General features: G+C 38.9%; 15 protein-coding genes, 1 long non-coding RNA gene and 1 pseudogene across 26 annotated transcripts in view; 6 read left to right on the forward strand and 11 right to left on the reverse strand.

The window, feature by feature from the left end:
- The first annotated feature begins 43938 nt into the window (after positions 1-43938).
- On the forward strand, positions 43939-53986 carry aqp3a (aquaporin 3a). The gene is made up of 6 exons (XM_036598688.1): positions 43939-44157; positions 50788-50914; positions 51027-51164; positions 51264-51367; positions 51785-52002; positions 52580-53986. The coding sequence occupies exons 1-6, from the start codon at positions 44050-44052 to the stop codon at positions 52755-52757; spliced, it is 873 nt and encodes a 290-aa protein (XP_036454581.1). The 5' UTR covers positions 43939-44049; the 3' UTR covers positions 52758-53986.
- Positions 53987-74113: 20127 nt separating this feature from the next.
- Positions 74114-86555, reverse strand: LOC118827767. Its single transcript, XM_036599233.1, has 5 exons — positions 85994-86555; positions 83552-84022; positions 80069-80188; positions 77284-77374; positions 74114-76786 (listed from the first exon to the last, which is right to left on the reverse strand). Exons 1-5 carry the CDS (start codon positions 86055-86057, stop codon positions 76579-76581), a joined length of 954 nt encoding a protein of 317 aa, XP_036455126.1. The 5' UTR covers positions 86058-86555; the 3' UTR covers positions 74114-76578.
- Positions 86556-89023: 2468 nt separating this feature from the next.
- Positions 89024-93684, reverse strand: LOC118827704 (uncharacterized protein C2orf81 homolog). Of its 2 annotated transcripts, XM_036599143.1 has the most exons (5): positions 93557-93684; positions 92925-93009; positions 92259-92497; positions 91927-92121; positions 89024-90307 (listed from the first exon to the last, which is right to left on the reverse strand). In XM_036599143.1, exons 3-5 carry the CDS (start codon positions 92490-92492, stop codon positions 90053-90055), a joined length of 684 nt encoding a protein of 227 aa, XP_036455036.1. In that variant the 5' UTR covers positions 92493-92497; positions 92925-93009; positions 93557-93684; the 3' UTR covers positions 89024-90052. The 2 variants fall into 2 exon arrangements, with proteins under 2 accessions (XP_036455036.1, XP_036455037.1); XM_036599144.1 differs by lacking the exons at positions 92925-93009; positions 93557-93684 and having other exon boundaries at positions 92259-92596.
- A 424-nt stretch (positions 93685-94108) lies between these two features.
- wdr54 (WD repeat domain 54) lies at positions 94109-103324 on the forward strand. Its single transcript, XM_036599142.1, has 10 exons — positions 94109-94138; positions 95366-95638; positions 96963-97025; positions 97100-97166; positions 97450-97506; positions 97638-97765; positions 98506-98606; positions 99410-99572; positions 99665-99739; positions 101347-103324. Exons 2-10 carry the CDS (start codon positions 95405-95407, stop codon positions 101476-101478), a joined length of 1020 nt encoding a protein of 339 aa, XP_036455035.1. The 5' UTR covers positions 94109-94138; positions 95366-95404; the 3' UTR covers positions 101479-103324.
- A 29843-nt stretch (positions 103325-133167) lies between these two features.
- Positions 133168-198989, forward strand: rhobtb4 (Rho related BTB domain containing 4). Of its 4 annotated transcripts, none has more exons than XM_036598024.1 (12): positions 133168-133379; positions 133498-133934; positions 164759-164960; positions 167789-167892; positions 173291-173476; positions 174482-175283; positions 177493-177712; positions 180721-180839; positions 189943-190093; positions 190890-190978; positions 191253-191358; positions 192253-198989. In XM_036598024.1, the coding sequence occupies exons 3-12, from the start codon at positions 164769-164771 to the stop codon at positions 192432-192434; spliced, it is 2151 nt and encodes a 716-aa protein (XP_036453917.1). In that variant the 5' UTR covers positions 133168-133379; positions 133498-133934; positions 164759-164768; the 3' UTR covers positions 192435-198989. The 4 variants fall into 4 exon arrangements, with proteins under 4 accessions (XP_036453917.1, XP_036453916.1, XP_036453915.1 ...); XM_036598023.1 differs by having other exon boundaries at positions 133503-133934; XM_036598022.1 differs by lacking the exons at positions 133168-133379; positions 133498-133934 and adding an exon at positions 154235-154769.
- A 21879-nt stretch (positions 198990-220868) lies between these two features.
- si:dkey-40c11.2 (drebrin-like protein) lies at positions 220869-298039 on the forward strand. Its single transcript, XM_036597894.1, has 16 exons — positions 220869-221338; positions 264325-264380; positions 266035-266147; positions 270125-270199; positions 285935-286072; positions 286190-286267; positions 287053-287204; positions 287312-287366; positions 287461-287535; positions 287949-288054; positions 289285-289764; positions 289911-290312; positions 291729-291812; positions 294600-294715; positions 294849-294903; positions 295441-298039. Exons 1-16 carry the CDS (start codon positions 221253-221255, stop codon positions 295575-295577), a joined length of 2208 nt encoding a protein of 735 aa, XP_036453787.1. The 5' UTR covers positions 220869-221252; the 3' UTR covers positions 295578-298039.
- Positions 298040-298170: 131 nt separating this feature from the next.
- Positions 298171-384918, reverse strand: rtkn (rhotekin). Of its 5 annotated transcripts, XM_036597899.1 has the most exons (13): positions 384808-384918; positions 318121-318320; positions 316995-317056; positions 313813-313866; positions 311297-311414; positions 310027-310251; positions 308159-308253; positions 306141-306247; positions 305919-306047; positions 304536-304701; positions 303919-304023; positions 303294-303396; positions 300956-301085 (listed from the first exon to the last, which is right to left on the reverse strand). In XM_036597899.1, the coding sequence occupies exons 1-13, from the start codon at positions 384916-384918 to the stop codon at positions 301079-301081; spliced, it is 1482 nt and encodes a 493-aa protein (XP_036453792.1). In that variant the 3' UTR covers positions 300956-301078. The 5 variants fall into 5 exon arrangements, with proteins under 5 accessions (XP_036453788.1, XP_036453791.1, XP_036453789.1 ...); XM_036597895.1 differs by lacking the exon at positions 303294-303396 and having other exon boundaries at positions 298171-301085; XM_036597898.1 differs by lacking the exons at positions 303294-303396; positions 384808-384918 and adding an exon at positions 339029-339129 and having other exon boundaries at positions 298171-301085.
- A 7807-nt stretch (positions 384919-392725) lies between these two features.
- On the reverse strand, positions 392726-396723 carry smn1 (survival of motor neuron 1, telomeric). Its single transcript, XM_036597902.1, has 9 exons — positions 396571-396723; positions 395569-395640; positions 395331-395450; positions 394937-395134; positions 394689-394850; positions 393777-393848; positions 393256-393366; positions 393050-393123; positions 392726-392831 (listed from the first exon to the last, which is right to left on the reverse strand). Exons 1-8 carry the CDS (start codon positions 396616-396618, stop codon positions 393070-393072), a joined length of 837 nt encoding a protein of 278 aa, XP_036453795.1. The 5' UTR covers positions 396619-396723; the 3' UTR covers positions 392726-392831; positions 393050-393069.
- LOC118826872 (heat shock protein family B (small) member 11) lies at positions 396687-400419 on the forward strand. The gene is made up of 5 exons (XM_036597904.1): positions 396687-396911; positions 398180-398286; positions 398385-398453; positions 398534-398577; positions 398668-400419. Exons 1-5 carry the CDS (start codon positions 396820-396822, stop codon positions 398758-398760), a joined length of 405 nt encoding a protein of 134 aa, XP_036453797.1. The 5' UTR covers positions 396687-396819; the 3' UTR covers positions 398761-400419.
- A 1159-nt stretch (positions 400420-401578) lies between these two features.
- mccc2 (methylcrotonoyl-CoA carboxylase 2 (beta)) lies at positions 401579-412202 on the reverse strand. Its single transcript, XM_036597901.1, has 17 exons — positions 411960-412202; positions 411410-411476; positions 411187-411271; positions 410979-411080; positions 410153-410280; positions 409581-409693; positions 409309-409422; positions 408652-408716; positions 406118-406217; positions 405711-405806; positions 405523-405595; positions 405295-405371; positions 404776-404842; positions 404145-404301; positions 403847-403961; positions 403659-403744; positions 401579-401846 (listed from the first exon to the last, which is right to left on the reverse strand). Exons 1-17 carry the CDS (start codon positions 412086-412088, stop codon positions 401729-401731), a joined length of 1692 nt encoding a protein of 563 aa, XP_036453794.1. The 5' UTR covers positions 412089-412202; the 3' UTR covers positions 401579-401728.
- A 3310-nt stretch (positions 412203-415512) lies between these two features.
- LOC118826873 lies at positions 415513-424166 on the reverse strand (annotated as a pseudogene).
- Positions 424167-424963: 797 nt separating this feature from the next.
- Positions 424964-438725, reverse strand: LOC118827685 (uncharacterized protein PB18E9.04c-like). Its single transcript, XM_036599126.1, has 24 exons — positions 438433-438725; positions 438122-438331; positions 437895-438021; positions 436711-436831; positions 436585-436624; positions 436284-436428; positions 436053-436189; positions 434886-435114; positions 434645-434789; positions 433820-433925; positions 433415-433709; positions 433242-433317; positions 432301-432403; positions 431892-432189; positions 431575-431773; positions 430347-430395; positions 430049-430229; positions 429823-429940; positions 428521-428648; positions 428127-428409; positions 427902-428025; positions 427702-427798; positions 426977-427362; positions 424964-425615 (listed from the first exon to the last, which is right to left on the reverse strand). The coding sequence occupies exons 1-20, from the start codon at positions 438473-438475 to the stop codon at positions 428406-428408; spliced, it is 2754 nt and encodes a 917-aa protein (XP_036455019.1). The 5' UTR covers positions 438476-438725; the 3' UTR covers positions 424964-425615; positions 426977-427362; positions 427702-427798; positions 427902-428025; positions 428127-428405.
- Positions 438726-442497: 3772 nt separating this feature from the next.
- LOC118827541 (transcription factor TFIIIB component B'' homolog) lies at positions 442498-453569 on the reverse strand. 2 transcript variants are annotated; one of them, XM_036598940.1, is made up of 15 exons: positions 453281-453569; positions 451171-451277; positions 450942-450998; positions 449964-450086; positions 448585-448718; positions 448290-448384; positions 448134-448188; positions 447659-447787; positions 447261-447521; positions 445231-445443; positions 444865-445035; positions 443903-443984; positions 443624-443807; positions 443444-443517; positions 442498-442774 (listed from the first exon to the last, which is right to left on the reverse strand). In XM_036598940.1, the coding sequence occupies exons 1-15, from the start codon at positions 453536-453538 to the stop codon at positions 442615-442617; spliced, it is 2103 nt and encodes a 700-aa protein (XP_036454833.1). In that variant the 5' UTR covers positions 453539-453569; the 3' UTR covers positions 442498-442614. The 2 variants fall into 2 exon arrangements, with proteins under 2 accessions (XP_036454833.1, XP_036454831.1); XM_036598938.1 differs by having other exon boundaries at positions 443597-443807.
- Positions 453570-453764: 195 nt separating this feature from the next.
- Positions 453765-457059, reverse strand: LOC118827542. Its single transcript, XR_005008877.1, has 3 exons — positions 456953-457059; positions 455723-455968; positions 453765-453855 (listed from the first exon to the last, which is right to left on the reverse strand). It is a non-coding gene; the product is annotated as an uncharacterized LOC118827542 (long non-coding RNA).
- A 1903-nt stretch (positions 457060-458962) lies between these two features.
- On the reverse strand, positions 458963-500920 carry si:ch211-204c21.1 (disabled homolog 2). The gene is made up of 15 exons (XM_036597900.1): positions 500687-500920; positions 486382-486584; positions 476362-476510; positions 475241-475339; positions 474993-475124; positions 474076-474159; positions 472020-472043; positions 471437-471472; positions 469225-469287; positions 465851-466468; positions 464560-464713; positions 462818-463318; positions 462601-462674; positions 462352-462454; positions 458963-461849 (listed from the first exon to the last, which is right to left on the reverse strand). Exons 2-14 carry the CDS (start codon positions 486461-486463, stop codon positions 462386-462388), a joined length of 2085 nt encoding a protein of 694 aa, XP_036453793.1. The 5' UTR covers positions 486464-486584; positions 500687-500920; the 3' UTR covers positions 458963-461849; positions 462352-462385.
- Positions 500921-548698: 47778 nt separating this feature from the next.
- LOC118827364 lies at positions 548699-559571 on the forward strand. 2 transcript variants are annotated; one of them, XM_036598696.1, is made up of 5 exons: positions 548699-548903; positions 550899-550989; positions 551130-551498; positions 557529-557909; positions 558868-559571. In XM_036598696.1, exons 2-5 carry the CDS (start codon positions 550920-550922, stop codon positions 558882-558884), a joined length of 837 nt encoding a protein of 278 aa, XP_036454589.1. In that variant the 5' UTR covers positions 548699-548903; positions 550899-550919; the 3' UTR covers positions 558885-559571. The 2 variants fall into 2 exon arrangements, with proteins under 2 accessions (XP_036454589.1, XP_036454590.1); XM_036598697.1 differs by lacking the exon at positions 550899-550989.
- An 8837-nt stretch (positions 559572-568408) lies between these two features.
- LOC118827511 (sialic acid-binding Ig-like lectin 15) overlaps positions 568409-576716 on the reverse strand; it is a 13327-nt gene continuing 5019 nt past the window's right edge. Inside the window, exons 3-5 of the mRNA XM_036598901.1 lie at positions 572100-572480; positions 568615-568681; positions 568409-568505 (exon numbers count right to left, since the gene is read on the reverse strand). Coding sequence (XP_036454794.1) covers positions 568457-568505; positions 568615-568681; positions 572100-572480 — 497 coding nt within the window. The 3' untranslated portion in view covers positions 568409-568456. The remainder of the gene's footprint in view (positions 568506-568614; positions 568682-572099; positions 572481-576716) is intronic.

Below are 576716 nucleotides of genomic sequence, written 5' to 3' on the forward strand. Positions count from 1 at the left end.
TTCACAAGTTGAAATTTGGAGGTTAGGGTTTGAGACAGTCAGCACCCACACAAAGTACCCTATAAGGAGGTAGTATTACTCTCTCAATTAATCACTTGGGTTTAAATAGGTCATAACATTATCCTTGTAAAGATGTCTATGGTCTGATACATGTCTGTGTTTTTTATTGTGGGACCACAGTTTGAACTAATTCAGTAGAATCATCCATATATGCGTAACAATTTTTTTTAGGGAAGAAAGTAAAAAATAATGTTTGGAATATAAATTGGTTAGCATTCATATTAATAGAGGTCTATATCAGCAGTTTAAGTTTAACTTGATTTGTAAGTTTGAAAAAAACCTTGCAGTGTCTCGACTGACCAGGACACAGTGGATTGTAACACTCCTTTTCTGTTCAATAGGATGGGCAAACAGGGCTCATGGAGACTAGAGAACATTTGCATTTCTGCCTTTCACAAAAACAATGAACTCAAAATGTGCAGCTTAGTTTCTATGTATGGACTGGAGAGTGAATGAGTGTGTTCTGAAACTTTGTTTACTACGTACAACATAAAAAAACACAAGCCAGGAAAATTTGACATTCTATGAAATGAGTCCTTTACAATGTAGCTCAATAAATACTTTCATAAATATTACTTTGCAGATGTTTTATTTTACTTTTACAACATACCCAACCTACTGTTACCTACTGTAACAACAGAACTCTGTATTTGACATTAACTTTTTGTGAGTAAGCAGTAGATTTCTACACCATTGTTATGTATTAGCCTTTTATTGTTCTATCATAGCATCATTAATTTTCATGAAAAGTATTTCTTCCAAAGTGTACTTTTTTAAATCTATGTTGAACCTTCTCAATGGTCTTCTTTCAGTATAAGGAAACTTTTTTTTTTTTTTTTGGAGAAGTTATTTGCAATCATTAAGACAATTGTTTTGTGCAAAAGATGTACATCTTGTGTTTTGAACTCTTGCATGTATTTGATGTCTTGTGCTCAGTGTGAGTTTGGAAACTGCTTTCCTCCAAATGTTGTGTTATATCAGTGAATACGGCTAAAACATGTTATCATGCCTACTTAAGACATCAAGATATACAAATAATGGACAGGGACCACAAAATACATTATAGATTATATATGATAAAGATGATTATTTCACAAATGATTTTTCAAATCATGTTATAGGATTCTACCTTTCCAGTCCATCAAATTTCTGCCCTGCTAGAGCTGCCCCAGTCAACTGTAATGCTGTATTTACATGTTAGCATTAAAAAAAGATGTTGTCCTGGGGCTCCTGAGTGGCGCAACCGTCTAAGCGTTGGCCCTATCATCAGGAGATCGCGAGTTCGATCCCTGGTGATGCTACAGTCCAAGACAGCACAATTGGCCTTGCTCTCTGGGTGGGTAGAATGCCCCCCCTCCTCCCCCCATCACTCAACGTGATGCTAGTCAGCGCAGGCGTCTGTTAGCTGACGTAACAGATCTGGCGGTTGGCGCTTTCCTCCGAGCGCGTTCAGCTGTCCAATGACATTGTGTGAGTGGCAGTTTGAAAAGACATGGTAGCTGGCTTCACAGGACGTGGGGGAAGCCTGTGTTAGCCTTTGCCCTCCTAGCGTTGATAGTATCTTGTGTTGGGGGGAGTCCTAACTAGCAGGTGGAATTGGAGATGACTAAATTGGGCAGAAAAAAAAAAAGATATTGTCCCTGTTACCAGAGGAGTGCTCTGGCAGTGTCAGTGTTTATTTAAAATGAAAAAAGTCAGAAGGATGCTCTGTAATATTTTGTTCTATAATACTGGGTTGCTGGGATAGGCTCCAGCTCCCCAGAAGGATAAGCAGCTTAGAAGATGTATGTGTGTGTGTGTGTGTGTGTGTGTAATACTGGGTGCTCCTGGACGTGTCAGTGAGACATTCAGTGTCCATGACTCCCAAAAGATCAACAATTGGTTTATTTCGGCAGCCATTCATGGCAGAAGTAGTATTTGAATTTAAAACGAAAGTCTCTGCTTAAAATATTTTTCAAATATTCATCCAAAATTAACATTTTATTTTTTTAAATATGTTGTCAGAAAACATGTTTTTCCTGTGATGTGTGAAATATTAGAACATTAACTGAAGTGATATTTCTTCATATTGTGATAAGTGGTTTTTGATGATTCTTTAATGTGGCTCTTGTGCAAGTGCTTTTTTTATTTCTTAACTCAGAACTTTGAATCAGTGTGGATTACTCTAATGGTTTATTGGTCATATCTTATAGTAAATACCTTAAATATTAATGTATTGTATTGTAGTCTCTACTGTTCATTCTCTAATTGTAATATGCTTCTAATTTACCATTAAATTTTACTGCTTTATAACTCATACGATCTTATCTATGTTCTTTGCTCTCTTGAGGGAAACTTTCAGTAAATACTGTGTTAGCTTTTACTCTTAACTCTTGCACTGACACATCTTAAAGCATAGACTAAATACTGAAAAGGCTGCCCTTCTGTTTCCCATGTGATATGCAGTTATCAGATGCTTTGTGCTCAGTGTGGTAGCTGTTTCACTTTCAGTGGTCTGCTGCTTTATCAAATAAGATAAAAATGTATGAAGAGATATGATAATTTCTCATGTGTTCTTTATGATGTATGATTTTGTATGATGGCATCAGACTGTTTTGCTTTCTAACTGACTTTTTAAATGCCTCCTGGATGGACGGGGGCTTTGAACACCAAACAAGCCAAGTGTAAAACATCTGCAGAAGCAGAAATACATTTGGTAAAATATTACTTAATATTACTACCCTGGTCCTAACTCTAACCATGGTACTAAACCTAATCCTAACCCCATCACTATGGTGAATCAACTGACTTGTGTCAGTTTGTGAATAAACTGATCTATAGATAATCCATTGGGTGCTGTCCAAGTAAAGTGAAAACAAAAATGCAGGTTTAATCTACATCTGACCTTATCTTTGGTGTTTGATGTCTACAGTGATACATTTAGTAATTGCAACAGTCTGGGATTGTATGAAGTGCTGTTTGTGTTTCTATGTAGTATTGCGAAAAAGTCAAAGACCACTCTTTGATAGATTTAATTTAAGGTCAAAACAGCCATTAAGTACAAGTTATTTATTTTTCAGCATTGGGAAAAAATGCTGAAAACACATATTTAACAGAAAATGACACATAAAATAATTTTTTTTATCCTTTATTACAGCTTCCATTCTTTTTAGTTTCTTGGGTCTATGAGTTGTTTTTTCCAAAGAAATTTGCAGGGAAAATTTCCACTCTTCCAAAGTTCAGTCTTAGAAGTTGGTTGCATTTTCTGCTTTTCATGATCCATAACACGTCAGTCCATAAAACCTTACTCCACATCTCAGATGTCCAGTTTCTATGTTCTAGTGCAGATTTTCTTTTCTCAGTAATGGCTTCTTGGCAGCTACACATCCTTTCAGACCCGTAGTGTGGAGTTGAATTCTCACAGTGGAAGGATGGACAGAAACACCTGTGGGTTTTTTAGATCTGAAGCAAGAGCGGAGCTTGATTTTCTGTCAGAGATAAAGGTTTAAGCGCTGTTTATCTGATGGTGACAGTTTTGGTGGTCTACCAGGTCTTGCACTTTGACTTTGCCCTTCTTCATGCAAGCTGATTATCTTATATCTAATCTCCTCAGAAATATCTCCTTTAACCATTTTAGAAGCACGTGAGAAAGAAATTTGTGGGGCAGTTAAGGTATGTTGGGTAGTTGTGTGAATTTTAGTGTCTGTTTGAAGGGAAACATAATGTCAGTGACTCGTTTGAGAACAGCTTTTGTTGAAAGGACACTGTAACTGGTTAGTTTTAACATTGAAGCACAGAAGAGTTAAAGTGGCATTAAGTGGCAAAAGTAAAGAGTGGACAAATTAGATACTGAGATTTGATATTATACTGATTTGATATGGAGGCTTTTGTGTGCATTTTAAATGTGTTAAATAGGTTTCCTTGTTTAATTTGTGACACTGCAAAATGAATGTCTTGCTCCCACGTTTTACAAAGTAAAATGGTGCAGCCTCCGAAATGCAGCGTACATTTGTTTGGTGGTTTGTGCTAAGTGTGGTAAATGTTTTCCTGTCAGAGGTCTTGTTTGCTTATGTAAGTAGCTTTAAATAAACTTTTGAGGTCTCAGTACTGCTCACGATACAAAACCACAGCTCAGATCATAAAGATGATATTATATATCATGCACATTTAGATCATATTATTTTAACATCATAGCAACCATTTTTCTCTAATGTGTGTCCCTGAATCTGTAGAAACTGTACATGCTGTGTATTAGCAGATTATTGGCAACAAGCTGCTGACTGGGGTGGGAAACTGATGGGTCGGTTTGCAGCACAGTTCCTTGCTCAAACACATCACTTCAACCTTAAAACTAACTTATGAATTGCATCAGGTGCACTTGAGCATGAAAATCAACAAACTGCGTAGGAACCCAGTCCTGCAGCTTCTCAGGAAAAGCAGTCCAGCTGCAAAACTAAATTGTCCAGAGGGAGTTTATTTAACCATGTTTTCTCTTGACTTCTGAAGCTTTTTTTCACCATAAATCCACATGACTGCTTCGGAAATGAATTCAAAAGAAACACAGCCCAATGCTATGTATTCTTGGTTTAGAGTTCATGTATGAAGCTCACATCTTGCCTTTGAATTACAGGGCTGTTTCTGGACATCTGGTGGCCCTAAGCAACTATGCAGGAGCAAAGCTGGAGGGGCCACACATACATATTGTGGCATGGGCACAGAATAAGACACAGGAAGGCCATGATTTCGCCTAAAGAAGTGATCTTTATTAAACACCAGGGCAGAAAGACACACACAAAGCAGTGAACCCACAAGGGAGGTCACCACTGGCCAGATGCTTCACCCTTATAATAGACCTCACTCACACACAAACAACCTGCACCCCAAACACAAAACAACACAATTAATCACATCCAGATCCCATAACTAACAAACAACAACATAAACAATGTTAAACAACACATTTCTCTGTTGTCGGAAGAAAACCTTGTATCTCCAAAATGGTAAGTTTACAGGAGAAGGAAAAACATACTTTATTTTTAATGCAAGTCAATGGAACCAGACTTTTTTCCAAGTCATTGTAGGCCATCTCTTTTTGTCCATCTATAATGAAATTTACACACAATGTCAAGTGCAACGGGTACTTTTAAATTATGTAAGAATCAACAACAATGGAGATATGAGGTTTTGTTCTGACAGCAGCAATTCACAGTCCTTTTTAGAAGGCCGCGCGCCTACCGTGAGCCTCTAACTGTGGCTACTTTCATGGCCACATCTCCTGGGCCAGTAGCAGGTTGCTACACTACCATATTGTTTACTATGCAAGAAAGACACAGAATACTAGTAGTGGGGGGGATACTGTTTCTTTCAGAATACCAATTAAGTATACCAATTTTCTCTTAACTGCTGTACTGGTATTCCACAGATAAGCACAGATAATATGCTATATAAACAGTGCAAAGCATGCAAACATGAACCCATCTAGACATGGGCTGATTCATGGGTGTTTCAGTCACATTTCAAATGAAAATGAAAATGTAGCAGTCCCTTGATCATCTCCCACTGTCCAGTCTGTTGCATCTGAAATAGTCCACTTTGTTTTCATCCTCGGCTGCATCCTTAGCTTTGAGACACGAGTAAAATCAATTTGGAACAGCAGCTGAAATGCTGAAATAGGCACATACAAACTCTGGCTGAAAAGTGAACCCAGTTTGTGGAAGTTTGGGCTCAAATCAGTTACCATATCAAGAGGCTACGCTCTTAAAAAGAGGGTTCTTCAAGGGTTCTTTAGTAAAGGGAATGGTTCCGTTTAGCATGCATGGTGAAATGTTCTTCAGATTGATGGTGAAAGCATTGTACATGGTTCTATATATCACCAAAAAGGGTTCTTCTAGTGTTACAAGCTTAACATCATAACAATACAAGAACACTTTGTGGTGCTTTAGATAACCATTTTTAAAAAGATTATATATAGAACCATATACAACACATTTTCCATCACAGTGTATGTCTGCACAACTCCAGCTGTTTGCTATAAATTAAAGCTGATGTCATTTTTAATGTTACACACTCAGACAGCATCTTTACATTACTTATTGCATTTATTATATTATATATAAATAACACATTTTCAAAGCACTAAAAGGGACAGATCTGGACCTTAGCTGCTGTCGGTATTTGCATCCATCAGGTATCATCACTGCAGGGGTGTAAACAGTACAGTGAAACTGTACTTAAGTGAAAGTGTGAGTACTCTGTCACTCAATCTTTCTCAATTAAAAGTGGAAGCATGGAGCCAAAAATACTTGAGTGAAAGTCAGAAACATTTAAATATACACATTTACTTTTATTAAAAGTGAAAAACAAATGTTCTAGCACATGTGTTGTTTAGTCGGAGGTGCTGGTCCTCAAACACAAATTTTAAGAACCTGCACCTCTGTTGTGGGTAGTTTCATTTTACACTGATATTAAGTGAATTGGATTGATGAATCCAAACCCCAACGAACCAGGGAACTAGGTCTGTTGTCTGGACAAATGAAGTTTATTCGTTGTGCGCACAGGTTCCAGACAGCCAGCCAGCCCGTAAGACAATGGACTGTCACAGATTTATAGCTGGACTGATGCCAAGATTAGACTCAGCCTATACATGACAAGTGACAGGTGTGACAGACATGACCGTATAAGGAGAAACACAAAATAGGCAGCCTAAAATACAACTTCTGCACAAACACCCACAACACAGCACATTTCACAATAAATTCCTTCATTCCCCCTTAGAACATACTACAAAATGTATGTTCTCGCAAGTTTAATCTATCTATCCTTTCCTCTTCCAGAGAAATATGGCCAGTATTTCCCTCTTTCTTCATGTCCTAAAGACAAGTCTCTTTCCCTTCAGTCTGCATACAGGCAAATTTGGGGAAATGAAGTGTTTCCTTGGTTATAAGGAATGCCTACACCAGAGTATTTTGAGGCAAAAGTAAATAACAATAGCAACTATTACTGGTGCTACAAAGGGAAGTACATAACGGAGCAGTTGCTGTAAGATCCGAGAAAATATACCTCCAAAAATGTTGCCAACCCAGTTAAAGAACTTATCAAGCGATCCCTCCGGAGCAGGATTGGAATGAGTCTATGAAGGTCTGCTACGTATTTATCAATATTTTCATAGTTATCTGGGACGTAGATACAACAGGAAGTATTGAGAATGTGACATAATCCTCCTTTTTCTAAGGTCAGCAAGTCTAAAACCTTCCTATTCTCCAGCACTACTTATCGTAACGCGCAGAGTTCATCATTAACTAAGCGGAGAGCTTCACTAGTCTCATTCGCTAGTTTCTGTGTGGAATAAGCCAAACAATTTATCTTCTGTAAGGCATCTACAACACCTCCAAATGGAAATATTCCCCACCCTACTGTCTGCGCTATACTAGACCAGGGGTCCTTTATATGTGACCATTCCATGTTTGTATACCTGGTAGAGTAACGCCAAGTTCTTTTTTCATATAATGTAAAGGTCCATGAGATTGTAATGTGATCCATGGATCGGTATGGACTGTAATAGGAGGCATGACTACAGCCATGTAACAGGAACCGCACCATGAATCAGATGGGAGTGATGGATAAGCCTTGTTTCCACAAACCCTAAGGAAACCCAAAGGGAGTGGTTCCCTCATCCAAATATCGCATGGGTTGGTATTTGTGGTGGTAGAATGTTTACACCAAAACGTGCCATTCATAGAGAAGGCAGAGATTGAAACGGAACATGTACTGTTACCAAGATAAGTGTCCTCTGGATAACAAGGTTTGTCAATACATACCCAACCTGAGGAAGCTAATCCATAATTCCAGCTAGATTTATCCCGATAATCAGGCGCTATAGTTAAATTTTGATAAACCATAAAGTTGTAATTAGTACTACCATCTCGAACAGTATACTGCCAGCCAACAATCCGGGAGCTATCAGCATTTGGATTGTAACAGGCAGCTCTATTTGACCTGAGACATCTAACAATAGGCAATGACCTGTTATCTTCACTTATACCATCTACCATCATTTGTGCTATTATTCTCATGGGTTCAGATGCAGAATGATGTGTACATAAAGCTTGCGCAGAAATGTTAGACATTGGGATCACATAATAGCAGTGATGCAAGGCATGGCAAACAACCATCACCTCCTAAGGTATGATTTTGTGTCCACAGGATGGCCTGAGCACAGACCATGTTGTGGTCACAAACATCCTCCATCATGCCTGCAAAAGCTGTTGTCAGGATGTTTATGAAAACTACAGATTTCATTCTTTTTTATTCCCTTTTTGTTATAAAAGTCTTTTTATTATGCAGCTTGTTGCAGTGGTAGCCGTCTTCTCTTCCAGAATATAGGGGGAAAGTGTTGATGTGTCCAAACAGCTCACAGGGCAGCGTCAGGGGACCTAGATAGGCTTTGATGTCAGTTCGTCGACCACCGTTCAGGAACACGTCTGATGTCCTGTTCCTTCGTCACAGTGTCAGGTCTGCTCTGGGCATATCCTAAAACAAAACACATAGACATAGCAGCAGTATCATATTCTTAGTACACATCCCATGTCGTATGCCCTTGTATAAAGGTTTGGTTTAGCCCTTGTAATGGATACCTTCTTTCCCTACCTAACCTGGGTCCTGGCCTCTGCTGGGAGTAGGGGAGTGCTAGTCGCAAAGGGGAATTAGGAAGATCTTCACTCTTGAGGTTGACCCCCATGACCTAAACATCATAGTTCCTCCTCAGAGCATCTCCCAACCAGAGTCACCCATTTTATCCCTAAACTAGCCATCACCATCAGGTGGTGGCTCCACCTTGGTATGGCTCACATGTATCCATTTTGCGTTTCCTTGGCATTTTAGAGCAGAGGGTGTAGTAAGGAGGACCTGTTATGGACCTTCCCACTTTGGCCCTAATGGCTGAGTGTTATGCACTTTAACCATTACCCACATACCTGCAATGGTAGGATGACCCCTTTTTGTGGGTTCTTTCCATGCATCCAACACTTGGTTCTGAGTGGCGGCAACAGCCTCAGATAATGTCTGGTCGTATTGCAGCAGACTATCAGACATAATATGTATGTCTGCCGCTCTTAAATCAATAGTTCCTGGAAGTGACATAGGATGACCAGTAATAATCTCATATGGTGACAGCTGGGTACTTCTGTTAGTTGAAGCTCTGATGCTGCAAAGTACAGCCAGTAAAGCTTCCACCCATGAACCCCTTCATGATGTAACTTAGTCAGTCTGGACTTTAAAGTTCTGTTCATCCTTTCAACCTGACCTGATGCTTGAGGTTGATAGGGACAGTGGAGATGCCACTTTATCTCCAACAACATTGCTACTTCTTGACAAACCTTCCCAGTAAAGTGAGTTCCTTGATCACTCTCAAGGACCCTTGGGAGACCCCACCTTGGGATAAAATCTTTCACCAGACATTTAGCGGTATGCAGGGCGGTGCCTTTAGTAGTGGCATATCCCTCAGTCCACCTTGAGAACTTATCAAATTATCAAACAGTCCTGTTTTCCCTGGCATCTTGGCAAAGTGATGCAATCTACCTGCAGTTCTTGAAACAGGCCACTCGGTGGTGTTACAGTTTGGTAGGGGAGGGAGACTGCAAGTCCTGGATTTGCCTTAAGACAGGTGGTGCAAGCTAGACAATGGCTCTCCGCATACTTGCGGACTTTAGGATTCCACCATACTTGGTTGAAGCAGTGTACCATCTGGGTTACTCCAGGGTGACCTAGACTATGTACGGTAGCCACCAAATAGGGAAGCAGGGCATCAGGAGCCACATATTTACCCCTTAACCCAGATACCATCGCGAAGAGCTGCACCTCGCTCAACCCAAGTCCAAACTTCCAAACCCGGGGCCTGCTGGTATAAAGCAAGTAGATCAGCCAAAATTTCAACAAAAGGTTGTTCACAGGGTGACAGGATATATTCAATAGGCAAAAAACAAGCCCTTTTTGCTGCATTATCAGCTAAACAGTTACCTTGGTGTTCAGAAAATGTGGCAGAAGAAGAAGGCTTTTATTTTAATAATAGCAACCTGTTTTGGAAGTGTGAGTGCTTCCATTAGGTCTGCCACCTGCTGAGCATTTTTCACTGGGGTTCCATTTGCTGTCAAAAAATGTCTCTGCTTCCATAACAAGCCAAAATCATGGCATATGCCATGGACATACATTGAATCAACAAATACATTTGCTTTTAAATCTTTAGCAAGCACACAGGCACGAGTTAGTGCTACCAGTTCTGCCTGTTGTGCGGAATAATGATCCGGCAATCTACCGGTAGCTATTTCTTCATACCGTGTTGTGACAGCCCACCCTGTACGTTGTCCCTCATCAAGGACGCGGGAAGAGCTTTTGGCAAAGGAGTTTCAGCATACATACTTTGCACCGCACTAGACACCAGAGTGTCACACTCACGATCATCTGAGTCACACTCCAGTTCCACCAAATGATCTGAAATAGCATTCACAGGTGCCCTTTTGATCACTATATTAGGGGCAGTTAAAACTGTTCAACCTTTAGTAAGCCACAATCTGCAAGAGATTTGGACCACTTCAGGCATAAAAAATAAAACGAATACCTTGCCCCATGAGCTGATTGATGACACCTAATGCCACCATGACAACACAGGACAACCATAAAAACTTGCACAGACCCCAGTACAGGGCAGCGCTACTTTGGCTTTTAAACACAGCTTCGGTTGTATCTGAAACTCAACCCTGAGCTTTCCCAGGAAGTTAGTCCCAGTCACTATATCAAACTTAATTTAAACATCAAACTTTGCTTTACATTTATACTTCCACAGGCCTATTTTGCCTTGGAGGTCGCATGCATTAAGACATGTTCTGCGAGTTTGCCAGAATGACATACTTAGCTTCTCATCTAGGGACCATATTTTATCTGAATGAACAGGCACTTTCTTTTGACAGTATTTGTCCAAACTAGATGAGTCTATATGTTTACATAACTGTTCATCCGCTCTGACAATGAAAACATTATCAGACCAATCAGGTGCCACCCTACCACCCCTCTGTGTGGTAGCCTTCTCTCCTGCCATGGGCTTATAGGAACACTACCGGGGTCTTCCCCTCTGTTCCATCAACAAGAGGAGGATATCCTACTGGTTTCAGGGTTTGCCTTGAAATGGGCACTCACCTAGAGATGAGATGTCCAATCCGGGTCACGGCACCACTTGATGAATCCAAACCCCAACGAACCAGGGAACTAGGTCTGTTGTCTGGACAAATGAAGTTTATTTGTTGTGCGCACAGGTTCCAGACAGCCACCCAGCCCGTAAGACAATGGACTGTCACAGATTTATAGCTGGACTGATGCCAAGATTAGACTCAGCCTATACATGGCAAGTGACAGGTGTGACAGACATGACCATATAAGGAGAAACACAAAATAGGCAGCCTAAAATACAACTTCTGCACATACACCCACAACACAGCACATTTCACAATAAATTCCTTCAGATGCTTTAATAAAAACAATCAAATCAAAAGCACAAAAACTTTTCTCTAGAGAAAAAGAGAGGAGTGTCCTGCCCTTTGAGATTTGAGATAATATGTTCTTTTAAGGTCAAAATGAAAAGGTAGAGTAAAAATATTTTTTTTGCTTTGAAATGTAACTACATGTGTTCATTAATACTCAAGTGTAGTAGAAATGTTCCAGAATAATTCTTAAATAATACTGAAGTTTAGTGCAAATTACAATTGCTCAAGCATTCCCATTCCTACTAATAGGCACTATTTTGAAACGCTTAGAGTAATGAGCCTTTTTTCTGATGCCATGGAAAGCAGTTTTCCATCACTACTTGCAAATATTTATTTGAGAGTTTTATGATTGCAGATTGCATGCAATGCTGTCCTTCTCCAGGCTTGTTTACTTCCTAGAGCAGTTTAAATGGGTATAAATGATCTCTTTTAATGAAATTTGCATCCTTTTAATATAGAATATCTTAAGAACATATTTTTTCTCGTGAGAATACATTTCTTTAGTTTTTAGTTCTCTATGTGGCGTGTGGCATGTTTGTTTGGTGTTTGTTGTCTTCATGGACATCATGGTGTTTAGAGAGTGTGTGTTTCTTGAGAAAGTTGTTGTGACATGAGATAAGAACTTGTTTATGCCCATTTCTAAACTATCCCTCCAGGCATGAGGACACGGCATGTGATTCTAGCACTGGAGCTGAGTATTTCCATCATTGTAGGACTGGGTGATGGGTGACTTTGAGGGGGATTGTTTGGGACCCTTCAAGGCCTGGGGCCTTACTCAGAGTGACTGTTGCAGGAGTCATTGGGATGTGTGTGAAGGCCCCGTTATCTTTGTTGACTGAACTCAAGACACTGTGTTTAGTTATATTTCTAAACTAATCTGAATGTCCATTATAATACTTTGATATGTAATGATAAACCAGCAGTGGTAGAAATCATTTGTTTGACTTACATATAATGTGCAGTCTACATGGAGGAGATACCTGTGGGTTTTTCTACCCCCTGCCTCACTAACTCAAACTCTCTCTAATTTGTCTTTTGAGTCTTTTTAAACCTTTGCATGTGTGGAACTTTCTCTAATTGTATCCGTCACTGTACCTTTCAGGGTAGCTGCTCGTCCATGGAAAAGTTCCTGATGCACAGTTCTTTTGCTGATGTTGCTTCCAGAGGCAGTTTGGAACTCGTTAGTCAGTGATTCAACAGAGGATAGGCACTGTGCACTTCGGCACTCACCGTCCCCACTCTGTGAGTTTGCATGGTCTACCGCTTCGTGGCTGAGCTGTTTTGGCTCCCAGGTGCTTCTATTTCACAATGATAGCACTTACAGTTGACAGGGGCAGATCTAGCAGGATGGAAATTTCACAACCTGACTTATGGCAGAGGTGGCATCCTATGACAGTGCCATGTTTAAAGTCACAGAGATCATCAGTATGACCCACTCTACTGCCAGTGTTTGTCTGTCAAGACTGCAGGGCTATGTGCTTAATTTTATCCACCTCTTAGCAATGGGTGTGGCTGAAACACCTAAACTCAATAATTAGGAGGTGTGTCCCAATACTTTTATCTATATAGTGTATCTACTGAACTTGCATGCTAACCAGCTAGCCTTAGCCCACCCTGTCTCATAATACCACTTTGTACCTCATGAGGTGATACTGAGTCACCCGGCAAGAAACCATAACGAAAAAAAGTGAAATAGAGGCACAGAAGTTTCTATAAATAGAAGCAAAACAAGAGTTAACATTGCTGATGTTTTCCACTGCTGGAGACAGTTCTTGGCGAAGTAAAGGGATGAAGTTTGGTGCAGAGCTTGCAATGTTTCTTGTAGATGGCAAGCAGGGGGAGGAGTGAAGAGGGAGGAGGAGGGACTGTATGAAGCATGAATTCGACAAGTTGCATCATCTTACATATTAAGCACCATGTTGTACCTTTGAGGGTACATTTACATTGCATGGACTTTTTTGCTTCTTGAGGTTTATCTCATATGTTTTTCATATATTTCTACATTTTTATCTTAAGTCAGGCTGTAGTAAATTACCCAACAAGTTCTTCTCAACTCATTAATGTTTCTTCAAGCCACTGTAAATAAATATTGTTTTACCTTACCTTTGGGCTGCCTTAAAATTTTGAGATAGTTGGATTTTGAATAGTGAGTTAAAGGAACAAGAATCTGTGTATTATGCTCAGATTTAACTCAGAAAACAGGCTATTTTTTGTTACTGTTAACTGGGGCTAAACTGATGTAGGCTGAATAAGCGGGTATAATTAAATTGTTCACTTTTTCATGACGTCACAAAAACAGTGAATTCAAAACAGACTGTATGGGCTGTATTGACTGGGCAGAGAACTGTTTACATACTTTTATTCCATATTTTGTTTTTCCATGATATGAGCCTTTTAAATAATCTGTTAACTAATTCAGATAATGGTCATATTACATGTGTGTGTATGTAACACAGTCACTGTGGACAAATTTATGTTTTTTTTTGTTAATTAAACAATATAGCTTTTTATGCTTTGATACATTTAAGAATCTCAAATAATACCTTTAATTATTTATTTGAACCCTGCTACACAACACTAACTATAACATGCTGTAAATATGTCATGGCAGATGTCTTACACTGTCAGGTATGGAAGCATATCAGCTGCAAAATTAAACTGAAAATATATACAATATACACTGACTGGACACTTCATTAAAACCACCTCCTTGTTTCTGCACTCATTGTCCATTTGATCAGCTTCACTTACCATACGGGCACACTTTGTAGTTGTACAATTACAGACTGTCGTGCATCTGTTACTCTGCATACTTTGTTATATCTCTTTTACCCTGTTCTTCCATAGTCAGGACCCCCACAGGACCACCACAGAGCAGGAGTTATTTGGGTGGTGGATCATTCTCAGCACTGCAGTGACACTGACGTGGTGGTAGCGTGCTAGTGTGTGTTGCGCTGGTGTAAGTGGATCAGACATAGCAGTGCTACTGGAGTTTTTAAACACCTCAGTGTCACTACTGGACTAAGTATAGTCTACCAGGAGGGCCCTATTCTGTTGAGTGACTCCAGACTGCATCACTGCTACATGTGCTTATGCTTGTTTGTTAGTTTTGTTGTTTTTGTCTTTGTGTGTATTGAAGTAATCAGGCATTAAGGATGGAATACTTGCTGCAGCACATGGTGATCTTGACTTTCTGCCTGCAATCTGTGATTAGACTCTGTAGATTGGCAGGTCTAACAACTAACAACACCGGAAGAATTGTTCACATGCAGGATACCTTGCTCTGTTTGCGGCTGGATTCTGTGGAATTACCAGCAAAAGCAGCAGTTCTAGACTATGTACCTTTGGGGACAAAATCACTACAACACCAAATGGATTGCAAGGAAAAGGGGACCTAGAGATGGAATTAGGCACAGACTGTGAAGACGAACAATCTATACACACTTGCCCGATGCAATTCGGATCAAACAAACCTCTTTTGTTTTTGGACACATAGCTGAGTGAAGAAGTACATTTGGAGCTGGAGGAATTTAAGGTCATACGCTGTGATAGAGATACAACATCAACACAAAAGTCTGTCAGTGGTGGACTTTGTATGGCTGTTAACAACAAGTGGGCTACAAATTTTACAGTAAGAGACTTTTGTAAGCTTTGTTAATTTATGTCTGTCTCATTCAGGCCTCACTATTTACTGTGAGAGTTCATCCAGATTACAGTGATTTTTGTTCATGTCCTGGGTCCAGACTATAAGTTAGCAACCGAGGGCATTGCTGACTGCTATCAGAGACAGTCACTCAAAATGGCAATCAGCTTATGCTGTTGCTTGGGGATTTTAACAAATATGATGTTGCTTCCAAATTTATACCAGTATGTTACAGTACCAACTACATGGGATAAAATGTTAGATTTGTGTTTTGGAAATATTCCCGATACCTATGTTTCCAAGGCCCATCCACCACTTGGTCGCTCAGATCATGACGCTGTCCCGTTACTGCCACATTGCAGACAGAAACTAAAAATTAGCAACATTGAAGTTAAAAGTGTTAATGTTTGGAACAAATACTTAACTGAAATGCTCAGAGAGCACAAATAGGGAAAAGTTCTATAAACCAGAGAGGGTGCTATGAACCTTCGAACGCTTCAATTTCCTGTCAATTGTTATATTGTGAGGACTTTATTTTCCCAATCGGACAGGTCAAGGTGTACCGTAATAATAAACCTTGGATCACCAAGGATTTGAAAACATGTTTGAATTGGAAAAAAGTTGGTATTTGTACAGGGAGATGTACATAAAGTCAGGGAGCTGGAGAAAGAGTTCAGGAGTAGCCTTAAATTGACTTAGACAAACCCATTTAACCCTTTACCCCTATTAAAAAATGACAATAACCATTGTGTTGTCTTAGTTTAATGTCATTTCAGTGTATTATGGTCCTTTTCTTTATAACAAGCATTAAAAATCACTAGCAGTACGCTAATGTCTTGGTAGCTAGCTAGCTTAATTTTCCTTCCACCTTAAATGGATCAGCAGTTACATTTTGGCGCTTCAGGCATCAGAACTGCTGGACTTCAGCTTCATATCACCAGAGAATTAGGGGTGGGCAATAATAAATAATCATCGCATCCCCCGCTTTTTGAAAGCATATGATGCCCTAAATTGAACTAAAGACCAGCAGCGAGGTTGCTGAACTTTACGGCTCTTCTGCTGTCACTGCAGACTGGCAGGGTCGCCTATAGAGCACTGCTACTAGCCTGCTATATTGGCTTTTCAATTACATACATGGCCACCTTAAAGGTTTACAGGTCAATTCAGCACTGATCTAATGGATTAAGAACTTTCTCTATAATAGACGGCTACATGTCTTTGTTAATGATTTTAAATCCAGTAATATATTTCTATACACAGAGCTTGCACAGGGATGTGTTTTTATCTCCTTCTCTTTTTTCTATTTACACAAATGCATTTAGTTGTAGTGATGATAAGCTGACTCTACTAAAATATACACATGACGTGGCCATAGTGGCTCATTTAGATGATGATCATTCCCAGACTGCATCCAGAACTGTGTGGACTCCCTGTCTGACTCCATTGAAGAGAGGACCAAGGTGAGGTGCTGCGTAAGGAAGCAAGCACCTGACTCTCTTCTTCCTCCATTTGAGCCTTTAGAGGTAAAGGGGAAGGTAATAGCACAGGACGAAGCCTGTAAGTATCTGGACATTGAGATAGACTAGTTTCTGTCCTTCTCCCAACATGCCGATTCTGTTTATAGGAAATCCCAGCAACGATCAACTCTTCTTAGAAAGCTCAGACGTGTTGATGTGGAAAAGGGTGGATTGATATCTGTTTATACTGATATCTGTTTTGTAATATTACATCCTGGTATAACTCTAATCCTGGTATTACTCCTCTCGCTGCCAAGAGCAAGTGCAGGTTGGGACAAGTTTTAATCAGGCAAGCAAAATAACTGGCACAAGGCAAACTCCGCTGTCAAAACTGCTGTCAAATTACAACAAATTAATCAGCAGAACAAAATCAAATCAGTTAAAACAAATGTTTTCAGAAAGTTGTTTATCCCAATGGCTACAAATTGTCTTACTCAGTAAATATTGTAGAACCACTATTGGTCAATACGGATGGACTAATGCATGCATTGTGCATGCAAATTATACCATGATTTGAGCGATATCATCGATTTTAATTTTAAACTTTCAAAGAAAGTTAAATCATCTTATTGTGCTTTGGTTGTACTTAAAGGGGATGAATGTTGTCTATGTAAGAAAGATGCTATATGTGAGGCAGCCCATCACAGACAAATTTCTATCATGTAATGATAGAGAATAAAATTGTGAATGTGAATCTGAACCAGAAATATCCAGCTAACGGTGTCCTGTGACCACCAGTGAAAGACTAGAGGATGACCAACACAAACTGTACAGCAACAGATGAGCTGTCATGTCTAACTTTACATTTACAAGGTGGACCAACAAGGTAGGAGTGTCTAATACACACTTAAAGATGGTTCTTCAAGTGTTCTCTAGTAAAGACAGTGGTTGTATTTAGAACCATGAGTTCTGTATACAACAGTTTCATGTTTAAATGGTCCTTTCATGATGAAATGGTTCTTCAGATTGATGGTGAATGTGTTGTAAATTTTTCTATATAGAACCTGAAAGAAATTTCCAGAACCACCCACATATAAAAAAGACTATTCTAACCTGCATTAAACTGAGTGTGTCTCTGAACATTGATGATTCTGTGTCGTTTGTTCTGATACACTCCCCGGAGCTCTGAGGGTGGGATCAGAAAGGGACAGGAAGAAAATTCCTAACAGAACCTTTTTGACACTCGTTCTGTGTAGCACCAAAACGGTTTTCTTTTATTACAAGCATGACATCATAACAGTAGAAGAACCCTTTTGGTGCTATATAGAGCCATTTTCAAAAATGATCTATATAGAACCATATACAGCACATTCTCCATCAGTCTGAAGAACCATTTCACCATGCAAAGAACCATTTAAGCATGAAATGGTTCTATACAGAACTTATGGTTCTAAAAAGAGCCGTTCCCTTTACTAAAGAACCCTTGAAGAACCATCTTTTTAAATGTAGACTGTACAGTGAGTGGACACAGTGTTTAAAAACTCCAGCAGCACTGCTGTGTCTGATCCACTCATACCAGACGCAACACACACTAACACTCCACCACCACATCAGTGTCACTGCAGTGCTGAGAAAGACCACCCAAATAATACCTGCTCTGTGGTGGTCCTGTGGGGGTCCTGACCATTGAAGAACAGGGTGAAAGGGGGCTAACAAAGTATGCAGAGAAACAGATGGACTACAGTCTGTAACTGTAAAAAACTTTAGAAAATTGGAATTTTCTACAAATGTAGAAACAAGGAGGTGGTTTTAGTGAAGTGGCCAGTTGGTGTATGCAATAATATGCAAATATATGTTTGCATTTAAATTTCCCACTCGTATATGCAATCTTAGGCTCAGAATGAAGATTTATTTCTAATTTAACCATTTGTTGGCCCCACCCTGATGGGATGACTTACAGGGGAACATCTGTAAACGAGGATGCAATTAAGTGCAATCAATTTTCAAAATCATTTTGCTGTAAAATGAGCTCTGTTTCCCCTTTTTTACATTGCAATATCGTCAGCTTTCTAGCTTGGTGTTCTCTTTGATTATGCAATTTCAAATGCATGATTAGAAAATGCAAATGCATGTAGTCAGTACTAGTATACCAACTGGCAAAATAAAATGGTAAAACTGAATTTGAATTTTCATTTTGAGCCGAAAATTGCATATAAGAGTGGAAAATGTAAATATGACACAGGAATGGCCATATTCAGTTTTTATTTTAGTTTTTCCAATTTTATTTATACTTTCTCAGTTGATATACATACATAATAGTGAGTTGTTTTGATAGAATTTGATTAGTCATGTAACAGTTTCATGTTACCATTGATGGCAATTGTCATGACAGATGCCACAATGTTTGATGTCATGACAGCTTATGGCACATGATCATTTTTTACTCTCGTCTTGAGGACCTAGATGTGATCTTTTATTTAGAACACGGATCTGGGCACAACCATGAGTATTTATGGGCTGAATTGAAGAATGTCTGTGAGCTAAAACAACACACACTTGAGCAATTTGAGGGTGGGTTTTAGAAGGGGCGTACCCTTGGTTGAGCAATCCAGCACCACTAGTTTAACAGCTGTCTCCAGACATGAATTTTCATTTTGAGCCCAAAAGTGGGAGAATGGGAAATCAAACATAAGGATACATGGCCATTTCACATATTTTACATATTCCACTTTCATTCTCTTCTTTCATTGTAATAGTAACATAACGTTATCTTACTGAACATGATCTGTCATGCCAACTTATGATGGCATATGACATCTGCCATGCCATGTTTATGGTATGGTATGTTATGTAGCAGGGCTCACCTTTTCCTGTTTACCTAGAAACTATGGTCTGGTTTGCATGTTTGGAACAAACCTTTAGGTGGAGCCATTGTCCTCATGTGGGATGCCATACGAAGTGTTTTATTTTTATGGCATATCTTTCTATCTCTTGTGTTTTTCACAAAGCATGTAAGTGTATGGATCAAGCTGGTCTGTTGCGCTGGCACTGCTCTGCTCTGACTTCATCGCCCTTTAAATCTCTTTGATTCACAATGGCCAGGCCTTTTCTTTTCTCCATTCTCTTTGATATCTTGCCCATATGTTGGATCAGTAGGTCTTCTGATAAACTCTGACAGCAGAATTTGAAAAAGCTTCATAAAGAGAGCGAGTTGTGTGCGTGCAAAGGTTAAATTTAACAATTTAAAGCAGCAGGTAACCTGCATGAGAATTGAGGTAGTTCTTAAATGTCAAACTAAATAGCTGCTTTCAAAAGAATAATCAAGTGGAAAATAATTGCCAAACAGTGACTCAGTTCATAATTTCATCTGAAAAGAAGGGGGAGAAACTGCTTAGGGAGAGAAACTTGTTAAGTTTTGGATGGATTCCTAGAAAATGCAGTTCTAATTTTACTGTTTTTAAACAGGGTTTTACAGATTTTTTACAGTGTAGCTGAATTCACTATTTAGCATGGCTTTGTGGATACTTTTATACATCTGCAATATTTTTGCCTAACAAAAAATGTAATTTCCCTTCATAAATAAACAATTTAAAACAGCAGATAACCTGCATGAGAATTGAGGTAGTTCTTAAAGGTTAAACTAAATAGCTGCTTTCTTAAGAATAATCAAGTGGAAAATAATTGCCAAACAGTGACTCAGCTCATAATTTCATCTGAAAAGAAGGGAGAGAAACTACTTATTGGTGTGAACCTGATCTCCACCCTTAGCGCTGCATGTGCACGCACCTTCTTTGCCGATGCATGTACTGTGTGTGAATGTGACTGCTGGCTTTCTGATGATGTTATGTTGTTCTAAACTCTTGCCCTTATGTAACCCAGCCGAGCAAGACCACAAAACATAAGCAATTATTAGCGGAGCTAATTCAGGCCGACTATACAAGCACACCTTGATTTCTAGACACTAGTTCTGAGCTTAAAAGAGCTTAATCTCTGGTCTTTTCACTTTTTTTCTTTCAAAAATGCAAAGATGTGTTTTCTGTAACAATTTGTAAGAAGACATTGACAATTTATGGCTCACCCCAGATGAATCTGCCCACAGCCAAACCAACTAAACAGTGACAAATCAGTAAAATGAGGTTTGGCAATGCCTGTACAGTCTTATGCAAAAGTCAGAGACCTCCCTTCATTTTTTAAATCAAAGCAGACATTAAGTTATTCTTTTTCCAGAAGATATTTCTGAGAAGAACAGATCAAATGTTGTAGCATCCTGCTACTAGCTTGCAAGGCAGTGAGAGGCTCGGAAGGGTGAGGGTGTGGGTGATTTTTGTTGGGGGTTGGTCACTACGGGGTGGAAGCCTATGGCTGGTGATGACCTCCCCCGTGAGTTCAGTGCTTTGTATGTGCTTTTTCTGCTGGTGTTTAATAAAATAGCACTTCTAAATAATAAGAAAGTAAGTGAAAAAAACAAAGTTTTCAAATTTAGAGTCTCAAAAAATGGGACTCCTAATAACCATGCAAGACCTGATGGACCACCAAAACTGTCCCCAGCTTACTTGCAGTACTTAAAGCTTTCAGCTTTGAGAGAGAGGAGAAGATCAATCTCCACTTTTGCTTCATATCTGAAAGAAATCCACAGGTGTTTCTGTCCATCCTTCCACTGTGAGAAGGCAACTCAACATTGTGGGTCTGAAGGGATGTGTACTTGTCAAGAAGTCAATACTACAAACTTTGCAGAATAACTAAACTGGACATCTGAGATGTGGAGAAAGGTTGTCTGGACTGTCGAACCTAAATTCGTACTTGGGATTACAGGAATCATGAGAAGTAGGAAATTTAACCAATTTCTAAGACTGATCTTTGCAGGTGTGGAACAGAAGGCAGAAGGGAAGGCAAAGGATAGGCAAGCTTACTAAAAAACATACATATTTAGCATATTTATTTGTCTTCTGTGTAATTTTCTATGAAATTCATGTTTTCTGCTTTTTGCCAGGGAAATGAATAACCTGTTCTTATTGTTCCTTGTGTTGTTTCTTCTGTTTTGACAGGTATGTTTTGTTAGGTAACCCTGATCATAATATTCTCCACTGAGTTCAGTCTCAGTTATAACCCCTATCAACATTTTATTTGTTGTCATCTGCACCTCTATGTTGCATAACAGTATGTTCCCGTAAAAAAAAAGAAAACTGAAAGAAAAGCTAAAAGGAAGCAGTAAACAAAGTACAAAAAATAGTGTATGTACTTTACATTTTGTCATGGGTCTGTTAGATTTCTTAGGCTACAAGGATTTGACCTACATTCTATGATGTGAGCATCTCAAAAGTGCCATGTTTGGGGAAGTTTGTAGCTCACAGAATATGCAACGTCCACTTTATATTCTTTTTGTGGCTATGGTACATGTAATGAGCTGGTCCACAAGTTTGTAGACACCTGCTCACCCAAAGTTTCTTCTGAAATCATGGGTGTAAAGGAAGTTTGCCCCTCCTTCTCTACTCTTGTGGTTAGGCTTCACACTAGATGTTGGAACATTGTTGTGAGGATCTGATTGCATTCAGCCATTACGTACATTTGTGAGGTCAGGTACTGATGTTGGATTTTTACAGTGTAGCTGATTTCACTACTTAGCATGGCTGTGTGGATGCTTTTATACATCTGCAATATTTTTGCATAACAAAAAAAATGTCATTTCCCTTCATAAATAATAAATGCCAAATTCTTCCCAAAAATGCACAGTTGCACTAATTGCCATTTACTGAGCTTTCAGCTCAAATGGCACATTTTAAACATCCGCTCAGTGTGCCTTTATGTCTGAAACAGTGACATATGAGCCAATGGGGCTTATTCCCAGTATACTCGGATAGATGTTTTAGTTTCACTCTGCGATGAATGTGTTTGTAGCTGAACAAGTACATGTAAGCTTTTCCCTAAAAGCTTCCCTTTTAGCTGTAAATGTGCTTTTTTGGACTTCTCATAAACCTCACAGGACTCTAATGTTATAGTCAACCACAGAAGAGTAGCCTTCATGCCAACTGTGACCACATAACCATCAAAAGCAGTGGACATCCTCTATTGTAACTCCATAAGCCTTTAATTTGAGGGGCCCAGTTTTCAGTTCAGGTTTTTTCGAGTTTATATACTGCCTCAAAGGACTGGTTCAAGCAACTCTTTCTCTCTTCCTGATTTGACTTCTGCATACAGTAGCACAGGCAATCTGTGTCTGTCTCACTTCATACATTTGGAAATGCCTGTAACAAAGTTGCTTCTTATCAATACTTCAGTGTGACCGACAGGTTAGAAAAAGTGTTACATTGTTTTGATGCCACTTCATTTGTCATATTTTCTTACTTTAGCTTTCAATGTAAAGAACTGATGTACAACCCTGTTTCCAAAAAAGGTTGGGATGCTCTGCAAAAATAAATAAAAATAGAATGCAATGATTTGCAAATCATTTAAACCGTATATTTAATTGAATTCAGTATGGGCTGTTTTGGCAGTGTAGTCTTCATATATGGACGGGATGGACGGAGTGAACCGTACATCTTTTCCATTAAAATGGCTCTAAACATCATTGTTTGTCTACTGTTTTATAATACAAGTTCTGGAGAACCCCTGCACTGCAACTGAAGTGTTTTCCCTCATTCTAACGTCTTGAAAGGATTTTTAATGAGCTGACGCGTTAGGTAACGTGTACTGAGACACTAATATGTGCAGTTCAGGCCTGTTTAGTTAGCATTAGCATAGGCCAGTGTTGTACATGACACGATTTATGACCAACCTATTCTGTGTTTATGAAGACCTATCTGTCTAGCCCTGCAACAACGAGGGTTTTGACTGTGGCAAACAATTGGACACATGATAAAATACAGTTAAAATCCCCCTTTTCTTCATTTGCATGATATCTCACGGGTCATATGATCGCTCTGGCTACAGTATTAGACAGCGTCTCTGCTGGCGCCCTCTGTGTCATTTGACACACGTATCTTTGTTCCAAAGAAGAAAAAAATCCAGCTGGTTTGCATCATTTCCATGACTGCCGTGTAATACCGAGGTCTTCATGGACATCTTCAATCTGATCAGGTTTTACTGAGCTATACAGTTGTTTGTTTAGTAAACGTGTATGTTAGAATTAGTTTTTTAGAACATGAGAACTGGAACAGGAGGTGTCCCATTGGCTACTGCTGAACAGTGGCCACTTTCCAACTCATCTTTTGGTTTCTCTGTAAAACCAGCCTTTACTTCTCATTAAATTCCACCCCTACTCCACATCATTACACTTTCACACGTGTTCTGAAGAACAAGACTGTGGGTTGACAGTCAGGGTTTCACTGTAATGCTCTGGCAGTCTTCAGCAGTGATGAATTCTTTTAACAGTGTGGACTATTGGCAAAAGGGGAAAGCTTTTTTGATAGATTAAAGAAATGGTTTTAGTGAAAAATCTAAATTGTACACAATGTATATGTAGATTTCCCTCTACACTTTAAATTTAATTGTATTATCTTTATTTTATTTTCCTCTTTTTGGTTTTCTCCCTAATTTAGTCTTGATGCTACCAAGCTGGGAGAGTGAAAGTTAGCACGAGCTTTCTCCAAGACATGGGAAGCACCAGCACATCTTGTCATAAATATTTGGACAGCTCAAGGCACTTGGAGGAGAATGCTAACTGCCAATTATGTTATGTCAGCTAACGGATGCCTGCAATTTTCCTTTTTGCCCAAACACAGTCCATCAGCCAGGACGTGTTTGGGGTCTGAAGTTTGTTTGCAGTGCCAGCTCTACCTAATAAACAACATACAACATATGCAGCTGCCCCCCTAACAACTTGACTGATTACTGTACTGTTATCTAAAGCCCTATTCAAGCTGGATTAGTTTTCACATGGAGAGATGTTTTCACTTCATTTGGGAGTGAAGTGTCTTCTATAATTCTTCATTTTCAGAGCTTCTTCAGTAATATTAACCTTATTCGACTTGACCTCACAGTAATGTAATAACAGATAACAGAAAACAACACCATTATCTTTTTTTATACCGACATTTTGTGTAAATTGGTCATAAACATAGACGTTCTGTGGTAAAATTGCATTGTCCCACCTCCCCATGGAAAACTGATCCCATCCAAATAGAACCATGGACTTCTATTACATTAGCTTAGCTCCAGGGAAAATCTAAAGAGGTTTTACTGTCTTTACTGTCTATTTTGGCAAGGACTGGATTTGATTTGCTTTTGTGTGCCTCTCTATATCTCATTTCAGTTCAGTTCTCATGATTTAACATCAGGCATCCTTATGTATGTCTTCTGCTTTGTTCTCTTTGATTCATTACACTTGTTTTTCTTGCACTACGCATAGTTATGCGTGTGATTTTGTGTCGTGTGTTGATTTCAAAAGTTTTTGAGGATCTTGTTGAGCAGGTTTTCCAGACTGAGTCCCAGACTACAGTGTCAGTGGGGATTCTTCTCTAAAATCCTTTAATAGTCTAGCATTTAATCTGTGCTTAGAAAACCAGTCCTAAGAGGAACAGGCTTGGTGTGCTTGCATCTCTTTTTGAGAACCTGTTAACATGGCACTGTCCTAATATGCAAATTTCACGATTTTGACGTTTCACCAAAATTTTGTCAGCCTTTGTTATTATTGAGCACAATGCAGCTAAGCTCAATTTACTACATGACACGGGCCTAACTCGCTATTTTAATGATGTGGAAATACAACAAACCTTCTTTTAACCTCATTCACCACAGATGGCTCCTCCACAACATCCACTGGTCTTCCAGTGCTTGCATGGACCTGTCTCTTTGTCTCAGCCTATGATAACTCCAAGGTTTTAAACATGTCAAACTAGTTAATCCACACACAGACTCACTCATACTTCCCATCATTTGTTAGTAAACGGACTATGAATAATAGTACGATAACAATGACAACCCTAAATGCACAGTTTCGGAAAATATTGCTTAACCACTGTTTATCTTACTCTTCAGATTAAGTTGCTGAAACTACTGTATTTACAAATCAGAGTCATGCTACAAGTGAGCAATAGTATCAGTGGGGTGGAGGCCTGTTGAGCTGATAGCAGCTGATCTGGCCCTAATGGACAATTCTATCTGCAGTGAACTCATGGGCTCAAAACCTAAAAGGCAGCCCTAACTGCTAGTATGTTAGGAGTCACTGTTCATATTTACCAGTGCTATGTTAGGGGTAGGGAGTGCGGTCTCTTTTCATAGCTTGACCCTTAGAAGTTGTGCTTATAACAGAGGCATGGTGTAATTCAATATTAATTATTTCTCACTCATAGCTATTGGATAAAACTTGTAGATTCTCAACTTTCAAACAGCTTAACATCTGTATTCATAAGTAGAAGATGAGACATTTCATTATTATTTTGATTTGATGAAGTTGTATTTGTATGTACAGTCTTGTTTTGCAGGGAATAAAACACGCTTAACAGTTTTACCATGTTTCTTTCATTGCTTGGCATCAAAACAAATGGGAAAAGTTCAAAGTGTCACTACAGAATGTAAGTTACATGTAATCACTATGTAATTACTGACTACCATGTATTATTATGTAATTACTATGTAAGGACCTAGTTGTATAATTACTTTTAAATAATACAGCAAAATGACAGTAGCAACTCTCAACATCTAAAGGTTAAAGGTCATTGAAATTGTTTTATAACATTATGTAGTTACAGTAATATATAAAAGTTGCTTTCATGCCTTTCAGAACTGTTTTTCTCAGTATGTAGGAAAATGTATTTGGAGACTTCTCAAATGTATTTGGAGACTCATTTAAATAATGGCAACCTGGGAGTCACACTGAAACCAGGATATATAGCGATTATTGTTTGGCTTCATTTTCATTTAAGCCAGTGCTTGGGACTTTATCGCCTTGGCTACAGTGCAATAAAGTAGATACTGTAAGCCCACACTTGACTGGTATTTGGCTAATACAACATTATTAGCATTCGAGGTGGTCACAGTTAGGTTGGTAGGTTATTAAAGGGTGACAATGTTCTCTACATAGTGTAAAGTGTGTCCTATACAGCTCTTACGTTCTGCCTAGAATTAAAAACATCACTTGTATAAAAAAAAAAAGTGTGAATTTCCTTGGAACTCACTGCTCAGTTTTAAACAATCTTACAGTTTCCTGTTGAACCTGTCATTTGAGGGTTGACACACATTAAGATCCGACTGATACAGCTTTCACAGAACTGCAGGACCTGTTTATCAAATGTTTGAATGTTTGTCATCAGGGTAAAATGCCACAGAAAACCAGATTTTGCCGGGAACGTCTGACGTGTTTTTCTTTTGCAAATGCTGTTTCTGCTGATTCACTCTTGACATGTTAGAATTAAATTTGCTTTAATGTTTAGTCATTTGAAACATCTTAGACCTGACAAAGCATAGCGTTCCCAGATGGAGTGCATAAGTATCTGTACTTTACTTGGGTATTTCTGTCACTTAATACTTTTTACTCTCACTTCGGCAGAAAGGCTCCCCTCGTTGTGTCATATCTCATGAGGTGACCAATCGAATGAGAGGGTGGGTAAAACAGAACCAGAGAGTAAACCTGGGGCTGAACAGCATAACAGCATAGTTTTGTTTGCATTTGTGATTTAAAAAATATTCAGCTGGAAGGTAAATATTAATTTACTGGTATGTGTACCATCCTCTGCATTGCTATCACCAATTTGCTAAAAGACTATGAGAAATAAATAAGTACCCCTCAGCACAGTAGTATTTGACCTGGTTGGTCTAAAAAAAGCAATTCTTGGCATATAATGTCCAGTAATGTAACAATGTTGTGTTACCATTGGTGGTAATCCTCATGACAGGTGTCACAATGTTGGATGTTTTAATGTGTAACTAGAGTACACTTAGGAAAATGATCATGTGACATAAACTGTCATGACATCCAACAATATGGCATCTGTTATGACATTTACTGGCAATGGTAACATGATACTTATATTTCTGAATAAAAGATCTGCCATGACATGTAATTCAGGTTATGTCACTCATATATATATATACCTGAATATATCAATATATATTGTATATTGATATCATAGATGATGTAAGTAAGTTTACCTCAAACCATTATTTAGATTTATGCTCAATGTCATGGTTGCTATGTAACCATGTCCATAACCGTAATTTTATAAGAAACTGAAAAAAAGTTCATGTAACAAGATTGTTCATAGAACAAAATGTTCATACACTACAAAGAACAACTGGCATGTTTTCTCAATGGTGTAAAACAAGTGTTTTCTTTGGCTCTCAAGTTTATTTCTGAAGGTCATCTCTAAGGCTATCTCTTAGTTCTCAGCCAGCTGGATCCTTAAAATGCTATCAGCAGTAAGCCAAGAAGGTCTTCATCTTGACATCACTCCCAGAGTTTCATAACAACGTGTCTTGAGAATTAACCAGACTAAGACTAGTGGTGTAATCTTGATGATGTTTCCCAAAAAATGTTGCTGCAAAAAAATGATCTGGAATCTTGGTAAATCTTGGTCTCGGTCTTGTTAAATCATCTTAAATCTAGTTTATATGTTCACTATGTCTCAATTTGAGGTTGTTATAAAAACAATAAAAGATAATTTCTATATGATTATTCATATATTATTTACATATCGTGGCTGTGGAAACAAAAACTTGCATCTCCAAAATGGTAACTTGACAGGAGACAAGTAATTTCAGGAGCCAAGTAATTTTGGACCATTTCTGATGGTCTGTTCATTAAAAGGCAACTGGAGATTCCAATAATGCACAAAAGTAAAAAGCAACAAAAATGGAGGTAAAAGGTTTTTTTGTGTGACAGCCACAATACGTATTGATAAATTTTTATTTGGTGAAATTTTTTGTAATATTAACAAATAATTTTGCTTGTTTCAAACATTATTCACTAAACCTCATTTAGATAAATGTACTTAAAACAAGCATAAACGATTTAGAAATAAGTTAAAAGGCCAATATCATGGAGTTTAATGTAGTACATAAACATTGTTTAAGTTTCAAAATAAACTATTCACTTTCCAGTCCCTACAGTCCATATACAGAAACCAAGCTGCAAAAACAGGCTGTTTCAAACATTTTGTTTTTGTGATGTCACAAAATCCAACATATTTACATACATCTGCCTATTTGGCATAAAGTCTAACCATGCTGAAGTTACAACAAGTTGGCTGTTTTTTGAATGAGATACAATACTGGGCAGCCAATCAGAAGCTCATTTACATATATCAGTCTTAAAGGCACAGTAATAAAAACAGTGTTTCATTCTAAGAGACAGAGAAAGGTCATGTTAAATGAATTATGACTGTTTTTGTTACCTAGATGTGCACAAATGTCAAAGGAAATGACATAAAAACTAGGGTATGGGGACTCTTAACAATCAAATTAATACAATTATAATTCTGACATTCTTACAACAGTCTCAAAATGATAAAATATTAGATATACCAATTAAATGTAGATGTTTTCACTTGTCCAGATAGCATTTTTGAAGTGCAATAGAAGTGCAGATCTAACATCTTCCTGGAACTGCTGGTCAAAAGTGAGCCAAAAAGTTGGCGAAGTGTGACGTATTTGCATACTGACCACAAGTTCCACTTCTTCTGTAGTATGTATTTTCAGAGCAGTATTCTAATCTCCTGGCTGAAACCTGAAAAGTTTGCTGGAATCACTTGCCCACCACTTGCCAAGCTAATTCTTCACTCAGAGGTGAGGGCAGAGGGCTACTCTTTGATTGTAATCGCTCCCAGGTGGTCAGATAAACTTTGGTTTGCAAAGATCCTGTGTGATGACCTATGGCGCCTAACACTGTGCAGACAGATAATTCATTCCAGACTTGGCCATTGGAATTTGTGGATCTTTTCCCCAGTGGCGGTCATGCTAGAGACCTCCTCCCAGTTAGGTCACCAGCTATACTGAGATGGCCTGTTTTTGATGTTTCTCAGAGAGGACTGACTTCTCCTCACCTAGTTTACTCTAAATTGTGTAGGAGCTGCTTGAGAAGGGTAGGGCTCACACAATATGCAACCATTTAAACTAGCTATGTTTCTTTCAGCTAGTTTCATCAGGCTGCCAGGCTTTGGTTCTTCAGTAGAATTGACCGTTAGTACCAGACGTGCTTCGTGAAAGCCTTTTGAACTTAGACTAGAGGAGACTGACTTCATTTTTGTCTCATGTGAAGAGACTTCTTTGCCTGGAGGCATCCTAGTTTGTCATATGTCTTCTTTGATCCCAAGTTTTTAGGAGAGACTTTGCCTTTGACCTTAAAGGTATGTTTTTCAGCTTCCCTTCCTGTTTTGGCAAGAGACATAAGGCTTCATTACTTGTTCCAACTGTGTCATGTGAGCTTTTCTCTTGACAGGACTACGACAGAGCAACAGCACAAACAACTTGTTTGTTTTGTCAGACCAGCTCCAGGCCAAAAAACACCCTTATCACTACATTATAAAGACTGGCACACTGTAAGACTAAGTTGTCTTTGCATACACTCTACTGAATCATCTGATAAACTCTGCTTGGGCGGGTGGGGGGTAGGCTGAGGGATGATGGGCAGCACTTCCATGCTGGAGAAAAAAACAACCAAGGAACATATGAGGCAAGAAATCTAGGGCAGATATGTTAGGCAGTGATCCTCACTGGGTTTCTGTATTGTTCTTTAGTGTTTTCCATAATTTGACAGAATAAGAAGTTCAGGCAATAAGCTACATGGGTAATGGAGTTTCCATTGTGTTTTACATCATGTTTTACAATGCATGTTTCCCTGTTGCAGTGTTGTAACTGTTTATCAGCTTCAGGAAAGCTAGTTGGATAATGTTGTCCGGCATAGCTATCTAACTATCAGTTGGATACGTCTTGATAATTTGGTTCAGTGAAATCAAAAAGTTCAGCTTTCTCAGTGAACACTAGTCTTGCCTTCACTGAAACCCCCCCTCAAATTCATCTGGCCAGCACTGAAAAAAAAAACTCCAAAAACTACTTGACCACTTTGAGTTGGCTCAGTCACTGTACTAATGGCACTTTTCTACCAAGCATATAGTACAGAACTGTACAGCAGGAGCTTGCCTGTGTTCTTAGGGCCCTATGTTCCCAAGGTTCCATGTTCCCAGAGTTCTACATTTCCAAGGTACAATGTTCCCAGGGCTCTATATTCCCAAAGCAATGAAGAGAAAGCACATTTTCAAATTTATAAAATAATGACCATCTTTGTTTTTCTTTCTTTCTTTCTTTCTTTCTTTCTTTCTTTCTTTCTTTCCCTTAGTATGCACCCACCTATCCAGGCTCCAGTCCCATTGGTGTACTGATTGGATTTTTACAAACAACTCTGAATTATACCACAGTGTTATAATCAAATGGGGTCATGGTGAAATTAAGTAAATTTCCTAAAGAATCATCAGAGATTTACTCCCTAAAAGTAAACAAATAATGTTCAAGGACTTCTTCAAAGCTTCACTGCTAGTTGACCTTCTCCCCAACCTGCTGTCCAGGCCTTTGTTCCAGTAATCTTTAAGACTTGACTCACAGTTTCAATGTGTTTGTGTTGGGAAAACCCATTTTTTACTTCCATGTATGGCTAAATTGACAGAGTCAGTGGTATGATGGGGTCTTCTTTGCTGTTGCTCATATTTGGCCTGAGGATAACAGGCCACTCCCATGCTCTTTGCACATAGGTTAGGCTTTTACAAGAAGTATCAGAAATCACTTGGAAGGTGAAGATGGGTAATTTTTTCCAATACTTCTGACACGGAGCTTTCATTTAAAATCAAAACACTCACTCTCATTGGTCAGACACTTGCTCTGAGTGATAGATTTTGCAAGAACTCAATCTGATTGAAAGACAACTCAGAAAATGTGGCAGTGCCTATGACGCCTTGTGTCATGCATATCATGTCATATGCATATTAGTGGAGGGTCCCCTCCGCTTCCACTGAAATTCGAATGATTGTGAAACTATGGAGACAATAACACAGAACCTGCTCCACCACTATTCCACAGTGAAAATGAACATTCAGAGTACATTGTGTTGTGGGAGCCAGACGGCCACATCTGTGCGGACTCCATTGGACGATATGAAGTCTAGGGCAAGGGGTAACGTTCAAAAGTGTGGAATCTTTGTTTTCAATAATATGAAACAAACTGAGTTGCAGCTAAATGTGTAAAATAGTTTTAATATGCAAGGCCTGTGCAATGTCACAGTTTTCAAACAATTAGTAGAAAGCAGAGAAAAAAAACATATAATATACTGCAGTTATAATATTAGAAGGGCATCAAGAATGTTATGATAAAACTTAAAGGCAGAAAACATCATATTTAATTTGATTTGTAGTCAAATCTTGATTTCCTACATTGATGTCATGGTTTCACTTTACGATGACACTATTTATAATATACTTAATCTTCATGCTCCTCTAAAGACAAAACAGATCTCTGCTTATATTACCTCCCCATAGTTCACCCCTGAGCTCCAAGCTATGAAATCAATGAAAGGCATCTTGAGAGCCTTTACAAGAAGACTGGCCTCACTGTTCATCATTTACTTTGATTCCATGATTCTGGAGAAAGACAGTGGACATTGGAACTCAACAGCAAAACAAACACACCCCTCCCTTCAGTACTCCTTCTGAAGCTCCACTAACCCTCAAACTCATGGCCTCACTTCGCCAAGGTGAACGACATTGGCCTGGCAAACTTCTTTTTTTAGATCTTCAAGGCCATAAAGCCCTTCGCAAATGTTGTACAGACAAATACATGGCATAACATTAGAGCAAACGACAACACATCTAATAATGTATCTAATGTTCATTTTAAAGCTTGCTAAAAGGAAAACAACTTCAGGAGGAGGCATCTCCACTGCTGAATCACCCTTACCTGACCTAAGAACTTTTTTTTGTTCTTTGTTCTTAGATCTTCTCCTCTTTGGCTGTTTCTCAGTCATCTCTCCTTCTTGACAATGCATGGAGTTCAGCATGTATCCCCTCCCTTTTGAGACTCGACTTGAGACTTGACTGTATTGGCTCGAGGCTCAAATAAGAAATCAACTCTCTTGAGTTGGGATTGGACTCTGGAATATTAAGTCTCCATTTCCTAAGGTGATGGAAAGGGTTGTGGCCTCATAGCCGCAGGATTTTCTCAGTAGAAATCTGCACTCTGCGCAGTACTGAGGTCACTCTCCTAGGAGTTTTAGTGATGTCCTACTTTCTACTGTTGCTGATTTTCTTAACATCCTCATTGTATTGGACTTCACTACAGCTTTCGACACCATAAAATTATGACACTTATTTCCTGACTTTCATCCATAGTTTGACAATTCTGGATACTTCCACCATTGTCACAGACTCTCAGGACTCCATTTCCCATAATTCCACTGATCAACATGTCATGGACACATGCCCGCCATCACCCAATCACAAACAGTTTTCAAGAAGCAACTTACCTGATTACTGATTTCGTTCATCTGTGTAGCTCTGCCTAGACCTGTATAAATACCCATTTGTCTGTCAGTCTTGTTGCAAAGTATTGCCGTCTTTCTAGTGTATACACTGTAAAACGTGACTCGTCAGATCTACCTAAAAAAATTACTTCATGCGGTAACAAGCAACAAGAGTTTTATTCAACTTAAACAAACTACATTGATTGAAAGAATCATTCATTCAAAGTATTTATTTAGGTTGAATAAAACTAGTTAACTTACTTGTTACCACATGAAGTAATTTTTTTAAGTAGATCTGACAAGCCACTTTTTACAATGTACTGATCTGTTTTGTCTTTATTGTGTTTCGAGCTCTTTTTGTGATTTCTCATTTTGCCCTTTGCCTAGTTTGCCTGTTTTTCTGTTTTTCAATTTTGGCCTGTGCTAGTGTCTTGACATTGATTTCGCCTTGTTCATGTATTAGCTTTGGATTCTCATGGTTTTAACTTGGTCTGACTTTGGTTATGTTATCCTGAACCATCTTTCAAACATTGAAGCCCTTACTTTTTACATCTTTGAGCATCTGGTTTGTCATAGCCACGTTACACAGGTATTACTGCTTTAGCGCTTGATTGGTTTTGATCCTATCTGACAAACAGGCAACAGTTTATCTCTATAGATATACACAAGTCATCCATTGCCCCAGTTGCTCAGGGAGTGCCCCATGGTTCTGTCCTTGGACCCGTCCTTTTTATATTACCTTTTATATAACCTCCTCAGAGGTTCATGCTAAACACTGAAAGTATACATCAAGATTTAGAATAGTGGTTGCATAATAATTTCATGAGAAGCATAAAATACAACCAACTTTTAAGACTGAACTTTGGAGGTGTGGAAAAATATCCCTGCAGATTTCTTCGAAAGACTGAAAGGAAGTCTCTCAAAAAGAATGGAAACTGTATTAAAGGTTAATTGTGGATACACTAAATACTGCAAATGATATTATGTTTGGTTGTTGAGGTTTCTATGTCAAAACTGGAAATAAAATAAATGAAGGGTGGTCTCTGTTTTTTGCACAGTATTGTACATCAGTGTAAAATTTATTTAAAGGAATATTCCAGTGTTTCAATCTAATGTATCTGTACCTTGTCTGCTGTATCTGGCAAATGCTCAGTTATCATAGTAAAAGAACAAGAAACATTGACTGGAAACTAGGCTCATCATACATAAGTGTGGTTACAAAGAAATTATTTTCTGTGATGTTCAACCATATGCTACAGATGTGGCAGGTAAAAATTAGATAGAAAAGTATTCTTTTAAGAAATGTTTTACTCACAGCATCTTTTTACATTTCAACTTATAAAATCATTTTTCAATTTCAAAATCATGTCTTTCCAATATCCCTTTGCTGTTTGATGATCCAACACTCAATCAAGGTAACAAATGGCTATGTGAGCCACTAGCTAGACAGAGGAGTGAAGGAAACACCTGAGCCATGAGATTTGCACTGCATGTGGCAGGGCCAATGTCTGTATCCATCTTCACCTCGCCCCACCTGTGTCCTGAGGGATACTCTGCAGCCTTTTTTTCAACACAGTTACAGCCACACCTGTTCTAAACAGTCCAAACAGCTTCTTTACTTCTTGACGCAGCTTCTACATGGCCTTGTTTTTTGTGCGTCTATCAACTGGATACTTCTGGATACTTCCAACTCCTCCAATCACAGCCACAGTTTCTTTTTTACAGCTATTTTTACGGTAACAGAGTTATTCTCACGTTTGTTGGAAATAGACTGTGGAGTTCAGAGTAACACCTTTTACTGTTGACTTTGGCAATGGTGTGTCATCTTTGAAAGGTTCTAGAGTCCCTGCGGTCATGAGTTCTTATCTTGCGCTTCCGGTTTTGTTGTTACGTCTGATGACAACAAAGCGCTAACTGCTGTTTTTGCCAGTTATTTTTATGACGGTATGGTTTTGGCAGGTGAGCCTTTTGCTTGGCCTTAATTAGATTCATCTCTGGGCTTTTTTTTTATTCCATTCAAGTTACCACAAGTCCGTGCAGAATGATCCCCTTACATGGAATGTGAAACTGTCATCCTGAGCTAATCTGATGCTGAGATTTTTGGCTCAGATGTATTGCTAAGGTTATGGTTGCCTAAGGGGAGTTCCTGAATCTGCTTATGATCCCTGAATGGTTCTCTGCCCTATGAACCTCAAACTTACATTCTTAAAAACAGTCGTGCTTTAAGGGTTCTTGAGGCACTAGTTCTAGGTAGAACCATGATTCCTATAAAGAACTAAGTTCTATATAGCACCAAAAAGCACTCTTCTACTGTTCTTACGTCAAGCTTATAACAACAGCAGTTATTGTTGCTATGTAGTACCATTTTCAAAAAGGTTCAGCGCTGTGAAAAAGTATTTGCCCCTCACCTGATTTCTTCTATTTCTGCTAATTTATCATGTTCAAATGTTTCAGATCATCCAACGAATTTTATTTTAGTTTGGCTACATCAGAGGGTTTTTAAGCAAGAACTGCTCGGTTAAGGTCTTGCCACAGCATCAATGGTATTCAAGTCAGGACTCGGTCACTCTCAAACCTTAATTTTGTTTTGTTTTTTTTAAGCCATTGTGAGGTGGACTTGCTTGCGTGCTTCGGATCATTGTCCTGCTGCATAACCCCACTGTGCTTGAGCTTTAGGTCACAAACTGACAGGTGGACATTCTCCTTCAGGATTTTCTGAAAGAGCAGAATTCATGGTTCCATCAGTTATGACAAGCCATCCAGGTCCTGCAGAACAAAGGAGCCCCAGACCATCGCACTACCACCACCACGTTTCACTGTTGGTATGATGTTCTTATGGAGGAATGTGGTGTAAGCTTTATGCCAGAGGACCAATATCTTCGAAAAAGTTTCACCTTTGACTCAACAGTCCACAGAATATTATCCCAAAAGTCTTGTGGATTATCTAGATGATTTTTTTTGGCAAATGTGACACGACTTCACCAGTGTTCCAAGTTTTCTCTGTTTGTAAAGAATGGCTCTTGTTGTGGTTTGCTGGAGTCCCAGAGCCTTAACAGTGGCTTTGTAACCCTTTCCAGACTGGTAGATTTCAATGACTTTGTTTTGCTGCTGTATTTGAAGAATGTGGCATCATGTGCTGCTTTTTGAGACCTTCTAGCCTGCTTCACATTGCCAGACAGGTTCTTTTGAAGTGATGTTTATATTTAACAGACCTGGAAGTAATCATGTCTGGGTGTAGCTAGTGAAATTGAACCAAATAGTCAATTGAATTGAGCTAAAGGGGCAATTACTTTTTTACATAAGGCCAGGTAGGGCTGAATAGCATTCCTCCTTCAATAAAAGAAATCATCATTTAAAAACAGCATTTTGTGTTTATTTGGTTTATCTTTGTCTAATATTAAAAGTAGTTTCACAAAACTGTGACATAAAGGTTCTATACCAATTAATCCTTTCTCGTACATTCAAGCCAAGAATGATTTAAGATCCCTTTACTTTTAAGAGTGAATATGAATGTCTCTTAATGATCCAAAACACTTTATTTTAAGGGACACATATTATATTACAGCCTTGTTCAGAATTAAGTACTTTTAAGTAGTTCATTGACTGTGCAGTCATATTTTTTCAATAGTTGAAGGACTTTTTATATGAAAATCACAGTTGCATTATTAGGTGCAATTTGTCAATACCTGGTTATGCCAGGTATACTTTTGAGCATCTGGATTCAAATCATATTAGTGTAGAATTGGCAGCATTTTATTTCTATAGGTGGTAGCTGGTGATTGCTTTATTTCAGTTTATTACTTAAAAGCTATTAAAGTCACTAAGGTAAAACTGCACTTCTAGTCATCATTGAGCACTAAACAAATTTTCTCTAAGTAAATTTGCATCTTTTATTCTAAAAGGATTCTATGGAGAATACCTTGCTTATATCCCATTCCATTCAAACAATCCGTGAATAACTCTCATGAGCAAATTCCTGTAGATAACATCACATACTTGCACCGAATGCCAAAACGTAGTGTATGAGAGCTGTGCCTCAGTTCAAATTCTACCATACTATAGTGCCAGTTTTTTCTACACGCAAACTACGCAAGGCATCAGGAGGTTATTGTGTCAATACTCCACTAACCAATCATCACTAAACCCACTAAGCAGAGGAGGATTTGCATGCTTCACTTTGCATTTTAGGGATGTGTTGTATGTTATAAGAAGATAAATCAGCACACAGCTTTGCTAAATGCACGGGCCTTTGGTGATTTGCTGTAAATGTGGCTCTCCTGTTGATTTTCTCCTGAATGTGTGGCTCCTTTGGACAGTCCCACGATGCTTTTATTGCCACTATTGTTGGTTAAAGATTTTCACATTAGAGTCCTCCAATTAGGTACTAATACAGTTCATGATAAATAATGCATGATGAATAAACCCTTTAAAAGTGTATACTGAACAAAAAACTAGACCTTAATTAGCCCCCATTATTTGTCCTTTATTAAGTTACAATTTTTTTTCCCCATTTTTTTTGTACATCCATGTAGTGGCTTTGCATCTTGTGTTATTTGTGTCTATTACTTGTCTACTTTAAGGAATCTAAGCCCAACATATATTATCAACTCCAGAATTATTCACACTATTCATGAAAATAAGTTACAATCAATATATCAAAAAAAGCCAATATTTCATTTTTTAAAAATGGGTAAAGTGAATATTTTATGTATATTTTTAAAAATAGGTTCCAAAATTTTGGCACCCCATTATTAATATTTAAGGAAGTCACCCCTGGCAAGAATAACCACACTGAACTGCTTTCTGTAAAGCTTCTCAAGGTTGGGGAACACTTGTTGAGGGATCTTGGACCACTCCCCCATGCGGAATATTTCCAGTTCCTGGATAATCTTGGGTCTTCACTCGTTGACCGCCCTTTTCAATACACACCACAGGTTTTTAATTGGGTTCAAATCTGGAAGATGTGCAAAACTTTAATGTTGTGTTACATTTCTGTGTGGATTTTGATGTGTGTTTGGGATTATTATCTTGCTGAAAGATCCATTCATGGGCAAGTTTCAGCCGTCAAGCCCCTGGAGCACTTTATGTAAATCATCCGACCACATCACAGGATTGCATTTGTAATTTTACTGATAGTTTCTTGAGGGGTGTCAATAATTCTGGAGTTGACTGTATGTCAATATAGCGTAAGCCCACACTTCCCTGCCATCTGTCTGTATACAGTAATGTTAACCTGACACCCTTGTATTTTCCCTTGTAAATTAAAAAAAATTTTAAAACTTTGTGTAAAAATAATAATAATAATAATAAAATATTACCCAAAAAATAAAAAAATAAGAACATTTCTATATTTACAACAAATATCAGGTTTATATTAGGCTAGTATAAAAGACATTTACAAGCCAAGATGACTATTAGGATTCTGGTAAACTATTAGAAAACATTCATCTTTTTTCTGTGGTGATTCAAACTGTGACTTTTTGTCTTCTTTCCATCAATATTGACACTGTTCTTTCAGGTAATTAGTCATCAGTCATCATGAACAGTAGTGACAGTATGTGAGAGCTCTTGCACAACACTGCTTTCACAATAAAACTGAATTTTGACATAACTCTTGCATCGGCAGTAGTTGTGTCGTGACAAAAAAAAGCAGCTAATCTCACCCACCTTTGAGCACATTCTGTGCCGCCCTGAACCAGCTCAGAGCAGCGGCGTACTCATATGTTGAAACCACCTGATTACTGGTTCTTCATACATGCTGAAGATTTCACACCAGATCTTCACACGAGGTTTCTGCCACTGCCTTTCTGTTATGAATCCAGACAAATAATAGCAGGCGATTAGGTTTCAGACAGCTGACAAAAGACCAGGACACAAAGGAATGGAAAGGGAAGAAAAACAAAAACATGTTGTATGCAGGAGGGGAACGGCACTGGCAGGAGGAGGGTGTGAAAAAAACACACTGTTAAAGTCAGAGGAGTAAAAGGGTCTCTCTAGTGAGGGATCATTTTAACAGAAAAAAAGGAAATGTGTTCTCAAAACAGCTCTTAAGTCTTTTTTTCCCCATAGTTCAGCAAACAGATTTGAAACCAACTTGACTGCAGTATTAGGGAACATGTTACAGCGCATCCGAGCATCAATCAGGTGTTCAACTTACTTTATGTAACTGTTTTTTTACCCAGGGACTGTGCTTTTTCAGAAGCTGCTATGCTGTGATGTACACAACTTACAGTGACCCCAAAGTATTTGGACATTTGTGCCATGCTTAAAATGTACTAAAGAGGAATTAGGAAGGAATCTGAGGAGTTTAATGCATACATTCCTTCTTCCGTCTTCCATGCACCCAACCTTTACAATACTTCTTAAACTTTAAAAAGGTTCTTCACACTCACTTGTTCCACTTGTAAAATGGTTCTTTAAAGAATCATCCACTGAAAGGTTCTTTGGGGAACAAAAAGTAGTTGTTCTATTTGCTGTTCATCGCACCAAATAACCTTGTTTAATACATATTTTTCAGAATGTCTGGGTTTATATGCTGTGATGTATCTGCCACTATAATCAAGAACACCCATAACTCATCACTGTCTGGCATTATATAAGCTGCTGAGCAGAGCAAAGCCTGCCAAAAGGAGGCTTCCTTCCATACTTGTGTCAAACCTTAATTCTGAAAAGTTGGTACAGAATGTGAAATGCTAATAAAAACAGAAAGCAGTGATTAAAAAACTCACTCACTAGTTGAAAACAATACTTTTGATGTTTTACCTGATGAACTTGCCAGAAGCATGTTTACTAATGTGTTACATCACTTTTCCTTATAACAACACCTTATAACTACTTGGGGGGCAAAAGACACCAACTGATCTACTTTTAAAAGTTTTTAGCTGTGTAACTATTCGGGTCATTTGTTGTTGTATTTTGTACTTTATAATGCATGCATGTTTCAATGGGAGGCAGGTCTGGACTGTAGGCAGGCCAGTCTAGCATCTTCACTCTCTGATTACGCAGCCATGCTGTTGCAACATGTGCAGAATGTGGCTTGCCATTGTAACATTGAAATAAGCATGGATGCTCCTGAAGAAGACGGCGTCTAAAAGGCACCATATGTTGCTCCAGAATGTGTTTGAAATGGGTGGTAGACTTTGAAAACAAAGTTAGCTTTGGGAGTGTAGCAACAAACTTTTTGCTTTCCTCCCTATTTCTGCATTTCTCTGCTGCACTTATATATTCGTGTCATCATATAAGGAATGGAATAGTCCATTAGCAAATGACTGGGGGGTGTGGGCTGAACTGAAATTACAGAAAATAACCATTACAATTGCAAATAATGTCTAATTTAGAAATGCATTTATATTTCTGAACAGAATTTTTAACATGAACTTGTACAATATATCTAATTTTAATTTCCACGTGGTCTTTGGTCTGGGGGGCCCTCAGTGGCTGTTTATCTCAGCTTAGTGCAATGACCACCCCTGGGTAAGTCAAACAAAACCGTTTTTGAGTGCAAGTAGAATGCTTCTGAACCCACCAGACTGTGCTATCAGAACTGCCTGTTTTATGTAATCTTATACCACATCTTTTCCACCCTAGAAATAATTATATTTTCTGCTATGATCTCTATCTTCTAACTATCAGATTGGGGCTTCCCTTCTACACTCCTCTCACAGACAACCATAGAAAAGTTCCTGCTCATCAACTCGTCCAAAGCTGTTCAAATTGCCTCCATTTCATGTTCACACATGAAAACGGAGATCATCCCACCATCCATCTTTTCTCTTTTTCTCCCTGACACTATTCATTCAAAAGAAAATAGAGGGCCTGAGGTGCTATTTGAAAAACAGGTCTAAAAAGCCTTTAATTTACCACGTATTTAAAAATACTCCTGTATGCTGCAGCCGTGACATTTATGCAGGGGCATCCGGCAGCATGTTCAAATATGAAGAGCTGCAGGGAGGTTACAGTGAATAAACACACTTTAATGGACCACGGTCATCATTATCACCTTATGTAACAGCACTTTCAAGGTGCTGTGCAGTGCAAGGTGAGCTCAAGATGAGTCGCAAGGCATGTAGAGTTGTATGCTAAAGTTTGGCCAAATTACACATTTCGTTGATTTAAGTGAAAAGACATAAACACAATCTGTAGTAAACTATTTCAAAAGAAATCTTTAAAATATTCTTGTTTTAGGACTTTTTAGCCACTCTTCCTTGGAGAATCCCTCTAGTTTTGTGATATTCTTGGGCTGTTTTGCATGCACAGCATCGTCAAACAGCCCATATTATAGAAAAACAAGTTTCTCTTTTTTGCTATGAATTTGATATACAATGTAAACAGTGTTAAAGTTTTAATACATGCCATTCACTCCCCAGTGTTCTTGTGATGTCACAAAAAAATTCATTTACATACATCTGCCTATTCAAACTACAGCGGTTTAGCCCCGTCCACTTGCGTTGAGATTAGAAAGAGTGTTTTTGCTCAGAGTGGTCAGCCAATCAAAGAAAATTGTCATTTACATATATCAGTTGAAACTGTTTCACAGGTCTGGTAAAAATAGATGATTATCAGAGGCTGGAAGATGATGGATGGTTATCAGCACTGTTTAATTTGTTTACTGTTTTATTTGTGTTGCTGATTGTTGCATCAGCATTTAAAACTGAACCTTCTAACCCAGTGATCATATCCCACTACTGGGACTGTACTATCCAGGGACGAGCCACAGCAAATACCACTGATGGGGCTATACTTGTGAGAAAGTTAAAAGCACAGTGACAACAACCCATTAAATTGCAAGGGATTAAGAAAGATTGGAACATGGTCATGTAAAAATGAACTAGGACTGTTTCTGGTACATAAAACCTCACAAACTTTATAAAAGGACCTCAGGGGGAAAGATAAAATGTAAGAAATGGGCTTTTTAAGATCGACCCACAAATTTTTAATGATATTCAGTCAGCTGACTGTGACAGCTGACCCTAAGGGACTGTGAAGGCCATTCCAAAAGCTTTGGCTTGCGTTTCTTGAAGTAGTTCATAGTGCATTTCGTGGTACATCTTGGATTATTGTCTGGTTGTAGAAGCCGGCCTCTTTCCAGCTTCAGTTTCTTGCTGACTGTCACATTTGCTGACATTCAGTGGAATCCATTCCTCCATCCACACGTGCAGTGTTTCCTACATCACTGGCTGCCACACAACCCTAAAGCATAAAACATAAAACACCCATCCTTAACAGTTTCTTTAATCTAATTCTGCTCCTTTTTTCTGTGATTGTGGCCAAAAGGTTCCAGTTTTACTTTGCAACAATTCACATAACTTGTTCCAGAATGACTCTGGCTTATCTAGATGTTGTTTCACATACTTGTGATAAGGTTACACACAAGTGTTCATTCTGATGAGTCTTGCACGCAAATCATATATATATATTCACAATCAAATACCAAATAAATTCTAAATTTAGCATAACAATTTCAATGAAAAGTAGATTTTTTTAAAATTTTAACATAAATTTCAGAATTTCTCAGTATTTGATGTGTCCTCCTTTTGCTTTTACGACAGCGTGTACTCAGTGCACTTGGCATGGACTCTACATGTTTGTGCAAAAGACTCTGATCAGTAGATAAAATCCACCTGAGAGTAGTCTGAATATGAGCTTCAGCAGAAAAGATAAACCTAAAATAATCTGATCCTTTTTGTACAAAGCCACAACATGCTCAGTGTTACAAATTTGCATTTAAATTTGAATGGTTGCTCAAAAACAGTGCAGAATCTTGAATATTTTTCATCTTTCTTTTACATTTTCATAACTGTTCTTTTTTTTATATTTTTCGAAATTCTATAACTTTCTGTTGTTTATTTCCAGATTTAAAGAAAACAGACTTTCAGTGTAGATTCAGACTTTTGGACCCCATATATAGTATATAGTATGGTACACATAGATGATGTACAGTGTTCTTAACTAGGTCTCTGACTTATAACTTCCATTAATTGAGAATAAACTTAATGACCGTATTATAAATACAACAAATGTCCATCATTTTAGTTTAAGGCCACTTATTTCAATACAATAAACATCATTCACTTTGTAATTTTCTCATACCATCTTGAATTACTGGCATAAAATGTTTATAAACATTCAAGCATTCATTTGTAAATATGTTTTTCACACTTAAATATGTTAAAAACAGTTCTTGGCAGATTCTAGTGTAGAATTTCAATTTTTTTCTGAGTTTAACCCATATCGTATTAAATGAGGCATAACTTTTGCACAGATCATATATTAGTCCTCCTCAAAATGTTAAATTCTGCAAATAAACAATAATTGTGCATTAAAATGTATAGATGTCTCCACTTATTTTCACTTAGAAAATCAAAAAAACATGTAATTTGACCAGTGGAGCTAGAACTTTTGCAGACAACTGTATGTATGCTATGAAGTCCCTACACAGAACCAAATCTTCACAGTGCAATATTCATTTTTTGCATCCTCAACTGTCTTTACTTGACGGAAGAACTTATCAAATCTTTTCGAGGGCATCAGCTTTCTATGACTGCTGTCTGGTTTGTGGTGCTGTCTTCATGTCTTAACACACTCCCTCATCAAAGCATGTGGAAGTTTCTTTATGCAGCTTATCTAGAAGGAATAGTGTCTTCTTGAAAAAGTGCCCCCCCTTTAGGGTTACAGCATGAGTAAACAAATGATGGTTGATGGTAAGTCAGGGTGGGAGCATGCCTGCAAGTCTGCACTTGAAACAGAAAGCATAATATCTTTGGATGAGTTGATGGGCAGGGCCACTGTGGTGCAGGGGTGTGTGTTGAGGCCGGCTGTGAGAGCCAGCTGAGGGGTTGGCCTCAGTCTCGCAGTGTGTATATAGAGCATGGAAGGGCATCACTGTGCACATTCCTCTGTAGCTCTCACTAACGGTCAGGAGAAGAGCTTCAGCTCAGCTGAAAGATGGGCAAGCAGAAGATTTTCCTGGATAAGCTATCCCATAGCTTGCAGATTCGTAGCAAGCTGCTACGTCAAGGACTTGCTGAGTGCTTGGGCACCCTCATCCTGGTGGTAAGTGGCCACCTGTTCTTTTGGTTCTATGGTTTTTTTATCACTTGGGCTAAGAAATTTTTTGTTATGCTAAAGCCACTTTTAAACTGTATCCATGCATTAAATATAGTGATTTAGAGCTCAGCAACGTAGAAAGTGTGAAGAAAGTGGAAGCCAAATGGATTCCCTGAGATCCTACATGGATCTACCCTTTCAAAAAAGGTTCCAGAGAAGAACCACGTTTGGTTCCCTAAAGAGCCATGTTTGAAAATGAGATTTTTAAGAGTGAAGAACCTTTTAAAGGTTTAAAAAAAACTTTTAACTTACCAAATTGAGAGTTCTTCTTAGAATCTTTCCATTAGGTGGAAGTCTAAAAAAGGTTCTTCAAAGTTCTAAATTTCATTTAAAAAATGGTTCTCTAAAAAACATTCGATTTTTAGGGGACAAAAAGTGGTTCTTCCATGGCAAAGAAGCTGTTTGGGACCCTTATTTTAAAGAGTCACAGATCCGTACACTCTTAACATGGTTTCCAAGCGGTTATTGGCTTTGATTTACGGTTCTAGGAAAAACCTAATTGGTATTGGGCCATAACATTAAGTGCAAGTTCTTTAAGCTTCAAGAAAGCCTCCTCAAATTTATACATTTGGACACATCCTTAAAGAACCATCCAAGTCTCTTCAGAGAACCAAAAGTGGTTCTTTTATGGCAGCCGAAGAAATTTTTGTGTCACTTTTATTTTTAATTGCTTGATATTGTCAGATAAATACAGTGTATGTGAGCAAGTGAGGGTTGTTTTCACAAGTAAACATTAAACACAAATGTTGAATGCAGAAGATAGATTTGCCTAAAAATGAAGAGCGAATGAGTGATTCTAGGTTTTGGATGTGTTACTTGAGAATGAAATCAGCCTGCAATTTGCCTTTTAGCCCTTAAAACGTTAGCTGATGAAGAGAGCATCCACTTCAGCCTGTCCACTGTACAGCTGCTTCAGAGCTCATATACCTGATCCACTGTTAATCTATTCAAATGCAGAACGGTTGTCAATATTGACAGCATCATGGTTAAAAATTAAATTACAGAGGATACTGCTCCTCATGAATTAATTTTACACCTCATTTTATACCTCATGAATTAATTTTTTTTTTTTTTTTTTCGAGATTGAAGCTGTATCTGCAGCTATGCACACGCAATAAATCTGTATACAGTGTGACAGCATGAGCAGTGATGGAGCTCTAACTTGAATGGAGCAGCGATAGAATCTCATGGTGCTCTTTCAGATGTATAAATACAGACTCTTGGCGTGCCTCCTTAAAAACAAACAGAAACCACCCCTCAGCTTTCGATCCTTTCGCACACTGTTACGACTGGAAGGCTCTAGATAAGAAACAAGCTCACTAATGACATGGAGTGCGAGTGTTATTGCCTGCACATGCCCTCCTGTTTCCCATCTACTGGGACTGTGAATACAATAATGCAGTTCTAAATTGTACAACAAGGTTCCCCTTTAGCAAACTTCCCTTTCTTGATGCACAGTGGTAGTGGATAGGAACTGTACAGTAGTGCAAGCAGTATGTGGTCTTTGAAAATCTTGCCTTTTTATGTTCTCTTAAAAATAAAGGTTCCGATGGTGCAGATTATGGTCAACATATGGTTCTAGGAAAAGAAAATTCAGAATATCTGCTAAATCTGTACAGTTAAATGGTTGAGATGTAAACAAAGTCATTCAGAGTGGTTGGTGTGAGAGAGGGTTCATTGTAGAGTAAATTACTGATTCAGATTTGTGTTCATACCCAGGGGTCATGATGTCTACAGTGCAGATATAGCCACTTTATTTGCTATCCAAAACCACAAGTGAACCTATATGTTTCTTCTGAGATTTTATATGCAATGTTGATAATGTTGATAAAATAGGGGCAGATCTAAAAAGTTTGCTTTGGGGACTATTTTGCCTCACAGCGCTCTACATGTACCCCATCTGCCATCATTGGATTTTCACATTTTAGCCCAAAAACTCATCTAAAAACTATCATAAAACAATGTCTCAATAATCATTTTGTGTAAAAATGTTCTGTGATGTAGCTTTTAAAGGCTTCAGACATCTGGTTCCTATCACCATCACTGTAAACAGTTCTGACAAAAAGTTTCTCTGGAACAGAGCATTTCACATCAAACCACTCTAAATTGCAGAATTTTTACCAAAATCTGTGGAATTCTCCTATAATTGGCATAGACCCTTTAAATTATGTGGAGGTTCTTTAAAGATCCATCCTTTCAAAATGTTTTTAGGGAATGACATTGGACTAAAGAATCTCATTTGGATCCTTTATTTTTAAGTGTCTAATACACCAAATCATTTACTGTATGTTTAAGCCATATCAGCTTTGTGCTTTGACACAGCAGCAAATGGGTTCTAATCAATCACTATACAATAAGACACACGGCTGCACACTCACTGAGCCAGCGACATGCGTATGTGCACAAATGGGAGTGTCACCTACACAGTCACAGGTGGTTTTCTGGACACAGGTTAAGCCTAGTCTTGGAACAAATTGCAACATTAATCTTGACTCTGCAGTGACTAGAGGTTAATCTGCATCCGGGACACTGTAGGCGTCTCTGACAGAACATTCCTGAAAGGCATTTACGCTCATTTCTCCTTGGTATATTGGTGTCAACTTTATTGAGTGTCATGTATGGTGGAGAGCAGAGCTAAAGGAATGTGTGGTACTGGGCGGTGCCAAAATAGGTGGAGTGAGGAATGACATGAAATATGAGTCTGGGGCCAAAACCTAGGCTGTAGGAGGCTTTTCAGGACAGTTTTCAAACACTATCCAACCTGGATATTTTGGAGATAAGTAATTATATTAAAAAAAACACAATGACAAAGAATGAGCTTCAAACCATTTGTATAGATGGCACAGTATGCAGCAACGAAAGCTTATTGATAAATATATACAAATTATTGATAAAAGTGTGCAAATGTTTTTTTGTTAAAATTGAAATAAGTAGCATTACTGAGGCAGAAAAAACAACTAAAAATAGAAAAAAACTAAAATACAGTGAATGCACTTGAGTCACCCTGGAAAGCATGAAATACTAATACTGATGAAGATATGATGACCATAGTAGATTATTCACTTATATCCTCGTAAGATGCGTCCTTCAAGTTTTGACTGAGTTCTCTCTGAATAATTTTTCCACGTGTTCTTAATCATCAGATTCCAAAAGTCCAAAGCACCGGCAATGTTCCAAAATATTTTCATGCATACTTTTCGCATGCAAAAAAATGTGTAATTGCATGCATCCACCAGAGAGGTCTCCAAATCCCCAAATCTTACATAGTGCAGCTTTAAGAAAGCGAACTGCTGTCTTACTTCAAATAGCATTGTCCTGGTGTGGCAGCTGTTGTAGCAGGTTTTTCCAAACAGAGTGGTACACAGACAGTCCCAGTTTACATGATTGCATTTGTGTAACTCCTGAATTTGTATCAACGTATGTGGTCCCATTGCTTTCTCAATGACTTCTGGAGGACCAAAAGAAAAACTGAGGAATGATTAATTGAGCAGTCATGATTCTGTCATTCTACTAAATAACTGCAAAAAGCAATGATGCAACACATCAGGGTGCCATAAATTATGGCACCACACCCTATGCCTTGGTTACAGGTGTTTTGCAGTCCTATATCAGTGGAACATTATGCAACCTATATCATTGGGACATTGCATTGCACTGTGGGAGCATAATTTATTGACTTCTTGAGTACAGCATGTTTTCTCCCACCACACAAGATCAGTACTGGAAGGGCTAAGAAATTCAAGCTTGTGCGAATTTAGGACAAATTAAAAAATGTTAGGATACTACAACAATGTACAGCTTTTATGATTAGAGACATTTGCCAAAAAATAAACAACATAACAGACCCAGCAGCATTGATTCCAACTAAACATTTGAAGTCAAATGAAGTTTTTGATCAACAGCTGAACTAAAAGTTCAAGGCATTAAAAATATTACTCACTGAAAGACATACATAAGTAGGCCCAAAATTAAAGTCAAAAGGGCTTTTGTGGTAGTTGTTTGTCAACAGCCCCCGAGATTAGCAGCATTTACTGCCATTACAAGTTGAGGTGGTTCAGAAAGGTGAAAGAGTGCTCACACTGCCATCAAACTCCTCTGCAGTTCCAATGAACAGTCTCTCTTTGTTTGTGCGCTGGTGTCCACAATCGTCTACTCAAATGTGGCAATTAAGGCGTCATCCATGGCCTAACCAAGGTGGCTTATCTGAGGAAGGTAATTTCTGCTAGTGAAAGTGGGCATTGTGCAGATTATATATACAAAATTAATAGATTTATTTCCACATATCTCCATAATCCTGCGCTTACTGGCATGCAGTAAAGGCACATGAAATATGTAGCAAAGTGTTTGGCCCTGGCAACATTCCTCAAGAGGTGTTTCTTCACATTTGAGCAATTAAAGGATTTGTCTGGAGCTGAAACATGAACCAGTTAATTCCATTTGACACCAAAGGTATCTGAAGTGACATTCAATACACACAATCGAAACAATTTAGTTTTTTAACAGGGCTTAAGTGTTTATTGTCATAGTTTCCATTGGGGGCAGGGTGGGGTGGGGTGGGGGCAGGGTGGGGAGCATGTTTCCACTACTTTTTAAAATTCAGCTTTTGTGTCTGTTTTTGGGCAGAAATAGGGCAGTACACGCACAATAATATCGGAACCATATCGTCAGATGAGTTTTTGTTGGTAATCTAGGTTCTACAAGTTTAAAGTTTGATTAATTATACCATGTGGATAATTTTTGTTAACAAAAATACAAGCCTAAAATGAGCCCAATGTAAATGTCTATGTTAGCTAGCTAGCTCACTTAGCTTTTTTGTTTTGTTAGGGGGGGGGGGGGGGGGGCATTAATCTGTGGCATTAAAACTGAACAATTAGAGCATGTGTTCAAAGTAATGCTCAATCTACCACATTATAAAGCAGTTTCAGAAATGTCACACTTTTGCAGTTCCTCTATGCCTTGCAATTGTTTACCACCACCTGAGCATGAAAATGAGAAAATGCTCTCAGCTTCCAGTTAAAACCTCTTCCTGCTTCACTGCTACAGTCATTGGATGCTACATTGTCTAAACCAAGCTGGACAAACCTTCCTCTATCTTCCTCCCATAATGGACACAGTGTCAGAATAGCACTTCCTGTTGTGAAATGTGGCCGATAAGTACCTTGTCTATTGATAAACACATGAAGCACAAATGAGGTCCAGCATGTGTTACAACATGTAAAGTTTGGGGTGAAGTAAATCTGATCCCGAGAACCTAAAGAATGGAACGCTTTGTTCAGCCCATAAGATCTACAGCTCTATACCTGCTGTTTAAGAGGGAACATTCTGTTCTTTGGTTCAAACTTGGCTCAAACAAACTCCATGGACCACCTTGTTTCCCCTAGGTCTGATACAAGCCAGAAGAAGAATCTGGCATACTACTTCAAGCTCTTGGAAGCTGGAGAACCTAAAGTGGTTTGCCAGAGTTGTCAAAAGCTTCTCAGCTAAAGATGAGACAAGTGACTCACTTCAGGTTAAACTCACAAAAGTAGAGAAAGTGGCTTGATGAGTAAGCCCTGAAGGTCGACTGTTACTCCCGACAAACAAGTATTTATCTTTTTTCTCACTTGTTGGAAATAAAGAGTTGTAGTATGTAAACATTGCTTAATCCATTAAAATCCATACTACATACTAAGGCTTATTATTCAGTAACTACAGGGACTCTTAAGTTATAGAAGTGTGTAATAAGACTTTGGGCCCACCGGCGGCCCCATGGCCATGTAAGGGGTTAAGATTAAAGGCAGACCATTCACTCCCCGGCCCAAACAGTCCATATATGGACACTAAGTTGCATTTTAAATTAACTGTTGTTGTGATGTTGTCTACCTACTCAGCCTACCAGCTTAGCCCCGCCCATTCATGCTGAAGTTATAAGGACTGTTTCAGCTTGGACTGTTTTTGAATGAGGCACAATACAGGGCAGCCAAACAGAACAGAGGTCATGTATATGTGTCCATCATCAATGTTGCATAACAAAAGCTGCCTGTGTAATTCTATATAAATATAGAGACATTGGAAAATGTACATTTTTACATCACCATTTTTCACACCCCTGTATGACTGTTTTTGGTACATAAACCCACACAAATATCATAAGTGAATCTCTTAGGAGGCAAGAAGGAAACAAAAGAAAAATGTAGGATATGGGCGCATTGAAATAAACATAGATGTAATAGTATGATTTCTAATTATATAACTAGAATTATAATTTATTATGCAAATGGTTTTGCCATGCATAATAACTGCATATCTCCATTCAAGAATAGCAACTAATTCAGCTATAGGAGTAGCAGGAAGGGTCACTTCCAGAGGTTTTATCAGCCATATCAGCCATGTGGACCTTCTCTCTGTTGACATTCTTCCTCTACAGGTTTTGTTCGTTGCATTCCTGTGCATATATAACATAGCATTATCCAACTATGAAACACATTATTGTGGGTCTGGATGATATATATAGCCAAATATAGCCTTTCTAAATGCAGCGTATGTGCAGTGGAGCTCATGCTGTTTTGTCTGGTTTTGTCTTTCTTCTGTCTGCAGATGTTTGGCTGTGGTTCAGTGGCTCAGTTCAAGCTTAGCGATGAAAACCATGGCATCTTCCTCGGTGTGAACTTAGCGTTCGGATTTGCGGCCACTCTTGGAATCCTGGTGTGCGGCCAGGTCTCAGGTACCCAAACCCTGCTAAAATTGAACACTAAGCTGTATAAGGCATGGTCTTTTTCTTATTGCTTCTGGAATGTTTTTATCATTCGCTTTGATAACTTTTGCCAACCCCGCAGGAGGTCATCTAAACCCAGCTGTCACCTTTGCCCTCTGCCTCCTCGGGAGGGAAAAATGGAGGAAGTTCCCTGTATACTTTCTCTTCCAGACCCTTGGTGCCTTTTTGGGTGCTGGTATCATCTTTGGCATGTACCATGGCAAGTATCAGGAAAAGAATCTTGCAAAATAGGAGTTTGTTCTTAGACAGTTTTGTTTATGAAGTGTTGTTTTTAATTTATTTTATCCTATTTTTAAAGATGCTCTGGTGAAATACGAACAGGTTCATAATAAATTACCTGTTGGAATTTTCGCTACCTACCCCGGCGAGCACCTGAGTATCGTCAATGGATTTTTTGATCAGGTTAGTGATTGCAACAATGTAGCCCCTTGTATCATCAGTTATTACAGAGCTACAAATGAAATGATGTCAGAGTAAGGGGAGCACAGTGTCCTCCCTTTTCAGTTAGAAGTTTTGGATCTGTAGTAGAAATGAATGGAATGTTTACAGCTGTCTCGTTCTTTGTGTGGAAAGTGCTGAACATATAACTGGCTGCAGAGTTCAGACCTGGCAATTAGTCTAGCTCTGCTCTGGCTGCCTGGTACATAGCTCAACTCAGTTCCACCTTGTTTTTTTTTTCACTTGTATCTTTTTTTTTATTTCCCTGAGAATGGCAGGGCAATCAAAAAAAAAAAGATACAAGTGAAAATAGGTAGACACATACAACTTTGCAACTGTGCAACTTTGGCTCACGGACTGTTTATTATTTTTCTTTTGCAGCTGATCGGCACAGCTGCACTGATCGTTTGTGTTCTGGCCATTGTGGACCCCTTCAACAACCCCATCCCACAAGGACTTGAGGCTTTCACTGTGGGGTTCACTGTACTTGTCATTGGTCTATCCATGGGCTTCAACTCTGGTTATGCTGTAAACCCAGCCAGAGACCTGGGACCTCGCCTTTTCACTGCCATTGCAGGCTGGGGCCACGAAGTCTTCGTGTAAGTCAATTTATACAAAGCTTAGTTTTTTCATTGTGATGAATCATTTTCATTGTCATGTTTTTTTTTCAAAAGTTCATGTTTTACGATGAAAGACGGTCTGTGTGTGGTAAGCTGCAGCATGGCTTTATCTGTTTAGCAAGAGCGACCATAGCATAAAAACGGAAGTCGCCTAGCGCTGCTGTATAATGGACTGATATAGGACATGGACTACACACAGATTATGAGACACACATGTTTTCCTTTTGTGCATCTTAAAGCCATAGACAGTGCGTTTTCTGGCATTACAAATTGTCCAGCTTGATAGCCATTGCAATAGAGGCAATCGATGAGCGATTCCTGATGCTATCAAGAATTGGATCGAGCCTACCACCCAGAATTCCTTTTCAGTTGAATCTTTTGGATAATTAAGCTGAGCTTGCCTTAAACCATATGTTGAAGGAATGGTCCGAACTCCATGAAGAACCATCCATTGAAAAGTTCTTTAGGAAAACAAAAAAAACTCCAAAGAACCCTTTATGGCATCTATACTTTAAACAATATAGTGCTAACAAGTGAAACTGTTTTTTTTCCACAGTAAAGGGAACTGCTGGTTCCTGGTGCCCATCTTTGCCCCGTTCCTGGGTACCATCGTTGGAGTCATTGTGTACCAGCTGATGGTGGGCTGGCATGTGGAGGGCGAGGTGCGGGACAAAAAGAAGGCAACCGAGGACAATGTGAAACTGAATGATATGAATGATGTCTCGGCTCCCTAAGCTGTGCCAACCAATTCTACCAGTGCTTTCCTCAGTAAGCTCTACAGAATGATACCTGCCTTTGACCATCTCATAAAGAATTCAGATATCAAATGCAGCTCCTGAAACAGCTGCAAATAAATGAGTAAACAAAGCATGATGCTTTCGCAGCAGTGCTGTCAATGCTGACATATTTGTTTGTTCATATATCGATTGTATTCTCTACTCATCTTCAACATTCTGACATAAAGGGAAACTGTCTTTCTTCATCAGCACGAATTATATTAATTCTGTAACAGATAGAGGTGATTGGAGCAGAAAGTCAAATTACATCTTCCCACAAATACTGTATGTGTATTTACAGTATTCTATATTTTGTACCATTTAGTTTTGTCTTTTTGTACTTAAGCTTATGGAGGTTTAAACAGATGGACACATACAGGCTACACAGTTGCTATAATTTTCATTGTTGTAAGTATTTTTTATATAAATATATATACATGTGTGTGTGTGTAGACAGCATCCTTTAAACCAAGAAACCTAAATATCAAGGATTCCTTTTAAAAACTGTTTTTGTTTTCTTTCAATAAAATGAATCCCAGTTCAGTTGTTGGGAAGACGTTTCAGCTATTCCAATATGGGTGACAATAATGTCTTAGCAATGTTCAAAAGGCAAAATGTAGCTAATAAATCCTAGATTTCATATGTTGTATATGTAAAATGGATGGAACTCACTATAAGCTCTTTCTGACTGTAAAACCTCAGAACTGCAGCTCTTGTAAAATATTGTTTACTTTCTGTATTAAATGTGAGCCAAATTTGCTTGGGCATTGCTTCAATCTTTGTGAAGGCTGTATACACCTGAATGCCTGTTTTGCTCACTTCACTTTTAGAAAAGAGGAAACAATCCACCAAAAAACAAGCATTCTTGTTTGTATGGCTTTCTACGCTTCAATGTATCACTAGTGTCTTTTATATTTTTAGCTTTATTGTGTGATTAAAGTTTTTTAAGCCATATGCAGATTTCTCTTGATGCTGTAAGGTTAGGTAGCTTAATGCCATTTTCATCATTTAACTGGTATAAAAAAATCTTTGTAACATAGTTGTTGTTGTTTTGTTATACCTGCTAATAGTTCATACACTTTTAACTCAAACACATCATGTGTTTTTTGTTTTTGTTTGTTTGTTTGTTTGTTTTTTAGCAGTACCTGTACCCTGTATTTCTACACAATAAAGTTTCTTAAATGGTCCTTGGCTTGGATGTACGGTTCTACAGAAATCCTTGAAATTGGTATAGAACTTCTGCATTATGAGGAGGTTCTTCACACTGGCATGTCATATGCCAAAAGCGGTCCCTAATAGAACCATTCATGGAAAGGTTCTCCATGGAACCAAAAGTGGTTCCTCTATGGCATCAGAGCCCTTTTTGATACCTGTATTTTTAAGAGCGTACCCTAGGAGCGGCCTACAGAACCATCTGAAATACAAATACAACACAAGAGAATGAAGCTGGTGTTAAGCTGCATAACGTCACAGCTTGATTGTGACTTCCTAGTCATGACTTCCTACATACCTGACAGTGTGTAGCTGGAAGCTTTGGAAAGGGTATTTAGTGTTTCTATGAGGTAGAAATGGGCTGCTTTCACTCCTTCCTTTGAGAGGCTTAGGTGTAACACTGGGTTAACCCCTCAAAATCCCAGGCTTGTTACATACTGAGGCTTATTATTCTGTATGTACAGGGACCCTCAATGCAAGCTGGTTGAGCTATTGTTAGGTTATAGAAGTGTGTGATAAAACTTTGGGCCTGCTGGGGGGTCCTGGCCTTTTAAGGGGTTAAAACTAAACCCACCATATGGAGACTGTACTTTAGCCTGGCTCCCTCTCACGGTGGGTTATCTTCAAAATGGTTCTAAATTACCGCCAGCAAGACGGTGATTAAAATAACATGAGTGTGAATTCATTTATTTATACACAACTCAGAAACTGAACAAACCTATGATGAAAAAGTTACTTTCATGGTACCAAAATTGAATAGTGAATCTCAAGAATTTGTCTTACATTTGATATATAAATTTACAGAAGATCTTGCTGTGGTTGTGCAAGAATATCCATACAAGCATGTCATCACTGTCCAATGGATGTATGTCCATTTTTTCAATTTTTACTTTCTATGTGATTTGAGCAGCTGTCCTTTACATTGTGTCAAAATTTCCTAATAATTGGATTAATAGAAATCCTCCAAAATTGTTGGAATAAAACCTGTTTACATTGACTTCCATTGAAAGTAAAAAAATATATATTTCTTCCTGTAAATTTACCATTTTGGAGACACTGATTTACTTTGGACAGTATTGATATTCTACTTGAATCTCTTTAAATGTATTAAAAATCTAAAAACCCCACATTAGGTCGAGCCACACCCACAACCAGCCCCCCCTCCTTAACATGTGTTGCTAATACTTGCTTGAGACCACCATCCACTAGGGTCCTAAGGCAACATTCCTTTTCAGTTCTAGGTTGTTGGCAAACTCAGCTGTTCAACTCTTGTGCTTCTGACTTTTCTTTTCAGTGTAGATTTTCCTGAGTCTCAGTGATGCTTATTAGAGAAAGGGTTGTCACAGTAGAAGAGGATTTTGGGACTTGTTGCTTCTACTGTTAAAACGGGTAGTATAGTACTGTGCAAAAGTCAGAGACTACACTTTAATTCATTTCTAGTCAAAACAGTTGTTAAGCAAAAAATATTCATTTTTCAGCACTAGAAAAAAAGCCGTAAACATTTATCAGAAAACAGGCTTACACTGAAGCCTCAACAGCTAAATATAATATTTAATTTTTCTTTTTGGAAGACTTGCTTTCAGTTTTTCACAGAAATCTGAAGCGATGTCTTTCCACACTTTCATAGTTCAGTCTTAGAAGTTGGTTGCTTTCTCTGCTTTTCAAGTGATACCTAATCCATCCATAAAATCTTACTCAACAACTCAGATATTCGGTTTCTGTGTTCTTGCTTGTCGTTTTCCTTTTCTCAGTAAGGGCTTTTTGACAGCTACACACCCTCAGACTCACAGTGTTGAGTTGTCTTCTCACAGTGAAAAGATGGACAGAAACACCTGTGGATTTTTTCAGATCTGAAGCAAGAGTGGAGGCTGATTTTCTCTTCTCTCTCAAAGAAGAAAGTTTTAAGTATTGTTTATCTAATGGGGACAATTTTGGTGGTCTGCCAGGTCTTGCATGGTTATTAGGAGTCCCATTTTCTCTAGATCTCTTAATTTTTGAACTCCAGTTTTGGAAACCCCATTTTTTTTATTTACTTTCCTTTTGCTTTCTATGCAAGTGGATTATCTTATATCCAATCTCTTCAGAAATATCTCCTTTAGCACTTTAGATGCACATGAGAAAGAAATTTGTGAGGCAGTTAAGGAGTGTTTGGCTGGTTGCTCGTGTAAATGTTAGTGTTTCTTTGAAGGGTAACACAATGTCAATGAGGGCTTTGGGAACAGCTTTTGTTGGGAGGACGCAGCTATAAATGATTGGTTTTAAGATCAGAAGGATGAAAGATGTGAAGAGTGGACAAATTAGATACTGATAGATTCAATATTACACTTGGTGTGAGGCTTTTGTGTGATTTTTTTGTTTAAATATTTGCTGCTTTTTTCTGATGTTGAAAAATTAACTTGTACTTAATGGCTGTTTTGAATGGAAATGAAATAAACCAAATGGTGGTCTCAGACTTTTTTCCCATTTTGCAATACTGTACATGTACCTCTCATAACTCTAGTGCCTTTAGGCCTCTGAATTTCACTCTGTGGTCAACTATAATACTCTTTAAGGCATGCTCCAGGAGCAGTCTGGGATTACTGTCAATCTAACTCTATCTTGAGTTGATAGAGAATTTGACTCCTGCTGCTACCTCTTTTTCCTTTTCCACAGTTCATATTGCAGCGTATGTGCACTCCAGAACATGTTCCAGCTCTGCTTCCAGCACAGTTCAGTTCCAGTTAAATGTGAGGGAGAACAATCTCATACTGTTTCTATAATAAAAGCTTTGTCTGTTATCTAACAGACTCAGAGGGCTTTGGTCTATCCAGCCCTCAAACTATCTTCATGCCCTGCCACCTGCATGGATGCCTGCGGACACATGTTTTCTATTAACTTTATCTTAAGGAAAGACTTAGTTAATGCAAGACATATCAGCTACGATGAGGTGTAAAAATCCAGGTTATTTTTGGAGCATCTTTGTTTTGTGCTGTTGTATAACTCATCTTGAGCCATTATAAAAGGTGCGGTTATAAAAGGTAGGTTGCGTGCTTGCTCTCTGCTTTAAAAGAAAGGTATTGTGAGCATGTAAAAGAAGATAAAGCATGCTAGGTTTTGGTATTTAAGCAGAAGCTTTTAGTCAACAACAGTGCTGTATGTTGACACTGTATGCATTTTGTTATTTTTCTAAGTAATCAAAACTAATACTGTGGCAACTGCGGGGGCCAAGCACCATACGGTGATGCCTTGGAATTTTGAGATTACTGAAGATGGTTAAGAATTGAGTTGACAGCATTAGTGAGAAAGTAGCATTGGACAGGAAATACTAATGGTACAGTATGTGTCATGGATGTCCTTGATTACAATTCGCAACTCCACCAACAAATCCACTCGCATTTTAATCATGCTGGCAGTTTGGTGGGGCGTTCTTTCCCTGTCACGCGGGGTTGTCAGAGTTTTCCTGCCGAATTAGGCTGGGAAAGAGTGTGATAAGTTTGGTGGGTTGGTGGTGTTGCTGATAGCCAGCTTCAACCTACATCCTGAAGGAGGGCATGCATGCATGTAATAGAGATCTCTGGAAGTCAAAACTGGTAACTATCAATTAAAAAATTGTTTTAACAAGGACAAAAAGAGTAATACTAATAGAAGATTTAGTTGTTTTTTTTTATACCTTTCTTCAAACATTTACATTTGAATACACATTTTGGGCCAGTTTCAGCTTCTGGTGGATTTTAAGCAAACTTTGTGCTCCCTGGTATTCGGAAACACCAATTCGGCATGAGGTTTAGCTGACTTCATTTCAGGATTTTTTTCTTGTGTGTTTTAAATTAAAATTTTATTTTCACTTGGTAATATTTGAAATGATCATTCACTTCATTTTCCTGGTGTGTAATTTGTTTGTAACATTGTGGCATCAGCGTGGAGTAAGACACAGGGCAGGCCATGACATCCACCACAACAAGTGCTTTTTATTAAGCATCAGGGCAGAAAAGAACATACAAAGCACTGAACTCACAGGGGAGGTCACAACTAGCCACAGGCTTCAACCTCATGTTAGACCAACCCCTAACACAAAACACACAAACTAAACCCACACCCTGGCACAAAATAACAAACCTCCCGAGCTTCTCAGAGGCAGCTCCAGCCAGTAGCAGGTCGCTGCAATATTTTGAGACAAGAGTAGTGTGAAGTGATCACATTATCCACTTTGTCTCTCAATTTGTTCGGCAGTTTATAAGCATTCTAAGCAAAGTTGACTGGCATATGCTTTGAATTGCTTGAGGGGGCGTGGAGAGGCGCCATCACTGTATGACTTTTAATAAATACAATATAACTGAAACTGTACAATAATGAAAACTGAATTCATTATTAATCATTTTAATATGTTCACACAATATGTTCAACACTTTTTTTTGGCCCCCCAAATGGCACCCGTGTCCGTGTGTGTCAACCGTTCATACTCATTTAGAACAATTCTAACATTAAAATCAAATGTTTTTATCTTTATCGTCATGTTTTTATCTGGTAATCATACGCACATCATACTGATTCAGAAATGTAGTTTTACTTTTAAGAGTTAACAGCTAAACAGTCTCCCATCCACAGTTAAATATACATACAAACACAGTCAAAAGCATTGAATGAGAGAGAGAGAGAGAGAGAGAGAAAGAGAGAGAGAGAGAGAAAGAGAGGAGAGTCCTGAGATGGATTCTGTGCTCTCTTCTCTCTCTCTCTCTCTCACTGACTGCCTTTGATTGTAATTGTATGTGTATTTAACTGACAGAATAAAAGCCTGATGATGTAGTGTCATGTGTAAGGTGAGATTGAGGGGTATCTTTGTCATTTTTAAGTAAGTTACACTCCTGCAAACACAGTTACAGTTAAATTATGACAACATTGTGACAACCTATCATTTTGGTGCCAATAACGTTGTCACAGTGTTGAAATCTAATTCCTCAGAATGTTGTGACAACGTTATCCGACAACATTGTGACAACGCAGTGGCAATGTCGTCAGTACGTTGTCACAACTTTCTAGAATCCTCATGTTGTGCATGGAACTCCATGGAATTTTGCTGAGTTGCCAACAGGTAGTCATGATACTGTACAGCTATATAATACTGTTATGAGAACCTTGTTCAGACAATGTAAACAGCACCGTTGTAAGAAAGTAGACAACGTTGTGATAGTGTTCTTTGTTTGCTGGGACTTCAGAAGTGCCAATGCTTTTTCTACAATCAGACTGAATGATGACCTGATTATTACAGTACAACTGTTGAAATACTGGCAAGTGATAACGTGGTGTTTTGACTCGTTTACCATGTGAGGTGATCTGTTTTGTCTGTGTATGACCTGCATGGGAATTTCACATGAGTATGTGTACTTACCCTCCTATACCACCCCCAGTCTGATCAGATTACTTTTTAGGCCAGAACCAGACAGTGAAAAACAAATCTAAGCACAAAGAAATGTATTAATTAGAGTTTCAATATAGCAAGTGTTTACAGCAGAAGCAGACTGCAAAAACGCTCTTCCATAGCTTAAAGCCCACGTCTGCCATGCAGATAAAAGTGAAGATCTGTGGTGTTTCAGTCGAGACGGAGGGGGTCAGGAACCCCCAAATGCAGTTTTGGATGACCAATATGCAAGTTTTGGTGTTGGTGAAATTACTTTTGCCAGTATTATGTGTGCATGTGCTTATTAACCCAGGTTTCTTAGCAACTGTCATTGTTACATATGATTTTACATGAAAGCACAGCACTAATGCTGCATCCGCACGTTTGCGGTAGAGGGAAGATGGAATTCCATTGTTTCTAATGGTGTTGCGACAGAAAATTATGCCACCGCAAGCGCCAACATTCTGCAGCAGTGAGCGGAGTGATCCATCAAGAGTTCAATTTTCCCAACTTTTGCCATCGACTGCAGCAGTGGAATAAACTGGATGTTGCTTTTTTTGGGAGCCATGAATGCCGACCGTCTCTTCATTGAACTCCAGACAAACCCAGTATTAAAGAACACAAGATAAAAGAGTACAGATCGTCCTCCTGCCTTGTTCTACCTTAAACAATCTACACTGCTAAAGCTCTCCTCTGATAGTCATTCATTTTCACCAGCAATGTCGTCACCATGCCAATGACTGCATGGCTTCATGCCGCTGTTGGCTGCACACCCCTATGAAGTGCAGAAGGACTTTTTTTTTTCAATGCAAACATGTAAATGCAGCATAAGATCGTTCTTAGTTGCGCCTAGGCGTAACTTTCTTTGGTGCAACTGGTGTAATGTCCACTCTGAAAACTGGTCTTAGCTACAACTGACTTGGCAATTAAGACCGTGTTAATTGGGACCTGTTGGTGTAACGATCACCTGGTTTAGAGCAGCCATTCTCAGCTCATACGCTGCAGCTCAGATCAGTAAGAACAAAGATCAGTAAGTATAAACATCGCTGCACTTTTCTCATGTGAAAGTCACCTACATCCAGTCAACCGCTCAACCTTTCAGTTGCTCAACTAGTAGCAATGTCAACCAATATTATTTATCTGTGTTCATACTGTGGCATTGTGCCAGCGTTCCTTTGTTAATTCTGTCTCTGCTAAAGGACTTGATATGCTAAACTGATCATGTAGGGGAAACAGTATTCACCTGTTGCACGCAAGTCAGAAGTTGTCAGAAATGACTCAACTGGGCAGGCACAGGTACTTTGTTTACCAAGATGATAAAAAAAGGTTCCCACAGCAATCTTTAGTTCCAGTCGGCACAATAGTTCAGTTCTAACTAGCTGCAAACAGCCATCCATTTGTGTTTACTTTAATTCCATACAATCCAATCTTATCCGCAAAGGGCCAGTGTGGCTGCAGGTTTTTGTTGCAGCAAAGCAGGAGCTCACCTGATCAGCTGTTTAAAGACTGAGACTGACCGATTAACCGCATGCAATCAGGTGTGCTCTTCGTTTGGAACGAAGACCTGCACTCACACCGGTCCTTTGTGAATAAGACTGGACATCCCTGACATGCAATACTGCGCAAAAGCTTTAGGCACATGAGAAAATTATACTTACAAAGCTATTGTGGTGACTGCCGCTTGCTCAGTGTTGCAGAAGGGGCTTTGGTATGTGTGTTATGCAAAGCCCCAAAGGAAAAGAGACATTTGTAGCTGTTGCTGTTGCTGTCATAGTTATTTGTCAGTTTGAGATGTGTTTACATATTGTTTGTGTGTTATTGTGTTGGGATGTGGCTCTAGTTAGTGTGAGTGAAGTGTCTATCATAAAGAGGAGTCCTATGGCTAGAGGTGACCTTGCCTGCTATGTGTTTTTTTAGTGGCCATTTCTGCATTGTTCAATGAAAAAGCATTTCTGAAGCAGAAATATTGGCCTCCTCTGGTTCTTCTCCACCAAGACGCTACACTATTTACCTGGGCAGAAAAACATATTTATCTAGGTGAACACTAACCCAACTAATTTGTGAACCTCAGAAGTGTGAGCCAGCAGAAAACAAGAGGGCAAACTGTGGTATCTTCTTTCTGAAAAAAAAAAAATTAAATTAACGTTGCTTGTGACTACATCAGCACCACCCATACTCGCTTGACCATTGTCCATTAAATACTACAACTAAGTGAATCTCAAGGATATCCCCCCAGTGAGAAATAGCGAGGCTAAGTCAAAGAGGTCATACTAAAGCCTAGCTAGCAGTTGCTGTGAGCTTTGCCTGTAGGAAACAAGATGGTGATTAACGTAATATAAGGTTGGATTTTGTGATTTACACAAACAGCTCAATAACTGAAAAAACCTGTGTCGAAATAAATTACTTACATACCCTGAAAACAGTCTTTGGCATAGATCTCTTTAAAACACTGACGAATGCATTTTCACGGGAGACCGTGGCGAGGAAATGTGGTAATGTGGCCAGAGATACACGCTGCTTGACCTTCTGTAACAACGTAAAAAGTCCATGTAACATTGTGCCGTGTTAGGTTGTTCCCTGCACTCTCCTACATAGGTATCAGTAAATTTATACAGATTTGAGGCAGTGAAAATAAGGTTTTCATTCAAAACAAGCAGTAACACATCTGATTCCACTTGTTTAATCAGTCTTCAAATATCTGATTGGTAATATGAGGTGTTCTGCTGCCTGGTTGGAACAAAATCTTCCAGTCATGCCAGCCCTTTGTAACTAAGATTGTTGACCCTTGCTCTACAGGTTGACACCTATGTGTATTTTAAACAGTTTAATTGCTGTTATATGCAGCTTTATCTGCCATTTTGAGAGGGTTTGAAAAGCAAATGATAGGTAAATGATGGAACAAAGTCAACTATAGACTGCTTACTAGTCCAGTATATAGTGAATCAGTATATAGGGAATACAAATGTGGACACCGGTTCGGTCCCTGGTAGCAGGAACATTGGGAGATAGTATGCACCAACATAGTACAACATCAACTACGAAGCTCGCCTACTGTGTTTAGCCACAATGTCGTTTTTAGGTTGGGACACTCCAGTTATTTTATGAACATTTCCATTTTGTTTACGCTGAGACCCAGATAAAGTCATGTGACGGTCACACTGTGACGGCCCACTTAAAATATGATGAAGCATGTGCCTGGGGCTGTCATGCCTGTGATTTACAGCATGTTAGCTTGGCACTATTAAACACAGACCTTCATTGTCTATAATGCCAAGTCATCTAACACTTTTGAATTACCCTTTTTACTTGTTTATTATGTCAATGTTGTTATAGTAGTTGCATTGATATTTTATTAATATGAACTGCATGTCCTTTAAGCCATGGTTTCAATGCTAAAAGTGAAAAGCAAATAGGTTAAATCTTTAATGGTAGAAGTGCGCACTAGTAGGGGAGAGTCTGATGTTAGGTAGTTTTACCTTGTAGTACTTTGACACTTCACTAATATTTCAAACATGTTAACATTTATGCTGTTTTCCTTTCTATTCTCCCCTATTATCTGTGTCTGCAGAGTGGGCCAGTGGGTGGTGGGTTAAAGGGAAGTGCAGGCATTTTTGAACATGTTATATCTTTGCTATGACTTCTGGGTAATTTACCACTTACCATTTGGTGCCTTTCTGGGAGCTGAATCCAAGTGATATAGAGAACCATAACTAGGTGTTTTATGCACTTTAAAGTTCATTTAAATGTACTGGATTTAAGGCCATCAGTGAGCATATTTTTACATCCCATGTAAGTGCTCCATACATCCCTGTAAGCTCCTTTAGGTGAAAAGCTACTGAAAGCTACAAAGGTTTTTGTTTTTGGTAAGACTGCTCTCTGGGGGACCTCTATGAATGTATTGTGTATTGTTGGTCAGAAATAATGTGTAGATAGGTTTTTACTTTCATTGAGTGATTAGAACTTCAGTCATTTTTGACTCTCTGAAGCTGCCTCTTTGCCTCTGCATGGTCACACCCTCACGTAGCACACACACATTATTCGATTAACACCCCTTGCATAATGTTAATTTCTGTTAGCATTGCTAGCGCCAGGCTAACCATGGCTCACCTAAGCAATTCAAGGCAGCTGTAGCTAAAACACAGCCAACTGATGACTTAATAGTAGGGATGTAACATCAATATTTATTTTCATATTTCTTTATTTTTTGCCAATTTCTCAAAAAGTTTTTGAGAATTTCCACTGTTGTCTCTACAACAGTGCATGTTTAAGCCACAAGTCATTCAAATAAAAAGTCTTTCAAATAAAAAAGATTTAAACAAAAGTGCAACATCTGTATAAAGGTAAAAAAAAATGTCTCAATATTAAACTGAGCATTATAATCACACATATCATACAAACCTCCACTTACGTGAGGTTGAGGTAAAGTTGGCCTGGAGTTTGTCAGTAAAGCTTTGGTTAATGCAGGAGTTAAATGTAGCTCTAACAGTGAAAATGAGTTCCAGCGTCTTTTACCCCAGGATGCAGAGAACAGCTAACCAGTTAGCTCAATATCTTTCACCAACCACCAGTAAAGACTTTAATTATTGCATAACTGCTCAGTTGTAGCATTTAAGTTAACGTTACATGCAGTATTTAAGCTAGGCAGAACTTGCCAAATAAGGTAACACTTTCCAGTAAACAAAAACAGTTTCCATGCTGTTTGTTAGTTCATCCAAATATTAATAGACTTTCACTAAATAAAATAGCAGTTAGTTAAAGTGTAACTTTATCTGGGAGAAACTGTGGAGGCCGCAAGCCGCTTGCGTTTAAATCGCATTTCTTTCATGTGGCATTCCTGCACTTTCTTTGCTCCGTTGCTATGGTGATTCTGGAGTTACTGGTACGCACCACAGGCCCTAAATCACAGTGCAGGGCTGCAGCCATCCAGCCAGCCAGTTGGGTCAGAGGCTTTCCTGCAACTAGTAGCCAAGCCCAGCTGTGGTAAGACCAGGTCAGCACTGGCCATATTGTTTCTGTCTGCATCTGACACTCTGCCAGTTGCGCCGACAATAAAGTGGGCATTGGGCGAGATGATTTTGCTTTTGCTAGCTCAGTGACATAACATACAGTATTTGTCCTCTATTTTAAAACTTTCTGGTCAGAGAGTATGGAGTTCATTTTGTGTCAAAAGTTTCAAACTAAATAATAAAAAAATCCAAAAATCTGAAAAATATTAAGCATCAAAATGTCCAACATAGTGTGTTCAACAATGTGTGCGTGTTAATTTTTGGATAATTGTTCTGCAGCATTTATTTGTTAGGACTCTTGTTCTGAAGGCAGGGCTAGCCATGGCTGTGATCTGTGTAGACTAGGAAGTACTGAGTTAGTCTAAAGCTGAGGGCAGAGGAAGCAAAACACAGTGAAGCTCAGAGTGAATTGTTCGACAAAACTCTCTCTGTGTACGGTGTGGCTGTGGCCAACTACAGCCCTTTAATAAAGCACAACAACTTGTGCATTAGCTGTGCCTTCTTTAATAGTAGTAAACACTACAATATGTTTCAAGCACAAATAATGGGAGTTAAACTGAATTTTTCAAACAGATTATTACTCATTTTGATAGAGATTTACTACTCATTTTGCCAGTGTGAGCTTTATTTTTTTCATATCTTGGACATTTTGATACTTACATTTGATACTAATTTTGGCTTTTAAATTTTATTATTTTTTTCGAAAATTGAACTCCATAAGGGAGCACAGTGAGACAATGAATTGCACTGCATTACCTTGTGATATTTACCTTGAAGGCTGTACATAGTACAAAAATCCTAGATTTATGACTCTTTTATTTCTTTCCCATAACAGCCTCAGCTGAATCGAGTTATCTTGGTCCAGAGCCTCATTCTTTTGGACTCTTAAACAGATGTGTTCTGTCTGGCATCAGTAGGTGTCATGATGTGCTCCTCTGCTAGAGGTACAGAAAGCACTTCTAAAGCTCACGATTAGCCAGCTTTTGATCAACTCTATGTTGTTTCCTGTTTTGCTCCATAAAAGGTGTTTTAGTGGGTCGTCCTCCGGTAGTAAACTCTCTGTTCAGACTCTTCTAGGCTCGGACACCTAGAGAGTGTTTGGTCAGCCATATGCTGTCCATATGTGAAAGTGCAGAACCCTGGAAATCTACACTGAGGTAAAGTCTTAGGAGATGTTTTCAAAGGCATGAATGCCAGGCTGTAAAACTCTTTTCATCATTTTGTCCCCAGGTGGGTAGTCTATTTTTTCTGGCAGGATTCCTCTGGACTGTTTCCATCACCATCCAGAGGAGGTTGGTAGCCTTAAAAATTATGGTCTGTCAGAATCGCTCATCCAAAAATTTATGTTAGCTGCAAAGACGCTACTGTTGCAGTCATCCTACTTTTCCTCATGGGTGTTATTTAAAAAAAACATACTTGAAACATCTCAACTAGAAACTGAATGACAGTAGTATTTGTTTGTCTTAGTGTCATAGTGGACGTGGAACAATATAAGCTACTTTTGGGTGGAGAGAGGTCATTTCCTTATCAGATAGCTGTACTGCTTTAGCATGGAAAGGAAGAATAAAAAGTGGGGGAAAAAGCGTAGGACAGTGACAAAGGAAGGGCTAGATTTCATCTAACACAAATAAATGGTTGCAAGCACTCAGTTAAACTATGCGCTTTTCCTGGAGCAATCTTTGACCCTCTGCAACTTCCACCCCAACCCCCACCCCACAAGCACACATACACGCAGATTCCAAATTTCTGCATAATTGAATTGTTGAGATGTAAACAAAGTCATTCAAGTGGTCTGATATGAAATTGTTCATTGTAGAATAACTTACTGACTCTGATTTCGTCACAGAAGTGCTGATAGGAACCATGTCTACAATGCAAATACAAAAAACGTGAAATGTGAACAAAGGATTTGGTGAACATTTTTGACTCTATACCCTACATGCATTTAGCAAGGTACATTTTAGACAACCCTCAGGGCCTAATGATTTCTGTGAAATAAAAGTCTGTCATTTTCAGTGAATTTTTTATTTTTCGTCATGCTTGTTGTATTTAAACTCAACATGTTTCATTGTTACGTTTTCGATGGGTTACATTCTTCAAGCTCCTAATGGAAAATTGCACAATTTTTTTTTCTTGGTGGTATTTTGGTAAATACGGCCAAGCCAGTTCTCCCATTGGTTAGGACTTCAGGAGCCGAACTGAAGGCCTAAAGTCATATCAACCACTAACATAGTTAAATCAAACAGGTTTTGAATTACAACCCAGGTTCCAAAATCTTCTTTGCCGGATTTTTCGTTTCATGATTCACCAAATGTTTTCTATTGGTGAAAGGTCTGGACTGCAGGCAGGCCAGTTCAGCACCTGGACTCTTCTTCTGTGAAGCCATGCTGTTGTGATGGAGGAAGTATGTGGTTTAGCATGGTCTTGCTGAAATACGCAAGGCCTTCCCTGAAAGAGACGTTGTCTAGATGGGAGCATATGTTGTTCTAAAACCTCTATATACTGTTCAGCATTGATAGTGTCTTTCCAGATGTGTAAGCTGCCCATGACATAGGTACTAATGCAACCCCGTACCATCAGAGATGCAGGCTTTTGAACTGTGTGCTGATAACAAGCTGGATGGTCCCTCTTCTCTTGAGTCCGCAGGACACGGCATCCCTGATTTTCCAAAAAGAAATTCAAATTTTGATTCATCTGACCACAGAACAACTTTCCATTTTGCCTCAGTCCATTTTAAATGAGCTTTGGCCCAGAGAAGACGGTGGCGTTTCTGGATCATGTTGACATATGGCTTCTTCTTTGCATGATACAGCTTTAACTTGCATTTGTGGATTGTACAGTAAACTGTGTTCACAGTAGGGGTGCGGGGAAAACTCGATTCTTAGATGCATCGCAATGCGGACGTGAACGATTCTGAATCGATTCATTCAACGTCAAAAATCGATTTTCTAAATATTTAATTTATAACGTAATGTTGACGGAACGCAAAAGGCTGAACTGGAAGTGGGAAAGTGCAGCGCCCGGACAGTCTGTGGCAGCACACAACAAAAACACTACTGGAGGAGCGAGAAATTCAACCGGCTCCCTCTGCATTAAAGGCTAGGTTAGGTCAGGAGTCACAACACAAATGTTAAGAAGAGACATTTTGCCTTTCAACGAAGTCAAACCACCTTGGGAGCCGCAACATTTAATGTCCAGCATGTCTCAGTGTGTGCTAGTGTCCTAGTATGGGCTAAAAATATAAACGAGAGCGCAGATTTACTCTGCTCTGCTTTAAGCTTTAGCTATAGCCGCTTTCCTCCCATCTCCGCCAGAAAACTTTTCTTCAAAACTAGAAGAGTTTCTTGTAAAATGTCTCAGCATGCGGCTGTTTTACGAGGCTGAAGTCGCTTCTCATTCGCCAGTTTCTCGTTCTAATTTCCTGTTCCACCTTAAATTCTGCCTTAGGCGCCGAATGTAACTGCTGCACCATTTAAGGTGGAACGGGAAAATACGAAAGAGAAGCGAGTTCATTTTCGCAACTTTTTAGAGAAAGACAGTCTCTCAGCAGATTTAACCAACCGCGCTGCTTATAAATGCGAATAAGTCCTCCAAATGTTCGTCTTAATCTGTTTTTTCGTTCGCTACTGGCGAGGCCAGACCTCAGGGCTATGTGACCTGCTGTCTGCTGTCTGTTCTCAGTCGTTGAGAACCAGTTATGCTTTCGCGTTATGCTGCACACTTTGGAGCCGAGATTCAGCGTCCAGTCTCGAAAATACCCCCTCCACTCTCTACAACGAGACCAAAAGGATGGCTGTAACGCGCTGCGTGGACACCCATTGCCACTGGATCTTACTTCAGGGCAACAGCGCATTTTATCGCAGATGAGTGGCAGCAGCGCCTCTCAATGAGAGCCTTTTAGTTCACTTGCCACATCACTACCATTTGATTTATTAATAAAAGATATTTTAGATAATTAAAGCAAAGTATTTGTAATGAATCCTCAGACAGTAGGAAGATAGAAATCATGCATAGAGAAAAAAGATGCATCGAGATGCATCGATAATCGTTTTATAATCGCATCGCAGCCCTCTGAATCGTAATCGAATCGAATCGTGAGGTGCCTAAAGATTCCCACCCCTAGTTCACAGACACTGATTTCTGGAAGTGTTCCTGAGCCCATGCAGTGATTTCCAGCACAGAATCTTGGCTGTTTTTAATGCAGTGCCCCTTGAGGGCCCGAAGATCACAAGCATCCAATACTGACCGTCAGCCTTGTCCCTTGTGTACAGGTATTTCTCCAGATTCTCTGAATCTTTTGATTATATTATGTACTGTAGATGGTGGGATATCCAAAGTCTTCGCAATTTTACATGGAGGAACATATTTCAAAAACAATTTTTAGACCAGTTTTTCACAGATTAGTGAACCTCTGCCCATCATTGCTTCTTAGAGACTCTGCCTCTCTAAAATGCTCTTTTTATACCCAGTCATGTGAGTTAGTTGCAAATTGCTCCTCCAGCTGTTTTTTATTAGTACCACTTACGTTTCCAGCCTTTTGTTGCCCCTGTCCCAACTTTTCTGAGATGCGTTGCTGCCATCAGGTTCTAAATGAGTTAATGTTTTTCATGAAATAGTAAAATGTCTCACTTTCAACATCTGATGTGTTCTATTGTGAATAAAATATGGGTCTATGAGATTTGCAAATCATTGCATTCTGTTTTTATTTACATATATTTACATTTTACACAGCATCCCAACATTTGGAATTGGGGTCGTACAACAGATGGCACAAATTTTGTGCCAGGGCTCCTCACTGAAGCAATATTTTACAGAAGGTAAAATGTGTTGTTGAAGGTAACATTTCTGTCAGATAGCTTTGACAATCATTCAACACTTCAGATGTCTGGTTCCTATCACCACCTATTTAAACAATTCCATTTTCTAGAATGGAGCATTTCACATAAAACCCCTCTAAATACTGTTTTTACAACTTAACGATAAGGATCAGCATCATGTACACCTTAATTTAAAGTATCACATGTAATATTTTGTGAAGAAAGTCACAAAACAGATACCTTCCTCAGATAAAAACACTTCCTCCCAGGTCCCTGTAGATTTGGAAAAACGCGTGCTCGTCAATTACTGTCCTCTTTCCCCGGATTCTCGAAATGTATTGTTTTACAACAAACAATTTCCTAAACTCACTTGGGCTTTGGTTGTGGTCACATCTCTGTGCTGTACTTTTGTTGAAGCCCAGGCTTAATTGAAGGGAACGGTTATCAGATGTTCTGGCCCAAATAAACCAACTGAAAGTGATGTGCTTTACAGATTTGCTTTTGTTTTTTAGGTTAGCTGGGTTTATACATAATGTTACATAAAAAATGTCTTAGAGGTCACAAATTGAATTACTCTGTAAAATACAAATGCAACAGGACAAAAATGAAACTGAGCAGGTTACTACTGCAGATATACATCCAGAACAAGGACGGATGAAGGAGGGTCACTAATATGACAAGGGGCCCATCCAGGTCAAGTACTTGGGTGGGGACATCCTCGGGTGGAGACATGCTCTTATCTGGATAGACAGACATGTGGGACAGCACATCTGCACTTAGGTTGGTATGTTTTCCACACTTCATGCCTACAAAGCCTCAGAAGTAGAAAAAAGATTTGCTGGCTGTCAGCAGTGTTGCCCTGTGGGTTATTTTGGGTCATGAACCTGCAATGCTGTTTACACTTGCTGCATCAAATTAATTAAAATCCAAGCAAGAATTGCCTGAGGGTAGGAATAAGTGCCACAGAGGACTGATTTACACTACAGTTACAGTACAGATTTGCAATACCCTTACGTCATGGTGGACTAGCATCCAGCACTTAAATCTGACACCCTAGTGTTACTTTATACTTCAGTACCACACATTTGTGGACACGCAAGTAAAACAGGCCAGACTCTTAGACCCAAATTACGCTTAAGCCTAAACTAAAGCAGGATTTTAAAAGATGAATCACCACTGGTAATCCAATTTAGCCCTACACTAGGCTTAACCATGTCTAGTAAACCAGCCCTATATGTCATAACTATTTGCTCACTTCAAGGGCACATATTATGAAAAACACATTTCAAAATGTACCATCCACTTTCAGTCCATCTACTGGAACTGAACTGCAAAACCTGCACGTTTTGAATTAATCAAGATTGTGATGTCACACATTTACATATGACCTCTCGCTCAGCCTCCAACAGTTTAGCCACCATACATGCTGAAGTGATAATGGGTGTTGTTACCGCAAACTTTGGTCATACTTTATTTGGATGGTCCCCTATAGATGATCTACAGATACTTAAATTATTAACAAACTTTCTGGTGATAGTTGATTATCAACAAAATTGTGGTTAGGGTTAGGTTTAGGAGTAGGTTTATGTTTTGTCTTGAGGTTAGGATTAGGGTTAGGGTTAGATTAATAGACTTTTTTCACACACAACTTCAAGTTCAGTTGCATTTAATAGATATTTCTTTGAATGCTGGTTAAAGATAGACTGAGCATCTACAGTGGACCATCCAAATAAAGTGTTACCCAAACTTTTTGTAACAGAGTTATTAAAAGTGAAAGATGTGGAAAAAATAGATTAGATAGATATGGACAATAGATTCACAAAAAGATGCACTAATTACTGGCAGTCACATTTTGCGCCAATTTAGCAGGTTATCTACTACAAACTTCCACGCAAATGAACACAGACACAACTCTTTAGTTAAAATATAACCAGCGCAATATGATGTCCTGCTCACATGCTTACTGTATGATTTCCACAGGGTAGAAGAAAACAACTCTGATTATGTTTCAGACTGTCTAGCTAAAAATAATCACTTATTTTCTTGAGATTTTAGTTAGTAAGCCTTTTTCAAGCTGGATTTGTTTAAACTTGTGAGACATTGAATTTGAGTGATTACAGATGAGATCTGCAATTTTAATCCAAATCTACAAAGTCTGTAGTTTTTGCAAGTCTGTTAAGTAATAATTCCAGACAGAATTATGTTTTATAATTTGTCAATCAACACCTCAGTTTCTAGGTGAGCAGGAGACAAGATTACTTGTTTTACACTTGTTATGTTAATGAACCCACTTTACTAGCCTAATGCTAGTAAATTACAAGATACTTTATCTCGTATGAATCAGCTGGTGGAATCCTTATCAAACTACCTGACTCGACCTCCTCTGGTAAAACTAGTCCAGCCCGAATAGAGCTTAAGTAAAAAAAAATACTTATTAGTTGTGAAGAAAGTATGTGATTATTTCAACATAAGTATTTATTTTAAGAAAATAAAACATCATTCCAGTTTAATACACCACAAATTTGACAAAATTGATTGTTACTTTCTGTTCTGAAACACAATCACTTTTGTCTGGAGGAATGAGCTGAACTGTTCCTGGTTGTTCTGTGTTAAGAACAATTGTAATTTCACTCAGCTCAACCTGGCTTTTTTGGGAGCTGTACGAGTTGGAACTTGGGGGGAATGTAACCTCTTAGCTGTGCAGGGCTTCATAGTCTGCAAGAGCAGGTCCTGACCTCCCTGGAGCCCAAAGCAAAATTCTCTAAAGCAGCCCACCTAACTGATCTATCACTATAATCCTCTCTCCCTTAAAACAGGTTGTTCCATCTGTTGGTCTAAGAATAGGTAGACTAATTATACTATTATTAATTTCATCATTTGCATCAGGCCCATGCAGACTGGCTTCCCCAGATTTCCATTCATACATTTTCTAACATAAAATACTATTCATACTATGGCTTGTCAGCATAATTGATAATTATTACGTGAGAGATGTGAAACCATATTGCCCAGTATGTCCAGCTATTCAACATTTTGAATTTAGTATTTAATCAATAGTCAATGTTAATCCATTGCTTTCCATTTTGCATCAGACTACTGCTGCCAAGCACAAATTTCATTTTGTGCACTGCCCAGCTAGGTTAGCGAGACAGACTAGAGAAAGATGCACTGCCCAGCTAGGTTAGCGAGACAGACTAGAGAAAGATGCACTGCCCAGCTAGGTTAGCGAGACAGACTAGAGAAAGATGCACTGCCCAGCTAGGTTAGCGAGACAGACTACACAGAGATGCACTGCCTATCTAGGTTAGCGAGATAGACAGAGAGAGATGCACTGCCCAGCAAGGTTAGCGAGACAGACTAGAGAGAGATGCACTGCCTATCTAGGTTAGCAGACAGACAGACAGAGATGCACAGCCCAGTAAGGTTAGTGAGACAGACTAGACAGAGATGCACTGCCCAGCTAGCTTAGCAAGACAGACTAGAGAGAGATGCACTGCCTATCTAGGTTAGCAGACAGACTAGAGAGAGATGCACTGCCTATCTAGGATAGTGAGACAGACTAGAGAGAGATGCACTGCCTATCTAGGTTAGCAGACAGACTAGAGAGAGATGCACTGCCTATCTAGGATAGTGAGACAGTCTAGAGAGAGATGCACTGCCTATCTAGGTTAGCGAGACAGACTAGAGAGAGATGCACTGCCTATCTAAGTTAGCAGACAGACTAGAGAGAGATGCACTGCCTATCTAGGATAGTGAGACAGTCTAGAGAGAGATGCACTGCCCAGTAAGGTTAGTGAGACAGACTAGAGAGAGACCCACTGCCTATCTAGGATAGTGAGACAGACTAGAGAGAGATGCACTGCCTATCTAGGATAGTGAGACAGACTAGAGAGAGCTGCACTGCCTAGCTAGGTTAGCAAGAAAGACTGACTAGAGAGAGACCCACTGCCCAGCTAGCATTTGCTGTCATTAAACTTGGTCAGAACACAAGTTCACCTGATTGCTGTTGGTGCAATTCACTAATGGTGTTTGTTTTTTCATGCCCAGATAGCTAGTTCTGCTTCATCCGCTCATCAAAGCTGTAAACAATACGCAGCTTTGACATGAAGGGGAGGCTGGGCCCTTGTGTAATTTGCGGGGCCCTATGCAACATGCATATTTAGCGTATAGGGCCAAACAACTCTGCTGGCTGTCAGGAAAAAATGTATCATCACAACTTTCAAATAGATCCAGGCAAGTGTTCCAGTTCACAAGTGACATTGCTCTGCACATTTCACCCTGGCCTACTCTTTGAACGAGGCACAAAACGGTGGAGCCAGAGGAGGGTTTTTTTTTTTTTTATATGTATCTTAAAAGCAGCGTAACAAAAACAGTTTGCTTCGTTCTAAGGAATAAAGCGAGGCTAAACATGTAATGTAAAATCAATTACAACTGTTTCTGTTGAAGCCACACAAATATTATAAGGGCCCTTCAAATAGTCGCTTGCTGTCATGCTTTGCATACTCTGCTCAATACATGTAAGTTGTGAAATGGTCTGTAATCTTGAATGAGGTTTGTTTTGGTCTTATGTCTCCTTCATTTCTGATACAGCAAAAAACATAAGAAGCAAAACAAGTTTCTGTAGACATCTGTGCTCTCAGGCACACCTGCAAATGATTCTACATAGAAAGCCGTGGCTTTGTTAGGACATGCTTTCCCTGACACGTAACTTTCTCCAAGCACAACCTGAATATCTGCCTTTACCTGGCCCACCCTTGTTGTAGCACAGTTATGGGCCTTGATAACTAAGAATACCCCAGGGAAGCAGGGGATTCCACTCTGTAGGACAGGGATGGGTTTCAACTTGCGGCTGCCCGTTCCAGCAAATGTGTGCAGACGGTAACCAAACACAAATCTCAACGCATCAAGTATTAGTCAAAGTTTATTTATCAAAATATTCAGACACTTTTATATTACAGCCAAGGTCAATGTTATTCTTAACAAAAATTAAACAAAATTTTATAGGATAAACATACAGACTAGTTTGGAGACCATGCCTCCAGCAGAATAGCACATCTTACTTATACAAGACTAAAAACAAAACTGTTAGCTTTGTGCTATTTATGTTTCATTGTTATGATAATATAAACACTAGGGCTTTTAAATTAAACCTGTTAGTTCACATTTTATACATGTAAATGATTTTAAATACTAAAAATATTAAAAGTGCTTGACATAACATTTAACATGTTTTCTAATAAATCTAGTTCCCATCAGTGACCTGTACAGCATTGGCTAGTCTATAAAGAAGGAAAAGGAGATCCCAGTTTTCAGCATAGGTCTATTTGCACGTAGGTAATAAGGTACGAGATAATGTTCTAAACTGACCTAGTACATACATTTAAATGTACAGTTGTGGTTGAATATACGAGCCTCACACATTGCATATTTAAGGCATCTTTACTAATCCAGTCATGGCACAGACAACAGGAACAGCCTCAGGTCATGGTATCATAAACATCCCCTTTCCACATGATACCGTCATTCCCAATTAAAGAGATAAAATGACAAAATTCAATTATGTTTAAATTGGAAAATTTATAGTAGAATCAAATTTGCCTTCTTTCACTGGAAAGGCCATTTTAGTACCAAAATCATTTTTTACCTTTTAAGAGAATTTAACATGTTGGCTTGTACAGAAAAACTATAACTTTACAGTTGGGCTGCAAAGCCAAGGCTTAAAGTTAAAGGAGCCAAAAGCTTCATAGTGTTATTGTCACTGGCAGCCTAAAAGCTGAAGGAAAGCATGCATTTGAAAGGTCAATGTGTATGAATAATGGAGGGGGGAGTAATGCACACAAGATTATAAATGTGCACAAACCTTTTCATATAAGCATTATATGTTATATGTTATTAATAATAATTGAGGAAAATCAAGAAGGAAAGATTTTCTCTGGACACACACAGTCCTGTGCAAACGTAAGACACAGCTCTTCAGAATATTACTATTATCTTATAAGGTAAAAAGATTTGCATATGTGTACGGAAGAGAAAAGTGAAAGAGAAATAAATAAAAACAAAACAAAACAAAAAAAGATAAAAGATTTTGCATATCAAACACAGAAGCTGCTCAATTTTTCCCTGACACTGAAAAAAGAATATCTTGTACTTAATGGCCATTGTGACCATAAATTAAATGAATGAAGAGTGATCTCTGACTTTTGCACAGTACTGTACAATCTAGAAGAGAAAAGCTACAACAGAATACAAATAGGAGCAAACCTTAACTTTAAATGTTAATTAATAGGTTATTTACATGTATATACCAAGTTAGTCCATCTATCTTGAAAATTGTTGGAGAAATCTGGCATTTAAAACAGTGCAAATGACTTTGCAAGCCAGCGCTATATTATGCATTAGTTATATATTCTCTTTTAAATATTAACTTTACATATATTTACTTATATATTAACTCTAGAATCTAGTTACTGATTATCATTAATTTAGCTATATCTCTATCACAGGCTTCTTGAAGTCACATGAAGTCACATCAATACATGGGCTCACAGAGCAGCTACACCACCTTCGTGACATTTATAATTATAAGAACCCTACCTTGTTTGTAATTATGTAACATTACTGCAGGTTGTGACAGGCACAAATGCCTCTTTATGTTAAACTCTAACTTGCCTGTCTGGTTTACTACATTTTGAACCGCTACATGCTCAAACGTGCACATGAACATATGAACAAAACACTCGTGACGAGAAGTTTAGCTTAGGGGTGAGCACAGTCTTTCTTGAGGTTCACGCCCAACTTCTGCTGAACCCTTTACATTTTCTGGCAATGTTCAATATGTGTATAATGACATCCAGAATCCATTTGTTTCTAAGTCGTAAATAATCTTCTCCGTTAATGCTCCCCTAGGCAAATTTCTTCAGGCTTTTTGAGGTTTTACTGAAATGTAAACAGTGTACTGTAGCTCAGTCTACTCCACTGGGGAATCACAGAGTGGATATTTGCACACCCACCCACACATTGACTGACATCGATTCAACCATGCTGAAAGCACCCTATGGTTTCACCTGGCACTGCCACTATTCATGTGGCGCTACCAAAGGGTGTGGAGCAAATCCATTTCAAAGCAAGCATTATGGTTGTTTACAGTCTTGTGGCCACTGCTAGTACATTTTGTAGATATCATCTGCAGAGCCACTCTAACAGACAATCATCCGTGAAAAGTGACGTTAAAAAAAGAGCTCAGCATACCAAAGAGCAAACAGAAACCTGAAGAACTTAGTGGAAAGAGCAAATCAGGTTTCTAACAGTCGAGCAAGGTGTAACACATACCATTACACATTTTTATTCCTGTGAAGATGGAAGTTGTTGGTTTAGGAGGTCAGGTAGGTGTCGAACAGGGGAGTAACTGTGCCATCCTTCCACTCAACAAGGATCTCCCCACGCTGGATAGAGGGGGATCTGGGGGGTCTCATGGGGTGTTTGGTCAGAGGAGCTCTCTCGCTAGGAACTGGTGATCCAGGCTGACTGACTGCTTCAGTTGAAGAGTACGACTTAAGAACCACAACAGTTTTCCTCGTCCTGGCAGAGAAAGCAATGAATTTAAATCAACAGTTTGGCAAAAAAATATGAACACAATTTTGCCCTTACTGCAAAATGTAGCCAATCAGCCAAGACCTCTGATTCTAAAGTCAAGCTATGAGGCAGTGTAGCTAAGAAGTAAAGGAAGCTTATATTTGCCAATTAGTACCATGCAAACGTCATGTCTAATCAACAACATTTAGGTTAAGATAAAAATTGTGCCAACTGAACATTTTGCTGTACTATTGCTTTAAGAGATGAGCCGGATGATAATGCCCCCATGTAATTAAAAACCACTCAGTTACTTGTGCTCAGTGGCCTGCTTCTAACTGAAGCATTACGTGACAACTAGAAAACTTGCACACTGTTGTGGAAATCTGCACATAAAAAAGCACTCATAAGGTCTATAAAGAAACATGATTTTTAAATTGTACATTTTGTCTTGCCTCAAAAAAAGAGGCAATGATGGGGATAATATGTAAAAAGTGGAAGCTGACCTGTTTTGGTAGATGTTTAGGATGAGAATCACCATTCCAAGGAGGAGAGCAAGTGAGCTCAGGACCAGCATGGTCACCTTCCATTCAAACCCTGTTAGAAACCACACATACTTCACTGTTAAACTGCTCTAACGTATCATTCGTGCTTCATGTCTAAATGGCATGGCTGATCTGGAGTAAGGAAGTTACAATGTTCCTGATGAACATTTTGGTTATTGCAGATTCACAAAATGAAGTAAACAATGAATTAAATGTTTATTAACATAACTGAAACAAATAAACAATGACAAATAGTAGAATAACAAGTTGCACAAAACAAATTTTGTATGTTAACTGTATCCAAGTCTAAGCACAACCTTCAAAGCCATAAAGAATACCTGATTCACCTATCCTTCAAACTTGTCATTGCCTGTTCTATCGTTCTCTAAACAGCATGCGCAGCATACTGTTGCTGAATGACCGCCAAATTAGTTCTAAGGATTGTGATGATGATGCAAAGACAAAACAAATAGCTTATCAATAGCAGTGCTTTTTCAAAGTAGTGTAGTCACATGCATTACTGAGCTGACACCTGACTGAACCACAAAGCACTTTTGTAAACAAAACTTTTTATTAATAAAGTAGGTCTTATGACTGTATACATACATAAACAGCCAGGTCATTGCTGCATGACAGTTAAGAAAATATGCAAGAATATTTTCCATAGACATATAATTTAGCAATAAGCCACAAGAGGCCATGCGTTACTGCAATTTTATCACAGGAAGTAGTGTTCATGACAGTACGTGGAATGGAGGAATGTTTGGTCAGCCATTGCTGTATTTTGCAGCCATTTCATAAACTTTTAATAAACTGGTCATATAATAATGAGCATCATGACATAGCACTGTTTAATGCTTTTTGCTTCTCTTTATAATTCTTTTTTGGGGCTGAATCTCTCTGACAGTTCCCTGCTGCCTACATAGTGCACTACATTGGAATTTAAATACTGACTCCTGCACACCAACAGTGCATAATATATTTAACAAATAGCAATTTGTGATTCAGCCACATCTATACTCAACAAATAGTGCACTATTTGCCTGTGGAAGCTAGAATGTCATAACTTACATAACTAGCACACTACATAGGGAGTGCAGAGCCATTTGAGATTCATCCTGGATTTGATGCTACTTAAGGTAGATCTGACAAACACAGAGATTTGAAGCATGGAAGCCGTTCAAGTGACATTCTGTAGACTTATATATTGCTGTTTTAGGGTGAATCATCTCATAAGTACTTTAAGTGAAGCTTGTGATATTAACAAAGGAGTTGTTTAGCATGTTTGCTATCTTTTAGCCTGTTAGCTAGCTGACCAGACTTTAGCCTTCAGGATGCTCAGCTAGAACAGAACAGATTTCAGGACTGCAAATATCCGTTTCATAATTATCTTTTTTTTTCGAAAAATGGCAAGGCTCTGCGCCGAAATTCAAGCTTAAAATGAGGTGGGAATGTATATGGGAATATGGGAATGTTGGAAACACTTTGACTCTGTAGATGTTTTGTCACTGTAGATGTTTCGTAGACTGTCCGCTTGTCATTAACTATCATTCGACTAAATATCTATTAAATGCGAATGAACGTTAAAGCTTCACTATGTAAGTTTTAGGGATTTGGAGATGTCTCTGTGTAATTGCATGCAATGTGTGACAAAACATTTTGTAACATGGTTTGTGCTTCACACCTCTTCCTGGAAGGGATGACTGCAATGTTTGAAAGAATATTGAAAAGAACTCAGTCAAAACTTGGTAAAGGATGTGTTTTTTGATAACATGACTGAATTATCAATTTTTGTCATCATATCTTCATCAGCATAATGCTGATTTTGCATTTGAAACCTAAACGTTGAGCCGAACCTTCTTTTTGAGCCTGTGCGTGTGACTTAATAGTCTAAAAAAAACATGAAATTTGACCTGACTTCATACACAGACTATATTCTAGCTTTTTTTTCTCCTGACTCAGTAATGCAACAAACAAATGTAACATAGTGCAGCTTTAAGTTGGATTAATTCTAACCCTAAACCTAACCATGACCTTAACTTCAACCCAAAACCTAAACCTACTCCTAAAACTAATCCTAACCCTAAAGTTTCAACAGATAGTTTCATAATAATTTGAGCATCTGCAGATAATCGGTAGGAGACTCTCTTCACAAACTGTGAGTGAAACATTCATCCCCTCTTCCCTACTACTAAGTAAATCCATATGTTTAGGCGTCAACCACTTTTCTGTAACAGTCTTTAATGTGTCACAGTGTTTACTTGAGTTGTTCCCCTATTTGAGAACAAACTTGGGAAAGCAACACTGTAAAATCAAATAAACGTCAGTGTTAAAACAGAGAATACTAATTTGCAAAAATAATCATGTGGCAATTAGGTTCTGAACAATGGTGTTTATTTGACATTGCAGTCAAGCTTTCTCCTGTTCGTTCTCAATTAGGGTAACAGCTCAACTAAAACTGTGAGATGTTTGAAACCTAAACATTTGGTTTACAGACTATTAACTTGGCTTGACTTTTGTCTTAAGCTTTTTGACTGAGAAATCCTGCTTTATAAAAACAGTTCCATGCTGACTTGAATCCTCAGCTTTCCCATCCTCTGCTGCCCCCATGTGAGCAAAAATGTACTTACAACTCACTCACTAGTTGATCAGTAATAACTTTCAAAAGTTTTCTGATTCTTGTTTTCATAGTTTACTATTAACACAACATGATGTTAACAGTATGTGAATATGTTTGCACACCCACCATACTCCATGCTGAGCTGATTCAGAGAAGTATCCAAGCTACTATTTGCTTCTGGAACTGCAGATGAGATTTGAGCTGGCTGGGTGGGCTTGGAAGGCGGCAGGCCATAATCCGCTGGAGCTAAACAAAGACAAAGCAAGACAGCACTGCAGTTAAAAGAGTGCTTTGGCATTTTTCACACTAGTCTTTATCTTCTGTATTGGTAGTGTACTGTTGATTAATACAGACAACATCTTCCCTGCACTTATAAAATACTGTTGCACCAACACTGAGACTTAATTGGCAACAGAGAACACTGATACCAAGCAATTACATGGAGCTTTACTGAAGCAAGTAGCATATCAGTGGTGTGGGATAATTTCACATCTGAGACAAGAAGTAGTAAAAGTACTCCTTGCAAAATCAGTAAGGCTGGTACTTGGATGGGTGGTACAACCAGCTAGGATGTTACATTATATTTAATTAACCATTTGGAAATAAACCTTATCCAACCAGTAAATGCCATTCACTCAAGCTTAATATGTTTTATCTGTGACACAAAACATTGTTTTTACCAGAATAAAATATTTAAAGCTGCACGGTGTACGTTTTTTTCTACTATTCAAAGAAATACTGAGACAAGGAGAAAAAAAACGTGCTATGCTGTTTCGAGTCACTCTGTAAATCCTGAAATAATATTAAATGTCAGAGGTGTCAGGTCAGATTTTGCTAAAGTTTTTGGACTACTTTATACATCTTTACATAGTAACATCACATGCAGAGATTCAAAATGAAGGTCCAGCCCAATGGCCTAGGTACATGAGTAGTGAGAGTGTGGCTCTCAGTGCTTACTTAAAGTAATGTGACTTTAGTAAACAGAATGATATCTTACTGATGAAAGAGAATTGTGTCCTACCTTTTTAATATCATCCTTTCCTGGTTATGTTTACCCATTTATTATGTTATATAGCTGTTGTATTAGATGTATTCTTAATTTGCAGTCATTAGCATATACCATGTGCTCATATGTATTGTTTTACTAGGACTGCATGTGAACTTACCTAGACAGTAAATTTTAGTAAAGAATGTGTAGTGTTTAGGCAAGTCCTGAGCATCCAATAGTATGTGCCCTGACCCAATGGCATTTTATGGTTTTATTTTATGGTGTTTATGGACAGCCTGGGGGGTTCATTGATCCAGGCTACTTGCTCTCTTTGCTACTGACATAAATTACAGGTCACGCTGTCCCCCTGCACAACATTAATCAGATGTGCGGGGGACAGCACATATTATTTCTGTTGTCCAGATACATCTAGTTTACATATAAGATTAATCAAACACTTAAAGGTAATTGGGTAAAGCTCTCGGACAATGTCCGAGGGACTTGATGAAAAAAGGGGGTTAACAGAGCTAGTAGTCAATCAGGTCAGCAGACTGGTCTGTGAGGTCAATATGAAACAGAGTGCTGAAGCAAACCAAATTCATTTTTATTCTCTTTTATTTCTTCATTTTATTTTCCAACCATTTGACATTTCTTTCATTTCAACTTCATAAAATCTGTTTTTGTCCAATGTATTCTTTGAATAAATCTGACAAAGATATTGCTGACTGTGCTGCGACTTCGGTCTGGGACCCAGTCATCTTCTGCGACGTCACCTGTTGTTAAAGCTAAGATATACATGTAAAAACGAGAACTTAAGCGAATCGGCAAGCAAAAAGGGAGAATGATAAAGGCTGAGCTGAGTTACAAGGGTTAGTGGTTGAAATCTTGCCCTACGAAATGGAACAACCCTCAAATTACTCTGCTTCATTAACAGGCTACTACTGGTGCTCTGTAGGTGACCCGGCCCGTCCTCAGTGATAGCAGAGAAGGGAAAAGTTCAGCAACCTCGCTGCTGGGCTTTAGTTACATTTAGGGCATCATATGCTTTCAAAGAGGGGCTATAAGACAATTATTTATTATCGCCCACCGCTAATTCTTTGGTAATACGAAGCTGAAGTCAGCTATTCACCAGCTTCTTGTTCGAATTTCCCCATTCCACCTTAAATGGTGCGGCAGTTACATTCTGGCGCTTCAGGCGTCAATACCGCTGGACCATTTAAGGAGGAACGGGAAAGTGAGCTAGCTAGCTACCGAGGCATTAGCATGCTATTAGCGATTTTTTTATGTTTGTTACGAAGAAAACGACCATAATACATTGAAATGACATTAAACTAAGATAATACAGTGGTTATCGTAATTTTTTAACGGAGAAAATACTCACATTTGTGGGCTTCTCGCGCAGCTATCTTTCCGGTTTTTCTTTTTTCTCATAACACTGTTTGGAGTGAGCCTCTGAAAAACCTCCGTTTGGAGGGACATGTATCCCAAACACTTCGCCCTACCCCTCTATCTCAACAAAAATTGGGACACCCTAGCCTTAGACGTGAACGCGCAAAACAGCGGGCTAAGGGCTAAGTGGTAGGGGCAAGGGGTGAAATGGGATTGGGCCCAAATATTGTCATGGCTTTCCAGAATTGGAAACAGCTTAATTACCTGAAGGGCTGTAAGACTGAGCCAGAGCTGGCTTTTTGTTTCCTGAACAGCTAAGGCATTTTAGGTTTGCAAGCTAGCTACCAAAAGCAGCTACCGAGATTACTGAATGCTTTTTCAACATGCTCACGATCATCTGATTCATCCGCTCTGGAAAGGGGTCAGAAGGAAAAAAACAATGCTAAAAAAAATGTTCTTCCACAGGTTGCGTGCAATTATACATTTAGACCAGAGTGGTCTCCAAATTTACATACTTACATAGTGCAGCTTTAAAAGTGTAATAGTATAAATATCAGATTTTTAGGCAGCAATTTTCTTAGGAGTGGTACTCAGTATCTGCAATACGATATCAGTATCAGAAGAACATGTTGGTATGTTATCAGTGCATCCTTACTTAGATAAGAACAGAAAACCCACTGACTCAAAACACGCTTATAACAGAAGCCAATGGGAAGGTGTTTCAGCAACGGCTTCTGTTTTAAGTGTGTTTCGAGTCAGCAGGTTTTCAGCTCTTTTACTGAGTACAGGTAAACAGGGTGAAATGATTGTCTGTAGTCATCAACTGTATGCATACAACAGATTGAAAAAGCTGTAGAATTCCTTTAACCCAACACCAGCGGAGTAACAACAACTACAACTACTAGTGCACAGTATAATGGGACAAAAAACAAGATGGCAAGCAGCACATTTGAGTGAATTAAAAGGAGTCCAGATAACTCTGGAAAACACAGGTCATTGAAATGAAAACATAAAAAAACATCCAGTTATGAATCAGTGCACAAAACAGAAACAATGGCAAAACGGATGACAGGTTCACGAAGTTAGTAACTATTGAATTATTACATCTCAAGTTAAGAACACTGCATTTAGACAAGTTCAGTCCAGTCTCTAATGAACAAATGGATGAGATGTTGTTATATGGCTAAGTAAGGTGACAGAGTGGGATACAATTTTAGTCCAGACTTTCTTACGCTGCCACAGGCGGATTTTAGCAATGATGCGGGGTCCTGTCTTCTCAGGCACATGATCTGTTTCCTCCTTCTCCTCACACACTGTCTGCTTGCTCAGGGTCCTCCACTTGCTATTTCTTCCCCGCTCCGTGGACAAAAACACCTTGGAGGAGTCATGGTGCGCACTCAGATGTAAGCCTTTGCCATGGAGGGTCAGATGGCCCTTCTTCGAGCAGCTCCAGGCCTGGCCTTCGTTTTCTGCAGGGCTGCAGGCCCACAGCCCAACGTTCTCATGCTCTGTGATCTGGATGGCAGTCAAGCATTTGCCTGTCTGCGGGTTTCTGAGGGTTCGGCTCTCCGAGCTCCAGCGCCACTCCTGAAGGGCCAAGCCTGGTTTGCAGTCCTCCAGGCTCACACTGCTGTGGGCTTGGCCCTCCTGTACCTGCACACACTTTCCCAACTGTTCGTTTCTCATGCTCAACCCTGCCACTTCTACAGAGGGAAAAGAGGAGAACTTTGGAGCTAATTAGGGCATCTTTTTCAAATACACATGAAATACTACCACTTACCCTCGTTATCTAATAGAAAATACACCACCACTGTCAGTTTATTAGGTAAACTAACCTTGTACCTACACTTATTAGCCATTTTGTCAGGTATGCTTATACATGTTTTTTTTAAGATACTCATTCACAGTCAGTCAATGCTGTACTGAGAATGGTCCACCAAATAGTATCTGGTCTGTGGTGGTCTACGGTGGTTCCTTTTCATTCATGAATGAGGTAAGGGATAGCTGCCAATCATTCAATGGATAGGCGTAGTTATGGGTGATCTGCAAATTGTGCTACTGGCACATTCAGTAATTGTACAGTCACAAAAAGCACCTTTAGGGCAGGGATACCTGATTAAATGGCCAATGAGAGTAGTTACAAGTGTATCTAATAACCTGGTGCTGCAAAAAAGATGTAAATTTACAGCAGTAATCTACTGTATTCCTTAAATACAGTAAATTGCTGTAAAGAATGGTGTATTCTGGAAAAAACAAGTCAAGTTTTTTGTCAAGTATGTTAATATGTTTGATTTTACCGTAAATAGTTGCTGCAAAGCACATTGGGAAAGAGACCCGTACATTAGCCAGTCTTGAACGGCCTCTCTGAACATTTCGGCGATGGGATGGAGCTTACAAGCATTCCTTATTGCTAGCTTTTCTTAATTTGTTTTTTATGTTTACCTACAGTTCATTTCACATGAGTTTTTGTTTTAAGATCTTATTCCTATGTTTGAATGTATTCGACATGTTTTGTAGTGCTAACCATGGTGGTGTTTTGTGTTTCAGTGAAGTATTTGGTTACTGCTGTCTTTACAGTCTCTACAGTTTCAGTATTTGGTTACTGCTGTCTTTACAGTCTTAACGACAATGAGTGAGTAACTGCTGTAATGTGCTGCTCAGCTAAGGGTGTGATAAAGAGCCTCTGTTGTAAAAAAAACGAGTGATTGTTCTCTTAACTACGTCCTTACAGTATGCAAGAACATTCAAGCATGTGCTACTGGAAGCTAGATAGATTTGTGGTGTTTGCCTATATCTTTACAGGTCGTACTACATAATGCAGAAAAATGGAGGGTCTTCAGATGGCTGTAGTACTGTAAAAAAAAGCAAGTAAAATACTGGTAAAATTACTGCCAGTAGATGACTGTGATTTTACACTATTTTAGTATACTGACAAATTGACAGAAAAATGTGCTATTTCATATATTATTATTTCATATTAGTAAAAATGCAGTTTTCTTCGAAATGGTGGTAAATACTCAGAGGCTAGGCTAGCTTTTAGTTCATATCACAAGAACCAATTCAGTGAAACAGTTACAAGAGGAAGAGATAAAAGGGACGGTCAGCAACATGACAGATGGATGAACAAGCCGTTAAAATCCTCAAGACCCAAACAGAAGACAGATATTCTGGAGGAATAACTGTCCATACTGTCCCTAAGGTCGCCAGGAGTCGCAACCGACCTGACAGCACTTGATAATACTAACAAGACTAGCTGAGCTAATCAGTGCTGTGGGGAATCAGCGGGTCTGCATCAAAACATGTAGCTAGGATGAGCAGTTTGTGCTATTCCCAACACAAATTTATCAGACCAACAAATTTATCCTCATGAAGCCGAGTAGTTACTTCGTAAAAAAAAACGGCTTAAAAGGATTTAGCTAGCTAGCAAACTAACTTAGAGTTACCTAGTTAGCTAGTAGTATCGCCCAAACTCTGAATCTGTGCAGACAGTAAGTCTCCACTGTCTGGCTAACGGCAGGTGGCTGCCTGGCTACACTGGCCTCCTCCGAAACTACTTCGTGCAGACTTCACCTCGAAGTAACTTACAATTCATAGTCACTACATGCCGTTTCTGACTTTCACACACTTTCTGCGGATTATATAGGTTTACTACCGTGTAATGAATGTTTATTTACCTTGAATGAAGAGTGCGGTGAGCGTTACAGTGCAGACTCTCTTCCACTCTCCTCCTCCCTCCATGACAGCGGTGAGGACAGTCCGTTAGCCTGCTGCTCCAGAGCCTCTCTAGGTCGGAAACTTTGCCCAAAGTCTAATGCTGAGGTTCATACAACTGACACCCACCAGTGTCGATATCTCTCTGCTGTACTACCTCGTTTGATATCTTGCTGCACTGAAGTTAATATCAGTTTAGTTAAAAGAGTAGATGCTCCTCTTCAGCTCGCACACAAAAACAAAAACAGCTCCACTTGTTGGAAGATGGGCGATTTATGGCTGGTGGCAGGCAAAAATGCAGAACGAGTAAGTAGGGAATACTAATTAAGAAGACATAATGGGAGGTAGTAAAGCACCTTTCAGCTTTCAGTGTGTGGGAGAGAGGCGCGGTTTGGAAAACAGTCCCTTAAAGTTAAAGGATTATGCTGGTTACCACTTCTATCTGCTAAAACATCCAGAAATGATAAGTGTCAGCCCAAATGGCCAAACTGTAAACCCACTTTGACTGAATTCAGAAACAACAAATACCCGAGACTAATGTGCGAGTTACGCGCATCTGAATAGAACAGTAGTGACATCAGAGCGCCGCCTACAGGCCACAACAACAACATGCCAGCACGTCCAACAACAGAGCTGCTTTGATTACTGCAGTAACGAGTAGAAAAGGGGGACGAAGTGATAAACAGCATTATTGTTATAGTTTACGTACAATAACTTACCAGTAGCTGCTTAAATATTTGTAAACGCAAATAATTTGATCAAGTAAATAGCCGAGCCTAGCATTTCAGGTTAAACTAAAGGGGAATTCCGTTTTGCAAAATTCCTGCATGATTAAATGGTTGAGATGTAAACAGAGTCGGTTGGTGTGAAATGCTCCGTTCTGCCTGAAGGCATTGTTTTACATTAGTGTTAGTTTTGAGAAAAGCCTAAAACATGTATTTTTACATGTATTTTAAAACATAGACATATATGCACACACACACACACACACACACACACACACACATATATATATATATATACAAGGCAAAATAGTATAATCTGGAAAAATAGAGAACTTATTCTTCCAGATTTACCACTATCAACATTACATATCACTGCTTTCAGAAAAATGGTAACTTTACATGAGAAGAAAAACACCACAATTGAATTATTATGAAATGGTATGTCTTAAGACTTCTTGCAGAATGTTAATGTCTTAAGATTGTGCAGTGAAAACAGCAGTGTTCATACTGGTATATGATCTCCACAATCCTGAAGGAACCAAAGATTTAAAAAGAAGAAAATGTAGTAAAAGAAAAAGGTGAGAAAGACCTAATTGGGGAAGACCAAGTGCCCACATTAAGCATCTTTAAACAAATCAGCATTGAGAAGCACATGATGACATTATTGATAGTGTCCACAGCAAGACTGACTGCAGTCAAGTAGTTAAATGTTTTGTTCACTAAATTATTTGGGAAAAAAACAAGTTCCCATCTTAGTTTACACCACATTGAAAATATGTAAGGACAAAGTCTTGTAATCATTTAAGCAAATACTCTGATGCTAAATAGTCAGTATACATAACACACCAAAGAGCCAAAAAGAGTTTCACAGAAGTGAGAAGGTCTGAAGTTGTGTTCAGAGTCATACACACTTCAAACATTTTATGTTCCTTGTGATGTGATGCCTTTTGGAAATGAAGCCAAGGTCAGTTTCACTTGGTGTTTGAAGAGAAAGGAGAGAATGGGTGAATTACAATCTACCTTGTACAGAGTTCTAAAAAATGTAGGCCTTTTGTGGAAGAAAACGTGACAAAAATAACTAATCATGGCAAATACTTGAGGTCTATTCAACATTTCTTGGACTCTGGATCTCCATCATTATAGGTGCATCATAAATGTGCATTAAATTTACATTCATGTATTATTATTTTTCCCTGATTAGTGAGGAGAAGAAATATCTGGTGCAAGACTGAAATCAAATCAACCTATTCAGAAACTCATCAACTGAAGTTGGAAGTTATGTAGCTCATAATTACAGAGAATATGATTTGAAACAAATAGGCTGTTTGTTGATGTCCAGGAGCTGAACCACACAATTGTGCACTTCTGAATGTGGTCGTGCATGTCATTAGAGCATGCAGACTTTCCCATATTCAGTGAAAGAGGAAGAGGAGAATGGATTTGAAATATCAGAGGTGTATACAACATAGTTTGAGGTCAAGGAGGGACTCAACATCGGCAAAATTGAGCAAATTGAGGGGAAAAAGACAAGAAATTGAAGAAGACCAACATGAAGCAAACAAGCTTGAAGAGGCACCAGCATGATGACTTTTGTGACAGTGGAGTGGCTAAATCAAGGCTGACTGCACTAACAGTCTGGACTGATTAGAGTTTACTAATCATCAATCTGACTCCCTTGGAACTACTTGAGAAAACCTAGAGGCTGTTTAGACCTTGCATCATCAACATGCGTTTTCAGTGGTCAAATCACATTCAGATTTTACTTCACCGCATAAAAAGCCAGGTGTAAACACAACTAGGACATCTAAGTATTTTGATTAGATTACAATGAGATCACTCAAACCACATTCGAACATGGTCAGAGACAAATCTTGACCACATTCACATCCAAGTGTAAATGGAATGCATTTTCTATATATTCTGTGTTTTTTATAAATGTATTTCCAAATACAATTACGTAAGCAAAAATGTGTCTGCCAAGCAGCTGACAGGATAAATAAGGAAACGCAAGATGGAGGATGCCTGAGGCCTTCTTGCACTCTGGGCCAATGAAAGCTTCCAGGTCTAACTTGTCAGTTCATGGTAGGTGGCAACAGCGGAAAACGTAAATGCAAGTACAACAGAAACTATGTACAGTCATATGCAAAAGTTTGAACCCAGTTACATGTTTTTATGATTTTCTATTTGGTAGTTCCTATTTATTTGCTGAGTTTAACATATTAGAGAAAAATTAAGAATAATATAAAATGAACCATAACTTTTGCACAAACCTCATTTTATTTTTTCTTAATATGTCAGATTCTGCAAATAAACAGTAATAGTGCAGAATGTTCAGAGGTGTGTTATCTGTAGACTGTAGTTTCTTAGTAGACTAAGTAACATATCTTCACTTAGAAAATCAACAAAACATGTCATTTGACCAGGGGCGCCCAAACTTTTGCATACAAGTATATATGCTGAAGTGCTTTTAATGAAGAAAAGTAAAACCCTCATCTCATCTGGTATGATTAGTGTAAAGGCCAAAGTATATCCAGATACCACCCAGATATGAATCACATGCTAATGCAAGATTTAAGTAGCCTCATAGTGCGAACTTGAATAAACTCACTTAAGCAGGTAATGTTTGCCACAGAAGCTTTTCAGTACAATCAAGCCCTGACCGATACCAAAGGTGGAAATGACAAGGAAGAGAGTGCAGCTGATGGTAGCAAAATGTTTAATAAACCAATTCAGGTATGTCGGTGATATAGTTTTTAATGTGGCCGTTTAATTTAGAAAAAGCTGAAATGTTAAAATCTGAAAACAAGCTGCTCATTAATTTCATCTGTTTGACACATGCAGTTAACATGCAGAACCATAAATAGGCATCCTAAAGCATTTAAACCATTTAAAACTCGTTAACAATGTCTGTAAAGTTGCGAATGCTTTTACATTTACAGCAGAATACCTTGTATTCATGTGAGGCTAAATAAGCACAAGCCCGATTCTCACATTGCTTGTAGATGGTCTTTTGTTTTAATGTTGTCACAGGCTCTTAAAGTGAGATGATTTTCTGAGAACTATGTATTGTCTTACAAGCAAGCAAACTGGTTCTCAGGGCCTTCCACCTGTTATCAGCTTGGCTAGCATGCCTTTGTATAAATGAAAGAACTAGATAGCATCTCCATTCATCTGTGTAGACCACCTTAAAAAAGGTGTTTGGATCTTCATCCTCTAAAAGACAGAGTTCTCCAACATCATTCTCTGTGCTGACCGCAGGTGCTGAGGCACCTGTTACACACTTTGTGATGGAGAACCTCATTCTGATGGTGGTCCTGCAGAAATCATACTAGTTGAATGCTTCAGCTTATTTGGTGATGGTATCTCAGGTGGATGTGGCTTTCTTTGCAGTTCCAACTTTGCCTGAGCAGGGATTAGTTTCAGAGGCCTGCCGCTTCGCTTTCTCTCTCCTCTGGATTCTTTGTGTGGAGATTCTGTTTTCTTCATTGACTGGCATCTCTGTTTTTGTGGTGGATCCTTGACGTCATCCTCCTGTACATCTAACTTACAGTCCTGCCCAAATAACAACAGGTTTAACACATTGCTATAAAGCTGCAATTGGTAAGATTGTGCAACATGCAGACAAATTATATAATTGAGTTTAACCAAAAAGATGATTTATGGCAGTGAATATAATGTGCGTATATAACCACTGTCTATGTGCTGTACACAAATTCTTCTGTTCTTATGTTGTGAGGTTGGACAAGCTTTACAGAACGGACAAAAATCCCATTCAACTTAATAAAAACTTGGGTGATCGGGTGTAGTTTTAGTTCATCTCACCCTCCTTACAGCTACAGCAAGCGTCCATGACTGAATCATCTCCTAATGTTTTAGAGACTGCGTGGCTTATTGATGCTGGGATTTTGTGGTTTATTATTTTGTTGTTGGGACCTAAAGCTTTCCACCTCTATGTGTCTCTCTGCTGCTGACTCAGCCATGCTGTAGAACAGTGGTCATCTACCCTGCTCTGGATATCTGACCATCCTGCTGATTTCACCTCCAACTCAAGTCTAACACACCTCATTCCCCAGGGGTGTCCAATCTCATCCACACTGCGGCTGCAGGTTTTCATTCCAACAAAGCAGGAGCAAAGCAAGAATGGGTACCACTGCTGGAAATCAACATGATATTTTTAACCATCTCAGGTTGATGATGTCGTATGTGACATCAAAGGATGTTGTAGATAAAAGAAAACATATTTTGTGAACGCATGCTAGAGATGTACTTTCATTTTGCCCGGAAGGGTAGCATTGTTCCAGCGACAAGTTAGGAATACAGCCTTTGATTGGTCGACAAGTCAAGAACACAGCTTCTGATTGGTCGACTCACTCAACCCAAGGCGTCAGTGGACAGCTAACTGCCCTGCTAACAACAACAATAACTGTTTTCAGCACTGAGGAATGGATAAATAATCTCACAAGACATTCAGTGTTGGATTTGCCATTGTGGATGTATTTTTCAAAGACTCAAGTCTACAGTAAGTCTGTAGCATGCAGCGTTCCCAAGATGTTTATTCTTTTATGTACGACGTCCTTTGATGTTGCATTTTCCCTGTAACTCAGATTAAATAGGACACTCTTGGCGCTCTGTTTGTGAAATGTTGTGATTCTTTGTTGAGCTGCTAGCGAGCAATGAAAGGTGATAGTGGAGAGGTGAAAACTCCTGACTCTGAAAACAATTCATACCTCTCCAGAAAGATGGCCGTGCCGAGATAAAACAGATAGCATAACTGCAGTGTGCTTGATTTAAAAAACTGTGTACAGCTGCCACAAAAAATAGCATTTAAACGCCCACAAAAAAACACTTCCATAAAGGTTTACTTGCTTGCTGACCATTCAGTTTGCTCCCAGTTTTGTAAATCATACACATTCCTATTGAAATATATTCCATCAATGTTATTGAAGAAAATTCCTGAGTCAACTGAGGGAGCTCCTCTAAAACAGGCTGCTGTGAAAAGGGCTTGGCTAGGAAACTCTACAACGCTGCTACAGTTTTTTCATTAGGCTGAAAGGAATTTATACCAATGTTCTTTAAAGCCTGTCCAGTCCAGCAACAGTACCTATTAAAGAAAGCATCTGTAGGCAGAGCATAGATCTATCAGGCCAAATCATTGTGGTCCACATGATTACCTGTGAGGGATTTGGGATTCTGATAACAGGCACACAGCCTTCAGCCCAAGAGTCTGGGATGGAAGGGAGAGGTTCCGTGTCCTCCTGCAAGTCTGAGATTATGTTCGCTTCATCACCTTCATCACGCATTAGGTATTGGTAATTTATCACCTGGACCATAGCATCCTTTGCCCAAGCCACACAGAATGGCACTAGCTGTGTGAAGGACAAATGTTTTAATGGCTCATACCCTACATAAGGCATTAATGTATTACTTTCAGAGCAATGCATTCAGCTGGCATTGATACACAAGGTTATCGGAACTATAACTTTCTACAACTGAGCTGTATTACCTGTTCCTTAAGGTCCAACTCGTAACACTTCTCCATCACACTATTCAAGAGTTCCTCCACCGTGTCTGCCACAATGTCCTCTCCATCTTGCTCAGATATCATGGACAGCCATTCAGACTCTGTGAGGCGACCACAGACAATGTCCACCACGTCTGGAGTTTGAGTGGGAGGTGGGGGCTGTGCAGATGTGGTCCGTCCCTTATCAGCTCGACTCTTGGATGTGGCGCGTGACATGGTTCCTAAGGAAATTAATGTAAAGATAGCCGCGGATTGTTTTCTGACTTTGATTTTCCAGTCCTGAAGACTGCTGCAACTATTAATATGTTATAATGCAACATCTACTTCTGTAATATCTGTCCAAGAGACACTCCTTCTAGTTAGCAAATTTAGCTACTTTAAGGTGCACTCAGTGCTGAAACAGACATTCAGTTGTGCACACACAGCTTGTATAATCTACATAGTAAAGCACTGTCAGTAGAATGGGATGCTCTGGATCATTAGCACATGAGCCTAAGGTCACCATGCCCAATGCCAAGCACCAGCTGTCAGGACACTGTTACTAAGAAAAAAAGGAAAATTTACAAATCAAACAAAGAAGCTGCTGGTGTTATCAAAACAATGAGCTGGAGTCCAGACTTCAATGTCACTGGACGTGTGCAGGATTACCTGGATCGTGGCAGGCAGGGAATGCAACCAACTTGTCAGACTGAAATTTGGAAGTGTGGAAAAATATCCCTGCAGATTTGAAACACTGAAAAGAAAGAAGGCTGTAATGAAGGCAAAGGGTGGACACGTTTTGATATCATATTTTGTTGTTGAGGCTTCTGTGTAACCATCTGTTAAATATATTTTTTCAGTTTTTCCTGATGCTGAAAAATAATACCTTGAAAATAATGTTTTTTTTTTTTTTTTGATTGGACGTTAAATTCTATCAGCAGCACAGTACAAGTTAATGTGCGTCTGATTTAATTAATTCAGTATTGAATAGCCAAATCACTACTTATTGTATTGTTGATAGTATTTATTATAATAAATTAAATAGTGTTACACACGTTTATGTCCCAATTAAATCACTTTTTACATACATTTTTTGCAAAGTACTGTGTGATAATGAAAACAGATCAGTCCACTGTGATCTCTGTGATTTCATAACGTCGATTTACAGTCCTTAGGAAGACAAATGTAAAATAGCTTAACACCTCCAAACAAATTAATTAGCTAACGTTAAAACACTTGCAGCCAACTAGCGCACATACACGAACACAACACTGACTGCAAAGTCGACATTGTAAAGTCACCGTTATAGATGATGGATGAACTCCTCTCTAGAGCACAGTTTACTGAAGCGAGTCCGTTGACTTAACCCGAGTGAGCCGTTTTTCACGCTGCTTTCGCTCCTCAAACGATCAGATGCAAAGTCCAGCTCCGTTTTCTGAAAGTGAAAACTAAATGGAGTAAATTTGCAATCTCCTCTGGCCAGCTGGACATAGAATGTTAGTTGCTAGGCAACACATGCCTCTGAGGGTCTTGCCACGCCCACGAACTCCCGCCTGCCTCAGAGAAACCTGAACTACGGTCGTGTTCCAATGGACGTGTATGCTAGCACACTAGCTAGGACATTCTAGTAAGACGTACACATTATTGACTGTGAATAGGCGACACGTAAACCACGGAAATTGGAACCCATTTCAGAATGTGTTCCTTCCACTTAACTTCAGTGCAACGATTTGTCTAGAGAGAAGTAACAACAGCTAACGACATGTGTGGTGCGCACTAGCTAGGCACTCTAGTAAGGACGCAAGCACACAGATTGGAACGCACCCTCAGTGTACGCACTACGTTGCCGCTGCCGTCACCATGGCTGCAGAGGACGCGAAGTGGTAAGAGCTGTTCCGCCTGTTAGCTAACGTTAGTGAAATCTGGCGGCTGTGGCCCTCATTTACGGTTAACTCGCGTTGTCCACGTTGTCAACGTTTATTCACACGTTTACTGACACCTTACGTTGTTAAACACTGTTGAACTGACTAAACATGATATTTTCTTTCAAACACATACGCTGTAGCTAATGTTAGCTGGCTGTAGCTCACTTGCTAGCTCTACTCCGGTACAGGGTGGGGGGGAGGCTGTAGCTTGGTGGCCTCGTCTTGAGTTAGCCTGCTAGCTAACTAATGTTGCTGGAGCCAAACGGTGACTTTCCTCTCAACTATTTACTCTGCATTTTTAAAGCACTGATTTTCGTAAGCCAGCATAATCGGTTGTCAGTCCATCAATGCGGTTAATTAACCGGCGCAAGGATGCAGATTAACCTAGTCTAATTTCCTCCAAGCTTTTTAGCTACTTGTCTTGCTGATGTCTTTATTTATCCCAACGTAGCTAGCTTAGCTAACGTTACAGTCAATGAAGAAACGAACCTTTTTATGAATAAACATTTTTATTTGATAAATACAGTGAAAACTGACAGTATTTTGTTAAACACAGTGACAAATTCACTACAGTTAGTTAAAACAAGTTCAATTCAGGATGCCTTAAAGGGGAACTCCACGAATTTTGTCCAAAGTTCTACATAATTAAATGGTTAAGATATAAACAAAGTCATTCAGGGTAGTTTGGTGTGAAATGCTCCGTTCTAGAGAAACTTGCCTAGAATTGTTCACAGTATTGTTGATAGGAACCAGACGTCTGAAGAGTTTAACGCTTCTGAAAGCTCCCCTCACAGACAGCTATAACATGAAATGGCTGTAAATACTCTGCCTGATACCTGAGACATTGTTTTTTGGTAAAGCCTTGGCCTAAAACATCTTGTTAATCCATTAATTTTAATCCATTTACATATAACAAGTCAAAAAACACGTGTAGGTTCACTGGTGGTTTTGGATAGTAAATATAGTGGCTATATCTGTGTTGTAGACATTGTGACCCTTGGTTTTTATCACCACTGTAAAGAATCAGAGCGTGTAAGTTTCTTTACATCAAACCACTTTGAATGACTTGTTTACATCGCAACAGTGGAATTATGCACAAAAACTTGAAACATCGGTGGACTTCCCCTTTAAGACAAATCTTACATGAACAGTAGAAGCTGTAATGTTTCTCTCTCTGTGTTTTAGAAGTAATTGTGGGGGCTGCTTTCATTCATTTGCTCAGAAATGGCAAAAATGTATCATAAAGAGAAGAGCATCCAGATAAAGAGCAGTGCATCTGCTCTCTACAACAACCTCAGTGTGCTGCGCATTGCCCCGCGCTGCCTCACCTATTTCACTGTGGTCCACGCCAACGTGGTCAACATGGTCAGCGCCTCCTGGGATGGACTGAACTATTCACACCGACAGCTGCAGTCCAAAGAGGGCAACGTGGCCACCAGCTCCTCACTCATTATGCAGGTAATGTTTGCGTTTGACAGGTCCTGCTCCATCTGTATGAATAACAACGTATGCTCGTATTACGCATTCTGTATCTGATAGTCCTGAAAATACACTCACCATTCACTTCATTAGAAACACCTTCCATGTACTTTCACTCACTGATCACTTTATGAGGAATAGGTCTATGGTTACACATTGTAGCCATATTTGTCAGCCACCATCTATAAAGTCCATCAGTGGTCAGCTTCTGATTGCTGGACCGCTGTTGACCAGATATTATTTGGGCGGTGGATCATTTTTAGCACAGCAGTGACACTGACATGACAGTGATGATTGTTGCATGAGTGGTGCTGGTATGAGTGTATCAGGAACAGTGGTGCGGCTCAGGTTTTTACACACGTCAGTGTCAATGAACTATTACATTATGATTAATTAATTGCCTTTTTTCCATTTTTTTTTTGATAATCTACATCAAACATAATCTGTCGTACTGCATTATAAAGAGACGAGAGACGACAGTATATACATATAACTGACACATCAGACTGTTGATGCACATCCACTGTCTGCTCTCTAAGTGGCGACCAATCAGACTGTCGATTTGTGGCGTGGTAACCGATTGTGTCACACCCACGGTAATGTGGTGAGAACACACACTGAGCGGTTTATAGAGCATTATTATTACATTAAATTATTTTTTTTAAGTTTAAAAACAGTATTAGGCTGCTTTGGGGTTCAGAACTGGCCTCTATCTCTACACACACTTTGTCTCTTGGCACCACAACCTGCTTTTTGTAGTGACGTTCCTCCAAAGCATCTAACTGTTGTGGAGGAAAACGATACGGCTCACTGTAATGAAAACACCACGTAACTTTCACAGTGCATGGCTACTGTAGATTTTGAAGATATAAAATAAAATTAAGAAAATACAAACTCCTTTAGCACACATGAATCTTTGCTACAGTCAAATTGTTAAAAAGTTCAGATCTCTTGTTGTTATTATTATTGTTTTTAGCAGTTGCAGTTCTGAAATCTGGGTTTGCTGCAGCCCCCTCAGCACCTCCATGTCCCGCATCCCTGTGTGTGTGTGTGTCAGACCAATAAAAACTAATAGATATTAGATTGAAGATTCTTTATTGCCACACAACATTGTTGTTGTTATTTCTGTTTGTTGCAGCTGTGTGTGTGTATACAGCCACAATGAACAGCAACAGTAACAAAACTGTAAGATAGAAAGTCCAAAACCACGAAAACTATAAATAAATAAATAAATAAAATGATAAAGTGTAGTATCTGTAAGCAATTAAAATAGTGTAAATTGAACCTTCTGTTGTTTGTGCAGGCAGCCTGGTGTGTCCTACCATCCAGAGACCTCCTTGTCCTCACGTCTCAAAAAGGGATACAGGTGGGTCCTGAACATACAATTCACATACGGTAGCCACCATGTCTCTGTTCTAAAGTTCTGTCTTTATATAATAGATGTACGAGTCTGATGGCTCCATTATGGTGTATTGGCACGCACTGGACACTCCAGAGACTCCCACAGGTACGCTCAGATTCAGTGCTGTTGAGAACTGCTTTATATGTGTGTAGCTGTGTTTCCATCTATGTTTTTATGTGTATTTTGACATGCTGCATAAAAATGACTTGATGGAAGCAGCATCAAATAAAATATCTAAAATATCTTTGCATAAAGGTTTATACTCTCACTTGAGGTGTATACAATGTATTTTTAATAAATCTGATAAATTACCATTGAAATGGGTTGTCAAATAAATAATGCAAATGTGGATAGAATAAAGCCATGTGACTGATTACTATTGTATCAGCTCAAGCAGTGTTTGCGAGAGGGATTGCTGCAGTGAGAGAGAAATACATCTGTGTAGGTAAGTGTGATGCAAACAACAGCACTGACTTCTAACTGAAAGGATATCCTTCTTTGATGGTTCATTATGGTCTGTTCATAGCTAATGGATATCATACTTTTTCCATTTCCCTATACCTCTGTTCCTGTTAGGGGTCTCGTCTGGTTCAGTGCTGGTGTTTGATGTTCCCAGCAAAGGAAGCAACATTACACTTTCTGAAGTCCTAGAGGAACACACAGAGGCTATCACAGACATGGCTTCAGAGTGCTCAGGCAGTATGGTAAAGTGCCTACTTACTCTACACTGGGATAATAAAATTAGGCACAGATCATAAAGTTATCAGCCCTTGGTCACACATGTTTCTTGGGCCATACTACCTTTTTGGATGGTCAGAGAATTTTTTAGGATATCACAGAAGGTTATGCAGCACTGCAGTAGCAGAACACTAACTGTGGTGTTGGGCATGCCACAGCTTTAGGTTTTTTTTTCCACAAGGTAATAACAACATTACTTACACATTATTCACACAGACAAAGCAATAACAACATTACTTGCACATTAATGAAAGGGCAGGTGATATAACCCCAACAACCAATGGAACATTTCCCTATAAAGGATGCATTCGCTCTTGAAAAGTAACACATTTACCCCATTGAAGGCAAAAAACTGAATTTTGGCCAGCTAAATATACATAATTAAGGCCAAAAAAACAGCAAACTTAAAAACCCAAACCATCAAGCATCCAAAACTAAAGCATACTGCCACAGTGGGTATGGAAAATGTTTTGTTCCCATTCCATTTATATCTTACCTCTGATGACTTTATGCACAGGAGTAGACAGTTTGCGGATCTTTACTGACAAGGACTATAACCATAACTATCTTTGTCTGTATGACCGACTAAACTTTACAGTTATCTAAAGCTAGTAGTTATATTAGTTATGTCAGTAGATACGGTTTAGCAGATTGTAATAAACTGATGATGCTTTAATTCTAATGCATTTCTGTCTCCCTCTATCAGGAATGTATAGCTGATTTGGTGAGTGCTGATGACTCAGGTCTTCTCTGTGTGTGGAAATCTGGAGGGGATTTCCAGCTTCTCAACAAGATCCCTGGATTTGAGTAAGTGGAAAAAAGTCTAGAGTATGTACAGGTTTGGGATGTAATGGAATACAAGTATTGCCATCTGTGTTCAGTCCAAGTTACATTTTGAAAAGGCAGTATTCAGAATACCAAACAGTTACTTTTTACATTTTAAAGAGAAAAGAGAATAGTCTTAGAATACTTGTCCATTAAATTAAAAAAGAATATATATATATATATATATATATATATATATTATATATATATAATATATTACACCATCTTTAAAGGAAACACCATTAATGCTTGTTTATGAGCCATTTTAAAATGAGCACATGTACTGTAAAGAAGAACTAAAAAAAAAGTGCTCTTTAAAAAAACTTCCTGCTAAAGCCTGAGTGGACTGATAAATCAAAGTGATGATCAGTTATTAATTTTTTTGTTGCTGAGCTCTGCTAAAGCCTAACAGTTATTAAATTCAGCTATTTATGTCAGTGTTCCTGAGGTCTTTTAAGGGATGATCAAACTAGTAATGTTCCTTATCAATATATATTTTAAATGTATTCTAAATGTATTCTGATTACATTACCTTTTTATGCATTGTAACGGAATACATAACTAAATAGGACAGTGTATTCAGTATTCAGCCATCACTACTTTTTCGTGGTGTTTTGCCCAACTCTGAGTATGTGCTTGAGACAAATAATGTAAACAAAAAATGAGCAAACAGAATGCAAAAAATTAGTGCCATGATTTGGAACTTTCTAAAGTCTTTCAAAAGCTGTGAAACTGTGACAAAAAGTGGAAATGCTTTTCATTTTTGACATCTCTTGAACTCCTAGCACTAGCTGTTCCTCTGTGAAGCTGTGGAAAGGCACTGTGATAGCCGGTTATGGCACAGGACAGATTCGCCTGTACGAGGGAGTCACTGGGATCCTGCATGCTGAGGTCAATGCCCACGCCCGCTGGATCTACTCACTGGACATCGCTCCTTTCACTGGTCTGGTAAGAGCAGCAGATCTCGCTCATGACAGCATGCGTAACACTGATTTATGGACAGTGACTGTATGTGTTTCTTTAACTCTGTCAACTTAAAGCTGCTGTCTGCTGCTGAGGACTCTCTAGTTCGAGTATGGCATTTAACTATCACCCCAGAAACCAACAGTGTAGAGGTGAGTTATTGTTTCGTCAGTTAGCCTCTAAATTCAAAGCCATCAGATATAAGATCTGACGTTTTAGCAGAACTGTCTCTGTTGCCCTTTATATTTGTCTTATAACTGCTATAATAATAATTTTGAAGTTTTTATGACCTAAATAATAACCATTAATAAACTAAATTTAAACCATCAATAAACCATTTACAGATCATTCTACTGAATTGGGTCAGAGTTGAAAACCCTCTTTGGACTTTTAACTGACTTGGACTAAAATCCTTTTGCTTTGAGTGACATTATATTTTAATTATGTTTATTTTATTGAAGCAAATAATTGAACATTCCATTTGTCAGTACTAAAACAATCATAACACTACTGAAAGCAAATGTTTCAGTAGTGACTATTTCAGTCATGACAATTTAAGCTAATTTTGAGCAGACCTCAAAACCCTTACCAGTACATGACTAGTAAACGCAGCTCTGAACTGGGACTGTCACAATCATGGAATTTTAGCTGATGATTAATTGTCACATAAATAATTGTGGTTCACGATTTAGTTGTCTGTTCAATGTTTGCAACTATTAAAATGTAGGCCTGAAGTGGCCAGATTAGCTGATTAGCCATCTATCTTCTTAGTTGTTTAGCATGCATAGAGTCAATTAATGAAATGCATATTTTTTAAAGTGAAAATGTATGCAAAAAAGAAACTCATTCTGCTAGCATAAGAGTATCAAGTTAGAAGTTAGACTTTTTATTTTCAGGAGTGTGAATGCGCATACTTCTTGCATTTATTTACATTTGTTTGCCTCAATCCAGCACAATCCAGTGGACTAATATGAGTTTGAAATCTAATGACTGTAGAAAGCAACTCCAGCTTAAATAATTGAGATCATCTCAAATAATTCCAGTAAGACGATTATGTAATAAGGCCTACTTCAAACTTAAGTAGTTTTTAATGTTATACACTGATTTTCAGACTTTGGGACATGTTTACTTTAAAACCAGGGGATCTAACTGCTTAGAATTCCTGCTCTAAAATGCAGGGGTGTGGCTAAAAAAGGCTCTATCTATGGACTAAAATTATGTGTTTTATTTAAAAATTAAACTCATCATGAATCTAAACCTTTCAGCTTCACTTTAAAACTAATCAAAATGATCTTTCAAAAACAACATTGAAAAAAATATACAAGGTTTAAGTATTATTTTCACAAGTTAGGACTTAGGCAGGTTTTTTTTAGGGTTTGGCACAGTCGCCTCCCAATAAAGAGCAGCCTATAAATGATGATTTTGTATATATTTAGCTTATTACTATCTCAGTTAGTAGAGATCATAACATAATTCTTATAAATATGTAAGGTCTGAGTGCATAATTGTTTTTTAAAATGTTTTTTTACAATGGAACCACAGTTTGGAGTAATTTCGAATAGTGGTAAATAAAAGGGTAGTCCAATTGTGAAGTGGTACCCATATTTGTGGGCGGGGCAGGTTTAGGTCAACTGTAACATGATCTGATCTTAAATGTTTCCTTTTTTGTTGTCCTTTATCTGAACAGCCTAAAATAATTACTTTGTAAATCTATCAAAAGCAGTTCATCCATATCGTTCCTCTCTTTTTCTATGTCCAGATCGAACACCTGTATAATGAATGTGTGACGGACACTCAGATTTGTGGAGCCAAGTTCTGCGACGGCGACGGCTACGCATTCGCAGTCACGGGCTACGACTTGAGCGAGATCATCCGCTACACACAGGCTTAGAAAGTGCTCCCTGTGATTATCTGAGGAACGTTTACTGTAAGACACAGGCCTGACTGTGTATGATGGTAGAGCTTGTTTGTTTGTGATTTGGTTTACAGTATAGGTGCAGGGAGCAAGACTGTCAGCAGTACATTGTGTTCTGTGTACTGTAGTGGAAGCTGAACTCTGGGTCCAAAGAGGCGTGTGAAAGTCATCATCATGTTTCTGCAGCCATTCATTGGTCTAATTTAATCACACTGGTCAAAGTGAAGCCTCAGTATAAAGGAATAGTTTTGCAAAAAATCTAATTTACACAGGTTTTCCTTTAATTCAGTTGCAGTGAGTCAGCCAAGCGTTTGGTATCTGACGTTTGTGTCTTTTCTGGAGCTAAGAGGCTAAATAAGCTAACAAATAATGGAAGCTTATACTGACCAAATGGAATAGTGAAAATGACATGCCTAAACATTCTTAAACTGCGCTGTGTAAATTAGATTTGTCACAAAACGTATTCTTTTAAAGATGAGGCAAGCCTGAGATAAAAATGTTCTTGCAGTCAGTTCTTTTCTAAAGAGGCTGCAGCTGAAAATACAGGGTGGATATTTTGAAAGAGTATAGGAGAGAGGCAACAAAAGACTGGTAACTAGACATGACTGTGATAATAGCATATACGTTCAAATAGACATTTAAATTAAAAAATTATATTAAGTAGGAATGTCTTTGTTTCATATAGTACTGTGCAAAATTCAGAGACCACCCTTTCATTGATTTACTTTCCAGTCAAAAATGCCTAGTAAGTACAAATTATTTAATTTTAGCTTGGTTTCGGCAGCAAAATGATATGAGAGTATTACACAGAAGTCTCCAACACTAAGGATAATGTCAAATCTATCATTGTTTAGTTTGTCCACTCATTAGATTAGTGCACCCTACTGCCAAAGCAACTACCCAAACTCACCTTAGCCTTTGCATCTACAAAGGCTATAAGAGATATTTCTGAGGAGATTAGATTTAAGATAATCTACTTGCATAAGGAAGTGGAAAAGCAAAAGAAAATCAGTGAAAAAACAGGAGTTTCCAAAAACTGGAGTTAAAAAATGAATAAATTTTATAGACAAAGATAAGGTAGGATAAGATCAAGCTCTACTTTTGCTTCAGATCTGAAGAAATCCACAGATGTTTCTGTCCACTGTGAGAAGACAACTCAACACTAAGCTGTTGCTGAGAGAAGGAATAAAAATTGCAATTCAGTGGACGTCTGGACTGGACATCTGAGATGTGGAGTAAGGTTTTATGGATGAAAATGATGAGCAGAAAACACAACCATCTGAACTTTGGAGGTGTGGAAAAATCTTCCTGCAGATTTCTTTGAAAAACTGAAAGTAAGTCTCCTGAAAAGAATGAAAGCTACTATGTTTAGTTGTGGAGCCTTCAGTGTAATTTTCAGTTAAATATATATGTGTTTTCTACCTTTTTCTTGATGCTGAAAGTTGTATCTTGCACTTAATGGCTGGCTGTTTTGACTGGAAATCAAATAAATGTGGGGTGGTTTCTGACTTTTGCACAGTACTACAGGTGTGTATGTATTCTTGTATACTTCTGTACTAGGGGTTATATTGGAACCATGCTGAGTGACTTCTTTACAGTAGACGTTATGTGTATCTTCATATCAAAATGTGGCTGAAGTCGACTTTGTATCAACATAGTTTGAATGTATTTATTTAATATGAATGTTGTTGTGTTAATGAGACAGACTATTTTTCCTTAAAGAATTCTTATGTCTTACATTGTGCACTTCTGGTGCAAGAGCTGTTGTCATAAAATTATAGTATTATATTTTTCTTGATCAAAAACGCTAGTCAATAAACGTTCATGCTACATTTTATCACAGCTTTTGTTGCAATTCTATAGATCCACCAGTAGATGGAGCTAAAATTGAATATTGGAAGCTCACCACATCTTAAAAAAGGCATATGAAAGGTATGATTTTTCAAAATGCCAATGAACTGTTACAGTGAATGATAGTAATTTTGTATGAATCACTATAGGTTTGATTTCCATCGCATAAATCCTTGAGAATTACTGTCAGCAGAGTGTAATCTAAGAGGAAGACCAGGGGTTATGGTTACGCTTGGGATCTGACCCATTTAAACAACTTCTTGTTTTCTTTTTCTAACAGGAGTGTATACAACACATAATGCATGGCCATGTGATAGTGTGTTGATTAGGTAAGCTGTATGACATCACTGATCATAGAACACATCTAAACGTCTGCTGAAGCTTTTGGCACAAGGTCTCTCTATATGGCTTTAGTAATGTTAGGGTGGCTACTACCTATTATATTAGTAATCAAGTAAACAAAAACTAAACAAAAGTCAGAGAACACATTTCATTTAATGAAAAGACAAATGTAAATGAAGGAAAAAACAAAAGTTTCCAAAACTGGAGTTAAAATGATCAAAAGATTTAGAGAAAATGGGACTCCTAATAAACAAAAAAAACCACAGCTGTTTCTGTCCATCCTTCTACTGTGAGAAGACGATTCAATGCTATGATTGTGAAAGGATGTGTAATTGACAGGAAGCTGTTACTGAAAAGGAAATAGACAAAAAAGAAGAACATTTACAGATCAAACAAAGAAACTGCTGGTGTTCTCAAAACAACTGCCGCCCCAGAAGGTCATTAAATGTGTTTGGGATAACATGGATGATGAAAATTGGAAAATGCAACTAGCATCTAAGACTGAACTTTGGAGGTGTGGAAAAATATCCTTGCAGATTCTCCCAAAAAGAAGTGAAGCTGTATTAAAGGCAAATGGGGAACATGCTAAACAGGAAAAAAATGATTTAATATTTTGTTTTATGTTATTTTATACATTACGGGCCACTGGAAAAAAGTATCTAAAAATGTTATTTACCTTGGCAGTAAAAATGCTAATATCAGCATTAATGCATTAAGTAGTTATTTTATGTATGCCAATGTGTTGGCTTATCAATTTTCAAACCACTCCTCCAGGACATCCAGTAATATTTATTATTACTTTCCAATATCTGGTTTGCTGTATGATTATGGCTTTTTAACATGTTAAATCAAGTGTTCTGGTGATGGAATTTAATTAATCTGTGTGATGGCTGGAGGCTTGGAGGAAACATCTGGAGCCAAACTAGCTCAGAAGATATCAACTTCTTCTCTGAAACAAGAAATTCTTGCTTCTTTTTGATGTATTTATGTTTATTTGCATTTATTGTAATGCACACACACAAGAACACTTATTGCGAAGAGTAAATCGTTTTAATTAATGTTTAAGTGCCTAAGACTTTTGTACAGTGCATATTTTTTGCATATTTTCTGCTTTTTTTGCACTGATGTAACTGAATAACTTCTACTTCAAGGCTGTTTTTGTCGCTGATATTTTCACAATACTGTATAAACACAATCCTTTACTTTGTCCTTTGTTAAAATTGCATAACCAAGTATAATTGATTAGTGTCTTAATTCATATTTTTCTATCTTGCTATGATGATTTGTCATCATTATATCACTGACCTGCATAAGTCTCTCCTGGCTTAGTGCTTAGCTACATCTTTCTGGTCTTTTGGGTCAGATGACCCAAAGTGCTATAACCTTAAATAACCTTTTTTGATATGATGTGTATGTTGACAACATATGTTCTTTTTTGTTCCGAAATGCTGCAGGCTTTGTTTTGCCACAAATATTTGTGTCCGTAGGCCGCCACCTTTCTTGTCCAGTTCACTCAGAATCTGATTGGAAACGATGAACGTTGATGTTAAAAGCACACGCTGTAAGACTTACGTAAGAATGGCTAACTCTGCCCAGTGCAGTCTGACACTGGGGCTGCGTGTGAAAGAGACTGGACATCAGGGACACAGAGCAGCTTATCTGAATGGGGGGCTTTGGAACTGATGTTAGCTGGAGTACAGAGAGTGAGAGAGGGAAAGCAAGTGAGAAGTCTGATGGCTGCTGCTTTAATGGAGTTACGTAACATAGCAGTGGAGAGGTGAAATAGAGGGGGAGAGCGAGCGGGATGCTTTTAAAATCATGCTGCTCATTGGGTGGTAAGTTAATGAACTCCATAGCTGGACTGTGGACAGAGCTGGACTGTGGACAGAGGCTGTGTGGACAGAGGCTGTGTCCAAAACATTCACTGTATAATGCACTAATTAGGGTGTCTACCATTTTTACAGTGTCAAATACAGTGACTAATTTCTGCGGTTTAATAACACATCATGAATCTGGTGTGGAATTTTTTTTCAGGACCTTTCTCAAGAACAAATTTAAGAAAAAAACTTAGGAACATATTGGTAAATGAGGCCCAATGTTCCTTAGTGAGGGACTGCAGAGTTTTGGGTATTTAACCCTCTAAAGTGAATAATAACACCAAAAGATTCAGGTAATTCAGAGAAATCTGTGCATGAAAAAGGCTGAAAACCACAAATGAATGCCTGTGACCTTCAACCCCTCAGATGGCACTCAGCATGCTTCTGTTATGGACATCACATGGGCTCCGGCATTCTATGACAAATCGTTGTCAATGAACACTGTCTGTCGCTGCATCTACAAATGCAATGTTGAGACTGTACTATTCACTGTGGAAGGCAAAAAACAGAAACGCTGCTGACTTCTCTGGGCTCAAGTATCCGAAATGGACTGATGTACAGTGGAAACGTGTACTGTCGTCTGACGAATCAATCTTTCAGATTATTTATGGAAATTATAGACATTCTGTACTCTGGGCCAAAGAAGAAAAGGACCATACCAGCATAATGTTCAAAATCTAGTGTTTGTCATGATATTGGGTTATTTATGAGGAATCTGGATATCTGTAAAAGCACCATTAACACTGAACACATTTTAGAGGAAAATATGCTGCCTTTTAAGACACTGTCTTTTTCAGGGATGTCCATGCTCAGCTCAACTTGGCAACACCAAGCCTCATTCTGCACATGTTACAACTGCATGCAGTCCAGATCTGTCTCCCAGGGAAAATATGTCTTATTGAAATTTAAATGTGTCTTATTAACAACAACAAAGGCTCCTCAAGTTACAGAGATCACACATGCACTGCTCAAAAAATATTGTGTTTGTAGGCCTAAAGGCATAAAAAAAATGCTTTTCAGCTTTATAACAGCTTTTATAACAGCTTTATAATGCATGAAAATAATTACACAAGCACTATATAGAACACTACATAAACATTGATATAGGAAAGCAGAGTTGGTTTCCTAATCAGTGTTCCCTACATTGGAACACTATAAGAAACATTGTAAGAAACAGAATTTGTACATAAACAGTTTTGTGTGCTAACATTACACTGCTTTTTTCATGACTCTGCAAAGATAATCACATTCCTTTGCATTCAACAGAGTGCGTTATACGTATTCTATGTTGTGAATAGGCAACATTGTACACTACCTGTTACAGTTGAAATTGTAGCAGTGCACTGGATATTTTCCACTGTTTTCCAACATCTCTACAAAATGGCAGACTCCAAAAATAGTGCACTATATAACAAATAGAGCCTAGTTTCAGACATATCCAGTAAATTCAATAACATCCTCCCCTGATGTAGACTGTAGCCTCAGGGCTGCAGCTGGGGACTGTCGGAAAACACAGCCCAATACAATACCACTCAATACTGACCGCTAGTGTGTTCCACAGCTGGTCACTCTTTAGTTCCAGTACTGTACTTAGACCTCCTGAGAGACACCAAGCAGCCACTTCATTAAAACCAACTCCTTCTTCCTACATTCACTGTCCACTGTATCAGCTCCACTTTCCTATAGGTGCACTTTGTAGTTCTACAATTACAGACTGTAGTTCGTCTGTTTCTCTACATACTTTGCCCAGTTTTACTTTGTTCTTCTGGTCAGGACCCCCATGGACCCTCACAGAGCAGGTATTATTTGGGTGGTGATCATTCTCAGCATTGCAGTAACACTGGCATGGTGGTGACATGGTGACACAGCAGTGCTCCTGGAGTGACTGGTGTCCATTCACTATCCCCTCTATTAGACTCTTCTGTCTTGATTGTCCACCTTGTAGATGTAAAGTGAGAGAAGATAGCTTATATGTTGCGGCATAGTTTGTGTTGGTCATCCTCTAGTCTTTCATCAGTCGTCACAGGATGCTGTTGGCTGAAATGCTTTGGTTGGTGGATGATTCTCAGTCCGGCAGTGAACAAAACCTTGTGTCTCCAAAGTGGTAACAATTGGAATTATGCAGCTATAACAAAAAAAAAGTAAGGTTATGAAAACATGTTTTAATATTGACAGGTTCTTATGAGAAAAATGAGGTGAAGCAAGGGTCCCATGCATTACATTTTTAAGGGGGCCTAAAATTCCTAGCTGTTCCTCTGCACAGACACAGATGTATCTTGCCAACTGTAGGCCTGTATATGATGAATTAATCTCTTCAGTGGTGGGTATATGCCACATCCACTAGTGCTGTGGTATGTTTTTTGGTGAATTTCATGGCAGCATCAGTTTGCTTTTCCCAAATACGACTGAAGAGCTTTTAGACTGTTGTTAGCAGCCTGTCCATGTTGTCTGTGATATTTTAAGTTCCATTTTCAGATGTAACAAGATCGTGCGTCACTTTTTGCCTTTCGCTTCGTCCTTGTCCAAATTGGCTACCTTACCTCCTCAGAAAGCCCAAGTGGCTCATTATGGTGATTGGAAAGTGTGTTGTGTGAGAGAGAGAGAGAGAGAGAGAGAGAGAGAGTGCGAGAGAGAGAGAATGTGCACATTTGTGGGTGCAGGCGTCTGTGAGAGATACAGAGAGAATGTCTGTGTGTATATATTTGGTGTTTTTGTGGATGGGAGGGGCAGCGGTGACCCCATTCATAAAACCCAGGATGCACTCCCATCTTTTATTAATGAGACAGAAACGAAGCTGCCTTTCCCTCTCTGAAGTGTGTGAAAATAATCTGTCCTTTATTCTTCATATCTCTTTATAATCTGACCATTTGCTTGCTCACAGTTTTTAGTGTTTATGTAAGCCTTGGCTGAAGCTGTTGACCCATTAGTCTGGGCCTTGGAAAACAGAAGTGTCTGGAAATGTCCTAGCATACAGTAATAACACACTCAAGACCATGCATTACAGTGCTTTTACTACACGTGCAATGGTGTTATGCACAACATGAACTGACTACCATATTGCTTTTATAAAACAATAGCAAAATACAATATGATAAAATACACCAGCATTTAATAAATGATGTTATTTAATGTTAATAATAACTACAATAAACCATTATTCCATGATGTAATGTAGTTTGTTAACAGTATGTCTAGGCTATGGTTGCCAAGCAACATAGTCAAAGATTATTTCAAAGAGAAAAGTAATATATATAAAAAAAACATTATTTGCAAAATATTTTAATAACGCATTATGTATACTGTTTGTCTTTTAGTGTTCAAATTGTAAAATGGAATTCTGCACTGACTCACACTCTGAATTTCTTGTAAATATAACAGTGGCTATAATAGGATTTTTTTTTTTTTGGTGGGGACATAAATAAATGCCTTCAATTCAAAGAACTCCATAATTATCGCCTACTATCCCCAAATACAACTAAACAGAAAACTTTATTAAGCATCAACTTAAATACTGTTACAGCTTATTCCCTATATTATTCAGTGTGTTTTACATTCAGTAGTAGGCTTGGTAAAACATCTAATCATAAGGCTTATCATATATGTGAAAACAAAACCAACTTCACCGCTCTCTCGAAACCTTTTCATGTGTCATGTGTCTTAAATTATAAATGTCCATGTTCTGCTGCTGGGAAAGTGATTCTTCTTCAGAACTCTTCTTGTTGACAGCAGGGATCAGAATGAAAAACTCTAATAATCTACACGACTCATGAGAGTGGCATGTTCAGAATTCAAGACGGCAAATTTCGCCACAGGCGACAAATTTGCATGTCAACCACTGATGTGCTTGTGAGTGGTGAATGACAGCAGAGGGACACTTAAAGCTGGAGTAGGTGATTTTGTAGAAACCAGAAAGTCTGAGGCACCAGAATGGAACTGCTGCACCATTTAATGGGAAAATTTGAACAAGAAGAACAAGATTTCAGCTTTGTACTAACATTAGTGTTGGACTAATACATAACATAGCTACATAGGTAGCTAGTTACAGTGGTGCTTGAAAGTTTGTGAACCCTTTAGTATATTATATTTCTGTGTAAATTTAACCTAAAATTTCATCAGATTTTCACACAAGTCCTAATAGTGGATAAAGAGAACAAAATTAAACAAATGAAACAAAAATATTAGATTTGGTCATTTTTTTTATTGAGGAAAATGATCCAATATTACAGATCTGTGAGTGGTAAAAGTATGTGAACCTTTGTTTTCAGTATCTGGTGTGACCTCTTGTGCAGCAATAACTGCAACTAAACATTTCCGGTAAGTGTTGATTAGTCCTGCATATCGGCTTGGTGGAATTTTAGCCCATTCCTCCATACAAAACAGCTTCAACTCTGTTATGTTGGTTGGTTTCCTCCCATGAACTGCTTGCTTCATGTCCTTTCACAACATTTCTATAGGATTAAGGTCAAAACTTTGACTTGGCCATTGCATATTATTCTTTAACTATGCTTTGGTAGAACAACTCGTGTGCTTAGGGTCGTTGTCTTGCTGCATGACCCATGTTCTCTTGACTTTCAGCTCAGAGTCAGATGTCCTGGTCCAAAACAGGCCCAAACCATGATACTACCACCACCATATTTCATGATGGGATAAGGTTTTATGCAAGAATGCAGTGTTTTCCTTTCTGCAAACACAGCGCGTCTCATTTAAACCAAAAAGATCTATTTTGGTTTCATCCATCCACAAAACATTGTTCCAGTAGCCATCTGGTTTGTCTGTGTGATCTTTAGCAAACTGCAGATGGGCAGCAATGTTCTTTTTGAAGAGCAGTGACTTTCTCCTTGCAACCCTGCCATGCACACCATAGTTGTTCAGTGTTCTCCTGATGGTGGACTCATGAACATTAACATCAGCCATGGTGAGACAGGCCTTTAGTTGCTTAGAAGTTACCTTGGGTTCCTTTGTGACCTCATGGACAATTACACACCTTGCTCTTGGTGTGATCTTTTTTGGTCAATGACTCCTGGGGAGATTGTATTTCCTCCATTTGTAAACAGTCTGTCCAACTGTGGACTGGTGGAGTCCAAACTCTTTAGAGATGGTTTTGTGACCTTTTCCAGTCTGATAAGCATCAACAATTCGTCTTCTGAGGTCCTCAGAAATCTCCTTTGTTCGTGCCATGATACACTTCCACAAACATGTGTTGTGAAGATCAGACTGTGGTAGATCTCAGTGTTTTAAATAAAACAGGGCGGTCACTCACACCTGATTGCCATTCCATTGATTGAAAACACTTGACTCTAATTTCACCTTCAAATTATCTGCTATTCCTTAAGGTTCACATATATTTGCCACTCACAGACATGTAATATTAGATCATTGTCCTCAATAAATAAATGACCAAGTCTAATATTTGTCTCATTTGTTTAATTTGGTTATCTTTATCTACTATTAGGACTTGTGAAAATCTAATGAATGTTTCGGTCAAATGTATGCATAAATATAGAAAATTCTATAGGTTTTCAAGCACTACTGTGCACTACCTGTCCAATCTGTAACCTGTCACTTTCCAGGCCTTTCAGCTCCCTCAGGTTTCGCCACCATTGGAAAGCCATACTCTTTGACCTCTTGCTTTATCCAACTTTCTTCGAAGCCTTTTCTACTTCTGTTCTACTTCTACTCCTTTTCTTTCTTTCTTTAGCACTTTAGGCTGTACCTTGTAGGTACCTGAGTAACATTCTCTGCCATTCTTGTGAACTTAGTTCACTACCTTTCTGTGTGTGATTATTTATTTTAATTTAATTTAAATGAATTTACTGATATATGTGTGTTTACTGAAATATACCACCATACACACACACATTTAGCACAGTACTAAGCCACAAAATTCAATGTAAATTGATGTATGGTGTCATATTGATGTATATTGAGAACTTTTTAGGACATGAACATTTTAGAAGAGGAACTGTTTTATAAGAACCATTCTAGGATTTCAGGATGGTTGTTGTGTCTACAGTCTTCTGTCCTGAGAATTCCTTGGAGCTAATCCTGTTGGGAAGAGCATTCAACCTACTAGATCTGCCTAATACCCCAGCAGTCTGGCACTAAGGGGAGGGGGGTACAAAAGGAGACTGAAAAAGAAATGGAGAGAGAGAGCAATAGGGAGAGAGGGAGAGAGAGAGAAGGGCCAGCATTAGTGAGAGAGCCAAAGCAGACAGAGACAGGAAGATAATCAGGGCTGGACTGAGAAAGAGGGTGCCACCCAACACCCGGCAAATGATTCATTTGGTTTATTTGGTTTTTTTTTTTTTTTTGGGCCTCTCCAGAGCAAGCAAGTTATCGCTCTAACCCCACTATTCCTTACACATGCCACTTGTATCCCATTTCAGCAGCTCCATAGCAGGGTGGACAAGAGGAAAAAAGAGCAAAGCTCCATCTGCTCCACTGATAGGATTCCTGGATGGTCCAAAACGTCTTATTCACACCATCAGTTACTGCATTTAACTGACCCACATTCAGATTACACATACAGCAATTACACACAAGCCCCATGATCATAAATCATATGTACAATCCTGTAACAAATGCAATTCTACAGGACTTTTAACAGTAAAGGGCAGATTTATTATTTTACAGTATTGCACTGTTAAACACAATGCATTGTGGCCGCACCTAGTTTCACATTGCTCACCCATGAGACACCCAGTTGCCAATTTGTGGGTTTTGGGGTTTGTTTTTTTTCTTTTTATTCCATGGCTTAGCAGCGTGACCTAGCCTAAGGATAACAATGTGGTCCTTGCTGGTTTCAGCTTGGTGCATGCAGACACACACGTACGCTGGTAAAGTCAGCCTCTGCTCACATAAATTACTATTGAGTGAGATGGATTGTACTGTTAAACACAATGCATTGTAGGAAATAGAGTAATGGAATACATCTTCAGATATGTTGACTGTTCTTACAAGGATCTATTTCCTTGGATACTTGGGTTAACATTATATATATACTGATCAGGCATAACATTATGACTATGTTTCTATGCTCATTGTCCATTTTATTAGCTACAATTACTATATAGGTGCACTTTGTAGTTCTACAATTACAGACTGTAGTCCATCTGTGTCTCTGCATTCTTTGTTAGCCCCCTTTTACCCTGTTCTTCAGTGGCCAGACCTCCATGGACCCTCACAGAGCAGGTACTATTTGGTTGGTGGATCATTCTCAGCACTGCAGTAACTGTGTGTTAGTGTGTGTTGCGCTGGTACGAGTGGATCAGACACAGCAGTGCTGCTGGACATATATTTATATATAAGAAGTATCTAAAAATTTAATTTAATTTATGTGATAAAGTATCCAAGCCGATGCATACTTGTAAGATTATTCAAGTTTGTTCTCTGTAGAGGATGTGTTATGGTTTTCACTTAGAATTTGGGGGTGTTCAAACTTCAAATCAAACTTCAAGTGTTCTGACCAAAACATTAAGACCACATGCCTAATATGCTGTCGGTCCTCCATGTGCTGTCAGAACATCTCCGACCCACCAAGGCATGGACTCTACAAGGTATCTTAAGGTGCCCGGTTGTGTCTGGCACCAAGATGTTAGCAGCAGATCCTTTAAGTCCTGTAAGTGTGTCAGGTTCCAGCACATCCCACAGAATTTGGAGAATTTGGAGGCCAGGGCAAAAAACTCTTTGTCATAATCCTCAAAATATTCCCAAACAGTGTGTGGCAGGGCACCTTTTTCTCCTGAAAGAGGCCACTGCCATTGGGGAATACCATTGCCATGAAGGGGTGTACTTGGTTCAGAACAATGTTTAGGTGGCATGTATCAAATTGACATCCACATGAATGTTTCTACCCAGGATTTCCCAGCAGCATTGCTCACAGTATCACACTGCCTCCAACAGCTTGCCTTCTTCCCACAGTGCATCCTGGTGCCGTTACTTCCCCAGGAAAAAGGCACACGTGCAAGATGTAACAGAAAACAGGCCCGTTGCACCTGGCCCCTTACACATCAATGAGCCTTGGGTGCCCAACACCCTGTCATCAGTTTGTGGTTTGTCCCTCCTTGGACCACCATTGCTAGGTACTCACCACTGCTGACCAAGAACTCCCCACAAGCCTTGCCATTTTGGAGATGCTCTGACTCAGTTGTCATGGAGAGAAATCCCGCAAATTAATGAATAGCCTAAATAAAGTAGAAAGATCACTAAATCATGTATAAACAATATAAAATGATAACAGTAAAACAGTTAAAATGAATGAAGTCATTCTAAAGATGTGAACAACACGCAAATTCTCATAGCTTACAGAGAAGACAAAGCCTTCAGTCCAATGGCCACAGCTGCTGAGCCCAGCAAAACACCAAAAATAACCAATCTTTGGTTTAGTTACTGCTTTCCGTTTGCTGGGAATAAATGGCGTTTGGTGAAGTTACTTCACAGTGAGCCTGATGACCATGACTGCCATTTTATTTCAGCAGAGGAATGTATTTGTGAAAAGACTATGTCAGATAACTGAGTGGGCGGGCCAAAGCTTTTCAGTTGCGGGCGGGCGGGAGTGGGAACAAACTATTTCAGTTTTCTGTTGGAGCGGGATGGAATGTTACGGGAGCGGGTGGGCACGGGCCTGTTTTTTCAGACCTCTATCATCCAGTATATTCCTTACCTTGACATGTGTTGTTGTTACGAGATAATCAATGTCATTTGCTTTATCTGTGAGTGGTCATTATGTTTTAGCACATATTTATCATTTGAAAACCCCAGCTGCCCTTTTACAAATTTCACTATGCATAGACCAATTGAAAATAGAAGTTATAGGGATTTGACCGGTATATTTATGGATTATATATAACATCTGAGATCAAACAGTAAATACACTTCCAAGTAACAATCTATTCATATGTTTGAAACAATGTTGTAAGGACACCTGCCTAGTCTAATTTGAGCCTAGTCTCATTAGCATTGTTAATTGCCAATGTTTTCATAGCTAACTACAGGTACATACTATGTAATCTAGGACAGAGAGAGCAGTTAGTTAAATGAAAATACTTACACCATGTAAGCAATGTCATGAATTTTAATGTGTACATATGAATAACAGGCTTCTTGGTTGTTCTCAGACCACAAGATATTACTGTCCAATTTGGCTATTCATTTGAAAAGAAATGGAGGAATGGAGGAAGTGTTAGTTTACTGAGAACCTATTTGGTAGAAAAGGTTATTTTCAGGCTCATATTATCAAGATCCTGTTTTTCTTTCTATTATTGTATTTCCTTTTATTCAAGTGGTCACATGTCACAGGAAATGGACTGAACAAAATCTTTGTGTTGGGATGCTTTGATAAAGCAGCAGTGTTTTCTTATACAGTAAATTAAAAATCTCCTGTTCTCTTGAAGACTGGCACTTGAAAGAGACTTGAAATAGCTGAGTGATGACTCAGAGCACTATAATTCATAACTACAATAATTAATGACTCAGCAAAGCATGGGTAGCCAAAATCAGGGAGCATGCTCTGCAGGCCAGGGAAGGAGAACAGGCAAGTGGCCACACCTTGTTTCACATTGCTAAACCATGAGGCATCCAGTGGCCTCAGGGTTTGCTTTCTTTTTTTATTACAGGGCTCAGCCTGACCTAGCCCAAAGATTACATAGAAGTCCATTCTGGTTTCATTGTGGTGCATGCAGTCCCACACGTACACTCGGCCTCTTCTCACACAAATTAGGCATTAGAGCCAGACGCTGAAGCCCTGCATAAGTGTTCCGAAGTCTTAGTTAACTAATGTCAATTAGCAGGCACAAGGAGCATCTCCGCATAAGTGCTTTTTGCGTTAAATAAACATGCTTTGACTTTCTGTCATCTGCAGTGAAATAGTTGGGTTGCCAGGCGCTGCGTCCTTGTTTGAGCAGTCTGTCACTGATGGGACAGAGATAATGGGCTTTGAAATGGAAGAGAACAGCATGTTGTTGGTGGATTTGTTTGTTCTTCTTTAATTAGTCACTAACTCCGTCATATCAGCTTTGGTCTTTATTGTTGTAAATGAGGATTTGGCCCGCTGTGTCTTTATGGGCCAGGTACTGGAAAACATCAAGTCAAGTTATGAGTGACTTTACAAGGTGAAACTTCCATGCAATTTTAGCTGCCTGAAACCTACATTTAAAAAAATACACGCTTTCATGGCATGATGTAAAGCCTTCTACAACTCTACTGAAAGTGGCTTAACACCCAGGCGCAACAGTTGCAACCATCTTGGCTCTGTGAAATAAGTTTCATGGAACGGCCAGTTTTTCAAAACAATCATAACACTACCGAAAGTTAACCAAATGTGTCAGTAGTGATTGTTTCGGTAGTGACAATTTCAGCTCATTTTTAGCAGAACTGAAAAACACAAGCCAGTACATGACTAGCAAACACAGCTTTGAACAGTTAAGCACACATAAAATCATAATATTTTTCACAAAAAATACATTTATTGCAGAAAACGTGTTTCGGTAGGGACAATTCTCAATGTTAAACACTGATTTTCAGACTGTGGGACGCATTTACTTCAAAACAATGGGATCTAACTCCTCACCATATGGCCATGAGGGACAGGGATGCAGTCTCACTTCCTTTCAACTTTAAAAGTAACATTAAAAGTAACTTTAAAAAACACACCAAAAAAATTACACACTATTTTTACAAGTTGAAATTTAGGGGTTTTCATAAAAAGTGCACAATAAATGATAATTTTGTATATTTTTAGGTTTAAATAGATCTAACATAATCCTAATAAATAATACTATAAATAAATATTTAATTTAGTTTTTTTCACCTTTTTGGACTAATTTAGTAGAATGGCCCATATATGTAAAGCCAGCTTTAGGAAACTGAAAATTCAGCAACTCTGTGTCTTCATTTTGACAATGATGGAGGCATGAGATTAATTTTGAGAACCTTCATTTTGAGTCATATATATATATAGATTTCATTTTAATGTGCATGAATATAAGAATGATGGCCATAAAGTGAAATTATGCCTTATTACAATGGCACAAACCTTAAATTACACCACCAGTGCTTTCTGAAGACCAATATAAATATAGGTCTTAATTTTATTGCAACCGATGTTCCAAGTCAACCTGAAAGCTCACAGAAATCACTCCAAACTGATTTATCAGGGAAGCACTTACAGTTTAAAACAGTTTTACACCTAGCATTCTTTTTACTCATGTAAAGCTTTATATTTAGCTGTTTTATTATTATATAATTATTATAATATAATTATAATTTGAGCTCCTGGTTATTTGTATGTTACGCTTTTGTGGAAATTTCCACTAGATTAAGTTTGTGCTAGTAATTAACTGTTGAATGACCAGTAGTCTCTTTAATGTTTATGCTGCCTATTGTCTTAATCTTCCATTCACAAATTAAAATCAGATAAGCTGCCTTTTCCACTGTGCTGATGTCACAGTGGTCACAGGACACTATCCTGAAATGAGTCTGGACAACAGTCTGAGACAGAATGACAACATTCTGATGAAATCAAGTGTAAGACAGAGGTCAGAACCACAGGCTGCTTACTTCACATGCCTAATTATCTCCATTTAGCTAAGTTTTCTTACGCTTAGTCCTTGTTTTCTACCTCACCCCTGTTACAGCGTCATTGCTGTGATTATGTTGTAGTGCTGTCAGTGAGGAGCTGACATTTACACTATTATTGGACCTACCAAGCTCCACTTGGATCTGCTTGGAAATATTGGCCTACTGGCCCTCTAGTGCGAAATACCTTCATCCTGGTGTTCTGGACAATGTCATGTAGATGGTCTAGAGATGACGACATCCCTTTATGGCCTGGTGTGAAATATCAGAGTTCAAGCCTGAATTTACACAGAACAATTTTCATGCAACTAGTCGCATAATTTGAGTTGTCTGCAACGTAATTTCTGTGCACCTTGATGTTTACACAGAGCAATTAAAAAACAATGTTGCATGCAACACATTCTTGTTTACCAAATTAGATCACATTTTTTGATACACGTCATTCTCATTATGAAGACATCCATAAGATGTAACATAATATTATATTTCCAGCATTTTATTGTTTTTTAATGTTTTTTTCTAGCTGTCATGCCCATTTTTTTCTTTCTATATCTATATATCTGTCTTTCTTCTTTACTATATATTTGAGTTTTTTATCTGTTGTATGTTAAGTCAGTGAAAATTAATGTTTAAATAGCCATTACGGTTATAGCCTACTTGATGTCTTACTCATCCTCTCCTAGTGGCACAACAAGTTCATCGTGGACCATGTCTCTGTTTCTCTTCTGTAATAATATTCTTTGTTTGGATCGATTCTTAGCTCTGTGTTAAGGTTAGGGTTAGGTGTTAGAGCCAGGTTTAGAGTTAAAGAAAATTATGGTCAATTTAGTAGATTTTTAGTTGAATGTAACTTGAAAGTAAATTATGTATCTACAAAGCATCTAAAGTGGAATATTCAAATATGAAAAACTACCCACTGCCAACTACAAAATTACCTTGGGAGTGGGTCTCCTTCTTAATTGCCAAATAAACTAACTTCTGTATTATTTTTATGTCTATTAATCTGGTAAAATCAGTCTATTGATAGTATGTTGTTTGCTATAATCATATAATGCATAATCAGCATTTTGATTGGCTACTTCCTGAAACTTGTTCCATGAAGTTGAGACGCTTGTGACTGTTGCAGATAAGTTTCAAACTAGTTGCATGATGCTTTACGTTATGCTACTCAAGTGCAGTATAGTTTTACATAGGTTTCAAGCAACTAAAGCTGCATGAAAATTTTGCAGTGTGAAGTCAGCCTAAGCTGCTATTGGCCCGGCTAAACTCCAATTGGCCCTGCTTGGAAAAAATGGCCCTCTAGTGCCAAATACCTTCATCCTGGTATCCTTCGGAACAAGCTGACATAGATAGTCTAGAAATAGTAACATGCCATAATGACCAGTTTTATCCTCAAGTTTTAATAATGAGGTGAAGCTGAACTGAAGCTGGGCCTCCTCACGAGTGACAAATGCTATCGGGGTGCATTTTCACCCCACTTATCCAACTTTTGGTGCACTGGTCTTGCCAGGCATGATGGAACATGCCAGGCATGGCAGGGTCGGGCACCAGGGTGAGAGCCTTGGCAAAGAGAGAGATACGAATGAACAGCTCAAAGGCTAGTGAGGGCAGCTTGACAGCACCGAGGAAGGATTAGTGTGTTAGCCGTGGTGGTCCACTGCTGAAAGGGGAGAGAGAATGAGAAAGATAGGGAAGAAACTGCTGTGACCTGACCCAGCTATCCGTCTTTACTAAAAATGGTACTTTTAAGCATTGTGGGTGTCGGGAAGGAAGAAGGAGAAAGAAAAAAGAGAGGGAGGAAAAAAAAATGTGTGTGCATGCATGTGTGCATGTCTGGTTAGCTCATTCCAGTTACACAAGACACAAATTTCACTCTGCCTTAATCCTGTCAAATACAGCTGTCTGGTCTTCGGATTTGGAAGCCAGGACTCCACCCATATATCAACTGCCTCATAATGTTTGAAATGTAGACGCCCACTCGCCAGCTTATATGACCTGCTGAGTGTTTACAAAGCGCTAGATCTTACCAAACCGTCCTGCTGAGTTACAAGGCCCATGCTCAAACTTGGTTTTACATGTTAAAGTTTTGTGTCAATATATTTTGGTCCATATCACATGAGAGACCTTATGTCTTCATTTCAAACAAGCTGGAGATTGAGATCAAGGCTGGCAGGTTTTAACACTGATCAAGGATTAGCTTTCATGTCCCAAATCTTAACCTGAACCATCACAAGGGGCAGCCCAAAACTGTTCTCAGGCCAGCATGGAAAAGGCCACATTAAAAATTTTCCAAATCAGCTGCTGGGCATCATGTGTTAGATGCCCCTATTGAGTTTTGTAAGCACAAAAGGGTACAGTAACCTAAAGCCATATTCAAGCACAAGATTTCTTACTTGTATCAAGTAGAAGTAAAATAAATCTAGCATAAAACAACTTGACAAAAAAAGTTTCAGGTCAAAACAAGTACTTTAGGACTGATTTTTATGTAGAACTGCAGTAGAAATGCTGAGTATATCCAGCAACAGCCAGGAACTAAGGTTTGATAGGTTTTGGTCTTTTTGGGTTCTTTTGGTCTAAAATAAAATGCTAAAGCCCAAAAGTGGGCAACAGCAAAGCAGTCTAGGTGCTGTAACAACAGAACACAATGAAATTAAACACAAAACAGGATTTAGGAACTTAATATCAATAGCTAAATGGGAAAGGAGTACAAAGTTGATTTCTTTCCTAAGAAATATACATGAGTATAAGTATATCCATTAAAAATACAATTCCATCAAAATTTCACTTAAAGAGCCCATATGCTGAAAAAAAACATTTCTTTGCACTAATGCACCCCCTCTTCAGCCCAGAAGACACGGCATCCATAATTTTTAAAAAGAATTTCAAATTTTGATTTGTTGGACCACAGGACACTTTTCCACTTCGTCTCAGTCCATCTTACATGAGTTTGGGCCCAGAGAAGGCGGTGGCGTTTCTGGATCTTGTTTATACATGGTTTCTTCTTTGAATGGTGGAGTTTTAACTTGCATTTGTGGATGCAGCGATGAAATGTGTTCACAAACAATGTATTTCAGAAGTGTTCCTGAGCCCATGGAGTGATTTCGACTACAGAATTGTGTGTTTTTAATGCAGTGCTGCCTGAGGGCCTGAAGATCACGGCCAGACAATATTGTTGTTTGGCAGAGATTTTACCAGATTCTCTGAATCTTTTAAATGTATTATGTACTGTAGATGATAAAATCTTCTTTGCCATATTATGTTGAGAAAGATTTAAATTCTTGAATTGTTGCACTATTTGATCGTGCAATCTTTTACAGAGTGGTGAACTCCTCCTCATCTTTACTTCTGAAAGACTCAGCCTCTCTAGAATGCTTTTTACACCTTTTTATTCCTTTTATTTATCTATTTATTTATTCATTTATTTATTTATTTCATTTTTATACCCAATCATGTTACTGGCCTAATTAACCTAATTAGTTGTGAGATGTTCCACCGGGTGTTTTTTTTAGCATTACACAACTTTACCAGTCTTTTGTTGCCCTGTCCCACCTTTTTTGAAATATGTTGCTGGCATCAAATTCAAAATGGTTATAATTTTAAATTATAAATGATTATAGATGAGTTTAAATGATTTGCACATTCTGTCTTTATTTACATTTTGCAGTGTCCCAATTTTTTAAAACTTACCATTCACTCCCCAGTCAACATATTCCATATATGGAAATAAGCTGCAGAAATGTGACAATTTTGAATGAACATTTTTTGTTTTGTCACAAAAAAACAAGATATTTACCCGTATCCACATATTCAGCTTACAGCAGTTTAACTCTGCCAATTCACATTAAAGTTCTAAAGAGTGTTTAGGCCTGGGCTGATTTTTGAATGAGGCACAATATGGGACAGCCAGGTCATTTACATATATCAATCTTAAATGCACAGTAACACAAACAGCTTGTTTATTTCTGAGGTATAAAGAGAGGTTGGGAAATGGTCAATGAGTCTTGACAGTTTTTGGTGCATAAAACCACACAAACATTATAGGTGGACCTCAGGAGAAAACATAAAATGTAGGATATGGCCCCTTTAAGTGCATTCAGTTGAGTTACTAGCAAATCTGTCTGTGTGCAAGCCGAGCTGAGAAAAATGATGATGTGGTTATTACAGGTAAACTAACAATGAACCATTCTGGCCTATTTGCTCACAGATTCAGCCTGACTGTCTAAAAATAAGTGAAAGCAGCTAATTTGGCTCATGTGACTTTTTCAGGAATGGGTTTAATCATTGGATATCTGGACATCAGGTTTTATATACGCACCAGTTAACTTAGTGTTAGTCAAAACAGGCAGTGTGGATTATATAATGTGTGTTTAAATGAGCACAGCTGGTGTACTCTGGGTAATTCTCAGCTTTGCTTGCTGCGTGTTCTTGTGTGTCTGTGTGTACGTGTGTGAGCACATGTCCCAGTTGCCTTGTCACTCATGCTGCAGCCTGTAGCACCTGTAACACAAACTAGCCTTGCACTCCAAGTGGACCTGAATATGCTGTGCTGGACAGAAACTTGACCTTCTATCTTCCCGCGTTCTCTTTTACACACTTTCTCACTCACTCTCACTCACTCACTCGCACACAAACCTTGACCCCAGTGTTTGCAAACTCTCACAGCGTCCTTGCATCAAGCTTTTAGTTGGAAACTCTGTCTTGTACTACTTCTCTTACTTCCATTTCATTGTGTTGACCTGAAATAAGAAGCAAGAAAAGAACCAAGAAAAGTCATAATTAATTTTTAAAATGACCATATTCCAACCTCTCTTTATCTATTACAATTGAACAGCCTGTTGCCTTTAGTACTGATATGTGCAAATGATTTGGGTTAAGATTTAAGACTGCACTGTATTGTGGCTCATTCAAGAAACACTCCTTATAACATCAGTGTGAATGGGTGGAGATAAACTGCTGCAGGCTGGACAGGTGGAAATATGTAAATGTGTTGGTTTTCGTGACATCACAGTAACAATTGATTAAAAACTTTGTTGTTTTGGTATATGTGCTGTATGGACTGGGCAGTGAACAGTATATTTTGAAATGTTAGCAATGTTTAACATATTATCTCAACACATTACATATCACATTTATATCAATATATAATTTTTTAAAAGTAAGGAAGATTCAGTTTTCTAGTATATGGACTGGACCTTTTATCTTTAATATACAACCCCATTTCACATAATATACAAGAAAGTTGGGATGCTGTGCAGAATGTAAATAAAAACAGAATGCAATGCAACAAAATGCAATGATGTGCAAATCATTCAAACCCTATATTTTATTGAAAATAGTAAAAAGACAACATGTCAAATGTTGAAACTGAGAAATCTGATTGTTTTTTGAAAAATATATGCCCATTTTGAATTTGATGCCAACAACATGTTCCAAAAAAGTTGGGACGGGGACATGTTCACCACTGTGTTTCATCACCTCTTCTTTTAACAACACTCTGTAAGCTTTTGGGAACTGAGGAGTCCAGTTGTTGTAGTTTTGAAAGTGAAATGTTTTCTCACTCTTCGTTAATATAGGATTTCAGCTGCTCAACAGTTCGAGGTCTCCTTTGTCATATTTTCCGTTTCACAATAGGCCAAATGTTTTCAGTGGTGACAGGTTTGGACTGCAAGCAGGCCAGTTTAGCGCCCGTACTCTTTTAATACGGAGCAATGCTATTGTAATACATGCAGAAGGTGGTTTGACATTGTCTTGCTGAAATAATCAAGGCTTTCCCTGAAAAAGACATCGTCTGGATGGCAGTATATGTTGCCCAAACATGTATATATCAATCAGCATTAATGGTGCTTTCACAGATGTGCAGGTCACCCATGCCATGTGCACTAATGCCTCCCATACCATCATGAATACTGGCTTTTGAACTGTGCACTGATAACAAGCAGAGTGGTCTTTAGCCTGGAGGACACAGTGTCCATGATTTCCAAAGAGAATTTCAAATGTTGATTTGTCGGACCACATGACACTTTTCCACTTCCCCTCAGTCCATTTTAAATGAGCTCAGGCCCAAAGAAGGTGGCAGCATTTCTGGTTCCTGTTTATATATGGTTTTGTCTTTTCGTTTTAGAGTTTTAACTTGCATTTATGGATGCAGCGATGAATGGTGTTCACAGACAGTGGTTTTCAGAAGTGTTCCTGAGCCCATGCAGTGATTTCCTCTATAGAATCATGTCTGTTTTTAATGCAGTGCGGCCTGAGGGCACAAAGATCATGGCCAGAAAATACTGGTTTTCACACACAGAGTTTTTTCCAGAGTCTCTGAATCTTTTAATGATATTATGTATCATAGATGATGAAAATCAAATGTTCTTTGCTATTTTACATTGAAAAATGTTATACTTGAATTCTTGCACTATTTACACAGTCTTTCACAGAGTGGTGAACCCCTCCTAATCTTTACTTCTGCAAGACTCTTGCTTTTTTATACCCAGTCATGTTACCAACCTGTTGTCAATCAACCACCAGGTGTTTTACCACAACTTTACCAGCCTTTTGTTGCCCCGTCTCATCTTGTTTGGAACGTGTTGTTGGCATCGAATTCAAAATGGAATCGAATTCAAAATATTTTTCAAAAAAACAACATTTCTCAGGTTCAACATTTGAAATGTTGTCTTTGTACTATTTTCAATAAAATATAGGGTGATTTGCACCTAATTGCATTTTGTTTTAATTACATTTTGCACAGGTTCCCAACTTTTTGGAAATGGGGTTGTACATTAATATAACCAAATTTATTCTAAGCAATTTTTGGCCATTTCTATTGGTCCATTCATCGTAAAATGTTTACACCCGGGCTACCCAAAGTGGGGCCTGCGGGTCAAAGTTGGCCCACAAGGATGTTTAATTTGGCCTGCCAGAAAGTTTCCCCAACTCCTCTTCCCCTTCATCTAATGAGAAAAAAAAAACATATTTTTATATAACTTTTTACTTTAATTTTTAACACTGCATTTGGTCCCCCAAAACAGGCACCTCTGGTTTAGATAATGTACAGAACATTTGGTATTTTCAAATGGTGTACAACTGAAAAAAATAGTTTTTGATATGACAGCGATAATTTATACCAATAGCACTCTCCTCGCTCCCTGTTACACACCCCAGCTCCTCATAACGCACTCTCCAAGCCACAACATGGTCACAAGATCCCCGTAGCTGTGGCACTGGAATGCCCCGTAAATAGCCCTATACTAGACTTCCATGTGGCCCGCTGCCTATATGACAAACATTGCCCACAAACAGCGTGGTATCCAGATGGGCTGTGCTTGGCCCCCTTGATGCACAGAAGAGATCAAACACTGGGGTCTAAATGGAGCGGAAAGACAAACCCCTCAATCTGGCTGTTTGGGATTCTCAGTGGGCTTCTGCGAGCTGGCATTAACCAAAGCCTTTAAATGAAGTGTAAAGATCACAAGAGAGGTCCGTTTGTAGAATGAGCCAAATTAGGAGCCAAAGGTGAGACACCTTAACCCTTAGAAATCTCGTTATCACAATAACAAAAGCATGGTGTACTATTATCAATACTTCTCATTTGTAGCTCAGTGAGCTTCAAGGTTAGGCTTAGGAAGGTTTGAAAGGGAGGTTTTAACGGAGGACTCTGTAATGACACTTTTCTGGACAGGGTGTAGGCCTAACCTGTCCTTAATTCTGACCTGAACCTGCAACATAAAAGCTAATTTTCAGTGATTTAGAAGATGTATTCCTTTGTTGAATGTTGTTTGTAGCCTTTAGTCAGATAAGAAAAATGCTGTCTCATAAATACATGTATACAGGCCATTACATATCAATGCTCTTATAAGAAAAAACTTAGTATCTCAGGAATGGCGCTTTATAGGAGCAGGAAGACAAGAATAGCTTTTAGGTTGATATAACAAGATTTTCCTGTTGGTCCAGTCATGAAAAGTTCACAATGTAAATGACATTTTTGGAGTTTTTGATTTGACAGCAGCAACATAGTAACACAAATATGTCATACATGCTTCTGTATGAAAAGAAATGCGATTGCCATTCAGTGCACTTGAAACATGTTGACACCAAGCACATACCAAAGAGTCATATATTATCTGTGTGCATACTTATGCACCTGACCTTAAACTTTCATACAAGAATGTAATGATGCTTTAAATGACTGATGTACAGTACTGTGCAAACATCAGAGACCACCATTCATTTATTTAATTTCCAGTCATAACAGCCATTAAGTACAAATCATTAATTTTTCAGGATATGTTTCTGAGGAGATTAGTTATAGAGAAATTCCTAACAACCATGCAAGACCCAGTAGACCACCAGAATCAAGCCCCATTCTTGACTTAGATCAGAAAAAAATCCACAGGTATTTCTGTTCATCCTACTACTCTGAGAATACAGCTCTATACTATGGGTCTGAAAGGATGAGTAGCTGTCAAGAAGAAATTATTCAGAAATGGAAGTAGACAAACAAAGAAGATAATTTGCAGATCAAACAAGGAAGCTGCTGGTGAACAGCGGACATCTGGCCATTCCAGACCTCAACATCACTGAGTGTGTTTGGGATTATTTGGGATTGTGAGAAGCAGAAAATGCAGCCAACTTTTAAGATTGAACTTTGGAGGTGTGGAAAAATATCCCTGCAGATTTCTTTGAAAAACTGAAAGTTTTCAAGTCTCCTAAAAAGAATATAAGTTGTAGTAAAGGCAAAAAATGGATACAACAAATACTGAGACAATGGACATTGTTGAGACTCCAGTGTCATTTTCTGTTAAACATGTTCTCTGCTTTTTTTCCTGATGCTGAAAAAAACTACATGATGGATGTTTTGAATGGAAATTAAGTAAATGAAGGGTGGCCTCTGACTTTTGCATAATATGCTATATTAAAATGTAATAATGACAAACCCAGTGGGACTGCTAAATGAAAAGCCTGTCTCACCCACTCATTCAGTACAGCCCTTCCAAAGCCTGCATGGAGCCAATACATGGACATATATAACTTGTTTTATATAATATAAACCTCTGGGAGTCTTGTATTAAGGTCCTAGACACATCCTTCTTCAGCCCATTTCATACCCATGAACACTGAAATGTTTCCAGCTGTGCTCATCATGCACCTGGCCTGCATGCAATCCAATTAGTGCAACTACAGTGTGCATCACTGTTTACAAAGATGAAGAGTTTGTGAATGAAAAATTGCAAATACTCGTCATTTCTAAGTGTTTATATTGTTCATTCATTCATGATTCTTCTTTTATTTCTGAAAACCATACTTCAGCTCGTTGAAAAGGGTTTGATAGTAGAGTTTTGTTGTAATTATTGACCTCACTGTAATGGTTTCGCTTGCAAAGTGCTTTCACTTGCACACAGCGTAACTTTTGTGCACTGCAGACTAAAGAAGTTGTGAAGACTGGATGAGTCTGTTAATTCAATAAGTCACAGTGTCAGACTGAGGCTCACTGCTTTCTCCTCCTCTGCGTATCAAGGTCTCCTCTCGGTGGCATGGGTAAGAAAACGGGCGTGTGCGATATGAATAATCTCGAGTGCGCACGATACAAGGATGCCAGGGGCAGTGGCAGCTGTACTCATCACTGTTTCCATGGCGACCCCAAAGTGCTGCTGGGACAAGTGACGCTGCTGGGAGCGCGGCGGATGCCAAAGCCCAATGTCTCTCTCTCTCTCTTTCTCTGCTTCTATGTGTATATCTCTCTCTTTTCTTCTGTGCCTTCCTCTCTCTCTTTCTTTGTCCACCTTGTTCTCATTTTCTGTCTCAATTTCTCCCTCTCCATTCTTCTGTTTCAGGTTCACACATTCTCTCTCTCTCTTTCGCTCTCTCGTTCTACCTTTCTCTTTCTCCTTCTTGCTGAGCTTCTATTCATAGCTCTCTGTGGTAGACTGAGCTCAGGATAAACGCGGTGTTTTTTTTTTTACACACAGACCGCTCCGCTCAGCCCAGAGCGAGCCTCCCCTCCCTTGCCAAGGAAAGACAGACGAGGCTGAGATTGAGCAGGGCTGGCCAAGGGCAGGTGTGCGTCTGTTCTGACCATGACATCTGCGTTCTCTGTGGTCCTGTTCTAGTCTAAATCACACCTGATGCCCAGCCGCTCCAAAGCCATGGGTCAAGCACTGTGCCACAGCTTTGCCCCTGGTGAGCCATGTGCTATGAAGACATTCATTTTCTGAATTAGATTGCTTTAAATATAATTCCCCAGGGTCAGCATATCTCTTTTTTTTTAGATTTGTTTGGGAGATTGTTTTCTCTCCTGTACCTGCAGGTGTAAGCACCCCCTGGTCAAATTACATGTTTTGTTGATTTTCTAAGTGAAAATAAATTAACACATCCTCTACAGGAACAAGCCCTAATATGACCCTAGTTTTCTGCAAATTTCAGTGCATGATTTCTGTTTATTTGTTGAATTTAACACTTTGAAAAAAATAAAACTTCAAATATGAAATATGCTATAACTTTTGCACATGCCATGTTTTATGTTTTATTTTTTCAATAAGTTAAATTCAACAAAGAAAGTGTAATAATGTAATAAAATGTGCAGATGTTCTCTGTAGAGGTTGTGTACTTAAATTCACTTAGAAAAATTGCATGACCATTACTCGTTTGACTTTTATGCTTAAAGTACTTGGTACATGCAAAGTAAAACAAAACCTGACTGTTTTATATTTGTATATTCTAGATTTACACCTTCTGCAGAAGAAGACTATAACAGATACCTAAAAATAATTAAACTAATTTGATTGTAAGAAACATTAATCTGTCCAAAAAAATCACATTTCACCTTTTGAAGCTCAATTATAAAAACATGCATTGAAGACTACAGCCAACCAACAGTCACAACCATAGAAGCAGCCATTGTGGCAAATGGTCTTGGTTTCTGACATACTTTACCTAAACTCCCATTTGTGATACACTTAGAGTACACTTAGATATACGTCAGTGCTACATTCTGCTGACGTTTCCTCATTCTCAAGACCTTTTGCCTTTAACAAGCTAAAAGTAATGCTTTCCCTGTGTATTTATCTCCCTCTCATGCAAAACCCTTCAGACATTTTATGTTTTGATAAAGTTAGCCAAGATGCAAAAGTTCACTCAATGAGTCACTAGAAGTGCTAGACTAGTGACACTGAGGTGAGTATAGTTTTCATTTGGCTGCTAATTTATTTTAGAATCACACTGCCACCATTTATGGGATTCATTTCTGCTGCACTAATGCATGTGGGATCTACAGGATTGATATAATAGTGCAAGTTAAGTAGCTTAAGCTAGACAATGGGGCCTTAATGATGGGCAGGCTAGTTAAGGCCTAACCATCTTTGTAACGCCACAACTTTGCCATTTACAACAGCATCACGAACAAGTATGGATAAGAATGTGATATGCTATTTTAATATAATATGTAAGTCCTATAAGTATACTGTGAACTGGGTGTAGGTAAATAAGGTAATTCCATTTTTTTATTTCTGTAAAAATAAATCATTGAAATGTAAACAAACTTTTGCAAAGTGTCAGAATTGTTCACAGCTTCAATACCTCAAAAACCTTGCCTTTATCACAGAAAAGCACATAAAATAGTTGCAAATACACTGCCTGATGCCTGAACTGTTGTTTTACAGCAGTTTTTAGAAGGATTTTGGTCTTAAACATATTTTTCCATTAATTCTTGACAAAGAGGTATTTGTGTAAAGCAAAAAAATACTAAAGAAAAGTCTAATTTAACACAATGCTACCATTATCTACATTATATCTAAAAACAACACAAACATTGGTCATTTTGGTTAGCAAATAAATGGCTATATTTGTGTTATAAACATTATGACAGCTGGTTCCTGCCACCGCCACTATAAAGAATTCGATAACTGTCTCTACAACTCTACTGTTTTACATAAAAAACCTGACTGAACTGCTTTGTTTACTCAAAACATTAAAACATTATCTCAAAAACTGGTGGAATTCCACTTTAAGGACTGACGAATGAGCAAGCTGGGTCATTCCAAAAACCTGGCAGGGGCATTCCAGTCTTACTGTAGACTGCATTCTGCTGATCTCACAAAATATACATGTGGCTTCAAATGATACAGTTTGGCTCATATAGCCTCTGACGGGCCAGCTGTCCCCATGTTGTTTGGACAGGAGGTGGGGTTGGGCTGGGGCGGGGTCAGGGTCAGCAACGCTTTTGTGAGCGATTGTTCAAGCTCAATTGGCACTTCTGTAACAGGCCTTTGTAGGATGGATCAGTTCAGAGAATGGCATGGCTCAGTGCCACAGAAAGCCAGGCATTGTAGGTTTGGTCAGGCCGGAGCTTGGGACATAGAGAGTTGCTGAGTGAAATCGATCTGGCTGGGCTTAACCCCCAAGCCTTTCATGTGTCTATGTCACAGGCTAGGCCAGTTTTTTTGTTCAAATCAGCCTACGCAAGGCCTTTCCGTCTCACTGATCAGCACTTTACCCCCCTGTGAGGAGAGAGAGAGGCAGTGAACTGCATTGGAATCGTCGTTATTCTCCATTGTGCCTCAGGCACATCAATAGTGTTGGGTAGAAGCCTGGGCAAAAAAAGTGCTAGGCAAGACACTTTGGGATAAAGAGAATGGTCATGGGCGCATGGTACCAGGGAGAACCAGGAACAAAAGAGGCTGCAGCCTGCCCATGCATCAGGCGGGCACTAATGGGCAGAGCAACAAAACTGACAGACAGCTTAGTGTGATCTGACATCTGCAAAACAAAAAAATGCATTATGTTCACTTTTACAGTGTTGGAAGAGTCAAGGTTTTCCAAAAGGAGACAAGTGATTTACTTAAAAACGTACTATGTTATCAAGATTTTGCCTTTCCTTCATCTCAAAATGAAACACTAATAAATGGAATTTTTGGCTGGTGAACTGTACAGAGAAAATAGGAAGGTTTTAGTCATGTGTGGGTGGACCGGAAATGTAGCTGTTTCAAATGTTTTGGCTGAAACGACATATCATGTTTGAGAAGGGCAAGTCTGGACATATCCCACTGGCCATCTGCAGACACTACCATTTCATTAAAGAAGTAAATGTGAGGAAGTCCAAGACACTCCATATCACTAATGGGACATTCAGTAAGTCAGTAACTCAGTTCAGTAACTCTGCTATGAGGCATCATCTCAAATTCATCCATAGACTTGGATTTTAAGTTTGGAAAAGGGGAGTTCTGGTCTCTAATGTAAGTTAAATCCATTCATTTGCAGCCAATCATTCCTCAGTAATGTATTCTACTCATAATTAATTTATATCGTTGTCTTAACAAATGTCGCACTGCAAAATGACATTTCTCCATAGTGCAAAATTATGAAGATTTTACACTGATGTGCAATGCACGTATTGATCATTAAGCCATGAGCTATGACTTGTACATCAATTAGTGGAAAATTCCTTACCAAAGACTGGTGAATATATGGTTTAGCTGAGGTAAAAATGGAACCTCATCACCGTGAGTAACACAAATGAATATAACAAAAGGGCAATAAGAATGATTGTCTCAGGTCACAAAGTCTTATCATACAGATGATGGCTTTAGTGATTAAACAGCCCAGATGAAGCAGCTCTGGATAAGATGAACAGGACATCTTTCAAAGCTTCAGCTTCAGTGATCTATTCCATGAATATCATTTATCGATTAGTGATGCCCTGAACTAAAATTTAGAAAGGAGCTTCAGGGAACATTTCTTTCTGAGAGAAGTGCTTCCTGAGGGACCATGGCACAGAGATGCAACCATGCTGTCTAGTGAAGCCCTTCTGACAGGGACACACCTATTGCACCATTGCCCATGTGGAACCTAACTACAGCACCACTTGAGTGTGGGGGTATCTCCTGAGGAATGGATGTCAGAAACTGCTATGCTCTGGAAGGAGAATGATCAAGAGAATATGGACTATTTCAGGGATATTTCCTCAGTTTATGGTTTATTTTTCCTCAGACATGGTGGTAGCTCATCTGAATCAGGGGATATGATTTTAGCATAACCTGTTGAGCTCTGCAAATGGGTTGATGGTATCTTATATCTCTCAAAATGTGTAGACAGTGTTAGTTCGTACCTAAAGAATCAGGTTTTGATGCTCCAATCTTGTTGTTTGCACTGTTTTTGTTTCAATGAAATCAGAACTCCACATTTAGCCTACTGTAAATGAGCTCTTGAGGCTGAAAATCATTGCCTTCCATAAAGAATATCATTTAATCTTGAATTATACACACCATGTATGTAAATATCAAATCATGTAATTTTAAATATGTATAACGGTACCATAAATGGACCATTTAGAATTAGCACTACCTCCCTTAAAACGTGCTAATAATACACTCTTTATATCTGTCTGTATAAAATACGAACATGATAGTAATTTTTCCTTTTTCAGAAAAAGGCTGGGCATTGTTTGTAGAGGTCCTAATGTTTTGTCTTATTTATTTATTTTAATCTCAAATGTATAATATAGTGCTAACACTTTGATTTGGGCTGTTTAATCCCTGCCTGATTGTCTTAACCCCTCAAAATCCCAGGCTTATTACCTACTAAGGCTTATTATTCTGTAATTACAAGGACTTCAATACAAACTGGCTGAACTATTCTCAGGTTATAGAAATGTGTAATGAAACTTTGTGATAGTGGGACCTGGCCATTTAAAGGGTTAACAGATGGTCGTTCACCTTTTCTTTCTTTTTTAATGTGCTTATTTACCTCACTGTGTTTATTTATTTCACTGATGCTCAGTAGCAAACAACAAAAATACAGATTATGAAGTTACCTGATTTAGATCACCTGAATCTGAGACCATATGTTTTTTACAGTGTAAACAATCTACACTCTTAAAAAAGATATATATAGATATATAAACAGATTGGTTCTATTTAGAACCATACGTTCTAGGCCTATATAGAACCATGTCATGCATTTCAATGATTCTTTACATGGTGAAATGGTTCTTCAGATTGATGGAGAATGTGTTAAATATGGTTCTATATAGCACTAAAAAGTGTTCTTCTATTGTTATAAGCTTGACATCGTAAGAAGAACTTTTTTGGTGCTATATAGAAGATTATATTATATGTATATGTATCTATGCTGTATAGAACCATATACAACACATTCTGTATCAATCTAAGTATTTCACCATGCAATGAACCCACTGAGCATGCAAATGGTTCTTTGAGTCTTCATGGCTCATTTACAGAACCATTTGTCTTTACTAAAGAACCCTTGAAGAACCATCTTTTTAAAGATGGTTTTTTGGATTGATATAGAATGTGTTGTATATGGTTTCATATAGAATCTTTCTGAAAATGGTTCTATATAGCACCAAAAAGGGTTCTACTATTGTTAAGATGTCAGGCTTGTAACAACAGACAGACCCTTTTCGGTGCTATATAGAACCATTTTCAAAAAGGTTCTATATAGAACCACATACAACACATTCTCCATCAATCTGAAGAACCATTTCAGCATACAAAAAAACATTAAAACATTAACTGTTTCTATATGGAATTCATGGTTCTAAATAAAACCATTCTTCTTAAAGAACATTTGAAGAACCATGTTTTAAGAGTGTATAATAGATTAGAACAGGCTAAATCAGCACACCGCCATCGTTTATTTCATCTCAGACATCTTTTTTCTGTAGGTTACCTCAGGTTAGCACAGTTAGCATGGCGCGCGAGCTCAGCCTGTCGCGCGCGTGCCACCCTCCATTCCCGCGCTCTCCACTTTATGAATGGATGGGTGTGGCGAGCGGGAGCTCGAGCGCTGGTGGCGTCACGGCGCTCGTTGACATCCACAGGAGCCCTTTTTTCTATTCTGTTTTTTTATTATTATTATTACTATTCTTTGGGTCCAGCAGACCTGACGAGAGGAGTCCGACCACCAGACCACCAGACCACCATCCGCACATCACATCAGACCAGCATCGGAGCTCCAGACGACACGGTGAGGCAGAAAGGGGGGCGGGACGGGCGCGTGGTGTGCTTTTTTTCTTTTTTTGAGGAGAGGGAGGGAGATAACAAAGGAATCACAGACACGCTCGAGTTTCTGTAGTCAGAAAACTGAGGGAGCGATTAGGGAAGGACCCAGTTTGTCTCTGAGAAAGGATTCCTCCTCTCCTCTGTGGACTGATAGAGCGGCGGTTTAGCAGCACGAGCCTCGAACAAACTAACAAACAAACGAAGCAGCTCGTCGTCTGTCTGCATCTCGGTATAGAGCCCACTTTTCCAGACATGCTTACTGAATGAATTGCTGTGGTTGGAGCTGTACCTGCTACGAAGTTTAACTCTCTCTGTCTCTCTCTCTGTCTCTCTCTCTTTCTCTCAAGCACAGCAGCAACAAAAGGGGCCGAGGCAGCTCGCATCAGGACCAGTGAACACAAAGACACAGTAAAGCAACACCCGCCTGTTTTGTTCTGCCTCTTTTTTCGCCCCCTCAGTTATTGCATTCCTCCGGGCGTCTTCTCTTTCTTTCTGGAGCCCTTTCGTGTTGGCCGCGCTCTCGAGCCCCGCCGATCTCCGTCTCAGGATCTCAGGAGCGTCTTCTGGATCTTCTTCACAGAGCTGGTGGTGGTGAAACTACAGAAGCTTCTGCCAACTCCAGCTCCAGCTCCAGCCTCTGAGGGGAAAGTTATCTCTGCCTGTCTTCATCTTTATGGACGGCAAAAACTGGTTGGTCTTTTCCAGAGGAGAGTGAGGAGAAGAAGGAGAGGAAAGCGTGTCGAGGAGAAGCAGAAGGATTCCTCCTGAGAGAGATACACTGAAGGTAAGTGGGTTTTTTGCTTTCACTTCAGAGCAGTAGTCTGTTTTTCCGCATTTAGCTCCGTGTGTTGTGGTTTTGGTGGAGTAGCCGCGGCGGAGCTGCCTCTGTACTCGACTCCACATGTGCGCCTGGTCTCATTGCATAACAGAGAGGCGCTTTAGAAGTAGAAAACACTGAGTTTCGTACAACTTCGTACCACGTTAACGACGTTTGCTCGCTTGTTTTATGGTTTCAACGGGACGAAGAAGCTCCGTGGGTCGGTGTGTCGAAAGCTAGACTGCGTTGTCACTACAGCTCAGCCAAGTTCTCGGTCATGAGTGGGACTCACTACGAGTCACAACCCGCCGCTTAAAGTGAGCTAATACGCCAGTAAGCTGCTTTTAAGCTTTATAGCGATTTTATAAAAGACATATGTCTCATATGCCTCATATTCTTCAGCATACAATTGTCTAGACCAGCGCTCTCAACAATTGTGGGTGTGTCATCTGCTTCCCCCTGTCCAGAGTGCTCGGTGGTGTTTTGCTGAAGCACGTCCCCCCCGTAGCTCTACTATAGTAGGAACCCTCAGTTTGTTTGGGCAGCCAAGTATGTAAAAGGCTACTCTGCTTGCTATAATAGAGAAAGTTGAGGAGTATTTAATCAGAGTATGTTCCATTTGCCCCTTTTCATACATAAAAAGAGTTTAAATAAAAGATGGACTTCAAAACTTAGGCTGTAGAAGAGGTGGGCGATGTGCCAAATATATAATATCATGATACTTAAGTACTTTTTCATGATACACAAAAATTATATGATGCTTTGTTTTTCTGAAGTTTATTAAGTTGGACCAGAGGAAGGAATATATGCTCCCTTAGTAACGAAGCATGCATTTGGTCAGTGTTATTTACGTACTGAAGATGCTCAGAAAACCATACAGTGACGTAATTTTTTGCAATACCAATAAATTTCATCATATCGCCCACCCCCAGGCTATAGGACGCTATTCCCTTTTTTTGGGTGACTTAACACAGCTGTGTAAACAGTTTTGTCTGGCCAAAGTCAACTTCGCTTTGCCTCGCTGTGGTATTTTTCATAATTTCTGAACTATGCAGCCTTTTATCGTTTGTAATGACACTCAGAAGTTCTTCCGCTATATAGGTTGTTAAGTGAAACGTGGCATATCAGCTGCACTGACAAATGTTTGTGGTTATGTTGATTGTGACAGTTATCTGCGACAGAATTTGTAGCTGTAGTGATACTATGATCTGGAATGTAAATCAGTGGCAGGTGAGCAATCAGTGCTTTCACTTTTCAGCTTTCAGAAAACTTGAGTGTGAAAGCCTCCTCGCTTGAATGAGGCAGCGCTCTCCTGATGGATCTCGTTGCACGTCCCACTTCCCGCTCTGTGTCTCCTTTTTCTTGGTCAGATTTGTTGTTGGTGACTTGAGCTTTCCAGAGAGGTTGCACTCCAAACATTCCAGGCTTCTCGAGCACAGTGGAGCCGGCCCAGCTGGGAACCTTATAAGACCCTGGGGCTCTGAACGTTGAGCAATATCACTCTAGCCCAAAACTCCATACTCTGATGTCGTGGGGAAAGTGTATGTGTGTGTGTGTGTGGGGGGGGGTGGGGGGGCAGTTTGTGTTGCTGATCTCTGAATTCCACTCCCCCTAACCAGGGCAGTGTGCCATCTAAATCAACCCAGTCCCAGATGGATTACATACAAACACAAACATGCAAGTATATATAGATGCTCCAATACATAGAAATGTGCCCTAATACCCTCATACACAAATGGGGGGGAACTTGCGTACTGTACACAGAGACACCAAATGCCCAAACAAATGCTGCCTTGCTGTCCCAGCGACTGTCCTGCATACTCACCCGCACACTCAGGGGAAAACAAACATGTCCTTGCTTCCCAAACCACATGATGTTTGTCTGCACCAGAGCAATGGCAGTTTAGAGAGACGGCCATTGTAGCGTGTTCTATCTGTTCCCTTCTTTCTTGGCTGCTCCCACAGTTGTTTTTGAAAAGGGAGAGCCCGTGTGCAAAGGGAAACCGAGGCCAGGCCAGCGTGGGTGATAGAGCGGGAAAAGAGGGATGAGGAGAGATAAAAAAAAGATTGAAAGAAAGCAAAGGGAGAAAAGAGGAGTGCAGATCCTGGAGAGAAGGTGCAGAAGGGTCAGGGTGGGGGTGCTTTGGCTGAATCAAGTTGCAGCTGCATGCAAAAGAGAGAGAGTGAGTTAGAGAGAGAGAGAGAAAGCGGGAACAAGGGTGAGACATGGTTATAGGAAAACAAGAGGGTAATTATTAATGAGACACATTTCAAGAGAGTGAAAGAAGACACAGAAAGAGGCCTAGAGAAAGGCTTGGATGTCACAAATGAGAGCAAGACATAAGCATACTGCTGCTTTTTTTTCATAGCCAGGTTTAAACCAACTTCTCAGTATTACCTTGGGGGCGGAGCTATTCGCTGATTGATTTTAGATTTACTCTGCCTTTGTGTCATCTCATCCCACATTACTTCCAAAATCAAAAACAATCAGATAATAACTTTGGTTTGCTTACATGAAAATCATGCACTAGTGAATAAAATGCATGATTTCAATCCATCATTCAATAAGTGTCAAACCACAAACAACAGTTTCTAAATGTTAAATGACACTGCTAACTAGAAGAGTGGAGAATAAGCTTAGCTCACATGACAACAGCCCTGCTCACCACAGAACGGGAGTAACACCACTGACACAAGTTTAGATAATAATGACTCAAATCTGAGGGAGTGAAGTCGAGCGGCTGGGTTTGGAGGACAGAAAAGTGAATTTAACTTGTTTGAAATACGATCATCGTTTTGAAATACCTCAGTATGTCTTATTAGCATTATACACCCCAGAATGCTTCCATACTGCAGCCAGCATCTTTTTTGTTTTGCACTCGTCCTATATATTTACATTTATTCATTTGGCAGACACTTATGTGCAAATGTGACTTACAAGTCAGGCAAGTACAATCAAACCGTACAGCTATGACAAGAATCAACTTTGATGCACATGCCACACATTCCCATTACAGGAACTCCCAGTGCAAGACAAAATGCTACAAGGTACAGTAAGTTCATATAAACATGGTGCAAAGTAAATTAAGCAGGAGAGAGTAAGCCCATAATGATAACCATAATATTGTATAATATGGGATAATGTAGTGAAAAAGCACCTGAGCGTTTTTGGACCAAAAAGGTAAACACAATAGCAATGACTCTGATGACACAAGGACAGTGTATGGCAATGACAGCCCATAACTAGGCTTCACTGTGGTAGTAGTAGTAGTAGTAATAATAATACATTTTATTTACATAGCATCTTTCCGGACCCAAGGTCACTGTACAATATAAAATGAAAAATGCAAATTAATAAAACAAGATTTTAAGTATATGTATGTGAGATAAATAAAACAAGACATGTCTGTGTCTATATGTGTGTCAAATAAGTGACTGAGACTGACTGTGGCTGTTAGTAGAATAGTACTGTATAGAAAGATATGATATGTTATTTGAAAAAAAAAAACAGGGTAGTACAGTTATGAAAGTGTAGAGGGAGGGAATTCCTAAGGGCAATGGCTTTAAATGATCTAACACCCATAGTAGACCACTTTACCTAAGGACTTGCACGTCAACTCATACCAGCAGATCTAAGAGAGTGGGAAAGTACATACGGATGGAAGAATCCATAGAGGTGGGAAAGTCAAGTCCATTGCTTTACATGTAATGAAAAGGAGTACAAATTGAATGTGAACAGCTATGGGAAGCTGGTGAGAACTGGGATGGTATAGGCAAATTTCCTAGTATGTTTAAGTATTGACATTTATAATTACATAAACCTGTCTATGTAAACCTCACCTGCTTCTAGAGGTGTGTATTAGTGTGGCATTCCAACACTGAATTTTTCACAGCTGATCTTGCAAATCAAGTTTGTCACAAGCCTTTGAATATTAGAGCTAGGTGTGTCAATGGTTTCAGTTAATTAAAAAGGATAGTGTCTTTAGATCCACCTGGTTTCACTAATGGCACGCCTTAAGAAAGTATGGAACATAATTTGGCAATTAGATGTAACGAATAACTAAAACAGTACTTATACACCCTGCTGTGTGGGGTCTGTGTACACGTGCTATAGAACAGGGCTGCCAAACTCTACTTCTGGAGGTTTGTCATGTCATGTTCCATTCTCAATCTAAAATTCATGTGAATGGTACTCAGATGTTCCTGAAGAATTTTAACCAATGTGATAGACCCCTGGACTTAAAGTATGTGCTTCAGCTTTGCACACCTGATTCATTACTCTGCTGACCTCCTCCACACACAAGGTAACCTAAATCTGTTGTGAAAGTTGACAAAAGTACCTGTAGACTCTTCTGATCCTTCTTGGAGAGTCATTTTTTAGCTGATGGCACTGGGGCCCAACCCTGTTCCCAGAAAGTCCTCATCTCTGTCATTATGGGCTGTGCCAGTTCTAAACACATTGCACTACAGTATTAAGATGCTTCCAGGGAACCTGATACACTGGATGAGATGTGGTAGATTAGGCTTGGAACTTTTCAGGATGGTAGATGTGCTGAAGCAGGGTTGGGCACTGCCGCCACAGACGTCAACCCTTAAATGCATAGGTGTATCTAATCCTGTTCATACGGTATGTGCGTAAATCAGAGACCACATATAATTTGTTTAATTTTCAGTCAGAACTGCCCATAAGCACAAGTTATTCATTTTTCAGCGTCAGGGAAAAAGCAGAAAGCATATATTTAACAGAAAATTACACAGATACTGTGGAACAGTCTACCTCTAGACATTAGGTCTGCACCCTCTACTAATGCTTTTAAGTCTAGATTAAATACACAATCTAAATAATCTCAAACACATTTTATGATGTCGAGGTTTGATCTCTGGGGTGGTCAGTTCATTGTTCTGAGAACACCTGCAGCTCATTGGTTGGCCAATTTCTTCTTTTTTCTCTATGTCCTTTTCTCAGTAACAGCTTCTTGACAGCTACACATCCTTTCAGACCCAAAGTATTAAGTTTCTTCTCACAGTGAATGGATGAACAGAAACACCTGTGGATTTTTCAGATCTGAATCAAGAGTGGAGCTTGTTTTTCTTCTCTCACACATGAAGTTGTTAACGCCTGTTTCTCTGAAAATGACTGCTTTGGTGGTTTCTATATCTTTTAATATTATCTTTTAATATTTTAATATCAATAGCCGTTTTAACTAAAAATGAAATAAATGAAGAATTGATTTTTGCACTGTACTGTACCGCAAGTTGTGAATGACCCAGCACAGTACGTCTAGCACAATTTGTTCTATAACCTGCCATGGTAGTGTGATTGAGACTGTCAAAATATTTTGAAGTCAATAACCATATAGTAAAATAAAATATACTTTTCTGAAAAGAAATGGATACGGTGGTGATGGGGTCTCTTCAGTAGCAACCTGAGGCAAGCGTTTATGGCTTAATGTTCAGACAGTGAATTCTCTCACTCTTGGTGTGTCTTCACCATTGTTCAAACATATTTTCATTTCCAAATTTTCCAAAAATTAAAGAGCTTCCTTGAAGCCAGTAAATTGCCTACATATTTTGTATTATGTCAATGTTGAAGACTTTTTCTGTTTTGGAACTAAAATCAAACACAATATGGAAAATAGAGAGCAAATGCAATTTACACTATGACACAAAAGTTTCACAGGGATGTGTTTCCTGTCTCACAGTTACACACACACACACGTTAACAGTGTGGGGGGAAATGTGTCTGTGCCAGGTTGGTGAAAGACATGAGGATATGAAGGTGTGATGTTGGGATGGAGGAGAGGCCTTGACTGGTGATAAGCTCTGCTGCATCACCCGCACCAGCCTTTCCTCCTGCTGTCTGCGCCTGTATTCCCTCAGTTCTCTCCTTCAGCCAGCCAGGGAATGTGTGTGTGTGTTTGTGTGTGTTTTTTTGTCTGCCTGTCTGAATGCCTGTTCTGGGGTCCATGGTGACAGTGCACATAGGGGAGTCCATTGCACAACTCCTGTTGATTCATTCTTGAATAACCTCAGGCCTTGTGGAGCAAAGGTTTCTAATGTGCTGATATCACTTCCTTTTTCTCTATCAAGATCTGCAACATTGTTTTAAATGAATTAATGGACACTAAATGTGTTCAGTCACAGTGGACTGTAAGGGTTTTTATGGCCTTAATTTCACTAGTGCACATTATTAATCAACATTCTTTGGAGTTCTTGTCTTTTTTGCTCAACAAACTGGGGAAAGGGTGGGCAGATTGGAATTGCAGTCTGAAAATGGTTCTCCTGGACTTAACATCCCAAAGTTCTTTTTGCTAGTATGTGAAGAGTGTATTATGAGCTTGTACTTCTGTTTTTCTGTGCTTTGGTTTCTACTGTCACGGTTCAGGGTTAGTCTAGTTTTGTTAAAATGTCAGAGATGTCCTCACAAAGCTTTGCCACATCACAAGGCTTTTAATAAGAACTTTGGTGTTTCAACAAACATCTGCCTTTCTTGGAAAGTAAATACTGATATTTATCAGATTCTTATACAACAGGACTAATGTGAACTTTGCTATGGAGGCCAATGGTGAACAGAGAGTCTATATAAAGTGGAGCTATAAATAGTCCATTATTCAATAGAAGACTACTCAGATTACAGAGGAAATGTGTTGTAAAGATACTAAATATACTTTTAGTTTAATTTTTTAGACTTTCTGTATATTTATTTCACGAAAAAAAAATCATCATTTCATCATCATCATAGCTGACATCTATTACATTAACACCTTTTTTATGCAGTTACCTTACCTTATGTACAGGTTTGTGGTACTTTCAGTAAAAGAACCTGTACCTGACCCACACTTAACTTCCTGAAACACAAATTAACATGTTAAAACTCTGTAGAAAAAGCTCTTTAAAGGTTCCTGGCTGGGTTGTGAAGTTGTTCTTGCTATAGATAAATGCAGTAGTTTAAGCATGTAAAACCTTTTTTTAGATTTATATTTCTTACAGTTCTTTACCATCTAAGAAACAAGCCAAACAAGCCATAAGTCCAAGTAAATTACCACAAAAGTGCAGATTGAAATTCTTTTAAGATGCAGTGGATAAAAATGCTAAATGACAAGCGACTCTAAGGCCAGTGCATTGTATTTTATTTGGAAGACATGTCTCATGTTGTGATGAACAGATATAATAAATATATTCCAACTTTTTAAAAGTGTTTAGAAAATTTTTAACTGTTTCCTGCAAAAACTATGAATGGATTCTGCAGATAAATAGGCTTAACAGCATTATTTACAAAACAGGTTTCTGTACAGAGGAGGATGATTCCACCTGTAGCTTTGAACTGCATCTAACCTGAAGAAGTGTGAACAAGATGCAATGAAAAAACATATGTTAAGCACTCCACCGTTTTTTGGATTATCAGGGTTTTTTTCTGTTTCTGTTTTTTATTTTGCGCTTTATTTACATTTTAGTGACCCCATTATTTTTAATACAGGACATCAAACAGTGCCATACCATGCTTACATGATTTTTACAAAAAAATGTCATTGCAAGGGCTCAAATGTGTCTCATATTGTGCTTCTTTTTGGGATTTCTTTAAAAGTTTAGAAGAAGTTCAAAGATCTTCTTGGTATCTGAGTAAATTTCAGTGCTTTTTATCCTCTGAGAGCTTCTTTCTCTGTGGTGAAGTATTTGCAGGAGTTCTTTCTCCACTGATAGGGTACTGATAGTTGATACTGACCCAGAAACACAGCATGGAAGAGCAGCTTGTATGACACTTTCAGGGAATAGACAGAGCTTGAGATCAAGTATCCAGTTTTGGACTTACAGTGCTTACGTAAGGTCAGTGGGAGAGAGAGGAACCAGATCCAAAATCAACACGATGAATGAAGACAACATCTCCACTGAAACACCGCAAGATCACTGTCAGCCCAAGGGTTTTTAGGTCAGTAGCGATTTTAGCAAAGTGGATGGGGTAAAACTGACTCCAGCTTTGCTTCATTGGTTGGTACATGTGTTGTGTTGGGCCTTCTTCTGCAGACCAAGAGTTGAGAGAGTGCAGAAATTGCAGGCTGACTTTTAATAAGTTTTCATTAGGCTTTTTCAGGAAGGTGTGGGGCTCATTAAATCAGAATTAAGAAGCCACATTAACAGCTCCTCTATGCCTGTATGTGTGTGCGCGCATGAGTATGAGGAACAAAAAGGGTAGAGAAATGAATAGAAACAGAGTGGTACAAATAAGGAAAAGAATGAATCATATTCTTTTTTCTTTCCATATTTAAACTACAAAATCAGTCGCCTGTCTTGAGTTTGTGAAAGGAGTTTGCTCTCTTGTATGACAGTCTTTGACAGATCTGAAAGAACCAGTTTTGATTACTGGTCTTCAGTTGACTTAATTACTGGCAGTAATTACATTGGCACAAATCATTAAATCTAGTTTGTTTACACCCTGCATATGGTAGAAATTTATGTTTTTTACTTGCATGCTGTCTAAGTCTGTTTTTTTGCAATGAAGACCACCTGTGGAGTGACCACTGATCCTGTGCCAGAGTATACATTTCACCATAATGTAGTTAGAATGGAACTTCTTTTCTGGAAATGGAAATTATAGACCTCACCAGACTGAAAATATAAAACACTGATGCAACCGTGCTGACACACCATGTGAGTCATCAGGGGGGAACCCTGAACCGCAGCTCCTACGTGCTACCTCAGACGTTGCCTGGCTGGCTGCTTCAAGTTGGGAGTTGCTGTTGTGGCATTTCTTTAATGCTCCCAATAGCTGTAACTGGGAGGCCACTGCTACACTCCCTCTCATTAGTGTGCTATGAAGTTACCGTGGATACAATGTAGTGTTTTGATGTAGTTTTCCATACAGGTAGTTGTGTTTGTTGGTGTGATGTGGCATTAAAATGCAGTCTGTAACAGTGCTTTGAATTAATGATTAAATTACTCTTCCCCCCCAGCTGCTTTACTAAAGAGTTGTTTTATTAACACATATAAGAAGTGTAGGAAGGCTCAATGTAGGGATGCACAGTGATATCAGAATCATATCAGCATCAGTAGATTTTTGCTTTATGAAAAGAAAATTATGGCATCGGACAGATGTTTAGATTTGCCCAATATTTCAAACCAATATTTAATGATTTATTTAATGTAGTCTGTAAGAGCAGACCATTTAGGAGACACAGCTCTACTCTGCTAAAATGTTGTTTTTTTTATTCATTTTACTGCAACTGTAGCCCGATAGAAATAAATGTTTTGTTTCAGTAATGCTGATCCAGGTAGATGTAGACTCAATTTTTGCATTTTGTAAATCTTTGTATGTATCGGCACTGGCACCAGCAGACAGACTTGGGCAGAATACTTTGAAAAAGTAGTGATGGCTGAATTCTGAATATGCTTCCCTGAACATATGCCATTCAATTACAGTAAATGAAATTAACATATTTATGATACCTCAACTCAGTCTTCCCTCAAAGAAGTTTAGTGATGCTTAGATTAATAACTGGCTCATTAGTTTGGTTTATCAGTCTTCTCAGGCTTTAGCAGGAACTTCAGTGTTTGTAAAGAAGCTGTTTAATAAGTTCTTGTTTAGAATATGTCTTGTGCACTGATTTTAAAAAAGTTAATAAACAAGCATTGATGGTGTTTCTTTTAAAGATGGTATAATATTTTCAAATTTAGTAGGTAAGCATTCTAAATGTATTTTCCTTAAAGTGTAAAATGTAACTGTATTCTGAATACTGCCTTTAAAAATGTAACTTGGACTAAATACAGATACTTAATTTCTAAATACATATTCCCAATACTTGTATTCCGTTAGCCCTGTCAGCAGATATGTATATGAAAATGATCAAATATCAGCATCAACCCACAATTCCCATATTGATGCCAGAGCAATCAGCTGACTGTGGCATAACATACAATTTTCTTGATAGTTCAGAAGTACCACCAAAACTTAACACCAGTCATACAACACCCAAGCTTCTATTATCATGTATTAGTACTAGGCGCTGCACATAACGTGTGAAAATAACTTGTTCTTCACAGAACACATTTAATCCATGCTATCAGTCTTCTTGTTATTTCCATCAGTGATAAACTGTAATCACCATGATGCAAATGACGCAGTCACAGTATGAGATGGCTCATGGCAGCACATTGTGAGCTAACAGCAATATAGATTTTTCCATTGCTTTTTGGATTTGGCCCTTGAAATGTTCTAAAGGGTACTAAAGAGTGCAGTGTGTGTGTCTATATATGTGTGTGTGTGTGTACTATTAACATATGACCTGATGCTCCTCAGTTTTTGTTGTATGTCATTTTGGTTATAGCAAAGTATCTCTCTGAAATAGTAACTTTACAAGAGAAAGATAAGACATTCATAACTTTTAACATAAGTCATTGTAATATATGTTATTCCAGCAGTTTTTTCTACACAGTTTCTACATAGTCAATCAGAGTATATAGATGTTTCATTGTAGAAATGTACCAACTTAGATTTCTTTACAATGTTGAGTTATAGTGTAATTTCTACAAATATAACCATTTTATTTACCATCCAAAATCATCTATTTTTCATGTTATCTAATGTTGTTTATGGTAAAATAGTGCTAAATCTGAAAAAATGAAACTCTTTGGGGACTGTTTTACCTTATTATACCCTGCATGTACCTCTCCACCATGAATGCATTTTAAAAATGTGTTTTAGGCCAAAAGCTTATCCATTTGCAAAACTGTTCTGAATCAGTGTTTCAGGCATCAGGCAATGTATTCATAACCATTGCATATAATATACTTTTATATACCTATATAAGCTACCTTTTTTATGAGGTAGCTTTTAGACACATTAAAGGCTTCAGGTGTCTGGTTCTGTTGTGAGTAATTCTGACTTGAATTTTCTCATTCATGATGAAATGTTCACACAATTTAAAGAGCAGCTAGCATTTTCAAATGGTCTAAAAAAAAAAGAAAAACAAAAAATTGTTACGAGGTTTTGATGTGACTGCTACAGTGCATGCATGTATCGCAGTCCTCATGTTTAAAAGTCTATTTCTATCTGGCGTGTTTCTCCTCCACATTTTTAAACAGTGTATGGAGATGCATACCAAAGCAGTTACAGCATCACCCAGTCAACACTCCACAGACATCCCAACAAAGCCCCTTCCTGTTTGCACTGAAAGCCCCTTTCCCAAGAGAGATGGAGTCAGACACGCACAGAGACAGAGAGGGAGAGAAAGAAAGAGAGAGAAAAGAGAGAGAGAGAGAGTAAGAGATAGAACGAGAGAGAGAAAGGGATCAACACAGAAAAGAATGTGACTGAAAAAGCAAGACCCGAGTCAAACAGTGGCCTCCTTCTCTTTTCTCCAGGGCCCAAAAATTCTGCACTCTACCCAGCCTACAATGCCAGGCCTGTAAGAGCATCTCAGAGATACAAATGCCATAGAGTCTTTGTGACTGTGTGGTGTGTGTAAGGGTGGGCGATTTGGCAAAACTGTGTAAAATCACAATGTATAATAAGAATTTAGAATAAACAGTTGGCATTGTCCAAGATCTAAACACAAAATTGGCAATCATCAGTCAGCCAATGTATAATTTCTTGCAGTTTTGTGACATAAACAGTGTCAGCCAGGAAAGCGCACTCATGCTATATATGAGTGCTTCTGCTACACCTGTACCATAATGCTGTAGTATAATTATTCATGACTCATTGTGCTAAATAGCTAAATAGTTGCCTCTTACTTTAAAATGGCAGTTTGGCCCATTAAAGCTACACTATGTCAGATTTGGGGATTTGGAGACCTCTCTGGTGGAAATGTGTTATTGCATGCAATGCGGAAGAACATTTTGTAATGTCAGTTGTGCTTTGGGCCTCTTCCCCAAGCAGACGAATCTGATGATTGAAAGTGTGTTCAAAGAGTGTTCAAAGAGAATTCAAAACGTGGTGAAGGATGTGTTTTCCGAGGATGTAACTGTCATTAATTGTCATCATATTTTCATCAGTATTATGTTGATTTAAGAACTAAACATCGATACTTGCTACTATGCAGTCTGTGCAGTTACTGTAGACGAGTTGTTGATTACTAGGTCTCTATAATTGGTCTAAATTTGTGTTGTGTGGTTGTTCAGTCTTCAAGAAATACTTATGAAGATAATTTATTACAGTGATAATAACAATGTCAGATTGCTCACCCTTAGGTGTATGTATCCCTGTATCCTCTCTCTCCTCTCTCTCTCTCTCTCTCTCTTCTCTCTCTCCCTCCCTCTCTCTTTCCCTCTCACTCTCTTTCTGGCTCTAAGCATGTACAGAAGAAAAGCAGGGCTGTGTCTGCAACCCTCTTGCACTCCCTCACTCCCCCAGAGGTGAACGGCCTGATCCCGGCTTGGCCCGCTGCGCCTGCAGCCTGAGCTCTAGAGGTGTTTGGCTTGGCAGGGTTTTGTATTTGATCAGCCTGTTTGTCCAATCCAACCCCTCCTCCTGCACCCTCTCCACACCCTCCTTGTCTCTAGAACTTTATTTTTCTTTACATAAAATAAGAGTACAGGATGCTTTGTGGATGGAGTGTAATGTGTTCATTAGGAGGCTACATCCAGCTCAAAGCACCATGTGTTCAGTCTATTCTTTAAACAGAGGTGTCCAGTTTTTTAAAAGCAAAAACCAAATTTGCACAACTTTCCACAACAATTACATACTACTTATCTGGAAAAGTGAATAAAAGTAGATCACATATCTAAACACAGTAGTGGCAGCCATCTTTTAATACATAACAGTATGCAACAACCGAACAACCTCAAGGCCTCAAGGCCTCAACAACCGAATATAACCTCAGATTTTTCAGCATTTAGTGTGTCCACTTTTTGCCTTTATTACAGCTTCCATTCTTTTCAGGAGACTTGCTTTCAGCTTTAGACTGTAAATGAAAAAGGGATGGGTGGTCTCTGACATTTACGCAGTACTGTACAGGGACAGAAACCACATAAGCAAATCTATTTGAGATTACTAAACTTGACAGCATGCATGTGATGCAATTTACACAATGCCGGTCTTTACTTATTAGCTACCTCCAGTCCTAAAGGATCAAATTAAAAATGGATGCTTTATTAGTTTACTAGTTACAACAGATCTGTTTCTGAATTCAGCCAAGAAAGATTTTTGTTTGAGATCTTAAATACCTTTAGTTTCAGTGACTAAATTCATACTATGAAAATGTGGGTCCTTACATTCAGCTTTTAGAACACAATCAGACAAATATCTAATTTTAACTGGATTGTAAGTTATTTACCCTCATTTTCTTCTCTTATTTCCCCTAGCTTGTTAGCTCTCATGTTGCTATTCTAGTCTGAAGTGTTTACACATCAAAGTATGAGGGCTAGTGAAGATTTATCCGAAGGTCTGACAGGTTAAGAACATTCCAACATTCCAACAACTAACGTACAAGTGCAAATACCTGGTAATGGCCTGCTGAAGCATCCTGGGCTGCACCTCACAAAAGAGACTGACAAGTGCAGGAAAAATGTTGCTTTTCCAGACTGATTTAGGATCAGTTTTTATCTTCTATGGTTGACTTGACTGGTGTTAATTTTGACTGACCTGGGCTGGGCACATTTGAAGGTGTCCTCATTCTTTTGTGAAGTCTAAAACAGTCCACTGCAGGTGTTTGGGCAAGCTTTCTGTCACATGACATTCAAAATAAGATTGAAATTACGTCATGCTACACCATGGTGTGCTTTTTTTAGAATGTCATTTTTTTTCTGACTGCACTACACTGACTGTGGTGAGGTGGTTTTGGTATCTGATCTCAATGTCATGCTAGAACTACGCTCTTCTTTCTGATAGATATAATCAGCATTATATTGCCAAAGGCCTGCACTTTACAATATATTAATGAAGCCTTCATGTAACAATGCTAACAATCAGGCCCACAGAAGTTTAGTTATGATGCTGCAACACATAACAAAACATTTGTGATTGGTTGATGACTTAATTTGAGTGTTGCAGCTTTTGCAATATCACTATTGCAAAAGCCAATATTGCAGTAATGAGTAACAATGTATTGTGCACCCCAATTGCCACTATTCCAAATATGATCCCTGCCATCTGCAAAACCTTACAACTCCTTCATGTGCAAATCTGCTGTTATCTGCAGAGACGCTAGCACAGTAAATCAGATGTTCAGGTACTCAGCCATAGCATAGTCCTGTGATTAAGCCTTGGTGCTGGAGCCGCTGGGTCAAGCCTTAATGAGATTAGCCTCTTCACTTTAGCATGCTGTGCTTAAAGAGCCTCATGTTCAACCTCCAGGGGACATCCTGCTCAAAACATTACTTAATGCTTGCATGTTCCTGTGTCAACTGATCAGAGATCAGGTCTTAATGTTTTCCTCATAGAGAATAAGGCATGAACAGTACTTGTAGAAGCTGACTTTAGACATCTAAATTTCATGTCACAGATGATTTTATAGGGAAAAAATACAGTGTATCAAAAATACAAGCTGCTAATCTAGTGGGGTGTTTGAATGTATTGCATGCAACTTTGTTTTTGAATTGCCAAGTTGCACAGAAGTTATATTGCAGACAGCTCACATGAACGTTTCACCATGTAAAGCCAGATTTTTGAGAGTGAGGAAGTTAAGTGTGGATTCACAGATGGTTAGTGATGAAAAAACGATAGCTGTCAGGTATGAGGCACAGGGGAGTATGAAAGGTTGGGGGTGCAGTGGGGTCAGTGGATGCTTTGCATTCTTCAGTGGCATAAAGCTGCTCTGATGGAGATGGAGTGAGCTAAGTGGAGCTCCATGGATGGCAGGAGTTCATCAGGGCCTCCTGAATGCCTGAATATTAAAATCCTGCTACTACTGTTAGCTAAGAAACATATTTTTGTCCACTGTTATAGATAATAGTATGGCATTATGTCAGAAACCACATAAGCAAGTCTATTTGAGATTACTGAAAATTTCAGCAAGTGTGTGATGATTTAGGCATGCAGGTTATTTGATGCGTATTGGTTGGGGTTTGAGCTTTCATTACTCATTAGCTATATTAGCCTCATATCTCCAGTTCAAAACTAAAGAAGCAAACTTTAGACAACAGTAGTCAATCAGCAGATGTACAATTTGTTTCTGTACCAATACATTGTCTGAATTTCTGTATTTTTTTCTCTGAGCCTCGTTACTGTTATGTCATACAGCTAACGTAAGAAGCTGTGTACTGTTTGGATCATTATTTTCCCCTGAGCACTTGTCAGGGTTGGAGAGCCATACGCAGCTGAAATGGGTGTCAGTGCATGCCGCAGAGCAGTGGGGCAGATGTGTTGTGGAAAAGTGCCTTTGGCCTCAGTGATATGAAGCAGGTCCCCAAGAGTACTGTCAGCACACACACACACAGATAACAGTAGCATCCAAAAAATCTTGCTCCCTGCCTAATGCATAGTCTCAAATTCATGGGTCCCTGCCAGTAGACCTTCACCATCTCCAGACCCCTTCCTAAATTCTCACAGTTCTCAAGTGCACTTGGACTGATAAGACCCAACTCCTCAGAGCGGCACTGTGGAGAATGCAGTCCTGCTGTTGCTCATCCAGCTTCACCCGGCTCCCTGAGCCCTAGTGCCATTCTGACACCTGATTTTTGCCCATACTTTTTTCAAAGATGTCAACTTAACATGGTTTGAGGCAAATGTGTGATTTTTGTAATGCAAACAGTTTGCATGATGCTATTTGGTGGGCTTTGTGCTTCCATTACTTGTTAGCTACATTAGCCTTACCGCAGTGCAAAATCAAAAAAAGCAAAACCAAATATGACTTTGCTGTTTGATTACATTCATCTTAAGCATTAGACTGTGTAAGTTTGATTTTTCCATGAATTACAGTTGTAACTTTGAGGGCAGCAATGTTGATACAGACTGGATACTCAAAAATAACCTCTGAGCCACTGAGTTCCACAAGTTGAATTTTCCCTTTGTTTGTGTCATTTTAGGACTAGTACTGTCCGATAACGTATACCAGTACATAACCAAGTTGCGCTGAAGTTGTATGTCATACAGTATATACTGTATTTGTTATGTAACGTCCTTCTGTGATGTTTCATGCTGTGATTGCATTACGTGAGTCAGAACAGTAAGTAGATCACGTACACCGACAGCTTGTTTGGACGCACAGTCCTGACATACTTGCAGAGCTTGAAATTGATCATTGATAAAACCGCCCCAGTCATGCGGAGATAAAACCAGGGAAGAAACAAGTGGAGTTCTGTTTGTCTCACGCCCTCCTCTCTCTCTTACTCTCCTGCTCTTCCTCCCCATGGGCCTGCCCCATCCCTCTTTTCTTTTACACCTCCTTTGTTCCTCCGCTACTTCCCCTGTGTGGACCACTTTGGTTTTGCAGCCTTGCTCTTGCTCTGCTTTCTCTCTCTCTCTCTCATTCTCTGCTCCTCACTGTTGCTCCTTCCCTCGTTACTCCTCTGCTGTCACTTTTTCTCTGTACAGCTGCTTTTGTCCTCAAAATATTCACGCCCCCCCCACCATCTTCCCACTTCGTCCCTCACTTGGTCGTCATTTCTTCTCTGATGGCCATTTCCTGCTTACTTTCCCTTTTCCGCTTTTCCCTGTTTATCTCTGTTTTGTTTGGTCTTATCTCATTTGGATGTTCTGTGCCAACACACACACTTACAAACTGCTCAGATGGGCAGCACCATGACCCCGATATCATGGAACCTCTTCCTCTTTCCTTGTATTGCGTGCTCCTGCATGTGCTTTGGGGAACGTGTGTAGATATCTCTGTGCCAAACGTGTGCTGATATCTCGGGGCCAAAACTGTTCTCTTCTTGCGGTGACACTGGCAATTAGCATGCGCAACACCTCGACAGAAGTGTGGAGCACACTAACAGCCATACCTATTCTAGTCATATCACATGTCTGCTGACCCAGTGATGTGGTACAGAACCTGCATCCTGCCTCAGATGACCTCGCTGAATTTGAGCTCCCCAAATTGCCTCCTCCACGTGAGAGGAAAAGGGGTTGACCTACTTGTGCGAGATGGTGCGACTGAATGCAGATGGTGTAGGGTAGCGGATTGTGAGTACCCAAACTTTTTTTCTAAATCATACATAACACAAGTGCGCAATTGCTGAAGGCACTGTGGGGTTCAGTACGTTAGCTAACTTAGCTTGGTAGCTAACCTAAATAAACTTGATAACAGACAAACTACAGTTACTTAAATAACTAGTGGACCACTTTGCAGTTTGGGTAAGGTCACCTTAGAATCATAATATTTATCAGAATCAGAATTTTTATTCGCCAAGTACCAGGTGTGAAAGGAATTATTATAAGGAATTATTAAAAAATTAAGCAGCAAATATGAATGTAAATGTAAACATGAACAGACTTCGGTAGAGGAAAATGGGAAAGGCTCTTATTCATAAGGGTTATGGCATGGGATAGCCAATAGTTATGTACATTACAATGTGCATAATAAAGTGCATGAAGAGCTGTTTAAAGCAGAGGGATGTGAGATGGGACCTTGTTTAGGAGGATGATGGCCTGGGAATGAAGCTGTGGAGGTGACGGTTGCTCCGAGTCTTTAGGGCTCTCACTGTCTCTGCTGAGATTGAACCCACTGGAAGAGAGAGTGACCAGGGTGTGAGGGGTCAGCGATGATATTCCCCGCCCTCTTCCTCATTATAAATGAGTAAAGAACTTCAAGGGTGCAGAGCTGACAGCTGTCTGCACACAGCACCGTTCACTGTAGCTTACGCTTGGTGTGTGAAGATGCAGAGCTGAACCAGATGGAGATGGAGGATGTGATGATGGATTCGATTATGGCAGTGAAGAACTGGACTTCTGAACTGGACTGGCCTTCTTCCTAACTGCAGTGCTGTGTCTGTCCCATTTGAGGCCCTGCTGAATGGTGGTACTCAGGAATTTGACTCTGTTCTGCAGACTGCTGGGCTGTTTATTTCCAATGGAGATAGTGGGGTGTGTTTCTGTGTTTAACTCCAGGTTGTTGACATGACAGAAGTGCAGTCACTGGTGTAGAGGGAGTAGAGAAGGAGAGAGAGCACACAGCCCTGGAACACCAGTGCTGAGGCAGAGAGGGTCTGAAATGTGATCACCTGTCCTGACACACTGTTTCCTGTTAGACAAGAAGTTGTGGATACAGTTGAAGTCCTTTCCAGATGGAGTGACAGTCATTTGAGGAGAACTGCTGCTAATGTTAATGTTAGCTAGTATTTGCCTTAGATGCAAGACACAATAGTTTACTGAAAACAGTTGCTGAGTTAGCCAAATTACAGTAGCCTCACCCATTAGTGTGAGTGCTGAGTAACAGTAACATGCCGTTAGCCCAGCCACAGCGGAGAATTTTTTTTACTGTAGATTTTTAAAAATTTTTATTATATACGCTTTAGAACATTAGAAATGTAGGTAATAAAAAACGTTTCACAATTTGACTGAAAATGTCTGTGAGGCACTCATGACAGACTAATACAAACATTCAAAATGCAATGTTAGGTAAAACTAATGTATTATAACTCCAACAAGTCCTCAGATTGTCCACATCTTTTCTTTATCTCACCTCACAAAACGCTTGAACCTAATAAAAACACTGAATACCTAGTCCAGGGGTATTAGGAGCTGGGACAGAGCAAAACCATGAACCATCTGGAGACCCTGAGGACCAATTGTAGAACCACTGTATTATAGATTAGGACAGTTTCATTCATGATGGGAAAAAAATTGTGCCCTCTTGATGAGGATGAGGTTGAGGTTGTGCCTGTTGTAAAAATATCACACAGACCACTGGTTGTAGGAAGAGGAGTTGCTCGGACAGCTGCGGTCTGGAGCTGGCCTGAGGTCAGTGGATCAGGCCTGTCTAAGTGCCCAACAGGGGCCAAGCCTGATTTAGCCAACGACTCTGCCATTGGTCTGCCTGCCCCTTCTGTGCCTGGGGAGCCTAGAGTAGAGTATTGGCTAAAGTTTTATATGCGTATGTGTGTCTGAGGGAGAGAGGTTGGGAGGGGATTTGTGGATGTAACAGATACCAGCAGGGTCTGTTTGCATTAGAGGGAGATTTTTTTTCAAATGTTGCAGATGTATGTGTGCATGTGAGTCCACGACCTACTGTCCACATCACGGCACAATAACAAACCCAACCCAGCGCTGGAGGAGACGTCGCTTAATGGTTCCCAGGCTTACCATTTATCCATCCAGACGGAGCTCAGCTCGCAGACTAATTTGTCTCTCCGTCTGCTGCGTCTGTATGGCCCAGTTTTAAAGACGGCTTATATGAAAGCAAATACCACATCAGTGAACCGCTTTTTTTAGATGGCCCTAAATCCCCATACCCATGCTCATTTGTCCTCTTTCTTCTGACCCCAGTCCCGATCCCCCTCCTTCATCTCTCCCTTCTTTCTGGGCTCGCCAGAAGGGCCAGGGGGGCATCACTTTCTCAGGGCCCGCTGCTTCACTGGCACTGCCATGCCTGCTAGTGTCCAGCTGGGCTTCAGATGGATGGTAGAAAGGCCTGCATTGACTGTAGTGTGGGAACAGGCCTGTTACTGACACAGCGGCCCCTCTCTACACTATGACCTCATGCCTGATCACACTGCTTCACAGTGGACCTTTTGAGCATTTTCTTAATCTTTTTTTTTTACATTTAAAGTGATGCCTACTGTTTACAAATGAGTTGTTCGTTGTATCATGTTCATTGTGGAATAGAGTGAAACTGGTTATTGTGATTTGGGAATATTCTGTTCAGATAGACCAGTAGAGGTCAGTGTTCTTAGCTTGCGCTGCCTAAGTGGCACTTACAGGCAGTAGCATTGACTATTTTAAGCTCTTCCAAAGACATATATAGAGCCTATTTTACAACATCTTCCATCTCTTTTTAGAGGTGAAAAAAAACCCTGTAAATCAACTGCTTTTTCTATTACTTGCAGCAGCAGACAGTTACTTTGGTCTCAGTTCTGAGTCAATGCAAAGTCGATAGCCAGGCAAGATGTTCCACACTTCGTATGCAGCAGCATTCATGCATTTTTCCAGAAGTGAATTCCTACATGCCTCCCAGCACGTAGTGAACAGGGTCTTACAATACATGAAAACATCACATGCATGGGAGTCTGAATCAAGGAAGTACAGACGATTGTGATATAATGAGACTAGAAGTAAACACTGGTGATTCTGAGATCTCCACCGAGTGGTTTTAATATTCTCCGTGTACCAGAATAGGGTGGTTTTGTAACAGGCGCGCTTGGGCTTGGCTTCGGCACGCTGGGGGTTAAACGGAGCGCCAGACTCTCCGGCGAGAGGAGGGCGTGGCCGCGCAGGCTGGTGGGCGGATCCGCGCGACGTGATTGGCTGCGCCGCGTGTTGCGTCAGGGATTCGGGCGGAGCCACGTCGCCGTGACGCAGAGACGGAGGGGCGTGTCAGGAGGCGAAATCAGCTGTGGAAACAATAACACTTCAACGAGACCCCCTTTTTACACACATACACACACTCACACACACAAAAACGGCATGTTTTACACAGCAGTGTAATCTGAAGGTAAAGAAGCTCAAAGTTGAGGGAAGCTGGAGTGGAAGGTGCAGCGAGGGTCACTTCTGTGCAGAGAAATAACTTCTTTTTAGCGAGCTAGCGGAGATGATGCCTCCTCGTTCGTGACAGGGGCGAGATAAAGCAGAGCCAGTGTCTTCACGGCGCTGCGTGTGCATGTGTGCGCGTTTAAAGTCGTTTCAAGCTTGCTGACCTCCTCCGCCCCGGTTTAACGGGAGCAGGGAGCGGACGACGAGCGGACTGGCATGTGGGTCAACTCCGGAACCGTCGGAAGGTAGGCTGGGGGGAAATGTCAGCGGTGTTGTGGACCAGTCACATGTTTTACCTCACGATACAACGGCTGTGGGACCACTGGAACTGAAACACGAAGCTGAAGTTAGCTTCGAATTTCCCCTTCCACCTTAAACGGTGCAGCAGTTACAGGCGCCAGAATGCAACCGCTGCACCGTTTAAGGTGGAACGGGAAATTCAAATAAGACGCTGGCGAAGAGGAAGCCAACTTGAGAAACTGAGGCTCCTTGTGTGACAACATTAGCCTCGACTGACTACCAAAACCGGCTGTTCAGCCCTGCTAGACTTCCTTTGTACGCCTGTTGTAGCCGTAGCCGACAGTATGTTGCTATGCTTCCTCAGCATCAGCCTCCTCAGCGCACAGTGCCACAGTACTTGTACTCTCTCTTTCTCTCTCCCTCTCTCTTTTCCTTTTTTCCCCCGCCTCGGTCGCGCGCATGGGCTTGGCTCCGCTTTGCTGCATCTCTTTTCTTACCCGTAGCAGCAAAGCAGCGCTGGTTACTTCGCCAAAAACAGAAAATCACACATTTCTCAAAGCTTAGGTAATCTTCTTCTATGTCTAAGGCGAGAAATCCTCTTAGCGAGAGCGCTTGCTGCTCATTGTATTTCTCAATGAAACGCGTTCTCAATGAATACTGAATTGTTGCAGCTTGGAAATATGAATGGGGGTGGTCGTGGTGGTGCTGCTAGAGGAGGGGGTATCAATGGCTGCCCACAGATGTCTCACATTACACCTATTCACCTGATGTAATCACCTGAAATTCTGCAAATACTCCGAGGATGATTTTTCTCTTTACAGATTGCAAGCTTGGTTGAGTTTTATTCATTCTAAGACATGGGGGGGCAGCTTTTAGTACGGTCATCGTCATCTGAGGACACTGAAATAGAAATTTTGTTTATTTATTTATTTATTTAATTTTTATAACCAAGTCTTCACAGTGATGTGATTCTGAAAAGCAGAAGTCGTGATTTAATCATCTGTAAATGTCCAGCTCTGCCAGACTGGCTGTGCATTGATATTGTACATTGTCATCAAGCATTACTGTTTAAGCATGTCTGCAAATATCTTCACATCCACCCTTTCCATTCAGTCACTCCGACGCCAGTCTTGTTCTGTTTTATAACAGGCTTATAAAACTTTAAGATTTAGTCTCATGGACCAGGATTAAGCCGAGTCTTGGACTGCACTGCGTTTTGAATGGAAATTCTCCATTGAAAGGAAGATCCAGGCTTGCTCCCTGTCTGGGAAATAAACCCTAAATATTGCAACTTTTAATGTGCTAATTTAAGTCGTGTGCAGCAGTAACCTATGACAGTGTACCCCAGCCAGTTTCATCTATATTAGCAGTGGTTTTCTTTCTTTTCACAAATGAAGACAGTCATTTTCTCCACTTTCCTCAGTGATCATTTTGTGATTTTGTAAAACGTTTCCACGTCACAGCCACTGCCATGAGGATCAGCAGACTTAGGTAAATGAGCAGACTTACTGGCAGTGGATATTTTTGATATTTATTGCAAAAACAAACACCTGGCAAATAAGCAGCAAATAAGTAAATAAATAAATATTTAAATGCATCTCTTATAGGTAGATCAACTTGTTTGCCGTGGTTAATGATATCGGAATCATATCGGTAAAAATAGCGGCATCGAGCAGATAATTATATGTGACTTAAACTTCAAATCGATATTTAATGATGTGTTTATTGTTCTCTGAAAAAGCAGAACATTTAGGCAACGCTGGGCTGGTGAGCGTTGTATTCATTTTACAGCATTTGTAACACTCTGGTTATAAATGTTAGATTTCTCGGTAGTGCTATTCCAGGTCGAAGATAATTTCTACATTTTATAAATTGTTATATATAGATATCAACACTGGCAGAGACACTACATGGCCAAAAGTATGTGAACACCTATGCGTCGCACCCATATGGGCTTTTTTGACATCCCAGAACTATGTGTATTAATATGGAGTTGGCCTCCACTATTCTGGGAAGGCTCTCCACAACATTTTGGAGTGTGTCTGTGGGAATTTGTGCCCATTCAGTCAAAAGAGCATTTTAAGGTCAGGCACTGATGTTAGGTGAGAAGGCCTGGCTCGCAATCGACGTTCCAGTTTTTTCCAAAGGTGTTCAGTGGGGTTGAGTTCAGGCCTCTGTTCAGGCCACTACACATCAGACCATGTCTTTATGGAGCTCGCTTTGTGCACAGGGGCACAGTCATGCTGGAGCAGGAAACGGCTTTCTAGCAGGACAGGAATTTCACTAACTGACTTGTGGCAAATGTTGCATCCTATGACAGTGCTAAGTTTAAAGTCACGGAGCTCTACTGCCAGTGTTTGTCTGTTGAGATTGCAAGGGTATATGCTTAATTTTATCCATCTGTTAGCAGTGGATGTGCCTGAAACACCTGAACTCAATAATTAGGAGGGGTGTCTACATAACTTTGGCTATATAGTGAATGTACATGGAAAAATATCTGGCATCTGCCTGCGGTTCACATATTATATGCATCCCTAGCTTCCATGTATTTTGAATACAGATGCTCCCAACTAGTGTGCTCTATATGAACTCTACAGACAAAAAAGGAGCCGAATTTTTTTGATGTTCAGAAGTTGAGAAACGGTATTCTGAAGTGTTTAAAAACGTTTGGAGTCTTCATGAGTGATGTGATGTGTTGCCATTGCACATTGTCCCAATAGATATTGTGTGAAATCTATTGGTGGTTTTGAGGTCTGGCTTCCTCTGTGCAAAACCTCAGGCAGTTCACAATGACAATGTAGATTGATCTCAGATCAGCAAAGAGGCTTAACCTCTGCTAGAACAGTCTGAAAGCAACCTTTGGCAGGGGCTTTGGAACTGAAGGAAGAAGTCTCGGCCGGCAGCCAGCCTTAATGAGCCCTTCTCTCTGTCCTTGGCCGAGTTCCTCTTTGGGAGCAAAGGTGCAGTCGTGTTTGGAGAGCATCTGACAGCCGAGGTCCGCAGAGGCCCCTGTGAGACTGCGCTGGCTGGTTAAACATTGGAGAGCAGTTACTTGGCAGGTTGCTACGATGTCCACCAATGTTTTGATCCTGGCTTTTGGTACTTGCACACGTTCTTGCACGTAGCTGAGATGCCTTGTGAACACACATTGTTATGCACCGTCTGAAGCCTCTTGGCTTGTTTTGTGTCATTTACAAAGTGTGATTGTGAAGGAGTGGGGCAGAAAAAGACAGTGCTCTTTTGTGTGCTTGGCTTAATGGATATATTTCAAGGGTGTGGAGAGAAATCTCAAAACAGAATGAGTCACTTGGTTGCTCTGTGTCCTTATCAACACCCTTTTGAAAATAGAAGGGTTTTTTGGAGCAGGACCGTAGACAAACCACTTTTGGTTGTCTGAAAAGCCTTTGGGTCATTCTTTACACCATCATCTTTGAGCAGAGATAACAGATTAATATACTTACTCACATCAAAAATAGAAAAACTGTTGATGTTAAAGTGCCAACCACAACAGCTTTTGGTGGTGTAAATGAGCTGCGCGAGTGTGAAAAACCTTTTTAAAGTTTAAATGTAAAGGTTGTATATCAATTAAAGGCTTTTCTTAGAACTGTGCATCTAAGCCTGGAACTGTTTAGGAACGTTTTATTCTATCAGCACCTTGATGGTATCATGCCGACAGTTGATTTGTGGGTCAGAGTAATAGCTGTTTATATTGATCTCTGAGCTGCTATTATACATGTCACGTAAGTAAACATGCTGTTCTTCACCAAAGTGCTACGTGAAGAATCGTGATATCAATTCTGAGCAACAAAATAATAAGCGAAGATCTTGGTTGCTGTGTAGCAAGATGCTTCCCTTTCAACCTGTTTACTAGCAGGCCACTGGGTTATGTAACCAGTCTGCACTTGCCTTGCCCATGGCAGCGGCTGTCTTTACATATCCTCTCCCAAAACATTGAAGAGCACAGCTCTGCAAATCCAGTCCAGTATATGTGTGGCATGAGTGCAAGTTGGCAAGCCAGTTAATTCTTACATTATTACAGATATACTGTGAGCTCACCACATGTAGACAGTTGTATCATCGTTATATGTTTTTTTATCATGTCTGTCGATGCGTGTGCTGGATTCTTTTCCTTCTGGGCGTGAATGTGTGAGTATTGGTGTATTTGTGCAGATTTCGTAATTTGACGTATGATGGAGTGCGCGTGTCTGGAGTCTACCCCTCTGGGCCGCACGCAGACGGTTTTGCTTTGTTGTAGAGCGCTGTGGATCCTGGTTATGTGGCAGCAGGGCCGGATCATTCTCTGCCACTGGAGCTGTTACGTAACACACACACACACGCATACACACGCGCGCTCATGCTGCGCCAGGGAGGGGGTGAGTCTCCCTCCGTCTATCTGCTGCCCTGCTTTTGGAGAGAGAGAAAGAGGTGCAGCAGAGATACAGAGAACAAAAAACAACTTTGATGAAGCACTGTTGAAGGAATTCACCAAAATCAGAGCCAGACATGATGGTAGAGTTTTTTTTTTTAATGCACTGACATAGGAATTGTGGGCCAAAGCCAATATCTGTTTATTTTTCATGTACATATCTGTCAATGACACTGTAAATGTTTGTAAAATGTACAATGCATTGCCATTTCAGAAAATCTAACTTGCAGATGTAACACACTTAAACGTTCAGCTCCTCCAGAGTATAATAAATATGGCATCAAATGTCAGTTTAAGATATTGATCAAAGCTAAACTGTTGTTCAGTGGCAGTAATTTTTTTAAGCAATCTGCAGATATCATTATATACCAAAATTATCGTGCATCCCATGTATCTCAACTAAAGACTTTAAATGTACTTTAATTTTTAAATCAGTGTAGAAGCTGTTGAAACATAGAAAGAAACAGAGATTTAGTCCATCCTCATGCCATGATACTTCCCACTCTTCCTAAGTGGACACACATATAGCTTTCAGAAACAAGGCTTGGCTCAGCTGAATTGAGCAGAAGGCCTATTGTGTGGGCAGTGGAATGTTTGTGAATGGAGTAGGCGTCTTCTTCCCTCTCTTTCTCTCTCTCTCTCTCTCTTATTCTCTCCTCCCTTCACCCACACTTCTCATCTCTCAATACGTGCCTTTTTTTGCGCTCTCTCTTTCTCTACTCCCTCCCCTAAAGCACCTTGACTCTGTCTATATGTGCTCTATATGCTACTAACTTTATTACTATCAAGGCTTCAACATACTGTTGGTTCTCTATGTTAGAGCACTTTGACTCAGTCTACTGATGCAGTTAAAAGCATTACAGGATACACTGATACCTCTGGCGACATGGCTTTGTACTGTACACAGTGTGAGTGTGTGTTCTGTTGTGTGAGGCTGCACTTGTCGGTCAGCTGATGGAAGTGAAACTCAACGCTGGTCCTAAGGTGTCTGGTTTCTGGAACTTTTTGAGTTCTCAGGTAGTGTGCATGCAGCAAGGACAAGTATGTGCTAGGGCTGACCCAAATAATCAGAATACCAGAGTATTTGTTATGTTTGTATTTGTTGCCTTATTTATTATTCTGAAGTTTTGTCTTTTTCTAACCAGCAAGAATTGTAGAAAACTCTTGTGAATTCCTGACTGTGTTCAGAGGTTTATTTGTCACTGTTTTACATGAAACATTTTATCATAAAATCAGCAAATATGGTAAAAACTTAATGACAGATGTGATGTTAGGCTAAGAAAAATCATATCATCCCCAGGTAATCTTAGCTAAAGGCTGAACACAACCACACACAACCACGATTTCCCAGTGTCACCCCTTAGTGAAAGTCATTTAATGGCAAAGAGCATTTAAACGAAAAGAATAAGCCAAATGCAAATTAATTTGTTTGGCTAATGTTTTGTTTGGTTGTTAAACAACATTCATGTGAAATCACTTGTTTAAGCACCTGGAACTAAAAGATAGACAAACAGAGATAGTAAGCCGATTTATCCAGTTCCCTTAATATGAACAGTCGTAAATCTGTACGAATTTAGAATAAAACCCCAATCCATCAATCCTGAACAAGATGTGTATTCATCTGTAATTTATTTCACTCGCAATGGAATTTATCTTGGACTACTAAGTTGGCACTGGAACATGAGCTTTGGCAATCCATTTAATAAACCAGCTAAACTGACTACAATCATTGTTAAACAAAGATTTTAAAGGATTTACGTCTTGAACTTGCTTTTGTATTATTGCTGCTGTAGTCTTGTGCCAAAGTTTGAACACCCCAATTCAACTCATGATAAATTTCTAAGTGAAAATATGTTAATCTCTTTATTTGCTGCGTTTCACATATTTGGAAAAAATAAAATATAAAATGGGCCATGAATTTTACACAGGCCACGTTTTATGTTTTTTCCACAAAATGTTGGCTTTACCAACTAAGCTAAACAACTAAAATTGTGCATTAAAATATGCAAAGTGTGTTCTTTGTAGAAGGTGTATGCTTATTTTTACTTTCACAAAACATATTTTTGACCAGAGTGTGCCCAAATCTTTGCATACGACTGGTGAGGTAGCTTTGCGACAACATTACAGCAGCTTTTTATAGAAAGTTTTATAGAAATGTGGGACGTGTAACAGTGCATTGTGATATCGCAATGCAAAACTGTGGCAATGCATAATTTTGCATTGTGACAATGCATATTATTTGGACATTCATGCAGTTATTAGTTGCATGAACATCAAAGTTTGCAAACAGTCAGCACCAACAACAGCTCACTCTAGTGCCCCTCTTGCCTCCCAGCTATATTTTATATAAGTACTCGTTCAGAAACACCAAAGAATATTAAAGCCTGTTAAATGCTGTTTGGCCCAGGCCAAGATTGTTGCTGTCCAAAGAAAACATGTACCTTCAAATTAGTAATTTTAGAGGAGAAGTCAAAGATGTTCTTAACTGTTTATGTATGTTGTTGTAAAGAGGTTTTATTCAAAGTGATATTGGAGCATATCTGTTGGTCCGTTCATCATGAACGTTTTTACACAGTGTTACGTTTAACAACGTGTTTTCATTGTAGGCCGGAAAAGGCCAGTGTGTTGGTAAAGCACAGTAATGGTATCATTCTCTGGTGAATAACAGTGAAATTAGCCTGATTGCCTGAAAGCCTTAGCTGACCTCCAGCGTGCTATGTTTCCCCAGCTCAGCCCCAGACGCAGTGCCACAGCTTGCCATCTAAAGGGAAAGAGGGGAAGAGACAGGGAGACTGTAGGGTTGAAATGCCCCCCCCTTCTCTCTCTCTCTCTCTCCCTCTCTCTCTCTCTCTCTCTCTCTGTCTGTTGTACTCTTGAGAAATTGTCTGCTGTGGGGTTACATCACACATTACTCTGTTGCTCTGTCTCTAAGCCGATTAGTGGCCTGCAGAGAGAGAAAAGGAACGAGAGAGTATGTGTCCATTGCACTTTCAGTCTGAATAAACACAGTCAAAGCGAACAGAAATGGCCACCACGTGCATCTTGCATTATAAGCACTAAATCAGTAAAATCCCCAGGCATTTTGGCCAGGCAGGCCTGGATTAAGTGAGAATAACAGGAAAGTAACATTACATAGCACAATATGATACATCTTGTTTTCTGTAGCTTTATACCAGACCAAGGGTGAGGTCATTAAAGCGCTGTCTCACTATGTTTTCACTGCCAAAATGTAGAAAGCTAGGTCAGTAGAGAAACTAGGCCAAGTATTCCTTTATCTGCTATTTTTTGCTGTTATCATGAAAGTTATCTCCATAACTGCTTATCACTACTTTACAACACTTTAGAATGCATGTCATTGCCACGTAGTTGGTATGACTAGTATAAAGATGATGCAGTAACTCTCACTCTTGGCTAAACAACATATTGCCCTCATCCTGTGTGAGGAAGGTGTCTTGAAAGTAGGTCTCATCAGCGTTTATGTTTACAAACTCCTCAGAAACTTTCTGGAACAGCCAATTCTTTGAAATGGAAACATCAAGGTAGGCTGCTTCTTCTTAGCACGCATGATTACCAGGGTGAATGGTGATTAAATCTTGGAAGTGAGGTGAAGCATAAGAAAAAAAAGGCGCATATAGGGGGGAAAACAGTATGTGCCTAACTAATATGCTATAGAAGTCAAATCTCATTGATAGAAGATTAGAAGACTCATCGATGGAAGACTGGAACATCTGTCCTTCATTCATTCTGCTTTCAGCATTGTGGTGAATGACGCTGAGCCGGTGCGGTCTGCCTTCTCATCCTCGAGAGACGTGAATGGAGGAACGGGCAATTGTTAAGCGCTGAAAAGATGGCTCGTGTGTCCGTCTGAATAGGATCCATTTTTAGACACCCCCCAGCCTGGCATCGGAGGTCACACCAGTGACGTCTTTGTCAATGGAATAATAAGCAGTGGCCCTATCAATCTTTCATAGACGCTTTTTATGGAACCTCAGCAGAGCTAGATCGCCGAGCTCGTCACTACTCATGATACAGATAGCTGTGTCCTTTGCTGAATAGAATGCCCTGCTTGCCGGTGGCTTGACTTAGCATGAGGCCTTTTTTAAGTGTAAGCATTTGAGGCATTTAGTTTGCAGAAATGCCTGTTAACCCATTAATCCTCAGGCAGACATGCACTATTTCTGTCTTTTAATCTGCTCTTCTCTTTAAATAACATGATTTCTCAATGCTGTTTTTGCATTTACTTTGATAGGAAATGAACTTGATCTAATATTACTGAAATAATAGATTTTTTTTCAAGCAAAACAAGCAAACGCTTCGGTCAGCTTTCTGTGATGACACAAATAGTAATAATCAGTTATCAGATCCTAGTGATTTGAGTTCCATTCTGAATGTGTGCTATCACAGTGCATCCAGCAATAAAGGCAGCGTAGTGCTTCTTTTATGTAGTGATATATATATGTGATTTCACAGTAGGGCACAGAGAGCTCCAATTCCAAATGCTGATACATTTCGCTGTGACCAACATATTAATTTGTAATTCTAAGAAAGTTTTAAAATATGTAAAATCAACTTCAACCTCTCCTTTTGGGTCTTCTTCTTGTATTATGACCCCCTTCCATCATGCTTTTATTTTGCCTTCAAACACGGATCTACACACCTCCATCGGTCTTTTGCAAGTGTGTTTAGCCTACTCACGGTGACCTAATGACTCAGCATAGCCAGTTCCTTCTGCTAACACCTTGGTAACCTCTTCCATCCTTTTCTTTGGCATGAGAAAGAACACTGACTACCTCTCACAGCTTAATCATGTTAGAGCCTGCAAAGGGCTTTTTTTGTTGTTGTCATGGATATCAAGTTACAGCAGTATGTGCTGTCATGCATGCTTCTCAGTAGTCCATTCTAAGAACATCCCTTAAGAAGGTAGTGCTTTTTTTTTCCTCATTCCCTGCACAATGAGAAGCAGTCTTGATGAGGATGAATGCCTGGGTGTATGTGTATGTGAGTGTGTGCATGAAAGCACAGGCTTTCTTGTAATCTGCTGTAGCAGATGGGAGCCATGCGCACTTTTCCAAAATAAACTCTGCCACTGGGCTTTGCTCTCTGCTAGCAGCCTCAGCTTTCACGGATTCTCAGGTAGACCATTCTGTCGCTCTGCAAAAGCAGAGGAAAACTGAAGTGAGGGGTGCATGTGTTTGTGTTGTTTTTGAACTTCAGCCTTTGGAAGAGTGTATTAGCAAGCACTCAGTTCTCAGAACCGTTTGGTTGTTTTATTATGGAGACAGAAATAGCACCCTGATTAAGATCATAAACATTTGGTGGAAGGATAGTCAGGGAGCTTTCAGCCTGTGTTTTTTTTTATTAATTTATTTTTTTTATTTATTTATTATTAACAGTGAACAATCCATATGGATGGTCAACTCAGGACACGTTCCTTGCTGATATTTTATGCTGACATAGCTTATGATATGACCGAACAGATATTTGCAATTATATTTCCAAAATTGGCAAACTTTTTCCCGATAACCATGATCATACTTCACGTATCTCTGTCTCTCTCTCTTTGCACAGGGCCCTCTCCATGGATATAGACACAGACTATGAAAGGCCTAATGTGGAGACCATAAAGTGTGTGGTGGTGGGCGATAACGCGGTAGGTAAGACCCGCCTAATCTGTGCACGCGCCTGCAACGCCACCCTCACCCAGTACCAGCTGCTCGCCACCCACGTGCCAACCGTTTGGGCCATCGACCAGTACCGTGTGTGCCAGGAGGTGGGTAGGCCTGTGCCGTGTTGTATATATTTTGCACAACATATTGGAATGTACACAAATATAATATGGTACTATTGTTACAACCCCAAGGGAAGCATGCTACGTAAAATGGGTGTTAATTTTGGCTCCAAAAAAAACAAGTGTTCATTTCGTCAGCAAAATGGATGACTAATTCATTTAGCTTTAATGTCAGACTAAAATATGCTGAGGCTAGGTGGTGCAGGTACATAAGTTGACATTTCAGTGTGTATACCAGTCTCACAAACAATTAGGCTATTCAGTTTTTTACAGTATTAAAATTACATTGAATTCCTTGGAATTACAACAGAACCTCTCAGGACTAGGCATATTCATTAATAATGTATACTGCAATATTCAGCTCACATGATATTGGTATCATGGTGTGTTATTGGTCTGAGCACCTTCACAGTTCATGGTAAAAGTATATTTGATATATTATCTAGAATACCAAGGGTCTCAAATTTGCCCACCAAACATAAATGTAGGGGAAACCAAAGACATGATGCCATGTATGATGCCTGTCAAAAAAACAGAATTCCAAAAGTTAATGGAATGCCATTATATAAAGAGAAGGGGAAGTTTTTTCAAAGTCATAAAACTCCAAAATGTCTAATCACACACTAATTGCTATTTCATATTCTCATATCAGAACTAAGACTAATTTTAAAAAATGGAAAAATGCCCTGTTTTTTAATTGACATACTGGTATCTAAGGTCCATAGTTATAAACACATAAAACTTCTCACTAACATAAAAATAGGAGAAAATTGAGGTAGACTGGAATACTAAAAAGCTATGTAGTACTCCTACAGCTAATCTGCCATAGTGCCCATGTATTTCTTTTACATAATAAATAGAGAAAAGTGTTCACACAATAAGTCGTTGAATTATGAGATCAACTAGATCAGAATTTACAGATCATCTAACCAAGCACGCAAGTTTAGTGTAAGCAGTTTGGCCTCTGCTATGATTAAGAATTCTCTTAGCTGGAGGTTGAAGCCCGTCAGTCATGACTCGTCTTAAGGCTACACCAAAACAACATGGTTACATCTTATTAAAGTTCCAGCTACCTAACACAATACATTTACATTTCAACTGAAGACTTCCTACATAGGTAATTCATACCTTTTACTGAAGCATTGCGTAACATATTTACAGAGCAATACTTGAATATCTATAAACATTTATAACAGCTTATGCCAGTAATCACAAGACATAAGGGCCCTTAAACTGAAGTATCAGACATTTTTTCTGTTCGTAATACTGTCATTCACATCGTTCCTAGAGATCAAGTTAAGAGCTCCATGTATATTAGTTCAGTGAAATATTTTGATGCCTTTAAGCTCAAGTGATATTTTTATGTATATTTTACTTTATGTACGAACATATTCCTGGACACCTGTACTTGAGTAAAAGTAGAAGTACCCTTGGTCAAAAATTATTACACTAAAAGGAGTCCCCTGTCTGTATGTTAATAGAGTACAAAAGCACAAAATGACTTAAATGTACTTAGGTATTCAAAGCAAAAGTACTTTGAGTCATTACAGATATTATATTATTTTGAAAAACAGTTTAAGTTAAGACTGTGTGGCTGCAGAGATGGAAAACACAGTTATCTGTTCAGTGTGCAGCCTTAACAGAAACTGCATTTTGTACTTTAACTCTGATAGAAATATATCAGTTTTAGATATATGGTTTCAGATTTCAGGCCTCTGGTTTACAATACATGGGAATGATGCTGTATGACTGTGTTATAACTTAAACAAACGCTAGTGCAAGGCCCCTTAGGTCAATGCAATGCCATTCACATCTTCAAACATTTTATGTCATCTTTAGGCAATGATTAATTGTCTTATAAATAATTGCAATTAATAATTTGTCTTTTCTTGTTCACTGTATACATCTATAAAGTGCCCAGATTGGCTTATTAGCCATCTTGCTTCCTATCTCTGTTTACTTAGTTGCTAACACTGGTAGTGCTGTCGAATTGATGCACCACACTGTTGGGCACAAACACAAACTCTCACACATATGTCTCAGTGTGTAGTCAAACAGAGCTTTTTTTCTTGAAAGTGAAAATATAAGCAAAAAAAGCTCTCATTCTGTTAGAATACATGCTAAAACATTAGAATTCGCTACATAGCAAGCAAGTGAACAAATATTACTGTCATCTAAATGTGTTAAAGCACAAAGGTAGAAGTTAGAATTTTTTTTGATTACGTAATTTTAAAAATAGATTTTCATTTTTAAAGATTGCATTTACAGTTTTCTTGTATTTACATTTATTTGCACAACACATCTAGTTCACATTTTGCTTATTGCTTGTTAATATTATTGTGAAATATAATGACTGTGGAAAATAACTGCAGTCAGCCTAAATAATTGTGATCATCTCAAATAACTGCGATCATTTAGAATAATTAATTATGTAATTGTGTAATAATTGTTACAGGCCTACTTGTGAGTACTGGTGTAAGCTGTTTTTAAAAATTCAAGAAATTGCTTTTCAGATTCAAGTATTGCTTTATATTTAATGATTGTGCATGTCTTACAAAGTCCCTTTGTAGGTAGCCTTCAAGTAAAGTGTTACCCACATGCCTAAACATACACAAACTAAAAAGCTGAAGCATCAGTATTGTGCAAATCTATAGTCATAACACTATACTGTGTATGCACTTTTAGATATGCTAATAGAGAGAATACTGCCTGGCCTAGCCCGTTCACATTCACAGTTCAAACGTGCATTATTAATATCGCCACACAAGGAGATAAGTTAAAGAGCTAAATGTGTTTTCTCTCGTTTCTAGGTGTTGGAAAGATCTAGGGATGTGGTGGATGAAGTCAGCGTGTCCCTCAGACTGTGGGACACATTCGGAGATCATCACAAAGACAGACGTTTCGCTTATGGCAGGTCAGTGGAACATCATGACCTTTACTCTCTGCTCCCCACTTCACACCCCGCAATCCATCTTTAGTCTCACCTGATCGTATTCTCTCATCTTCCCTCACTCTTGCTAATGGTACTTGTAGTCCTGCCAAGGTTTGGTTACCAGCATAATCCTCCTGGCTGGCTCACTAATGTACCATAAGCAGGGCCAGTTGGGCCGCGTGGAGGCTCTTATTTGCCGGGCAGGGAAGGATCAGTAGATCAGCCTTGCTATTTCAGCTTAGTGGCTATTAGTGAGGATCCCATAGGGGAGCTGCGCCAAGGGGAGAAGGCAGGCCAGTGGGCGATATGGCAAAAACTAAAACATCACAATATTTTCAACATACCAGATATGTAACATTTTATTTGTCTGAGTGTTGAGAAGAAGTTGGAAAAGACAAAATGTACCAGCTAAATAGTTGTGCCACATTAGAAGAGAAAAAAGGCCTAAAAAAAATAATAATTGTCCAAATCTAACAGTCAGCAAATCATTTTAATGGTAATTAAAATGAGAAATACTGATTAAAAATATTTTTTTTTCCTTTGCTCTCAGCGCAGACACATTCAGACTGTTAAAGCAGCAGCAGATCAACAGTGAAAATGTTAACCATGTGGAACTATTCATTTTCTGTGAGGGACATTAGACAAGTCATGTATAATCACTGTCCATGCAAGACAAGTACAAGTGTGAGAACTTATCCATAACCAGTCCATTAACAAAATTAATGACCCCATGCTTCCTATATACTGAAACTCTAAAAGAAAGTCCTACAAACCTGATAGCTTGTTTTTATTGGACTTTTTTGTTCAGTTTTACTTCTGTACAATTCATACTGAAGGGAAAGTCACAAGTAAATGTTAAAGCTACATTATGTAAGTTTTGAGTATTTATTTACTGGGTAAATATCTTGCATAGTGCAGCTTTAACCAGAAACCATTTTCAGAAAGGAATTACTGTTTATTTACTTTCTTATAGAATTTTTCAAAATTTGTGCATGATTAAAGGGTTGATTTGTAAACAGAGTTATTGATAGTGGTTTAATGTAAATTCCCCCCTTTAGAGAAACTTCTTCACAGTGGTGGTGACAGTGGTGGTGAACCGGACATCTAAAGAGTGTAATGCATCTAAAAGCTACATCACAGAAGGCTGTTACACTAAATGCAAACAAATACATTACTCTTTTGTCTGAGACATTGTTTTAAATGTGTGTGTTACAAATTCTGGTATCGAGTATCGACCTGATATCGTGCTCTTTTACTCGTACTCAGCCAATACCACCTTACACTGTGTGACATAAGCCTAGTGTATGCTGCCCTGCTAATGTACACATGACTTAGGCTGGCAGAGAATGAGGGTTTGCTTGCACAGCGAAGTGTTGCTGACACCGTGGCAGTCAGTTACTGGTCACTTTAAACTCTTTTCTACTACAAAGCTACTTGATCCAATGTAACTAATGTAATTTAGCTAGCTAATGCACTTCATTTAGCATCAGCTAGATTTTAATGATTTATCTGTTAAAGTACATTACAGTGATTCATATTAACTACACCTACATTTTGATTAGGTTGTTCATGGTATCAGTATTCGGCAAGTACTAATAAACTTGTACTCGTACTCTTGGTCTGAAAAAAATTATATCTGTGCATCCCCAGTTTTGAGAAGATTTCAGACTGATATAGATTCAGACTAAATATATTTTTTAATACATTCATGGTGGAGAGGTACCATTTTACCATCAACAATACTTCTTATAAAAACTCACATGTAGGTTCACTTGTCATTTTGGATAGTAAATAAAATGTCTATATTTGCGTTGTAGACTTTGTGACCCCTGGTTCCTGTCACCACCACTGTAAAGAAATCTGAGTCATTGAGTTTCTCTACAATACACAGTTTCACATTAAATGGTTTTACAGCAAAGTCACTCTGATGATTTTGTTTACATCTAAAAGACTGCATTATGTAGAAATTTTGAAAATTGGTGGAATTCCCCTTTAACTAAGTTTAATCAGTACTGCTTGAACAAAAAAATCAACTGTTATGTGACACCGACACCGGTGTAGATGATATTTCACCCAGCACTAAGCCCTGGCTTGTGCGTGTGTGTGTGTGTGTGTGTGTGTGTGTGTGTGTGTGTGAGACGCATCCAGAGTGTGAGTGCGCTGGTCAGGCTACTGCAGTCAGCTGATAAGTGACACTGCCAGCTCAGCTGTTCCGCCCTCACCCGGATGGGCTGGGCAGGACTTAGTGGGACTAATGTCTCTGTCCTGTTGTGGAAACAGAGCAGCAGATATCCTTCCTCCCTCATCAGCTTCTAACACACACACAAACACTGTAAGCGCCTCAGCCAATGTTTCTCTTCACTCACTGACTTAGATTGTAATCAACGGATGATAAATTCCTAGAAGTACTTTTGGATATGCTTAACTCTGCCGTTGAGCGTTATAGGAGTAAACAATTTTGTTTAATCATCAAACATATGAAGAGGCTGATAAAGCCTCAGTGCTCCTTACTTGGCACAGAGCCAAGGTAAATCCTCACAAAGAGTGACTTCATGCAGAACTTGGCTGTTACGATTGCTCGATTAAACTCCGTTAAGCTCAATTACTCAGTTTAAAAAAATCTTTTAAAATTTTCCTTGATAAATTGACAGTGATCACTTAGCAGTTTGCACAATAATAGCACATATTTTATGTTTACAGTATGAAACAGAGCCTCTTGGACACACTCATTCATGTGCAGATTTGCCACATACTGTCATAGTGTATTTTTACATTTAGATTTTCTTTATAGGCTTTCTAATCTTTGAAAGATTGTACACAACCTGATTAAAGGGCCTGTATCATGGAAACCTGGAACACTTTTTTTAAATGAAAAGTTATGAAATAGTTTAATGTACTGTGTTAACAATGCTAAAGTTTCAAAACAGTTCGCTCCCCAGTCCTTATGGCCCCATATATGGAAACTAAGCTGCAAAAATAGCCTGTTTTTCTAAGTGAAAATAAGTATACATCCTGTACAGGGAACTAATTGTTGAACATACAGAAAAAAATATTACATAAAATATAAAATGTGCCACGTTTAATTTTTTTTCATTATATTAAAGTCAGTAAACAAGCAGTGCATTAAACTGTGTTAACTTTTTAAACTAGCAAAACATGTAATTTGACCAGGAGTATTCAAACTTTTGCATACAACTGTACATGGATCTGTAAAAGTTACGTGTAAAACGTAATACATGTGTACGTGTAACGTGTAAAAAATATTTATGACTTGGCACTAAACATCATTAGTGAGCAAATAAAGTACAAGAAAGATGTCAGGTATAGGCCTTTTAATCATAAAAACAACTGGTAGATCACTTAATTACTAATGTAATCAATGGTGATAGGCCTATTTATTGGGTTAAGTGCAGTGTCAGCGATCTGAGATAGTCCCAGTTAACTCAGATGTTTATCTCAGAGCCAAGACCAAGAGTGTGTACAGTGCAGTCAGGCTGACAGAGTGGCAGGAGTTTGAACTTTGCCGCACTCCACGTCTCTCTCTCTCTTCGAGAAGCCAGACAATGGTTGCATAACACATTGCTCCTGACCTTTGTGATGTGCACTAAAAAAAACAGCAGTTCGTTATTCATTATGGCACATGGTAAATCATTGCTATGGACAGATATATATGTGTGTGTGTGTGTGTGTGTGTGTGTGTGTGTGTGGTTAGTGTTTTGTCTTAACTCTGACACACTTCCACATTTTCCCTGGTTCAAAACACATACATACGCATGCGGATGTGAACATTGACCTCTGTAGTCAGTTAGTCCACAGGACCATTTACATCTGCACTTACATATGAAATAATTAGATGAGACTCTGACTGAGTGCTGATGTGAGTTCCTCTCTGTGTGTGTGTGTGTGTGTGTAAAGGCCTTAAATGAACTGATGATGTGAGGTAATCACATAATGCTGAATACATTTAAAACAAAGATGATGCAGTGTTCCATAGCTTTTTCCTTCATGCGTATAATCACTGCCATATCACAATAAAGAATTCATGAGAAACGTACGAATAGAAATGGCTAAAAATGACATGGAACCAGTTGTTGGAAAAAAACAGTTTGAAGCGAATGGATGCGAATTGACTTCAATTGCGAATTGACAACAAGCTGAAATAAATATATTTTATAGTATAGTTTTGACACTTTAATGATTATAGTTCAAGAGAAAACGTAATATTTATCCAAAACTCGGAAAAATGATTGATGGGACCAAGTTCCTCATTTTTGCTAGCAGTGTCTTGCCTTAAAAAGGCTTAATAAAAAATATTTAAATACTGTATAAAGAAAGTTTAATAAGAGTTTTAAATGCACACAAAGACAGTCCTAATTTGGAATAAAATCTTAAAATACATTAAATTACATAAAGCTACGATTTTGTAGATTTGAGGTTTTTGTTATGATATCAACACTATGGGGGTCTATGTAAGCCCAGGTGCAGCTTCACAATTCAGCACAGCCTGAATAGAACACTATTCAGAGAATGGCAGTAGAGTAAAGAATGGCTTCCTGGGGGGCTTTAGGAACTAACATAACCGAGGGGATTCATATCCTACCTTTATAGGTAGCACAGGACCACCAACACACACATGCTATACTCATACAGATGGATTCATCACACATACAGTAGTTATTTATCTTGTTAATGCCTGCAGCGTGCACGCAACTTTGTGTGCTCACCTCATTAATTTATGTCTCGGGGAGGAATAGGCAAGCCGCCGTTAATAGGCGGTCTGTGCGTGCAGTGACCTGTTAAACTACAGAATGAAAAATCTCTTTGGGGATTGCCATTGTTACTGTCTTAACATCTGGAATCATTAAAACAAAAGCACAGTCTTGCATGTCTTTATTAGCACCCCTAATGCTATTTATAATTATTTACCATTTTCTGTTTGCTGTTTTCAGATGTTTCAAGACAAATAAACCATTATGCTCCAATATTGGCAGTCACTGCTAAAAGAGATGCCAATTCACAATATTAAGTATGTGTCAGGATATCATTGCTGTCGCATCGAAACCTTTTTTTGATTAGATTTTTTTTTTTGCATCATTTAAAAATTCCAAATTACATTGGCTACATCTTATGACTAATAGACCAACAGAAATGGTCTAAAATTATGATATTGTTACATTTACATTTACTTGCTTTTTTCTTCCCTCATGAAGTTTCATTTTGAAGATAAAAAGTTTTGTTATGACCACAACAGCATTTGACTATTTCACATCTGCAGTCAGTTATAAGCAGAAAAAAATGTATATTCAGGATTTTCACTCTTTGTTTAAGTTTATTGCTTCCTTTTACACAAAATCTCAGTAGTGCCATCTGCGCCTTTCAGGTCTGATGTGGTGGTGCTGTGTTTCTCCCTGGCCAACCCGAACTCCCTGCGCCACGTCCGCACCATGTGGTACCCCGAGATTAAGCACTTCTGCCCCCGCACCCCCATCATCTTGGTGGGCTGCCAGCTGGATCTGCGCTACGCTGACTTGGACGCTGTGAACCGGGCCCGTCGGCCCCTGGCCAAGTACGGCCCACTGCCCACACCCTCTCTCTCTCTCTTTGTCTCGCTCTCCCTCTCTCTCTCTCTCTTTTGTTCTCAAAATACCATCTTACTTTTGCTTTGCCAGAGTATTGAAATATGCACATTTAGAAATCAACTAATTAGAAGTTTGATGGCTTTTGATTTTGCTGATCACAGTATACTAATAAGCTGAACAATACATTTCATTTTCATGATGTGCCACTTATCACTATTAGTAAATCAGTGAATTTTAGCTCCAGTCCTGGGAACTTCACTGAGTGCAAGTTTGCCTTTTTTCTTCTCTCATATACTTTACGTTTTGAAGATCAAAAAGTTTTGTTATGACAGCAGCAATATGTCCAACAGATTGTTTCACATCTTGAGTCAATTATAAGCCAAAGCAATGTATATTTAAGGTTTTCACTGTATGTTTAAGTTAATTGCTTCCCTTTACACAAAATTTCAGTAGCATAATCTGCCCTTTTCAGGTATTTTCTGTCTTCTCTGTTCTAACACCTGACTTAGATTATATCATTATGATTGCTAGATGACATAACATATTTTATGAAGTAAATGACACTTTATTGATCCAAGCGGTCCTAAAATAAAGTTACAGATGTTGGTTCCATTTATACAGTTATAAAGCTTTAATCCTAAGTGATGGAACCTGAAAGTCAAAGGGCTAGTAAAAAGCTTGAGATATCAGTTCTGTGGAGGAATTTGATGCCCTTGATCTTCAGTGACAGTTTTCTTACGCATTTCCTCATATAAATGCACATATTCCTGTACTAAAGTACTTGGGGAAAAAGTAGAAATACCCATGGTAAAATATTACTTAGTTCTTTACTGCTTAGTAGAAATCACACTTTTGTACTTTAACTTGTACTTCATTGCATGTCTTCACACATTGTGATGAAGTTTCTGTGTAGGTTGCCTTCAAATAGTGTCACCATTTATTTTGATGCACTTGATTTTGCCGATTATAAAATAGTTTGCTCTCTCCTTCAGACCCATAAAACCCACAGACATCCTTCCACCAGAGCGAGGCCATGAGGTGGCTAAAGAACTGGGCGTGCCCTACTACGAGACTAGCATCGTTGCTCAGTTTGGCGTCAAGGACGTCTTCGACAACGCCATCCGCGCTGCCCTCATTTCCCGCCGCCACCTCCAGTTCTGGAAGTCTCATTTAAAGAAAGTCCAGCGCCCTCTCCTCCAGGCCCCCTTCCTGCCCCCCAGGCCGCCGCGGCCCGTAGTGGGCATCCCTGATCCCCCTCCCATGGACGGAGAAGGCCCCGACTCTCTCTTCTGCCAGCCCCTGTGTGCAGATGTGCTTTTCCTCCTCCAGGGTGGTGCCACTCGTGTTTTCGCCCATAAGGTCTATCTTGCTACTTCCTGCTCCAAGTTCTATGACCTGTTCACTATGGACCTCGGAGCTGCTGAGGAGGATAAGGATGGAGAGGACACCCTGGAGGGGAGTGAGGAAGAGGAGCAAAGTCGAAGAGGAGCCAAAGAGCAGGCAGGACGCACCAAGAGCCTGGACATCGATAAAGATGGTGAGGGAGGCGCCAGGGGTCCCAAGAGGCCACTCCTGCTGGAACAGGGCTCACTGAGGACTTCCCAAAGCGATAATGCCCTGCCGGCCAGGAGCCAGTGCATCATGGGTCCCCTGGGAGCCGGTCGTGCCCTTCTGGGATGGGGCCGGGGGTTCCTCGGTGTGTATCTGGAAAGAGTGGATGATCCAGTAACCAGTCGGCCAAGACTCATGACGGTCGTTTCCATGGACGAACTCATTCAGGAGGCACCTTTCCGGGTGAGTATACGGTCTTTAGATTATACGTGTTAGATTTTCAGTCCTGAAGGGCCACAGTGCTGTAGCAGTTAGTGTGCTTGTTTTTTTTTATTATTATTTGCTTAAACAAATCTTAAGTTGACTCATGATAGTTGGATAATTGACCTGTCCATGCTCTGCCCTCAAATGAATCTTTCTTATTACTTTAGGCTATATGCAGACTGAAGGTAAAAGTGTCTCAATTTCGATTCATTGCCCAAAGCCAATTTTTTTTGTTTACATTAGCTTTTAATGTGGCCAATATATCTCATATTATTCAGAACAGACCACATTCCTGAACTGACGCACATGTACAAAAGAACAACGATGTACTTCACATGCTCATCCAACAAACACAGCTGTCCTCCACCTGTCCTTAAGATTAATAGACTCCTTTCATGCGAAATCAAAATGAGCTGTGTGAACTGCTACTTTAAATTTGAAGGACATACAGCAGACACTAAATGAGACCACATTTAACAAAGTTTAGAGAAAAGAGTAAAAAATGTTGCATTTCTGTGCTTGTTTTATTTGTGGAACCTGATCAAGTGGAGAAAAGAGGCTCAGTTTCTTTCATTTACCTGCCATGAAAAAGAATGTTAGCAAAGGAGTGTAAATTCAATGCCAAAACGACAAAACGCAGGACAATGTAAAAATTTTAGACACCTGAATATTTAAAAAGACATATATTTGGGCATTAAGAGTTAATTTGCTTAGAAAAACACTAATATTAGAATAAATACAAATAACATTAATGCAATAATTAGGTATTATTTGTAGTCATCATCCAGTACCTGGTTTGGCAAATAAGTACTTTATGAGCTTCATGAAGTTTAAGCAGATTTGCTGGTTGAAATTTAACAAATCTCTGTGATGGCTGGGGGTATTGAGGAGAAATCTGGACCCAATCACAAGACATCAACAACTTTTTTTTAAAAGAAGAAATTTTGGTTACTTTTACTGTATTTTTGTGTATTTGCATTTATTCTCATGATATATGGTGTTTCAACAATCACCAACACACTTATTCTTGATAAATGGTTTTAGATAATGTGCTTATATGCTTTATAAGTCTTTTGCCAGTACTGTATTCCAGATAAAGACACTTGAATTGTGTGAATGTATATATTTGTACTACATAATTAAAGACTAGAATGAGTAAAGGGGTAGAGTGTGGTCAGTTCTGGGAAAGATAACTGGAAGGCAAACCCAGTATTATGTAAAACCCATAATTTGCAAAAAATCAAATGACAAACTTTCTGGTAAAGAGGGACATTTTAAAAAGTGATCAGAGGGTAGATCATAATGAACAGGCTTTTTCTTAAAGCAGGGGAGAGGGGTCTTAGCTTGCTGTGCTGTGGGAAGGCTGAATTCATGTGGTCTGTTTGAACACACAAGAAAGGAGATGGTTTTGAGCTGCTTTGAATTATGCTTTTAATTTGCTGACCGAATTCCTACCACATTTTAATTTTACATAATAATGGAGATACTTTTAGTATCAAGCTGAATGCATAAAGGACAGACAAGAATAGTTGTCATTAAATTATAAATAATTTTAGTTGGGATGTGCAATGATATCGGAATCAGATCAGTATTTTCTATACTATTTTTTGGGGGGGGGGCAGCTGAGAAGACCAGCTGAGAAATTTTTTGTGGCTTGAGGCTTGAATGCTAAATATGCACCAGACTGACACTTAGTTGTGGTTGTGTTTTTATGTTGACAGCATGTTTGGTTGCTTTTGTTTGGTCTCACTCATCTACAGCTCCAAGTTATTGGGTTAAGCTTTCCCACTTAAAACTTAAGGCAACATTGATAATGTAGGCTACAATAAAAATTGTGATTTCGATACAAAAACAGCCCTATTTTATTTATCATCTCTATCAGCATCGGCCCACAATTTCCGTATTGGTGCGTCCTTTTTTTTAGCCTATATCTGTCTTATTTGAAGACGATGGATTTAATATGGCAGTTAATTTAAAGGCCCCCTGAGTGTTATCCAGAAAAGTGAAACAACCATAACCAAACAGACTATTAGGGCAAATGCAATTGTAGTTTGATTAAAGTTTGACTGGTCTATCGGTTTGGATTAGAACAGCTACGCCTGGCTGTGCTTGTCTGGTTTGGTGCGTTTTGAAGTAAATAGTTTTACATGTGATATCTCATTTGATAGCAGTACTCTTTTTCACTCAGGCCGTGCTGCAGTACCTGTACACAGGTCATCTGGACGAGGGCCGGAGTGACCTGATGCAGGTCGCCACCATCGCCGAACTGTTGGAAGTGTTTGATCTGCGCATGATGGTGGCCAACGTGCTGAATCGTGAGAGCTTCATGAACCAGGAAATCACCAAAGCCTTCCATGTGCGCCGCGCCAACCGCATCAAAGAGTGCCTGTGCAAGGGCACTTTCGCTGGTAGGCAACCGACATTTCTCCAATCTCATTATTGTACCTACTTAACTCAGTGCCTGCCTGCTGTTATTATGGATGTTACTGCCAGTCATGGTAGGAGGAATTAAGCTACATAAACAGCAGTTATATACTGTAACTGAGTTTATGTCATACTATCTTCCAGTAGTCTACAATCATGAAGCACTGCTGTGTAGTTTGTAGGTTCTGTGTCATTTTCATCCTAGTTAATAAATGCATTATATGCAAAATAAGTTCACATGGGGAACTTGCAGTTCTATTTCCAGTTCCTATATTAAATGGAATTTGAATAGAATTGCTTATAATGCAGTGTTGCTGTTAATGTCTTTTTAGTCTTTTTACTCTGTTCTATTCCTCTGTTTTCCATGAAATGAAGCTTTTATGTTTTTGTTGTAGTACATGTGAGAGGTTATTTTATTTGTCATGTGAATGTGTGTGATCCATGTGTGATCCGTGTACGTGTGCTTTTGTGTTGTGGCAAATTGCTTAATGTTTGTGGTGGTCTCGTGTTTTGTGTGCATGCTATTTGTGGAAGTGACTAATCATCCAGCTTTTTCTGTCTTTATTACAAGTGCTATTACTAACCTTTCATAGCCTTCCTTTTAGAGATGCTTCCTCCTTTTTCACTTTCGCTTTAGAAACTGAACACTGTCAATAGTGGCTAATGGAAACTTTGATTGGAAGGGCACCAAAAAGAGAGAACACAATAATGGCTCAAAAGTAGGTTAGTGGTAAACTAAATAAGCGCCCCCAAAGTGGTCTGGGAGTGCTTGTTTAGTTTGGTGCATTTCATAGTGAATTAGGTATCATTTAGCATTTAGAATTTTTGACTACACTGTAGTCAACAAATTCCAATTTTTATGTTTTTCAGAGAGATACTGGTCAGAGCGTTTGTTTTTCAAGGAATAATTAAAGACTTTTTGCTTTATTTGGAAAATATTACTTAATTAACTTCAGTTTTTAATTGCAATTTTTCAGATAAATTGCCATAATTTTAATGCAAAAGATGACACTGCATTTTAACAGTTAATGTTTGGAGTCAGGATGGAGTGATACTTGCCTGTACCTACTAGGATCCAACTGATATGAAATATTTTGTGACTGATACCGATGCTGCTTATAAGAGGCGAAAACATATAATTTTATTTTTATATTTTAGATTTAATTTTTTTTACTCCAATATTTTTAATTTTACTGAAAGAGATGAATGTCAGTTCTCAATTATAAACTCAAATAAACCACAGAAGCCCCTCAGTTTTGAATAATAGTTAGGCTATAATAATATAATAGATATTGTACCACTGGGGGCAGAGATATCCAGAATTATTTTAGATTTTGTTTTCTGTTAATTGCCTGTTATTTGTCATATTTTTAACTTCAAACGTTTTTTCTGTTTTATATAACATACATAATGTGTATATAAGATTACATTGCGAAGGATAGGTGTGGCTGAAGGTTTTTGCAGAAGCATACTTGGTTACAATTGTTTAATAGCTGGTCTTGAACAAGTGATTGGTTATATGAGGTGTGCTTCTGCTTGGTTGCAATAAAATTTGCTGATACACCAGCCCTTTGCAGATACGATTGGTGACTTCTGGTCTGTTTCCTCTGCCACCAGATCACTAGTTCTGTTCCCAGTAATGTTGCAACCAAAAAAGCCATTTTATCAGCTGTATTTTTGCAAATACCGGAAAAAACAGATAATCATTTTATCAGTTGGGCTCTGGTTAGTGGTGGGCGATGTGGCAAAAACATTCTAACATGATATTTCAAGACATTTGCACAATACACAATATGCATCATAGTATTTTTTTCTGTGATTTGGAAATTGGAACTGACAAAACCTGTAGTGCCACATATACTATAACAACAGCAATAATAATAATGATAATAATAATAATAGTAAAACTACAATGACAGTAATTTATATTCAGTTTGTAATGAAACGTGGTTTAGTCGGTGTTCATCAAGAACTGACAATATTGATGATACGCTCATAAAAGCGTATTGTGTCATAATTTATCATGATAATCATAAAATATTGTCATATCGAGGCTTTTATTGTCATTCCATCTATGTACAAGTACACAGTGGAGCGAAATTACGTTCCTCCAGGAACAAGGTGCAACAAGGTGTGAACATGCAGACAGTGTGCAAACAAAAACTATCGGTTTGGATTAGAACAGCTACACCTGGCTGTGCTTGTCTGGTTTGGTGCGTTTTGAAGTAAATAGTTTTACATGTGATATCTCATTTGATAGCAGTACTCTTTTTCACTCAGGCCGTGCTGCAGTACCTGTACTAGAAACAACACAATAAGCTAGAAACAACACAATAAATATGCTAGAAACAACACAATAAATATGATAAATTAAACAGACATTAGACACAGTAAACAGACCAGACAGTGTAGCACCGCCACAGCACAGATTTCTGGACATGAGGTAGTGGAATAAGGTGCAGACATATTTAACATGTTGTGATCTGTAAGTTACGTCAGATAACATACCTATACATAGCAGTTACAGAGGTAGTAAAACAGTTACTGAGGTAGTGAAAACAATGTAAACACAGTGTAAACACAGTATTGGCAACAATGTTCCAGATAGATAGTGCAAGTAGAGCATCAAAAGAGGTATGTATGAGTGTGTAGGGTATTGCTCACTCTGAGCTCTGATACCTACTTACAAGTCATATAAGTTTATTTGGGACCTTCGATGACCAGCACAGGTTTTTGATTAGATTGAGGCTTCTGCTGAGATTTGGCCACTCTTGCACACTTATTTTCTTCTTATTTACCCCCCATTACCAGGCCCTTCCTCACTGTTTTCTGTCTTCTTATAAGCCCTGTCTATCTGTCTATTTATTATTTGTTTGTCTGTCTATTTGTCTCTCCGTCTGTCTCTCTGTGTTTGTCTGTTTGTCTTCCCCCTTCTGTAGCCCCGACTCTGTGACACACGCCAAGCTGTGTGCTCTTTTCCGACTGGTTTTAGATGTGGTGTTCCGACTGGACGATGGGTACCTGCCTGCCCACAAGCCTCTGCTCATCTCTAGCTGTGATTGGATGGCGGCCATGTTCCGTGGGTCTTTCATGGAGAGCTACATTGAGGAAGTAAGTAAAGATGTAAACTGGATTTATCATTGAGATTCATATCAATGATAAATCCGGTTTCTATACAGCATGACTAGATTATTGTCAGCTGTACACAAGATAAGCAAACATCAGTGGACTTGAATGGCCGGGACTTGTCAGCTTCTGTTTCACATTCCTATAACGTAAAAATAACCAGTTTGCTTTGTTTTGCTTCTAGTTTCTGAATGATAAGCTTTAGGATGTAAAAAAGCTGGGATTTTAAGATGTAAACTGCCATTAAGGACCAATGTCCTTACCCAGATTAAGCCTAGACTAAATACGATTTTTAATGCCAAAACGCCATTTGCGTTGCAACTTAGTCCAAAACTATGCTTAATTCATGTCCGCGAAACAACTCTAAATGTTCCTGTATTTAACATCCATAGAAATTTGAGCAGATTGATTTCAACCCTCACTTCCGCCAAAATTTTAGTAGCTCGGATTTGATTGAACATTTCCATAAAGCCACTGATTTGCCAAGGCCATCCTGATCCTGGATCAGCGTTGCCAGAGGCTCTATGAGAACTGGCACAGGTAGTCGAATCTAGGCCGCCACCACAGCAACCTGACCCACATTGCAGTTCCAGCAGCAGGAGATCATCACATCCATATGGATGAGTGATCCAGCCTGCTGGACTTAGCAGCTCTCTGAGGAGAACACTTGGGCTCATAGGCCCAGCAAAACAGTTTGGAATGAGCAAGAAGAGATCACGGGCCAGTGGGAACATGAACACAAGTGCGCACACATGCAGTCAGCTTCACGCTGAGAGATATCTGCTTTATGTCTGTGCTCCTGAAAGTCTGAGTCTTTGAGAGGAGGAATGAGAAGTGTCTGGATCGTGTCTGAACTTGTCTAGTTTGGAGGTCTAGAAGCACTGCTGAGAGCGTTAAGGAGCAGTGTTATGATTGAAGTTGTAGCAGGCCTGCAGGGAGTATAGAATTCCCTGGAGGACTGCGTTGCCAGTGGATTGTGGTCCCTGTTCAGAAGCATTCAAAAGGCACTGTTGCATGAGAATGTGGAATTCACTGTTATTAACACACATACCAGAAAACCTGTCTTGTCCTCTTTCTGTGGTATCTTTAGAGAACCCATTTCCTTTTGTAGGCTGTGTCACTACCATTTCTCAGTTTGTGGCCTCTCTGTATAATGATGCAAAGATCCTAAAAAGGAGGAGAGTGAAAATAGCTGGAAACTCACATATGAAAAAAAATACTAGTGATACATTGGTACAATTATATTCCGTTTTAGCTGTGCCTTGTGCCTTCTGGCCAGGTGGTTCTGGGTAACATAATTTGCCATGGAGGGGCACTCAGCAGGGGTTACTCAGTTTTCTCCATGAGCTGATGGATTACTTAAGTCAGGTCCAGCTATAGTGGTGATGATGAGTATTGTGCATGGTCTCCCAACTGAGCTGAGGTTCTTAGAGATGCTGTAGCATGAGAGGAAGTGGCTTCAGTCTTTGCCTCACCATGTGGGATCATGTGACACTTTACTGTTTGACAGGGTTCATTAGGTTACATGACACCTACATAAGCCCCTCATGACTGGCATAAACATTTATATACATTTATAAACACTTATTCCAATAGGCATCATTTATCAAAGTTTGTATTTGCCAACGTTGATCTTGACCTAACATCTAAGTCAGGTGACATTTATTTTGACCAGGGATGTGCATGGGTACTCGAGTGCTCAGTTAAGTGTTTGAGGTGCCAGTGCTTGAATTCTGAAATCACTGTTTCAGCAGAGGCAGATGAAGACAATATTAAGACTAAAAAAGACTGCTTGTATTTGTGAAGTATGTATGTTACCACTTTGCCACTCCCAAAACCTGAGGGCATTACCAACGGTGCGTTTTTAAAAACGCTCTTGAGAAGGCAGATGTAGCGTAGCTTTGTTGCAAACTGGGCTAATTACTTTGTCTGATGTTAGCTAGGTCCAGAAACAGTGGAAATATGTTTCTCCAACAAATTAACATGTTGGCACATCATCCATTGAGAAGAACATACCTTGTGTATGACAACAAGTCCTGAACAGCATCCAGTGTTGTATCAGTTAGCTGTAGTTTTAGGTCACATCTGAAGATGTAGCCTCCATTACTTAATCAACAGAAAAACCACAGATTTCCCTCAGTTTTGTTTTATAATAAAACATGTTTTAACCATATCCCTCTGCTTTCTGCTAATTTTTTGTTCCACTTGTTTTGTAAAGTCTTAACGCCAGTGCTGCCACCTGAAAGAGTAAACCTCCTGCTCCAGCCATATGTGTATTGTGGCTGTTTTTCAAGGATTTTCCTTCCCCCATGGTTAATTGCATGTCCGTTCGTTAACTCTTGTGGATACTTGATTACCAAAATTAGTTGGAAAGCATATCCCTAGTCTTGTGAGCTTATGTAATAGTAGCCTGAATGCTTTCCTGCAATAATGTGTTACCAAAATAATAGAAATTAAATAGGATTCATATGGATAGATTCACAATCCAGTTTGATTTACAATTCTGAGTTTTCAGAATTGTTGTTGAACAACCTATTAATGAGATTAGAGCTGGGAGATGGTACGCCTGGAGCTGAAGGTGAAGTGTATGAAACTAAAAATGAAGTTGATAGAATGCAGCTGATATTGCCCATGTCCACAATCCACATTGGCACATTTTTTCTTAGTGACGTGATGTAGTATCCTGGTGGCATGGTAACTTCAAAAAGACTTCAAGCTGTCTTTTAGTTTTCAGTTTCCAAAACAATAATCTAATATATCCATTCTGTGTGACTACACATCTTGATTAGTTATGAATACTGTATTTACAGACAGCAAGGCACCACAATAACAGGACCTCAAACTCTATGAGGTGGCCTCAGTATGACCTTAATGTGTTTTTGTTTTATGCATCGTTGAGACTACATTGACAGGAAGTCTGCATGCGCTGTTGTTTCCTGAGCTATAAAAACACAACTCACTTCCTCCCTGAACCTTTTTTTGAAATGAGGCATGCTCTACGTAAGGCATGCAGCTAGGCCTAGGCCACAAAGTATAAAAATGGCTAAAGTTAGCTCTATAGTAGCCTTTTCAGTCATGATCTTTCCTATATCGGAAGCAGTGACCTCTGATAACTTGCACGGCTTGCATATCACATTCTGCTTGGCCTCGACAGGCTCGATACAGATCAGCATTGCCCACATATGAAAATGATCTCTCATGAATTTAGCATCATGATTTTTTAATTTAAGACTATTAGTCAGGTAAGGTTTCACTGTATTCTGTTCTGAAGCGTGTCACATGCGCATTACTCTATCCAGGTCAGTATTCCCAGCACATGCTCTCCAGTTTCCTTGGACAACCAGCTGTCAGCTCGAGTTCTAGAAAGATGAACTGCTCAAGGGCAGGGCCCCAGGACCAGATCGGCCTGAATGAGATGGGGGAGGATCTTGAGGCATCCTGACCCATTGAACAGCAAGAGAATAGGATCGCCATGTATAGCATTACAGGCATTACAGAGAGCTTACCTTACAGTGAGACCAGGAACTGGTGCAAGAAATAAGATGCTGGCTCCTTTTTTATTCTTACAGCATTGGCTGGGATTACGCCTAAAGAGCAATGCAAGGTGGTAGAGAACAGAAGGACCTTGTGCCATTTGACAAATTTGACAAATGTTTAATCCTTGAATGAAATTGAAATATGTTAAATATTAAATATATTTAAATTAGTGAAGTGCAAGTTATGCACAATTTGTAATAAATACTACCAGGCAGTTAGTCTTCGGGAAAGCTTTATGAAGTATTAGATGCAAATTTTGGCAAAATGTTGTAACCAATAATGGACTGTCATTAGGATCCGACAGTTATAAAGTGGTTACTTATGGATCTGCAATCTGATTGGCTGAGCCATTCAAAGGCATTGTAAAGTAATTGATACACATACCTTTATGAGTGCACACATCAACTGAATTGCTAAGATCTTAAAATATGTTTCTTTGTGTGGTCTGTGGAATGTAGTTCTGAAAGGGGGTGCCAGACACAAGCATGTATATAAAGTAAACATACCCAACCCGTATTAAACATACAAGAATCAAGGGGCTGAAAACTGTACCATGTTCGTGATGATAGGACCAAAAACCTGCAGGGGTACCCAATCCTGGTCCTGGAGATCTACCACCCTGCACAGCTTAGTTCCACCTCTAATCAAACACACCTGTTCCAAATAATGAAGGCTTTCAGGAGCATCTGAATATGAGAGCCAGGTGTGTTGGATCTGAACTCTCCAGGGTGGTATATCTCCAGGACCAGGATTGAGAGCACTCATGGGCTACTGAATGTTCTGTATTCTACAGTTCTAAAGTTATTTTTCCACTTGTTTGTTTTCACACTGAAATTAAAACAAATATCAGTACTACGTCTTATCGCTTGCCTTTTGTGCCCTAAAGTGTATAATTTAAAAACATTTCCCAACTTGAATGATAAATCTGCTAGTTCAAATAGGACTCGTTGTTTTTTGTAAATGAAAATAAGTTTTTTCGTTTTTTTTTTTAAACCTTTGTTGGCTCTTCAGGCAGGCACCCTTTTGGCCCTGCGTTTAGCCAGGCACTCTGACAAATAACTGCTTTTATTCACATCTCTGGGATGGACTGCACACTAGTCAACAGCAGTGACGTGAAACCAGACGTAGACACTCAGCAGGACTTACTTTGAGCCTCTCACTGTCTGTCTGGCACAAGCCAGTGTGGCAACTGGCTGCAGCGAATGAAGCACTATTTTTAGAATGGGTTTGAATAGATCTAGGCCTTGTCGCTGTCTGTGTTGCAAGCATAGCACAGTTGTATAACCGGACATAATGCCGCTCAGAGGCCTCAAGAGCTGCAACTATTTAGAAGCACCACTTAGTTCAACCGTAGTCACCAATAAATGGAGCGCACACAAAAGGTGTGCTCAAGTGGTTTCAAAATGGAATAGAAAAACAGTTTATAATCGGCACAGTGTGGCTTCTTTGCCATATCAAAAATCCCAGGCTGTGCTGCTATTCTAGTTCTATGCAGAAATGTGCTAGGATTTTTGAAGTTCAGCTGTGTTGGGCAACACATGCTTTTTACACTGGACTGAGCTATATTTAATGACCTCACAACACCCTGGCACATCTGTGCCACTTCTCCTTTCTTAGCTATTAATAAGTCCTCTCTTATTTCATTTTTGGCAACACTGGAAACAGAACTGCAGGCTGGAGCAAGTCGTGGTGATTGTTTCTCGAGGTAGTGACTGGGATGGAGAACTAAATATGATTGAAATATAGTTGATCATATTTGAGAATTAAGTTATGATAGCTTTGCAAGACACGTTTGCACCAGCAAACGTGAGGATATCTCACTAGCTTCTAAAGGCTTCAAAAAACAGTTGAATACCATTTAAATGGGTTTATGTACCGTCATAATTGAGTTTTAAATGAATAACGCAGGTAGCGCTGCATCGGTACAATAGGATTTTATACTAATGCTGAGAGTTATTTAACCGAAATATTGGAAAAGCAGAAAACTTTTACACTGATTTTCCCAGGGTTGATAACTTCATGACTTTGTGTTGTTGATTCTTGTCATAAAATTATAAACATGCACTTTATTGCTGAGTTCAATAAAGAAGCATTCCCTTTATGAATGTCTCTTCCCACTGCACATTCAAAAACAAGACCTGGCCCAAATGTGGACTAACTGAACTATTGGTTTTGGTTCCAGCTCATTTCCCACCTGCTTGAGAATCAGTATTTAAAATTAACAGTTAAAATACAGTTAAAATGTCATAATTTAATGGTCTTTTTTGTCATTTTATGTCACTCTAAATCATCTGATTTTACCGTATTGGCTGTTATGAAATTATGCACTGTACTGTTCTGTGCACGCACTCATACACGTGTATTGCATTTATGCAGAATCATATGTATAATCAAACAAAGCTTTAGATTTTCTTTGTCGAGTGTGAAAATATTGGTAAAAAACACTTGTTCTTTGGCCACTAGCGTAAATGCTAATTACAGCTTCAAACACAAGATTTTGCCATTATTCCCAGTGTTTACCTGTTCTGTTTGTGTGTACTAACAAATGAGCTGCTTCCATGCTGATATTATCCTCCCAGAAGTACAGCCAACCTTCATGTATACAAACATTCTGAGATGGCCTGTATTCAAAAAGCAGTCCGGGCTGGAACACTCCTTTTAACTTCAGCGTGAATGGACAGGACCAAATTACTGTAGACTGAACAGACGGGTATTTGTAAATGCTTCAGTCTTCATGACATCACAAAAGCAATGAATTCAAAACAGTCTCTACCTCTGTGGGCGGAGCATCTGAGGCCAGGACTGCTGTTATGATAAATGATATCTGAGGCTACTTTAGCTTTACTTTAGCACTCTAAAGTGCCAGGCGGTATCTGATTAAATGTAGAGCTTGTGTATCTTTTTCTGTTGGTTACACTTTGTGTGACTGCTTGCGCTGTGAACATACGGCCGATGCTCAGGCGTTGAAATGCTTCTCAGAAACAGCATGCGTGTGACAGCATAGTTGATTAGCATGAGAGGAAGCTCAGCTGTGAGAACCTGTCAGATGAAGTGAAGAAAAAATTGGTGATCAAGAAGAATGAGATTTCTATGTATGATGTAGACTCTGGTTAGACTGTATGCAATGTAGGCAATCTACTTTTTGGTTGCCGGTCACCTGTTCCTCTTTATTTAATTTTTTAGTTATCCCTTTTGACCTCATTTCTTCATTCTGCAGTTCGATTTTTGATTCTTGTTCTTTTTTCTTTTTTTTGCATTTCGCTCAGGCCTGAAACAAAATGTTTAATGCCCACAAAGTCCATGCAAATCAGTGGGTTTGCAGGTCAAACCTTCAATAATAAATATGGCATTGGGTGCTATGTTAAATGTTCTGTTAATGGCTATCGCAGCTTATAGGTCAAAGCTCAAGAGCTGGCATACATCATTATCCTTTTAAAGTACTTCCATATCATGGTGTTGCATCTTTGACAGGAAGCTACCAGCTGTGTTCCTGGTTTACATCTTAACTCTGCCCTTTAGTCTTAATTAGAGGTCGCAGTCAGACTGACATTCTGCTAATTGGTCCAGAGTCAGGCAGGTGTGGTGCACCCCTGAGGCTTCAGAAGGACCCCTGAGTTGTTATGCCAACTTGCCCTCTCAGACCATTGGAATCTAACTTAGTCTTCTGTTCCCACAGACCTGTTAAAGTGATGTGAGTTTGTGCAAACCACGTTCAGATATTTGGATTTTTAAGTATTATACATGAGCCAGATGGCTTAAAGAGCTGTTCCTTAAAGGGGCATTTCAACTGAACATGAGCATTTAATGTTATTTGTCATGCTATGTGGTGTTCTGTTGTGCAGCATTGCCTCCCTCAGCCTCATCGGTTCATGATTTCATGATTGTGTGTCCTTTTTGTGTCCTCTCACTACAATACCCAGCATGCATCATGTATATATATCGTACAACCACTGGGAATCCCCTCCACAGGGACAAAAATATCCTGAATGCTAGCATAGCTGCTAATAAATAGAAATGCCATATTAGATTCTAGAAAAACATTTCAAAAAGCCCTCCCCACAGCTTTTTTAGTTGTTCAAGAGTTCCTCCTACCTTGAAGATACAACATCAGAAGGGTGTTTTCATGGTCTGTAAACCAAAAAATCTTGCTCTAAAGAATCCTATGGCGGGAGAGGAGTAGCTATGTTTACAACATATGTGGTAATGGTTACAATTTTAATTTTGACCCGGACGCCCCTTTAACCTTCCCACATGTCAGAGGTATCGATATGAGCTCTGGAACATTTCTTTCATGTTAATTTTCCACAAATAAGATAATAGAATCTGAGTTATTTAGGGTTATTGGAACATGTCCAGTCATTTATAAAGTCTTTGATGCAGGACAGTTCCAGAGGCCTAATGATGCTGATGCCTTGTTTGGCAAGCCAGTGGTTGTCATTGTGGTGCCAGCAGAAGTAAAGGATGCTTAAGTGTTTCTGGTCCCCGGACTGCTGGGAAGCTCTTGGTCCTCAGGCAGAGGCACTGCCAGAGGCAATTAAACCCTCTGCGTCCTGCCCTTATTCACAGAGAAGCCACTGTTGGGCTTGAGGAAAAGCGACAGCATGAAGAGAAGATTGCCACGGTTGGATCTGCAGGCCCGGCACTCTTTTTGTCCCCGCTAAAAGCTCCCTCTTAATTCCTTGGCCGTTACTTGGAGCTGGCGGAATAAGCGTGCCTTTGTTTGCACTCTCCTTTGAGCCAAAAGCAAGAGCACCGAAAAAAAGCCCTCCTCCCTTTGACCTTTGGGCTGTGTGGTTTTGGGAATGAATGCGGTAAAGATATGGGCAGATGATGTCATGTAGTTTCCAGGGGGGGCCCGCAGATCTCACCAGTTTAATCCAGATTCACTTGCTGTCCCCTTCCGAAAGAGTAGCTGCAATGTGGGCAAGCTCTGTATTGCACATTGTGTCCTACGCTACTATCTGACAGCGCTATCGGTCCTGTGGGCTGTCATGTTGGCGCTCATGTACGCAGAGGCCAGGTCTCCCATAGCGACAAGCCCACATGGTTATTTGTCCAGAGCTTTGAGTTGAGAGCGCCAATGGTTTCACGCAGTGCTTTTATCTCTTGAAGGATGAAAGACCACTTGCGGAGGCCACTGGCCCTCGCCCTCCCTGCCCTCTCCCCAGGTTTTTTCCTGTGCGAGCCCTTTCCATCGCTTATACTTCCCCCCACAGCCCCCTTGACCATTTGCCCACCCATTTCAAGTACAACAGAGTGCACATGAAGGCCCTCTCTCATGGGCTGCTGCCAGGACCACGCAGGCCTCGATAGGGGAGAGGTGGAAAGCAGATTGCTTCATCACTGGATCAATCTGCCTCTCAAGTTTCCATATCCTGGAGCTGAGCTATGAATAAACATCCAACAGCACTGCTTATGAAGTCTCTTCCCAAGGATTTCTTTGATGCATTCACAGTGGCTGCTTTTCTCCTATTGTTCTGACGACCCTTCAGATGTCTACAGATTTGAGCATTTGAGTAACAGTAGATATTTCTTTCTGTCTGATCTTCAGGTGTCCATACCCAACACCAGTACTGCTTGCATGAGAGCCGTGCTGGAATACCTGTACTGTGGCTTACTGACACCCTGCCCTGAGCTGGAGCCTATGGACCTCATAATATTAGCCAACCGTCTCTGTCTGCCCCGTCTTGTGGCTCTCACAGGTAGGCTGGTTATAAGTCAAATATCTAAAGATCTAGCCAGTTTGCATGGCAGCTATAAAGGCTATAACAAACTACTACTACACACTTTATCAAACGAAGACAGGAGCTACATAGACAAGAAATAAACTCTCCTGATATTTAATTGTAATTACTGTAATCCATTTGGTGTAATTACTGTTGTCCATTTATGTTGTCTGACCAACAAAATAGGCAAGATTTAATATACTTGTTAAATGTGAAAATCATACAGTCTTCATCACAGGACTGTACAAAGAAGTACAGAGAAACTATATACAAGTAAAAGCAATTAAACACGAATTAAAATTGGAAGCATAGAGACTAGAAAAAAACAAAGTAAAAAATGATCTACATCAGAACGTTTTCTGAGTTTTTATATTAAATTTTGATAAAGGTAAAAGTTTTCTTTGGGTACTGTTTTGCTCTGCATGTGCTTCTCTGCCATGAATGGAATAAAAAATGTTTTCTCAAAACTATAGTAAAACAATGTTTCAGGCATCATGCAATGTATTTGTAAAATGTCATGCAATAGCTTTCCTTGAGGTAGCTTTTAAGAGGCAGTAAATGTTTCAGGTGTGTGGTTCTTATCAACACTGTTGTGAATAATTCTGACTCAGTATGTTTCTCTAGAATGGCATTACAGCATGAGATGTTTATAATGCTAATTTACATTAGATGTACCTCTGGCTTCATTTAGATCTGTTAATGTTAACGGCCATTCTATATTGTATTAAGCTTTAAGGCTTACATATTAACACTGAATCATTGTGGTCCGCAGAGCAACATGCTGTTGAAGAACTGTTGCAGTGGGCGGTTAAAGGAGCAGACATTGATGGACAGGTGCTGGCTTACCTAGAGATGGCTCAGGTAATCTATTTAATTTGGGTCTGTGGCAAAACAGACCTTATTCAGAGTAGAAAGGCCTATTATTCTGTTAAACACACTGATTTGAATACTGAAGTAGCTAGGTAACAAAGAGAACACATTAATCCCCTGAATTAGCATTTATTCATAGCTCACTCTAATTCCAGTTCAAAGGATGATCAGTCGTTGCCTTTCAAATGAGCCCCATTGTTAAAAATCGCCATATGATGCCTTGTGCCAACTCCACTTCATCTTCTTTTCTGTGTATCTTCCATAGTTCCACAATGCCAAACAGCTCTCAGCCTGGTGCCTGCACCACATTTGCACCAACTACAACAGTATCTGTCGCAAGTTCCCCAAAGACATGAAGACCATGTCTCCAGGTACAGATCTAATACTTGCTGTTTGTCATACAGGGAACGTTCAAGACATGTTTAATTCTTAACTTTATCAATTGCTTTTGTTTAAGTAGTTGTCCTCTAAAACCTCTTTGCTTGTCTTTTTTTGCAAAAGTCAAGGGACCACTCTTTTGTTTGTTTATTTACCAGTCAAGTACAGGGCTACTCAGCGTTAGAAAAAACAGGAAACATATTTAACAAAAATTACACAAAGCATTCAGCATATCAAATAAAATAATAATATCAAATCATCGATATTTAATTTGTACACTCTTTTGTGGACCTCCTGCCCCTTTAACTTTCCCATCCTTTCAATCTTAAAAGCAAATAACTGTGTCCTACCAACAACAGCTGTTCCCCAAGGTATCACTAACATTGTTACCCTTCAAAGAGACTGACGTTCTCACAAGCAACTGCCCAAACACACCTTAGCTGTCTTGAGATTATATCTAGAGATTAGATTTAAGATAGTCCACTTGCATAAGGAAGGAGAAAGTCAAAGGAAAATAACTAAATAAACAAGATTTTCCAAAACCAGACTTCAGAAATGATTAAAGAATCAGAAAAGGCTTCTAAGACTAAACTTGGGAAGTGTGGAAAAATATCGCTGCAGATTTCTTTGAGAAATAGAAAGCAAGTCTCTTTAAAAAATGGAAGTTGTAATAAAGCATGAACACACTAAACACTGAAAAAGGTTTTAATGAATATGTTTCCTGCTTTTTTTCCTACACTGAAAAATAAATGAGTTAATGACAATTTTGGCTGGATATGAAAGAAATGAAAGTGTGGTCCCTGACATTTGCACAGTACTGTGTCTGTCCCTAACTCCAGCTTTTTTCCATCAAGTCCTCTGAGTATGTTCTCCCATTTCTCCTACAGAGAACCAGAAGCACTTTGAGAAGCAGCGCTGGCCGCCTGTCTGGTTTCTGAAGGAGGAGGACCGCTACAACCGTTCAAAGAAGGAGCGTGAGCGCGAGGAGGAGATCCTGCGCAAGCAGCACATCAAACGGGGCTGGTGTTTCTGGAGACACCCATCATCCTCGGCGCCCCACATCTCCTGAAGGCGCGCCCCTGTCCGACAGCTCCCACCCCAAACCCCTTGCCCCTTCTCGGCCTTGAGGCATGCAGCCGAGTCTGGGGAGCCCCATGTCCTGTGTCCAGTGTGTGCATCCTGGCTGCTGGAAGTTAGTCTGGGGCTGCTTTGCCTCAGAGCTTCTCCTTCCCTCTTTAAGCCAGGCTTTTAAACAGGCCTGGGGCAAGAAAAAAAGCTGTGGCCCCCTCAAGAGCCTGCAGCATGTCTGTGAAAGGAGAGAAGGATGAGAGAAAGCGTAGGCTCTTTCTCACTTTTTGTGTTGCGTGATTCACTGTGCTTATCCAGCAAGGTTGGAGGCCTCACCACAGCACCCTGTAGGGAATGTCTTCATGGCAATGATCTGCCTTCAACTCCTAAGACTGTTATTGTTATACAAGAACTACTAAATACACACGTTCTCAACCACATTCTCACCCAGCACCAGGCCTAGGCGCTGGCGCCCAAGCATGCAAAGTGCATGGTACTGTTGCAATGAGCTTCTTCTGTGAAACCTGTATCTGGGGAAAACAAAAAAATGAACATGTCCAATGCATACGAGAGCTGCAAAATACCTTACGCTTTGAATGCACCTAACAACTAAAACAGCGGCAGGGATTTGTTCATTCTTCAAACCAGAAAGGTAAATCCTGTGGTTCATGATTTTTGCCTCAGTACTGAACCACTTTTGCCTGTATTCTCACTAAGATTTTCTGTTTTGGATCTTCCGTAGCCCCATTTTTGGCTCTTCTTGCCAACTGTTTTTTGTTTTCCATTGAGGCACTATGTGGGGAAACTCCACTCAAGAATCCCTGTTGCTAGGACTTGTTAATGAAGTAGGCCAGGGGCAGAAACAGAACACTAAATAAACAAGTGGTGCATAGCTCGGGTCATTCACCCAAGAAGGCTCTGACGAAGCATCAAAGAGAGACAACTTGGGCTTGTTCAGATGATGAAAATGCCTCACCAAAATACGCTAAAGCAGAAAAGAAAAAACTTCACGGCAAGTGAGGTTTTAATTTAGGGCTTTTTGTAACACTGCCACTGGAGTATTAACAATCCCAAATGTCAGTAAAGATTTATTTATGATTAGAATGAGTTTTTGACCACTAGCAAGGTTTATTTTTTCAATTTACTTGCCTTTACATCTCCAAGCCACTAGGGGCACTTTTGCTTCCTGAGTTTACCCCTCTGTAGAACACATTAGTAACTATACCAAGAGCAGGTAAATTAAGCTGCAATCCTTGCCTTTTTCCTGATCTTTTTCCACTTGAGAATCCTTTCAAAGATGTTTTTTCTGGTCTGGTTTTAATTGCTCTCACTTCTAATACCTGCCTGATAACCAAAAACTAAGCTGTGATGTTTTTCGCCGCCCCCCACCCTTCCCCTTGCTAAGAACAAAGTTGGCTATTGTCAGTTTTGTCTTCTACCTCTGCAGATAGACTAAGGAAAAATGGATAGAGGGATGAACATGGAGTAGCGCAAGATTCAGTTCATTTGCTGTTCCATTTGATTCACAAAGCTGCAGTGTAAGGCCACACAGCTGGAGCCTCACTTTCCACTTGCAGAGAAAAATGGTGCTCAGGATTACTAACCACCGCAGTGACAGTATTCATACAACCCAGTTCTTTTCTCTTGATAGTTGTTTCTCTCTTGCTACTTGTCTTATATATCCTTTCCTTTTTCCCATGTGACAATCCTAAATGAACAAAGTTCCTGACTGTTCATGAGCTAAGGACATGTCTCCTTTTTCCAAGAAGCTTTATGGCTTTCAATTGAAAGGCTTGTAGCAAAATGGAAGATGGGATCTGTGGTAGTAGCTAATCTGTTCTGCTGAAGTGGTATTATAATGTAACATAGCTAACTGTAGATATATCTCTCCACTTGGTTCACCCATTGGAAAGTGCATTTTCGCTCAATGAGTACTTGTCAAACACGTTCTTTTGGTTTCTACCTTCTATCAATTATCTGAGCTAATCGTCTGAAAGGGGTGTGTTTTTGAATTGCCTTTCTGATCAGGAGAACAGGAGAGTGCCTGTGACAGAATGTGTTTATTTTCCTCCTCAAATTTAGTATAGAACCCTCTTTGTGCTTTTGGAGTTATTCTTCTGCTTGGGATGTGTTGAGCGAGGTGCTACATGCTACATTCCTAATGAGACATGATTTGGTAGCGTTTCACAAGAAAGTTATTTCTGGAAATTTTAGAAGTGAACGTGAACGTAGCAAACTGTTGGGTGAACTTTTTTTTTTGTGGCACCTTCCTCTATTTCTGGCTTTCTGATTTTTTCACCCCCTCAAGGCTGCACCCAGGTGTCTGTGGCAGCTAGCTGAAGACATACGATGCGGAAAGGCTTTCTCCTCTCTGGGGACATGTTGGAATCATCAACAGCTACTGAAATAGACGCGTGAGAGAATCTCACTGGGCCCAGGTGCGAATGAGGCTGATCTTTGGAAAGAAGGAACAAAAAAGGAAAGATCTGCAGCTTGGTGCTAAAACAGTTAGGCTCTGATTTTGACTAAAGGATTTTTCTAGAAACAACAGATGTCTGTGAGGGTGTTCTTCTTCATCTGAAAACTGCACTGTGTAAAAGTCACCCTACCACCATTCACTTATTTCCTTTACAGTCAAAATGGCTATTAAGTAACTATTTAGTTATAAATTTTATAGTATCAGGAAAAAAGCAGAAAAAATTGAACAGAAAAACATACATAACAACTAAATATAACATCAATATTTTGAGTGATGTGTCCACTCTTTGCCTTTATTACAGCTTCTTGACAGCTACACATCCTTTCAGACTCATAGTGCTGTGTTGTCCTCTCAGAGTGCAGGGATATGCAGGAACACCTTCGGATTTTTTCACATCTGAAGCAAGAGTGGAGCTTGATTATCTGTCTCTCTAAGTTGATGGTCTACCATTTTTAGGAATATATTTTATCAATATCTTTTAATCATTTTTTGAACTCCAGTTTTTATCTCCTGAAAAATGAATAACTTGTATTTAATGGCCATTATGACTGGAAATCGAAGGGTGAATTACCTAATATGTCAGTGCTACAAATTCTGTTCACTGGGTGGCAGTCAATTTATGTAGTGGTACATTTTAGATGAAAGTTGTTGGCATTCTAGATTTAATGTTACTATGCAGACTTTTTCTGCAGAGAATAAAATATTAGCTAACATTTGCTTAGTTAACTTTCTATCTGTGCCTCTAATAGAGTCCAAGATGAAGCTTTTCAAACTACAAAGTAAAACTGACTAGATCTCACAGACAAATCTATGGTGTTAGCCTCCAGGACGTTGTAGTTTTTGGAGATGGAATGCTGTGTTGCCTTGGTGGTTTTGGGCTAGACAGCACTTTAATATTTGTTTTCTTCTTGTTTCTTCTTCTTCTTCTTCTTCTTCTTCTTCTTCTTCTTCTTCTTCTAGTATGCCCTTGCACATTTTCTCTCTGATTGGGTCTGCCTTTGATGTGCATGGCAATGACTGTTTTTAAATTTCAGCTTTTTAAAAAGAAATGACATTTTGTAGCATGGTGTGACTTTTCTTCCGTACAGTGGTGGACTTTTTTAAAATAATTTTTTAGCTCCATGTAGTGCTCAGTGTCCGTGGACTAAGGGTCCAAGGTCTTTGTATAGTAACCACATGCTTTATTGTTATGCCTTTGCTAACATTGGATTTCGGGGACGTGGATTGTACGGTTATTGTTAGATGCGTAATTTATGTTGTTTGTTTAGGTAAAGGTGTAAGATTTAAGATGCGTTGTTTGGAGACCTGTTCAATAGCACTAACAGCACTAACAACTGACTGGCCCTTGTTCACAGTATAATTACTAAAACAACCTATGCACTTTGGCCCAAATTGTGGAAAAGAAGAAGTTAAGACACGATTTAGAAGTGATTGCCTTGAATCTTACATTGTGGCATTTGTGAGAGATGCACGTTTACAAAGGAAATGTGCATGAGGAATGGTCTGCAAAACACGGTTGCATGCGGTCGTGAGTAAGTTTGTATTACGAATCAGGTATGCACTTTGTCATTAAATAATTATTCTCCTGTCATGAGCCTATGTACAATACAAATATGTCAAATGAGTGTTACGTTTGGGGCAAAAAACCCTAAGGACCAGTTATACACTTTGGGGTTTTTTTTCATGTCCTTGGTTAGTAATCTCTTTTTTTTCTCCTCCATTGTCCTCCACAGGTTGCAGTAGTAATGTTCCGTAGGGCTCAGTAGTTTGTCAGCTAAAATAGAAAACTCAAGAGCTGTTCTCTCCTGGCATTACCTGTGCCTTTGATTTTTAAAAGGAAAAAAATCTCCTGTTGCCTTTCTCAAGAGGGGCCTCTTACAAATGCCTTTAGGTTTTGGATAATTGTAAAGCAGACACATACACTTAAATCAGGCAGCTGACCACTGTATTCCTCCTTCTACTGTCAGTGCCTGTGGACGTTATGTAGCAAAGCCTACTGTTCTCTGTCGTATTTATGCTGCATTCTTGTCTTCGCACCTCTTTTAAATAGAACGGTTCCTGCTCTCTCTTTGTTTTGCTGAGCCAAGTGGAAACCATGCTTAGGATGAGAGCTGTGATCATGCTGGTTTGACTGTGGGAGAGGTAGATCTGTGGGACACTCACACACCCACCTGACAGTATACACTGTCCAAGGATGCTGTTGCCCTCTGCAGGCCAGCCATAGCACAAATCTAGCGGAGTTTTTTCTTTGTGCTGTTACCCAAGCATCAAAAAATCTGATGACTTACATAGACCTACAAAAACATTTAGAAACTTATTCCACTTATTCCATGAGGCATCATTTGTCAAAAAGTTTGCTTTTGCCAACATTATTTCAAGTGTATATAACATCTGTCATGTGACATTACAGTCATAATGGAGATAACATGCCATAACTTGTTTGAACAAAAAAGTATTGTTTGTGGCCCTTAGGTGAGTGAGTTTCATTTCATCATTTATAACAATAAGGCTGTGTCACAAGGTCAACATGGGAAAAATGAACTTTCACTATACTTCAAGAACTTTACGTGATACACGATATGTTACAATATTATTTTAATAAGTTGGGAAAGACAAAATAGTGCTACATTTTAAAAATACATAGCGTTAAAATCCAAAGATTTAAATGAAAGATTTGTACTCAACATTTTACATATTGTGCAGAACTGAATCCAATTAAATAGGACTAGTTATGCTCTCTTTGTAATCAAACATGCTGTTGAGATGTAGGCCAATATCCATGATATGCATATTGTCACATATTGTAATGTAACTTATGATAAGGATAAATATTGCAATATTGTGTAATATTGTAATGTAACATCTTTAGCATTATGTCACTGTAATATACACTAAGCTATAAAGTCTGTAACCTGCTATTTCATTTCATCCCAAAAGGAAAAATAACTTAACACCAAAGTTGACAAGAGCAACCTTTATGACAAATGAAGCCTACTGGAATAAACCTTCACCAGTGTTAAAGTAGGTTTATGTCTGTTGTCAAGACAAGCTTATGAACATTACAGTAAAGTGTTATCAAAAGTCACATATACAATGCATTATGCACAAATTATTGAATTTTGGTTTCAAATTATGTTAAAGTTACTACTTCAAATTATGTTAAAGTTACAGTTACTGCGCAGAAGCTGGAAGTACAGACTGGCTTCCTCTTGTGCTGCCACATCCTTTGACTTTGCATAATGAGTTGCCTGCAGTTTTTTCTCCCCACAGATTCTAATAGCCTAAAACTCTTGCTTGATTTTGATTTTTCAAGAGGTTTGCTTGTGATTTTTGCTTTTGAACACAAGAAACTTTTTTTCTAACCCCCCAAAGCTTTCTTCCAGATTTAGAAAAAAGTAGACGCTTTGTTAAAAACTACTTAAGTCCTGCTTGTGTTTTCTAGCCAGTGAACTCCTGAGACAGAGCCAGCCTTTTCTTACAAGATCTACCACAAAGATTAACAATATGCAAAATTAATACGAAACATAACTGAAGTACTCTGGTAACCACTCTCACTTTCTGAGGAATTAGCCTTATTTCTCATGCCAATTACAACACATCACAAAACTGCAAATAGCATTGTCCATTTTCACATATGGTGAGGCCCTCTGTCTCAAGGCCATCTCGATGTTAGAGAATGGTCAGCAACTGCCTAAAAGGCTGTGATTTGACCCTTCTCCCTTTTTTCTGTTAATACATGACTATTATAACATTATGCACTTTGTGTTAATCTTGTTAAGCTTTTTAAGCTTGTATTTGTTTTCGAGAATTACCATTAATGTTCTGAAACAAAAAAAAAATAGAAAAAAGAGCACACATGACACATTAAGGGCTTTTTTTTTAAAAAAAGAAAAACAACAATCAGAATGTTTTTGCTGCTGTTGCAAAAAACGTTTTAATGAATCCTTTGTAATACTTTTTGAACCACTGTGATTTGTACAAAATGGAACAAAAAAAGTAGTAAAAAAAACTTTGCCGTTTCAGTATTCTAATGTTTGACTTGGCTTTTAATAAAATTTAAGTGAACTCTTTGACCAATCTTTGCTTTTTTGTGATTATTTTGTGAAATGTGTGCATAGCATGCAATGACCAGTACATTAGTAATCTTTGTATTCACAGTAGTTGGTCTTATGACACATTTACACATTTTCTGGACAGCAAAAATCATTGAAAAACTTTTGATAAGCAGCACACGTTTGTTTCAAAAAGAAGTACTAGAGCATGCAGTATTTTTGGGGCGCCACTTCCAAAGACTAACCAATAGAGGGCGTCAGAGATCACTTTAATGTTGCTTGCCAACTGCTTACCTTCCAAACTGATGAAATTAAGTATGCTTGATGAACTCACTTCCAACTTTCCTGACCAACTAGTAGCGGTCTTCACTAACATCCTTAACCTTTCACTTAGGCTGAAGTCCACAAATGTCCTAGTCAGGAAACCATCATTCTCGTACCAAAGCCATCAAAAGCTGAATGACTACCACCCAGCTGCATCATCCAGTGTGGTCTTGGCTCATGATAAAACCAACGTTTTCCCCATCTTGAAGGAATGCAAGTTTTCCTGCAGAGCAAGTAGACCAACTGAAGATGCTATCTTGATTACTTGCAACAAGCCCTAACACAGGCAGAGCATCAATACACACTATTGCTTAGTATTGAATATCATTCTTCCAAACAAGCTGGCTTTCAGATTGCACAACTTAAGCCTCAACACACCACTGTGTAATTGGATCTTTGACTTTCTAAACAATGTTGGGCTGACAGGCTGGGTACCCACTGTTCCTTCACTCAAAACACTGGCGCACCACAAGACTGCATATTCAGCCCACTACTTTTCTAACTTTTAAACTACAACTGTATACTCACCCGTATACAACTCCAGCACCATCCTTTGCAGATCACACTGTTACAGGGATGATTTCTAATTTACACAGAGAGTGCCTGTAAAGAGGAAGTGTCAACCTTGGGACGGTGGTTCTTTGCCAACCACCACATCCTCAAAACAAAGAAAGAGGAAAATCAAGAACACAGAATGAACTTCAGGAAATGAGTGCAGGCGACACTCCCACATTCACATTAATGAAGATGAGGTGGAATGTGTTTCCAGCTTGAAGTTCCTCAGTGTCCCTCAATACCTCTTCAGGGAAAAGGACACCCCTATACTTTCTAAGGAGCCCACTGGTCGTGATATCTACTGGTTCACTTCTGAAGGCATTCTGACCTGTTGCTTTGTCTACCCAGAACATCTTTGGGTTCCTATTAATAGCAATTGAGAACATTTACCACAGCTGCTGTCTTCAAAAAGATCCAAGCCACACATGCATATTTGCTCTCCTACCTTTTTGCAAATGTTACAGGGTCATACGTACACACACAACTAGACTCAGAAACAGCTCCTTCCCCTCTTCACAAATGGAGATGCTACTACCACTAACACTACCATGACCCCCAACAACACATCCTGAATGTTGCTTTGAACAACTCTGGCCTCACAACAAATCCCCAAAAATATTTTATGTGCAGCACATTTTAATGCACAATTACTGTTGTTGTTAATGTGCTGAATTTAACATATTGGGAAAAATGTGCAAAATTTACATCACATGTATTATTTTATTTTCTAATATTTTACCCTAAGCAAACACATTTTTTCTTTACTTTTTTGTGCACTAAAACCTGCAGAAAAAAATGACATATTCAAGTTTGCTCCTATAGAGCAGTTGTCCAATCTTATCCACAAAGGTCCAGTGCAGCTGCAGGTTTTCATTCCAACAAAGCAGGAGCTCACATGATCAGTTATCTGAAGACTGAGCAATTGATCAAACAAGTGGAATCAGGTGTGATTCAACTCATTTTGAATAAAAACTTGCAGCTGCACTGGCCTTTGGGGGAAAGCTTTGACACCACTGCAGAAGAGGATGTGCTTCATTTCTAAACTTCATTTAGAAAATCAACAAACATGTCAGGTGACCAGGGTGGTCAAACCTTTGCACACAACTGCATAGTGTAATCGGTAGGCTTACAGAGTAACAGCTGCCTTTAATAAATGAACAGGCTTTGATTCTTAACCAATGGTGAAGAACCAATCTTCTTGTTCCATAGCTGCCTCTGCAGCCTTCATCCATTCCTCAGATTGTGACTCTCCTGAGTTATCTGGCAGGCCTCTCTTCCTGTCTACGTCCTCCACGTCCTTTTCCTTTCAGAGTAGGCAGACAGAGGGCTGAATCAGCACAATGTGAGTGGCGTTTGGCCTGAGTAAGGCTTCACATGATGTATTCCTGCTCGACTCTCTCGTGGCACAAATGAATCAGATACATACTTTCCAGTCCTTGGCGGTGGCTCTGTGATTTTATAGGACCCGTCGTCGGCCGGCCTTTTCGCCAAAGTCACGCAAACAGGAGACGCACGACTTTGGTTGCCATGGCAAGGGTGTGTGATGTGGGGGGAATATGCATCACAGAGTGCGTAAGTCATCCCTAGGCTCTTCACACACACATACACACACAAATCCAGGCTCAAATAGCAGCACTTCCAGTAACACTTTAAGGGGGGAAGCTGCCACATATGTTTTATAATTGAGTCCGTTGCCTGGGGCCTGCTACGCTGTAAAGTTCGGGTCGCATTGATGTGTCCATGTGGATGGGTGGCCATGCGACCGCATAGGCACTCTGTGTGTGTGTGGGTATGTAAACACTAATTACAACCCTGAAGCTGGTGTCATCAGCTATGTGATGAATGTGTTCAATGGTGCCATAGTGCAGGCCGCAGCCTGCTCAGTGCCACTGTATCGCTGGCACAGATCCTGATGTTTATATTTTCCCTTATTGCATATAATTCACATCAAAGAGCACACCAGTGTTGAACCTGAGAGAAGATCTGATATGCGTTTGTGTCTCTCAGTGTTTGCGTACGTTGACTAAGCGTTGAATTCATTCCTTCAAATGAGTCGTTTCTTCAAAAAAAAAGAGAAATTTTGACAATGTTACAATAAATCTCTTCTACAACTGTTACCATATTGTAGTGTATTATATTGCACTTATATTCAAATGTAATCATGTAATTACATATTTAATTACATAGTGGGTTACATTACATTTAATTTATTTTCTTTATCAACAGTTTTGAGTCTGCGCTCAAAAGAAATAATAAAAACATGGCAAAAATGTAAAGGATATTCCGGATGCAAAGCAAGTCTACATACAATAATAACTTTTTATCAAATTCAAATCATAATAACATACTATTCACAAGCTCACATATTGTATCTATAGCAAGTTTAGAATCTGTACTTTCCACGCAGCTTGTTTCAGCGAGAAACAAAAGAGATATGATGCTTGTAATAACTACAGCTTTAAAGTGTTTAAAGCCTAAATCCTACATTTTCTGTATTTTATGTATTACCCTGATGTCCAGTTATGATGTTTGTGTAGTTTTATATACTAAAAACATTCATAATTTGTTTTACAAGACTATTTTCCAACCCCTTTTTGTTGTTGCACTGTTAAGACTGATATGTGACCTCTGTTCTGAATGGCTGTCCTGAACTGTTCCTTGTTCTAAAAGTAACCGTTGCTGAAATTGGAAACCAAAATCCTGAGAGATGTCAGAGAAAATCAGCTTGATTCACTCAGATGAGTTCAGAGCTTCAGATGAGTGGATCGGTTTCCTGACAGCCAGGAACAGCAAAACCTTTCATCTTTTTTCCCCATATCTTTTGCTCCAGCAACTCTGCTACAGCTTGTCTGCAGTAACAACACTTCATATCACTTTATCACTTAAATGGCTGTAGGCTGAAGGAACAATTATATGTAAATGTTCTCAGAGTTGTGGCATCACGACCATGAGGGATTCGAAACAGACTGTTTTCGCCGCTTTTTTGCATATACACTGTCAAAAAAGTACTGTGCAAGTGCATTTTTGTTCATCAAAGTACAAACAATGTAAATGTACCTTCAAAGGTACAACAATGGTCTTAATGTCCTGTTGTATACCTTCAATGACTTTTAAAAGTGCACTACGTTAATTTCCCAAGGAAAAGGTGCATATGTGTAGCTTTTCAGAATGTTTCATAATGTTTTGAAATAGAAAATCAAAAAATCAAGAACATTCTTTAAACCACTTATTGCAACTATCCTCATTGTTAGTGTCAGACAAAAATCATTACAATTGATCGGTCTGTAACAGGAGAACCGCTTGATATATGTCTTCAATTTTCACTCCACAGAAATAAAAAAAAGTGTTAAACAAACTTGACCTCAACATTGCATTCCTTCAGTATGCGCTCACAGTCTTACTTAAAGCATATTTTCTTCTGCTTCGGGAAGGCAGATGTTTTGCTTTCATTAAACCATCATAAATGTGTCAGCAAATGTCTGCAAGTTTGTATGTGACGTTGTCCAGGGGGTCATAGTCTGGAGGATATCACAGGGTAAAGATTCCCTCCTCAATCTATAATTCCTTCCAGTTGTTGTGCTATAAATGTCAGTTTCAAGGGGCTATAGGTGGCTTGAAGAACTTCACAGCACTTACTTACTTTTCATGTTTTCAAGGCTTAACACAAGAGTGTACCTTTCTCTCAGCTGAAGCCATAATTCTCCCAAATTCTTGTCCCATAAATATGTCGCCCCAAGTCCAAACCCATTACAGAAATGGCCCAAGTGCAAGCCTTACAAATTCCTCACAAGTATTGCATACCTACAACAAGAGGAGGGCCAGGAACTCCCCTCCTTTTTATTTAGCTTGTCCACAGTGCTGATAATGGTTTGTGCTTGTTTGGTTTTTCATTATGAGCTGAGTGTAGACAAGTCAATCACATGCAAGTAATGAAGTTGCATAAAGATTAAAAAGCGTCAGACATGCAGGAAACACTTGTTGCCATTTATTCTGTACGCCTGCTTTGTAGCTATAGACTGGTGACAAGCTAAAGTAAAAACCCGAAAAAGTGGAAGGAAGTGAGTGGAGAAACATGCTTCCAGACAGATGTACTGCATGATACAGTAATAAGAAATTAACATCCTATCATGCTCTGTGGCGTGTATAAAAGTGCTGAGCTGGTCTAGTTGACCTAGACGTTGAAGAAGTGCTTTTGAAAGAGCATTCATTATTGGGCGCATGGGTGGCAGGAGCTTCAGTCACAAATACTCCTCAACCAGCCAGTGTTTCAATAGGAACAGTAACTGTAAGTAAATAGCAACATCTGCATTTACAGTTGTATGCAAAAGTTTGAACACCCCCAGTCAAATCACACATTTTGTCGATTTTCAAAGTAAAATATGTTAACACATCCTGTACAGGGAATCATTTAATTATGACATTATCCAAATTGTAGTGCACTATTTGTATTTTTTTGCTCTTTTTTTCTTTGATTGTTTTTATTTTTTCCCCCCATTAACGTGGGGGAAAAATAAAACAAAATATAAAAATGCACCATAACTTTTGTACAGGCCAAATTTTATGTTTTATTATTTTTCCAAAGTGTTAAAAATTATTATGTATAAAATGTGCAGAAGCACGGTCTTTGTAGAGGATGTGTGCTTTTCACCTAGAAAATCAACAAAACATGTCATTTGACCAGGGGCTTCAGCAAGGTCGCAAACACACATTCAATGACGATGATGCTCGTGCAACTACATAGACAGGGATATTATTAGAGGGCAACCCTCAGGGCCTTCTAGGCCTTTAGAGAAGGCCTAATAATTTCTGGGAACAGAAAAAAGCATGGCTGTAATTTTTAGTTTATTTCTATTGAACAGAATTGTGTTTGCATTCAAACACTACAACTATTACAGTACTACTACTATTTCATTATTACATTTTGGATGGAAATAAGTAGGGAAAATTGGCCAATTAGGAATTGATTTCTCTATGTGGTTTCTAAGTAAATATAACAAAACAAGCTCTCCTATTGGTTAGGATTTCAAGAGCTGCCGAGAAGTCCCAACACATTAGATTAACTCTATGATTAGGAAGTGACGGAGGTATAAACTAATTACATTTTGATTTCCTGTAAGTGGGCCCAATTTCATGCAAAAAAGGTCATTCTAGTTTCTTCTGGAGGTCCTAGATACGTCACTGACTCTGAATATAAGCAGCAACTTAATCAATGGGTTGTGAGAAATGGAAAACAGTGGCAGCAGCTCTGTACCAGAACTCACTACTGAGTCATAGTGACACGCTATATATCCTAACATGTCTTTCACAAGCTGCAAGTAAAACAGGGAATGTCTTTTAGAAGATTCAAATGTCTGTGTTTAATCTATAACAGTCAAACATTGTTCATGCGAATTGCTGTTAGCTTAGTGGCAACTAACTACCAGAATCCCATAGATCCCGAGAGGTTAGCACTGGGTTGGTATAGTTGGGTTTTTCCTAACATTTTGACTGAGTTTTGACATTTATGGCCTGAATTGAAGGCCTAGCTCTAACAGTCACGGTTCGCCACTGGATATTAGTGTGGTTGCAGTGCATAACCCCATAATTATGAAGATAAATGCACATTTGAGAGTTCAGTGTGGGCTGGTGTGTGTATGGTGTACTCGAACGATACAGGTCTGAATGCAGTGAGAGGCTTGGGTGGCTGTGTTATGCCTTTGGGGGCATTTTGCTGGCATAGTTTGGGCCTATTTTTCTCTCTAGAGCAGAGGTGTCCAATCTTATCCACAAATGGGATGGATTGGATTCCAAACAAGCGGGAGCACACCTGATATTTGCTTGTTTAATCAGATGGTCCAAGCCTTCATCTACTCATGCTTTGTTAGAATGAAAACCCACATCCACACCAGCCCTGTATTACTGTATATAACTTGACATTTAGACTTAATGTCCAGGATTGTGTGGCTTTTTTAAATCACTGTATTGTTTTCCAAGTACTTCTCACTTCTCCCACCACATACTCAGTGTCACTCATTGTTTTTCCCTACATGTGATTATTTGTCACACTATGAGGCTGTCATATTTAATATCAGTATTGAGAGGAGACAGTGGACAAACAGAGGGCTCTGAAAAGCAGTTTTTATTTGTGCAGTCTTTCTGCCTGGTGCAGCAGCTTGTTTTTTTATTTATTTATTTATTTTCACCTCAGCTGCTTATCTTGTCATTTCTCATTAGTGATCTTCTTCTCTTGGCTATGGTTGGATTACCTTTTATTGAGCAATAAATATCTCCTTTTATATTGTACAATATTCATCCAGACAGCGCTTCAAAAAGCTTTCGAGAAGAACTTAGAAGAACCTTCCTGAAGCCATTTTCAGGGCACATTTTACAGTACAGTTTATTATTATTGTATACATGGTACAGATTTGTTTCTGCTTTAAGTAAACACAGTCCCAGATGTTCAGACCTTGACTTCCTAGACCATGCTGTCCATTTGACAAGTCTCAAAGGAAATACTGAACTATAGGAATAGGAATTTTATTATTTTGTGCTGTTTTGGTTGCTTATCATTGGAAAACTGACCTCAGTTTGGCAGCTCCTATTCAGATGAACTTTGAGCTGATGTAGTTCACCCTGAACTAAAATAAGGTTTGTATTGTTAGTCTATTTTGAGCCAAGGTTTATGCGCCAGCCTTCCTTTGTGATGTGTCGTTAAACCTTGAGTTTTAGTTGTGAGAAAAAGTTGTGTTTGGAAAGTTTTGCACAGTGCTGTGGAGACAACATGTACACAGTACACTGTATGTTGTTGTTTGTTTTTATAGTCTCATTTAATTTGTGCACTTTTTTTTGTTTAATCCATTCAACTGAGCTTTTCCCTAACACTAACATAACACTCACTTTAACCCTAACCTTAACCTCAGCTGGAACCAAATACAGTGTGATCACATCCATTTATCATGTAGGTCCACTTGCAAAAGAGTACACATATTCTAACCAGAGGTTTTATCAGCTCCACTTACTATATAGGTGCACTTTGTAGTTCTACAATTACAGACTGTAGTCCATCTGTTTCTCTGCATGCTTTGTTAGCCCCCTTTTACCCTGCTATTCAGTAGTCAGGACCCCCATGGACCCTCACAGAGCAGATACTATTTGGGTGGTGGATCATTCTCAGCACTGCAGTAACACTGACATGATCATGTGTTAGTGTGTGTTGCGCTGGTCTGAGTGGATCAGACACAGCAGTGCAGCTGGAGTTTTTAAACACTGTGTCCACTCACTGTCCACTCTATTAGACACTCCTACCCTGTCAGTCCACCTTGTAGATGTAAAGTCAGAGACGATAGCTCATCTGCTGTCATCCTCCAGTCCTTCATCAGTGGTCACAGGACGCTGCCCAAAGGACACTGTTGGCTGGATATTTTTGGTTGGTGGACTATTCTCAGTCCAGCAGTGACACTGAGGTGTTTAAAAACTCGAGACAGCACTGCTGTGTCTGATACACTCAGACCAGCGCAACACACACTAACACACCACCACCATGTCAGTGTTACTGCAGTGCTGAGAATGATCCACCACCCAAATAGTACCTGCTCTGTGAGGGTCCATGGGGGTCCTGACCACTAAAGAACAGGGTAAAAGGGGGCTAACAAAGTATGTTATGTCATAATGTTATGCCTGATCAGTGTATATCGCTGTTCATATTGAATTTACATTATATTTGTAAAAAACTGCTCTTACCTCTAAACTTTAGGCCATTTGATGGTGCAGTTGTATACCGAAGTTTGAACACTCCCAGTCAAATGACTCGTTTTGTTGATTTTCTAAGAGAAAATAAGTTAACACATCCTCTACAAGGAACTAAATATGACATGTATTCTGCAAATTTTAGTGCACAATTTCTATTTATTTGCTAAATAAAATAGCAAACAAAATATAAAATATAAAATATGTCGTAACTTTTGCATAGGCCACATTTTATGGTTTTTTTTTTCCCGATATGTTAAATTGAGCAAATAAACAGTGATTGTGCATTAACATGTGCAGAAGTGTGTTCTTTGTAGAGGATGTGTTGACTTATTTTCACAAATCCACCAAACAAACTTTTGCATGCAACTGGAAGTGAGTCTGTGAAAATAACATAACTTTCAACCCCACACTGGGGCTGGTCAGCACAAACACACTGCATCATGAATGCACTGATTCCAAGACATTTTTTGACAATGAGTTGAGCTTCAGTTTCCATTTGCTGCTAGTTGGGTTCTCCTAATGTATAGTATGCCTGGGATTTATGGCAGAGAGAGAAAACTGTGCCAGCCAACCCCACTCTACCCTAGTTATTAATTCCTTTTTTAGTTACGGTATGTTGATGAGGCCATCTGTGCTGCTTTGAGGATGGTTTCTCATTAGACTTTTGAGGGTTATCATTTATTTTAGACAAAGAGAGCATCAAAAAGGAAGCAACTAACAGACTTTAGACCCCATACCACCCTACACCAGGGTTATTGTAGTTTTGAAACTGTGATTAGGTTTAAGTTTAAAGTTGTTTTTTTTATTTCAGTTTAGTTTCCATTAAAGTGAGTTTTTAGGGTGGTACATCTCAATTCCTTTAGTCAGGGAACATTATTGTACCATAATCCACTGAAATTATGTTTTTTAAGTTGTATTGACTGCACACACCCCGTCTCGTCTCCAGGCTTTTTATTTTATTGTTCTGCTTTAAAACATTAGGTTATGAAAAGGTACAAATAGGAATTTTCCACTGGGGAAATTTTACTCAAGGTTCACAGTTGGACCTTAAAACCACTGTTGTACCTTTGAGGGTACATTTACATTGTTTGTACCTGCACAGAACCTTTATTTCTAACAGTGTACAGACAGCCGAATGCAGAAGACATTCGCTTCTAAACTTTCATTCACGCAATGAAAATTAAAACTACAGTTATTTTCTCTATAGTTTTGATTTAGTTTGCATATTTTTGAAAACTATCATTTTTATTACAGTTAACAAATTGTTTTTTTCACTGCTAGTTTTTGTTTTAATAATAGTTCTAGTTAAATATAATAAACTTGCCCCATACTGATAGATGCTGGTTGTATTAAGAGTGCAGGTGCAATCCTCTGTCACTCAGTACTTAAGTAGTTTTTAACCTAAGTTGTTTTTGAAAAGGTAATTTTACTTCTACTTGAGTCGATATTTCTCTGCAGTATCTATACTTTTACTGGAGTATGGGTCTGGGCCACTTTAGTCACCTCTGGTTCTAAATTGGAATTTTGAGTCGTTACAGAGGAGCCATTTAGAAGGAAAAGAAAAGAGCCGTGCCTAATCTACAACTGTAATATCAGCAGACTTTGAGATACTACTATGATTTAAATGTTGAAACATCAAGAAACTGCTTACTCACTTACTCCAGACAGCTTTCAGTCTGTACTTATTAGTCATTTCCCTCTGGTCTCCTCCTTACACAATGTCAATAATCTTTCTCACAGCTCAGCACCAGCTAAGAGCCATCAGAGTATCTCACGGTGGACTTCAGCCTATCATCATGGCTCATCCACTGGGGAGATACACGCTGCACACTGTCAGCATCTCCTGCTCCCACAGCTAAAGCCCAACCACCCACCCAAAAAACAACACTGCCCTAGTGACCCACTCTCTGGCCTTTGGTGTGGAGCAGCAAGCTGATGAACAGCAAGCAATCCACTATCCTGCATGTGTGGGCATAAATCCATGTCACGAGTGGGATTGGACCAAACACAATACTGCAAGAATAAAGTGTCTAAATCACTACAGCAGTGATACGGATTCATTTTACATTTATGGCATTTGGCAGATGCTCTTATCCAGACAGACCTAAAGTTTTAATTATGTCACAGAGGTGGGGGAACATAGTCCTGCCCAAGAACTCTTATTGGTATAGTTAGTGTGCTTGCCTGAGTGGGGAATCGAACCCCAGCCTGTTGCACTGAGGGCCAGCAATGCTACCCTAACAGCAAAAAATTATTTAAATTTTTCACTGCTTATTATGATCACATGCTCTTACACGTTATTATTCACATGTTATATGCAATATTAATATTACAAAATCACGTGTTTACTTGTGATCATGTCTTTTTAAAACACTTCACATGAAGCACAGTTGTACGCAAAAGTTTAAATACTCCCAGACCAGTTACATTTTCTAGAGAGATAAGTTAATACATCCTCTACACGGAACAAATGTTGCCTAAATATGGCATTTTTCTGCAGTTTTTAGTGTGCAATTTCTATTTATTTGCTGAGTTTAACATACCGTGGGACAAAAAACATGAAATTCAAAACATGCCATAACTTTTGCTCCAGCCGCATTGTATTTTTATTTTTTATTTTTTGTACTATATAGCCTTTGTGCTATGATTGTGACTGAGGTATTCTTAAGTTATAGGAGTGCAAAATAAAAGTCTGGACGCTTTGGCGGCTCCTGGCCACTTAAAAGCTTAGCAAAGAAATTATACATTCTGTAATACTTTCTGAGTTAAAATGGTTGTGCGAGAGCAGAGAAAACACTCAAAAACACAGGGTAGCAGAACTCCAGGTCCAGGGTTGGAAATACTAAGAGGTCATAATGGAAAAGAGAGTCAGTGTTTGTGCACTTTTTAGTGTGGGAAAAGACAGTACTGTTACAACACTGGACAGTTACCACAATTTAATTGTCAATACTGTGGTTAAGTGTCATCTTGGTTGCACCAGGCTCTAAACCTTTCCATACTGTCTGAAAGCAGACAACTACTGATTAGCCCAGGACAGCGCAGATCGCTCAGACCACAGAAGGTGACCATTTTTTAACCATCTACCTCAACTGTTTGTCCACAGATTGCACTGAACCCATCTGGACGCCTGCATGTCCTGAGACAATTCATCAGCAGGGTGGGAACGATACATTGTTTTTCATGAGATAGACCTGGAGCAAGACCGAGAGGAGAGTATTAAGGAAATAAATCCACATCTGCAGGGCTATCAGTGTTTTGCATGGGCTGCTTATGGTAAAACATTTTGAGGGGAGAGATTTGACACACACAACTTGATACGATAAAAATAATATCAGCTGTGTTGCATGTCCTTGGAAAGGAAAACACTCTGCAAGGTTGTGCTTGATAATGGTGGAGGCAGGGCTGTGCTGTAGTCACCATGAAGACCAGATCCAAAGCATTCTTTCCACAGCCGAGAACATAGATTTAACCAAAGAAGTTTAGAAGTTTTGGGAAAGCAAGGATAAGGAGGACCATAGAACCTAACAAAAGTTACATGATTAGCCAAAAGAGAGGGGGAAGGTGGAATAATGACCCCTGGCCTGCTGTGCATATCTCTGATATGTTGAACTATGACCCACCTGTCAGGTCTACACACACAGAAACTTGGTTGTGTCAGTTGATTTTATTGGCCTAAGACTCAGCGTTAGACCAATGTCACACAGTTTACACCTTACCCCTAGTGTAGCTGATTGGCCAAAATCTTAGGTGTCTTAAGTTAGCTTCTTTAATTTGTTACTGGAGCTATGTCGCTAATGTAGCTAACAAGTAATGAAAGCTTATACCTAAATAATTAGCACTGTGCATTACACAAACTGCAAGTCTAAGTCAACAAAAAGTTGCCTCAAACCATTTTGAACTATTAAGTAACCTCGAATAGACTTCCTTATGGTGGAAATGTTGAAATGGTCAAAATGGCAAATGGCAGAAATGTATATTGCATAGCTAAAAACAATAGTAGTAGCCATCTTGGCACCTGAATTTCGTCTGCACTTTTGTCCATAATGTCAGAAACTACATAAGCAATTTCTACTTGAGACAACTTAAAGTGGTTGGTTTAAGGCAAGTGTGATGTAGGTAGGGTTGACACAAAGGCCTGTAAAATTCCTGGATATTTGATCAGTGGCTTTGATATGGTTTGATACATTTTTTGATACAGCAAAAAAGAATGTTTAAAATATACCTTATGTTAATATGTTATATTTCCATTTTCAGATTATGAGTACTCAATGTTTAAAAAATACAGTATTAGAAATAAATGTTGTATTTCATGGCATCCCAATCAAAAGCACTAGCCCAAGCCAGCACACGAGCCACAAGCTAACATGCTAGTCATAAAACAATGATATGGTTGTTTAAATATGACATGCTGTGATTCAATTCAGTACAATATGATATGTTGTATTGTTACATCTCTACTGTGCTGGTGGTGCAATCTAAGGTACACAGATGTAGGTAGACAGCTCAGTTACAGAACTTTATCTTCTCAGTTATTGTGTTGCAGGGCTATCTAGTGCCTAAACAACACCAGCAGTGCACTTTTTGAAACTATTGTCTGTATGTTGAGGGTAATCTGAACCAATCAAATCCATTCTTTGTATACAGATGGTTTGAGCAGTTTATATGTCATGAGAAATCCTAACATCCATATTCCAAATCATAACAGTCCATATTGTCCTGCACAGACAACCAAAACCCAGGATGGTCCAGGAAAATCTTGGATGGGTGGCAACTTCAGATATAGGTATGCAGTTTGCATTATGCTGATTGGAGAGGTATAGACTTTGATTACTTGTTATCAACATTAGCTACATTACAGTGCAGCTCAGTGCAAGCAATCTGTCCACATCAAACATGTCTCGGCTGATTGATTGACTACATTAGGAGTGAGGAGAAAACTGTATAACTACTTACTAATTTTTTGCAGAACTATTCCTTTAATGCATGTACACTATATGGCCAAAAGTATGTGGACACACCTCCTAATTATTGAGTTCAGGTGTTTCAGCCACACTCCGTTAACAGGTCTAAAAAATCAAGCACATAGCCATGCAATCTTCATAGACAAACATTGGCAGTAAAAGAAGTCATGCTGAAGAGCTTTGCAACTTCACAGGATGTTACACTGCCACAAGACAGTTTGCAAATTTTCTTCCCCGCTAGATCTGCTGTTGTCAGCTGTAAGATCTATTATTGTGAAATGGAAGCGTCTAGTCGCAACAACAGCTCAGCCTCAAAGCAGTAGACACTGAGCAGAGCTGGCAAGTGCTGAAGCATGTAGCACATAAAAATTGCCTATCCTCTGTTGATTCACTCACTACAGAGTTCAAAACTGTGTCTGGAAGCAACATCAACACAAGAACTGTGCATCAGGAGGTTCATGAAGTGAGTTTCCATGGCCAAGCAGCTGCAAACAAGCCTAAGATCACTTTGCGCAATGCAAAGCAGGAGCCAGAGTGGTGTAAAGTACACTGCCACTGGACTCTGGAACAGTTGAAATGCCTTTTTTGGAGTGATGAATCATGCTTCATTATCTGGCAGTCTGACAGATGAATATGGTTTTCATGGGTGCAAGGAGAACATTATCTATCAGAATGCGTAGTGCCAACAGTAAAGTTTGGTGGAGGAGGGATAATGGTCAGAGGCTGTTTTTCAGGGTTTGGGCTTGGCCCCTTAGTTGCAGTGAGAGGTAATGTTAATGATACAGCACACTAGACAATTATATGCTCCTAACTTTGTGGTACCAGTTTAGGGAAGACCCCTTTCCTGTTCCAGCATGACTGTGCCCCTGTGTACAAAGCGAGCTCCATAAAGACATGGTTTGACAAATTTGGTGTGGAGGAACTCCAGTGGCCTCACTCAACCTTACCGAACAACTTTGGCATGAACTGGAATCTGCTGCACAGTGAAAAGGTTGGCTAGAGCAGCAAATGAATCTCCAAGGATCACAGATGTGAAATTGCTGACATTAGTTAGGTCTTGGGGTCAGAACGTCTCTCAAACTAGACACCACCTACATAAACACAAGTTGTTTGGGAAGGTTGCCAGAAAAAAAGCCTTTGCTGTCAAGGGCCACAAACTGAAGCACCTACAGTTTGCCAGACATCACTGGAACTTTCAGTGGACCTGTGTTCTATAGTCAGATGAGACCTTTTTGAGAGGTGGATTTGACATAGACACTAAGTTAGCCATGTAGAAAAGTGCCTCATCCCCGCTGTGAAGTATGGTGGTGGGTGTGTGATGTTGTGGGGCTGTTTTTCTTGCAAAGGCCCTGGACAATTTATTTGGATACATGAGATCAACAACTTAATCAAATACTTGCATAGAATGGATCAAAACCTGACTGGTTCAGCCAGGAAGCTTAAACTGGGCCACGGTTGGATCTTCCAGCAGGACAATGATCCAAAGCACAACTCAAAATCAACACAAAATTGTTCACTGGTATGCAGCAGAATATGATATGTGGTAGAAAACCTGTGGGATGAGCATGGACATCAGAATCTGAAGGATCTGGAGATACTCTGTATGGAGAGACGGTCTCAGATCCCTTGCCAGTTCTAATTAAGCAATATAGGAGAAGACTCTGAGCTGTTATTTTTGCAAAGGCTGCACAAAGTATTAAATGAAGGGGTGCCCGCAATTGTGGCACACAGATTTAAGAAAAATGATAAGATTTAGTTTTCTTTTTATCATTGTACTTCAAATAAATGCTAGATTATTGTTCAAATGTTTACTAAAGATCAAAAGGATAAGCAAAGGTTTTTTACAGCCCATTTTGCTCATATTTACCATAGGTGCAAATACTGCAGAGAGGGTTCTGCTGCAGTCAACCAAATCATAAAAAAACTTGTTTTGGTACTACATAGAACCATTTGGTTAAGAACACATGGCAGATATTTGACGCAAAAGGAAAAGAACTGGGTCAGGTTAGTGTTTCATCATAGCTGAACTTTAACATCCCACTATTTTGTAACAATGTCATTCCTATGTGACTCACATTAAGGCCCAAAAACCTTTTGTAGCAGAGATGAGAATATTCCTGTCAAAGAAAACAAACCTCTGCAATCCCAAACAAAGTGTTCTGCCATTTACAAAGGAAATTCCAAGAAATTTGTGAAGTCAAGCATAACAGCATGACTGAGCAAAGCTGTTTACAGAGATGGCAGAGCAAGGCTAATGACAGGAAGTTATGGTGATGATGCACAAATTCTAGTATCCTGGGTTTCCCAGGCATGTGATGTGTCCTAAACCAAATGAATTGCATGTATGGGAGCTCCAGCAATTGCTGATTAGGACTAGAGTAAACTTTCAGTGTACACCCACATTTTTTAGCGTTCCTCCCCCGCTGAGGGGAGCTGTGGACAGGCAGCTGTGAATTTGAGGTTGGCCCACGGCCAACAGAGCACAACAGCAGGAGCATAATACTCCAGGATGATGTCATGTTAGAGCTTCCAAGCACTGGGAGTTGTGGGTCCAGTTCCCGTTCAAGGCTGGGAACATAGATCAGGACTGAGAGCGTGTCCAGTGACTAATTTACTGTCACTGTCATAACAAAAACTCTCCAAAATGGGAGCTCTCTCTAGGGGAAGAAAAAACTTTGACATGCAGTACTGTGCAAATGTCAGAGATCACCCTTCATTTCTTTAATTTACAGTCAAAATGGTGAGTTAAGTTAATCATTTTTCAGGAGATGTTTCTAAGGAGATTAGGTACAAGACAATCAATTTGAATAAGGAAGGAGAAAGTTAAAGGCAAATGAGTGAAAAAAACAGTTTCCAACTAGACTTTTGGTCTGTAGCTGATTAAAATGTATAAAGAAAACAAGACTCAAAACAACCATGCAAAACTGTCACCATCAGATAAATAGTACTTTTTCTCTTTGAAAGACAGGAGAAAATCATGCTCCACTCTTGCAGCTTGCTTCAAAAGTTGACTGACCACCTCAGATCCCAGACCTCAACATTGTTAAAAGTGTTTGGGATTACTTGGCTTGTGAGAAGTGGAAAATGCAACCAACTTCTAAGACTGAATTTTGGAGATGTGAAAAAATATCCCTGCAGATTTCTTTAAAAAACTGGATGCTATAATAAAGGATAAGTTTGGGCACATTAAAAGATGAAAAACAATGCATTTAGTAGTTAAGACTTAATGTAATTTCATGTTCAGCATGTGTTTTTCTGCTCCTCACACTTAAAAATGAGTAACTTGTATTTAATGACTGTATTTAATTGCTTGAAAAGTAAATAAGTGAAGAGTGGCCTGTGACTTTTGCAAGGCACTGTATGTTCATGGAACATTATTTCATTCCAAGAAACTATTCCAAAGTGTATTTCTCTTTGTCCTTTAACCATGAATGTTTACTGTTCACCCAATGTACAGGGCAGCTGGCATGTTTAAATGTGAAAGCATGATAAAAAGAAAAAGAATGGAGTTACACAGTTTTAATTTGATGGCAACAGTATAGCTCTGCCATCTGCAAGTGAAAGTGAATTAATGCTGATTAAACATTTGTAAGATCTGGAGAGAAGCCCCATATTTCTTTCATTCTGTCTTTGTGAGGCTGTTATGATCGTGTTTAATGACTTGCAAAATCTCTGGCGTGGTCCCACATATTGAATGATTCACAGTTCCCCCAAATGAATTTCAGGAGAAACAGATCTAAGAGACAAGCTACAAAGGAAAACAAACGGAAGATACAATCAGGACCCACCATGAGCTCAAAAATCACATTCAAAGCAAATCACATACAAAAGAATAACAGGGAGAATCTGCCAACCGTCATCTTTTTTCTGTTTTCATTTCAGTACTTTTATGAACAGCTGCAGAAGTATGTGTTGTCCTTTGTTTTCCATCCTTTTTGGGGACCTATTCAATGACAATTCCGACATCTCGCTTGGTTCTAATAAGTAACAATACTTATTCAGGTTTATTCGGTATTGAGGGAATATATCCAAAAGTCTCCAGCACCTTCTAATTAGTGACCTTAGATACTTTAAAGGGGAATTCAATGGAATGTCTGCATAATTAAATCATTAAGATGTAAACAAAGTCATTCAGAGTGGTCTGATGTGAAATGCTCCATTTTAAAGAAACTTAGTGAGTCAGAGTCAGAAGTGGTGATAGGAACCAAACATCTAAAGCGTTTCTTGCTTATGAAAGGAAAGTTATTACATAAATGGTAATAGGTATGTTGGTTAATGCCCAAGACATTGTCTATTAATGGTTGTGGTTCTCTAATATTTATATCATATATATATGAATCACTTTTTTGCATCGCAATGAATAAAATAAACAGACGTTTTAGAAAAATTGGTGGACTTCCCCTTTCAGGTGCACCTCCTTGATGACACAGGTGTTCAATTGTGCAAACACAGTACAATCTCCATACAAAAGCACTGCCAATAGAATGCGATACTCTGGAACAGCCGCACATGAGGTCATCCTGCCAAAAGTGTTGGCTAGAGGGGAATAAAGCCCCCCAACATTGGCTGTGAAGTAATGGAACGGTTTTCTCTGGAGTGATGGAGCTCCATCCAGTATCTTTGAGATGAGTTGGAGTGGTGTTTATGATCTAGAACTAATCATCCAACATCTATATCTGGCCTCACTAATGTTCCTTATGGCTGAATGCAATCAAAACATCACAGCAAGGTTCTAACATCTAATGTAGGGGTTTCTGACCTTTTTCCTGTTTAAATAATATCTGTTTGCTGCTCGTTGAGGATCTAATTGATCTTTTCTTGATGGCTTAACTGGGGATTATTTGTTAGTTGAGGTTCATTGGTTCCAAAATACAAACATCCTCTGATGGCAGATCAGAATGTTATTACTGTGTTTTTGATTTAATAATAAAAATGTAATTATGTCATTTGGTTTACATCCAATTGACTTAAGGTGGTGATACTGAATAAGTTTTAGAGAAGAAGGGACAGAGAAGAACCTCACTATCAAAACGTACAATGCAAAGTGAGGCTGACTGTAATATAATAGTAATTAATAATATTTTAGGCTATATACATTACATAGTGTTATATTTTACCAAATATATTATGAAGCACAATATTATTAATTAATATATGATATGTTTCGTGAATGATAATGAATGCACAATAAATTACAAATTTCAGTTTTACCAAGTCAGTTTACCTTGTCTTGACTTGGATTCGACTACTAAAAAGTATTCAGGCTCAGTGTGTCCAGGTCTTCGTCTTGACTCTAGTGGGCTTGACTACATCACTACTAGCTAGTGTTCTGGTCATTGGAGCTGTAATTGGGCTAAATGTTGATTGAAACCCAAATATGCATAGGTCAATGCAAAAAAACCCAAACAGATAACAATACTGCAAGTGTGTGTGTGTGTGTGTGTGTGTGTGTGTGTGTGTGTGTGTGTGTGTGTGTGAGGGAGGTTGTGTGACAAAGAGAGAGAAAAAAGGCAGTGGGTATTTTGTTTAGCAGGACCCCATTATAAAATGGAGAGACACATCCATTGCTCTTTTTAAACCAAGACTGCTTCAAGTTCAGTTCCCATGAAATTGGCGCTGTAGTTGGAGCAAGGGTCTCTCCAGAGATCAGCCCACTGTAAATGGCTTCACTGCTGGCTGCCAAGTGCTCCTAGAGGCTGCTCACAGGATGCCTGCACAAAGACTGAGTGGCAATTCAATGGCCTGTCAGTGGACGACCTGCTGCCGTCACTGAGCTCCTCTCAGTTCATAAGAATTAAATGCCTGAAAATTCCTCCAAGCCACAATCAGTAATGTTGAAGTTACTTTGTTTACATCATAGCCTGGTATAATGTGCACAAGCCAGAGACCACCCTTCATTTATTTCATTTCCAGTCAAAACAGGAACAAGTTTTTAACAGAAAACTGCACAGAAGTTTTGAGTTAATTGAACTTCGAATATACCAAGAATCTGTATTTCATGAAGTTTAAATAACTCAGAATTTTAAGGAAGCCCAGTAACTAACTCTCAAAGATGAAAGCTTTGAATACTGCTTATCTGACGGTGACAGTGTTGGTGGTCTACCAGGTCTTGCACAGTTAAAAGGAGTCATTGCACAGTTATAAGGAGTAATTTTCTCTAGATCTTTAATAACTCCAGATTTGGAATCCCCTGTTTGTTCACTTATTTTTCTTTGACTTTCCTCTTCCTTATGCAAGTGGATTATCTTATATGTAATCTCTTCAGAAATATCTCCTAAAAAGTGAATAGCTTGTGCTTAATGGCCGTTTTGACTGGAAATTCTTTTAAGATGCCTCAGCAAATTTCTTCGTCACTTTCTGTGAAGTTTTGATTCTACCGTTTACATAGTGCATAGTTGAAGATTAACCTAGATTAGTATCCACTGTGATGTAGTGGGCAGATAATACAAAGGACTCTGCAGATGTAGTGTAGTTTGGGCCTACGATGACACATGGATGTATGACGTATAGTAACTCATTTTCAGCTGACCTGTTTAAAGCAGAGTTTGAAGGAAGTTAATATCTGAAGTGGCTGTAAAATTATGTTGACTTGATTTCAAATGGAAAAACTTGCATTTTTCCACAAAAACATGTTATTCTCAGTTATAAAAGTTTTAAGAAGTAATTCTAGAGTAAGATGCAGACCAAAAATTATCCCTCATACACTCTTGAAAAGATGTTTTTTCAAGGGTTCTTTAGTAAAGGGTATGGTTCCATAAGTTCCATATAGAACCATTTCATACTTAAATGGTTCTTTGCATGGTGAAATCGTTCTTCAGATTGATGGAAAATGTGTTGTATATGATTCTATATAGCACCAAAAAGGGTTCTTCTATGGTTATGAAGTCAAGCTTGTCAGAATCAGAATCCCTTTATTTCACCAAGTATGTTACACATACAAGGAATTTGTCTCAGTGAGTGCACACATGTATGACATATAACAATAGAAGAAGTGTATACAGAGCTAATGGTTCTGAACAGAACCATTCTCTTTACTAAAGAACCTTTGAAAAATCATCCATTTTTAGGAGTGTAGGCTTCAACTGGGCATTAAAGCTGTATTTAGTTTTGTATTCAAAATAGTAATGCACAGCCACAACTCTACAGGAATCCTGTAGAAATTCATTTAGCATTGCTACAGATCTTTTTCATAGGGCCAGCCATAAGACAGAAATGATGGCACAACACCCAGAAAATGTTGTGTTGCTGCATTAACAGAATGTTCAATTTTCTAAAAACAATGTTGCTTTACAAAACAATGTTGTACTTTTTCTATGTCCTGCCCTGCGTTCTATGGAGTTTAAAGCAAACATTTTACATAAGCATGTTTAAAAAATTCTGAAAACTGGTTTTGTGTGAACGCACCCTTTGAAGGGCCCATATAATTACTTTTTTTCTGAAAGAGTTTGATGTTAAAGTTTCATTCACTTCCCAGTCCATACAGTCCATATATGGAAATCACACTGATAAAAACAGCTCATTTTCTATTCATTGTTTTTGTGATGCCAGGAGAACCAACTCATTTACATATATCCATCTATTCAGCCTACAGCAGTTTAGCCCCGCCCATTCATGCTATAGGGAGTGTTTCAATCTAAACTGCTTTATTGATAAGGCACAATACATGGCAGCCAGTCAGAACAGAGCTCATTTACTTATATCAGTCTTAAAGGCACAGTTCTTGTACTTTGTCTACAATATTTGTGTTGTCTTATGCATCAAAAACATAATTCATTTTCATATGACAGCTTTCCAAGTGGATAAACAAGCTGTTTTGTTTACGACTGATCTAACCCTCTGCTCTGATTGGCTTCCCTGTATTGTGCCTTGTTTATAAAAAGCAGTCCAGGTTGAAAAAATCCCTATAACCTCAGCGTGAGTGGGCGGGGCTAAACTGCTGCAGCCTGAATATGTAAATACTTCGGTGTTTGTGACCTTACAAGCTTTTTGCAGCTTAGTATCCACATGTGAACTGTATGAACAGCGTGAATTATATGTTTTCAAACTTTAACAATGTGTCTACATCTAACTCTAATTTGATTGTCCACTGGCCCTTTAATGTAAAGGATAAAGAGAGGCTGGACAATGGCCATGCAGAACGTATTATGGCAAAGGTGCTTAAAACCACACAAATATTACAAGTGGACTTAAGGGGGGGAATCAAATACAAGGGGAAATGTATAATATGGGCCTTTAATGCCTCATCCGTATTCGTCACGAGTCTCTATCAAGATAAAGAGAACGAAATCAGCGTTTTCAGGCGTTTCAAGCCCACCTCACTCCACATCTGCACTCAATACCCTCCTGAATGGCTTGTTTACCACATCTACGCCTGACTTCTCAGAGGCTCATTCCGGTCTGAGTGTGGATGAGGCGAGCTCGGCCATAATCCGTCCTCCCAAAGCTACTTCTCTTCCAAACAGCTACTTCTTTCCTCCTCTGACGGGAGGTGGGGCTTTCGCCCTTCAAAACTTCTCCAGCTTCGCTGCGTCGCAGAGCTGAGCTGATGCAGCCCGAGCAGACGAGCTTTCCGCGCTCCCGCTAACGCAGCTCCTTCACTCGAGCTCCCTCCGCTTAGCCGTGAATGCGTGTGGATATAAACTAATACGGACCCGGAGGCTTTGAAAACTGAGCTGCTGGAGTGCAAACACGCAAGAGAAAAGCCCGAGAAGAGCATCACGATGCGAGCGATAAACCTGGACACCTACAGCCTGTCCCTGCTGACCGCCAAAGAGGACATCCTGAACGCCAAGGCATCGACCAACTGGTACAGTAACCTTAACCTCTGGTGCTGCTTTTAGTCTTTAATCTAATGTAGTGGTCACCCAGCTTTCCCCTACTAAAGTTCAGTTCCAGCTCTGATCTGCTAAAGCTTGTTATAATCTTCAGAAAACATGGTAGGTCTGAGTTGCTGCGTATCGAAATTCAGTACTTTTACGGATTCGACCGAAGTACATAAACAGTACCGAGTATCGAATGATTCAGTCCCTGATTTCAGTGCGTTACTGTCGATACCTCAGTCTGAGTCACTGATCAGCCTCAGTGAGCCAGCAAACACGTCTGTTACCAAAGTGTTGACTGCACTGTAGACCCTGATAAGTTGAGCTCACTCCAGTGAAATAAGCTTTGAAACTTAGCTTGTCTTTTAAGAAGTTGAATACACTCAAAAGTTCCACAAAGAAAGTGTAAGTACACATCACACAGATCATACTGCAGCAGAAACGTGAGCAATTAAGTCCAAGTGACTGCATCGTTATTTAATTTGCTCATTTTCACAGCATGTAAAACATTGAAATGTAAAAGCAAACTCTTTTAAAAATAGTCCAAAAGACCAATTTTGAGAAAAACTACTAAGTTGGCAGTGATTTACATTGATTTTGTTCAAGTCAAGCTGACTAAACAGATTCATGGGTAGGAAACCTAAAACATGCTAAGCATACATTTAACCTATGTGTAATATATGAATGTGTTGTTTGTTTGAAAACGTCATCTGAAGGAAAAATGAGAGTTGATCAACAGAAATCAAAACAACATCTGGAGGGAAATTAAGAGTTAATAAACAGAAATCAACTAACCCACTACAAACTCTGGGTGACTCCACCCCATATTCATGTCTTGCATGAGTTTGTTCTACTCATTAAATAAGTACACTTGTATTTTCAAACAGACAATACAAACAGCTTGCCTGGATTAAGTGATAACAACTAATTGCAAGAAAATAAGTAATCATAACTTGATTATTGAAGTCTAAATAACGTTAGGGCCTTCAGTGAGCTGACTGGCTGTTTGAATTACATTCTGAATACAAATTAAACGAAGATTTGTACAATTCATTTTTGTAACAATAGATGTTTTACTACAGATCTACATATATAAACCCTTAAAATGCTTCTTCCATGCTTATTTAGTAAAGGCAATAGTTTTAAAAGCATGAACACTCAAAGAGCCGTGTTAATGCATTAATGGTTCTTTGCATGGTTAAATGATTCTTCTCTATACCTGATGTATATGTTTTTTAAAAAAATGGTTCTGTGTAGCACTAAAAAGGGTTCTGCTATTGTTACAAGTCTTACAACCTGTTTTTGGTACAACATAGTTTTTGTAAGAGTGAAGGGTCATTTTTCTGGTCAGGGAGTAAGCCTAGCCCTGGACCCTCTCCGTTCAGTATACTATGCAGTCCAGGACTAGACTTAAAGGGGACTTCCACCCATTTTTCAAAATTCCTGCAGATTTAAATCATTAAGATTTAAACAAAGTCAGTCAGAGTGGTTTGGTGTGAAATGAACTGTTCTAGAGAAACTTACTGAGTCAGCTGAGTTTACAGTGGTGGTAATAGGAACCAGACGTCTGAAAAGTGTAATGCCTCTAATTGCTACATCCCAGAAAGTTATTACATTAAATGGTTAGAATACAATGCCTGATGCCTGAGACATTAAAGTAGTTTTGTGATAATATTTTATACTAAAACTTTTTTTTTTCATGGCAGAGGGGTACATGCAGGGTAGTGTTAGGCGAAATGGTGCCCAAAGACAACTTAACACTGATTTACCACTGTTTTAAAATTATCAACATTACGCACAAAACAAGGCAGACTCATGTAGGTTCACTGGTGGTTTTGGATAGTGAATAAAATGGCTATATTTGCATTGTAGACATTGCAACACCTGGTGATAGGAGTATCACCATCACTGTAAAGAGATCTGAGTTGGGAAGCTTCTCTACATTGTATCATTTCACATCAGACCACTCTGAGTGACTTTGTTTACATTTCAACCACGAAATTATACAGAAAATCTGAAACATTGGTGGCATTCCCCTTTAATAGCTGTCTAGGAAAGTGAGCCAAAATGCTTTTGTGTATTTAAAAGTTGTATTTTAAAAAAATATTGTTCAGAATGAATATCAATACATTACCCAAACAGAAGTTGGAGCTGAACTTGAATGGTAGTAGGTTTGGTGATCACTGCATTAATCCACAGTTGAGCATGCTAACATTACTGCACAGCTAGGTTTCTTTTTTCTTCATGTCTGTTGCATTGCGCAAGCTAAAGGTGAAAAAGGCCATAATGCACAAATACCACTGCATTAGAGTGACCATAGAGTCAGCAAATAAGGACAGAAAAATATGTTATAAGCAAGTACTGTTTTGGAGCAAAGTGGGAAAGACTCTCATGAAAACCAACTATAGTAATGCTACAGGGATTTCTATAGGATTCCTTTATGTATCTTGAGCTGAACTGAGACAATTGCTGTAGTTTAGAATGTTCTACAGATTATTATAGAAGTATTATACAACACTATAGATGTCTTGTAGCTTCTTATTGTATTACTACAGTTCCTTTTGTATCAACTGTTCAGTCAGGCAGCTATTTTATTACTGTTATGTCTACGTGGTTTCATAATGTGCACTAGTTTGACAGTGAGCTTTAGAAGCATATGAATGCTGGGTGGCTGCTGCGGCACTTAGGAGGACGTTTACGGGAACAGTTATCTGTGGCTGCTTGGTTTGACTGTTTTTTGGATAGGAGGGGATGCACATGGTGCAAATGAGTTCTAGGCGAGGGGTGGCATACATTATGGGATGCAGCATGGGGAATTACTTAGAAGGGGTTATTTAAAAGGGGTTATTTTTGTGGTGTGAGAGAGAAAGAGAGGATACTGTCATTCTCAGAAAAAAGTTATATCTTAGTTATATCTATTTTTGTTGTTTTAATTTTTTTTACAGAATTTGAAGGTGCAAGCTGCCTCTTACATTGTGTTACACTTTCCTGAAGACTGGACTAATAGAAATGTTCCAAAATGACTTGGAAAAAAATCCATTAACTTCCATTCAAACTTAAGGTTGTTTTTTCCTTCTCCTGTAAAGTTACCATTTTGGAGATACAAGCTTGATTGTGTTTATGTTAGGGCTAAGAGTAGGTCTGTCACAATCATAACATTTAGCTGAGCATTATTTGTCATTTAAATAATTATGATTAATGATTTAATTGTCTTTTTTTGATTGCATGCATCAGTTAAAGGGACTAAATTTGCCATCCTGTTTCCTAGTTATGGTCACTTGGTAGCTAACACTGGTAGATGAACTGATACACCACGCTGTTTGGTGCACACACACACTCTTACACAAGTGTCTCAGTTACACAGACTTGTGGGTAGTCAAGCAAAGCCTATATTTTTTCTTAGGAGTGAAAATAGAAGCCAAACAAAACCTCATTCTGTTAACTTGCATGCTAAAACATTAGTTACAGCTAACAAATAAAGAAATATTACTTGTGCTGCCCTCCAAATATGTTAAGAAAGTTAGAACTTGTTAACGTAAGTTGCATGATGTGTCTCAAAGATTGCATTTACAGCTTTGTTGTGGCTTAATTTTGCTGTGAAAAGTAATAACTGTGGAAAATAACTGCAGCCAGCTTGAGTAAGTGTAGTCATCTCAAATAACTGCAATTGGGCAGTTATGTAATAATTGTGACAGGTCTAGCTAAGATATCGGACAACATATCGTATTGTGATTATATCATGATCATGCCAAACCTTTCAATATATTGGTGAACCTCTGATGGGACATGTCATTTTATTAGACTGAGTTATTGTGACCAAATTTGCATGGTTGTAACTGCATTGATTGAGCAGAACACCCACAGAAACATTCATCAGGAACACCTGTGATTGATTAGTTGCTCACAGTATCACAATAAACAGTTCTGGGATTGGTTGCAGGGCTCTTCAGCATATTGCAGCGTTCCATGATATCAGCATTGCAAGGGCCAACAGTGTGATAACAACTGATTTTGTGCAGCTCTAGTCTACATGTTGGCTTGTTTGTGTTCGCTTCTGGATTTACTCATAGCTCTGCACGATGACAGTACAGCAATGACATCATCTTATGCGGTCTGCCCATGTGCACATATATAGACTGTGCCTGCTTGGGGTTAGGCTCATTAGCTTAGATCTTGCCTATTACCTCTGTCTTTCATCTCCCGTCGCTGTTTTCTGACCTGCTATTAACTTATGTAGGTTGTTATCATAGCTCATTATGCGTAAGCCTACAGCTGCTCACTGATTTGAATGACTCTTTTTCGTGGGCTTTCATGCCATGAAATGCAAACTGTATTGAATCAGTTGAAGTCAGCATTAAAAGGCTTATTCCATGCCACTTTACCTGCTATAGTATTAACCTGCAGGATTTAGCAGTAGGGCCTAATACAGCCTGTTGAAGTTTCTCAACTATAAGTCTTCTGCAACAAACTCTAATTTAAAGAAGTAATCCTAACCTTTTGATTTATCCTATGAAACCGAATGTCTCGCTAGCGATATGTTCAGAGACTTGGGCGTGATGTGCATATTCATGTTGGTCATAGTACAACATGTATCAATATGAGTAAATGGAGCTTTCTTAGGGCTGAACAATTAATCGCTTTTATATTGAAATCGCAATACGAAAGTGCAGTTTTCAAATCACAAACACTGCAATTTTAATCATATCCTATATTATTTAATACATTTTAAGAGGAGAAATTTAACCTAGTAACACAGAACCTGTGAACTGGCGGTCTGGCACACTACATTCAGCATTGCGGTCAGAAAAAATTGGTCTTCTTGGTGGAAAATTGGTGCCTGGACATTAATTTATAGAAAATAATTGCCTTTAAATTGCAATTTAAAAGTTATAATTAGATATTTTCCCCAAATTGTTCAGCCAAAAGCTTTCTGTGTGCTACACTGTTGTCTATTCAGTGTATATTACAGTATACAGTATAGTGTCACTATAATGCATAAGACTTCCTTTGTTGTTTAATAAGACAAAATATTGATGTGACTTATTGAATTATTCATATATTTTCTAAAACATTTTGACTTTGTTAGACTTTGTTGTTTGCATATCAAATAAACACAACAGCAGCACTCATAAATCACATCAATAATGCACACATAGCCCAATTTTTGTATTGGCCTTAAAGGGTTAAAGTATGTTGGTTGGTTTTAACACTTGGTGTATAAAGTATATCATTCCTTATGCTTAAAATCTGAATGAAGAAAATTAAGTTTGTGTTGTTGCACAACCTACTAATGACACTAGAGCTGGGTGCAGGTGGAGCGGTGTTGATCCTTTGCAAACTTTGTTGTTCAAACAATGCAGTTGCATTAGATGACATGGATCCTAGAACATCCATCCTCGATGACTCTTCTTCACATCTCCACAATTCACATTGTCACAGTTTTGCATATGATATGGACAAAATACTGTGATTATATTGCTACATACTGTAATGGCGATATGCCTTTCAGTGTATTAATAACACATTGGCAAACTATTGATGTGACATGGTTAAAGACTGACATGCATTTTTTTTAAGTTATTCATGTTTATGTTATTGATTCATCTGCGATGTGAAACATCTGTGATTGGTCAAGCTGCTCACAACACACAATGCAACATTCAGTCTGTCAGCATTCACCTTGTGCAATATCAGTATTGCGAAGGCTGAAATCATGACAACAAACACTATATTGTACTGCATGTTAGTACAGTTAAAGTGCCTGGATTTAACAGTCCCAGTGTGCATTGTTCTGCATGCATGTCAAGGCCTGACAACACAAAATCAATAGTGTCATTATAGTATCCCAGCAAAGTCATTCTGCTCTCAGCGTTTTGGGCAGGGCTCCTTCAGACGTCCCGTCAGCCGGAGCACAAGCGATCCGTGCCGCTCCCGCTCTGTTTTTCAGCAGCGCTTAATCTCTGTGGAAACGTGCAGGGAAACAGACGCTTAAAGCTGCTCAAGTCTATCAAGCCCATTCATGTGCTGCTGCCGCCGAGTGCCGTTCGCTGGAAACTTCAACAACCATACACAACTTTTTTTTTTCCAATGTAGTGTTTCTGACAGTCACCTCGAGCTACAGCACCGCTGAAACATGAATACAGTACTGTGCAAAAATCAGAGACAACGGTTCATTGATTTAATGTATAGGCAAAAAGGCCATAAAGCATGTGTCAGTTTTTTCAGTATATAGTGTGTCCACCCTGTGCCTTTTTGCAGCATTCAGTGCTTTCAGTTTTTCAAAGAAATCTGCAGGGATTTTTTTCCACACCTCCAAAGTTCAGTCTTAGAAGTTGGTTGCATTTTCTGCTTCTCTGATCCCAGTAATCCCAAACACATTCAGTGATGTTGAGGTCTGGGCTCTGGGGTGGTCAGTCCATTGTTCTGAGAACACCAACAGCTTTTTTTGTTTGATTCGCAGAGTTTCTTGCTTTGGTGTCTATTTCCTTTGTTCAGTAACAGCTTCACAGCTACACATCCTTTCAGACCCATAGCACTGAGTTGTCTTCTCACAGTGGAAGGATGGACAGAAACACCTGTTGATTTTTTCAGATCTGAAGGAAGAGTGGAGCCTGATTTTCTCTCAAAGATGAAAGCTTTGAGTTAGAGCTGGGAGATATGGCCAAAAAATGTTATCACGATAAACGAAATTCATATCGTTCGATATTGATACCGCTATAAATGTCAAATCATTATTTCTTTCAAGTTTGAAGGCTGATTTGTGCTCCTGAGCGGTTAACTGCTGTTTTAAACTATCCTTTATGATCGGAACACAACAAACACTCAAACAGTGGAACATTTCACTAATCTGTCATGGGAGAGTGGGAGAGAGTGTGTGGTGAGCTGTTTTTACCAGCTGGAAAAGCACAGCTATTTTGTAATAGTCATAATTTAAGAAAGAAAACAGATTATTTTTAGCTGGTGACGAGCGCTCGGCTACCCCGCTACAAACAACATCACAGTATTCAGACACCAGCTAGCGACGACTGGATTTCTCTATACTATCGTAGTAGTTTAAGTGTTGAACCACAAAATATCAACACCAGACAAACAGAGTCCTCTTTTTAGGTACGTTTAAACTGAAAGTGGTGCTTTTGTGTCTTGTTTTTTCTATAGTATAATCAGTTCTCTGTGTTGTGCGAGTGACGGAGCGCTGCTTCAAGTTTGCCAGCTGCTAAAAACAGCTAGCCTGGAAAGATAGCGCTCTCCCGCTCTTCAGTGCCTCACAGGTTCCTCAATTTGCTTTCGTTTAAATCAGGGCTGTAATTTACATGAACCCACTTCTTTCTTTCACTTTCGTTGCTTGGGAATGCACTAATACTTAAATATGACTGTCTGAGCGCTGTAACAGCACTGTAGTTGTGAGGATTGTGATTGTGATTTAACGCTGCTAAAGAGGTGAGTTCACTGTAGGACAGTACAGTTACACCACTGACCTCGTCACTCACACTCGGTCACAGGAGAACAGATCGCCTGTCGCTCCACTCAGACAGGGAATGTATAGCTCCGCGTTTCAGCCGTTGCTAAAGACTCATCTTACTCGTGGCCCCCTCCCTCTCTAATCATGTAGAAAAACTTGGAAGTGCGCCCTCTCCTGGTGACAGCAGGGTAGTGTCGCTTTCCTTGCAGTAGAAAACACTGCCAAGGCTTTCGCTGAACGTGGGAGTGTGAGAATGGTGTATTATAACATTTATTGAACATGTCGTATCGCTCTATCGAGAAAAAGTTATATTGCGATAATTATCGTTATCATTTTATCGCCCAGCCCTACTTTGAGTACTGTTTATCTGACACTTTTGGTGGTCTACCGTTGAGGTCTTGCTTTGTTGTTAGGAGTCTCATTTTCTCTGTATCTTTTAATCTTTTTAGAACTCCAGTTTTAGAAACTCCTATTTTTAACTTTCCTTTGACTTTCCTCTTCTTTACGCAAGTAGATTATCTTATATCTAATCTCCTCTGAAATATCTCTTAAAGTACTTAATGGCTGTTTTGACTGGAAGTTAAATGAAAGGTGGTCTATGGCTTTTGCACAGAAAGGACCAATCAGTGGAATTTAAAATGGGCTGTGATGACACAGAAGGTTCTGAGTAGTTTGTCATGATTTGATGTTCTTATTCTTTACACACTTTACATTCTCTATGACCTTTCAGTCACAAGAAACCTCTAAATGGGAACATTCCCTTTCTGAGTATTGACATGTCTCGTTTTTTCCCCTCATAAAAAGCTGCCAGAAGTTTAACACGTCCAGGGTCGTATTTATCAGCCTGAGGCGGCTGATCGGGTTTTGGCTTTTAAATGATTCTGGCCTAGATCTGCACTTACATAACATCTTAAGCTGTAGGCACATTATTCAGTTACTATTAATAACTTATATATATTTTTTAGAATATGTGTAAGTTAGGAAACTAATGCATGTGTAGTTATGAGAATGAAGAATTGAAGTGTGGACCCACATACAGGCTCTGAGAAGACTCTTTACGTATGTGTACCTTTCTTATGCACATATCTGCAGTGTTATCAATTAAGTACAGCTTTTGATGGGGACATAGGAAAGCTTTTGTCAACACCATCACATAATGCATGATAACTCCTGTATTAGTAGTAGTGCTGCATAGTAAAATGGCTAAGATGTAAACAAAGTCATTCAGAGTGGTTTGATGCGAAATGCTACGTTCCAAAGAAACTTACCAAGTCAGAATTGTTTACAGTGGTCGTGATAGGAACCAGACGTCCAAACGCCTCTAAAAGCTACATCACAGAAGGCTGTTATATAAAATGGTTATGAACACACTGCCTGCTGCCTTAGACAGTGAATGCGTTCACATGCACTCGGTAATGCGATCGAATTTCTGCAGTTATCCGATTATTCAAGCGGTCACGTAACACCATACTCCTATCTACAAATCCGATAAAGATATAAGTAATCAGATTTCTCAGTACCTGTAAACTCTTACCTGGATTTCTTTTGGATTTCTCAGTCTGCACATGCACGAGAACAGACTGCTGTACCGAAAGCAAGCAAGCAGCGTTGCTGCGAGATGGCAGCGAAACACTTTTGGAGCAATGCTGAAGCCAACTACATTCTCGACGAAATGAAGGATTTAAATATTTTTCATCTTCTAGATGATGTATGTTAATATTTTCAGGTAAAGTGGCGTGATGTTTAAAAAAAAGCTGCGGTGTGAAGTTTGAGGTTTATGTTAAGTTTACATCACGTCTTCTGTGAGTTTATTGGCTGGTTGCAAAGCAGAAATCTGATTACTTGCCTGACTCATGTAAAGCCAGAGTTTCCCATCATCTGATTACTCAAGGGCATATAAATGCGTTGATCGGATCGCCCCAGAGGAAACCCATTATCAACATGTTAAATCTCAGAAGACACAAGCAAGTTCAGTGGTTTGCAACAGTTTGGGCACCCCTGCTAGAGTTGCATTTTGTTGATTTTCTAAGTACAAATAAGTGACATGCTCTACAGAGAACACACTTCTGCACATTTTATTGCACAATTACTGTGTATTTGCTGAATTTGACATATTGGAAAAAAATAAAACTACAAAACTACAAGATGTTTCCTGTGAAAAAGTTAAGGTACGTTTTGTCTTTACAATTTTTAATTAGTTGAAAGTACACTAAAATTAACAGAAATGGAAGTGGAGGATGTCTTAACTTTTCTCTTAGAAACTTAAAAAAAGCATGTAATTTGCATACTTTTTTGGATATAACTGCAAAAAAAATGGCTAAATTTGCATTGTTGACATCAGAACACTGGTGCCTATCACCACCACTCTAAAGTCTCAACAGTGAATTATGCAGACATGTTGAAAAATTGCTAGAATTCAGCTTTGTGATTTGGCCCTTTCTGCTCCACCATGTGAAGCTCCTGAATGGTAGAATTCCTTTTCCTCTAACTGACACTGCTTTCTCTCTTTTTTCTGTCTTAAAATGCTGCCAAGGCTAAATTTGGGCTGAAAGTTCACCTTTGATTATTGCCCTCCTCAGTAGAATTTCTGACAACAAAGCTGCTCCTTCAATATCAAAGATTACCTCTCAAGAAACATTATGTTGTTGTCTGGGTTTTTAGTTTATGAAATAGCTCTTACAGTGTTCATCTGTGCCCAGCTGGACTCACACAAGTAAACGTAGATGTTAATTCAACATTGCAGATCTTGCTGCATACTTATCTTTAGCTGTTACGGTTTCAGAGGGATTTGTGGAGCGGAATGTTTTTCAGCAGTCTCATAACACAACAGTGAGGCCTTCACTGCATCTGGTGGAGAATGGATGTGTCCAATTATCTGATGTTTTCAACTGGGAACATTGGCAAGCCTTCTACTTTTCTTGTTCACAAAGCATAGCAGCTGCTCTGTTTTGCTGCATGTAGGTGTTAGTTTCAAGGTCTTTTGTTATTGAACATTTTCAAAGGTCTAATCAATGCTGATACAATCAGCGTTAAAGCTTGAATGAGAGGTAAAGCATTCTTAGATGAGGTCATTGCCAATTGCCACAATCTGTGTTTGTAGTGTGAATAGTTTGTAATTAGATAAAAGATAATGACCTTATCACTTCTTGCGAGAGAAGCATAACCGAAGCTCGTATCTTCTGTCTTTAATTAAACTTCAGCCAATCCAGTCTTTCTCACCTCCCTGATCTGTTTCCTTTATTTTTGTGAGTATCATGGTGGAACACTTTCCCTCATGACTGTAGGAGATTGTGTCAGTAGCCAAATTCTTGACTCAGTGGTTGCACTTTTGATTCTCATAGAACTTCACAACCATGGCATCAGACAAAGACTTTTTGTCCCCAGCCCCCCAAGTTTTCCAGCTTTTGACACTTAACGTGAGGTTTTAATAGCCTTTTAGAAGAACTGCACAATGTATTGTTTGTTGATTGTTAGCAATACTGATATGGCTGCAATATGCCACCTATCTTGCAACCAATCTGCAATTGTTTTATTGTGTGCTGTGAGAATCCATGCCAATCTACACTGTTAGAAATAAAGGTGCTGTTTTCAATCATCAAGGTACAAACAATATAAATCTACCCTCAAAGGTACAACAGTGGTTTTAAGATCTAATTATGTACCTTAAATAAGTTTTTCCCAGGTGAAAAGAACATATTTGTACCTGTTCATGACCTAATGTTTTAAAACAGATTAAAATAAAAAGCCTGGAGACAAGACAGGGGTGTGTGGAGTCAATACCACTTAGAAAATGTCATTTCAATGGATTATGGTACAGTTATGTTCCCTGACTAAAGGTACTGAGATGTACCCTTGAGGGTACCATCCCAGTGACAAGAGGGTAGAGCAAAAAATCTAATATTATGGCACTTCAAAACATTTTTTCAAAACACCGTACGCATTATGATCTTTCGTTTTTCTGACATCTGATAAGTTGGAGCAGCCAGAAGGACCACATTAAAAAAGACAGTCAAAAACTAGGAATACAATGATTTTTTTAAGTTTCATATACTGTATTGCACTAAATATGATTAAACAGGACTATTCTATTATTGTGATGAAACATGCTGCTGTTCAGTGTTCTTTAAATACTCAGAAAAGCACATTGTGACCAAATGGGATGTAATTCATCATGATAACGATGAATATTGTCACATACACCTGGGCCTATCCTTGACCATGCCACATCAACAGTTCACTAATGTGTTTTCAGTATACTGACAGGTAATGCAATAATGGTATATGTAATACTGTGCTCAGTTTGTAATCCCACATCTAAAAACATACCCTTTCCATTGCTAAAGTGATAGTTAACTCCATTTTATCTGGATCAATTTTTGACTCCTTGATTATTTTTCAAATGTCATAATAATTATCACAATATTTTGTGATACCACTTTTTACCAATATCGCTCAGCCCCACCTACACAGCAGTAACATTTAGTCTCCTTTAGCAACACACAGCGATGCCAGGTTCATGTCAGCGTTGGTAGATATTTGCTTAAAAGAATGATCAGCATCAGACAGATGTTAGACTTGGCAGATGTTTCACACCGATATATGATTAGCAAAGGGGGAACTAAGGAATTCAGGGCTTTACTGCACTCTGGAAGAGCAGAATGTTTAGGTGATGTTTGGTTACTGTGTTAATATGTCTATATTTTCTAAACATTTATATATCAGCAGAAATTATAAATATTGGAAATTGGTATCAGCCCACAGTTTCTGTACTAGTGCAGCCCTGTGGAATCCAATATCATAATCATTTCCAAATAATGTAACATGTAATAATATTTTGCACTTGACTTGGTCAAAAATGTAATAAAACCCAATAATATAATACAGTATCTGACTTGACAGTATAATAGTATTTGTATTGATAATGTAATATATTATTACATTATTGGGGATTTATCATATTAACAAGCTGATTTTAATTTTATTTCTTTTTTCAAAATGGATGATGTAATACTTTTAAGAGCAGTTGCCAATGTTCTCCTACAGTACTGTTGTGCATTTTACAAAATATAGAAAACAGACTAAAATCAACACAGCGTTTCATTATCAGACAATGTGTGTATATAGTTATGTCATCCATTTGAAAAAATGAACAACCTAAAAATTTGATAAATTCCCCAAAATGTAGGGTATATAGGGTATTTCAGTCTCATTACAAAAGTTCTATTACTTTGCCAGCTGAGACATTGTATTACACCATTGTGCAAGTTATTATATTAATTGGTTTTATTGCATTTTTATCCTAGTGCAAAATATTATTATACTTCTGGCAGTTATTAAATTATTGGGCTCTACAAGTTCCGAACTCCTTAGTTCCCCCTTCGCTGCTGTGTTAAAGCAGTCCTTTGAGTCTTGTTTGATGACTCATCCGAACCGATGAAATAGCAGGGTTTAGTTACGGTCTGGCTCAGGTGTTTTGGTCTCTATCTGCCAGATCGGCTGTTTGAGCACAGGCTAATGCATGATTAAGGAGTAGTCTTCTAGAGTTACCTCTAATGAAAATATGCACTGAGGATCCTAAGGGATTGCCTGTATTTCAAGGAAACACCCATTGACTTGATGATAATGACTGATTAGTGCTAGTCATGGGAAGTGCTCTCCTGCAAATTAACCCATGCTGACGCCTTTTTACTTATAGTTTACCTATAGTTCAGTAAATAAACATTAACATCATTAAAGGAAAGGTGAGGGTTGTCGACTTAGTAGTTTTATGCAGGATCTTGGAAAATGTTTGGAAGTGTTGGTTGCTTTTCCCATTCCTATACTGGTTCCACAGGAATGAAGTATATCACATCAACACAACTACTGTTGTTCATTTGAATTACTTTCGGCAAGAATTGTGTTGATGTATTTTGTCAACACAATTCTTGCCGAAAGTAATTCAAATGAACAACAGTCTCCTACAGCTTTTTCAGCATAGAGGTTATTCATTAAATAACAAAGTTGATTTTAGGTGATTTAGGTACTTTGAGGCTGAACTTTACCCCAAGTAAGTAAACAGTGGCTTGATTGTAAAGCTGAGTTCAGAAACAGATACATTTCTTTGTATACTATTACAAAACTAGAAACTAAGGCCTTACTGATGAACATTTCTTTTAATTGATGGACATTTTGAGAAGCTGAAAATTCTTGAACATTATTGAAAATAGTCAAACCTTATAGTTACAGTTGTCTGCAAAAGTTTGATTACCACTGGTCAAGGGACATGTTTTGGTGATTTTCTAAGTGGAATAAGTGAACACATCCTCTACAGAGAACATAATTTAACCCCTTAAAATCTCAGGCTTATTACATTCTAAGCCTTATTATTCAGTAAATACAGGGACTTCAATGTAAACTGGCTGAGATATTATTAGCTTTTAGAAGTGTGTAATAAAACTTTGGGCCCATCAGTAGGCCTTGGCCATTTAGGGGGTTAATATGGCATTTTCCTGCAAATTTTATTGCACACTTTCTATTAATTTGCAAAGTTGAACATATTGGTAAAATTTTTTAAATTGTGTATTATTATTGTTTTTATATTTTTCATAATTTTTCCTATAAGTAAAATTCAACAAATGTACCATAATTGTGTGTTAAAATATGCAGAAGTGTGTTCTCTGTAGAGGATGTGTACTGATTTTCAGAGCTTGATTGGCTGATGTGATGATCATCTGTCAGCTGTGAATTGTCAGATGTTAAGTTTAAGTTTCTCAAATGACAGAAAAGAAGTGTTAAATAATAGAAATATTGTAGCATTGTAGAAATATCATTTCATCAAGAGCGGCATCAGTAGAGACCATTAAAATCCTCAGAAATGTGTCTTCTTTTGTCATATTAAATAAGAAACATCAATGCAGTATTGATGGTTTATCATTGAGATTTTCAGTGATGCTGATAAATCTGTGAAGGCCCATATCATGGAAAACCAAATTTCCCTTGCTTTTTTTAAATAAAGGAGTTTAAAGTAGTATGTAAACATTATTAAAGTTTTAAAACACATCATTCACTGCCTGATTTATAAAGTCCATATATGGAAGTAAGTCCGTTTTGATGTGACAAGAACCTGCCTGTTTATGTCCTCCTAGCTCCGCCCATTCGCACTGAAGCTATAAGGAGTGTTACAGCGATGAGTGCTTTTTCAAAGAGGCAATTACATGGCAGCCAGTAAGAAGAGAGCTCACTGACATATATAAATCTTAAAGGCACTAACAAAAAATAGACAGTTTAACTGTAAGAGATAAAGTTGGAAAATGGTCATGAGAAAATGAAGTATGAAGTATAAATTAAATGTAATAAATGGACCTCAAGGGGAAAAAAATACAAAAAAATGTAGGATATGGGTCCTTTATTATTGGCCTGTTTTATCAGCCAATCCATATTTAGGTCCAGCCCTTCTAAGAAGATTTCTAATGGTATTGTATGTATAAGAGACCAAAGATTAAAGTCTTATTTAGTTATGAAGACAGTTTGTTGGCTTTGTTGGTGATCCTCTACCTGTGTGGTACAGTGGAGGTGTGGATGCTGGTGCACCCTTAATTACACACTTGTGAACACACACTTGTGAGGTCCCTTGTTCTCAAACAGCCACACTGACGTATGCCGGATGGCTTTGTGAAATTATTGGGAGGGACAAATTAACATGTGGTGGTCTGTATTCCTTCTCTCCACTGCAATGACATCACCGCGATGGCTGGGTGTGTCAGTCCGTTGGGCCTAGCAGCTGTGTGTCACCAACTTAGCCATACCAGTCTGAACAAGGTAGCTGAACTTGGGCCAGCTGACAGAGTGACTGAGGATTCTGTGGTTCATCTTGGGTGTGAGTTTTCTCTCTTCCAGTTACAGCCTAGGATGACTTAGACTGCAGAAAAGTCAACAAAGTCACCAAAGTTGATTATGAAATAATTTCGACAGACTGTGGTATGCGACAGGAAGTGTTGGGGTGATAGGTCTTCTGTTTTTCTTTGCACCATGAAGAAGTGGCTTGTTGTGTGGCAGCAGTCACAGCAGTTGATTTAAAGCATACCAGTCACATTGTCAAATAGCCTTAATTAATTTTACAGCTTCCAAATAAAAACTTTGAACACAAATCATAAGATTTTGCCATTTATTTCCAAAGATGTTGAGCTTTTTCATTCAAAAACCTATAAACTTTGATTCCTACATTTCCCAGAGTTTATTTGGGCTGTTACAGCTGGTGGGAGTGTGGCCGTATCTACTGCACTGCATGATCACTCCTCATCATCTACCACAGGCCATTTAACTTTGTCACCTTGTTAAAGATTTCTGTGTAAACAGACGTTGTTATTCTGAGTTAGTCAATATGCAGACTTGTGTTGTTAAATGGCATGCATGGAAAAAAAGTACATCACACACTGTTGAAAGAATGTGAAAGGAGTTACAGTTAAAAAGTTGCTGCTGCTGTAAATAACCCAAAATGCATTAGTACTGAGAAACATTTGTGTGTTTTCAAAAGCCAGAAGATTTCAAGAAGCGTTTAAATTTTGGACATTTGAATGGAATTAAATTCAGACTGGAGCTCTTCCTGTGGACAGTCGGCAGAAACAGAAAACCTGAACTAAGGAAGGCTGTCTATAATAACTGAGTAAACACAGCTTCCAGGTACTACATTACCTTAGTTTAAATAATATATGGTTTTCTGGTTGCTTCAGAAACTATGAAAATGTAAGCACATCGTTAGACTTTGCCATATTGAACTCCAGAGGCTACTGTGGCAAGTTCTGAAATCAGTTGGTAAGACTGCCTTTTCTGTTATGAGTTTGAAGGAGGTTGGTTAGTGGATGGCTGTGGCACTGTTGTCTGAGAGTTTGAAGGGATTACGTGAGTGGCTGGGTGGGTAGTGTATAGACTGTGCACGTTGTGCTGCTGTGGTGATTCTTGGGAGATGAGTCCTCTCTCTGTTTAATACATGCCTTAAAACGTCACTGGTTTGGTTTTTCCACACTTTCGGAATTGGCTTTGACAGCTAAAATTTTTTTTTAACTTTTGGCATAACGTAGCACCTTATTACACTTAAGAATAGACAGTGTGACTGTTCTCCATTTTTTATTTATTTATTTATTGTATTTTTCTGTCCATGGGTGGCTGATTTTGTGTGGGAGTGAGAGATGTTGAGCTCCCTGGAATTTCTGGTGAATCAGTGCTTGCTATACTAAGGCTTACTGCCAACTCCTAGCATCACGTACAACTCAGTTAGTGGAAGATCATTTTCTTGTACTATAGAGCTCTTAAACTTTGGAATAGCATCCCAGGACATATTAGGAATGCAAGCTTGATAGATGTTTTATTATTATGCATTGTTCATAGGACAAACATATTTGTTTGGGCTACATATGCCTAGAGCAGCGGTCGCCAATCCAAATGATAAGAAGAGTCATTTTGTCCTTTGAACAAAAATCAGTCCACCTTGGGAGCCACAACATTTTATGCCCATTTATTGAAGTAGCGTCTTATCATCTTGGTGGTAAATATGTCTCAGTATGGACTAGCTAATGTCCTAGCGTAGACAAAAAAAAATATAAAATTGAAAACACAGACTTACTTTGCTTACTTTACTTACTTTACTTTAAGCTTTAGCTCAGCTGTAGCTGCTTTTCTCGCATCTCTAGCAGGAATCGTTTCCTCCAAAGTGGAATAGTTTCTTGTAAAATGTCTCTCAACTTTTGATTTTTTACGAGGCTGAAGTCAGCTTTTCCTTTGCCAGCTTTTTGTTTGAATTGTCCAGTTCCACTTTAAATTTTGCCTGAGGATTATTTTATTTTTAACTAAAAATCGAATTCTGCTGTGGAGCCGCAACAGGGCAGGGAAAGAACCGTATGTGGCCCAGGAGCCGCATGTTTCCGACCCCTGGCCTAGATTATTCTTTTGTGTTTTTGCTGTTTTTTTTTTATTTAGAATGTAGTGTTGTGTCTTGCCAATGTTTTACTTATATTCCCATGTAAAGCATTTTTTGTAACTAAAAGGCCAAGTACTATACAAACAAAACAAAAATTTACAGAGTAGTGTTCTATATATCAAAATAAATGTGACAATAGCATTGAGAAATAGACACTTTTTTGTAGGCCTTAATGTTAGCTGAAGACTACACTGCATTAACTTGTTAGGTTAACATTATTCTGTCATTCATCCTAGAAAGAATTTCTTTCTCACTGAAACAGGAATAGAATAGTTAGAAATGATTCTAGGTTAACAAATCTTAAAAATAATAGTTGGCCTCCCAACACCGAAGCCATTTACCACGTCCATACACCTCTGACTCTGGGAAAAAAAAGACTACATTAAGTATTAAGAATATTAGTAAGTGTTATTACAGTCTTGACAGCTATTCACTGTGCTTCCACAGTCCCCTCATTGGTCATGTACATGATCTCAGCTCAAGCAGCAGAGTTCCTCTGATGGTTCTTTGAAATTGGCCTGCCTCGTTGTGGATGGAAAGAACTCCTTTAAGGCTCATACACTCTGCTCTGTGGAGTTGGAAATGCTGTGCAGCGCAGTGGGAAAATATTTATGCAGTTCCGCTAGGCTGCACGAACAGAGGCGTAAGCCTTAGACAATACAGTGTGTTGTGTGCTGAGCCACAATGTCCTCCACAGATGGCCTGTGCTCATCTGGCCTAACGCTGAGGTTGAGCTTCTGTCCAGTCCTTGTGAAGTTATTGCGTTTGGTGAGCATAACGTCATTCAGTTCTTTTGAATGAATGTTACGAGGTTATGATGTCAGTTTTTCTTTCTGAGCTGTTTCTTCATAATGTTCTTCAGTGGTTCTTACTCCTTTACCTCTTAAAAACTTCATAACTCTCCCGTATTTTGGGCTATTAACTATCAATTATATTAGTAATATTTAGGTGTGTCCATCAGGCTCTATTTCTTACTGTATGAGAGACCAGTGGTAGACTTCAAAAATGCTTAATCATACTGCAGGTAAACCGCAATAACTGATTATTTTTAACTGAGTAATTGAGTTAAACTGATGAATCATGACACTCCTACCAGTGTTACTGCACAAATGCAGTCATAACAAGTTAAGTGCTGTTTTTGCGGTTGGAAATAATGTGCCAAGTGCTGCTTTATACCTTTTCATTTCATCTGACGTTCTAAGCATCAAGCAATCTTGCTAAATGCATTATTTCCATATGCTGTGAAGTACCCACACACACACACACACACTGCAGGCGTAGATGGTAAGTCGACTTGAAAACACCTCCTTAATGACGTACCTTCAAAAGTCAGGTTGTTTGTGTCCCAGCCCTCCCACTCCAAACAGAGCAATATGTGTTTGTGATCCTGCTAACGGTCACGCTAGTGATATCCGCCTCTTAGCCCATTGTGAGGAGGCACCATGCTGTTTGCAGATTTCCTCTCTACTGCTTTGAACTGGCCCCTCAGAGTGCCCACAGTGGTCAGTGTTCAGTTTCTTGTGGAGCCCTGAAATTAGAAGCAGCTTTGTTTAGGTGATCCCAGTTTTCTTCCGTTTCATCTGGACAAAAGCGTTTGCAGATATTTGTTGAATCCTCTTATATACACTGTCCAGCTTTGTCTTATTTTGAAATTCTCAAGGCTTTGTTTTATTTTCATTTTTACATTTTAGTTCTCTTCTCTGAAGAGATAATGATTTGACAGTCTTCTTCCTAAACTATTGTAAAATGTTTATATTGAAAATAAAGCTGGGTGATACATCAAATATTTATGATATATATAACTCAAAGATTCTACAGTAACATTTGGTAACCTTCTCGCCATGAAACACTGGCTGCTCCTCATTTCAAATAGATAGGAACACAGAAAAATCAGAGAGCAAACTTAATATAAACTTTTTTTATTGCTCTTATCAGTCAGAGGATGTTTAACTCAGCAATATGATTTTTCCTACATTTTCCACAGAGCCACTAAAGATTGCCTGAACAGCACGAGGAACTGTCATTTTTTTTGTCACTCAGCATTTGTTATGTTTCGTATATATTTAGCTTCTTGTGACATGCGCATTGAGCTAATAGGCTAATTCTCTGGTCATGCTCTGTAAATATAGTAGCATTTGAGGCCAGTGGCATGTATAATTGAAAAACATCTGCATGTTTGTATTTGCACGCTCCTATTGAAGTGGTTGGCTATATGGCTCACAATCTGTTCTTGTACAGGTGCAAGCATTTTTCCTGCTCTGTAGAACTTACTGAACATCAGAGTCATTTCAATGTGGTTTTGCACAGTTGAGTTTCACAACAGCACTTACGACTCCTCTTGTTTCAAGAGTATGCAAGTGTTACATGACATCAAAAACAAAACCTCAATGCATTATGCAGTTGGACAGCATAGTGGATAACATCATCTACTCACACACATAAAACTAGGGCTTGATTCCTCTCCAGGAAGGAATGCCATTTGGCTATTGCTATAGGCCTACATTTTATAAGTTGTTCTGGAATGGAGTGTCTGTTAAAAATATAAAAGTACTTTGAAACACATAAGAATGGAAAGTTAGGAGGAATGCATTTAATTTGTATAAGCATGTGCTGGTATAAATAAATGTTTCATGATAATTATGAAACCGTTTATTGCAGTTATTATCGCTATTACACTTACAAAAAAGTAAAAAAAGACATTTATGAAAATATATTTTTAATGTTATATAGATAAGCTCTGATCATCATTGTTTTAATTCAGCAGTATATGTGTGTGCAATAAAATATATATGTACATGTAATGTAACAACATAAAAATGGCATATACTGCAGTATCATATAATCATATACATGCTCTTCCAGTCATTATAACAATGTTGAATGTGGAAACCATAACTTTATTGGTAGCCTCTGTTTATATAAAACCACTGACAGCAGTAATGCTAATTTCTGCTAACATGAATATGTGATCTTTCATTATATGTTAGCATCAAGCTAATGGCGGCGGAGTTTGTTTTCCACATTGGGTTTATACTACATGACTCAAGTTACATGGATTTTGGACAAACAAAGCTTTTTGAGGGATAAAAGTTCTCTGTCTGCTCCTCTTCCTGCCATGCTGTGGCAACATTCCTTGTAATGATGCTGGATGTTATGAAATTTGGTGCTGGAAAAATGCAACTTAATTTGATGCATTAATTAATAGAATGCACATTCTAGATGATGCATTATCAATCGCAATACCACAATGTCACGACACACTGTTACACCCCTAAAACTGATTATCACCAGAAGGCAGAAAAATATCAATATTTTTTTCTTTTACCATATCTCCTAGTCAAATTGAAAACCTTTTGGTCCAAAGGTGGTTAAAACAGCTGAAAGGTTTGAGTGCTGATAAGTGCTGACAACACAACAAGGGGGATAAAATGTGGGCTTTGGCGTTATTCCCAGGCCAGGGCTTTTATCCGCAGGTACTTCATTTTTGTTAGATGGCAAGATATAAACAGCTCCCTATTTAACATGTGAAGTCATTGCAGACTGACAAAGAAAGCATGCTCATTTATTAAAAGACATTTTATAAAAAAAAACTTTTAATAGGCAGTTCATCTACCTCAGCCTTCTTGAAGGATCAGTGTGGTTTGCCTGTAGTGGACCGAGGGGCAGCTGAGGTCGCGCTGGGAAAGTCTGTTGTGTTGTGTGTATAGCAAACACCAGTCTGGCTAGGCTGGGACCTGAAGTCTTTAATCATCACAGACTGGAGACAAGCAGGATGAAGATTATAACAACAAACAGCCTGCGTTCTTGAGCAAATACAAGGACTAAGGGTGGGTCACTGAGCATCCACTGACCTTGTGCAACCTGACATCAGTGTCTGAACCTTGATAGTGATAGAGATAGTGGCGCCAAGCCTGCTGTGTTTTAGTTCTGGATTCAGACACTTCAGAAGGCTAAACACCTTAAAGATTATTATAGAAGACCAAAGACTTAGAGCAATATTTGTACAAAAAGCCAAACTTGTGCAGTTTTCCCTGCCTGATATGCTGCCTGATGCCTGAGATGTTTACGAGTTGAGTGCCTTTACATACACTTAAAAATCCGATCAGATTTCAGATTTCAGTTATCTGATTATTCAAGTGGTCATGTAAACAGCATACTCCAATTTCTTAGATTGGAGTAAGGCCTAGAAATCTGATTAAGAACTCAGATAAAGACAGCTGGATTTTAGCTCAATAATCAGGTTTTTAAGCTCATGTATTCCCTTACTCTGATTTCTTTTGTTTTTCTCAGTCTATGCATGTGTGAAAACTGACTGCTGACCTAGAAATAGTAAGCAGCATTTAACACAACACCTACAGGATGGCAACAAAACACTTTTGGAGTGATGTTGAAACCAACTGCATGCTCGATGAAATTAATAACTATTACTACTATTTTACCATCATCAACAATATAAAAATCAGAAGACATGTAGGTTCACTGGTCATTTTGGAGAGCAAATAAAATGGCTACATATGTGCTGTACAACACCTGGTTCGTATCACCAACATTGTACGTTTCTCTACCATGCATCATATCACATCACAACACATTCTGAATTGTTTATCTGAATGACTAAATAATGCAGGAATTTGAAAAATTGGTGGAATCCCCTCTGTAAGTAGCCTTATTTAGACTAGCGTATGCGTTTTTGGAAAAGAACAAAAGGAAAAAAAAATCTAACTTTAGGTTACTACTGTTTTCAGTATGTTATACAGTATCAGAAACCACATAAGCAAGTCTATTTGTGATAAATTGACATGGTTTGAGGTGAGTGCGTGATGATTGAGCCATACAGTTTGTACAATGCTAATTGAAGTAAGCTTCCCTTAGCTTACAGCTACATTAGCCTTGCAGCTCCAGTGCAAAACCAAAGTAAATAAACATGCTGTAAACATGTTTTGGCTGATTTGTAACAAGATAAGAGGGCAAACTGTGTAAATTCGATTTTTTGCCAAACGTTTTTGCCGAACGATCACTTTCCCTACTGATAGATGAAAGAAATCTTATACCAGGTCGAGATTACAAAAGGATGTGTCAGAAACAGGCTTTTGTTTATTAGTGAAACTGAGGGACTGCTTATTTGAGCTCACTTTGTAAAAAAAGACAGCTCATACATCATCGGAGTAGAATTTAATGACCAGCCAGATGGACTGTAGTCTCAAAATCTTGTTGAGTTAAGCTGGCCAAACATGCAGATGTCTCTGGAAACTCTTCATTGTAAAACTGAGTTTAAGTGGAGTTTAGAGTGTTTGCTGTCACACCACAGAGATGATGAGATGAGTGATGGGCATAAGCATCTCAGGCCTGCTGAAACTTGGAAGCACTTGCCTTGTTTTGCATCATTTTAGCTCCACTTGAGCGTTCCTTGTATACGTGCCAGGAGAGCTGTAAACTGCATGCAATTTATTGTTCCACTTTTCCAGAGAGATAATAGTTACTGAGGTCTTAATTACATGCTTTTATGAGATCATCCCCCACTGGCTGTTGTCTTGGCATGAGAATCCTTCGAAAATGTGTGGTAATGTAAAATTGACAGACAGCCCATCAGGTAAACTGATTCAACGTATTTTGTTTCGTAATGCACATATGTGTCTGCCCCAGTTTACCTCACAGAACCTTGGGCATGGCTGTTGTCTCGAGCTGTGTGATTCATAAAATGCTTGCGTAACAATGTTCAAGATGGGATGAAAGTGAGAGAACAAAACAAGTGAGTTCTTATTGAGTTAAGAAAAGGAAGTGCTGTAAAAACAACAAGCTGGAAACAATGATTTGGGCGGGTTATTAAAATTATAGCTGTGCTCATGATAAGGAGGAAAAAGGGGCAAAGATGAGGTTACCTTGCAGGTTTCCACATAGAAGGCCCTGAGCACAACATTAGGTGCCTAAGCATCCGCTGAGCCTGCGTAACCTGATGTTTCAGCAATGCAGCAAAGAACTCAGCAATAGAGCTTCATTTTAAAGCAAAGATTTGGCAAAAAAATCTAATTATGAATGTTCCTCTTCCCTCAGACATGTTTGGACTAATGTAACTAACATGTAATGGAAGCTTATACCCCACCAGTTACCCCCTTAAAATCCCAGCTTTATTACATTACTTTGTCTTGAAGTATCGTGATGTTATATTTTGCCACCACTGTACATCTTTTTTTTGTCAGCAAATCCAGAAGGAAGCCCAATAGATATTGTTATTCAAGGTGCAAAATACCTTAATTAAACTCTTAGACCCTCTGAATGTCTCAAAATCAAAGTGGGAATTTGAGGGGTCCCTAAAAATAAACTTATGACGTTATGCTGTCTTTTAGGGAAAAACACATGCTCAAATACAAATTTAGGGAAAGGTCATTGTTTACCTGCTTCATTGATTAAACGGCAAGCCTTTCATATTCTTAACTAACTAGTGATGCAGTGATGCCTCAGGATGATGCTGTTGCAAACCTTCACCCAGTTGGTCCTTCATAGCCTATCAACTGTAACTATGCCTGGGATACCTCTGAAAACCCTGAATGACTGGGATACCTCTGAAATTGATGGACAAAAACACAAAAAGGATACATCATGAATTCTGTCAAAGTGGTGAGACTGAGGGATGCAGTGCTGTACCACAGAATATTACATAACATGACAAGTAACATACTAAATGCCAGAATGCAGGGGCGTAGCCATGGGTAGGACTGGTTGGGCCTGGGCTGACTCAAATTGATCACATACCTACCCAATCAAATGGGGACAGTATTATGGCCAATTGAAATATTACGTTCTAAACTGTACCTTAGTTTCTTAGTCTTCTGTCCACCATTGCTAATACTATCCGACATTGCCTCAAGCCTTCAGTTCATTTTCAGCACGCAAGTGTTTAAAATAAAATGTCAAATTAAATGTCTACTTCAGCGCACTGGGTCTTTAAAAGTAAGATATAAATGAACTTTAAACATTACTCATGCCAACCGTGACAGTATTTTTTTCGCCTAGGTTGAACAGGTTTAGGTTTTTAAGCTTGCTGTGTTGGTTTTCCTTGTCATTGTACATCTCAGCTGTTTAACTTAGTGATGTTATTAAATTCTGTGGTAGTGTTGGATGGATTCATGTAAATCCAGCATTCTGTTTGATTGCTATTTTATCACCATGCAGCGTAAGCGTTTGATTAGATAGGGTGATGACTGCACTGCTATCAGAAATAGGCTGTAGCCTGAGGTTATGACATAGCAGGGCAGGGGACATTTGGAAAATGTATCTACCAAGTTGGCCTACTTACTTTTTCACAGGCCAACCCAAAAGTTAGTTTCTGCCTATCCTACTGACTGAATGTCTGACTACTTAATCTCAAATAGACGTAGACTTGCTTATGTGGTTGCTGACACTGTATAACATACTGCTATCTTTAGGTATGTTGTATGTTGTATGTTGTAAGCATTCATCAGTCAGGAGACGTAAAACATAAGAGCTTATAGAACTAAGAATGATTATGTGTCTATAAAGTATCAGAATATGTGTAGATGAGTGTGGGTCTGTGTTCCAGTAGCTATGTGGGACATTTCGTACAGGAAATGCCAGAGTGGTCCCAGAGGAGTCTTCCCTTGGAGAGGCCCAGCAGCCACCCAGTCCCAGATAATCCAGAGAAGGAATCTACTGTACAGTGCGTGACCCACCGTAGGCCCCAAACTTATCAGCAAATGTTGAAGCAAGTTCATCCAAAACATGTTCAGTTTCCTTCTGTCAGGAAAGCACATGTTTGCACAGCTATGCTTTGAGATGTTTTAAGACTCTTGACCTACTGAGTATTCAAGCATTTGATGCTCACAGAATGTGGGATTGTCTTGTTTACACAGTAGTTTAGAGATTGTAATTAAGAATAGATAACAGACTTAAATCAATGGATGTAGTGTGTGTTGCCATAGCGGAGGCAGCCAGTCTTTCTACATAGTGATGAAGGAAGTCTACTGAGCAGGAGAAAGGCTGATTGCCTGGGGGCTCAAACTCTCATCACCCTCTTTTAAGAGAGAGGTAGCTGGGGGAGGTCCTGACTGAATGGTTCCTGTGTAATTGTCTGGCCTTTGCAAGGAGAAACCCACTTGAAAAGAACGGTAATTATGGTAGTTTCTTGTGGCTTTCTAATTGGAGAAATAAGCGTCCCACTCTTTCAGCAATGAGTTGGGGAAAAGAGTTAAAAAGATCTGATAAAGGACTCAGGTTGACAGGTAGCCTAACGTGTCTTGTTCAAGTAACCTTAGAACAGCAGGCTAAAAAATATGTTTTGGACAGGTAATTGAAACAGGAGAAGTGCTTCAGTGCACAGTTCTAGTTTGGGTACAGAATGGTCTATTCCTTTACATGTTTACATGGTTGTAAAGATTTCAACTGAATGCCAGCAGTAGCTTTGGTTTTGGAAGATCCAGAGTCGTCCATGGTTATGAAAGTTGCTATGCAGCATAGTGGTGGCAAAATATAACATCACGATACTTCAAGATACTTCAAGACAAAGCGAGGTCCTGCTTCCCTTTGTTTCTGTTGCTATGTCTGTCAGAGTTTCAGTTCATGCTAATTGGTAGCATCTGGAGCACGGGTGCTAACAGAATAGAACATTCAGTAGCACAGAACAAAATATGGAAGAACTTTTTTCTTTCAAAAATAAACTGGCCTTACAACATGTTCAGTGCAGACATGTGTGTTTAAGAATTGACAAATAATGAACGCAGAACATGTTAATTAATTAAACCAAGAGAATCTTTTAATCACTGATTGGTAAAGTGTCAGATTTTCATGTCTGAAAAGGAGGCGGTTTAAGCGACTGAAGCTGCCCATTGAGATGCTAATTGCTAATTGTACAGCTAACGGTAAAGCTGGTAACTGGAGCTAAGAAATTTCGTTGTTCAACATTGCTCTGTAATGTTACTGTAATACATGATAATAAAATAACAGTAACCTTGAATTTAGCTTGTCTTACTGCAAACTGAGAATAGTTAATAGTTTTGCCATTGAGATGTGAGTGTGGTCTTCCACATAGTTTAAAAGAAAACATGTTCAGCGTTACGAATGGAATAAAAAACACCACCACCCTTCAGATGAGCGTGTGCCCATATTACACCTTCTCAGTATACTTCTAATTAGTGGTATAACGGTACACAGAAGTCATGGTTCAGTTTTCAGTGTGGTTTGGACATTCAGTGCCGTGGAAAAAAACAAACAAAAAAAACATTTATTTTGGACAGACAGCGGTGCAAGTTACAGTTTGTTCCACCTAGTGTTGTATAGTCCACCCTGAGGTAGATGGTACAGCCTGTAGTGTGGGTGGACCGCTGCTGCTAACTTGCTAACGGCCAGAGAACTTGTAGAGAGGAGAATTCCGGTTTGCTGTAGAAGAAAGGAAATATATAGGTAAGATTTCTTTGTATTTTTAGTGAAATACATTCTTCTATTTTCTAAAATTAAAGAAACGTTCTGGGCAAGTGATTAGAGACTATTTTAACTTGTCGTTTTTAGCCATTGAGTGCCATTTACTCCCAGTGGCCAGGCTCCTCATAAACCGGCTCTACTAATGGCCTAAGTCTTCTGGGTGGAACTCACACTTGTGAAATTTGGCTCCATATTACATTCATCAGTCTTTGTACATACCGGATATTCTCCAAACGACTGCATGCACCGAGCTGTAATGTCCGTACCATGACTTTCAGGGCGAATACGTGTACTGTTACACCCCTACTTCTAATCACTTCTAATAATCTAATTTACAGCCACTGCCATTCTTACTGCAGGTTTGTTCTGAGGGCTAAGGAGAAAGACATTATCTTTCGCTTGTCGGGGGAAGTAGTGCTTACAGTTGTGATTGGCTGAGAGACCTGTCAATCATTATTTTGCAAATTGCCAATTATGCTCCGTTTGTAATGAAACATGCAGTTGTTCAGTGTTCTTTAAGTACTGACGATATTCATGATATGCTCAGAAAAGCATATTGTGATCTAATGTGATACATTTTGTCATGGTAACAGTGAACATCGTCATATTGCCCATCTTTAATACAGTATATGGGCCTTTTGCCACATTGAAAAAGGGATCCTTCAGCTTAAGTGGAGCTCCTGATCAAAGAAATATTGCATTAAAAACCCAGTTTATGTTTATTTGCTGAATTTAACATATTGGGAAAAAAATGAAGCATAAAACGTGGCTCATGCAAAATGACATTTTGTGTGTTTTATTTTTTCCGGTACTTTAAACTCAGCAAATAAATAGATATTGTGCACTAGAATCTGCATAAAAATACCATATTTTATCTTGCTCCCTGTAGAGAAAGAGTTAACTTATTTTTACTTGGAAAATAAACAAAACATGCAATTTGACCTGGGTTACTCAAACATTTGCATACAATTGTAGACTTCGGTGTAACTCTTTTCTGCACACCTACTGCATACGACTGTAAACATATAAGGTTACATATGAAGGGCAGGTTACACACTTCAGCTTCAGGTTACCTGCTGTGCCGTGACTGTATGCAGACTTTAATCAATATCTGTAACCGTAGCCTTCTTCCTCTTCTTTCAGTGCACAGCTCAGTTCTAGCTGTAACAGAACACTTAGCAGTGTGTAAATGAGTTTAAACTACAGTCTTCTACCACACCTGTACCTCAGCATAACGAAAGTGATCAATTTGTCAAAGTTAGAGCTGTTCCTTGGTTCTTGGCTCTCAAAGTTGAAGGTCCGGATTTGTTTGATTAATGCATTTGTCCTTCGTTCAGGTATTTGGTTACATTACTTTGTATAAGTATTCACTTTGGATGTTGTTGAAATGGACCATTTGATGCTTGTTTTTCATTACATGCTGCAGTTCATATTGCTTCTTCCATGGAAGTACATAAGCACACAAGATGAATGCATTCAGCACTGAAGATATGAACTTGTAATCTAAACAAGTCCCCCCTCTTCTCTCTACCCCCCTGCCTTCTTCTCTGAATCTGTTTAGAGCTTTGCCTCCTCTCTGCACTGCCCTTTGGCATGCTTTCATATTTATTTGTTCATCTTATATTGAGATTATTTGGCTTGGCTCAAACTTTCCATCCCTTCATACCACATTCCAGCCCTGCTTTCCTCCGCGTCCCTTGAACTTTGCTTCTGACTCTGGCTCGTTTTATTGTCGAGGGCTGGACCTCTCTGTTGCTCCCACTGACCCCCTTTTTTTCTGTCTCTCTTGATGTTCCTTGGCCTGTTTTGTTCTTTGCTCTCATTTTCCCTTACTTTGCAACTGTCACACTATTTGCATGTCAAACTCATCATGCTGGTGCTCCAGTCTCCCACACCCTGCCTCTCTTCTCCGTTTCATTTTCCCATTCTCGCAGCTTGTGCCCATTACGTCTCCTCTGTCAGCATACTCTTTGTCTTTTGTAATCCGGCAGAAACCCCCTCACAGGAAGCCTTGGACCCCATTCTTTCTTTTACGCTCTTCAAATAGCTGCTATTTTAACACAATTGCCACCCAGGGGAGTCATCTCCCTTACAAGGACAACCAACGTTAGTCCTGTCTGGCCACATAGATATACTGATATGCTGTAAAATAGAAGCTAGACCACCAAGTTTGCCATGATTAGCAGGTTTGCTGTATAATAAAGTTGATAGGAACTGCAAAGATGGCTACTATGTTGTGTTTTATATGTCTTCATTAGACGTAGGTCACAGGGTTTGAGTGTTATTTCATTCTTCTTGGCTGTAGAAGTCATTTAGCAAATTTTAGTGGTTCACTTCTTTCTGCTCCAGGCCTGCATACACCCAAATGAATAGCACTTGGCACACTGCATTCGGCAGGACAAGGTTACTGTGCCAGATGGCATTGCGCTCATAATTGTTTAGCAGCCTCTGCTAAGGTTGTTAGAAAGCCCATTCTCTGCTGTGAAGCTGAGCTCCAAGAACAAAGTGGAGAGTTAGGACAGTCCTGCCAGCCTTCTGGGGGACGCCGCCAGAAGCAAAGCTCAATTCGAAGGATTTTACCCAACCATGCAGAGGCTATTATGATCCCCAGACTTCAGGAGGTCCCATTTCTCGGAAGAGGAGATGCTTGGGGAAAGCACTTCTTCTGCACTGCTCTTATTTGTTGGTTCAAGGATTGGCATGCTGTTTGCCATATTAGGCAAGAAGAATATCACTCTCATCCACTTCAACATGATTGCGCCATAATCTTGGGTTCAGTTTGCAGTGCCAAAGCATTAGCAGTTATTGGAATTACTATACAGATATGCCCTAGGCAGGGATTGTATCTCACAAGCATACTGTTGCAAGCTTTAGCAACTTCTTTTCTCACACTTTTGCCCCATTGTAGCAGGCAGAGTCGTGTCTTTTGGGGATTATCAAGCTTGTTTTGCATTGTACCAGGCTGGATTTGGTTTAACCAAATCCCACACCCTGTCTCCTGGTTCCAACTAAGCTCACATATTCACCCTTAAAGGACCAGGAACAGCTTTGTTATAAACACTACGAGTCATCCACCTTTCATCTCCTAATGATCTTACCCTGTTGACCCCGAGACTTGTCAAGCTGCTGGGTACCGCCTCAGTTAGCGTTTAATGCTCGTGTTTGGACAAGTTTGGTCAAGAAGAAAGGACGCAATGAGCCACAAACCTGTCTGCCAACAGCCGAGAGTTTGAGCTGTAAACAGAAAGGTAGGACAGCACTGTCAAGACCACAAGGTGTTAAAGAATTTGTTTTCTTAAGCTGTGAGACATTTCAGGTGCTTCTGTAAACCTACCCCAAGAGTCTAGACTTGTGCTTTATGCACAGATGGCTTTAAAAGCAACTTGGAGTTTCACTCTGCATATTGGTCTAAGTGTGGGTAAATCTTTCCCATCTCTCTCCGAGCTGTGTTGAATCGGCAGAATTTAATTCAGCACGATTGCCGCAGCTGTTTTCCAGCTTTGTACGCACAAGGGTGATGTCCAGGTTGAGTGGGACGCTCATGGAAAGCTTGTCAACAAGCTTTTATGTGAAGAGCATTTGGTAACAGTCTACTGGAGACACAAGGAGCTTGTGTGAAAAACATGCATACAGTCGAGGTGTGTGGGGGGGTGCTTGCCCATTTTTGGCCTAATCGTCAGGAAAAGAGGAAATGAGTGGTGTTGAATGCTATGTCTCTGCGTTCTGTGCTGGGACAGACTCCTATAAATAGCAGCTGGGGCCCCAGGTCAGCACCACGGCAAGCGGACGCTAATTTACAACTGCTCTGAGACAGGATCCAGAGGCTGATGCTGAAAGATGGAGACTGGAAAGGGGCACAGGGGGGGAGGAGGTCTACACTACAAGCCTTTAGTCTCTCTTTATAGCTGACCTCATAAAACAAGGAATGGGCTGCTTTGTCTCTTGAGCGATGTCTCATCATAATCACAGTTAAGGCACTGGAAGACTTGGAAGGTGGTTACTCCTCATCTCATGTGGAGGGATTTATCAGAGCAGTATATCCTAAGAAAAGAATGATTCACATCTGTTGTCCAGTATGTTCTTTATGATCCACAGGATGTTCAGATCATGTAAACTTACTTTGGTACAAGGTGTACCATAGAAATCATTCATATTAGGGATGTAAATGATTAACCGATTAATTTCAAGGGCTACGAAAGATCTACGAAAAGTTAACACTAAAAATAACAGTGTGACCATTTTTCAGGAGGATGATAACTGCAACATTGTACTGAGGTGAATGAAAAGTGTAAGCATTAAGACAGACATGTGTTTTGTCCATGCTCTCTGAGAGAAAGTGTGATGCACAGCTCAGTGAAGAAATCAGTGAGAGAAGGATGTGGTGGACAGACAAATGTTTTGGAGAGCTATTGAGGCGCACTGAGCCAAAGCTGTGCAAGAAGATGGAAGAATGGATTCCACTAAATATCAACAAATTCTGTATGCAGTTGTGACCCAGTTAGTTTAGAAACTAAAGCTTGTCTTCTACAACAGGACAGTGATCCAAAACATACCTTAAAATCCACCATGAACTACTTCAATGGCCCTCACATTCCCACTGACTTGAATATCATTGAAAATCTGGTGGTAGATAGTGAACATGAACGTGAAAATGCTGCAAGGAAGACGGGGTGAAAATTTCTTAAAACAAGAGTAGTGAGACTTCTAGCTGGCTTAAAGAAGTGTTTGCAGACTCTGATATCTATCAAAAGGGACTGTTAGTAGGTACTGATTTACTAGGGTGTCCAAACTTCTGCAAATGCTGCAGTTACTCCTTTACTAATTTACTGATAGTTTGCTGGAGATGGTATGTTTGCTTCTTTTCATTTTAAAAATCAATAAAATATGTAATTTGGCCAGAGGTTCACAAATGTTCGCATAGAACTTGTTTAATCTGGTTTGGGCCTTCATGTACATGATTATATCAGTATTATATTCCACAGTTCAAACACTTTTTTAATATCTCAGTGGGTTTCAGTAATGTGTGTGCTCGTAAGTGTGCGACAGTTGCTTTGAACATTGCTCAGCCAGTCAGATTTGATTGACATTTGATTGATATTTTGTTGGGTTGCGTCCTTGTTTTATGCTTGTCAGTTAACGATTAATTGCTAACTAAACCTAATGACGGTTGGTTATCGATCAAAAGAATCAGCCATAACTTGTGTCCCTTTTTCCTATCATTTATGTCATCAGAGGTGCTCTGATCTTTGCACGTGGTCTTGGGGGAGTTGGGAAGATGTGATAAAGTGAGGGAATGTGTGTGCTGTCTGCTGTCATCTATCAAGGAACATTAGCATACTTTGTGATCAAAGTTTGTTGAACAGTTTTTATGGGACACTTTAAAAAGCATGATTGAACACCATTTCCTTGAGCTGTTTATAAGGGAAGAATCTCTAGCCGTAACACAGCATTGCTTATGTCTTTTTAATTACTTGCCAGCTCTTTATATGACAGTGTGCATTTGTTTTGGAATAAAATGCATTAAAAATGACTCCTTCACTGTAAGCATATGTTCTGCAGTGTACCGTCTTTAAGCATTTATAATTGCCTGTGTATACTTCCTTAAAATGAACAGTTTGGTGAAAAAGCTGCAAGATGGTTGCTAGCACTGTATCAGTGTCAGAAACCACATAGGCAAGTCTATTTGAGATTACTTCACAACTTGGTGTAGTTTGAAGCAGTTATGTAATGGTTTAAACATGCAGTTTTGCATGATGCACATTGATGTGCTATAAACTTCCATTACCTCTTAGCTGCATTAGCCTTGCAGCTCCAGTGCAACTAAAGAAAAAATGCTATTTTATGCCAGATCTCCTATGGGATTCTAGCAGTATAGTAGTGCTAAGTTAACAGCAATTTACATGAACATTTTCAGTGATGTGAGTTTGAGTTTCTGTTGAAACTTTATAGGTTTAAAGTGTAAAAAAAAACTAAAGGTTTATGGTCTTTTCAAAGTTAAAGCACACTCCACAATAAAGACGTAAAGAATGTCACAAATTGTTGTCCCCATGTTGTCCTCTTCTCCTTATTACTTTTTCGTCTTCCCTCTCTTTTATAATCCTCTCCACTCTCTCATTTGGTTATTTCCAGCATGTGTCTGTCTTTTTCTCCATCTCTCTCTGCCTGGGCTCATAGCTGGATGGGGTAGGGGCGGTCCTGAGGAACAGGAGCGCCTGTGTTTTTCTCATCAAGCCCACCACACAGGAAAGCCATAAGTGTGAAGAGAGGAGGTGTGGGCCACCGTTTGGCCAGACGACCTCTGTCTCCTGCCGTACACCGTCCGGTCTAGTAGAGTTCCTCCATATTCGGCTGGCTTCCCTACTAACAAACAGCTAAAAAGAATACTCAGTTAAATCACTTCAGTTTGATTTCGTTTCTTTATTTAAACTCGGAATGCACTGAAAAAGTAACTCATGTTTGCAGTGCAGCTGGGTATAACAAAAATGAGAGAAATAAAAAAATCAAATTGAGAATAAAAACATAAAATTACTAAAACAATATTGAGGGTTGGCACTGTCAGTAATATTAGTAACTAATTTCCCAATTATTTTGATGAATTAGTTGCATAATTTGTGGAAAGTTCAATACTTTTTCAGTACTGCAATGCAGCAAACAATTGAACACCCTAAATAGTTTCAGTACTTTCTTGAAATAAAGTAGCACCAGGTTGACATTGCATTTTGCCTACATTCATAAAAATGAAAGGTGCCAAAAAGGTTCTTAAGAGCGAAACCATGGAAGAACTATTTTTTTAAAGATATGTGAAAGTATTAAAGTAGAGGTCAAAGTAGGGATGTGCATGCCTAATTTTGATATTTGAGTAACCGTGGGTGAGGGAAAAAAGTCCTTCTGCAGAAATTAACGTATGGCTGAAAGCGTACTCTTTTAGGTGATAGCTTTGATGTTAGGAGGGTAAAATAATCAGTAGCACAAAAATTTTAAAAACATTTAAAATTTAAAAATTTTCTCAAAAAAAGCTGAGGTAAATCTGTAGTTTTTTGTGTTATATGACTAAAGGAGGCTGCCTCTTCAGATGTAAGCTGAACCTGCAGCTAACTGGTACAACGGTGGGTTGCTGATGAGGACTCGTTGTCTTACACGACTGCTTTTTTCCTCAGTGGGCAATGTGTCAACATGTTAGTCAGAAAAAAATATTGTCATTGTTTCTTAATTGAGAACTCGAGTAGCCATGCACATCCCTAGTGTAAAGAACCCCCACTTGTAATGTAAAGGGGTGTAATGATGTAATACAGTGGTGTCTCAATTTGATACATTTTTCAATACAGCAAAAAGAAGGAAAGGCCAAAAATGAGGACCTATGTTAATTATATAACATAAATATATATAGATAATAGAAAAAAAAATCTCTATGATAATTTTATTTTCTGCCAGCTCCCCTATGTGACTATAGTAGTGTATTAACGCTAAGCTAACAGAGATTTATATGAACATTTTTTGGCCGTTCCAGATTAAGTATGTCACACATTAGGCCTTCAGTTCAGCTCTTGAAGTCCTAACCAATGGAAGAGCTCACTTGTCTGTATCTACTTAGATACCATAAAGAAAAACCATCCTGATTAGATAACTTTCTTTTGGCTGCTTTAAGGGTTTAACCCTTTGGTTTCCAAACAAGACTTAACTATGAAGTAAGAGTAGTACTGCAGTACAGAGTTTAAATACAATAAATATGATGATCCTGTGAAATAAACGTGAACTATAAATTACAGTTTTTTATTTCACATAAATCATTAGGTCTAATGATCAGACATGTAAATGAAGTCGTATTTAAGCCAATAAGCATTTGTTGTTCAGATAGTGTTGAATTTTTGTCATAGTTTTGTTTGGCATAGCATTATGATACTACGCTTGGTATTGCTATCAAAATCAAAGTTATGTTTTTGTGACAACCCTATAATGCAATAATCACAGCCTTTAGAAAATGCCATACAATAAAAATGGGCTTTAGTGAACAGTCACAAACCGTACATAGCCTTTCATTCCAAAATACTTTAAAACATAAAAACACTATGCTTACAAAAAAGTGCATCCATCATGCTTTTTCTTACTTTATAACACTAGTTGGAGAAATTAAATTGAAATATGCATTACTGTCTTTTTTGTGAAGTAATAAAACAAGAAAATAAAGGGAAATAAAACAATTTGCTAGAAAAGTTACAAATTGAAATGATAAATTTAAAAAGCTAATGATACAAGCAAGCTGAGCTTTGAAGAGTTCTAACTTAATGGTGGATAGTAACTAAAACCAGAGTTGCTAAGTTCAGTAAAAGCTTGAGACCTGCAGCACAATCCAGTCATGAGGGGCATCAAACCCCTGAGCTGCTGCAGTAGAAACCACACATGTACAAAGCACAGTGGAGTCAGATGGCATTCAGTGAAGACAAATGCAGGTCTTCATCATGCATATATTAAAAACATATGCACACACAGACGCATGCATACGACATGCCATTCCTTTCTGCTTCCATCTCTGTCCACCCTTTGCTTTTTAAGTGTTCTCAAACTTACAGGGTCTCAAAGTCTAGAGAAACCCAATCCTAGCCCTGAAGCATCTGTCAGCCCTCTGCAGTGTCCGTATGTGTGTGCGTTCTATACAATGCGTTCCAGCTTAACTCTGATGAGGTAATGACATCTTGCTGTGTTGTGAAACGCCCCGCCTCAGCAGGCCTTCACAGCTGTATCTGATCCTCAGTATGCAGCTCGCTCCCCTGGTGAGGGTGGAGTAAAAACCTCTCGACAAATTTCAGGGTCACTGTTGTTGGATGTTTTTGGGAAGCACCACATTATCTAACTTTTACTGTACTGATACAAAATGTGGGATATGTAATCTTTTAAAGCCTCTGCATTTACCCTACTGTAAAATTAACTCATATCCAGCCAGAGACTTTATCAAGTTTGCTACTTGGACTCATCCCAGTTTGGAGGAGGAAAGAAAATTGGTGTACATCAAATTTGGTGTACATCACGAAAAAGGTCCATAGTGTACTTACCCTCCATAAGAAAGTGATTTTGTTTAACAAGCAGCTCAGGAGATTTCTAATTGGCTAACAGGCTGGTTACTGAAGGCTTAAATGTGAAAGCTAAAGCATACGAAGTAAGAAATAAGCTGGGGTTGCGATTTACCATCTGATAGAAATTCTAAGCATTTTTCATGTATCCTAAGTGTCCTGATGATTCAGACGAGGTGTAAAGTTATGAAAACACAACACATAACAATTTCCCACAGTCTGCAGCGGAATTCCAGACTGCCTCTGCTATAACAATGGAAAACACCTTTTGTTTTAAGTATATAACACACAAAGTAAATGTTACATTTCCTTTCCAGTTTCTGTGTGGATAATGTTTACAATACTGTGTAAGGTCCCATTTGGTGTTAGCAAAATGGAACAGTCCAGTCAAAACAAGCTATATCAGGTTTGTATGACATTGATTTAGCATAGTGTACCACTGCTCGTGATAGGCTCATTAACTTTATTCACACAAATTTAAATATCTGAAATATTTTGAAAAGGTTTTGTGATTTTGAACTGTATCAGTACCACTCAGCAGTAGATTAAAAAAAACGTACGTTAAGCGCATGAAATAAAAACTTTTTTTTTCTCTGGCCCACAGATTTGATTAAATTTTTTATTTTTGGCCCTTTTACTGGTTGAGTTTGACACCCATGATGTAAGGTATCAACTAAAGAACCAGCACCAGACATTTCACTCATGGCTGTACCAGTAGCTTCTCAAAAGCTGTATTGTGCGTTTGTGAATTCCTGAAAAGAATGTAAGAGTAAACAAATGCAACTCTGTCTGTTCATTCAGATGAGGTCCGCATAACCTTGGTAACGTCACGGACACGGTCGCCAAGACAATAGACTTGCCTGAAAGCACTGGAGTGGAGAGCGTGCTGCTGTTTGTACACATTTACAGTCTCACTGTTTGTGGATGTGTGTGGTCCTTGCACAAAAGACTGAATTTAGTAATGTACCATGACGTCGAGAACAGTCATTGAAACCTTTACTGTAAGCTCAGTCAGTGTACATGAATCACAACATGGCTTCTTCAGCCTGACCCTTGGATGAACCACTGGAGCCCCCAGGCAGACTCCTAGTTAGAACAGCATGCTTTGAATGAGGTCCAGATTTACTAAAGGTTTAAGTGCAATTAGCTGGTGTTCGCAGGGCACGTGTTAAAGCCTAGTATATCCTAGTAAATAGGAACTGCTCCTCAGCTCACTTTAATGCTCAAAATGTGACATTCTCTTCAAGGTGATTGCTTGCCAGTCATGGCATTTAGAGTTCACTGACCCCAGCCATCATATGGCCAAAGCTCAGGAGGGATTTAGATGAAAGCTCAGAGATTAAACTGACTGGCCTTTTAGCTAATATTGCATGTTTAGTGTTATAACAGCTCTATACTGTTGAAGTCTTAACAATGTTTTAGAGTATTCAGCTAATTGTGCTTGATAAGTGTTGAGAAAACTATTTACTATGGAATTTCAATGCCTTAACAAGTTGCATTTTTGAGAGTTTTTGAACTTTAACTTTTGAAAACTCCAGTGTAAATGGGTTCTAAGCAGAGCTGGGCTTTATAGCATACACAAGCATAATAAGTAGGGCTTATCAAAATTTAGTATCTTTATATTAGTACTGCTGAGTCTAAGGCTGAAAGAAATTGCAAGAGCAGCAGTTTTTTTACAGTTGTAGCCTACATCATTATCAACACTGTCGAAGTTTAAAGTGAGAAACTTTAACCTAACAAAACAGAGCTTGTGAACTGCCTGTGGATGACTTAGACCAATCAGAGGCAACTAAACCTCCATGTGTTGTGACATCACAACCACAACTTACTGGCAGTCTGGCGCACTACTTTCAGGGCTCTAGCCTCAAACCAGAAAAGTGGATAATTTGGTCCTCTTAGCCCTCTTTTAGTCCTCTTTTTTTGTAGAAAATAATCGCAATCACAATATTAGTCAGAAAATCGCAATTAGATATTTTCTCCAAATCGTTCAGCCCTAGCTGAGTCTTTCAATACTGATTTTCTGTACCTAAGAAGTCTTGTTCCAAAATCTAGACTGCTGATTAGCTGTCTACATTACCTTCCATATGTATGTTATTAACATTGTTGCTCAGCAAAGTAAATACACTGTAAGCACCTCACATTTATTTCTTTTTTAAGCCACAACCACTTCCGCTTTTTAAATGGCTTCTGGAGTCGTGTTGTCATTCTGTAGATGGTGTCATTCGTGCCCATATTAGGACCTAAGCTGTTTTTCTCTGTAGGAAAATGAATAGTGTTTTCCAAAATTGCTGATGTTGTGCCCTGTGGTAAACAAAAAGGCGATAAGTTTTGCTCTACTTGCATGTTTCCTCCAAACGTCATTAAAAACAAATATTTATGCATGTGAGCTAACACTGAGGTGGACTGACGTCATACAACTGGCAAGCTCACCAAAATACCTCACACAAACCAGCAAGCTTTGTCTGATGTGGTGGTTAAGAGGCTGTTGCAGCTTTAGGCTAGAGTTTAAATAGCTGGTGTTGTTATATAACAGTGTTGAAGTTTAATAGTAGATTACATTCATGTGATGTCACTTCAGTGTTAGCTTGCTTGTAGTACATATGTAGCATTATTCATATTTTGATTGCTAAACAATGTCGTAATTCAGAGGATCACGATTTACATGAGGGACAATTGGGGAGAAAATATGCAAATCTGCATTATTAATTTCCCCCTAAAGAACAACTGCTTAGAACCACAGTTCCTCATATGGCAGGGGTGTCCAATCTTACCTGCCTGTGGCTGCAGGTTTTCACTCCAAAGAAGCTGGAGCACACCTGGCTTCACTTGTTTTATTAATTAGTCTAAGTCTTCATACATTTCGTTAGCTGATCTCCTGCTTTGTTGAACTGAAAACCTGCAGCCACACCAGCCCTTTGCAGATAAGATTATACACTCCTGTCATATGACTCTGACTACAGCATTATGACCCCCTTCAGAAGTCTAATAGAAAGAACGTTCTGACTGTAAAAAAGTATTGTTTAAGAATCGGGATTGAAATCAAGGTATTGATTTTGATATAGATTTTTTTGTTTGTGAGGATAAGTAAAAGAAACAACATGTCAGCTAGAATTCCCCATTTACCACCTGCCTCACACTGCAATAGCAGACACCTAATATATATTCATTATCCTCACTCCCCTCTGTTTCTGTCCCAGCAGAAAGATCCAGAACAATGGTGTCACTACAGCCTAATTGCAAACTGATCAGTGGATCGGTTTGCTGTGCTTTGTAGAGCAGGCTGTGTGTGAGAGTGGGTGGTGTTCTAGGCTGTTGGTCTTGTTTGTGTCTGGGCATTGTGTCAGCTGCAGGGGTCATAGTCTGGAAGGCTTCCACTGATCACAGGCTTAGTGGACAATAGGAAAACAATGACAGTGTGCTTGTTTCTAGTTCAGTCATTATGTATTCCAAATGACATATGACACATTCCCCCCACTTGTGGCCATGTATTGTTGTTTTGGGGCTGGTGCTAGAAAAGCATTTTTAAAATTGTTGTTAACTCTTAGATGTCTAGAGATATTATTTGGGATGTACTGATATGGGAATTCTGGGCTGATGGCAATATTTCATGTACATATTTGCAGATATTTGCCAAAACATAAACATTTATAAAATGTAGAAATTGAGATAGGACCTACCTAAATTAGAATTTGTGTATGGTTACAAATACAGTAAAATGAATAAAAAATTACATATTTTTTTCATAATGTATTATATTTACAGTTTTTCTGTTAAACATAAAATGTTTTATCTATGTATATGCACAACAACAAATATTTGTCAAATTCAAATTATAATTAAGCACATCCACTTACAAACATCTACTTACAAACACAAATGTGCTACCAATTGAACGTTTAGAATTTGCACTAGACAGATTCTCTCTGCTTGTTTCAGTGAACTACAAATGGAAAAACAATTTATATAAAATCATAGTGCACTTTTGATGCTGGACTATGTTACTTTTGTTATCACTGATGACGATGTCCCTTGTCCAAACCTATGTGAACTTGTCTGTTTTGGATCCTGTAGGAAACATTTTTTCCTCACATTTCAACTTAGCAAAGTGCAAAAACCACAAGCATAATGATTAACTCTCATTCAGTATATTCCATCTTTGCTCTTCTTCAGTGCCAGACAGTAGTGGTGAGAATGCCATAGCAAAACCAACAAAAACCAACCAAAAGAGATTTACTAGCTCTGTCCCATTAACTACCACCTACTGCCCAAAGAAACACATACATAAGCTATGGGGAGTAAACCAAGGCGGTTTGGCTTAGAGCAACACTGTACTTTATATTCTCATACTGGCCGTGTCGTTTTCTGCTATGTCAGATTTTTGTCTCTTTTTTTAGCAGCAGGTTGTAAACGTAATTAAAATGTTAAAGAAGTGCACATATATTCTGTTATGCCTCCCTTGAGTTGACGACTTCCTGTTTCAATATGATATACATGACACTCTTACTCATTCATCAGAATGAGGAAGATCAAAAAATCCACAAATAAATGAGACAAAGAGCTATTGACCTTCATAAATCAGGTAAGGCCTAAAAAAAAACAGCTTCATGTCTAAAAGTATCCGTCTTCACTCCAGGGCAATAATTAAGAAAGTTCAAACAGAAGGTTTCCTGGAAAGGGATGCGAGTACATGTCATCCCCAAGCCTAGGGAGGATGTTTCAAGAGGCAAAGTGTTCTCCAAGAACAGTGCTGGAGTCTTCAAAACTACAATTAGATGCCATGTAATACCAACAAATTATTGGGTTACCAAAAACATTAATGGAAACAAACAACAGGTTGGTTTGGTTTCTTGTGGAAAAGAACCCAGTCCCTGTAAAGTGTGGTTGTGGACCTTTGATGCTGGAGTTTTTTGGAAGAGACAGTCTTGTTTGGATATATCTAATACCAGAACATTCTTAGATCATAACCTGTCCACCTCTATGAGGAAACGAACACTGGGTTGTGATTGAATCTTCCAGCAAGACAACAGTCCAAACCTCCTAATTCACACAAAAGTGGTTGACTGACCCCAGAACTAAGCTTTACAATGGCTTTCCCAGTCCCATGATCTTAACCCCCTTTGAAACCTGAAGGATAAGCTGAAGAATTGAGTCCACAAGCGATGACTAATGATTCTGAAGGATCTGGAGAGATTTTGTATTGAGAAATTATCTCAGATTCCTCTATGCATCTTCTTCCATCTTATCTATGGCTTTCAAAAGAGAAGACAGTGTTACTTTGACAAAAGGAGGTGCACACAGGTCTCTTTCAAGGATTCGGGATGTTAGATGGAGGGTGAAACTCCAGGACCAGGGTTGTTGACCAATATCCTAGAATATTTATAACGTGTTTAAGGGCCATAAATGAATTATTAGTAAAATGATTAAGCCTTTGAACCATCTGTACTAGTGCAGCCTGAAGCCAATAGCTGAGTGCAAAGCTCCAGTTTCCCTTGAGAGTCTGTACTGTAACAAGAATACATGAACTGTATGAACAAGAATGAGAGTGAGAGGCTACAGTCATGGAGAATTTGGAACCATTGACTGTATGTATCTATGATATGATATGTGCACTCACTGTTGCTCCTAGTAGACATCGGTGGTGAGAACTGGAAACTGTGTTCACTCTATGGAAATCATATAATGTTCATCTTGAAGTTCATGTGACCTCTGCATTCACACAATGAACATAATGGATCATTGGAAGTAATGAAGCCTATTTTCATTAGCTTTAGCAAAATACACTGCTTTTTAAATTGAAAAAAATCTTTTTTTAAAGTCAAATTTTGATTAACTGCACTGAATAATGCGATCAGTCGTGATTAATTGCACAAAAACTGTGATTAATCATGATCACATTATTCAGTGCAGTTTATCATGATTTCATCGCAAACCTCAATACAATGTGATTAATCCTGATTAACTACACGAAACAATGCGATTAATCCTGATTAACTACACAAAACAATGCGATTAACACATTTACAGTATTTTACTGGTTTGACAGCCCTAATCCTTTTTTGGAGGGAGGTGGGGGTGGATTCTAGACACTATAGTTATGTGAGTTTATTAGTGCTGGGAGCCTTAGAGCACATAAAGGTACGAGCTCTGACTTGAACCTGTCACATGTACATAACAAGTCCTCACTAATACAGCGCAAAAGACTGTAAGTTGAGACCTGCCTGCAATCCATACAGGTTAGATGCTGTTGAGGGCCCTTTATTTTGAAGTTATGGTTTGCAAAAAATGTAATTTCCTCAAGATTTTCTTTATCCTCAATGTAGTTGATCAACCAAACCTAGTGTAGCTGTGAAGGGCCTCAGGCTGTATTGAGTTGTGAATTAATCTTAAACTGACTTATTTATGTGGTTTCTGATACTGTATGACTTACTGTTGACATTCTGTTATCTATAAAAATGGACAAACGTATAGGCAAATTTAAGCTGCTATTATTGTTTTTTATCTACGCGACATACTTTTCGCCATTTTCATAGATAACAGAATGTCAGACATAGAAGCAGGAAGCGTAAAGCTCTTCTGGGTTCACCTTTAAGAACATTTGGTACATCCATTACTCCATGGGGCATGAATGTTTTGTTGGGGTTAACCCCAGGTATGCATGATAAAATGCCAAATGTGTGGAGCAGTCAGAGACTTTGAGGATAGTGTGTTGGGTGTATGTGGAAGCATATGGTCTTCACAGCTGCCTGCCCACTCGGTGCATTCCAGGGGGCTGACGTTAGCGAGGATGGGGCATTAGTTATGCTTGCTGGACCATTAGTTTCATGGAGAGTCCGTGATGCTTACCAGACTGAAGTTCCTGTTGATATTAACTGTGTTTCTAGGGCCACTTTATCACCAACCTCCTGTTGTTAGAAATAATTTACACCTTCATTACTTTTCTATATAATACTCATGATGATGAATGTGTTGTCTTTATAACTAAACAGAACTCTTGACACTCTTTATAACTAGTTTGAGATGCCTGACTGCTGTAAGTTTAAAATAAACTGTTTTGTTCATCTGCAGGGCGTTGTTCACATATGATGGAGTCACCAACAACCTGAAGCTCTCTGATTCTGGAGGTAAGATGACTGATTCGAAGCTGAATGTTTAAACCAAAGTAGAAATAAGTACAGTTGTATGCAAAGGTTTGAACACTCCTGGTTAAATTACATGTTTTGATGGTTTTCTGTGTGAAAATACGTTCTCTACAGAGAACACTTAAATGTGCCATTTTTTCTGCAAAATTTAGTGCACAGTTTCTATTTATTTGAATTTATTATGTTGGAAAAAATAAAACAAAATAATAAATGTGCCTTAACTTTTGCATAGGCCACATTATTAAACTGAGCAAACAAAAGCTGTGTCTGATAAAATGCTATTACAAAAATAGAAAAACACAGCAAAACACAAAGTAAAAGTACCTTTCCAGAAACAACTTGCAACAAAGTAAAAAGGTAGCAAGTCAAAAAACTCTGTACATGCTGACTAATTTGTAGAACTGCAGCAGAACTTTTATTACATACAGAATCTGCATGTGTGATCAGTCACAAAGCACTGCAGATGCCGTCAGCAATGTAACAGAATGAAATTAAACAAAAGAAAAGAAACAACGTTAATGAATAAAATGTAAGTGAATAAAAAGCTTCTGATGGTGTCATAATTAATACATAACATAATAAATGATCAATGCCACACATTTTTTAACATGGTTAATGCATTTTCCTAATTTGGCCCTTGAAACTGTTCATAGTTCAGCCTGAAGCTTAGCTGTTAGCGGGCTCTTGCCATGACTCTATGGCTGTAGCCCTCTCAGTCAAATACAGCTTTTAAAAGCTACCTTGAAAAACATTTCCAGCTACTACTATAGTGAATTTGTTTATCGCTGAAGGATGTTGAGCCTTATGTAAGCACAATTCACTGCTGACAAAGGCAATATTAGTAATATCAGTAACATTAGAACTGAAGGACGACTTTTGCAGGAGAACTGTAGATAAATCAGCAAGCAGAAAATTAATAAAAGCATCTATAAAGATTCAGAAAGATGAAGTCACATGTAATGTTATGATAGCGAGAAGTGACAATCTGGGAGCTGGAACATGCAGCTACTGTTGCTCTCACATGAAGTTGGTGATGGAGTTTGAAAACTGCATTCATTCCGTGGAAATCATATTATTTTAATGTTCAAGTTTATGTGAACCTTGCATTTATGTGCTGAAAATACATTGTACAGTGCATTGTCCACTTATGACTAGAACAAAATGCTCTGCTTTTTAAATGGAAAAAAATCTTTTTTAGGGTTCAATTTGAGCAGATAAGACAAATGTGATTAATCACAAGTAACTACACAAAGCAATACGATTAATCACGATGGATTCTTTTAATCATTTTCAGTCCTACTTTCTTCACAAATGTAGGACAAGTCATAACATTTCAAAGTAATCAGGAAAATAAAAATGGATCAAAATTTTACTTGAGTAGAAGTAACCAGAATACAGAATGACTCTTTTTGCTGCAATCCTACTGCAGTATGTTTACATAGCTGAGATGTTAATCTTGTGAAATCATGCAAGCAAGTCTTGTTGATGAAAGATTTGTTTTTAAATGAAGATCTTTTATGTGGTCATTATTTCATAGGGATAAATTTGTAATCTGTCTCTCCATTCCTGTCCTCTCTGTCTCAACTCCCCATTCTTTTTCCTCTGTCTCTTCCTCTTTCTGTCCTGCCCACTGTAGCCGGAGGGTTGACAGAATTGACCAAGAAGTTTCACAATGCCAAACCCATGTATGGACTTTGCAGGGTGAGCCCGGCGGAATCGGGGCAGCCGCGGATAGTCATGATCTGTTGGGTAAGCTAATGAAACCAGAATGATTCCAGATGATTCAAATTAATAAAACATTCCTTCAGCGAGTCCCAGATCTGTCGGCTGGAGCTTCAGCTCAAACAGCTGAATAGGTCTGTAACGATTACTTGATTAAACTCAATCACTCAATTAAAAAAATAGCCAATAAAATTTACCTCATGGTAGTGATTACTTGAAAATTTCCATGATTACAAGTACACAGGTTATGTGTGCCTGTTGCTCTCTCTTTGGCATCATCAGATTGACACCTTTTCCCCCCTTACCCAAATTAGTCAGCCAGGCCATGTTTGGGGTCTGAAGTTAGCTGTTTTAGGGATCAAAGTAATACAATTAATACAAAATGTATATCACCAAAAAGATTTTGGGTGACATAGACTTCCATTACTCATTAGCTACATTAGCCTCATAGCCATAGTGCAAAACTGAAAAAGCAAACTTCAGACACCAAACATGCCTTGGCTGATGGACTGTTTGGGGTAAGGGAGTAAACTGTGTAAATCATTGGCCAAACCATTCCTTTAAAGGGGCATTGTGGCCTAAATTTAGCGTTTTATATACAATTTTTAATTTCATTTTTTATATCATATTCTGCAGTGCAGGATTGCATCCCTCAGCCTCATCAGTTTGACAAAATTCAAAATTTTGTTATTTTTCTGTTTTCTCCCAACAGTGTTCTCTCACAATAATACAAACAGGGCTTGTAGTTCCTCCTTTCCTAGTCTTTAAACCAGACAATCTCTGGAGACTACTGCAGCACTGCTATAGGATATATAGTCAGCTCCAGAATTATTGGCACCCCCTCAAAATCTGGCAAAAACAATAATGTAAAATAAACAATACATATGATTTACATGTTCCTCAAAAATGTTTGGAGACATTATGTACTATTTATCTAATAGAAATCATTCTGACAAGAGTGTTGTTTTACTTTAAGAACAGTGTGTCCTTTCAAAAACATATGGTGCAAAATTAATGCACAAATTAGAAAATGGTTATAACAAAATGAGTCTGTTGTACCATTAAGAACATTCATGGTGATAATAAAAAGTTAAAAATTTGCAAAGAGGAGGATGCATGATCATACTGGGGTAGGCTGAGGAGGATGTTAAGAGAGGCAAAAAGGAACCCAAAGATCACAGTTTCAGAGCTGCATAATGTAGTGGAATCTTGAGGTTTTCAGATTTCAAAATCCACTGTCATATATTACTTCCATGAACAGAAGCTTTTTGGAGTTCCACAAAAGAAGCCTTTCTGAAGAGCAAACCACAAAATGCAGCCCCTAAACTTCGAAAAATGTCATTGGAACTAAATTAAATTGTCTGATATGTCATTTACACCAAAAAGGGACTGCATACATTCAAAAGCACCTGATACCCAATGTCAAATACGGTGGTATATCACTGATGCTTTGAGGCTGTTTTGCTGCTAGTGGTCCAGGGTCTGTTGTGAAAATCAATTAATATAATTAAGTCCATAAAATATTAGCAGATTTTTAGCCAGAAGGCAGAAGCTTGGCCATCAGTGGACCTTTCAGCAAGATAATGACCCCAAACAAACATAAAAATCCATCAAGAAATGGTTGCAGGAACACAAAAACAGAGTTTTGCAATTGCCCTGTGAGTCTCTTGATTTGAGCCCAGTTTAAAAACTGTGGTGTGTATTGAAGAGGGCAGCCCACAAACGAAGACTCAAGAGTATCAAGGAACTGGAAATGTTGTGCATGGAGTGCATGGAGGAGTGGTCCAAGATCCCTCAACAAGTGCTCTCCAACCTTGTTAAGCTTTACATAACAGCTCAGTGCTGTTATTCTTGCCATTGGAAAATATTAATAATGGAGGGCACCAATATTTTTTGGAACATATGTTTTTTAAAATTTGGTGTTGCACATTGTAAAAATAAACACATGGCGTTTACCCATTTCTTTAAGCCCATAATATCACTATCACGTGTGCTTTATTTAAAGTATTATGGACGTATATACCTGTTTTTTCCCTGTGTGTAGTGTTGTACAGTTACAGCCTCTTATTTTTTTCATTTTGGCCTTTTGATTACTCTATTAATAATCAAATAATCAGTAGATTGCTTGATTACTAATCAATAGTGACAGCCCTACAGCCAAATCTGCCGTTGAACTGAAACCCAACGAAGACGGTGCTCTTGTCTGAAACTACATTTGGAAGTAGCTTTTCTGGCTTCCATTAAAGCTTTAAGTAGTGAAGGCATTATTCATCACCATTATAGCCTCCTTTCAACATGTACGTTTGAATGAGGTCACTTTGGCTTCTTTTCGTTGGATGTGAAACCTTTGATGGTCTGCTTCCACTGGTTGCTTCTTTGGGGCGTGAGCTTGAGGTGGCTCCTCATTGGCTGGTGCCAGGGCAGAAGGTCTTTGAAAGGGCCGTTTTTGAGGAGGGATGTATGTGAGGCTCCTGTTGATGAGATGTGTCAATGGCTTCGTCCCACAAAAGGGCTTTGACCCCCAGACAAACTCGTAACCGAAGGAGCTCAAATCCATGCAGAGAAAAGCATGCTGGGAAACTTCCCACTAACCTCCCCAGCGCTGGTTGCCAAGACGACAAGGCTGGAATGTTGTGTTTGAGGTCAGAGGTGGCATCTGTAGCCAGTCAGCCAATGCAGGGAAGAAGGAGGAGTGGCTTTGGTGACCTGTTCACAGCGCAATTAGAAACTTCTCATGTGCCAGATGAGCTCATACAAACACAGTAGAGCTTTAATTGGGCCTCAGATTTTGGTCTGAACCTGATACAGCCTGAGAACTTTCTGTTCAAGCATGACCCACAGCATCCAAACCTGACTGTCTGAACACCCCCCAAACCCAACCACATAATCATGTTTTGACTGTGAAACTAACCCAAACACAACAAAATTCGGTACCACTTTAAATTAAGACTAACCTTACAAAGCATTTATGAATTGTATAAAAATAGTTTGTTAATCGTTATTGATTAGGTCATAAACACTTCATTAATCATTAATAAGCAGTTATAACACATGAATAAAAAGGGGAAAGCGAACTGTTATATCTGATGAATGTGAATATGTGATGAAGCAGACAGATTTAGTGCTGACTCATGAGTTTCTTGGTTGAAAATTTCTTTGTAATTGGAACAGTTGTTTGACGTCATCTGTAGTATGTAGTGCAGCAAGTTTGGGATGCTTGTGAATGTGCACAGTGATGTTTATTCAGTTCTACATGCTGAATTACTAACATATAAACGTGTGCTCCAATAACTGGCCTGGAAATCCAATAACTGACCTCTACAGGAGCAAAAATTAAAAGAGAATTTTACTGGTGTTTTAAAAGTTCTGCATAATTCATGGGTTTAGATGGAAACAAATTCATTCAGAATGGTATAAAATGGTTAATTGTAGAGAAACTTACTGAGATTTCTTTACAGTGGTGGTAATAGGAACCAGGAGTTGCAACAGCTACAGCACAAATATAGCCATTTTATTTACTGTCTAGAATGACCATTTTATTTACTGTCTAGAAAATACCTTTTCTTTGGGTTCTATTTTGATTTACAATGTCCTGCATGTAACCTTTTGCCATGAATGGACTTTAAAAATAGGTTTTAGGCCAAAACCACTGTAAAAAATACAATCAATGTCTTAAACATCAGGCAGTGTATTTGGAACTATTTCATATAATAGATTTCTGTGAGGGAACCTTTAGAGTTAAATATATCAGACGTCTGGTTCCTATCACTACTGCTGCAAACAAATCTGACTCTGTAATTGTCTCTAGACCAGAGCATCTTGCATCAAACCACTCAGAATTACTTTTAAATCTTACTTAAAATTTAATTATGCAGAACAGAAAAATTGTCTTTGTTGTTCTTTAATTACTGTGATTTACTGAAACTGTCATGTATTAACATTAATTGGTGAGTTTATTTCTAATTAAATATTCAGTTCAACCATGGCTTTCTCTAATTTCGCAGGTTGGAGAGAATGTGGATGAGTTTCGACAGACGGAATGCGCGAGCCACGTACCTGCAGTCAAAAACTTCTTCAAGGTAACCAACTCACATTCTTCTTATCTGTTTCTCTTTTTCTTTCCCTCCCTTTCTCTCTCTCACTCTTTCTCTCTCTCTCAGAAAATTCTCTGCTTCTTTCACCCAGTCACTAAACTTAAAAAGCCTTCCACACATTTCCATAATCTTTCTGTCCTTCTTTAAAGTGATACCTCAGTAAGTGCTTATCTTCATCATTGCACACTAACCTGAAACCATATTGTGTTAATGTTAAACAGACTTGCGCTTTCTAACTATGTGATATACTTCTGTCCATTTTATAGTGTCAGAAACCACATTAGCAAGTCTCTTTGATAATATTTAATAACACCATGCTTTGTGGCCAATGAGATGATTCAAAGGGGAATTCCACTGATATTTAAAAATTTCATTAGAATTCAGTGGTTGCGATGTAAACAAAGTCATTTCGAGTGGTTTGATGTGAAACGTTAATTGTAGAGAAACTTACCAACTCAGATTCCTTTACAGTGGTGGTGATAGGAACCAGGTGTCACCATGTCTACAACACAAATATAGCCATTTTATTTACTACCCAAACTGACCAGTGAACATGTGTCTTATGAGTTTTTATGTAATTTTAATGAGGGTACTGTAGATCTGAAAAGTAAGTTTTCTTTGGGGTCTGTTTTGATGTGCATGTTTCCCTCGACCATAAATCTATTTTAAAACTAGGCCAAAACCTTATCAAAACATATGCTTAACTATTTTTTGTAATAACTTTCTGTAAGGGAGCTTTGTGAGGCATTAAACTCTTCAGACGTCTGGTTTCTGTCACCACCACTGTGAACAATTCTGACTCTGTAAGTTTCTCTGGAAGGGAGCAGCCACTCTGAATGACTTTGTTCACATCTTAATCATTTATTTATGCAGAAATTTTGAAAAATTGGTGGAATTCCCCACATGTACTTTTCATGATATTAACCAGTGGGTATAAGCTTCCGTTACTTGTTCATTGCATTAGCCTCACAACTCGAGTGCAAAACTAAAGAAGGTTTTGGCTGATTAACTAACTTTGGGGAAAGTGGAAAACTGTGTAAATTTGATTTTTGCTGAGCTATCACTGCAATGCCAGGAAACATACTTTAAGGTTTAGCTCTCTAACAGTAAGTGAGGTCTGTGTTTGCGTAACTGCAGTGTGGGTACTTGGATCCCCCATCAGTTCCCTCACAGAGCCAGCTTGAGCTCATTGCACTTTCAGCATTTGGAAGTATTCAGGGCAAGCATGAGTAAGGGGGCAATAATGTTTCTCTCTCTCTCTCTCTCTTTCTCTCTCTCTCTCTCTCTCTCTCTCTCTCTCTCATATACATCCTGTGTTTGTATCCTTGTGGAATGTTGTCTGTCTCTCTGTGGGCTTTCTTTTCCCTTGCTTTCTTCTCTGTAAATGAATAATTACAGTCTTGATGCTGCACTTGTGAATACAAAAGCCAGACACGATGCAAGTGAGCAGGAAGATGTGCACACAAATACACATGTGCGCACACACCAGCTCTTCCTACACTGACAAAACGAATGCATTATAGTTTACTTGATTCAAATTTGTACGTTCCTCATTAGTGAAGTACAGTGCTGTGCAAAAGTCAGAGATCAGCCATCATTCATTTAATTTCCAGTCAGAACAGCCATTAAGTACAAGTTATTCATTGTTCAGCATCAGGAACAACTCAACAACTATATATAATATCATTTTTGTTTGTCCATGCTTTGCCTTTATTACAGCTTCCATTCTTTTTGAGAGAATTGCTTTCAGGTTTTCAAGAAAATCTGCAGGGAAACACTTCCAGTTCAGTCTTAGAAGTTGGTTGCACTTTTCACGATCCAAGTAATCCCAAACACATTCAGTGATGTTGAGGTCTGGACTCTGGGGTGGTCAGTCCATTGTTCTAAGAACACCAGCAGCTTCTTTGTTGTCTGTTTCCTTTTCTCAGTAATGGCTTCTTGACAGCTACACATCCTTTCAGACCCATAGCGTTGAGTTGTCTTGAGTTGTGGGAGGATGGACTGAAACACCTGTGGATCTGAGAGTGAAGCTTGATTTTCAGTTTGGTGGTCTGCCAGGTCTTGCACAATTGTTAGGAGTCTCATTTTCTCTATATCTTTTAATCATTTTTTGAACTCCAGTTTTGAAAACTCCTGTTTTTCACTTATTTTGACTTTCTCCTTCCTCATGCAAGTGGATTGTTTCATATCTAATCTCTTCTGAAATATCTCCTGAAAAATTAATAACTTGTACCTAATGTCTGTTTAGACTTGAAATTAAATGAATGAAGGGTGGTCTCTGACTCACTGTATACCACATCAACACTACTTTGTATTTCATTTTACTGTTGGCAATAATTGTGTTGATGTGACATTTGATTAATGTGGGAATTATGTACATAGTTGGATCAGGTACATTCAGTGTACATGGGCCTTGTTCTTGCTTGGAGCCACTGCTGGTTTGGATGGAAACTTGTATTATGTTGAGTATAATGCAGATGGCACAAGCCTACGGCTGTAGAACAGAAGTGCCGCCAACATTGCAGTGAAAGAAGGAGGGAAGTAGGAGACATGAAATGATAGTGAAGTCATTGTGTAGCGTACTCTCATCTTCCATTGGGATGAAATGACTATTCTTCTGGATAAGAGGGTGGAAAGAGTGATGATGGATCTGAGACATTCAATATAGCCATTTCGTGTTGGCATATATTCGTTCTAGCAAGTTTGCTTCGTGTATAAGCACGCAGGTGTGTGTGCCTGAGATTTTATTTGTTTGGGATTGGTTTAGCACTCTGCGATGAACATGCAAAAAAGATTAAGTCATCTGGCATGGACTTGTTTAGGGTGCGATTAAGAGGCTTCATCTGTTTCTACAGAACCACTTGAGAAAGGCTGCGACTTGTGCATTTTATCTTGCACGGGTTTGAACAGCCAAACTGTAGTTAGAGCTTCAAACAGGCATTAAATTCTAGTCTGAACTTTAATTGTCCATCTGACTGTTGCCCAACATTATTCTGTCTGAACCTGACTTTAGCATGACAAAGGTCCACCCAAATCAAACTGCAGCCCAAAAAAAATCTTCCCACATTTATCTGCAACATAGAGCTCAAATCCCAGTGTAGCACTACAAAATCCTGTCCAAACCCAATGGTAGTCTAACAAAACTTGTCCATGACAAATGACAAAATTCAGTCTGAATCCGATTGTAACCTGATAAAATTCTGTCTGTACTTGACTGTACACTCTTAAAGCAGAATATCACTGATTTTTAAAAAAATTACATAATTCAGTTGTTAATGGTGCATTTTAAGGAAACTTACTGACTCATTACAAGAAAGGTGGTAGAGACCACCTATGTCTGTAACACATATAGCCATATTATTTACTATCCAAAATGACCAGTGAATGTACACATCTTCTAATCATTTATATGTAATATTGATAATTGTAAATTAGCAGTTAATCAAAAAAAAATGTTTTTTGGGTATTATTTTGTCTCACAACACCCTGCATGTACGTCTCCACCGTGAATGTTTTTAAAAAACAATATTTTAGCCCAAAATCTTATCACAAAAGTATCATAAAGCAATGCAATCAAGCAAGGCATTTATAACCATTTCATGCAGTAACTTTTTGTGATATAGCTTTTTTAAAGGCTTTAAATTCTTTAGACATCTGGTTCCTATCACCACCACTGCGAACAATTCTGGCTCAGTAACTTTCTCTAGAATATAGCATTCCATGTCAAACCATTCTGAATGACTTTGTTTACATCTTAACCATTTAATTATGCAGATTTCCCCTTAAAAGGTGCCAGGTGTCTTTTAAATGATGCCATACAAAGAACTGCATTTGGTTCCCTAAAGAACCTTTCAAAAGACAGTTCTTTAAAAATACAGTTTTGTAAATGAGGTGTGTGTAGGTACGTGTATGTGTGTGGAGAACCTTTTAAAAGTTTTAGGAACCTCCACATAATTTAAAGGTTCTATAGAAAGTAAAGGTTTTACTCAGAACTATTTCGGAAACTTTATTTGTGAGAGTGTAGCCCAACAAAATTCTGTCCCAAAGCATCTCTAGCCCAACAGATTTTTGTTCATGTTGACCATAGCCTGAAAAAATTCTGTCTCAGCTCAACTGCAGTCTAACCAAAAACTACCACCAACTCAACTGGAGACAAAATAAAAGTCCACATTCCTAATGATGTTGCTTGTTAAATACCATTCTTGGTGACAATCGCAGTGGCAATCAAAACAGATTGACAAAACAAACAAACAAAAAAAAACAACAAATGATTAAATTGAGTATAAATTCCACTTTAACAAGTTAATTCATTAACCAAACTTCCCAAAACCTCATCAAAACTGACATGAATAGTCAGAGCCCAGTACATTTGAACAAATTGATGTCCAAGTGAAGTTCTGGTTATAGTACATAGAAGGTAAATGCTTTGACTGTATTTGAATGGTCTGGAAAGAAAGGCAAATCGTGTTCTTTAAGCAAGTCAAGATACAAAACAGACAAGTATGTCCCTGGCCTTCTGCATGCTCCAGAAATAGCCCCAGCTCTTCATTTCCAGAGCACTTCTAGCTGTCTGTAAAGACACTTTGAGAGGTGTTTTGCCACAAGAACACAATCACACTTTCTATTGTTAGCCAACGTTTCCGACTTGCAGTTGGTTTCCTTCCTCTGTCTATATGTGTGGTGTGCCTGTTTGTTGCTTGGTGCCAGGCAAAGCTAAAGCAGTCTTTTCCTCTTCTCTCTGCTCTATTGTTGAGCGGTGCCACTGAGCAGTGCCACTGACAGACACAGCACAAACAAATGCACTCCTGCATTTTGAAGAGGACGCATTGTGATCGCATTATGGTCAGATCATGCAAACCACATTTGCAGGGCGGGAGACAGATCTAAACTGCGTTGAACACAAGTGTAAACACAATGCGTTTTTGTTATCTGTATACAGTTACATTAGCAGAAATGCATCGGCCAAGTGTAAATGGAATCCAGCCAAAGTATATCCAGACATGATCCAGACACCCGTCACCCTTGAGGACCCTTAAGATCATAATCATAAATAAGATTGTAAATAAGATTGGCGAAGGTTAATACTGTATTTGTTTTAGAAAGACTTAGAAATTCAGCTCAGTCTTTACTACTGTCTTGGCCCACCGTCATTGTCCTGTGTGTGTCATGCATGGCTCTTGGACTTGCTTGGAGGCATGCTGTAAGTGTCTTTTCCTTTATTGCCCTGTGGTTTCATTAACTATCCCTCAAACCAGCAAAAATTAGTATGTATAAGTTGCCCATCTTGTACCCCCCTCTTAACCGGTAGTTTATTGAATGGCTTACAAAAAGCTATTTTTTGGTCGCACTGTTGACTTCCTCCGCATTTTGAGACGCTGAGTAAATTCCTCATTTCAGAGCTGAGTTAGACAAGCTGTGAGAGTGTCGTGAGAGTGTTGACACAGTCTATGGTCTCCCATGGCTTCTGCACCCAGACGATGTTTGCCTAGCATTTCCATAATCACGGAGAGGAGTTTTATGAGTTTATCGAACACACACAAGGTCCCTAGTATTCTTATTGCCTTATAAAGGCATCACCCGGTCAGCTTCAGAGGCATGTGAAGAATGTCATCCGTTCTCTTTTCTCACTCCCTCTCTTCTGACAAGTAGTGAAATATATGCAGTGGGACCCTTCATCACTCCCCTCCTTAGTAAAATCCCATCCCAGTGTGTGTATGAGTGTGCGTGAGTGTGTTGGGGATGTAGCAATCTGATTAATGTGTTGGACTAAAGTCTATGATACGACTCTTGCTATTCAATATATTGAATCCTATGGTGCAACTAAAATATTGTCATTTGTAGAACATTTCACAAAAAAAGTCTGTTCTGTTTGCACCCATTGTTTTACAGTGTGTCTCACAGTAATCATGGAGACTGGATGAATTTGTTCATTATATTACGTTAATACACAGTCCAGGCAAACTGGCTAATATAGAGCAGGCTGTTCATAAGTAGAAAATGAATAGGCAGGTATCAAAAGCAGCAGGTAAATCACAAACTAGGCCTAGACATGGCCCAACACTCAAACCAGCGAGAGCCTTTGCAAGTGACCAGCAGGACTTTAGTATTAGTAGTTCCTAATACAAAACAGGTGGAGATGTTGAAAGGGAGGAAACTAGACAAAGCTAGTTATCAGATCATACATTACCTGTACGCACTTCTGAAACTCAGCTTGAACTTAGTTTCTTTCTTGGCCGCTGTGCATGTTTTATGGTTCTCTGTCTTATGGACTTGCATCTACACATATGCTAAGATGCCCAGTTCCTGTCTTGGTGATCTACTGCCCTGGAGAGTTTAGTTCCAACACACCTGGCTCTATTCAGATGCTCCTGAAGACATTGATTAACTGCGTCAGGTGTGTTAAATTAGGGTTAGAACTAAACTCTCCAAGGCAGTAGATCACCAGGACTGGGAATGGGCACTTTCATTCCAAGTATAGATTGAAAAATGTTCTAAAACATAGGAGAAGCTGAACTACTGAACATATCCAAGCAGCCCCCTTTGTGACTGCCAGCTGTTTAGAAGCAACATCTCACCAGACCAACCTGGTCTCGCATGACACATTAAGAAGCCTGTTTCTAGACTTAACATTCCAGTGCAAAGTGATACCACTTCTTACCGTGGGATCTGCTCAGCATTAGCTCAGAACTCACATATGACTCGTGACACTGTCCAGTCCTGCAAGTGTGCCTGACTCAGCCTGCAGTATGTAGCATTCTTCTCATGCATGAACATCTGCCAGGTCCCTCCACCCTACTTCCTGTTATCTGCTCTCACAGTGTCACCTTTTTGCTGCCTCCAGAATAAAGCCTGGGTTTATTGCGCAGGGTTTGAGGGTGAGGTCATGGCTGTCTGCATTGTTTGGAGCGGTAACTGGAATTAATAGATGATTACTAGAGACTTATGGCACTAGCTTGGGCTTTTTATTGTTCTTGGCAGTGCTGGATAGAGTCCGCTGAAGCCAAGAGGTGTGGTGGACGCCAGGGATTCATGTGAACAGGGGCAGCAGCTATCAACCAGTGTGAATTAAGGATACAGCTGCATTTCTGTCTCTTAAAAGTGGGCAGGGTTAAGTTTTACCATTGCCCACCATAAATCTTATAATTTTGTTGGGCATCTGTGAAGATTTTTATACGTTTTTCAAGTGACCAGGCTCGGTAACAAACATTCTGCAACAGGCAAATTCTGCATGACAAATTAGGGCCCTCTGTTTATTTTTACATGTTTTGATGCCCCTTTAAGATGCTGAGAAGGCCTTTCATGAGCATCGATACATGAGGCACAACCACACTGTTTAAAGGCTGTGGACCAGATGTACTAAGCCTTTTGCTTTAGTTTAATGTGGAAATCAGATGCATTCTGCCAGTTGTGTACGAAACTGGCGCACAAGCCTAAACGTGTGGTTTTTGGGCCATGTGCATGCTTTTCCTCCTGCGTATGCATTTGTGGGAGGGCCTTGCCAAACGTGGAAGGACTGCACAAAAAGTGGGCGGAGATATTACACATGCAGGAGATTACATATACTTCTTGATTTACTAAAGTTTGAGCAGATTACAATGGCCAGGTTTGTGACAGTTTTACTAAACGCCTTTCAAAACTAGGCGTAAATTTGCATTAGAGTCTCAAAATATGTGTTGTTGAGAGACTTCCTTTAACGATAACAGCAGGCACAGCAGCTAGACAGGGGAAAAACTATTTAGAATAACACTACTTAGACTTTCGGGACTAGAAGTACGGATGTGAGAAGACGGGGTGGACAATAGACTGTGATATTGCTTCACAAACAATGTTTTCTTAGCTGGAATAACTTTACATCTCTGTAGAATATTTTGGTGGGGAAAACCATGATTAATTAAGACTCTTTCTTCATTACTGTACTTTAATTTTCTGTTTTGTCTTGAGCTTGTTGATAGCTCATTTCAGTGCCTCAGAGCAGTTAGTGGGTGGGGCCACACTTTGAGTGATTAACTGCAGTCTTAGTGAATCGAACATTAATTTCAAGTAGGTGCATGTAGTGGTTGCATCAGTGCACACTTTGCACTGCACCTGTGTTCGTACATACATTAGGCCCTGAGTTTGTGGTGGAGTAAAATAACAGCAGTTTTCTCCTTGTTCAAAGTGTTCTGTAAACATCAGGTTTTCCATTTCCTTCTCACCCATTTTACTTAATTTACTTTGTTTGTGTTTTTTAATCAACATCATTATTTCACTCACTTCAATGTAAATGTGCCAGACTAAGCCAGGTGGCTGATTTTCATCTGCAGTCCCTGGGCAGGTTGATGTTAATTAAAATAAACAATGCTTCTCACACAGGCAAAAAAACAAAATCACATATAAAAGTGTTCAGTCACAAAGCGTATTAAACTAAACCCATAAAACACAAACACAGATACGACACATAAGAAATAAACAACCATTTTACAAAGACACAAAACATGTTGACAGATTTGAGTGTCCAGGCGGTATATTACAAAGCAGGATTTCTTAGTTTAGCCAGATAACTTAAGCCCAAAGTCAAGCCTATCCAATAGGAAAACAGCTGAGGGACATTCCTATTGGACAGTCCTCATCTTTGGGCTCAAGTTATCTGGCTAACTGAGAAATCCTGCTTTGTGAAATACCCCCAGAACCATTTTTTACTGTTTTGAAAGTAAACCAATGGTTGTCAGAGTTTAGAAAATTTAATTCATGTGATAGACAGAAGGAAAATGCAGACTGACCTTTCTTAATGGTATCATGTAGTCTTGTAAGTCTTGGTATTATGCACCTCTTATAATGGCCCTTGTCGATTCTTCATTCTAACAATACATTTATTTCATATTATTAAACAAGACACTTATAAAACTAATGTTTTTATCTGAGTAACGTTAAAAGTGTTAAACAAATGTGCCATGCAGGTACATTATTGGATATTATTGGATATACATGGCCTGTTTACCTAAGCATGGCATGAGTAATGCAGAACATCTTATTTTTCATTTCAGCACCCATGTTAACAGATAAGAGCATTCACACAGCCTGTAGGAGCAGCGTAGCACTGCAGCACAGAAGCAGCGCCTAAGGTCAAACCTAGCTTTTCCACATGCACACCACAAGCAGCACCAAGCACTGAGCAAAATACAGTGACACTGATAACAAAAAGAAAGAAAAAACTAGTTAAACATGCTATATTGATATTTCATGCTACATAGATCTCATCATAGAGTCCCAGTAGGTCTATGTGCAACTATTGAAACAATAGTTTCAGAAAACTGCTGAGGTAAACAAATCCAGAAACTATGGAAGACCTACTTATATGTAATGTCTGTAGAACTGTAGGTAACAGTTGATGATCATTTCCAGTGTGGGCTTGTACTGTTTGTGCTAATGCTGTCAGTTGGGAACCTTCAAGGCCTTAATGGCCTTCAGATAAGGCCTAATTATTTGTGGGAACTAAAAAAATACATGTCTGTAGTTCTTAGTTCATTCTTATTCAATACAATCATGCTTGTATTTAAACAGCTAGAATACTATAGGGATACTGTAGAATACTGTAGTTAGCATTGTCGTAGAGGTGAGTCTTTCCTCATGTTTTGGCTGAATACTGTAGCGAGAGCACTGTCACTCTTTCTAAATAGCCGATCATCACTCCAGGCAAAAACAGCGCCACGCTGCTTTTTGTTCCGCTCCACGACACTCCGCTCACGTACTAATATAAGCACCCTTTGTATTTGCTTTAGAAATTCTTAAGAAATTTTGCTTATCTTTACCTCCATCCGTTCACATCCCATGATTCCCATAAATGTTTCTGGAACTTGCCTGGACATGTACTGTGAGTACAAACAGTTTTCATTTATTGCACTTGCATTATTCTGTAGTGAGTATATATATCCTTCATTCTTGGCCCATGTTCTTCATACGTGGCCCTGTGAGCTTTTGAGAAGATCACGCATGGGCATTGATACACAAGACACTATCAGAATTTGTATCAAGTCATTCTGCAGTAGGTGTATACACTTAATTCTCAGGCCATTTTCTTTTCCATGTCTTTATAGTTTACATTTTCTTTTCCGTGTCTTCATATAGACATTCCCAACAAGGAACGTTTGCCAAACTCAGTATCCATGTCCAATTCCTTTTTTGACATGGGTGGGAAGAGTTAAAACCAGATCCTCCATCACTGTCTGCTTCTTGACTTCTGTCAGAGTATCAATGAAAGGATTAGCAAGAAGTGCTTCATTGGCTTCTCAAACCCCTTTAGCTACCTCTCTCTATCATCTCTCTCTCTTTTTAGCCACTCCTTGTTTTTCTTCTCATGACAGCGAGTCTCGGCTAGCAGAAGAGTATGGCACGAGTGCCAGGTTCATACAACAGGTGTGCTTTCATTTATAGGGAAGCCACTGACTCACATGTTGTTCAAATAATCTTAACAACTCATATAAAAAAATGATAGTATTACCAACTAATTACTGCAGTGTATAGGAATTGGTTGCATTTTGGGTGGCATAGACAAGTTACTTTGTGGGCAGCAAGTGGCGAGACAAGTATGAGTCTGAACTTTTGGAACCTGGAATTCCATATGAGGTTAGTTTGTATGCCATTCTTGAAGGAATAGTTCATCCAGTTTACCCCAAAGTAGTTGATCAACGAAGACATATTTGATATCTGAATTTGTTTATTTAGTTTTGCATTGGAGGTATGAAGCTAATGTAGCTAGCAAGTAATAGAAGCTTACATCCCACCAGTTAGCACTGGGCAAACCTAAATGCATGTCTACATCATTGCATACTTGCTTCAAAGCATGTTGATTTGATAAGTAATCTCTACTAGACTTTATGTGCTTTCTGACTCTGTGACTTACTGTTATTAATAAAAATGGACAGAGGTGTATGTTCCATGGCTATTAACTGTGGTAGCAGCCATTTTGTAGTCTGAGGAATTGGACATGATTTAAGGCAAGTATGTGATGAATTAGGCATTTTTCAATTCTTTTAATGGAAGCTTATAAGCTTGTATTAGTGGTCGACTATGCACATTAGGCCAGGGCTGTTCAAACTTTTTAGATGTAAAGTACCTCATGGATCTGGTTTGTAACTAACTAACTGACTGACTGACTGACTTACTCATTCCCTCATTACTCATGTTTAGCAGGCAGAAAATTCTCCACAAGGGGGTGCTATTAGATGGAACCACATCAAAATACCTGCAGACCAGTCATACTTTGCCAAAATATGATTCATAAATAATTCAAAATATGAAAAGCACAAAGGTATAGAGAAGTTAATGTTTATTGAACTATTTAATTTGCTGTGCAAAAGGCTACTGCTGAGACTCCAGCTGCTGTAATTTCTCTGCCTGCTCGTCCCCTGGCCCCTGGATATTTATTGTAATGTCTGTGCTTTGTTTTATAATATCTGTTGATATTAAATTTCTTCCAGTCTTGACGTATGAGGCACAAGCTTTTGGTATGGCTCTAATTTCCATCTCTCTTGGAATCGCCAGTTTTAACTGTCAACCGTGATTACTGCTCTTTGGCTGTAATCACGACGAAATGGCACTCAGGAAATTAATGAAGGTCTAGTTCAAGTTTACGGTAATGCTGCCACTGTAACGTGAAAGGAAAAACTGCAATGAACTGGCTGGCAGGCCATCTACAATGCATTCTAAGAGGGAAGCTGCTGGCCAGGTAAAGTCTATATGCAGGCCATGTTTGCCATATTTGACTTTGGATGCTCCTTTATTAGCCTTCCAGTGCAAAACAAAAGAAGGAAACTTAAGACATCAAACATTTTGTCTGAAAGACTATATTTGTAATAAGGACAAAATTATGTAAATGTGATTTTTGGTGAACTATAACTTTAACTGTGCTGCCTCTGTTAGCATTGCTGAGCCTGAGCCTTGGGGCTGCAAGCTAAACGCTGTCTATCTAGGCAAGTAATAACAGAGTTAAGTCATTTGCCCTCCTCCTACTGCAAGAGAGGGATGAAAGAAGGAAAAAGGAGAGGAAAGAAGTATTTTTGGTGATAGGATGCTTAATGTGGATTACTTTGTTGGTTTCAACTTGTCTGTGTTCTCTGACCTTAGTGCTGTCGCTGTGAAGGATAAGAAGCTTTTTAGACATGAAGAAAGTGGAGGGTGTGGAAGGAGCAGCCTGGGCCTGCTGTGAGCGAGCACTAGAAGTGCTGTAATCCATTCTGAAGCTGTGGTTTTGCAGGCCTTGAACTGCGGCCAACACTCACAGTGACGTGCGGCTTTGAGGCACACCCACAGCCGTTCTTTTCCACCCCTCCCCCATCTCGCACCCTTTCAAGATAATACTATCTGCGTTGCTGTGCACTGATTAATAATGTATCGGTAACGACAGGCTAATATGGCTCATAATTAATGCTACTGGACACCAGTTAGCATGATTGAACTAGCACCAATTAGGTCTGTTTATTATTAGGGTCATTCCACCGCAACTTACCTAGGGCCTGTCTGGTCACATTCATGGATTTTAATGAAAACATTCAAGCAAAAACTTCTATTTAACTTTTTTTTTTTTAAGTTTTCTCCATTAGGTTTTAAATTGCATCTTAATTATTGGGTCTAACTGCTTTCAGACTCATTGAACTGTGCTGAAATATTAACTGGACATAAATACAACATATGGATATGCTGTAGTGGGTATAAGTTAAATGTAACTAAAATGTTTCATTTTAAATCACTTTTTCACTTTAAACTGGTTTGATGTTATAAATTCTTACAACAGTTTAATTTATTGGATGATGTTTCATTTTTAGGTCATACTGTTCAATATTTCATTTTCCAAATGGAAACTTTCAGTCAATTTTTAAAATTATTTTTGAAAAATGTAGGTTTTATGTAGTATTTCTACTTTCCTACCCATGTCCAAAGAGTTTCTGAAGTATATGACTGTTTAGTGATTCAGTGTTCTCCATGGACAGATCCTCAGATGACTCTACAAATATACACAGATGTCCATGTTTAATGTGAATACCTATGAGGATGTTTATATTGAAGACATTTGTGTATTTATGCTATTCAGAGCTACTTTTAAGTATGCAAATGTGTCCACACGTCTGACAGACAGAGGCATGCTTGACCAGAAATGAACTTGATTCAGTTCCTCTGGTTCCTAGTAACTTCCATTCTTCATCACTGTTCACAAACAATAGAGATTTAATGCAGAGCACTAACATTATGCTCGTTTCTCTGCCTCATGAACATCTGATACACTTCTGCATTTACTGTGACGGCCATCGGAACATCTGAAGTGTGTGTGTGTGTATGACTAAACTGTGTGTTTGGCTGCAGTGTGGTCACTGAGTAACTATACAGTTAGTTACTGTTATAGTGACTACACTGTTATATTACTGTTAAATTATCAACACTCATGCATGCACACACACACACACACACACACACACACACACACACACACACTGATGTAATGTCCACTCCTTACTTTGCTTTCACATTCTTTCTGTTGCTCATATTGCTGTCATCTCTGATTCAGACCACAGCGATTTAGCACTTTTTTGTAAATATTGCTCAAGTGAACAAGTCTGTTGTATGAGCATGTGGCCTGAGGGACTGACAGAAAGACTCATCTGGGAAACTTGTAGAGTGGAGTGTTTCTAAAAGGACAGCAGTGTTTGCCACAGGTCTGAACTAAACCTGGGCGGAGCATTGTGCTGGGTAATATTCAAATACATACAGTATCCAAACTTATTTAATTTCAAATGGAATAAAATATGCTAGGGTGACTGTCAGTATATTTCGGGGGGCTCTCCAAGTATAGTATGTGAGAAACACTGGACAGAAAGCATGAGAGAGGGAGAGAGACTCTCAGAGAGAAGACAGGCAATCTATAACTTACCCACCCTCTCAACCTCTCTGTTTTCAATGCTAGGCTAGCTTTAAATGGTGAAACCTTTAATGACACTAGTTACAGGTGCAAGTTTTGTAAAGCATATTTTCTGTGCAACTTAACAGCCACACAAACCAGTAAAAAAGTAAAAGCCAAACATCAAAGTCACATACAAAACATTAGGTGAGCTCTGTGCACAACTGGCCTGTATGAGAGGGAGAAAAAACACATGAAAGCGTCTTGAGTTTACCAGAAAGCATCTGAGTGACCCAGCTAAAATGTGGGACAAGATTTGTGGTCAGATGAGACAAAATTCAAAGCGCTATGTGTGATGCAAATCTGATACTGCCCATTCCTCAACAAACACCATCCTAACAGTGAAGTATGGGGGTAGCAGCATCCTGTTGCTAGCACTGGCTACCAGCAAATTTAAGTTTCACTATCCCAAAAAACCTGTTTTATTCTGTTTTGTACAGATCAGTTAGTGTCCCAGTGGCTAGAGCTATGAGGAAAGAAGTGCAGGTGAAAATGGTGACTGATGATTTCACAACAGCACTGTCACTCTAATCTTCTCACCGCTGTGAGATTTCACACTGTTTTCTAGCGCAGGCCTGCAAAGCCAATGCAAATACAGAGGCTTCCCATGTGAGTGTATGAAAAGCTCACTGAGAGCAAACAGAGCTTTCATACTCAACTGTTACCGCTTTCAACCACAGCACTGTCCCAGACCCACAGGACTGTATGTGTTTCACTAGAACACAGTGAAAATGGCTTTAAATCTTTAGACCACACTGACACTACAATTGTTTATTTGGTCACTGTCTGCTTTAAGTTCACCAGCTCATAGCTTTGCACATGCATGGTGGCAGACTTGAAGTTCTTGTTTCGTTTCTTGGTATTTAACTGTGAGGTTGCTTGATGTTTTTTTTTTTCATTCTGTCTCAGGAATTTGAACTATAAGAGCTGGAAAGTGTTTAGAAATGTTGAGATATGATGGTTTGGCTGGTTGCATTGTGATGCTTTGACCCAAAGATGGCTATTTTTTAATACTTTAGAGGGACACTCTGGCCAAAATGAAAAATGTAACCATCACTCCATCTGTTGTAAACATGTCTACTCGCCCCTTACAGTGATGAGCAGTAGCTGCTAGAGTGAGATTTTTTTTATTTCAAGACTAAAACCACCTCCTGATGATATATCTTGAAGGTGAAAGTAAACTGTGAAAGACTACAAATGCTTTGTCATGAATACTTGGGGATTGGCTGTTTGATTTTTTTGCACTAGCTAGCCAGTTCTCTGATTTATCACTTTAACAAAGAATAAAGTTTACCAACCAACTGAGGTGAGTGTTTGTACATCACTCATGCTAACTAGCACTACTGACATTGAGCACTGTAGGGATTCCCAATAATTGTGTCATATATTTGCATAAAGCTTGCTGGGTATTGTAGTAACACAACACTTTGGGACAAAACACACATATAGGATACAAAATCCTAAATTCTGTCAAAGTGATGAGTCTGTGAAATATAATTGTGCAGTACAAAATACTGCATAACATGTCAAATAACACATTAAATGCTAATTTTAGGCCAGAATGCCCCTTCAAAATCCCAGGCTTATTACATCAGGCTTACTATTCAGTAATTACATAACCTGCAATGAAAACAGGATGTATTTTTAAGTCATAGATGTGAGTAATAAAACGTTGGACCTGCTGGCAGTTCCTGGCTCTTTTATTCCCTTTTATCAAACATGAAAATCCAAGAATTGTATTCCAAAACACTTTGAGCTGATGTAAGTGACTATTTCTTCTCTCTCTGTTGTAGGAGGCACATGTTTTTATCAGCGCCTCTAGTACAGATGACGTGACAGAGGAAAAGGTTGAAGAAATTCTGGCAAAAGTGCGTCCGCCGATGGAGAGACTGAGAAGAAACTCAAGACCGACAGAGAAAGAAGAGACAGTGGTACCTTAACATACACCATTAAAACTAATGGCACTGAAATATTTATTCTGTTGAGAACAACAAGTGAAGCACAGCTGCTTTGATTTCCTTGCTTGAGCTCACTTACCTCATTCACAGGGCACGAACTACAGGAAGACGAACGCTGCCATGGAGATGAAACGGATTAACAGAGACTCCTTCTGGGCACGAGCAGAGGTACAACCAAACCCTCAGCCTTTCAGACTCTCTGCAGTATCTCTTCAGTCTGAAATACAGAGAAAACATTGCCTTTTAAATTTTGAATACATCCATTGTCCTGTACACGTACTCTGCCTATCAGGTTTGGGGACACAAGATTTTTTTTAGTAAATGAGCATCTTTACCTTGTCAGTTTGCAGTAACTTAACATATTTAATAGGAAGCTCTTGCCATTTTTCTGAAGGAACTGAAGGAACAGTGGACAAAAGGTCTAGTTTAATAGGAAGAACACCAAGGCCCACACATTTTATCCTCCTGTTGTGGTCGCTCATCAGCCCTCAAACCTTGCAGCTGTTTAAACGTGACTTTGGGCTCAAAGAGTTTAAATATGTGCTTTTAACAGTGTTTTTTTTTTTAAAGAAAATGGTCAAATCATTATTTAAAACCTGTTTTACGTTGAAGGAATAGTTTGAGGTAGGTGTGTCTAATAAAGTAGACAGTGAGTGCACACAGTATTTTTAAAAAAAAGCTCCAGCTGCACTGCTGTGTCTGATCTGTATCCACTTGTACCAGAGTCTATCTGTGGCCCTACACTTCAGTTCCCCTCCTTACATGACCTACATATTACTTTCTAGTAGTTTATAGTAGTAATATCCTAGTAATTACATAGTAACTATACAGTAATTAGGAGTTACAAGAGTAATAACTAAATATTAAGCCTATGGTTCAAGGAGTTCATTGCTATTACACTTCCCATGCATTAGCTTATTTTAATACTAATCCACCTGTAACCAATGTGCCAGCGTGAGGAAGAGGCGAGGAAAGAAGAGGAGAGGAGGAAGGCTGCAGAGGAAAGGAGGCGCCGGGAGAGAGAGAGAGTCCTGCAGGAGAGGAAAGAGGCAGAGGAGAGGGACAGGAAGATGGATGAAAAACTGCAGATGATTGAAGAGCGAAGGTCAGCAAATCTCTCGCATTCTGAATGAACCACAAGATACTGCCTTGGTTGAGCGAATGTAACAATTAATGTTACTATTTTCAATGTTTGTTGACTTTTTTTTAAAGGAGAATGGAGGCCAAGCTTGAAGAAGAAGCGAGGAGGCGGGAAAAGACTCGATGGGTGAGTATTAAAGTGACTGATTCTATGTGTTGAAAGAGAAGATGCTGATTTTCACTGCATAGTGATTGAGGAGTTGTATGTGTGCGATGGACAGGAGCTGCAGCAGAGAGAGCATGAAGACGAGATGAGGGCTCGTCTCAGACGCAGCGAGTCCATAGAGAAAGCTGCTGTGAGTGTCTTTTAAATGAACAGGCTTTATCCAGGGATGTGGGAAGTAGGGGTGGTGAGGGTCTGGCAGCACCCCCTGATTTCAGGATTGACTTCTACTGCTAAAAATAATAATAATAACAAAAAAGATCTGAACTTTAAAAGACTTTGAATGTAGCAAAGGTCTATGTGTGTTTGTTTAAGAGAGGAGTTGCCGTACGTTCTGTTTGCCGTAAATAAGATTAAAAAAAAAATCAAATGGAAAAACGTCACCACTCGCATGACGTATATGCTGTTTAAAATTTTAGCACCCCCTATTTACAACACCTTCCCGCATCCCCAGCTTTATCCACTTCCAAAGATAATTAGTAGTATATGTAGTGTGTAATTTTCAGTATTCAGCTCATTTGGTGCTGATTCTCTTTCCACCACTAGGAAGCAGCAGCACTGGTTTCTCAGCGTTCCATGAACCCACGGGAGTTTTTCAGACAGCTGTCCTCATCATCCCAGAATTCCTCCAGCCCTGTATCCCCCCGCTCAGGTGAGGGTCTTTCTAAACCATGAATTAAACCTCCATGACAAATCTCATTTAGACATTTTTCCCCTTTACTTCAAATGACAGGACCGGCTCAGTGGTTTTTATATATTATAATATATTATATTAAACCATTTATCATTGTGTATACCGCTTCTAAAGTACAATTTAGGGCTGAATGATTTGGGGAAAATATCTTTGTGATTTTACTGCCCAGTACTGCAACTCAGATTGAAATTGTGATTGTTTTCTATGAATTCAAGTCCAGACCTGTTTTTTTTTTTCTTTTGGTGCAGAAGACCAGAATATTCACTTTTTGAAAACTGGTTGCTTTGGATTAGTCTAACTCCTTTGCACACAGTTCTAGAAGTTCATTGCTGTTAATAATGTAGGAGGAATTAAAATTGCAGCTCTTGTAATTTGAAAATTACACTGTTGAACTTGCTATTTGATATAAAAATATTAATCTTTCAGCCCTAATACAGACCAAATTCAAGTTCTATTCTACTCCTGTTTTTAATTATGTGACCAAGGCTTGAACATCTGGAGGCCCTTAATCAAAATCTTTTTTGGTGGTCTTATTAATTTGTATGCAATAATAAATATTTTATACTTATTCTTACTTGCAACTTATAAGTTGAATACATGCCAAGGGAAACATAATAAAAATATTATACACACTGTTAGAAAAGTAAGTATTAGTCTCTCAAGGTACAAGCAGTGCAAAGGTACAACATGATCCTTAAGGTCCAACTGTGTACCTTATATGAGTTTTAAAGGTACACTACATATTAAGTTCCCAGGAGAAAGGAGCAACTTTTAAACAGAAGAAATCAAATAAATGTGTGGATTCAATGCAAGACTTAAAATGGAGAGAGAAAGAAAAAGAGAGAAAACACTTTAATTGTGAACACAAATAATTGTGTTCCCTGACTGAAGGTACCACAAACATACCAAATCTATTTGAGATCACCCAACAACTTGACATGATTAGTAACATGACTGTAAAATGATTTAGGTATGAAGTTCTTATGAAGTTCTTATGAAGCCGTACACAAGTATGTTCTATATTATCTATATTATTCTATATTAGCTTCATAGCTTCAAAACTAAACAAGCAAGCATGTCTGGCTGATCAGCGACATTTTGAAGTAGAGGAAAATTTGTACATTTGCTTTAAACACATAGTAATATATAATAGATACGTTTTTTTTTTCTTCATCATAAAATATCCAGGCAAGCCTCCATTCCGACGTTACCAGCGCAGTTTGACAGACACGGCCTTCATCTTCGAGCGGGCCAGTGCTGCCAGTGGCTCCACTTCTCCGCTTAGCCCCACTCTTACCTCCCCTTTCTCTCGCACGCCAACCAGCCCTTTTAATCGGGCAATGTCCCCCACCAGTCCCACTTTCCGTCCGGTCACGTCTCCTCCATGCCCTCGTACCCCTGTAAGATCTCCTCCTACATCACCGGCTCAGCGGTCTGCTCCACCTGTGGCCTCTCTGCACAGCCCACCAGTCTCCAGACCACCTCCTCCACAGTCCTCCCCACCATGTCTGCCTGTTTCTCGTGCTTCCGCTCCCCCTGTATCTCCAGGCCCGCAGGCCAGCATGGCTGAGAGTGAATCGTCCAGCCCAGGTGTTACCAGGCAGGAACCTGCTGCTTTTCCAGAAGCTCCTACTGCACCCCTGCCTGAGAGTCCAGTTCAGTTTAAGGGTAAGCTCTAAAACGTTTATACTGAATAAGTTCTTTTAGTGATGGGCATGCTTATTTGAAAATACGGATTACTAAGCATGCAGTTTAGAACTGCAGATGTCTTTGTAGTATTGAAAAACTAAGTTTATTTCAAACTTCTTTCTCAGAACCTGTTGCCAACACCCGCATGTTGAGTGAACTAAAGCCAGAGATGGACTTCACAGTCAAGGCTGTGCTGGTTGAAGAAGAGGAAGAGGAGGAGGAGGAATCAGAGGAACCATGCACCATTTCCTCCCCACCTTCAGAAACCAAAACAACCATGAGCTGCCCAGATGTAGTTGAACTCGAGCAGCCCACTGTGCCAGTCCAGCCTGTGGTCAGCTCTCTTGTGGAGGTAGAGGAGCCTACAGAGGATGAAGAACCAGAGCAGGAGCAGGAACTGGTTGAAGAGACTGAGGAGTTTACTGCAAGTGTGGACCAAGCAGAGCTTGAAGCCTCGGCCAGTGAAAAACCAGCCCTGGTGGAACTCCCAGATGATGAGATTGAGGCAGACATTACAGATGACACAGGCAAGGAGAACAATAGTACAGATCTCAGTTCCAAAAAAAAATGTAAAATGGTAATCAAAACAAGATGAATGATTACTAAACTCTATTTGAACTGTATTAAGTTGAAAACAGTACAATAACACAATATTTTATATTTCACCTTATTAACGTCTTGCTTTTTTTTTTTAAATATACACTCATTCCAAATTTGATACCTGCAACACATTTTAAAAAAGCTGGTACAGGAGTAGCAGATACCACTGTGTTACATCACCTTTCCTGAACAACACTTAATAATCATTTGAGGACTGAAGACACCAATTGATCCAGTTTTGAAGTGGAATTTTATGTTATACAAGTCTGTATGGGACCTTGATTGTCATTTTTGCGCTTCATAATGCACCACACATTTTCACTAATACACCCCCCATGCTATGACAGAGGCTGGTTTTTGGACTTTATGCTGGTAACAGTCTGGATGGTCTTTTTCTTCTTTGGCCTGGAGAAAACAACGTCCATTAGTTCTATAAACAATCTGCAAGGTTGACTCATCAGACCACAGCACATTTTCACCATGCATCAGTGCATTTCAGATGAGCTCGAGCTCAGGGAAGTCAGCAGCGTTTCTGGACAATGTTGACCTATGGCTTCTGCTGTGCATAGTACATTCTTAACTTTTATATTTGTAACATTCATAGATTCTGTGTCGAATGGTGTTTATTGACAATGGTTTGTCAAAGTATTCCTGAGCCCATGTGCTGATATCCATCACAGAAGCTTGCCCATTTTTAATGCATTGCCATCTGAGGAACTGAAGGTCATGGGTATTCAGCTGTAGTTTTTGGCCTTGCCATTTATACAGAGATTTCTCTGGATTCCTTGAAACCTTTTAAAGTGAAACTGCACTGTAGAGGGTGAAACACCTAAAATCGTAGCAACAGCTTGCTGAGCAGTGTTGTTCTTAAATCGTTTTTTCACTGACTTGTTTTTTGGCCAAGTGCTGAGCCTCAACCCATCCTTGCTCCAGGTCTTTTCTGGATATATTGCATCACCTGAACATATCAAAGCGTTCTGAGTCTCAACCCCTTAAAATCACAGGCTTATTACAAACTAAGACTTATTATTCAGTAACTACAGGGACTCCAATGCAAACCGGCTAAGCTATTTTTAGGGGGTTTTTGGAATGTGTTGCAGGCATCAAAGAATGAACGAATAGTTACAAAAAAATAACTTTAAATCATGGAATATCTTGTCTTTGTGTTGTTTTTGTTTAAATACAGGTCAGTGTGGCTTTATAGATCACAGCTTTCTGTTTTTATTTGCATTTTACAAACTGTCTCAACTTTTTTGAAATGAGATTTGTACATGGAATATGAGGAGGTTCTGGATGGTTTGTGGTTGTGATGTATTTTAACATCTCTGTCATTATGTTTGCAGAGGAGTGCGTGAAGGCATCTGAGAATGGAGTGACTGAAGAAGAAAAGCCAGACCAAAATGGTGTATGTCTTCAGAATGGTACAGGTAATGTAATATTATTAAGCAAGATTTTTTTTTTCATGATACCATATAGTGTTGAATTTCTGTTTGCTTTGGTTCTATATTCCAGCACACTGAGACATAACAATGACTTTGAGGTTAATGTGCAGAATATCAGCTGAAATTCAAGGGTATTTACAACTTTATTGGGTGAACCATGTAGGAATGATATCTCTATTCATGTATAGTTCCTCAATTTCAGGGGACCATAAGTAATTGGACAAATTAGCATCATTTTAAAGAAAATGACTATGCATGGTTGCAGTTGATGACTGCCTATATTCTGTAACATCAGCAGACATGTTCTAGCATGATGCCCTTTAGTATGCTGCCACCTTCAGTTCCTGGCTTAGGGGCCTTTTTTGCCTTTACTCTTATCATCAGTAGTTTAAATGCATATTTAGTGGAATCTTTAGAGCTGGAGAAGAATTACACCCCTGTATAATGTTCTGGTGAGAAAGAACTTCATTTATGAATGTCTCTGTCTCATCACTGAACTTTCATTTTCTGTTTTATTCTGAGCTTGCTAACAGATCTCATTCTGCTGCTCTTTAAACCCTGCACCTTGCAAATATAGTGCGCAGTTAGTAGGCAGACTTGCATGTTGTGTGATTAGCTGGGTTACACAGTGTGAGATCAGCTCATGCCCAATGTTTGATTTACTCCCAATTTTTTTTTAAAAAGTCTTGACTCTTAATTTTATCTGTTAAAACACTTACTTTCTGATTGGCTGTCCTGTATTGTACCTCATTCAGAAAGCAATCCAGGCTGAAAAAGTCCTTTTCATGTGAATCAGCAGAGCTAAACTGCTGTAGAATGAACAGCTGTATATATTTAAATGTTTTAGTTTTGATGACCTCACACAAACAGAGAGCTTGTTTATGCAGCTTAGTTTCCATATATGAACTGCATGGACAGAGGAGTGAACAATATGTTATGAAGTTTTATCAGTGTTTACATACTACAGCAAACTCATATTTCATAAAAACAAGGATTTTAGGGACTTTGATGAAATACAGACACATTATTAACAAATTGTGGTAATAGTTGATTATCAGCAACATTAGAGTAAGGGTTAGGTGTAGGAGTAGGTTTAGGTTTTGTGTTGAATTTAAGTTTAGGTTTAGGGTCAGATTTAATAGAACCTGTCACACTCAACTTCAAGTTCAGTTGCATTTAACATATATTTGTTGAGTGTTACTTAAACTCAGATTGAGCAACTGCAAAGTGTCCACAGTGGACTATCAAATTGCAGTGTTACCAGTTTTAGTTTTCCATGATATGTGGCTTTAAGTATAGTTTGTGCTTTTTTCACCCCTGGCCTTATTAAATCGAACATAAATTTTCTACCCATTGAAATTAAATGTTAAATTATTAATTAATATTTAAAGCACATTTTGCACTCTCTGCACACACAAGTACATCCAACCCTGAGTTTGAAGCATTTGGTTGGATCTGAGCATTCCAGTCAGATCTTAATCCCAGAACTATAAAGACTTGGTGTGCATATTTTAGAAAATTGAAACCTTGTCTTTACAGCCACAACAAGTGGATGCATCTTGTGGTAAACTGCCTGATGTCATGCTGATTTCATCATGACTAAAATATTCTTCGGTTATCCATTTGCTGTTGTTTCCCGTGATCTTTTGTGGTTGTTTGCTGTTTACTAAGCTCGCCCAGACATTTTGGCTTTTTAACAATGTACCTGATTGTGATGCACTTAACGTTCTGGCTCTGTCTCTGACTGATTTCTTCTGACTTTCCAGTCTCATGACAGCCTTCTTTTGTGGCATTGACACTCTTTTGGTCCTTATGTGGAGGACCAACAGCAACAGTGCATTACAGATAAAAACGCCAAATCTAGAGTCAAATCTACACCTTTTGTTAGCTCTTCTGTAATTAACCAATTACACTCCGCTGGCCAAGAAACTAATAAGCAGCCAACTGGCCAGTTGCTTAAGTGCTCTGGAATGTAAGGCTGCTTTCTAACCTGTAATATCTATAATTTATAAGGGTTCTGATACCTATAGGGTTCACCCTGTATAAATGTGATCATTCTTAAATTAAAGCTGACATCCTGCAATTTAATTTTATAGATTATTTCAAATCCATTAACCCTTATTCATCGAAGTAGCCTAAAAAGAGTGCAGATCTGACCACCTTTACTTATGTACAAACCACTCTCATTCATTAAACTGGAGTTTTAAGCACGGCTTCAGTGCGTGAAATCAAGGGCAGGCATAATACCACGACTGGAAAGAATAAAATGTAAAATAAACAAAACAAAAAGGCTGTAGAACGATGTGATTGTGCGGTGTGATTATTTTCTTAAAATAACACTTTTAAACACTGTATGATTGCAGTGTATGAGATGCTTCTTTTATTTTTTGGGTGGTGTCAATAGTATAACACAAAAGCGCAGTGTAATATGTCCTTAAATGGAACATAATAGCTGCAGCGTTTGTTAGTACTAATCTGCATATAAAATAAGTACATCCACTTGTGTATTGGATAGCCATGCGCTCAAATTATTAGTATTCCTCCTATTTTTTATTCTTATGATTGGTATTATAGATATTGATATTGCTCAGATTTTCATGCCCTCCTACCAGGTGTATGTTTGATCACACAGATACGGCAATGATGAAACTGATGAATAACAAAACTGTTGGTGAAATTTACACATACTCATGCTGGAGTATAGAACCAAAACAAGCAAACATGTCACTGTCCAATTACTTATGGACTGTACTGTATATGTCCTCCATCAAGCCAAGGAATATGCTGATTCCTCTGAGGAAAGCACACCAGAGAAGTGTACTTACATAGTCAATCGTGAGGAGACTGATGAAGAGGATGTCCAGATAGAGGCATCAGAGAACGGAGAGGTATGTTTTCAAAACCCAACAATTCCTCAATGTGTAGTTTCATTTTTTTGCCATTCATTACATTAAAAAAAAAAAACAGTAAATGCAAAAGTGCTAAATCTGTAGACATAAACAAGCTGCTTCTTTCCTACAGTTAACAGCTGGCAGGCGACTCCTGTGTGTGCGAGCACTCTATGACTACCAAGCAGGTCAGCATTGCCTTTTCTGAGTTTGTGCTCATACACAGCCATGGTAATTTAAGAAGAAAAATGGGTAAAAATGAATTAAATGAATAAAAATAAGATGACTTTGGGCCTCACTCACCAACTGTTCTTAACTAGAAATTTCTTCTTAATACTCACTTATGCAGTTTTCACAAAGATTCTGACATTCACCAGTGTTTTCTTATTTGGGATTTGCACAGCCAAGAGCACAAAGGTGCAAACAATTTAGTGGTTTAAGGACATCATAAGGATCTTAGAACAAATTTAAGAAAACAACTTAGGAAGTTATTGGTGAATGAGGCCCATTGTTAAAGTACAGTTTATGCAATTACTGCACACGTTGTTGGTTACAGGCTCTTTATAACTGGTCTAAATCTGTTTTATGATCCATGCATGTGTTCAGTCTTCTTGGAGTACTGATGATGCCCCCAAAAACAAAATGTATCACAGAAATCAGAACATCATAGAACATCATATCGTCATACTGCCCACCTTACATGTGAGTACTCTGCTTTTCCACAGAGGATGACAGTGAGCTTTCCTTTGAGCCTGGTGACATCATCAGTGACGTGGAAACCGTGGACAAAGCCTGGTGGCGGGGCTTCAGCAAAGATGGCCGCCAAGGTCTCTTCCCTGCCAACTATGTAGAGACCATCTAAGGACTTTTGCTTTTTACCAGAGACAGTCTTCCTCATGCCCTTAGATTCAGTACCAACCCTCAGGGACAGGGAAACTTTGACCAGTAGAGGGAGCCAAAGGGTGCTCCTGATCTGCTGGATAAACCTTAGTGGAGGTACTAAGAGAACAAGGGAACAAAAGACACATCAAAAGGATCCAGGAATAAGGCAGATGTCCAAGATCAGAGCTTGGCCAAGGTTGGGTGAGGATTATGAGGAATTTACCTATTCACGCTCCGCCCACAAATGCGTTGTTTTGTTGTAACTTTTGTGAGGTTGGAAAAGCTTTACAGAACATTGGCTAAAATCCCACCTAACCTAATGAGGCACTGTTGCACACAAGCCAAAATATGGAAAAGTGAGTGCACTATTAATTTCAAATTCTTTTTGTTTTGTATGCATGTTTAAGGTCAGATTGTTGGATCGGATGTAGACTTTTTGTCGGCAAATCAAGGTAATGTTAGCATGTTGGCAAATTGGTCTGGTTTACATTTGCCACAACATAGTCCAGCTCAGTAGCGCGGCATTCTAAGCTGGAAAGTCAGTGCTATCCTGCAAATCAGAACTTAATTTGGTTCAGTGGGATTTTTACCAGCATTCTGCAAAGCAGTGGTCCCCAGCCTTGGTCCTGGAGATCTTTCCTGCAAAGTTTATGTCCAACCATAATCTGCCACACCTGCTACAGATAACTAACTTCTAAATAAGTCCCTGATTGGCTGGATCAGATGCATTGCTGTTAGGTAAGGGGGTGTGGCCAGCATGATAGATGCAGATTGGAACTAAACTCTGCGGGACATTAGCTTTCCATAAGTTGGTGACCACTGCTGTAAAGCTTGTCCAGTCTCATAAGAATATGCTGCGTTTATTTGTTTATAAGTGGGAGCTTGGAATCTTCCAACTCAAAATCAGAATTTTCATGCAGCTTCATGCAAGTCTGGAAAGAAATGGACGATCACAGTAATGTATCACCTGCTTGGCTGCTACTTGCGCAAAAAATCTTATTTTAAAAGCATTTACATTTGAATTAAAGCGCTGTTTGGTAAGCGCTTTATTCGTTTTAAAAGTGGATGTAGGCTATGGCAGTTTACTATTACAATAGTGCTGAAAAATGACACAAAAGGGTGAGCGTCTTAACCTTACACTTATCCAAGAATCCCTGTTTATCAATATTATACATAAATAGTACATCATATACAGAGAGAAACACAAAAGACTGTTTAAAAAATGTAGCTTACAGATAAACAACTTGGAGAAGTCGAAGCTCTTGAGAAACTCTGACTTTCCAAGCGGGAATTACGAGTTAGAGGTCAGAAAATTCCCAGTTCCCACTTGGTCATGAATGCAGCAGTAGTTACGAAAGAATGCATTTGTGGGCGGAGCATAGCGAGGTCAATTGCGAGTCAGGTTGCTTGAAGCTAACCTGAATGATCTACAGATGATTCTTCTTCAGATTTTTCTTTACTTATGATTTTGCTCTGCAGAATGTTTGACTGTTGGTTATGTTTCTAACATGTAATCTAAGTCAATCATGTCCTTTTAATTAATTTGATACTGACTGATGTATGACTTTGCAATGTTAATGTTAGATACAGTAACTATAGGCCTACATTAGAACTGCATTTAGAGCATGTATGAATTCCATTATTTCATGTTTGTTATAGGGATGTTCCCTATATTTACTTACAAAGGTTCTATGGTGCTGCTGAGCAGATTTTGATCTTTTTTTATATAAATATATATGTTCTGTGTTATAATTGTTACAGTGATGATATCCTTTTTTTCTAACCTACAGCTTTTTAAGACAAAATAAGATGCTATAATTGTTCATGTATTATATTTTTGGAGGAAATGGACTTGGGATCAGTGCCCTCAAGAGTGAAATATTCACATCATTCAATACAGGCTTGCTGAAGTTTTGCAACATCATACCAAATATATACAACTGGCGTGCGTAATCCACAAAGAGCTACAGTTGCCGTGAGACTATCTATTCAATAACTTTTATAGCATGAATTTCAGTAGCTCAGCCTATTTTCAGACTAACTTCTTGATGGTTGTTTTTTCTTTGTGATATAAAATACTTCTACATAGAGGTTCAAGAGCAAATTTCAACTCTTAATGTCTTAACTCTGGTAGCTTATTGTTCAAGCCTGTACAGCCAGTTTTTTACTTCATTATTTTCTATCACATATGTTTCCACACTTTTCTCTGATCCAGCACACTTTCATGTTAAAGGTATTAGGTAATTGAGATATTCGGTGATGAGTATTGTTATTCATGCAGCATGAATCCTTTTTAATCCATGCACATTAACTTTTGGGCACTCATATTATGGAGCACCAGATGCACACTTTTCATATCGTTTGTTTATCTGGAATATCATGACTGTCATATCCAAAAAACATGTATTTTGTTGCATGAAATTAAAAAATTTGAAACGAAAAGATTGAATGTTTCAGTAAAGGACTTGGACCGTCAGATGTTCATCATTGTTCTTTCCTAACAGTGTACAGAGAAGCATTTGAGAGGTAATATGATTATTTGTAATTACTTGTAAATCAAAACTGACACAGAGTTAGTTTCTGCTTATTTAATGCTTTTTAATCATTTCATTTCTATCATTCTACATCTTGAATTAGTTACCTCTTCAAAGACAATGTGCATGCAGACAGCCTGACAGGACACTCATCTCAAGGTTAAGTTGTAAAGCTATCTACCAGGATAGTTAGTTCTTTACTGTATCTTCTGATAAAATCTCAATATAGCTGTATTTATAACAAAATCAATATGGTAAAATACAGTTTTAACAAAAGCATTTGTTAAATTACAAAACTTTACAATAGGAAACACTGCGTGAATGAATTTACAAACTTATTTTAAGTACAAGCTGATGGCTCTTAGCAAAGAAAAGCAGTATTATTTAATAGTTTTGCCTCAACATAGTTATATGACGTTATCTTCCATATAATTCTGAGCAGAACGGCTTTTAACGCCACTTTCATCTTACCGACACATTTTACAGTAAACACACAGCTATTCAGAAAAAATGCACAATGAACCACCACACCAAACGTTTGTTACTGAGAATTCCTGCTTTGCATACATGCAGTTGTTTCTTATGTACTGCAGTGCTTACAAAGACTGCAGTATTTTATGAATTGAAACGCCTGAGAATCATATACGCTACGATAAAGTATTCATATCATCATCTGCCAATGTTTACTGGATTGTTTAACTGACTATATCTAAAATTTTAGACAAGGGCAAAATGTCAAAAATGACAGAACAAGTTACTAAGACATTTCCCATTAAATTCACCCTTTACATCATATCGTAAAAGTGCAAAACTGGCTCATAGGCCAATGAAATACAAGGGGAGGGGGCAGTAAAGGTAGTACGCATGTACCAACAATGCAAAAGCAAATCAGGACCATAACTTACATGTCACGTTTGCATAGTAATCAAACATTTTTGTTTATAATGTATTTAGCATGATGAAAAGATTTTGAGAAACTCATTGTCAGTGTAAAATCAGCCTACCTGGAAGAAGAACTATGACTAAAGGAAGAGAACCATCCTGGACCATAGCTATTAAAAAACAATAACTGATACAGTTGTATGCAAAAGTTTGGGCACTCCTAGTCAAATTATGCTCTGCTGATTTTGAAAACTGAAGTGAAAATAAGTTACACATCCTCTACAGAGAACACACTTCTGCACATTTTAATGCACAATTACTGTTTGCTGAATTTAACATATTGGGAAAAACTAAAACATAAAATGTGGCCTGTGAAAAAGTTATGCCATTTTATTTTTAATTTTTTTTGATTATGTTAAAGTCAGCAAATAAGTAGAGATTATGCACTAAACTTCGCAGTGTACATTTGTCTGGGGGTGTTCAAACTGTATCGTTCACGACTGTAAATGTCCTAGAGAAACTCATCCGTGTGCAGCCGGGTCGGAGTACAAACTGAGGAAAAAGTACTCACTCTGAGGTCATCACAGTTACAAGTAGTACATGGAATCACATTTTAATCATGTATTATCTGAGCAACTTACAAAGCTTTTTGAGATTCACTAATACTTTTGCATATATACTTTAGTTACGCAATGACCAGTTCACAACATTAACAGACTGACAAAACACCTGCTTTGTTTTGAGGCCCCAAAGTATTTTTTTAATTATGAGTGATGAGAAACCTCATAAAAAAGTAGTCTGTAACTGATAGCTCCATATGGAGATTACACTGTGTGGGTGCATTTAGTTTTACTGTTGTATCAGCAAGTAGAGCTTATGATAGCTTTTAAGTTAATAATTATATGCTAAGTGAACTCCACTAAATCCTGTTTTATTTTTCCAAACACAGCTTCTATTTATAAAGCAGCTTATGTGTGAAGGCATACCAGTGACATCAATGTTGAGAGCTTCACAAGATGCCAGGTTGTGAGACGTGTGTGTGAGGTGTGAAATTGGCCACACTGAGAAGATTACTGAAAACTACTGCGCCAGTTCGGAGATCTTTAGCCCAGTTTGGAAGACACAGTAGGAAAACTCAGATTTACAAGGTCTATTCTAATAGAAACGCTGCATTCTACATTTTGAGGTCCAGAATTGCAGGTTCTTGCATGTAGTATAAGTGAGTTATGTATAAATAACAGTCCATCTACCATGGTAGTGACCCAGTTGAGAAGGAAATCTCCCATGAACGCTTGCGTTTGTCACATCTTCAAATGCGAGGGCAGTCACATGTCCTCAACCTGAGTCATTCCAGTTCTTCCCAGAGGTTGCATGACAACGAGCTGGCCCAAGTTAAACATGAAGACTGACTTTTAAAGTGTAGACTCCTCTTGAGAAAACCAAAAGAAGCTACACCTGACTCTGTAGCCAGTTTCTGGGGTCCAGCTTTGCTCTGAGGTTCCTCAGGCTGCGGCGGGCACCAGATGGCCGAGAAAAGGCCAGATCTGACTCAGGGCTGTTGCTGCCCTCGCTGGAGCTGTTGCTGGACGTAGAGCTGGAGCAGGAAAGAGCCGTTTGACTGGGCCGAGGAGCAACTGAGCCTGCAGAAGGAGCCTGACAGGAGCACTGGAAGCCCCCATAGCCCCGCTGGGCCTTGAGGGTGGACAGCTTGGCGTCCAGGGAGAGGGTGCGGGGACGGAAGCGGCCGGAGGGGAGGTCGCGGGGCCAAGCGTGATGTGAGCGAGGGCTGGTGCTGCAGGGACTATCACTGTCTGAGGTCAGGCTGGCGTCAGAGGAGAGCAGGCCGGAGGGGCTGCGGGGTTGGCGGCTATGCAGGCGGGGGCTGGGAGTGTGAGGGGAGTGGCGTGCAGTACGATGATGATTCCTGTGGTTTTGAGGGCTTCCAGGGGGCTCCTCCTCAAAAAGTGACATCCAGTGAGGTGGGGCGTCCAGCTGAGCTCGCAGCTCAAGCTCTTCAATACGCCTCGCCAGGATGTCAGTGACTGTGCCTATGTCATCAGAAGTGTCAATAACTGCAGGAAGGACAGGAACATAGAGCTGTTACTTACTAGTGCTTTGAACTAATGCAAACTGATTCATTTTTTTCTCCCATCTATTCCCAGCATAACCTCTTAAACTGTAGACATATTATTCAGCTATTAAATTTAAGGCTTATTATTTACTAACTATTATGAAAACTAATATTCAGTTATTAATCTGTTACTATGGTTATTTAACACAGTTAATTCACCTCAAGATTTATTTTCAGTAACCACTATACACTGCTATAATTAGGATTACAAGTATTTCAGAGAGATTAAATGAAATGTGTGCCCATATATGGGCCATTGTAGTTTACAGAGTTTATAATGTCCAATTTCCAGTGCAATCCCCCATCACAGTACAGTGTGATTAATCTGCCAGAGCCAGAGATCTAGCAAATGGTTCCATTAATGAAAACCTGTCACTAAAACATTTAGTTTGCGCTGTTTTGTCACAACACCATGCAGGATGCCAGGCCAGCTGATACATCACTTAATTATGCACACGAGAGAGACTCTTCCAAGGAGAACATGACCACCCTGACAAAACCCAACAAATGGTACTTGAATTCTAGCTGCATGGTTTATCTGCAATCCTGATTAATGCTTTCACCAAGTGAAGGGTTATACCACCCTGGGTGGTATAACAATTTGTAAAAAAACTGAGCTTCATCAGTTATTCATTCAAAGCTATGAACACCAAATGACAGCTGCATTCACACTGCTATTTATTAGCAGTTAGTTTTTCAAGTGAACCTGAAATCAACACAGGCTTTTTTTTCTTTTCTTTGTTAGTTCCCTGGTCAAGTTAAAAGTCCATAATTTTGTTTTCCTGAAATCTTCTTTAAAACATAATGACTTTAGCTCTAAAACAGGGGTGTCAAACTCAACCACTAAGAGGGCCATTTTAAAAAATCTTAACAAATCTGTGGGCCAGGAGTACATATGTTTTATTTTATATTAACATTTTGCTATAAACCAAACCATTGTTTATTCAAAATACACAAGAACTTCAACAGTAAAATACAGGCACTTTAAATATTACAAGAACACTTGAAATTTTTAAAATTCAAATATCCCCAGGTGATCGGTCTTTTAAAGCTACCTATTTGCTTGTCTTTGCTCCAAGTTCATTAATTCTTTGGATCAATTTCTGACCTGCTGCGCTGACGTTAAGTGATTTTATTGGCTGAACTGCAGTTAGTGTGTTTGGTGATACGACTGGTGTGGAACTATACAGAATTGTGTAGAACTGATGTGAAACTGCTGTCCCATAGATTGTTGTTGGGGTAGGAGAGTTGGAGCACACAATGTTGCAGTGCATTGTGAAATTAATAATATATGTATGTTGTATTATTAATAATATTAATAATAATAATAATAATCAGCGGGTGGGGGAAAATAATAAAAGCTAATAATAGCTTTTATTATTATAAAATAAATAGTTTCACCTCTCCTTCCCATAATGGCTTTAGAACTCAGACCTCACCTGGTTAAAGCTGAATTGTGGGTTGTGTGGATCTAGTTCATCATTTTGCAGATCCGAATGGAGGAGCCACATACAAACCATGATAAAACACTAATAGCAGCAAGCTACCATTGTTTATGGATTCACCTTAGATCTAAATTTTTATTTTTGGGATACTGTATTTTATTATGCTGTATGTCATTATACTATGCATATTACATTGTTTGGCTTCATTTCATAAAAGCAATAGCTGCTTGATTTTGACTGGCAGGGGGTTTAATTTCACGTTGAATGCTTGTAAACATAAGCCTTTAACCACATTAAAAGCAACTCATTCTCCTGAGTTGCTTGTTTTTACCCGCTAAGCGCTGTAAGACTGTGAACCATAAGCCTCGAGTCTCTTCATCCATAAAGCGAAATGCTGTTTTCACAATGCGTGAATCGAATGGACCACAAAACCACAAACAAACCATATCTAGACGACTGTGGGAGGTGCTCCGAGTTGGGTTTGTTTGTGGGTTCTGATGTCTGAGTTTGTTGGAGTCACTTGAGAAGCTAAACCTGTCCAGTGTCTCAGGATCCCTCAGTATAGCACAAGGGCAAATGAGATATTTTGAGGGCAATTCAAAGAACAGACAGGCTACAGACAAAGGCCAGGCCAGGACACAGTACAGAGTTTAGTAGCAGCAGCAGAAGAGAGCTGTCCGAAACAACCACTCTGGTTACTTCACCTGTCGCTGTAATAGGAGGAGAGCAGTGCACGGATCTCAGCAGAGACAGCGTTATCCTGCAGCAGCAGACCCTCGCAGGATGGAGGGGTAGAAAGAGGGGGTGCTAAGAGGAAGGATAACATAACCACAGAAGGGGAATACGAGTGGGGAGGGCACGGTTTGGCAGGGTTGTTTATTTGTATGGTGAAATAAAAGAAGATGTGTGTGTGGGTTGAAGAAAGGTAAAAAAAAAATATGGTGCGATAGAAGTCGTGTGAATTGAGTATAAATATAGTCAGTGATTCAATGAACAGAGAAAGAAGGGACATGAAAAGAAGATAAAATAAGGAAGTTGAGGGAAAGGAAAAAGGACAGTGACAGAAACATAGCAAAAACAAAGGAGGAAAGGAGGGGAGAGACAAAGAGAGACAGAAAATCAGTGCGTCAGAAATTCTTTCATCTAGAGCGACTCAGCTTAGGAGGGGTAAGGTTCGAAACAAGTGCACAAGCATTATCGTTTAACGACAAGGAAGCATGTCTGCTCTTTTTGAACGTAGGTTATTTCTTATCCCAAGATATAAGAGAGATTACCATGTACTATATTTATTCTCTAAACTGAACAGAGTTAAATGCTGCAACCTCTTACCCATCTCATGGTAGAGAGAGCCCTGTTTGGCTGTAATTAGAGCAGGTTTGCGTGGTGAAGGCTGGTCAATCTTCATCAGCTCGTCACAGCACTGCTTCCACTGACCTGTAGGGGGAGATAACGGCTCAGGCAACCAAGCAACAGAGTGCAATCTCTCAGTTTTTTCTGCATTCATCTAATAGCACTAGAAAATTACCTAATGTTAGCAATATGGTTTTAAACACACTCACTGTAGCTCAGTGAGTTAACGTTTACAATAAGGCTTTCTTTGGTATCTTTTTGAGAGCACAGAACAGTCATATCACAAGCTGTGTCAAGTGTGTAAGATGTTTAATAATACTAACGATGTTTTTGAAAGGTAACTTAAATATCATGTGACACTGTTACACTGTGATACATTTGGAAAATATCACTATATTTAATTTTATTAATATCACCTGCCCTATTTTGTGCTTTAACAGTGTTTATAGGTATAACACAGGAAACTCCTATTTTACAAATGATATTGGCACTTTAAAAATAATGCAACTGGTACTATGAAGGCTTAACAAAGAAATAAGAATAAGTCTACACTGTACTGTACGCATATGTGAATCTACATCTGATCTCTCACTCACTCATGTCAAAGAACTGCTGCCAGAAGGCCTCCATCCAGCGCTGTGTGTCCTCCCGACAGTCTGTGGCTAATGTGTGTGTGACCTCTTCTCCTCCGTACTGGTTACTGATGCAGATGCTCTGAGCTTTGCTGTGAGGGTCTCTCTCTGCTGCACGTATCCTCGTCTCCTATGACACACGAACACATTAAAGCTATTAAACATATGTCTCTTTACAGTCATGTGGGCAAGGACAAATAAGGCGACATCTGGCAGTTACTGCCATAAAAATTGTTTTACTACGAACAGTAAAGGCTACACAGAACTTTGAAACCATTTACAGAGTTTGGCAAGACGTCTGATGTGGATCTATATACTTACTGTTGCTCTGGTGGAATGAAAAACAGAACTGGCCTTTTCAAATAACCTTTGAATTGAACTTGAGATGGACACATTTACTTTCAGGGGTGAAAATCTCTGATCTGACAATTTGATTGGATTCAACTTTTCAGGTACAATTCAGAAATGCTCTGAATACTAGGTATGGTAATCGTGGGCTGATGCTGATAGCTGATATTTTTCACATACATCTGCCGATGATGATACATAAACATTTATGTATGTAAAACTCAGCAAATAAACAGTAATTGTGCGTTAAAAAGAGCAGAAGTGTGTTCTCTGTAAAGGAAATGTTTTCACTTAGCAAGTCAACATAATTTGACCAGGGGTGCCCAAAATTTTGCATACAACTGTATACTTGGATTAGCAATACAGAGAAATATAACATTTATTTACATAGTCATGGGTTAGCAACAACAACATCGTACGGGGGTGCATCTGAAAAGTCTAATTTTATTTTGCCCAGAAAAAAATGCATACATTTGTTATTATATGACTATATTATTTTATGATTTGAATGTTTTAAAACGTATGCACCTGAACACCTCCAGACCAATACTTTATGCATTTTTAAAACGCTGTTTACATTATCATGTCTTGAATTCAGTGCAAAGCTTTTTTACAGTGCCACCATTTCATCCACACATGGCAGTTCCTCATTTCCCCAGCAGATGGAAGCAGAGGCTCATTAGCATGCTCACAGGTTCCTCTACTTCTCTCCAGAATGGGCTCACATGCTTTGTAATGGAAAACCCACAGGGCAGACTAACTAACTGACATCTTTTTGTGTATCTTAATGTGACTCAAAATAAAAGACTACTCAATAGTTCATGACAAACTACTCACTGTTAGTAAGACCAAACTCTGAAGAGCTGACACATCAGGACCTGTCATGACAAACACACCGTCTCCCTGTACTAGACACTGACTTCATAAACTCTGAGTCTGAGCCACTCGATCACACGTGTATATAGGAGTGTGTTTGGTTTACACTGAATAACTGCTCACTTTGTTGATGCCGATAGTTAATAAGGGCTCCACGTTGGCCTCAATGTCTTCTTGCCGGCGGTAACAGAAGAGGTTTGTTCCTTTTAGGACGCCATAAACATTCGTCCATCCTTGGGGCTCCCCACCGAGCTGGACAGAGTGAAAGTATAAGACATTAGAAATCTGAGCAACAGCAATGTGAACCAGTATATATGTGTGCATGATTGCGAGTGTGGATTTTACCTTGACCCTGAGGCAGCCACTCATCATCTGGTTTGTCATACAGTGAGGCTGAGCTGCTAGACGACAACATGCACTGCCATACAGCGGCAACCAGTACGAACACTCCTCTGTAGAGGGGAGAGAGGGGGAGGGGGGGATATTGATTAAAGGGACAGTTCTGACTTTACACATCAAAATTAAAGTCACTGTCCCTCAGCTCTTTTCCTATTAGACAGGCTTGACTTTGGGCTTAAGTTATCTGGCTAAACTGAGAAATCCTGCTTTGTGAAATTCACCCCAGGAGAATGTTTCCTTTTTTGTAATCATCTTTTTGCTGCATTTATCAAAAAGGGGAGAAGGGATAGGTGTGCAGGACTGTAACATACACTGTTAGGTAGAGTTGGGCAAAAAGTAGTGATGGCTGAAAACTGAATAAAGTGTCCTGAATGTATGGCATTTCATTACAATACATAAAAAAGCAACATATTTAGAATACAGACTGATGAGGCACATAAGAGTAGTTTTTATTTGGTGACATAATCAAGAGTAAAAACCAAGAACTCCAAGAGATGGAGCAGTAGGTATGTATATATATATATATAACTCAAACTCAGCTTGACAAAAAATTAACATGCCCTGAGTTTAGCAGAAAGACTAATATTCCACGTTATTTAGGTGTATACTCATCTATCTGTCTATGATATAGACACTGAATGCTGTACCAACAGTCTGAATTACATAAATGGGTGAAGTTTATTTTTTATTTTCCGTGCGCGCTCTCTCGCTCTCTCTCTCTCTCTCTCTCTCTCTCTCTCTCTCTCTCTCTCTCTCTCACGTATATATATATATATATATATATATATATATAGACAGATAGATAGATAGATAGATAGATATAACCAGATAATATAATATATATAATCTATATATATAACCAGAAAGCTTATGTACATGTGTACAACCTTGGCCTGAGAGTGTCTAAGTAGCCAGTTGCTGCAATGCATCTTGGAAGTTGTTTTCAAAATAAAAGCTTATGGAGACTTCAGTGGGAATAAATGTGTGCACTTCTTGGGCTACGGTGGGCCAATTTGAATAATTTTTGCATAATTATTTTTCAGGGAGCCTAAACTGTTTAACAAGCAGTTCTGGTTCTAAATATCAGTATTATTATTATTATTGCTTATCAAAGCACCAAGTTGTTAATAACCAAATTCTTGCTTTCTTCATTAGTACTATAAAAGAGCCAAAACAAAGCTAACACTATGGGATCATTTGAGATTAATCCAGCAAAAATTAAATATAAATAGCTACCCGTGAGCATCTGAAAGACTGTTAACATGCCTCCTTACTGACACTCTCCCATTAACCAGACGCTACTGGCAATTTATACTCAGTTTTATGAGTGTGACCCTGACGTAATAAATTTGACAGACACTCACTATTGCACACACACACATACACACACACAACCTGCACACAAATTTAGGCCCTTAGCTGCCTGGCGTCCCAGCCTGATTGCCTCTAATAGCCAGATAACAAGCATGCTGTAAAACTAATCTCTTTTAAATCACTTCCTGATATCCTCTAAAAGAAAAATTGAAGTGTTATCGTCTTTTGATCAAACACAAAGCCTAACCTTCTGTCTAGAGCCACGTACATTAATCCCACCCATCTTATAAAAGAACAAAGTAGAATATTGCTGCTTCACAAAGGAGAAAAGAAGAGATCAGGAAACAAGAAGTAGAGAAAAGGTAGAGGACAAGAGAGAGAGAATAAGTATGGCAGGAGAAAGAGAATAAAAAGACAAAAGGCAGAGTAGCCAGGAGTGATGAGAGAAGAGGAAATAAATAAGGAAAGGTAGAAAATGAGGGAAAGAAAAGGAGAGAAAAAATTAGGCGATGGAGAGTAAGGAAAAAAGGTAAAGTATAAGTACATATATAAGTATGTATAAGACGAAGAGAATAAGAAAAAGAAAGATATATATGAGAGGAGATAAAAAGTAGAGGAAAGACAGAGGACAGATATGTGAAGTGTCTCACCGTTGCCAGTAATAGTGAGGTCGTGTGTGCGGAAGCTGTCCTGGACATGAGAGAGTGTGAGGGTGGTGTGCGCCAGGAGATGATACTTCGGTCCTCTGTGGAAACACACACACATGAAAGTGAAAATACAGTAATTGAGACTTCTGTAATATGTACATATGTAAGAATAAGTGCTTCTGTAGGGCCCGACCAATATATTGGTTGGCTGATAAGACCCAACACAATGTCTCAGTAATAGGGTGACATCTTAGACTGTTATGCTGCTGGGCAGCTCATTATGAAGCACTCTATGTTTAACTATAATTTCAGTAATACAAGCTGAACTGGTGAATCTGATACAAAATATATAATATAATATATAAATATAAGAAATATAAAATACAGGTAATACAAAAATGCATCCAAATCTAATCTAGCATGAGCATAACATGTTATAACAGAAAAAAACGCTTTTATAAAAAGAACTAATGAAAATTAAGAACAATAAATGGTGATACGAGATTATTTATAGTGATTACATTTTTTTGTGATAAACAATATGCTTTGCTGAGTGAACTGTGGATATTGTCAGCACTGAACAACTGCATGTTTCAGTACAGACATCATATAGTTGTCAATCGTCTGGCAGGTCCCTCTGATCCACTAATAAATTACTGCTCACTGTCCCACACTCTCGAATTAAAGCCTAAGGGAGATTAATGTGAGATCTGCATCAGCTTTAAGTTTAAATCTTGCCTCAAAACTAAGCTATTTTCCTTGGCCTGTGACTGCGTCTATTTTGTGTAATTTTATGTGTCCAGTTATTAATCCAAATTCATTTTTTTAATTTATGTATTACTTCAATGTTGTCTTATCTTTTATTGTTTTGCTGTTTAATTGGACAACTTTTGTTCCAACATATTATTTATGCTGCACTGTTAGGATGTGGTTCTATGATCAAATTTGCCTCTGTTTGTTTATAAATGTTTTACTTGGTTAGCTGAACAGCACTTTGGTCAACTTTGGCTATTTTTAAATGTGCTACAGAAATAAACTTGACTTGGCAACTTCTAGAGTATAACATTATACAGGCCAATTTATCAGTATCAAACACAAAACTTTCTCAAAAAGAGAAAACCTATGTGCCCTCATGTTCAGTGAGTCAGTCATATACAGCACCATATCTTACTGCTACCTTGCTAAGCTAAATTGCTAAGTTTAAACAAATCTGGTCCAATTACATATTTTGTTGATTTTCTAAGCAAGTCACATCCTCCACAGGGAACAAACTTAAATATGGCAGTATCACAATTCTGTGCCAATTTTAGCTCACAATTTCTATTCTGTTACTATTTGTTATCTATCTTTCTCTCTCTATCAGCCACATTTTATGTATGTTAAATTTTATAATGTGTTACATTAAGCAAATAAACAATTTTTGTGCAAACTGTGCATCAAAATGTGCAGAAGTATGCTCTCTGTAGAGGAAGTCTTGCGTTATTTTCATATAGAAAATCAACATAACGTAATTTGACCAGGGGCGTGCAACCTTTTGCATACGTCTGTATCTGAGCCCACTGAATCCTGCAGGGTCAAAAACACCACTGATACATATCATGAAAAGTTGTGTACAAACACGTTATTACATTATAGCTCAGATGTAGGTTACATGTAATGGTGAAAGTAAGCTTTTTGTAGCGGGTTCTACAGACAGTAGCCCAGTTGCTTTTTGTGAATCAGAGAAAGAGATGAGCCCCCAAGTCTTGCTGCTGTTCCACTAGCATGCTGCAGACAATTGTTTTTTTTTTAAAGAAATAATACATTTTGTCCCATCGCTTGTGCGATACTGTGTGCGCGTGTATGTTTAAAGCATTTATACGGATACTCACGGCACCGGTGGTACGGGCAGCAGCAGTGGTGCGGCTCCTCCGTTGCTGACAGGGCTGCAGGCTCCGGGCTCCAGAGCCGCCCGCAGCTTCTTCCCCGACGAGCGGCCCAGTGAGGAGCTCAACTTGCTGGCCAGTTTGCGCGGCGTGCTGCCCGCTGAGTAATCATCCTCCGAACAGCAGCTATAGAGCTCCAACCTCAGCTCAAAGCCTGGGCTCGCTTCATTACTGCACACAAGAAAGTGCATGTACACATCTCTGAGTCATTACATATTCTATGTGAGGACACCACTTCATTTTAGGCCGGTGCCTGGTTATTTGTGGGGTGCTTTTCAAAGCGAAGAATCTCATGCTACATGTTTAGTCACATGTAATCTACATAACAGCACAACAAGAGTGAATAATTGCAGCACTTAGTATAGCATTCAAAAATTTGGAATCATCCAAAGAGATCCAGTTAAAATTGTTGTTCGTTAGTAATGTTAAAATAATACATCAAAGTCTTTTATTTTATTACTTTATTCAATAATAACTTATATAAAAGTATTCTGGAACTGGACATATAAACCATAAAAAGGTATTTTATATGTTTTATTCAGTATTCCACGTACTTTTGGGAACAACTAAAAAGTTAAAATGATTAAATGATAATTACTATGTGAGGATCTATTTAGACTTTTTTGTCTTTATTTTTTTCATTATAATTTTCATTCTTGATGTTACACATCTATTCCAGTTATTTTAGAATCATGTACAGCTCTGTTCATAATCCTGGACATACATAAGTTTACTAGATTCATTTTACACACGTATCTGCAACAAAATAGTTACATATTAGTGAAAGCATTGATTGAAATAAAGCTAGTCTATATTTTCCATAAATAGGGAGATGCCAATAACCTACTCTATTTGGACTCATTTCTTTAACCTAGATCAAGTCTAATTTTAATCTCACAGAGTAATGCTCCAGCTCTAGGATTGATCAGGCCCAAGAAATAGGTCATACTCAAACACAGACTTATACATACTGAACACAGCAGGCGTACTAAAGCGTATTGTAAGGGCAGAGTTTAAAATTTGGTTTATGCCACCCACACACAGAGGTAGGCTTTAGATGATTCATAATTCCCTAATACAAACACACACACAGCTCATGTAAACCGAGTGGAAAAGTGTCATGTTTGCATGGCCTTGTACATGATTTATGCAGTAAACATTTCTGTGAGGAGGGATATTTAGTGTATACGTCACCAAATAAGGCACATGAACTTACAAGACTATAGTGTTGTCGAAGCAGATGTCTGTGAGGGTTCTGTCCACCATCACCATGTCGGTGTCAAAAATCTCCCCTCCTAACTGCAGCAGACAGAACACAGCACAGCGGTGCAGCTCTGAGAGAGAGAGTGAGAGAGAGAGGGAGAGAGAGAGGGAGAGAGAGAGAGAGAGAGAGAGGGAGAGAGAGAGAGAGAGCGCGCAAGAGAGAGAGCGTGAGAGAGAAAATGAATAAGGCAAATGCAGTAAACAGACCGACAGTGTCTTCCGACTGTAGCTCTGTAAATACACCAGTCAGTATTCTTAAATTAAACTCAGGGTGTTAAAGCTTCACATTTTCAGGCTTGATGTAGTATTACTATACGTATTAAAAATAAAATACTGAAAGGAAAAATACAGTTGGATGGGAAAGTTTGAACACTCTTGGTCCAATGACATGTTTTGTTGATTTTCTAATCTAAGTTAACACACTCAATTTTAGAGAACAAATTTCTATATATTTGTTTAACATATCTGAAAAAAAATTTAAGTATAAAATGTGCCATAACTTTTGCAAAAGTCACACTGTTTGTTTTGCAGCAAATAAACAGTAATTGTGTATTAAAAATGTGCAGAAGTGTGTTCTTTGTAGAGGATGTCAAACTTAGAAAATCAACAAAACGTCATTTGATGGGGTGCCCAAACTTTTGCATACAACTGTACGCATATAATTTGCACTCCTGACCAATTTCTGAGGGGGTCCCCACTGTAGCACTGTATACCTCTATGAGAAACAGCTGCACAGTGACATTCTACGTTTTTATGCTCGAAGCACCTGCAGACAGTAATACTAAGCATGGGACACCTTTACTCATCCTCAAAATGTTTACAGATTGTAAATATCCAGCTCAATCTGCGTGCTAGTGGGGAATGCAATGTCTTGAAAAAGACCACCGTAGCATATTAATGGAATTTATTTCATAACGATTTTGGAATAAACACAAACACCATGCTTGCAATGCACACAAACTACACCTGCTCTCATAATTTTATACAGTTGTGAAAAAACAACAAAGCCTTTCATCTATGGGACCAATTCATGTCTGTAAATTTCTGTGGTATACAGGAAAACAAGGCATGCACTTCCTGCATGTTCTGTAGCTTTCCCTTCTCCAGCTTTAATAATAATGCGCTGTCACCTATAGAGCTGCAGAAAGTGGTTTGTAAGTGCCTTGTGCCTCAGTCTCAAAAAGAGGCATTAAAAATTAACCATGTGGCACTTGGAATGCATGATAATGGACCACAATGTAAAATTAAGAATGTATGTGTTGCTATGCAAGATGGAGAATGGTTTAAACGTGGCGTATTAAGATCATTTATATTAAGTGTATATACATTTTATTTTTTATTATAATGGACAAATAAATTAGTGACAATGCTTTAATGGAGGTAATCTATTACCCTGATGTGCTAATTATTTTTGATATTGCCAGGCCTAGTGTCTTTGATAATGTGATTTTCTGCTAGCACCCTTGTGGGATTCCAATAGCATGTTTCAATTATTTACATTAATATTTTTTTGGCTGTTCTAGATTAAACACACACATAAAATACATTCCATGTTTATCTGAAGACTGTAACAGGTATTTTAACATTTGTTTAACCATGTATGCTGAAATTTTACAGTGACTCTTTCAGCAAAGTGTCACAAACGAACAGAGCTGCTGCCACTGTTTTTCATTACTTCTTTTTCTTTGGCAATTTTTCTCCCCAGTATTAGTCAGGTTCAGTTCTAGCTCCAGCTAAGTCTTCTTTCGAGGGTAAAGGCTAGTAGGAGCTTCCTCTGAGTCATCTGAAGCTCCACCAGATCTCTTTCAACTGCTGCTAACACAACATTATTGGACAGCTCAACACACTTGGAGGAGAATGCTTACAGACAGTTTTGTTACGTCAGCTAACCATTTCTAACATCTGACTGAAAAGCACTGGTCAGGCTATCACTCGGATTCACAGTTAGTGACGTATCTAGGACTTCCAGAAGGTATAGAGTGATGGTTTTCTGTTACAAAATTGATCCCACCTATTGAAAATCAAAACGTGATTGATTGATTATTTATGTTAGCGATAAATCTGACGTTATGCCTTCAGTTCTGCTCTGATGTCCTAAACAATGGAAGAGCTTGCATCTGGCTGTATCTACCTACACAGCACAGAGTAAAAAAATGTTAATTTCCCCCTGGATGTTTCAAGGTTTCCAATCAAAACTTAACAATGAAATAAGAGCACTATTACAACACGTAAAGTTTAAAAACAACAGGCCTGATAATGCTAATAAAAAGAAGATTCTAATAAAAAGAAATACGAACTTTCCTACTGACACCATCCTTATGCAAACTACTATCTAATCACAGCAGATTAATCGAGAAGGTATATTTTAATTTTTTAACAGATTAAAGTGAATATAACTGATTAATTATGATACTGCTAATTGTTACGTTTGTTCACATTTAATTGGAGTCTCTGTGCATTGACTCTTACCTCCTTTGTTTTTGAAGTATTCTGTGTCTTTCCACATCAGAGGGATTCGAAGGTCTGTGATAGAAACACACATCCAGAGCAAGAAATCAGACAAGGTCATGACACACACACACTCAAACACATGTGCCCTGTCTCATGCATGATTACACACACACATGCACGCAGACAGCATCTTCGCCGCCACAGATGCTGGAGCTGGCTGTCTCCACAATGTCAATCACGATTAGTATCTGTCGCTCTCCCTCCTTCACTCACACAAACACTCACTCTCTTATCTGGAGGTAGCAGGCAGTCACTGCCAGGCTGTTGGTGTAGGAGGAATAAATGTGAAGGCCGTGCTCTCAATACTGTATCACCCCACTGGACCACCCACTGCATTAAGACTGCATTTATCATACCTAATCTATTCCAGCCTGAGCCGGCCTCACTCGGTCATGCTCTATCTAATTAGGCCACAACTGCTATGCTAGTTAATAAAAATTAATAGATGAAGGGCCATTAGGAGACAATTAAGGGGATAATGACTGCAGTGTATGAGCAACCATGAGATCTGTGTGTGGTCAACATGTCTGTGTATGTGTGAACAGTATAAAAAACAGCCAGCATGCTAGCGTGGTATTTTTAATTCTGCCAGACTTACGCGTAGATTACAAAGAGAATGAGTTTATTCAGCAAGGCTGCAGGGTAAAGAGTGCTTAAGCTGCCCCCCTCCCCCACCACACACACATACACTTAATAGAACTTCATAATAACTTTATAATTACGCCCTTCACACCAGGTCAGCCTGGGGGCAATCTTTCAATGGATAAATATATGCATATACGCACACAGGGTCATTTTTATACCTTGTAAGGCCGTGGTATCTTGCACAGGCCCCATATGCTTTTTATACAAAACATTTATGTCATATGCAAAAGGCTGAACACCCCCAGTCAAACTACATAAGGAACAAATGTAAATCTATGGCATTTTTATGCAATACCGCACAATTTATATTTTTTTGCTGAGTTTAACATTATGTTTTTTGTTTCCTTTCAATATATGTTAAATTCAGCAAATAATTGGGCATTAAAATGTGCAGAAGTGTTCTCCATAGAGGATGTGTACTACAGCTAAGGATTTTCATTTTGGTGTATCATCAGTATATTTGTAAGTACCTATATGTAATAATTTGAACCAGGTGTATTTTGTGTACATAATTAATGTATGTGTGTATTTGTATGTGTGTGTGTGTTTAAGTAGCTATATGTAATAAGATTCATTATTAACCTGCCTTACTGCTAAACCTAACCCTAACCTTATCCTCAAACAACATACAAGAACAAACAGTTTTGCTTTTTTGATACAAACTTGTAGCTTTCATTAAAGCATTTTACAATGGAATATTTTGTTGGGTCTCTAGGTTAGCCTTGTTTTTCTCTAGTTTTCCAACAAAGTCGCAAAGGCTTTGTCCACACACACACACACACACACACACACACACACACTCATATCATGCAGTCATGCAGACAGACAGTGGATAACAGCCAGAAGTTACAGGTTGTCATGGCTTTGACCAGTATGAGGGAGAAGGGAGTGAATATTATAGGGTGTGGAGGGGAGAGACAGACTGTAAAAGAGTGGGTGGTGATCTCATAAAAGCCCACCAGACTGCAGACTGCACAGCTAACAAATAAACCAGCAGGGTAGTCTCTTAACACAAAGGACCTCAATGAGGCATCAGGAGTGCACCACACACACACATACACACACAAATAGATGTATACATGAAGACACTGCCGTCACCTAAGCAGAAGTAGTGAAAGTGGTCTATATAGAAGCTGAATATTGTTTTACAACAGAGGCTCTGTTCATACCTGCTTTTATTATCCATCTCAAGTGACCTAATCACAAGAAGACAGTGAGATGTAAAGCCTTTCACACCTGGCATGTCCATGTGTCTCGAAAGCATCTTGAGTGACCATTTATGATTGTATCTTGTGACTGGAGGAAGGATGCTGTGAATATTTACTACGTTGGTGTCTTGCTATATTTATTGTCAAGTAGAAAAATCCTGCAAATCCTTTTGAAGTTTTGAAGTCCTAACAGATTATAAAAAGAATGGGTATCTCACAATATCCGACTGGTTTCTGCAGATTTTTTGGGCTACTTAAATATTGTGGATCATATATTAAATGACTTGGGATCACACACTACACAGCTTAAGTTGTTGCTGAACTGAACCGAACTCAAACAACTTGCTTGAACACACGCGTTCTCCTGTTACTAGGAGATGCAAATAAACAAACAGAGCAGTTTGATGCTGCTGCTTTTGCCGACATTTGTGTTGATACAGTAAAGAAGCAACAAGTAAACACATTTAAGTGAGGGTCATGGATGTAAAGATACGATTAGCAGGGTAGTTTTAGTTTCAGATGTACGTACACTTGATTGTGCTCGTGCCTTAAACTCAATTCATTAAAAAGCTTCACTACAAACGTGTTGTCATTTTTTTTCTTTTACTAGTTGTATTTTTTTCTTTCAGTCTCAGTTTTCATTTGCTATAAGAGATCCATTCAGATTAAGTCACTGACCAGTATACACTACCAGATTATGCTCAATTTGAGCTGAGTTACAAAAAATTAACCAGGAAAAAAAACAAACAAACAAAAAAAAAAACGTTTGATAAACTCTAACTGTTATGAAACGCGATCATCAGTGCTCGTCGCACACTACTTGGTTTTCTCTACCAACGGTCAATGCAGACTGCTACAAAATCTGTAGACCAGCGCAGACTAAGAACCAGGGCTAAAATCAGTTAAAAGTTGTGCAGTGTAACCCCGGTTTAACATAACTTGTAAACAAATAAGAGGTGCAGAAAAAAACACTGTTCCTTTCATCTGTGCTGTGACAATGCAGTTTATTAGGCAGTCCTTTATTGTTGTCGGGGATGTACGGAGACACTTTTAGTATGTACACTACAAATGTTTGCCTATGTGGTCATATACATCCCTGACCACCGCCAAAGGGAGGTTTAGTGATCAGATCCTACAGGACACACTGGACCCTGTTCACACTTGTACTTATCACTGTCACCCACTGTCGGATCATCCAAGACACTGTTAATGTCAGGTGTGAACAAGGGAACTAAATCATTTCAGTGTTCAGAAGCTGCTACTGACTAGTTACGTCTGTCAACTTACCTGAAATTGCAACTTTTCCTTTACATGGAGATCGGTCATCCATTGGGCCTGCATCTGATGACCTGAAACATAAAATCACTATGAAATACTGACCTCATAACACATGTTTACTGATGTTTAAACTCATCCCAGAGAAGACTGTCATCGGTACCTTATATGATGGTCACAGCGTTTAATAGTTAGAGTGGGTCTCCGCAATATAGACAAAATGCCACACTGCGATTATACTGCTACATACTGTGATATGCCCTGCAAAATATTGTGAACGCTCCACACAATAAAACATTTTGTGATTGAACAGAGGCTCAACGTGAAGGTTGACAGTAATCGCGATTAACCAGCAATACACAATGGTACAATGTATTGCTGGTTGGTCTTGCCTTGTTTGGATTAGGACATGACTGTGACAACAGTCAACAAGTCAGCAAGTGAACTGTAACTGACCTCTAGGCAATTTTCTAACTTTGGCTAATGCATGTCATGTGCTTTGGAGTTCCTCAGTCACCTCTGCTTTATCTGTTACCATTTTAGGAAACTGCATGTTTTCTAGGAATGAGTAATCTTTGTTTCCTCATTTGTAAACAAAACAAACAGCAGTTGTACTTGTACTGAACTCACTAATTATAGATCAAGCTTTAAACCTTATGAAAAGCCTGACCTTTTGCACTACAGTTCATGACTTGTTGAAGCTGGATTACTAATATGAATTTAGAACTTCATGATAATCTAATTTGTCACCAATATCGACATTGCGTTCAATTTTATATATTTTTTTATTTGATACTCAATAGTTCTACAACTGCTTCATTGGTAACTGTTCTTTGACAACAATGCAAATGGCAAATGGTTCAGCTTGGAGAGTCAGCGGCCAATCAAACCAGGCCTTTTAATTATTTCACTTTATTTATTTACTGTTTAACTAACATTATCACTTATTGCCTGTATGAATACAACAGTAATGAATGATGGTTCCTTTTCCCTTTATGTTCCATTTACTGTTATTGAGGTACTGTGCTAAAATATTTACTGCAATAATTATACTTCATGTTGCTTAACTCTACATGAACTGAATTAATCTTCCACAAATTAGCCACTGCACTGGACAGAATTAAATCAGAGCTTATACCTGCGTGCCACCCGCTGCATGACCTGTGCCTCCTTCATTCGCTGGAGCTCAGACATGTAGGCCATGATACGGGAGTTGCATGTGAGTAGGCTCTTTGAAGCCTCCAGAGCCTGGTCTTTCTGAGAGCAAGCAGCCAGGAGCTTGCAAGCGCCCTCGCGCATTCGGATCTCATAGTCAATCTTCTTCTGAATGTCGCTGTCCTGAAAAATAGAAAAGTAGAGGCTGTTGTCAGTTTTATTACAACAAGACACTGTTAAAGAAACCTTAACCAGGAAGTTTTACAGGTTTAAACCAAAAGGACTCACTATTTACATATTAGTTTCATCGCACTTATGGAATCATTAATGGTAGTTCCTGAATAGAAGCGTAAAGATAAGTGAATCAGTAAGCCTGTAGTTCAAGGCGTTAAGGAATATAAGTAGTCATAAAGAATCCTATGGACAGCTAGAAGCAACAAGAATATGCTAATCAATGCACATCATCACATGACCTAAACATAACCTTCCTAAATGCTTCCTAAATGTTAAACTGATCCAGATGTGGATTTTAAATTTTTCAGCTAATATTAAAGCAGCTCTAATATTATTTAACATCTCTAATTTCAAGCTAGACTTATAACCCAGCACAGTTATTTTACATATTATTTTATTTTGCAGTTATTTTACATATTAGGAAAGGTCTATATGGAAAGTCTAGTTGCCAACAAGAGGTCTGCACCACATAACACAAGACAAGACCATAGAGATTCTCTAAAGAACCACTTGCATGTAAAATCATTTACAGGCCTAAAGACGCAAGCACACATCCCCCTCCTATAAAAGCATGCCTCTACATCTTTACTGACTGTGAAAACAGCCCAAAGACAAGACTGCATGACCGCCTACTCCATAATAGGCAAAGTCCCAACACTGAGTGTCTCAGTTCAGTCACGCATAAAGCAGGGTGAAGTGTCAATGGCACAGAAAAACTTGGCCAGCTCTAGTACCTTTAGGTCACCCCCTGCGAGGCAGACATTAACATGCTGAATCATTCATGTTCCACTGTGGAACTGTCAAAGCAAGGAACCACACCCTGTACCCTTGTGTTTTCCCAGGGGCCTAGGAGGATTTTAAGTGCAGTGGAGATGGCGAATGAGTCAAAATCTAAGCTGTGGATGTTACAGCGGGGAATGAATTACTTGTGGCTTAAGTAGGGCAAGACAAGAGCAGGAAAGTAGGGGTAGACAATATGAGTTGATTTTTACATCAAGATATTTTTCATTTTCTAAAGAATAACGACAAAACTATGGTATATAAAGTCAAAGTTTTTTTATATAGCGCTTTTTACAACAGGTGTTGTCACAAAGCAGCTTTACAGAACAATCCGGGTCCAAGCCCCCATGAGCAAGTCAATGGCGACAGTGGCAAAGAAAAACTCCCTAAAAGCAAGCTCCATGGTGGTCAAACCGGTCCAGAAGGCTGGCAAGCAGTGGGCAGTGTGGTAGTATATAAAAATACTACCACAGCTACTGTTACTACTACTGCAACAGTTGCTAATAGTGCTACTAATACTGCGACTGCTACTACGACTGTTATTGTTAATACTGCTACTACGACTATTATTGCTACTACTTTTGCTACTGCCACTAGAGCTACAAAAGCTGCTGTGTCTCATAGTTAGTATTAATAATTCTAACACTACTACTGCTGCTATTGCTACTGCTAATATGACTAATACTATTACCACTACTGCTGCTACTACTATTCTTATTTCCTATACTACTGCTGCTGCTGCTTCTGCTACTGCTACTGCTACTACTACTACTACTACTACTACTACTACTACTACTACTACTACTACTACTACAACTACAACTACAACAATTATTACTTTTGCTACTGCTACTACTTCTGCTAATACTATTCCTCCTATGGCTACTTCTACTACTACTGCTACTGATAGTTACTACTACTACTAATGCTACCACTACTACTGCTGGTATTGCTACTGCTAATACTTCTCCTGTCATTGACACTACTACTGCTACAGCTGTTATTATTACTACTAATGCTACTATTGCTACTGCTGACAGTGTGCCAACATAACACCAGCCAAAATATAGCAAAATCAATATCAATATTTACTTTTATACCGCTATACCCCAACCCCTAAGGGAAAGGGTGATGTGGCATGAAGATAACTGTGGAAAAACGAGCGAGGAAAGAGGAGAGAAACAGAAAGACAAGAAAGAGAAAGAGGTGACTAATGGCTTTCTCTTGCGGGAGATTAGCCAGAGCGAAGTGGCACTGAAATTACTGCAAAGCAAAGAGTCCAGTCCAGTCAGCAGAACTGAAAAATGCACACTGAGTTTTCGCGTTTGCAGCAACAAGAGCGAGAGAGCGGGGAAAGAAGAGAGGAATGGACAGAAAGAATGGAATGACCAAGAACAGCACTGAAAAGAGACAAAGCAGATGCTCCACCTCTGACCTTGAGGCCCCATTTCTAGCTCCTCTTCATGATAAACACTGTGAGGTGTTTTGATGTCCTGGTCCGTCTTTATGCTCTTTTACAATTATACAGTCCACACCATTGCAACCAGTTTGACCACTTAAGAATCCCGACTACTTGTGTTGCTATGGTGATGTCCAATAAACCCTCTATCGGGCAGCAGTTTGAGGAGCTCATTAAGAAGCAGAGAGGGTTCCAATTAAGAGAACACGACTGCTCAACACATGTGCTCCCACACGCACAGACACTCCATTTGAATAATTACTTCTCTCTTTCCAACTGGCTTCCAAGGACAAGTAGATCTAAACATGAATGTCAGTGATTTGCTGTCAGCTTTTCAAGTTCAGTAGACTATAAAGACATAAAAAAGTCTGATGGCCAATTATGACACATTAAAAGTCATTAATGCTACGCACGGTCCTGTTAAAGTAAACAAGATGAAAGCATGAGGCAGTCGTCATGTATCTTGTTTCGAGAGTTGCAAATCAGGCTTGGGCGAGATCAAAGAGCCTGCCAAAGATGGCAAAACCACTGTTGCCACCCATCTAGAGCAGATCTGATTGCATTCAGCCACAATAAAATTAGTTGGGTCAGGTACTGATTAGGTATGTAACAATTCACAAAACTCATAATTCCACTGGAAATACAGAGGTGTCTCATTCTGATACACTTTGATAGCCACAAGCTAAACAGGCTAGTCACAATACAATGATTCAATACAATCCGATGCACAGCAATACAATATGTTGTATTGTTACATCTCTAGTACTGACATTGAACTCAAACTCATCCCAAAGGTATTTGATGGAGCACCATCATTCCAGAGAATGCAGTTCCACTGCTCCACAGTCCAGTGCTAGGGGTTTTATAACCCTCTCGCAGACACTCTGCATTGGGCATGGTGACCATAGGCTCATGTGTGGCTGCTCCAAAGTGTCCCCTTCTATTAGCAGTGCTTTTCTATGGGGATCATATGTGCTACTTGTGCGCAGTTGAACGTCTGATTCAGCAATGGAGGCACCTTAAAGTAGTAGAAGCAGTGCATGGCTACGAACGGACAGATGTGTATATAAAACATACGTTTTTATCATTTCAGAAACACAATGTTCAGTTATGACAGTGAGGATATGAAAACCTTCTGGTGTCTGAGGAGTGGAAAAGGAGGAATGCTAAGAGAGCCAAAGGGAGAAAAACCAAGTGAGGGGCTGGATGGAAAGAAATACAACAAAAAAAAGCACGCAATAAAGAAAGAAAAGTGAGCATGTGAGCACTGGACTTCTAGCCTTGGAGCATCACGTGACTCAGGCAGAACAGTAGCTCCCTTCTGAGCCAGCCAAAGGCCTCCCAGTATTTATAGCAGTGAAATTGCCAGGCTGCTCTGGGGCTTTCCCAAAAAACAGTACGAGGCTCAGCTCTGCTTCAGTAATAATGACTTTCCATGCCACCATTTGATCCGCTTGCACACAGACAAGCTCTGCGACATCCCCCCGTAAACATTCCCATGCGAAAAAATACTCTAATGCAGGCTGACATCTTTTCAGGGGAACAAAAAAACATCAGAAGGCCTTTTGGAAAATCAGGTCTAAGAACAGGCGATGAGCTTTAAGACTAAACGCTTTGTTCTGAGGGAATGTGATTTGCATCAATGCCCCCATGCATTAGGTGAAGTAATGTAAATGCAAATGGCATCTATTTGGATGGAAATGATACACTCAGATTCTTAGCAGCTGTTCCAACAGACATACACACAGTCTTGGCACTGCATGTCTACAAATGTACACAGTGTAAGTGGTGTTTAACTGAAATACTGTACTGTGCAAAACTCAGAGACCACCCTTCATTTATTTAATTGTCAGTTAAAACAGCCAAGTTAGTCATTTTTCAGGAGATATTTCTGAGAACATTAGATTTAAGATAATCGACCTGAAAATGAAAGAGGTTAGTCAAAGGAAATTAAAATAAAAAAATGAAATTAAAAGAGATTTATAGATACAGAGGAAATGGGACTCACTCACTAACAAACGTGCAAGATCTGGTAGACCACCATACCTGTCACGATCAGATAAACAGTACTTCACATTAGGGCTGCACCAACACTGTATCGGTATTGGTGCCAATACTGGCACCTAAATGCAGTACCGTGTTGCTGATGGGGAAACAGATACCTATGACCAAGTCCACAAACCAATTTCTGATGGACATGCACGCTGCTGAGTGACGTGTACATGTGTCCCAGTAGACAGAACTTAACACATCGGTGGTCTGGGTGACTAGAAGCAGCAAAAATGCACATGGCAAATGGCAATGTGCACAACGCCAACATTTCATGGAAAAGCAATGGTAGTTTGTGATGTACCAGTTGGAATTCTTCCTAAGGTTTTCGTTTCACTGGTATGTCACAAATGGATCAGATAACACAACATATAAACACTTTTCCTCAAAGGCTGAGCCACTTCTTTCAGTAATCTCCCGGCGTGTAGTCCGTTACAGTCTCAATTCTCTAAAAAATCCACAGGTGCTTCTATCCATCCGTCCACTGTTAGAAGATAACTCAGTGTTGTGGTTCTGAAAGGATGTGTAGCTGTCAAAAACCATTGCTGAGAGAAATAAACAAATAATAAAATCGCAAAACAAACAAAGAAGCTGTTGGTGTTCTTAAAACAATAAGTTGGCCACCCCAGAGCCCAGAACTGAACAATCACCGAATGTGTTTGGGATTACTTGGATTGTGAGAAACAGAAAACATCTGATACTAAACTTTCGAGATTTGGAAAAACATTACTTTAGATTTCTTTGAAAAAACAAAAGCAAGTCTCTGAGAACAATGGCAACTGTAATAAGAAGCATTTGTTGGCATGAACGTTTGTGGTATGAATATGCTTGAACGGAGGGCAAACACTCTACAAAAGTGCTACACACACACACACACACACACACACACACACACACACACACACACAACACCCCTCCCTCAAGCCAGGTGCCAGAGTAGGGCGGCATGCCAGGTCGAGAGTGTGTGTGCGTGCCAGGCGGAGAGAGAGAACAAGTGAGTGAGTGGCAGGCTGGTAATGCAGGGTGTGAAAGAGCGAGCGAGGCAGAGATGAAGAGAGGGAGGAGGAGGAGGACAAAGCCACTCTTCTGTTCTCTTCTGTTCCCAGGTAATGAAGCATGAGCATTGAAAACGAACCCAGATGGGAATAATTGAGACAGATGAAGTCTTCACCCTGCATCAAGAGAGAAATCGAGAGAGAACAGTGCACTGGCCACTAGCCACTTATGGACTGTCACTGGAGTACAAAGGTCATTTAAAACAGTAATTTCCCCGTCTTCTGAAATGGCCTAAACCTGTTTCAAAAGGATGAAGGAAATAACTGAATCTAAAATTACATGGGATGTCCTGGACTAGCACATCATCACTGCAGACAAAACCAATAATGCAGTCAGTAAAAGCCTTGAGGCTATGTATTTACCAGCAAACTGTTTTGTCAATTCACTATATGAGCTTAAAACTAATTACTAGCTTGCTAATTGGCTATAATTGCCTGGTGCCACCTCTTTCATTCCTAACTATTGGCTAATATCCTCAAAATGTGCTAATTAGTTCTCCGCCTATCATCACAGCAATTTCTAGAGAATCTGTAGAAACAATGTGGTAACTCGACCACTACCAGATTGTATCAAAAATGCTTTTTTCCGGCAGGAAGCACAGTGAGTCATGGGAAGTGACTGTGGTCTTTGGAGAATACAATTTGCTTTTGAAGTCTGAAAATGCCTCAAATACTTAACGAGAGACTGTCTTGGAATGAAAAGGGCAAAGAATGAAAAGGAGAAAGAGAGTATGACAATGTCTAAGCACTTGGAGAAGAGTCAAGAGACTAAAAGAGACACTTCATAGCCATTCTAGGTCACTATGTTTTTTTTTTTTTTTAAACAGTCTAAAAGAAGACACCATTATATCATCAGTTTACCACTACCTTCTAAATAATTCTAAATAAAACCGGCTGACATGTTTGGTATTTAGCCAATTCCACTAAAATGTCATTATCTACTGCTATCATCCAATGTGTGTCCACTAAAAGTGATGGGTATTTAATAGGCCCTGTGTGTTCAGTATCATTGTCTCGAGTGAAGTCTCCTGGGGAGGAGGTCTCCGAGACAGATGCCCTTAAATCGTTTATTTGTGTTGTCATGCCTCGCCTGCTCGAGGTCTCCCGCTGGGGATAAGACTTGAACTTTGACTCCTTGTTCATGCCATATGCCATTCCCAGTCACAACCTCACAGAGAGGGACCTATCATGGCTAAGAAAGGCAGGTCACGTGACAGACTGATAGGAGTAGTTTAGCTGATATATGTAGGCAATTAAAAGTAATGATGCGCCATTTGTCATTCGTGACTATGCATCATTTTTCATAAGTGACTATTTGCCAAGATTTATTGTATGTGTATTTTCATAAGTGAGACGCTGTGTCAGCAATTCCTGCTGACCTGAAACCTTTCTAGAGGGATGATATTTTAGCCCTGCAATAAAAATACTTTTGTTCTCACTACATTTGAGAGCATATTAAAGGAGCACTTAAGGTTTTTTTTCAGCCAAATCTCTATGTTCTGCATCTGCAGCATACGGTCAATTACCACGGACCATAATTTTACCATTCAGATACCACTTCCGCACCTGCCCATTCCTTTCTATTATAAACCTGTTTTGAGCCAACAGGTTTTCTATTCTTTTACTAAGCACAGGGAAACAATTGACTGATGGCAACAAGCATTAAACTCCCCGGGAACTAAAATTGAGTGTTCTGGTAAAAACTGAACAAAAAAGTAGGACAGAAATATAATAAACCATTGCATAAAAGCCACTGATCAGACCAATCAGAATTGTCTTGGCACGCCCCTAAAATTCTAATGAGCACTGCTGACTGACATCCCTTATTCCAAGACTCCCACCCTGCTACACCCTTGAAGCAGAACTAAACACAAAAGCGAGAGCAGGGTGAAATGAGTGAAACGAGCTCTTCATATGTAGGTGGTGTTGTAGACTACTCTGCTCTGTCCAGGACTCTCTAAAAACATTATCCAGCCTTTATTTGGCCATTTCTTAAAGGAGATAAGGATTCATGTTACAGCTGTATGTGCATCCATGGAATGCTGGCATGACTGGCTGAACAAACAGACGAAGGAACAGACAACAGGCAAAGATGAGCGAGCTTGACCAATCATTTACATGTGCTAAGTTAGCTGTTGCTTAGTGGCTAGCTTTTGCTAGCGAAAAGTTTCTTTCACTAGAATAGAGTGAGGCTGGTTTTTTAAAGCTGTGTGGGCGGGATTAGCCACATCAGTCCTGCGATTGGTGAGGGCAATGCTTATGCAAGCTTTACCTAAGATTAGGACCAGTTTACACCAAAAGGAAAAATTTTGGCAAAATACATCAACTGTTCAGTGGACATTATAAAGTTATTTGCAGGACTTTATACAAGAATATTATGTACCCACTAGAGCAACCTCAACAAAACTGGTGTATCCTGTTGCATAAATCAAACAATGGCCATTATAAGTCACTCAGAGCATAAAGAACCTATACAGAATGTCTTTAAAGTGAGTCACGTTAGCGTTCCAAGAGGAAATCCAATGTCAATCCAGTACAGATGGCTCACGACAAGCCATCAAGCACTGTGAGGTCACTTCCTGCCTTTAAAAGCGCTAGCCGCTGCCACTGTGGCCAAGACAATAGAGGCTAAAAGAAGGAATGAAAGCAGAGGAGAAGAAAGAGAGGGGGAGGAAAAGAGGGAGAGTGAAGTCTGGAGGGCTGGACCTAACCACAGAATAGAGGAAATGGGGGAAAGCTTGGCTAGCCTGAACATACATCTGTGCCAACAGGACTAAGACTAAGAGGTACTGGACAGTGCTGACCACAGGCATGCATATACTCATGCAAGACAATCACATTAGCACTTTTCAAAAGACAGGTCATCAGGGTTTAAGAACTAGCTCCAACACAATGACTTCAGGCTTTTAATTAACAATATTGGCTCCAACTATGCCAAGAGGCTGCAGCTGCCAGTCTTCTAGAAGACTATGCCCACACAGCACATAATAATAATTCCTATCATAGCGCAAAAAACTGCAGCCAGTGACACCCATAAGCAAAACACAGAGGAAAAGCCAGAATTCCTGACCACACCCAAACATGCTGGCTTTCACTGACCGAGGATAACCGTCCTCCAATTAGTCTACCGCAGTTATGCACCCGCTGCCCCCACTCTTTCCGCCCAATCCCAATGCTCTTTCTCTTGCAGGCTCAGAATGAGGGATGCTAGATGTTCCCATGGCTAAGAACGTGGAGAAGAGTATTCTGTATATTGTGTAAAGCAATATGAGGGTTCATAAGCTGCTGACTAATAGTGAATGCAATCAACACGCAACACTGGAATCGCATCAGAATTACATTATTTATCACTGAAGAACTCACTTGAATCAAATCACAAATTAACTACTCTTCTCTTTTAAAGCAGCAATATGTAATATTTTCTGTTAAAAAAACAGCATTACTGAGTATGTAGAAAAAGAACACAATAAAATATGGGGAACTGTGAGTCGCCCTGCTAAGCCTGAAATAATCACTTAAACGTCAGAGGTGCCGGGACGTATTTTGGGGGAGTTTTTCAGACCACATCATACGTCTTTACACATTAACATGACATGCAAAGACTCAAAAAGAAGATCTAACTTGATGTCTAGGTCTCAATCACAAAATCAATGACAACAGTAAATAATTCACTCACATGCTCGGAAGACATGTTCTACACCAAGTTTTGAACCAAAGAGGTCTCCAAACCCTACAAGATATCAATGCTCAATCTCAATTTATTTTGATATGTAAAGACCAGGACAGTCAATGGTTTGAAGATTTTTATTCTGTTTTCATCACAAGCTGCCTATTTAAGCAAGAAAATGTATGAATAGGAATATAATTCACTTCACTTTTATTATTACTAGGGCATCCAACAAAAAATGCAGCAAAAACAACTATTATTTTCATAGCAAGTTGCACTAAAATGCTAAACCAGAAATCCTAACCATTCTTGCTACCCCAATCAGGTGGCTGGCTCTGTTTGAACAGCAAGGCCAGAGGAAACAGAGTCTTTTTAACTATGGTCTTAGAAATGAAAACAACTTTTTGCTCGCCAGTGACCAATGGAGTGATTAAGCTTTTTAAGTTGCTCAAAAGTGTTTTATACTGGAGCACACACTAAACTCGGTCCTGTCGGCTTTAACACCCAGTGCAATCTGAATTATTTCCCACAGCTCTGAGGGCAGATTTAAACGAATTAAAGAGGACAAATGCTCTGAATGTCTCCCCGACAATAAGTCACATAAGATATGGTTAAACAAAGAAAATATGCTACAATGTGTATCGTACACTGGAGATCAAATCCCCTATTAAAAGAAAACACTGCCATCTTTTACCATGACCCCTCTCCTACATGCATGAAGCTGTAACAAAGTCTGCATTTGAGTCAAACAAATACTCATCAGTGTCCAGTTTCTATGACTACCAGAATAAAAACAGCCATTGTTCGAGGGTAAAAGCATAGGCCTGCATTGGGTGGATTATATGACCGAGCTGCGTTGGACAGCGTTCTTGTGTACCACCAACACTGTAGCCAACAACGGTTATAACACCACCCAAATCCAAAAAAAAAACAAAAAAAAACTGGGCAAAAACAACACTGGCTATTAATATACCTCTGCATACAGCCAAAAGCTTCAGCAGAAGTCAAAAGGCTGCATGTTCATTCGTTTAGCTAGCAATACGTAGGCTAAAATGGCATTCCATTTAGAACCGCAGCAGCACATAGCACTCATTATTAGAGCACAATAGGCCATTTGAGATGTGTGTACGTGTGTTATCTGCAATACGTCGTGTGTGACTTTGGCTCTGCAGCCAGCTGTTCTCCCCACAAGGGCGTGAAGGCTCTCAACACAGCTGGCTGAAGGCAGTGGAAGACTGAGAAAAGGTGGTGCCTTTGTGTAACACACAGTTTGTTTCAGTATGGCCCAAAACTAGGAAACAAAGACTGTGTGCACAGATTGTGACTATTTATGTTTGATTTAAAGTCACTACAGTCTAATAACAAGAAGACTTCCTGCACAACGACTTGCTAGAGCAGGAATGCCCAAAACTTCGTCCAGGGAGAGGCAGTATGTGTTGTCTGTGACAAAACAATATACAAATAAAACACAAATTCTAAAACACAAATTCACGAGGAAAATAAGAACCCTGGTTATTGTTAGGGTTGTAAAATTGCAATGTGCAAAGATCAGAATCTGAGAAAGACTAAATGCAAGCCAAAATCTGTTAAAGTGTGAGACGGGATGTGGAAATCAAACCAGAACCGAGTCTGACAAATGCTTGAGAAATGATATTTGAAAGTGAACAGTCTGGTCCTATTGGGCTAAACTAAAATGTCAAGCTCTACCACCTGCTTATCCACTGACATAAAAAAAACTTTAACTAATCTAAAATAACTGAAACTGACATAACATATGAAGGGTTTTGTTCCAAAATGCATTATGGACCCCTTCCAAGAACTGTCTTTTTCCATGATATATGTTGCTGGAAGTGGGCTTTAAACACAAGAAATATCAGTGATCATTATGATTATTACCACCTTTATTAGAGAAATAAAAATGTGTTTTCCTTTATATTCAGCTGTTATTGCTTTCAAAAACTTGTTATATCCAAAATTGTTACAAAAGGACATTTTGGAATGAAACTCCATATATTATTCAAACAGAATTTATTTAACACTACAAGTTAAGAGTAAAGGATAAGGTAAATTTACTAAAGTCAAGGATTTTTGCCTACAGGCATGAACAGTTATCCATGAAATATGAGTATGAAAAGCCTGTAAAATGCTGTCCAAGCCTGACGGTTAGACATCTAAGAAAACTGACTTGCATTACTTGCAGTAAAATGTGTATATTAAACATTTACTTCATTTTTATCAGTAATGAATTGCCAGTGCTTGGCACTCATCAGTATTCAGTATTTGTGCTAACAGGCGGAGATGACACAGTGTACATACCCTTCATTCCAATGGGACAGACAAAGTTAAAGCTTGAGAGAAATGTATATGAAATGGATTGGACAATGGGGCTGCATAATGTGGACAAGGTTAGGGTTGTGTAGCGACTGTATTGGAACACTATGGCAATTATAAAATGACAAAACATAACAGTGAACACCTCTTTCCACATAATGTAGTTAAAGACAGAATTTGATAACCCAATTACCATAGATTTGTCAGACTGTGATACATGTGATTCAAACAGTCAATGCACTCACAAAGTGCTCTTTTTCCGAGCAGTCCTGCCATAACTAGAAATACTTGATTGTGATGTACCATGTGCAGCTGCCATTTCTGCTGACACAAGCTAAACCACCACAGAACACTCAGCCCAAAAACCAAAGCCTACAAACATTTACATAATCAGTATGATAGGCAGAGGTTCCAAATTAGGACAATCAAAGACCTCAGAACTTCTGGTCCTCATTTTGTGTGATTCTGAGATGGACTATCTATTTTCTCCTCTCTCTCTTGGGCCTCAAAAATGATTTTCTCCTCTCTCTCTTGGGCCTCAAAAATGAGGTGACCCTACTTAACTTCATCACAATGAAAATGACATTAGCACTATGAACAGCCACAATTAAAAGGCGCTATATCTATGACAGCTTTAATTCAAGTGCAATACACATGGACCAATTGATTTTTGCTGTTTTTTTTTTTTAAAACTTCTCTTTATCCTGTAGACTTAAACAGGTTGTTTTTGTTACTCTGGCTTTGCAACTGTTGTGTCAATTAGCTCTGGTAATTAGGACAAATCATAGTCAGGGGGGAGGTTCGTAACAAATGGTGCAGTGATCAGGACCAATCACAGTGAAGGGAAAGACTCGTAACATACACTGTGGTGATTAGTACCAATCACAGTCAGGGGGAGGTCTCAAAACAAACGCTGCAGTGATTTGGACTAATCACAGTCGAGGGAGGTCTTGGAATAAACGCTGCAGTGATTAGGACCAATCACAGTCAGGGGGAGGTCTCAGAACATACACTGCGGTGATCAGGACAGATCAGTCAGGGACGAAGCTCTAGAACAAATGCTGCGGTGACCAAGACCAATCACTGTGAAGGGGAAGCCTCCGAACAAATGCTGCAGTGATCAGGACCAAACACAGTCAAGGGAAAGTCTCAGAACAAATGCTGCAGCAATGAGGACCAATCACAGTCAGGGGGAGGTCTCAGAACGACATGGGGATTAGGAGATCTGTTTAGTAAGTGGTGCACACCACAAAATACAAAATGATGTCTTCTTACTTTGAAACACTGTTTTCGTTTGAAAAATATTGCTGGTTTCATTTCCATATAGAGACCATATGGACTTAGGGGGTGAATAGTACCTTTATGAGCCCTTTAAAATGCTCTGTCTACACAAGGTATTACATTCCCTGAGATTAACACGTTACATTATGCCATTCCCTGATGGATTAATCTGATGCATTACATGTGATACCTCAGCAGCGTGGAGACATCGATAATGGCATTTATCCAGCAATATTACACAATTATCAAGGCTAGATTAACCGATTATCCAGCTTTTCTCCTAAGCTTGTAACATGAAAGGCGGAGTCAAACCCTTAGAACTGGCAACATAAGCCTGGGATTACAGTGATTTGTTTAATTGTGGGAGACCAGTCCCACTATTAGAATTCAGTCAATGCTTAAAACGGTATTGAGATTTCTACATGGCTGCACATAGCAAGTCTTTTGTTTATGTTAGCACAAGCCAGATCTTACGTGGAATATTCAGGATCTTCACCCAGACACACACATATTCACTTCCCCTTGGGTTTATTCATCCACCCCCACAGCGACGAGTGCCAAAACTCGACTAATCTCCTCTCCGCACCCAAACACAACACGTTCACCTCAGCTCCACTACAGCACACCTGTTTACCATCGGGTCATGACAGAGCTTTGGAGGTGAAGGGAGGGGAGGGCGACTATCCCCAGCAGTCTTAATTGCTTGAATACCCTGCAAAAATGCTATCTTGGCAAGAAAAGCCATGATAAAATGTAGTAATATATATCTAACGTGTTATTAAGAGACTGCATTAAGAGGATTAAGTTTATTATGCTAGTGTAGATGTGTTTACTTACATAAAGTAAATACATCAGAACAGATGTTGGTCTAAGATGAATATAATTAAATAAGTAAGTAAAACATCTAGAAATAAGATGAATAATCTTATAACAGTCTTACAACATCACATGATGAGAACAATTAGATATATTGTTGATATTTACAACACTTTTACTTGCCAAAAGGTATTTTTTTGCAGTGTAACAGAACCAAGTCGTTTGATTGCTTCACTAAAACACAATGGCTGATCTGTATTCCCCAGTGCTGGTTAATCCCAGGCTTTTGCGCTGCTTGAGGCTGGGTGGGGAGATGCACTCTAATCAGCTCAGGCGGGCTAATTGGCGGCTAAGCGCCTCCAGCCGCACTAAGTATAGAGGCCTGGTGGAAAGTGGGAGCAGCGACCTTGAGGGACCAGCAGGAGATCATGACGCGCTCTACTGACTGAGGACTGCAGAAGAGCTAATCAACTGCACTTCCTCTGAAGTGGGCCATGCCCCACATCTGTAAAAAAGTGGACATCCAACAAGGCTACCAAATACAGAATTAAGTCTGCATGATATTGCCACATTATGCTGCGATTACACTGGCCCGACTCTTTCGATTAGACTAGAGAATGAAAACTAAAGTTTGTTGTTTATAAATTGCTGCAAAAGAAAGTGAAAAGTAACAGGTATGTAAGCATCAGCAAGCAGAACAAAATATTGAACAGCAATCAAATTAAACATAAACATCGTTTTTATCCTGAGAGTAGCCAATTGAACAACTTCACATGTCCTCACAAGTTATGCATCGTAATTACAATGAACTGTGCTTTACCCAGCTCTTCACAAAGTGCACGAAGGTCAGAAGTGTCACTGAACACTGCTGACTGAGAGCAGTGCACTCTCAATGAGACAAAAGAAAGAAGAAAAAGTTCACATCATGTGCAACGTGACCCAAACCAAATTATGGATTTTAGTTTTGGTTCAGAACCGTCCCAACACCAGTAACTGAGTAAACTGCAGATTAAACTGACAATTAAATAAGAAATTAAATAAGAGTTTTTAAAAAGACCAAATGCATGTGTGTGTTCATCAGACTCCGCTACTTACTGTATGAGAGACAAGCAGGAGAGCTTAAAATAAGAATCAACGCTATGAAAACTAACGGTGGAAGACCTCACTATATGCTATTATTATAATACTTTGATGACTGTATGATTCTATTGTGATATGTAAAGATTTGTGATATGCCATGTATTGCGATACATTTTGACTGCAAATTATTTCTCCAAAAGAAAATAGTTTTATCTAGTGATATTCATACTTGTTCATCTCACTTCAGTCTTATTGCAGAAGCAAAACAGTATTGTGAAGTAAACAAATCAACATTCGAATAAACACCTAGTATAATTAAATAAATAAGTGTGAATAATGTTATTGATGTGAAGCACAACTCTTATTGAGCACCAAAAGCGACTCAAGTGCTAATAGCACTCACGTATGGAAAATGTTCAACCTGCTAAATGTGTTATCCACTATACTGTCTGACTAATACCCAACCCACATAAACTTTAGCTTCTCCAAAAAGAAAGCTTTTTTGGATTAAGAAAAAACTGTGTTCTGGTACATTCAGTCCTAGGACTTTTTCTCTCAGTTGTGCACTGTATACAGGACCTCAACATGAGTCATAAATCAGACCGGCCTGACATCTACCAGCGAGTATCACTACTGCATCAGCACGCCTTTGAGCGGTTCAGGTCAAGGTTGGTTTAAAAAGACTAATGATTCTTGTCATTAATGGACAGTGACTAAGTGTTATGAAATAGGGATGCACTGATATAGGGATCATGGGCCAAAATCTTATATTTTTCCATGTACATATTTAGTATATATTTAGAAAATGTAGACACTGGGATGAGATCCAGCTGGATTAGCATTACAGAGATATTGAATTTATTTATGTGGGGTTACAAACGCAGTGCAATAAATAAAACAATGACATTTTAGCGCTGTTGGATAGCATCACCTAAATATTCTGCTCTTCCAGAGTACAATAAACAAGTCATCAAATATCAAAATATTAAATGAAATCTAAACATCTGTTTGTTGCCAATATTTTTCTTTTAAGCAAATATCTGCAGATATCAATGATCCTGATATTATTGTTCATCCCAGTTATTAAATGTATTATACAATACATGTCCGAGGGTTGTAGACACATTCTGTTTCAGTGTGGCATCTCAAATTAAGGATATAGATAGGAAGTAGAGGTCCGTACAGGAAAGATTTTAAGTCCTGATCCCGCTCACTCCCTCAACATTACATCCTGCAGAAAATCTGCACCATTATTTGTCCCGCTCCCACTCATTTTGTCCCCCCCCCCGCAGACCTGTATAACAGGTTACCGTCAACATTAGTCACTACTGAAAATGACTACCATAGGTCAGACTTGACAAAATTGACTAAAGGCATGTATTGTCCTTTATTAAGAGCACTTCCCACGGCTGTAACCATCTGACTGTCTAAAGGCTCCACTGTTTGTGTAACTTACGAGAGAGGAATTAATGTGATTGGTTGGCTTTATTTAGGAACAGTTTAGGATTTCTATTAGAATATGTTTATTACTTTTTGTTATTTTGCTGTTAGATACTATTTATATATGCTAATTATTAAGTGATCATTTTATTTTGCCTATTTATTAATTTGCAGGATTCGTCTACACGTGTTGTCCTGTTCTCCCAGCCCTGGGTTGGTTATCCGCCAGCTCCCACGCATGACACTGAAAATTAGCCCTGAGCTGCAAGATATTGTTTTGGGTCCCGCGGGTCCCGCATTGCAGACCTCTAATAGACAGTTTGTAAAATCTTATCTGCAGTAACATGCTCTACTCTTCTGGGAAGGCTTTAAACTACATGTTAGATCACTGCTATGAGGATTTTGATTCCATTCAGCCACAAGAAAATTAGTGAGGTCAGGTTATTTTTATTATATGTTGGATAATTAGTTCTGGGTCACTCCAACTCATCCTAAACGTATCGGAAGGAGTTCCGTCACTCCAGAGAACTCCACTGCTCCACATCCCAACGCAGGGAGACTTTATACTCCTCCAACCCATGTTTGGCATTGGGCATGGTGATCTTAAGCACATGCATGGCTGCTCCAGAGTGTCCATATCTATTGGTCACAAAACTAATACACCACTATAATGCTGTGTAGTCTACACATTAATTATGAACTGATGCTTCACACTGTACACTTCAGACTACAACTTAGACACTCTGCATATCTGTTATGCCAGTGACAAGTCCCTGCCTAAACTTCATATAAGAACCCTTCCACTATTACTATTACATCTTTCACTGCAGTGCTAAATGATCTACAAACTTTTGATGAATCTACATTATGTCTCCACAAATCAGCAGAGGCCAAAAGACGCAGTCTATTACTGTAATCATAAAAACCACTCTGCACCATAAATCTCACCATGGTTGCTTCGTGTAATTACACTCACAAAATTCTCACACACACATAACTACATTCTGCTGAAGAACTCACTGCAGCACTGCAGTGCCTTATTTAGATAAAGCCTGTGTGTGTAGATAAGAGAGCTAGTTTAGGGTAATCAAAGCAGAGCATGGAGGGAACAGAGACCACTTATGGCTGCTTTATCTACATACAGCTACTTAATGTGCCTACCCATGGATTAGTTACGCACTGCGGAATGGCTGCCCCTTTAGCTGAATTATATGCTAGTGATTGACAAGGGATGGACCAGAATGACCAAGTGGGTCATATCTTGAGAGGCAGATAACAGCCATAATGAAGGTAAAAAAAAAAAACACTACTTTATTAGGGACGCACCAATATGGAAATTCTGGGCTGATGCTGATTTTTTTTCCATGTAGATTTTGGCCAATGCCGATCCATTCATATACACTTACAAAATGTAGAAATTAGAACTACATCTACCTGTAGTAGCATTGCAGAGACGTATATAATGTACAATATACTTCCAAAAGTTTGTAGACATCTTTTCCTCCCACATTTTTCAGAAATCAAGGGTATTAATGAGGAGCTTGTACCCCTTTCACTTCAGTAACAGCCTCTACCCCTCTGGGAAGAATTTACACTAGATGTTGGAACATTGCTGTGGGGATCCGACTGCATTCAGCCAGAAGAGCATTGGTGAGGTCAGGTACTGATGTGGGACAATTAGTTGTGGATCACAAACGACACTCCACCTCATCTCTAAGATGCTGGATGGTGCTCCATCACTCAAGAGATTGCAGTTCCAATGCTTCACAGCCCAGTGCAAGGGGGCTTTATATCCTTGTAGCTGGTGCTTGGCACTGCGCATGGTGACCTTAGGCTCATGTACAGCTGCTCCAGAGTGTCGTTTAATTAAATAATTTATTTTTTTGCACATAGTTAAGGATGAGGTGGTTACTGGCTTCAATGAGATGCTGATGATGAGCAAAACCGTTTTAGATTTTAATAACTTCATATAACTACCGTCTATTTAAAAAGTCATGGTGTTAGAAAATAGCCTACTGCTAGTCTCCTTGCAAAGCACCAGAAAAGACAACAAATGTTTACAAAGCTATCACCTGGGCAGTGAACAGTAGCAGTGCTAGATACTTAGATAGATTTTTACACCAAAATGAACTGCCACAAAGGCATAACACATGAAAAAGTTCACAAAGAGAAGCAAGGCCATTCACATGAATGTAGCTGCATGGCAGGTAGCAGCTGTCACACACAGTGTGGTCCTGTGTGGTGCAGTACAGAAGGGGCGGTCTTCATTAGCATGTCTATTAAAGTGAAGAGCTGCAGGGAAGGATTAACTGCACCACTGCTCACCATCAACCTAAAGCCAACCACACAGGCCTGGTCAGAGACAGAGATGGACTCTGACAGCAGTTAATGAAGGTTTCCTCCTCTGTACTTTCTCCTAAACAGTCCACACTGACAACTCACAGGCAAATGCAAATGTGCTGCAACTTCTAACAACGTTTAAAAGCAGGGCTGCTTTTTTTTTTATAGCAGATTTCTGCAACAATTTACAACTCAAATAATGTGATTCGGCGCAGGGCCCATATTCACAAAGCTTCTCAGAGTAGAAGTGCTGATCTAGGATATGTCCCTGCTATTAAAGTCATAGTAAATAAGAGGAATCTGATCCTAGACCAGCACTCTGTCACCCAGCCAATGTCTGCTGCATTTGAATACTGCCTGTGCATCTGAGCATGTGTTTGGTGTGTGTAGCATTCAGTAAATGTCAGAAGTTTTCCATAAAAATTCAATAAAAACTCACCAAAATATTAGGCAAAAAAGCTAGAAAAACTAAATAAAAGTAGACCAAACTAGAAAGCCCTATCACCACCTCGATCTGTGAACTGTGCGCTCCACACCTCAAACATTCATTTTTCCTCTCTCTCTTGCTTTCCAGTGGTTGTATTGTTGATGTTATCTGCTGCAGACTCTGGATTTCTCAGCATGGTGTGTGTGTGCTGTGTACAAGATGTGTGCGGTGCAGTCAGTGTGTGACTGATAAAGGTAGCTTTTGTTACTAATGGAACAGAGATGTAATGATGACAGTGTTTCTGCCCGATCAGTGAGGATTCTGAATCCAGCAGCACTGAACTCACTTACAGAAAAACACAGCTCCTGATACAGAATCACACACAAACACACTTTCTCTGTATGGCCCGTACATAAACACACTCCTTCCAGCCTCATGTGTTCACACACTGACACAGTGAGATAAACAGAGGTGGATTCAATAGATCTCTCTCACACACACGCACACCCTTGCCCAGCTGCAGCCTTTATTTCCCAGAGGCTTCACTAATGCATGCTGAGAACAGCTCAAACACAGACACACACAGACACAGAGAGAGAGAGAGAGAGTGAAAGAGAGAGTGAAAGAGAGAGTGAGAGAGAGAGAGAGAGCGAGAGAGAGAGAGAGAATGACAAAGAAAGAAAAAGACAAGACAGGGAGAAGGACAGAGAAAGGCAGAGAGAGGAAAACAGAAAGAGAGAGAAAAAAGAGAGAGAGAAAAAAGAAAGCAGACAGAAAAGAGACAGGAGTGTACAAAAGATGGATAACAGAAAAACAGAGAAAGAGACAGAAAAACAAAGATAGACGGAGTGAAAGACAGAGAGGAAGACAGACAGATAAGAGTGTGAGAAAAAAATAGAGAAAAAAGAAAGAGAGAAAACAAAACAAAAAGAAGAGACAGAAAAGTGATAGGATTGGAAAAAAAGAAGGATGAGAGAGAGAGAAAGAAGAGAGAGAGAGAGAGAGAACAGAGACTGACAAAAAGGTAAACGACACCTCAGAGAAAACAGAGGAATGAAGTGAATACAAAGCAGGAGAACAGAGCACATCTGTGAACTGATAAATCTATCCAGTGTCAAAACATGGATATGAAAAATTCTGGGAGTGAGTAAAACAGAGAAAGACAAAAAAGAAGAAGAAGAAGAAGAAGAAGAAGAAGAAGAAGAAGAAGAAGAAAGGCGTGGAGGATATTTAGAGATAAACAAGCCACTTGTGCGAGTTACTATCGTGTAGAAGTGCTCTATTAACACACATATAATTTTGGTAGGTCAACCACATCCAGGCTGGAACTGAAGAGTTCAGAAAACAAGAAGCAGAGCCCCAAAAAAGAAAAAGACTGGCCTACTGGCCTCACTCTGTCTGTTTGTGTTTGTAGTTAAGTAACTGAATCGGATACAGAAGGCAAACCACAAAAATCTCCCTCTTTATCCAGCCTATAAACAGAGACAGGACTAATGACAGTACATACTTCCTTCATTTTAAACTGGACTAAAGCACTACTCACGTTTAAATTTACAACACGGGCCTAAAAATGAAACCAAAAAGGATTTTTTGAATGATGCTTTAGAAGCACTTTTGGTTCCCTCTAAATGCACGGTCCTTCAAAGAACTATTTTTTTTGTAAACGAGACGTGTGTGAATCTTCACATAATGTTCAGGTTCTATTCCATTCAAACATTTCTCCTGAAACCATGCACCCAAGCCAAGAACCATTTAGGAACATTTCTTATTTATTTACCGAAAATCATCACAGATAGACAAATTAAAGTGTCACAGCCTGGACGTACATGCCAGCATTACGTGACAGGCACCACACAATAACAACAATGCCATGCAATTCCAATAGCAGTTTTTGTTACTACATTAACACAAGGCCAATTTGAGCAGAACTACCTTTACTGAGAGAGCTCCAGGTTCAACTACGGCAACTCACGCACTATTACTGTCAAATGGTTCATTCATTTTTCTCAGTGCATCATTTAGAATTCCTCACAATGCAACTGCGTCAACTGTAAAAGAACACAAATCAATCACATTGAGCTGTTTGCATCAGTCAATAATCATGTTTAAACAATATAAATAATCTGAATAACAATTTAACAAAACACATACGTATGATATTTAAGCAAATCTTTGATATTCTCTTCTGAATTCAGTGCCTGCAAGCTCATGAGAGGTTCAGGCCGTGTTAACAAAGTAACCACAAATGCAAATGATGGAGGAAGGCAGACAGAAAAGAGATTTAGAACTCACTGCTCAGGCACTGCGGATTATAAATACACCAAATTTGATCACATTTTCACCCGTCAGCCACTAGATCGCTTAGATAGCATGATATTGCACTGATGACAGTAAAGAATGAAGCAGAAAACGCTGCAAAAAACGAAATGAAGCTCTTTATTTGGACTATAATGAATGTGAACTCGCAAAACACAAAAACTAAGAGCATTTGTCTCATATGCAGAGGAGGCACCCATATGATATACTTTCTGTGAAAGACTTGAAAGATTTTCAGAAAAATTACTCTATAAAGCCCCAGGTTGAGAATCAGTGGCCAGACCATTCTGATCAGCTATTTCTTATACTTTTAATGCATTGTAATATTTCGTAAAGAAGCTGTTTTGGGTCAAATCACTTAATTTACAGAAACCGTTTTAATCGATTCAAAAACAATACAGTGTGTATTGTTGGTACGTGAAGAACATTGACCAACTGCATGTTTCATTACAAAAAAAGCAAAATTAGTCCCATTTAACTGGATTTAGTGCAAAATATTGAATAGAAATCACTGTGTTCACAGTTTTTGATAGTATTTTTTTAATATAGCACTACTGGTTCCAACTGCCCAGATGTCGGGAAAAAAAAAAATATGGTGACTGTTGTGTATCGTGAACATTTTTTAAGTATCCCAAAGTTACGTTTTTGCCATATCGTCCACCTCTAATTGTGAACTGAATCTTTTTGCAGTCAACTCTGACTCATACCTCTAGTAAAAACTTTTGTACTGCAGTTTAATTTGGATTAAAATCACCCAATCTCAACAGTTACAATTACAGTACCCATCCAGGTAGAACTAAAGCTAAAACTTGCCAAATCATTCGCATGAGAGTTGCAAAATTATAGCAAAATTCCCTTCCAGTCAAGGTCAAAAAATCGAAATGACACTACACAGATATTCCGTTCTGCTTCTCCAGACAGGCAATTTGTTACAGGCTGAGTCACTGTGTCACTGATCTCATACTGCAGGCCATTCAGCTGTCCAGACAACGGATACAAAAGTAGCAGTGATGGTGAGTACCATGTGCCAGTGTTGGTCATGGCCATTAAACCCAGTATATCAATCTCACTATAAAGAAAGAGTATAACACTGCAGAGCCATGAGAAGCTTGTACTGCTGGAACATGTTCACAACCATGAAGTTTAAACTTTGAGGCACTTTTACACTACAGACACAAAAACAATGCTTAAACAAACTCAAAAGAATCTTTCTGTCTATACAAAGCACAACCCACACACAGCCTACACATGCAGCCTCCACACAGCTCTGTCCTACTGAAAAATTAATAGGAATAAAAACAAACGCACAAAAGCACAGCACTGGAAACATGTGCACACTTACACACACAAACACACACTAAATTTAAAGCTCACAGCTCCAAGACTGCTGGTGATGATATTAATATTGATTCTGAATGGTCAGAAGGTTTTCATCTCCGAGACATAAGCCTGAGTGAAAACACATTATTTCTAGCAGTATCATTCTTCATTCGAAGGTTACAGCTCCCAGGGAGAGTCGTTTGAGCACATGTGTCTTTAGAAATACACCAAGACATTATTCAAGAGCACAGTAGTACACATGTATGTGCGACTGTTAAATGACCATCAGTAGTCAACGATCAGTCATTAACTGGCAAGTCTAAAATGAAGGACGGGACTCCTCAAAATATCAATTACAAAACGGATAGTTCTGGTTCTGAAATCTGGCCACTAGCGAAGCTGTTGTGAAATACTTGGTATATGCAGCAACATGAGCATAGACACCAGCTGAACTCTGTATTAATGCACTGAGATATTAATAATACTGATAGGTGGGCCCAGGCCCATAAGCACGTATATGAAGTAAACGGCCTGAAACTGAATTAAACACACCGTACAACCATTAAACTGAGGGGCTGACAACTACAATAATGTTCATGATTATATGAGTAAAACCTGCAAATATGACAAAACTAGAATATACAATGACAGGCTAGTTACAATACTATACTCTTACTACCCCAAGCTAAAACTAATAAATGCCATGCCTTTCACCGTCCACCATGTCCTTCTCTGATGGATTTCCTCACATCGCTGAACGAAGACGAAATGGTTATCTGTCTCATCGCTTGGGAATGCAGGTTTTCAATGTGATACGTAGTTGTAGTTGTGCTATCTTCCTCTAAAAAAGTGGTCCTGAACACCGCTATATTTAGTGCCACACTTCATTTTTAGCAAGCCTGTCTAGCAGAACCAACTGCCTACTGCATTCTCCTGCATACAATTTAAAAAAGTTCCTCAACTTGTATGATAAACCCACCTAACCAAATATAAACTGTTGTTAATTGGAAATGAAAGAAAATTAACGTTTTTTTGGCGCTGGTTTAACAATGGTTTATTTATCAGTTAGCGGTTAATCGGTTAAACATTTACATCCCTAGTGCGTATGTGTGCGAGCTGGGGACTGTGTGTGTGAGAATGCAGGGCTGACCTCTCTCATAAACAGCTGCATTCTCTAGGGGATATACACAGGCCTCAGAGTCTTCTCTGAACTCACTGCAGTACTCATGCCACTGTGAGTGTGCATGGATAGAGCATGCGGGTGGGAGGGAGCGGGTTATGGGGGGTGGAGTGAGAAAGAGGGACAGCAAAAGAGAGGAAGACCACAGGCCAAAATGAGTCATTCAGCATGTAGGAGTAATGGACAGTTTACAGCAACAAGGGAGAGAGAGTGAGCGAGTGAGAGAGAGAGCGTGTGTGTTCAAACAAAGCACTGTATGTGTGACCACTTACAGACACATGCAGCAGCACTGTCCAACTGCAGTTAACAGAAGCTGATGTTCCAGCTTGAATCCAGTTTCCGATCCAGACCAGATTTCCATCCAGCTTTCGGTCCAGGAGTTTTTAATCCGTGATCAGTTTCTGGATCTTTCGCGATGACTGCTAAGTATGACAGCAGGTGGCCAATATGTTACACCAACAGTCCAGTTAACTACCAACGAGTACAAAATTCAGGACTGGAAACTGGATTAAAGAACCAGATTTAAAGACTTCTTGTTAGCAAAAAGTTTTGGTGCTACAGAGACCTTATCTAGCTAAATTCAGTTAACAGCGGCAGATTTTCCAGCTAGCAAAGTTTTGGTTTCCAGCTAGCAAAGTTTTGGAGGCATTATCTAACCAAACTCCAGCAAGCGATATTGTGACTGTCCAAAATCTAGCAGACTTCCGGAGATCAGATATTATTTCTGATACGTCCACTAGCTTAGCCATCAGGCAAGCTGTCGATTCTATGCCAGTGGTGAGGAAGTGTCTTATTTCCACCAACAAATCGCTCCTCTATTGTAGGGCCCATCTTGCTGGATGTGAGCCTTCCCCTGCAAACCTTTACTCCAAACAAACCTAACCAATGTTAGCCATCTAATCTAGTACATCAAGCAGCATGACTGTGAAAGCGTGATACGTCAAGTCAGCAACACACACACACACACACACACACACACACACACACACACACACACGTATATATCTACACATTTCCATATGGGCAGCCAGAGTGAGGAGGAAGCTGATGATCTTGCGGTGCTCTGCACTGGATCAGGCCTGATGAGCAATTTGGCATTTTGGCTCTTCACCCAGACAGCCTCATAAACCAGAATGACAGGACAGTCTCTTCTCTGAGATTGGCTCCAACAAAGAATTGCTCTCAGCATCACTTTCACTCAGTCCTGTTGCACTATCCACATATGTGTCTCGGTATTTCCTGGTCTATATGGAGATAAATTGCATTGTCTAGGCTATAAATATATGAGGCACGTCCTCAGAAAATGGGTTTGCTCAGCTAAGCAACTCTCCCAAGACTGTGCCTGGACAAGCCAAGCAGAATGAATGCAAGAGTCTAAAAGGAAGATTGGCACAGGCAGCAGTAAAGCGAAGACTCGGGGAACTGTGTTTATGAGTGTGCGTTTCCCTCCGATTCCTTCTGACACAGTCCTGCTGTGCAGCTACAGGCCAACACCTGTAAAGGATGCACTCATACAATTGCACCATCACAACCAGCCAAGCTAAGACGCTCTTCTGAGAAATAATCCCACCGGGCCATTGAGCTGACCCAAATTTCCCAGCAGTGCAACATCCTACTGAGACATAAGATGTTGCTCTTGATTTTGCCTTGGACAAACACTGAGGAGAGATACAGGCGCAACTGTCCTCTTGTACAGACCCAATAGTTCCTTTTACTTAAAATGGCTAGTTCCTCAGGTCCAGAAAAAGCCCAAATCTAAATCAAAGTGGTTTTCTATGGTGAACTGCCATTTGGCACTGCAATTTAGTCCATGACTAAGCTTAATCTATGTCTGGGAAACAAGCTTTACTTGGGAAAAACATCTCTACTCTGCCAATATGGGATCAATGCCATGAAACAGAAGCTCTATCAACCCAATCCTGCTCCTGAACAACAGGAGAGTTCTGCTCTAATCTAAAACACCAGATCCAGTAATTTAGGAGCATCTACTAGAACCAGATGTAGTGGAGCCAGGATTATTAACATTAACAGAAACTATCAGCAAAATAAAAACAAGAAGGGAAAAATGTTACTTGCTAACTGTAATAAAAATTAAAATGGCAGTTTTCAAAAACACAATAACGAAAACAAAACTATAAAGTAAAAAGTTAGTGTTCATGTTTTCACTGTATGAAAGATGGTCTAGAAGTGGAAACAGATTTGATGGTGATGTCTGAGCAACAAAGCTGAGCATCATCAACCGTTTCGCTTATTTAGCACTAGTGAAACTGAAAGATATGATGGCGACTAAGTCCAATTTGAAATTGCTCTGGTTTCTGACAAAATAGATGACAGAAGATCACATGGACTGGACTTGGGCACTTCTGCTATAAGATCAACTGCTATAACCTTTCAACTGAGTGATCACAGTTCAGTATTTTTTAAAAAGAACATCCACTGAAAGTTTCTTCAGGGAGCCAGAAGTGGTTCCTCTACAGCCTCTACAACCAAAAAAATATCTATTTTGAACTTTCAGCTGGGTAACTTATTAACAGTGTGCAAGGATATTCTCAAGCAGAGACGCTGCATTTCCTGCAATTTGCTGAGAAACTGAAGATACAATGGCATGCCAGACACCCTCCAAGCAAATATTGATTTCACTAAAGGATGCTGGATCTGAAGCTAAATGACAGCTCTGCAGCACTGCGGCTACTTAGCCGGAAACGAAGCTAGTATATATCATGAAATCTGCACAACTTTCAGAGATTAAGAGCCCATCTATTGATTAATTATGGCTCTGAAACAAAACTCGAGCTGTAGCAGTCAAATCGATCCAACGTTTCACATATATCACAAACGAGTAAAGAGCAAGCTGTCTCTGTGCTTCATCGTCTCTGTTGAATTTGACCTTTTCTGAACCCCACCAAGGGTTTTAAACATAATTAAAACATACAACCTCACACATACATTGACTTGCTGTCTGTATGCACCTACAAAAAAATGAAATACACATTTATCTAAAAGTGGGTGAAGGGAGTTAATAAAAGCAGTCAGTTTTGGGGTCAAGTTTCAGTTAGGGAGGAATTCATAAGTTATGTGGCTATTGTGGGGCCCCTGTACATTCATCAAGAGATGAGAACCCTGCAGGGTATGAAATATGCACCGTTTGATGTGCAATACCAAGTCTGTCCCAACAATGGTTGGAATGCTTAAGTCACTGAATCCCAAGATGCTGGGGAATTTTAATCTATTTAGTCAGCCTGTTGGTAGATCTTGTAACGGCAAAGCCCTTAACCAAAAAAAAGCAATGCTTTACAATGAAATGGAATAAATAATATTTAACAATACATTGAAAAAACACCTCTCCAGAGTCCTCCCGGGGACTGCAGTGTTTCTGAAAGAATTCCTTTCCACCCCAGCACTGTGAAACAGCATTAACATTGCAATGTAATAGAACCATTGACACAACTCACCACAAATTGACATTGTCTCCTGTGGCACAAGGGCCAAACAGGAAAAATGCCGAATGTCTACCACCCCCCTACACCACAAATCACATGCAATATCCACAGGGCAGGGATATTCGATCTGATTTAATTAGAGTGGGTGTAATTCAGTTACTAAACATGATGCTCTTTCCAGTTTGCAATATCAGTCAGTCTATGCTGTAGATTGGGAGTGAAACAGACTTAATGAAGCTTTTGGGTCAGCTGAGGCAAAAAGTGGTTGAATGGGATGTAGAGGCTCCTAATGGTCTGCACTGCCTTCCCTCATGGCCATCAATATACTTGTGTTTTAACTGTATTTTATTTAAATGTATTAACTATCCTTTAGCTATTTATTTTATTTTTATCTATCTATCTATCTATCTATCTATCTAAGAGTGTCTGATACCTAAGAGGCTCTGCTGGATAATCTCTACTTATGCACATCTTGCACATTCTTAATGTACTCGTGTTTATCCCGTTCATCTAACTGGCCACCCAAGTACTATTTTTCCCCCACAGGTAATCTAACAGCTCGAATGAAGAACGTTGGTTTTCGCTTATTCACGCGCCGAGATTCCCTCACAGCCATGAGAGAGCGCGCGCACAGCCAACTGCACCTGCACGCGCCCGTGGAACGTTCACTACCCTGAGCCGTTAACCGTCACGCTAACGGTCACCTCAGCTGAGGTAAACATTCATTTACATTCCACGCGCCTTCCTCACTGAACTGCAGCGCGACTCGAGCGCACACAAAAGTGTAAAGACGCGGCTAATTAAGTGTTTTTAAATGTTGTCACTGCAGTGAAACGGGTTAAGATCCGCGTTTGAATGTATGTGAGACTTACTCGTTGGTTCTTGGCGTTGTTCATGTTGTTATCAGCCTCGCTCCGAGGAAAAGGCGAATTCCCAAATCTATAAAATCACTCACAGCCCCACAGGCGCCATTCACTCGACTCCAGGATGCCTTCAGTGCGAGACCCATTCGCTGAAGTGCTCGGTAAGATGGACATACCGCGCCGTGTGTGGTTGGCTGCACTTAGCCAAGCCCACTAACAGCTACCGAGTGGCTCTCCACTGCAGTGAGGCTCACATGAGGAGGCGTGTGTGTGTGTGTGTGTGTGTGTGTGTGTGTGGAGTCTTGCCTATTTCGGGTCTTCAGCACTAGCCCACAGGGGTTACAACTAAATGCCAAGTTAATGGCAATTACAAACGGACCTATAGTGACATTAAGGTCAGCGCTCCAGACCTGGACTCGTAGTTTCACACAGCCTGTGACTCTCTACTCTGAAAATAATGCCGTCCGAGCTGTTATATCTCTCTTGCTCTCTCTCTCTCAGATTCCCCGGGATTACATCACCGTGCTAACAATAGCTGGGAATGCTCGGGATAAGCGTGAACACAGTTGCTTCTGCCATTTCAACCAGTGAGAGCTTCTTCGGTAAACCTGGTTGGGTGTCACACTTCCTCATGGCTTTCAAACTGACTTAAACTCTTTGCATAATTAGATTATTACAATATCAACGAAGTCACACCAAATGCTCCATTCTAGAGAACTCAATCAGTCAGAATAGTTCACAATGGTGGTGATAGGAGCCAGATATCTGAAGAGTTCGTGCCTCTAAAAGCGCCCTCACAGACAGCTTTTACATGAAGTGGTTGCAAGTACGCTGACTTATCCCTGAGACACTGTTCTGAGTGAGACCAAATAAAAGATAAACCGGGAAGCCTTTAAAAAAGAAAAAGGCTGTGGCAATAAAACGCATGTAAATAAGTATGTCTATCATACATGTTTTTTCATTTATAATACACATTACGATCATGAAAACTGGTAATCAATCAGTGCCAATGCATCAATGATGTCACCCTGTGTTCATTTGCTTTTAGGCCTGAGATGTGATTAATACTTATAGCCAAAAAATAAATAAATAAATAAATAAATAAATAAATAAATAAATAAATAAATAAAAGAGAAATGATCACTAACACATAACAGGTGCTTACTCCTGTGACAAGACCGTTCACTGTCAGAATACTGATATTAATGCTCTTTTCCTTTACTTTAAAAAGCTAATGCTCATGATTGAAAGACCCTTGGATATTTTAATCAAAAATAAATAATAAATAAACAAAAACTTCAATAGATGGCAGTAATCAAATTCTGTAATACTGCTTCTGATGTCAGTAGCCTGTTTTGTGCGTTCTTTGTGGACCGACTCTGATCTGGTTTAATCACAGGCCCACCTGTCCGGTTGTCTGATCAGGGGGCATCTGGAGACTGGAGGCTGCCAGGGATCTGACAGACTTGCACCCAGATTAAGATGCTTCTGATGGACTCCGCCAGGAGGAACAGCAGGCACCATTCATCCTGGTGCAAAACAGCAGAGCGGGCCAGTATTCAAGGGATGAATCCCAAATGGCGGTGTGTGGTGGTCCAAGACTTGGTAATGGAGGGCATTATTCAATTAGAATGATGCCAGAGAACATGCACTAAAATGTGTTAAACAGAGAGCATCAGTTTATATCAAGCTATGACACAAGGTTTGCAGTTGTATTCTGGATATTTGAGCGTTTTTGTTTGCTTTTTGGGACATGAGAGGTAAGAGTGAGAGGAAAGGAGCATAGGTGAAAGAGAGGTGTTTTACGTGGGCAGTGTAAAAGAGTGTGGGTGAGAGAGGGTGTGAAAAGCAGTGAAGGGAGATGAAGAAAATGAAAGAGGCAGAGAAGTGCAGAGGGGAATACAGTACTTTCCAAAAATCGAACAAGAGCAGAGGTGAGTTTACACAGAAATATGAAACACTGAAGAGGAGCAAATCAAATGGTGAAAACCAGTGGGCCGAGCTGGCGAGGCTTCACACGTTCACAGTTTTGCAAACACTCACACACACCCTAAATATTCCTACAGTCTGTTCGCTCAGAGGCACTGTAACATATATCTACAACAGAGGATGGTTTTCTAAGAATCTATCCCCACTGGCACAGTAATAGGACCTGTTTGTGAACAGCTGCGCTGTTACACATAGCTGTGGATCATGAGAAGGGTAAACGTAGGCAGAGAGAGAGAGAGAGAGCGAGAGAGAACCTATGTACTTGTTTGTGAGAGGTCCTGCTTTCCCCGATTTAACATATCCACTTCAACTAAGTAAGGGGTCGTTAATGAGCTGATTTGGATTAGCTGTGTTGGGAGCAGGCAAAACACTAAAATGTTTCATTTTTGAAAGCGCAGCCTAACGTTACCTGACACTGTGTAAGCTAGTGGTCAACAACTTTGGTCTTGGAGATCTACTCTCCTGCAAAGTCCTGGTTCCAACCAAAATCTACCACACCTGCTCCAGCTAACTAAGTCCTTGAATGCCTGGTTCAGATGCATTACCCATGCCCAAAACCACAAAGTACCACACTAAACAGTATGTCAAAACAGTACACCACCTTTAGTAATGCGTTCAACAATGCTATGTGTAGTATGGTAGTATGTGGTTTTGGACGCAGCCTTAGTGTTTGGTGGCTGGGTGGGAAGGTGAGGGGAGCAGGTTGGAACTAAACTCTGAAGGAAAGTAGATCTCCAGGAGCAGGGTTGGAGACCACTAGTGTATGCCCTCTGTAGAATACATGCCCCATAGTCTATCAGATGGAATTTGCATGGCCTAGAGAGACACCTAGCATTGTTGCAATTAAAACAACACCAAAAGCCAAGATTGTTCCAGGGTATGGACATGGCAATAAGAATGAATGGGATCCAAAAGATAACATTTTATTTCATGCAAACATATGACTGTACCGTGCTTCATTAGACTGTACTGTAAATCAACAGACCAAGTAAATGTATGGATATATAGCCAATATGTACTAATGCTTAAAACAAAATATATTATTTCTTACAGTGTAGGCTTGATTACAATTAGTTGAGCTTATCACAATTATTTAAACTGACTGCAGTAATTTTCTATAGTTGCAACAAAGAATTTAATTGGGTGCATTTTCATGTGTTGGGTTGAGACATATCATGGGTCCTATGAAAACAACAGTTCTGACTGTAACATGTTTAGAGGGCAGCATTAGTCACAATTATTTAGTCAGCTAAAATTTCATGATCATGACAGGCCTATTCCAGTGATGTAATGGGACCAGAGTGGCACTGGTATTTGACCTGTGTACCCTTTCTTATCATCTGTCTGTCTCTACTATTTCTATGCTGTTTACTTCCTCACTGGGAAAAACGCCATTCTCCAAACAAACAAAATCTCGTTTCCTATCAGAAAAAAGTCTGAAGTCTGAGGACTTCTTCCTTCCTTCATATACACATTAGATTCGACATGTTGCCTCCTCCTGCTCCACATTTTGACAGGCGTATTTGTGTCACATAACAATCTTAACAATGACATTGGTTTTTTTGCTTACCGCTTTTATATCTTTGGCTATCTGAGTGAATTACGTAATTGACTTTTTTCCCTGGGAAGGGCAGGGCGGAAATGTGTTTTATGCATTTTCACTAATAATCAACTGGGTGCAGACTGGATCATGAGCTATGCTCACCACAACAAAAAGCATTCAGAACTAATCATTCTCAAAATAGCTACGGAACATTAAGACTGCTCATTAAATTATAGAGATTATACTGCAGAGAAATTCCCAGTTGGGGAATGTAAACCAAACATTTGAGAATGCTTGTAAGTTTGCAAGAAAACATTTCAAATAAGGCGGTAGCGTAAAAAAGTAGCTAATCACACCTTGGAAGAAAGGATTTTTGTGGCACCAACAGATGTCCGGTAGGGCAGCTGGTGTATGTCCACAGAACCCAAACACAACTAATACAGCCAGCTGATAATGGTTTCAATCAATGTGTTCTGTAAAAGCCTTCAGGGCAAATTGATTTTTGCATTACGACAACACACAAACCAACACAACACATGATGGGGGTGATTAAAATCAATTAGTCATGAACGAGTGCAGACAATAACATTAGCAATAGTAATAAACAACAATGAAAAAAAATTTCACAAGCCAACACAGAACCAGTTTCCAAGTCCAAGACTGATACAAAATCTACAATAAATAGTAATTTCAATGCTGAATCACCACTAACATTACAATTTAGTCTAAGACTAGGCTTAATCCAAGAAACTGGTTCATGGTGTGCTGTAATAAGTAGTGACAAGATACTGTTGAAATGATGTAAATGTAGGCAACTGGCCACTATAGTGCATTACACTACAACAAAATATGGAGTTACAAGAAAAGCAACATAAAAAGTGTAAATGTTGGCAACAGCAGACTGGCCAATTGTGGTTAGTCTATGAAGGGGGTATCCAAAGAAAGAGTTAAGCTATGAAGTCAATGACAGCTCAGCCTTCTGCTTATTCATCCAGAACCAATGAGAGTTATGCTGCTCCTTTATCCAGCAGCACAGTAAGCTGGATTAACCTACAGATTTCCCTGTGATGACAAGATTACACACCCATGCCACTTGCTTGCAGAGGGGAATCCTTTTCCCTCTTGGTAGGAGAAGATGGATACAATTTAAAGCAAAATCACGGACATCAAGCCTGCTCATAGGCCCGGTTTTAGCAGAAAAGTGTATACATGAAACCTATTAAGCTGGCTAGCTGTTCCACGATGGGACATTTCACTAAACCAAGGTACATGCTGAAAGTTTCACTATGTCACTCTCAGTAAAGGGGCTTGACAAAGGAGGAAAACATTGTAACTTAATAGGCTTTGTGCTTACCAGTCTCAAAGTAGCCAGTTTAATTGCGACACCCCTCTAAAACGTCCTTCGGCCCTTCCAATTAAAAAGCTACGGAAGGGTCGAATTACATCACCCCCCTTCCAAATTACATCACCCCCTTTTTGAGGTTTTTTCCGCTGACATTAACAGACGGAAGTGGGAACAAGCAAGGCGTCTCAGCACCTTCCAAATAAGCAAAAGTGCCTTACAGAGACCTGCGTGTTCTGGGAGCAACTGCCACACTGTCAGGAGCAGGATCAATGAAGCTGGAGGCTGACACAGCTTAACCATGCACATGGGAAATGCATTTACACTAAGGGAAGCCATAAATCTAATGGACCCATTTAGCGATAATGCAAGACATGAAGCGCTGGACTGAAGCACATCTATCTTGCAGGTACTGACAGACACCCGAGCACTAGAACACACTGAACTGCTGCCCCAATGCAGGGAGGTGAAATATTGGGTAACAGAAGGTTTTCAGGTTTTGAAATGCCCAATAAATTGTGAAACACAGACATAATCTAATACTGTTATCTACAAAGGCTAAAAATATTACATTACACAATTAGTTCTGCTTAGAAAAAAAAACAGCAGTGAGATCACTGGAGAGCACTGGGCATACAAGTAAGCTGCCAACATCTGTATTTTTCATTTTTTTTGTTTTTTTTGTTTTTACTTTTGAGTTTTCCAAGATCAAATGCCTTATATTCATGTATTATTACACTGTCTTCCTCTAACTTTAAAATATATTTTAATATCCTAATCTTACTATTTCCATCAGTCAAGTCTAGGACAAATGATACAGCATTAACTTTAGAAATATATAGACAAAACTAGGAAAAAAATCATTCAAACATATAAAGTGAGAATGAGCTGGGGATGAGCATTCAGAGTTCATCCAGCGAGCCACATGATCCGTGGTGCAAGGAGTTCCAGGTGGGTGAGGGCTTCTCTTCAGCCTTATCAGATAAGTTAAGGGTTCTACACTTTAACGATCATCTCCCTGGAGAGCAGCCAGAAGGTTCCAATGAGACAACACTGAGGATGAACAAACACTGTAGAACACATTATCTCCGAAGTCTTGCGACAGTCCTCCAACAGTCTTCCAACACCTCCCCCAACCACCAGCACCAACACCACCTCTTGAGAGTCCGAGGTGAGGAAATCACTCCGGCTGGTGCTAAAACGCCCCCCTGCTGTTTCGTCCAGCCCTTCGTCCAACACTACCACCACAAGACACGATTCAATTACACAGCCGAGTAGGCAAGCAGTGAGACCGGGGAGGGGTAGGTCAGCACATAAGGAACCATGCCACAGCTCAGCATGAAGTCACCAGGTCTGAAATTTCCTTTTGAATTTCCTTTTATTCAACATGAAAACTTTGAAGGAAAAAGCATGTGGTTTGTTCTTATGGTGTTTGTTTATCTTTGGCTTTGTCTCTGACGTAAGAGTAGCTGACCAGGCACTGCCAGTACAAGCCTAAATAAATTAAAAGTGATTGCTTTTGCACCAGACATACAGGTACAGCAACACATACTGTTAGGTCTTATACATAAACAGTGAAAAGCTACTGCTACAGCTAGTTATGTATAGAGACAACAACTATCCTTAGACTAATACATCAGAGAAACAACTAGACTTACTTCTCCCCTTCCACAAATGCAAACAAGGAAAAGGACTCTAAGGTACATTAACACCAGGCCTACCACACTGCAGTGTTTTTACAAGTTGTATTTTATGACATTTTTTGACAGGGTCCATAATTCAACTTGCATAGGTCTTGTGTGTGGTGTACATAAAGAGAGAGTGGTGATAAATGAACTCAAAGTGAAGCTTCTACATCCCAGTCAATAGTAAAGAAATAAAACCTTGAGATAGTCTAAAATGTTAAACAGCTATGAAATTTGGTAGCTTTAGTTTACAGCAAGAGTCTTTTCTTTTGCCAAACCGATGCATACTGGAGTGTATGGTGCCTGAAGAAAGCTAAGGTAAGCTGACTTGCTTATACCAGGTTTTTATGTAGGGGGCCAGAGGATGGAGCAGCAGGACCGGGCCCAACTGATGCTTGGAGCTTTGCGGTCTCCTCCAACAACCTGGCTCCTGAGTTGCTGTTTTTCAAAGGAAGCTGGCTCAAGTCGAAGCATTTGGCTAGTTCCTCTGCACAGACTGTCCTTTCAGCCCCACACCAACCACGCCAGAGCCCAGGCCAGGGGCACAGGGGGCTGGGAAGGGGCGTGGGTGACTGAACACAATGCCCTCTTTCTCCAAAAGCCTGTGCCTAATACCCGTCCCAAACACCCCACCCTACAGGCAATGAGCGAGAAGTGCCAGAAGGTTGCAGCAAGTGGATTCAGTCACAAAGAGGTAGTCACATTCGCATCACAAATAAGAAGTCAAACAGGAAGAAACAAAGTCCAAACAAACAGGACTTTAATTGAAATACTACTAAAGGTGAAATGAAGCAAACAAGCAAACGTACAGCCAAATGCACTGTTCCGTTAGAAATGCATTATACAAAGGAACCAGAGAGCATGGCATGACTAACATGAAGCCCATGATAAAGCTACTTAAACACCCTTCCAGCTGAACTAACAATGAGGGGAAAAAAGCCCTTTAGCTTCCTTTTTGCTAGAAATGAATAGGTGAATGATCTTTGCATAGTGACTTCTGTACGTATGAGTCCTTAAAGAGGGAGTTAACTATTAATAACTATTAATAATGAGTTCAAATATAAATCGTGCTCCAGTGTACATCATGGTCAGGACTTCCCATGCACTTTCAAACTCTCCTGGCTGGAGTTCAATCCCACAGAAGATCATAGTGTCACAGGGTCTCGAATTCCTAAGCTTAAAAGACTCATCTCGATAGATAGGTCTTCCTGGGTTCGTAATCTTTTTTCCATCAACATACAAAGGATAAGATGCTAATCCATCAGTCTTACAGACTGTGCTCTTTGACAAAAATAACCAATTTAACTGTTTCCCCCCTCTTTCCTTTCTTACACCTCACCTTAAACAGGTTAAGTTTAATCTCCTCAAATCACACTGTGAATGGTAGGGCTTTGCTCCATCTAATCCTTCATCAATACGTCTCACCAACAACAACAACGGTGGCAGGACCAATAGAGGCAGTGTTCCAGGAGACCGCAGAGCTCTGGGGCAGTACCCCTGCTGAGCCGGACACACACAGATCAGACTCTTAGTCACCAACAGGAGGCATGCTTGGTAAACACTCTCCATGAAAGTACAGAAGGGCCACTGTATCTGTATAGCCTCTAGCCCATGTAAACAAGCCAAATGCATAGCAAATGAAATGGGATGCACTCGTGTGTAACTTAAGGCAGTAGATGGTGATCTAAATCAGTGGGTCTCATACCGATCCTGATTTTTGCTCCAAAGTAATTTCAGCATTTAGGGATAGAGAACAAATCTGGCCTGCCTAAAAGTTCCTGAGGACTGGTCTAAAAACACTTATCTAAATAATACATTTCATAACTAAAATAATAGTCACAAAACAGTAACAGATGCAGATATATGCTTAGGAAAGACATTTATAACAAGATTTTTATTTGTGGAAAAGGAAGATCTAGCTGTGTCATGTATAAGTGTGAAAATCAACATTTAGACATTGCATTATGGTGTAAGAGGTGCCAAACTGAAAAGTGACAGGATGAGGACACAGCTGGTGGGCTTCCTTCTGTGGGCATGTACATAAGAATCTAGGGAAATGCGGACTTCCTGGATGTGGACCCTTAACTATGGAAAACAAACCTTTGGTTATTAAGTAAAACAGCTGCATGAAGTGACAATTAATTAAATGCCTACAAATGAAATATAAATTTCCATTTTTGGCATTCGCATTGTACATTTACGTGCAAAAATACTGAACCCATTCGAGCCTAAAAGTAGTGTTGAATATTCCCTGGCCAGGCAGAATCCCTGAGCAAGATAACTGCCATTCTTCTCACTCACAAGAGTCTCTGCCAAATATGCAAATGAGCTGTTTTTTCTCATTTTCTGAGAAGCAAAATGTTAAACTTTGCCAATTTTAGATGTTTCCAATAAATGGAGCAATGGTTAATTTTAAAGTTTTGGCCAGTGTGCGCATTTAAGTCATAGCCAGGAAGCTCATTTTAATTAGAGAAAGTGACAATTCATGTCCTGCATGGCTCATGATCCTCTGAAAGAAGAGGGTGTAAAGAAGAGGCAGCTTCATCAATGAGGCAGAGTATTAGGGAGCAATCACTTAAGTCAAAAGGCAGCTCCGAGAACTGCAAAGAGTAATGTTTATGTGGTTAGGCATTAGCTAGGATGGGAAGTAGGGAATGACATCATTCCAGCCAAGAGCTGGGAGTCACACTTACTCTCCTCAACCACTTCCTGTTCCTATCACCCATCAAGGCCAGCTGGGAATTGTGGCATTCCAATAACAAAAGGCTGCTTTCAAAATGCATTCTGTAGAATAGACCGGAGTATCGTAAAGGAAAGATGAAAGCAGAAAGATAATTTTCTGCTTGTCTTTCTGCTTGTTGTGCAAGAGTAAAGAAGGTAGTTGCTTCTGTTCTGAGGGAAACTTGTTCAAACTTGAATAGATCAGCTGGAATAGCAATACAAACCCATGTTATATCATTCAAAAGACTGCATGTTCTCATCTCCACAGCACAGAGTGGTAAATTACCCTGTTGTGCAGACTGTGGCTGTGCAATTTTATCCTTCATTGTGCTTTGTCAGAGAGCATAAAGACATCCTCTATGAAAGACAGAGGCAATGACATGGAGCAAGACTGACTCCAAGAAACAAGATAGATTCAAGCTCACATCATTTATGGATTCCACCTACAACTGAAATCCTTCAGAATTGGCAAAATTATTTAGAATGCATTTCTCATTTGTCCATAGCCACACAAAAGAAGAGTGGCTGATATATAAGGAAAAAAAAAATGTACAATGAGACCCTTTTTTGGGCAAATCTGTGGAGGGTGGAATGCGTGTTCATAACTGTTGTGATTTTATTAAAGCTTTGAAAAAAAAAAATGAAGAATTCACCCTGATTCAGCAGCAAACAAGTGGGTTGAGTGTCAGTCTTGGTGGCATGACAGGGTTATTTTTCTCTTCTCCTCAAGCTTCAACAGTGAAGTTGTTTTCTCATAGAAAGTCCAGCTCAAACTGGATCAAAGCTGATTGACTTCTGAGGACCTGGACATGCCTGCAAACTCGTGACAGCCACAGTCTAACCTGACAATTAGCCAAAAGATTAAAAATACAACTGAAAGCCTGTGATAAATTAGATTAGCATGAACAGCCAATATGGATCTTGGACCAGCATAAATGTTTTCTAGCTCAAGGGCGGTGTCCTAATGTTCCTTCACTGTTGGACAGATGTAGGGTCATGGAGTGGGTGTCTGCAGACAGCAAAATAGCCAGACTGACCACCTGGCTTCTTGGTGTAGAGAACAGACTGAGGGCTACACCCGTGTGCAGTGAAGTGTGATCTCAGCATGAGCTGTGAAAAAAAAGGTGAGAGGCCAGTTCTGTTCCCCCATCCAAAAACCCTGTGGAGCAGAGCAGCAGAGGCTCAAGCTGACCGTCAGAAAGGCTTTCAGAGAGATACTGAATAATTTTGCTAACATGCAACAGCTGCAGGACAGAGGGCCAATACAGTTTCATAACCAGATCATAAGAATGGGAAAAAACAGCCAATTTTAATGTTCTTTTTAGACATTTTTGTATCATTCAGACATCATTGTTTGCCTCAAGTCAGCAAATCTAATACTCATACCATGGTCACTGCTTGCCAAACAAATAAGAAAGGTTTATTATAGGGATGCACGATGATATCAGAAATATACCAGTATCAGAAGACAGTTCCTTGGGAAAAAATGTTGACAACAGACAGATTTTTAAATACATTTCAAACATTTCTGACTGATATTTGATGATGTATTTATTGTACTCCAGAAGTACTTTGGCCTGGTGTGCTAAAACTTCTCAATTTTCTTCATTTTTTCTGCATTAAAACAAAAGTTATATTTCTCTGTAATGCTAATCTAAGTGGAACTAGTTCCAATTTTCACATTTTATAAAATGTTTATGTATCAGCATGTACTTAAAAATATCAAATGTCAGCCCCCAATTCCCACATCGGTGCATCCCTAGTTTATTATCTTATTATTTCTCATGTATGGGCTAGAGTATGGGATTTATATTGAAACTGCTCATGGCAAGTGGTCACACTGGTGAGCTCACCAAATCTCTCATTGTGTTTTTAAAGTCAGAAGAAAAGTTTCTTGGGAGAGGTCTTGCAAAAGAACTAAATGATCAGCTTCCTTCAAACAAGCATCGGCCAAAAAGAACACCAACCAAAATCCACTAGCCTAATAGAAAATGCTATCACAGGTTTTTGTGTAACCGCAAAAAGCAGCAATTGGGCACGTACACATATTTAAACAACCTCCCAAGAGACCTTGCTTGGTTCCATATGTTGGTCTGCAGCTGCAGCTGGAGACCAATAAGCAGTCACAAAAAGTGCTGCTCATTTTTTATGTTAAAGCACTAAAGTTTTCCTTAATACTGAAGTGATATGAGAAGGAACAACCCTCAGTTAGCTTAACTGCAGTGCTAAATTCGTCCACAAGTTAATCTTGCTTTCCCACAGAAGAGCTGAAGCCACCAAGTTCCCCACCACATCAGACAGCTCCCTAGGCGAAGCCCACAGAAACGAGCTCTCACACCCAATGATTTGAGTCCATAGTAAGAAGAACTGTCGCTGGGCTGCTGCTGACAGGATGACACTGTAGCACAGCTTTTTCACAAAGCTTAAGAGGCGATACAGTAACGAAGACAGTAACAGGACAAGTATGCTCTAATACAAAGTTAGTGCCTTTACCTGTAAGCTTAGGGCAATCTGGCGGATGTACATCATGTTCAAGTCCTCCAAAATCCGTAGTTTCTCCTCCATGTCTACGAGTCTGTCTATGGGCATCATTCAGGCAAGAAAACGAGTGAACTCTCTGACGCTGAAGTCAAGAACTCAAGTCGACTTCCTCCTCCTCTTCAGTCAGTCGGTTTTTGAGGGGAGTTCTGATTTAAAAAGCCATAACTAAGATCCACAGCGGTTGCTCACTTGATGAATCACCTGATGAAGACAGAGGGAAAACCCTAAAACGTATCCACTTGACAGAACTCCTCCTCAAAACAGGTTCAAAAAGTTCCAGTTTTACTCGCTCGTGTTTTTGCAAAGACTACTTTGCCTGGTTTTCTGGGAAAGAAAGAAAGAAACGCGACTTCACTCCACCAAAACACCGCCAGACTTCCCGCCCTCTGTCAGACACTGGAGCTCTCGGAAAGAAAAAAAAAAACAGTCCTTCATTCACGAATGACAAATTTCTGTCTGAGACACACTGCAGAGGTGAGGAGGCAGAGTCTTCAGCAGTGCAGAGAGTGAGAGCGGCTCGGGTAAAGACACTTCTCCCCCCTCTCAGCGTCCTTCAGCCGGAGGGCAGAGCGTGTGGACTGAGTTTGCTGTGATGGCAGAGTCACTAAAAAGGGCATTGACTCGCCTCCGCGTGCACGAGCGCATAGTGGAGTTTCAGCACGCGCCTCAGAACGCGCGAGCGTCTGTAGTGTTCGAACACAGCGCGACGCAATCAATGAACTAAACAAACCGTTCAGCTGAGAAAAATGAAAAACTCTGGACATTTTTGACGTTAGAAGAGAAAACGGGAAAGAGAACAAGACGCTTGAGTACTGAGGAGAACATTTGAAAGAAAATGGAAAACGACTACTGAGGAGAAATAGAAAAAGTTTGACCATTCTTTAAAAATCGTTCTTCTTTAGTAAAGGAAATGGTCGTATACAGAATCATTTTCTGCTTAAACGGCTCTTTGCATTGTGAAATGGTTCTCCAGATTGATTGAGAACGCGTTTATCAACCAACCGACCTTTATTTACACCTGAAGTACATGGTATATGGTTCTCCACACTATATGGAATATATGATTCTATACAGAACCATTTTTGAAAATGGTTCTATATAGCACCAAAAGGGTTCTGTTATTGTTAAAAGCTTGGCATTGTAACAATAGCAGGACCCTTTTTGGTGCTATAGAGCCAGGTTCTGGATAGAGTCATATACAACACATTCACTATCATTCTGAAGCATGCAAAGAATCATTTAAGCATGAAAGAGTTCTATATAGAACGCATGGTTCTAAATAGAACCATTCTTTTTACTAAAGAACCCTTGAAGAACCATCTTTATGAGTGTACTGAAGAGAAAAATGGAAAAAGCAAGAAGATTGACTATTGAGGAGAAAAATGTTTGACTACTGAAGAGAAAAAGAGTGAGAAAAAAAATACCAGAAGCTTGACTACCGAGAGTGGAGGGGAGAAAAAACTACACACCCTTGTACAAACAAACAACAAATACCATGTAAACGGATGTCCATTTAGATGCATTGAAAAGATTTTCTCCAAACGAGCAAAACAAAAATATAATCACGTGATGGTCTAAACAAAGAAACTACAGCTGGCCAATACAGCTGCTTTGACAAAAAACTAGTTATGAGTTATGAACACTGCAATGAACATTAACTGGAGGAAACAAAGAAGCCATCTGTCCCTGACACACTCAACTCTACTGGCCACAGACTGGCGACTAATGATCAACTCACTCAGTAACTAGAATCAGATCCATCATCCTGAACGCCCAGCATGCAAGTGGTGAAATGATAGAAATAAGTTATCCCTGTCAAATAGGGTGAGGATTTTGAACTGTGATAGAAAATGATTTTCATTTTTTACGAGGTCAGTAGTCCAATGTATTTTTGATGAAATGGGTAACACGTGCCAGCAGCTGGTATCAATCTTTCATCCCTGTTAAATTATTGAAAAGGGGCATAATTCAGTCAAGTCTCATACAGTCAAGTTGGCTTTGGAGGAGTAATGGGACAATCCTTCATCTGCACCAGACAACTGAACACCAGTTTGAAGACAATTCTGACAAATGTCTCAGCAGATCCTTAGTCATGGTTTGTCCTTGATGGCGTTCTTCCTCTTTTACGTTTAGCCTAAAGTGTTAACAGCCACACATTGTTTCTCGATTTTTCTAGCATGTTCCAGAATAAGCAGACGCCAGGAAATCATTCAACAGAACAACCGCATCCAAACACCCCACAAGTCAAAAAACACAATCTTGACTAATTAAAGAGACAAAAGTGTCAAAAAGGTCCTCCAGACTTCTGTCAAACAGAGTCTGACAATTAATTTAGTAGCGTATCTCTGCTGGAGTCCATAGGAAACTACAGGGCCTCCAGCGCAAACATTGTTAAAACACAAGCTGGCTCCTTCCACAGATACCTCATGTCGTCTGCACAAACAACCACAAATCACATGTGCTTCAACATTCTTGACAAACTGCTTGTGGGTCTCAAACATAACACTTACACATTTCTCACATGTTCAGTGCAACGTAGGCCAAAGAGACAGAAAGTCTATGAATTACAAGCAAACGAACACAATGCAGACCTATCTGTTCTGCCCCCTTCCCCACACCGGACTTCATACCGGCAAACGCAATCCGAGGACACCAAGCTGGGAACACTAAGAGGAGATTTATTGTTCTCCAGGACGCTTTGGGAGACGGAAAGAAAAATAACCCGAGGAAGACCCAGGGAGAGTGGTATTCACTATTTGTGAAAACAAAGTAGACACAGGGGTCTCGACTCCAGGGTTCTTCAGAGAAACCCAACCGACCATATGGGATCGCGAAAATGGTTCAGCATTCTTCTTCTGAATACAAACTCAAGACAGTTATGATGTTTCAGGACAAGAGCCATAACTGAAATAACTTAAAAGTCCTATTTAAGCCATAAGGGCCAAACTGACCCATGTGACTTTCAAGCCTGAACAGCGAAGGAAAAAAAAATAAGCTCTATGAAAAAATGCATTGACAGCATTCATCTGTTGATTTGAATAAACACCTGTGCTTAGCATAATGGGTAACTGGGAGTGCATTAATGTGCACTGTAACATGCTACATTTACATTATGGTGAAATGTTTGATGATAACCTGCTTGTCCTCCATTTCTTCTGAAATCAAGGGTAGGAGTTTGTGCCCCTGTTTCAGTGGTTCACTCTAGAGAACACGGTTCCACTGCTCCACAGACCAATGCCGGGGGGATGGGACCTTAATACCCCTCTAGTTGATGCTTAGCATTGGTGACCTTAGGCTCATGTGTGGCTTCCATTCTAACGTCAGTGCTTTTCTATGGAGATGATAGAAGCTGTGTGTGTGACTGAATGCCTGTGTCGGAAGTGGGTGCACCTTTAATTAGTGACCTCACTTAATGGAAAAGCTGTCTTGATACTTTTTGGACAAATTGTACACAGTCACAATTGCATCAGAATGAAACATATCATGTACTTGTGTACATTAATAATGTACATTAATAAGGTGACTATCCCAAGTCATTTTAGACCATTTCTATTGGTCCATCCATCATAAAAATTGTTCACACAAAAGTTGTGAAACTCCCTAAAAAAGGTTTTGACATGGCAGTGACAAATGAAAATGAATACACACAACATCTTAAAGCTCTGCATAACTTGTCTTACAAAGAGCTCATTGAGCATGAATTAAATTATATAACAACTGTGATGTAACAACAGTGTCTATGCTATCCAGCCTAAATACAAAGATAAGTCAAAACAAAAAGACTTAAACACCACACAGTCTCAGAAATAACCCTTGAGAATGAACAACGGTGCAAAAACAGCTATTATTCAAATTGAAGGGTAAGCGAGAAGGCCAGCCCTTGCAATGCAGCGCTTTGTGACTTTGTATCTGCTCTCCTTACTGACAAAAGAAATGAGCTGTTTAAAGTCGTTGTGTCGCCTTGTCACTGTGCCAGAAGATGAGTCTTACCAGACTACAAAATTAGAAGCCTGGAAGTTACCAATTTATGACGCATGTTTGAGGAATATGCTTGTTGTGAATCAGAGCCTTTGGCTAACTGTCATGTTTGATTTTATCTCATGATTTCCATTGTCCAGTAATAAGCTAATCCTTGCATTTTCCACCATACTAATCCCTTTGCATAACAGGATCCCAGCCTGCTAAGGTCAATTATGATGCAGCACTCAAGGGGCATCCAAGAATACACTGTTCTGGACAGCGGCTGCCGGAAGATCCTAAAACAACCATAAAAGAACCTGATGTTTTTCATGCTAGCCTCACAACAGTCTAAAACAGCCATTACCTAAAGAGGAATAGGGATCATTAACAATGACTTGGCAGGCCTTTGTTCCTGAACGGATGTAGGGTACGCGTATTGGGGGACATTTCCTTTTTGCAATCAGGAGGGAGAGAACATTGAGAAGTGGTTGTTTGAGGCCCCGGCTGATAATGGCTGGAGGTGCTTAGGTGGCAAGCTCAAGGAATTTTAGAGGGTGGGGTAAGGAAATGCCATGCTAAAGAATTATGTGTGACCATAACAATTCAAGCACAGCTTAGAGTCATCATGATGTAAAGGAAGCAGGCTGAGAATACACTATATTTTACTTGGACTTGAGCTCTGTGACCAGGACACTCTTCATTGATTTTACATAGATTCCAGAAAGTACACTGCCATTCAAAGGTTTGGTATCACCTGTGACTTTAACAACTGTTATTTTATTAAGTAACAATACAGAGTAGAGTGAAATAATATTAAATAGATGCCATAAGGTACATTTCAGTAGCAAACCATAACTATTCGTGGAATGGGCCTATTAATGGAATAGGCCTTCAGTTCAGGGCATACATTTTAAGACTTGGTCAAAAACAAAGGAATAAAACAACTCTACAATAACGCTAATTTCCCCTTTGGAATTGATACTATGTTTATGCTAAGCTAACGGTGATTTATATGAACATTTTTGGCTGTTTCAGATTAAACACAAACTTTTGAAGCTTGTAAAAGACATTCTATGTTTTATTCGAAGTATGTAACAGACATGCTAACATATATTTGACCTAGTACCAGTTTTACAGTGATTTATCCAGTAAGCACCACTGGCATAGAACTGCTGCCGTTCTCCATTTCTAACGTGACAGAAACGCACTTGTCAGGCTACCGCTTATTAACAGACAGTGACGTATCTAGGAATACCAGAAAGATTAGATCAATTAAAAAAAAATAAATAAAAATGGCCCAACCTATTGTAAACCAAAATGCAAGTGGCTGATTCCACTGTCATTTCCTAATTACGTTAGGGTTTATCTGACACGTTAGGCCTTCAGTTCAGCTCCTGAAGTCCTAACCAATGGGAGAGCTCCTTTGGCTGTATCTACCTAGAAACCACCAAGAAAAAACCCTGACTGGATAATTTTCCTTTCAGTGTTTCAAGAATTTAACTCCTTTGTTTCCAACCAAAACTTACAAATGAAATAAGAGTAATAATATAATACTTACAGATTTTAAATAGAAGTATTATATCATTTTAAATAAAAATGGGCTAAACATTACAGATATGTATATATGTATATATTTTCACAAATCTTTCCTTGCTAGGTTATCTGCTACAACATTACAAATAGGGGGCAGTTTAATTACAGCATTCAAAATGTTCTTTTTTTCTACATTCTACAAATGACAATCCTATGAGCTTGTAGAGCATCATATTCGAATCATTGTACACATGTATATGCAACAAAATTGTTTTTATTTGATTGAGAAGTGTTCCAAACTTTAAAATGGTAAAGTATTTGTTTACTGACAACTTGCCAAGTAAACCGTCTTAGACATGGGCACAGTGTATGGGTTGGGTGCTCATGGGATTTCAGAACACATCTGTGGAACAAACAGATGGGGCGAGGCAGGGCCCCTAACTACTACAAAGAGCCTCTGCTGCTACCCAGCCCCATCTGTAAACTGAGCTCCAGCCACAGGAGAGGAAGAGGAGCTTTACATATATACACCACACACAAACAAACACACGCATACGTACCTACATCAAAAGAAGAAATTAGACCTCTTTTCGGGATAAGACAACGCTTACTCAGGCTAATCAGAAGACTCTGTAAAGGGGGAAGAAAGAGAAAGAGAAAGAGAGAGAGAGAGAGAGAGAGAGAGAGAGAGAGAGAGAGAGAGAGAGAGAGAGAGGTTTCGTTTGAAATCTACAGACACCTGTTTCACTTTATGACGTCAACGTTCACTGCTGCAGGCAGAAGGATCAAAACAGTGTCGAAACTCGGCCGCTGATGACTTGAAATTCGTCAGTGTTGAAAGATGAAAGGAGTGTAGTATGATACATGGACAGAAGATGTCTGGTTCCACACACACAGACACACACTCAGGGGATGACACAGGAAGATTAATGTAATCAGTGTGACCTTAAACATAATGCACTAAACATACTGTACCCTTCTCTTCAACGGACCATTTCCTCTAACCCTACGTTTATGAATTGGGCAACATTGAGCAACATGATCTCCCACTATCATTACTTCAGGTCAGAGGTTCATGAAATTTTCCAACTTGCGGCCCACGCAACCGACCTCACAAGCTTTCATGGCCTACAAAAAATACTTAACCAGCCCAACTGTTTCAAATAATTCAATAATTAATGGATCAAACCTCACTTGACTGTGTAATCATGCAACATACTAAACTAAAAAAAATCTCAGAAAATCTATGTTTGTCCATGACTAATAAATGCTATGCAATCAAATAGAGATTTTACGCTGACCTGCACTGAAAATATAAACATAAGTTGTGTTGGTTATGTCAGTGATGCATTTTGCCAGACCAATAACCAAGTCAGGCCTAATGATTTTTGCTAATAATTATCGCAAGAATTTGTCATATTAAATTCTGTTAGGTTAAATGTCTAGCAAAGTTCTGCTCTTAAAGAAAAGGACTGCCAGTCACCCCCCCAGCAGTACCACCATGGCCCACAGGCTGAAAACCACTGCCTCAGGTCAATCTTGCCCAATTTAAAGGAATAGTCAGGCGAAAATCAAACATTTACAACTTTCCCCTTAATTACTTCGGCCCTCACATTTGGCGTCTTAAGCCTGGTTCTTCAAATTTGATCTAGTGGTGCCAGGTGGTTAACAGAGTTAACAAATAAAGCAAACTTATATACATGCAAGCAAACTGCATGCCTGAACCATCACATACTTTCCCTGCCACTCATTTTTAAAAATATTATCAATCAATTAATGTAAAAGTGTTAAAACATACAGCTACCTCAGTCCATACAGTCCAAATATGGAAACTAAGCTACAACATAATAATGTTACAAAACCCAGCACATTTAACAGCAATTTATCTCTGCCTATTCACACTTAAGTTATGAGGAGTATTTCAGCTCAGATTGCTTTAATGAATGAGGCACGATAAAGGGCAGCCAATCGGAACAGAGCTCATTTACATATATCGGTCTTAAAGGTACAGTAACAAAAAGTCAGTTTATTTTTAATTGACAAAGAGAGGTTGAAAATGGTCATGTAAACATGAAAGAGAGAAAATGTTTCTGGTACATAAAAAGTTTCGACTTTTATAAGTAAGATATGGGGCTCAAAAAAGCTTCCATCATTTGTTAGCTATATTAGCCTTGTATACCCAGCACAAAACTAAAGAAGCAAGCTTCCGACACCAAACATGTCTTGACTGATTGACTGTACTTGGTGTAAGGGGAAAACTGATTTGTTCCCAAAGTATTCCTCTAGACTGGCAAAGAACAGCTCTCACACTTCATAAGATCCATTATTGGACTCTGTGCTTTTAAGCCATCTGGGGTCTCCAGTTTTCCCCACCTGGCCAACGCTCAGCACCACAGCTAACGCTCTCCACATGGTCACTGACGCAGTGCTTCCTGTGGGCTCCTCTCTCCCTCTCCCTCCTCTGGAGACCCTCCAGCATTCAGTCAGCTGCAGCCCGTGTGATCTGGCCTGGCTCCCATGAGTCCTCAACTGCTACAAATCAGCCTTCAATGTGCTCAAACATTCCAGCCTCTCTCTCACTCTCACAGACACATACAGTCTCTCTCAACCCTCACAGACACATACAAGAGATTCACTCAGAGCACTGTACCTCAAAATTCACTGATTTGGTTGTATAAGAACTTACTTGCTTCAGAAAATTTACATTAGCGGTCAAAAGCTTTGAATCAATATTTTCAATAAGCTGAAACCAACCTTGTTCAGACAGATATACCTCTCTTGCGTGACTTTAGGTTTCAAATAAGCAGCAGTACAGAAAAGCTGAAAAAAACTTGACCAAAAAAATGACTGTAAAAAGATATGTTGTACCCATCACCTAAGCTCCTATTAGTCTCAAAACACTCAATAAAACATCACAAATACTGTTTGGTGTCTACAATATCACTGTACAATACAGTGCAAAAGTTTCAGTACCTGAGAAAAGCATATGTAAAAACAATTAAATTGGGTAGTAAACATTTACACTAATATTAGAATAGATACAAATGGCATTAATACAGTAAGTTATGATTTTATGTCTGTAAATGTGTTCACTTAATTTCCAAACTTCTCCTTGTGGCAAGCCAATATTACATGTAGTTATCATCCAACACCTGATTTGGTAAATTAATGCTTCATTTTATTAAATGAAGTGTGCAGGTGGGGGATTGGAACAAATCCATAGGATGTCTGGGGAATCAATGATAAATCTGGAAACACTGTTCTTCTAACCAGCTCACAAGATAAAAACTACTTTTGAAAATAAGCTTGTTAGGTTTCACAGCATTTATTTCGATCTATTCTAATATGTTACATGGTGTTTTTGCTTAAGTGCCTAAGACTTTTGCTAATTACTGTATATAAAATAACTAAACATATTAACATTACACATCATTGTAAAGTTTTAAATGGTAGTGAATGTTTAAACGCACAAAGTCGAGATGACCTACAGGAAAGATTTTCAGTAAACCAGTGACAAAAGGAATAAAACCATTCGTTATTCTTTTATGACTTTCAAAAGCCCAGTTAATGAGGTGTTTATTCACATTATGTTTGACAGCCTCTGCATCTACAGTACAAGAGCCCCCCCTTGTGGATCCATTCTCTGGCGTGCATACAGTTGCTTTTCAGAGCAGACTTTACAAGAGGCGAGGCCCTTTCCTCTGACATGCACACATATAGAGATGAAAGCACCACATACACCCCGCTGCGTGAGCTAATCGGATCAACTAAGAACCGCAAACCCTTAAAGCAGTACGAGACGAATGAAGCCAAGAGTGCAGTGTCAGAGCAAAGGGCGCCAGTGTTTTTAACAGCTCTGTTTGGTGATGTTTTCTTTCCAGCAAAAAGGAGAGGGGAGAAAAAAAAGCAGCTGCTCCAGGAGGGAGGCCACAGACACATGACAGGCGCATATGGAAACACTGCTCTCAGCACTGGACTGTCAACCACTCCCCGAGGAGAGAAGTGAAGGGCAAAGCTGGGACGCTGTCAGCCAGCAAGCTACTGAGTCAACTGACTGTGCTGTGGACAGGCGACTAAGACAAAAATACTGTCAAAACACAGGGGTACAAAACAGCAGTCAATAGGAACAGGAATGTGTTCAAGGCTGAATAGAAATGCTGTATCATACAAAGAAAGAATGTAGGCTACAGGGAGTTAAGAAAACAGGTCTAGAAAATCACAGTGTGATTATGTTCTTCAAGACCTGAGCCTAGACGATGCCAGCTGGACATGTCTTTATACTTCTAACTGTAACGTGGGGATACAGTTAGCTTCACAATTATTCATACCATTGGTAAAGATGAGTTTTAAAAAAAGGTGATTTAAAATGTCTTTGTGATTAACTTGCTCAATCTCACATGGGACATGTGAGAAAAATCTAATCTTTAATTGAAGTAAATGTTTACATCTATGAAAACAAAAACCCTTATCAAAATCAAGTCACAATTATTGGTACCCCTGCATTTAGTACTTTCTGCAACCTTCCTTTGCCAAAATAACAGCAATGAATCATCTCCTTTAATGCTTGATGAGATTTTAGTTTACAAAGCAAGGAATCTGACACCACTTCTCAATACAGCACCTCTCCAGCGTCCTGTTACAACACCATTTAACATGCCTGCACCCACTTTGACTTACCACTCGGATGTGTCTCACACCTATGTTACACAAGTGGCCACTTGCAGTACAAGCGGAGGAGGGAACAGTGAGGAGCAGATTTTTCAATTGGAACACACTCAGCTTTGGCAAGCTAGTCTCAGTGAGCTAATCAGCTAAAAACTCTGCAATGTAAAACGTTCTTTGTGAAAGCTGAAAGAAACATACAGAAAATTAGTGCATGGGCTTTGTCTGGCTATAAATGGCATACTACCTTTCTTTCGTTGTTGCTAGCCATGTAGCCTTTAGCATGCTAACCAGTACCACAGTAAAGTGATGAAGTTGTATCAGAAGTCATGGTTATAGCAGATGCAGTAGTTTGAAACCTAAAGCCCAGCAAAACAAAAGTTTTGGTTAGGAAATACAAGGCATTTTAAAGCAGTTTACTGCTATCTCTTATAAACAGCTTTGGTTTTTTGGGTTTGAAAGGGGAAATGTATCAAGTCGAGTGATTTGTGGTCAAGTTCTGTTGCTGAAGTTGACACTTGTGTTTACTCGAATACTTGTCCCTTCCAAGGGCTCACTTCACTTCAGCTAATAAAGTATTGGAACAGCTCTTACGATGGCATTGGGGATTTCCCCAAAGGGGAAATAGCAAGGCCAACTGGATAAGACCATGTTAAAACCAGTATTGAAATGGCGACAGGTCCCTCAGTGTCCTAGGTCTTCTTTTTTGGTCTCTTTTGCACCCCACATAGCCTTTTTAATCCATCTCTACCACGGATGCCAATAATTATAGAGCTATATTGCATAAACAAGTGATAAATGAGATTACAAAACTAATGTAGTTAACAAATTATAGAGACTACAGGTACTCCACAAATTAGCACTGTGCTTTTCACACTGTATGATGTTCTGTTCACTACCAAAATGGACAAACTGTGGGCTGATTTCAGGCTTCAAGATGGCTATTAGTACCGTTTTTAGCTATGCAACATACTTGTCTATTTTTATAAATAACAGTATGTCATACAGTGTCAGAAACCACGAGTAAGGCTGTTTCAGACTACTTAGCAAACTGATAGGGTTTAGAGCATAACGGTGTATAAGCTTCCATTATTTGTTAGCTACATTACCCTTGTAGCACTGTGTGAATTAGATTTTTTTTTTTAACATTCCTTTTAAAATTTCAAGCTTGTTGATATCTCGTGAACATGTTCCGAAAAGGTTGTAGCGGAACATGAACATCTAGTCATTCATGCATAGACAGAGACACAGCACTGCAATTTCACAAAGACAACACCTGTCGAGATTAGGCAAACGCTACAACCGAGCGTGACATCATTGTTTTCACAATCCTCGCCCACTCAGTCCTGACCTATAGACTCAGAGGACCGTCAACATGGCCTGGAGGAGGCCAGAAAAAACAGTGCCGTCAGATCAAAGAGACCAGACCATAAAACATAAAGCACACCATAATGAGTCAGTAAGTCAGGTCAGAACAGCAAAGTCAAAACTCGCCACACTCTTTGGTTTCTGAGGCTGCATCATTTAGACTATTTCACTGGGGCACAAATGCATCATAATGACTGCCAAACAGATGTTGTGGCATAAAAAACAACACTAAATCAGGACCGTTTTGTTAGCCATGAAGAAAGTGATGAACAAACTCTTTGTGCGAAGAAGAGAGGTGCGGAGCCAAGTGATGTAATCGTACTGGCGCAAAGCCCAGAGGCCTAAAGCTGCTTGAGTAAAGAACCTTTAGGGGTGATTAAGGAGTATGGTGGGCTATTCTAAAAATACATAGAAAAAACATAATGATGAAGTATTATTAGTGCAATATATTCTGTTATATAGAATATATGACACTGTAGCTGTCCTATAAAAACGATTGTTTTTCTACTTTTTTCCACACCATTTGAAAATGTCAGATGTCCTTTTTATTGTGAACACATTTCATGATGAATAGAAGAAATAGTCCAACATGATTTGAAATAAAATCTCTTTACATTAAAAGGGTACGTTTTCAAATTTTCTGCATAATTCAATTGTTGAGATGATAACAGCCATTCAAAGTGGTTTGAATGAGTGGTGGTGATCGGAACCAGGGGTCAGGATGTCTACAATACAAATATAGCCATTTTATCAACCGGAAACAAACTGAGAAACTAGTTTAGATAACAGTCTATTTATGTATATATTTAATAACTAACAATAATTTGTTTTTTACTTATTGAGTTTGTTGCCAAACACAGGTCAAGCACTGCTCTGTCACTAGTGAGTCACTTTTCTATAGCATGGCTTCCAGATACATGCGTCATTCTCTGTGTAACAGCAGGCTCATCGATCATGAGAAGGAACAGTTTAACTAAACAAGTGAAAAACAGACACCATGGGGTCAGTTTACATTGCTGGCTAGTATTAACTTGTCACTTTGTTCTCATAAAGCCAGTCAATACTGTAACGTAACATACTTTCAGAGCAAGGGGAAGTGTGTAGGCGTAGATCTAACTCTAGAGACAACAGGGTAAACGCTGCAAAAAAAAGTCTGTCAATGTTCTGTTAAGCTAGTGAAATATCCCCAGAAGCAAGGAATAAATGGACAATGGGATGAATTAACTGTCCACTTTAATAGGTAACAGTATGTCATCCAGTCTATTTGTGATAACAACTCGACATGGTTTGAGGCAGGTGCGTTATGATTCAGGTACGCAGTTTGCACGGTTCTACTGAAGCGATATACAATTCTATTACTTGTTCGCTACATTAGCCTCTGAGCTCCAGTGCTCACTGATCAACATTGAATGGAAGACTGTGTTCTTCTCCAACTATCGCTTTAACATGAAATTTGAAATGCGTTAACACCTCAAACAGTTATTTAAAAGGGCGCTCCCAAAACTAGCATTTAATATGTTAAATAATTTACATGGTACTTTTAATTAATTTTTGTGTTTCTGTCCAGCATGAATCTCATACCCATTATGCATTACACAAATCATATCACACAACTATTGAGAATTCCTATGGTGCTCAACATTCCTGACTGCTAGCTACTGGCGCAGAGGCCATCAAATAAAAAAAACAAAAAACAAAAAACACACCTTTAAAAAGTCTTTAAAACAGAAAATCTCACATTAGAGACTACTGAGCTATTGCGGCGAATAGGCTTGTTCACAGTAGTGAGATGTTTCATTTTGTGTCATTTAAAACTGTGAACGTTTCCAGTGACTTGTTTGGTTTAAATGGTTAAAAGTCTTTTAAAAATATTGAGGAGACATCAGAATAAACAATATGCAAAAAAGCCATGCTCAGAGTTTTTATATAGCAGATTCTCCCATTTCTTCCTCAAACACTTTTAAGCTAGCTCAAACTACCCAAACCCTTAAAAAGCAGAAGCAGCGAGAGTATGAACTGGCCGTGACAATTCGATTAACCTATAACATTCTTATCAGTAATTTGGAGGAAGTTTCAGAGCTCCTCAAAGAAAGGCTGTAGGGGGTTACAGACAAAAGGCATTAGAGAAGCAAGTGAAACGTTAACAAATACCAGCATTCTTTCAGACCGTGACCATACTGATTTACACCCTGTGGCTCAGACTTTTCTACTGGAGTAAATGTCATGGAATAAACTCTTCCGGGTCACTATCACGGGTCAAGCAAATATTGGCCCAGGTCAAACGCAGCAGGCAGCATGAGGCTGATTTACCAAGTAGGTCAAACGGGTGAAAAAGCAGTAGCAGTCAAAGCAGCATCGTGAAGTGTCACACTGGGGAACATAAATATAAAGTGGCTTGGGGGCATACATAAAGTGTGACAGTCCAAGTAGGGGCTATGAAGATTTAAGTCATTGCATTTTTAGTACCCAAACCCCATGTTACAAGGTGTCAGAGGGTCGGAATGGTCAGGGCTCCATAACAGCTTTCTTGAAGTAGAACATGTTCAAACAAAATTGCTAAGAGTACACTGAGCACACTGTTGTTGAAGACTAGCAGTTGTGTCACCATAACGAATTCAGGATATGTAATGTTTTGGACAGTGTCTAGCAATGACGTGTAGTACTGGTGCATGGTAGATGTGGACATCCTCTCTGTCCAAAAAGAACCCAGTTGTTAGTTGGTGAACAATAGATTGCTTTTTTGTGGACAGTACGTCTAAAGTCTGGTTGAATGACGCCACCGATGACTATAGAACACAGACTGAAGAGAAAGTGGGGATTGTATTAAAATACAACACAATATCTGGGCCAGGTCAAGGAAGAGTAAGATAATTCAGGTTAATTATAATTTTGATCTCAGAATGTAGAAGGTTAAAAAGACTTTTTTTTTATATTAAGCTCCATATCTTGATAGTTAGCTGCTTAAGCTCTTTTTGGAAATTAATATATACACGCTGAGAAAATCTTCAAGTATACTGTGGCAAGTACAAGTTATTCATTTTTCAGCGTCAGTAATATATATTTACCCGAACAGTTGCACTGAAACTTCTACAACAACAGAATTTTGAGTTTTTAGTGTCCGTCCTTTGTGTTCAAAACAGCTTTCATTTTTTGCTAGTTTTTCAAAGTTATCTGCATGGACATTTTTCAAACTTCCAGAGTCTTGGAAGTTGTTTGCACTTTCTGCTTCTCTCCAAGATGAAAGCTGAAAGTACTGTTTATGGAATGGCGACAGTTCTGGTAGTCTTCCAGGTCTTGCATAGTTGTTAGGAGTCACATTTTCTTTAGAGCTTTGAATCATTTTTTTCACTCCAATTTTGAAAACCAGGAAAAAACAGTTTTTTTCTTTCCACTTCATTTCCTTGGACTTCCTTTTCCTTTTCCAGGTGGATTATCGTACATCTAAGCTTCTCAGAAATATCACCTGAAAAATGAATAACTTGTACTTAACGGTCATTTGACCTTAAGACTAATATACTAAAGCAAGTCTATTTCTTACTACTTAAAAAAATGCCCTGGGCCCCAATAAACAAATAACACATTCATCCATTTTGAAGTTAATTACAAAAACGTCACATTGTGTTGGTTATATATGGTGAGTACATTCTATTATTTAGAAAACACAGTGCATGAATCACTTCCTGCTTCAGGCAGAGGCATGCAAGTGTGAATTCATCGCTTTCAGTAAGAGCAGCTTGTCTCTTAAGCTTAAAAGAAAACTCAGCACAGCTATGCTAATGTAGAAGAAAGGCTATTGTGAGAGAGACAGCAAAGAAACTATGCTCACAGGTCCCAACTAGATTTTAGCTATGTTAGCTATGTTAGCAGTTAAAGGCAAGTTACTCCCCTAGTTTCTTCAGAATTGTACAAGCCTCAATCCTGTCTCAATCCTTCACGTCTGGATGATGTTACTCAAAACATAAAGGTAAAATTACAGCCTCTTCAGATGAGCAAGTTTAAGCACCTAGGAATGTTGTAATCCTAAGGATGAAACCAGGCCTTAGAGCATGGGAAGTTATTTCATGTTAAAGACATGTTGTTCAAACCACTAAAGGAAGTCTATATTGCACTAGAACATTTGTTTGAGAGTGTGTGGCTTAGAGATACACAATAACATCACTATCTAGAGATAACTTCTATTACTCTGCTTTGACAGGTATCTACAGATAGGACGATGGGCAGTGAATACATTTGTAAATGATAAGTTACAGCAACCAAAATCACTCTTTGGAGCAAAGAAGAGTCACTTTTGATTCTTTAGAATTCTTTCAATGGATGGTTGACTCAACTGAAAGCACTCAACTGTGAGTTCTTCCATGGCATGGCTTCCCAACGTCCACATGTAGAAGTAGCATTCATTCCATAAAATATAAAGTGAAATAACACATAAACTCATCCAAAAGGTTCTTAAGTTTTAAGTGCACTTCTACTCACTGTCCCTTCAATCAACAAATGCAGTAGAATATCATGATAAATGAATGAAAATGATTATGCTAACATTGTTACATACTTAGTGAGACTGTGGAATAGAATAATAATAAAACAATGACAACACTTATTGGTTCAGTATTTTGATATGTTCCATTCAGCTCTTACTTTCAGTATTACCGATGAATCTAAGTGCTGATTCTGATACCCTGCTGTTAAGGGAAGCTACAATGTCCTCATTACACGCATGATTAAAAGAAAACAAGAGGACAAACTGTTAATCGTGGCCACAAATAAAAGAAAACGCACCCAGAAAAATGTGTGCACGCTTAAAAAAATGAGTTTAACAAACTGTTAATTGTGGGAACGAATTAAGAAATTGTGACCTTGAATAAATGAAAATGTGTGTACAAATTGCAAAACGTTCCCTCAAAATAATTTTTCTTTTTTCCCCCTGTCCCTCCGGGGCTCTGTAGAAAATAACCAGTTGTGAATGACAAAAGATAGACCTGAAGCTTTAAGAGCTGTGACCTGTCTGCGCGTGATTGTGCTTACCATGTGTGGCAGGTATATAAGACCACACTGATGACATCAGACCAATTTCCACAAGCTTCCTCGCAGCACTGCAACCTACCTTGGACAAAGCCGAGGTTAGCTTCTTATTCAAACTTTCCATTAGACCTAAAATGGTGCAGTCACATTCTGAAGCCTGAGGAAAATACAAATAATAAACTGGCAAATAAGGAGCTAACTTTACCTCTGTTTACCTTAGCTGAGCTGTCTGAAAAGGCGAGCGGAGCTGGAAAAACTCATCTTTACATTCATCCTGTTTTGGAACGTCTCAGTTTCCCTGTCTAGTGCAAAGAGTGACCGGCCAAACATTGACAGTAAGCCAGCATTTAATACTCAGTATCAAATATCATGCTATACAGTATATAGGTATAGTATAACTTATACCTCAGTTATACTAATTTGTGAAGACTGTCAGTTACTGAAGTGAAGTGCTACTGAACATAAGTCACAGCAGCTACTTCTCCACACAGGATTCAAACAGCTGCCAAGCGCAAAACAAATAACTCCACAAGGACGCTTAAAGCTTCTGCCACTACTCATGTGTACAGAGTCCTGGATTCCACAGTTTGCTGGGAGTGATTGAGCAATGCTAGAAACTCCCCTCTCACACTCATTTCTGCAAGAAGGTAAAAGCCACATAATTTTTATTTTGACATTATTTTTTATTTTTATTTAAAACATTTTGAAATGTAACCTTATGGTCCAGAAATTTCTGTTTATTTTCATTATTATTAGTCATAATAACAAACGTGTTTGCCGAACACACATATGCAATGTACATCTTACACTTTTGTTTATGTTACTTTTTATTAATTTGATGTATTCTAAGGAAAGGACTTGTGTCAGTTATCTCTTCAACAAGCACTGTTGTGTTTTTGGGGTAGAAAAAAAAACATTTTGGGAATTACAGAAAAAAAATGTGAAAGTTATGCTAACATTTTGTTCAAGGTACTGAAAACATATTGTGTTGCAAAAACAGTAATGTGTATTATATAATTAAATTTGCATATCATTACACCCCTTATGATCCACTATTCTATGGCATCTAGACCTGTCACAGTTATGAAAGTTTAAGTGACGATTAATTGCTATATAAATAACTACAATTAACTTAACTTAATAGTCTTTGCTCATTGTAGGCAGCTACTGAAGTATACACCTAAAGTGGCCAAACTACCTGATCAGCTGTTTTGCTTTCGATGCTTTGTAGCTCCCGACTTACAAAAGACACAGCCTGAGCTCAAATAAACAAACATTACTCACAGCTGCCCTCTAAAGGTACTACAGCACCAAGTCAGAAGGTAGAACTTTTGATGTTTTCGTAAGACCCATGATGTGCTTCAATAAATTTGCTTTCGGATTTCTTTTATTTACATAAATCTGCTTCAACACAACAGATGAAAATGCACTCAATTCACATTGTGTCTGCTGCAAAATAAACATATGACTATGAAAGATAACAACAGCGGGAAATAATAGCAGCTAAAATAACTGCGATTAGCATTTATGTAATTACCTGATTATTGGAATCAAGTAATTACATAATAATAGTGACAGGCGTAATGGCATCACTCTACAGAACCTTTTCTGGTACATTTATTTTTAAGAATGTGTGGCATCAGGCCAAGGTTTTCATATAAGGCCATCTCTAAAGAATCTGTACTGCAGGAAGCAGCTTATGAATCAGTGCAAGAAAGAGGAATGCGCTGCCTCCCCTAAAAAAAGACACACTCCTCAATAGTTTTTACGGATGTCAAGCTGGTATCTTACATGTGGCCCACGACATAAACACAGAGACACTGGCTCCTCTGTCTGCTTTTCCATGAAAAACATCATTAGACTGACATGGTCAATGGTATGAAATACACTACTACACTAACTACAACAAAGCTACCATTAACTGTCCAAAGCAACATGTCGGTTCTGCACTGCCTAGATAAGACAAGAATGTCCTGCACATCTTGAGCTCCTTGTGCTCTAGGGGTAGGAGTGGTCAAGTCTAATAACGACAACCATTATGAGTGTATGAATAAAACAGAGATCAGATTTATCACCAAGACTTGAGATGGCCATTCAAAGAACTGGACACCACGTCAGCTAGGCCATAGGTTTATCAGTCCACTATGTGAAACACTATGCTAAATGATACTGAGGGACTAAGTACAATTGCAGTAATTTAGGTGTGACATTTTTGTAGTTAACTTCAAAGTAAATGTGTTGTTTGCTGGGCTCAGGGCATTTAGAGAAGTGGTAAGGACTGGACTTGCTTCAGTATATTGATCTTATTATTATTTGAGTTATATTAATTGGAAAATGGTTATCAAAAATATGCATATAACACAAAAAGTAGATGCTGATTTGTAGAAAAGTACATATGCTAAATAATATTGAGGGACACTGCAGTATTTCAGGTGTTTGCAATAATTACTGCAATGTTTGTAAAACATCCACATAAATTATTCTAAAATGCAGCTAATTTTCACTCTAGCAATGAAAAAGAAAGCATTAATTAAAGTAAATACCATACTGTAATTATATTGTTGGGTATTGCAACTGCAATATACTTTACAACATACCAAAACACATTAGTTAACTCTTGACATGACATGATTAACAACTAGCCTATCTAATATATGACCAGAATCATTCTGTTGGATCAATCACTCAATAAACCCCAAGAACATCTGTGGTTGTTTGGGATGTTCACAACACACAATGAAACATTCAGTGATTGGTTAGAAGGCTAAGTTCCATATTGTCTACTTTTACGATATCAGTACTATTAAGGCCAATGTTGCAATGACAAATTTTGAACGATATATGGTTCAATGAATATATGCCAGCCTGAACAGCCAGTCAATCTATTGTTTCAGTATTAACATAATTTAGATACCTTCCTTCAGCTAAAGATGTATTTTGATATATTGGCACAGAACCTTCCTCCGGCCTGACGGCAAGACTGAGCTTTGTTAAAGGGCTCACACCGCAGACATTTCTTCTTCTCCCTCTAATGGAACATTTTTGTACAGTGAACAATTGCAGGATATTGTTCTCATTAATAGAAGGTTTTGCCAAGACACTTCTTGGGCCTTTGGTTTGGGCTGAGACAAAGCTTTTGTGTCCTTTCTCTCTCCCTTTAAAAAAAATCCCACCTTAAAACACACCTCTCTCTCAATCAGCTGCTTCTTGAAAGAGCAATGCCTTGCATACTAAGGACGCCTCTGAAAAGAGCACGGCTTCTGTGGCCTCAGCATGTAGACGATTAGCCTCCGCTCTGGTTTTTGCATGCAGGACGTTCTGCCAGAGACTCATGGTAAAATCCTGAAGCATGCACTCCTGTTTGGGCTCCAGTACTGAGTGATTCTCCATTGTTCTTCAGGGGCCTGGATGTTCTGGCAGCCTGAAAGGGAAGTTTTTGAATTCCTTGTTGCCACCAGCTCCATGATGCCTGCACCTTCAGATCGCAAATGGGATTTGCTGGCATCTGAGAAAAAGCTATGACTTCACAAAGAACAAGGACAACTACATTTGGGCTGAGAGAATTCAAACTCAAATGGTGTTAGAAATGAGATTAGCAACTGCTGCGAGTCACCCTGCAAAGCCTGAAATACTAATTTAAAAGTCACAAGTGTGGGTCGGCTTTTCAGCTCAGGCCACCTGGTAGCATCTGTTACGCTTGTGCCTACAGACTAAAAGTTCTGTAACACAATCAAAAATTTGGAAGCACACAGATGTGTCCACTTTTTTAAGAAACTGGATTTACAAGATGTTCAGTGCAGACATGCATACGTGAGAACTAACAAAATATGGAGGGAATCCTGTTTAAAGCAAAAAAGGGATTCTAGAGACCAGGTTTATATTTATCAAACCAGGGCAATCTGGTTTTCACATCTAAAAGGAGCTTTGAGCAACCGAATCTGCTCTTTTAGATGAGCTAACACTAAAGCCAATACTGGAACTAATAAACTACATCTTTGATGTTGTTAGACATGATATTAAATATATATCATGTTAGGCACGATATTGAATATTAGCAAATACAGAAATCAATTTAAAGTTTAGCTTATCTCATAGACTGTTCATAGTTTTCAAAGAAAACCTTTTCAGTTTCTGGTATGAAATAAAAACACCATCATTCTTGAATTACATATTTCTCACTATTTCTTAGTCTAACAACTCTAATTTGCTGCCACCGCCATTCTCACTGTAGGTTTGTTCTGAGGAGTTTTTTTCCTTCACTTGAAGAAGGAAGTAGTGTTTAGAAATTATTATAACTGAAAGTTTTTTTAGGTGATGTGTGTTTTGCAAAAGAAGTGTTTTACATTTTGAAAGACCTATCCATTGAAACCATCCATTGAAAGTTTTTTTTGTTTAAGGAATCAAAAGTAATTTTAGCTTTTCTATGGCACTTCCCCAAGTCTTTTTGGCACAAAAGTGTAGTAGTTAAAAAAAGACGTTAACTTTTCTCTCCTGCATTTGTCATTTCTGACGAATTGGAACTGTGCATCAAACAACAAAAATCAATAACTTATACAAGATTGAAAAAAAAACAACCAGCAACTTTAAAAAACCCAGCACTTTGTTTTTCTGCTGCCCTTTTTTGGTATCAGCCAAGAATGTCCATTAAGGTGCATCACTAGCTGAAAGTTAGTACTTGGAAGAGCAGGTTCTTCATATTAAGTCAGTAAGGCAGCGTACAAGTAAACAGCTTCTTACAAAAACCTCAACAATTTCATGTGCCAAACCGCATAAAGCATTTCCATATGGCACAATCCTGTGGTACAAACTACTGAAGACAACACATGCCTCTGCACTAGTCCAACACAAAACATCCTTGAAGAAGCGTTGGAAATGTGGGAAAGTGGTTAAAGGAAATTCGCTGGAGAAACCATCAATGAGAAGGCCACTAAAAAAAAAAAGAAAGCAGAACAGAGATAGTGAGTGTGTCCATGCAGACAAAGTAATCTGTAGGAGACTTATATAAAAGCTTCTTGGGACGATGTTTCAAGAGAATGATTAGTGGAAACGTTATCAAAGTGAATGATCAGTGAGAAAATTTACAGCAGCCAGTTTATACGTATGCATGTGTCTATATTGGGTGGATTGTTGGGAAAAGAGCAGGCAGTGTGGGAGTGTGGTTGGATGGGTGTGTCCGGTGCTCAGAAGCCTCCGTCACTTCCAACCACTTCCTCCAGAGTAACCTAGCGGAGTTCTTTAGTAGGCAGCCAGTGTGGTTTCATGGACCACATGCTGAACACAAAAATAGCCAAAAATTCACAAAGAAAAAACAGCTGAAGTTGGTATGTTACTATGCGCTACCATCTTGTAGCCCACCATCACAACACAGACCTGCTAAATAAGGCAAACCTGAAGACAGGACCTGTCTTATACTTCAGTCAGAGCGGTTTCCTTAGTAAAACCAAAAAGTCTACCAGGAATAGCTACTCAACCGACCTACATTTCTGGTCGCCACATTGCAGTGTAGATCTAGAAAATTTGCAGACCAGTGGTGGAGCTATGCTCTTACACAAGGCGGGGGTCTTGGTAGTGGGCTCTACACCACAATACTTCATAGTTGTTGGGAGGTTTTTTGTGTGTGGGGGTACTTATTTGAAAATAACAAAAACTTAATCAGAATGCCAGGAATGCCATTATGACACCTGAATAATAGCTTTTAATAAATTAATACAATCACTTCTGGCCTGTACTTTGGCACAATTACAAATGCAAGCAATAAGCTACATTAATAATAGACAACAGATGAGTTGAGCATCACTGAGGGTTTTTCTGCACTTTAAACCCCAATGTTAAAATTAATTAATTCAACTGAGTGAATAACTTCAAATACATTTCAACAGTTGTACTAAAGTAAATACGCTGTCAGATTCTGACTAGCACAAGTGCACAAAACCAAAGGAAACCCCTGAAATGGGTGATTCTGAATTTTTTGTGGATATTTGTTTGTTACTCTTGAAGTAGCCCGATAAGTGTTCTTAAGTGTTTATTGATACCAGTGTTCATGTAGTGCTGTCATCAGCTGAATGTCTGCAGCCAAGCACAGAAGTTAACGCAGCGTAAATTTATAGCAAGCAGCTGCCACAAAATATTTGAGTAGTTTCTCATGTAATTTTGAGTTTTATTTACTTTAAAAATGTAATTACTTTGACTTAACATTATTGAGTGATGGAACAAAATATGTGGTAACACATATTTAATAGTTATTTTTATATCTCCCCGTTATTGCTATCTTGCAGCCTCGCACATTGGGCCTTATTCACCAATATTTTCCTAAGTTTTTTCTTAAATGTGTTCTTCAGAAATGTCCTAAGAAAAAGTCAGTGTCAGATTCATGACATGTTCTTAAACCGCATAACTGTTCTCATCTTTGTGCTCTTGGCTGTGTGTAGATTCTGTTCTTACCGAAAAACAAATCCCAAATAAGAAAACAGCGGTGAATGTCGGAATCTTCATGAAACTGCATAAGTGGTTTTTAAAGACATTTCTTCTTAAGAACAGTTGGTAACTAAGGCCCATTGTTTTCAGTTTCCTCACAATCTGAGCTGTCTTCAACCTCCCTCTCACATTTCCAAGTTTATTCATGGTCACTTTCTTGTCTGACAAACTGTGTACCTTCGTCTTGGTCACTCTCCTTTTGGTCATTAGAGTCTGAAGCTGAAGTTGCGGGTTGATTAAAAACAAACAGTAATCATGACAGCCCTACAGCAGGTAGGTAAGGAGTGAAGAGGCAAAATGCAGATGTTGCTCCGGATGCTGAAACCATATTGCGAGGAATGACAGACTAATAGCGGTGGCAGAAGAGCAGGACAGTGGGGAGACTGAGAGGCATGCAAAAACACACACATATGGGAAAATGGGCAGGATGTTACTTGCTGATTTGACAGAGACCTAAAGGCAGATGATGGTAAAAGAGATACTAACATAGTTTGACAGATGCTCCGGAGAATGCAAGCGGATATGAGGATAAATCTGAAGGACTGAACAATTTTAGCATTTTTTTTTTTATTATTGGCCGTGATACATACAGATGTTACGCATCTCCTTTTTCATGTAAAGTAGCATATTTTTTTTTTGCACAAAAGGTGGAAAATATAAGAGTAACAGAGCATTTGAATCCCAGTAAAAATTTCTGACCAATAAACAAGCACTCGTGTATTATTTGGCACTCTTTAGCCATTGCAGTGTGAAATCAACTAAACCAAAAAAGGCAGACTGGTTCAGACTTCAGCAAATGAACTAGGTGCAAACAAACTAGATTCATCCCAACATACTGAAGACATATACTCAATTTAGAGAGTCTAGAAAGTGAAAATCGTCATTAGCTATGAATCTCTCCCAAAAGTTAGAGATCACTGCAAAATTATTAAAAAAAAAACCCTCCAACTAAGTTTAAACATTTACTGTAGTTGATTTCCACCCTGTGACCCAAATAAGAAGACTCTTTTACTGGTGCAGGCCTTTTTGGGTGTTGTTTTTTGGGACAAAAATTGTATTTTGTACTGAGTGAAAGTGAAATTCTTCTGCATCTGCATATCTGGGAACATGTGCCAGTTATCTTACGCAGATTTAAACACAGATGTCTGCCTACACACTCTAATTTAACATGAACAAATGTTTTTGTAATATATTGAAGACAGATCACATAAATGTTTGAAATGTTGCTCTTTTTCTGTGATCCGATCCTCAAACTAAGTAATTTGCACTAGTTCTGGTTCAGGTTCAGAGCTGTTTGGGGCTCATCCCGCCCCCGGTGTACAACTCTGCAGATTTGCAAGATGTGTATTAGAAATTTTGGACACTGTGGCCATGAACTCCTTCTCTGAGTTTTGACACAGATACATTTACATGTATCTTTGCAGAAGTATATATTAACCATTATGTGCACATCTTACTTACAACAAACTGCTGACATTTCCCCAATAAATACTCTGTCTTACACTTAATATTAGTGAGGGCAACTCAGCGTCTCTCAACTTCTAAACTGTAGAACTGCTTCACTTCCTAATTTCTTTTCCATGGCAATCTGAGCCTGGTATTCACAACCTGGCATTGTGAAGTTCAATTAGGTCAGTCAGTCTATGGCCCCTGAGACACTGCTTTACTTGCACTGGGTAAAAAGATCCCTTTCAAAGGCCTGGAAAAAGGCCTTGTCCCATCTGATATACCGACAGGTACAGAAAGACTGAGAATGACGTCAAAAAGTTATCTGTGAGTCTAGAAAAGGTGATAGGGTACAATCTCTACTAAGAATTGTGGAGAATTGTAGGATATTGTCAGCAAGGCAAACAACAGCTTGAATGAACACACATTAATATTGAATGAGAAGCTGGATTAGAGGTGAGATTGGAAATAGGCATGCTAAGGTTCACTGCCTTGCACTGTGTGTTAATGACTTATATTCTAAGTAAGGAGATATAATCAAGGGCAAGTCAATGCAAGGGGATGGATTTTTCAAAGGTTTTGAACAATTCAATTGTTGAGATGTAAACAAAGTGATTCAGAGAGGTCTGATGTGAAATGCACTGTAGAGAAACTTATCAACTCTGACTTCTTTACAGTGGTGGTGACAGCGATTGCAATGTCTACCGTTCAAATATAGCCATACTATTGACTATCCAAAACAACATGCGAACCCACATGTGTGCCTGAGCGGATTCTGAAGAATCATTTTAGGCCAAACCCTTCCGTCTTCTTCCTAACCATTACATGTATTAGCTTTCTGTAAGGTAGTTTTCAGAGGCGTTAAAGGGGAATTCCACCAATTTTTCAAAACCTCTGCACAGTGCAATCAACGAGATGTTAATGTCATTCAGAGTGGTTTGGTTTGAATTGCTTCATTGTAGAGAAACGTAACTTGGATTTCTCAGTGGTGGTAACAGGAACCAGGAGAATGTTTAACGCACAAATATAATGATTTTATTTACAATCCAAAACCCTCAGTGAAGCTACAGAAGTCTCCTAAATACTTGAATGTAACAGTAATGATGGCAAAAAAACAAACAACGAGATGAGATTTATTGGGGACTATTTTGCCTCACAACGCCCTGCGTACATCCCTCCGCCAAGAGTGTATTAAAAAACGTTTTAAGCCAAAAGACTGTCACAAAACTTGTTGTCTCTGACATCAGCAGCGTTAAGATAATTTCTTGTGATAACTTTCTGTGAGGGAACTTTCTCAGGCAATAAACTCCTCAGACATCTGGCTCCTATCAGAACTGCTGTTAACATCTCTGACTCAAGTTTCTCTACAACAGAGCATTTCACACCAAACCACTCTGGGTGACTTTGTTTACATCTCAAAGACTGTCCTCTGCAGAAGTTTTGAAAAATTGGTGGAATTCCCCTTTAAACTCTTCAGACGTCTGGTTCCTGTCACCACCACTGTAAACTATCCCGACTTACAACAAACAGCTCTGAATGACTTGGTTTACATCTTAACGATTTAATTATGCAGGGATTTTGTAAAAGGTTTCATTTCTCCTTAGGTTCTCCTGCCACCTAAAGCTATTTAAACATGGAAAGAACATTATTTCAGACGGTTATTTCATTTCCACACAGAACAGCTTCCTTTCCATTTCTCACTCCTCACTGAGACAGGCTGTATAAAAATAATTAGCAGCTAAGCAGTTATCTTTCAGCTAACTCAGTCCATTTTCTTAAGGCGAATGTTGCAGCTGAAGCCTTTCCACAGCAACAAAACAGAAAAGACTAATACAGAAAACAGTAATAACTGTTTTCCCACCAGTTATTAATGGAAAATATGCTTACTGCACACAAACAGCGGTTACGCCCCCAGTGAGTGAGACTGAGTACAGACCAGTCTCTGCATCTGTTCTCACTTTACTCAGTTTACAGGTACCGTTAACGTTAGCAAGCTAGTCGGATACGTTACAGCTTACATACAGCATTTCTATGAAATTGTGTGTATTTCTGGTCAAAAAGCCTAAAATAAGTTATCGTCATAGTTAAAACACTCAAACTGTGCGTAAATTCCTAAAAAGATATATATAAAAAAATAAAAACAAGCATTTTCCTTCTATCCAGCAGTACATTTTGTGTGTTTAAACTGAGGGTTAGTTAATCTAAGCTTTGTTTATACAGTTAATGACTCGAAATCCGTTCGTTGGCTACTTCAGAAACACATTTAAAGTCCTCTGCTCATTAGACACACCGCTGGAGGTGTAACTTACCTGTGGCGTGTCCATGAAGATACTTTGTCTGAACTTCCCTCGTCGTATCTCCATTTCCAGCGCTGAACCCCGAGCGATGGTGGCTCTGGCTGACTGATTTCGGCAGAACATTCTGAAGACCAAACCACTCCGACTTCGGGTTTCCTAAGAAACAGTCTCCCTCTCTCTCAGCTTTCCTCCCCGACCAGTGTTTTTCTCAGATGTTCAGAAGATGGCTTTTCCAGTTGTAGCGAAGTTTTCGCCTCAGTGGCGACTATTTTCCTCCTAAAAGACCAGGCAGTGTTTTTATGTGTCGTTCCCGATGGTCTCTGGCATCAAACAGGCGACCACAAACGACACGTCGTGGCTCCGCTCTCATCCACAGTGAAGCGTGCTGAGAGTCCTCACTGAGAGAGAGGCTACTGGCTGTGTGAAGTGCGCCCTCTGTCGGTGGCGCTGCTTGGTGGCTCTTCTGTGGATTTGGATGCTTCTTGGAAACTTCTCTGGGCTTTAAGGCCAGGTGGAGGGGACTTTAATCACTGCAATCAAAGAAGGTTACCACATTTTGTAGTTCAATTCCAGACTGTAGTCCATCCGGTACAAAAAACTGACCATACTGTTTGTAGCTGAAATTGAGATTCATCAGACCAGGTTATGTTTTTCCAGTCTTCAGCTGTCCAGTTTTACCTGTGAACACTGCAGCCTCAGCTTTCTTTTCCTGGCTGACAGAAGTGGAACCTTAACATTGTCTTTTGCTGTTGTAGCCCGTCCGCCTCAAGGTTCAGCGTATGGTGCATTCTGAGATGCTTTTCTGCTCTGCTGCCACAAGATTGGCTGATTAGATGATTGCATGAATGAGTAGGTGTACAGGTGTTCCTAATAAAGTGCTCAGTGAGTGTATATTTTAGTATGATTTTTGCCTGGATGCAGCTTACACAGCCAGTCCATGTTTCCCAACTCCAGTCTTGCAGTTCACCTGCACTGCAGGTTCATTTTTTTCCCCCTGTTGTTACACACATGATTCAGCGCTAGTGATGTGATTCAGGAAAATGTGATACTTGCAATATAGGTGGCCTACAGGACTGGAGCTGCTAAACACGGACCTAAGTTGACATACTGGCTTATGTAAGTACTTCTCCACTTCATTCTCTCCAGTTCCATTTCAGGCTCAGCCCCCAAACTCCCACTAACTCTACCCCCAGGTTCTGCTCTTTGTTTTCTCCTTTTGTTTTTTCTTTCTCTTCCCCCTGAGGGGATTCTCTATCCTCCTAAATTATCTACTTAGGAAGAGTTGGAGAGTGAAGCTGAAAGAAAAGAAATGGAGCAGAAGATTATCTCAGATTATAAGCAGGAGGACAGTTTAAAGACTAGGAAATGTTTGCTTATTTAAACTCTCACAAAGATTTACAGCCAGTATGAACATGCAAAGTGTAATTAAAAGCTATTTCAGAGACAGAATATATATGTAAATCTGAACATTCAAATGCTGACAAGTCACAGTGCAGGCTAACCCAACTTGGGGAGAACCTGTTATTTTTATTTGTAGTATAATTCCTTCTGCAATTTCGTGAATGTCTTCTGTTTTGGATATCTAACATTAATATAGGCTCAAAATTTGTCACTGATACCGATTCCAGTTTTAAGAAGCTAAAAATTTGAATATTATTGACCGATATAATTTTGTATGGTCCAATATGAAAGACTTCCGTTTTTATTAATCAGTGATTTGTTGACTGATAAGACTGTGAATTATTAAAATTCTTAAACCCAAATAAACAGCCCAGTCTCACAGATTTAATTAACATCATTATAAAATAAACCAGTTAGAAATAAATACATAACCTTAAAACAGGTAAATAACATGAACTATCATAACATTGAATCCAAAAACAAGAACAATCAAAGATAGTATCAGTGCTTTGTAGGTTGGATTCCTATTGATGCTGATAATCTTGTACACAAGATTCAAGATGGCGCCGAGTATGGCTGCCGTGTTGCGAGCTCCCGCTTACTTTTGCAGTTTTTTGTTGTTTTTGTGTTTGTTTTTAACTCTTTTTGCACTAAATGTTACTGGTTTTTTTGATCATGTGGACTGGGAAATGTTCCGTGATTCGTCGGGCAGCGTGGACGAGTACGCAGACACAGTCACCGCCTTCATACGCAAGTGTGTTGATGACGTAGTGCCCTGCAGACAAGTCCGCGTTTACCCCAATCAGAAGCCCTGGCTGAACTGTGAGGTTCGCTCCGCCCTCAGCGCACGCAGCGCTGCATTCAGAGCGGGAAATACGGAGGAGTACAAGCAATCCAACTACGCTCTCCGTAAATCCATCAGAGCAGCTAAACGTGCGTACAGAATGAAAGTGGAAGCACAGTTCAACACAGCCAACACACGAAGCTTATGGCAGGGGTTAAATACAATCTCTGACTATAAAACTGCCTCTCGCACTCTGCCCAGTACCAGCGCTGATCTGCCGGACGAGCTTAATAACTTCTACGCTCGCTTCGACGGAATTCCCGCAGCACCACTGGAGAGCGCCCCGCCCACCGCTGATCCCAACGCCCCCTCCGTCTCCGTAGCTGATGTGTGCAAAGCCTTCAAGAGGGTGAACCCACGCAAGTCAGCAGGACCAGATGGCATTCCCGGGAGAGTGCTTAAAGCCTGCTACAGGGAACTAGCAGGAGTTTTTGCAGACATCTATAACACCTCACTGTCTCTCTCGGTCGTGCCAGCTAGTTTCAAACTAGCCACCATTGTGCCAGTTCCAAAGACAGCTAGTATTACCTGTCTGAACGACTGGCGACCTGTTGCCCTGACCTCCATCGTAAGCAAATGCTTTGAGAGGCTGGTCAGAGATATCATCTGTTCCTCACTGCCTGCCACCCTGGACCCACTGCAATTTGCATATAGGCGGAATAGATCCACCGACGATGCAATCGCCCTGACCCTGCACACTGCCCTCTCCCACCTGGAAAAGAAGGACACGTATGTGAGAATGCTGTTTGTAGACTACAGTTCAGCATTCAACACAATCGTTCCTTCGAGGCTCGACTGCAAGCTCCGGGATCTGGGTCTGAACAGCACACTGTGCAGCTGGATCCTGAACTTCCTGACGGACCGACGGCAGGTGGTAAGGATGGGAAGTATCACATCCTCCTCTTTGACCCTCAACATCGGAGCCCCCCAGGGTTGTGTGCTCAGCCCGCTCCTGTACTCCCTGTACACCCATGACTGCACTGCTAGACACAGCTCCAACGTCATCATAAAGTTTGCTGACGACACAACAGTTGTGGGCCTGATCTCCAACAACGATGAATCGGCCTACAGAGAGGAGGTTAAAATCCTGGAAAACTGGTGCCAGGAGAATAACCTCTCTCTAAACGTCAGTAAGACCAAGGAGCTGATCGTGGACTTCAGGAAGCAGGAGACAGTACACCCATCGATTTCCATCAATGGGACTGCGGTAGAGAGGGTCAGCAGCTTTAAGTTTCTCGGTGTTCACATCAGCGAGGACCTGACATGGGCAGTGCACACCTCACAGGTGGTGAAGAAGGCCCACCAGCGCCTCTACTTCCTCAGAAGGCTGAGGAGGTTTGGCCTGAACCCCAGCATCCTTAAGACCTTCTACACCTGCACTGTGGAAAGCATCCTGACGGGCAGCATCACCACCTGGTACGGGAACTGTACTGTTCGTGAGAGGAAATCTCTGCAGAGGGTGGTGCGGACAGCACAGTCCATCACCGGGGTTCAGCTCCCTAACCTACTGGATTTATACACCAGTCGCTGCCTGAGGAAATCCAGAAGGATTATGAAGGACCCCTCCCATCCTAGTCACTGTCTGTTCTCTCAGCTGCCGAGTGGTAGGAGGCTCAGAAGCTTAAAAGCCAGAACCAGTCGGCTCAAAGACAGCTTCTTCCCCCATGCAACCAGGCTATTGAACAGCCAGTAATCACTGCTCTGCCCAGCCCAACCCTTCCCATTACACGTACGTGCACCCACTGTACTCCCGCACTTTACTTGCATAGCTGGACTTTGAATACCTATCCAAAGACAATACTCTCCCCCTGCGCTTCCACTTAACTTCCTGTACCTTGCACTTTACTAAATACTCTGCCACCTACTGTACCATCTTCTACCTCCACACCTAGTGTGATTACTTGCACATCTACATAGCATTGTAATATCCATTACTATATATAGTATATGGTTGATTACACTCACTCTACATTCCCAGTGCAATATTATATGTCTCGGTGCAATATTATTATTTTTAAGTTATTGTGTAAGATTATATGTATATATTTTAGTTAAATTGGTTTTATCTATTCTTCTATCCTATCTATAGTTTTGTTTATCTATGTGTAAATACTGTTCTCTGCATAATTTGTGGAACTCGCACTCAAGTTTTTCACTCACCTGTGTCCCTGTACTCTTGTGATGTGACAATAAATCTGATTTGATTTGATTTGATTTAAATCAATGGAACACCAATATCCACAGATTTTATTGTGCCCTATTTTATATTTTTATTTAGTTATTTTAGCAATGCTAATACAACTTCCTTCTTTTTTGTTCTGGAAATTAAAATGCTTTTTTGTTCTAGATATATGTTGCTACTTATAGGAGTCTACTATTGTCAGAGTTAAGAAAACGTGTAAGAGGCTGATAATCTAAGCACAAGGATCATGCTGAGTAGTGGAGGCAGAGGCCTGGGGCTCAACACAATAATTCAGTGGGCTCTAAAGAACAGAATGTGTCTTATATTAGGCGTTACTGTTAATCAGCCCAGTGTGTGGCACACTGCATTGACAGGTCCTGCTGTGACAAGAATTTTAAAGTTAAAGGACGCATGACTAGGAGATCAGTCTTCACAATACAGCAACAGCACCATACGATGATAGAACTGAAAATCACTTTTGTATCAAGAACAGCTAATAAGGCAATGAGTCCAAGTAACATGACACAACTAATAACACATTCAACACCTTAGCATACCTTATATACATACAACTCCGTTTCCAAAAAAGTTGGGACGCTGTGAAAAATGTAAATAAAACAAAATGCAATGATGTGCAGATCACTTAAACCTTATATTTCATTAAAAATGCTTCAAAGACAACATATCAAATGTTGAAACTGAGAAATTGTGTTGTTTTTGAAAAATATTTGCCCATTTTGAAAAACACCTGGTGGTTAATTGGCAACAGGTCAATAACATAACAAGAGCATCCCAGAGAGGCTGAGTCTTTCAGAAGTAAAGATGGGGAGGGGTTCACCACTCTGTGACAGACTGTGCAGGCAAATAGTGTAATAATTCAAGAACAACATTTCTAAACATAAAATAGCCGAGAAGGTTTGCTTTTCATCATCTACGGTACATCTGAAGAAATCTTTGTATGCAAGGGACAAGGCCAAAAACCAGTATTTGCTGGCTGTGATCTTTGGGCCCTCAGGCAGCACTGCATTAAAACAGACATGATTCTGTAGAGGAAAACACTGCATGGGCTCAGGAACACTTCTGAAAACCACTGTCTGTGAAAACAGTTCACAAAGAAAAAAGTATATATATACAGCATCCAGGAATGTAGGCACCATTAATGCTGAAGGATATATATATATGTTTTGGCAACATATGCTGCCATCCAGACGACATCTTTTTCAGGGAAGGCTTTGCTTATTTCAGCAAGACGATGTCAAACCACATTCTGCACGTATTACAACAGGATTGCTCTGCATTAAGAGTCCAGGTGCTAAACTGACCTGCCTGCAGGCCAGACCTGTCCCCACTAAAAACATTTGGTGCATTATAAAATCAAAAATACGACAAAGGAGACCCTGAACTGATGAGCAGCTGAAAGCCTATATTAAGCAAAAATGGGAAAACATTTCACTTTCAAAACTACAGCAGTCAGTCTCCTCAGTTCCCAAACACTTAGAGTGTTGTTAAAAGAAGAGGTGATGAAACATGGTCAACATGTCCCTGTCCCAACTTTTTTGTAACGTGTTGTTGGCATCAAATTCAAAATGGGCATATATTTTGCAAAGAACGATACAATTTCTCAGTTTCAACTATTGATTTGTTGTCTTTGTATTGTTTTCAATGAAATATAGGGTTTAAATGATTTGCACATCATTGAATTTTGTTTTTATTTACATTTTGCACAGCGTCCCAACTTTTTTGGAAATGGGGTTGTACATCAAACTGTCATAGTGTTATATACAGTCAAATGCAATACCCCATGTTAAATTACATTTTGTTGATTTTCTACAGGGAATAAACTCGACAGTTTTTCTGTAAAATTTGGAATTAATTTATTTGTTGGGTTTAACACATCGAGAAAAAACATAACATATATACATGAATACATAAAAAAGTGCCGTAACCTTTGCACAGGCCACACTTTACTGTTAGGAGTAAATTGTGCATTAAAATATGGAAAAGTGTGCTCTCAGTAGAGTGTATCCTCATTTTCACTTTACCTCATTACTCTTTCCTACACGGACCCCATTGAAGTGGTTTGCAATTTTGTATACCATCTAAAAACATTTTCACTTTATATCCCAACTGATTCTATTGGTCCATGTTTAATCTTGAGATCATGCACTGTAGGCTTTTGCAGTGGTCAAACACTGCAAAACATCACATGGATAATTACAGCAGCCATGGTCCTTAGGACACTTTCCTGTAGTTGAAGTTCCTGATGGTCTATGAACGGTCGTTCTTGATAGTTTGCTGTTTTAAACTTAAGTTCCTCTTTGTGAAGTGTAACATTTCCTCTGAGGCAGCCAAAAGAGAAACTTAAGTTAGTAATAAAGTTCTAGATGTTGCACTAAAATTCAAATAATTATCATATCCCTGAGAAAGAGGGTTTATGTATTTACAGACAGACAAATGAGTCAAAAACATTATGACTACTTAAAGATGAAGCGAATTAGCTGATTATCTTGTCTACTGGACGGTAAGTGAACAGTCAGTTCTCGTAGTTGACGTGTTGGTCGAGGGAGAAATGGGCAGACCTTAAAGACCTGAGTGACTTTGATGTGCCGAGTCGTCTCTGCCTCTCTGACAGACGAGGTTTGTGAGGTGTTTCCGGTCCGCAGTGGTGAGTACCAGGTGAGAGATGTGTGAGGGCAATAAAGGCTATCCTGTCTGGTCCAAACTGCCAGAAGAGCTATTGAGGTACCAGTCACAGAAATTTTTAATGATGGTCAGAATGTCAGAATGGACCTCAAAGCAATGGAAGAAGGTTGCCTGGTCTGATGAGCCCCGTTTTCTTTTACATCACATGGATGGCTGGTTACATGTGCACTGTTTATGTGGGAAAGTGATGGCATCATGATGCTGCTGGGTAACTCTGGGTCCAGGCATTCATGTGGATGTCAATTTGACACATGCCACCTACCTAACCACTGCTGCGGACCAGGTACACCCTTTCACAGCAATAGTGCTCCCAAATGGCAGTGGCCTCTTTCAGTCGGATCATGTGCTGTGCCCCACTGCATGCATTGTTTGGGAATGGTTTGCGGAACAAGACAAAGAGCTCAAAGTGTTGCCCTGGCCTCCAAATTCCCCTGACATTAACCCGATCAAGCATCTGTGGGACATGCTTACAGGCCTCTGTGGATCGGAGCTGTTTTGGCAGCACGCTGTGAACCAACAGCATATTAGGCAGATGGTCATAATGTTTTGGCTCATTTGTGAAGACTATTCATCGTTACAATGGATGCAAACATCATCTGATAGAATTTTTAAGAAAAACACATCTGCGTTTAACCAATATGTTTCACCTCCTCCTCCGACCACCCCCACCTATCATCCAGTGAAAACAGTCAGCTCAGAAACTTTGTGTTTTAACAACTTGGAAATACGACAGTATGGAAGGGAAATTCTGATATTTGTTTCATACTGACTTTCAGAAAAGGACCACTTTAAACAAAAGGTGAAAAAGAACATAATGGCTTTTAATTCATTTATGTACAAAGAATACAAAACATGAAATGGAACATGGATTTTCCCACCCAACACACAGTGGAAGTAAATGCTAACCTGTGTAAGAGAAAGAAAACAAGTCAAACATCTTGAATTAAGAAGCTGAATAAGACAACATAGGGAAAAAAGTTCAGCTTCATAATATCGCCTTTCCAGCCACTTTTTATCATGGTTTTACACACTAAGCCATGCAAATGAAATGTTAAAAATTAGGGAAATAATGTCTACAGCAAAACACACAATTATGAACACAAAAAAAAAAAATGAACACTTACCAGATGAACTTCCAACTACTTCATTTGTGATGAGACTTCTTTGCCGCAGCCTCTTTGCGACCTTGTTTCAAGCCCTGGAAGACGCAAAGTGAATTGGTAAATTACAGAAAAAGTAACTGTAAGAGAGCTTCATAAATCATGTTTAAAACAAAGCTGTTTGGTATAACTTTGGTCAGCGTAGCGAATATCAAATGACTGCTACTTACTAAGTAGTATCCTGTGTGGTAGCCACTCATGTACCATGAAATCAGCATGCTGCCTAAGGCCTCATCATCCTGCAACATATCTGGACTCATTGGTGGTGGTGGTGGGATCATCTGGAGATGAAAAGCTTTTATTAGTTGGGTATATAAAGCAATGTTCTGGGCAAAAGTTACATGTATACAATTTCCCCCTTACCCTTAATATAATAAATAAGACCCCACGTTTGCTTTTTTTAATTTTGCACCGAAGCTACATGGGTAACGTAACAGCTGCTAATACTGTTTATAACATATGTACTTTTGTACAATTTAGTAGATAAAGTGTATGATGATTTAGTCTATACAATTCTAAACTGATGGCTGCAAACTTCTATTACTTGTTAGATACACTAGCCTTGTAGTTCCAGTGCAAAACTATAGAAGCAAACTTTAGACACCATTTAGTATGAGACTAATATGTATTTTGGATGAGAGACATGACAGTCAGTAAGTAGCAACAGACAGCGAACCACACAGTGTCTCACCGGTGGACCAGGAGGAATCATTGGAGGCCAGCCAGGGAAGGCAGGTCCAGGATCCCCTCTTCTTCTGTTAGACTGAGGAGAACACCTTCTTAAAACACACTATTTTGTGCAAAGTTGTACAAACGGTTGTGTATATTGTAAACCTAAACTGAACGTAACCGAACATCTACTGATCAAGCTTAATCGTTCAGTCATACAGTTCTAGTCACTGTGCCTTTGGTCATTTGGTAATGTGACATCATTTTACTATCACACATAACAGAAAAGTTAGAAATCTTCATGGTTATGTTCTGTAATAACACTAACTAAAACTCCAAAAACCCACCTCAAAAAGGTATTTGGACATTTAACCATTGGTAAACTTTAATGTTATTTAGGTTACTTTATAAAATGTTAATCAAAGTGATTCAGAGAAAAACACTACACATTGATGGTAGACTTTGCGTGGAGAAAGCCTGGAGAACAATTCCAACCAGACTGCACTGAGGATACTGGGGCTATTTTTCTTACAATGGTGTCAGTGAGCTTGTGTTCACTGATGTGTACAAAGACATTTTGGATTCAAACCAGCAGAAGTCTGCAAAGAAACTGTTAAACTGATAATGATCTTAAACACACCAGCCAACTATTGAAAAAATACTTTGGGGAAAAAAATCCAGTCTTGGTATAGTCTATTTAAAATAAACACCACCTGGTTTTGTTTCTTACACAAGGAAATTAATACATGTTTAAGTATGGTTCACATGTCCAATTACTTTTAGGGTCACTGTATGGATTTAAGTAAAGTCAGAGTGCAAACAGAACAAAAGTGATTTCAAGTCTGATCTTAGGACTGCTAATATTCTCTAAGTCAATCTCATGGTGAAACCACAAACCAAACACGTTACAGAAATAAGTGTAAGACTTACTCACCATTCCGAGGTGAGGGCCAAAAGGGGGGCCAGGTGGAAAGCCAGGACCCCACATGGGGGGGCCCATTGGAGCTTTGCCTTTAGGTTTGTGTTTCTGTTGACTAGACTGGTGTGGAGTAGAAGATCTATCACTCTCCTCTGTTGAAGACTCAGCCTCTTTCATCTGCAGTTGGAAAAGTTAACAGTCAACATACGCACGTTTGTATGCTTGATCAACACACATAAAGAGGCAATGAATGGGACACATACTTCTCCTGTTTTTTTCGTTTCCTCCTCCAAATCTTCAAGATCTGACAGAAGGTCCTTCAGATTTTGCTCCTCCTCATTACCATAGTCAGTGTAATATACAACACAGGTGCCCTTATCCAGATCGATTGAGGAAATAGTCGCAGCGTACACGTTTCCATCCTCAGACCAAAACGCATAACAGGAGTCTCCAACTTTCCACTGCAAAACACATTACGGAATCTTTCAATCTGGGCCCAGTTTTCCAAAAGCGTCTTAATGTCCCTACTGGTAGGGAGAGAGTTCAGTGTGACTCTCTCTCTACCATTTAAGAATCAATCATTTAAGAGGCTTTCAGGAAGCCCCGCACTGTACAATAAACAAGAAAAAGGTACAACACTGAGGCTGTTAGAACTACCTCTCTGTCAGGAGATGCGTTACATCTCTTTCTGCTTTTGTTCTTTTTGTTGTTTTTTCGTTTATTTCCAGGTTTCTCTTTTTTAGGTGGAGCCATTTCATCCTCCCCTTTCAGTGCGTTCTGAAAAACGAGAAAAAAAAAGATACAATCCAGAAGATTGCAACAAAAAAGGAAACATTTAAAGATATTCCAGTGCATTCGTTTAGGGAAGACATAAGAATGAGTGTAATTAGGTTACCTTGAATGATGCAACCGCTTTATCATAGGCTTTTATCAAGGCAGTGTCATCCCAGATGTCTGAATCTTCACTCTAAAGAAAAAAAGATGACAACGCTGACTAAACTAATTCATCCTACATGTGATAATCCAGTGTTTCTCAACCCTGGGGTTCCTGAAAGCCCATTAACCTGCACATTTTAGTGCTTTTCCTGCCACTTTAACTCAATAATGGGCTGTTAATGAGCTGATGAGCTGGATCATGTGTGTTGGGAGCAGAGAAGACGCAAAAAAGTGCAGAGCAGTCGGCCTCCAGGAACAGGGCTGAGAAACACTGTGGTAAACTACTGGCTTTGCTATTTCTGACAATACAAAACACGTCTTGTGATTAGGGTCGCCACCTCAGCCCCGTAGAAATCTGTAAAAGTTTGATTATTTACTAAATTCAGCAAACATGAAGGTACGTTCATTGTGCAATCTAAGGTAAACAGATGTCAGTTCAGTTACGGTACCTAATCTTCTCAGCTAACATTTGATGTGATGCCTAAAAATGCCCCAAGTTGCCACCAGCGGTGCACCTTTTCCAAACAGTTGTCCTTACATTAAGAGTCAAGTGAACTAATCAAACCTATTCTACAAGCTGTTTTCCTGGATAAAAACAAACAGTTTAACCTTCATTAGAAATACTAACATATGAAAATTCTTGGACATTTGGTGTCCAACAATGGAGTTTTTTTTTTTCTCTTGGACAGGCAAACTAAAAACCTTGACAGGTGGCAATCCTAGATGTAGCTACATGCTTGCCATTCATAATTTATACATATATACACGTCGTCTTCTAGTTTTATTGTGCTTAAATCGTTTAACGATACTTACTTTTAGCCTGAGCACCATTAGCATCCCAAATGACAATTAGCCTAGCCTAGCTTCCCTAGCCAGCAATATGGAATTAAATAGTGTTAGTGAGTCTGTCTAGCAAAAATTCAACTCGTGTACCTCTTAGTCTCCATGTAAGGTGGCTTACCTGTCCAGCTCCACGAGAAAATACGACTTCATTTGCTCCATTTGCCATGAAAAAACACGCAAACGAACACAACAAGCTACTTCAGCAAAACACCGGCCAAGTTCAACGTGCGCCACCAACGTTGATGACGTTCAAAACGTGAGACGAAATAGGCTTGGCTTGGAAGAGCTGCTTAGCAACGCGCTGCTCGGTTTTATTTAGCGTCCAAACGGGAATCGCTGAAGTCCTGTAAAATCTACTAAACCCATCATGATAAACACCGCCTTAAGCGCGTTCGGTGCTCAGGTCGTGTTGGCTACGTCCAGCGACGAGAACCACCCACCAGAGAACGTTACTGACGGGTGAGTGAATCTGTGTGTCCGAGGTTGTGTAGGACGATAGTGCACAGTATCAGTTCTAACAGTGTTCAGCGTTTAGCAGCAACACATTCCCAGGGTTTTACACTAAAGGGGAACTCCATCGAATTTTCAAAACGTCTGCATAATTCAATCACTCATGTAAACAAAGTCGATCATATTGTTTTGCTCTGAAACTATGCGGTGTAGAGAAACGGTACACTCTTAAAAAAGATGGCTCTTCAAATGTTCTTTAGTAAAAACAATGGTTCAATTTAGAACCATGAGTTCTATGTAGAACCATTCTGTGCTTAAATGGTGATTGGTGGAGAATGTGTTGTAATGTTCTATGTAGGACCTTCTGTAAGTGGTTCTACTTAGCACCAAAATGGGTTCTGCTATTGTTATTATGTCATGCTTGTAACAACAGAAGAACCCTTTTTTTGGTGCTATATAGAACCATTTACAACACATTCTCCATCAATCTGAAGGATTATTTTACCATGCAAAGAAGCTTTTAAGCATGAAATGGTTCTATATAAAACTCATGGTTCTAAGTAGAACCATTGCCTTTACAAAAGAACCCTTGATGAACCACCTTTTATAAGTGTTTGTTATATTCTGACTTTAGTTATGCGGAAGTTTTTGAAAAATTGGTGGAATTCTAATTGTTGCTAATCTTTTGGTCAGACAAAACGATAATGCACTGATCAGTCCAACTGGTTGTGAAGAAGTGAGTGGGCTATTGGGGAAAACTGATGAAAAGATGATTGTCAAAGAGGATGCTGAGAAAGTAACACCAGCAACACCAATTTATGTTGAGAATGATGTGATAGTCCCACTGTATTGAGTGCTACTGCAGTTTCCTTTGTCCAACTCCTACTCTTTAGTCAAAGCAACAAATGCTTACAGACATGTTAACAAGAGTTACACAGTGGTCTAACATTTTAATAAATGTGTGCAACAGATTCTACTGACCTGTTTCTATAGATACGTGACTTTTTTTTTGTAAAATATGGATATACTTGTCCAGAAAAACTTAATGTCAAGCTATAAATCCTCAAGCTCAAGTCAGTAACTAAAGTTTGTTATTCAGTTGTAGTATCAATGCAATCTCTTACTGACAATGTAAAATAAGGGGTATAGTAGGTGCAGTTTTCTTAGCTACAATGAGTTGTTTGATCTGTTGTTGTCAAACAGGAATCTTTAAAAACCATAAAATCTGTTGACTTTGTTCAGCCTTTGGTAACTTTATATCTGAGCTTTCACTGCAGAAAAACAGAGACGTTCTGGCTGTCCACCGGCATGTTTCCTCAAGAGTTCATCATTCGATTCCCAGATAACATGAAAGTATCACTTATCTCCATTCACAGTTTTAATGGTAAGCTTTGTATGTATTTTCCTGCAAAGTTATCTTTTACGGTTCTGCTACATTTCATCAACTGAATTATCTAACATGACCTGAAATGTTTATCACAGTAAAACGTTTACGGATAGAGAAAAACGCACGAGAAGAGGCAGACAAATTTGAAGTCGTAGCAGAGAAAGGTAAAAAATGCACGTGCTGATATAATGTGTTGTGTCCAGTGTTAAAGACAGAGACTGACTCAGGTTTTTTTGTGTTTTAGAGTTTGAACAGACAGAGAACAGTCTACAAATTAATGACATAACTGTGAGTTAAGCTTCCTCCTCTTTTCAATCATGCCAGCCAAAGTTAAACTGCTTTTAAAACATGAACATGTAATGTGTATGTTTTCTGCAGCTTGATGGCTCGACTGCAACACACTTGCGGTTCCTCATCCTCTCTGGATATGATCATTTTGTCTCAGTGCACAAAGTGGGAGTGCAAGCATGAAATCATCCATTTTTCTAACTAATTTTCTGGGGTTTTTTTTTGTTTGTTTATTTTTATAATCAGTTAACGGAACTCTAAACTGTACACATTTGTAAAGCAGCCTTATATTTTAAATAATGTATAGTGGTAATTTCTTGAAAGCAATTACCCTACATTTTCTACACAATAAATGCTTTGAACTAACAAATTCTTTTCTTTTACTGTTATTAGTATTAGCTTACATGAAACTTGGAATTCTCCATCAGTAATATGATTAATAAAGCAGACATTAGTCTAACAGTTGGCTATATCTCTTGAAGAAACCCCATAAAGATAATATGTAATATTAACAAGCAAATGTATATGAGCAAATTCACACACACACCCTTTCTAAGCCGCTTATCCCTCTGGGTCGCGGTGGGTGCTAGAGCCTATCCCTGCAGTCACTGGGTGGAATGCAGGTAACACCATGGACAGGTCGCCAGTCCATCGCAGAGCAGACACATTCACATCTAGGGGCAATTTAGCGTGTCCAGTCGGCCTAACTGCTTGTCTTTGGACTGTGGGAGGAAACCGGAGCACCCGCAGGAAACTCACGCTGACATGGGGAGAACATGCAAACTCCACACAGAAAAGACCCTGGTCGTCCAGGCTGGGGTGAGCAAATTCAACTGCATCTAAATATGAAGCTAACTTTAATCACAGGTATAAATACATTGAGACTGGTGTTGAATATAAAACACCTGGAAGCAGATTTTCTAATGTCTAAGTGGTATAGATCATAATCTAGAGACTCAAGTTTGGTGTAGTTACTACATTCATAATGTTACGTTTTCTACAGAACAGACTCAGACAGCTAATAAAAGCAAATCTGCTTTTAAAAAATGGGAGTAAAGGCCACCATAATTGTGCATTCTCTGAATAGCATTTACTTACTGTTTGTAGGACCTTTATAAATGCTTGCTGAAAATAATGGTTATACATGGGAGTTAAAAACCTATAGTATTCATTAATAATACTCATACATATAATATTCATATTATTTCCTACAAGTTTCTGTTATTTACTAAAAACACCCTTACTTCATTTAGGATCGCTTAATTTAAAGGCAGTGTTCATAAACCTTTGACATCTGAAAAACATACTTAGACATTTACAAAGGCTTATTCCAACAGGTGTCGGTTGTCATAAAGCCTGCTTTTGTCAGATTTTATGTCTGGCTGACATAACGCCTACTGTTAATGACATTTTGCCGACAGTTTGTGTCATGACGTAGCTCAGTGCATTTTTGGTATGTCAGAGTGGTGTAATGGTGACATAAAGCTATGCTATGCTACAGGCTGGTAGCAAAATTGAATGATAGCAAGCAGTTCTGAAAGATAAGCTGGAATTTTGTGGTTGCATTTAGATAAAAATGTACTGTATAAAGCTTTTTACACTGCTTTATTTTGCAGTTTATAAAACAATTTTTTTTTAATTTATTGAATAAAATGTATGAATCCCAACAGCAGTGCCATAACACTGTACTGATGTAGTTTTTTTAATATATATTGCATTAACTATACAGACTGGTGAAGCAGCTTTCTGCTACAATCCACCAAAGATTTTACATTATTTACCTATTAACATTCGTCAGGCTGCTGTCATTACTAGTTGAAAAAAAAACAGTTGGAGACGTTTTTTTTGTTTTCCATTCTATTAGCACTTTGTTCTTTTTGTATTTTTATGGATAATACTGTATTTCATGTGTCATATTGATTTAACTGTTATTCTTTTTTTAACGTTAATGACTTCAGTTTTTCTGTTTATTACTTTTTACAAATCTGATACATCTCTCCATTTGTTTCATAAGTTTTATTTATACCGAACTATTGTTTTATTTGCAAACACTATAAAGCAGCACTTGAGCTGCATTTTTATGGTTGAAAGTTGCTATATAAATAAAATTATGATTATTATTAGTCTTTTGCTTTTGAATTATAAATAAAACCAAAGTTAGTAGCAGCATAGACAATGTGAAGGAGCAGTGCGTGTTATCGTCTGATCTGCTCGAGCATCAGCTGCAGACATTAAACACAGAACATCCAGGAGATGCGTTTAGGGGTGTGGAGGTCTTAAATTATGAATTCAGTTACACAAGTTCATGCTTAGTGCCCATGGAGGATGATCAGTTGTGGAAGCACTAGGGGTCTGCAGCTGCTGAGTTTAACTACATAAACCCCCTCTTGAGGCAGCTGACAGGATAGACAGCTTATGTCATTCACAAGCTCTACAGGAAGCCATACTTCTAGAACTAGTACATGTACATGTACTCTGCTCAGCAGCTTACAGGGTCAACCACATCAAACACCTGGTCGAGCTTACCTTCAGACAGGACACAGACAGTGAACGTGAACGACTGAAGCAAGGGAAAAGAGAAGACTTCAAATGAAGGCCATGCTACATCTGATGAAGAGGCCATAGCTGAGCCTAAATGAATCAGACACTAGACTGACTCCAATACAGAACCTGTGAAATATTACAGTCTTATAGATAACTGTATGACAATTACAGCTGAAGCGGTCTTTTCTACTCCAAAGAGATTCTAGGGCTGTTGGACGTGATCACTGGCAGCTGGCAAACGGCTGCAGAGATGGCTTTTCCTGTTTCAGAGTTACATGCATGTTTCTTTTAAACTGACAAAAGTAGCTTCATTACAGCTGACCTGTTGGAATATGTCTATGTCAGTTGAAAGGCTGATATAGCTTTATGCCCTTAAATAAAATGCTACTTTCCACTTCCTATAATTAGTTTCCAGAATGGCCAAAAACCTCTGAGAATGAGAAGCAGGAAACCTGAATGTGAGTTACAGTTATTTTACTACTCATGACAAACGGGTTCAAACACAAAATAACAACTTGTCTGGGATATAAAGTTAGTGTTCTCTCTCCTTCCCCATAAAAGAATAAGATCTAATTCCCAGGAACGGGACGATTGGTGTTGTCTAACTTCACATTCTGAAGACACCGAAACGGGTCTTCTGCGTTGGAGCGTTCAGAGCGGCGCTCAGGCTAAGGCCGAGGACGAGGCGAGTGTCTGCAGGGTCGATAATTCCATCATCCCATAGTCTGACAGCACAGGAAGTGAGGGACATGACAACATCAGAAACATGTCAAATCCACAACATAAACGGTGCAAGCTTAACATTAAGAAGGGAAATACATACACTACTGTTTAAAAGTTTGGAATCACTTGTCATTATAATAAATACGGTTATTTTATTCAATAACTTAAACAGTGTAGTTTGAAATACAATAAGCTACAGTCATTATTACATACGTTATCTGCCTTGAGATTTGATCAACACTTTTCAAATACAAGGCATAACTTTACTATGACTTCAATTTTATACAGCTTTCTCAATCACCTATGCCTTTTAATCTTCTTGACACATCTAAATGTATTTTTTTAACAGTTTTTCCTACAACTTAGTTATGCCTATAAAGTTGTAAAATATTAGCATCATAAAATCAATTTGAACACAAAGGTACCACAAATGGGTTTACAGTATTAAATAACAGTAATTCTAAACTTTCCAACACTAGTGCAGCATGCAAACGCAAGCACTGTGAGCTGTGCAAACTAGGTTTCACACGTTTAAAACCTGTCACAAGGCCATTCATAGTGCTTTGCAGAAAGAGGCCCTACAGTGTGGAGCCCACACAGATACAGGAGTCTAAATACTCTCTTTCCTTTCTAGAGCAACTTGGTGGTTACATACCTTACTTTCTATTTAGTCTTCTTTTTACATCTGTGCAACAAGTAACTTCTCAACTGTCAACATGTTTAATGTAGTTGTGGCAATTGGAATAAAAGTAGATCTGGTTTAGAAACACTATTAAGGTTTATAACCACTACAGTAAACCAGAGAACACATACTAAATACACTGATCAGGCATAACATTATGATCACCTCGTTTCTATGCTCATTGTCCATTTTATCAGCTTCACTTACTGTATAGGTGCACTTTGTAGTTCTATAGTTACAGACTGTAGTCCATCTGTTTCTCTGCATACTTGTTAGCCCCCTTTTACCCTGTTCTTCAGTGGTCAGGACCCCCATGGACCCTCACAGAGCAGGTACAATTTGGTTGGTGGATCATTCCCAGCACTGCAGTAACACTGACGTGGTTGTTGTGTGTAAGTGTGTTGTGCTGGTCTGAGTGGATCAGACACAGCAGTACTGCTGGAGTTCTGTGGGCAGCGTCCTGTGACCACTGATGAAGGTCTAGAGGATGACCAACACAAACTGTGCAACAGCAGATGAGCTGACTTTACATCTACAAGGTGGACTGACAAAGTAGGAGTGTCTAATAGAGTGGACAGTGAGTGGACACAGTGTTTAAAAACTCCAGCTGCACTGCTGTGTCTGATCCACTCAGACCAGCACAACACACACTAACACACCACCACCACATCAGTGTTACTGCAGTGCTGAGAATGATCCACCACCCAAATAGTACCTGCTCTGTGAGGATCCATGGACCCACTGAAGAAAAGGGTAAAAGGGGGCTAACAAAGATGCAGAGAAACAGATGGACTACAGTCTGTAATTGTAGAACTACAAAGTGCACCTATACAGTAAGTGAAGCTGATAAAATGGACAATATCATCATATTGTCATAATGTTATGCCTGATTGGTGTATGTACAACAGACTTTGTGCTTGCTATGTGTCATCATTTGTATGAAGTGTGTTTCTGGCCTCACTGTATAAAAACAGACTGTGGTAACTACACTGATTAGCAAATGTTTCATTCTGTGACGTATTTCCTACAATAAAATATAAATAAAAAACAAAACGCATCAATTGGAAAGTAATGTGAGAAGAGGCTAACAAGTGAAGATTTGCATCTACCCTTTCAATCTAGCACAGTTTACCTGGCACTGGAGTAATATGGGCTTCCCTCCTCCTCAAACCGTTTGATAATTGGCTCCTTCAGAGCTGCCTCCTCTTCTGCTGTGAACTAGAGAAACAGTTGCATTGACAAAGGTTACAAAACAAGAACAAGACATTTATTATAAAATACATCCTTGAAGCTCGAAGTGGAGAAAAATCATATGCTTACCTCTTTCCCTTCCCTGGCTTTCTGGTCTTTTGTGATGGTGGCTAGCACATTTGCTGCCTGTTCTCCTCCCATCACTGAAATGCGCGAATTAGGCCACATATACAGGAAGCGGGGACTATAAAAGAGAAATAATTTGGTTGCATTGCATTTGACAAAAAGCAAGTACAAGTATGAATTAAATGATGGTCACTGAAGGATCGAAGAATTCTGTATAAGTTAAAACAACTAAAATTAAAACTCTTAAGTCTTAAACAAGATATCATTCATTAGCTAATCAAGTAGTAATAGCATGTAGCACCTGTAGGCTCTGCCACTCATGCCATAGTTTCCAGCTCCATAAGATCCTCCGACAATTACAGTGATCTTAGGCACATTGGCACAGGCCACAGCAGTCACCATCTTGGCCCCATCCTTAGCGATGCCTCCAGCCTCATACTCTCTCCCCACCATAAAGCCTGCAAAGGAATACATAGCAGGGGTTTACATTAGGGCAGCAATATGGGAACTGTATATACAATATTTTTCATGTATACATCTGCCAATGTTGACATACAAACATTTATAAAATGCAGAAATCTGGACTACACCAACCTGCAATAGCATTTTGAAGAAGTAAAATTTTAAAATATAAATATATTAATTAAGGGTTACAAATAATGAATAAAGTGCAAACATTTTTTCATTATTCTGGTCTTGCAGAGTTCAATACATACATTATTGGAATATTAGACAAATCTAAAAATCAGCCAATACCAATGTGATTTTAACATCACTGTGGTTCCCTCATTTACATATTTTTTTTAGAAATGTCAAGTGACAAATTCCTTAAAAATGTGAAGAGTATGTATTATTCTTTGTTAAAAATGCACCAGAAAAGACAACTGGAAACTGTATTTATGCTTCCTCTAAAAGATCTTATTCTTCCTTACCTGTGATGTTCTGAAGGAAGATGAGTGGAATGTTCCTTTGGCAGCACAACTCAATAAAATGAGTTGCCTGGAAAAAAAGAAAACATATTTTAAAGAATAGAATAGATAGACAGAAATGCTAACTTAAGCCACACAGCTTTAAAATGAAAAAGAACTTCTCAGACAAACACTACAGCAGAACGATGTAACTCCTCTCCTTAAAGGAATTACTGACAATCTACACAAGCAATGACAGAATTAAATTGAGTATCTAAAATTGCATCAATTAAACACAGCCCACCAAAAAGCTTAGTAGTTTTTAAAGAAGAGATAATGGTTCATTATCGATATCGGCCAGTACCAGTTTCAATATAGGCATCATAAAAGAGAAAGTGGTATTGTGCCATCTCCAGATGACAAACTTATAGATCACTCTTTACAGGCCTAAACTGTTCTTACAACAAACTAATTTGTGAGAGTAAATCTGAGCAAGATTTAAGACCAGGACGCTTAGATATAAATAAGCAAAACAATACTGACTTTCTTTGCCGATTCCGAGAACAGGACTCCATTGTTGGCAATGATTCCAACTGGATAACCAAATATCCGTGAGAAACCTAGAAACAAGCAGACAAAACAGTAACAGTGTTTAAGTACAAAGTACAAAGACAGTAAAAGGGAGAATGAAGACCAAAATGATATTTGCAAAACAGCATGAAAATGAAACAGTACTTTCATAATGGACTGGTGTTGTGACAGGTCATGTACCTGTTACCAGTGTGTCTCCATAGAAAGCCTTGAATTCATCAAATTTGCTGCCATCAACAATACGTGCTATCACCTGTAAATAAGTGTCTATGTTAAATAAATCGCATTTACATAACTGCGTAATGAGTGCTTTACTTCAGCGTATTGAACAGTAACAGTAAGAAAACAAAAACAAGAAGAAACAGTACCTCTTTTACGTCAAAATTTCGTTTCAAGTTGTCTCCCACAATGCCATAGAGCTCATCTGCTGGGAACAAAGGAGCCTCTGGTGGTTCCACAGTAATCTGGGAATATTTTGGAATAAAAGTCTGACTGGTGACAATATTTCAGTAAATATTACAAAAGACATGGTGACATGTTTATTTGGTTTTACATCACAGTACTGTGGCCTGAACAGGTATGGGCAATATTTATGGCTTATTTATAGATGAATATATTATTATGGATATTAATGGCTTAATATTTATGGAAGAAATTCAAACCAACTTTGTCTGTTCTAACTTGTAAGAAAAACGAAATACCTATCGTACATCACTAAGGTATGTTACAGTTTTGCCATATCGACCAACTCTAGACATGCTGGTAACACACTTACATCTAATTTCTTCTTGTAGTTCAGGTTTCGCACAGCTTTCCTTGCCAGATGAAGTGCATGGTGGTCATCTAAGGCGTAGTGATCAGTTACCCCAGACTTTCTGTAGGGAAAAGGAGACAGAAATTAACTATTTCAAATTAGGTACTTTAGCAAGGAAAGAAAAACATACTGCCCACAATGTACGTAAAAGTGCAGAAATGTGCCATAATGCAACCACAAAATGTGCCGACAACACACATGAATTTATCGTTGGATTTGCTGACTGCAGCTTATCACGTAATCTGCACAGTCTCCCCCTCTAACTGCACGCCCGTGAGGCTCGGGGTTTAAATGACACTGTAAAAAATGGGAGCTGTCAACAAGCCTGACACAAAAGAGAAACTGAAAGTTCAGTCATGAAGAGATGACAGTGTTAAAAAATAAACTTTGTTCCTATTAAAAGGGGTGTAATTCTATAGAGTAGTACAAAATACTATGAAAACAAAATTTGTGAAGCATGGACACAGCTAGGGCTGGGCGACAAAACAATAACGATAATTACTGCAATATAACTTTTCCTTGATAGAGCGATAAGAAATGTTCAAAAATTTTTGATATAATGCACCATTCTCACACTTCCATGTTCCAGCGAAAGCCCTGGTGGCGTTTTCTACCGCAATGAAAACGACACTACTCTGCTGTCGCCAGGAGAGGGCGCACTTCCGAGTTTTTCGACATGATTAGAGAGGGAGGGGGCCACGGGTAAAATGAGCCTTTAGCAACGGCTGAAATGTGGAGTTATACATTCCCTGTTTGAGTGGAGCGACCGGCGATCTGTTCTCCTGTGACCAAGTGTGAGTTACAAGATAACTGGCGTAACTGTACTGTCCTACACTGACCTCACCTCTTTCTGTACATCCTTACCAGCTTTAGCAGCGTTATATCACGTCTGCTCCACACAACTAATGCGCTGTTACAGCGCTCAAACAGTCGTATTTAAGTATTAGTGCATTCCCAAGCAACGAAAGTGAAAGAAAGAAATGGGTTCATGCCAGTTACAGCCCTGATTGAAATGAAAGTAAACTGAGGAAGCTGTGAGGTATTGGAGCTAGCTGTTTTTAGTAGCTGGCTAACTTGAAGCAGCGCTCCGTCACTCACACAACACAGCGAATTGATGATACTGTAGATCAAACGACACAAAAGCACCGCTTTCAGTTTAAACGTAGTTTGTCTGGTGTTAGATATTTTGCGGTTCACCCCTCAAACTACTAATAGAGAAACCCAGTCGTCGCTAGCTGGTGTCTGAATACTGTGATGTGCTCTGACATGGATGTGGTAGGAGTGATGGTAGTGAGGCGGTGTGATCCATCACTGACGTACTGAGCCAGCTAGCGTTTGCTGTTCGCACTAAGTTGACGTAGTTGAGAAACTAAAGTTTATCACTGTTGTTGGCCACTTGTTTAGCACTTGTAACGGGATAGCCTAGCACTCGTCACCAAACAGCTAAAAATAATCTTGTCTTTCTTAAATTATGACTATTGCAAAAACTGCGGCCGTGCTTTTCCAGCTGATAAAAACAGCTCATCAGACGCTTTCTCCCACTCTCCCATGACAGATTAGTGAAATGTTCCACTGTTTGGCAAGTGTTTGTCATGGTCTGACCATAAAGGATAGTTTAAAACAGCAGTTAACCACTCAGGAGCACAAATCAGCCTTCAAACTTGAAAGAAATAATGATTTGACATTTATCGCAATACGTATCACTATCGATATGAAATTATTAAAGCCCCTAAGACCATACAACAGAGTTTTCAATAGGACTATTTAGGCCTTTTGATTTTTAGTCAATAATTAAATGGACTATAACAGCCAAGTTCAGTGTTGTATAGTTAAATTAAGGCTGGATTTGGTGTAACTACTGTATTTACTTATCATAGACACAGTGCTTTTCTGTTTACTGTTATACTATTCTTTATATTGTGCAGGAAAACAGGTAACGTAAAATATTACTGTCCTCATTCATAAAGAAATCTGAATTAATAACATTTGATAAAATACATAGTCAAGTTTTGAACAGTGATGCCTATTTGTATGTAATAGAATTGTGGGGATACAGCAGAGATCACTCAACCTGTGAGTTTAAATAACATTATTTCACTGGTAAACATTCTTTCAGAACATGTGAGATTCTAGTGTCTCTGTCTTTGCTGTGTTCTGCTCTTAGCAACACCTTTTTAAAACTCAAAAAAGGGCTTCGTTTAGAACTTTGGTAATTTGAGCCGAGGTCGCACTCCAAACATCTTCACCCTTTCTTGCATGATCCTCCCATGTTTTGCGCGGCCCCTCCTTAAATGTATATGCATGAGTGAGAGAAATGCTTCTGTGTTTTTCCATGTGCACGGCCCAGAAAATGCGTGTAGTCTCATGCACCAGTTTTATACAGAACACGAGGGCAAAATGCATCCAAACTGCATCTGAAAAGGTTTAGTACACTGAGCCCACTGTTCTTATTACCTAGATAGAATGGCATTAAAAAATAAAGTGTAATGGTCAACCTGCAGTGAAGGTCTGCTCCCCCAAGATCTTCAGCAGAGACTTCCTCACCTGTGGCAGCTTTTACCTACCAGACACACATGGATTGAAAAATCCAGTCAGAGAGAGATAATTTGATAATTTCACTAATTTGATTAGTATACATTATAACCAACTGTCACACCTACCAGTTTTCTATACATTTTCATACGACATTAAATAAGTTACATTTTTAAAGTGATAGTAAATGGAGAAAAATGGACAAGAGTATGTCACATAGCTAAAACAGTGCAGCACCACCCTGCAGTCTCAATTTTGTTTGTATCTTTGTCATTTTCATTTTTATAGGTAATACTGTAAAAAACATAAGTATGAGTATTTGAGATTAATTAAAAACTCAATGTTGTTTGAGGCAAAGGTGGAATGATGTAGAAATGGAGTTTATATGAGGTTAACTGGTAGTGCATAAGCTTCCATTACTTGCTAGGTACATTAGCCTTGTAGCTTCAGTGCAAAACTAAAAAAGTAAATTTCAAGCACTAAACATACTGTATTATGGTTGATTGACAACATCTGAGGTATAAGGGAAACTGTCTAAATGTAATTTTCACTAAAATCTAACTTTACACAAGCTAATATCAGAGTACCAAGGTATTCAGACTCTCTACATTTCAACATACCAGTGGGGGTCCACCAAGAAAAATGGTCCCTTGTTTGCGCACAATGATACTTTCATCGGCCATGGCAGGGACATAGGCACCCCCTGCTGTACAGGAGCCCATCACTACAGCTATCTAGAAGAGACACGCATTCAGTCAGATACTGTTCTACAAGATTAGATCTAATGCAAGCAAACAGAGGCATAAACAGAGTTACAGTTTATGGAGTAAACGGTTAGTGTGAAAAGTCTTTTTTCAAGACTAAGGCAGAGTACAGTAGAGCAGATCATCACCTGTGCAATGCCCTCTGATGACAGACGCGCCTGGTTAAAGAAGATGCGCCCAAAATGATCTCTGTCAGGGAACACATCAGCCTGCCTGGGCAAATTAGCCCCCCCAGAGTCCACTGTAGAAAAAAAAAAAGTAAGTAAGTAGTTAGCGTGACACTTAAACACCAGGGGCAGTACGTTCTCTGACCACACAATTTGATGGGATTACCATCCCTTGGAAAGAATTCACAGCATCATCAAATCTTAAATTTCACTATGATTTGATTAGATCTGAACACAAAAATATGACTGCAGGAACTATTCACCCAGTAGTAGAATACAGACAATAAAAACAATAAACAAAGCTTTTTATATGTTTGACAACTGCCTTAAGTTGTTGGCCAGAAATGGGCAGATACTTTTTTTGAATGTTATTACAATAGGTTATAATCAATAACATTAACATTTCAAAAACAATTCAGCTGAATTGCTGACTTCAGACTGATTTTTACACCCCTGTTAAACACTAACTAACACATAATGTTCCATATTAAGGAAAAACTGAACATCATATTGATCTGTTACTGGTATCTTACCCAGGTATATGCATGGTAAATGGTTCTGCTGTGCAATCTCTTGAGCTCGGAGGTGCTTCTTTACAGTAATTGGATAATAGGCGCCTCCTTTGACAGTGGCATCATTTGCAACAATGACACATTCCACCCTGAAATAAACAGAAGACAATCATTCATAAAACTCCAGACAATGAATAGGTGAACTCAACAGCTATTTTAAATGATTATGAATACTGTATAAATACTGATGTCTAAAAAGTAATTAAAAGAGAATTTCACATTTAATTTCTGCTTGATTAAGTTGTTATGGTTCCGAGTGGTTCAACATGAAATGTTCTGTTCTAGAGAAATTTATCGAGTCAGAATTGCTCATAGTTATGGTGGCGGAAACCAGAGATCCAAAGAGTTTAATGCCTTTAAAACCTCCCTCATGGAAAACTATTATGCTAGATGGTTACAAATACCATTCATGGTGGAGAGGCAAACGCAAGCAAATTAATCCCCAAAGAAAACTTTTCTTTTTTCAAATTGTCCACTATTTTATCATTAGTTATGCTGCACATGAAAACTCAGTAAACACATGTAGGTCCATTGGGCATTTCGGACAATAAATAAAATGGCTATTTTTGCACTGTAGATATTGCAACCTCTGGTTCCTATCACCACCACTCAAAGAAAAGACATCAGAATTGTTAAGTTTTTCTTCAATGAACCATTTCACATCAAACCAGTCTGCATGACTTTGTTTACATCTCAACCACTGAATTATGGAGAACTTTTGGGGAAAAAAAATTGAAAGAAAAAAAAAATGTATTCCCCTTAAATAGAGAAAGTCACTCATCCTCACCCAGACACTCTGCCAATGCCGGCGATGATGCCTCCAGCAGGCACCTCTTCATTATCATACAACTGGTAAGCAGCAAACTGAGACAACTCTAGAAATGGAGAGCTGCATCCACAGAAAACATTTAATGCAGACACAAGCAATGGTAGATTCATTCTCAACCAAACCAGGCTGGATTATTTATCTCTGAGCACTTTTTTGCAATATTTACCCCGGGTCTAGCAGTCTATCAATTCGCTCCCGAGGCAAAAGCTTTCCTCTGGATGTGTGCAGTTTCCTTGCTCTCTCTCCTCCACCTGTGTGAAAGGAAATATTGTGTAAACACACTGATATCTGACTGCTAAGGTCACTGTCAAAAACGCAAGACGTCTTTTTCACACACCAAAGATTTAGAATATGCTCGACAATTCATAGTATTCCTGAAGAGAACTTACCTAGTTTTATCTTCTCTGCTCTTTCTTTCAGCTCCCTGACCAGCGCTTGCATACGCTCATAGTTTTCCTACGGTGACAGTTAAACGTTTAGCAGAGTGACAGTATGATTTCACACACATGATACAAAAGAACACATATTTCGGCAAACAAAGCACTTTAAGATGAAAATGAGAAAGCTAGCTGAATAGCGAGCTAACGCTGCCTATGCTGAAACCTGTTCTGCTGTGGAGGACATTTGTTTATTTAATCGTTAGCCTGCTGGCTGCAGTCTAAAGTGACTGTTAGCGGGAACTTGATTATGATAGCTAACCAACTCTGCTAAAGACTAATTTTTGCTAAAGACATATCAGGCTTCGTTGCCTAACTGAGGTGAAATGCTTAGCTTTCAAGGCGTAACTGTTATAACTACATATGCATTCCAATTAACGTGTGGGTATGTCTGCAGAGCTTTAGCAGCACAAGGGGCCAAGGACGTTACAGTCATTCATCGAGAGCCATTCCACTCGGTCAAACGCCTCCACTCCAGACCGAGGCTTCAGTTTCGGCCTACCTGGTAAACGGGAGACTGCACGTCAGCCTGGGAGCCGAGAGTGGCGACTTTATCCGCATGGTAGAGTCTCACTAAAGCGCTCCTGCTCCGAATGAAGGAGACAGCCGGTCTTAGAGTTTGCAGTATCATTTTTCTCACTATGAATTTTGCATCGCAGAAGCAATTTACACGAAAAATAACCGGGCGGGTTTTTCGCTTCACGGACCCGCTGGGGCGGTGAATGTTACTGAAGCCCCGCCCCCTCCTCGCTCCAACCAATGAAAAGTGCGAAAACCGGAGCTGCCCAGTCTCTGCTGGGCTTGATTGGCAGTGCGCTAGGAAACCACGTTTCTTTAAAACTGTGCATTTAAAGGGAAAGTTTTCGAAATTTCCAAAAAATTCAGTCATTCAGAATTCTTTGATTAGAAATGGCTCACTGTACAGAAACTTACACACTCCGATTTCTTTACAGTGGTGCTGATAAAAACCAGGGATTACACTGTCTACAATACAAATATAGCCATTTCATTTACTATCCAAAACAACCAGTGAAGCTGCACGTGTTTTCTACGTTTTTATACGTAATATTAATAATAGTAAAATACTGAAAATAAATCTCCTTTGGGGACTAGTTTGCCTTACAATACCCTGCATGTACCCTTCCGCCATTAATAGATTTAAAAAATTGTTTAAAATACATTTTAAACCAAAACTTTATCACAAAACTATCATTAAGCAGTATCTCAGGTATCAGGCAGCGTATTCATAACCATTTCATGTAATAACTTTCTCTTAGGAAGCTTTAAGAAGTGGATGTCTGGTTCCTATCACCACCACTCTGAAATTTTGACTTGGTAAGTATCTCTAGAACAGAGCATTTCACACCAAAACTCTGAATGACTGTTTCCATCTCAATCATTTATTTCATTGAAATGTAGAATTTTTGAAAAATTGGTGGAGTTCACTTTTAAACTACACAATGATGTACAACAGGGGAAACCATACATATCATACTATACAAACAATGACAATAGTATACCTCCCTTTTAGTACTAGATTTTTGTTACCATAAATAACCTTATGTTTTTTTTCCCTGTTTTCTCCTTTTTTTTTAATTCTTCCCATTTTCCTTTGCTGTAGTTCTGATTAAAATATCTCCAGTTTAATCTATATGGTTTCTTCACATACCTTGGAGCATTTACAACTTACAACTTTACAACATTAAAGTGTTAAAAAACAAACAAAACAAGAAATGATTTATCATTTAGCATTTTTATTTATCATTATTTATAAAAAAATAGAGAAAATTAGAAACATTATGACAGCAGACTTTTTAAAACAGAAAAACACCACAGATATACAAGCACAATGTTTATTCACAAATAACCAAGAAATAAATAAGGCAAAAAGGATTGCACATTTGGTAAGACTGCAACATCTGGAATTGCATCACATTCACTGTCACAAAAATTAGGCACATTGTATTGGGAAAGACAGTCATTGCCTCAGTAACATCCACAGCTAAATCACCCATAATCCCTTCAAAGAGCCATAATCTATGGAGAAAATCTGTCAGGCAGTTAAAAACTTTTCTATTATGCAAAATTAACATGAGGCATCAGTAATGAGTTGAAACTGAAGCTGAATGACATTTGTTTGAACTGTGCAACTTAACTAAATGAAACAGTAATTACTGTAGTGATTACAGACAAAAATAATGTTGTAGCATTTTGTTAATGCTAAATTAGATTAGGATCACTTAATTTAAAGGCAGTGTTCATAAACCTTTCATGACATCTGACAAACATACTTAAACATTCACAAAGGCTTATTCCAACAGCTGTCAGTTGTCGTAAAAGCCTGCGCTTTTAACGCTTATGGTTAATGACATTTTGCCGACAGTTTGTGTCGTGACATTGTAGCTCAGTGGTATGTCAGAGTGGTGTAATGGTGACATAAAGCTATGCTATGCTATAGGCTGGTAGCAAAATGGAATGATGATAAGCAGTTCTGAAAGATAAGCTGGAGTTTTGTGGTAGCATTTAGATAACAATGTACTATATAAAGCATTTTACACTTTGCAAATAAAGATTTTAGATTCAACAAAGATTTTACATTCTTTACCTAGTAATATTCATTCTTTTACCTATTTATTACTTTTATTTTTTACAAATCTGATACATCTCTCCATTTGTTTCATGTTTTATTTATACTTATACTATTGTTTTATTTGCAAACACTATAAAGCAGCACTTGAGCTGCATTTTTATGGTTGAAAGTTGCTATATAAATAAAATTATGATTATTATTAGTTTTTTGCTTTTGAATTATAAATAAGAGCAAAGTTAGTAGCAGCATAGACAATGTGAAGGAGCAGTGCGTGTTATCGTCTGATCTGCTCGGGCATCAGCTGCAGACATTAAACATGGAACATCCAGGAGATGCGTTTAGGGGTGTGGAGGTCTTAAATTATGAATTCAGTTACACACGTTCATGCTTAGTGCCCATGGAGGATGATCAGTTGTGGAAGCACTAGGGGTCTGCAGCTGCTGAGTTTAACTACATAAACCCCCTCTTGAGGCAGCTGACAGGATAGACAGCTTATGTCATTCACAAGCTCTACAGGAAGCCATACTTCTAGAACTAGTACATGTACATGTACTCTGCTCAGCAGCTTACAGGGTCAACCACATCAAACACCTGGTCGAGCTTACCTTCAGACAGGACACAGACAGTGAACGTGAACGACTGAAGCAAGGGAAAAGAGAAGACTTCAAACGAAGGCCATGCTACATCTGATGAAGAGGCCATAGCTGAGCCTAAATGAATCAGGCACTAGACTGCCTCCAATACAGAACCTGTGAAATATGACGTATAGATAACTGTATGACAATTACAGCTGAAGGGGTCTTTTCTACTCCAAAAAGATTCTAGGGCTGTTGGACGTGATCACTGGCAGCTGGCAAACGGCTGCAGAGATGGCTTTTCCTGTTTCAGAGTTACATGCATGTTTCTTTTAAACTGAAAAAGGCAGCTTCATTACAGCTGACCTGTTGGAATACGTCTGTCTAAAGGTTTAAGTACTGTAGGCGTGTATCAGCCGTCATGAAAAGCTTATGTAGCTTTTTGAACACTGCCCTTAAATAAAATGCTACTTTCCACTTACTGTAACTAATTTCTAAAATGCCAAAAACCTCTGAGAATGAGAAGCAGGAAGCCTAAATGAGAGTTATAGTTATTTTACTACTCATGACAAACACAAAATAGCAACTTGTCTGGGATATAAAGTTAGTGTCCTCTCTCCTTCCCCATAAAAGAATAAGATCTAATTCCCAGGAACGGGACGATTGGTGTTGTGTAACTTTACATTCTGAAGATGCCAAAATGAGTCTTCTGCATGGGAGCGTTCAGAGCGGCGCTCAGGCTAAGGCCGAGGACGAGGCGAGTGTCTGCAGGGTCGATAATTCCATCATCCCATAGTCTGACAGCACAGGAAGTGAGGGACATGACAACATCAGAAACATGTCAAATCCACAACATAAACAGTACAACTTAAAAGCTTAACATTAAGAAGGGAAATACATACACTACTGTTTAAAAGTTTGGAATCACTTGTCATTATAATAAATACGGTTATTTTATTCAATAACTTAAACAGTGTAGTTTGAAATACAATAAGCTACAGTCATTTTTAGATACATTATCTGTCTTGAGATTTGATCAACACTTTTCAAATACAAGGCATAACTTTACTATGACTTCAATGTTATACAGCTTTCTCAGTCTTTTTACAATCACCAATGTCTTTTATTCATTCTGGACACATCTAAATGTATTTTTTCAACTACAACTTAGTTATGCCTATAAAGTTGTAAAATATTAGCATCATAAAATCAATTTGTACACGAAGGTACCACAAATGGGTTTACAGTATTAAATAACAGTAATTCTAAACTTTCCAACACTAGTGTAGCATGCAAATGTAAGCACTGTGAGCTGTGCAAACTTGGTTTCACATAAAAAAAGGTTTAAAACCTGTCACAAGGCCACTCATAGTGCTTTGCAGAAAGAGGCCCTACAGTGTGGAGCCCACACAGATACAGGAGTCTAAACACTCAAAGATTTAGGAGTCTAAATACTCTCTTTCCTTTCAAGAGCAACTTGGTGGTTACACACCTTACTTTCTATTTAGTCTTTTTTTCCACCTGTGCAACAAGTAACTTCTCAGTTGTCAACATGTTTAATGTAGTTGTGGCAGTTGGAATAAAAGTAGATCTGGTTTAGAAAACACTATTAAGGTTTATAACCACTACAGTAAACCAGAGAACACACATTAAATATGTACAACAGACTTGGTGCTTGCTATGTGTCATCATTTGTATGAAGTGTGTTTCTGGCCTCACTGTATAAAAACAGACTGTGGTAACTACACTGATTGGCAAATGTTTCATTCTGTGACGTATTTATATATAATATAAAAAAACAAACAAAAAAATCACTGAAATGCGCGAATTAGGCCACATATACAGGAAGCGGGGACTACAAAAGAGAAATAATTTGGCCGCATTGCATTTGACAAGAAGCAAGTACAAGTATGAATTAAAATTATGTGACACTGGTCACTGAAGGATCGAAGAATTCTGCCTAAATTAAAACAAACTAAAATTAAAACTCTTAAGTCTTAAACAAGATATCATTCATTAGCTAATCAAGTAGTATCAGCATGTAGCACTTGTAGGCTCTGCCGCACATGCCGTAGTTTCCAGCTCCATAAGATCCCCCGACTATTACAGTGATCTTAGGCACATTGGCACAGGCCACAGCAGTCACCATCTTGGCCCCATCCTTAGCGATGCCTCCAGCCTCATACTCTCTCCCCACCATAAAGCCTGCAAAGGAATACATAGCAGGGGTTTACATTAGGGCAGCAACAATATGGGAACCATGGGCGATACCAATATACAAAATTTTTCATGTATACATCTGAAAATGTTGACATACAAACATTTATAAAACGCAGAAATCTGGACTACACCTACCTGCAATAGCATTTCAACGAAGTAAAATTTTTAAAAATAAATATTTATATTAATTAAGGGTTACAAATAATGAATAAAGTGCAAACATTTTTTCATTATTCTGGTCTTGCACAGTACAATGCATACATTAGTGGAATACCGGTCAAATCTAAACCTGCCGATACCAATATGATTTTAACATCATTGTGCTTCCCTTCATTTACACAATTTTTTTTAGAAATGTTAAGTGAAACATTCCTTAAAAATGTGAAGAGTATGTATTATTCTTTGTCAAAAATGCACCAGAAAAGACAACTGGAAACTGTATTCATGCTTCCTATAAAAAAAAATATTCTTCCTTACCTGTGATGTTCTGAAGGAAGATGAGTGGAATGTTTCTTTGGCAGCACAACTCAATAAAATGAGTTGCCTGGAAAAAAAGAAAACATATTTTAAAGAATAGAATAGATAGACAGAAATGCTAACTTAAGCCACGCAGCTTCAAAATGAAAAGGAATTTCTCAAACACTACAGCAGAACGATGTCACTCCTCTCCTTAAAGGAATTACTGACAACCTACACAAGCAATGACAGTAGAGATGGCACTGACCTAATACCAAGGGGAGCGATATACTGGATCTGATAACAGAGGGGGGAAAAAAGAATGAATCTGATCCTGTAACAAATCTACCCTGAAAAAGCATGCACCCACACATCCAGTAGGGTTGTAGAGTGTTTAAGCAGGTTGAGCATGATATCCTACTTTTAAATACTCAATTAAGTTGAGTATCTAAAACTGCATCAATTAAACAGAGTCCACCAAAAAGCTTAGTAGTTTTTAAAGAAGAGATAATGGTTCATTATCGATATCGGCCAGTACCAGTTTCAATATAGGCATCATAAAAGAGAAAGTGGTATTGTGCCATCTCCAGATGACAAACTTATAGATCACTCTTTACAGGCCTAAACTGTTCTTACAACAAACTAATTTGTGAGAGTAAATCTGAGCAAGATTTACGACCAGGACGCTTAGATATAAATAAGCAAAACAATACTGACTTTCTTTGCCGATTCCGAGAACAGGACTCCATTGTTGGCAATGATTCCAACTGGATAACCAAATATCCGTGAGAAACCTAGAAACAAGCAGACAAAACAGTAACAGTGCTTAAGTACAAAGTACAAAGACAGTAAAAGGGAGAATGAAGACCAAAATGACATTTGCAAAACAGCACTGAAAATGAAACAGTTCTTTCATAATGGACTGGTGTTGTGACAGGTCATGTACCTGTTACCAGTGTGTCTCCATAGAAAGCCTTGAATTCATCAAATTTGCTGCCATCAACAATACGTGCTATCACCTGTAAATAAGTGTCTATGTGAAATAAATGGCATTTACATAACTGGGTAATGAATGGTTTACTTCAGTGTATTGACCAATACAACCTAAAGAGAACAAAAACAAAACAAAAACCTCTTTCATGTCGAAACTTTGTTTCAAGTTGTCTCCTACAATGCCATAGAGCTCATCTGCTGGGAACAAAGGAGCCTCCGGTGGTTCCAGAGTAATCTCGGAATATTTCGGAATAAAAGTCTGACTGGTGACAATATTTCAGTAAATATTACAAAAGACACGGTGACATGTTATGTTTATGTGGTATTACATGTCCTAACTTGTAAGAAAAACTAAATACCTACTGTATATCACTAAAGTGTGTTACAGTTTTGCCATATCGACCAACTCTAGACATGCTGGTAACACACATCTAATTTCTTCTTGTAGTTCAGGTTTCGCACAGCTTTCCTTGCCAGATGAAGTGCATGGTGGTCATCTAAAGCGTAGTGATCAGTTACCCCAGACTTTCTGTAAGGAAAAGGAGACAGAAATTAACTATTTCAAATTAGGTACTTTAGCAAGGAAAGAAAAACGTACTGGGCACAATGTACGTATGAGCGCAGAATGTACCTTCAACATGTGCTGACAATGCGCATGAATTTAACGCTGAATTTGCTGACTGCAGCTTATCACGCCCTCTAACTGCACCCTCGTGAGGCTCAGGGTTTAAAAGATGCTGTAAAAACGGAGCCATCAACAAATTAGAGACAAAAGAGAAACTGTAAATTCAGCCATGAAGAAATAACCATGTTAAAAATAAAGTTCCTACTAAAAGGGGTGTATTTCTACAGAGTACTACGAAATACTATGAAAACAAAATTTGTGAAGCATAGACACAGCACTTCACACAGGTACATCTCGGGACTATTTCAACAACTGTGCTGCATGTATGCAGAGATGTCAGAGACGCCATGATTTTTTCTGCTTTTTTTTTTATTTTCACAAAGAAAATGAAAACCAAGACAAAGAAAACTTCACAGAGCGCATTCATAACTTTCCACCCTCCATCATTCACTACATTATAGTTTGAGTTCAACTGCATTTTTGTAGCCACTACAAAACAGACATTTTAAGCCACCTGAGACCATACAGCTGTGAACAGCCAACTTCAGTGTAGCATGGTTAAATTAAGTTAAGGCTGGATTTGGTGTTACTACTGTATTCACTAATCATAGACACAGTACTTTTCTGTTTACTGTTATATTACTTTTTATATTGGGCAGGACAACAGGCAAGGTATAAGTATCACTGTCCTCATTCACAGAGACATTTGAAGAAAGCTGAATTAATAACATTTGATAAAACAAGTCAAGATTCTATTTTTTACAGTATAGCCTATTATTTTGTATGTAACAGAACTGTGGGGATACAGCTGAGATCACTATATCATAACGGTTTAAATAATGTTATAAAACGCATAGTTCCGGTCCTAAAATCTGATTGGCTGAGCCGCGTTCGAAGCTGTTGTAAAATCCAGGATATACCACTCATATGACCACCTCACAAAAACTGAACTGTGTATTACCGCGCCACAGCACGGAAAAAACCCTTGTGCTGTTAATGGAATAATCTTTGACTCTAATGCCGCTCGCATGGACCACCGAGTATATTGATGAAATATGAACCCGTTTTTTGTTTAAAAAATTGGGACTGGAGACTTATATTCTTAACTAGAACTAGGGTGGTCAGCTAGCTAACAGGCTAAAAGAGAGCCAACAGTCTCCATCATTAATATCACAGGCTTGAATTAATGTACTTACGGTATGATTAACTGTGAAACGGCAGTATAAAAGTCTAAAAATGTCACTTGAATTGATTACGCGCTTCAAATGTTCGTGTTTCGGTCAGTTGTACCGTCAAACCCAAACTGAATCCTCTCGTGGCTTATTGCTTTATTATTCCATTGGTAAACATTCTTTCAGAACGTGTGAGATTCTAGTGTCTCTGTCTATGCTGTGTTCTGCTCTTAGCAACACCTTTTTAAAACTCAGGGCTGCTGAGAGCTGCTCAAACTGTGGTAATCTGAGCTGAAGCCGAACTTCAAACATCTTCACACTTTCTTGCGTGATTCGCCTACGTTTTGTGTGGCCCCTCTTCAAATGTATATGCATGAGTGAGAGAAATGCTTCTGTGTTTTTCCATGTGCACGGCCCAGAAAATGCGTGTAGTCGCATGCACCAGCTTTATACAGAACACGAGGGCAAAATGCATCCAAACTGCATCTGAAAAGGTTTAGTACATTAAGCCCACTGTTCTTATTACCTGAATAAAATGCCATTAAAAATAAAGTGTAGTGGTCAACCTGCAGTGAAGGTCTGCTCCCCCAAGATCTTCAGCAGAGACTTCCTCACCTGTGGCAGCTTTTACCTACCAGACACACATGGATTAAAAAATCCAGTCAGAGAGAGATTGGTACATTTCACTAATTTCCTAAGCATACGACATTATAACTAAATATGTCACACCTACCAGTTTTCTATACACTTTAATGCTCAATTAAATACGTTACCCTTTTAAAGTGACAGTAACTGAAGAAAAACAGACAAGAGTATGTCACATAGCTACAACAGTGCAGCACCACTCTGCAATCTCAATTTTGTTTATATCTTTGTCATTTTCATAGGTAATACTGTAAAAAACATAAGTATGAATATTTGAGATTACTTAACAACTCAATGTTGTTTGAGGCAAAGGTGGAATGATTTAGAAATGGAGTTTATATGAGGCTAATTGGTAGTGAATAAGCTTCCATTACTTGCTAGGTACGTTAGCCTTGTAGCTTCATTGCAAAACAGGAAATTTCAAACACTTTACATACAGTATTAGGGTTGAACGACTACACCTGTGGTAAGAGGACAACTGTTTAAATATAATTTTTACTAAAATCTAACTTTACACAAGCTAATATCAGAGTACCAAGGTATTCAGACTCTCTACTTCTCAACATACTGGTGGGGGTCCACCGAGAAATATAGTCCCTTGTTTGCGCACAATGATACTTTCATCGGCCATGGCAGGGACATAGCCACCCCCTCCTGTACAGGAGCCCATCACTACAGCTATCTAGAAGAGACACACATTCAGTCAGATACTGTTCTACAAAATTAGAGCTCATGCAAGCAAACAAAGGCATAAACAGAGTTAGACTAAGGCAGAGGACAGTAAAGCAGATCATCACCTGTGCAACGCCCTCTGCCGACAGACGCGCCTGGTTAAAGAAGATGCGCCCAAAGTGATCTCTGTCAGGGAACACACCAGACTGCAAGGGCAAGTTGGCCCCCCCAGAGTCCACTGTAGAAAAAAAAAAAGCTAGTTAGTGTGACACTTAAACACTAGGGGCAGTAAGTTCTTTGACCACACAATTTGGTCTGACACTGTAGTGGAATAGAGACAATAAAAACAATACACAAAGCTTTTTTATGTTTGAAAATTGTCTTAAGTTGTTGGCCGGTAAATGAAGAGATACTTTTTTGAACGTTATTACAATAGGTTATTGATTTTTACACCCCTGTTAAACACTAATGTTCCATATTGAGAAAACACTGAACATCATATCCATCTGTTACATATCTATCTTACCCAGGTATATGCATGGTAAATGGTTCTGCTGTGCAATCTCTTGAGCTCGGAGGTGCTTCTTTACAGTAATTGGATAATGGGCGCCTCCTTTGACAGTGGCATCATTTGAAGCAATGACACATTCCACCCTGAAATAAACAGAAGAGAATTACTGATAATTCATACATAATCCATACAAAGTAAGTGAACTCAACAGCTATTTTAAATAATTATGAATACTGTATAAATACTGATGTCTAAAAAGTAATTAAAAGAGAATTTCACATTTAATTTCTGCTTGATTAAGTTGTTATGGTTCCGAGTGGTTCAACGTGAAATTTTCTGTTCTAGAGAAATTTATCGAGTCAGAATTGCTCATAGTTATGGTGGCAGAAACCAGAGATCCAAAGAGTTTAATGCCTTTAAAACCTCCCTCATGGAAAACTATTACGCGAGATGGTTACAAATACCATTCATGGTGGAGAGGCACACGCAAGCAAATTAATCCCCAAAGAAAACTTTTCTTTTTTCAAATTGTCCACTATTTTATCATTAGTTACGCTGCACATGAAAACTCAGTAAACACATGTAGGTCCATTGGGCATTTTGGACAATAAATAAAATGGCTATTTTTGCACTGTAGATATTGCAACCTCTGGTTCCTATCACCACCACTCAAAAGAAATCAGAATCCGTTAAGTTTTTCTTCAATGAACCATTTCACATCAAACCAGTCTGCATGACTTTGTTTACATCTCAACCACTGACTTATGGAGAAATTAAAAAAAAATGGAAAAAATCTATGTAATTCCCCTTAAATAAAGAAAGTCACTCATCCTCACCCAGACACTCTGCCAATGCCGGTGATGATGCCTCCAGCAGGGCACCTCTTCATTATCATACAACTGGTAAGCAGCAAACTGGGACAACTCTAGAAATGGAGAGCTGCATCCACAGAAAACATTTAATGCAGACACAAGCAATGGTAGATTCATTCTCAACCAAAACAGGCTGGATTATTTATCTCTGAGCACTTTTTTTGCTCTTGCAATATTTACCCCGGGTCTAGCAGTCTATCAATTCGCTCCCGAGGCAAAAGCTTTCCTCTGGATGTGTGCAGTTTCCTTGCTCTCTCTCCTCCACCTGATATCTTACTGCACAAGGCTGAAGTTGGCTAATTATTCGCAGCTTCCAATTCATTTGACTCCTTATATGCGGGTTCTTATTCAGCGAACAGTGGTAAAAAAAGCGAGTGTTCACAATCGCTGTTGGCTGTGCAGTTTTCATTGACAGACACAGAGAGACTAATGATGGAGACACAATAATGAAGGTATTAAGAATGTGTGCTGTGTTTGCCCTACCATTGTGAATATAAAGATTATGACTATAAGGTAACAATATTTTTTTAGTAGTCAATCAGTTATTGGTTTCACTCCATGCAAATGAATCTCCCTAAAATTTTGGCTTCTTATCCATTTACTTCTACGCACAAGTGCTCCTTGTGCCATATTGCCTGGTACGTCTGAAAATGGAAAAAGCTAATATATCTAATCACATTAAATTTAAATTTAGACTAGCTTTACATCTAACTTATAAAACAAATATTTAGAATATGCTAATTAATTCATAGTATTCCTGAAGAGAACTTACCAAGCTTTATCTTCTCTGCTCTTTCTTTCAGCTGCCTGACCAGCGCTTGCATACGTTCACAGTTTTCCTACGGTGACAGTTTTACCAGAGTGACAGTATGATTTTACATATTAGTTACACAGAAGTGTAACACACATTTACACATAAGTTGGAAAAAAACACATATTTTAGCACACAAAGCACTTTGAGATGAAAATGAGAAAGCTAGCTAGCTGAAAACGGTCCACTCTGCTGTGGAGGACATTTGTTTATTTAAACGTCAGCCTTCTAGCTGGAGTCTGAAGTAACTGTTAGCAGCATTTTTATCATGACAGTTAGCTAAAGACAAATTTATCACACTTAGTAGCTTAACTTGAGGTGAAACGCAGCGCAAGGGGCCAAGGACATTACAGTTACTCAGCGAGAGCCACTGCACTCGGTCAAACGCCTCCACTTCAGTCCGAAGCTTCAGTTTCGTCCTACCTGGTAAACGGGAGACTGCACGTCAGCCTGGGAGCCGAGAGTGGCGACTTTATCCGCATGGTAGAGTCTCACTAAAGCGCTCCTGCTCCGAATGAAGGAGACAGCCGGTCTTAGAGTTTCCAGTATCATTTTTCTCACTATGAATTTCGCCCTGTAGCAGCACCTTGCACGAAAAATATAAAAGGGGTGCTCTTCGCTTTTACGGACCCGCTGGGGCGATGAATGTTACTGAAGCCCCGCCCCTCTTCAGTCCAACCAAAATTGAAAAGTGCGGAAACAAGAGCGGCACAGTTTCTGCTGGGCTTGATTGGCAGTCCGCTATGACACCACGTTTCTTTAAAACTGTTTACTTAAAGGGAAATTCCACCAAGTTTTCGAAATTTCTAAAAAGATTTCAATTTCTTTACAGTGGTGGTGATAGGAATCAGGGATCACAACGTATACAATACAAATATAGCCATTTCATTTATTATCCAAAACATGTTTTCTGAGTTTTTTTTAATATGTAATATTAGTAATGGTAAAACACTGAAAAGAAGTTTCCTTTGGGGACTAGTTTGCCTTACAACGCCCTGTGTGTATCCCTCCACCATTAATTGATTAAAACAAAGGGATTAAAATACATTTTAAACCAAAGCTTTATCACAAAACTATCAATATTTATTACAAAGCAATATTTCAGGCATCAGGCAGCGTATGCATAACCATATCATGTAACAACTTTCTCTGCAGGTGCTTTAAGAGGTGGATGCCTGGTTCCTATCACCACCACATATGGTTACCCTGGAGCAACATCTTGAAGCACTTTACAACATTAAAGTGTCAAAAAACAAACAAAACAAGAAATTATTTACCATCAGTTATCATTTTCATTTATCATTATTTATAAAAATGGAGAAGTGAGAAGTATTATGATAGCAGACTTTTTAAAACAGAAAAACACCACAGATATACAAGTGCAATGTTTATTCACAAATAACTAAGAAATAAATAAGGCAGCAAGGATTGCACATTTGGTAAGACTGCAACATATGGAACTGCATCACATTCACTGTCACAAAAAATTAGGCACATTGCACTGGGAAAGACATTGCCTCAGTAACATTCACAGCTAAATCACCCATAATGCCTTCAGAGAGCCTATGGAGGAATCAATTTCTGTCAGGCAGTTGTCAATAAAATTATAGCTTTTCTATTAGGCAAAATTAACATGAGACATTAATGGGTTAAAACTGAAGATGAACTACAGTTGTTTGAACTGTGCAACTTAACTAAAAGAAACAGTAATTATTCTAGTGATCACAGACAAAAATAATGTTGTAGCATTTTGTTAATGCTAAATTAGAACAGTATAAATGATGCTTAAGAAATGAACACTTGAACTTGAACACTTGCTTCTATGAGAGGTAACAGACTAACAGAACAGCACCTGTAATATAACCAGCAGTCTTTGGATAAGCTAACCAGTCAGTCTCCATCCTCTACTTCAGTGAAGATGTCACAGAGGAAGAACTGAGATACTTTGGATGATTCATCTTCTGTATCCTCACAGGACATGGGAGAACTTTGTTCAGCTGTAACGGCAGGGGATTTCTTCAGCTTGATGAAAACAAACAAAACACATAGTTACTGAATAGCTTAACACACAAAATCTATGTAGTTCCACAGGGTAAACTTCAAGCCTCAATGGACATTGATCCAATACCCAGTATAGGTATCAGACCAATACTAAAACACGTAAAAAGACACCTGATTATATTTGTTAGAACTGATTTTTATAATTATATACAAATTCTGGCACTCCTGTTTAAATGACACATCTGTGGCTATTCAATTCGGCTCTTCAGGTCTTCCCAGTGGGGCCAGAAGAAAAGAGAAGAGGGAAGAGGGTAGACTAGGACTGAATCGCTCATGCTAAATTACAGGTTTATTTTATCTGCCTGCACACCTTACTGTACATATTGTACTTCTGCACACCTTCTCACATTTTGCACATCTGGACACTGCACACCTAGACACTTTATTTCAGTACCAATATATGCTCATATTTATTCATTATTGTCATTATATGCTGTTACCTGAGCCTCCTTGTACATTCATTATTGCACTGCCTTTTTATCTCAGGATAGATCTATGGCATATTTTTTGTATATTTTTAGTTGTATATATGCAGGTTTTCTTTTTTTTTGTATATATTCCTCTTTTTACATTGTATCACCCGTATTATTATAACTGTCCTGTGTTGTGTGACTGCTACTGGCTGCTAAATTTCCTTCAGAAAATCTCTCTCTCTATTTCTCTATCTATATACCTATCTATATATCTATCTATCTTTTTAAAGTGAAAATAAGTTAACACGTCCTCTACTGAGAACACTTCTGGACATTTTAATGGCACATTTTATACTTTGTTTAATTTTTTAACTTAGCAACTTAGCAAAATAAATAGGAATATGCACACTAAGATTTGCAGAAACATCCCATATTTAAGTGCGTTCTCGGTAGAGGATGTGTTACCTTATGTTCTCTTAGAACATCAAAAAACATGCAATTTCACTGTTCAGACTTTTGCATACTAAACTACAATTTGTTTTATTTTAATAGACTAATTATCTATACATTTGCAAAGAAAGTGATCTTTTTAATTTGTTCAGTTTTTTGCAAAAGAGTTAACTTAATAAATTTTGTATATACATTTTGTATTAATAAATGTTTTGTATAGGTCATGTTGTGGTAGAGCATTTCTTTGAGCAGTCAGAGAGTGATACTTTCATTTGGAGTTGTATTTTTTAGATGACAAAAATAGCTCATTTTAAAGCATTGTAGTTTTTTTTAATATTATAAATCAGTATCAGCAAATAATCAAGGCTTCAGTATCAGTAAGGAAAAAGAAAGTGGTATCGTGTCATCTCCAATGTGAACATTTAAATAAAGCAAGTCTACTTGGCCATTTACCTTGGGAGGAGTCACTGGTTGGGATGCACATGTTAAGACCCTGACTGGGGAGGAAGTTGGGGTGGAGGAGTCCGAGGAAGATCCTGCATCAGTAGTCCGTAATTTTACACGAGGCAGGACGACCTTTGGCCAGAGAGCTGAGTGTTTGGGAGACTGTGGATCACTTGTTAGAAGAAAGCTTTCTGTTTCCATTCTGGGTGTATTAGACACATCATCTGTTTGCTTCTTAGATGCTTTCTCAGAGTCTCCCTTTGCTCTGGCTGCCCTGGTACGCTGCCGTGTTGGTGAGGAGAGCTGAGTTGACGGTGATTTATCAGTTTTTGACGAGTTATCTTCATCCTTAGCAGGGGTCCCTTTCAACAGTGCAGGCTTCATCTGAGGCTTGGCTTTTGAGAAATCAAAGAAAGTAGTACAGTCAGGTGCATCTCGGGAGAACATCTGAATTTTTAGAATTATTGTCGTTTCGCCATATAATGTACTTATTATTGATTGTATAGACATGTTAAGAATTACATTTACATTCAGCACTGACAGGGTTGAGTCTACACCCCCTGGTTTTTCGATGTCAAACAATGAAAAAAATATGGCCTACAATAATTTTTCTTCTAATTCAAATCAAATATCTTCTAATTATTGAAGGTCTAACCACACTTTTGACAGTGTATCCATCTGTTTTGATTTCAATAAACTGCAAAATCAAAGAAACTGATCAAAGGACTGCCTACCTTTTTGTTTGGCAGGTGATTTGTTTATCTGCGATCCTGAACGTTCCTCATTTGACTCCTTCAAATTTTTGGGGGAATTATCTGCTGATGTTTCCACCTATTGGAAGAATCATTTAGCTGTATATTAAATAACAAACATGATACTAACATGTTACATATTTTTAAGTACAATAAACCTACAAATAAGCTGTGAAACATACTTCATGTATCTTGGTACAGGAGATGCTTCCCTCTCCAGCATCCTCAGCAGGCACTAAAGTAATGTGAGAAATATCTTCACTCATCTTCTCAATCTCAGACGAGTCTGCGGGCTGCGGGTTGGAACTTAAAGACAATAATTAAGCCACAGTAAATAAGAGTGAAGTATCTTTGACCTTTAAGAAGAAGCAAACATTTCAACAATGATTACAACGAAGGTCTCTTACCACAAAGTCTTAAGAGCATGTGGTGCACTTGGCAAAGGTGAACTTTCTTTGGCTTTTAAGCTGGACTCCATTTGGGAGGTCTTAGGGAGGTCGTCTGCTTCTGATTTTGTTCCAGTCTGGTCTGACCTTTTCTTTGCCCAAGCCGTTATGGTCAGCTGACGTGTTTGTGAAACGGTCCGAGGCAGCTGTACAGCACCGTCTTCTAAATTAGGTGGATCACTTTTTGAGGACTCTGTTTTCTGGACTGTTCGTTTTAAAAATGGAAACTTCACCATAAGCTTACCTTGTGTGGAGGAAAAAAAAATCAAGTCATAAGCTATAGCATCACAGCAACAAAGCAACAGTATCAACAGTTAGATGGAAACCATGTTAAAACACAGTGTTTTTCTCCTACATTTCTTTCTTGTAGGGGATTTTCTCTGCACTTTTACTGATGGCTCTTCTGATCTGATCTTCTCCAAAGTTGACTGCTCCCTCGACCCTTTCTGATGGAGCAAAGGATGGACTGGCTGCCTTATTTACCTGCTGACATTGAATGAATGAATGAATGAATGAATGAATAAATAAATAAATAAATAAATAAATAAATAAACACACACATAAATACACACATACATACATTGAACATTTATTTTTTCAAACGTCCCAACTAAACAAACACCACATACACTACAACTTACAATACTGTGAAAAAGTCAGAGATTACCTGCAAAAGTCAGACCTTAACTTTTAATGTATTAAATTTCCAGTGAAAATGACCATCAAGTACAAATTCTTCATTTTTCAGGATTAAAAAATGGGAAACATATGCAATAGAAAATTACACAGAAGCCTCAACAAACAAATTTCATATTCTGTCACTATTTAGTGTGTTCACGCGCCTTTATACCAGCTTCCACTAAAAAAATTTGCTTTCAGTTTTTCAAAGAAATCTGCAGGGACATTTTTCCACACCTCCAAAGTTCAGTCTTAGAAGCTGGTTGCATTCTTCTCACAATCCAAGTAATCCCAATTAAACATTTTGACTCACCAGTCCATAAAACCTCCCTTCACATTCCAGATGTCCAGTTTCGATGCTCTAGAGCAAAATCTTCTTCTTTTCTGTCTATTTCCTCTTCTCAATAATAGTTCTTGACAGCTACACATCCTTTCAGAGCCATAGCGTTGAGTTGTCACCTGTGCATTTTTTCCAGACCTGAAGCAAAGTTTCTTCTAACTCTCAAAGATGAAAGCTTTAAGTTCCAGGTCCTACACATTTGGAGTCAGATTTTATCTTTTAATAATTTTTTGATGCACAGAAAAATTGTGTAAGGCAGCTAAGGTGTGTTTGGGTAGTTGCTTGTGTAAATGTTGGTGTCTGTTTGAAGGGGAACATAATGTCAGTGACAGAGGTAACAGCTACAACTTGCTGGTTTTAAGATCGGAAAGGATGAAAGACTAGAGTGTTGAGTGCACAAATTGAGTGGACAAATTAAATACTGATAAATCTGATATTATAATTTGTACTGCAAGTGGAATTTTCTGTTAAAGAAATGTTTTCTGTTTTCCTTCCGACACTGAAAAATAAATAATGTGTTTTTAATGGCTGTTTATATTGGAAAACAAATGACTCTGACTTTTACACAGCACTGTACCTTTCCCAATTTTTGCCAAAAATTAAACATTCGTGCTCTGTATAAGGACTTTTAACTCTTACCATCGATTCCTTGCTTAAATTATCTCCCACTTTGTCAGAAACGGGTAGTACAGCGTCAGTCAACAGACCTTCAGTTTCTTCTTTAATCTCTTCCGAGTCCACAGGCAGAGAGTCAGAGCTATGAAAGAGAACCCAGGTTGAAGAGTATCTCTTGACAAAAAACAACACAGTATACCAGTAAATCACACAATTTTCTCTCTTGGAAACTGACCCCCTTTTTTCTTACCATCTTGAGACCCTAACAGTGCAAGGCATGATCTGATGCCTTCTCCGTAATTCTTCTTCCAGCTTCACCTGTTCTGAGCTCTCTTTGGCTTCTCGATCTGGTCCTTTGGGGGGGTCAGAGAGATCTACTTCTTCCAGCTTTGCAGTACTTGAGTCATTTTTAGCACATGTCCTCTGCTTGTCTTTGGGTATTAGAAGAAATCAATCATCACTAACTGAAATTAATGCAAAATAAAAATACTCATATCTTGATCCGTGTTCAGAAAAAAAAGAATGTGAAACAAAATGCATCCAACTACCTTTCCTCTTGATAGGTGTTTTACTCTTCTTTGATTCTTCAGGTTTTTCCTTTTACATGAAACAATTGAAGTGGACTCTTTAACTTTTTGAGTAATTCACAACATAAAACACTACACTCACTGGCCACTTTATTAGAAACACCTGCTTAGTCATGCACATATCCAGTCAGCCAATTTTGTGGCAGCGGCCCATGAATAAAATCGTCCTGACAGGGGTCAAAGGCTTCAGTTAATGTTCACATCTAACATCAGAATTGGGAAAAAAACATAATCTAAGCGATTTTGACCATGGCATGATTGTTGGTGCCAGACGGCATGGTTTGACTGTTTCAGAAACTGCTGATCTGAGACTTTCACACACAACAGAGTCTGTAGAGTTTGCACAGCATGATGTGGGAAAAAAATTCAATTACATTCAGTGATTGACAGGTGGTGAATGAGGGGAATTGCTAGACTTGCTCAAGCTGGCAGGAAGGCTTTAGTAACTTGCATAAATACTCTGTACGGTGATACTGATCTCCGAACATACAACATCAAAACTTGAGGTGGATGGGCTACAACAGCAAAAGACCACATCGGGGTACACTCCTATCAGCCAAGAACAGCAATCTTGGGATAATGTGAAGAAAAACCTGGTCTATTTAATCCCAATTTCTGCTGCGACATGCAGATGGTCAAATTTGGTGTAAACAGCATGACTCCATGGAGCCAACCTGCCTTGTGTCAACAGTTCAAGCTGGAGGTGGTGGTGTACTGGTGTGGGGAATGTTTTTGGCACACACTGGGCCCCCAAATACCAATCGAGCATGCTTAAATGTCATAGCCGGAGTATTGTTACTGTGTTATGTGTATCCCTTTATAGCCACATCTTCTGATTGCTACTTCCAGCATGATAATGGCCTTGTCACAAACAACAAGCCATCTCAAACTGATTCCATGAACATGACAGTGAGTTGATATAATAGAGATTCGGGATGTGGTAGAGCGGGAGATTCGCAGCATGAATGTACATCTGACACATCTGCAGGAAATACATGATGTAATCATCTCAGCATGGACAAAATCTCTGAGGAAAACTTCCAACGCCTTGTCGAAAACATGCCTCAAAGAATTTGGGCTGTTCTGAGAGCAAAAGGGGGAGTTGCTCAGTATTAGAATGGTGTTCCTAGTAAAGCAGTCAGTGAGTTTAAGTTTGAATGATGGAGAGAAAAGGGAACTACCAACATACCCCATGGTGAACCTCCTCCTTCTTTGGATGATTGACATTCTCTTTATGAGGACTGCTCTCTATAGGTATTAGCCAGTCTTGGCTTAAATCATGTCCCATCTCCTCAGAAACAGGAACAAAGACGTCAGCCAGCACCATATGAGAAACACCTTCACAGTCTTCCTCAGTGTCCTCAGAGTCCGCAGGCGAAGAGCCAGAACTAAAATTAATAATTAATTAAATAACAAATAGATCATCTGCAATCCACAATGCAATATTTAATACCTTAAACCACAGACTTATTATTATATATCCGGACAATTAAGTCTGATGCTTACCATGAAGCTGTCGCCTCCACACTAACAGGTACGCGGTCATGGCTTTGCAAGTTTGCTTCTTCACGGGCCGTTGATAAAGAGCTTTCTTTGTCCTCCGAGCTTGACTCCATATCATATTTTATTTCAGTGTCTCCTGTTACAAGCTTGGAAGTCATGCTGGCCTCTTTCTCAAGCTCAGGTTCTTGGGGCGTTGCTGAGATGGTTTGTACTGGATCTGACTGAGTGGTTTCCAACTCATACTGGGTTTCCTTTTTAAGGGATGGTCTTACTCGGAACGTAGGCTTCACTTGCAGCATTCCTGTTAAGATGAGAGCAACAAAATGCTGATCCAACAAAAAGACGATGAGAGAGTCAACTGCAAACGTCTGATTTAATTACAGTTGACCAAAAGAAAGTAGCATTTCCTCACCTCTTCTTCTTATAGGTGCTTTAATTTCTTGTGAGGCAGATGTTCTGTCAGTTGGCATCGTGTCAGCATCTTTTTCACTTGGAATATCTGCCACTTTTTCTTCCTGTGGACGAATATTTTGATTGTAATTTGCATTAAAACAAATACAAAAAAAAACAAACCTTTCAAACATCACTTTTGTGCTTGAAAGGAGAATAAATCTGGTAAATCACATGTACATAAATAAATGACTTTGTAGGCAATTAAGTTTACACTGAAATAATTATTAATGTAAATACAATCACATGACTCCCTAAATGATTATGTAATGTAAATCAATGTACAGTGAAATGGCAATAGCACTAGACTTCTAATGGTTAAAGGTGACAAAGATATGACTTTGTAATGAAGGGAATTCTACAGATTTTTTAAGTGTTTTCATAATTCAATTGTTGAGATGTAAACAGATTAATTCAGAGTGGTCTGGCGTGAAATGGTTCATTGTAAAGAAACTTACCAACTCTTTACAGCGCTGTTGATAGGAACCAGGGGTTGCACATGTCCTCTGAATTGATAAATGTAACGTTTAAACTGGTAAAACAGTGGTAAATCTGAAAAATAACTTTACTATCTTTTTCCTTTGGGTGAGTTTTCTATGTGTACTTTGTGTACATCCTGCATGCACACCTTTTTAAGATTAAAAAATATGCTTTGGACAAAAAGCTTATCACAAAACGATCGTAAAACAACGTCTCAGGCATTGAGCAGCATATTCAGAACCATTTTTATGAAATATTTTTGGTAATGTAGCTTTTAGAGGCATTAAACTCTAAACATGTCTGGTTTACCACTATTAATTACTTTGTTTAGATCTTAGCGACTTAATTTTGCAGAAATCTGAAAAATCAACTCCCCTTTAAAAAGCCAAAAAAGATATATTCTTTGTGTGAGGGGCTACTCACAGATGCTGTCTGCTCCATTGGAACATGATCTTCAGAGGCCGGAAACATGTGAGATTCTGGTGGAACCAAACCAACACTAAAACACAACGAGCGAGGTAATGGCAATGAGTACACAAATTATTAAAAGAAAAAAAACCCAATAACTGTAATTAAGGTTATGAGGGGTGTTTTACCATCTTGTAAGGCTAACTGTGCACCGTGTAATCTGGAGCTTCTGCTGCAAATCTCTGCCTTGAAGGGGATCCAGAACTGAACTTCCTTTGGTATTTGATGCTAACCGCAACTTGGGGGCATCTGGGATATTCTCTATTTCCAATTTTGCTGAAACAGTACTAGAGTCCTGCTTTATCTCAGGTACTACAGTTGGCTGAGATGCTGGCAAGACAGCTTGTGATGAGGTTGGTTGATCAGTTTTTGAGGAGTCTTCTTTACTAGATGTCCTTTGCACTAGTTTAGGTTGCAGCTTGCCTTTTGATAGAGATCAGAGAAAGCTGTAATTATTACCATCAACCACCAACATAAGAGCATACAGTAAACACAATAAAACTGTTAAATGCACTCTGAAGTAGTTTGTCTACCTCTCCTTCTGGCAGGTGCTTTTTTATCCTCTGACAATGATGGTCCATCCTTTGACTCCACAGTCACAGTAAACAATGGGCTGGACACCGCTGGAGAGTATTCATCCTGGAGGAAAATATTTGCCAATAGTCTCAATGAAATAAGAGTTTTTCTTCTGTACAATGTGAATGCAATACACATTAAACTCAAGCCAGAAAGACTGAAAATGATGTCTCGGTGATGAAATGATTAAATTGATCAAAATAGGTATTATTAAACATTAGTTCACCATCAATAATAAGTATTTGAAGTATTTTTGATAAAATCATTACACTGTTCCATTCCTCAGTCTGGTATTAGCAGCAAGGGCTTAACATTTGAACAACTGCCACTGTGGTACACTAGGTGGCAATGTGCCCCTTTCACTCCCTAAATGTGGAGGGAGAACAAGTCTAGCCATTCCAGGGGGCAGTTTTTGGCACGCTGAATATGTCTGGCTATCCCAAGCGATCAAATGGTATAAATCCTCAACGGTGCTACAAAAGCATGTCTCTCCATAGACTTTAACTGAAAAAATACTACTTTCTCTGATGAAATACATGTTCTTTTTTCAACTTTTCAGAATCTATTTCTTCTATTTTATTAGACTTTCTATTGATTAATAATACATATAAACTCCCAAACACATCAAAAACAGATGTACTTCCAGGGGTAAATGTGCGATTGAGCAATTTCAATCGAAAATAGAATTAATTCTTGCAAATCTCTAGGTCTGATCGTTCCTCCATATGCCATTCAATCATTGGCACACTTAGCAGAGTAAGCTAGCTAGATGTTTTATATACCTTTATTGGCTCTTCACTGGGTGGGCTGTGCTTTATTGAATCGTCTCCCATCTCCGAGGCAGGAACAAAGACGTCAGTCGAAACAATGTGTGAAACACCCTTGCGCTCCTCAGAGTCCTCCATGTCTTGAGGTACTGGGGCAATACTAAAGGCAAAGTTAATGACAAAGATTATGTAATTCTCAATCTTATGACATCATCATGATACTTCAAAAGCTAAGAGAGGCATTTTGTTCTCTTACTGTTTTGAAACCCTAACAGTAAATGGTGTGCTCTGATGCATGGGCTTCAAATCTTCAAGTGGGATCAATTCTGGACCCTCAGACTTTGATTCTGTACTTGCAGAGTCCAACATATCTTCAGTTTCCAGCTTTGTAGAAACCTCACTGGCCTCGTCCGTTGCTTGAGGTGCTAAGGTTTGCTGAGATGTTGCTTGGGGCAAGGTTTGCTGGTCAAATTCTCTGCAAGGCCCTGAATTTCAAGAGCAAATTTAGTGTCAATGACTATCATTAACTAACTGAACTAACTGACACCAACATTACCAACACTGCTCAAGTTAACCCTTAAAAGTTTCGCTGGCAATCAAAACAAGATGTTTTATATCAGTTATTTTTTCAGAATCCAAATATTTTTAAAAGAGATGCTTTTTTATTTGAGTTTAATAAAAAGTTTCTATTGTGTGTAGTAGGGGTGGACAATATAATGATTAATACAATTTTAGAGAGAGACAGAGAGAGAGAGAGAGCGAGAAAGAGAGAGTGAGTGAGAGCGTGTGTGAGAGCGTGTGTGAGAGAGAGAGAGAGAGAGAGAGAGAGAGAGAGAGAGAGAGAGAGAGAGAGAGAGAGAGAGAGAGAGAGAGAGAGAGAGAGAGAGAGAGAGAGAGAGAGTGTCTTGGACAGGCGGCTGGTTCAACACCAGGGATTGAGGTTGACCTCAATGATATGGCCAATGCTTGGATTGTTGCACTACTCTGGAACCCACTAAAAAGTCTTTTTTAACTGGATTTGCAGCAAGGTATATACAACATTGAATTGAAAATTACTGTATTCATAGTTTTTGCTTTGTTTTAGTTTTCTTTGTATTTAAAATGGGACACTGGTTCGTTTCTGCCAGTTCTAAATTATGAAACCTTATTATTGTGATGTACATCCTGTATTCTGAAAATGTCCTCAAGTATAATGCTGTGAAACTTCTGCCATATTGCCTATTCCTAGAACATAATCTTGTTTTGCAGACAGAAAAAAAAATCATTATATGTTTGTCATTGTTTGTCTTCAAACAGAAGTTAATCAAGCATGCAACTCTATAATCACATTTAAATAATATAGCAACATGACAATATTTCATACTGACAGTATTAACAACCAATGGTTAAAATGATAACCTAAAGATACAATGTATCCACTTACCAGGTGAAGTTTTCTCTTCCAACACTAATAGTGTCTTATTTGATTCTTCTTCTGGACCTACGGTCCCAGACAACTCATTTTGCGAAATGTCCAGGCACTCATTCTGAATGTCTCCAGTTTCCACAGACATAGAGTCACTAAGATGAAACCAAAACAGTTGTATCAAATTACTACATATATACACAACTCTATTACTTGAAACAACTTAAACAAGAAAGTGTCAAGTGTAACCTGGAAGACTCTGCTGTAGATGGTAAAGGAGGCTGGTCTGAAAACAGTAGTTGAGAGTCAGTACTGGCTGAAGCTGGATACGGTTCAGTAACAGGAATCTCATATAAAGTCAAAATGAAGGTGGGTTCCTCTTCACTGTTGCCATCTGTGTGAAGACAGTGGCAGTTGCAGAGGAGGGAGAGAGGAGAGAAAAAAACAAAAAAAACAACAGTTTCATCAAAATATTAAATGCCCGATACATTAATTTGTCTTATTCAATGTCAGTTAACTACAGACTTTTGCAATGCATAAATGTTCCCACCTCCAGTTGGCTGGATGATCTTTGCAGGAGCACATAATTCCTGTCAATATATAACCGGTAATCAGTCATCATGGCCAATTATGAACCACATAAGTCCACTCTGAACTGCTCCAAGGCTTTACTAACCTCCAAATTACCCATCATCTCTCCTGTACTTTCTTGCTCTGCAGCCTGTGTAGGCAGAGGCAAAATACATGTAGTATCCCCCATATGAAGGTCTTCTGCTACAGATGCACCAACTGGCAACCTACAGGGGCAATGAAAAAGGAAAAAAGCTGTTTTGAAGTGCTGGTGCAAGTCTTCTGATATGTCAACTGTAGGGATGGGTATTTTAATTGTTTCTCCGTGAACAGCATTCAAATATCACAATGAGAAAATATTTGATTGTTATAAATACAAAAAAGAAAAAGGTTTAACATTTGTTTGCCAGTTGAGTTGATTTAATGATTTATTCTGGTGTTTCAGGCAAAAAAAATTCTCCTTTGTTTTAAATAAAAATTTGATCCGGAGAAACGATTAAAATTGTTAAAGTTTCTCACTTTATTGTTCAATATCCAGTCCATAAAGTCCATAAATAGAAACTAAGCTGCATAAACCTGTTTTGAATTAACTGTTTCTGTGATATCATAAAAACCAACATATTCAGCCTACAACAGTTAAGCTCCACCCATTCACCCTGATGTTGTATGGAGTGTTATAGCCTGGACCGCTCTTTGAATGCAGCACAATGCGGGGCAGCCAACCAGAACATTAACAACAGTCTTAAAAGTAACAAAAGGAACAAAATAGCCTGTTCCGTACTAAGAGACTAGGAGATGCTGGAAAATAGTCATGTAAAAATGAATGCTGATCGTTTTTGGAATATAAATCCAGACAAACATTAAAAGTGGACTTTTTCAAAACAAAAAATATAGCATAAGATATAAGATATCCAAGTAAAATATAGGACATGTGCCCTTAAACATACAATCATTTAGCCTACAGACAGAGCTGCACAACTTCAGGCCATACCTATGCCACCCTTTTGAAATTTGTCCATATGTAGCACCATGTAGATGCAGCCATTTCATTTAATGTGACATGAAATACCAGCTGTTTGTCTGCCCACATTGTCATGCCCACTGTTCTACATTGCACACTCAACTTATACTCCATTTACATTTGTATTCCATTTTGCATCCTTATTCTAATACTCGATTAAGTAACAAATACTAATTTCGGATAACTATATATTTGAATAGCCACGCCCATCACCTAGTCACCACTTTTATTTTTTACAGTTTAGTTTTAATAAAGAATCAGGCACGTACGTATCCATATCACAAGTGTCGTTGGTTTGCTCAGAAGCCAACTGCGACTCTTCAGCACTGGATGTACTCAGCGTCACTATAGTGATGGTCTCCTGCTCTGGCACTGTTGGAGATGCACCACTGAGAACTGGAACAATGAATACAATGACATATTAAATAAGCCGCCATGGTTTAACATAGAGCAGACAAAGCATTTTTATCAGAAAGGTTAGATAGTCTCCACATACCAACTGTTTTGTTTACACTGTAGTCTACAGGGCCTTCAGTCTTTGGAGTTGGGACTGGGGTGAGGGAACCTTTTGCTGATTCTGATTCCATGCCCACTGCATGTGACTGAGATGTCTCCTCTTCTTTGGAGAACTCCTCACTGCTTAAATCTTCCAAGTTACAGTGGTGGTCCTTACCAGTGGTCTGAGGTAAGATCTTTTCAGAGGAGACTGAATATCAAGACAAAAAAGATGATTAGTCACCATAAATTGTTTTTTCATATAATCCCTCTGTTATTCACCTAATAGTTTATCTTGACTTTAGATCTTACATTTTCTAGGCTCAGTGTTTTTCGGTTTTGGAGAACCGTGCATGAATCTGGACGCCACACTAAGGTTAGGTTTGGGCTTCGGAAACCTGCTCCTCCTCTTTGAGGCATCAAGTGCAGACGAAACTGAAGCACCAGATGATGATTTGGTGCTGCTAATCAGACAAAGGACAGAAAGTTAAGACAAGATGACAGATGAAAGTTATGCCAGCCATGATGAATTCCTTAACCACATTTTTATAGTAACTACATTACAGCTGTTAATGTTAATGCATTCTTTAATGTTGTTAGCACATTTTCCTAGTTTGACCCTTCAAATCATTGGTAGCAATGCAGGCTGAAGCCAAGCTCACTCGTTCAAATAAAGGTTGTAAATGGTCAATAAAGCAATGTCTTTGGTAGACTATGCTGAACAGTGAGGATAAATAAACGAGTAGCAAACTAACAAAAACAATAGCAAAGTGGAAAACTACAGTGTGGGATATGTATGACTCATACATTCATTGGCTGGAACATGCAGCCTCTGTTGCTCTCACTCAGTAATGAAAACTGAAAAGTGTGTTTACTCTTGAGGAAGCTTGTGATTTCATGTTCAGGTTTATGTGAACCCTGTGTTCACAGAATGAAATATCATGTTACTGAATTATTGAAGTAATGAATACATTCTGACAAAGCCTATTTTATCTTTTCATCTACAGTCATACGCAAAAAATTTAATACCTCTGTTAAAATGATGTTTTGAAAATGTCAAAATAAGTTAGGAATAACTCAAAATAACACGAGGAATAAACTTAAAACGTCGTTTTTCTGCTAATGTAGCACAAAATTTCTACATATTGTAGCTTAACAATTTGGAATAACAAAATATAAAATGTGCCTTAACTTTTGCAAAGGCCAAATTTTCAGTCCTTGTCCCCATGCGAGCAAATACGATTAATGTGATTAATTGTGAATAATTACACTAAATAATGTAAATAGTCGTGATCTTTTTTCTGATTGTTCGATAGTTGAAGATTACATACCTGGGTATAACAGCCTGCTCCGCTACTTCCTGGGAAGATTCCTTAACTGCTGGTGCAGCCACCATAGACCCCTCTGGTCTCTCCTTTGGTTCTGGGGTTGCCACAAAAGACCCCTGTGACCCCTGCTTGATTTCTGCTGTTACCACTACAGACTTCTTTGATTTGTCCAAGAGTTCAGAAGGTTCCACTGGAGACTCTAGCAAGTCCTGTTCCTGAGAATTATCTTTTAACACTGGTGCAGGCACCATAGAACACTCTGGTCTCTCCTTTATTTCCAGACCTGTCAAGATGGACCCCTGTGATCCCTTCTTAATTTCTGGGGTTGCCAAGACAGACTCCTGTGATGCTTTCTTCATTTCCAGCGTTTCTAACATAGGACCCTGTGATCCCTCCTTGATTTCTGCTGTTACCACTATAGATGTCTTTGATTTCTCCAAGATTTCAGAAGGTTCCACTGGAGACTCTAGCAAGTCCTGTTCCTGAGAATCATCCTTAAACACTGGTGCAGGCACCTTAGACCCCCCTGGTCTCTGCTTTATTTCCAGGGCTGTCAAGATGGACACCTGTGATCCCTCTTTAACTTCTGGTGTTGCCACTATTGAGCCTTGTGACCCTTCTTTAATTTCCAGGGTTGCCAATGCACACCCCTGTGATCCCTTCTTCACTTCCAGGGTATCCAAGATAAGACCCTGCGATCCCTCCTTGATTTCTGGTGTTACCACTACAGACATCTTTGATTTCTCCAAGATTTCAAAAGGTTCCACTGGAGACTCTAGCAAGTCCTGTTCCTGAGAATCATCCTTAAACACTGGTGCAGGCACCTTAGACCCCCCTGGTCTCTCCTTTATTTCCAGGGCTGTCAAAATGGATCCCTGTGATCCCTCCTTAATTTCTGTAGTTGCCTCTATAGAGCCCTGTGACCCTTGTTTAATTTCCAGGGTTGCCAAGACAGGCCCCTGTGATCCCTTCTTCACTTCCAGCGTTTCCAACATAAGATCCTGCGATCCCTCCTTAATTTCTGGTGTTACTACTTCAGAACCCTGCGATCCTGCTTTAATCTCTACAGAATCCTGTGACCTCACCAACACATCAGAAGATGCCAACACAGACCCTTGGGAGCCCTCCTTGATTTCTGGGGTTACTAGCAAAGATTGATTTCTTGATTCCTCCACAACATCTTGGGATGGCAAAGAAGCACAATGTTTCACAGCTTCTGGAAAAAATAATGTTTCATGGATCACAGGTGCATCAGATTTTGAGTGGATGGGGTCCTCAGAAGCAACAGTCTGCAGAGCTACCGAAGGTGGAAAACCTTCAAGTTCCTTTGTTGTTGTGGTCACATCTGTAAGAGTCAACCACTGTTTTATTGCTGGTCTAGAAGCCAAACTTAAATGTTTTTGAGGATGCATGAACAAAGTCATGGTCTTACCTTTATCGGTCTTGGAATCAACTTGTGGTTCAGAATTCTCCGAGAAAGATGAGGCTGCTACAGTGGCTGGCTCTAGTTGTTTGCTGACTGCATGGGGCAGGAACATGAACAGTCTGAGAAGGCTCACCAACAAGCAGTAATGACAGTAATGTACTTACTTTTTCTTGAAAAGAAGTACTGTAACATTACAGTCAAATAAACAAACCTCACTCATCGCTACACTCAAAACACGTTACAGGTACGCAAGTTACGTTGGTACCAGACTGTGAGTAACCTTTGTTCACCCTGTACCATCTACACATGTGAGGACGCTTAGCCAACATAACATTACATTTGAGCCACCCAAACAGTATCAACAAATGTGAAAAAAATAAAACAAGCCATGCTGATAGCTTCAGATCTCACCCTCTGATTTTGCTGGAGTTGAGATATGAGACTGGTCCTAAAAAGAAGAAGAAAGTGGATGTAATCAGGAAAGTGAGCAAAGCATTTCTTCCCTTGAGTATCCAAATATGTCAGTACAGCTAAAGTTCAAATCTCTGTGCTCACCAGTTCAGCCTCAGTTAATCCCATGTCTTCACAGTGTTTCTCCTCAAGAACAACACTAGACGAAGCCATCTCCTGAGGTGAGATCTCTCCTCCATGCTCTTCCACTACAGACTCAATCTGAGCGGCTTCAGCATCCTCCCCCATGAGGTTGCTGCAGTGGAGCTGAAAGGACAGCTCTGTGTTTAGTGATAAATCCAGAGGACTCACTGATGGGTCGTCTTCAGTTGTTTGGTCTTGAACATTGAGGATCATGTCCACTTCTTCACGTGATAACACCACCATTGGCCTTCTCTGGAACATGTGACCTTTAGGTGAGAACAGATTATTTTTTTAGCAGAACATAAATAACCACAAAGATATGTGTGTTAATATGAAGATAAACTTACTATCTAAATGATGAAGGCATGAAAAGTCAACCAGGTTCTGAAAGAGAACAAAAAATATGCCAGTTATTGTTCTGAAACAATGCTTATGCTTCCAATGCTTATGTTTAATAAACAGGGGAAAAGTTAAAAGAAGTTTTTTCCCCTTAGGCTAAATGTAGTTGATCAACCAAGTCATATCTGATGTCTGGATTTGCTTGCTTAGTTTTGCACTGATGCTATAAGGCTAATGTAGCATAAAATATAACATTTATAACGTAATAATAGCAGATAATGTCGGATGACATGATAGTAGCTAGCAGACTGGACTGCATACTTAAATCAGCACACTTGCCTCAAAACACTTCTGACTATGTATGACATATACCGTACTTTTGTATGAAAAAAGGACAGTATGTCAAACAAACTGACACAGTTTCATTGTGTCATTGTGATGATTTAGGCATGCAGTTTGCACAAAGCTAATTCTAGGGGTATAAGCTTACATTGCGTATTAGCTACATTACTCTCGTGGCTCCGTTGCAAAACTAAAGAAGTAAACAGACAGTAAACATGATAATATTTCAAGGGAGAATTTTGTTAATTTGATTTCTGCTTGACTGAACACTTCACTAATGTAAAGCATGAGTTGGCCTCTTTTCTAACCTCATCCAAGGAGTTCCCAGCTTCTGGATCTTCATATTCCTGAGTGACCATTTGCTCTAGCAGAACTGTTGGACATTGCATATCCTCAGCTGAGGTACCTGGATCATGCTCAGCCTCATTCTGATCCAACACTGCTTTTCTTTTCCCTTTCTTCCTCTCAGCAGTCAAACTGCGCTTCACTCTTTCGGCTCTTTGCATCCTTATTTGCTGGCCCAGAAGAACTCTCACCAGTCACTGGAGAAGCAGGTAGATTCATAGAAGCCTCTGATTCGTTGCTCTCCTGTTGGACCTCAGAAAGGCTGAGGAGGTTTTGCACCCTATAATGTGAGAATGTGCAGGAAAAGAACAAACAAATCAGTAATATTGCAGAAAAATTAACCATAAGCAGTACGTTAACTGAGAATTCCACAGATTTTTCAATATTTTAGCATAACTGATTTGATGTGAAATAATCTGTTCAAGAGAAACTAAGAGTCACAGTAGTGACGACAAGAACCAGACTTCTGAAGTGTTTAATGCCTCTAAACGTGCCAAAACGTTAATACATGAAATGGTTAAGAATGTGTTGCCTCATGCCTGAGACATTGTTTTATGTTTTTATACCATTATCAACATTACTAGTGGTTCTGGATTGTAAATAAATTGTTTATATTTATATTGCAGATATTGCAACCCCTGGTTCCCATCACCAAAATCAGCCAATAAGATTCTCCACAACGAACTATTTCACATCAAACCACTCTGAATGACTGTTTACATCTGAACCACTGAATTGAGTTTAAAATTTTAGAAAAAAATGGTGGAATTCCCCTTTTAAAAGCTTTTTGAATAACCTATCAATACAGCACCTACATTAGACACTCAATACCCCCTTTGGTAGCACCTTTGAGTCTGAATATTTTTGAAATCAGAAACATTGTTGATAAATAACACATGAATTAATAAACAGAATTGGGACGTATTAGAAAGTAGGAGCAGAGAAACACCTTGGGGGAGTCCTTTCCAGCACAACCACGGCTTGTTGCTGGAGTTTGTCGGCCTTCAAGGAACTGACCTCTTCCTACAAGAATTAAATAACTGAAAATTACTTAATAGTTTAGCATACAATATATAATCAACCAGAGACAAAACCATCTGACCTTGTGTTTGACCTCACTGACACACACCTCCGAAATTAATGTGCTGTCATTCTCATTTTGACTCTCATGAATCTCGTCGCCATCAGTAGTTTCTGGTTCAGAGGCTTCCTTACGCCTTCTTGCAGCCAGATTAGGCCTCGGTTTCTTAGGTTGCCTGACAGACCTTTGTGGAGGCTTATCCATCAGTTCAGCTGGGATGAAAGTGTCTTTCCTATTCGACCACAGAACGAAAACAAAATAGCAGATTAGTTCAAAAGAAGAACGGAAATATGTGGATTTTAATATTGAGAGAGGGCCTTCAGTTACTTTTTAGCTTTAGCTGCTTCTCCATCTTCTGCAGTTACTGAAGCTTCTATATCTTCTGCGGCTCCCTCATCGTCTACTGTGTCTGAAGAGAACATAGTAAGACGAAAGATCTCATTTACAATTTCAAAGGCTGATATTATTGGAGCAGAATTTAAGACAGCAAAATTAAATATAGCTAAACTTTCCTAAATGGAGTTTACTGGCCAAGACATTTGGTGTCTGAAGGTTGCTTGCTCACTTTTGAAGTACATGGCTAATGTAGCCAACAAAAATGAAAACTATGCACATGACAGTAGCTAAGCACTTGAAAGTGTTTGTCTTAATAGAACTTAAGTAAGATTAATATATTTTTATCGCAACTTTGTTTCTAGCGTCTATTGTTTATGAAGAGCTTTGCTGAAAGCAGCAAAAAGTGCAAATCTTGCAACTTTCCCCATAAACAGGGTTAAGTCTACCACACTGAGAGGCTACTCGAGACAGGCACCAAAAAGTCTGGTAAATCAATGCAAATGCAACTAATTCAATACAAATTAATGTTATTTGAGTCAGATGAGCTTTCCAACCTAAACGCATGAAAATATATGAATCAAAATAAATATCAATTGTGAAGTATGAAGTATGTGTAAAAATATGAAGTATGTAATATTTGTTATTTGCATAATATGTGTACCATGTTTTTAAACTGTGCATAAACTGTTCCACAAAATAAAATATCCATGTTATATTTTACCCTGTGTTAGTTTGTTTTTTATTCATTTTTATAAATAATACTATGCAATTCAGTATTAAATACCACATAACCAATCGAAGATTACTTAACTGCATGTGGTTTGAGGCAAATGTGTGATGATTTAGGCCTAACTGGTGTACACAAGCTTCAGCATGTCTTATCTGATTTACTAGTTATGAAACTATAAACTTTCTTTTTTGCCAAACTATTCCTTTAAATGTAAACAAATGACCTTTCTGTGACTTTTTTCCCTTTTTGCTTTTTTTCTCCTTGGCTGGTCGGCCTTCTTTCAGGTCACTTTTTTGGGAACGTTTACGCTTCTTTGTTGCAGCTGCAGAGTCATCATCATCCACAATGCCATTTTCTTCATCAGCACCGATGGATTCGTCAGCGTTATCGCCAACTGTGAATTTCAAGCCAGATAATCAAGAAAAACTGCTCAGACTCAGTATGAACACTCGCTGGGAAAGGTAATTCAGTAGAAGTGTTGTCACGAGATTTTAATTAGTCAGAAAACGCTAAATGTCAGCAAATGTTAATGAGGTGGTAAATGTTAAACATCAGTAAATGTCATCTGAAGTCAAATGCAGGCTGGTACCTTTAAGTGACTTTCGGCTTCGTTTCCCTTTGCTTCTTTCAACTGACGTTTCATCCTGCCTCTCCTCTTCAGCTTTCTTTGAGCGTTTGCGCTTCTTTTTGGGAGCAGATATACTTGAGTCAAGCTCGTCATCCTTATCTGCATTTACAGAGCCGCCGTCTGCGTTGAAAAGGCCACTTTCACCTTTAGCGTCACCCTCAGGAGAGTGCATGGCTGAAACGACAAACAATACCTTTGAATCCTATTATTTGACACACAAAATCTGTACGATGCTCAGAAGCTGACCATCTATATTGAATTTCTGACACAGACAGCATAAAGAGCAGACCATAGTGATTGACCATGGTTGCAGCATATAGTATGTGTATTGTTAAATACATGAATGTCATGAATGTTCCTTTGACATTCTTCCTAGACCACTGTTTCACTGCTCTGGTCCTGAAGGCCCAGTGTCCTGGCCATTTTACTGCTTTCTCTGCTTTAACATACCCACTGTAACTAAGCATGGGCTTGTTAATGACCTGATTAGTTGGATCAGGTGTGTTGATGCTGCTATGAGGTTGCTATGGTATTCCTGTGTTTTTAGTGGTTGTTAGATGGTTGCTAAGGTGTTGCTAGGCCATTGCTAGGGTACCACAGGTTGTTGCTAAGATATTGCTAGGCCATTGCTATGGTATCTCAAGTTGTTGCTAGGGTGTTACTTGGCAGTTGGTATCCTAGGTGGTTATTAAGGTGTTCCTAGGACACTGCTGGTATCCCAGGTGGTTGCTTAAATATTGCTAGTCCATTGCTATAGTATCCCAGCTGGTTGCTAAGGTGTTGCAACTTCATTAGTGGAGAGGAGCCGTCTGTCTTGTGGCTGATAAAATATCATTATACTATCATAGATTATCATTAAAGTATCACTTTAATTTGCAATTTGCATTGGTTAGATAGGCCTAAGTGCTAAAGAAAACATCAAAATATAGCAAAATTTTAGTTTATTATTTTGTTATTGCCAGTAACATGTTGTGACAAGTGTAGGTACAGTCATTAAATACTACAAGTGGGTGATATGGCTAACATATAATATTGCATTACTTCAAGAAATTTTTCTGACACATAATGTCACGATACATTTAATGACACAGTATGTTTTTTTTCAGACATCTGATCAGTTGGAACAGAGAAAAAAAAAGGTAGTTTTACATTTCATAAAATACTATCAAAAACTGTGAATACAAAGATTTTTATTCAATATTTCGCACACTGTATTGCACTAAGTTTAGTTAAATGGGACTAATTTTGCTCTCTTTATAATGAAACATGCAGCTGCTCAGTGTCCTACAAGTACTAACGTGTTTAGATGATGTTTAGAAAAGTGTATTGTATTGTATGTTCACATAATTTCTCACAATAATGATATATGGTCATACTGCCCAGGACTATTGAAGAATCAAGGTATTCAAGGGTTAACCCATAGGTATAAGTGGTTTTATAAACTAGGCCTGTCACAATAATTAAATTTTAGCTGACAATTAATTGCCATAGAAATTACTGTGATTAACATTTCAATTGCTTATTTGTATTAAAGTTAAAATTCCAAATTTTCTCATTTGCATTAAAAGTACTGTCTGATTAGCTATCTTGCTTTCTAGCTGTTCACATTCCATTTGCTGCAATGTAAACATATCATCACTGTTAGAACAAAACCTTGTATCTCCAAATTGATAACTTTAGAGGAGAAAAACATTCTGAAAGTTTATGTATCAAGATTTTTTGGTATTTTGGATAATATCTATCAGTCTGTTCATCATTAAACTTTAAGACAATACAAAGGGGACACTTTCAAATTTAAAATGAAGATAATAATAATAATAATAATAATAATAATAACAACAACAATAATAATAGTTATTATTATTATTATTATTATTTTATTATTAGGTTTTTGTGCATCAGCAAAATATGAGTGTGAAAGCTAACAACTGTAGTAAATAACTGCAATCAGCTGATTATGTAATAAATCTGACAAATATAAAAACACTTACCTTTTTTGGTTTTCTTGGCACGTTTACTCTTCTTTTTCTCTTTGCCTTGTTCCTCAGAGTCCTCATTATCCTTATCTTTGCTAATGTCATTTGTGCCTTTGCGCTTCTTCTTAGCAGGAAAGGAGTTATCAGCTTTGTTCACATTGGGAAGACCCTCATTCTCTTTTTCAGTATCCATGTAACTTCCGTCCTCCATGTCAAAGTCTTCATCTGCACCAGAACCGCTGAGATATTCCTCTTCATTCTGCTTTGCTTTTTTACCTGATGGAAGAATAGACAAGATAAACAGGAGCTCAAGTTACTCCAGTAATTTCAAGAAATATAATCACCCCTCTTGCTCTTTAGACTTTTACAGGGAACTTTCATTATTGATTATAACTCTGGGAAAACAGTGTTACCTCTGGCTTTCCCACGTTTCCTGGGATTTGTCATGACCAGTTTGATAGATTTTCCTTTTTCTTTATCTTTGGCCAAAACCTTCTCCAGCAGGAAGCTAAAGAACTCCCTGTCATAGGGCCGCTTGTTCCCTTGTGGGAGGAAAAAAAATATCATTCAACTAGTAAAAACATTATAAAACACAAACTTTAGTCAGAAAGTTAATCTATACAAGCAGTCACTTGTAAATATGACAATATATGATCACCCATACACATTATCTCAGCTGCTTTCCTCTTGGTCGCTGAAGCCTATCCCAACGGTACAATATATGATTGTAATGTGTGAAATTCAATAGTAGAAATAAAAAAAAATGAGAATTTCAGAAAAATCTCTTACTTTCAACAAATCTGAGTAAATTAGGTATCAAACTTGTATGTGTTACATATCAACCTTTTCTAAGCGGTATTTAAATAAAAAAAGTCACAGAGCACTCACTGAATGCTTTGTCAATTCTCCATCCATTTGTTTTCTCCTCCTTCTTAAATTTGTTCTGTAATCAAGTTAATAAACAAATCATGTCAAATCGTGAAGAACTGAGAAATTCCAAAATGCTGAAACAAAACAATACAGAACAGGCAACAAAGAAACTACCTTAATCTCTGCACGGCTACGGTGAGGTAACAGCTGACCAATGAGAGAGAAATCTGTCCCCACCATGCTGATGGCCAGATAGAACATGTCTGTCTCTGAGAAAGACGCAATCAGTAAACATCAGCAATAGAGATTAAACATTAAATTGTTGTGAGCAGCAGTGTAACACCAATTAAACTGACAGATAACACTGCTCATAGAGAAAAATCACTAATCTCTCTCTCAGCAAATGAACTGAAGTAACACTATATAATCAACAGGATCCACCATCCAAAGTCAGAACGGTGTTACCAACCTCTAACTGACCAGCTCCTCACATAGTGAAGGCTCCTGAAGCTCGAGTATGTTGTAGTAGAGCCTCGCTCAAACAGGGCCGTCGAGCCCTCCACCACTTTGGTGTTAGAGTTCCTTTGAACTCGCACTGTCAAACTTAAACACAAAATGGGTTAGAACCTCTCCGCACTTAAAGCAACGGTTGTGCCAGATTTCAAATTTACAGTTTTCCTCTTAACCCAAATATAGTTTAGCTGAGATCTTGTTTGGTGAATTTCTTCAGTTTAGCACTGGAGCCACAAGGCTGATGTCACTAACATGTAATGGAAGGTTATGTACACCTGTTATGTATACCTGTTATCCTCAATGTAATCTCAAACAGACAAGCGTGGTTTCTGACACCGTAAAGCAGTTTTACATGGTGAGGTTGGATAATGTAATTATTACAGCTATTTCTCATTGATTTTACTCCCATCCCAATCCACTTTCTATCTTAACGGTAGAAACAACTCCATTTTATTCTAATCCCATGTGAATTGCCATGTTGGCCATCATATGTAGAAAAGGAGTTTTTGTGTATTTTTTTAAGTGTGGAGACACGCAAAGAAGCATCTGATTCGTGGTCTAAATCAAGCAAATATGTTTTGTCCTACCTCAAGTGTATGATTCCCAAGCTAATGACAACATTAATGACATTTCATTCACTTAAGACATCTTAGTGGATGGTTAGGGTAAATGGGATTATGGTAAATTAGGATTAAATAAAATCTTTGGACATGCTATGAGCAGCCGAATGTATGATGTATGGAACTTTTTTGGTGTCACAGCTATGTGTGAATCTGTTCCCCTCTCTTTAATTTTATTGTTTTCGTTTTATTTTGTGTGAATCAGCCGTTAACATTACCCACTTTATGTGGTAACATTACCCCACCTCCCAGCGTAAAACTGATCCTGTCTAAAATCATATTCATGATATGCAGTTATCTATAAAACCAGGCAAAAGTAGAGTACTGTACAGTACGTTTCTCCATTTTTATATACAACATTATGTCATGCAGTGCCAGAAACCACATAAGCCAGCCTATTTCAGATTCCATAACAACTCAGTGTGGTTTGAGGTATGTAGTTAACACAATATTTGATTTGTGGCCAAACCATTCCTCTAAATAATCTATCTTATATTATTCTCTGCAGATAGGTACTGAAGCTGAGGTTTGAATGGGAAATGCCTCGTCCCTCCGCCCCAGATGCACTTTATAGCCTGAGTCACCATAGCCTCCCCTTTGTGGAAATATTTGGGGTGAGGAAAAATTGTGCACATTTGATTTTCGGTCAAACTATTGCTTTAAAACAATCTACAGCGTAGCAATGAAGATGTGACTGTAGACAGGGTAGAGCTACCTTTCTTCATCCAGAACAATCGAGCCATCCTCTGCTACCCTAACCTTCGGCACCAACACATCCTGATCCTCACACTCCTCCTCTTCTTCTTCCTCCTCCAACTCTGGTGCCTTCACTGGCAGCCTGAGAACACAATCGCTTGTCAAGAACTCGGATTATCAATACATTTTCACACACTGAACTGAATTGTGGTTAAAGTAATTTCCATCTTTCAGCTGCGCAAAATCTCAGTCACTTGTTTTTGGGATTAAAGTCCCTGAGCAGTGTAATGTCATCGTTAGATGATGCAGCTTCCCATCTGAGATAATGCCTTTCAAATTCTGACTACCCAAGGCTCTTCAGTGGCAATTCTTGACGACACGATAGCTACGTCATGTTCAAAACCAGAAGGATCTTACCCGAGGTAAGACAAAGGTGCCAAACAGGGTTCTTTGGGTTGATGTCATAGAAGAACCATCAATGGATGGTTCTTTAAAAGGTACAATATGTAAGCTCTGGGGATTTGGAGACTTCTCTGGTGGAGATGTGTAATTGCACACAACGCGCAGGAGAACATTCTGTGACATTGGTTGTTCTTTTGGCTCCCTCCTCAAGTGGATGAATGGTGATCACAGTGGAGCTTTGAAGAACCGTTTTTGTCATTTTTGCAAAGGAGATGTTTAAATGAAGAATCTCCACATAATATAAAGGTTCAGTACCAACTGAAACTTTTTCCTAGAACCATACATTCAAGAACCATTTAAGAACCATTCAAGTATGCATCATTGATGCTGGGACAAAGTGTGCAAAGGCAAATTTTTCTCTGGATTCCCTGGATTTGGTCTTACAGCTCTGCTACTTTGAGTAGAGCAACATCTCTTCATATATGGACATATCAACATATTATCTGTGGCAAAAAAGCTATTATACAAAGGAAGAGATCAGCTACACTGGGATCTGGTAACAAATAAGTTTGAAACTCACTGTAGTGCAGCTTACCTTGGTGATGGTGGAACAACGGCCTCTTCTCCATTCTCTTCACTCACCGTGGAGCCCCTGTTACATTAACGAAAGGCCAGATGATTTAATACATACTGTGTATTTATGCATATTACACTACCATGCAAGGGTGAACAGATTTCTTTTTTTGTGCAACATAATATTAGAAGTTCAGGAATTAACTGTATAGCACATCCAAAAATTGGAAGAAAACATTAGAACATCTTACCGCATGGGGCTGGTGTTTGGTAGGTAGTATATGAGGTCCCTCATGGTCATCTTACTGCGGTCCATAGGAGTGTATTCTGGCTTCCGTCTAACCTCCCTCTTCCCGTTCTAAAGCATGAAACGGAACGAAAAAAAACTCCTTGTATGTTCCAAGAAAAACCTTCCTTGACTTCACAACTTAGCAAAAACACCTGATCCAACCAAGCCAACAGACACTGTTAAATATGAAACCTACTTGTAGAGATCGATTATCAAACCAATCAATTAATCTTTTTTTTGCTGTAGCCAACACTGACTTAACTGCAAGGAAGTCACATCAACATTTGCTTCTGGCTGGTAGCTGCTGTGAATGGCTGCATCCACGGTAAATTAGTCATTAAAGAGACGATGTGCCAGTCCTCCTACTGTTACCGCTCAAAATACTATCACAGACTCTACACTGTACATGACCAGTGTGTTTTTATCTGAGGTAACTGTAATGTTATGGTAACAATAATGTCCCTGACCCAGCTTCCCTTTAGTGAGCTTTCTTCTTGTCTGTGTCTGTCTGTTACAAAATAGACTTCAAGATACTCTTACTAGTCTATAAAATCACTCAAAGGTGCTGGACCAGCATATTTATTTGATGCAGCAATATGAGCCGAGCAGAACTCACGGCTGCCGAAGGTTAAGACCAGACATGGAGAAGCAGAGTTTGGCAACTATGCTGCTCTTAAATGGAACCAGTTGACAGAGAGCGTTGGAAGGGCCCTGATACTACACACGTTTAAATCTAGGCCCAAAACGTTCCTATATGAGCAGCACACTGAGTGTGTTTACATGCACTCAATAATGTGATCATAATAGGATTTCTGCAGTTATCTGATTATTCAAATGGTTATCTAAACAGCATACTCTGATCTCTTAAATCGGAGTAAGGTCTAGAAATCCGATAAAGAGAGCAGGATTTTAGCTCAGTAATCAGATTTCTCAGTTCATGTTTACTCTTACTCGGATTTCTGTCTGATTTCTCAGTCTGCACATGTGCGAAAACTGACCGTGGCACTGGAAATAAGCGAGCAGCATTGCCGCAAGATGGCAGCAAAACACTTCTGGAGCGACGCTGAAACCAACTACATGCTTGACAAAATTAAAGATTTAAATATTCTTCATCTTCTAGATGATGTATGTTCATAGTTTCAGGTAAAGTGGCGCGATGTTTAAAAAAAAAAAAGAAGAAGTTTGAGATTTACATTACGTTAACATCATGTTGTCATCTGTGTGTTTATTGGCTGGTTGTAAAGCAGAAATCTGATTACTTCCTGACTCATGTAGACCCAGAGTTTCCCATTATCTGATTACACAAGTGCATGTAAACGTGTTGATCGGATTACTGACAAAATCTGATTTTCTGCAGTGATCTGATTATTAAGTGGCATGTAAACGCACTCACTGTTAGCGTTCCTAGCCCTTTTCCTCTGTAACAGCACTTTTTTATATGAATTTAACTTTTAATTTTATTTTCTCGTTTGTAAAGCACTTTGACAGCAGTGCATTAAAGGTGCTATGTAAATAAACTATCCTTGCCTTTTTATTTCATCCATCCAACCAACAGCTAGTAAGACTGGCTTTGTTGCAGGGATGCCAGACTACAGTAGAGACTGCACTCACAAAGGAGAAATGTGTGCAAAATGTACAGACATATTTTACTAAATCTACTACATAAGAAATCAATCATTAGAAAACAAATTCAAGCCAAGCCTTGTTTACATCCAATTCTGACAGAAAGAAAAACTGTGAAAAGCCAAAATTAACACAATACTAAATCACTTTCAGTGCATAAAACTGTGCCTGTGAGGTTTACACACAAAACTCTGCACATATGCGGTTGATAAATGAGACCCCTACCAAGAAAGGTGATATTCTGTCAGGCCCTGTTGGACTGTGGTTGGGTAGCAGACCCCTAGTTTAAACCACATGCCTTAACTGTGAGAAAACCACTGTAATGCACTGCCCCGTCATGGCTTAATGCTCCAACTGATTTTCTCAGAACATATGAACATTAAAACAATAGCAGGCTTTGCGACTTCTAGAACAAACTGGAAAAAACAGATCTCAAAGGCTGACCTCACCTTAATATCTTTCCTCCGTTCAATTTTCATCAGTGCCTTCAATTTGAGGGCTCTCAGGATCTTCTCCTTGTCCGATAACATTTCAGCCCCCTTCTGTTGAGACCCTGGCTCATCAAAACGGGATAGTTTCACATAGCTTGAAGGCATTTCTGATTCTGATGTAGGACGTTTATGAGGTTCTAGCTCATGAGACAGGTTGCTGAGGCACTTGTCCAGGCTGTGGTGATGGTGGCGAGTCCTCCGTTGACTTCTTCTCATGGATTGGAGGCTTGGAAAGGCCAGAGGCTGAAGGAACACATGGGGAAGACGGTGTATGTGATGCAGAAGACTGTCTGGTTTCTTCTGTGGGGGTTTTGGAGCTTGATATGGTGGATTCAGAGAGACTGACAGAGTTTACAGAGCCAGAAGCTTCCTCTTTGGGTAATTTTGATGGCACAGATCGAGGCTTTCTGGTGGACTGTTGAGGTGTGGAATTGGCTTTAGGACCAACAAGTTTTGGGGTGGCCGAGACCCTCACCCTTCTCTGTGGAACAGCCGCTGGGGTGGTGGTGCAGCTTGAGCGTGCTCCATTATTTCTACATCAAATATAGAGCAAAGAATAATATCCACAGGATGTTCAGTGTGCCAGTTTTACATTAGCCAAGACATGATTGTAGCCCAAAAATTGCTTCTTTAGTTTTGTATTGGTGCAATGAGGCTAATGTAGCTAACTCAAAATTCCTTGGAAACATTTGTTCCATTTACTGCCATTAAAAGTTAAGAATGCTTTACTTCTCTTGTAAAACTATCATTTTGGAGATGTGAGATTTTACCCTGACAGCAAGATTATGCAGATTTCTGACACTATATCACAAACTTATCTATATAATTTTATAGATGCTATTTATGAAATCTGACAAAACTATGTTGCGTTGCTGAAAACAGTAGTAGCAGCCTGAATTTTGACTATTTTTACAGTTTTATACAATTAAACAGTCTTCATACAGTGTCAGAAGCCATAAAAGCAAGTCTATTTGACATTACATAACACTTAGAATTTGCCTGATGCTAACTTTAGCCTCGTAGCTACAGTGCTAAACTAAGATAGCAAACTTCAGACTTCAGATATGTCTTCAGTAATTAGCTATATTAAGGATAAGGAGAAAACTGGAATTAAGTTAGATTAGAATAAATTAGATTTGAGGAACAACTTGGGGTTCAGTGCTTTGCTTAAGGAAATAATGGCAGATAGCTCTCCTGATGTCGAATTATAGGCCCCATTTACACCTAACATTAATATGCATCTTGGGTGGTCCAATCACAAATGGACAGTGATAAGTAAGGTGTGAACAGGGTCCAATGTACCCTGAAGACACACTGTAATCTGATCACTCAAAGCACCTTAACAGGAGGCTTAGGATGCATACGACCTCATACACTGATAGTGTGAACACTAATGTGTCCCAGACAGCAAGGAAAAGACGGCCTAATCAACTGCACAATGCCAGAGTGGGTACTCGGGAGAGTTGGCTGAATTCCCTGGTGGGCCACTAGTGTTTTGGGCTGGATACTGTGAGCTAATGTATAAACTAAAACATATATGCTCAGACCAACTACAAACTGTACATCTGAGCGTATATTTGTGGTAATTTAGGGGTTAAACTAGCTGCCCCCACCTCAACTGGCCCAGCCCTGGTTTGCTGATAGTATGTCTCGTACAGTGGATAAAGATTAGATGAAGCTGAAGTTAACTTCTTATTCTCATGCCTTGTGCCATTTTCAGTGATGTAGCAGCTACAATCCAACGCCTGTACGTGTGCTAGTATGTAGCAGCTGCATCATTTAAGGTGAAAAGGAAGTTTAAATGAAGCTAAAATCAGCCTTGAGAAATTAGCACATCGAATTCACCACCAATGTGAGAATTTAGTACTGGCTGACACAACATGCAGTACTCTAAAAGAGTTTATTGCTGTTTTTTTGAGTTGAAAAATGAATGAAACAGTTTTAAAATACTTTTAAAGAACACAAGAACTGCTAAAAACAAGGTGGTCCTAAAACGACATGAATGAAAAAACTACTTAAGGAGGATGAGGACATATCTGAGCACATGGGCAGCGAGAAATGCTGACCTTAATTTACCTTGCCAGCATTTGATTGTGGCATATTGACTGTCACTATTATGTCACATTTACAATAAATCCTGCCATCAGTTTTCATTTTATCACTACCTAGCCACCTTGGACATTTTTGTCTGATAACAGAAGTAGCGAGCGGTTACTGCAGACACATTCGAGACACAGAAAAATGTCCGGCATAATTGACTTTATAACTCACTGCACACTTCTGATCTGACTGCTTGAGATGGATGCTAATGCCAGGGATGAACTGGGCCGTGGTCAAACGTTCCCATGCTTTAAATAAAAGTACAGACTGAACGGTCATCAGCAGGCAAGAAGCACTTACACATCAGCTGAGGTTTTCTCTGAAGGCGAGTTGGGGGCATTTTCAACACCCACTGCCTCTGCAGGCTCTTCCACTGGTGGCTTTCGCTGGGGAGAGGGTGATGGTCTGACCGCTTCTTCAGCTGTGACTGTGGGCGGGGTGTTGTTTCCATCTGCAGGAGTTTGTGAGGGCTGCTGTCCAGCTGGAAGGCTTCGACCTCCAGGCCTGAAGTTAGGCTTAACACTGATTCTTGCTCTTCGCATCATCCTGAAGAAATGAAGGAAATTCTTTGCAAATATGCAAAACAGCTCTTCTACACAATCACTGTCCAACTCTTATAACTACTAAATTAGCTTCAAGTTCTACATTTTTCTTGTATTTTAAGGTCAATTTGTGAGTATGTTACATTTTCTATATTTTACTATTTTCTGTTCTCATTACTGTGCCTTTAAGTGATATGTACATTCTGTTCTGATTGGTTGGCTTGTATTGCACCTCACTCAAATAGCAGTTGGTTAAATTAGGCTGAAATGCTCCATACAACCTCTGTATGAACGGGCGGAGCTAAACTACTGTAGGCAGAATAGGCGGATATATGTAAATAGGCTAGTTTTTGTGACATCACAAAAACAATGAACTCAAAAACAATTTTACAGCTTAGTTTACTGTATGGACCGGGGAATAAACAGTATGTGCTGAAACTTTGACCATGTTTCCACACTACATCAAACTCAAAAAAGTAAGAGAAAAGTTTTCCATGCTATGGGCGCTTTAAGATGGGAGTAAGCAGACCATGTTAGACAGTCCAGACTATCATGTCTGCATGGGCTTCTAGACTCTTTAACTGCAACTCTAAAGTACCACTTTAAGAAGATAAGACCAGTAAGCTCTATTGAACAGGTAACACGTGGGCTGAACCCCAGTGACCTCTGGGACATGGTGTGGTAAGGTTTCACCAAACTGTCAAATTCACGTGAGAAACCAGAGAATTGAGCTGTAATAAGGTTAAGAGGAAAGCTGACAGCTAAAGAGACACATTCAGAGTAGCCCTCAGTTTAAAGCACCTCCTTTAACTGGACTAATAAGGCAAGTTAGTGCAAATGACATGCAGTGGACCTTCTCCAGCAAACTGATTCAGCTCGCAGCTGCTGAGACAGCAGAGCTGATGACACGCCGCAGAAACGCCTGAACAAAATAAAGACTGGCGCGAAAACGCGAGAAAGCACGGCAGCAAGAAAACGTTAGACTCACTTCAGCTGTTGTCAGTGATGAAATGCAGTGAAAGACGCCCGCAGTCACATTTCTGCCCACACTCTCACACACCGGCCGGTCTGCGAGTGAGCGACCACGCCGGAGTAAGGAACGCCACACCGCCGGGGATTATGGGTAATGAAGTCTTAGCGCTTTCCTTTCTCCAGCTTCACCGAGGCGGAAAAAACTACATTTGCCGTCTGCAGTTGCAGCGACTCCAGCCAGTCGGCGAGGACTGATTGACGCACGTGTACCGGCTGTTATCAACACACTCCGCTCATGTGAGCTGACAGGCGAGCCTTTCTCCAGCGGTCCTGTCGCTCTGACCAGTCTGAGGGATAAGTCAGCCTACTGGGTTATGAAGGAGAGACACAGTCTATTTTGAATTTTTTTAATTATAGATTAAATTCATTTAAAAGCAATAAAATAAATGTTAAACAAATAAAATATGTTTAAAATAAATATATCGAGTCAGTATTTCCTCACGAAAGCAAGGCAGGCGATTTATTTATGTACAAATGTTTTATACGACTTGCTATTTCTCGTGCATTTTCAGTGGAAGAACCGTTTACGGTGAACAGATGATCATGAAATACTGGTAGTCAACGTGAACGTAACTCGAGTATTTCAGCATGAGAGATTATAGTAATGTATCACCGTCTGGCGGTGGCAAAGAGAACTGCATTACATTTATGCATTACATTTAAGGTCTAGTGAGCCAAAGCTTAACATACTATATAGAATATACACTGATCAGGCGTAACATTATGACCACCTCCTTGTTTCTACGCTCATTGTCTATTATATCAGCTCCATTTACTATATAGGTGCACTTTGTAGTTCTACAATTACAGACTGTAGTCCATCTGTTTCTCTGCATGCTTTGTTAGCCCCCTTTTACCCTGTTGTTCAGTGGTCAGGACTCCCATGGACCCTCACAGAGCAGGTACTATTTGGGTGGAGGATCATTCTCAGCACTGCAGTAACACTGACGTGGTGGTGGTGTGTTAGTGTGGGTTGTGCTGGTACGAGTGGATCAGACACAGCAGTGCTGCTGGAGTTTTTAAACACTGTGTCCACTCACTGTCCACTCTATTAGACACTCCTACCTTGTCAGTCCACCTTGTAGATGTAAAGTCAGAGACGATAGCTCATCTGCTGCTGCACAGTTTGTGTTGGTCATCCTCTAGTCCTTCATCAGTGGTCACAGGACGCTGCCCAAAGGACACTGTTGGCTGGATATTTTTGGTTGGTGGACTATTCTCAGTCCAGCAGTGACACTGAGGTGTTTAAAAACTCCAGCAGCACTGCTGTGTCTGATCCACTCAGACCAGCACAACACACACTAACACACCACCACCATGTCAGTGTTCCTGCAGTGCTGAGAATGATCCATCACCCAAATAGTACCTGCTCTGTGAGGGTCCATGGGAGTCCTGACCACTGAACAACAGGGTAAAAGGGGGCTAACAACATATGCAGAGAAACAGATGGACTACAGTCTGTCATTGTAGAACTACAAAGTGCTCCTATACAGTAAGTGGAGCTGATAAAATGGACAATGAGCGTAAAACAAGGTCATAATGTTATGCCTCATTGGTGTATATATGAAAAAATCAAACAAGAAAGTTGCTGGTGTTCTCAGAACAATGGACTGACCACCCCAGAATCCAGACCTCAATGTTTCCAACTTCAAAGACTGAAGTTTGGAGGGGCTCGAAAAAATCCCTGCAGATTTCTTTGAAAAACTGAAAGCAAGTGTCCCAAAAAGAATTTTACTTTGTCCACCCCTGATGATAGCTATATTTGATTGGCTCCTGTCGTTCAAAGAGCAATGCAGCATGAAGCTTATTCATCCCACTTTACCATTTTACACTTTTGCTCAACTCACCAACTCACTGATGTCACGGATGCACTAAAGTGACCATTCAGAACACCAATTAATGAAGTGTGACTAGTAAAAAAAAAGGAATGTACATGGAAAATGTGAAAATTGCTGACACACAGACCTTCAGTGACGAGCCAGTCATTGCTTTATTTTAAGGCATACTTGAATATACTCAAATACTGTATTACAGATAAATAGGACACTTTTTTGAGCCCATCCCACTAACTGAAATTCCAGTTTATTGCAACAACTACAGTTTCGATTGACTTCAGTTATACAACATCCACGATAAATGGCATAGTGCACAATAGAGTAGATATATTTATATATGTACACAGAAATACAGTACACACAGTTCCAAACACACATAGCTCTTTTATGACAAGGCTCGCTTCAACTTCCAGTACAGTACAGGCGGATCGTCTTTTCATTTTATCCTTCAACTCTTGAGAGTCTTTGAGGTGAACACGCATCAGCGGTTAGTGAAAGTCTCAATCTGTACACCTCATAGTGCTGAAAACATTTTCCTGTACTTAATTTGATGGACGGTGTAACATGGTGAAAAAGTAAGAGTGCAGCAAAATGCCATCAAGTGGTCAGCGATGTTCTCGTGTACTAGCTGAACGGTTCAGGCCGATCAGTGTCCATGCAAAACAAATTAACACATCTGAATAGAGATACAGAGAGAGAGCTCTTAAGCTCGATAATGCTTAGTAACTGAGTAAGGAGAGGAATATGAGCAACAGAGCAAAGGATCAAGTTCAAAGGACAGCAGGAACAGATGCCATCAAGACTGCTGAGATGCTGTGTATGACCATTCAATAGCTTGGAATCAATGATTCTGATAGATGGTTCCAGATAAAATGATTCTAGTATCACTTCGCAGGTCTCAAACAATAAGGAGGAAGCTGTGAAAAAAAATAAGATGTATTGGCTGCATTATAGGGATGCGCTATATGTTGTGAGAAGAGAGCACATTTCCTAAATGGGGTGACCTCTGGTGAATTGCTGTAAATGTGGCTCTCCTGAACAATATGTGACTTGTGGTACATGGATACCCCCTCAATGTTTTCAAATGCCCCACTTACGATTTAGTCTTCCCGTCAAGCCTGGATGTGTCCAGAATGATGAGCAGTAGGTCAGCATTTATCAACCCTGGTCCTGGAGGTCCACTGCCCCACACGTTTTAGTGTTCTCCCTGCTCCCAACACACCGGATCCAACTAATCAGCTCTTTAACAGCCCATTATTGGTTAAAGTGAGTGTGATAAAGCAGAGAAAGCAGCACAATGTGCAGAGCAGCCTCCAGGACCAAGGTTGAGAAACACTGCGGTCGATGATTCTATAATGACTGACAAAATTAATGACATTTTTTAGAAAACTGACATCCAGAATGCCTTACATTTCAAAGGTGTTGGGCAAATCTTGAGGCAGGTAACTTAATTAAATATTTTTTTAAAATAATTATGTTTTTTTTTCCAAAATATTGAATAAAACATCTAAAAATACACACTGGAGTTTAGTTCATAATACTGAAACAGGAATTCCACCTTTTTTAAATTCCAAACTAAATAGTTAAGATGCAATGAAGTCATTCAGAGTGGTTTGATTTGAAAAATGTGCCATTCTAGTTAAACTTACAGAATCAGAATTGTTGTGGTGGTGATAGGAACCAGACATCTGAAGAGTTTAATGCCTCTAAAAGCTCCTTCAAAGAAAGTTATTACACAAAACAGTTGCAACTACATTGTCTGATGCCTGAGACACTGTTTTATTATAGTTTTTGACTTAAAATTTATCTTTTAAAATCCATTCGTAGTGAAGAAGTACATTTTGTAAGGCATAATCGTACCAAGAGAAAGCTTAATATCTTGGATTTGCTACTGTTTTACCAGTATCAACATTACATGTAAAACTAATAAGACACGTGTAGCTTCACTGTTCATTTTAGACTATGAATAAAATGTGAATCCTGGATACTATTATCACCACTGTGAAATCTGAGTTTGTAAGTTTTTCTACAATGCACCTTTTCACTCTGACTTTGCTTACATCTCAACTGTTGCATTAAGCAGAATTTTGAAAAAAGTAATAGCATCCCCCTTTAAATCCAACCTAATCATATTGTACGTAAAATAACAAAAATCATGAATATGGTTCCAAACTTTTGAACAGTTATTTTAATGCACGTCACCAATATAAAGCAGACTGCCAGGAAAAGCTTGTCCATTTACCCACCACCTCCATAGGAGTGACGTTATTTGTCTGTCCAGAGTCCATCATCAAAACTAATCATGTCAGCTGGTATTCAGAAGTTTGCTATTATATATATATAATCCATTGGGGAACCAAGCAGTTTGTGACTGGCTAATGAAAAGCAAGTATCATTTAATTCTCATAACTGATAAGAGGCAATGCTGCTTCTATACCACTAAATAAGTTTGTCATAAAATGCCACTGCGACCAATCAGGCGCAATCTACGATAAATGTAAACTGATCAAGCATCTTGAAAGGAAAAAGCATAAAAGGAAATTAAAGACACAAGGAATAATACTGCAATGAAGAACAAAAGAGTGATCTAAGGCATGCTCTTGTATGTCCAGTCATCTTCAAAGAAAGTTTTCTTCCATTACTATTAATTGTGCAATGAGAACTTCATTTGTCTCCTCTGGTTGACTTTGTGCTTTTTTTGGCAGTGGCCACCACAACCACTGGTGTAGTGCCAGGTAATCCAAAGCAACTGCCATTGCCAGTCATGACAGCGTACATGTAAGGTTACACTTTTTAGGCTGATGTGGTCATGAAGATGTGGTCATGAAGGTTCATCTCAGACTGTATGCTACTTTGCTGTGTTTGTGTAGAGTGAATACAGGGTACGGTAAAGGAGAAGGGCTCCATGGAACTTTGGCAGTTTGGGAACTAATGGATGAAAGTGACATCAGGGCTTGGAGATCTGCTCTGGAACTGGTTGCACTTTTGTATGGAAAGCTTGTGTTTCAGTGGGAGCCCCTGTGAAAATCAAAGGCATAACATTAGGAGGAGAACAGCCAAGATTCTTACATCAGAAAAAGCTAATCTGAACCCCTCTGATGGCCCAAAGTTTTATTACACCCTTCTATAACCTAAGCACAGTCCCATCTGTCTGATCAGCCTATAGCCGTTTAACCCTAGCCATTAATGCTGAAGTTATATAGAGTGTTTCAAGTGTTCTTTCTGAATGAGGCATAATTTAGGGCAGCCAATCAGATTAGGCCTCATTTATATATCAGCCTTAAAGGTACAGTAACAAAAACAGACAATTGATTTTTTTAAGGGATAAATGGTCATGTAAAAATGAATTATGATTAATCATTTGTTTTGGCACCTAAACCCTCACTGATGGAGAATGAACATCACAATGCAAATTATGAGAAATCAAGGTATCACTTCTTTCTGAAACTAGGTAACTAGCTGCATACCACATGATCAGTGTTTGGGTGAAGTAAGGTTCTCTCAGCTTTCTTTGACTTACTTGAGCCTTTCAGGCCTATGGACATGAACGGCCATCATGCAAAGGGGTTTCCAAATGGGTCTCTAAAGGGATCTGATCCTATGGCCTTGATAGCAGGAGCAGTCTGTAAAATTCAGCACAGGCATGAAACTGTTTATGAAAAACAAGATGGGGAGTGTAAAGTACATATGTACCAAAATAATGAATCTAAATTTGGTCAAATATAGTATATATTACAACTATAATTCTTACAGAGAAAAGAATACTTACTGTAGCGGGTGTTGGTGCTCCAAAAGCTCCGAAAGGGTTATCAAAAAGGTTCTGGCCACCTACTTTTAGCGGCTCTGTAAACACAAGACACTGTATTAAACAACACTGGTCATTAAAAAGGATGACCGTAGTTACACACATGCAAACCAAGGCAAATTAAAGACACCAAAACAGAATGTGAGAGAATCTACTTTGAACAAGAATCCCATCCTCTCACCATTTTTAGATGGAGCATTGGGTGGTTTAGCCATTTGGAAATCCTTGAACATATCCTTGATATCCCTCTTCTCCCTCTCTCCTAAGGGATCCAAGTCTACAAAGGCATTACTGTCAATCTTAGGGGGCTCTTTAGCAGGTGCTGTACGAGGTGGGATCTGTGGAGGAGGGCTGGAGCTTTGCTGACTCCCAGCAATTAGGCTTGAAGATGGAGGAAAGATGCTGGTCTGGAAGGGGTTCCCCAGGGTGGAGTTCTGGGCCCAGGATCCATTAGAAACAGGAGTGGTGGCCTGGCCCCAGGATGGAAGTTGCTGGGTGGGGGAGGTCCCAAAAACTCCAGAGTTGCTTCCCCAGTTGGGTACTGGAGAGGTGGAGAAGGCCGGAGGCTGAGCAAAAGGCTGGGAGACGCTGTTGTTGCAGGGCAAGATGGATGGGAGGGGCTGGCTCCATGGGGCTGCACCAGGAGTGGAGGCAGAAGACGAGGGTCCAATAGACAACCCTCCTAAAGTAGAGAGAAAACACGTTTTTAAGGGAGGTAACATAACCCTGCCTGCATTTTACAAGAGATCATTTTACAACAGATACTGTTGTATCTCTTGTAAAATGACGTATGTTGTGTGTTCTGATTTAGGAGCAGACTGTTTTAAAGGCCAAAAATTAAAATACCCCTTACCCCAAATGTAATCAAGTCATGTTTGTCATCTGAAGCTTGTTTCTTGGAGGCTGATGTACCTAGCAAGTAATAGTAAAAGCTGATGTCATAGAGGTCTGCTACTGATGAAATATCTTGTTATGGGGCAGATTTTTCACATTCAACATCAGGCTTGGATCAGGCTTGGGTCTGTTTTCTAATGAGTGATTTTTTTTATGTTGCAGACACTCTTACACCCTTTGTCAATCTCTCTCTTGCTGTTATAATGTTAGCTGCATTCATAATAGCTCTGGAGTTTGAATGACACCATGGATGATAAAAGGGATGTGTTGGGTTGGTGAAAAGGTTGCAGCAGATCTTTTTTTTTTTTGTTACCTGTTAAGATCGCCCCAGTATGTTAAGCATTTAAAGATATGTATCAACAGTAGCAGTAGTGGGCAATCAGCTATAGCGGTTGAAAGCTTTGTCATTACCATTACACCGAGATGGCACAAATAAACACATGCAAACAGTTCAAAATACACCAATTCCATCTCCTATGTACAGAGTGGCGGCAAGTGAGAGTGAGAGAGGTAAATTAGTCCAGTTTATTTTTGGTGGAGCAGACACCACACTGTAATGAGTTAACGAGTTATGGGAGAAAAGAGAGTGGAAGGAAAGGCCAGTTTCTTGGGGTTACATTTGACTCACAGCCTAGCGGGAAACTAAAGAAGCAAATTTTGGGTACCAAACATGTCTTGGCTGACTGACTACATTTGGGGTAAGAGGCAAACGTTGTAATAAGATTTTTTTTTTATGAATTCTTAAACATTTTTCAAACTATTTTATACTATTACACTGTAATATTCACATTCCAACACAATAAAAATAAACTAAAGCAGACTATTACACTCTAGGACATCATAAAGCATTAGACACCACACAAGATAGAAGGTGATGCTAGTGATATAAATTATGCATTCAGACACAACGCTCCATTGCATCTGAATGCCAAATGCTGACATTTTAATGCCATTTCTGAAGTGTTAGAAAGGTCAAAATATTCACATAAAGGTCAAAGGATTAATCTCTTCTGATTCTCAGAATTTTACCAAGGCCTGTGAGGGTGTCTGAGGAGCTGCTGGGGCTCTTGTTGAAAAAAGGGACAGAGTTGGCTGGGGTGCTGTCTGGCTGAGGAGGAGATGGCGATTCCGACTGGTTGGGTGAAGTGAACGGATCCGCTCCAGCTTTTTCATTCGTTGGGGACTGAAGAGGAGAGAGAAAACTGTTATGATTGTGCATGAATTGACTGCCTGTGTAAAGCATCAAACACTGAAAATAAAAGCTAATTTACCTAATTTTCCCCTTACCCCAAATTTAGCTGATAGCCAAGACATTTCTGGTGATACCGTATTTACATAAGGGGCCTCATACTAAAGTGATAGACATTAGTAAGTTCAAATAAAGTGATACCAAACTTTTAGGCACCAATTGTGTCTTGGCTGACTGACTACATTTGGGTTAGGAGGAAAATTATGTAAATTAAATTTTTTACCCAACTATTCTTTCAAGCTTGGAAAGCCAAATAAAGAGTTCAATGTGTCAAAGAATGTGTTCTTACCTACTTTTTGTCATTCACTGAAGCATTAAAAAAAGAGTCAAGTCATTAGAACACTATGTAAGAAGCACAGCATTTTCTGTAAGTTTCAAGCTACTGTAACTGTGACTGGATGACAAGAACTCTCTCAAGCTTCCAGAGGAGCCAGAGCTTCCTGCACTCACCAGTGCCTCCTTGCATGTAACAAAACCTTTCATTTGTAGCGCTGGCTTAAAGAGTTTTATACAATTATCGTCTTTTGGGATTATATAGTGTACGATCCCGAAAGACGTTAATATTGAACTTTGTCACCTTCAACTATTGCATAAAAACCCCATTGTTGTCAACTTGAAAACACTAGTTATGAAATGCACAGCTGCCACTTCTAAAATCTGACAGGCTGAGCCATGTTCAGAGCCGCTGTAAAATACTCCATACAGACACATATGACCGCGTTAGAGGTGGGCAATATGACAGTATTTTATTGTGATTGTGATATGTTTCATTATGGTATATTTTTTAATGTGATAATATACTTTTTCTGAGCATATCATGAATATAGGCAGTACTTAAAGAACTCCATGTTTCATTAAACAGAGAACACAATTAGTCCTGTTTAACTGGATTAAACACATTTTGATAGCTTTTTTGATATGTGGCACTACTAGTGCATTATGTGTATGTGCATATATATATATATATATATATATATATATATATATACAGACATTTTGTATATTATGAAAACATCTTTCAATTATTCTGACACAATATTTTTGTGGCATCACCCACAAATTCATCCTCACCTTCATAGCCCTCCTTCCCCGGCCAGCTTTTGTGTTGAGCGGAGGTGGGCTTATGATGACCGAATCTTTGGCCTGCTTGACAGCCGGCTCTGGCTTGCTTCCGTTCTCAAGCTTCACTCCATTCTGAACTGGCTGGTTCTTCTCAGCAGCCTCCAAAAATGGGTTTGGTGTTACCTTTCCATTGTGGCCGTTCTGCTCTCTGACTGGTATGTCATTCTGAGTCCAGGCACCCATGTCTGCTGCTCTGCCATCTAGTGGCCATTGGCCGTTACTTAGCGCCTGGATGACTGTCCTGTTGGAGAGCTGGTCGAACTGCTGGGCCAGGTAGTCGGAGTCGCCGTTCTTGGGTCCGCCATTGAAAAAGTGACTGGAGCTGTGATTGACCGCAGCAGTCGCTGATTGGTTGTCGCTTTTGGAGAAGGGGTCGTCGCTGAAGGGATCATGGCTGGGGGTGGGGAAGAAGCTGAGCTGGGAGGAGAAGGGGTTTTCAGGCGAGAGGCTGGACTGGACACTGAGGGCAGAGGAAGAGGAGGAGCTGGTAAAGGGATTGCCCTTCACACAGTTCTGGTTGCTGTCTATCTCAGTGGACAGATCCAATAAGAGGATGTCCTCAGATTCCTGAGAGAAGACAAAACATTCATTAGTTACATCAGCAATTCACCTTATTCACATGACCATGTTGTTTATTATGTAACACACAATATGGGACCACAATATTACTCATTAAGGAGTAGAGATTAAGGCCTGATCAATACAGATTTTTATATTAATTTTATATGGTCAAAAATTAAACTGATTCCAATAGTTTTAGCCAATAATATCAGCCAACTGATACAGTGGGGTCCATAAGTCTGAGACCACTAATGAACTATTTTGCATTCTTTTCTAATTTAAAACAAAGTTTTAAATTACAAATTATATTATCAGCACAACAATTTGAATGAAATCTAGAATCTTTAAATTATTTACATACATTTCAAGTTTTTTTGTATTAGGTCATTTTGAGCCCATTTAGCCCCACAAGTCTGTGCAAAAGCCTCTGATGAGTAAATCAAATCCAGCTGAGAGTCATCTCAACATGTGCTTTAATGGCAGAGATAAGACTTTTTGTACAAAGGCTTTATCATGATCAACAAGGTCATGAATTTGTTTGAATTTGAATAGTGACCTAGGAACAGTGCAGAATCTTTAATATTTATTCTTCTTCATTTTACTTGTCAGAACTTTCCTTTGTTTCAATATTTTCAAAATACTAAAACTGTCTGTTGTTTATTTCCAGGTCTAAATAAAAAAATCCTAGTATTTTTAATGCTGTATCAGACTTTTGGATCCCACTTTAGCAAGCTACTTCATTTTCTTATGCTAATACTAGGCTTGTGACTTTTGTTGTTGTCATGACTTTCTTTACTTCACTTCACATTATGTTTTGCTACAAGCTATTTTGTGATAACTCAGGCCAGTCAGGTTACATTCTCATTTATTTTATCCAGCATTTTTTGTCTCTATCAGCCCGATACTGAAGCTGACTATTGGAACAGTGCCAATGCTAGTCAGCAGCTGTGGGAAAATCTCATTTTTAATGCTTTCAAAACATAGATGGGGGACACATCAAATTTTTGCTCCACTTTTCCATAGCTGTGGACTGACAACCCTATGTGTAATATAACAAGCAGAATGGCTACTGGAAAATGCATGGATGTACTATGTGTTTTGAGAAGGCATAGCAATGCAATGGAAACATGCAGTGAGATGAGAAAAAACGTTCACTCCTTGACTTCAAACCACTGACATTGACATGCTATGTCAACTGACCAATGAGGATGCCTCCATAAAACTCATATCCAGTTGTGACTGGATTTTAATGGCTGAATTTTACAACTGTGAACAGACACTGTGAATATTTTGACATTACCTGAGCGTGAACTCTCATAGTTATTGCATTTAAATGGAAAAACAAACACTTTATCAAAACCAGGAGAAAAAGAATAACAAGGACAACCCTTAAAACAGGCTACAACAACAAATACCAAGTCCCAGGTTGTTATTAACATAATACTTTAGTTCCATCTCAATATGAAGGGAAACATTCCACTTTATAGCACCATACTGTTTCTTCTGTGTAGTCCATACTGAAACTTAAAAAAGACCCCCAGACCCTTTAAGCACTTATTCTTCTTGTTCTTACAATCAATCATGGTGAGAAAAACTGGCTTCGTATGACAGAATGTGCCTCTGCTTAGTAGTTCCTCACCACCAACAATCGGGCCTTTTGTAAGTTACAGCATGGGTTATTATTCTTGGCTTCAGCCAAGCTCCTTTATTCCCAGAGACCTCATTTCCTTAAAGCAGAGGTCAATCAGACACTTTGCGAGCAGACCAGAGACTCAACGACAAAGGCTCCACAGCTCGATATGAAAGCTGGAGCTGAGTCTCAATGGCACCAATTATGTTCCTCATTTGGACACATTTTTTAACACAGAGTCGCCCTGGGAAAGAGTGCCCGGTGAATGATTTCACTTTCTCTCTCATCTAACACAAACCTAAATCTTCAGAGACTTTGTCCCATTAAAATCTGTACCCAGAGTAGTTGTTGCATGGGTACACTGGGCATAGTAAAATGTATCAGTAGGTGGAATTGGAGCTTTTTCCTTGGTAATGTGTTTTCGATCACTATATAAAAGAAGCATAATGCTGCCTTTATTGCTGGATGCTATCTGATTTCTGTTTCTGAGCAAACCGTCTGCACAATTAGAATTTTGATCACTAGGGGCTTATTGCCAATTTGTTTAAAGTAACAATATATGGGAAATAAATGAGTGACGTATATCATATCATCACCGTCAAGATTAAACCTTGAATCTTTTCCAGAATTTGAAATCATGAGCTGCCATTTACAAAGTGTTGAAATTTCATGATGAATGGACCAATAGAAATGGTCTAGAAATACATGGAAAAAAATCTTATTTCATTAACTTCCATATAAGTTAAAGTTACCGTTTTGTAGATACGAGATTTTGTCCAGCAAGCATTTTAATTAAGAACTGAATTAAAAGCTAAAACCTTTCATATTAGTTAGATAATGTTCTTTACATATCAAAATAAATATGATAGCGGCACTTGAGTAAACACATGATTAAAAGGAGAAGAGCAGATAAAAGGCAGAAATAGTCCTTTTGTGCCTTTAAAGCAAAAAAGGCTTAATCCGTCTAGTTTCATGCCTAGAAACTGATTATGATCTCATTCATTTTCACAACCTTTTTTATTGGCAAACTGAGTAGGACACCATTGGAGTGTTTAAATGTCTAACATTGTATTTATCGTAGCTTTAGCTGGAGCATGCTGGGTTGGATGATGCTGTTTGGATCCATCCTTACCGAGGGAGAATGTAAGTCTGGCGGGGTCGACATGTCTCCAAACAAGTCCAGCTGTTCAACGCCCTGCAAGAAACGGAATAATCAACTTAACAGAAGATTGCATGCCAAAAACAATGATGAGAAACCAACGATTGCAATGACAAATGACATCAATAAACATACATCAAAAAGCTGTGCTGCTATCTTGGAGATATTACATTAGACATTAGAGATCAGTGCCAAATGGATATTATGATTTATAGTTGCAGTTGCAATTATATATAGATCTATAACAAATAAATTAGGTTCCACCCCAGTAACCATATTTATTTTTCTGTGCCAAAAAAACTAAGAAGAACAGCCCCATTACACTGAATATTTGACAGGGTGGAATGTTTCAGGCTAACCTGGCCATCACACAATGCATTATCAAGAAAACTGCCTTTAATGTCAGATTGTCAACAGTAAATTACATGACTTGTCTGTGAATAAAAAAAAAAAAGTTTTCTTTGTCTATGTAATGTCACGGGGTGGACAAGTTATGCTCGATGGGCTCTGCAGAGGACTTAAAATGAATTGTTTTATATTAAATTTATAAATGTTAATATGGAAACACACTTGTGTGTGTGCATCAAATGGCACTGTCGTCATGAAATGATTCCTTGCATAAAATGCTTGTTGAGTGTACTGTGTCTTCTATAATTTAAAATAATGTAATAGTTTATTTAGTATTAATTATTCCTGACTGCATGCTGTCTTATGTTTGTTGTATGTATTGTATTTTAACCAATGTTCTTATGGTTATTCCAGTTTTGTAACCTAGTAATCTCTGACTTTGATTAATACAAGCACTACTACTACTACAAAGTAACAAAAGTTAGTTACAGCACTGAGGGAAGATGGAATGGACTTAGAGTGGAGGTGATTCATTAAGAGAGAATGAGCATAGACGTGTTTTTCACAGAGACAGGAGTCTAAATGGCTGCAGTTGGCACGTCACTGTGACTTCCTGTCTGTGAACATCATTAGTTTATCCCACCCTAGCAAGAAAGGCTGGGACATAGCACTGAGTCTGTGTCGGTACCATAATGTCTTGAGGGTGGTCTTGGTGTTAGTACAGGAGCAGATAAATCTATGGCTTGAGCTGATTATAGTTTTGGCCCAAGACAGTAATCGCGGTAAACTTGAGAATGGTCACTGTGATAATTATCAGACATTGAAGTGATGAAATGGACACCAGTATGTAGTGTAGCTAAAAACAGCAGTAGCAGTCATCGTAAAGCCTCAAACAGATCCATCTCCTTGTCTGTTTTCACAAAAAACAGTATGTCATACAGTGTCAGAAACCCCATAAGCAAGTCTAATGGGGGTTACTTGAGAATTCCATGAGGTGTGAAGCAAATGTGAAGTAATTCTGGCACACAGTTTATATGATACTAATTGATAAAGTACAGTTGAATACAAATGTTTGAACACCCTCTGTCAAACGACAAATTTTGTTAATTTTCTAAGTGAAAATAAGTGAACACATTCTCTACAGGCAACAAACTTAAATATGTCACCTTTCTGCATATTTTAGTGAACAATTTCTATTTGTTTGCTAAGACTAAAATAGTGGAAAATTAATACAAATTGTTCATTAAACTATGCAGATAAGTGACATTTTTAGGTTTGTTCCCTGTAGAGAATGTGTTAAATAATTTTGTTAATTTTCTAAATAAAAATAAGTTAACACATCCTCTACGGGGAACAAACTTAAAAATGTCACGTATATGAATATTTCTATTTATTTGCTGAGTCTAAAATAGTTGGAAAAAAAAGTACAAAATATGTCACAACTTTTGCAAAGGCCACATTTCTTTCAGCAAAAAAAAAACAGTAATTGTGCATTAAGGTGTACAAGAGTGAGTTCTCTTTAGAGGATGAGTACTTATTTTCATGTAGGACATCAATAAAACATGTCATTTGACCAGGGATGCCCAACATTTTGCATACAGCTGTATAAGCGTCCATTACTTGTCAGCTACATTAGCCCCCTAGCTTCAGTGAAAACTACAGGTCCTTTGAACACATCTTACCACATTTGGGGTAAGTGGAAAATTGTTCAATTATATTTTTGATGAACAACCACTTTAAGCTACTGTATACACATTAAACAGTACAAGAGATCATTGTAACATAGTTGTAATTCTATACCCAGAAACCCAAAAACTGCAAAACAGCAAATACTCACTTTTCTGTCGTTGGTGTGTGAAGCTTCGCTGCCATTCTGTGGAGCACAATTGCATTTATTCAGATACTTTGATATCAGATATCAAATAAGTGATCATAAATAATATAATAAATATAAGACAGGTCATTATAAATAATTTAAAGGGGAATTGCACTGATTTTTCAAACGAAATCATTAAGATGTAAAGTCATTCAGAGAGGTCTGATATAAACCATACCATTCTAGAGAAACTTAGAGTCACTGAGACACCACAGTGATGGTGATAGTTTTAGGTTTAGGTCTAACATACATGTTTTGAAAAGTCACAATGGAGAAGTACATGCAGGGTGTCTTAAGAAAGAAAATCATGCTCAAAGAAAGGATATCATTTTACCATTATCAATAGTTTTGGACAGTATATAAAATGTTGTAGATGTTGTAGACATTGGGACCCCTGGTTTCCATCACCACCACTGTAAAGAAATCTAATTTGGTAGGTTTCTCTACAACGTCCCATTTCAAATCAACGGTTGAATTTTGAGAGATCTGTGGAATTCCTCTTTAAAAAGTAATATTATCCACTACGGCAGATGTCTACACTTACCTCTACTACTTTATTTGGTTCTTCCTGGGGAGGAGACAGAATCTAATTAGCAAGATAGCAAAGATAACAGGCTGTAAAAGACTACAGCAAACAGAACAAACACAGCAGATGTCTGACTGTGATAAACTTGATAACAGGATATGTTAATGAAAGAAGATTTAGCATGAAAGCAGGCCAACATTTCTCTAGAGAATGTGTGTGGAGATTAAACAAAATGCCAGTGGGAACATAGACAAAGCTAACTCAAATCTGGGTGACATAACAAAAAAAAAGTATTACAAAACTACACTATAAAAACTAAAATTGGTTAGATATTTTACCTTATAAAAAAGTTAGTTAACCACGCTACTATCATGTTTAGATTTTACTGAACTTCAAATAATAATCTGATAAAGTGTAGCACAACGATTACTGTTCTGTTAACTTACTATTAGGAGTTCATTGAACTCTAAATTTTAAAGCAGAATGGTTACGTTTTTTAAAAATACGTTTTAAATTTGGAGAAGTGGGTTCAGTCATTCTCATGCTGTCATTCCATGATTGAATCCCATAAACATAACTGACCCTAAACTGGACTGTTGACTGGAGTATCTGATGCCAATTAAGCTTTTAGGACTAGAATTGTGTAAACAATAAATGTTCTGGATACATATTAAAACAACTATACTGCCTTACAAAGACAAACAGCAGTGGCTTCACCAATTGTCAAACTAGAAAAACAGCTTCAAAGTTCTGTTGTTGTCCAGCTAAATATAAGTTAAATTATATTAGAAAAAAGGATAGTTCTAGCTCTAAAACCCCAGAATGGCCACATTTGAAGCCTTCAATCAATATTCACCCTTATAGTACAGTACAAAAATCGGAGCCCACCCTTTATTTATTTAATTTTAGACAGAAATGTGCATTTTTCAGTATCAGGAAAATAAGCTGAAAAATACATGGAAATTACACACTCAACAACTAAATATGATATCAATTTTTTTTTTCAGTATTCAGTGTGTCCACTCTTTGCTTTCAGTCCAGCTACCATTCCTCTCAAAAAACATGCTTTCAGTTTTAGAAAGAAATCTGCAGGGATTTTTCCATACCTCCTAAGTTCAGTCTTAGAAGTTGGTTGCATTTTGGTGTTCCACTACAAATGTTCTTTTTTTTTGTCTATTTCCTTTTCTCAGTAAGGGCTTCCTGACAGCTACACATCCTTTCATAGTGTTGTGTTGTCTTCTCACAGTGGAATGATGGACACATGGATTTTTTTCAGACGTCAAGCAAGAGTGGAGCTTGATTTTCTCTTCTTTCTCAAAGATGAAAGCTTTAGGCACTATTTATCTGATGATGACACTTTTGGTGGCAGCTGTTAAGAGTATCACTTTCTCTGTCTTTTCACAGCTTTTGAACTTTTTCTTGTTTTTATTTGACTTTCTTCTTCCTTATGCAAGTGAATTATTTTATATCTAATTTCCACAGAAATATCTCCTGAAATTGAAAGTATATCATGGTGATTTAAACTGGAAATTAAACAAATAAAGGACTGTGGTCTCTGACTTTTGCATGGTTCTGTATGACCACACACTAATTCTGTATTAATGCAACAAGTTATTAAGAATCATTGCACTTTTCATGGAATAATCTTTGATTGTTATGTTGTCTGGCAACCACAGGCTCATTGCTAGATGGAATAACTCTTTACTGTGATTATCATAAATAATATTTATTGGTGTTTTATCATATAGTATTTTGTCTGCATTTTATGAAAGTAATAAGCTTATTGCTTTACTGAATTATATCTGTGTGTGGTATCACATAAATATCTAAAATATATTTGGCTGGACAGCAACAAACCTTCATCAATTTCTCTGTTGCTGTAGTTGCTCTCTGACTTTGCAGGGCAGTGTAATGCAACTTTAAGAGATAACTGTAATACAGCTGTTATGTTATCACCGGCACTGTCTTAAAAATCACTTCCTGAGGCCAGAGGTGTGATTAGCCTCGAACACTATGAATGCTGCAGTGCTGGGGTCAGAATCGTGCAGTACTCTGTTGTAAAGACTTCCTGTACCTTCTTTGAGCCCTCTGCTTCTTTTTTCTTCATGTTGAAGATGAGCTGAAAGAGATCCTTCAGGTCAATGACAAGAGGCTCCGCCTAAAAGGAAACACAAAGACTGTAACACCGCACTTCCTGAAAGGTGTGTATGTGTGTGTGTGGTGTGTTAAGAGAGAAGAGAATGAAACAGTGTATGTGTGTGAGTTACACTTTTGTGTGTGTGTGTATGTGTTGGGGCTGCACAACATTTATCATTTGTAAATCAATATCACAATATTAGCCATTTACTGACTGCAGTATGCAAATAAGTCCTCTAACTACTCACACTGTGTGCAGAGAACACCTAGACCAATCACAATAGAGTGTTGCGGTGGGTGTTTAGAGGACAGTATTCATGTAATCCAAAAAATTGTTCAAATTTGTTCAAATTATTATTAGTATTTAACCATGAGTCACACATTTTTAATATACTGCAATCACAATATGTAGGAACATGATTGCAATACTAGTACGCAGCCTTAGTGTGTGTTTATGTTTCTCTGTGTTTTGTTAATTTTCAGAACAAAAATGATCAAAAACAGCAATGACTTTGTAACAAGGTAGGTGTGAAAGTGAAAATTCTTATTATATAGGTACTTACATATACACAATACATATGGCATATACTGTTACATATGTACAAGATACATATGGGTCACATTATTAATACATTTAGGTATTTACATTTATATATTACATATGAGAACTGAAAAGATACCATTTCACAGACACAAGATTTCTTCACAAAAGCAACAACATAATTAGAACAGGCCCCATGTCCTAATAAGGTATTAAAAACAAACATGTATGTGTATATGGTGATGAGAGAGGGACAGAGAGAAAGAGAGAGAGAGGGAGAGAAAAGAACTACGCTCAATAGAAACCCAGCAGACCTGCTGTGCAGTTTTTATGGCGAAGAACTGGTGCTGGCCCTCGGCGCCACACACATAGCCAAATGCTCGATTATCAGTCACGTCACGAGCAATAAAGGAGATTTTATTCACCGCATGTTCCAGCACCACTGCCTGCAGAGGAGTCAGCAAGCATAATTAAGCACAATTAATGAAAACAACAAGAGACATCTCTTTATAAGAGACATGATAATGGGAGTACAGTAATGGGCAGCAGAAAGGAGACTCACCCCTGTCTTCTCGTCCGTAATGGTGATTCCCGATAGAGAGATGTTCACCCACACTCTCTGCTTGTGTTTGCCCTGAGAGCGAGCAGCTGCCGCCTTGCCCTGAAAACCACACAGAGAAAGCATGTTCTCAGTCTCAGAACTAAACTTGCAAAGTCAATGAACCAAGGCTTGTTTTGAGAAACAGTCCTGGATCTTGCATCTTCTTATCACACCTATTTAGCTAAAACGTGAAAGATTCGACTGTAATAATAAATCATTATGGTCATCTTATCACAAGTTTATTCCAAGTGTAAAAAATTAAGTGTTCAGCTTTCTGAAAAAAACAGCTTGCATGGATCTTTTAGCTTTGCTTTAACCTAGTGGTGGATGATATAGCAAAAAATGTAGTAGTACAATATTTCAAGTAATTCTGATACATAACAAGTCCTGATATTTACCTTTTCTGATAAGTTGAAACACACAAAAAGAGGCAGCAGTGCAGGATTTTAAAAATAGTATCAAAAAGTATGAACAGTATTTATTCAATGTTTCACGTACTGCACTGCTCTAAATACAATTAATCAGGACTAATTATGCTCTCTTTAAAATAAAACATGTTGCTCATTGTTCTGACAAAATGTACTGACAATATCTACAATATGCTCACAATATCATGATAACAATTAATGTTGTACTTTTGCCCAGTTATATTTTAACCTGCAGACTTTTTTAGTAAAAAAACTAATTTCTCTTATCAAGTACATAGATTCCTGCAATTAAATCCACTGGATTTAGTGAACTGTTAACAGAATTCTCAAAATATGAGATGTTTGACAGAATATGAGTGAACAACTGACTTGACTTGATTTGAATGTAACATTATTCTGTATAAATATAAAGAAACCAGATTTAATTTACTCTAAGCTAAATGATTAGATTTCAGTATGATTTACTTTAAAATAGGAATACGCTTTACAATATATTTGAAGCGATCAAAGGCCTATAACTAATCCACAAAAAAACATTTTTTAACAGAGTACTCTGAAGTTTTTTTTTACATCAAGTGTTTTCATCGTACAGTAAGGTCATTCTAACCTGAAAATGAGTTAAATGTCTCTTTGACTGTTTGCCATTTGGCCTACCTTCAGTTTCATCATGGAGTCTTGGCTCATTTTGTCCCCTCGGGCCTCTGGCACATCGTCCACTCCGATGAGCTTGGCCTTGTACCGAACGCCATCACCTTTGAACCTGGCTAGCAGGAACTCATCTGTTTTCTCTGGACTGGCTGCAGCTGTGATAGAGATAAAGAAAACATAAAGACTGTGCATTAATTTAACGAAACAAGATGACTTTATCTGTCTGAAGTCAGTGATAGCAGTGCCATGCTGGGGAAATGTAACCCTTTAAGGAAAACAATCACACTAAGATAACATTATGTGATGTCACAATATAGAGCTTCAAACGGGCCAGATATTTTCTCAACCAGTCAGAAACTGACCTGAGCTCGTTAAACCAGCCCATAATCACTTCAGTGCTAAAGTAAACCTGATATTTCTATTAATAAAAGCACATTTGACTGGCACTTTGTACCAAAAACAGGCTATTTTTCTTACTGTGCCTTTAATACTGGTACACATAAATTATCTCTGTTTTGACGGGCTCTCCTGTATTATTGCAGTCTGAAACACTTCTTATAACTTCAGTGCAAATGGGTGGAGCTAAACTGCTGTAGGCTGAAAAGGTGGATATGTGTAAATGCGTTGGTTTTGGACATCACAAAAGCAGTGAAATCAAATGAGTTGTTTTTGCAGCTTAGTTTCCATATACGGACTGTCTAGACAGAGTGAGCGGGACATTTTGAAACTTTAACAATGTTTACATTCCACATCAAAATCTTTTATTTATTTATAAAAAGTGAGCACAATTTGGCTTAAAATTTGGTACTAAATTCTGTCAAGTGAGAGACTCCACTATGCCAGACTAAAAAAAACTGCTTTAGGGAAATGAAAACAAGGAGCAAAAGTAAAACAAGGGGAAAAGCAGGCTGTGAGAACTCAAATGTGAAATGAGGACTTGACCTGAGATCAAGACACATATTTGTTGACATCCAAACCTGACTGAAGACGTAAACTCTATTACAACGTCTAGTCATATTTTAAGGGGAAGTCCTCTTCTTTTTTTCTCCATAATGAAATGGTTAAGATGTAAACAAAGTCAGCCAGGGTGGTTTGATGTGAAATGCTACGCTCTAGAGAAACTCACCAAGTCAGATTAGTTCACAGTGGTGGTGATATGGACCAGACGTCTGAAGAGTATAATGCCTCTAACAGCTATGTCACAGAAAGTTATTACATAAAATGGTTACAACAACAATCTTTTAGCCTAAAATCTGTTTTTAAAACACATGCAGGGCCACTGTAAAGAAATTCACGTCTGTAAGTTTCTCTAAAATTAACAGCAAACCACTCTTTAGATGTCTGGTTCATGTCACCACCACTGTGAACAATTCTGAGTTGCTAAGTTTCTCTAGAACAAAGCATTTCACATCAAACCACTCTGAATGACTGTGTTTACTTCTTGACCATTTAATTATGCACAATTTTTTATGTATCGGTGGAATTCCTGTTTAAGAATAGCTAGCATTCAGGTTGTAGAGATGTGCTGCAAACTGTACAATCACATGAAAAGTAAATGGTATAAGGTGCTTTTTTTTATAACAGATTCATTAAGTGAGGACAAGCCAGCTAATGGTGATTCAGCTCTTAAAAACATTGACTACAACCTATTAAAATGAATAGTAGCTTAGAAGTGCAGACCAGAAAGATTCTTTATTGGCTGTGAATTAGCTAATGTGAAGCATGACACCTTGAACCGCACAGAGCACAAATTACTCCAGAGACAAAACAATGAACTTGTGAACCACTTCGTAACTTGTAAATCACAAAACAATTAATTTGTAGGTTTCTGTAATCTGGCCAAAAGCAATAACAAACCATACACAGCAAATGGTTCAGTGTAGTGTGTCTACAGTGAGACAAAACGTCTGGGAACAGAGTCTCCTCGGCAAGTCTGTACGTTTGACACACCAAAAGGCAATTACAGGTCCTTCACAATCAACACAACCCATTATTAAGGCTTTTGTGCTTCACAAAAAGGTTCTCTCACATGATTTGACTTCCTTGAATGGTGTACATTAATCAGGCGTCACAAATGTGGTACTTAATCACAGTATGGGCGATAAAGACCACCTTGGTAATCTACTGCTCTGTTATGATGATTGGCGATGACTGCAAACTTAAACTAGTGTTTAAGAGCTAAATGTCTTTGCTATTCCTAGCAGTCCTTCAGAGTCCAGCCTCAGAGATTACCCTGAATATCACAGTAAACATTATGCTTTCAAACGTCACATTCTTTTGCTTGCCTTCGCCACAGCACAACACTGATATAAAGCCTAAAGTCATTTTAGCTGGTTCTCTTTACAATCATCTATGATTGTGCTGTATCTTCCTGGTCATCTGTTAAGATTGGAACTTACCATTACCTTCTTTACTAGTGCTTTTTCTGTCTTCTTATCAACCCAGTTCTCTGGAGAAGATTAAGCTGCCCATTCTTCATTTATCTCCCTTGACATCAGTTTCTCAGTTTGATTTACTTACCAGTCATCAATCTTAAGTCCATTACTCTCTTTCGCTTATCCTCTTTCACAGATTTTGGCAGCTTTGGCTCTACTGTTTTCTCTCTCAGTCTCTGGTCTTGCTTCTTTGTGAGCTTTCTGCCTCTTCATCTTGTTCCCATTTTCTGAATTCTCCCTCACTTGACTTTTCTGGTCAATCGTCTTTCTCAACTCATTCTCTTTCACAGCACTTTGCTCTCTCTTTCTCTAGAGCTTTATAGCTCATTATTAGCAATGCACTCTTGAAAAGTAAGGCACTTTGAATCAATGCCATAGAAGAACCCCTTTTCTTCCCTAAAGAACCTTTCAACTGATGTTTTTTTCTAAAGAACCACTTTTGTTAATGAGAGTGTGCAGAACCCTAAAGTTTAAAGGGGACATTAAATGAAAAATTAAAAAATTGAACTACATCACTACATCTGTTATAAATATGTTGTAAATATGTTTGTAAACCGTAGCAGAAAATTTTGCAGGTTGAAAACTTTCAAGACTAGGAACCAAACCCCCCTTTTGATGATGTACCTTGAAGGTGGGAACGTTTGAAAAACTACAACTGCTTCGGGGTTGGCTGTTTTTTTTCTTCACTTGCTGGTGAATGCTATAGGAAGCTTACAGAAATGACTCCTCAGATGAGGACAAGAAGTTAAAGACAACAAGCCATCTGGCTACCTAGATACCTTATCACAGGCTGGCTTTTTTTGTCTGTATGAAAGAGTTACTTTCTCTGATGTCCGATTTCTGTTAAATAAAGATAAATTAATCTTTTTAAAGATCTTTTACGAAATTTTATAAAAATCTTTATAAAATTTTCTTTAAAATTTTGTCTCCCTCAAAGTAGGAATAATGCTAACTAGGTTGTATTTATTAACCTATAGACTAGGCCAGCAGTCAGGTATGGATGACACCATAGGGATTCCCAGTTGTATGATATATTTGAATAATGCATCCTGGAGTGAGAGAACATGTGAAAATGATATAAAATCATGAATTGGTTTTGCTTAATGTAGTCAGTTTAAAGAACAGACAGAAGCAGTTCTGTAAAATAAATTGAACTTCCCATCACTACTCATTATATGGCAGGGTTCCCTACTCGGCCGCTGGCCCTGTGTAGATAGCAGGGGCGGAGAGACGAAAAGAAATAAAGGGCACTTCCATGCGGGGGCCCAGACTTTAGTCCTGTCGTGGACAAGCTAAGAGACGCTATTGACATTCACAACATGCAGAGAGCCAGCAGGCTGGAGGTTCCCCCTGTTAGCACCAGGAAACAGGACAACCCCCATTAACGCATAATGCCAGCAAATGCGCAGGCCTTTTTCACTCACTTCCTCTCCATCTGAATAGGTCAGACACAACTGGCTCTGCTGACTCTGTTTTTGGTAAGTGGAAGAAGATGGAAAGCTTCAAGGCTTGTTAAAGGGCAATTATAATAAATAAAACCTGTAATCATACTCTTAATCTAATGCAAATTAGGCAGTTTGTGAACAAAGTTTAGAAGCTTTGTAAAGTTGACTTCCATTAGTCTGAAGGCACAATTAATGTGTTGTGGTTAATGTTTTCAAAATACTGAATCTGTTTAATAGAAATCAGCGATGCTTTTCTACTCTGTAAAGCCCCAGAGCACCTAAATTCTTCAAAGCAGGTGAATCTTGGTATTATTGGCACACAATATACATGTATAAGATACGTATGTCCAGTGAAGAACATTCCAATGTCCACTAAACGGCTGATGTATTTTGCCAACATTTCCCTCTTTCAGTGTAAACTGGGTGGTCCTAATCTTGGGCCACCATTCTGAGGGTGAAGTAGGCTGACCTGCCCCCCAACTTTAACAAAACTGTCTATGGTTTCTTTATTTCTGTTAGATTCAGAGAAACTTAAAGAGCAAACGCTACCAACCAAGCAAAAACCCAACAACCATAGTTGTGCTATCCAGCAAGCTTATCTGTCTGTCCTTTATATATAGATAATATATCAACTGGCCACACCAGTATTCCCTGGATGAAAATCCAGCAGTAAAGTGACTAAGAACCTTACACTCTCTAAGGTCACAATATATCAACCAAATAATGTTGTTATTGAGTCATGGACACCTATTCAGTATTTTAAAAACATCATCTACAGAACAATAATACTGTCCTCGAACAAATGAGAGACATCCTTTACATTTTTGCCATGATTTTGTAATCTGTTTGATATAAAGTTAGAAGAGCGCACTCAAACCTGCCATACACAATGTAAATTGAAAGTAAATGTTAATTAACTACGTACTTAAGTAGGTGATTATGCCATTACATTTAAGCAGTATAGCACAGCAAAATGTGCAGTACTGACTCTAGACTTCCAAGGGTTAAAGAAAAAAAACAGAAACAGTCTAACTAAGATAGCCCCCAGCAGATGTGCTGAGGTTTTAAAATAGTGAAACATTAGGGGGCAACTTTGTGACCTCACCATGCACGTCATTTACAGCTTGACCTATGACCGCTAAGCTCCTTAGACAGCAAGACAGCAGATTTTTGGAACTACAAGTTCCCACTGTGCTCCTGATATGAGGTGTGCTTTGACGTTCACAAGTGACAGGCACTTAAAACACCAGCCATTTACAAATGAGCCCCCTGATGCAGGCGATACTGGAGCCAAGGTTAATTGATTCTTTCAGCAGACACAAAAACGTCTCAGAGCAAGACTAGCATGTCAATCAAAGCCATAATGTTTTAAAATGTCATGTACGAAATCATCAGCTTAGCTAAGGGAAAATAAACTTCCTCAAACAACAAAGCAACAACTGGGCCAAAAAAATCAAGTGTAGAAAATTTTCCCTTCCTACAAACGTAGTCAGCTAAGACATGAAGTCAAAGTTTGCTTCTTTAGATTTGCACTGGAAGCTATTGTTAACGGTATGAAGCCAAAGTAATGGCATGAACCTTATGTAACTGAGTAATAGTTTGAAGCTAATGCAGCTAAATAATGAAGCTAATATAGCTAAGTAATGGTATAAATCTAATGTAGCTATGTAATGCTATACATATAATGTACTTAAGTAATGATATGAAGCTAATGCTGCTAAGTAATGGTACAAAGCTAATGTAGCTGCATAAGTAACTGCATGCCTGAATCAAATACCTGCATCAAATCTTATTAAATTCTCAGTTTGCATGATGCTAATTGACTACAAACTTCAATTACTTGTTAGCTACAATCTCATAACTCCACTGTCTAGGCAGATATACTATCTTTGGCCAAAGGGGAAACGTTTGAGCGTTTGATTTTTTCCCCAACCATTGCTAGCTAACGAATAATCTAGCTGAAAGTTATTCTCTGCACTGTTTAACACTTTTTAACACTGTGGCTGGAGTTTTAATGGGAAATGCATCACAGTGTGAATCGTCCATCCACCCCAGATGCACTTTATAGCCTGAGTCACCGTAGGCTCCTCAGCGTGGGACTGTGAGAATGAGTCCAGTTGTTTTCATGCCTGTGGAAAAAGATCATAAACAGACATGGTGGAGAAGGTCTCGCAGTCGCAGCTGGAAGGTATTGTGGAAACAGCAACAGAGCCTTAATGGAATCCATCACCGGCGTGCTCCTCTGGAATGAGCAAGCCAGGCAAGACAAACAATACCACTGTGCACCGGGCCCAGCTTAGCAAAATAAATCCAGAGAACTATTGGGTCAAGGAGGCCTGCGAAACACTGCATACAGGCCTTTAGTGTTCTGTAGGCCACCATGACCTACTTCAGAAGACGCTGAGCAATGCAACATGGTCATGGAGCAGCCAATGTACATGTCAAACGGAGCTAGCACTCTCATCCATCAGTTCCACTTCATTAGCAGCCTGCCATTGTTCGTCGATGGGCTTATTTGGGAAATCAGGTGTACAGGATTTGTATAATAACTGGGCTGCATTCGAAACTACATCAAAAGGCTATTTTTGGATTATGTTTAACAGAATATATGTCTAATATAAATTATCATACTTCCTTACTTACTTCTGGCATTAATTGTGTTGATGTAAAATGTTTGTACTGTGCAAAAGTCAAAGACCATCTTTCACTTATTCAATTTCCAGTCAAAACGGCTATTAAATACATGTAATTCACTTTTCAGGGATATTTCTGAGCACTGTGAAAGAACAGATGTTTCCAAAACTGTAGTTCAAAAACATCTTAAAAGATAGAGTAAATGGGACTAAATAAGCAATGCATGACCTGGTAAAACACCAAAACTCTCACCATCAGATAAACAGCACTTAAAGCTTTCATCTTTGAGAAAATCAAGCTCCACTCTTGTTTCAGATCTGAAAAATTCACAGGTGTTTCTGTCCATCCTTCCTCAACATCACTGAAAGTGTTTAGGATCACATGAATTGTGAGAAGCAGAAAATGCAACCAACTTCTAAGACTGAACTTTGGAGGTGTGACTGAAAGCAAGTCTCCCAAAAAGAATGAACGCTGTAATAAAAGTAAAGGGTGGACTCACTAAATACTGAAAAAAATGATATTACATGTAGTTGTTGAAGCTTCTGTGTAATTTTCTGTTCAATATGCTTTCTGCTTTTTTCCTTACACTGAAAAATGAATAACTTACTGGCTGTTTTGACTGGAAATTAAATGAGTGAAGGACAGTCTCTGATCTTTGCGCAGTACTGTATACTTCCATATGGCAATGATGTACAAATTTGAATGAAGTCAATTCTATCCATTACATTTGTCAATGTAGAGCGCTCTTATTATGAGATTTAGTTGGAAGTATACCCAGCCAAAGCATAATCCTTCTAATTTCTGCTTTTTCCACTAAAAGGGAAAAAAGAAAAGTCCTCTATTCAAGAGGCTGAATAGGCTGTCTGTTAAACATTACAAGTGCGCCCATTCATATGTACTCCAGATGCGGAACATATAAAGTCAAAATCAAAATATATTAAAAACTATATAACATCCTATGAAGCTGGATAACTAATAAAAAAGACCCTTGCCTCATGTTTCATGCATCGCAGGAAAAAGTACAAATGGAAATTATATAAAAGACAGCCTTCGTCTATTAACACGAAAAGACATTTTTTCAAAAGTAAATTAATAAAAAATGTCCATTGGTAGATTGATTAACTTATTGTATTTTATAACTGAACATCTACATGATCTCCAAATGACTCAATTTAACCGTGCTCTGCCTACAAATGGGTTCACAGGATCTGTTATGAGATTGGACAAGCTTTACAGAATGTGGCAAAAATTCCATTCAACAGCACACAACAAGCATTTAAGTTCATTTTATCAAAATAAGGATATTTATAATACATTATCAATATTAAATGATTTTTTTTGCATGTGTGTGAAAGGTCACAGAGTAAGGATAGATCTGGTGTAGTATTTTTGGTTGTATAATGTTAGCATGCACATTTGTTGCCCAGTTTTGATTAGCTGCAACAATGTAGTCTAGCTTGCAGCAGAGCGTTTTTAACTGGAAACTCAATGTTATGCACCAACTCCAAAGAAATACTGTAGTAGTCTCATGTGAAAATGACAAAAACAAATTCTCTAAAAAGTTCTGTAAAGCTCGTCCAACTTCGCAACAGTACGGTCAAAAGAAAGTCTGTGGGTGGAGCAATAATAGGTCAATTGGACAAGCAACAGGCAACAACTTTAAAGCTTTTGATACTGCATTGTAATAAAAATGACACAGTGAAGTACAGTTCTGTTGGCTTTTAATTTTATATAAATCAAACCATTCAGTCTTGAAAGATGCTTTCCATCTGAAGGAGTAATAGTGACAAAAGAAGCATTCTCAGGCAAAATCCCAAATGGAGAGCTAAGTTTTACTTCAGAGGGAAGATTATATAGAGGTCTACTGTGGCGTCAGCCTGGCTTTGTTGGCTAGTTCGTGGACGTGGACACTGGGCCTGGCTCCCAGTTACATTTGTCCTCTGGGAACAAGCGGTTCCCTTTAAAACCTGACCGAGACAGTCACTATCTCTCTAATGACACGCTAACACAATAATGGCTTTTTAAAACCTCAAAACCAAACTTTAGCACAAAGTTCTTGTCTGGTGACTGCCTCACTGTGAAGAGGGAGGAGGCACATCACGACACAAAGCCAGAACTCCAGTGAGAAACTCCATAATCCTCAAAAAAAAACAGAAAAAGGAGGACAAACAAAAGGGTTGAGATAAACCAGACCTCAGCACATGGCTACAAGCCTCTCAGCAGTGACTGGCAAAGCTGCTTCAGAAAAACAAACGGCCTGAAAGTGGCGTAGCCATCTGTGAAAACCCACGTTTTGGCCCACACGCTCGCTAACCGAACTCCCTGGCATGCTAAAGGCAGGCGATATGCCAAAAATATAACATCAAAACATTTCCACGATACACGATATGTATCACAATATTTAGTTTTCTTGAGGTTAGTTGGAACAGACAAGTTGGAACAGACAAAATGCAGCAGTTAAACAGTGGAGCCACATTTTAAAAAGCCTAGGGAAGAACTAACTCCATGTTTGCCAAAGGTGTATGTTTATATATACACAGTACTGTGCAAAACTGCACCTGATAAAATTAGAATTAAAAAGCTATTTATCTGAGCAGTAAGCATCTATTCTCTCACAAAAACACAAATATTAGAATAAATGGAAATAACATTAACACCATAAGTAGTAATTTTATGTATGTTAATGTGCTAATTTAACCATCTCCTCTCTTGGCAGCCCAGTACTGCAGTTACCATCCAACACCTGGACTGGCTAATCTATGTTTAATTATGTTGAATCAGGAAGGCTAGTGATGGAATTTAACAAATCTTTGCAATGGTTGGGGGCATCTAGGAGATATCCAGAGCCAAACTTATCTCACAGGATTTCAAAATACAAATTCTTGTTACTTTTTGCAGTATTTCTGTTTATTTGCATCTATTCTAGTGATATATGGTGTTTCTATGGTCAAAAAACACTAATTGCCAAGATAAGTGGTTTTAAACAATGTGCTTAAGACTTTTGCACAGTACTGCATATATACACAGATAACATCATCATACTGCCCAACCCTACTATGAAGAGTCCATTCGACAATAAATGGTCTTTGAGGCATGCACTTCTATGTGGGTATTCAACTGTAATTATCCTGGAAGGAGTTAAGTAATCGACAATCAACCATCAATCAATTCCTGGGAAATTATAAGGAGAGCTCTTGTATGAACAGATGCCAATACATTAGCGGAAAAAAGCATGGCACCTTGATTACATAATTCTCCTATGACATGCTAACACCTTCAGAGGCTAGTGATTAGCACAGTGTAGCACACACAAAGACGAAGAACAGGAGGAATGTCTGAAAACTGAACCAGCAGTAAAGGACCTGTTGGAGATTTGTGCCGAGGTCACATCCTGTGTCATGGGACCGTCATAACAAATACCATTTGACGACTGCAAATTTGAATGACGCAAAGGCCTGTAGATGTATACCAATAATGTCCCAGGTTTCAAGTCTGAAAACAGTGATACATACTCTTTTTCTTCTCTTTCTTGGACGGTGTTTTCACGGGCGCCTGCTCGGCCGGAGGCGTGCTGGACTCCGTCTCTGCGGACATGCTGGTAGGCCGGCCTCACGTGATGGGGCGATCAAAAGCAGCTGTCTTTTTCTTTTTTCCACTCTGTAGTGTGCTCACCACACGCTGACTCAGAAATTGACCATCTTCAGCGATGCATGTGCTAGAGGGAGAGAGAGAAAGGCTGAGTGAGAGATTGAGCTTTGTTTCGATATATAGACTGTATGTACTGGGTAACGTGAATGGTAACGATGTCTATCGACGTTTTTTACTAAAACAAGTGAGGAAAGTAAAGAAAATTCAGATTTCCATGATATAGACCTTTTAAGTATGGAGTAACTTATAGAACTGCAATGGAACTTCTTTGTAGATCACATCCACCATCTATTAGCATAGGAACTGAAGATTATTAGGCACTATTCTTCTGTTCAAATGTAATTTTGGTCAAAAATAAAATGCTAAAGCTGACCAACCACAAAGCAGCATATATGCTGTCACTACTTAACACAAAGAAATTAAAGACAAAAAAAAATCAATTAGTAACTAAATGTTGGAGCTAGTTACCACCCATGACTATTAAAAATCATAATATCCTATGAAGCTGGCTAACTAATAAAAAATACAGATGGAAATAATATCAAGTAACAATAACATCCATCCTCATCCATCCTCTGTTAACACAAAATACATTTTCCAAAAGGTAAAGTATTAAGAACACAGCTGTTCATTGGTAGACTCATCTTTAGTGGTCTTATACCAGACAAACGATAAGCAACAACCTGCGCCACATGAAAAAATGACACACTAGAAAATCACAATAAGTTCTCAGTTTTATCAGTACAAGAAACCAAACCATTCAGTCCAAGCATACGTTTTCAGTGGCAAGGCAAGAAAAATTCATTTCCACATTGTTGCATGCTCTAGATATGTAACCTTCACATCCAACAACAACAACAACAACAACAACAAGATCTGCAGCATCTCCTATTGCATCAGACTCCGGTAAATGTTCACGCAAGCAAAAACAAAAGCTGAATCAACTTCCTGCACTTTCTCCAAAAATGACTGCCTGCCCTGTTGAGCTATAAATACATCTCTTTCATTGCTTATTACACTCCACCTAACATTCTGGCTTCAACTCGGCCAGCTTATCTCTTAAAAATACTTCCCCACATTTCTTAAGTCCTTACAAGGCCATTTTTAATGAGCATGCACCTCAGTGGTACTGAATTCTCTGAGCTATGACTAATTGTGGTACAGTGGGATTTTTCTTGCTATAAACAATAACAGTCGAATTCTGTTCATTTTCTGCTCTTAAGGTACTCAATAATCTTGCTGTGTATCTCCACAGTTCATTTTACAATTGTGAGTTTACTAGGCTAAGTTCTGTATTAATTTGGACAGACAGACAGTTAGGTGGTTGGGGGGTTGGTGGGTTGGATGGATGAATGTTTGGTTAGGTGGTTGGTTGGTTGGTCAGCTGGAGGGATGAATGTTTGGTTAGGTGGTTGGTTAGGTGGTTGGTTGGTCGGCTGGATGGGTGAATGTTTGGATAGATGGTTGGTTGATTGGATGAACGAATGTTTGGGTAGGTGGCTGAGAGGTTTGTTGGTTGGTTGGACAATGAAATAAAAACAAACTCTGAAATGTCGTAAATGGCACTGTCTGACCCTTATTCATATTTACTAAATAGACGTAGAAAGACTAGGTCCTAATATCCTTTGCCTCCTTAGGCAACCAGCCTCAGTATTCCAGCTATCCCTCAGCAAAAATGTGGCAACAGGAAGTCAGAGCTTCCCCTGCATCTGGGATCCATATAGACTCAGCCTTCTTCCTACCATAGCCTGGCTATTTTTCCATGTTTGTTTCCAATCTAGGAAACCACCACAACTTAGAGCAGGACCCTCGTGCAAATATTTGGAATATTTTTCCTCTTCCTCCCTTGTCCACTTACTCAAGAGCAGGAAATTAAGGTCAAGACTATAAATATGTTCACCTCTCACTGTCTCTACTGCTTTCAGTCGAAAGAAAGTCTTAGCCCTCAATCACATTCATCATGGGGGGTGGTAATACTAAGACCTAGTGTAAGGGTATAACAATATGCTATCATTATTGTCATAAGTTACAGGGCTGTGCAAAAGTTAGAGACCACCCTTTCCTTTTTCCACTCAAAATGGACATTAAGTACAAGTTTATTTTTTATTGTCAGGAGAAAAGTAGAAAACATACATTTAAGTGAAAATTACACAGAAGCCTCAACAGCTAGATACTTTTTTTTATATATTAAGTAAGTACGTCCTTCGCCTATATTACAGCTTCCACTGTTTTCTTAAGACTTACCTAAATTTGTAATGATATTTTTACACACCTTCAAAGCTCAGTCTGAGAAGTTGGTTGCATTTTTTGGCTTCTTGTAATACAAGTAATCCCAAACACATTCAAAGATTTTGAGGTCTGGGGTCCTGCTTTGCTTTCTGACTCTGAATAACTTGTACTTAATTGCCATTTTGACTGGAAATTAAACAAAAGGCTGGTCTTGGACATTTGCACAGCATACTTTCTTAGTACATCACGGGTATCAACAGAACACTAAACAACTTCATCTACCATAAAAAATACATATATAGAGAGCTTCTAAGCAAAAACAAGTGGTGAATATTAACTGTACAATGTACAAAACAACAAGTAGCTGACTGGATGTCAGCCCATTCATTTCTTTTTATCAACTGTTAGATGTTTTATCCTATTTACCATTTTACTCTACTGTTTTGTTGGTCCTTTTCAACCATTCCAAAGTGTTAGCAACAAGTAAATGTTGTGAATATTGAGCTGCCTGTGAACACTGCATTTGGTATCAATACCCAGGATCAGATCAGTGCAATCAGATGCAGATATTACGATGTTATATTTTTGCCATACTGCTCACACTTAGCCTAGTGTGCTGCAGTATGAGCTATGCGTAATGAGAGAGAGTTGTTTCATAATCGGCTTAAGAAGCAGGATTTCAAACCCCTCTAAATCCAAATGCACACAATATACTTACAAACACACAGTACACGACAAAGGCACTTATGAGTTGTATTATGTCTGAAGACGCTTTGTTTATAGGTCAATAATTTCACAATGAGGTCCTATACTCTTACTTATTTCCTTTAAACCCGTTCACTTTCCAAGTTAGAAGGTTTTCCCACAGCTTCAGGCTGGCAAACACATTTTACCCTGTCACCTGACAATAATAGTTCCTCTTTTACTCTGTAATCAGCTTCACCTCACAGACCAGCGACCGACCCATGACCCCAACTCTCAGCTGGCAAATAGAACTGCAAGACTATAAATGGTAGAAGATTCTATTATAAGGCAGTAAGAAGAACAGCTGTTATGGGCTCACAGCTGTGGTGGCCTTACTGTACACAAACTAAGGATGTCCTTAACTGATCTCAATGACCAATATTGGAGCCTTGTAAAAAAAATAATATTTTCACATCATGTGAAACATCATTTCATGACAAATGGACCAACAGAAATAGTCCAAAATTACTTTTATGCTTTTAAAGTTACATTAACAAATGTTAAGAACACTTTCTCCTACTACAAAATTATTGTCTCAGAGATACATGACTTTGTCCCGACAATGACAATATAATGGTATCACCGCGCCTATTGTCGCTTGTCATAAAAATAACATAAATAAACATCCACATCTTGCATTTTAGAAGTTATTTAAGTGTTTGAGGCATAGAACTATCTTAAAGAGGAAAATCAAACACGGTTCAACCAGATGAACTTAAAATGTGAGCGCTTGGATATTGCACTTAGCGATGAGCCAAATAAAGCCAAACAAAAGGGTACTTCATGCATGCTAGGGTAGCTTGAAATTCAAGACACTAAAATGGTGATTTCACATAAATAGCTCCCCCCAAGAAACAAAACACACCAGTTCAGAGTGCATCTTGCTACGCACATATAAAAAATGTAATGATTTTAATGCATTTTAAAGCAAATAGTAGACAAAAACATCAGATGGTCCCATCAAATTGGATTATAACTCAATATTTAAAGTAGTTGGCAGCCTAACATGTCCTATCTGACTGTATTGGTTATGCTTTAATGTATATGAAGCAGACACTCGGCACAGAAGGGAACCCTCAGGGCTTCCTAGGCTTTCTCTGAACTAAAAAACTAGTACACTATAAACTAAGCCTTCAGGGAACACGTCTATAATGGTTAGTTCATTTTTATTCAATACAGTCATTCTTGTATGTAGTAGTATTGCTACTAACACCTAGTGGAAAAACTGCCCAGGACTTTTATTTATCTGTAATGTCTAAGAAGGTACAGCTAAACAAGCTCTCTCATTGGTTAGGACTTCAGGACCTGACCTGAAGGTCTAACATGTTAGATTAACTATCAGCATAATTACAAAGGGGCAGAGGAATCAACCAATCATGCTTTGACTTTCAAAGGTGGGAACAACTGTGTGAGGAAAAATGTCACTTTAGGCCTTCCGGAAGTCCCAGATACATCACTGTGAAATTGAGTGGCAGCCTAATTAATGGGTTGTTAGAAACAGAAAACAGGGGGGCTGCTCTACACCATACTCTCTCTACCAATAGAGTTACTCTGAACATGGAATGTCTTTTAAATGTTTGTGTTTAATCTAGAACAGCAAAGCTGTTAACGCCATTAGCTTAGTGCTAACAAACTACTAGTGCCACTGGGACTCAGAAATAAGCACTTATCTTAGAGGTGTATTTCTTCCCTCGTGTTTTGACATTCATGGCTCAGACTGAAGGCTTAGCTCTAACAGTCAGGGATCACCACTGGATCTGCAGATAACCGGTACTAAAGGACACGGATCAGGATTAAGGCTAAAGAACTAGATCAGGACAGCATATGCACAAAATAAAACTGCCTAAATACACTAAAATGGTCACTTTCTATGAAGTGTTGATGGCCTCTGTGAGAATGAACTGTCCAAAGAGTCCAAATCCACTTTCCAAAAGCAACAATCTGGAAGAGATGATGAAAGAAATCAGAAGAATGCGGCAAGCTGGCAGGCAGAGAAGCCAGCTGTGGAATATTTATGCTCCTCTGTCTGATTCGTTCTTCTCCATATTCTAAGCAGGAGTCCTGAGGGGAATCTATCTCTCTGATAGCACTGATCCTCTAAAGCTGTCAACAAAGGAGAGTGGAAAAAAAAAAAACGATGCACTTCTGGTCAAACTAGCACTGTCAGTGCGTGCACCTAAATAATGTCTGAGAGCCGGTACCAGGCTGTGACAAGAATTGAAAAGCACTAACATGAGTGAGTGTTTTTCAAGCAAGGACAACAATGTGAATGTAATTATGGGGATAAAGCATACTTATAGTTTGAAAATATATTCATCCTTTTGGAGCAGAAAATGCTGAAATAGATAAGAATGTAAATCAATGACGTGGCCTTAGAATGGACAAAGGTTACAGGCTTCAGAAAATCTATGCTTTTAGGTGACTCATGTGCTGTCACATTGACCTTTACAGGCTACTTTATAATCACTGATGAGTTTTATGCTTCCAAATGAAAGTAAGGACATTTACATTGATTTATATAAATTTTACAGAAAGCTAATTCAAATGTTTAAAAGCCAAAATGTTTAATGCATAACAGTACTCAAGTTGAATAGCATAAACCCAGCTGAATGGACCAACTAAAGGCCACAGCCTGCAGTACCACTGATAAGTCCTCATAACAGTCTCTAGTGTTTACTTAAAGTGAGTTAACTCAACAGGTGGAATATTACTGAAGTAAACAATCACTTGAATGTGGCATTTAGAAAAAACACACCATGATTCACCTGACATTCAATTGAAGTCAATACAGAATTTGATGGTGGCATGTGAAAAGCAAGGTCTTTGTGGGATATCTCAATAAAAACATTAAAAAAAAAAGCTCTCTTCAACCCCAACAACTAGAATGCTCATCACAAATACTCAACCATTCTAACTCTAGTCTAGAAAATAATCTTAATAATTTCATCTATTTCTTCTGTGAACAGCTTTAATTTAAGGGGTCATACAGGCATTCACCAACTTCACAGAAATTGCCATTAATTCAATTACATTTGTGTTCTATGTAAACCCCATATCATTGAAAGCCATGACATCATTTGTACTCAAATCATTTAGTTATGATTACACTTTCTTTTAATTAGTTACCAATGAATTCGAGTTGCTTGTATGATCTAGTTGAAATAAGTATATTAGTATGTTAATGTTTCCTTTTATAAAAGTACTACATAAGTAAAAAAGTCCTGATCTAATGCTTCAGACACAAGCTAATATGTTAGCCCCAAGCATGATGCAATGATACAATATGATGTGGTACAACTGGATAGAATGCGATATATTGCAGTGTTACATCCCTACTAACCATGGCAGTGTTTTGAATCTCTGTTTTGTAGTCAGTTTGTAAGGCTGCTAACTGCGAACTTGGAAGTCTTTTTATTGGCTGGCATGAGAGCACATAACTCTGAAAACTCTAAGTTTTTCCCTACATTTTCTGATCATTACAACTGTGTACACAGGGAGAGTAACTTCAGTATAATGCAGAATTAACTGGTATGAAAATCAAAATAAATAAAACTACTATTGAGGAAAGGTTTATATAAACTGAGTTTTCAAAAATTAATTCATTAAATCAATTGCTTTTCTTCAGATGGTGTGGACAAACCAGACTTCTCAGGGGTTTACAGAATATTATACAGTTTCATTACAGCTTATCCAGTGCATATAATGACTAAACAATACTAAACAAAAGATGCTGAGAAATATCCTCCTTTATTCTTCTTCTTAAACCATGCCTCAAGCTATTGTTTAGATTCTATAGTGTTTTAATTCTTCAGACTACAAGACATCCTATACCTTTAAAACATCTCCCCCACTAACGCAGATGACTTCAGAACATCCTGGCCAAAGCTAAGCCCAAAAACCAACATCAATATTTACACTTTGTTTCTGACCTGAGAGGACCTCCAGCTCTTCGTTTTCTCTTTCTCTTCCCCCTTGCTGACTCTCCGGACAGAATCCAGTGCCAGAGAGGAGAGCAAATGAGGGGGCCAGGCCAGGAGCCACAAACTCGGCGAATACCTCCGGAGAGCGAGAACAATGAGTGTACAGTAAACACCATCTTTCCTCTTCCCTGGCTCCTAGGCTCTGTGGCTGTTTCTTGACACAGGCCAATGGAGCTTTTTAAATACGCACATCAAAAAAAGGCAGGAAGCCAAAACGCATCCACCTCAGCTCCGTGCCAGAAATTTCTGGCCTCTGAGGATAACTCTGTACAAAACGTATCCCCAGGGGTGTGGATTTAATAGTCACCAGGGCAAAGGTACAAAGGGTACAAACCTCGAAAAGGTTACAAAGACATTAGTTTGACTCTAAAAAGACTGTACCTTAGACAGTTCAGCAAAAAGATTAAATTTACACAATTTTGCCCCTACCACAAACGTATAACCTATTATGAAATGTAGTCAGGCAGCCAAGACATGTTAGTGTCTACAGTGAGCTACAAAGCTAATGTAGCTAACAAGCAATAAAAGCTAAAACCTCACCAGTTAGTGTTGTGCTAAAAGCAGGCTTAAATCATCACAGACTTCTGTTAAACCGATCTGAGTTATTAAGTAACTTGCTTTCATTGCTGTCCAAATTAAAACATGTATCTCCAAAATGGTAATTTAACAGGAGAAGGCAAAACCGTTTTTAACTTCTAATGTAAGTCAATGCAAAGAGTTTTAACACCAAGCAATTTTGGATCATTTCTATAGGTCCATTTATCATGAAATTTTCAGACAATGTAAATGGCTGGGCTCAAATGATGTACCAAAATAAAAACAAAAATTATTTTTTATTGCACAGCTACAATATGCTTATAACTGAGTTTTATTTTAACTAGAAAATTCAACTGGATAGACAGAGTATTTACTGGACTCTGAGTCACAGTCCTTTTGGAATGAAAGGTCAAAGTGAGGTCTGACCACAAAACAGCATGTTGAAAAAGTTCTTAAGGGTAACTGCAAGTATGTGGAGTTGGTGATTGGCCAGGATTCTCAGTATATTTCCAGTCAATTATTAGTCATTCTCCCTCGACAGAGTCAAATCTACAGGCATGTGGGCTTTAATTAGAAAATAAAGCAAAGCAACTGGCGCAGACTGCAGTCCACCTTCTTAGTGGTTGCCATGACACCAACATGCCACCGAGGCAGGTACTGGTAACCTGCTTTTCGTTTGAGCATCTACAGGCTGGGTTTGCACAGCAAACACCACATCCATCATCAGAGACATGATCAAACAAAAAAGAGGACAGGCTCACACACAGAGTCTCCTGGGCTTTTCTCTTCAGCTGCCAATTTTGAGTTTGCGTAAAAGAGGCGTTAATCCTTTCAGAAACCAAAACCAAGCAAGCATGTATACAGTAATGCCAATGCACAGAAATGTGCATCAATATAGCTTACATTTATAGGCAGTACTGATCTAATAGGGCCAGATGTACATACGAGCCCAGGTGCCGCTCAAAATGTTCCTCAGTGCAATCAGTCAATATGCACCCACAATGCACCTCGATTTAATAATAATAACAGAGCCATCAACAAGCTCAAGACAAAACAGAAAATGGAAGTTCAGTGATAAGGAAAACATTCTACAGGGGTGTTATTTTACTCCACACAGACTGTGCATATATATTGCACATCATGGCATACTTTGAGCCGCATCTCAGATATGTATATGTGGGTTTGAACAGCATTATCTAGTGCTGCAAACATTCTTTCAGCAAATGTTTGAGGTTTGTACCTTCATCTATCCACTGTGCCTGCTGCCATTGTTAATGGACATTTCTCAGTACGAGTCTGTTAACATGACACTCCATCTTTTTAAAACTCCACTGCCCAAATTTAAAAGGCAGAGGAAAACTGTCCACCACACCCTGATCAAACTTTAGTGGACTGAGCAGAAAATGTAACCAGCTGCAGGTGTAATATCTCCACCCATTTTTGAGGCTCTTTCTCAAATGCATACACATGAATAAATTAAGCGAATTTTGTGTTTTGCCACGCACATGACCCATGAACTACATGTTTAGGCTCATGCTCCAGTTTTGTATATAACATGAGGGACAGGCCTTTTGATTTGCACCTGAAACTGGTGTAAAAGGCTTATTATATGGCTGGACAGTCTCTACATCGAAAAATGATGGATCAGATACTGGAGGAAAACAGGAACAAATCCATTCAGATTCTGTTACAAATCTGACCTTATATATCATAGAATTGCTTGTAGCACAAAGCAACCTAAAGCAAAGGAAGTAGCCAGATGTAGCCTATCATTAGCATAAGAACAGCAAAGCATTACACTAGAACTACAATTCCTTTATTTGAAATAGTCTAATTTAATCAGTAGTAATAGTAAATTCAGTAGCTGAAGTCATGTTGTTGGCTAAAAATACGTCAGCATTGTATGTCTAGATGCCCATCTTAAGTGAAGTGCTTCAGTTACAAATAGCTCATTTTAAAGCACTAAATTGTGTGTTTTTATTTTTATAATTGAAAATAAGTTAGCACTTCCTCTAAATAGGAAAATGTTCTGGATATTTTAGTACATAACTAATACTTATTTGCTAAATAATAGTTACCAGCTGTTACTCAATATCAGTATTAGTATTGGAGGAGAAAATGTGGTATTATGCCATCTCGTCATACATTACGTCATCTTTTCTGCAGCTGCACAATTCAGTGTAATACAATGTAAGAGAGAATGAACCTAGTAAAGACTGTATTCCACACAGAATGCAGGATGATCTTAAAGCCAAAATGACTCCTGTTGTGAAATGTACTTCCAAAGCTTAAAATATATGCACAAACAGCTTAGGTCTCTGCCAAACAGGCAGCTAGTACAATACATATCAATGACATTAAACACACACTTCTTATGAAAAGCCAAACTAAAAACCATTCAAGCTAAATACAGTATAACTACCCATCATAAATAGTAGGTAATTGTAGCTTTTGGATAGCTTATGGGCTATTGTGCGTCCACTGCAATCCATAGACCTACCTCTCAATTACAGTAAAGTCTGAAGAGACTTAAGATCATTTCTGTAAAACTGAAAATAAGCACAGTGTTAACGTACTTTCAAAACAGTTGTTTGACATAATTACCATGAATTTACTGTGTTTTTGCTCACAATAAGTTTAACTTAATTCCTTCTCATGGGAAATGATTAGGGGCAATAAATCTTTCCACAGCATGCAGACACTTCAAACACTGAAAAGATACACACAAAAAGACTTAAAGGTGCCATCTTGTGTGGTCTTATAGGTGTAATAGGTGTTCCTGGAGTGTTAGAACATCTGTTGTGAGACCACAATCAACCACCAAATCAGATAATGCCAAGGTCTGCCTTGAAGACATATCATTGTTAATGTAATTTGAAAATAGCCTTGTGGACTTACATTGAAAGCACAGAAGTCATTTTCCCAATGCATTACATGTCATTTACAGTCTTATAGTGAGCTTTCTAATGTAATGGCTTGGGAAAGTCACCCCCAGTAAACTCCCAACAATTGGGACCTAGTTCTATTCTATTCTCCCATACCTGACTAGACCATAACTGGCTTTGAAAAGTCATTCAGATTGTTCACTTTGCAGTGATATTAAGGAATATATGAGGTATAAACCGGTATGGAATTGTTGTGACAAATACTGATACTGACTTTAGCAAGCTAAAACCCTAATAACCAATAATATTGGTTGAATATTCAATGTTTCAATTTAAAGCTTTTTTTGATTTTTTACCTCTTATTTTTCTAATTTGTCTTGAGGTTACATGTTATTCTTATGCTTAAACATATGTTTCCACACTTATTACATTGCAGGCTTCTTATTTGGTTATTAATCTCAAGGCTTATTACCCAGAAGCCACTGTGAAATTGCTTTGTAAGCTATGTACTTATGAGAGTGAGTCACTGAAATGTGGACCCACTGTTGAGTCCTTAGTGTTTAAGGGGTTAAGGTCAAAGACCCTAATGGGTCAGAATTATGTGGACCTGCTGAACATCATTACCAGAGGCAGGAGGGAGAATGAGTGCTGACAAATGAGCACAGCTTACACAGATACAAAGATCAGCACTAATTCCATATTTTTTTAACTACCATCATGTGCGTCCAGGACACTTTGTCTAGGTGGGGCACCAGGTAGAAGACACTGAAAGGAAATCTCTGAGAAGAGCAGTCAATATTCCTTGAATTCTCCTCACTTCTGGTTTTGTGTGGAACGGAGGTCAAGTGTTATCCTCCACTCCAGCTTTAAAGTGAAGAAAACAAATGGTTCCACATCTGGTCTCAACTTTTTTTTCTTTTCTTTTTTTTAACTAAGGAGCAACGCAGAGCTTTAAGTGATTGTCCAGATTTCATTCTTTTTCACAAGGGGGAAAAGTGGGACACAAACAAACACCCAGTGCAAAGGTCATTTACCTCAGCATGTGGCCACCGCAGTGAAATACCACTCTCCACGTAAAAGAGCTACCATGACTTCTCTAGTGACCTGTATATGTCTCCAGTGAAATACAATAGTAGACCCTTTCAGCCGGCAGAGACCGACACGGACAGAGAAAGACAACAAAGAGAAGTCAATTGAATTGAAAAGATGTTTGTGAAGACTCGTATTCTTAATGGAGACTTTCTTTCTTTTTTACTTTCTTGACCAAACTCGTTTTTTTCTTCCTATTGAGAGGGAGTGAGATAGCCCAGGAGAAGAAATGGTTCAGAGTAGCCAGAAGTAAAGGAATGACTCAAGGAGGGAAATGAAGTTGAGCGCCAACATCTGCTTCCAATAAAACTGCACACATTCTACCAACAGAGAGAAAAAAATGTGTCCTGTTCTGAGTCATATTCTTCAAAACGTGAATTCACTTCTTAAAACATGGTGAAATACACAGTGGTGACTTACTGTCCTCAACTAAGACATTTACACATATTTGGGTGTAGTTTCAGTTACTTCCGGTGAGGTTAAATCTTTGTCCATACCTCCATGACCATTTCTAGAGCCACTGGAGTAAAACGAACGTTTTTCTCTTGACATTTCTGGTAATGTTTAGATTCCAAGACTTCAAACTGTTTGAAAGTCAACTCTCTTCAAAAGGCTTACAAACTAGACCATATCTTCCCCCCTGCTTATGAAAGGAAATGGAATGAGTTTACAGTGGCATTTCCTCCATTAGATGTAACATGAAGGGTAGTGAGGTAGTGGGAAAAAGAGACAAAGTGCTATAATTATGGTTATTTCTAGGCCGCACAGTTAAACTCGCTAACATTTTTTTCACTCCTACTCTCTCTTCCTCTCATCTCCACGTCCTGGACCGCTGTAATGATCCAGGTCTATAAAGACACACATTCCTTCAGACTGAGTTCATACCTGCTTTCAAGAGGCAAGTGTTTGTACACAAGTTCTTCTAAAATGAACATCTCCACCAGAGCTTGGTCTCATGTTCACAGATGGGATAGGCTATCCATTCAGCTGATCAAGTGTAGTCTTTCCTGAACACCTTCTGACCACCTTGCCGGAATTTAGATATATAAAAATTCACAAGGGGCTACCAATTGAACACATTTGTTAATTTAGGCTTTCCAGTTCTTGACAAAAGCATACAGTATAAAAACCCGACCCATTTTCATTGTTGTTAAAAAACAGAAAGGAATAAAGAGACATTATTGGAGCTAGAAGTGAATGAAACATTAGTTTGCTGTATTATTAGGCTTAACATGCATTTACTGTGTGTACAGTCGGCACATTTGTGGTTGTTGTTTTGTTTTTTGCTTCTGTGACACCCCAATTAAGGGAAACTCCACCAATGTTTAAAAATTTTTTACATAATTAATTGGCTGAGATGTAAACAAAGTCATTCAGAGTGGTTTGATGCAAAATGCTTGGCTCTAGAGAAACCTGGCGAGTCAGAATTGTTCACAGTGGTGGTGATAGGAACCAGACGTCTGGAGAGTTTAATCCCTCTGAAAGCTCCCTCACAGAAAGTTATTAGATGAAATGCTTAGATATATGCTGCCTGATGCCTGAGACATTATTTTATGATAGTTTCAAGAAAGGTCTTAAATTGTATTTGAATCAATTTATTTTAAAACATTTATGGCGAAGGAGTACATGAAGGGTGTTGTAAGGCAAAACAGTCCCCAAAGAATTTTTTTTTTCCCCCAGATTCACTATTTTACCATTATCAGCATTACATATAAAACTCAGAAGACATGTGCAGCTTTACTGGTGGTTTTGGATAGTAAATAAACTGCTTATAATAATAATCCCTGGTTCCTATCACCACTGTAAAGAAATCAGAGTCTGTCAGTTTCCCTACAATTCACGCCAAACCTCTCTGAATGTCTCAGTGACTGAATTATCCAGACATTCTGAAAAACCGGTGGAGTTGCCCTTTAATGAACTACATCTATCTATAGCTTACGGTTACAGTCCGACAGACACATGTAGATTTCAGCCTACTGGGTATGAGGATATCGTTGACCACATTCAAATCCACTCATTTTAATACAAACACAAAAAATATCCAACAACACAGCCTCCATTTGAATACAGCGCAGCATTTTAGCACAGCACTGCATTTATCTGGTGAAATTCAGCCCACACGTTTCCAAACGCGAGGTGACGACCAAGATTAACGCCGTCACCTCGGCCAAACCCAACGACTCCCTTTGTCGTGAGACCGTCCGTAAATGTCCTCGAATTGCCAAAACGTGGACAGACATAATCTAGGTATCATTTAAGCCAACCCACGTTCGTGTCGGCACGAAAGCGTGTGAGATGTAAATAAGCCCCCAGAGGAAAGGAGACGAAAGGAGGGGGGCAGGGGTTGATCAGCTATCAGCAGCCTTCACATTCAGGTTAATTCACCAACAGCCTTAAAATGACAACAGGTTGCGTCTGTACGTCAAATTAGCAATGTATGCTAAAGGGCGCTCTAACGAACGGCTAATTATACAGCAGCCGCAACATAAAATGATGATATAACTAAAATAATTTAGGATTTAGGATCACAGAAATTAACCACTGGCGCTAGAAACCTACCAACAGACCACTTAAGACAAATTCAGCTTGAAAATTAGCAGGTAATTTCTCTATTTATGTCAAACTAGCATGGAAATCGTTCAGGCGTTTTCGTTTGTTGTCAACGAAAATGTAACCGGCTGAGAGAAATAGGCTACGTTACTCACCCATATCAAGTTAACCCGCGGCACTGAGACCGAGACCTAGCATAGCCTCTTTTTCCTCTGTATTTTCTTCTTCTGAACCGGCAGAGCAGATGACAGTTTTTGGACAGCCTACAGTCGAGTGGTTTTGCCGTACAGTCCTCTGCTCCTAATAAGACGCTGGCAGCTCTGGGCTGCTGTGGAATGCGCTGTGATGTTACTGCAGCCCGAGACTCGGTAACTCCCCCACAGAACTGCTGCCTGCCTTCAGCACGGAGTTTAACCCTCTGTAGACCAGCCTGCAGATCCTCTCAGTCCTCATTGGGCGCTGAGGGTAGCAGACAGCTGAGCAGGAGAGCTGATCTCTCTCTTGCAGCAACCAGCTGTACTCTTAGTCGTGTTTTTAGCTTAGCTGTGTTCTCCTGATAAGACGTAGGAATAGAGAGCTTAAAGCCATAATAAAGTGCTAGTCAACCAAATAAGAGGTCAAGTAGGAGTAAATGTGGCTAGAAAAACAACTCGATTAAGATCAGGAACTCCTTAACTCTGCATCTGTTTAGCATAGGAACTGAAGTCTGTTATACCATTTTTTTTGAGTGCTATTTTTCCTTTTTTGGGGATTATTTTGGTCAAATTTGTATTGGGAAAAAAAGCATGTAAAGTGTATTTATAAAAAAAAAGCCAATGAAAATAGCTAAAATGTAGCTGAAGAGTGTCTAAAAAAATGAAATAAAATTTGAAAATAAATAAATGAAATAAATAAGTAAGTAATAATAATAAACATTATAAATGTTTTTTTAATGGGAAAATAAAATGATAAAGCTTAAAAGTGACAGCATAGCATTTCAGGTGCTGAACTTACAGAACATACTAAAATTAAACCCTATAAAGGAATTGACAGTGTAAATCAGAAAGCATAACACATTTTCTTCTGTACTGTAATGTACACGATGTGGCCAAAAGTATGTGGACACCTGACCATCACACCTATATGAGCCTGTTTGACATCCCATTTCAAAACCATGTGCATTAATATGGAGTTGGCCTGTTCTTTACTGTTATAACCTCCTCCACTGTTCAGGGAAGGCTTTTCACAAGATTTTGGAGTTTGTGGGAATTTGCACCCATTCAAAAAAGCATTTTTGAGGTCTGGCACTGATGTTGGACAAGACGGCCTGGCTCACAATCAACCTTCCAGTTCATCCCAAAGGTGTTCAGGGGGGCTGAGATCAGAGCTCTGTACAGGCCACCAGAGTTCTTCCACACCAAACTTGTCAAATCGTGTCTTTATGAATCTCATTTTGTGAACAGGGGCACATTCACGCTGGAACAGGAAAGGGCCTTCCCCAAACTGTTACCACAAAGTTGGAAGGAAATAATTACCTAAAATGTCTTTACATGCTGCAGCATTAACATTACCCTTCACTGGAACCAAGGGGCTGAGCCCAAACCCTAAAAACAGCCCTAGACCATTATCCCTCCTCCACCAAACTTTACTGTTAGCACTATGCATTCCTGTAAGGCGTGTTCTCGCGGCATCCAACAAACCCAGGTTCATCCATCAGACTGCCAGACAGTGAAGCGTGATCCATAACTCCCAAGAACACGTTTCCACTGCTCTAGTATCAGGAGTCCAGTGGTGGCGTGCTATACACCAGTCCAGCTGATACTTGGCCATGCACTTAGGCTTGTGTGCAGCTGTTTAACAACAGAAACCCATTTCATGAAGCTTCTGACATACAGTTCTTGTGCTGATATTGCCTTCAGACGCACTTTGGACCTGAGTAGCGAGTGCAAGAGAAGACAGGCGATTTTTACACACTATGCACTTCAGCACTTGGCGGCCCTGCTCTGCGAATTTGTGTGGTCTACTTTGGTTTCAGTACCGCTATTTTTCCCCTCTTGCTGGTGCACAGTGATCAAAACTTTGACACATAAACAAAATTTTGTCTTTTAAATGATATGACATGATGCATCATGCTTAATATGTGCAGGCACATGAACTGACAAGATCAATTGTAATTTCAGGTTCACTTTAAAAGTCTTGTTTTACATTTTCATGTTTTTGATGATCTGTGCACTTTTTAACCCCAGATCAACTTACAGTTACAGCATGACCACATGCTGACACGCTGCAATATCATGCCAGCATTTTCACTGTAAAATTATGAAACTCTTCCCATTGCTGATGTTACACAATGACTGTCTTATGATACTACGTCTATTCTTCAAATATTCTTGAAACAGGATAGTTTGCAATGAATTTCATGTTCAGTGGAAAAAGGAAATACAGCACATAAAGTCAGACCATATAGTTATATAGCTTTTATTTTTTCTGAAGAAAGTCAGTTTTCTAGCCAGACTTAGAGTCAGTGGGGAAAAAACTGCATTGTGTTTTGTGATATACAGAGCACGCTGCTATCTTGCTGCTCTGGTTGATTGTAAACACAGAGCAGATAGTAATGATAAGATGCCTTTGGGGGAATTTGAAAGAGCTTATCCTCTAAACCACTATTGTTCTTTTCAGTGATTTAATTATTTTTTGAATGTTCCAATTATTTGTGATTAAAGAATAAAACCTTTCAAAGGTTTTCAAAGAAAGTAAAGAAAGTCATTCAGAGCGGTTTGATGTGAAATGGTTCATCGTAGAGAAAGATTCCTTTACAGTGGTGGTGATAGGAACCAGGGATCATGATCCATACAGTGTAAATGTTGATTTTATTTACTATCCAAAATGACCAGTGAACCTAGACATGTCTTTTTTACTCCACCATGAATAACTTTTAAAAACTATGCTTCAGGCTAAAAGGTTTTCTTAAAACTATCATAAAAAAATAATGTCTCATACATCAGGCAACATATTTGTAACCATTACAAGGAATAGCTTTCTGTGACAGCTTTTAGAGGCATCAAACCCTTCAGACGTCTGGTTCCTGTCACCACCACTGTGAAAAAAATCTGACTAGGTAGCTTTAAGAATTGAAGGAATGTTTCTAATCAAACCATCCTGAAGGACTTTGTCTGAATCTTAACCATTTAATTATGTGGAATTTAATTTTAGACTTTATCTCCAAAACTTTACAGGTGAAGGAAAAACATTCTGAACTTCGAATGAAAAGTTAATGGAACCAAAGCTTTTTTTGGACATTTCTATTGATCGATTCATCATTTAATTTTAACACAATGTAAAGGGCAGCTGGCTTTTTCAACTCATGTGGATGTAAACTATATGTGCATATATTTGCTCATTAAATATAGATGTGCTGTATGTGTGATGCTTTAAATTAAATATTAAATATATTTAACTGCCATTTTTGAATATGTAAATATGCCAATATATGTACATATGTCAAATATACATGGAAAGTTGTAACAAACTTTTTTGAAAACATATTTTGAAAAACATGCACATGGGAAATTCTTTGGAAAAAAAGAAACAAAAAAATGAGATCAAAGGTTTTGTTTGGACTCTACAACCAAGCCAAAAGCTATTTCTGGAGTGTAAGATTTGATTCATGGAAAGGGCCAGTGGTCAGGGAAATGCTGGGATTTGTTCCCTGGTTCCTGCTGCAGCTGCTAGGAATGTTTTTCCACTATCTGACGTAACCGTTGACAGTGATTGGCAGAACAACATGTACCTCATTGAATATAAATGCTTGCTTTTGGTGACTGTGTCTCTGTTACTTTGGGCCGGCCACTGGCCAAGAACATCATTCATGTGTTTGCGCAGGTTTTCGGTCAAGATGACAGTCTCTGTTTAGGGGCTTTAGGTGCCACATGGGTTATATGGTGAAGCTGGAATAGCCCACACTCCTGAAGGTTGCCAAAAAGGGCTTTTTGGAGCACTGCCAGGGAAGAAGGGTTGATCCCCCTCCCCTTAAAAAAACTTTGAATTGAGTTGTTTCAGTTGAGTTTTTTAAGAACCATCCACTGAAAGGTTCTTCAGGGAAGCAAAAGTGGTTCTTTTGTGGCAGCGATCCAAAGAACCCCCTTTGAGGGCTTGATGTTTAAGGATGTGTAGAGAACTTCAGTGAAAGTCACACTTTTCACACACTAAGCCGTGTGCCTGACTTTTGATCTTTATATGAGGAGAGAAAGACAGAAGTGTTTGGTAGGGCGGTATTTTGTTTCTTATGTTGGTGTTTGTTACTTTAATTAGTATTCAAAGCTTTGTCTTCTGTTCACCCTTTAGGCCCCAACAGAATTTTAGAACACTCTCATGGATTCCTGATGATTTTCAGATTTAGAGGGTTATTTATCACTGTTTTAAACAAAACAATTCAACATAAAATCAGAAATAAATGGCAATTAATTAACAACAGACATGATGTTAGGCTATAAAAATCATGTCATACTCCGATAATCTTAGCTATCACAACCACACCCCTCCTATAATTTCACAGTGTCACCCTTTTTCTTTGACAGACTGAAGCAAAGTAAGGCCAATATATTAAAATGGTAAACATCATTTAAACAAAGAGAAATAGCCAAATATACATAATTTGTTTGGTTTTAGTTTTGACAGCTGAACAACATTCAGGTGAAGAAGCTGAGTGTGTCCTCAGTCACTTATACCCACAGAGCTTAGAGACAGAGAGCAACATGGATAGCAGGCTCCACTGTAAAAAAAAAGTCTGTAATCAACAGTACAAAGTCCAGGAGCAGGGGTTTCCTGGTAATAATAAAGGTAAAATCTGTAAAATTATGGTCATTTAATTACTTAGAAATATTGCTTTTTACTGTAATTCAACAGTTTCACTAGTTATTCTGACATACAGTTTTTATTATAATAATAACAGTACCAACAATTCCAATAAATGGAAATGTCTATGAAATAAGGTGTTTTTTGTCAATTTACATTCTATTTTTGTAAATTAATAGCAGCAGTGTTAAAATGCAGTATTTACAAGCATTTAACCTTTAAAAATGGGTATTGACCATTAAATGTTACAGTACTTTGACAGAAAAAATACTATTTTTTTTAATAGTGTAGCTAATTGGATCTGCATAGATTTAGAATAAAACATTGAAATAACTCAGCAATAAGATTTATGGTGGCCTGTTGAAGTTATTTCACTTGCTAAAGAATTTAATTTAGACCAATATGGTAGCCATTGACCATGAACTTGACAATCCATTCAGTAAACCAGCTAAATTGACTAAAACTACATCAATACAAGGAATTTAAAAAGAGTTGCATTTTGAACTTCTGTATCATCACTGCTACATGGGTAAGCAGAAATCCAGTCAGACTCATCTGTTTCCTTATCTGACATCAGATCACTCAGCTTTTTGGGACGCCTAAAAAAGAGATGCTTTAATGTGTAACTGCTTGTTATAAATCACAAATATTTTGTTTAAAGCTGCACTGTGTAAGTTTTGGGGATTTGGAGACCTCTCTGGTGGAAAAATGTAACTGCAAACAGTGAATGGAAGAACATTTTGTGATGTCAGTTCTTCGAATCCCTTCCCTGAGCAGATGGATCTGACTTTTGTGAGTGCATTGAAAGAGTATTGAAAGAGAACACAGTCAAAACTTGATGAAGGACAACAAGACCGAAAAGCTTCCACTAAATCCGAGCTGATACCTCTGACTTTTAAATTGCACAGACCACATCTTTTAGCATGTTTTTTTCCTCCTGACACAGCGATGCTACTTCTTTTAGTTTCAACAAAAATCTAACATGGCGCAACATTTAAATGTTATCTGGGCCTGACTGGTTGATCTTGGTTTGACAGCTAGTAAAACTTGCATTACTTGCAGTAGGGAGACCTCTATGTATGAACTGGTGACCCCCAGCACCCGCCCCCAACACCCCCCCTCTCTCTGTCTGCAAAGAATGGTGTTAACAGTCACATAATGCTCTTTGTCACCAGACTTCCAAGAAAGGCGTAAAGAGGAAACGTGTGTGTCACACTAACCTTGGATTGACACACAGCCTTCTTCCTGTTCTTGTTCTCTACATTCTGCTGATGCTGAAAATTACTTGCTGCCATCATCCAACATGCCATGGAAGGCATCAAATTTCCACTGACCACACTTAAAGAATATAGGCTATGTGCTATGAGCAAACAAACAAAGGCCAGGCACAGGTGGTTCCTCTGTGGAGGTGTCAAGTCAAGTGGTCTTTATTGTCATTCCTCAATATAACTTGCATACATTGGATTGAGATGTTGTTCTTCAGGCCACATGGGGCAACACAAAACAAAACAGCAGTACATTACATAGGACTACAAAGAGTGCAGATAAACAACAGTGTGAAATGAGTGCAGAATATACAATAAATACAGCAGACAATAAATAGTAGACAGAAAAACAAAACAAAATATGTAAAACAAAGAAAAGTTGTGATGAGTGAAGAAAAAACATTCAATTTCTAGGTCACAGTTCAAACTGAAGCAAATTTGTGACTCTGACCATGTTGAGGCTTTTGTACCAAAGGTCAGATTTTTTTAGTCTTATCTCTTTTCACTGAAGCTCATGTTCAGACAACTCTCAGGTGGATCTACTTAGCACAGGCTTTTGCACAAACTTGTGGAGTTCACACCAGCTTGAGTGCATCCTGTCAATAAAGCAAGGGGGACATACCAAATACCAAGAAATGTGGAAACTCATGTACATTCTTTGAGTTTTCATTGAAACTAATATTCTGATAATATGATTTGTTCTGAAAAAAGAAAGAAGGGCCTACCTTTTTGTAGGTGGGTCAGGTCATTACTATGGTGACCCTGAGGCAATGAATGTATTTCTGTCTTTAGCGTAAAAAGTGAAATCTCTTTTTTTGAAAAACAGGCAATTCAATGATTTGTCTCTGTCAGGGCAAAACTTTGTATCTCCAAAAGGGTAACTTTACAGGAGAAGAAAAAAGCCCTCTTGTCTTGTAATGGAAGTTAATGTAACATGATTTTTTTCAAAGCAATTCTGGATCAATTCTATTGGTCCATTGAGTTTTTAAATGACACAAAAAACAGCAAATATGAAGACAAGGTTTTATATGACAGTGACGAATGACATTTTAAATTACTTATCTGTTGATCTGTGATTCCTAGAGATGCTATCAGACTCACTATGATGTTCTTAAACCTTTGAAGTCCTGTTTTTGTTATTTGCAATATTATGGTGTATTTAGGTAATTACATAATAATTACATAGTCATTACATTTACATTCAATTGCAATTCTTTCTAGACTGAGAGTCCAAACTTTGATTTTTCTTATCACAAACAAAACAAACTGTATGTAGAAGAATGACCTTTTATCAAATTCCAATTATAGTGAAATATATATTATAAATAATTTTCCACAGAATCTCTCTGCTTGTTTCAATGTGCTACAAGTAAGAAACTATTCTTATTAATTACACCATATGTTTGCTATCACTAGCAGTATCTGTGTCTTCTAAGGATTAAGCCTTCCTTAGAGCAGGAGATCGAAACAGAAAGGGAAAGCGAAAGGTGTGAATGTTTTCCTTTTCTCTACGGGAGGAGCTCTTCTACAACCCCAAGCAGAAGGTGGTCTTTCCAGACATTTCTGCAAGCCATCCACCTACTACTAGCCCTGGCTGGGGCCGGCCCATTATGAGGACTAATGTGGAACTTTGTTGCCATGGTGACAGGCTTGTAACAGAGTTGACTGCCCAAGCGCTTGTTTTACTGTTCGACTGTGTAAACAGCAGCTCTGAGTCACAGGCTGGATTGGCTCGCTTTACTGCTGAAGGTGTTTTTCATTTAAAAGCATTTCTGGAGAAGAGCTGGAGAGGAAGAAACAGCAGAGCGGTGGAGAAATTCATGAGCATTTTGAGAGTTTTCATCTGTGAATGAATTCCTCTGCTTCTCGGAAGGCCATCCGTTCTTCCGAGGCTTCTTCAAGGTCCTCGGCTCAATGATGTCATGTCATCTTTTGCCCCCGTTTTCCATTCAGATCAACTTCTTTAAAGGGAGGGGGGGGTTCATCAATAAAGCCCACATTCATCAGAGGTCTTAATCTGGTGAATTTATGAGATGGATTTCTCCAGGCAGCTCTTTGTGCTTCCAGTGGTTCAGCACTGATGTGGCTTTGTTGCTAAACTGCATTACACCAAATGTTTGGGGTTAAGAATGAGGCAGGATACCAAAGGCACTCACTTCACAGTGGGCCTCAGTGCTGTTTTATCACAAAAGATCCACTAATGTGTAAATTCAGTAGTTCTCAACTTCAGACAGACCAACTGCCCTGAACAGTTTCAAGTACTTCCTGCCTCCACCCACCTCATGCTCAATGACAGGCTTGATAATTATCCAATGAACTGGATCAAGTATATTAGGAAAATAGTCTTTCAAGCCAGACCACTGTCTATTGTCAGAGAGTCTGGCAAAGGAGCGTTACTAGAGTTGTATGGATGAAGGGCTAAGGATTTTATTTGTAAAGAAAAAGGCTAAAAAATGTCAACAGGCATAAAATTGTTCAAGAAATATTGGTCAAGTTGGTTAAGTTGGCATACGAAAGATTTATCTTTTATATACAACCAAACACTTCAAATGGCCTAGCAACTACATCTGCTACTATAGTGGGTCTGCACTGACTTAACTCTTCTGCTGGAATACTTCCCCTCAGTTGGACTGAGTGGCAAAACATTCTACAACATGGAAATGACAAAACAGCAATCAAAACAAGCGATTATCTAATTAAATTAAAGGCACTTGGACTCGACAGTGATCCATTCAAATTACCAAAGAACCAGCTGTCCATTGACATTAACATGTGGCCAGGAATCAGGTTTCCTGATATTTATCTGTATCTGATTTTGGGGAAATATACTAAGCAAAGCCTGATACAAAAGCCTTGATGCTTGGTTGTACTTCAAGGTAGGGTTTGTTGGTGAAATTAAAGTGATAAGAACACCAGTGAATAGTCGGGTTGTATGTGGACAGGTTTGTACAAATATTTGTACAATATAAATATTTATTTTATTCTAACTTTTATTTGGAAAACTGCAAGCTAGCTAGGCCTACTCTGTTCATCGCTAACACTGCCACTTAGTAACATTATATATGCAGAGAATGAATTAGCCCCACTGAAACTTTAGATAGCTGCAGAGCTACAGCCCGTTGTACAGGTATGTGTCTGTTTCTGAGTGTCTGTTTCTTCCCCTCTGTTGTAGCCATGTGCCTTTTGTTTTCTTATACCATGTGCTTTTGTTGCTGTTGTTCTGTGTCTCCTCCCTGGTCCTGTCCCCTTGTTATCTGCTCCACCTGTCTGTGCTCCGCCCCTCATTACTCCCAGGTGTTTCTTATTTTCCCTCAGTGTATGTATACCCCTGTGTTTGTTCAGTCTTTGTCTTGCATTGTGGATGTAATCTTGTCTCTTGTTTGCTTGTGGTGCTTTTGGTTTGGTTTTGTTTTTTGTTTTTGTCATGGACTCTAATTTCAATAAAAATAACTCGCATTTGCATCCCGCCTCCATGCCTCAAATGTTACAGTATGGCAGGACTTAGACAGACAGTACACTGTGGTACACCGTGTACACTATGTAATTCACTGCCACATCAGTGGTGAATTTCTGCTATTTGAATCTATTTAAATAGTCAATTGCACAACAGCTCTTTCCCAGTTTAGATGTTTTCGTGTTTTCACAGCATTTACACTGAATGCTAACGCTGCCACTAGTTAGTCTTTTTGCCACTCAGTGGGTGTAACCGCAGTGACTCCCACCAACTGTGACAAATTACCGGACATCATGTCTATAGTCATTAAGGCCTATTTTGTCTGTAAAAACCTTTGGCACAAGAAAACTGTGACAGTGCTTTTTCCAGTGCCCTTTGGTTTCAGTACCAACGGTTCCTGTTTTACAGTTTTTGGTACATGCTCAAGATTGGTAACAGTGGATGCTAACAGTACTTAAGGGTGTTCTTTGATATCACTTGCAGCTAAAGCCAACAACAATTTAACTAATTCTTTACTTTTCCAGTTGAGGATAATTTCATCAAGCACTATTACATCACAAGTAAGTGATGCCACATTACACTCCTAACATTTCTCACGTGTCCAGCCTCATAATTACTGCCCTTAAAAAAGCACCTGTAGTTTTCAGCATCCATCCTAGCATTCATACCATTCATCTTTTGCCTCATATGGCATGTTGTCAGAATGTTAGCTTGTATAGTTTATGGAGGAATTGGTAGAATCTCATGAACGTGTGGGCTTTAAACTTTAAACGGCCAGGGCCCACTGGCCAACAGTTTAGCCTGTTGATGTTGAAGTGATATAGAGTGATGTTATTGCAGACAGTCAGTAGCAGAGTTATTAGATGTTTAAAAAAGATTAAACATTGTATTGTTCCTGGCTGCCAGGAAGAAAATGCATCATTGCAGCTTTCCAAAAGATTCAAATGAGCAAAGAAGCGGCAGTGGACTTCAGTCCAAAGATCATTCTTTACCTGAGCTTAATTAAATTATTGCAAGAATTTCCAGACAATTAAATGGCTTCCTTTCAAAATAAGGCAAACATAAATTGACTAAAACTGGCTAAATGTAATCCGCTCTCACATTTCCAATTCAACTCACTGAAATTCAGTCAACTTGATAAACTAGCACTAATTTAATCTATGTTGGTCCATTGTATGTTACTGGATTTAAAAATGGTCACTGCAGTTCCCAATTAGTTTAGAACCAATAAAAAACTTAGAAGGCAGTTATTTAAAATGTAAACCCAGAGGAAGACAGCCTAGGAGGAAAGACCATGAGATGGTACGTAAAACAAGAGGAAAGACACAGCCAATATGCAAATAGATGGAGCCATGGGCTAATGAAATCTTGTCTCCTGTGCCAATCTCTCCAACTGCTAATGGCAACAGACTATTTTAAGCACAACAGACTTAATATTAAGACTTATATTTGGGTATACATCCTGAGATACCAGATGGAAATCTCATGAAACTTGAAAAAACACAATTCATTCTATTTTGTTTGACTTCATTGACTTTTACTACATTTTCATTTCAAATAGTATCAACTTGATACTTTCTTAATACATACAAGAGCCAGTTCTATGTTATGTGAGGCAGTTTGTTATTTACATATATCAATCTTAAAGGCACAACAATAATAATATTGAGAAATAAAGAGCAATTGAAAAATAGCAAAGTTAAAAAAAGAACTGGACCATTTCGGTACACATAGCCATTTGTAAGTGAAACTCAGTGGAAAAATAAAATGAAATAGGCTCTTTAAAATTTCCCCACAGTAATCAAAGAAAGACGTTGTGGCATCTTTGTTAAATTAATAATATTTATGTATTGTTCTCTGATGTCCTGACAAAAAAATATTGTTGTATGGTCCTTCTTGACCTCCCCCCATAAACTTTCTGAAAAAAATCACAGGTAATGATGGACATCAACTACTATATTCACTAAGAGCATTGTTTGATCGTATAAAGTACTAAAACCTTTGGCACAAGAAAGCTGGAACTGTGCTTTTTCCATTGGCTATCAGTTCGAAGGTTCTAGTTGTATGGTTTTTGGTACCGGTTCAAGGAATAGGAACTAACTTGCGGGTGTTCTTTAGGTAACACTTGCAGCCAAAGCCAACAACCATTTAGCAAAATCTTTATTTTTCCAAGTGAGGAGGAAGTCATCAAACACTATTATACAGAGACGTTATAAATGAGGAGAGCAGTCACTGGTTGAAATATGAATGAGAAGCTCGAAACACTCAACATGATGTTCATGTACAGATAAAGTCCTACCCTTCAATAAAAAGAGCCAATCAGCCTGCTGGTTATGCTGTTACTGGAGAAAGGTCGATGATATTGTAGCACTAGCAGGTAAAACTCCCCCTCATTCTGGAGAACTGCCCAAGCGCAGTAGCCAGAACAAGCCAAATATTTGTGTTTTTGTGTTATTGAGCCAAACACTGCAAACTATTTATGAGGTTTTTGTTTACCAGTGATCTCGAATATGTTTTTGAAACTGTAATTTGACTTTCAGTTTCAAGTATTTTGGTATCGTCCCATTCAAAGAGATAAGAGCCTGGTTTGACTGGAAATAACTGCCCAGTGGTGTTGCAAAGATGGCCACCAAGTGAACAGACCTTCCTATAGACTTTGTATTATATCACCAATAAGTGCATTAAAATGTAAACTAAAATAGAATGATGTGTCAATTTCTGTTTTGAGAATTATTACTTTGTAAAGAGATCACTAAGAAGACATAACCCAATTAGAATGCTATTAGCTAACACTGCTTATATTATTAGCATTTTTGATAGCCTCCACAGAACTAGTGTTATTCTCATATTTTCACACTCAACAGAGAAACAATCTAAACTTTTTTATTATACACATAATTCTGGGTGAATGTAGACATTTGTGTGAGGGCATGTGTGCAGAACAGTGCAGTATATCATTTCCTATCAGCCACTAAGTTGAACTAACTAGCATGCAACATAGCTAATTAGCCTGATTACATTCTTTAGTGTGGCATAAAATGACCAGAAAGATAGTTGAATCGTTAATCGCAGTTATTATGGCGGTTCCAGCTGTCTCTTAGGTAGGTGGAAAATGAACTACAACTAGAACCATAAGTTCCGTTGGTTCTCATTTGAGTCAATTATTGTTTTTGAATGTGCAGTGGAAAGAAACACCCCCTCTAAGTGGTTCATGATGTAATTAATGGGGAGGATTTTGTTGAAGATCTCAACAACTGCTCCCAGCTTGACATTCACTGGGGAGCAGGCTTACAGGAATGCTTGCTTTGCTTTGTCTTCTGCTCTTGTTGGAAGACAGGACTGCAGATGCATTTTGGGAAGCAGAGAGGAATGGCCTGTGCCAGGTTTTACTTAGGAGGGTTGGCTTTTTTTGGGAATTCCTTTCCTGGAATTCATTGGAATTTATGGCGAGAAGCTGATTTAGCAACAACTGGTGGTGTACACACACACGCACACACACACCCACACACACTGCCCACCAAAAGTGCAGCTTGACTAAAAATTAATAGTGGAAAAATTCTGAAGAATGCAAGATGTCCCTAAACTTTTGGCATACAGCATACTTGCACTTGCAAAAGGAAGGGGAAAATTAAAGGGTTAAAAGAGAAACAAATGCAGTTTCCAAACCTGGAGCTGTTCAAAAATATTCACCTTCATGGGTGCTTCTGTCCATCCTTCCACTGTGAGAAGACAACTCAACACATAAACAACATAAACAAAGAAGCTGCTGGTGTTCTCAGAACAATGGACTGACCACCCCAGAGTCCAGACCTCAACATCATGTGTTTGGGATTTGTTGGATCGTGAAAAGCAGAAAATGCCACCAGCCAAATTGAGTAATACAACTAGTGTTGTACTCTATCATTTCTATCATTATTGAATGAATTAAGCAACATCAAAAACAGAACAAAACACTTCCTTCTCTACATGTTTAAACCCAATCTGTGTTGTGGATTGATCCACATTATAATTAATAATAAAGATCATAATTGATCTTTCCATGATGACTTAACTAGGGATTATTTGTTAGATGATGTTTACTGGTTCCAAAATTCGACGTCCTCTGATCACAGATCAGAATGTTATTATTTTAAATTTCATAATAAAAATGGATGCATGTTCTTTTATAATAAACTGACTTTAGGTGGTGATTCTGAATAGGTCTTAGAGAAGAACCTCACCATCATTTACTTCCAAAACTTTCAATGCAAAGTTAGACTAAGACTGTAATAATAGTATGTTTAGGTCGTATATTATTAAATGTAATATATTTAATATTCTGAAAAAATCTTAATCTGGTCTTGGTCTTGACTCAGATGTAACGTGTCTATAATGGTCTTGACTACCGCTACAACCAACTTCTAAGACTGAACTCTGGAGGTGTGGAAAAATATTCCTGCACATCATTTTAAAACTAAAAGCAAGTCTTCCAAATAGAACAGAAGATGCAATAAAGGCAGAGTGAACACACTAATTACTGATATTTTATACTATACTTAGATGCTTACATGCTGTTGTAGATTTCTGTGTAATTTTCTGTTAAATATTTCTTTTCTTTTTTTTTCTGACACTAAATATGTATAACTTGTGCTTCATGGATTTGAATTATATAAATGAAGGGTGGTCTCCAACCTTTGCACCTTACATTAGTGTATATTAACCCCTTAACAAGCCAAGTTTTGTTACACATCTTCTATAACCTAGGTATAGCTCCATTAGTTTGCATTGAAGTCTCTGTAATTACTGAATGATAAGCTTTTGTATGAAATAAACTTGGATTGTTAAGAGGTTAATCACAAAATTGCCCATTTCAGGGGATGGTAAGTAATTGTACAAACTGTTTAGCACATGGTTGCAAATCCTATGATTTACAGAAAGATAATGTAATGATCTGTAAAGTTCAAAACACTTCCAAGGCATCAGTGTTTGTTTTCATTCTGACAGCATGGGAGTAAAAAAAGCACACTGGTGATATCTTTCCCCTTTCTATCAGAGGCTCTCAGTCCATTCCTTGAGGACTTCAGTTTGGACACTTTCCTGTTTCCGGTCTCTTGATTATGTAGTTCAGATGTGTTAGAACAAAATGTGAATGGAGAAGAACAGAATGTGAATGGAGTCCCCTGCTCCGCATGATGTCAGCAAAAAAGTGAAGACCGACTGCTTGCGTCATATCCTCTAGCAGTGAACAGTACAAATCCCGCTGTCGCTCAACATGCTAAGAATTGTGCAATGAAAGTCTGAGGAACGCGCGCACTCTCTGACACACAGTGGGAGTTGTTCTCCCTGTTACTTCCTTTCCCGAAAGTCAGCTTGCTGAGTTGTCTCTTTGTAGAGTTGCGGCCGATTCCTGGTGGTGTTTTTCAAAGCCAGTAGGCTCAGATGTTCTCTCTCTCTCTCTCTCTCTCTTTTCTGTCTTTCTCTCTGAAGTGTTGCTTGCAAGAAAACAACTTTTTCCCGTAACTTCTCAAACTGTTTTGGTTGCATTCTAATGAGTTGTTGAAATGTTTGGAAAATAAAAAAAAAGATTTTGTAAAACTGACTGTTGCTTCTAGCCAGTCCTACAGTATATAATCTGAAACTGATGTGCTTAGTCAGTGCTAATTACAGTCAAGTGCAAAAGTTTGGGTGCCTCTAGTCAAAAATTTTTGGATTCAAAACAAGTTACACATCCTCTACAGAGAACAAACTATGACACATTTTACTGTAAAATTAATTTTTTATAGTATATATTTATATTTGCCCTTCCTGGATCGGGGCCTTGTCGTGGCGGAAGGGCTTGTGTGGTCTAGGGATCTTCAGAGCTAAGTCGTCGGGAGCAACATGCTCCTGGTAGGGTCTCCCAGGGCGAACAGGTCTGGAGTGAAGACCCAGACTAACTCGATCCAAAAACCTCCATGAAAAATGGACGCAAAACATTGTGTACCCTGCCCGGGAGAGGGTCACCGGGACCTACCCCTGGAGCCAGGCCTGGGGGTAGTGTCCCTCGGCGAGCGCCTGGTGGCCGGGCAGCCCACGTAACCCGGCCGGGCTCAGCCCGAAGAGGCAACGTGGGGGGACCATGTGGGCCCACCACCCACAAGGTCCAGCATGGGGGAGTGGTGCAGTGCCGTACAGGCAGTGGGAGATTGCAGGGGGGCCCTTGGTGGCCTAGGCCCCTGCGGCAGAAACTGGCTCTTGGTACGTGGAACGTAACCTCACTGGGGGGGAAGGAGCCGGAGCTTGTGCGGGAGGTTGAGAGGTACCAACTAGATATAGTTGGGCTCACCTCCACCCACAGTATCGGCTCTGGAACCAAACTCCTGGATAGGGGTTGGTCCCTCTCCTACTCTGGGGTTGCACAAGGTGAGAGGCGCCGGGCGGGTGTGGGGATACTCACGAGTCCCCGGCTGGCGGCAGTACAGTTGGAGTTTGTCCCGGTGGACGAGAGGGTCGCCTCAATGCGTATTAAAATCGCAGAGAGGAAAACTCTGACTGTTGTGTGTGCTTATGCACCAAACAACAGGTCGGAGTATTCGGCCTTCTTGGAGCAAGTGGGCGGGGTTCTGGAAAGGGTCCCAACTACAGACTCCATAGTCTTACTGGGAGACTTCAGTGCTCATGTTGGCAATGACTGGGAGACCTGGAGAGGTGTGATTGGGAAGAACGGCCTGCCCCATCTAAACCCGAATGGTGAGTTGTTATTGGACTTGTGTGCTAGGCATGGATGGTCCATAACGAACACCAAGTTCCAACCCAAGGATGTTCATAAGTGTACGTGGTACCAGAGCTCCTTGGCTGAAAGGTCAATGATCGACTTTGTTGTCGTTTCATCTACTCGGGACCGTATGTTCTGGACACTCGGGTGAAGAGGGGTGCTGAGCTGTCGACTGATCACCACCTGGTGGTGAGTTGGATCAGATGGCAGGGAAGACTAATGGTCAGACCCGGTAGGCCCAAGCGAATAGCGAGGGTGTGCTGGGAATGACTGCCGGAGGCCCCTGTTCGGAATGATTTAAACTCCCACCTCCGGGAGAGCTCTCTCATGTCCGGCAGGAGGTAGGAGACATGGAGTCTGAATGGACCCTGTTCAAAACCTCCATTGTGGAAGCTGCCAGGCATGGCTGTGGCCAAAAGCTTGTGGGTGCCTGTCAGGGCGGTAACCCAAGAACCACCTGGTGGACACCGGTGGTGAGGGAGGCCGTCAAGCTGAAGAAAGAGGCCTTTAGGGACTGGATGGCCCGGAGGACTCCCGACTCAGCAGATAGGTACCGACCGGCAAAAAAGGTGGCAGAAGCAAAATCCAGGGCATGGGACGAGTTTGGTGGGGCCATGGAAAAAGACTTTCGGTCAGCCTTGAGGAGGTTCTGGACAACTGTCCGGCGACTCAGGAGCGGTCGGGGTGACTGCGCCCAGGCTGTATTCAGCAGGGGTGGAGAAACTCTGACTTCAAATGAGGATATTGTCGGTCGGTGGAAAGAGCACTTTGAGGAACTCCTTAATCCGGGTGACATGCCTCCCTCACGGGAGTCAGGGCCAGAGGCCTCTGGCGTGTCAAGCTCCATTTCCCTGGTGGAGGTCACTGAGGTAGTTGGCAAGCTCTTCAGTGGCAAGGCACCGGGGGTGGATGAGATTCGTCCGGAGATGCTTAAGGCTCTGGATATTGTGGGGCTGTCGTGGCTGACACGCCTCTGCAATAGTGCATGGACCTCGGGAACAGTACCCTTGGACTGGCAGACCGGGGTGGTGGTCCCTATTTTCAAGAAAGGGGACCGGAGGGTGTGTGCCAACTATCGGGGTATCACACTGCTCAGCCTCCCTGGGAAAGTCTATGCCAAGGTGCTGGAAAGGAGACTTCGGCCGATAGTTGAACCTCAGATTGAGGAGGAACAATGCGGATTCTGTCCCGGCCGTGGAACAATGGACCAGCTTTTCACCCTCTCACGGATTGTTGAGGGGGCATGGGAGTTTGCCAACCCAGTCTACATGTGTTTTGTGGATTTGGAGAAGGCTTACGACCGTGTTCCCCGAGATATCTTGTGGGAGGTCCTCCGGGAGCATGGGGTGCCGGGGTTACTACTCCGGGCCATTCGATCTCTGTACGCCCGGAGTGAGAGCTGTGTTCGTATACTCGGCATTAAGTCGGACTCTTTCAGTGTTAGCGTTGGACTCCGCCAGGGTTGTGCCCTGTCTCCACTCCTGTTTGTGATATTCATGGACAGGGTTTCAAGGCGTAGCCGGGGTCAGGAGGGCATTATGTGTGGAGGCCGGAGGGTGGCGTCTCTGCTATTTGCAGATGATGTTGTTCTTTTGGCTGGATCACATGGATGCCTCCAGCGCACACTGGAGCGGTTTGCAGCTGAGTGTGAAGCGGTTGGTATGCGGATCAGCACCTCCAAGTCTGAGTCCATGGTCTTAGCCCGGAAAAGGATGGTATGCCCACTCCAGGTAGGGGGAAAGGACTTGCCCCAGGTGGAGGAGTTTAAGTATCTCGGGGTCTTGTTCACGAGTGATGGGAAGAAGGATCGTGAGATCGACCGCAGGCTGGGACAAGCGGCAGCAGTAATGCGGTCGCTGTACCGGACTGTAGTGGTGAAGAGATCTGTTTACCGATCGGTCTACATCCCGACCCTCACCTATGGTCATGAGCTGTGGGTAATGACCGAAAGAATGAGATCGCGAATACAAGCGGCAGAAATGAGCTTTCTTCGCAGGGTGGCGGGCTACACTCTATTTGATAGGGTGAGGAGCTCGGCCATCCGGGAGGAGCTCGGAGTAGAGCCGCTACTCCTCCGCATTGAGAGGAGCCAGCTGAGGTGGTTCGGGCATCTGATCCGGATGCCCCCGGGACGCCTCCCGGTGGGGGTGTACCAGGCACGGCCTACCGGAATAAGACCCCGGGGTCGTCCTAGGACCCGCTGGAGGGATTATATCTCCAAGTTGGCCTGGGAGCGGCTTGGGGTCCCCGGGAATGAGCTGGAGGAAGTTGCGGGGGACAGGGTCACCTGGGATTCTCTGCTCTCCCAACTGCTACCGCGACCCTATCTGGACTAAGCGGTTAACGATGATGATGATGATGATGATGATGATGATTTATATTTGTAGTTTATTTGCTGAATTTAACACGTTGGGGAAAAAAACATAAAATGTGGCATGTGCAAAAGCTATGCACTCAAAAAAATGAACCAGCAGGGTTGTTTGACTTATAAACTGAAAATATGTTGACTTTTGAAGTACATTTTAAGGAATGTAAACGGTTTATTTTGATTCAAAGACAATTCTATTCCAAAGAAACCCAAATAAATTGCACTGAAATGTTTCAATTTTGTTCCCTCAAAGATTTTACTTACTGTAGAAGCAAAAGTTTACTTACAGTGACTCTACTCAATTTGACTGAGTAGAAATGTGTGGCATAATTGCATTAAGTTCATACAATAGTTTATTTTTTTAAGTGCTCCACCTTTTATATCTTGTTTTCCAATGTCCTCAGCAAATATATATATATATATATATATATATATATATATATATATATAAATATGCAACTTTTGTGCCATATTTAAGTTCTCTGTAGAGGATGTATTAACTTATTTTCACTTAGAAAAGCAATAAAATTTGACTAGGGGTCTTCAAACTTTTGTATACTGTACAGTGCTGTACAGTATACTATACAATGTGCCATGTTTATGCTTCAGCTCTGTTATAGAATTGTGAAATAATGCTTGTGGAACTGTATGCACTTTTGTATTGTATGCTGTATGTGCTGTGTTGCAGTATAAAAAGCACTCAACACTCCTTATAAATTCAGTATGAATAGGTTGGGCTAAACCACTATAGGCTGAATAAGAGTATGTTTGTAAATGAGTTGGACCCTGTGGCATCACAGAAACAAGAAATGTAAAGCTGGCTGATTTTGCAGCATATTTTCCACATATAGACAGGGAAAAACAGGGAAATATGGGCCCTTTAAAATATATTATTTTGAAGACTATTTTCCAACCATTTCTATTGATCCACTCATCATGAAATGTTCACAGATGTTAAAGGCAGCTGCTACTTATAAATGACATAACAATGTTGTTTTATAGGCTTATCTGTATGTTTAGTATAAAGAGCTCTTTGTTTACAACCTTAAAGGTGTGGCAACTATTACTTCACCATGACTTTTCTTAATGCCGCTACAGTCCACCTGGTCAAAACACTGGTGAGTATGTATACCAGACGGACTTTGAGCAAGCAGTTCAGCTCTAATTTAGGTAAGGATTTAAGAAAATACAACTTGCTGCATTCTGATCGGCTGAGTACCTTTATCACCTGTAATGATGCGATGCACTTTAACCTTATTACTTACAATTCAACACAGAATAAGATCTAAATTTTATGGTCTTGAATGTGGTTTAAGGTTACCAAGTCCCTTCTGTTTCAGCAGATTAAAGAACAGCTTACTCTTTTTAAAAATGTTATCTCTCTACATTTGACATTAAAAAAAATCAATTTTAGAAACAGATTTATTTTCCCAGCCATTTGAGGTTTTGTCCTGGGCTGTTTTTTTGTCTATGTTGCTGCTTACTAATTTTATTTTAATTAAATTCATTTTGTCAGTGTTTAAAGAAACACAAATCTCCAAATTTGCAGCTTTACAGGAAAAGGCAAAAATGTTATTTACTTTTAATGTAAGCTGAAGTGAAAAGATTTTATTACAAGCCATTTTGGAGCAATTCTTCTAGTAGTTCTTCTTAGTAGTTTTAGTTTCACACTTACTATCTTCTAAAGCTGCACTATGTAAGATTTGGGGATTTGGACCTCTCTGGTGGAAATGTGTAATTGCACACAATGTGTGGAAAAACATTTTGTAATGTTGTTTGTGCTTCAGACCCCTCCTCGAGGGGATGAATCTGATGGTTGCAAGCAGGTTGAAAGAGTACTCAAAGAGAACTCTGTCAAAACATGGTAAAGGATGTGTCTTCTGAGGATGTAAGCGAATGATCTACTATTGTCATCATATTTTCATCAGTATAATGTTGATTTTGCATTTAGGACCTAAACATTGAGCATTGACCTAAAATACTTGGTAAAGTTTGATTGTTTTGGTAGTGATAACGCAATGTACAAATATTTGTTTTAATAAAATGAAATAAAAATGATCCACATATACACACATCCATTTCAGTAATTACTATATCTGTCTAATTTCAAACATTTAGACATACATCTTTAGATCAAAAGTGAAAGAAAGTAGTTGTTACTGAACAATGTCTTAAATTTGTTAACTGTCTTAAAATTATAAGCCTTAATGGAGTATTCTACCAATTACGCAATCACTAAGATGTAAACAAAATCATTCAGAGTGGTTTAATTTGTTTGTATTTTTTAATTATTTTAGGGCAAACAGTCCCTAAATAATTTTTCTAAGTGTATCACAAATTTATCTTCATCAACATCACTTATAAATACTCAGAAGACATGTGTAGGTTCACTGGTGGTTTTGGAAAGTAAGTAAAATGGCTATATTTGTAATGTAGATGTCATGGTTCCCCATGGTACTCCGGTTTCTAACATCACTAATGTAAACACACCTGAGTAAGTTCGTTTCTCTACAAAGAACCATTTCACATCTATTCTGAATGACTTTGGTCACATCTCAATGACTGAATTACGCAGAAATTTTGAAAAAATTAGCAGAATTTCCCTTAAAAATAACCCCTTTGACCATGAGTGACAAACACATTTTAAGAAATGGGCCACATTACATTCAGTCTAATGAAAGGTACATTCTGAATTAACAAACTAATCGACAAATAACATCTACAGAACAGATCAGGTGATCAGACTTAAGTTAGTTGGTAAAACATTAGATGCCGAATATGTGCTGCCTTTCTCACTGCAGGTTTACTGTGAGAAGTTTTGTGGTTGCTAAGAGGTCATTGGCTGAGCCTTATGTCAATCATTATTTTGCAAACCGTCAATTATGATGATCTGCAGGGTGATTTTAATTTAGAACATGTAATTCATCTGGTGGGCTGGGTAAGAACCGGTCCCGGCCCACAGGACCATATGTTTGACACCCCGCCATAGACTCTAAGGATCTGGTGGGTGCAGACTTTCAATTCAAAACACTCCCATAACTGCATGTTATAACTGATAAATGATAATTAAATGATAATTAAATGGTTAACATGTGAACAAAGCCGTTCAGAGTGGTGTAATGTGAAATGCTCCATTCTAGAGAAACTTACAGAATCACAATTGTTCACAGGGGTGGTGATAGGAACTAGACGTCTACCTCTATAAGCTCCTTTACAGAAAGTTACTACTGGAAATACTGCTTCATGCCTGTTTCACGGTAATTTTGCAATAAACTTTTTCATGTTGAAAAACACTATCCATGGTACAGGTGAATGCAGTGTGTTGTAAGGCAAATAGTTCCCAATAAAAAAAACAGATTTACAGATTTACTATTATTTTACCATCATCAACATTACATGAAAAAACAAGACGCTTCAGGGGTTCACTGGTCATCATGGATATTAGGTAAAATTGCTATATGTATTTGTATTGTAGACATCATGACCCCTGATTCCTATCATTCCTATTTTACAGAAATCTGAGTCAGTAAGTTTCTCTAAAATGAACTATTGACATTGGACTGAGTGTATTGTGGCCCCTTACCTTAAATATGTTTGACATCCCTGGTCTACGCTGTCATTTTTATAGGGCAATTCCATCAATATTTCATCAATTCATCATTTCTGCATAATTCAGTCATTGAGATGTAAACAGTCATTCAGAATAGTTTACTGAGAAGTAGTTAATTGCAGAGAAACTTACTTATTTACTGACAGTGGTTGTGATAGAAACCAGGGGTCTTTGCGTATATAACACAAATACAGCCATTTTATTTACTATCTAAAACCACCAGTGAACCTACATGTGTCTTCTGAATATTTGTAAGTAATAAATACCAAAAAAGTATTCGTAGAAAAAGGATTTGGGGATTATCTTGCCCTGCATGTACCTCTTTTCCATGACTAAAATGACTTAAAAAATGTTTAGTCCAAAACCTTCATCACAAAACTATCATTAAACAGTGCCTCAGGCTATGCATTCATAACCATTTCATGTGAGAACTTTCTGTGAGAGATTTGCCTTTAAGGCTAAAGATTCAGTTAATAATCTTAACATGTATTGTTCAGTAACAGCTATAGTTTCTTTCATAACTACTATGGAACTAATATGTAAAGTATGTAGTAATGGGAGTGAGGAATTCAGGTGTGAGCCCATCGGTGGGTTGGTAAGTTTCTCTACAAATGAACCATTTCACATCAAACCACTCTGAACAACTTTGTTTACATCTCAACCACTGAATTATCTAGAATTTTAGAAAAATTGGTGTAATTTCTCTTTGCGAATAACCCCTTAGACTGTGGATGCAGTGGATGTAAACATTCCATTCAAACACTATCATAACTACATACCTTACATAGCAGTTAAATGAACGATTCATAATTTATAATGAATAAAAAACAGCCTGCAAATTAAAAGTTTGAATAGTTCAATAGAGGGCCTGAATGCTGCCGCTGTTCATGAGAGCGTGTTCAGAGGAAGCCTGTTTGTGTTTGTTCTTCCTCTGCCTCTTCTGAAAAAGCCATCTCCTAAGTGGCTACCAAAACAACACAGAGCATGCAGCAAGCGGCTGTGGAATGTTTCAGCGGAAAGTCAGGCTCTTTCACCAAACACAACAACAAACACGCCAACACCCTTCTGTTCTGCTGTTGACTGAGGGGTTCTCCCTTTGTCCGCCAGCGATTAGGCTTACTCTCTGTTTTCTCCTCTGAAGTGCGAGGGTCAGAGTCCTACAAAGCGAGCACAAAGAGGACGCTAAGCGTCTACGTGTTGGTGTGTGCGGGCCTTGCGGAGACAATGCTGCCCAAACACGACCAAAGTACCTTTTTCACACTGGCCAGCGGCTGTATTAGGGTATTAGGTGGGAAGTTCTGGCCTATTGCCCAGGGCATAACAGAGGCAGCCTTGTTGAATGCTAAATGAAGTGTACCATGCCGCTCAGTGCCTTTTCCCTCCGTGCAGTGAAATGTTGCTGTGCTTTTGGGGGAGAAAAGAAAAAAAGCAGCTTAAAGACTCACATATGGAACTCGTTACTGCGCCTGGAGACGAAGCAACCAAGTCCAAGACAAATGCTGTAATGGGGTGAAGGCAGTAACCCATACCGAGATATTAAAAGACCACCTGAAATGTTAGTAAACAATAACAATAAGGGGGGGTGGGAACACAAGGGGGTACTAACATGATGCCATGCTTCTTAAAATGCCCGCTCTTAAAAAATAAAGGCCCAAGAAAGGGTTCTTTGGTGCCATAGAAGAACCCTGAAGAACCTTTCAGTAGATGCTTTCATAAAAATGAATTGTTGTAAATGAAATGTCAGAGAGTGAATAACTACCACATAATGTAAAAGTTCTTGAAGGTTTTTCCTAGAACCCTACATCCAAGCCAAGAACCATTTAGGAACCTTTCATTTTAAGAGTGTAACTGCTTCAGACTGTTATTATTCTCACAGGTACCAAACTATCACAGGGATGGTACCCCTCAAGTGTACGTCTTTAGTAGCTTTGGTTAGGGAACATAATTGTATCATATTCTATTCTAGTTGCTTTTTTAAGTTGCACTGGCTCCATACATTGTGTACTGACTCTAGCCTTTTTATTTTACTTTTCCCTTTCAAAAAAGTTCAAAGGAAATCCCAAAGATATTTCAACATTTCTGCACAATAACCAAAGATATTTCAAGTCATTCAGAGTGGTTTGTGTGAAATATTCCATTCTAGAGAAGCTGATTCAGAATTGTTGTGATAGGAACCAGACGTCTGAAGAGTTTAATGCTTCCTAAAGCTTCTTAACTAAAAGTTATTGTTACAGTATATGAACTATGAATATTAACAGACATTGTTTCATTATAGTTTTGAGATACAGTTTTGGCCTTAAACATATTTTTTCAATTCCATTCATGGCTGGTGATGGAGGTACATGGAGGTACATGTTGTAAGGAAAAATAGTCCCCAAAGAAAACTGTTTTTATTTTTTGTAGCATAATCACCATTACATATAAAACATTAGAAGACACGTGTAGGTTCACTGATAATTTTGGATAGTAAATAAAATGGCTATATTTGTGTTGTAGACATCATGATCCCTGGTTCACATCACAACCACTATAAAGAAATGTGAGCCTGTAGGTTTCTCTACAATTAACCATTTCATGTCAAACCACCCTGAATGACTTTGCATCTCAACCACTGATGAATGAACCATTGTGGGTACATTTACATTGTTTGGTGAAGAAAGCTTCAATTTCGTATTCTCAGAACTGTGTAACTTACGTATCAGCTTCACAGTCGTTCACACATTCAGGGTCTCTGGCTCTGTTGTTGGGAGATCACAAGTTTCCTCAGCGATGCCACAGCCATCCGTGACTGGGAGTTCATGAGAGCGTAAAGGACCTTGCTCACTCTCAGTGGTAGGATTGCCCTCCCTTCTCCATCACTTACACTGATGATAGCCAATGTGGGCATCTGTAGTTAAATAATAAATAAATAATGTTGTGTTAGCAGCAGTTTGAAAATAAAATTATTTGACTTATACTAATCTTCATCCTCCCAGCTTGAACAACTTGGTGGCATCATGTGATTGGAGGTGACCATGCCAAGTGTGTATTCTATACTGTAGATCAATATCATGTTTGTGTTTGTAAGTAGAACAGGAGAGGATTTTATTATGATTTGAAATGAAAAATCAGTCTTGTTTTGCAGAAAGAAATAAAAATCCCCTTTTCCTTTAATCATGTTTCTACACTTGTTTCACATTGAAACAAACAGAAAAAGTCAGAAGTGCAAACCTGTCTATACAGAATGTAAATTGATTGTATGCAGTCATTTGCAAAAGTTTAAACACCCAAAGTCAAATTGTTGTTTTGTTGATTTTGTAAGTGAAAATAGATCCTCTACACAGAACACAATTAAATATAACATTTTTTTTTCACATTTTTGTGCACAATTTCTGTTTATTTGCTTGCTTTAACATATAAGAAAAAGCAAAACATAAAATAAAAAATATGCCAGAACTTTTGCATAGGTCACATTTTATATTTTTCCCCAAATATTTAATTCAGCACATAAATAGTAATTGTGCATTAAAATGTGCAGATGTATGTTCTCTGTAGTGGATGTGTCAAGTTATTTACATTTAGAACATCAACTAAACGTGCACTTAACCAGGGACCACTCAAACATTCGCATACGACTGTGTGTAATTCATTGTATGACTTACTGTGTAGTTACTATGTAATTAACTATGTATTGAGTAGTACAGCACAATGAAAGTAGCTCTTGACTTTTAAGGCTTAAGGGTTTAATGCAGTTATAATTCAGGGTTTCATACCGCTCTCATAACTTAAACACGTATACTTTCATACTAGGGGTGGGAAACTCTAGGCACCTCACGATTCGATTACAATTCAGAGGGCTGCGATGTGATTATAAAACGATCATCGATGCATCTCGATGCATCTTTTTTTCTATATAGCATTTATATTTTCTCACTGTGTGAGCTCAAGTTTCAAGTTCAAACGAGTTCACAACATGTCAGGACATTTATGCATTGAAATGCTTGTGGTGAGGCTCAGCTAATCACTCTACAGAAAGTAAATATGTAAAAATAAAAATACAAGAAAAACCAACTGAAATATATTAAATATACACAAAATATACACAGAATGTAGAGACAATATACATTTTAAAGTAACTAAGTGACTCGGTGTTATTGTTATTTAAAGTGACTTGGTACTTTTAAAGCAAAGTATCTGTAATGATCCATAATGAATTTATTTCCAATATCTTTTTTAATAAACAAATGGAAGTGATGTGGCAAGTGAACTAGAAGGCTCTCATTCAGTGCTCTTGTTTGGAGCACGAGAAACTGCTGCTACTCATCTGTGATAAAATGCGCAGTTACGGTGAAATAAGATCCAGTGGTGGTGGATGTCCACGCAGCACATGTTACAGCTATTCTACCCGTTTTCTTTAGTGATTTTATAACTTCGGTTTTGGTCTCGTTGTAGAGACGGGGGGGTCACTGTGTCAATAAAATATCTTTGAGACGGGTCATGTGCAACATAGCGCGAAAGCCCTGTTTCGCAATGACTGAGAACCGGCGTGCAGACTGCAGGTCACATAGCAGCGATGCGTTATTCACATTTATAAGCAGCGCAGTTGGTTTCCTGGTGCGTTAAATCTGCAACGAGAGACTGTCACACACTAAAAAGTGGTGAAGCTGAAGTCGCTTCTCTTTCGAATTCTCCCGTTCCACCTTAAATGATGCCGCATTTACATTCATACATGGAACGGGTAAATTCGAACAAAAAGCTGGAGAATAAGAAGCGACTTCAGCCTCGTAAAACAGTGGTTAAGAGACATTTAACTGATCTACTTCTGAGGAAAAGTTTTCTGGCGGAGATGGGAGGAAAGCGGCTATAGGCGAAGCTTAAAGCAGAGCGAAGTAAATCTGTGTTTTCGTTTATATTGTTTAGCCTATACTAGGACATTAGCACACACTGAGACATGCTGGACATTAAATGTTCTGGCTCCCAAGGTGGTTTGATTTTTGTTGAAAGGACAAAATGTTAACATTCGTGTTGTGACTCCTTATCTAACCTGGCTTTTAATGCAGAGGGAGCTGGTCGGATTTCTCGCTCATCCAGTAGTGTTTTTGTTGTGTGCCGTCACAGACTGTCCGGGCGCTGCACTTCCGCAATTCCAAGTTCCGCCTTTTGCGTTCCGTCAACATTACGTTATAAATTAAATATTTAGAAAATCGATTTTTGACATTTGTGAATCGATTCAGAATCGTTCACGTCCGCATCGCGATGCATCTAAGAAACGATTTTTTCCCGCACCCCTATTTCATACATACACAGACAAACACACAAATGAGTCTTTTATTCACCTCTATTTCCCTCTCCCTCCCTCCAGTAAAGACATACATATGTAGGACTTCTTTTCCACAGTGCACTACATATAAGCTTCTGTTGAAATTCCAGTTCATATTCTTCATTCACAGCTGAAGAATAAACAGCAGATTTCACTGCATGGTGTAAAATGTGCCTCCATCTCTGAAATCCTCCGCAGCCATTCAGATGCTGCCAGCATTGTTCAGCACTGTTCGCCGTCAGGACCAGCATGAAAATTACACAAGGCGCTCACAATAAGCTACGTCTGACTAAGCAAACGCCTAATCACGGTGCTTTTGATGCAGGAAGCATTGTCAGCCAACCACTTATTTCAGGGTATGGAGTTGTTTGTGTGTGGATTACAGTCAAAGCTTTTGGTGGGACCGCTTGGCGATAATAGCTTTGATTCCAAGGGAATGGCTTTATCTCTCTGTGCTTCTGGTGGCCAGGCTTATTATAGGTTTAAAGATTCCTTACAGTATATTACCTCAGAGTGGCCCTTCCTTTGTTCCAGTGTGACTGACCAGAGTATGATCCACCTGGATTTTCAGCTGTGGTGAACTAGACAGAGAACTAGAAAGAGTCTTTTCTCTCAAAATTGATCGAATGCAGCATTAAAGTCAACGTGAATCAGAAATCTGAATGCATTTTTCTTCCTTAACGTGATGTATTTCTGAGTGAAGCAGGTATTCAGGCTGGAAATAATTGGGGATGGCATATGATTTTATTCTTCAAGATTTGATTTGGGTGTGAAAAGCAGGCGTACATGCAATGAAATGAATACGGACTCTGAGGCCCAACAGAATCTGTCTGAAACAACTGATTTTGTCAAAATATTAAGTACAATATCTTGCTGTGCATTGCCTGTAGTTTCTGGAACAAAATTTGTTGAAAGCTTGATTTTAATGTATATATTTTCTAGTTTTAAAGTGGTAGATGTGTTATAACAGTCTTGTTATAGATGTGTTATAACTGTCTTACCCATCAAGTGGTCCTACTGCGCATGCACACATTAGAGTGGTAGAATAATGCAGTTTTCTAATGCATTACTGAGTTTTTAATGTTAATTCAGCCTTACTTTGAGTGTATTATACAGACTCAACTACAGCTAAATGCTATTCCTCCCTTCTCATCAGGTAATTTAGGCTATCAAAATATCCCACCTATAGTTATAATGCTGGTAGCATTTTCTGATAAGATGATGTAGGCCAGAAGTACCCAGTCCCTGATCCTGGAGATCTACCATCCTAAAGAGTTAAGATCCAACAATCCTGGCTCTAACAATCAGATGCTTCTGAAGGCCTTCATTACCTGGACCAGGTGCATTAGATTAGGGGCGGAGCTCAGCTCTGCGGGGTGGTAAATCTCCAGGACCAGGACTGGATACTCCCGATGTTACTCCACACATGACCACAAGGGCTCCTACAATAGACCATTACAATATGCCTTTAACATAACTGTTGACTATTTAACTGACATGAGTTAAGAGTAGATTACAGTCGTATGCAAAAGTTTAGGCACCTCAGTTTCATTTATTTATATCAACTGGTTATGATGTAACAGTGATGAGATGTAGATACAAACATATGGTCAAAGGACACATTTTGTTCATTTTCTAAGTGAAAATAAGTTAACACATCCTCTACAGAGAACACACTTTTTGCATATTTTAGTGCACAATATGCTGTTTATTTGTTAAATTTGTGCAAAATACTGTGCAAAAGTTAAATACTGTCACAATAAGTTAAATAAAGAGAAACTCTGCAATAAAGTCTGCAGAAAAATGGCTTATTTAAGTAGGTTCTCTGTGGAGGATGTGTTAACTCATTTTCGCTCAGAAAATCAACAAAACATGTTTGTACAAAGCATGTCTGTCTTTATTACAGCAGGCTCACTTTGAAATGACTGTAATTTAGTGTAAACAGTAACACATCTAGAAGTTTCTATGTGATTCAATCGTCCTGTAGTGTTGTGGCAGGAAGCAATGTGTTGCCGTCATAATAAAACCTTTCTGTGCTTTAATTTTATACCACCTTTATACGCCAGCTGCCCTTTACAGTTGCATGAACACTTCATGATGAATGGGACAATGGAAATGTCCAAAAAGTCTCATTACATTAATTCTAAATTAAAGTTCAGAACATTTTCTCCTTCTCCTAAAGTATGACAGCAGCAAAAAGCTTTTTATGGCATTTTTACAGCGCAACAAATGGCAGTGGCAGAAGAACCTTTTCGCCTTTTTCCTTTAGGACCCTCTGCTTGAGCTGCATGTGTTTTCTGGAAGAATGCAGGAAAATTCATTTCATGGCTTGAATCACAGCACATGAGTCACTATACAGCATCTGACCTCCAGTAAAATGTACTGATATCTCTGCCAAGTCAGCCACCCGCCTGACTCATCCTGCATTTCTGATTTCATCATCTCCTTTACTGACTGCAGAACATCAGGAACGGTAAATACATATTGAGAAATCTACAGATCACTTAATTCATCTCATGGTGACAATTCAGAACTCCACCAAACAACTTCTAAAATGTGTGACTCATTTCTGTCAGGTTTAACCCCTTAAAATCCCAGACTTATTACATACTAAGGCTTATTATTCAGTAACCACAGAGACTCCAATGCAATCTGGCTGAACTATTCTTAGGTTATAGAAGTTTAAACTTTTGGGCCCATCTTTTTAAGAGGCTAAATCTGAATGAATGCATGATATAAGACACAGTTTAATCACTGCATGGAATTCATTTCTAAGGAACACCTCAACACAGCAATGTTTCAAACTAGCTCTGTCAAATATCTGTCCAGTTTGACTACCTTATTTAAGCTTTTAATTCCTCCATTTTTGGTCTTTCAATGACTATTGTTTTTGTGTATTGGCTCTTTTGGTGGTATTTGATTATTTTTGATATCTGATTTCTGGATTGGTTTGTATTGTTCTCAAATTAGGTGTTGAGCTTAACACACTGTTAAAAAAGGGTGCCAAAAATTTACTGTGATGCTGCTTATTCTGCACTGTATTTATATGTTTATTGCATTTATATTGTATAATGCTATATAGTATTTCATGCTATACATTTTTTATTCTGTTTTATCATTTTTACCTTACTTATGTGTGTTCTATGTCTGTCTTGTATGCTGCTTGTATGCTGCTGAAACACCCTTATTTCCCTTTGGGAATAAATGAAGTGCTATCTTTCATTGAATGTTTCTTTAAAGAACTATTTTTGACAATGTGTGAGTGTGAAGAACCATTTTAATGTTTTGAAGAACGTCCACTTAGTTTTCCTAAGATCTATACATTCAGTTGAAAAAAAAAAAATCAAGAGTGCATGTCATTCCAGGCCTGGAGGTGCTTAAAGAATGTCATAGGAAGTCAGAATGTCGATGGTTTCCTGCCTGAAGGCCCATTAATGCTGGCTCAGCAGCTCTGCTAACACATTTCCAGAGAAGAAGGCTAGAAGGCTACACTGTTGTCTCATATACGGTTTGTAAAGGGTGGAGATTTTTTTTTAAACTCTGTTTTCTGTGTTTTTGCGTGGATGATAAAAATGCAGCATTTTCAAAATGCTGACATCATGCCAGTAACTTACCTGTAGCTGTTTTTATTTACTAAGAAGCCAAAACTGTTTGAAACACAGCTGATGACTCGGTTGTTTCTGTGTGCTTGGCAATGTGGAGGAGATTTAGGGGTTATAACACTTACAACTGAAATTAGATTTACTTTTTCATTGAATGACTGTTCAGAGATTTGTTTAAATTGGGTGTCAATTAAAAATACCTCAGTGATCCAAAGAAGTGACTTAATGATCATTGATAAAAGCTTTGAAAAAAACATGTAAATGAAGTGAAAAGCTTCTGCCTGATCAGGACTGTGTGGACCCTTCAGTAGCAATGGTGCAGCTTAAACAAACTCAACCAGTTCTAAAACCAATGGAAACTTAAAACATTCGGCTTTCTTTTTTTCACTTTTTAAAGCTTTTTATTTTCTGGCAGAAACTGGGCTTTGAATCCTTGTGAATATTTAATTACAGAGGTCTGATGGCCTGCAAATCAAAGCCTATTGTGATTGCAAAACACTGCTATTTTTTTTTTACACAATCTTTGCTTCAGCTTCATTTTTTGTGCATTGCACATGCTCACAATGTGTTCTTAAGACATAAGCGATCAAATTTTATTATGGATTATCACCTTTTACTGGGCTGACATTCTCGTGAGAGCGTTTTGAGTTGATTTTGCATTCTCTTGCTTTCGAATGAAAAATGAATATTTTTTTGAAAGTGGAGAAAACAACCATGTTTTTAAAAGTATTTGGATATTGGATATATAGATGAGTTTGATGCATCATGTAAACACTGTGAAGGGATCAAATCATACCATTCACACAGCCAATTCAGTCCATGAATGGAAACTAAACTGCAAAAAACAGTGAATGTTGAATTCACTCTTTTTATGATTTACATATTTACATATATCTGCATATTCAGTCCGTGGCTGTTTAGCCCCGCCAATTCACACTGAAGTTTTTTTAAATGAAACATTTGGGCAGCCAATCAAAACAGAGCTCATTTGCATACACCGGTCATAAAGCTATAGTAACAAAAACAGCCTGTTTAATTCTTACGGATTAAGAAAGATTGGAAAATAGTTTTAAAACTAAATTATGACTGTTTTTGTTACATAAAACCACACATATGCGTGTACATGGCCATTTTAATGTTCACACAATAACAAGATTCAGTTTTATAGTGGAAACTGTGCTCTTTTTAGACAGTAGACCACAGCTGTTCTTTTAGAGGAGAAAGATGTAAGGATGTCAGTGGTAAGGAGATTCTGAATGCTGGCAGTGTAGTGTGAAAGAACAATCTTCTTTTATAGATGTAATAGTAAAACACCCTGAGAGACAGAAGAAAAAGAAAGAGAGAGAGAGAGAGAGACAGAGAGAGAGAAAGCGTTCTTGAATGCTGAATCAGCATGTGGCTAGTGTGGGTGGTCTTCAAACCTCACACTTAGACTCCCTGCACTTACCACTGACCCCATTCACACATGTTTGAGCATACAAGTTTTCTATGATGAGTCCTGGAGGGCATTTAGCATAGCTTACATCTTTTTTTATTTCGCCCAATCATTTTTTACCCAGCTTTTTTAAACATAGCCAAGTCCCACCCACTTGCTAGGTCTCCCTATATCATACAATGCCACAGAGCTGGGAGAGTGAAGGCTAGCAAGGTGCTTCCTCTGAGACATGTGAAGTGCCACTGCATCTTTTTGAACTGCTGCCAATGTAATGTAATTAGAGAGCTCAACATACCTGAAGGAGAAAAATCACTGCCAAATCTGTTACGTCAGACTCTGCTTTGGCTAACATCACTCTGAGTAATGAGGAGAGGAAGGACCATCTTACCGACCCAGAGTGAGCGAGGCCAATTATGCCTTTTTGGATTCGCTTGGATGGCTGTGGCATCACCAGGGATCAAATTCTCCATAACAGGAGCAACAATTCGATTTTTGTTTTTGTCTTATAGCTTAGAGTTAGGCTACATATTGCAGCATACTGGATGTCAATAATGTATGAGACCATATCTATTAAAACCACAATAAAATGAATGGACTTTTAACAAAAAATCTTCAGAACTTTTTTTTTCTTTAGTTAGGAATGTATGATGTGATATGATATCCAAATTCTGGCTAAACACAAAAAAGCCAGGCGAGCAACTGTGACAGATGTAGTGCTAAATGACATCTCAGCATCCCTCACTATTCCCTTTTTACTCCCTGTTAAATTGCTCAGTTGATGCTGCTTATTTATGCTGCTGTGTTTCATGTTTATCTGTCCTATTTCATATCCATTGTTACTCTCTGTTCTGTGCACCATTGTGGTATGATAAGCAGTTTTGTGTGTGTTGTGTGTTGTGATGGCCAATAGAGGGCAGCAAAGTAATAATGATGGGTATAACTGTAGTTACAGCGGCATGAAGAATGTTCTAGTACTGACTGTATTTCATTATGTCATCAGTGGCACCAGTAAAGTTGGGAATACACTGTTTATTGTGATTCTTTACATGGCAGGCATCAGTTATATACATATATTCAATTCATTTCCAAAATAAAATAGACCTGATACGACAGGGTGTAGCTCAGCAGATGCAAACAAGCTCCTATAATGTTCCTGATAGGTCACCTACATCAGTAATGACATCTTTCTCTGTTATCAACTATGAGGAGCTCACAACTATTTTAATCAAACTAAGTTCATCCACATGTGATCCTAACCCTGTTCCTACTTCATTCCTCAAGATGGTTTTTGATTGTGTTCACAATGATGTTTTAACTATTGTAAATTGTTCTCTGTCAACAGGTGCTTTTCCAGATGCTTTCAAAACTGCCCTGGTGAAGCCTCTGCTAAAAAAGAGTAGCATGGATCCTTCCATACTAAATAATTTTAGACCAATTTCAAACCTACCTTTTCTAAGTAAAGTTTTAGAAAAAGTTGCTTTCAAACAACTAAATACATATCTAATATCAAACAATTTATATGAGAAGTTTCAGTCAGGTTTTCGTTCTAACCATAGTACAGAGACAGCATTGATTCGCGTTATGAATGACCTCAGGCTCAGCGCTGATGCACAAAATCCTTCTATTTTGGTTTTATTAGATCTTAGTGCAGCCTTTGATACCGCTGACCACACGATTTTACTCCCAGCATCTTGAATTCTGGGTCGGCCTCTCAGGCACAGTTTTAGAATGGTTTAAATCATATTTAAGTAATAGGCAGTTCATGGTTTCACTTGGAAATCATTCATCAAAACGATTTGCTGTTTCTTGTGAGTCCCCCAAGGTTTAGTCTTAACGCCTTTGCTTTTCTCTTTGTACATGCTACCTCTAGGTGATGTTATTAGGAAACATAGTATAAATTTTCATAGCTATGCTGACGACACCCAGTTATACATTTCTATTCCTTCAGAAGATCAAGACTCTGTAGACAGACTAACCAGCTGTGTGTCAGATATTTCTCAGTGGATGTCGCAAAATTTTCTACAATTAAATCATGAAAAAACTGAATTACTGATTGTTGATACAGAAACTCAGAGAAAAATGATTTTTGAGAAACTTGGTTCTTTAGCTTCATCTACCAAACCTGAAGTACGAAACCTGGGTGTGATCTTAGACTCTGAGCTCTGTTTTACCCCACATATAAACACGGTCACTAAAGTAGCTTTTTATCATTTAAGAAATATCGCTAAAGTTCGGCCTTTTCTATCTCAGAGCGACGCAGAGAAACTTGTTCATGCATTTGTTACAAGCAGACTTGACTACTGTAATGCTCTTCTTGCTGGACTTTCTAAAACTACACATCCCTTACAACTTGTACAAAATGCAGCAGCGCGCATCCTAACAAAAACAAAAAAGAGAGATCACATCACTCCCGTTTTGAAAGAACTGCACTGGCTGCCTGTATCATTCAGGATAGATTTCAAGGTTCTGCTACTAGTCTTTAAAGCTCAAAACAACCTAGCACCTGCTTACATCACAGAGTGTCTGTCTGTTTATGTTCCAGCACGCAATCTAAGATCTGCAGATAGTGGCCTTCTACAGATACCTTCTGTAAAATACAGAAAACATGGAGAGGCCTCTTTCAGTTATTATGCTTCTAAACTGTGGAACTCACTTCCACCTTTTATTAGACAGTCAAGCTCGGTGCTCACTTTTAAGAAGCACCTAAAAACGTATCTCTTTAAATTAGCATTTAACTAAAACTGAATGTCTTGTGGTGTTTATCTTATAATTTAATCTTCTTCATTTTCTTCTGATTCTAATTAAGTACTAATGATCTTTTCTATAACTATGTTTTATCACCTGACTGTAAAGCACTTTTAGCTGCCACTGGCATGAAAAGTGCTATATGAATAAAATTATTATTATTATTATTATTATTATTATTATTATATAAGGGCAATAAAAAGGGCGAAAATGGCTTTCTCACACTGAGAAAGTGATACACAGTAATGCTATTCCTGGAATGTGTTTTTCATGGACCTGTATGTCCAAGTCAAAAACATTAAAGTGAGAATGTTGATGATTAAGAGTAAGAAGACCTATTAATATTGCCACCCCACTTTGCCTTGCCATTACCCCTCAGGGGAGTCCTCGGCACCATTTTAAAGGCCATTTAATTCTTTTCTCAGTTCAAGTGAAGTTGGGTAAGGGACCAGAGGAACAAAGTGCTGACTTTGGCAGCAGAATTTGCCCAAAAACCATTGTGACCTGACACAGTTCCCTTTTTAACCCCCCAAAAATGGCAGACTAAAAAAAGCTGTGTAAGCCATATCAGTAAACCTCTGTGAAATGCTTAGTATTTCAAAACCATGACATTCACATTTACTGAGCTTTAGGTTGCTAATGAAGCCATGTGTTACTCATAACTACTGACTTCATCACTATACTCTGCTAACTGGCTAGTTAGCATGCTAAAGGCTACACGACTAACAACAACAAAAAGAAAGGCAAACACTATGGCTTTACATCAATGTTTATAGCCAGACAAAGCAATTATTCACAAATTTAATGTATATTATGTTTCGTACTTTTCAAATTAAAAAATCACATTACAAATATTGCATGGCTATCTGCCCACACTGAAAAGAAACACATATAAAGGGTATCTTAAAATGTAAGAAGCGTAATTTAAAACATGTAACTTTTTTTTGCTTAATGCACTACAGTTTTAGGAATACATTTTGTATTGAAACAATGTGTTTGTAAAATGCATGCCTGTTGGCTCTCTCTGAGTCTCACTTTGCTGAGGGCTAGAGCTTCAATCAGGCCTTAAATTTAAGTTATTAAGCTATTATTACTTTTATTTTGTTGTAACACTTTAGTTGAACCCAGCTACATAACACAACATTGACATAAACACGGCATCAACATGACAGCTAACTAAAGATTTGACGACCCTCTGGGCCGTCTGGTTTGTTTTGCCCCTTGCTGCATGTGAAATTTGGAGGCAGAGTTTGGACCTGATTGGCTACTGAGACACATGTTTAGTCTCTTTTAAAAAGCTTTCCCATGTGGATCGCTGGAGTGTTTTTCTTTGTCTCCCTTCCCCACAAGTAGACATTTTGGGCATGGGTGTAAAGAAGACTGAAAATCCTTACTTAAGTACAAGTACTGTTACTGTAGTGATAATTTACTCAAGTACAAGTATTAGTAAATAAAAGAAAAATAAAAAGTAAATGAGTAATTTATTGAAAAACTACTTAAGTACTCAAGTTACTTAGTTACTTTTTTGTATTTCTGCTGTCACAACCTGAACATATTTCTAAGTGACTCGGCTACATCACTGGAAATAATCTGTACAGAAAAACACCAAAGCAAAACATGATATTATGTGGGGAAAAAGTTCTGAGAGCTGAGACTGATCACAGTCCGCTCTGCTAGTGCAAATTTACACACCTTTCTGTGAACTGTGTAAGGAAGGTTTACATTAAACTGCATGCATTTCAAAGTTAGATTATTATCTAAGACGTTATAGTTTATCTGTTTCCAATAAAGTATTTTAGAATCCCTGAAAGACTGTGCAGAGGATATTACTGTTTAATTAAGTTCAGTTAAGAGACAAAAAACCTGGCTCAAAAGTATGAGTAAATTCCTTAATTAATAATGTAATTTTAGTGAGAGTCCTGCTGTCCATCAGCTCCCTGGACTCTAGCTTACAGTAATAGGTCTTAACCTCTACAGACAGTAAACACACTCACAGCCTTCAAACTGTAAATTTTCACTGATATTTGTTCAGGACATTTCTACCGTTAAAGTCAGCAGCAAACATCAGCAACTTACCCAGCTTTGATTTTTGCTGTAATATATTTCACTAGTAATCATAATGATCATACAGAATCAGACATTATTACTGCATTAGAAAGTTAAACAGCTAAACCGCTAAACAGCCTCTCACAGTTAAAGACAAACACAAAGACAGAGAGAGAGAGAGAGAGACAGACAGAGAGAGAGAAACGCAGGATGGGGGGACAGAAGGGGGGGCAGAAAGAGGAAGAGAGAGAGACAAAGGAGGAGAGACAGCGAGAGAAAGAGAGCGAGAGAGAGAGAGAGAGAGAGAGAGAGAGAGAGAGATACAGACAGAGGGCGGGGAGGTGAGGAGGGATCAGATCAGGCCAGTCAGCTTAAACAGTGCCAGCGTGACAATCACTGTCCAGAGTTTAGGAAGAGCCTGTAATAGACTAGATTTCTTCTACCACAGCCGTAAACATTTATCTTCAAAACAGCAACTAAGCCAGGCTGTAGTAGGTAAATGGGTAAACGGGTAAACGTGAAGGCTGTGGGCGACACCTGTTAACTAAAGCAGCCGACAGGCACTGTAATAAAATATACGCGACAGATTTTAAGTTTAGTAAACAGAAGCTTTATAAAAGAAAGAAGAAAACCGTAAACACGGTATCCTGCTTAGCTCGGATCAGCTAGCGCGGCTAATGCTCCCTCAGGTGAAACAGTCAGACAGCATTTTACAGACTTTGAATACGCATTGGTGTTTCTTAAATATTAACAGTGAAGGAGGACTTCACCCTTAAATCACTCTAAAAAATAGTGATATTAACATTTTCTTGTTAACCATAATTCAAAGCATTGTTATTCATGTTTTTTAAACGTTGCACTGTGTAAGATTTTTTGTTAAAACTGAAAAGAAGTAGCATCAGTGTATCAGGGAAAAAAACATGCTAAAAGATGAGATCTGTGCGCTGATGTGAGTCACCAGGTAAAGCCTGAAATATTAATTTAAAAGTCAGAGGTATCAGCTCGGATTTAGTGGAAGCTCTTCGGTCTTGGTGTCCTTCATCATGTTTTGACTGTGCTCTCTTTAAATACTCTTTCAATGCACTCTTTTCGTGCATCCGCTCAGGGAAGGGATTCGAAGAACTGACATCACAAAATGTTCATCCACACATTGTTTGCAGTTACACATTTCCACCAGAGAGGTCTCCAAATCCCCAAAACTTACACGGTGCAGCTTAAAACAAAATGTTTGTGATTTATAACAAACAGTTACACATTTATGCATCCCTTTTAGACGTCCCAAAGAGGAGAGTGATCTGATGTCAGATAAGGAGATAGATGAGTCTGATTGGATTTCTGCTTACCCATGTAGCAGTGATGATACAGAAGTTCACAATGTAACTCTTTTAAATTCCTTTAAAAGGAAAACCACCATAAATCTCATTACTGAGTTATTTCATTGTTTACGTCTCGATCCATCCAGATTTATCCAATTAGCTATAATATGAAAAAAATAGTATTTTTTCTGTCAAAGTACTGTAACATTTAATGGTCAATACCTGTTTTTTTTTAAGGTTAAATGCTTGCAAACACTGGATTTTAACACTGCAGTTGTTAATTTACAGAAATAGAATGTAAATTCACAAAGCTACCTTATTTCACAGACATTTGCATTTGTTGGAATGGTTATTATTGCTATTATAATAATAAAAACTATATGTCAGAATAACTAGAAAAACTGTTGAATTACAGTAAAAAAAGCAATATTTCAAGTATTTCAATGACTGTAATTTTACAGATTTTACCATCATTGAGAAAACCCCCGATGCAGGATTTATTGATTACAGATTTTTTTCAGCTTCTTCATCTGAATGTTGTTCAGCTGTCAAAACTACAGCCAAACTAATTATGTATATTTGGCTATTTCTCTTTGTTTAAACATTGTTTACCACTTTAATATATTTGCCTAATTTACTTTGCCTCAGTCTTTCAAAATAAAAAGTGACATTGTGAAATTATAGGAGGGCTGTGGTTGTGATAGCTAAGATTATCGGAGTATGACATGATTTTTATAGCCTAATATCATGTCTATTGTTAATTAATTGCCATTTATTTCTGATTTTATGTTGAATTGTTTTGTTTAAAACAGTGATAAATAACCCTCTAAATCTGAAAATCATCAGGAATCCATGAGAGTGTTCTAAAATTCTGTTGGGGCCTAAAGGGTGAACAGAAGACAAAGCTTTGAATACTAATTAAAGTAACAAACACCAACATAAGAAACAAAATACCGCCCTACCAAACACTTCTGTCTTTCTCTCCTCATATAAAGATCAAAAGTCAGGCACACGGCTTAGTGTGTGAAAAGTGTGACTTTCACTGAAGTTCTCTACACATCCTTAAACATCAAGCCCTCAAAGGGGGTTCTTTGGATCGCTGCCACAAAAGAACTGCTTTTGCTTCCGTGAAGAACCTTTCAGTGGATGGTTCTTAAAAAAACTCAATTGAAACAACTCAATTCAAAGTTTTTTTAAGGGGAGGGGGATCAACCCTTCTTCCCTGGCAGTGCTCCAAAAAGCTCTTTTTGGCAAATTTCAAGATTATGGGCTATTCCAGCTTCACCATATAACCCATGTGGCACCTAAAGCCCCTAAACAGAGACTGTCATCTTGACCGAAAACCTGCGCAAACACATGAATGATGTTCTTGGCCAGTGGCCGGCCCAAAGTAACAGAGACACAGTCACCAAAAGCAAGCATTTATATTCAATGAGGTACATGTTGTTCTGCCAATCACTGTCAACGGTTACGTCAGATAGTGGAAAAACATTCCTAGCAGCTGCAGCAGGAACCAGGGAACAAATCCCAGCATTTCCCTGACCACTGGCCCTTTCCATGAATCAAATCCTACACTCCAGAAATAGCTTTTGGCTTGGTTGTAGAGTCCAAACAAAACCTTTGATCTCCATTTTTTGTTTATTTTTTTTTCAAAGAATTTCCATTTGCATGTTTTTCAAAATATATTTTCAAAAAAAGTTTGTTACAACTTTCCATGTATATTTGACATATGTACATATATTGGCATATTTACATATTCAAAAATGGCTGTTAAATAGATTTAATATTCACACATAAAACATCACACATACAGCACATTTATATTTAATGAGCAAATATATGCACATATAGTTTTCATCCACATGAGTTGAAAAAGCCAGCTGCCCTTTACATTGTGTTAAAATTAAATGATGAATGGATCAATAGAAATGTCCAAGCTACCAAGTCAGATTTTTTTCACAGTGAGAGCCAGATGTCTGAAAGGTTTGATGCCTCTAAAAGCTATGTAATATTATGTGAAAAAGGACATGTGTAGGTTCACCGGTCATTTTAGATGGTTAATAAAATCAATATTTACACTGTATGGATTGTGACCCCTGGTTCCTATCACCACCACTGTATAGGAATCTTTCTAACGAACCATTTCACATCAAACCGCTCTGAATGACTTTCTTTACTTTCTTTGAAAACCTTTAAAAAGTTTTAATTCTTTAAACACAAATAATTGGAACATTCAAAAAATAATTAAATCACTGAAAAGAACAATAGTGGTTTAGAGGATAAGCTCTTTCAAATTCCTCCAAAGGCATCTTATCATTACTATCTGCTCTGTGTTTACAATCAACCAGAGCAGCAAGATAGCAGCGTGCTCTGTATATCACAAAACACACTGCAGTTTTCTCCACTGACTCTGTCTGGCTAGAAAACTGACTTTCTTCAGAAAAAATCTATATAACTATATGGTCTGACTTTGTGCTATATTTCCTTTTTCCACTGAGCATGGAATCCAGAATACTGAGGCAGAACCCCATCGCAAAGTCTCTAAGATGTTTTCTAAAGATTTGCCAACAAATGTCCTAGCATGATACCATTCCATCCATTGTGCTCTCAAACATTAGGCCACAAAGGGCAAGGTTTTGAGGTTTGCCCAGGATTGTCAACTGAACAATGAATGGCAAACTATCCTGTCTCAAGAATATTTGAATAGACGTAATATCATAAGACAGTCATTGTGTAACATCAGCAATGGGAAGAGTTTCATAATTTTACAGTGAAAATGCTGGCATGATATTGCGGTGCATCAGTATGTGGTCATGCTGTAACTGTAAGTTGATCTGGGGTTAAAAAGTGCACAGATCATCAAAAACATGAAAATGCAAAATATACTTTTAAAGTGAACCTGAAATTACAATTGATGTTGTCAGTTTATGTGCCTGCACATATTAAGCATGATCATTTAAAAGACAAAATTCTTGTTTATGTGTCAAAGTTGCCTGCCTCAAAAACATCTCCTGAGTTTTGATCACTGTGCACCAGCATAAGGGGACAAATCACAGTACTGCAACCAAAGTAGACCACACAAATTCACAGAGCAGGGTTGCCGAGTGCTGAAGTGTGTAGTGTGTAAAAATGTCCTCTCTTGCACTTGCTACACAGGTCCAAAGTGCCTCTGAATGCAATATCAGCACAAGAACAGTGTAAGGGCCAACACTGGAGCTCGACCCGTGCCAGCCACCAGAGGGCGGTGCAGCTCTGCTCCTAATCAGGGGAGATCCACTACACCTGTGGGACAGCCTGTTTAAGAGCGAGGCTGAGTCTTTGTGTGAAGTTCTTACTGGTAACTTGGGTAGAGACAAGAGGGCTTTTCTGTCGCGTCTCTTTTTGTCTCTCTAGCTTCTTGAGATCTATCCTGTTTCTTCTCGAAGATGCAGCTCTGTTACTACTTTAAGGAAATAAAAACAAAAAAGTTGTGTTTAAGGAAGTCTTCTGTTATGTTCTCACTATCTTTGTTAAGTGTGAGAATAAAGAAATCTTTTAGTTAAGGAGCCTTCAGTTGACGTTTGTTATTGTTTCATGCCGGCCTGTTTCCTTGGTGGTCCTTTGTTCTCCCTCCCACAGAAGTGTTTAGGCAGGAATTCAAGTTTCCACCCAAATTTCCGGCTCATTGCTTAAAGGGCACTCCCGTTGAGCTGTTTCTACCTCCTTTGCGGTGGTGCAGCAGTAGCGCACATGCCTTCCACCAAGAGTGAGGGAGTTCGATCCCCACCTAAGCTGTATTCCTTTGTCTAATTAGTTCTGCATTTGGGCTCTCTTTGTGTTGGTGATGCAATCGGTTCACATTAGGGGAATTCAGGGGAATCCTGGGTTTGAACTTCCCTCTGAGAGGGTCACCCATTATAGAAAGACTGAGCCAGAAATATGGACCCAGCAGAACTGACCATGGAACAGGATGAGTTACAACAACTCAGAGCAGCTCTGGCCAATCAGGGGGCTATGGTTGGTAGGCATGAACAGGCTCTGCAACAGATCCTGACCCAGTTACAGACAATAATCCTAGCCGTGCAGACTGATCCTACAGAAGTGGCTCCTGCAGTAACACCCCCTGCAGCTCCTGCAGTAGCACCTCTTACACCTGCCCCTCAATCAGCCCACCAGGCTACTGGGAGACAGAGCCCTCTGACTGCACCTCAACTACCCCCTCCTGAAAGGTATGCAGGGCATCCTGAATTCCACACTTTAGCGGCTGAGAGTGATTGCAATGCAGCTGCACTAATGCCCGCCTACCATCAAGGCCTCAATGAGGAGCTCAAGGATGAGCTGGCTCCTAGAGATCCTCCTTTGACTCTAGAGAGTCTCATTAAGCTCTCCTTGCAGTTGGACAATCACTTACGGGAGCGTCGCCAGAGCAGAGAGGCTGACCGCTCCCACCTTATTAAGGGTGTCCCCTCAGTTCCACCCTCCTCAGCACACCTTTCAGACCTGACAGAAGTTGAACCCATGCAGCTAGGACACACCAAATTAAGTATTGGAGAGCTGGAGGCACGTAAGAAGGAAGGCAGATGTTTATATTGTGGTCACTCTGGTCACCTGCATGCCTCATGCCCCACGCTTCAGGGAAAAACCAAGGTCTGCCACAGAAAGGGAGGCCCTTGACAGACCTGGTGTCTCCTCCTCTAGGCTCTGGGGTGTTCCTGAATATCTCCATCTCCTGGGGACACCAGCGGGAAGAACATCTCAGAGCTTTTGTGGACTCAGGCGCTTCGGGCAATTTCATTGATGCAGCCCTTGCTCGAACTCTAGGCCTACCCCTGGTTTCATTGAACCATCCCATGCCTGTCTCTGCTATCGATGGGTGGTCCTTAGAACCAGGGGTAGTCTCCCAGCAGATGCAACCCATCACGCTACAGATTGGGCAGCACTGTGAACAAATTTCTTCGTTCCTTATCAGTGCCTCCGAACTGCAGCTAGTGCTGGGGTTCCCCTGGGTGCAATGCTACAAACCCTGTTTCGACTGGTTATCTCTATCTGTGGCAGCCTGGGGACCCCAGTGCCAGGGGCTGTCTCTTAAACCCTCCAACCCTAGAGCCAAGACCTCTCTGGCAACTGGGGGTCCCGATTTATCTTGTGTCCCCACTGAATATTGGGACCTTCAGGAGGTCTTTAGTAAACAAAAAGCCCAACTCCTGCCACCTCACAGACCGTATGACTGTGCCATTGATCTCCTTCCTGGGACTAGCCATCTCTGAGGCTGTCTGTTCTCCCTGTCCAGCCCAGAGAAGAAGGCCATGGAGGACTATATTCAGGAGGTATTGGCCTTAGGCTTCATATGGCCTTCTACCTCACCAGCTGGGGCAGGGTTCTTTTTTGTGGGGAAAAAGGATGGGGGTCTTCGGCCTTGTATTGACTTTCGGGGACTTAACAAAATCACTGTCATGGATCAATTACCCCTACCCCTTATGAGTACCACCTTTAAGGCACTGCAGCAGGCGTCCATGTTTACCAAGCTGGACCTGCGCTGTGCCTACAACCTTATCTGGATTACACAGGGTGATGAATGGAAGACAGCTTTCATCACTCAGTCTTGGCATTATGAGTACTTTATAATGCCATTTGGATTGATGAATGCTCCAGCCATCTTCCAGCATTACATCACTGAAGTCCTCAGGGAAGCCCTCGTCCATTACGCATTCGTCTACTTAGATGATATATTCATCTTCAGCCGTACAGTAGATCAGCACATTGAGCATGTGAGAAGAATTCTCCAGCTGCTCTTAGAAAAACCATCTTTATGTTATGTTATGTCTTTTTTCATGCACAATTGGTGACTTTCTTGGTCTTCGTTGTCTCCCAAGGTAGACTGAGTATGGACCTGGCCAAGACCAAGGTGGTTGGAGAATGGTCTCGCCCCGCGCCTTGTGCAGCGCTTTTTGGGCTTTGCTAATTTCTTTAGGCGGTTCATCAGGAATTTTAGCATGGTGGCTGCACCTTTAACTGCCCTCACCAAATAGGCCATTTCAGTGGATACCAGAAGCCCAGAAAGCATTTGATGAGGTTAAATGTCAGTTGTCCTCAGGCCTCGTCCTGCAGCTCCCAGGTCCTGAACTCCCCTTTCTGGTTGAGGTCGGTGCCTCAGATACTGGTGTAGGTGCTGTTCTCTCCCAGCTGTCTGGCCCTAAAAGGAAAATTACACCTCTGTGCTTTCTTTTGTCATCGCCTCACTCCTGCTGAACACAATTACGATGTGAGGGACAGGGAGCTTCTGGCAGTTAAGTTAGCCCTTTAAGAATGGAGGCACTGGCTGGAGGGAGCCAATCATCAGTCTTGGTCTGGACTGATCATAAAAACCTAGCTGGTGACACACTCGGTTCAAGTTAGGGAAATTCAAGGGAATCCTGGGTTTGCACTTCCCTGTGAGTGGGTCACTCATTACAAACTGTATGTCAGAAGCTTCATAAAATGGGTTTCTGTTGCTAAGCAGCTGCACACAAGCCTAAGTTTGCTATGTGCAATGCCAAGCGCCAGCTAGACTGGTGTATGGCAGCCACCACTGGACAGTGGAGCAGTGAAAACATGTTCTCAGGAATTGTAAATCACTGTCTGGCAGTCTGATGGATGAACCTGGGTTTGGTGGATGCCAAGAGTGCACACCTTACTAGAATGCATAGTGCTAACAGCTAAGTTTGGTGGAGGAGGGTTAATGGTCTAGGGCTGTTTTTTTATGGAATGGGATGTCAAACAGGCTCATATAGGTGTGATGGTCTGGTGTCCACATACATTGTGTACATCGTATATAGTAGGAAAATGTGTTATGATTGCTGATATACATTTAGTCAATTTCTTTTTAGGGTTCAATTTTATTAAGTTCTAAGCTGAACTGCTTTGCTGTCACTTTCAAGCTTCAGCATTTTTCCTTTTCCCATTTGGGGAAAAAATGGGCACGTATAATAAGTTTTTATTATTAGTCTATGTATGTATGTATGTATGTATGTATGTATGTATGTATTTATTTATTTATTTTTGTCATGTGAGACACATTTCAATAACATTGTTTCATTCAAAAATAACCACAAAAGTACAAAAGGACCCATGGTGATATGTGTCGCAAACACTTTAAAAGGTCTGAAAAAGTTACTTATAAAGCTGTATCCTTCACTTTATCCTCATTTTGTCCCTAAGTGACATATACTGAACTTCCTGGATGCAGTCATATGACAATTTGTGTTCATGTGGCCTCATTAACAAAATGGCGGTGTGCTTGGTTAGTGCATGAGACCAAACCAGCTACTTTTAAATTGGGTGTTATTTGTTTCTACAGGTATTTTCCAACATATTTAACAATTTTAATGCTTTAATAACATGTCCTATGTTCTTTATAACCCATACTGACCCCATTTCTAGAATAAAATAATGAAATACAAGTTATGAAATTGTGTTGTGACATATGTGACATCTGGGTTTTAATCTTAAAATGGTTACAGAAGATGCCATGTGACCTCTGTGACAATAAGAAAAACACTAATTATCTGCTCATTATATATATGTATTATTTACTTGTAACATAAAAACCAATAACTGATACAGTCTTCAGGATGCACTTAAGATCTTCACTGGAGATGACAGGGAGTTTTAGGAATGTGGAGATAGCTCCGATGAAGAACCTGAAGACCCTGATTACACTTCCAGCAACAAAGACATGGAGAGTGATGAGTCAAGTGGGTCTAATGATTGACAGTAGTGAATCTGAAGATTTAGATGATGTACCTCAACCAAACATGAACCCCAGACAGCAAAATAGGACCGTCCAAGGAAAAAAAGAATTTGCTTGGAGAAAGAAACCTTTTGAAATCGCCGAATGCACATTCAAAGGACAGAGTCACATCTCCAGACAGAAAGACTCCATACTGTACTTCATACTCCACTGGAGTACTTCAGAAAATTCATAACACCAGAAATGGTTCTGTTCAGAATAGACCTCTTTGATGCATATGTCGCAAGGTACAAGTACCACATGAGGTCATGGAGGCGGTCCCTCTACCTGTTCTGACAAACCATCACGTTAGGCCTTGTAATGCATGGTTGATCTACCGCCATTACTGTGGACTACTTGGTATCCAAAAGCCACTGAAACAAAGGAAGCAGTGGTTGCCACTAGCCTGATTCTTGTGCAGTCATAAAGAGGTCGCCCATCCCTTAACACCATACCTCCAGCACCACCACAACCTAAGAGAGTTCGTGCTGGAGTTCCAGATGATGGTCGCATCAATCAGGTTGCACACTGGCCTGTGAAATGTGACAAGTATGGGTGTTGTGAAGTCAGTGCAACCAATGCCCTCTGTGAGAAATGTGATGTGCATCTTTGCTACATGGAGGAAAGGCATTGTTTCAAACATTACCATTCAGCTTAGGCTGAACTGCAGAAACTGCTAACCAGATGTAAGCACTGATAACGAAGGTTTGAAACCCAACACCTCCACCACCACCCAGGGGAATTCATGTTGGAGTTCCAGATGATGCACTGACCAGGTTGCACACTGACCTCTGAAATGTGACGAGTGTGGCAGCTGCAAAGTCTGCAAAGTCAGTGCAACTACCGCACCCTCTGTGAATCTGCTTTATTGAGGAAAGGAATTGTTTCAAGCATTACCATTTGGCTCAGGCCAGATTACTAGATAAAAAGACTAATAATGATGGTTTGAACATGATAATGCAAAGGTTTTATGTCTCTTCAGCGTTTCTCACCAATTACTTAATTCTGGACATTTTTTGCACTATGAATGCGTTCTCTAAAATTCACTACATGAGTCTATTTCAAGTTTTCTGCAGCTACAGTTGCTTGTTGTGAATACCTCCAATATGAGGTAGTCTTATTTATTTTGTACATTTTACACATTTATGTATTGTAAAACAAATCTGAAAAACAATTGTTGTTAGGCTTAACTAGCAGTGTTGTGGGAATGCAAATAAAAAGGCAAATCTGTATTATAAGCCAAAAAAAAAAACCTCAAAGAAATTTATTTTTAAACACAGCATATATTTACCATAAATGCAATGTATGCAAATACAATGCAAATGTATGTAATATATATGTAACATTACAGAACTTTGACACTAGGAGGTAGAATTAAAATAAAAAAAATCAGAAATGTGTTCAATGTGGTCCCGCTGGTCTGTTCTATATCCCTCCTAATTTTCCTTTAAGGTGAACTGGGTCTGGGTTCTTATTCTTTTCCAGTACAAATTAAACCAAAATAATCCCCCAAAAGAAAAAAGAGCACCTAAGAAAAAAGTGGTATAACAGACTTCAGTTCCTATGCTGGTTGCTGTAAGAGAGAGATCAGTCTCTCCTGCTCAGCTGTCTGCTACCCTCAGTGCCCAGTGAGGACTGAGAGGATCTGCAGGCTGGTCTACAGAGGGTTAAACTCCGTGCTGAAGGCAGGAAGCAGTTTTTTGAGGGAGTTACCGAGTCTCGGGCTGCAGTAACATCACAGCGCATTCCACAGCAGCCCAGAGCTGCCAGCGTCTTATTAGGAGCAGAGGACTGTACGGCAAAACCACTCGACTGTAGGCTGTCCAAAAACTGCTCTGCTGGTTCAGAAGAAGAAAATACAGAGGAGAAAGAGGCTATGCTAGGTCTCGGTCTCAGTGCCGCTGGTTAACTTGATATGGGTGAGTAGCCTATTTCACTCAAGTTCCATTTTAATCAATATTACAGATTTTTTTTTAAAACAAATGTACTTCCTCGGTGCACAGAAATAGATCTGTGTGTAATTAGGGGTTTTAATTATTTACCAAATAATAGTAAATATGCTTTCATGTTAATACATTTTTGGCACTATTTGTCTGTTAATCTAATAATAAATAGGCCTATCAGTGATAAAACTGTGGTATGATGACAATAATTTACTCAAGGTTGTGCTGTTACGCGAAACTGGTGCTGGAGTGATGTGGTCGCACCATGTATCATCATACCCTTAAGCTGCTGTCTGCCATGGTAGGCTAAGCTAAATGGGGCAACTGATATAGAAAACTAGCACACTTGTTTTAAATTATTGCTATCCCAAAATTGTATCATAAACCTTAACAAAATAAATATTTTTAGCAGGCATTTTAATTCTTTTGCAAAATGAAAAAATAAACACCATGTTTTTTTAAGTAGAATAACAATAAAAACAGGAACAGTGCTACGACAGCATTTAAGGGCCACTTTTAATAAAAATAGTAGACTTCGAGAATAAATTCGTAATATTTCAAGAATAAAGTTGTAATATTATGAGCACTATTTGATCGTGCAGTCTTTCACAGAGTGGTGAACCCCTCCTCATCTTTACTTCTGAAAGACTCAGCCTCTCTGGGATGTTTTTTTTTATACCCAATCATGTTATTGACCTGTTGCCAATTAACCTACAGGTGTTTTTTTTAACATTACACAACTTTACTAGCCTTTTGTTGCCCCATCCCAACTTTTCTGGAACCTGTTGTTGGCATCAAATTTAAAATGGGCATATATTTTTCAAGAAACAATAAAATTTCTTAGTTTCAACCAAGTAAGTTGTTGCTGTGAGTTGCTGTCTTTGTACTATTTTCAATGAAATATAGAGTTTGACTCGAAGTCAACTATTTTTTTTTTTTATTTACAGTGGCCCTAAAATGCTCTCGTAGGGGTTGCCATGTCTACAACACAAATATAACAATTTCATTTACTACCCCAGACCACAAGTAAAGCTGCACACGTCTTCTGACTTTTTAAATATAAAGCTGATAATGGTAGAATACTAAATCTGAAAAAAATAAGATTTCCTTGGGGATTGTTTTGCCTTACAACACCCTTCATGTTCTCTTTCGCCATGAATGGATTAAAATAAATGGATTCAAATACATTTTAAGTCAGAACTTTGAGTGATGAGTGAACAGAATGTAAAATGGAACAGAATGTTGTTGTTCTTTTAACTTATGATTAGAAGCTCTTTGAACCCAAAGATTTAAGGCAACCATCTTAAGTTTAAAACATTTAATCATTTTTTACAATGTAGGGGCTCCCAAACTTTTGCATACTATTTCAGCTAACATTATTGGTATTTCAGAATTTTTAGCCCATTAAAGTCAGTATCAGTATTTGTCACAACAATTTCACACTGGGCCATACCTCACATATCCCTTAACATCACTGCAAACTTAACAATCAGAATGACATATTAGTTGAATTGTAGGTTATCCAGGATAGTGTTTTAGCTAGATCCATGGTTAACCAAGTTCACAAACTGGTGTTTTAGCTAAATTCATGGTTAAGCGAGTTAACAAACTCTTTCTGTGATGGTCCCTTAAAGACTTTCCTTTTTCCAGCTCATTATCTTCAAGTGGGTCCAGGCTTTCATTTTATACTCCTTTCAGCCATTTTGCCCTTACTAGTATGCTGTTATGCAGTCTTTTACACAAACGTGTGGCTCATTGTCAAAAAGAGTAAAGCTCATGTGTGTAAAGTATGATTTTTCAGTTACAAGTAAGTAGCTATTCATATTCTAGAGTATACTCTTTCATATTTAAGTTTTAGCCTGATTTTGAGCAAGTTGCTACATGAATAGGTTTCGCTTGACCCACCAGGGGAGAAACAGGAAGCCCTGCCTGTGCATATCGGTGGTCTGATCTGACTTTTGCTTTCCACAGTCTTTGTGCAGGTTCATTGCGATGAAGACGCTTCATCATTCCAAGATGATATTTACATGTGTTCTGTTTTTCATCATTTATTGTTTGGTTGGTAAGTTATTTAGCAGTGTTATCAGTAAGTGCTAGAAAAGTACTAGTAGAATTCCTCACAATGAGTATTTATTCAAGCGCAATAGCAGATTTGGAGACAGCATAAACGTCTCCATTTACATTTGTTTCCCTCCTTTTTAGGTGTCAATGATGCAATACAAATGGATAACCCAGCTTCCGTCACCGGCAGCTTGAGGAAAAATGTCACAATTCCTTGCAATTTTAAGGTTACTCCAGATCAACCAATTAATAGTGCAAATGTCATTTGGTGGAAGGACCAGGCTTACAGTGGCCCTCTCCTCTATCGATGCGGAAGGAACGCTGACTTGTCCGGGAACTGCACAGAATCAACTGGCCGCTATTCTTTTGGGGAAAATCTTACAGAACGAAACATAGCACTGCGGATAAGTAATGTCACACACAGTGATGTTGGAGTGTACTTCTGTCGCATCGAACTGGAAGAAAAAGTGAACTGGTTTACATCAAATGGAATTATTCTGAAAGTGAAAGGTGAGGTGATTTTTTTTTTTTAAAGATGCTGCCGTGCATCTTCCCCATTACACGACTCTCAGGCTTCAAATGGTTACTTTATTTAAAATGTATTGCAATACAGATTAGTGATAACCTGTTAATAGATAAATGTAACATTATGTAATCCAATGGATTATTCTAATTCAGTAAGTATTGCAAGCAAGTAATGCGATCTGATTACTTTCCATTACTTTAAGATTATTTGTCTTTTCAAAGTCAAAAATTCCAGTGATTTCTGCATAATTCAGTGGTTGAGATGTGAACACATTGATTCAGAGTGGTTTGATGTGAAATACTTAATTGTAGAGGAACTTACCAACTCAGATATTTTTACGGTGGTGGTGATGGGAACCAGGAGTCATGTCTACAACACAAATATAGACATTTTATTTACTATCCAAAACCACCAGTGAACCTACTCCTGAGTTTTTCTGTGTATTGTTGATGATGGTAAAGTAGTGTTAAATCTGGAAAAAATAACTTTTCTTCTGACACACTTTTGCCCTACAATAACCTGCATGTTTCTCTCCACCATAAATGAGTTTTTAAAAAAGGTATCTCAAAACTATTATAAAAAAATGTGTCTCCAGCATCAGGCAGCGTATTCATAACAATTTATGAATAAACTTTCTGTGATGTAGCTTTTAAAGACATCAAATTCTTCAGACGTCTGATTCCTATCACCTCCGCTGTGAACCATTCTGAATCGGAAAGTTTATCTTGAATGGATCATTTCATATCAAACCAGGCTAAATTATTTGATTTCCATCTTAATGATGTACTTCTGCAGAAATTTGAAAAATCAAGCAAATTCTCCTTTAACACAAGCCAAACAGGAAAACTGCACTGTTTTGTGAAAGCATTCAATATAGGTGGCGTAACTGTCTGTGCTTTATGCCTCTATTTGAAGAGTGCCCTGTGTAAAAAAAAAAAAACTACAAAAAAAAATCTGGTATTTTTATAATAAGTATGTAATGTAGAACCACAGTAGAGAAGGTAGAGGAATAAACAGCTATTTCACACAGTCACTGAACTCACATTTAGCTTAGAGAAGAACTTAGTGGAGCAATGTATAGAAATATCTCAAACATAAAGATGACAGTGTTTTATAGTGAAAGTTGTGTGAGTTCAGAGCGGCATACTCGCTGAGCAGTGCAAAGGCGACAGATCACAAACAAAGTACACTGAGAAGCCATGAAACTATGGTGTCTACACCCAATTCCTCCTGTAGATGTTCTATAAGGAGTCGTTGAATGTACATGGCTTTCTCTAGACTAATAAACTAATTGCGAGTAAAAGCCATTGTTTCATGACCATATAGTGCACTGCTTAGGGAGTAGGGAGACATTTGAGATTCAGCCCAAGAGATGCCTTTTGTTGACGGTCCTTTAGCTCTCAGTGGCAGTCCACCAAAATCGGCATGTCCGACCAGTTTTAAAAAGCATTTCACACAAAACTAAGTGGCCATTAGACAATTAGGATTAAAACCTGATGGTTTTGCTTTCTAATTGGAACTGGCTTCATAGTTACCATTAGTGACCACTAATTTCCTGTAGGACCCCTTTAGATCCCATTAGGAAACCATCAAATGCATCTGGAACCAGTCTCAGAGCACCTGTTAAACCATTAGAATCCTTTACAGTGTGAAATCAACCCATCAAGAAAACACAAATACCATTACTGACTATTGGAGACCACCAGAAGCCAAGAGAAACTTTTAAATGTTTTCTTTGACTACCAGGGAAGTGATGTTAAGTTACACATGCTAATGTTTTTGCACCCATCCTTCAGAAACTACTGAAGAAAGAAATCATGTGGGCGAAAATGAAACTTCACCGATCTGGACTTCGTTTTGGCCTTTCAGTTCTACAAATGTTTCATTTAATCCTACGCTTTACAGTTAGCTTACGTTACTGTAGGTGCACTTCAGCATTAACATGAAGATAATTATGTAAATGATGTTACACTGCTGGGTAAACTGAATTTCATGTTGAAAACAGAAGAATAAAAGAGTTTGATGCCAAACCTGTAACTGTAGCAGTTACCTTTTTGTATGCTGTTTAAGTAACGCCATTACACTTATTCCAGTACAACACAACTCTGACTACATCGCAACCCATAATCTGACTACATCGCCACCCCTTTTTCTGGCCTTACTCCAGTATGTTTCTTAGACATTGATATCTGCTTAAGATAAACCTCAATTCATATGTGTGAACACAGTTGTGTGATTTGTCCAATTCTAAAATACCTAAACTAGCTCTCATCTAATGTAGGAACTAACTGATGAAGTGTAGGCTAACAGGTCAACTGCCTATTCAAATTCTGATACATTTTGGTTCTTTGAGTCTTGATAAACGATGTACACCAATCAGCCATAACATTAAAACCACCTCAGCCATAACATTAAAACCACCTTGTTTCTACACTCGTTGTTCATTTTATCAGCTAGAGATGCACTTAACACTTATAGTCTGTATTCCATATGTTTCTTTGCATACTCTGTTAGGTCAGGACCTCCACGGGACTTCTGTATTAATAATGTGACAGAAAAACGTATGCATATATTACTGTCTATTATTAGTATAACAATATTTTTATATTTATATATATAAAATATTTTATATAATTTTTAGTAGTAGTAATATAGCACACTCCTGTCAGGACCATTTAACCATGCAAAAAAATAAATGATGGAATCAAGGGGTTCATTGAGTGTTCACGGTTCTATATATAACTATTATCTTTACTAGATAACATTGAAGAACCATTTTAAGGTTGTAGTATTAGTAGTACTATTATAATTTTAACAATTTTATTATTATTAAATTTTGTATTATTCATTTTAATAATTTACATTTTAACATATAATAAATCATTTTTTCAGATTTTTGAAACTACAGGAAATACACAATCAACTGTAAAGCCTAATTTTTAAACTAACCTGAATTATAAAATTATAAAAATTCTACCTAGCATATTTTTTTTTTAACTGGCATGGTGGAGTCACCCATTAAGTGCTGAGGTCCACTACACCCAGGAAACAGGACATAAACAGTAAATCAGTTGACGATGAAATGCTGTAGTACAGCTAAAAGAATGTTTGATTTGTGTGGCCAAAAGCGTTTTTAATATTATATGTGTAATACATTCTGTGTAACATGTTCCATACGCAGACTTAGGCTAAGTTCACATTACAAGCCTCATCGCTCAAATCTGATTTTTCCTCCAATCTGATCTCTCTGAGACAATGGTTCACACTCGTTTAGGTAAGTGACTCAAATCTGAACAAACCGGCGTCCTGAAATGACCCACATGCGCACATCCTACTCAGTAATGTCACATGAATGATTCAAGATTCAAGATTCTTTACTGTCATTGCACATGGTACAACGAAACTGGGTAGCAATCCTAAACAATAAAAGATTAAACTAGGAATAAAGGAGGGCAGTGAGCACCTTATGATCCTCTGGGCTGTGATGATGACTCTCTGAAGGACTCTCCTGTCCGCTGCTGAGCTGCTGGTGTACCATGTGGAGATGCCATATGTAAGCGCGCTTTCAATGGAGCAGCGGTAGTAAGACACCAGAAGCTTATCTTGCAGGTTGTTTTTTCTGAGGATTCTTAGAAAGTAGAGTCACTGCTGTGCTTTTTCAATAAATGCCATAGTGTTGGTGGTCTAGGAGAGATCTTCAGCACTGTGTGCGCCCAGGTACCTGAAATCATGTACTCTTTCCACACAGTCCCCAATGATGTATAATGGGTCTGGTTTTGTGAAGTTCTTTCTGAGGTCTATGATGAGTTCTTTAGTTTTGGAGGAGTTCAGGGTGAGATTGTTCTCTGAACACCACAGAGCCAGTCCTTGTACTTCATCTCTGTAGGCATCTCGTCTCCTCCAGAGATACGTCCAATCACGGTTGTGTTGTCTGTGAATTTGATTATAGTGCTGGTTGGATGAGTGAGGGCACAGTCATTAGTGTAGAGGCCGTTGAGAAGAGGGCTGAACACACAGCTCTGTGGCACACTAGTCCTGAGCGTGATGGTGGTGGAGAGGTGGGGGCCAAGTCTAACAGTCTAGGTGCGGTTGGAAAGGAAGTCTTTGATCCAGTTGCTGATGGGCTGGGAAAGTCCTATGTCAGTGAGTTTAGTGACCAGTCTGCCCAGGATGAGTGTATTAAAGACAGAGCTAAAGTCTATGAAAAGCATCCTCTCATAGCTCCCCTGGTGTTCAAGGTTGGTCAGTGCTGTGTGTAGAGTGATGGCGATGCTGTCTCTCTGTGGACCTCTTTACCCTGTAGGCGAACTGTTGTGAGATGGGAGGCTGGCTTTGATGTGCTGGCTTTGATGTGCTGCAGGACCAGCCTTTTAAAGCATATTCATATGGAATATGAATCAGGTGTGTCATCAGCAAACAAACTAAGGAGCAGAATGAACCTTTGCTATGAAGGTCATTAACTCTGATCAGCTCTAAGCTGTTCATTATTAGAGCAAGACGATGGTAAAAAAGTGTGATGTGTTGCTTTTCCAGCGTTTACAGGCTTTAACTTCTGTTCGGGGGCTGTTGCCATGGTAATGCTGAATGATGGCGCACGTGCATTGGAAAAAAACACATGAATTAGGTAAAGATGAGCCAGTTCAGCTCAGTTTCAGAAAGAATTTTTGTTGTACTTGGGTCAGTTTCGGACTCAAAACATGATGATGTTGTTCAGATCAGGTCAGGCTCGGATAAAAAAATTTTCTGTCTGTATTTGGGTCCGAACCATTTTTAAGTCTTAAAGTTTGAAGCATAAACTTCGTCTGCTGTTTAAGTCCAGCGTGTCCTACTGAACATTGGTGCATTGAGCTTAGTTAAACTGGCAGAAGCGGAGCTCCCTATCAAGTCCTTTTGAACATCGACTGGATGTTAATCAGCATTGTGCACTTGAGATAATCCAGAATTTTTTGACTTGATTTACAAGTAAATGCGTGTAAAGTCCTTTCCTACATGTAGTCTTTACAGAAGCTTTTCACATGGATGGGACAAAAAATAGTCAGAGATACTCATTGAATAATTAGATAAGCGCACCTACCCGTAAACTAATCCCACCCAAATACAAACCAAATTCCAAAAAGCTGTAAGTGAAATGTTTATGAAAAGAGAAAGCAGTGATTATGTAAAATAAATAAATAAAATAAATTATGTTGGACCAGTATCAAGTGAAAACAGTACAAAAACATGTTATCATATTTGATAACTTACCTTACAGTTATGATAGTTGTTAATTATTTAGTAATTTACATGATTTAACCTTTTCTTCAGTGTATGAACTTTTTTTGCTTATTGTAAATATATGCAAATACAAATACAAAATATACTGTATGTGTTGATGTTACATAACCTATTCCAAAACACATACATACATTTTTAAAAAACACAGACTGGCAGGGATGCCTACAGAGCATCGGTAGTAGCCTGTTAATGAAGTGATGTTCTTTTTTATTTGAGGGACCCATTTCAGGAAGATTTTAACCACTGCCCCCTGACACTCGAAAAGAAGATGTAGGAGTAAAATTAGCAATGCGATTGGGCCTACGACTGAGGAGTTTACATGCACACTCTACTCAACAATCTGATGAAAATCTCCGTTTACATGCACACTACAAGTAATCGGATCCAATCGTATCATATATATAAGGATGTATTCTATTCCGATTGAGCTGATACTCAGATTATTAATGGATTGTCAGGCTGCATGTAAACAAACTATTGTTGTATTTTGCACACATTTTCAAAGGGAGATAGGTCTGGACTGCAGGAAGGCCAGTTTACTCTCTGACCAGTCTTAAATTGCCCCTGTCCCAACTTTCTCAGAATTTCAGAATGAATATATATTCACAATTGTTGTTCTTTTGTAATTAATGAATCAAAAAATTATAAACAGAACATTTATAAATCACTATTTTCTGGTTTTATTTGCATTTCTGTTTTTTTAAATACACAACTAATAAAAATCTGTCCATCTCACACAGAGCCCCAGAAATTGCGGCGTATTTATATTCAGACCACTGTGACGGGGGAGCACTGGGTTACATGTGAAGTTTCTGGAGAGCCTCTACCAACTGTAAACTGGACCCAGCCGGAAAACATCACCACCTCCCAGTTATTTTTCCAGACTGGCTTCCTGGCGTCATATTCTCTTCCTGTGTCCCCCAATACCAACTATACCTGCCAGATAGATGGAGAGAATGGGCCAGAAGCACAGTCAATATACAACAGTCACCAGGAATCTACGCAATCTACGTGTGTGTGTCAAGATGACATGTATCTAGCCATGCTTGGAGGGCTGGGGGCCGTACTGGGAATTGTTCTTATTGTCAACCTCTTTGTCTTGGCACACTGCTGCAGGAGAGGTGAGGAACTAGACACATATCATTTGATCCTTTACGCAGTCAGTGAATTATGAAAATGTTCAAATACAGCTCAGTTATTATAGGGAAGAAGCTCTTTTTCACTGGAACATTCTTAAAAGTTCCAAAAGGTTTTTTGGGGCACATCTATAAAAGAACTCTTTCGGGTTTACTAAAGAACACTTCAATGCATGAATCTTTAAAGAACTTTTTTTGTGTGAAGTGTGAAGAACCTTTATAAAATATATAGAACCTTTACATAAAGAATATATTGCCATATTAACCAAATATACATTTGGAAAATGTATGAAAATAGCCAAAATACGTGATGCACTGTTTGAAACAACTTTTCAAATGAATTTGAATTCCATTTTAAGTTAGCAAATTTACATTTAACATTGCAAAAGCAAGTGTTGTAGGTATTGATACACTGTGAAAATGCAGTTATGATTTGATATATTGTTTATTTGAAATACATTTTGTGTGAACATTGTCTTACTGCATACATCCATGGTTAATGCAAAGTCTGTAACATTCATTCAGTTCATATATATTTAGTTATGTAACCTTTTGTAAAAACAACAAACAATTGAAAAATATAGTACCAAAAAAGACAAATACATTTTTTGGAAAAAATAATTTTCATACATTCATACAAATACATATTTCAAATGTATTTATCACATACAATATTGCGTATATATATATATATTTAATATGTATTATATCATATATATATGCGTATATATATATATACATATATGGATAATTTTTTTCCAATTGGGATGCCTAGTCTTTTCTGAGTTCTGATAACACTGACAATGTCTACCATAACTTTCCTCATATAACTGACTGACAAGTTTCATTCCTTTTTTCTTTATAAATGAAATTTGATAAACATGCCTCTGTAAGCATGAACGCTTAAAGTGATTTATGTGTTGATCTCTTCTTTTTTTAACAGAGATGGAATCTATATGAATGCCTGCAAAACTACTCCCACTTCAAAATAATCTACTAATGTTAGTAACCGCCTTGAGTGAAAGGTTTATAGGCTGGCGAATTCTTCAGCAAAATTGCCTTAATTTTTATACTTTCTTCTACCTTCTGTTTTTAATATTTACATTTACGCAATGATCTTTAATGCAAAGTGCTAACATTGCAGTTTGTCACTAAAAAACTCAGGTTGTCTAATAATGTAAAATATTTTGCACAATTTGGGTCATTTCATTAAATGAAACTGACCTGAACCTTCTGTAGATACTCATGTCATCATGTGGTGGCCCGAAGCCAAAATGTCAAAGCCTGCAATAACTTGACGTGGCACCTGAGCTAACAATTATCTCTCGCTGTATGACTGCACAAGTAGACAGTTACATAAGAAATAATGGAGAAAGGAATGCCTTTTCAGTGTATAAATTAATACACTTTAACACATGGTTTTTAGCTCAGAGTACATTACATGAGATCTGTGCAGCACTACAATGTCAGTTTATTAACTGTGGAGTTGTGTAGCATCTTTTTATTTATTTATTTTATGGGTTTTTTTTTGGAAAATGAAAAATGTTCTGACCATGCTGTAAATCACGTTATCAAATTGTATGATTATCTCTCTCCATGCCCCTCTCCCCTATCCATGCTCCCCTCTCACCGCTTTAAGCCTGAAGCCATGTCAACAATGCACTACATGTTTCTAATACAGCTTAATGTAAAGTCAAATTATTTGTATTTTATTTTTTATCTATTTAATATTTCAACTTTGTTTAATTTTACAAGCTAGTAAATTTAGACATTCAAATCTAAACTGGTTACTCCATGCATGTTGTGTTATTATGTAATATCTTTTCATCCATTACATCCAAAAAGAAATGTTATCCTGCCATGGTTGCATGACTACAATAGCAAGTTACCAGCAAGCTTACAACCTAACTAGAGCATCACACGATACACTGCCACGAAAAAATGTTTACACACTGTTTACACACTATATGGCCAAAAATATGTGGACTCCTGACATTACAGCTAAATAAGCTTGTTTGACATCCAATTCCAAAATCTTGGGGTTTAATATGGAATCCCCCCACCACCCCCCTTTGCAGCCATAACAGCCTCCGCTCTTCTAGGAAGGCTTTCCACATGATGTTTGAATGTGTCGGAATGTGTAGGAATTTGTGCCCATTTCGGTCAAAAGAGCATTTGTGAGGTCAGGCACTGATGTTGGTCGAGGAGGCCTGGTTTGGAATCGACAGTCCAGTTCATCCCAAAGATGTTCAGTGGGGCCGAAGTCAGGCCACTGGAGTTCCTGCACAAACTCATTAAATCAGATCTGTTGAGGATCTAATTGATTATTTTCATGATGACTTAACTGGGGGTTATTTGTTTGTTGAGGTTCATTGGTTCCAAAATTCAAAGATCCTCTCTGAATATGTCTTAGAGAAGAACCTCATCATCATTTACTTCCAAGACTTACAATGCAAAGTTGGACTAAGACTGTAATAATAATAATATTTTTAGGTTATATATTATTTAATGTAATATATTTTATATTCTGAAAAAATCTTAATCTGGTCTTGGTCTTGACTCAGACTCAATGTGTCCAGGTGTCTGTCTTGACTTGGGCTCGCCTCTAATCGTCTCGAGTACGTCACTACAACCAACTTCTAAAACTGAACTTTGGAGGTGTGGAAAATATTCCTGCATATGTCATTGAAATACTTAAACCAAGTCTTCCAAATAGAATGGAAGCTGCAATAAAGGCAAAGAGTGTACACAATAATTACTGATATTTTTATATTACATTTAGTTATTGAGATGTCTGTGTAATTTTCTGTTGAATATTTGTTTTTTTTCTGAACTTAATTTCTATAACTTGTGCTTCATGGATTTGAATTATATAAATGAAGGGTGGTCTCTGACCTTTACACCTTACATTACTGTATATTAACCCCTTAACAAGCCAAGTTTTGCTACACATCTTCTATAACCTAGGTATAGCTCCATTAGTTTGCATTGAATTCCCTGTAGTTACTGAATAATAAACCTTTGTATGAAATAAACCTGGATTGTTAAGAGGTTAATCACAAAATTGCCCATTTCAGGGGACTGTAAGTAATTGTACAAAGTGACTGTTTAGCACATGGTTGCAAATCCTACAACTTAATGTAAGATAATGTAAGGATCTGCAAAGTTCAAGACACTTCCCCTTTCTATCAGAGGCTCTCAGTCCATTCCTTGAGGACTTCAGTTTGGACACTTTCCTGTTTCCGTTCTCTTGATTATGTAGTTCAGATGTGTTAGAACAAAATGTGAATGGAGAAGAACAGAATGTGAATGGAGTCCCCTGCTCCGCATGATGCCAGCAAAAAAAGTGAAGACCGACTGCTTGCGTCATATCCTCTAGCAGTGAACAGTACAAATCCCGCTGTCGCTCAACATGCTAAGAATTGTGCAATGAATCAGAATCAGAATCAAGCTTTATTGGCCAGGTATGCTTGCACATACAAGAAATTTGGTTTTGGTTACAGGAGCTCACAGTGCACAGTATCAGACAAACATTTACATGTAGCAAATAAAATACAATAAAATAAAATACAAAACCCATTTACAAAAAAGTTGGGATGCTGCGCAAAATGTAAATAAAAACAAAATGCAATGGTGTGGAAATCGTTTTACTCCTATATTTAATTGAAAACAAAGTGCAAAGACAATATATCAAATGTTGAAACCGAGAAACTGCATTGTTTTTGAAAAATATATGTGCATTTTGAATTTGATGCCAACAACACGTTCCAAAAAAGTTGGGACGTGGTCAACAAAATGGTAAAGTTGTGTAATGCTAAAAAAAGGCAGCGCCCCTCTGCTCCATCGTCAACAACTTGAGTGAAGCAGTGGGACGACAGAGCAGTGGGACGGCTGCACTAACATTGCCAGATTACCATTAGACTCTCTGTCCGTGAAACCCCAGATCTGCACCTTTTTCTAACAGGAAAACTAATTAACCAAAGGCTCGACTAAACAGGTAAGTTTTTAGCTGAGGTAAGTTTTGAGTCCTGAACACTGACTGGTAGGTTATTCCAAAGCTGGGGGGCGTTGTTTGAAAAGTGTAACATGTGACCAGTAAGCAAACGCTCATGGATGTAAAACAGTGAAGAAGCTTTACTTGGGGATTCAGGCAGAGATATCGTCGTCAATACACAAGCATGGGTCAGTTCCAAAGTCAGCAACAAAACAGAGAAGGCGATCATAACAAAGTAGGGCAAGGCAGATCAGAGTCCAAAACACAGGCCAAAGTCAAAAACCGAATATCCAAAAAACCAGGCGACAGCACCAAAACGGCAAATCCAAAAAGCAGAGAAAAAGAGAAACAGAGTCAAAACACAAGGTCAAAAACACAGGAGATCAAATCAGAAAGTAGTTTCACTAGGAAAGCAATACCTCGCACTGAACCTGACTATAGCCTGGGCTAATATACTAACTAAACAGGTCATGTGAGAAAACATACAGGTGAAAATTATCAGTATTCAGGGGAACTAGAGCGGTGATAGGCTGCTGATGATCTTCCCGGAGTCAGGTGATGAGGCGGAAGATTCTGGGAATCGTAGTTCTGAGGCTGGCTAGCCGAATACGTGACAAAAAGGCTCTTCCCCCTGACGTAACTTTATTTATTCTGGGTACTAATAATGAGCCCGCACCTTGTGATCTAAGTGGGCGTGTCGTTTGATAGTAGGAAATAAGGTCACTGAGGTACTGAGGAGCAAGGCCATTCAAAGCTTTATACGTCAGCAGAAGAATTTTGTACTCAATACGGAATTTAACTGGCAACAATTGTAAGGTACACAAAATTGGGCTAATGTGGTCAAATTTCCTTGTTTTGGTGAGAACTCTAGCTGCAGCGTTCTGGACTAACTGAAGCTTGTTAAGATTTTGGCTGGAACAACCAGAAAGCAGAGTGTTTCAGTAATCTAACCTGGACGTAATAAAGGCGTGAACTAACGTTTCTGCATCCTGTAGCAACAGTGCATTTCTTAATTTAGTGATGTTATGAAGGTGGAGGAAAGCTATTCTGGTAATATTGGTAATATGCCCATCGAAGGCCAGATTGGGACACCAAGGCTTTTTACAGATGTGCCTGGTGCAATTGAGAAACTACTAAAATTAAGAGTTAACGTAGGCAGATTATTCCTAGCAGTTTTTGGACCAAGTAGAAGAACCTCTGTTTTGCCAGAGTTTAGTAAGAGGAAGTTACTTGACATCCAGTCTAAAATGTCTTTTACACAGTCTTCTGTCTTATTAAGTTCAATTTTGTCCTCTGGTTTAGCTGAAATATACAATTGTGTATCACCGGTGTAGCAGTGGAAACTGATGATGGTACCTAGTGGTAGCATCTATAAGGTAAATAATATGGGTCCTAAGACAGAGCCCTGTGGAACAACATACTTTACTCTTGTGAGAGCTGATGGTTTACCATTTACATTAACAAACTCATAGCGATCACTAAGGTAAGATTTGAACCACGAAAGAGATTTACCTGTCACTCCTACTAGCTTTTCAAGCCTGTCTAAAAGAATGGAATGGTCTACTGTGTCAAAAGCTGCACTAAGATCAAGTAGAACCAGTAGGGATATGTTTCCTTTGTCGGCGGATAATAAAAGATCATTTACAATTTTCACTAACGCTGTTTCAGTACTATGGTGAGGCCTGAAGCCAGACTGAAATCTTTCATGTATATCACTCCTATGCAGATGGGAACATAATTGATTTCTCTAAAAATTTTTGATAAAGAGGGAAGATTTGAAATAGGTCTATAGTTTGATAACTCAGAGGGACCAAGATTAGGTTTCTTAATTAGGGGTTTAATTACAGCTAATTTAAGAGACTTTGGAATATAGCTGAGGCTGAGAGAAGAGTTTATTATAGATAGAAAGGGCTTGGTTACTTCTGGCAAAATGTCTTTAAGTAAACCTGTAGGAATTGGATCTAGTACACAAGTTGTTGTTTTTGAAGATGAAATAATTTGGACAAGCTCTGTTTGTTGGAGTAAAGTAAAAGACTCCAGCGTCTCTGTAGTGGTTATACTGCACTCTAGATCTAGATTAGGTTTATAGGACACTGCACTTGTTAGCTGCGCGTTTTGAATTTTGTGCCTAATCAATTCAATTTTATTATTAAAGAAGTCCATGAAGTCAATGCTGCTGTATGCTGATGGTATCTGGGCTTCAGTAGCTGCTTGGTTATTAGTTAATTTAGAGATTGTACTGAATAGTACTCTAGGATTATTCTTGGTATTTTCAATCATTGACGAGAGATGAGCAGCACATGCAGACTTTAGTGGAAAACCTCAAGTTTAGTCTGACGCCATTTACAGTTTGTTTCATAGCTCGAGTTTGATCATTGTACCATGGAGTGAGCCTTTTCGGCCTTATTCTTTTACTTTTTAGTGGAGCCACAATATCTAAAGTGGAGCAAAAAGTGTCCTCCAAACATTTAGTCAGCATATCTAATTCATTAGGTTCAGACGGACAGCTAATTAAGGATGAAAGACCTGGAAGGTTTTCAATAAAGCTATTGGGTGTAGACGATGTTATAGTACGCTTAGCACTATAGCGTGTGGATGAACATGTATTATGACTAAAACTGATTTCATATGAGATTAAGTAGTGATCTGACACTGCTGTGGTCTGAGGAACGATGGCCAAGTGCTTAATGTCTATACCTAAGGTCAATATTAAGTCTAGAGTGTGGTTACTGTAATGAGTAGGCCCCATAATATTTTGAGTGAAGCCAAAACAGTCTAAAATAGATACAAATGCCTTACTTAGTGGATCCTGTGGTCTGTCTATGTGGATATTAAAATCTCCAACAATTATTACATTATTTGAGGTTGTTATTAAACTAGATAACAGGTCAGTAAATTCCTGTAAAAATTCAGAGTAAAGCCCTGGTGGCCTGTAGATTATGATGAGTGAAAGTGAGCTCTCATTTGTTCCTCGTGGTATTGCAAGCAGTTTTGTTGGAGAAGCATTGTGATGGTCAATAGAGGGCAGCAAAGTAATAATGTTGTGTATAACTGTAGTTACAATACAGTGAATAATTTTCAAGTACTGGCTGTATTACATTATATCATCAGTTGCACCAGTAATGTTGAGAATACACTGTTTATTGTCATTCTTCACATGGCAGGCATCAGTTATATACATATAAGGGCAGTAAAGATGGCTTTCTCACACTGAGAAAGTGATAAACTATAATACTATTCCTGAAATGTTGTTTTTATGGACCTGTATGTCCAAGTCAAAAAACTGATGATTTATTAATTCTGCTGCTCTTTTCAACACTGGTTTTAACAAGCCCTTGTCCACTTTGTCTTCCCATTTCCCCTCAGGGGAGTCTGTGACAATGATCACAACGGTCGTTTAATTATTTTATCAGCACAAGTGAAGTTTATGAGATGAGCCCTCAGAGGGGTGCAGGACTGAGTGAACAAAGTGTTGACTTTGGCAGCAGAATTTGCCCTAAAACCATTGTGACTTGACACAGTTGAATTTGAGGCTCAAGATATTCAAAGGATGTGCCTGGGCGAGTCTGCGAGACTGGAAAGAGAGAACTGATACCCAGACAGAGTAGAGGATACTTACTCTGTAAAATATGGTTTAATGAGTTTGTGCAGGAACTCCAGTGGCCTGGACAGAGCCCTCACTTCAGCCCCACTGAACACCTTTGGGATGAACTGGACCTTTGACTCCAAACCAGGCCTTCTCTTACAAATGCTGTTTTGGCTGAATGGGCACAAATTCCTACCGACACATTTAAACATCATATGGAAAGCCTTCCTAGAAGAGTGGAGGCTGTTATAAATGCAAGGGGGTGGTGGGGGGATTCCATATTAAACCCCAAGGTTTTGGAATTGGATGTCAAACAAGATTTTTTCAGAATATAAGATATATTACATTAAATAATATTTAACATAAAAATATTATTATTATTACAGTCTTAGTCCAACTTAGTCCAAGTCCAAGTCTCGGAAGTAAATAATGACATATTCAGAATCACCACCTAAAGTCAACTTATTATAAAACAAACAACATGCATCCATTTTTATTATGAAATTAAAAACACAGTAAGAATAACATTCTGATCTGCCATCAGAGGATCTTTGAATTTTGGAACCAATGAACCTCAGCTAACAAATAACCCCCAGTTAAGTCATCATGGAAAGAATCAATTAGATCCTCAACAGATCTGATTTAATGAGTTTGTGCAGGAACTCCAGTGGCCTGGACAGAGCCCTGACTTCGGCCCCACTGAACATCTTTGGGATGAACTGGACTGTTGATTCCAAACCAGTCAAACAAGCTTATTTAGCTGTAATGTCAGGAGTCCACATACTTTTGGCCATATAACAGTGTGTAAACATTTTTTCGTGGCAGTGTATCGTGGGATGCTCGATTGTTAGGTTGTAAGTTTGCTGGTAACTTGCTATTGTAGGTATGCAACCATGGCAGGTTAATAAATTTTTTTCTGGATGTAATGGATGAAAAGATATTACATAATAACACAACATGCATGGAGTAACCAGTTTAGATTTGAATGTCTATATTTATTAGCTTGTACAGTTAAACACAGTTGAAATATTAAATAGATAAAAAATAAAATACAAATAATTTGACTTTACATTAAGCTGTATTAGAAACATGTAACGCATTGTTGACATGGCTTCAGGCTTCAAGCAGTGTGAGAGGAGCATGGAGAGAGATAATCATACAATTTGATAACCTAATTTACAGCATGGTCAGAAAAAAAAAGTCAAACAAAATGCAGTGATGTGCAGATAATTTAAACCCATTTCACTGAAAATAGTATAAAGACAACATATCAAATGTTGAAACTGAGAAATTTTATTGTTTATTTAAAAATATATGCCCATTTTGAATTTGATGCCAACAACACGTTCCAAAAAATTGGGATGGGGGCAACAAAAGGTTAGTAAAGTTGTGTAATGCTAAAAAAACACCTGGTCGTTTATTGGCATCAGGTCAGTAACATGATTGGGTATAAAAAGAGCATCTCAGAGAGGCTGAGTCTTTCAGAAGTGAGGAGGGGTTCACTGTTCTGAGAAAGACTACACGATGCAACAATTCAAGAATAACATTTCTCAATGTAAATAGCAAATAACTTTTGCTTTTCATCATCTATAGTGCAAAATATAAATAAAAGATTCAGAGAATCTGGAGAAATCTCTATATGCACGGGACAAAGCCAAAAACCAGTATATGCTGGGCATGATCTTTGGGCCCGCAGGTGGCACTGCATTAAAAACAGACATGATTCTGCAGACTGTCACCAACTGATAACATTTGGCACATTATGAAATGAAAAATATGGCAAAGGAGACCTTGAGCTGTTGAGCAGCTGAAATCCTGTATCAAACAAGAAGGGGAAAACATTTTACTTTCAAAACTACAGCAATTGGTCTCCTCAGTTCCCAAACACTTACAGAGTGTCGTTAAAAGAAGAGGTGAAGAGGTGATGAAACACAGTGGTAAACATGCCCCCGTCCGAACATTTTTGGAATGTGTTTATCAATTTCAAAATGGGCATAAATTTTTTCAAAAAACAAGAAAAACTTCTTAGTTTCAACATTTGATATGTTGTCTTTGTAGTATTTTCCTTCAAAAATATGGTTTACATGATTTGCACATCATTGCATCCTATTTCTATTTACATTCTGCACAGCGTCCCAACTTTTTTGGGGTTGTAAAAAAATAAATAAAAAGATGCTACACAGCTCCATGGTTAATATACTGGAATTGTAGTGTTGCACAGAGCTCATGTAATGGAGCTAAAAACCATTAATTACAAATTAAAAGTGTATTAATTTATACAGGTATAAAGGAAAAGGTATTCCTTTCTCTATTTCCTGTCCCACATGACTCTGCTATGGGATCAATAATTTATTTGATCTATTACCTTGTAGCATGGGAACATTAAGGTGCAGGTATTTTGCTTCTCCACTTGCGCAGTTAAAACAAAGCAGACTCTTATTCAACTGTCTACTTGTGCAGTCATACAGCGAGATATAACTATTGCTAGCTCAGGTACCATGATCAAGTTAATGCAGGCTTTGACATTTTGGCTTTGGAGCACCACATGATTACATGAGTATCTACAGAGGGTTCAGGTCAGTTTCATTTAATGAAATAACCCAAATTGTGCAAAATGTTTTATATTATTAGAGAATCTGACTTTCTCAGTGATTGCCATTTGCATTCTGTTTTTTCTGACAGTGAACAAACTGCAAAGCGTGTACTTTGCATTAAAGATCATTCTGTAAATGTAAATATTAAAAACAGAAGGAAAAAGAAAATATAAAAATTAAAGCAATTTCAAAATAAGAACAGATTGTGCTTATGAAATGGTATTAAATACAAATAAGAGAAAAAGAAGATTGATTCTTTGTCTAAAAGAAGACTTTTCCGTGAGAAAATAAACGTTTTCTGCAGAATTTGCCAGCCTATAAACCTTTCACTCACAAGGCGGTTACTAACATTAGTAGATTATTTTGAAGTGGGAGTAGTTTTGCGGGCATTCATATAGATTCCATCTCTGTTGAAAAAAGAGAAAGAGACCAACACATAAGTCACTTTAAGCTTTCGTGCTTACAGAGGAATGTTTATCTAATTTCATTTATAAAGAAAAAAGGAATGAAACTTACAAGTCAGTTATACGAGGAAAGTTATGGTAGATGTTGTCAGCGTTTTCAGAGCTGTTGGTGGCAGCAGCTGCAAAAGTAACATGAAAAGAAAATGCATCTGAGTTAATTACCTTTATAGGACATGAAACTGACCTGAAAATGTCAACATTATGAATTTGCTGTGTCTCTCTCATGAACTCAAGCTGTATAATCTGTAGATGTTAGATATGAACTAAATGATGAGTAATGGAGCCAGGAACACAAGACCAAAAAGCCTTTTATTTGCTAAATATATATATATATATATATATATATATATATATATATATATATATATATATATATATATATATATGTATATATATATTGTTTCTATGCTCATTGTCTATTTTATCAGCTCCACTTACTGTATAGGTGCACTTTGTAGTTCTACAATTACAGACTGTAGTCCATCTGTTTCTCTGCATACTTTCTTAGCCCCCTTTTACCTTGTTGTTCAGTGGTCAGGACCCCCATGGACCCTCACAGAGCAGGTACTATTTGGGTGGCACTGCAGTGACACTGACGTGGTGGTGGTGTGTTAGTGTGTGCTGTGCTGGTATGAGTGGATCAGACACAGCAGTGCTGCTGGAGTTTTTAAACACTCACTGTCCACTCACTTAGACACTCCTACCTTGTCAGTCCACCTTGTAGATGTAAAGTCAGAGACGATAGCTTATCTGCTGCTACGCAGTTTGTGTTGGTCATCCTCTAGTCTTTAATCAGTGGTCAGAGGACGCTGTTGGCTGGATATTTTTGGATGGTGGACTATTCTCAGTCCAGCAGTGACACTGTTGTGTCTGATCCACTCAGACCAGCGCAACACACACTAACACACCACCACCACATCAGTGTTACTGCACTACTGAGAATGATCCACCACCCAAATAGTACCTGCTCTGTGAGGGTCCATGGAAGAACAAGGTAAAAGGGGGCTAACAAAGTGTGCAGAGAAACAGATGGACTACAGTCTGTAATTGTAGAACTACAAAGTGCTCCTATACAGTAAGTGGAGCTGATAAAATGGACAATGAGCATAGAAACAAGGAGGTGGTCATAATGTTATGCCTGTTAACTGAATTTCAGTTCAGGTGTTTACCAGCAATAGTAGATGGAATAAATGTAAAATAATAATTGTATGTGAAATATGAAATAATAAACTTCTATATAATAGTTTTATTATGCACTGTTGAACTTGTGGCACCTTCACTGTAATAAGGCTATCTAAAAACAAAATGGGCTCATATCTAGGAGGTAAGGGTTTTGAGAAGCTACAAGTGGTAAACAAGTTGACATATAAGAAGAAGAACAAGAACAAGAAGAACAAGAAGCAGAGGCAGAAGCAGCATAAGGAGAAGAAGAAGATAAAAGATAAAAGAAGATGAAGTAGAAAAAGAGGAAGCAAAATCAGAAGAAGATGAAAGAAGAAGAAAAAAATAAGAGTACTAATGGAAAGATGGCAAAGTAAATTAATACACCATCATTTAAAACAGAAGACAGAGCAGAAGAAGACGAAGAAGTAGAAGAAGACGAATAAGAAGAAAAAGCTGAAGAAGAAGAAGCAGAAGAAAGAAGAAAACAGAAGAAATCGAAGAAAAATCAAGAGGAAGAAGCAGAAGAGGCAGAAAGAGAAGGCGAAGACAACAAAAAAGAAGCAAAATCAGTGAACTGATTCATTTGTGTATATTATTTTCACATGAAAACAATATTATACAAATGCTATTATTGTCAAAAGTAAATAAACTAAAACACAAACTTATGCTGATGGAATATATTGTGTTCACGTAAAAACAAGTGGTTTCATATCACTTTTTGTGTAATTTCTGCATGTGCATAGTGCTTTTTATTTCTTTTTCTGTTCCCTTGATAATTGCCAAAAACTCCCTGTTGCACATCTAAACCTCGAAACAAAAACATGTGCTATCAGGCTGAAATGAGACTTTCTATAACAAGCTTGAATAAATATTTTCAGGGTGTTTGCAGGCATCAACAAGTCTTGAACTGCCACTTTAAATGTAATTAAAGGGCTACTTTTGCAGGGATGACATAGCAAATATAAAAGCACTTGCTCAGCAACAGGCAATGGTAGTTTAAAGTACCTCCAAATTTCGAATTTAAACCAGAAAAAATCAATGTTGAATATGGCATCCCTCAACCCTAACTCTCTAACTCGTAATAATAATGCAAAAGGTTTATGAATATGCATGATTATGCAAATTGTAAACTCCTCCTTGCATCCCGGTTCCCAAACCTCTCCACTTCCCTTTCACCAAGGTTGCTGTACTTTTTTTTCTTAATAATCAGATTTTTTGATTAATAATCAGAAAATAAACCAGCAAAGTCATCACTCATTCAATGTTAAACCCCAAGTTAATCAGCTATTGGGAAATGCTGAACAGTGCTAAGGAAAGCAAAGTAGAGCTGAGCTCAACACACCACAGAACAGCTGGGATTTCTGTGTTTTTATTACTCCAGCACCAGTCACTGAACTGCACTTGCTTTAACTTTGTGGATATCAGACCTAAGCTAACACTAGCTTCTGATGCTACTAGGGACGGTACATTAAAAAAAGATTAGTGTAGCTAATGGCTCAAGATGAAAATGATTCAGTGCCTCAGATTTGATCAGATTTGATCAATAAATCTTCAATTCAATTCATATTAACTTGATTTGTCAACTTTAGAGGTTTGTGTGGTTTTATGAACTGAAAAAACTAATCTTAGAAGCAGATTTATTAATGTTTTCCATTCTGCATTAGCTAGCTAGTAAGGAAAACAATAACAACAACAAAAACAATTCTAAACAGCCTGCTTACTGCACTGTTAGAAATAAAGGTTCTGTGCAGGTACATTTTTGATGCATGAAGGTACAAACAATATAAATGTATCCTCAAAGGTACGACAGTGGTGTTAAAGTCAAATGTTGTACCTTAAATAAGTTTTTTACAGATGAAAAAAGTACAAATTTGTTCGTTTTCATAACTTAATATTTTAAAACAGAAAAATAAAATAAAAAGCCTGGAGACGAGACGGGGTGTGTGGAGTCAATACAACTTAGGAAATATAATATCAGTATATTATGGTACAATTATGCTCCCTGACTAAAGGTACTGAGATGTACCCTTGTGGGTACCCCCCCAGTGACAAGAGGGGTACTGCCCCAGTGGCAATTTCATACCTTTATTTCTGACAGTGTAGTATCTACCCAAAACTACTTGTAGTTTTTCAGAACTTTCACCCACCTTTAAGGAACATTGTTAACAGAATGTTTCACTCTAAAGACTACAGTGGCACCTCTGTAAGAGGTGTAAGGGTTCCTCTGTGGCTGTGCCCCAAAAAACCTTTTGGAACTTTTAAGACTGTTCCAGTGAAAAAGAGCTTCTTCCCTATAATAACTGAGCTGTATTTGAACATTTTCATAATTCACTGACTGTGAGAGGATCAAATGATATGTGTCTAGTTCCTCACCTCTCCTGCAGCAGTGTGCCAAGACAAAGAGGTTGACAATAAGAACAATTCCCAGTACGGCCCCCAGCCCTCCAAGCATGGCTAGATACATGTCATCTTGACACACACACGTAGAATGAGTAGATTCCTGGTGACTGTTGTATATTGACTGTGCTTCTGGCCCATTCTCTCCATCTATCTGGCAGGTGTAGTTGGTATTGGGGGACACAGGAAGAGAATATGACGCCAGGAAGCCAGTCTGGAAAAATAACTGGGAGGTCTTGATGTTTTCTGGCTGGGTCCATTTTACAGTTGGTAGAGGCTCTCCAGAAACTTCACACGTAACCCAGTGCTCCCCCGTCACAGTGGTCTGAATATAAATACGCTGCAATTCCCTGGGCTCTGTGTGAGATGGACAGATTTTTATGAGTTATGTATTTAAAAAAACAGAAATGCAAATAAAACCAGAAAATAGTGATTTATAAATGTTCTGTTCATAATTTTTCGATTCATTAATTACAAAAGAAAAACAATTGTGAATATGCATTCATTCTGAAATTCTGAGAAAGTTGGGACAGGGGCAATTTAAGACTAGTCAGAGAGTAAACTGGCCTTCCTGCAGTCCAGACCAAACCCCCCTTGAAAATGTATGCAAAATACAATAGTTTGTTTACATGCAGCCTGACCATCCATTAATAATCTGAGTAACAGCTCAATCGGAATAGAATACATCCTTATATAAACCTCCATAGACTATTCAGATTGAGGCCATTCAGAATACAGTTTCTATTCAACTGCATTAGATGGGTAATCCTGTAAATATTCTGTTAAACAGAAGAATAATAGGCATGTAAACATCTGTATCTAATTACATTCCCAACTGAAAAGTTTAAGTACGATTTGCACATGTAGATTTGCGTCATAGTATAAGTTTATATCGTTCAACATGGCGGGGCCCAGAAACAGGTCTGTAGAGGAGATGAAGTGTTTCAAACTTTAAGACTTAAAAATAGTTAGCAGGATGGGTAGATGATCTCAGAATGTTGCAGGACATGACATCTTCCTTTCACACCTTCTTTAATAAGCACGTGTCGTACATTTTCCTGAGTCTGACATAATTTAAAACACAAGCACATCATTTTAAAGCACAATTAAAAACACAAGCGCGCCAGCTGAACACTCAGGTAACACACTGCTGCTCGACACACTCTGACTGGACTCACGTGATGCTCGTTGTCATGGTAACATTTACACTAAGTGGTGTTCTACCCATGCGTGTAAATTTGGATCTGATTACTTGTAGTGTGCATGTAAACGGAGATTTTCATCAGATTGTTGAGTAGAGTGTGCATGTAAACTCCTCAGTCGTAGGCCCAATCCCATTGCTAATTTTCACTCATACACCTTCTTTTCGAGTGCCTGGGGGCAGTGGTTCAAATCTTCCCCTATGAAATGGGTCCCTCAAATAAAAAAGAACATCACTTCATTAACAGGCTACTACCGGTGCTCTGTAGGCATCCCTGCCAGTCTGTGTTTTGGAATAGGTTATGTAACATCAACACGTACAGTATATCTAATTCTTCTTGTATTTGTATTCGCATATATTTACAATGAAGTTCATATGCTGAAGAAAAGGTTAAGTAATGTAAATTACTAAATAATTAACAACTATCATAACTGTATGGTAAGTCATAAGTAATAAATATTATATTTTTGCACTGTTTTCACTCAATACTGGTCCAACATAATTTACCAATCAGTGCTTTTTCTTTTCATAAACATTTCACATACTGTCCTGAGTTTTTTGGAATTGGGTTTGTATTTGGGTGAGATTAATTTATGAGTAGGTGCACTAATCTAATTATACCAAGAGTATTTTCAATGTTTTTAGTCCCATCCATCTGAAAAGCATCTGTGAAGACTTCATGTGGGAAAGGACTTTTACTTGTAACCTCTGTTATGGAGGACCAGATTACCCAAAATGAAAAATGAATAAAATTAAAAATAAATGACTTAGTAAATTAATATTTGAAGTAGAATTGCAAAGAATAATGATGATAAATCTAAAAAAAAAAATATATATATATATATATATATATATATATATATATATATATATATATTATTTTATATTATAAAAAAATTATATAAATATGTCTGCATTTATTTATATGTCTATTTAGTAATTTTCCCTTCTCACTAATTTTTGTAATTAGTTAATGTTGTAATTTTGTTATTTATGTTTCTTTATTAACATTTTTTCTGTTTTTCTATTAATTTATTTTATAAATTTATTTCCATAACTACTTATTTCTATATTTATATAGAAATTATAGAAAATTTGCTGATACAGAGGTCGACCAGTAGTGTTCAGAACTTTGGAGGAGGTGGTTCAGCATCTTTTTCTGCAAATTTCAGATCACTCAGACATTTGGACACCCTTCTCACATACAGCCTGTGGAAGCCCTCGAGAGTTATTTATCGGCAGGTTTTCTCTCCGTGCAGTTCTTTATGGAGTTGGTGAAAGAACAGTTTAATCAGCTCTTCTCCTCCTGGTCTTGATTGCTAAGCCTGAACGTGAAAAACACGCCCCTTCATTATGATATGAACGAAGAAATAAATAAATGAATTAATGAAAAAAAAATAAATAAATGAATACATGAATCAAAGAATAAAGCGAACAATTGTTAAAAATATAGATATGGAAAAAATATAAAAAATGGCACTAATAAAACAAAATAAATAATACAGAAATAAATAAATTGAGAAATATATAACTGCAGAAAAAGGATATATGTGTATAATTACAATCACAGTAAGCAATAGTTAGTTTTATAATAATAATAATTCGTTTTTTTATTTATTGATTAATTTACTGAGCCATTTATTTTTTAATTTTATTTATTTTTCAATTTGGCAAATCTGGTCCTCCATATCTGTGGCCAAATCAATAAATACTGGATTATCTCAAGTGTACAAAGCTGATTAAAATCCAGTCGATGTTCTAAAGGACTTAATAGGGAGCACTGCTTCTGCCAGTTCAACTAAGTTCAATGCACCTATGTTTAGTAGGACAGGCTGGGCCTAGAGCCTTGGTCTGGACCCAAATACAGACAGAGAATTTTTTACCCAACCCTGACCTGATGTGAACCACATCATCATGTTTTGAGTCTGAAACTGACCCGAGTACAACAAAAATTCTGTCTGAAACTGACCCTCATCATCATCATCTAAAGCATTGAATAAAACCTCGCAAGATTGTGCCAGATGCAGTGACAATGACAGCCAGCTAGCTAGAGCATGGAACTAAATAAAAAAAAATAAAAAAAACAAAAAAAAAATATTGTTATATATATATATATATATATATATAACATGCTATCATAAAATAATCAACTCTCCGAAATGAAGCTTAAAATCTGCTTTAATATGTTTTTTCATCAAATAATGCTTTTGTAGAGCATTTAGTCTGGATAAACTGTCCATATTGCACTGTTCTCACGCTGTGCAATTCCGATACAACAAAATGTTCAATTTATCTGTTTAAAACTAAAAAGTCTGCATATGGAACATGTTATATGGAATGTATTACACACATAACAAAAATGTTTTTCAATAACGTGCCTTTAGCTGTACTACAGCGTTCCATCGTCAACTGATACACTGTTTATGTTCTTTTCTTTGGGCATAGGTTTTAGGTGGACAAGACACTAGCATTACGCACTCACTACTACTGCAGCAAAGGGAGTATTTTTACTGATCACTGTGTACGTCCCTATTTAGACCGTGTTTATGTCAGCAATCTTGGGAAAGTCGATCTTGCATAAGCTGGGAATTCTGTTGGGATTTGTGATTACAAAGAAGTGTAGCTTTAGGAGGTTATATGCCTTTATTTCATGTATGTCTGAGTGCAGTCTAAATATAACATCAGTGTATTGCTATTTTTGCTGGACACACATGCATTTTTGCAAGGTCAGGCCCAGTTGCTATTTTGGTGTTGATCATCTGTGCTGATGTGGGTGAAGTGGTGCAATGGGGATGTGGCATTTGAGTGATATTTTTGAACGCATTTCGGTAGGCGATTCCACTTGTGCGCTACTGCTTCCTTAAACCCATTCAGCACAAAGGCAAGTGCAAAATGATATTTCAAAAGATGTGTTTCTTCAGATGTACACTACTCAATTCTTTTATTTTGATTTTTTATTATTTCATTATATTAGTTTTATATTTAAAACTAAGGAGAAAAGAATGAGTTGTAGCTTTTAAATGTAAATCAGACAACCTATATATATATATATATATATATATATATATATATATATATATATATATATATATATATATATATATACACACACACACACACACACATAGAGAGAGAGAGAGAGAGAGAGAGAGAGAGAGAGAGCGAGAGAGAGAGCCCTACTACCCCAAACTTATTCGCCGTGAAAAATGGAAAGATACTGCTAAGCTTTCTTTGCTTACATCTGTCTACTTTCCAGAATTAAAGTCAATGTGATTCAGAAATCAGAACGCATTTTTCTTTCTTAAAAACTCTTTTGAATGATATGACACAGTGGATTGTGCTTAATATGACTAGGACATAATGGTCAGAAATGTTTTCAGTTTTAGCTGTTT

The sequence above is a fragment of the Colossoma macropomum genome, unplaced genomic scaffold (assembly GCF_904425465.1).
Source record: "Colossoma macropomum unplaced genomic scaffold, Colossoma_macropomum, whole genome shotgun sequence".
NCBI lineage: Eukaryota > Metazoa > Chordata > Actinopteri > Characiformes > Serrasalmidae > Colossoma > Colossoma macropomum.

Bases quoted from the DNA above. Each gene is read 5' to 3' on its own strand.
- si:ch211-204c21.1 (XM_036597900.1), bottom strand. From the start codon at position 486,463: ATGTCCGCAGAGACGGAGTCCAGCACGCCTCCGGCCGAGCAGGCGCCC. The intron at 472,044-474,075 runs GTACAGGAAGTC...TCTCCTCCCCAG, and splicing joins AAGCAGAGGGCTCAAAGAAG to GAAGAACCAAATAAAGTAGT. The intron at 463,319-464,559 runs GTAAAATTCTGA...TCTCTACTTTAG, and splicing joins AGACACCCTCACAGGCCTTG to GAGGGTTGTCTATTGGACCC.
- smn1 (XM_036597902.1), bottom strand. From the start codon at position 396,618: ATGGCAAATGGAGCAAATGAAGTCGTATTTTCTCGTGGAGCTGGACAG. The intron at 395,135-395,330 runs GTAGTTCTAACA...TGTGTTTTGCAG, and splicing joins ACGCATCTCCTGACAGAGAG to TGGAAAGTTGGAGACTCCTG. The intron at 394,851-394,936 runs GTATGTGTCCCA...TTCCAACTGCAG, and splicing joins AAACGAAAAAAACAGGAGAA to ATGAAAGAGGCTGAGTCTTC.
- wdr54 (XM_036599142.1), top strand. From the start codon at position 95,405: ATGGCAAAAATGTATCATAAAGAGAAGAGCATCCAGATAAAGAGCAGT. The intron at 99,573-99,664 runs GTAAGAGCAGCA...GTCAACTTAAAG, and splicing joins TCGCTCCTTTCACTGGTCTG to CTGCTGTCTGCTGCTGAGGA. The intron at 99,740-101,346 runs GTGAGTTATTGT...TTCTATGTCCAG, and splicing joins CAGAAACCAACAGTGTAGAG to ATCGAACACCTGTATAATGA.
- LOC118827704 (XM_036599143.1), bottom strand. From the start codon at position 92,492: ATGTCACGCGCCACATCCAAGAGTCGAGCTGATAAGGGACGGACCACA. The intron at 92,122-92,258 runs GTAATACAGCTC...TCCTTCACACAG, and splicing joins AGTTGGACCTTAAGGAACAG to CTAGTGCCATTCTGTGTGGC. The intron at 90,308-91,926 runs GTAATCATGTGG...TTATTTGGGCAG, and splicing joins GAATCCCAAATCCCTCACAG to GACTGTAAGTTAGATGTACA.
- LOC118826872 (XM_036597904.1), top strand. From the start codon at position 396,820: ATGATAAACACCGCCTTAAGCGCGTTCGGTGCTCAGGTCGTGTTGGCT. The intron at 398,287-398,384 runs GTAAGCTTTGTA...TGTTTATCACAG, and splicing joins CTCCATTCACAGTTTTAATG to TAAAACGTTTACGGATAGAG. The intron at 398,454-398,533 runs GTAAAAAATGCA...TTTGTGTTTTAG, and splicing joins TGAAGTCGTAGCAGAGAAAG to AGTTTGAACAGACAGAGAAC.
- LOC118827767 (XM_036599233.1), bottom strand. From the start codon at position 86,057: ATGGAGGGAGGAGGAGAGTGGAAGAGAGTCTGCACTGTAACGCTCACC. The intron at 84,023-85,993 runs GTAAATAAACAT...TTCCCTCTGTAG, and splicing joins CACCGCACTCTTCATTCAAG to AAGTGGCAGGGTTGAGCATG. The intron at 80,189-83,551 runs GTAAGAAAGTCT...GTCTTTGTTTAG, and splicing joins TAAAATCCGCCTGTGGCAGC to CTCCAGCGGATTATGGCCTG.
- LOC118827541 (XM_036598938.1), bottom strand. From the start codon at position 453,538: ATGAGAAGAAGTCAACGGAGGACTCGCCACCATCACCACAGCCTGGAC. The intron at 450,087-450,941 runs GTAAGCTGCACT...TTGTGTTCTCAG, and splicing joins GTTGTTCCACCATCACCAAG to GCTGCCAGTGAAGGCACCAG. The intron at 442,775-443,443 runs GTGTTTCTCTGC...CTCACATTATAG, and splicing joins CTGGAAAGGACTCCCCCAAG to GGTGCAAAACCTCCTCAGCC.
- aqp3a (XM_036598688.1), top strand. From the start codon at position 44,050: ATGGGCAAGCAGAAGATTTTCCTGGATAAGCTATCCCATAGCTTGCAG. The intron at 51,165-51,263 runs GCAAGTATCAGG...CTATTTTTAAAG, and splicing joins CATCTTTGGCATGTACCATG to ATGCTCTGGTGAAATACGAA. The intron at 52,003-52,579 runs GTAAGTCAATTT...TTTTTTCCACAG, and splicing joins TGGGGCCACGAAGTCTTCGT to TAAAGGGAACTGCTGGTTCC.
- mccc2 (XM_036597901.1), bottom strand. From the start codon at position 412,088: ATGATACTGCAAACTCTAAGACCGGCTGTCTCCTTCATTCGGAGCAGG. The intron at 411,081-411,186 runs GTAAATATTGCA...CTGTGGATGCAG, and splicing joins GATAGACTGCTAGACCCGGG to CTCTCCATTTCTAGAGTTGT. The intron at 405,596-405,710 runs GTACTGTTTCTT...ACTTATTTACAG, and splicing joins GAAATTTTGACGTAAAAGAG to GTGATAGCACGTATTGTTGA.
- si:dkey-40c11.2 (XM_036597894.1), top strand. From the start codon at position 221,253: ATGCGAGCGATAAACCTGGACACCTACAGCCTGTCCCTGCTGACCGCC. The intron at 221,339-264,324 runs GTACAGTAACCT...GTTCATCTGCAG, and splicing joins GCCAAGGCATCGACCAACTG to GGCGTTGTTCACATATGATG. The intron at 270,200-285,934 runs GTAACCAACTCA...TCTCTGTTGTAG, and splicing joins CAGTCAAAAACTTCTTCAAG to GAGGCACATGTTTTTATCAG.
- LOC118827685 (XM_036599126.1), bottom strand. From the start codon at position 438,475: ATGCACGGTTCTCCAAAACCGAAAAACACTGAGCCTAGAAAAT. The intron at 436,429-436,584 runs GTGGGAACATTT...GTCTTCACACAG, and splicing joins GATCATCCAGCCAACTGGAG to ATGGCAACAGTGAAGAGGAA. The intron at 432,190-432,300 runs GTGAGGAAATGC...TCATCTTAACAG, and splicing joins AGCACCTATAAGAAGAAGAG to GAATGCTGCAAGTGAAGCCT.
- rtkn (XM_036597895.1), bottom strand. From the start codon at position 384,918: ATGTTCTGCCGAAATCAGTCAGCCAGAGCCACCATCGCTCGGGGTTCA. The intron at 317,057-318,120 runs GTATAAGCTCTG...TTTATGTTTCAG, and splicing joins ATGCAGCGGGTGGCACGCAG to GTCATCAGATGCAGGCCCAA. The intron at 306,248-308,158 runs GTGAGACACTTC...TCCCCTCTACAG, and splicing joins CCTCACTATTACTGGCAACG to AGGAGTGTTCGTACTGGTTG.
- LOC118827364 (XM_036598696.1), top strand. From the start codon at position 550,920: ATGAAGACGCTTCATCATTCCAAGATGATATTTACATGTGTTCTGTTT. The intron at 550,990-551,129 runs GTAAGTTATTTA...CCTCCTTTTTAG, and splicing joins CATCATTTATTGTTTGGTTG to GTGTCAATGATGCAATACAA. The intron at 551,499-557,528 runs GTGAGGTGATTT...CATCTCACACAG, and splicing joins AATTATTCTGAAAGTGAAAG to AGCCCCAGAAATTGCGGCGT.
- rhobtb4 (XM_036598021.1), top strand. From the start codon at position 162,668: ATGTTTACAAACTCCTCAGAAACTTTCTGGAACAGCCAATTCTTTGAA. The intron at 164,961-167,788 runs GTGGGTAGGCCT...TCTCGTTTCTAG, and splicing joins AGTACCGTGTGTGCCAGGAG to GTGTTGGAAAGATCTAGGGA. The intron at 167,893-173,290 runs GTCAGTGGAACA...TGCGCCTTTCAG, and splicing joins AGACGTTTCGCTTATGGCAG to GTCTGATGTGGTGGTGCTGT.